Source organism: Cygnus olor, chromosome 5 (assembly GCF_009769625.2).
Source record: "Cygnus olor isolate bCygOlo1 chromosome 5, bCygOlo1.pri.v2, whole genome shotgun sequence".
NCBI classification, from domain to species: domain Eukaryota; kingdom Metazoa; phylum Chordata; class Aves; order Anseriformes; family Anatidae; genus Cygnus; species Cygnus olor.
Genome location: NC_049173.1, coordinates 47,693,564 through 48,270,279, shown reverse-complemented (window position 1 = coordinate 48,270,279; position 576,716 = coordinate 47,693,564). Strand labels below are relative to the sequence as shown.

The following is a 576,716-nucleotide window of genomic DNA, read 5'->3' as shown; positions in this document are numbered from 1 at the left end:
ATAGATCTAGCATCATTCACTTCATACTTGTTTGAATAACTTTTGCCTGGAATTCACACTGCAGATCCCAGGAGACCTTCCCATCATACTGACATTTCCTCGCACAGCTGGGTCAGAAACACTGCACTAAATGTTCTTGTGCTACTTACAGCCTTTGCTTCTGACAAACACCAAGCTGTGCACAGGCATGCAAACAATTAACACGAACCTAAAAGCTTGCTGAGCTCCACAAAATATAAGTACATTCGGTTAAAATTTAGGCCACAGTTTGTCATATAGTTTTAATGGAAGACTAACCTGGCTGTCTCCAGTTAAAGAGGACAATAACCATAATTTGAAGGCCTCTACTTAACTTTCATTCAGTCCTTATTCAAATAGTTGTAAACAAAGAACTAATTAATGAACAGAAATGAGTGAGCAAGTAAAGGGACTGTTCAGAATAACACCTAAATAAGCAGCAAAGTCCAGTTCAGGGAACTTAATTTTCTGTTCATAGCTGATTTGCTTTCTGGTTGTTGCTCTCCAATGCTTGAGTGCAGCACAGCAAAGTTCTACCCTGCCTGAAGTTAAGCTAGGCTAAAGTGATTTGCTGCAGACCTAATAAAAGAAAACTTGTGAACTTCAAAGACAACTAAAGAGGAAATTATGTGTATTAAAGAAAAATTCAACTTCCTCTTTTTATTATAAGCAATTCAAAAACATTAAATCCTATCATAGACTCATTTAGGATATCATGTACATAGGGGTCAGCAAAAGTTTTACAACCATGTTTATCTTTTGTATTTATTAACTTCAGCACTTTACTGTGTGTACTCATTTCCATCAAATATAACGTACTTGATAACCATCTGTTAAACAGAGATCTTAGTTTAACAGTGTTCTTTCCAAATAATATTTTTGGTAACAAATGTGATTTCTTCATAACATTTTAAATGTTTCCCCTGTTTCTGAAATGGAAAATGCTTTTAACAGATACATTTGTGCTATTGTCTCTAGCACTGAATTCAATCAAGTATAAGTTTATTTACTACTGCAAGCATTAAAAAAAAAAAAAAGAGGGAAAGTGTTACTTGCATGGATACTAACAGCAGAATACAGCAATCTAGATGAATGCTGCTTGGAGGCTGGGAGTTTTTTTGATTGCTCCAAAGGAATCTGTTGAGAAAACAGGACAATATTTGCATAATGTATCAAAATGACTGTTGGTTTTCCTTCATGAAGGCACAACAAACTTCCTGACACAGATAATATCCTAGCAACTCTTTGTGGTAACTGAGACACCATTACAGCAACAGAAATATTTACAGTATGTTTTTATGGCACATTAAGTCTCAGCTATTTAAAAAGCTGAAGGAATTGTTCTGTATTTCTAAAAATGGATACTAAGAGTAAACCCTTAAAAGTATGCATAGTTTAGAATCCAATTGTTTCTTTTTGTTAGATAAAGCGTGAATCTGGAGGAACATTTTTAAGTGACATGATAGTTCCTGTCATTATGTATTGGTAAATATTTTAAACACATTTTCAGTATTAGTGTAATTGTTTGTTAGAAAAAGCTTAGAGAGGTTAGAGTAAGACTAGCAAAGTTGTAAATTTCAACTTCTTTTAAGTAAATTATATTATAAATATATTCAAAAATAAAACATCAGCAACAAGCTGGCATAAGCCATCACTGTGCTGATCAGAAAGTTAAAAAAATCTTTATTTTAATATCTAAATTTTAAAATATCAAATTTTCCCAGACTTGATTTACTTAAGGATTTATTTAAGAATATTATCACTTGTTATTCATAGTCTATATAAATAATTTATCAAATAGTCTTAATTTTATACATAGTTTTAATTTTGAAATTAGCTAAATGTAGAAAATGTGTATGAATGCAAAACTCTTAAAGAAACAACCAAAGAAGTGAGATAGCAAAAGGCTAGTTTCTGAACTGCCTTTATACTCTAGGGTCATTACTCATATGACCCATACCACTGGAGTCAAGGGGACTGCATGGGTGAGAAACCTCCTGAACTCCCTTTTTGAAGAAAGTGTTTACTGCATGAGCATGGTTAGGTAAATGCATAAGTATCTCCTGAATAACATTTGCTCAGAAGTATAATGACTTTCCTCAGAAAGAAAATATGTAACCAGTTTAAATCTTCATTACAATTGTGTATGCAATACCAGACTGAAATTCAATATCCACTTGTATTTCAGGACAACATTTTTCTTTAGGTGTAGATATGAGTATTCCATCATTTCTCTTGTGTTTCAAAACTAATCAGAAAAATAATATGTAAATAATATGTAAAATGTTCAGCCCCATTTACTAATTTTTGCAGCCCAGAAAACCAGCTATATCCTGGGCTGCATCAAAAGAAGCATGGCCAGCAGGTTGAGGGAGGTGATTCTCCCCCTCTACTCTGCTCTTGTGACAGCCCACCTGGAGTGCTGTGTTCAGCTCTGGGGTCCCCAGCACAATTAGGACATGGAACTATTAGAATGAGTCCAGAGGAGGGCCACAAAGAGGATCAAGGGGCTGGAGCACTTCTATGGGGACAGGCTGAGAGAGCTGGGGTTGTTCAGCCTGGAGAAGAGAAGGCTCCAGGGACACCTTATACTGAATGGCCTTCTAGTACCTAAGACGGGCCTATAGAAAAGCTGGGGAGGGACTCTGTGTCAGGGAGTATAGCGATAAGACAAGTAGCAAAGGTTTTAAACAACAACAACAACAAAAAGAATAGATTTAGATTAGATATTAGGAAGAAATTCTTCACTCAGAGGGTGGTGATACACTGGCACAGGTTGCCCAGAGAATCTGTGGATGCCCCATCCCTGGAAGTGTTCAAAGTCAGGTTGGATGGGGCTTTGGGCATCCTGGTCTAGTAGAAGATGTCCCTGCCCATGGCAGGGGGTTTGGAATTAGATGATCTTTAAGGTCCCTTTCAAGACAAACCATTCTATGCTTCTATGATTTACTATGAATGAGCTCACACGTTTCACTGACTATAAATTGGGTGTTTCTAAAACCTGATGATATGTCTTTGGAGAACACCACATTAAGAATCCAGCATGGCAAACATTTATATATTTATGACTTTCTCATTGAATGAATTAAAGTCTTCATTTGCTTAATGACCCAAGTCAGGAAAATGCATGTTCGAAGTACCCTGTAATATATCATTTTCTTAACTCACAAATACATGTCAGATCCCCATGAAATTGACCAGTCCACTGGGTCACGGTGAAAACTGTAACTTTTGAACAATTAAAAGAAGTGGCTTGTAGCTGTAAATAGTGTTATAAACTAATCCTCCATTTCTTGAGATACAGAAGTCAAGAGTAAGCATGTTGGCTTATGATTTTTAGAAAACACAAAATAAAGCTCAGCATGCTTAGCTACCACTGTAACTTGGACCTGTAAGAATTTGCAAAGTTTTCTTTGAATACAGGAATCTGTGTGGAGTTTTGTCGAATTCGTTTCATTAACTTAGTCGGGAAATATGATATAGTACTTAGGAACGTAAACACTCTGACTTATGACAGTTTGTTGCTATACAAGTAAAAGGCTCTTTTCTCAAAGTCACAGCAGACATGAGCATGCACAAAGATATTCTGCATAGCAGAGAAGGCCACCCACAAAGTTATGTGAATTTAATTTTTGATTCACATTCCTTTTCTCCCATAAAAGCCAAGGTGGGCCATGGCTGTTTTCCCATAAAGTGCTGAGAATGTTCAATTCAAGTCTTCAGGGCCTTGAACAGAGAACATCCCCCCACAAACACCCCGATAAGATCCTCTTTTTGTACATACAACAGAGGAGCAAATTCCCCAGAGGAAGCACTCAGACTGAAGGAAACATTACAAGGATGTTATCCTTCTGCATTTTAAAAGAAATTTCCTGGCTGCCATCAAACCTGGTTCTTAATGCCAACCAAAGGACCAGTTGTGGGAGATGCCACTGCTGGAGAAAAAGCATTTTGGTTCTTGGCACCTATATTTTCCAGCTGCTAAGTATGCACTGTGGGTGGTCGGAGCCATTGGTTTCTCTTCTGCAGCCAACAAGAGACAGCAAGGGAGATAACAGTGAGGCAAAAAGGAGAGAGAGAGTCACAGAATGGAAGCTCTAATCTGAGACATGTGGAGCCAGATTCTCTGGAGATATAAATGAACTTGTCTCTAGTGATGTCAATTTATGATTTTGATGTCTTGTAAAAGTACATTTTTATGTCGTGAAGAACGAAGGAGTAAAATTAACCCCTGAAAGCAAATTACCATTGGGTACATTCCTCATTGTTAACTTGCACTTCCACATTAGGACAAGCAAAAAATAAATCAAGAAAAGCATAAGCATATTTTCCTAACATAGGTAAAAAATCCATTCCTGTTCCTTTGCTATTATTTGTTGTTTTATTTATCTGAAAATCAAACAGACACTTTTGCTTTTTATGATCAGCAAGTGGCACTGCTGGGGCATACAGAGTTACTAATCTTCTTATCCAAGTGTTTTTAAATATATGCAAAACAGTTTCTGGCATTCCAAATGTGTGTATACATAGTCATTGTCAGACCATTTCTTTTTCAGATTAGTACTGGCTTCTAACAAAAATCCCAGAAAAGGGCTTGCTCTAATTCTCTGCAAATATATCTGTTTTGGAAAGATGAAATTGGAAACTTGAAACTTCATTTCTTGGAAGAAGTTGGGAAGAACTTAAGCCCAGCAGATCTGCCTCAATTCTGTCAACATTCTTTCCCCCCCCCCAAAAAAAAGAAGAGAAAATGTGCTCTTCCTTATGATCGTGACAATATTGGTGCCTGGTTTGCAGTGGGCAGCAAATGTATAGAGAAAATTTTAAATTTTTTGGAGGGAAAACAAATTTCTCTGTTCCCCAGTTTCTTTTACAGAAAAAAAAAAAATGCTTTCAGTACAATCCTGTGCTTCTAAAGGAAGGTGTGAGTTCTGCATAGACAGATGTATGGACACTGGCTTTAATCTGTCTAGCATAGATGATAATGGGTGGAAGTGAAGATGAACTTGTTGCCCAGAGAGGTTTTCAAGACCCAACTGGATAAAGCCCTGAGCAACTAGGTTCGACCTCATAGCTTGACCCTATTTTGAGCAGGAGCTTGGACTGGAGACCTCCTGGGGTGCCTTCTGGCCTGAATTATCCTACGGCCCTACCATCCTGTTTGTGGGCATTGTGGGCAGAACAGAGAACAGCATGCCTGCCTAGCTAGAGCTGCCAAAACAGTCATCACTCCCTTTTAGTTTTCTACAAAATGTTTGACATCCTCAGCAGTCCCTTCTCACTGACTAAAGATGATGCCTCTACAGAAACTCTAGCCCCAGCAAGCCCTGTGGTCCTCTTATCCTTCATGTGATGCTCAGGAGTGTGAGCCAGCAGTGTGCGACCTGCCCTTGGAGGCGGCAGGGGGTGACAACAGGGAGTGAGCAGGAGTCCTTTACACTACGTTTGTGGGAAAACATTTTTGGGAAGGCCACACATAACAGCCACATCTCTGCAGAGTTCACTGACCAGAGGGGCCAAGAAGCAGATGGAAACCAAATGCAGCAGCTGTCTCCTCCCCTGAGGGACATAGATGACCCTGACTTTGTGGTGCTTCTGCCTCAAAGGGAGCAGAGTTGCCTGGGACGTTGCAGATGGTGGCCATGGGAGTCAAGTGCCTGGTGTGTAAGTTCAAAGAGCCTTATCCAGAAGCAGCCCTGTGGGCCTGTGAGTGCTTGGCTGCTGTGTGCTGTGCTGCAGAGCCCGGGAACTGGCCTGAGGCAGCTTCAAATGGCAAAGCCCGGGTCGGGAGCAAATGGGCGGGGAGCCCAAAAATAGACGTCCTACTGTCTACAGGCTGCGAAGTTAGCTTTTTCTGTCCAAAAGTGTGCTGTTCAAACAGTGGCTATCTCATTCGGGGAGACAGCTTGGTTATTCCCGTGATCACGGATGATGGACATCCAGAGGGGAGTGCTTTGAGTTCTCTGGCAGCAATGTGAAGCCACCGAATCTGACACTGTCCTGAGCAGCAAACCTTGTTCACATCTTGGAAGAAAAAGAGGATACAGATCCCTTGCCTCGTCAAATACTGTGGCAGTTTGTCCCTCACAGAAGGAACATGGAAACAAGCTGCTACTACAAAAATCACCAGCTACATGCTACCTCAGTCTTGACAGAAACTGTGACCAAAACTGCAGTCTTTGCACAGACATTTATCATTCTGACTTAATGAAGATAAGAGCTTGATTAACTTGCTGTCACACCATTGTCTCGTTCCCTTTGACACACCCCAGCCCAGGCAAGGTACCCACATGCCAGAAGACTTATAGGACCCGCCTGGATCGCTGGGTGGGGGCCAGGCAGGATACTTCAGAGCATCTCAGATGGCACTGGATGACTGTAGGCATCAAGATCTATGTCTTTGCATTGACCTTCACTCTCAGAACTGAAAAAACCCCACCCTGTCAGACAGCATACAGTGACGGGCACCATATGGGAGGTGGATCCCTCTCTGTATATAATTTTTCTCAGGCATGCTTATGGTCAAGTCCAAACTTCTCTTTATCATCACCTTGTTAGAGCAACTGTTCATTTACTATAGCAAGATCTGAGGTTTCCCTGTGTAACATGAGCTTGTCTTCCTATGGGAACTTGTGTGATCTCCAGGAGTTAACATCCTGAGGCTGAATTAGTTTTAGCACCTCTTTATTGGGTGGGTAAATATTTACACCAAATTGTCCAGAGTTTAGCATAACAACTTCAATTCTTCCTGGCAAGAAAGTCAGCCTGGGTCACTTTGTCAATGACAAGGCTTCTAGATAATTAAACAACACTCACTGGCTACTAATTTATATGCATTATAATTCAGACTTAAGAACCTAAATAGACCAATAGAATAAACTCCACAGACACTAAACACTTATTTGCTGTGACACTATTTACATTCAGCACTACAAAAAGCAGTAAATCAACAGAAGACTTTGGAAGAGGAAGAAGAGCGGACAATCTTCCTTTTCCCAATATTACTATTTAATATCCTTTCAGACATATGCAATGTTTAGTACAACTGCTAGAATTGCATTTAATATAGAAATGTTAGATCAAGTCAACATTGGTCGACTTGTATATGACTTGTATGAGTCAACTAATGAATGTTTCTGAAAAGCACACCTTGAACTTTCTTTTAAAGTACTGAGAAGTGTACACGGAAGCACACAAAGGCTTTTTTCCATGTATGACACATGAATAGCCCTTTAAAGCTCCCTCCCATGAGCATGCACGGAGCTCCTGTGTATGGACAGCAGCACATGGACCCTGGGCTCTTAAAATTCTCTTGGCCTGGAGATTTCACAGTCTGGGCTCATTCCCTGGTGAGTGTCTGTCACACTTTCCACACATACTGTGACCTGATAGCCCAGCTGCTTTCGATCAACACTAAACCTGATCCTGGGTACACTTCTGTTCCTTTTTAGAGAACAGAAACACACCTGAAGTACTCTTTTCTCCATTCCTCCAGTCCTTACTCCGGATGTTGCTCAGAGGCTTCAAAAACCATTTTGAACCAACTCAACAGCAAAAGATTTACCAATATCCACACTTCTAAATCCTGCACTTATGGAAAGGAGATCTGGAAAATAATTTTAGTATTGTCAAGAAAGCCTGATGACAGCCAGTCTACCATCCAGATAGCCTGATATTATGATGTTTTTTAGTAGGTGATGTAGCCATCAGTTAACTGTAGCAGTAGAACCTCAGCTTGTGACCAAAAAGTGGAAGTCCAGATCTGATCTGTGCCTATTTGTGAAAAGGACTGCCGCTGCACAGCTGCATATTTACAACAACAGTTGTAAATAACCCAACCCCAAACCATGTTACAACAATGCATAAAACAAGGCATAAAATAAAAGAAAAAATCCTAATAGCAATAAACCAGAAAAATTATGCTTTCGCTGGCATAGTGACAGGGTCTACTGTGAGCTGCTAGTATTTGGTATGAAAAGAAGCAAAAGAAGATAAAAATGTATTAGATGTGGCTGCTCAGGTGGCACAAAATTAATTTCACAAAATGATTTCCAAGTGTTACCATTTCTTCTCTGTTTGCAGGGCAATAAGTTAAAGAGCATAAAGAATACAAAGAATATTCTATCAAAAGGGCACTCTCCACAAAATTGGGATAGAAAATGCCACCTGGAGAAGCAGTGGGTTTAGGCATATTTTTGTTTTTGTTTTCCTGTTTTGTTTGTTTTTGTTTGTTTGTTTGTTTGTTTTGTAAAACTCTTTGTGAACATTGAAACCCGTGAAGCTGAAGCAGAAGAATGAGAGGTAGAATTCATGGGGTCACCATGGGCCATGGTGAAATAAATAAACCAATTTCTGTTAATAATCTTGTTTTTTAGCCCCTGCTGCTTAAGTTATGTAACCATTTTTATTTTCCATTGTAAGATTTTAATCAAACAATTTTAAATTATGTAATTTATAACCCTAACATATATGGAAAATCACTTCCATTCATTTTTCTCAATACAATAATATTCAAATCAATGTATGAGTTTCTTTTTGTTTTGAAGCTCATACATATGTATATCACAAGTTGCTTTATTTCAGGAAAATGATCATGAAGAAGATAAATTACATTCTTCATTGCTTTTGTATTTCCTTCATTGTAAATTTTACTCCTTTTGGCAACAAATCAAAACCATGATAGGTGTCTTCCAGTTGCAAACAGAGAGTTTTATACATGCCTTATCAGATCATTGAATCAATTGTGTTAGTGATTTCTCAGCTTTTCTTGGCTGCTCTTTCAATCATTTTTTAGTTTTCCCAAACATAACAAGGTACAATTAGTGCTAGTATTCACCCATTATCTACATCATTTTTCAAATGGGAAATCTGTGATACATTTTACAGTACAGACCTGTCAATTAATAAAGTCAGCTGAAAATGCAGTTTATTCTTAGTTCTAAGCATTATGTCTTTACATCCTGTTGGGTACTGCATAAGTATATGGCTTAAGGCTGAGGTAGATTTTCTTTTGGGGCACATAAGAACCCAAGGTACAAACCCAGCTGGATTTTTCATGGCAGCAGACATGTCAGCAGACGTTTGTATTTAATCCCTCTCAGGGCACTGAGAGATACCTCAATGCCTTTCAGGACAGATGCATTGGTGATGGTTCTAAATGCCAGAAGAGATTTCACTATCATAAATACGAGACCATAACTCCCACACTGAAAATTAAACATATCTACAAACATGTTCTATCAGATCAGATGTGTTAAGAGGCGGTTTCTTAGCCCCACAGGTGTCAGTGTATGTGGTGCTCTATCACACAGACCAAGGCTCCAGCAAGTCGTGTTGCTTCCTAGCAAGTGCTGCTGCTGCTCACTGCTTCCCATATTAGGTAGGGAGCCATGATAAACTGTCCTGCTCCTCAACTGTTCTTGTAAAGACAATGTCCTGATGTTTTTTAAGATCTGTATTGCTACTGGATATGTGTACTTCTGTTTATATACATTTTAGATTCAGAGATCTCCCCTGTGCTGGAACACATCCAGTCTCCCAAGTGAGGTCACGTTAGGGATAGATTTCTCTGATAGCTTCTTGGGAAAAGGACGACCTTTTTTGTATTTTCTGTACTCAGAGCCCTGAGCTACAATTCCCGATTACAGGAATCTTTGGTGGGGGATAAAAGATGTTATAAGCATGCAAATAAAAATAAATAATTTGGATCCTTGGCCGTATTGTGGTGTGATGTCATGCACTCACCTCATATTTCCCCATATTGGCACCCACAGCAGTCAGAAGTTTCTCTTCTACTCAAAAGAAACAAAGCAGCAGCACAGACCCTTTTATCACCCCCTTGAAAAGCAATGCGTTTGTTTTTGTGTTTATTTTTTGCTTCTCCCACTACATTTGAGGAGGTAGAGTAGCACACATGCCTCCCCTCCTTTAAGAAAAAAAACTCTTGGAGAAGTGACCACTGCTATTATTTACTTTCTTATGTATAATTTTTATTACCACATACCTAAGAAGATATTACCTTGAGTCACCAACCCGTTGTGCCACACAGTCCAGAAAGCTGGCCCCTGTCTCTGGATGCCTATAATCTAAGTATAAAAGACAAAAGAATACTCAAATATAGATGATTCAGAACGAAAATGGAGTAAATAATATCACTCATCGTGTCCTGATCCCAACTCTCAGACACCCTGACATTTTTTAGGCTTTGTAAGTGATGTGAAAAATAAGAACAACAAACTGATGTTGAAGATGTGTATGGTATCAAGAACAGAGCTGGTGCAGAAAATAACTGTGTCTTTTTGAGCTGGAAGACATGTGAAAGTGCTGGAGCTGATTTCATCCATATCAGGCTGGAGACAAAGCAGGGGCTTGTGACTCCCCTCTGACATTGCTCCTGCATGTATCTTACAAGGAGTAGCTGTGGCTACACAACCCCTGCTCAGATCAAACATTCTGCTGTCCAAACCCCAGTGCAGTGCCCAGCTTCAGAAAAAATATTACTGGCAAAAGGGCTTCATTTCTTTTTCTGAATAAGGTCTCATAGTAGTTACCTTTTGAAATTTTGGAGTGCAGTGTTGAGTGAAAGGAAGTGAAAGAAAAGAAAGACAGGACTTATGGTGCTGCCAGGCACAGCAGTACAAGTGGCTTAAATATGGATTTCCTTATTACTTCTCCACTCATTGCATTTAGAAATGAGGCCAATAATTTTAGAATTTGAGGAACATCTTCTGAGTGCACTTCAAAATGCTGCAGAATATAAGGATAAATAAATTGAATACCTGCACATATCAAAACTATCTATCTTACATTAAAATATTCTGATCTCTACAGTACAACAACAAGTGCTTTGATTGTACTATTTTAATTCAAACAGTGGTGGTTTTCAGCCCTCCTTTTTAATGATAATTTTATAATAGCCTAGGGCAGATCACATTACTGCTAGATTTTTTATGATGCTAATCCACATTTTAATTTGCTCATTTTTTTCCTGGTCATACCAGCTTGGGGTTTAATTTATCTAGTGATTGAAAATGTTGCTTAATAAACACCAGCCCAGAATAACTTATACAATTGTTTTCTAAGACCTTCAGATTTGTCACTGAAAGACAGAGCAGTAGAGTGACTATGTCCCAGAGAGCTTTAAAGCTAAAATAGAAGTAATAATACAAATACACGTCAAAAAAACTTTTTTTTTTATCATTCCTCTATCCCCCCCTCATTTCTTTCTATCCCAGCTATGTTCCTCTGTAACATTCTCCCAACATTTATGCAAATCAAGTAATTACAGTTTCTAACTTTGATGAGACTGCTCCCAGGCCTCAGATTACTACATGCTTATCTCATAGTGGTTTGAACTAATTGCAAGTGAACACGTCAGTCCAGAAAGCTATCCTAAAGATGTGTGCTGTTCAATGACAGTATTACAGAATCAGACCAAGAGCAGAAAACAAGAGTATTTTGCTAGATGAGAGAAGACATCACATAGAAATGCTTGACCAGTGTACACTTAAGGGCTTTTTGGTGAAGGAAATGGAAGACTACTGAAGCCCACCTGCAAGTGGGCCTAAGGAACACCAGAGAGCGTTGCCAAGCATACAGCTTTAGTGACAGGAAAAAGCAGGCTGGACACCCATGAAGCAAGTGTCTTTCATATACCTCAAGAATAGGAGTGCATAAAACTTGTTTAATTAAAAATAACTGTTTCCACAGACACGTGCCTCAAATCTTAACATAAAGAGCATCTGGTGGTGAAAAAGCCCACAGAGATAGTCATCAGGTATTTTGCATTCTGCTTATTACAAATGCAATACATGAAGAGGAAGTCAGTGATCTTGCAAAAATTTCTCTACTTTTCTGACTCTGCCACTTCTCTTATGATAATGAAGACATGAATCTAATAACATGCAGTCTAATTGAGCTGCAACAAATGCTCTGACAGTGAACCCTTCTCAAATGTCAAGTGCCATAAAAAAAGAATGAACTTTATTTTAACAATTTATTGGCAAAGGAAATGGGTGAAGAACCAGAAGACCTGACATGATATTTACCAGCCTATGAGGTGATCTGAAATTACAGGAGTACAATTGGGAAATCTGCTTTTTTCTCGGATTCCATTGTTTTTTCCAGTATGACATGTAAACCACAATCCAAATTTTCCAAAACAAACAGGGCAATAACCCTCTTCTTGAATTTCCTATCACAGAAAAAAAGCAAATTTCAGCTGTTCTCAGCTTTACCAGGTTGAACTGAAATAGAACAGTCCCATCTGTAATTACAAATTCGTAAATCACTCATCCAAATTGTATATTTTTTGTAATTCAAGGTAGGCAGGATGTGTTTTACTAACTTACAAATCCAACCCATGACCTCCTGTGTTTTGTGAACAGTGCCAAAGATGGAGCTGGAAAGTGCGTGTCTTGATGTTTTAAGACATACTGTGAATTTGTGAAATACAGTTTGGAAAGCATTGCAGAGTGGCAGCCATGCACAGGAAATTTGATATGTAACAGATTTAGAACAGTTATAAGGAACAACTTCCTTATGATGACGTCTAGGAAGTCATTTATCATCTCACAGAGGAGTCTGGCACCTTAAAGTGTTTATCTAAGGAAAGGAAATGAACTCCTGTCATCTAATAGAAACAGTATTTGATCCATTTCACAAAGAAGTACACTGGTCAAAGGAATTTTAAATAATCCCTGACTCCAGCATTTGGCTATACCTGCTTCTTGTCTCCAGGAAGCTCTCAATCCATTACTTTCCTGGTGTTTTCCTTTCTTTTCAATCCTTTCCTTATTTAGACAATCTCGGGGTTTGAAGATTATCCAAGATTTATTCCTTTTCAGATTAAATTTACAAATACATCCAGCTACATTGAATGAAATGGCTGGTGTACTTTAAACATATCAAAAATTTAGTTTCCAGGAAGCAAACTAAGTTGGATTCAGTAAATCTTCTTGAAACCTATCCTGCAGACTGTAACACAAGGCAACCACAGGGGGTACCATACTTACTGCCCAATGCACAGTCCATTGAAGTCTTCCCACGGTCTTCAATGGGTTTTGCTTAAGGCTTTATCATTGCTATGGTAGTCTGAATAGAAGTCAAGAAGTGACTTAGTCATTGCTATGATTGCTATGATTGTCATAGCAATGACTAAAAAGTCACTTCTTGACTTCTATGCTTGCAAAAACACAGTGCTAACTCCAAAGGTCATTTACAAGTCTTGGAAGCAGCAAGGAACAGAGTAGTGTGAAGACTGTAATATTCCACTTACAGCCTTAGCAGCTTCTTTGCCAATGCATTTATTTACAAATGATTCGGAGCATAAAGGGATGCAATTAACTGTGAACTCCTAAAACAATTTGGCACCGGTACTTTTTCTTTTCGGGCTGCTTGAGAATCTGTACTGTAGATCAAAAAGTTCATCATCCTACAGTGAACTAATTACTGCCAACAGCCTCTGATTCCACAGGTGCAAGCAGTGTCTGTAGCTACTCTCATGATGCTTGCCCAAGAAGCAGGTTGTGCATCCAGCCAGAGAGCTGCATAGAACATCTTTCTCAGTATTAATAATGTTTTTTCAAAACAAGCAAGCAAGTAAACTACAGACCAGTCTCAAAATGGTTGTGGTCGGGATTAGCATTTGGGTGGGATTAACACTGAAAGCTTTACCAGAAGAAGTGTGTTTTGAAGAGGATTTTTTTCCAAGTGAGCAGAGAACGAAGAAAGAAATCTGGAAGAAAGGCGTGTTGACAAAAGGGAGGACAGAATGAGAATGGGTTTGATGGGAAGTATAAAATGGAGCGAAAATAGCAAGAAAACATGAGGAGAAATGAGAGCCAGAACATGAAATAGTAGATTTATTAGTCCTTTGAGGCAGAGATGGAGATTTAAAACTGATTTTTTAGGGCTGAGAAATCCAAGGAGGAATCTGAATAGAAACTGAGAACAGCAACAAATTATGATGACTCTTATCATAGCAGTAGGGATGGATGAGAAAGTAAATAGGAAGGAGATCTGGGAAAAGACAGCTCCACATGGCAGCTTTCACCAAGAAGCTATAGGGGAGAGGAGGGTGTTTCCAGTGTTATCTGCTAAGTCTTGATAGTGACAACTTTCATACGTAAAAGGAGCAGCCTGATGAAGCTGCAGGCCTGAGTATTCAATACAAGGGTAGAACTAAATGTCGTATGAAATTTGGCATCTCTTAGGATATTTCCATTTTTACAGCTTCATCTGTACAAAATGAATGACTGTAGAAGGGATAACAGCACAAGTGAAAGAAAAGGTTAGAGGGAAACCACCTCTTACACCTGGAAATGAGCACAGCCTTCACATTCAGGCATGGCTCAAGGAGACCAGTACTGAAAGTTGTAGCAACTCCCTAAAAAATGAAATAGAAAAAAAATGGAAACTGAAAAATTGGTCCTGGGGATCCAGGCAAGAATGCAGAAGGGATAAGAGTTGTAAGACTGTGGAGGAAAAAAAAAAATTACAATTGAGCAGTGATTTCCTTAGAGATTCTTTTTGTCTAGTGCAGTAGACACAAATATTCCTGTGAAGTGACTGAAAATAACTGAAAATGTTACTTGAACTTGTAGTTTTGGGACAATATTTATTGTCTTTTCAGGTAGTGCAGGTGAGCTCTACACCTTCCAAGTTTTTCTTTCCCTGGGGACCCACTACATACATACAAGTGTTTTCCTTAAAAAGTAAAAATAAATGAATAAAGCAGAACAAAGATTCTCAGTTATCTTTCTCTCTCTTTCCGTTTACTTAAGCCTCCTTTTCAACAATGCGTGTTTGCTTATTGTGACCATCACCAGATGACGCTTTTGAGTCTGCCACCTCTAGGAATCTGCAGAGTTCAAAGCTTGTGATACTTTTCAAATCCCAGCTAGTCCTGACTCACTGGTTCAGCAGCCCCCTTCTCTTTTTCATGACGCTCTTGGCTGCCCCACCAGCTTTACACCTCTTGGACTCTTTGCCTTCCCTCATGGCGCAGACAGGTGCTGGGATGTTTTTCAATGGCTTGCTCTTGGTGCTAAATAGCTTCTTGGTGTGATGAAGCAAGGGGCTTACAAGGGTTATTCTGGCAAATTCCATTCCCTATTCACTGACCTTTTCCTCTCCCCTGAGACATGGCCATTGCGGCTGTTTACCTTCCACTGCCCACTAACTTTCAAATATCCCCCACTCCATCCATAAGACATTTGAATCATTTGACCACCTTTGCTCTTCCCTGGCCTCTGAAAGCAATTCACCAGACTGTGATGCTTTTTTGACTCTTGACATTTTTATATGTTTCTTCCTTATTCTGGAGAAAGTGCTATCTAACTTCAGAAAAATGACAAATCAGTTCAATTCCTCTCTGACGTAACTTGTTCTTTTCTCTAAATTTCAGGGCATTTACACTGAGAGCTCATTTGGCTGCATTTCTCCTACCTGACTCAACTGTCCTTCTCTGGCCCTTAGTGTCTTTGTTTAGTACAAGCAGTCAGAGACAGGAGTTAAACAGGCACACTGCTGACCAGGAAAGGGTGCTGAGACCAACAAGCCTTTTACATTTATTTCTTTTCAATGTTCTTGCTGTGCCACTAAGTCCTTAAATCCCCTCTCTCAATTTAAAAAAGTTTGTCTTCCCCATAAGCCATTAAACTCTTTTATTTTTTATTTTTTTCTTTGCTGACCTTCTGTGTTTCATACCTCAGTGAAATTTCTGAGTGTGAATTCCTACCCTGGACTTCATTTCCACCTTCGTTCTGCTCCTGTCATTCTCAGTTAAGTTTCCTGTTCAGTTTTATTACCATCCTTTACACATTTTCAGTACTTCTATAACTAAATCTCCATCTTTCAATGAATTCATTTGACTTCTTGAAATAGATAATCTGATTTTTTCCCCGTTCTCTCCTCACTTTTGTCCTCTTCCTCTAACAGATTCTGGCTAATGTTTTAGAAAGTTTTTACTGGTTTGCAGTGAGCAAGGATTCCTGAGGAAGACTAACTCCTATTTCGCTCTGTGAAGCAGATGCTATGGCCAGGCTGCATATTGTTGTCATGTAAGCCTAAATAAACCCCGAATAATCTTACTGAAATAAAAGCAAACAAATTTTTAAATGATTTATCTCGCATTATATGTTTCAAATGCTGAGTTTTATATAATTTCAGAAGAAAAGAAGCCAACCTATTGAGTAGTATTGCTGAAGCTCTTATTACAACACTTTAAACATCTAGAAAAAACATTAAGACTGTTAAACTCTCTATGGGAGGCCAAGGAAAAAAAAAAAAAAAAAAAAAAAGCATTGTAGAAAGGAGCTGTTATGTTTACCAGCAGCGATGAGGGCAGTCTCAGTCCACAGCAGCCACCTTGGAAATGACTGCTCAGCTGCAGGTGAGTTGCCTTATTTTTTCTCTTCTTCACTGACCTCAGTCCTGTTGAAGTGAGGTTTTCACCAAGTCAATGCAGTACTGCACTCAGTCCTGGGGTGAGTTTCCAGAGAAAGACCTTTGTTTAAGCTGGACAGTTTATCACTAGTTATACAGGGAGACAATAGGGAATGGTTGAATTCTTCCTCCCCTTTTCAGTGGTCAACAGCTGCGGAGTGAAAAAGCATGAAAAGTGCAGAGTGAGAGTACAGCAAGCCAGTTACTTCTTTATTATTAAAGACCTTGTAGTTATATGCAGCTTTTGTAGCCTGTTGGGATGTCCTGCCTGACTGCAAGGCTAGAGCAATATGTAATAACACACATATGCTTTATTTCATGGAAAATAGAAGTTCACATCATGTGACTTCATATGTGTCTGTATTCAAACGTAGTATTTTCCTGCTTTTTAATCCTTCTTTAGTGTTACCAGAAGACTGAGTCAGAGTTATATAGTACCATAATATTTTATATGCTTTTTGACCTATCCTTCTGATAAAGAATTTGATGGCAATTTATCATAGAAACATAGAATGGTATGGGTTGGAAGGGACCTTAAAGATCAGCTAATTCTAACCAATTTACTACAAATACCAGTCAGTCTGAAGCCTAAATGTATTTTTTTGTGTAAAACATTCTCTGTCCAAATTCATGTTGGTACAAATCCCTTTTTTTTTTTTTTTTTCCTTTTTTTGTATTATTTCTATTCTGCAAGTCTTTGACTACAGTAGAAGTGGGCCTCTTGTCTTCTTCAAGGGTAATATTTTATGCAGTTGAGTCATTTGAATGGAGCCAGTAAATAAAATCATTTGGTATCACTTCAGTGTGTCAGACTTCCAATACACTCATCCAAAAATTTCAAATCCTTTAAAATCTTCCACTATTCATCAACATTTCAATGCTTCCAATTTTAGCATCTGCCAGCTTTGCTTGTTGGCGCTCTCCCATCATGATCATTTCTAATATACTAATCATTTGGTCCTCAAGAGTAAGGGGTTAGAGAATGTCTAAAAATATCACAAAGGATGTCATTAATTTCAATCACTTCCCTGGAAATGCAGACACTGCACATTCTGTTCAGACGTTTGTCCACCTCAGACCACTCAGCCTTTCCACAGTGGCTTCTCCCTGCCACCAAGAGCTCTCACCCAGGAGAACAGGGAGCCTGATGTGGCTGTCCTGGAGCCCTTCATGCACTTTCTGCTCTGTAATATCAAAAGCTAAATATTAGTGAGATAATTCTGTCATTGCCTGGTAGTGACTGAGAAAATTATTTCCTTAATGTTTTGGTTTCTCATCTACTTTCTGCCTACTCTGTATCTATAAATAGGTTTAGTGTCATTTGAGCAGGGAACTACAGCTTCATGCTCAAGGTTTATTTCTGCTCCTCTAATCAACTGGTAATGGACTATGTTGTAACATTCCTCTGCATCAAAAAAAAAAAAAAAAAGTCAGTATTTACTATTACTCCAGAGCCTGAAGTTGTGCTAACTGTTTCAGAAAAGAAGTAATAACCCCTTGCCAGAGAACATACAATCTACCATCACCAAGTTGAAGGATATATAACAACACAGAGTAGGTGAGCAATAGCAAATAGAGAGAATAGTGAAGCATGGAAGGATGACAAAGATGGCAGTGGGATGATTTGGTTTCTGAGCAAGGCCGTGATCCAATGTCACTGAAATTATCTGGATGAGCAATTTTTGGTTTATTCAAAAAAAGAGATACTTCTGGATATTTTTCTGTACTACTAACATTGCTTCTTGTGTGCTCACCAAGGCAGAAAATAACTATTTGAATAGTTCTGAAAGTTGTAAAGGATATAGCTCAGTCCAAAATAAATTTTCCAAATGGGAAGGATGAGGCATGAGAAAGAGCAGAGTTGCTTTCAACTGAAACAGAGAAGAACTATTATCAAGGACACGTACTGATGTCAGTTGCTGAGTACCCTATGTAAGATCACTACAATGAGATTTAATAGCAGGTAGGATTTCTTCATATTGTTTTCTTCCTATTTACAAAAATCTACCTGAAAAAAAGAAAATCGTATAAATCTTTCCAGTTCGACAAATTGTGTCCGCCTGCAGTCAGATTGTTTGAAGTCAGAATTGTTCCTATGTAACACTGTGCTATCTCTGTAGATGACTGACACCAGGCAAGACTGCATAGCCTTGGCAGAAGGGCAAGGGCAGCACTGCTGCATTATCTGCAGGAACATGATTTCTCTATTTCCTCATGCTGAGAAAGGGTTGGGAATAACTATCCAGCCCCTACTCAGCAAGGCCTCAGTCCTCTCACAACCTCTCTAATCTGCAGCATATTTAAAGATCAGACCACCTTCAAAGAATCACTTGACTTTATCTCTCCTAGTGTCTGTTCACACTGTCCTGGCCAAACTATTTTACTGCATTTTATCTGCAAACTCACTGTGACTCATGCTGAATGCGGACACCCCCTCCTACTGCCGATCATCTGTCATCTTCCTAGTTCAGCTCTGTTTCTGTTGCTATTACTGTAATTGCAATGGCATTTGCTCTAGTTAAAGATGAAATACAGCTTCCATTCTAGCTCTCAGCTTCCCACAATATCCTTTAGTTCTCATAATTTCTTATGCATGTTTTACTGAGGACTTTTGATCTGGCGTTAGTCCCCTCCCCATGTTACTCAAGATTAATATGTTGGTTTCATCTGAAAACATTCAAAATCAGGTCCTAAAGGGAGACCAATTTCCTAATCACTTTCAGTTTCTAAGTGTTTACTATTGTGAGTTTTTCTCTAGCGTTTGATTATTTTTACTAGCCACATTTTGTCCTGCAGCACAGTTTACAGACCCCTTTGCTAGAGATTTGTTGGGTACAAGCTGCTTATCTTCATATCAAAGAACTTAGAAGTTAGTTAGCCACAGAGCTGATGCTCCCCTCAAGGCTGTTTGTAAACTCCTTGGGGGGGAAAGCCACCTGGATGGGAAGGTGGTAGCAGAGTGCAAGACATGGCAAAACTTATTCACAGCAACAAAATAAGCCAAAAGGAAGAGAAGAGAAGTAAACATTACTTTTCTGATTCAGGTACGAATTCACATGCTGTCGTAAAGTGCATGTATCTTGCCAAGAGGTGCCAAGCCCCATCTACTGGCTATTAAAATGAACTTGTAACTCAGTATGCTGAGGTTTGGGTCCACCAGCATAAAATAAACAAGTAAAATAATTGTCTTTGTAGAATTTCAGTTATTTTAATCTTATTTAAATATTTGCTGTATTTTCAAACTATTATATTGATTTGTGCTGTCCTTTGCTGAGATATGTGAGCACAGGAAAAAAAGACTTTTATACTTACTGCTTGAGATGTTCCATTTATGTATAAATAATATTTTCCATGCAGCTAAAACTAAGCAAAGATTCTCCTGCTCTGTTTCTTATTGTACTCACATCACAAAGTTAGACTTTCCAGAAGGCTTTGACTTGCCTAGTTCGTACTTAATTCAGTCATTCAATACACTCTTCTGCACTATGAAAGGAGGACAAAAAAGTACTTATACCTGCAAATACTTACCTAAGCTATTAAATAGGGAGAGGACATATCCCTTCAACAGCCATAATGTGAGGGAGGAAGGCATGACAGCAGCAGCTGAGGGGATGTTTCCTGCATAAATAGACACGGTCTCATCCTTTGGCCAAGCAGGCAAAGGGAATATGTTTTCCATCAGCATTTGTTGTCTTAAAGCCACAAATTCTGTATGCCTTTTCATGTGCACTCTTCCTGTTTTCAAACATAAAGTCTCACTTAGGGATTGGAAATAAGTTCAATAGTCATTTTTAATAAGTGTAAGGGCTAATTTTACCTTCAGTTTTTATGTCAGGTAGGACATAAAATAAATAAAACTAGTAGTACATTAGTCTAAAGTTGTAACAATAAAATAGGCACCATTCAGCTGTATGTATTTATGGTAAAATAAAATAATTCAACTGAATAAAAGAGAACAACAGCAAGATTTATGTAATAGGCTTAATGTGTATTTCAAATGACCTTCAAGATACTAAACATATGCAAGGTCTGAAGAAGTGTATTTCTCCCGAATAATGCACAGTAAATACCATAGATTTTCAATCTCATTGAGCCAAAAAAAAAATAGAAAAAGAGGGGAGAGCAGGAACAGCTCTGCCAGGAATCTGGTGTTCAGAAAATTCAACAATCAGAAAAGGCGGCGATTAGTGTTAATAGAACATAACATCCCATCCGCTTTGTGTTTATTTACTTTCGAGGGAACATTCTTGCCTTAAATTGCATCCTGTTTCAAAAAAAGAAAAAAAACATTATGATGAAGTCTTACATTCACAGAAATTGAGAAAGTAGGTCGACAAAGTCCAATTAATCTGCATCATGTGTCAGCTGAGTGAGCATGCAAGCTCCAGTTGGAACTGTGACTTCCTCCCTGCTCCTCTCCTAAGTGATGCCTTAGTCAGTTTCTGTTCCTGTACTTTGCAAATCTCATCCTGCACAAAGCTGGACATCTAAATCCCTTCCACATTTCCCTATGGTTTGCACTACTGACCATCCTCTTCATCCTCCAGTTTTCTTCTCCCTTAGCTTTTATGATTCTGCCCTCTCCTGGCTAGTCTCCTTCCTTGTTATATGTGCTCTCCTTCCTGATGCAAGTGTCAAAGTGAATCTAACAAAAATCAGCTTTTGACCCATCTTTTCCTGCTCTATATTCATGTATCTAAATATGTGTAGTTGGTAGAAATACTTCCAAGTTATCACATTTGTGTGAAAATGCTGTATCCCCTTTTTTCCAGATCACTTTATTCTTTGGGAAATCCCATTCCAAAGCATCTACAAAATCTTCTCTATTTTTTTTCTCATGAATAATAGCAATGTCTTTTTTGGCACTGAGGACAACTGTCTCAGTATCAGTTTTTATTTAGACCTTTTCATGGAATCTAAAAGCCCCATACTGATGGCTTGGATGCAGCTCAGAAACCAGAAGCCTTTAACGGAGAGAGTTACAGTTCACCTTAAGTTCCCAGTCTAACCAGCCAAAAAGTTACTTCCAAAGGGCAAGCCAGGTCCTTGGTAACTGAACTTCCCAGGGCAGGTTCCTCACTCAGCCACCTGCCTGAACTGGGATGAATCATGCAAGTATATTTTGAAATTTCACAGTCATTTGAAAAGTTGATATTTTTCTGTAATTTTCAGATTTGAAGTGGACCTCACCTTTCTGTTTGTTTGTTTGTTTGTTTTTCATAATAAAATGCTAACAGTCAAAATGAAGGTAAAAATAACTGTCAAACCATTTCAGCACTGTAAAAATGGTTACCCACAAAGCAAACTTTATTAGTTTTATAACATTCTTAGTGGGAATATTAATAAAAGTACCAATTGAAAATACTGTGAAAACATATGCAGATATATATATATATATTTCTATTTTCCTTAGTTTTAGACACTTATTTTAGCAAAAGCTCAGTAATGATTAAAAATATTTTTGCAAGCTCTGCTCTTGGTAGATGCTATCCTGTCACCCTTTATCTGTTGGCTAAGTCATATGCCTGGATACAGACTTGCTCATGTGACTCCTTTAATGCCTTTACTCTTCCTCCTCATTCAATCTAGCTCAAAATCTTCATCTTTGAAGTGACACCAGAGCTTCTTACTGAGCATATCAACTTTTCTCAAACCAGCTGAGAGCAGGGTTTTAAAGATGTCCTTTAATGTCATGAATAGAATTGTCCCATTCTTTTTCATTTTTTTTTTTTTCCTTTTATACACAGTTGTTCCTTACTCTTGCGTGGAGATTTCCACAGATATCCTCTCCTCTAGTAACATCCTAGGCCATAAAACAATTTAAAAGAAACTTGAACTATGATTAGGCTTTCCATAACATTGCCACTGCTTTTTGACAAATACATTACACAGTGTAGTCATTACCATTACCTCTTTTGTTTCATTTTTTTTACAACAGAAAACTGTTGGGGAAAAAACTCTTTTTTTTCATTCAGGTACCACACATAGCAGAATACTGTCGCTACCCTAATGGGGTTTCAGACAAGATTGAAATATTTTGATGAAAACAAAAATTCACTGAAATGAAATATTGGTAGTCTTATTTATATGAAGTACTCCAGACTAAATGATAAATACCTATGGAAAGGAGACTTGAAACAATGAAGGAATGAAGTAAATAAGTGAAAATTTGATTCTACAGGAATCAAATTCTGGACATCACTACATCTAACTAATGGAGTAAGACTTGTTATTAAATACCATGGGATTGGGAAACTTTTTCCAGTAAGTCACACAGGAAATACAAATACTTAAAATGTTTGTCTCAAGTATTTTTCCTGCCCCAGATCCCTGATTCACACCAGGTTTATATTTTAGATATATAAGGTTAAATCCTCTTTTGAAGAAAAAATGGCACCAAACAGCTAAACAAACAGAAATAGGAAACATTCAGATGATATCTTGAGAATAGACTTCAGGTAAAAGCACTTGAAAAAGTTGGCATTAGATGCAAATATGGAAGAGCAATTCATTGTATTATAGCTTGAGGTCTTATAAAGCTGCTAACACTTGATGAAGAAGAAAAAAAAAAAAGACTCAGTATGGTATATCTTTATATATCAATTTTACACTCCAGTCCTTTACTTTTCTTCTTCCACTGCTGAGTATAACCTCATCCACCTTCATTAATGTCATGGAAATATCTGATGTATAAAGAATTTAGTTATTGCAGCTGCTGACTGCCTTAAGGATCCTGGAAGATGTGTAAACATTTATTCAACTGTAGATATGAAGGTAATCTGAGTCAGGAAAATGGGAACAGCCAACTGAAACTCTTCAGCTTAATAGTGAGATCCTTAAATAGAATGTGAAATGAATTAAATAAAATTTTCATAGCATATTTTGGTAGTTTCATAACACTGAAACAGTATTCCAGTCATTTTTTCTCAGAGCGAGCACTGAGAAACACTGGTATTCCCAATCACATAATTGGTCTTTGCTAAGAGCAAAATTCTCCTTTAGTATTTCCTAGAGAAGTCTAAGGCACTGATCATTTCAGAAGAGACCTTGTAAGTCAAAAATGGGGAGCAACAGTGCTTTAGTACCCAAACAATTTTATGCTTTATTTTGTCTTGCCAACTTGTCATAAGCAGATATTTTTCTTCAGAACAATCTGGATGAGATAGAGGCAGAAATATTTGGAGAATCTGGGCCTAAAGTCATCTGATAAGGAAGCAGACCTTCTGCCTCCACAAGACCAGAGGCAACTTCTCATTACTTATAAACTAGAAGATGACACATAGCTGGGGAAAACTCACTACTCTCATGCCACTCAAGACACAGCCAAAATAGTACAGAATCTTTGTCTTCACGACTCCCATCTGCACAAATGGACATCTAGCTTGTATATATGCTTCAAGAATATTTTGATGAGCTCTGACAGCTCATGAAAGTAAAATACAGTGTGATGAGAGAAAAATGCAAGAATACTTAAAATACTTTGTTCTTCATATTCTCTTATCTGTTTATCACTGTTGTAATTCTTTGCCTTGAAAAACAAGGATTTTTATATCTGTACTTAATACAGTCATATGTAACAGGTTTGAATACAGAGAATGTTTTATGTGTATTTTGCCACACATTTTGCTGTACTAGTTAATGATATTTATTTTAAATCCATGGAGTGTTCTGTTGGGTATACTTCAGTGTGGATAACTTTTACTCTGTAGTTGCCTCAATGGTTTTCACTTTTACTCTGACATCCTTCCCTTCTCATGCCATCCAGAACATTGCTAAAAAGTTCTCTTGAGATTTATCTTTTTGACCATGGTCCTCCTCTCTTTGAACACTTCTATCCGTCTGCTATATCAAACAAAAAATGCTCTTTGTCCTCACTGCCAAACCCTGTCAGAATACCACTCTGCTGATCCCATCTCACTTTTGTAGTACAAGTAGACAAAGGCAACCTCATGGATATTTTGTGACTTAAAACCTCTTTTTCTTCTGTACTGGAAGGAAGTAGAATATGTCTACGCATGCTCTCTTTCTTTATCTTTTTCACACTTTCTGACCAAACTTTCCCTGGGAAATCTCATTAGAATTCTTTTGTTCTGATATGAAATATTTGACTCAAGTTAAGAAAACATACTTTGATGGAAATGCATTTGGCTGAAACTGTTCCAAAGCATCAACTCTAATCATTGCTGACTTTTAATCAACCCATGATATCAGATTCCCACCGAAAACTTCGTACGTTTTCAATTCTTACTCATTCTAGGCCAAACCTAAACCTAACCATGAAACTGAAAAATCATTCAGACGATGAGAAACAGGATTCAACACATTCAGTTGCAAGAATCAGAACATGGTTTTGTAGGGCATACCATTCTGAGAATATTCTAAACCCCAAACACAAATATTTTGTAGTTGGTCAAACCATGACCAGCTGTTGCCTGGAGTGTAGCTGACTATAATGGTCATAATTACAAGTAAGGCTCATATTGGCACATCATGACTGTATCCTATTGATTTTCTGTTCTCTGCGCAGAAGTGCCATTATACACCTCCATAAAATTAGAATGTGAAACTGTGTATGCATTTGTTGTAGTAGATGATACAATGAACTGCAAATACATATTTCATTATTTCTAACATGGATGTAAAGTTGTGTGGTGTACCTGCAAAACATCCATTGTGTACTCATAGAAAACAAGCTTGCTAACCTATAATGGTAATTGGGTGCACATATTAGTGTGTTTATACACAGACGTATGCAAGATTTAAAATCTAGGCCAATGGCAACAGAACATTGATATGGTCATGTTTAAGTTTTCTCATTCCTTCCTGCTTTAGTCCCCTGAAAACCCAGTGTATTTTTGCACATGTCCATCCCTAATTGCTTACTAGTCATTGGTGGATGAAATAAAGTCCTGAGCTGCACCTGAATTTTTTTTTTTAAAAAAAAAAAAAAAAAGGAGAATTTGTAAGATATGAACATCCAACAGGGAAATTAGCTTCCTTTAACTGTAACAAGCTCCACTACTTTTAATAAATATAAGTTTCTTGTTCAGAAGATTTTTTGTCAAAAGAGCATTACCTTTTTTTTTCAAAATAAAACATGAAAAATTGCCAAATGTTAATTTCTAACAAGAAACATATTTTCATTCCAAATTAATAAATATTTTGAAGTGAGAGATCATTCCTGTGTCCTTTTTACATTGCTTGGTTTGTGCTTTTTTTTTCAGCTTAGGAAATGAAAATTTATGTTGAAGTCTTTGTTCAAAACAACTGATGAAAAAAGTTTGGAGAAATTGTTTTGACAATTCTGATGAGAAAATTTCTGGTTCAAGAAGAAATTCTGGTTCAAAGTAAAAATGTAGCCAGTTTTGAAATAAAGGCATTTTTAATGAGACAAAAAATATCTTTCTCTAAAAGCTATCCATAAAAACATAGGAAAAGATATGTTAAAGGAATAGTCTAATTTTTAATGTTTTGAAAACTTGTTAAAAATTAGTTATTGTGGTGACAGTCTTTCCAATGACTGCAGTACCTGTTTCTGTTTAATCTTGAGTAAGTGTCTCTTAAAATCCTTCTCCGTAACTTTCCTTGTTTACTGTCACAGAAGATGGATATAGTACAAACATTATTGCCTACACAAAAATTACTGTCTGTGGAAAACCGTGTCACTATGAACTCTTTAATCAGCAATATTCTTGGTACCCAGATTCTTCCTGCTGTCGCCAGATGGCAGCCTCGACATATTTCAGTGAAATGTAGCTTTCTGATGTAATTTAAGGTTGGCCTACATGAACATTTGCCTTTCGAGGTTGTTTCTTTCCTATACATGCTCCTGAGAATTTCTTCATCTCAGTGGTCTGCAGTCATTTGTAGCTGAAACAAATATGCAGATGGCCAGCCTCAGATCAATTTCTGCTGTCTGCAATGCTTTAAATTGACATCTACTACTGTATGTATGTACCTGTGTGTGCAAAGTAGTTGTGTTTCAGAACTACTGCACTGCACACTGAGCTGATCCTTACTCCCCTTCCCTGTGCCTCACCTAGAAGGATGCATTTGGTGAGGCAAAAAAAGGCTTCTGAATCTCCTCCTTCACCTACACATGTGGACACATACTTGAGTTACCCATCCCTTTCACTGTTGTCTTCTACATGGTTTAGTCTCTTTGGTTCAGCAGAGGAGGCTGACAGGAGCCCTCCAGCATCCATAGGAGATGAGGCACAGGGTACCTATAGGGTCAGCAGGGTGCCTCAGCCCTTGTAGGTGAACTTGGTTTTGGATGCCAGCCAGCTGAAGCTACCTCAACCTATAGGAAACTGCGGCTTCCCAAGGCAACAGGACTTCAAGCTACAAAAAGACTGAGGAAACAAACATACAGAGGCTTGGCATATAGACATTAAGCCCAGCAGCAGTACCCAAATTCCCTTTATTGGATTGTGTTGTCCTCTGCTGCCTGGCACATGATGAGGAGAAGCAAGCCATGGGGCATTGTGCTTTCCATTACTACGTACATAGGCTACAAAATGGCACTGGGAAATCAGAGAGCTTGTTGGTGATTCAGAGCTAAGCAGTGACAGCACAGTGAAAGGATAGGCCTGACGCATTCAGAAAAAGCAGGATTTCTCTCTTATGGTGTTGTTATATCCCATCTAGTGAATGAAATGAAGAAAAAAAATGCTGCTGTGGAGAAAAGGTAAAGTTTGGGGGAAAAAATACACAAGGGTCAGGATTGTCCTTTAAACAGCATATACAAGGATGATTACTGAGCACAGCGGGAAGAGCTGAGGTCGCCCTGGGGCTGGAACAGGCCTACTTCTCATTTTGGGAACAGGAGCAGCTGGCCCAGGGGTAGAGGAAGCATAGCAGGCGGGAAGAGCCCTCCTGCGGCTGCTTGCGGGGTCTGTGCAGGGGAACTGGGGCCAGGGGCTGACAGCCATGGTGAAGCCAGACGCTCTGGACCATGTTAACATACCTACACCACACGCTGACTCCAGTATCATTCATAAATAATAGTCAGATATGCAAGGATTGCGAGACTGCATTCTTAGCTGTCTTCTTCTGTCTACGTTTTCCCCAGTTTTAAATGAACATGCCAATATATTCAGAACAATATAATGTTACACATTTACTTAATGGCTTATTTTTCAAGAGAGATGGATATCTAGTAGCTTTCTTGTAATCAGCGAAGAATTTAAAAAAAATAATTTGCTTAAAAATTCAGTAGTTTAATCCATGGGTTAAACTTTTAGAAATCTTATCCCTACTATTTAACCAAAGCGAAAGAAACATTAGGTATAGCAGTGCTCCCATGCTCTGCTACCATGCCACCACAGTCATGTTGCTTCCCAAAAGAGAATGAGATAGGTCTGAAATGAAATTAAGGACTTAAACACTGATGAACTTTCTATAAGAAGTAGGAATCTAAATCCAAATTTTTGAGCCAGTTGCATAACACTGTGACAAATCTATTCCCTTGTCAGGAACGTATCTAAACTTTTGGGTTTTCTGGCACCACAAACGATGGTCTGAGTTTGGTACTTGAGCCATCTTTCATTCACTGTTATGAAGTATCTAAGGGAGGAGATTTCCCCCACCTCAATCCCCCTAAGCCTTTGGATTAGAAGACAGAAAAATGTAGGGCATGGCACTTCATACAGGAGTGTGAGGTGAGAAATATTAGTAAAGACCTACCTAAGCAGGCACCTTTGTTAAAATAGCTTCAGCTCATAGAGAATCAGGATGTATCTGCAGGATCTTTGTTTTAAAACTTTGCATCCTGAAGAAATCTATGTAGCCAGGCACATTTTTTCTAGTCCAGAAATATATGCACAAATCAATCCCAAATGCTAGTCAGCTTTGCTTTAAAGATACCAAACTTGCCCTTGCAGATTTTGGACCTTGGTTCTGGAGACTAAATCCAAATTAACATCTTCTGATTATTCCTAGATACTTAGGGGTGGTGCATTTGGGATAGCTAATTGTAAGATCTGAAACCTGTAATGAGCTCCAGATACTCACACAGATGGTACTTCACGAATATTGTCTCAATTTTCTTTCTCATTTCCTTCCCTTTTAATAAGATGTTCCTATAATTAAATTAGCCTAAGGCTTGATTCAGCGGGTAATAACTCATGCTGAGGTTCATTGAGAGCCTAAAGCTAAATATACTTAGATATGAATAATACACAGTTATTTTCCCCCGATGTTTTTACTGTCACATCCCTTGGCTTATTCGAAATGCATAAGTGAACATAGCACTTGTGAAGCCAACAACATTGTCTTCTGGCAAGGAAAGTGCTTTCCTTCCCTCCGCTGTGCCCATCTCTGCACGCCTGAGGTCAGACCACATTGTTCCCCAGCCAGGATGGGCTTCACAGCAGAGATCCTCATCAGATCCTGCGCAGCACCTGAAGGTGTTGTGACATCCAGAAGGGAAACTAATCCTCTAAACATGGGAAAAGTACATCCACGTGTTTAAAGTCACACACACACAGTTGCAAGGATGGGGTTCTAATTGGAGTTTGCAGCCAGCTGTCCACAATTAATGAGGAGGGCTCATTAGTTGGCATGGAAACCAGCTCTGCACAAAAGCCACCTAAAGAGCAGGCAGAACTCTTGATGCTGAAATCTTAGGGAGGTAAAAAGGTTTCCAATGATTTTTTTCTTTTTATCATCCTCCAATAACCAGGGATATACAGAGCTTGGATTTCTTACCAGATGAATTGCTTGTCAAGTGGGAATACCTCTGAACAAAGAAGCTTTAAGGATGTCATAATTCCTAAATAAAATTATTGTCCCTTTCTTCCCCAAATATTCCTTTAAATCCCTTGGTTTGCTATTTCTCTGGCAAGCTAACTGTTAAATTCTGGAGATTGTTTATGAAATCCTCAGGTAACCCTGAAACCTGGCTTATCATCCAGGCACAATAGCACACAGACAGACAGCAAGCCAGACATTGATCAAAACTACCAAACTGCAATTACTGTGTAATGAAAAAATCTTGCAACAAAAATCTAGCTGATACAGATACAGATATGGGTGTTGTTCAGTGTTTTTTATTGCTCGGGACTTGATATTCTTAAATCAGTATGCAGTTGATACTGTAGCATGTTTATTCTCAGCTGATCACATGCATACCTGAGGTCAACAAATGGTATTTATAAACATTCTTTGTTTAGTCTTGGGTTTTATCTCACCATAAAAGTGAGCAATTAATAAATGAAATGAGAAAAATGGCCACATAAAGGACAGGCTTCTAAAAATCAAGATGCTGAATGCTTTAACCTGGTTTGAATATCAGGGCTTCAGAGAGTTGCATATACTTTAAAGCTTAAACCAGAAGAAGTGCACATGTGCTGTATGCTGGGAATCCACACTGCCACTCCCCTTGAGCCCGGGATTAAGCGTGTGAATTGATCCCGACGCTCTGTCATCGGTACCCAGAGCTCAGCTCCAGTGGAGCCTGCCACACACAGCAGTTGTGGGTTCATGCCACCTCTTCTAAAGATAGCCAAGTACGGCCAAAGAGTCTTTGCTCTTGTTTCAAGCTCATTAGATGAGTGATGACAGGTTATAGTAGGGGTCCCTCATGGCCAGACAAGAAGCAAGGCCCCCAACTGCTGCTGTCCACTACAATTGCAGCTGAACTTAGCCAGCTGTCGTAACAACCAGTGTGGAGTAAGAAGCAGACCTCCCTGCGCTCTGTTTTAATGAGCTGGGCGCATTTAATGCAAGTTCCACTGCAAGATCCTGCTCAGTTTTATGCTACTCCTGAAGCACATGGCTATATCATCTCACTTCTTATGGTGGCCTCCCTGTAGGCAGAAACACCTTTCTTGTCTTTCGGTCTGCTGAGTTTGAACTAAACAAAACATTCACAACAAACGAGAAAGAAGGTAACCCTCCTCGGCCTGCTGTTCCTCTCTGGACTGACTGCTTAAGTTTATGCTCTTCTTTAAGAGTTGAAAATATTTCTTCTCTTTGATGCTTTGGAGAAAATAAAATACGGAGTCTGTATGCACCTTTGTTTTTTTTAAGAAATATGCTCCCAGCCCCAGAATTCTTGATAAAACTCTTTTCCTTGTTCTTTTTTGCAATCAGATTTACTAGAGATAACCTGAAGAAGATGTAAAAGCTCTCATTCTCTCTCCTTTCTTTTAAAACATTCCAGCGGTATTGCAGTAGATCCAATACTTTGATGTGCTTAACAGTCATCTTCGCAGTAGAGTTCTGAAGGATATCGGCACACGTCATTGATTGGGTTGCAGTATAAAGTGTTCAAGAGGAGTAAAACCTTGTAGACTTTACTATTTGCCAATGTGTAAATAAAATTAAAGCCCCTGTTTCTGTTTAATTTGTTCATGGTAAGTATAAATATATATCTACCACCCAGCACACAGTCCTGTTTTCCAAAATTGTGTTAGCAGTTAAAGCTAGAAAAATACTTCTTAACTGATTTCTAGTGTGCAAAAACTTATGAGATGTGGGAAAGTTTCTGTTTCTGTTCTGTATTACAGATGTGTTGATTCATTGCTGTAAAGATTTTCTAGTAAAACATCAAATATTATTTGATGCAGATGAAGGCAAGGCAGACAGCCAGGCACAGGGCACAGTTTGAGAACATGATGAGGCCTTTGTGGTTCTCTAAGTCATGTTTTAAAATAAATTGCAGTAATAACAATGCTGTATTGAGATATTGCAACTGTTTTCTTATTTCAGTCACTTGCTTTCAACTCTCATTGAAACAATGATCTTTCTTCTTCCCTCTAGAGATATTTGTAATGATGCATGAAATGTCAGGAATCACAAAATAAGGTATTGATTTAAATCCAAACAGAAAAGAGACTTTTTATGATGAACTCCACCACAAATGTGGGAGGCAGTGAGAGACTTGTTCTCTTAATTGCTTTGGGTTAATACATTCTGAGTACTGTGACACTTTGTCACGTTACTGATTATTACTAATTTTGTCTTAATTCTGAAAGTACTTTTATCTGTCAATGGAAAGCTATTCAGTCATAATTTTAAGCCTTGACTTCATTTTAATGGCCTTCTCAGCCATGCTGCCTTCTCATAAAGAAGACCTGATGTGCTGGTTGTCATTGTTTAACACAAATATTAAAACATGTTACCTTGGCACATACTACATATTCTGTGTTTGTAATACATGCTAGGGAATTCTGAAACTAGGGGAGCCAACAGCAGCATTTCTATTAACTTTAACAATCAGGATTTACTTCCAGTTACTTTGCCCTTTTTTGCATTTCTCATGTCTTGATGCAGACTCAACAAGGTGCTTCATCCTGAGTCTGCAACTCATATTGAGTCCAAAAACCAAATTCAGATATAATCCTAGGTCTAAACCTAACAGAAAGCAGTATTTTTCATAAGTGATTCATTACTGTGATATTAAGCAGGTTAAAACACACAACGTCTAGCGTTTGCAGTAGATATTTGCATTTGGAGTATCTGGGAACTTGACATGTTTCTGACTCTTATTTGAGATCTGAAAGATTTAAACAAAAATATTCTTCCTCCCTTTTTTAAAATTCATTACACCCACCAATTTCCCCTACATTTAGTTTATTCCATATGCAAAAGGACTGTACACTTTAAAACGAACTCAGTAGTATAGTGTTTTCCCAGCGGTATTCACTGAGGCTTTACTTAACTGCATCATTATTCAAAGTCTGATGCACACTCCTATGCATTTTTATGGTGCTTATCACGACAATAGCTATGTGCAACACAAACATGAATATGCATATATTTGCAACATCTTTGTGAAGTAATGAAGTGGAATATTATCATTTTACAGCTTATAACTGAGACAGAGAGGTCAATACCAATAACATTCACTAACTATGTACTCAGCTTGAGAGCCTTACGATGTGATTTTTTGGAGAATAAGTACCAGGCAGCCCATACATTTTAAAGTGAAATGCCAGTTATCTTTAGTTACTTCTGTGAGTGCTTTGTTTTTCCACAGAATTCAATAACAGAAGTCTGGCACCAAATAATGAGAAATTCAAGTTTTATCACTGTATGACAAAAATCAGATCAAAATAACTAGCCATTCCTTTCTACAGAGATTGGGGCAGTGCCCATTATGGAACATCTTTTTTCACTGAGGGGCATCATGCCCAAAGAGCTACTGTCTAAACAGACAGAACAGACAGTGGTAGAAGAAGGAAACCATTATTTCCATTTTTGCAGGAATTAAAGCAAAATCATAGGCAAATATGGGTAATTATTCAAAAGCACATGTTGTGTATAACTTAGGAATGTGTATAACTTAGGTCACTCAGGAAATCTATGTGAAATGTAGGTATGGCTACAAAGATCAAAATGGCCTGGATATGGGGCCTAAGGACAAACTTACTTTGAAAAGCAGCTGAGTGGAGATGCTATCACTTCGTAGGTGTATACAAATGCTGAGCTACTCCTTGGCTGTTATATTTCCTAAAATCTGTGTAAGAAGAGACTGGCAAGAGCTCTTAGCAAAAACACTGTTTGATTTATGCTTGTGTTGAATTATAGTGCCTATGACCTACAGTTGATATAAGTGGCAGTAGACAGATTTTTGGCTTCTCCAGTCAGATGTGGAAGAGAGAATCTAGACCCAAAGTCTAGTACCTAAGTCATGACATCATCCTCTTGAAGGCAAAAAGCTTGTATTAATTTAAGACTACAATCTAGAGTAATTAGCAAAGTGATGAGCTGCACTCAGGAGCACAACAGTTACTCAGAAGCTCCAAGGAGATGATTGGTAGTAATTTCAAACTGTTTATCACCTTCATTCACTAAAAACATGCTTTAGCAGAAGAAAAGGGGAGAAAGGAGCAAGCGCTGTGTCTGGCATTGTGACTCATTTCCCTGGATTATTCTGGTGCACCGAGTTAACTCCCCAAAACTAACAAGAAACTGTTTCCCAGAAAACAGTCTCAGACTAGCAAGTTTTTTCAGCATTATTTGCACTGCTGTTTATTTCATGTGAGCTGATGAAAGTCCCAAGGGTTTACCTCTGACAAAAAGAGTGGGACAAACACACATGAGTGCCCAGCAGCTCAGCTCAGCTGTGGTCAGTCTGCCAAAGGAGATAATTCTGCCAAGCGAAATGGCTTCCAGGCTGTGCACTTTTGTGTCAAAATGACATTAGTGTATTTTGACATAAGTTCTGTCTTTTATCAGGGATAAGCTTCAAAGCCACGGAGATGGAGAGATGGAAAACTAGAGTTTGACAGAAAAAATAGAAGTTGACAGAAAAACATGAAGAGAATTTGTTAAAACAAACCCAACGCTCCAAGAACCAGTGCTACCTTCAAGGATCAAATTTACAGCAAAGTATGCGTTATTGCTGTATGACCATAGTTTTGGCATGATAGATAAATTTTCTCTGCAGAATGAAGAGAAAATTAAAAAGTCTTGTACCTGTTCTAATGACTGGAGCTCTAATGCCCCCTGCCCTGCTGATTAAAGAAGCTTAAACCAGGGTGCTGGCAACATCTGTTCATACGGAGAGTATGGAGCTAGTTAAAAAAGACAGATATGCCCACTCGTATTGATTTTGATATACATTCTGGACAACTGAGATGCCTAAATAAAGTTCAGCAAGGAACTTAAATTAGGGGAGCACTTCAATTTCACAGCTTGAGGAATGGTTACATTCAGAGGTGAAATTATTTGCAAAGTTTGCACCCATTGCAGACCCTAATAATACCAAGACCTGAATGAGGTAACCCTGGTCCTAACCTGAAGCTGAACCCCATAGCTCGATTCATTTTTGGCCAGCAGAACTGTTGAGGATTTCTAATATTGTGGCTGCGGCCACAAGCCTTTGGGTCACAGACTTTCCCTGAACTCACTGATTGATCACTGAAGCTCACTGACTGATTAAAGAGTACATGGAAAGCTGGATTAGTCTCTTGGAAATATAGAAAGAGGAACATATACCTTCATTTGTAGTAGTCATCACTGAGGTTTCATAGCTCTTTGCTTAGCATCACAGAATGTCCATTAAATTCCATGGGCCAAAGCTTTGCTGAATGGGGTTAAAGGTTCCTAACTTCACATCAACAAAATTTCCTGCTGGAGTGATTGTTAGGTCCAACATGGTAGGTCATTTCCCTCCTGTGCATTTTCCTCCTCTTATCTCTGGTGACTCCAAAAGCACATAGGATTCACAGAAGCTAAAACTAAAACAACAACCTACATCCGGTCAATCAGGTCATCTCTGATCTTTCGGTCAGTCCCCTCTGACAGCCACATTGTCAATAAAAATGCTCAGAGATGCCAGTAAGTTTAATTCCCCTTTCCCTTTCCCTTGAAGCCTGCAGAAGACAGAATGATCATTTTCATCTTCTTAGCCAGATTTCAGCACTCAGAGAAGGGTACTGCCAATTATGGGTGACATTGTTTCCTCTGACAGCTGTCTATTAGCATGACTGATGTCTGCTCCAGAAGCTTCTGCAGGGCATACATAGAGATCAAAGACTTCTATCTAGGTTCCCTACCTCAAAATATTTACTTGCTGTCATTTGGAGAGATAGGGAAGTCATGGCCTCAACATCTGAAAACTCACTTGTGACACTTCCTAATGTGTCCCATTTGCCATTAATGTCCCCAGTGATATAAATAGGATATCACAAAGCCTACATTAGAGTAGTTTCCAGACGGAGGTAGCTAGATCAAATTCAACCCAGATAAAGCAGAGGAAATACAGCTAGGAAAGAGGAATCACTAGGAAAATGGCTTTCCACACAAGTATAGATACAGAACACAAGCCCTGAAGATAAATAGACTCAAAGACTTTTTTGATTCAAGTAGGGCCTCCAATCTTTAAGTCCAGATATACCTGCTTAGATTTGATTCTTAGGTTGTTGTTATTGCTTAACACCGTATAGTACAAAATTATTAAGTCACTTCAGCCATGTGAGGCTGAAGAAAACATTTCATCATCTTATTTAGCAATATAATTGTATAACTGCAGTATCATTGCTAAACTAAGCCAGGCATTTCTGAGGGAAGAGATTAGCTCCACAACAGTTAAGGACAGTATTTTCAGACAGAAAAGATTATATTACAAATATCCTGCCATGTGGCAGATGAGTGAAAGTTGTCTTATAGAGTGTTGCTTCTATTCGCTCTTTTAAAGGTCTCTTGAAGATTCTCATAAGCAAGAATTTCACTGTATAGCAAAAGGAGATTTGCTGTATAGCAGTGACAGCACAAGCTAACAGGCAATTCTGAAACATTATCTGCTTACAGCTGTGTATGCTGCTGCAAAGACTGCCAGACGAGTTCTGGTGTTTAAAAACTTTGTACCAGGTCGACTAAAGCATGTAGATATTTTGGTCCCATTAAAACCCTGGTGGAAATCAACGAGTTCAGCCCTTGTTCCCAATCCGTGAATCTGAGAAGTAGTTTATTACTATTTTTTCAGATGCTCATTTGAAGGCAAGTTGAAGTCATAGTCCTGCAGTTAACTCCCATAATGTATTGCTAATTTTTATAGCTGCTCATGGAATGGAAGTCAACCTGCTTGTTGCTCCCAGTACATTTTGTAGGGCTTTGATTTCTGGACTCTAGCCAAAGTGTGGTATTGTTCAGGTCCTTTGTCTTGCCATTAAAGTTCTTATTGTTATGGTTTTGTCTGTTGGGTCAATGAGATTAGATTTCATCAGCACAGCAAACTAAAAAAAAAAATACAAGTTATTAGATAATCATTAAAGCACATCTGTTGCTTTTTTCAGAGTGCCAAAGTCTGAATTCCATTGAACTAGTGACATGGCACTTGACCAGCGCTTAGTTCAGCTATGGTCAATGAGCAGCAAAAGGATTAAAATATTAGCAGCTAGTTGATTCAACCTAATCCCTGGCAGTTTTATTTAGACTGTAAAGGAAGGTGCCTAGAGCAAAAGAGAATGAAACAATTGCAGTAAGAAAATGCTAACATTTTTGAGCCTGTTCCACAAACTGTGCTATACTGCTGCTCTACTTTGGTGTTGCGCCAAGACATCAGTTCCTCAGGCACTCTAAATACACTTTCACGCATATCCACCCTGAATCTCTTCAAAAGTGCCTGAGAACTTCTCAGCCTGAAAGACTGGCTGGTAGAGAATGGAAACAGGTATTCCCCCATCATCCACACACCCAGAGTGAACAGCAATCTGGACTATGGATGAATACTGTTTCACAAACACCAGCTTCTTTTTTCTTTTCAAAAATGGTTCCGACATATACCGTGGAAAATATTTTAAATCATAGGGTTTTTTTTCACATATCATTTTAGTGTTTTTTTTTTTTTTTTTTTTTTTTTAAAGAAAACATATATGTTAAGTATATCTATTTGAAAAGTATTGGAAACTTTTTCTTTTTTCAGACAAAAACTAGAATTTTCCAAGAAGCCTTCATAGAAGGAAGTGCCCAGTTCCCATCAAATATAACTTGTAATTTAAACTTAAGATCTTATCATATAAGCACTGTACATGTGTAATCAGGCAGCTGCATATGACTAATTCTACAGTTATTTAAGAATCTAAAGGGGAGGAAGAAAAGAAACAATTTCTCCTCATAAAAAAATATCACATAGCAGGCCAAACACTTTTAGGGTGGTTTACTTTTCTTAAATAATGGTCAGTGTTACTGAAAAAACTGTTACTTTGGTCTGACGGTCATCAGCTAACTCAAGACTGGAGATATTTTATGATTTAGTATAGGACTCCTGATTTGCTTATTAAAGATTCCAGGCTAGTCAAGTTGCACACAAGCGTGGAAAGGAAATTCTGTGATGGTTTTCTTCCATCCCTGACCACAGCATAAATTCATAGAGTCATATCATCTAACTAACACAGACATTTACGGATGCTAATGACCCAATCCATAATCCACTAAAGATAATCAGCATTTTGTTGAGCTGGTGAATGCATCTGTGTAAGAGGAAGCTGGGAGTCTTGCTGGAACTGCATTTCACACATGCGCACGCATACACACACTCATGGCTCAACTTGTCAGCTAAATGTTGTCTTTCTTTAGCGGACTTTTTTCAAGTTGAAACTTGAAATTTCTTCCTTTAACTAGGTAGATGTATGAGGAAAATGACTGATTTCTGCCTTGTTCATGTTAGCTGGTATTCCTCAAAGCACGATTTTTACCTGAGAAACACCTGCAAGCCCAGAACAGACTAATATTGGAAGCCTCACTACCTGAATTGGTTGAAATGCTACTATATGGAGTTTGGAAGTGTTTTGCTACCTATTAATTGCTAGTTTTCAGATAAATCTGCAGAAATGGAAATTCTATTGCACTGGGTTTGATAATGATTTTACAAAATGTAAGGCACATATACAGGGGGAAGAAAGGGCTTAAGATGCATGTCAAGTTTAGCTAAACCCATGGATGCATATTTACAAGTGATCAATATTTTATTTTTAATCGAATGTCATCGTCTCAGGTGTCCTTCTCTTCATGACTATTTTCAACAGCGCAGCAACATTCCCTTATAAGTATGTCCCTGCACTCATTAATCCCAATAAATGGTTGCTCACACAGTTTCTCTGTATTGTACTCCTGGAATACGCCCTCTCACATATTACTCACCTGGGATATCAGTAATAAACAAGATAATTATGATAAGCCATCGAATCTGTAACTGGCAGTGAAAGGCAAATGGGAGATAAACCCTACAATTTGAAGTTTATAATTGATGAATAGTTATTTCATCAATGATTTTGTTTATAGCAAATTTCCTTTCTTTCTAGCATTGACTTACCTGTTGAAATTCCTGTTTTAATGAGCATGAGGTTAGCAATATGACTTTGATACTCTTTAACAGGGAAAAAAGGCACGTCTAAGAAAGCACAGTGACCGGGTACCTCATGTTCCAGCTAAAGCAATTAAGGAATAACAACTGTGTAACTCTGAACTTCTTACCTACATAAAAGGTCATCTTTTTTGTTTACTTTTCTTATAGTAGTTTCTACCTTATTTCCAGCCTTGCAACATGCAGGGACTGGAAACATGGCTATGTATCTATTACATATTGTGCTGCATGTCTGTAATAGCACATGTGTAGCAAAAATACTTAAAAGCTTACAAACTTCTCCTGCACATCATAAGGTCGTTTTGTGTTCTTTGGTTTGCAAGGGTGCTTTTGGGAAGAAACAGAGCATTTCTCTGCCTTCTGAAAAGAAGAAAGAGATATGCACCATCATACACATGGGATTAGGACACAGCCTGAATGTAAGAAAGCTAACTTTAACTTCTGTATGCTCTTGAGAGGGATTAAACCCACATCTCTGACTTCCATGTAAGGTACCCCAGCTACCAATACCAAAAGGTGAAGCCGTGACTTCATTTAGGAAGGAATTCAAAATTCACAAGGTGAGAACTCACATCTCCTGCTGCCAAATAATGATTCAGGGAATCATCTGGAGTGTGAAAAAAAAGTTGATTTTGGTGTACACTCTACCAACAGCCGATGTATTTTACACAGTGCCTGGTTAATGTAAAATAGGCCAAGGAAGGGACAGGTTTCAGGTCTCTCCTTCTCTACATCTACTTACCAGAGAAAGCAACCATGCAAATTCACTCCCCCTAGCCTCGCAATTGTTGAGGTCTCTTTTGCAGAATAAAACAACAACAGCAGAAAATAGAGAGCACACAAAATAAACTACAGATGTTAGGGCATCCCTCAGACAGAAGAAAGAACTCTAATCTAGGTTTTCCATTTATTTAGCCACTGCTTTAACGCTTTATTTCTGTATGAAAAAGTCACTGGAAAGAACCGGATGAGAATGGTTCTTCCACAGCTTTTGACACTGATCCTCAGCCTCTTTGCACATATTTAATACAGCAGTGAAATGCAAACCTTCAGTGAGGCAGCTGACGACCTCACGGATGGCTGTTACAGCTATAAAATGGGATTGGGGCCAAAGTGTGATGTGATCTTGCAACTGTAGCCAGCAGGACGGTGCCCCATGGAGTGTTAGCTTCAGAAAGCAGGTTAGAGAAGCCTAAATCTGTTTTCACTTACAATGGGAGCCGATTTGTTTACTTTCTTCCCATTCACCTTTTACTTCTTCCTAGATCCTCATATATTAAGGAGGCCTAAATGTGGCCCTACTGTTTTTGCATTATTTTGCAGATCCTGGCGTTTCTTACAACACACTTCATCAGAATGTGTTCTTAGGTTTGAATAATCTTAACTTTAAATATTTAACTCAGGATCATTTTCCATTTTTAGAAACAAAAATAAGACTAAATTGTCCAGAGATGACAAAGGTCCAGATCGTGCCTTTTGTATGGGTTTGTGGCATATTCTCAGTCTTGAAAGCAAACAAACAAAAAATAGCAGACTATAAATTTTTGTCAATTTGTGGCTCACTCCACCTGCATTATTAACTAGTCATCTTGTGTCTATAAATAAATCCTAATTGTCAATCAAACAGTTCTGCACTGTGATGTTCATCCAACTGGTCCTCCTCCTTGCTCCCCAAAGCCCAGAACTCGTGTAACATTCAGGTCACCTCAGTTTTCCTGAGAAATTTCCAGTTGCTGTGACTCATAACACCACCTACTGGACAATTATGACCCAAATGTCACTAAAAATGCTTTTAATCTGTGCATTGGCCTGTGTACACTGGTAATAAATTCATACCTGCTTTGGTCACAAACTAACATCAGTTATGTTAGTTATGTTAATATCAGTGATGTTATGTTATTTATGTCTTAGTGTCAGTGAATAAATGCCTGTAAAGGATTAGAATAAATTCTGTTGCATTGTAAACCAGAGGAATATTTCCAGTAAATAATAGAATAATGATTCATTTCTGCTATTTTAAAAGATCAGCAGCCTGATGCTCTTTCAGCTAAGCTCTGTGTCTTAACGTATGATTTATTCCCACCAGCTAAGAGCATGGCATCTCCTTATTTCAGTTGGGGAAGTACTTAGGAGAAAAGTATGGCTTGTTTTAGCTTTTTGGGAAACACCATCTTGTTGTGAACAAAAAAAGGCAATGGTGTTAGTATGGGATAATCAGAGTTACTTACTCTAGCAGCCTGTTATAACATCTTGATGTGGCTGAATATTATAAGGCATGTTCAACATACATCAAAGAGACAAGAGGAGGAATTGCTGAAGGTGTTAATCATTTTTGCCAGAAGTGCTATATACTAACATTGCACCATCTAGGAAGTAGGGCCTACTTTTAAAAGCACACAAGTACATTATGATGCAAAAGATTATTACACCAGTTATTACATCCTTCAAATGGTACAACAACACCTTTCCCAGAAATCCAGACTGAACCAGCCAGTTTGCTCTTTACCCTCCTGAAAAACTTTCATTTACTTGGGAAAACCCTGTTGAATAAAGATCGATAGCTAGTGAGTGCTATCAAAGCTCAACATACTCTTCACTTCTGCACTACATGCTTTATACACTCTGGGATCACAATGGGACTCGTGGAGATTGCTCTGACATTGATTAGGAGTATACCTGCTGTACTTCCTCCAGCAAATAGCTAGATTTTGCTCAATCAGATAAGACAGTATGTAGAAAGAGACATTAGGGGGACTTAATCTTCTTTACCTTGCTTGAACAATTATTGTGATAATCTGAGCACTCTTAACAAAAGTAATGAAATGACATTACAAGTGCTAATAGATTTCAACGCACTTTGTGCAATGCAGTAAGTCATCACCTTATTCTTAATATACACAGTACTATTGTTTGTGAGGCTCAACAGTTCTTTCCTAGACTACATGCTGAAGCATTACAGTTCAATGATTTACAGAGGTACATAACAGCAATCTGTTGCTTTTAATGTGCTTTAGTAAGTATTAAAGAATTACATTTTAAAAAAGCCTACTGCAGGAAAATATATAATATTTCCTAAGTGACATTGAGAACTTCTTTTTATTCTCCCATCACCTACAATTAAAAAGTCAGATAGACATATATCTTTGCTTTTGTATGTAGAATAACAATGAAAGATAATAAATGTCTTGATCTTCATTTTCAGAAATCCTCATTTTGGACGCTTAATTTTTTAGATGTCTGTATCTAAGTCACTATGGAGAAGACTTTGAGAGGTGACTAATATATGCGTTGTCAGACTCTTCAGTAGTAATGGAGGGGAAATTAGTCAAATAAAAATGATAGACTGCTCTTTTTAAACATGTGTTGTTACAAAAAGAAAAGGTATTTGTTTCAGTCATATTATAAAAACAAAGTCTGTATATTCAAGACTTGAATCTAAATGGAAATAAAGTTAGTCATGGTTTGGCCAGAAGTTACCTGTATTTTTTTTTTTTGATGCAAAAGATTTTCCTTTTTCCTCTTGGCAACATTCAGAATATTGTAGGCCTAACATTTATGGCAAAGAGTTATGTTTATTGCTTAGGATGAATAACATACTTTAGATAAAGACATGCAATTCTTTAATTCTAACACCTTTGGCTATGTTCCAGGAATTAATTTTAATTCTGTTAACTTCAAGGCTAATTTTGAAATTTTCCAAGAAATCTTAATTAAATCTTTGGAAAATTCCACAAAATACACCTTTCAGTTCATCTTATTTTTTTTTCCCTAATAAATACTGTTGACAAATCTCAAGAAATCCAAAAGTTTTTCTGTATGGGTACTTGAAAGGAATTTTTAATAACAAAAACTATAGAATTCTTTTCTTATCTCTAAAGCAATCAAGTAGAAGAAATTAATGGAATAACTTCAGAGTATGTATTACTCACTGAGTGATACAGTACCAGACAGTCCATGGCTCCTAAAATAATTATCAAGCTTTTATTATGTTATTATCACCAACTGCACTGGTAAACATATCACGTGATTTAAGAAAAAAATCCCATGGAGTAAAGCAGAAAATGTTGGATAATGTTAGAAGTATGTGTACTCTAGGTTGAAGTCTTGTTCCATTTAGGTCAAAGACAAAAGATCCTGCTGATTTCAATAGTCTTAGTCAGGCCTTAGAAATATTTTGCTAAAGTCACTCTGCCTGATAAAGCTTCAGGTTTATTTTTAGTCATACTGTAGGATCAGTAATTAGAGCAAGGTGGTGATAAGTTCTTGTTCTGATACTCTCAATGCCATTGCCGTCTGTACATACTCGCCTGGGCAGACTGCATAACTTCAGAGAGCATGTTCTCAGAAAATACGCCTTGTTTCTTGAAAGTTATCTTCCTAAGAGGTGGCATGGTCTTAGTGTTGCACAGCCATCCTGAGCTGCAGCATTACAGCATTTCAGCAGTGACATACTGGGCATAAGCACTGATCGTCTTCTGTGTCAGTTATTCAAATACATAGACTAGTGACTGATGTAAAACAGGATAACACAATCAGGAGCTGTATGTGAGTATGTTCATTTAAACTCAACTTAATGTAGCTACTGTTCACATCTTGTTGGTGGAACTAGATATTTCTGTTTTTCTAACAGCAGCACTTATACGCTCATCAAAGAAACCAACCCAGAGGAGGGAAAAGGCACCACTTCAATTTCTATAAAGCCTTATTCTAACACTTAGACTTTTGACTACGTGTGAAAAAATGATTTTCTCTCATCAAAACATTTTACTTACCACAAGATGGCACTGTTTTTTATTTCTTTATTTTCAGCTAGTACTGTCCACAACCTTCTTGTGTTTCATCACATTATCTATAAAGAGCAAATGATCAGATCTCAATAGCATTTAACACACATTTATTTCATATATGTGTTTATTTAGACCATCTGTTTTCTTTATACTAGATTTGAAAAATGTGGGATAGTGGCTTGCAGTGTTCATTGCTTAAAAACATTATTTTTCTTTTCAGACTATAAAATTTTTCACAGCCCACCACTTTACTTTTGAATTTTCAGCCTCAGCTTAATTTGGGTCCACTAATTAAAAAATTGGTTCAGATGTGAGACTAATCCAGATTGGTAAGGATTGGTAATGGATTGGACTAATCCATCCTTGGTAAGGATTTGGATGGACAGGATTTGAATTTTGAATTCATAGAGAATAAGGTAAGTGGCACAAAAATTTCTGGACAGCATTTCACACAGTTCTACTATAAAAATGCCTCTTTCATTGTATATCTGAAAATAGCTTATATTAAATAAACCTATAATGTTATTGAGTAGATGTTACTAAAGATTCCCCTAATAGGCTTGTAATGCCTGCAAGGACAGGGGAATTTACAGAAAAACATATTTACGTAAATAAAGAAAAACTTCCAGCAGCTGAAATAGGAGATGGTAAAAACTGATCTTTATATTAATATGCATTCAAAATATTTCCAGTTATTCTATTTATCTGAATTTATCAAGATTTTGTAAGCATAGGAGACTTGCAAATAAGTTATCCCAGGACATGATTTCTGCAGAATTCAGACCCTAACAAAGCTTACTAAATAACTGTTCTTTGAGTGAAAAAGTTGGTTTTATGCTTCTGTTGAGAATCTGAAGTAGTGACTTGCTGTAAGCAGTGAAGACACCTCCTTCTACAGTAACCCCAGAAAGCATCCAGTGTTTGCTTTCTCTCTTGTGAAAGAACATCTGTTGTGAGTGGTATGAGCTATCTTCTGGGTCTGACCCACCTCTAGTTACTCTTTTAATAACCCAAGTCAGTATGCACAGTAAGTAGGACATGCATGGGTCTCCTTTCCACATAATGGATAGGCAGCAGTAACCTTGCATCTGCTCTTGTGTTAGTCTGTCACTCACAATCAGGGGTTACTTGATGCCTAAAATAATTCCTCCCCTGACAACTAATTCATCTGGGAAGAAAAAAGACTCCATCCAGATGGTGGGAATCTCACAGGCTTCTACCTCTTTTTTTTTTTATTTTTTTTTTAAATGGCAAAGTCTCTTTTTTTTTAATAGACACCCTATAAGTTATATAACATTCTTGGAGCTGTCATGTGTTATTATCAGCCTTTAAATATATATTAGGCATTCAGAAAATAAGCCCTTCCCTGACCTGGTAGAATACTTCTCTAAAAATGTGGGCTGCTAAAACCCTTTACAAAAGTTAAGCCCTAATACCAAATATTATATCTTTATCTAGATGTACAAATTCAAGACAGAGGAGGATGGTATAGTGTAGAAGGACAAACATTTTTTCACTTAATGCAGTGTCATTTTGCTGAGGTTTTTGGTGTGTGTCACCATCTGCAGACTGCTTGGTGGACCATATGCAAAGTAGTGATTTTAGTCCAGCATTTAGCAGGTGTCTTTACGATAAAGCATACTACTCTTGGAAACACAGAATGACTGCAATTTGTAACTGAGGAAAGGAAGACTTAATATTTGTGAAAAGAGGCCTAATTTCCCCACCTAAAGAACTAGGCTTAGCAAATCAGTCTTCAAGAAACATCTGCTATGCCTGTTGAGAAAGCTTACGCAGTCTCACCCTGCAAGGGGGGTATGTCAGTGTAATTGATTTTCTTTTGTTCTGTTATAGAAGTGGAAGACGTCAGCCAGAATGACAGTTACAATACTGTTTTCCATAAATTGAAGTTTCTATCCTGGAGAAGATCAGACTCCTAAGAAACTCGACTATTGTGACTTTTGAAAAATGAGCTTCTTGACCCTGTGATTGGAGAAAGAGCTTGGAGAAAGATTCAAAAGCTCAGAGGTCAAAAGGCAAACAAAAAGGTATCTACATTTGCCATTGAAAAGCTGTATTTGGGGAAGAAATGTATTAGCTGAGGCTGCAACTAGTGGTATGATGTATCAACCTGCTCCCTCTTGAGAGCAAGAAGCATACAGTGATCATATAACACTGATCTGTATTAGTAGGAATACTAAGTACCTCGCTTTTGTCAATGAAATCAATGTAAATTAACACTGGGCAGGACTTGGATTTTTATTTCCATCCAGTCCTTTAGCATAGTGCAACATGAAACGCCACAAAAAAAAAAAAAAAAAAAAAAAAAAAAGATACAATTGGGCTTTCTATCTTTCTATATTTCTGAAAATAAGCACCAGCTTTCAGTGACAGGCCTGCACAGGCCAGGAGCCTGGGCCTTCCAGCCCACAAGCCCACGCCTACCTGCCCCACCATGCAACTAACTCACTCTGGCTCTGTCCCCTGTCCCAGCCCCAGGACCGACGGCCATCCCATCAGATGGGTCCAGGCCCCAAAACCTTGTGTGGCTTTTTGCCATGCTGCGATCTCCAGCACAAAAGCCAGTCACCTCTGAGTTTTTGCAGCTTTGTGGCAAGTCCAAAGCTGACTGTGTTGCCACTGGGTATCCTTTACAGTTCTGTGATGAGCAAATGCGTTTAGTGATAGACCAATAGCAATGATCTTGTGGTGAAATCACTTACAATGCTAATGACACCATCCTTAGCTCTTTAATGAGTTCCGTTTTGATGGATGGTGATCCGAGGGACGTAGGCTACAGTTTGAGAACATGGCTGCCTGTTTTCTGCCCACCCCTGGGTGCGCAGGCCCTTCAGCCAAGCTGGTGGTGCCTCAGGGAAAAAATATTTAAGAAAGGGCAAAAACACTAAACAGACAGAGAAAGAGGGAGAAAATAGAAACAACAGGGCAAAGGAAAAGGTCAGAGAAGGAGGAGGAGAAGGAGGGGCTCCATGGCAGAGCACGGGCCTGCAGCCCATGGAGAGGCCTATGGTGGAGCAGGGGAAAGCCATGAGGAGCGGTGGAGAGGAGCTGTTATAGACCCACCACAGCCCCCATTCCCTGGTAGAGAAGTTGGGAACGAAGGAGTGAAGCGTGAGAAAGGGTGTGGGGAAAAGGCATGGTTCAATGTTTGTCTTTGTTTCTCAAAAAAGCCAAAGATTTTTTCATTGGCAATAAATTAATTTTCCCCAAGTCGAGTCTGTTTTGCCCGTGACAGTAACTAGTGAGCAACCTCCATCTCTTTATCTCTACCTTCAAGCTTTTTCATCATATTTGCTCCCCCTGCCTGTCCCGCTGAGGAAGGGTAGTGAGAGGGTGGCTGGTTGGGCCTCTGCCTGCTGGCCAAGGTCAACCCACTGCATGCATGTGCGTAATAGAGCCGCATGCTCTGAAGAGTTTCCTTGAAAACTAAGGAAATGAGGTGAACGAAAGACAAAGCTTTATAGTTTTAGAAAAAGCTTTGAAGGTGAGGCACAAAAGCATTACATGTTTTGAAGAGTTCCGTGAGGCATCCATCTCTTAAGGCAGAAGATATCCAGCTCAAGCCCCTGGCATTCAAGGCTCCCGACCACCCTACTTCCCATATCAGGACTGAAGAATTTAATGAAAAGTGCTATTTTACTGTGTTTTGACCAGTTAGCTGGCACTTTATACTCTAAGCTGTCTCAAGCAACATGCACTGAATTTGCCCTGAAAAAATGCTGTGGTATTTCCATCTGTCAGTAACAGATTAAAAAAAGATTTTGTGGATTCTTTATAAACAACACTAAACCCTCACCTACGCTATTTATGTCTAAACTAAAGAAAGTCTAGTGATTGATGACAGGACTCCTATGCCAACTACTTACCAATAGACTGACAAATTTTCTGAAACCCGTACATCACTGAAGGGATCAAGAGCAAGACCAAATTCCTGGTCTTCATTGTCTTTTCTTAACCCCCGCTTAAACCCCATTCCAAAATAATAGTTTGAAACCTATTTTCTAGTGACTCATGACCTTTAAGAATGAATATTCATTTTGTGTGAAAGCTACCAAGTCTGTATTAAATGCTATTTTACTCATTTTTAGGGCTTACATTTCTGCTTCAAACATTATTCTTAGTTTTTGTGACCAACAAGCATGTGACCGACAAAATTTATCTATTACTAGACATACTAGACATCCATTTGTTGCTACTGAGGGGATTATTTCTTTAAAAAAGAAGAAGAAAAAAAAAAGATGAAGATGATTTCTTAATAGATAAGAATAGAAACATTTTTCCATTTTTTTTTTCACAAAACATCATGAATGGTAAAAAGATGCTGCACAGAAGTAATGAGCAAATACATGTGCTTCTGATTACTAGGACTTGTAAATAAAGTAAGGTTAATTGATCAGACACAAAATTGAAAGCAAAATTCTATACTAGCATAGGAAAGGTGAATAGCTTGAATAGTGTGACATTCCCTATTGACAGAAATGATGCTGTCGCACTCTTGGCAGTACTGAACTGTACAATTATATGGAGTAGCTTCCATTATAGTGAACTTTTGGAAACTGAAAATAAATAATATTTGAATTAATTGACTCTCTGTGTTGATACCGTTACCAATCTAGATTCCCAGAAAGTTAATTTAAATGAAGCATCTGAACAGAAGAACCTTTGAACTATTTATCCATGGGCAAAGCTAGAAGTGGAATCAGCCAACACATTTCTAGTGTAGCTGTTTTTTATTTTATTAGTTGGGAAATGTGATTTACCAACTTAAATAAAAATATTTTTGACTACATATGATGAACAAAAAAATTATAAAAATTATAAACCTTCACTTTTAAACACTGTTCAGTTTGAGTGGATTTTCCACACAGATGAGGAAGCTGAAATCCGGAGTAAAGGAAAAGAGGCTTCCTTCTATGCTTTCCAACTTTCTTTCACCTTTTTTTTTTTCTTTTTTTATGATGTACTCAGTTTTTCACTCATTTTTGGTCTGTAAAGTAAGCACTTTTCCCTTCTTCCTCATGCTTCACCATTTTCCAGCTGGAAAAAAAAATGCAGGGGAAAGAAAAGGAGAAATAAGAGAAAAAAAATTTAAAACAACTTTAAAAGAAATAGTAAAAAATATTATCTACTTTTTATACCTATATACATATGTTTGAAAATAAAAACTAAGTTTAAAATTGTATTTAACTTTGAACCTTGTTTCAGATTGTATTTCATCCTATTTTAAGATGTGTAGGCAAATTTTCTAAGAAAAAAAAACACATTCTTCCTCTACTTCTAATTCAGGAAAATTGTGAATTTGCAAGTCCTAATATATTTTTGAATGTGAAATTTAGTAAGAAATGCATGTCTGTTCCTCAACAAATCCCATTTCCTGTGGACATCCCTTCCAAGCCTAATCACTGTGGCAAAATGATTTTTCAATTTATTTTTTTTTCCCAAGGATAAACTTAAGATAAACAAATGGTAATCATCACTGGTAATTTAACATTACATATTTTGTCATCCCTTCTACTCTGAGTTCTAGATATGGGTAGTCACATTGACATGAACATGAATCTAGATGGATGAACCCAAACCTAATATTTCTGGGAGATAACCTCCAAAGAGTGGGAGAAGCCCTGGTTTCAGAACCTCGGTGGTCTTAGAAAAACACTGTCTGACTGACATTTTGAAATCACTGTGAATCAATAACTTAATGTTTGAAGGTTTTCTAAGTACTTACAATTGAGGAATTCCTTATTACAGATGCTTAATCCTAGGGATGTCCTAAACTACATCACAAAACAATCTTGAACTGTTCCAGCTTAGAGGAGGAAGGAAAGGATATAAAATTCTTGGGATTGCCTGGACTTGGATAAAAAATAACAACTGTATATGAATGGACCCCAATCTTTTTTTTTTTTTTTTTTTAAAAAAAAAAACTATTGTCAGACCCTCTAATCAGTGATCAGCAGAATGATAGTTTGTCATGTCAGCTTCTCTGGCAACAATGGATTAATTCTTCTGATCTTTTAACAAATGCCAAAATATTAAACTGGTGTCTGGGTGAACTTCTTTAAACAGAGTTTGTGGCACTGTTAAACTTTTTCATTTATGTCTATTTGGTTAGTTTAGTGCAGTAAGAAGTTGATTCTAACTTCGGAAACTTCTCAGGGTCTGAGAAGGCAAGGAAGTTGGTCTTCTGCTCCCAATCCATGAATCGAATGTGAGAGGTAATACACAGTAAATCTCAAATTCTGATCTGTAGCATGTTAATTTAGTTTAATATGTACAAATCTTATTCCTTACTCTAAGAAATCTATCAGTGCCTTGTCTTGGTAAAACCATGTCTTGTTCTCCTCTGTATTTAGGCCTCCTTATTTCTATAAATATTGTTTTGTATATTTAGTTTAGTTTAGTTTCAAATTCTCATCTAAATGCAGTTTGATAGATATGAGTAATGCATGAGTAATACACACACTAGGCAAAGCAAACTCTGAAATAAATATGAAGAGACACAGGGAAACTTTCTGGTAAACAAAAAGGAAAAGCAGGCTTTGACACTCATTGAAGAAACAACCTTTTTAAATGGGAAAACAATGAAAAACAAATACTGAATAAGATCAGAGACAGTCTTGTAAATCAGCGCATCTTGCTTGTTGATTTAAAACCTGATTAAAATCAACAATTTTCATCAGTACCCCTGTCTCCACCCTATTTAAGTGTACTATCAATTATGGCATCCTGCCTGCTTTTAAAGGAGAGTGAAGGGTATTTGTAAACATGTTGTATTATTTTAGCTGTATTATTGTTTTTGCAGGACTTCTGAAGATTTCTAATCTTTATTACTAATTACAAAGTGATATTTGAATCCAATGTGTGTTTCCACAAGTGCTTTTTTTTTTTTTTATACTGACATAAATTATGAGCTGATTTCTCTCTATAATTTCTGTAAGCATCTTCTAAACTGTAACTAGAGTAGGGACGAGGAACTGATGGGCAAAGGTAAGGTCAGTGCATCAGATTCTTTCACATAAGTGCTTTCCAGGCAGGATCAAAATAACTATTATGGCTTGATTTATTTTTTATTTTGGCAGTAGTCCTGTAACTGAGCCTTTGTGTTAGAATGCCTGTATGGAGCTGCCCCTACACACCATTTGTCGCATCAAAGACTTTCTGTTTACAGCTATCTCATGGCACCTTGAGGCTACAAGGTTTGCAGTTCTCACATTTGCTGAATGTCAATGAACTATAAAATAATTAGCTAAGAATCAGGTCATTTAACCCGAATCAATTTATGACACTGTGTTTTCTCAGTGCTGGCTCTATCACCTATGTCAGCACTATGCGGGCAGTCCCATTTGTACTAGCTTAGAATGGAATTGATCATACATTAGTTAACAGTTATTCACACATTGCCCTGTGGAATAATTTCACAAAGAGTTGTATAACTGAGGAGATGAAAAGGAGTTGGATTTCCCTGCTAGTTTAATACGTGCAGCTGTTTCACCCTGACATCCCTTTGCTAAATGTTCAGGAAACTCCATGCCCTAACACATCATTAAAAAACAAAAAAGAATTCCTAATTCTCCTGAGCATCTCAACTCCAGATAAGAGTGATAGATTAAAATTTATCATCTGCTTTAAGTCCCATGTAGCCGCCACTTAAAAAGAAAGCTTCCATAAAGTGCTTCCAAAGGATATGAACTCTAAGAAAATTAAACTAGAGATTTACTTGAACAATAATATTATTATAATTTGGGACTAGGCTAACAGAGTCTGAATCTAGAAGTTCAGCTGGCCAGCAGTAAAGACATGTTTGCAAAGTCTGTACTGTAATCATCAAAGCACAGACTTTGGTATCCTCAGAGATTCCACTCAGCCTTCAAATCTCCTGTTGCATACTGCAAGGGCTAAGGCCAGCACTAAATCACTATCTCTTGGGTTAGAAACTATTTAAAAATATGCTTACTTAGTGCATAGAGATTTTGAAGAATGGACTGTGTTAAATGAAAAGTTAAAAAAAATTAAAAAAATAAATTAAAAAAGAGGAAAGGAGCAGACAAAGGGAGAAGTCAAGTAATATATGGATGTGCTCTTGTACCTGCTGATTTTAAGCAGGGGTGCTAACCTCACAACTCAACAGACAGCCTTTCAAAGGAGGAAAGGAATATTATTAGTGTAGTGTCTTTGTCCAAGATTATACAGAATGTTTAGCAAGTCCCTTTAAAACTGGGAAGGGAGATAAAACTCTGCTTAATGATGATGAAAGTCTCATCAGCCTGAACTGATGTTGCTATGGAAATACAAATAATTTTTTTTCCCTCTGTCTTCTTCATTTTGTCCAGGAAATTCCTAACAATCAAAAAAGAAATATGACTTCTCCTGACCTCTGCCTTAGAATTAATAGTGCTGATGCTGCATTATTAGTGGTAAAGTGGTAGAGTCAGTTCTGAAAGCACAGATTGTAACACAACATTTCCTTGTTATTCAGAGTACAAAAATGACCAGGTAGTCATTTTAAGCTTTTATCTTTTATGTGGGAGACAGGATGGGGAAGCTTGCCATGTTAAAGAGCATAAATTCACCTATGAGTTCCAGACGTGGGACTGAAGGCCAAACAAACCTTTATGTGCACAGATATATGTTCAAGTGGAAAGGTTGACTATGTGCTTTAATCATGACTAAAACGCAGACTCAGTCATGACCCAACTGCATACATGAGTGAACTGTTACTGTTACGCAGCCGTTAATTCTGGCTAAACCATTTCACAAGAATAAGGAGTCTTGGCCATCCTCTCAGATAGGTTAAGATTCCAGTGTAAGAACTAGGTTGCTTCTAGTTTTCCTAAAAGAAGTTATCTTCTCTATTCTATTAGCTAACTAGCATCTAAGTACTTCAGAGAACTAAAGCATATTATAACTTACTTATGGAGGATATTTTGATAGAAGATGATTTTAGTGGTCATAAAAATTGCACACTTGATCAAAATAACTAAAACCAGAGTGTGAAGTCTCTGTAATTTTTAAAAAGGCATCTTAAGGTGTAGAATCTCTATCATTAGTGCAAGGCCTGGGTCTGGTATTTGCCAGTGTTGCGTTATGTCTAGTCAAATGTAGTTGACAGTGGGATTCTATTGAATTTCTTCATATTAGATGTCAGTGCTACACAACAATGTGGAAAAATGGGTTAGCATATGAAATTCATGTTCTGCTCCCTCTTGCTGCAAAGCTCTTTTCACCTCATGCTTCTGTAAAAGTTTCAGTATTTTTTCGAAGTGGGAAGAGATTCTTACTGGTGGCCTCTGAACTAGTCAGCTCTCCTGTAGTAACAGAGTTGTCTTATTGCTTACAGGCTAAAACATTGCCTCATTGCTGAATGTCTTGACATGACAGGAGTCTTAAGAGACATTCGGCAATGGTCTTGAGGAGTTGACAGAACAGTATCTTTCTCATTACTCTTCTAGTTCATCATCCATGCGGTTATGGTGACATTAATAAAAATCAAATGTGAGAGTCAAAGAAACTGTACAGTGAGAATGAGTAAGGAAGAGATGGGTACATATTTGTAAAGCAGTCTTTGGAGTGGCTAGTCAATGCCTACTTGCTTTAGAAGAAACTGCATTTCAGTTCCTTTATGTTTAAATTTCAAAATATCATTTAGAAGTTTCATTGTGATAAATGAGAGATAGCTATCTCAAGTAGCTGTTGGAGAAGCAATAACTTAATTCCTGAAAATTTCAGACCTCTAGTCAGTCAAGATGCATTTTCAAGAAAGCAGAAAGCTCCAGCCTATCTTGATTATTTTATTATATGATTTTCACACTATTGGTTCACACTTGAATTCTTGCCCTATTCTGCTTAAAAGAGGTGTTTCTCTAGATCTGATGCTGCATCTTCAGCCCTTCTCTATAAATGTTCCTGTTAAACATAACCGAGCTAAGAATACTTACTGCCAGAGGGGTAGGTGGACTTAAGTTTAAAAGGGCTTAAAGTAAACAAGTAATGTGACATAAATCTTACCGCGTATGTTGATTTTGGTTTAAACACTGCTGCTACTCTAAAATGGTGTTATGATGTTAAGATCGTAGACGATTTGGGTGATTTTGCTGACATTTCTGTGGTTTAAACTGTATATCACAAATTTCAGATTCAGAACTGCTGCTGTAAGGTAGCTACACTACAAGGGACACGCAAGTTTTGAAGCATTATGTTCCCTCAACTTCTTGATTTACTGAAATTCTCCAAGTTTATTTCAAACCTTACTGTTAGGAAATGTCAATGAAAAAGAAACTTGGTTTGTATTTATTAGTGCTATCATCACAGCTCTCAAACATTGAAGCTGTCATTGCGACTGGAGCCATGGAAACATAGACACTATCTCCTGAAAATATTTTAACGCTAAAAATGAGCACCATTTAGAGGCTAGGGATAAATGAGATGATCGAAATATAAAGAACTGATACCCACATACTTTCAATTTTAGGTGTTGTGTACAGGTATATGTAAGTGCATGTGTTTGCTTTGTACTGAAATGTATAGCACTGCATACACAATCTGCACTCTCCGGCTTCCTGCAGCACTCTCCTGTAGCCAGGCCTTTATAGCACTTCCATGTCTCTTGTGGCTGGCACAGGTCTTAGAAAGCACCTGTAAGAGCAAAAGAAAGCCATCAGAACTTTTCAGGATATATCTGAGTTTTAAAGTAGCATTGACACAAAATATAAGTTAGCCAGTTAATCAAAGAAAGTCAAGAAGTAGGAAGTGATGATTCTAATCACAGCACATAAATCAGCCGTATTTTGGCTTCCACCTCCCAAAAGTTAACTGGCCTGAGACAGAGCCCAGTTCTTGTCCTGGTGTTAGGAGGAAACCAGCTAAAACTGGGCCAGTGCAGGACTTGTGTAAGCCAGCTCAGAACCATCACTAGCTTCCCAAAGCTTGTGTTATAGACCAGGCTCACAGGCTGTCATATAAGTCTTTCCTGCAAGCATAAGTTGGCCATTTCTGAGTCGGCACTGAAGGGTATAAGGTTATAATAGTTAACATACCCTTGAATGGCAGAGTGCCATGGGTCATTGGTAAAATGGAAGGCTTAGCAATGGATCAAATTGTATCTGCCAAGTATATTTATCTTTCTGCTTGCTAAGTGTTAAAGAGTCCTGGTGACACTGATAAGGGAACTGTTACTTATATTTGCAAAGCCTAAATACATCAGGTCATGACCCCGATTGGATAAGTGGTAGCTAAACTCTTACAGCTCTCCAACAATAGAAAAAAATTACAGCACTGGTAATTGGGCACCAGCTATGGAAGAAAATGTGAATGGCAATAAGTACAAAGGCAGATTATGACTTTCTGACTCCTTGGCATGCTTTAGTGAGTATATGGACCATGCCACTTTAGTCTGATCTTCACAAAGGAATTGTCTTTGAACAAGCCGAGACTGACAGCTTTTTTTCTGACTCTGTGTGAGGTTAAAGTCTGGGACCTGGCACTCATGTCACTGGTGCATGACAAAAAGTAGAGAAGTAACACTTTAGAAACACAGTAGGCCTTCTGCTGCTTCTTTTGTTGCCTGGACAGTCCAGTGTTCTTTCGTATCACAAAAATACAATAAAGGTGCTAGCCATCGATTTGGTCAAGGATGAAGCTGGCATAACAGACCTGCAATGGTGCAGAACTAATCTGCAGCCAGGCCTTTCCTGTGTGATAAGCCCACACTCAAGTAACCTAATCTGCAATGGGAAATCACACACACAAAAAAGTGCCCAGCATTTAGTGATGGCCTGAATTTTTTCACAGTCATTTGAAGGTTTCCATTGAGGTCCTCTAGTCATTTGATGTGGCAATTAGCAAGAGGACTTTTGTACTCTATGGAGATGAAACAGCCCTCTCCAATAATTATTTTATGCCTTGAACAGAAACAAAAAAAAGCCCAAGGAGCAGATAACATTGTTACATCAAACAGCAAATAGGTTGTGCTTCTAACTACCTATTTTCTTTTAAAGTAAAGTGTTACTTTTCCCATGAGAAAAATCCTTGAAATTATAAACCAAAATTTCCCCATATTGTCTGCAGACTATCTACATTTTTATCTAGGTTCCTAATGCAGTCAGCTTGCTTTGATCTTACAGCATTTTTTAATTCTCCTTTGCTTTTCAAACGCTTTATGAAATATTAGCAATGTGAAGTGGAAAAGTGTTAACACCATATACAAGCCCTTGTTTTTTTTCACATCAGAGCCAAACACACTGAAAAATAAAGTGCCAGTTTACTTCCTTAGTATGCTTAAGAGCTCACTTACTCTCCATCAATAATTTTATGGAATATTATATTTGATGATTGATTTGATTTGATTATATTTAATCATGATTTCTCCAAAGTAAATGTATTCATCACAGTACATGAAATGTCAGTAACAGTTAACATGCATCATCTCCCAGGTAATGTGAAGAAATGATAAAATAACCAATTACTTTCCAGTGCCAGATCAGTTTTATTTCACTATCAGTAAAAACTGGAACTTCCTTCAGTTACAATTAAGAAGTTCGCAGGTGAACTTCAGCCTGAAGGTAGCTCTCTAAGAATTATAAAGTAAATTGATGTCAGAACCTACCAGTTCCTTGTGTCTTGCACTATTGTGATTCTTAAAGTGAGACCAATCAGACTTCTAAGTTAGAAGGGTTTTTTTTTGTTTGTTTGTTTGGTTCATATCTTGCGTTTCCTTGTAGGTGAGCAAAGATGTAGTGTAGTAGATACAAGCAAAGATATTTGACAAGGAATTAATAAAACCAGATGTCTAAGTTTAGAAATTTTAACAGGTAACTTTTATTTTATTCTTTAGTTTATTGAGGAATCTGTACATGGAACTGGATATTCCTTCACCGGTGATGCAGTCTCCTTTGCAGGAAGTTGGGGCAGTGACATGTTGACTTGTCTGGGATGTAATTAGAGTTATTCTACTTCCTTTTGGACTTATTTTTCATTCAGCCATACTAACTGATGAAATTACATGATGCTTTTACATTGAAACATTCCTTTGCAAACATGTGTTGTCTTCTGCATCTCTGTGATCAATTTGCCCTCTAAAGAGAAGGGTTAGATTTAGTTGGCCAGACACATATGGTTGCTACACATACTTAACTTTTCACCCACACTGTAAAAAATCCCTAACTCATCCAGCATGCTGTTATCAGCATTTAGTCCTAATGAAAGAAATCATTTTTAAAGGCAGAATGAGTGGGCCTGATTATGTTCTCACTTAAGCCGAGTGCAAAGGAGACCAGAATCAGATTCAGCATGCTTTTTTTTTCTTTCCCCCCCCCAGAAAGAGTGAATAAGCTTATCAATTTCCCTGGCAGTTGCTCTTCCAGTTGGCATTTTCATTATACAAAATTAATTTATTTTTCCACTCACAAGGAGTTACTTAAACATATGTGTTACAGATTATGTCATAGCTCCACTCCTTTGACTGAGTCATTAAATGTTTTATTTCATTAATTACAAGGTTTTCTACAAAACTTTTACATGAGTACAAAATATACCCAACTCAAAGAAAAGTAATGGGTTATTAGTGTTATCTGGAGCTGGATGAATAAATTGCACATCATTATTTTTTCCACAAAGTTCTGTCTTGCTTTTGAATATAAAATTTATTGCATGTATGATTTGATTGACAGCCAGTAAATTGTTTAAAAGCTATATCTTGCTAATAGTTGAGATCCATAATTTAGGCTGAGTTGCTAGACCTTTCTCTACACCAGCTAGAAAGCTTAGCAGCATCTTTTTGGTGCAAGAACTCACATTTATCAATTCAGATTTCATAGCCTGAGGCAATTTTCAGTATTTACTTAAAATTCATAAATATTTCTGCCAAGGAACACTCAAAGTGATCCAAAGGAGCTGGAGAACAGATTATTTAGATCTGTATCAACATCTAAATAAATATTTACAGAAATGTGCTGAATCACATGTTCAGTTTTTGCACAGGAGAAAGTAATCCATCTGACATGTACCTGAGTCCAGGCAAGCAGCAACACCAGCAAGACATATGGAAATCATACAGTGGCTAAACATGCAGGAACAGCTGGTTTTTTTCTTACATGCCTGATAGACATTAGGAGATGTCCACTACCTGTCAAGTATTAACCTGGGGAAACAGTGAAGATCTTCAAATGCTTTTGCACAGAAGCAGCAGGAAAGAAGAGATTTAAGAATAACAGAACAAAAATGGTGGTCTGTGCCCTTTGACTTGCAAAGAAATCTTGGATAAAGCTGGGTAAAGGGATGAGAATTTGGAGACTGCTAATAAATATAGAGCAGAGGAGGAAAACACAATCTGTATACAACTTCCTGCCTGTTAGCTGTGCATGGGGCAGGTTGGATGCAGTCCGCTTCTCCATTCAAAGCCTTGCTCGGTGCCTTTCTCTTTTTCATCCCACTCCATGTATCATCTGCTAGGTTCTCCCATCCTAGACATGTGCTGACTTGTGTCCTTATGCTGTACATATGTCCTATAGACTCCTCTCACAGAATATCTCGATTTCTTGCCTTTCCTTTATTTGTATGTCACCCCCCAGGGGTGACTGTTTATGCAATTATTATTACAGGACTACAATAGAGAGAGAACATCGTGGTGGCACTCATGGCAGGTAGAGCTCCAGAGAAGTTGTAAGAGGTCCTAGCAGAAATCACAGCTGGACACAGTCTTCAGTGTGGAGGCATGGTCAGGTCTGAGCATGGTTTGCAAATGTGGACAACAGCCTGAAGGATAGGAGAGTTAAATCTTCACATCCCTCACCACTAAATTGCCCACCCAAAGAGCAGCTATTACGTGAACCAATTAACTAAACGTGGTTTGGCAGCACCCGTACATTAGACCTTTCCACACACCACACACAGCCCATCCACTTGGGAGTCAGGTGGAGCTACCTGCCAGGAGTTTGCCTGTATCAGAGACCAGAGCATCCAAGTAGCGAGGGGATATATTTCTCCCCTTCATGCAGTGGCTTTACTCCACAAGTCAGCGTAAAGAGTGCCAGGTGTGAAGGCACTATGAACTCATCTGCATTTTGACAATCCCAGATGCCGTTTGGAGTGCTGTTCCCTAAAAGTGGGAAAAAAAAAAAAAAAAAAAAAAAAAAAAAGATGTAGTCTAATCCTCAGGGCTTTCATCTGTGCACTGCCAAGGCCTAACTCCAACACATGAGCTACGTGGTTTGTATGAAAGATACACCACGTTTAAAGCATCATTTCCTACTACTTTGAATGCAGATGGTACTGAATAAGTAGACGGTCTGAGTTAGAGGACTGCAGCGAGTTCTTTGTGGGAGAGCTGAGCCCCTCTCTTTTGGCACAGGGATTCCCAAGCACCTAGCAATAGCTGACCTGCTGGCATGGGTAAAAGGGGCAAATCCAAATGGAATTGCTGAAAGCAGCTGGGGTACTGCACTTGTTTTAAGTATTATTCATATGAACATTGAGAAAGATAAGGATGCAGCACAAGCATAGGACTGACGGTGGAAGAGAACAGTTATTACACAAATGAGCTTCAGAGTCATACATTGAAAGGACCACAAGAAAGAAGATGCTGAGCTGTGAAATACTGTGCACTTCTCCTGAGTCTAAGGAGTAGGGAAAATAAATATTTAAATAAATAAGTAGGAACAACATATTAATATGAACAACATTGGACGACAACTTTGTGTCCTAGGAGGATCTGGAGCAAACCACGACATCAGCTAGGACCATGACTACAACACATCACCCATCTATCCTGCTGGAAAATAGAATAACAGCTCATGTCATTGCACTGGTTAGCATACACGGGGATAGATAGCAGAGCAGCCATGATGATTCAGCATATGACAATTATCTGAATATTTATGTAGATATCTCTGTGTTTTCAGAGTCTGTCCTGAGCCCTGCACTCAGCTGGGTGTTGCTACATTGGTACAAATGACTCAGACCACTTAATGTGAAGGTAACTGTTATTAGTCTCCATCTGCCAACATGGAAGAAGCAAAAATGTTAGCTCGTCATGATCCAAAGATGGATCCCCCTGAAATGGAGGTTTGTTCCTGAGAGCAGAATGAAACCACTGATTCAGAAAGACACTTCAGTGTGTGCCTTGCTGGCAGCATGTGCTCATGTCTCATTGACTTCAATAGGATTCAGGCTGCAGCTTAAGTATTTAACTGAGATATTTATCTTTAAAATCCTTTTTTAAGGTCTTAGTTACATGTGAAAGTTGTACTGGTTTGACCTAGGATATTAATTTAATTGATTTAGGTAAATCAGTGCAAACTCTTGTGGGAATATATTAATTTTAGTGTAAAAAAGAGCAGCTATTAGTTTGTCTTAAATTAGCTTAGCTTTAAATTAAATTAGAAGTGATATTAATCTACTTACTTAATTATTTAGCCAAGCTTTAATAATGTTGATTTAAAAACTGACTGAAGTTAAAACAATGCACTTTTCCTGTAGGACTTTTGACCCTGTTGCTTGAATTATGCAGTCTTCATTCTTGATTAAAATGATTCTGTAGTCATCGCACAGAGTGGGTGTGGAGAGAAGCCGACAGCAGTACATGTGTTCCCTTGAGTCCCTTAACAATAAAAGAACCAGATTCTTTTGGTTTGACCTATGAAATAGATGTCTTCTTGTGTACTTCTAAAAACATGTTTGCAGTCAGCTCTGGGGATATACATGTACATATGTTCTTTTAACTGCCAGAGATGCTGTAAAAAAACATCAGAGTTTAGGAAATGACAGAGTGAGTGGGTGGCAAGAAAGGATCACATAATCCTCCAAGAGAGTCTTCTGGGTAGAGACTAATTTCAGGATGTGAATAGCAGCTGCGGGTTTTCACTGCTTATAGTGCATCAAAATCCTTACAAACCTTCGGACTGGGACAACATGACTGAGAATTTGAAGGGGCTTTAATGCAGGCTCAGAATAGCAGCCTCCTTAATGCCTCCTTGCCCTCCTCCTCCACACCCTAAGCCTTTAAGGAAAGGAACGGTTGAAGGAGTCTCATGCTTCATCCAATTGCCTTTTACATCACAATTTTTGCAATGATAAAGCCAGAATGACTCCTTCAACCAGTCTGCAAGCATGTCTTTCAAACAACTCTTGATAATGTCTCTCTCATCGACCAAGCCAAAAGGATATAGATTTTATTGCTAAGGGGCCTGGTCTTCTCCTGGGTGCTGACATTGCTCAGCACAGAAGCTGTAACACATATGATATAAACATTAACCAAAGAAAGACCCAACACTGAAAGTATTTGCAAAATTTGCAAAATCAGCAAAACACACTCAGCCCTCCTGAGTCTAAATTGTCCACAAGCTGGTATGATTGATATGCACCACCACCCAAGCCAGCCACATATGGGGGAGCATGAGAGGAGGACAGCCAGTTTGACTAGGGATGGCAGTAGTATCACTGAGCTTCACATTCCCTCCCTGCTGCTTTGCTTTGGCACCTGTGAAAAGATAAAAATCCTAAATCTCATGGCAGGCCTGTCTCAATTAATGCAGCAGATGTCCAGGAAGTTTAGTAAATAGATGAAGGGTTAGTCCATATACCAAGGTACATGCCACTGATATTCTTACAGTGTTTACTCAGTCACTCATGGCTGCTTGCCTTCAAAAATTACACTTGCTGTCTTACCTGGGGTCCCACATTATCCATATACTAAATGTATAGGTAACCAGCTGAAGGAATATGAACGGAGCCCCAAATACAATGCAGATTCAAACCAAAAGAATTGTTCAATTAAGAGGCAATTCTATTTTCTCTAGTTCAAATCTCTGATGCCAATTGGATTAATTGGGAGATTAAGATCCAAGATACTAAATACTGATATGACTCAATTATGCATGGTATCATAGGATGCTATTCAGTTCCTGGGATATTTTGTTCCCTCCCCATGGGGTTGTCTTGCCTGTTTAGAACATAAATTCTTTGGGACTTGAGCTTGCTACTTCTCCACCAAACATCTAGCACAACAGCGGTCCTTTCACAGCTGGCGCCTTGGCAATCCAGCAAGACTACACCTACTATTAGTATTGTTCAGTGGGAATTTTTCCATTAACTTTAACTGGAATTAGATAAGGCTCATAAACCCTATGAAATATATTACTCAGTGTTGAAGTAGAGCTGTGCTTCAGTATATAGTTTCATGGAATGTCAAAGGTCAGACCAAGGAACAATCCCAGACATTGTTCCAGTCTCTCACTTCTGACATTCTGCAAAGCAATCTTTTAGACTGTTTTTCTTGGACTTTCACAACCATCTTCTGACAGAAGATGCACATGAAATTAGGCTCATGCCACATTCTATTTAGGCAGAACTTGCCAGTGAGTGAACACAAGTGGGACACGGAGAGTTGTTGGGCCTGGGTCTTCTTTACCTTTGCACAGTTATTGCTTGCAATTATGTCTATTATTCTTGAATAAACTTTGTATGTGCATAATTTGGTAAGACAACAGCTGAATGTAAAAACAAATGTTTTTGAATACCTAAATATACTCAAAGATGGAACAACCCCACACGTGCAGAGGTTAAAACTGCATGTGTAAAAACTGTGTGGTTTTATGCCAAAAGTTTGCATGTAATTGCAATGTAAAGGTATACCAAATAACAGTGTTTAATTACCATCTGCACTGTGACTTACCAAGTATGCACTTCCAGTTGTATACACCAGCAAGGGTGCGTCCCCAGTATGCTTGACCTCGATCACTCACGCCCAAATGAATATTAGAAAAATGTAATTGCAATTATGATTCTGCATTAGTAATCTCAAGACTAGAAGCCATTATACTAGGCATCACATAAAGTCAATATGTAACTGAAATGTTTGCATTAACATATTTATTCTTGAAACATAGTTTTTTCTCAACATAAAATCTTTCTGCGTAATATTATTAATCAGATGGATATTTTCTTTTTGTAACAGATTTCAACTGAGGATTTTTATCCAAGCGTTTTTCAAGACAAAATTAAACAAATTTTATCTGTTGACATTACATTTTCATATCAAAACTGAGCAATGTTAAATGTAAAGATTATTTGAATGATTTCAAAAGTAGTTTGGATACACTTTTCCATGCAAATTTTGAAGGAAACTTGTGAAATTGGGCTCACAATTAAGCCAAGAGAAATCAAAGCAGTAAGTGCAAAATTTTCACTATTACACCTTTTGTAATATTATTTGCCTGAGAACTGAAAAGGCTGGCCTATACAGTTTGCACTCAGAGGGAATTTAAAAAAAAAAAAAAAAAAAAAAAAAAGGAGGAGAAAATAAGGAGGAAATAAGTTTTACCATTATTGTTTGAATAATGGGAAAACAAGGCTTGCAGAAGCCCATGCCCTGTAAACAGCAGCCTGTCGACCACCAAATCCCAGGGATATAACCTGGAGGGATGGTAATTCACCACTGCATGAGCTCTAGCTTTAGGAGCATACTGGGATCCAATTCAGATGCTAAAAGACCTAGGAAATAGAGAACAAAAGGACCGTTTTTTCTTCAAAAGTCAGTGTACTAATAACCCAGCTCTTCAGATTAATAGCAGGTTACTCCATAAACAGGACTCCTTCACTAAAAAGATAGAGTATAAAATGATATTCAATGCTCGAAAATAGCTCAGAATATAATCTAAATCTAAATAAATTAATTCTGAATTATTATTGCTGGGTCACAGTCATTAAACATTTTCAGACATTTTGCTTGCTTATAACTTGTAAAATTTTCTTTCGATCTTCTTTAGGAAATGAAAGCCTAAGACAGTATTAAAACAAGATTTCTTAGTATATCTAAAGGTGAAAGAAAACTCCCAGAGAGTGTTCACCAAATAGGTACTCACCAAGAGCTAGGAAATTGGTGGTTCAAATGTCATGGGGAAATAGCATGTCAGTGCAAATTCTTTAGTGATCAATAAAGTATTCTGCATTCAGGCTTCACAAAAAGGTTTCTGAGAACCTTCTCAGACTCCCCTAGGGACAATCCTTTGACATATTCATTGACACCTACTGGGGTAGTTGTCTTTCTAGTTTTGCTATAAGACAGCAATTTGCCACCTCATTATCAGTGTGATTGATGAGAACAGCATCTGAAAATCTGTCACATGATGATTGTTGGTTTGACTCCCTCTCTAGATTGATCTCCTTAAAGGCATACACTGATGTGCATGACAAAATGTTTTCTGGGGAAAGATGTCAATGACAGGTTTTTTGAAAGAAACTGCAGTTTCTGCAAAAGCAATTGACTCTTCCCTCCCTCCTCCCCATCCTTCCAGCTCTCCTTTTTTTTTTCTTTCTCTTTGATATTTGTGTTTAAAAAGTTAGACATTAGGCAGCTTTTGCTTTTAACGGCATTCCAGAGCTGGCTTGCTCTACTGGCAAATGCAGTGACTTTGGTGCTGAAGTGTGTGAGGCACTTGTAGATCTCAGAGTGAAAAGTGCTTTGTAAATCAGAGATGCAATCAGTGCACAAATCTTAACCCTTACTAAGAGCTCTGAACACTACATCACTGCAGTGCTTTTGAAAGTTTGCATAATTTCTCCCTCTCTAGCTCCTCGTTCTAGCACTTCCATCCTCTTTCTGTCACACCTTTTACAGCTCTTGTTTATAGAAAAGCTGAACATCCCACATTTTTTATTGTTCTTTTTAACCTTCCCGGTGTTAGCCCCACTTTGTGGCTGGTGTCTATTCTGCTATGAGGAGGTGAGACTGCAGCATGGTGTGAAGCGAAGCAAGCTTTTCTCTCTGTGGCCTAACAGGAACACACAAGATAAAATGTTGCTGCATCTCCCCAGCTGTATCTCATTGGAAGTGTGGCTGGAAAAAAATTGCTGCCCAATGCAGCAGTGCTCTCCCCACCTGCCATGCGGCCATGGGCTCCCTGCTCTGCCGTGGATCCATCGCGTAGGCTGATGCTTAACACAGCTTTGAAATCACAGCTCCAAAATAAGAGATTGCCTCAGTCTGGCCCATCTCTACTCCTATTCACCAGGTGCAGACAGGCACATCTGTTCCTTATTGCTACTTCCCAGCCTGTAATATTCATCCATCTCTTCATAGGCCTAATTTAAGAAAGCATTTATAATGATAATGTTAAGATATGAGTCAACAAGTCATCCTTGTGCTTCAGGAACGAGCTGGAGTTCATCCTGAGAGCCAAGCACAATTTACAGCCACTGGCACTAGGCTTCTGTTTCATGCAAGGTGGCTGCCCGTGTTCTGGGGACATCCAAGAAGCTGAGACATTAGACACAGAAAGAACCTGAATAATAATGTAAAAAAATAATGTTTTGTCTAATGTGGATTTGCAAGCATCTTCCTTGGAGTTTTGTAGAGTATGAATTCGCTTGACAGTATTTCATTTTTCTTTTTTGCTTTTATTTTCTGATAAGACAGCATTCTTACTCTTTTCCCTGCATCCATCAGCAGATTCCCTTCATTTTCTCTTCTTCTTTCATTCTATTACAACCTTTCCAACAGAAGAGATCACAATGTTATTCACTGACATAAAATTGGTAACTGATGGCTAGGGTAAATAAAGATTGAATACAGATGTTAGACTTTAAAAACACAGTAAATCCTACTGCCAAGAACATCACCTTCAAATGCAAAACCTGGTAGATTCCTTTCTTTCTGAATTCTACAGAACGTCCCTTAAAACTGTTTTGTTGTTGTTGTTGTTTTTTTTGTTTGTTTGTTTGTTTTTATATATATAATTAAAAGAATACTTTCAACATTGCCTGTTTGGCTAGTATACATTTTGTATTGACTACTGTTTGGGAAACAGATCTCAATCTGTAAGATATTCAGAGACCCAGTCTCTAATGAACAGTAGATGAATTCTAATGCGCTTTCATGAAATGGCTGTTATACAAACATAACTGATTCTTTATATAAAGATTTGGAGGTAAAGATTGTCTTAAAGCTCTTTAAAATGCATTTTCATTAAATTATTACCAAAAGAGACCCAGTCTTTTCAAAAATACTAGGCAAGGTCTTTGAGAGCTTTGCTGTTCAACAGCAATATGAAAAAAAAATCTTTAGTGTACTTTGAAGAAAAAAGTGCTACTTCTCACACCTCCTGCCTTTGCATTTTTCAAATATTCAATAAGGTTCTTCAGGGACAGACAGTGCAGGGGTGCAAGACCCACTGTATTCCCCAAAACAGAGTGCTTCTAAGGGGTGTGGAACAGCTCTGTGTGGCACATCCCAAGAGCACTGCCCAGAAGTGCAGGGCTGGGAGAGGGGACTGTTTTTCCTCACTGACATTGTAGTGGGAATTTAAGTAAGCAGACTGCAGTGGGGATTTGGAATGTAGTTAAAGCCTTAAAGATGACATTTCAGATACTGGATATAAGAAGAGACCCAGGGAAAGACCCCCAGCTGATGTGTGTTGTTGTAGTCACGTTGATTTCCACTAGCTATGGCAGTTTGCCCAAGTAAATGATGCGGTCCTAGGCCACATAGTAAGGCTGAGTGTTGGTAAGGCAAGCACTTGGTACCCAGAGGGATTTTTTTGCTTGTGCTGTGTCAGAGCAGAGAGCAGGCAGCCTGTAAGGCAGGTGCCCAGGTGCTGCTCTCCTGGGAGGCCGCGCGGGAGGCAGGACCCGGCCTTGACGCAGTGCTGGGGCTGAGGCTGGCTGCAAGGGGGAGGAAAGGAAAGGACCTGGAGAAAAGAGAGGTCGGGGATGGGGGACCCTAGCACAATGTAGAGTGACTTCAGGCAATTAAAAGGAAAACGAATGAAATATCTGGCTGAATGCCGGAGTGCGCTCCTTTTTTTTTTTTCCTTCTTCGCTGCCAATAGTCCATGAAAATGGGAAGGTATGTGAGGAATTCCCCACTTTATATTCCAGCTCCCATCTATTGTATTTTAGCTATGCCAAAGCAACACTGTTATTCTCCCATGCAGCCTGGGAAGAGTCAGGCATCTTGTCCGACAAGACTGATGACATGGCTGAGGCTGACTGAGCAGTGGACGGGTTTATCAATGCAAGCTGAAGGAATCTGCTGATCAGATAGGGAAACAAGAGCACTGACTTCTGCAGTGAACCACCTTTTGGGGAGATGTCTTTTGTTGCCTCTCTTTGATCTACAGGAAAATAAACAGCCTTTGCTTAATCATTCTGCTTGCAGCAGTGGGAGGTCAGTGATAGCATATCAATATTGTTACATGTTAGAAGGCACTCAGAGTTGTCTTACTTTTTCTATACACTTTGACTCTCATTAAAACCCATTCTCAAGTTTCTTTTGTGCAACAAAATCTTCTCCCTGTTGAAGCCAGTGGCAAAAATCCCACAGATGATGACAGAGACTGAAATTCAGTCATAGAGCAATTCCTAGTTATCTCCAAAACAGCATATATTAATTGACTGAGTCTTGCAACACTTATGTGAGGTAGACATTAGTGGTATATATCTGCCAAAAATCACAGCTCCACAAAGCTGGGACAAGAAGAAAAAAAAAAAAAAGGAAAGAAAGAAAGTGAAAAAAAAAAAGAGAGAAAAAAGAGAGAGAGAGAGAGTCCTAATTGTAACAGAGAACTCTACAGAAGCCCCAGATCTGCTCTTCACAGGTGTCATGTGAACACCATGCAGGTGTTCCTGCACTGGGGAGAGGCACAGTCCTGCCACTGCGGTTGTCTCATGGTAGACACCAGCATCAACAGCCTTTATCCCTGCAGCAGAGCATCCTTGTGCAGCTCAGCCCCGTGCCAGGGCCCTGCACTTGGCAGGGGCTGCAGTCCCAGTGCCCACTGCAGCCTGGCCAGCTCCCCTGCTCCGGGCTCCAGGACTGCGATGTAAAGAATCCAGCACACCCTTGAGCAGACAGTATGTTAAATGTGCATCCAGCTATTTATCAGCTGCAGACTGTGTTTTTACTGATAGAGTACTTATACTCTTCTCTTAAGAGTGTCATACTTTCACAAATTCAAGGAATACTAGATATTAGAATACTTATTGTCAGGCAGGAGGTCCATTTTATTTCCATAAAATACTGTAGGATTTCTTCTTCTCTCTCTATTTTTTTTTCTTATTGTTAAAAAGTTGTTCCTTAAAAAAAAAAAAAAAAAGCTACTTAATATTTGTGACTTTTGTGTATTAAGAAGAGATACAAAACACTCTTGATTTCTCTGTTGCTCCAGTGAAAGTGAAATGTGTTTGAATAAGCACTGAAAATTTGAAAATTTGAATTCTGTACTCAGGAAATGAGGCCTGGTGAAAACATTCTAAAATCTTACTAAATAGTTTTGAATCTTATGAAGAGTTGTTAATTAACACAGAGCCTGATATCATTGCAGATTTGGGCTATTTTTTTTTTATTTGAAATCAGCAGATTTGCTTGTCACTGTAGTTAATATCTCAGGAAAAACGTTCTGAGTAAAGTACAAACTTTAACCATATAAATAGTACGCCTAAAATTACACTGTCTGAAATTGAAAACATGATGTCCACAATTATCTTTTCCCCATTTGTTCTAAAAAATACAACATAAAATACATTCTGAGAACAATAGTCTGCTTTGTCTACAGAAACCTTGGTCTGTGGAATTTATATTCCTTCCCCAATTGTTTTACAATTCTCATTCCTACTAAAAATTTCTGACCAGCTCTACTAAAATAACACCAGCTCTCTCCCTCTCTCTTAGTACATTCAAATATACATATATGTAAATCCTCATCATAATTTTATAGTGGTTCTATTAAAACCGAAACACTTTTCTACCCAAAATATGAAGAGGATGCACATATTCTGTATTCCAGGGGATTTCTTAGTTGTTATGTGAATACCTTCATATAGGTTCTCATGCAGCTTGGCATAACGATATAGGGCTTCTTGAACAGGTCCATGATTTAATGATTAGCAGCTGCAGCGGAAGGGATTTCTGGCCTAGTTTTGGTGGCATGCATACAGGGAGACACTGCAAACTTGTTTATATCACATTACATAGCAACAGAATACAAAAAAAACAAGTACTTCTCTTTCTGAATGTAGACAGTTGAGAGGCAATAAGAATTAGAATTAATAACAAGGAAATAACAACTAACAAGGAATGACAACACTGCATACAGTGATGATGCCCTTAAATCATACAGCAAATTTGATTCAAGGCGCATAAATTATTTATCACGTTAATGTAATGGAGCACAGACTTTCCACTTCTCCAATTCCCTTTCACGAAGGGCTCTTTGCTCAGAGAATGTTGTCCCATCTCATTTGTCTGTGTCTGCAGACCAGGAAATTCACAACTTGTGCTGTTGCTTCAAATAGCAATTCCTCTGACAGCCCTATAGTGGAGCAGCCCAGGGAAAAAAATCCCCTCAGCTTACTTTGGTGCAAGACTGAAATACTCCATCTGTGTCAGTAGGCGTATTGATTGAGCTGATATACCAGAAAGGATCATCTGAAGTTAGCGGGTTTATCTGGCTTTCAAAGAGCATAAAGAAGAAGTTATCAAGACTATCCTCTGTGCTGCCCAGAGGATGGGAGTGTTTACAGCCCAATAGCTGCCTCATAAAAATGTTCTTTCTAGCTTGAGGTTGCACCTGATGGCACGTGCCACAAGATCTTGGCCTTCTCCTTGTTCAGAGCATACCGCATACTTTGTGTGCCCAGCTTCTTTAGGGTTCCTTTACATGAAAGTAGAGTGGGACTAGGAAGAACAGGTGAGTTCACATCCCGATCTCACCCTGCCTGGGAGCAAAGACACAGCATAGGATTGCAACCAGGAGCAGAGGTTCATACCCAGAAACACAGACCTAGCCAGGGTGCCCTGAAGGCATGAAAGATCTTCTATTTCCAAAACTGCTCTGCAGAAAAGCATTGATTCACAGGCAGAAGGCAAGTTTCATTTCACCTTGCTTCAGATGTCTACAATATTTACTTGTACATATGAATCCATTTTTTTTAAAGGACTTAAGGAAAGCAAGCATTCCTCCTACCTACAACTTAAATTACCAACTTCAGAATTAAATTTCGTCACAAACTCTGCTTATTTCTCTCCAGTACTTCTAAAGAGAATAAACTCTTATAAAGAGATAACTCTGAAGTAGGTGCCTTCACTGCGACATGTAAACTTGATATAAGAGTCCACAAACAAGAGTCCACAAACAGCACAAGAATGTATTAGCTGCCTCATTTTGCACTGAGTTTATCATGAGTACAGCCTATGGCTCAAGTCAGAACTGGATGAATTAACTTTGGTTTTGTCATCATAAATGATGGCAGAATTTAGCCCTTGATCTAAGCATTTCTTCTTTTTTTCTAGGGAAAATAAAGAAAGAAAAAGAAAGAAAAGAAGGAAAAGAAGGAAAAGAAGGAAAAGAAGGAAAGAAGGAAAGAAGGAAAGAAGGAAAGAAGGAAGGAAGGAGGAAAGGAAGGAGGAAGGAAAGAGAAAGAAAGAAAGAAAGAAAGAAAGAAAGAAAGAAAGAAAGAAAGAAAGAAAGAAAGAAAGAAAGAGGGAAAGAAAGAAAGAAAGGAAGAAGGAAGGAAGGAAAGAAAGGAAGGAAGGAAAGAAAAGGAAAAGAAGGAGAAGAGAAAGAAGAAGGAAGAAAAAGAAAAGAAAAGAAGGAAAAGAAAGAAAGAAGAAAAGAAGGAAAAGAAGAAAGAAAGAAAGAAAGAAAGAAGAAAGAGAAAGAAGAAAGAAAGAAAGGAAAGAAGAAAGAAGAAAAGAAAAGAAAGAAGAAAAAGAAAGGAAAAGAAAAGAAAAAAAAAGAAAGAAGAAAAAGAAAGAAGAAAGAAAAGAAAGAAAGAAAGAAAAAAAGAAAAAGAAGAAAAGAAAGAAAGAAAGAAAGAAGAAAGGAAGAGGAAGGAAGGAAGGAAGGAAGGAAGGAAGGAAGGAAGGAAGGGAAGAAAGAAAGAGAAAGAAGAGAGAAGAGAAAAGAGAAGAGAGAAGAGGAAAGAGAAAGAGAAAGAGAAAGAGAAAGAGAAAGAGAAAGAGAAAGGGAGAGGGAGAGAAAGAGAAAGAGAAAGGGAGAGAAAGAGAAAGAGAAAGAGAAAGAGAAAGAGAGAAAGAGAAAGATAGAGAGAGAGAAAGAAAGAAAGAAAAAGAAAGAAGGAAAGAAGGAAAGAAGGAAAGAAAGAAAGAAAGAAGGAAGGAAGGAGGGAGGAAGGAAGGAAGGAAGGAAGGAAGGAAGGAAGGAAGGAAGGAAGAAAGAAAGAAAATAGAGTATACTTCCAAATGTTTTATTTGGGGATTTTTTTTTCTACTGATGTCAACTTTAGTTGATAAATTGGTTGTCATTTATTAGTCTTTTATATATGCAAACATACTGGACTATCCTTTTCTTTGCTAAAAACACTTAGCCAGACCTAATATCTCTGTATAATCTAATCTATATATCTACATGTGCTATCATCTTCCTGGACTCTTGGACTTTGGCATGTTAATTAGTAGACACGGAAATGTCATCGTGGTGGCTGGGAGTTGTCCAACACATTCACTTATCAGCTGGACCTGTTCTTGAGAAGTTCTCCCTATTGTAAACTTTTATTGTTTCCTTATTTTACATGAAAAAAAAAAAAAAGTGTACTTGTGACTAAACTATTCAATTCACCGTGCAATTAAATCTATATAAATGATAAAAAAAAAAAAAACCCTGCTGACCTTGAATACCTAATTAGTCAGTAAAAATATGGAAAAGGAATAAGGCAAAAAGGAAGAAGAGGCGGCATTTGGAGGTATTAACTTCTAACGTCTGAGCCATCAGACAATAGCCATACATCCAAAAACCAAGCTAATCAGTCTACAATCTAATATCAAAGCTTAATTTTACAGAAAAGATTCAAGCAAAGAGTTACAGAGAAGAACACATCATATTCTTTCCATGTTTCACAGCCATGTGAGGGAGATGTACTATGTCTATTTATTCATCTTATACATAAGCAGTACAGAATCTTAGAATAATTCGGGTTGTAAGGCCACTTCACCGGTCATGCAGCCCAACACCTGGTTGAAGCAGGTCCTGTTAGACCAAGTTGCTCAGGTATGATAGTTTTGAATATCTCCAAGAGTACAGATTCCAAAACATTTCTAAGCAATCTGGACCAATATTTGAACATCCTCATGGTAAAAAAAAAAAATTCTTCCTAAAGACGGGTGACTCTGGATTAAAAGGTTTGATGATCTGAGGTGTTAAATCTGAATTCTACAAGACAATCTCTGAAGTCATCCATCACAGGGGGAAGAATCTAAAAATGTTTTAATTCATTTAGTTGCCATTTATTACAATGCAAATGCAAATGTAAATGTAAATCAGCTTAAATACACTGTCTGATATGACCAACATTTTTACTAATTAAGCAAGACAAATAGTGTCTTTCTTTTTTCTTTTCATTTTTCTTCCAGCTTCTTGTCTTTTTTCTTCTCTGTTCTGCTCTTTTCTTCTCCAACAGTAAGCAGACATCAGTGTCTTTAGGTCTAGATTTTCACATTCATAATTGTTTCTGCAATTTTTGGAAAGGTTTACAACTTTTCTCTATGTGAATAAGGAGATGAGATCAGAACACAAATAAAGGGAAAGATAGGGTGTATCTTAACAAGGAAGGTCATTACAAAATGTGGGGAGAAGAGTGAGAAAGAGTCTCCTGTCTTTTGCCCTACATTGAAGAAAAATGTTGTGATCTTGGATTTAAATGGGATGAATAGAGTCATTATACCAAATAATGATATTGGGCACTGGCCCAACAAACTCTTGACATTCTTTCTGACATTCCCAAAATAGACTTTGCCTAATTATAATGTTGTTTATGTCCAATTTTAGTGTCAAACATTTTTGGAATGTTGCTCATTCTACCACCGAACCCTAAGCACTTAAAAGATAATTTTAAACCATTATATTAGAATTAATAACAAACCCAAATTACGAAAAGGCTTTTCGGCATATCACTTTATGGAAACTGATGACAACAACAGTGCAGCAGTGCATTTGTGTTTTCCACCAATAATTTCAGTTTCAAGCATGACTAAGGATTCATTTGTACAAATTGCTAAAAACCCTGATTCTTCTGTCGTTTTTGGTCTCACACATGCTGCAAGCAAAAGTATAGCCTGGAATCATCAACATCATGTTTGAGATGCACTAGTCCAGGATGTGGGGCTAATAAAAGCAGAGATGATTTGGCAGGGTACACTTACTGTGTGCATATATACACTATCTTTTCATAGTGGCAATTTACTTGGGCAGTGCTGATATCACTCAAATAAATACAGCCCATAGGGTACTGGAGATTTGACAGCTTCTGATTTGGGCAAGTACATCTGGTCCCACACATTAAAATTTGCCTGTGTGCCATATGTCATGTGAATCAAATTTGCTTTTTGCAGTGCTAAATACCAGATTAATCTGAAGTGTGTCAGTTCACAGAGTGTAAATAGCTGTACAGCAGGTCATCTTGGAATACTGTGGAAAGACGTCCAGCAACAGTTCCACTGAATTCTAGTGGAGCATGTATATGCATGCATGCACATGCCTGTATTTATTTATATAAATGCCTATTTTTTTATTTTTATTTTTTTGTATTTACACATTTATATAAAAAAATCTCACAGGAACCCCTGTTTCTGAAAGCTAAGTCATAGTGGATCACACATGCACTGATGCAGAACTGTAGGAAACAGCCCCATGTAAGATATGGAAGTTATTATAGAAGAAATGGTTTGCTTCTCAAACACACAAAAAGACTTCCTCATCTGGGTATATGAAACCATTTTAATGGGGATGCCTTCTGTGTATTTTCTCCTGAACCTCTAATCCACTGAGCAGCAGTGGTGAATAGCAGTTCCTTCAGTAGCAGGCATCAAAGTATGAATTACACATTGCTATTCTATTGGTGAGATTAATTTATCAAAGGTTTTCAGAAGCTGAAGTAAATAAAGGACAAACCCACATCAAAGACATGTCTAGGCTACTTTCTTAAAGGCAATTTACAAAACAAGAAAAGATTATGGAGCAGTTGAGGATTAGGGGTTATCAAGTCTACCTTAAAGTGTCAGGTTAAAAAATTTGGTTTCGTTGTTAAAGAATCATACTGGATGTCTGATTTGATAAGCATGTTCAAAACACTATTTATCTTAAAAAAATGTAGCAGATTACTGATGAGAAAGAGAAGATTTGCCTTCAATTTCAAATTGACATCAATCAGATTATGGGATGTAAAAGTAAAGCAAAAGGCATTTGAAAAGGCTTATACCTGTATCTTTGGAGATAAAACTAGCAGGTGCAGACCTCTGTTCACAGCAACCAGTCACTTTAATGTTATCTTCTAGAAGTTAGACCTGAGATGCTTGGATCTGGATTACCAAATCTTTACTTCTGTGTTTTCATTAAATGGGATTAATAGATTGAATCTCAGCTTGTCTTTGAGGAGAATTCTCAGGGTTAAATAACTGAATACAAACAACAATGCATCTCAGAAGCCTCAAACATTCATTACCAAAATTTGCTGCTCAGAATGTATCAATGGAAGGAGCAGATTTGCTTTTCTTTTTTTTTTTTTTCCTATAAAAATCTAACTGTAAGGAAACACATTTCTATAATTCTACCAGAGATGTATTCAAGGTGGAAATATGCTAATTCTTTTATTTGATATGCTCTTAAATAGTCAGTTCATATTTATACACCACAAGTCATGCAGGATTTTCATATATTTTTACTTATGCAAATCTATTTCGACACTTGGCAGTTTTCTGCATATTATCATGCAATCTTGTGTTGGATCTCTGGATTTTGTGTCCTGAGCCCATCAGACTTCTGTTGGATACAGAAAACCTCAGGATAAAGTCTGATTCAATGTGGGACATCCAGAACATGAAGTCAGGATTTGGTATGAACTCAGAACATTTTGTAAACCTGAACAAAGAACTTGTTGGCCCAGGACTGTGAGAGCTAATGGACTGGTGGGATCATAAACCTACACATAGCGTTGAATATCTGCTGGGTATTATCATAGCCTTATAAAGTGTTCTTCCAAACATTCTTCCTGATTTTGTTTTAATAGCTGCCTCTGCACTTTGAAGTTCTGGCAGCTTTACCAGTTGCATCTCATACTGATCATCAGCACAGTTAGGAAAATATCTGATGGGAAGTTAATTCTAAAAATGTAGAGCTGACTCCAGGTTAAATTACATGTGATAGGCCTGTCACCTTTAGCTCATATCTAAAGATTTATTTCTGTCCAGTGATAGTCAACAGATTATCTAGGTTTACTTTCAGAGCTAGAGAACTCATCTGAACATCCTTTTTTCCCTATTTCTTTATTTAGCTTTGTTAAACCAACAGTTGTGCATACTAAAACAAACCACAAATATTAATGTTTAATCAGAAACATCAAGAACTAACATTTTATCTATCTCTTTACCTCTAGGAAAAATATGTTAATTCTGTTGACTGATTCCTAACCTTGCCATTCTTCCTGATACCACCAGAGGAATACTGCTTGTCCCCCTCCCTCTTCTTCAGGCTAGAATGGCTAGGAATTAATCTTGTGAGTTCTAAATAATGCTGAATTAGGACAGCTTACATCTAGGTTACAGGATTCAAAATACTTTTTTGGGTTTTTTCTTCTGCCCTTTGTTTAGCCTCTTTGATTTATTAATGGAAGCTTCTTTTTGATCTGGCTGTACCTTGTCAGTTCTTCATGTCCCACCCATAGACTTTTTATTTCTTTTTCATCTAGTGATACTGGCAAAGAATTCTTTAAAAATAAAAAATAAAAAAGACAGAGGGAGGGATTTGAGATTGTCATATAAAACCAGTGTTACTCAGTTTTCAATATCTCATTGAACTTCTCGCAGCTTTGATATTTTAAGTAGGTATCACAACAAAGGGAAAAGAAGTGACTGGAAAGGTAATGCAGTGTATTAGGCCTGTTAATGGCCCTGAAAGTCCCAAGAAAACTTGCTGAAAGAAGGATCCTTTCCCATGAGTACTATTTAATTTCTCTGAGAGGGTTTTCCTGGTGAATTAAAACTCTAAAGAGCACATTTAAGCAATGCAACTACTATCTCAGCCTCTGCTAGATGCACAGTGACATTCACCTCTATTTTAAAAATCCTTTTGTTAAAAAGACTATAGTAGAGAGATTTCTGGAGAATCTGTTTCATCATTTGTTCTGCTGCTAACATAGTTAAGAAATGTAGAAAACTGGAATACAAACCCAAGTTTTTTCCTCCAATGGCACAGCAAAAACAAATAAATGATGGGAATATTTTATTAAATAATTCCTCTCAAGAGCTGCAAGTAATGACCCTGCCTCAGCACTTGAAATGATTGCATGTGACAGTACGCGGCAGATTAAAAATCTTGAATGGCCAGTGAAAATAAGACAGGTGGCATTGCCTCTTCCAACAAATAAATCACAAACAAACTCACTTTCAAGGTGAAATTCTAATTTACTCAGTCTAGACAAATTTAGTTTTGAACATTCATAAATGAGTACAGAATGAAAAAGCTTGTTTTGGGATGCAGTTTTTCATCTAAATATTTTGATTAATTTAACTAGCACTGAACTGGAGAGTTCAGTAGAACTGAGCCTTAAACACTAGTAGCCAAAACAGAAAAATGGAAGATGCATTTTGGCAGAATAAGGCATGGGTAGGGCCATTGCTGAAATGAAAGAGGGCAATGTGTATCAGCCTCAGACTGTGGCTTGGCCTTCCGCACAGTGGCCAACTCACATCTCCCTTTGTGTGTTTGCCTTTTGAAATTACATGTATCCCAACAATTGCTTAAGGCTTGCTATTTCATGCTCTCTCACATTAAAGATCCTTCAAATCTGACCTGCACATTGATTCATTTCAATTAGAGATGACCCCTGCTTTAACTTTACAGAGACTGCTTGTTGCTTGTGGCCAGCCTACAGAATGGGGCATAACAGAGGGTTTCCAGCAGTAACTGGAGAGCCAAGCCCTGCAAAGTCCGAGCCCGGCTTGGCACAGTGCGAGCCACCGTGCCGAAGCACCTCGCAATGCTTGGGCTGACAAACAGCCCTGCCACTATTCATCCATGAAAGTGGCGTGGTAAAACACAATGCCCTGAAAAGTAACCGCAACAAAGCCTCCGATGTAAGGCAACTTCATTTCCGTCTGCTTATCAGTTAGTGCTTGAGACAGAGAAAAGCTAACGATCGGTTTCTCAGGTAGAGCCACAAGGAGGAACAGGCACTTTTTCAGTTTGACAGGAGGTTTTCTGGCAGTGGCGATGACTAGAATCAGTTTTACATTTGTCTGACATTTTTCTAAATGATCCTTTCATTGGAAAATACTGAAGCTGCATCATGTCATCAGATCTGAGAAATTCAGGGATCATTGTTGCACATTACATAAACCTCAGGGTTGATATTTCTGTAGGATTCTTTTGCTAATGTATAATGTGATTCTTCTGGGTCTTGTCTGCTACCTATAGGGGGGACTAGTAACATCTGTGAAGCTAGAAACATCAGAAGTCAACATTCTTACATCAGTAGTTTAAGTATTGTAGTCTGAAACAAAATCCTGACAAAAGAAAACAGTTATGAAGTTTTTTTATTTATCTTTGAGGTTTAATAATGGAGCTGCTCCACTCAAATATGCTATAAAGCACAAGGGAATTGCTGATACTGAGTCTAATGAAGAAACACCAACTATTAGGAACCACAGTAGAACTTCACAAGATTTTTGATGACATTATGTGTTGCAGTATTGTTGGTCAGAATTTTTCCAGGACATTTTTTATTGACAAACAGAAACCAGAGCTTCAGTCTTCAGCAGGAAAAAAAAAATCCATTTTTTTTAAAAATAAAATGTTTCAAAAATTTCTAAAATGATTTCTAAATTTTTTTCTAGAGATTTCTTTGTTATGGAGCCTTTATGAAATCAGAAACATTTTGTCTACACACAACTTTTCTTTTTAAAAACAGAAGTTCTGTCTTCTTGTGGATAAAGACGATCTTACCATTCTTTATAGCTGTCATAGGCTCACTTTCATTTTTGCTCATTTGATGATCACAGAAATTTTTTGTTGCACTTTAGAAAGGTGAAGTTTTATAAATGTGTGGGTGATGGTTGCCCATTTTCCAGAAAGGAAAACTTCATATGAGCAGTATGGCAGGCACTGGATAAAGGTTCAAGTCAGTGCATTGTCTTTCTGTCTTGCAGTCTCTACTACCTGTAACTTATCCTCTCTCTACTTTACAGCAACGTGTAAATATTAAATAAATATAAAAAAGCAAATAAAGGATTGTGAAGTACTACTCCTACAAATGGCTCTCTTATTGCAATTTTCCATTTTTCTTTGGCAAATCTTTCCTTTTTTATATGCATTATTCTTATTTTTCATGAAAATTATATCTGACTGTCAAGTTTCTTATAAAACAACCACAAAGAACACTCAGTGTTTGTATACTCTTAAAAATTGGCCGGGTATATATGTCAAATGGTATGTTTTCTTGTCTCTGTTAAGATTTTTTTCTTATAGCTGTCACACCTAGAAAATATTTATGGCTGTTGATTCAAAACTCATGAAGCTAGCAATATTTGATTATAATTTGCTGCTCTGTTAGGTACTCCTGTTTTGCTCAGATGCAATTGTGGATAGCAAATTCTAACTCCATTGAATTCAACTGAACTATGAAATAATTATTTTTTATTATTATTATTTGTACTGTGACTTTAATTTTAAGAATATTTCCAAGTTGCATCTGAAACAGCCAGCAAAGAGTTTTTTTGTTCTTGTTGTTTTTGTTTTGTTTTTTATTGCCCAATCTCCTAATGACCAAGGGACACACTAATGTTCCTTAATGAAGACAAGCAGAGCTGTACTGAAAACTGAATTTAAGAAGGAAGAACACTTGCCTGTATAGTCAAGAGTGCTGTGGCCATCCTAACCTGGGAATAATGGGAGAGGGCAATAGTGAATGGTTTAGCAGGTCCTTGAGGACCTCTCTCTGGTTACAGGTTGTAACAGAAGAGTTGTTTTGCTGCCCCTGTTAGAGAGTTGATCTAGTCTGCTTTACACAATTGCTTATTCTCAAATAAGATATTTCAATCCTGTGGTCTTCAGAGTGCCCACTGAATGCACTAATTAGTGATCATCTATAGTACTTAGGTAATGTTAACTCCAGCACACAAGGGATGCTCTTGAGTCTGACCCCTGCTCATTCCATTTCTTTTTGGAGCTTTGAAGACAAATGATTTTTGAAGACTGCAGCCTTGCCTTAAAATCAGGGACTAAAAGAGTGGGGACCTAATCTTGATTCAACCATTCATGTCATCTTTAAAGACATGTTTACTTTTTTCCCTCTGGATGTCAATTAATAGATTTTAAAGTCAGTGAATTAACCCAATGTGAAAGAGTTTAGAGCACAATTACATGGCAGCAGAAAATGCTAATTATAAATAATCAGGCTCAAAAAAAGAAACAGTGAGTGCACCCTAAGTAGCTGATGGGAACAGGTAACAAAGAAGAAAAAAAAAAAAGAGAGAGAGAAAAGAAAAAAAATAATAAACTAACTTGAAAGTAGTATGTAGAATTACATAGAGAAGAGCACCAGTCAAAGCAGTGAATACACTAAGCTAACTTGGAGCTGACTTTTGCACACACTGGTTCAAATACAAGCTGTGGCTTCCCTTCCCGGGAAAGACCACCCTCAGAAAGGCTCTAATATATACTGAAAGGAAAAAAAAAAAAAAAAAAAAAGGAAAAAAGAAAGTTCCAGATAGCCATACACGTATCTGAAGATAAGTATAGTAAAGGAACTTCTCACTGGTACCTTTTGATGACATTTCATTGCAATCAGTGCAGCTGCATTCACAGTTGCTATATATATGTCTTTACAGAATTTTACTTATGATCTCTCCTGATCATACCTGAACTGGCGCAGTTGCATTCAGGTTAGCTTTACCAGCATTACGACATATACCATCAGCAGCATTTTTATTAGGTCTAATCCTTTTTAGGTCCCTAGGTGACCTGCTCCATTTGTACATCAGGCCAAAGAACCCCATGAAATTCCCTGAAAAATGACCCTACTCCAAACCTACTGATTTTCATTACAGAAACTACTTTTATTTTTTTTTTTTAAGTATGCAATTTAGGATTAATTGATGAACAGCTGTTAGGATAAAACTATCCTTTATACAACTGGGGAAGGAGTCTCAAAGATTCTCTTTGCCCTTTTGAAAGCTGATCTTGAGCCAGGAGGTACTGAACATCTCCAAAAAGAAGGGTCATAAAATGCCCTTGAAGTAGAACTACAAGTGCAGGTGAGCAGAGGTCCTATTGAAAAGGAGTACCTGATCCTGGTTGGGAATGATGAAGCCTCCTGTTGTTAGTCTAGCTCCTAGTTTTTGGTAATGGCTTTAGCACTGCAGCCAAGAGTAGGGTATACTTTCTGACAGCTTCTCCCAAAGATCTCACTGTCAAAAAGTGCTGTCTGAAGTTACTTGAAATTTGAAGTTAAGAAGCAAAGAGAGGTCAACGTATTGTTTGTATCAAATGAGTGTGGCAGGAAAATAAGAGCTTTCAGCTTTTAGTTATGAAATGTACTTTAAATATTTCTTTACTGTAGTATGCCACTGTTTCATTATTGCATGTTTGGCAGCAGGCTTGAATATACTTTCTTGTTTTCATTACTGGTGTAGCTTTGTTTTCTCCAAAAGTCTATGTTTAGTCTTTTGATCATTTTAGATAGAAGAGAGGGATGTGTTGAATTTCCTTTCTCTGAGTACTAAATGTCTTGCCAGTGCATTTTAGACTAACATAAATGTGCTGAGGTATTTCAATAGAAAGCAGACTACTAGGTAAACAGGGCTCCTACCGTGGAAAGAGGGCAGAAGGCTGGCACGTGGTAATAATTGGGTTCAGATAAATGGTAAACAGCAGAAATGCACCTATGGTTATGCTAATATTTGTTCATTGGAGATAGTAGGAAATTTTGCCTTTAAAAAAATAGACAAAGCGTGACCTGTTGGGAGCAGGACTGGCCTTGTAGCCTCATTGTAACTGACCTAGCAAAGGACTGGATACCTTTAATATCACAGCCTGAAATACACAGATCTTGGTAAGTCATTGCCAAGCATTAAGTTACTTTGAAATTGTTACATAATCCCTTTTTTAAACTTTATGTGACGAGGAACTCTAAAATTACCACACCCCCTCCCACCCCCCAAAAAAAAAAAAAAAGATTACAGAGATTAAACTGGGAGAGAAACTCACCTATGGCTAAGTCTAAGTTTGTATATTGGAAAGGCTTCGGATAGCCCATTAAATACTCCAGTGGCTATTTACAATAGGATTAATTTCATTCACATTGGAGAATACCTATTATGTTTCTTTAGTTTATGCATAAGCAGCTGTCCATTGAAAGAAGCAATCTTCTACAAAACTTGTATCTGAACATATCACTGCCCACCGTGCGATAACTCCTTTGTATTTGACAGCTAATATGACACAAAGTTATGGTCCACGGAGGATTGTTGTTTTTCTGTTTTGTTTTGTTTTCTTTTTTACCCTCCAACTCCTTAAGAAATTATCTTATCATTCCACCATAATCAAACAATCCTCCTTGGTTCTACGGGTCAATGAAAGGGTTAAAAATTCTCTATCTCTACCTTGATCTTTGTTGAAATGGTGTATGGGAATGAAATGGTTGCCAATTTGTTTGCAATGCATTCTGACTGTACGGGAGTTCTTTTTTTCCTGACAGGCAGGTGAGATCAAAGTGGTGCAGGACAAAAGGGGCTCAGCAGTGATTTGTCAGGGGACGAAAGGCAGTCCTGTCTGGGAAAGTGGCTGTAGCCCAGAACGAGCCTTCAGATCACTAACACACTAAAGAAATCATGGCATGAGAAAAAGTACAGCAGAAAAGGTTCAAAGGTCAGTTTTATTTGGTTTGGATTATTGGTGCCTCCTTTTAAACCAAAGAGCAAGAAGGGGAAAAAAGAACAGGCTAATAACCTTTGTTATTGTCCAGGAAAAAACTCTTTTGTACACATTGCTTGGGGATTGTCTGTAATTAAAATGCTGTTGTTAGATCCAGGACCTGATCCTGCAAAGTTTTACTCATGTGAGTAATTCTCCATTGCATGAATAGTCCTGCGGGGTTGCCCACGTGAATAAAGATTACTGTCATGACAAAGGGTTTGCAAGTTCAGGCGTTACATTTGGTTAGGGGATGCAGGTGTGTGTGCGTGCATGTGTGTGTCTGTGTCTGTGTGGGTCTGTTCAGGGGTGGGCATCTTTCTTTCTAAGAAAAAAGATTTTAATGAGTGACCTGAAAAAATATATATATTTGAAAACTCAAAATTTAAGACAGAAGCAAATAAACAAATCTCTACAACTACTTGCATTCTTCTTCCATAAGATTCAGGTGATTATGAAACCCACTGTTCTCCTTTAGTCCAGATGTTTGTCCGGCAATAACTTCGCTGATTTATTTTAGGGGAAGCTCTCTGAATGTCTGTCTGCTGCAGATCACTCCCAGCAATTATTAACTTTCAAACATTACAAAGGTAAGAAAACCTTGTTATAGGTTATAAATGAATCGTCCCATTCCTTAACTAGTGGAGGGTGCAAGTGACAGAGGCTGCATCCAGCTCATTTGGGAAATTACAATCTTCACTAGCCCAGGAGGGCTCATGAGGTGGCCCGACATGGGTGGCTGGAAGGGAGGACACTTGCTGTGACATGCACCATGTGGACAGGCAGCGGAGAGGCAAGGGGGAAAGGCACGGGCTGACCAGCCCTGCTGGTTCTCAGAATAGCAAAGTGATTAAGTCTGAGGTGGCAATGAAGAATGAGAGTAGGCGCAAGCCTAGCTGGGCATCACTTTCATCCTCCTGAGTGGCAGAGGATGAGAGAAGGCAAGAGCACACAGGGAGAAGAAGACACCTTTGTGTACTTCCCCTGCTTATTCTTTCATTCACCCAGGAAAGAGTGTGGCTTGGGTATTTAACATCTAGGCTGAATTGGATTGAATAGTAGACTGAAAATGTACCTTTTCACTGCCTCGAGAGGAAATGGTACCACTGGTGAATAAGTCTCTGAACTGTCCCACCCTGGAGCACAATGATGAAGTGTCAGACTGGGGCAGGAGGCAAAAGTTTCCTGGGACATGAACCTCAACAGTCCATGTTCCTGGGACATGAACCTCAAGCTCCAGCTTGACCTGGAGACAAGAGTAACACTGCTACCTGGTTTACCAGACTGGTTTGGAGGTCACACTTTGTTTGTGTATCTGGTTTTCTTTGGATTCCTGCAGCTAATCTACTGAAAAGCTCTGTCAACTAATCTACTGAAAAACAGCTAGCCTTAGTCTGGAAGAATATGTCTGCTAAAGACCTGATGATGTAAAGAGTAAGGGTTATGAGTGACACTGCAGTCTCTGGTGAACATATCCAGCAGAGAAATTCTGCAAAGGCTGTTGTTTCTTGGACGATCTGTTTATGGTAGGTAATTTCCAGATATTTCAGTAAGATTCTTTGCTTTCCTGGAAAAGGAAATACATGGCCTTCTGCAAAGATTTAATACAAGCAAACAAAAAAAGGATGCATAACCTCTGTTAAAGAAATTCCTGATGTATTTTGACTTTCTGTGGTTAAATGTCCATTACAAACAGAGACTCATCTAGGTTCCAGTAATATTTAGATTGTTCTACAGTTTTGGATTGGGAAATGATCCTAGTCAGGTCCTTATTGTAGTCTTAAAGCAAGAGTCATCAACACAGCAAATGGTGGGGTTGGATTGAAAGAGGCGCATCCAAAACAGAGGCTGCTTTTCTTCTCTGTTGCAAACTACAGCTATGGACAAGTAAGAGTCTCAGAGGCCTCTGAGAAAATAAATAAATAAATAAATAAATAAATAAATAAAATCAGAAGTAGCTGAAGGATTTGACTAGGACTCAAACAATTTTCCATGTATGGTTTGTGAGAAATTATACAGGAACAGCTCTGGAAATTTATTTTTATTTTTGAAATAGATTACTAAGGCAAATAACTGGATTTCATAGGGGAGATTCGTGGCAGTAAGGAATACCCTTTTGAGAAAGCAGGATCTTTCGGTTGTGAAAATATAACTAAATACTTATACAGTCTCCTGTAGATGGTCACCATTCACTAAGGAACTATCTCTGCAAGATGCATCAATACTTTTAAAATGAGCCAAAAGAAAAATTCTGGTTCATACATACCTGCCTGAAAAAAGGCCTCAGTAAAGACATCAAAGATGCTGCATCTATGAGATGTAACTCACTGATGCAGGGCATATTCAGACATAATGAAATAGAAACTCACCTGTCCTTATCAGACATCTCATCTAGAGGAAAGAGGAGACTGTATGGCATTTCCCAGTGAGAAGACTCTCTGAAAGAAAACAGTGAAGAGAGGTGAGAATTGGCAGTAAGGGTTAAAGATGTATAAAAAAACTTTGGCAAATATACTGCCAAAAATAGTACTGAGAGAAATGTCCATTACATACTCACTTGTGACTTCCAGCCATGTGGAACTTGGCTGTAGATATTGGTGTTACCAAGATTTCACATACCTGATGCTTACATGAACGCTTTGCTACCAAAAAAAGCCCTCTTCAGCATGAAAATATTCCAGTGGAGCTAATAATCACCAATTTATACCAGAAGCTACAAGTAGTGAGAAAGGGATGTAGGTCTTCCCTTTGGATTTGTAACACCATGTGTGTCGCAGGCAGTCCTCAGTCCATTTCAGTCCATTGCTGTCATCAATCACGAATCATGTCTATAGCTTCCTTCTAAGATTATTCAGGAATATCTTTTATTTCTTTTGGTTAACACCTTGATAATTTGGGTCATTGCTTCTATGCGATTTTTCTGAGGACAAAACAAGTAATAGAAGTCTCTCAGATTAGAAAGTGCACTAAGGTAACACGCTATTTAATTATTAAACTTCCCTCTTTATGTTACAGGTGAAGAATATACTTTCAGATCTAGGAGCTCTGACAACCTTACCCACTTGTCAAACTGGGTTGAAACGGGAGACCCAAATTGTCTTGATCTTGTCTTAAGACCTTCTTAGATGCACTGCCTCAGATATAGGATGTCTAGAACATGGTATTGATCACTTGATTAATAACCTAATTAATTGAGAAGGCTACAGTAATAATCAGTTTCATCTGAAGAAAGACAAAAGTGGTATTTTCCTCCATTTCCTCCATTGATAACTGAATTTCCTTTTAATATTCCCATATAAATCAAAATTACTCAAGACAGAGCAGCAGGGGCTGGAGGGGAGCGGGGGCTGATGGGGCTGTAGGAGAAGCCAGAAGAGAGGGTTTGATGCTTAGACACCCAGCACCCCAGGGAGCAATGCTGAAATGTCACAGAAAAAGGGAGCTCAGTGTAGTAGCTGTACTGCTAAGCCCAGCAGCTGCTCAGAAGATGGTATCTCTTGAATTATCAGTGCTGAAGTGCCAGATGAAGAGTGTAAATTTCCCAAAGGAAGACAGGGGGATGCAGAATTTGAAAAAAGATTAATTTCTATTTGTATGCACTGTTGGTGAGAAGGATTTCAGCAGTAGGACTTCTGCTTCCACAAAATAGGGAGAAAAATAGTTAGAAAGAAAGGCCACGTGTTTTCCTCAGCAAATAATTTCCTATAGCAAGTTCCAGATCCAGCTTGAGAGACCTTCAGTCATTCCCTGAAGAGGGAGTCTGCAGGACAGGTATGGGCTGCACAGTATTGAGTGGAGGCCACTGTTCTGCTGGTTTGGGTAAGCTCTAAGGCCTGGTCCCGTGTTCTCCCCATCCACAGACCTCCTGGTGACCACAGCAGAGACCAGAAGGGGAACAAAGTAACTCTGATTTCTTTTCTTGCCTGTTTTTCTCCTGCCTCTTTGGCCCTCTTTTTGGTTCCTTGATCTAGGCAAAACATCCTCAAGATACTTCACATCATTACCACCTTGGTACAACCTGTAACCATGAATGGGATTTTTTGGGAAAACCCCAGTCATATGATGATGCAAACCTTGTTCTGAAGTAGTCTGTTCTAAAACCAGGAAAGCTTAAAAGCAACATTTACTAGTCTTACATACAGAGTAGTTAATTCCTGACACTAGGTTTTCTCTTTCAGGGACATACGTTTATGCACGTGGGATTTCCCTAAGGCAGCTACCTTTTGTTTTTATCCCCAGTGCTTGGACAGCCCAGGCCCAACCTGAGCCTGACCCCTATGCCTGTCATCTGACTTTGCAAAGTGTTGATCCAACCACAGCTTGGAGAAAAAGAGATCTTTTATCTTCAGGTAACTCAATTCCCAAAGATTTACAGGGCTCAGAGAGATCATAACAAGCCTCTGATTGTCAAAGTAACAGGGGGATAGATTCTAAAAGTAGTAGGAGATTTATCTGAATAGCAGGCCCTTCAGGCACGAAGCACAATTACATCATGGATATGGGCCAGATACTTTTCTCAGTTACACCACACTTCCCTGTAAATCTAAAGAAATGCTTTGAAGCCGATTTCAAAAACACTCGCTGAGTTACCAAAAAAAAAAAAAAAAAAAAAAAAAAGATTTTCCAGGAGCTCAGACTATTAAGTGATGAATGAGGTATCAAAAGTGTGAAGCAGGTGTACAAATCTGGTCCCCATGTTATCAACAAATTACATTTCTATTGTTTTCACACTCCTCTTCTAGACTTCTCTACATCCCTTGTGTTCAGTTATTTTCATGGCTACAATTTGCAGTTCTGTATGGTCTGAATATCCCTATTGTAGCACTGTTTGAGCCTGCCACAAATCTTTACAAACCATATGACAGTTGTCTGAACTGTACCGTGGCACATATTTCAGTAGTGTTACATTTCTGTCTACTGTTTCCTTTCTTTCTTGTATTGAAAAGGCGTAAGCAACAGAGCAAAGAAAGAGAATGAAATTTTTGCTTAATGTTTCTGCATTCATTGTTTTGAATATTTTCATTCAATAAACCATTAAGAGATTATCTTAGAACAAGGGAAAATAATTTTTCTAGTAATAAGATTGGGCCTGATCCAAATTCACATGCATTAAATAAAAGGCTCTTAGTGAATTCATGGACTTTGAATGAAGGATTAATCCTTCAGTCCTCAGCCAAGGAAACTCTTGCTGACTGTAACTGAATTTTCTAGAGTAAGGAATTTAGGCATTTGCATGTCGATATGAATAATCTATAGACTATAAACAATAATAATAATAGTAATAATTTTAAATAATAATAAGTAATAATTATTTAAGTAATTTAAAGTAATATATAATTAATGATAATAATTTTAAATGCATACATATAACAGATGAGTCAGCAGATCACAATGATATCAGTCAACCACACATGCCTTTAACCTAAGTATGGAGGCTTATAAGTTCTAAATGAATTTATTGTCTGAAGTGTAATATAGCAATGGTTCACATTGGAAGAATAGAATGAACTGTACCATCCTAAATCTGAAGACCTCTGACTGATTTTACATAAAAGCATAATAAGTAACTACGAAAAAGAAAAACATAAAGAGGGAACTGATGGCATGCCTGTTACATATTTAATGTTTCCTTCAGAGAGGTCTTTGTGTCTATTTACCTTTGAAATGACCTAAATCCTACTTTCTCCACCTGAAAAAGCATCATAAGCTTTGGAAGCTGTGAAGTTACTGCCCAGAGCTCTCCTCCTCCACTCTCTCCTGCTTTTCGGGAGTTAAGGGTGTACAATCCAATAAACAATATTGCCTACATGTATGAAGGTGGGTAATGTGATGCTGTGTGGTCTGGAAAGTAATTTAAACAAGATTATATTGTTCACAGGGTGCAGAATAACCTCACTAGGAAGCCACAAAGAAAACAAAATATAGCTGAATAAAACCAATTGAATTTTATAACCTCTGTCCAACATCAGTAGCAGCAGGTGTAAGCAAACTGCAGCAAACAGGAAAGTTACGTTCAGAAGGTGGCATTAGCTCAGTCGCTAGCAAACACCTAATCATCACCAAGGCTGTTTTCCTTGAGACCTTCCCACGGTCCACGTCGGAGCTAGGATGGATTTTTAATTGGTGAAGGAGGGCGATTTTTCTGCTGGGGGCTCCACCCACCGCCTCGGTATTTATTACTCTACAAATTGCGACTTCCCTCTCGTTAGAGCAGGGCAGCCCGTAAATCTCAGCCGGGCAGCGAGCTGAGGGAGCGGCGGCGTTGGACCGCGTAGGAAGAGCTCGTCTGGAATCACGGCACTTTTAAAGCTGATTCATTGCAAAAACTTGGCTAGTTTTTTGTTTGTTTGTTTGTTTTTTCCCCCTCTGGAGAGGAGCTTTCAAAATTTTTACATTGTTTTTCAAGGTTTACTTTTATGCAATACCCGAATAGAAATATGCACTGCTTTGTCACAAAGCTCTTGAACGTGTATATCGGAATATACCACCCTTCCTATACCAAGGACGATCAGCTAACACGAGTGCCCTGCGTGCTCTGGAGTAGGAGCACGCTGTAAGAATACAAACATCTGTCTCAAATGCTCACTGTTACCCTATGACTTGCAGGGGAAATGCTGCCTTTATGACTTAACCATAAGAAAGCTTAGAAATATCCCGTTAGCAGGATCAAGCATAAGGAATAATAGACACCTAGCACGTTCTATTTAGAGTTACACATTTCAAGCGAATTAATAGATCATTATAGGTAGTAATTCTAATTTAGTTACATACGGTCTAGAGCCTATTCTCCCCTCCACACTAAGTAACAGACTTAAACTGCCCTCTGATTATTACTTTGGGGCTACAAGAAGCTTTGGGGCATAATTAAAAATATTTCCAGAAAGGATCGGTAGACCACATCTGACGTCCCACCCTCTGATAGAATTAGACCACATCAAAGGGACCCTTTTTGTTTTCAGAAATGGTCACCAGACAAAATATACAAGAGCGGGCTTATGTTTTATTGTATAGATGTCTGACTAGAGCAAAACGACTTAAGGTTGCTCGCTATTCAGTGTTGTACCAAGTGAGTCGAGGTAGCTACAGCCCTTTGATATTTCAGTGGAGGTCATATTCATTTCATTTGAAAGGGAACCATTAATGACAGACCTATAAGTGTTCCCCTCCCTAATAAGTAGAATACACATCGCTTGGGAAGCCCGTCTGTGTTAGATGCCCAGGGCGGAAAGATTTGTAGATGATGGTGCTAATTATGAAAATGTGATCAAGATGGAAGCAATTTGAGCAAAAGTCATTAACGTGTTACTCTTCCACCCACTAGTCTTTTTGGTTTATTATTGCGGTGGGAGGCGGGGGGGGCTGTGGGAAGGATCTTGCGGGCTTGGTTTTTTTTCCGAGAGCTGATGAAAAGCTCCCCGCAAACCCCGACCCGTCAAATGTCAGCTGCGCACGGACGGGACGATGCACGGGGCGCCCCGGGCTAGCTGGGGGCCGAAATGGCCCCCCAAGGCAAGCCCCCCGAATGTCATTTCGGGAGGGGCTGGCGGGTTTGGCCCGCGTAAGAGCATCCCCCCCGCATGCACTGCAAGAGCAGGGTCCTGCCCTGTTCCGTTTTATTTTTTTATTATTATTTACTTATTTTTAACCAGACCCGGTGCTTTAATTATTTTAATTCCTAACCGTTTACTTTTACTTAAACGTGCTGGAACTGCATTAGTGCCTGGAAGTGGCACTGCAGAAAAAACAGCAATAAAGAATTAATTGTACAAACATTTATCATCCCCAGATCAAACTCGCCTTGTGAGGCTAGGGCTTAACTGGTGGAGAAGAAAAGGGGGAGGAAGGGGTGGTAATGGCGGAGAGGGGTGCTTGTGGGTTTTTTATATGTTTCTTTTTATTCCAGACGGCTGTATAATGAAAAGCCTTTTAGCCTTGGAGAACTGCTAAATATTAAGCACAGCTTAAAACAGGGAGTAGCTTCGAGACCTTTTCGTCCTCCTGAGTTGCTTTTAAGGAAAGGTCATATCCTTTCGCTTATTTTCCCACTAGTAAAAGCTTCCTTTTTAACCTGTAAGAAAATCCTCTTGCTCTACGTAGGAATGCCCTTTAAAAATACTTTATAGACCTCTACATGTTCACCGATACTGGGGAAAAAAAAATATATCGATCAAGGTCAAACGTTTGAATTCTGTCGTGACTCACTTCAAAGGTGTATTTGTGTGCCCTTCGAGCACATTAATACTAATTATCTCTGAAACACTTCCCCAAACTCCTACTGCCTGTTTCAGATGCAAATCTAATTAACGAGCTGCCTTTGAGTAACACACAGGGGCAGCGTAATTCACTGAGTTGTTGAACCTTTTGCCTCCCTTTATATTTATTTATAGGTAGCTCCATCATATTATGAAAGCGTAGGCAGTTGTGTGAAGCTACATGGTAGCGAGTGCAGATCTGCTACAGCTAATGAGACTTACCAGGCACCAAAGTTAAGAAAAAGGATTAGCTCCAGCTTCTTGCAAATGCATCCGAGGACGTATACGACAACTTTTTGCTTTCCGGCCGGGCCCTACTTTGTCCAAGCTAATTTGGAAATGACTGTATCTTGAAGACCTGCCTAAATAACGGGTGTTACTTGTAGCCGTGAACCGACCGATTTAGCAATAACTGCTTGGTTTCAAAACCGGGGGCAAAGCGGAGGGGGGGGGACAGAGGGTCCCTGACCCCACTAAAACGCTCTCCCACCGTGAGTCCCCAGAGCAGCCGGGCGCTAAGCCCCTCTCCGCGGCTCCAGCGTTTAACGTGCACTTTTTCCGAGCCCGCCTGCGTCGGGCACTGGTACACCGGGCTGGGCAGGGGGCGGCGGAGCCCCGCGGGGGATACGCGGGGCGGAGGGCGGCGGCCGCAGCCCCCCCCGGCGGGGGTGTGAGCGTGGGGGGGTGCGTGCGGCGCGACGGGAAGAGATGCTGCGTGTGTGTAATTTTATCCACGCTGCACTCTGGGAGTTCACACGAGCCCGATACCTTTTGCCTCCTCTGCTTTGTATCAATTGGTCGCAGATCGGGCTATTGTTGCAGGAAGCGGCTTTTATTTCTATGCTCTGCCGATCAGCTATTTTCCCCGCGGTCTCCTGCCGAATTTCAGTGGGTCTCTCCCTCTCCCCCCTCCTCCTGCTCCCGGTCTCTCATGCGTGCCGTCTGGCTAGCTGGAAACCCAAGGAGAAGGCTGATCGCGGCAGCTCCATCTAATACAAACAGCTGGGACTCCTCGGTGGCCTTTGCCGATGTCTATTGATTTAAGTAAATCTGAGACAGATAAAAGGGCCGGAGCGAGGCCGGTAGGAACTCGCCGATGCTTCGCCACCCGGACCGGAGCGCGCTTCGCCAGCCCGGCGTGCCGCTAGCGAGACGTCCCTGATGGGACCCCCGGTGCCGCTCTCTCCAAGCCTCCGTCGCCCCAGCAGACTGCTCGCCGCGGCCATCATGCCACAATGCTCGTAATTTGGATCTTGCTCCTGAGCCTGTGGCAGCAGCCGTGCGCCCCGGGCCCGGCCGGAGCCTCCCCAGGCGACCCCCGACCGCGCCGGGATGCGGGGGGCCGCGGCGGCGTCTACGAGCACCTGGGGGGAGCGCCCAGGCGCAGAAAGCTCTTCTGTGCCACCAAGTACCACCTGCAGGTCCACCCCAACGGCAAGATCAACGGCACCCTGGAGAAGAACAGCGTCTTCAGTGAGTACCGGGCGCACCTTTCCCCGGGCAGGGCCGAGCGGGGAAAGGGCCGTCCGCCAGGACCAGTTGCGGCAGGGACGGAGGCGATGCCGGTGCCGGGCCCGCAGCGGGACAGGGTTGCTCCCGCTCCCGCTCCTCCTCCTCTTCCTCTCCTCCTCTTCCTCCCTCTCCCCGGCGGCACCCCGGCTGCGGCGGAGGGGTTCGGTCCCCGCGGGACACCCCAGCCCTGCTCTCTCCGCATCCTGCCGGGGGTCCCCAGTCCCGTCCGTGAGCCCGGTGCTGAGCCCCGCCGCCCCCCTCGGCGGGCTGCAGGCTGCCCTCGTCCCTCCCCGGCTTGCCTGTCTCCCGAGGGGCTCCCCCCGGGCTGAACCACATCTGCCCCCTCCGACATGTGCAGGGGATCGGTGGTAATTGAGCTGAAACGGGATCCGTCGGGAGCGGGGGGCTTTTTTTTTGGGGGGGGGGGTTGGGGAGGGAGGAGAGCGGGGCTCAGCGCCCCGCTGCCCCGGGGGAGCCCCGGGAGCCCCCGCACCCGGCCCCGCCGCCCCAGGAAGCGTAAATCCCGGCTGGTGACGGCACACAGAGACACGGAGACCTCCAGGATCTGTCTGAAGTCCATAAAGGAAAACCACTATTTCCTAGAGGAAAACCCCCTCGCTATCAAAGCCCAGAGGAGACATCCTTCAGCGGCGAACCGGTGGCTGATTCAAAACAGCTGTACCCAACTCAGCCCAACTCTCACAGACGTGGTCGGGCCAGCAATGCAGCTCTGCAAGTGGGACAGGCGCGCGGCTCTGCTTTAGCATTGCACGAAGGCAGCAGTGGGTTTGGGTGCCAGGCTCACCGCCAGTACCCAGCTGCATCACTCCACAGCTGGTGGACTGAGAGCAGAGTTTGAGCCAGAGAGCCCTGCGCTTACAGCACGGCCCCCGAGCCACTTGTGCCACCGTCAGCATGGTGGCATGGTTGGCTGGGCATAAACATTTTGGCAGGTATTGTGCCAAGGGTATCTGTGATAACCTTCTAGCGTTTGAGACCCCATCTTTGATGGCCTGAAACATCTCCTGCCTTTTAACTTGGCTCAGACTGTCATATTGTCCTTGTCTGGAGGGCTACACTGACCTCCTAACTGGCAAGTTCCTTTCACAATTGTATACGTGGCTCTGAAATGCTCTGTTTTACCCTCTGGAGACCTCAGCAAGGGCTTTGTCCTGAAATGGACTGCTTTGTGACTGGTTTCAATAAGTCAAGAGCTCTTGTGTTCCTAAGCATTAAAGAGGATTTAAACTTTCTTATATACATATAGGATTAAGCGAACCTGTAGTTCAGTGTCAGATCTTTTTCATTTTTGAAAGAGTTCAATCTCAATCAGACATCTAAGGGATTTATTGTTGAGATTATCTCAAACAATTCCAACATCCTTGTTGTTTTACATTGTTTCAAATAATAGTCTTGTTTTGTTCATACGGTTGCAGTATGATTGTGATGTGAGCAGGTGATAGCTATGAAATCATACTCTACAGGTAAGCAGTCATTCAAACAGATCTCAGAAAACTGCATGTGATGGGGAACAACAAGAAATCTCACAATTGTTTCTGTTTCCAGGTATCCTTGAAATAACAGCTGTTGATGTTGGGATCGTTGCCATCAAGGGCCTGTTCTCTGGCAGATACCTGGCCATGAACAAAAGGGGCAGACTTTATGCATCGGTAAGTTTCAGTTAAGCCTCTGGCATATGCCTGTCAATTCCTGTGGGGAGAACAGGTCCAGTGGGGAGCACTGATTTCTTTTAAATGAATGTTTATAGAGAAAAGATTTAAATCTTTTTCATTTTTCCTATAACATTTTTATAACATATAAATATAAAAATATATTTTGTTATAACAGATTTCTGTCTGGAATTGTTACAGGTAACCTGACCAGTGTACTTTACAAAGTAGAAAGAAGCTACATTATTACTTTCATACTGTCTGTACAGACAAAAGCAGAATAATGTATTCAGCAAAGGTACTTCATGTGGCCAACGTTCTGGGCAATTTTGTGCACTGATAAAGACCTCAGGAGCCAGCCTTTGTGGTGCAGAATACCCATCTCTATTCAAAATGCTCTCATACTTATATTCACTATGGGTCTTGGACACTGGCAGGGGATATAAATGTTGAAGATTATCCAGAAACAATTGAGCATCTCTGTCACAGGAAACTAACCTACCGACAGGAGTTTCTCCTCACAGAGCATTTGGCTGGACAGAGAAAGAATTCACAGGGACTAAAAGGCAGGGCTCTAGCAAGGAAAGGAAGTATGAGAAGGTATAAGAACATAAAGGTGAAAATAAACACCTTATTCTACTCCTTTAACTTTTGTCTCTATCTTTGAGGTAATATCTGGGCTCTGCTGTTATTAGTGGGAGCCTTGCCCTCAGCCCAGACAGTATTTCCCCTCCGTGAATAAAATACTTTAGCTTAGACTTCTTTACACACAGGCACATACAAAGGCCTATTAGCCAGTGTGTACACTATACGTATTACCTACCTACTTGAATTTCTTCCAGTGTCTTTGATTACTTCCCTAGCAATCTTGTGATCTGCCACTGTGTAACAACCATACTGTGCAGTTTCTCCAGGAATCCTGTGGTAGGAAAGCAGATATGAATAGGGTAAAGTATGGCTATGTGAAGTCTTCTTCCTCCAAATAGTCATTTTATGTAATTCTATTTATTTGAGTGGCATAATGCATTCTCAAGACACATGGGATTTTTCCTTGTGAATGCAACGTAGGTAACACAATCAACTCAGTCACCTCCCCTGTTCTAATGTATTTTACTCCTCCTTCTCAAGAGTGTCGTCCTGATAGTGTTTGCGAACCAGATTCTGGAATGTGTCTCATGATGCCCACTAATTAAAGGGCCCCTTTGTAAAGATGAAGGTTCTCTGCTGGTACAGAGCACCAGGCAACAAACAATTTTGGCAAAGGAAAGTGCAGCTGAGGTGGAATGAGGACATACTATCTTTGCTGTGCCAGAGTTAAGGCTGACCACTGCTATGCTTCCAGTTAATATTGTAATTAAATAAGGGTGTCCAGCTCAAGTTTGAGACAGACTGTTTCAGAACTGGAGGGGCAATTCAGGCACAGCTATTGAATTCCAGCTTTTTTCACAGGACAAGTAAAGGGTGAGGGCTAAGCTCAGGAGAAACTTCCTGGGTTTGCTTGCCTAGAAAAACTGGCTGACTACTTCATGGATGTTACTGGACAAGAACTTGTGCAAGCTCCCAGTTTCAAATAAGTCTGATTTCTTTAGGGATAATGATACAGGAAGCATTTTATGAAATGGTACTGGTGTAACTCAGTTATCCCTTGATTCACCAATTTCCCCATGTCAATAAAATAAGTTTGTTGAATCTGCAGAACTCCTTTGTGTCCTTAGTACATTGTGATAATCCTTGAAGTTTATCTTCCATGATAAATCCTCTACAGCCAGATCTGAGGCAGACAGCAACAGAAATCTACCCACATATGGTACTTGCATGGGCTCCAGCACCACAGCATGTGCAAAACGTTGTCCTCGCAAGGAAGGGCACTTCCGTTTTACAGCTGTGAAACTGAGACATGTGGAGTCTTTTAAAATCTTGTTAAATGCCTATCAGCATTTCTGGTGAGCGAACAGCATTAAAGACATGTTGCTAATGGAGCCTATGGCTTTTCGGGCCCCAGCCTGGCCACCTGTGTCCTCTCCAAGTCCTCAGAGGCATTTCTAAAGGTAAACCTCCATAAAGACCATGATAGCAGTTCCCTTCTGCCTCTGTGCCTTAAATGTTAGATACTGATGTCTTTATCTCACAGATAGAGCAAAGACAATTCAGTAGTTAAGAAAAAGATGTACAGTGTGGGATGTCCTTTATTTGTACTGCTTCTACTGCTCCCAGAGAGGAGGAAGGAGTTCCTCATGCCAGGCTCTCACACACAGTTTTCTCTCAGTTGAGAACATGAGGAAAGTTGGAAAGTTTTGATAGATCATGTAAAATGTGAGTCCTCGGGATGGGTACGTACTCTCCCTTACAGTTTGTGATAAAGGAGCAGCCTGGCATTTTGGAGGAACACGCAGGTGGGCAAGGTGTTTTCATTTTGTTGTGCTGAAGTGAGCAAAGAAGTTTCGTAAACGCGTTGTTTACAGCTCAAAACATTGCAATAAACTGGTTATAACAGACCACAGGTGTATTTAGCTACTAATATACCAATTAAAGTGTCACATTATATATTCAGCTACAGGATTTTCCCTTTTTAATGACAAAGTTTGGTAGGCCGCAATTAAATCATCCACCCGGTGGCTCACAGGCATATTTAGGCCTGTAAGCACAAACAAATTAAATTTACAGCTGAACAACCAGAGGAGCTATTAATTCCTACTCACATACCATTTTTTGTTTCTGACCCACAGAGCACTCTCCTGCTGGTGGCAGCGGGCTCCTCACCACACTGCAGCTCAGGCCCAGCTCTTCTGAGAGAGGAAGAGCTACCTTTGGTAGCACCTCTCCAAGGTTTTCTTATCACTTGTTGCTGCACTTTGCCTAAAACTGAGCCGAGTCTTGCATATGACTTTAGTCCAATCTGTTTGAGGTAAAAGAGAGCTATGGCCTGAATAGCCTTTCTTAATCTTTTCCGTGTTGCTTTCCAGGAGAGTTATAACACAGAGTGTGAGTTTGTGGAGAGGATCCACGAGCTGGGTTACAACACCTACGCATCCCGTCTGTACCGGACTGTACCTAACGGAGCCAGCACGAAGCGCAAAGCCAGTGCAGAGAGACTCTGGTATGTCTCAATCAATGGGAAGGGACGACCCAGGAGGGGCTTTAAAACTCGCAGGACACAGAAATCCTCTCTCTTTCTGCCCAGAGTATTGGATAACAAAGACCATGAATGGTCCGACTGTTTCACACAAATACAAGATATCGAGAGAGCCTCCTGAAGCCTCCCAGTAAGAACCAGCGAAGAAGGAGAGGACGCTAATGGGGTGGGGGGACCTTGTGTTGGGACTGGAAGTGAATGAGAGTCTTCAAAATACTACTAAAAGAAACTAACAGCTGTGATTGTATGGCAAGCATTAACATGGGCATCTTTGATACACTGTATAATATACCTGAAAGTCACACCACTTACTTTTAGCTGTTTTAGAATTATTATCCATGGTAAATAAGATGTGAGATAAGCTAAGGCACATTCAAATGTAATTTAGTTTGATATAATAATTCTGTCGATGGCTTTCACATTTTTCTTTTCTTTAAAAAAAATAATTGCTAGTATTTTCACTCTAGCTCACCATAGGGTACTATCTCTGTGACTCTGTCCTCCCAGATCATATGAACATTTTACACTTACCAATTTTGTGTCTACAGAGGAAGCATAGCACTTTCATGGCTCTTTCGGCAGTTGCTCATAAAAGACTACATTTCTATTTGTATGGAACACAGGAATCGGAAAACTGGTTTATCTTGTAACTAACATATATTTATTTTTATTATATGATCATTTAGTATCAATTATTCTTTTTCCATGACCGTTCAAGAAACCTGAAACTGTAAGCTACTTTAAATTTTTCAACAGACGCATTACTGCAGTATTTCTGAATTTGTTTAATTAAAGAAATAAGACTCCTGACCTCATCATTCAAATAAATGAATGTTGGTAAAGTGGCATTTACATTTGCCAAACATTAGCAATATACGTATTTACCATTTGATAAATCCTCTCCTAAAATAGGTCCCAAGTATGATGTGAAAGCTGAGCTTGTGGTATTGGCTAAACTTGTGATATAGGAAAATTTGGCACTGAGGGTGAGAATATTTATTAAGTACTTTTCTTTAGCTGAGTTTTCTACAGGAATTTCTAGTTCTAGGTGAAATATGTAAATACGTTTTAACTATTTGGGAAAAAAAAACAGTCACGTTGAACACACAAATCTGTAGTGACTCACCAGTTTAAGGTGGATGCTGTGTTCTGCTTTTCCTTTCTTTTTAAATGCCTATTATTTTCTTGCCGTAACTCTAGACTGAGATTAATGATCTTGAGTTCTGGTTAATTCCACAAAAATCTGTTTCTATACATTTTTATACTCTTGTTCTGGAAATTAACTTTTGCAAAGCTGAGAGGAGTCCACATTACAAGTTCAATTTTTAGCAAAGGGTTACACTTTAATATTTTCTCTGAACATACTGGAAACGATAGAACAATAGAAAGATTTAGATGCACTTGACAAACACAAATACTAATAATTTCAATGAGATTTGCCCTGTGTTCTTCACTTCCTAGAATTAGTCTTTGACACAACACAGCTGGAGAAAAGAGAAACTGTGCTGAAATAAGCATTCAACCGGAATTTAACAAAAGATCTGTAAGTTAAATACGACATTACATGGAAACAGAGAGGTACAAATCCCATTTGAAGCCATAATGACATGAAGGTCTTCTTATGGGCTATCTGCTGAATAACAGTATGATATTTTAATACCCATCAGTGAAATCTTTCATCACCAAGGGGAGAATTTTGTGAAAGAGAGAATTAAAATGAATATATAAAATGACTTTACTAAGCCTAGCAGTCATAGGTTTAGCACTGCTTACATCCCTATAAATATGAACACCTAGAGGTGTCTTTATACCAAAACGTATACTCAATTTTACTTCCACCTTCGTATCTTTTTTGTAATATTCCAACAAAGGAAGAAATTGTGTTTGAATAAGAAAATCAGATTTTTTAAAAATCTGCTTACCAATGACATGCAAAAAGACACTGAAATTATGTACATTGAAGTAACATAAAGTGGTGCACACAGAATAGATCTAGGTTTTAAATAGGTTATAGGTAATGGTGCACTATGTTCCCAAATTTTTTTGCTCTTACAAAATAACTGAAAATGGAAATGGGATCTGCACAGGACTAGTCAGGCAGCACGATGTCCTCTAAATCAGGAGCCATTGGAAAATCTGTGCAAAGTAAAGAGGATGTTCTTGTTGAAATACTTTTCATTGCAGACATTCATTACTTAATATTCTTTTAGTAACCTTTAATTCCACAGTTCTTAGACACAGACAGGCTGAAATCCTATTCACAATAATTATCCCAGCTGTATCCTATAACTCATTTTATTTCTTTGGACCAGAATCTAATAGGATAACTTAGCAGAGTTTCCATACACTTGCTCATTCTCCTGTGCACTGCTCTAATAAATGATTCAAGTTCTGTAGCAAAGCTGACAGCATTTGGAGTTTCTTCAGCTGAGGTATATGGTGCTGTCTGAGCTGCGACAATGTGGTAACTCCTCGCTGAAGGAAATTAAGAGGGAAGAAATTGGTCAAATGCTTGATGCAGGTGCCCTTCCAGACTGATCCATAACTTTTGATTTATAGCTGAAACAGTTTTTCTAGTCCTTTATTCAGCCCATCATAGCTCTCAAACTGCTCAAAACTCCATGACAAATATTCTGGTCTTTGGTGATTATGTTAGTACTTTTGTGGTCCTCTGTTCATAAAAAGCAATGGTTGTTTATGAAACATAAATTGCTACCCCATGTTGAATAACTGTTACAAAGCATGAATTATTTCCCAATTTACTCACACATTTTTCTCCACTTTCTCAGAGTGGATTTTCTCTCTCATTGAGTGTCATTCCTCTGTCATCCTGAGATTCTTTGTTTCACCGCTTGCTATAGGTCTGGTACCTGTTTCCACAAGCCTTCACCAAGAAATAGTGGTGCACCCCGTTTTTACTTGGAAACTGCTTCACACTTATGCCCCCAGCACTGAATATTTAGAAGTGATACTGGTGATGTTTCCAAGATAACCTTATTTATTTACATAGAACATATAAACTTTGTTTTCCTCAGTCACCACAAGAATGAAATAATTCTGGAGAAGATTTTTTAGTGAGATTTTTTAATGGCAGTACCTAGGCCCAAGCCTTCCCTGTTTGCTGCAATCCTTTTTGTGAGTTCTTGAGTTTCCAGCTTTACTTCCTGATGTTTTTTTTTTTTTTTTCCTGTGTTTCTTCACCATTGCACAACCCTCTGCAAAACAATAAGCAAAGAAATCCTTTTGACCACACATGCCTTTGATTTGGATGGTTGCATGGACCTGGTTTTGGAAAGGGGCTGGTATTAGTTCAACTGTTTGGTTGACAAGGCTTAACTCTCTCTTATAATTGCCTGAACTGAGTTACTCCTCCAGCTTTCAGAAGGTTTACTCCCATCCAGAACAGTACAGGCTGAAAAAAAATCTAGAAAGCAAAGCTGTTATAATATGCTGATATTAGTCATCAGCTGTTTGATTCACAGCCTCATCAGTAAATATGAGCTCAGAGGAGCAATCAAGTGAATATATTTAAAATTGTAGCCAGTCAGGGCAGTATGAGACATCACAAAACAATGCCCTTGAAAAGCCTCTTTGAGTTATAGCCAAAACCTTTGCCCTGTGCACCCCGCCACAGTTATGCACTGAAGTCCAGAATCTCCCGCTCAGACAACAACCTCAGAAAATAAAGCTGTTAACAATGGCGATGAAAACTTTGAATCTTAGTGCTTGTTTTTATTTTATATAAACGATAAGATTCTTCATATTTATATGTATATGTATTGCATATTTATATGTAATTTTTCTCTGAAAAATGTATAATCAATGGCATTAAAAGTGAGAAATCCTTTCTCTGGCCTCAAAAACTCAAGGATTGTACTGGAAGAGAGTGGTTTACAATGTTCCTCTCTGAAAACATATTAAAACAAACTAAGTCAAACATTTCTAAGTTTAGCAATCATGAAACTACTGAATGTAATATACATACAGAAAATACAGTTACAGGTGTGTGTCCAAAGCAAAGGATTTCCTATATATTTTTATACTCCTGGAATTAAATGTTTCAATTTTAATTACCTGTAATATTCTGAAGGCCTTGTAAAAAGAGACTTTCAATTAAGACAACCATTTACACATTGTTTGCCTGCAGAATTTTTTTCTAAGAGATAAACATTTGCAAGGAGATCAGTGTGCCACTCTACCAAACAGATCTTGATAAGAACTGCTGTGATCTATCTTATCAAAACATAATCTGTGCACAAAAGGACCTTACCTTTCTCCTTTAGGAATGCAAGCTGTTTTTATTGGTAATAAATATAGTATCTTTCTACTGGACACAAAAACAATCCTTTACTGGTGAAATACACTATCAAAGAAACAAACAAGTGAAAGAGCATACAGTGGGATGAAATGCATAAACTCTTCCAGGTTCAAATCTATCATGTTAGAATATTCTTTATGGTAACAGTCATTTAGCATGTACATAATACAAGTTACATCTGATACCATTTCCAAGTGAAGGAAGAACAAGCCCTTCAGACTTTGCGGGTAAAAATCTGATGCTGGAGTTTGGGCTTCAAGTTTTGTCGTGTGGCCCAAGCTGACGTGGTGGTCTGGGGTAAACTGGGATCTGTCTCCACACTTCATTTTCCTGGCTCCAGGATGCAAGTGATCATGACCTGCCTGTGCTACAACATGGAATATGGCTGTGGTCACCAAGGGTCTCGTCAGCCTCTGTTCCTTGTGTGGGGAGGTCACGGACAGTGGAGGGAAGGTAGCATGTCAAATACAGGAGACTGCAAAGAGTGTCTTCTGCCAGACTAGATCTGGACAGATACTACTGCATCTTTTTGAGCTTAAAAAGTGGAAGTGAGATGACTTCAATCACCCCTTGGTTGCTTCTGGTCCTCCCAGCATGTCACCACAGCTCCAGGGATGGAAGCATTATTTTTTCTTTGTTCCAGTAATGACATTTTAAAAAAGGAACACGGATTCTGAGCTTTTGCTATGCTAATGGCATATTGCCATTTTTTTCAAGTGAGGGTTTCTGGAGTACTTTGAGTCTTCTGTAAATGCATGCAATGAACGGTTTGGGGCCCATGTGAATAAAATAGTTATTTTTTTGTAAGTAAAAGGTGCCTTGGTTTTTGGGTGTACTGTTTGTCAGATGAGAGCATTGCCCATAACTGTAATGCTCAGAAGGTTTATTTCAGCAGCAAGAATTTGTAGAAAAAGAGGGAGAAAGAGAGAGAAAGTATGTGTGCTAAGTCCCTACAAAAATTTGGGAAATCTGTACCCCTGTAAGAACTAAAAACAACACCAGAGCCAAATAGCTTGGATAAGGCAGTAGTTTCATTAGTTCTGTGTATCTGCTTCCTCATCTGTTGAAGAAGATTTCTGTTCTTTTTTTCTTTAATTTTTACTGGTGAAATGTTTTGTACATTGGGAGAAAATGTGTTGAACTGATTGTGAGTTGCTTTTTTTTAAAGCTATCTTAACCAGTGCCTTTGAAGTTTGCAGCAGTGCTCAAGTTCAAATGTCTCCTGTTTCCTTTTGGAAGGTTTGAAGGATTTGGGAAGGTGAACAAGCAGATCTATAATTAAAGAACAGTTGATGGTAACTGTCCTCCTTTGTTAGCATTCTCAAGCCACCTCCAAATTTAGACAGTTAAAGAGAACTCTATCCTGTTTTAGTTCTGCAATAGTTTAGATGCCACCGATGCATAGCAGAAGACTTTCTGAAATCCAGGATGCATCCCCTTTCTGACCACAAAAACAAGCTCAGAGTCTTCACACATTAAAGAAAATGCTGTGTTTTCCTACAGTAACAATCCTAAATGCTGTAGGATCTTTACTGCAGTCTGAACTGTTTGGATTTGAAGAATAGTGATTTATCTGTGGGTAGAATTTAGAGATATGCTGATGCTAATGAAAAAAAAAAAAGAATTAAGAAGGAAGCTAGGAAGCTATTGATCATTTAGAACCAAGGAAAGGATTGCTTGTGCATGAGTCTCCTGCAATGTCCTGCATAGATCAGATGGTAGTGAGATAATAAACATTAATAGAGTGGCTATGGGACACATCTCCCCAAATTTACTTTTTACAGTTCCAACTATTTAATGCAATTTCAGACATCTTCACAAATTTACTTTTTACAGTTCAACTACTTAATGCAATTTCAAGTTCAGATACTCAGGTTTGTGAGCCAGTTAAATCTCTTCAGGTGTAATGAGGAGAGTGTAATTATGATGTGCTGGATGACTTCAAAGAAACTTTGTGATAGACTTTTAAAAGAAACAGTCACCAGAGAGATGAGTGGGTCGCCCAGCTTTTCAACAGAGAACTGACTCTAGAGGGCTACATCCGTAGTGCTCAACTATGGCAGGAGCACCTGAAGGCCTGGTGCAGCTGGGATCATGCACCCCTTGGAGAACCAGAGCAGAGATTTCCCCATACGCTGGCACCTTTCTAAAATCATAAAAACAAAACAAAAGACTAGGAAGGTATGGCTCAGCCAAGTGCCTGACACAGGTGTTAGCTAAAAGAAAGGTGTTAGCTACACCTTCTTTTTACATTCCCACTAGAAGTCACACAAACATTTCTTTATGCCGCCAGAAATGAAGTAGTCTGAAAGAAGCCTGCAGACAACCTGAGACAGTAGCACTAGAAGTTAGGTGACATACGTTACTCGGTATGGAATAGTTATGGTATGATAATATATGCTTGGTTTACACTGCTCAGACAATGGAGTCTCCCAGGCATGTGTTGCTCAGACCATGAAACCAACTGAAAATTATCCTTAAATCCTTAGACATTTTTTCATGGCAACATGGGTCTAAAACTACAGCAGCAGAAACTGTGTTTATTTGTGTCCCATAGTCTGTCTGCTCAGAGGATCTGTTAGCCATATTCAGTAGGGCGTATGGAAAGAAAACCCTCTGGATCAGATTAACCGTTTCTTTCCCCAGTTCTGAATGATGAGCTCATTGCATCTCCAGTTCTTTGCTGTTCATGCATTTCAAAAATAGCCATAGGAAATTGAGCTGTTCCCAGATCTTCCCAGAGGGGGTCTAGGATTCTTCAGAACTGAGATTTTCCCTTAAAAAAAAAAAAAAAAAGTTTCCTAATATAAATGGATAAATGGTCAGGGTGATCCCATTTTTTTCCCCTTCTTCGCGAACTCAGTCCAATGGTTTCTGACCAGAGTCAACTCTTTACTCCTTAGTTCTTCATAAGGGATGTGTCCAGGCTAATGGCTGCTTGTTGTGTATCTCCAAGGGGCTGCAACAAACCCACAAAAGAACACTTCCGAAACCTCATCTGTGGGCAAATATAAGGCTTCAGCTGCTGGAGAGAAAGGTAGCAGGGTCTGAACTCAGGGCCTACATTTGATTGTGTAGCCTTTTGGGTTTGTCACTATGCAAAGAGATCCTGGGGCAAGACAAAAAACAGATGGAGTCTGACCAGGTTAAATACTTCCTTGGGAAAAAAGGAAGAAGACTAGTCTAACTTTCCTTTAATACCTTTTTCTAAAGGATTAGGATGGACTCTGCCCCATATCTCAGTACAAGGTAAGATTACTTCAGTGTAAACTTAATACTGCTTCCTGTTTTGAACTCTAACAAACATTGGCTTCTCTACAAAGAGCAAAAACTAAGAAAGCTTTTTTGATAATAGATCCACATGAAAACATTTGTGGTTTTTGCAATGACATTGTTCTATCTCATGGCACAGGTCAAACACTCCATGTAACTTCTTTTCAACAGAAAAATTCCTATCTGCTACATTTTTAATGATTTTTTCATCATGCCTCTAGTGGGATGAAAAAAATCCAAATTCATAAAACAAAGAATTCTTATTAAATATATATATATATATATAAAATAATTCAATTTATAAGCTGCATATGTAGAATAATCCTGCATTTGAATATTGGAACAAGGTTCCCATTTTAAAAGTGAGTTAGAATGGTAGGCAAAAGTATGCTTTCCTACTAGGTTTTGGAGCAAATCTAGGTTATGGCCTACGTAAAGAACTTGTATAGCTAAACAAAGTAAGAAATATATTTTTAGAAAATAGTGAAACATTTGGTCAAAAAGCTGTGGAAAGACCGAAGGACACTTTGTGCCTCTTCTCTATGTAATCTTGACAAACCAGACTTAGACAAGAAACATGGACAGACTGAAATACAAGCGGAGAAGGTTAAGAAAAGTACCTTTACACCTTGAGCTGATGTTGTGGTGCTGCTGCCTCCGTGAAATTTGTAGAGAAAATGGATGAAAAGTAAAGAAAATTCCTGCACATACTTCCAGGAATAAAGCACTGTGACTGAGACTCGTAAAATGCATTTTTACGCACCAGTGACAACATTTACTTGCAGATGTGATACTTCAAGTTCACTTAATTTTGAAACAAACTCATATTCTTTTTTTTTCATTTAATTTAACTGTTTGTGATGGCAAGCCAGTAAAATGTTTTAACAGTTTACTTTGGTGACATGTATATTTGAACTTAAAGACCCCGCCAGAAGATGAGTTCATGTTATGCAATACAGCAAGGAGATGCACAGTGTTTGTGGGAAAGCTCTTGGATCATCTGATGGCAACCACTAAGCTATCATGGCAGCCACCTTGGGCAAGAGCCCTGGGCACAATCCTGCCGCCGGCAGAGGGAGCAGGAGCTGGCAAAGCTCTGTGCACTCCTCACACAGGGTGGTGGGGAACCAAAATAAACTGCATGCAAGGCCAGAAAACAGGCTAATGTCATCCTCGGCAGGAATTGTGACTTTGCAAGAGTATGTGCAATAGAAACTGGTATTGCATTTCAGGAACTTGGCTCAACTCTCCAACCCCGTTGTACTTGAGCTGGTGTTCCACATTGGTGCTTGTGAAAAGCAGGGCTTTCAATTAACTACATATTTCAGAGAGGGGTAACGGCCAGTTTTCTTGCTCTTGTAAAGATATAAACCTGCACAAAGTTCCAGGAGCTCTGTGATATCTCTTCCTTTTTTTCAAGAGAAGTATTTAAAGTGAAGTTTTTCCCTTTTTGAATAATTTTATGCAAACTTTTGTATTTCTTCAGTACCATTATGAGAGTGAAAATGGTTTTGGATTCACCATATTAACTGCAAATTGATTTAATGAGTCCAGTTACTGAATCTGAGTAACTACGGTTTTGAACAACTGAGATACTTTTCACTGTAAGCAATAAATACCAGGGATAGAACTGTATTATAGGAAGCAGAGACTATGACTGAGCTTTGGATAATCAAGATTCTAGGTTGTATCATGTGTACTTTGGCAGCAGCTGATTCCTATAGAAATAAAAAAAGTAAGAACATGTGCAAACTGCAGTATGACACTACTGACACTATACTGACACTACCACTGTGACCTCGTCAACAGCTTCAAGGTTATCATCAGGAGAGTCTTTAGCTTTTTTTTTTTTTTGCCTTTTTTTTTTTTTTGCCTGGTTGCATGTGAGTTGCTAAGATTTATTACAATCATTGCAAGAGAACACCTGCTGAATGTCAAAAGATTCCTGGGAAACTTCAAGTGTTTTGTTAAGGCAAAACTACACCTTTTACACCACCTTCAGGAATTTAGCTCTGTGGGCTACAGCCTATTTTTTGTTATTTGTACATGCTTGAAAGCAGAAACATAACCACAAGTTATACGCCGAAAGATATTTGTTCTCTGGACAAATTTCTAAGAAGATACAAGTTTTGGTTCTTGGGACTGCTGGTACATATCATACCCTATGTTAGGGCCAGATCTTTGTCTAAGGTCAATTGGCATTGCTCTACTGGCTTTGGTGAAGCTCTGAGGATTCACAACATTAAGCACTTAATCAGGTGGCTCAGCACTGTCTGCAAGTATCAGGAAGAATTAAATTTAAACTTGTGAAACTTATCTTAAACTCTTCAAACATGGAATAATAATGTTCAAATTTCAAGAGGGTTTCGCTTAAATTTGCCATACTTCTCCTTTGGCTGTGTTGCAGTGTTTCTCCCCTACATCATCATTTTATTTTCAGCTCAGCAATTCTCTTTTCTATGAGCGATGAAACACTGCCTGCTTTTCAAGACTAATATATGGCCCCTGAGTGAAGGCAAGGCTGTGATTCAAATCAAGAGTTCTGTTGACATTATAATCCTTTGGAGCACAGCTGGAGCATTTCATGAACGGTAGCAAAGACCCTCCATTGATTTACTGCCTTGGTATTCAATCAGGAGTCCATGTTCTGTGTCATTAGATGCAACATACAAAAAATAACTCGGTGAACTTCTAATTACAGCATTTAGCTTCTTGCCTATCTTGTAAGAGAAGATTTGTGCTATATATGAGATGCTGCTGCTTTTATGGATTCTCCCCTATTTTTATAGCAATAGGGCTTCAGGTTCTAAGAAGGTCCTCTGGGCTATAAATGGGATATACACCAAAGTTTCTCCCTGACTCTTCCAAGCAGACAACTGAGCAGGCAGTGGCAGGAATTTTCATGCTTCTCCCCCAGCCTCTGCACCTTTTCTTTGTATTCCCAGTTTGCATCAACTTTACCTAGCCATAGCTACCCCCCAGGCACAAAAAAATCCTCGCTGTTCCCATGAGAGCTGCAAAGGGGACCCTCAGCTCCACTCTCCACAGCATGCATGAGAGCAATTTCGAAACCGTGCTCTTTCTCATCTCGCCCCTCGTTCCCAGTGAGAGAGCATGCATGCTGCCAGCCCCCACCAACCTGAAGATGAGAGTTCCCTAGATTGTTTCCAGCTTGCAGCGCGAGCCCCGCTGAACGAATAGCACTTACAGTATTTTGGGGTAGTGACTCACAAGAAAGTCATGAGTGCCCCCTTAAGAGGCTGTCTGAAGCCCCTGGTAAGAAGTGTTTTGTTTTTCCTGTTTTCGTTGTCCAGGCTGCCTGCAGATATTTCCACAAGTCTCGAACACATTTTTCTCAATTCACTGCCCAAGAAGCAAGATGCACCCTAAAAGGCGCCTAAAAGGCGCAGAGACACAGATCCCAGACTGACACCATTCCTGGTTTCAATCACCCCTGTAGAAATGGTCAGAACATATGGGCATTCTGGTCATCACAGCGGGTACCAAAGTGCCATCCAGAGCCAAAGCCAGTGATGTTCCTGAATGCCTTTCACCTGTGTACGTCCCTGCCAATTCTAACTGTAATTCAGGCAGCTGAACTGCCTGGGAATTCTAGGATTTCTTGGCAGACCCACTATCAAGTATGTCAGTCATATTTTCACCTTCAGAATCTTTACTGACCCTCCCAAAAATAACATGAAGTAGTCAGGGATTATTACCACAGACACTTGTGTCTGACAGCTTTGAGGTTTAATGACTTGATCAAGAGCGGAGAAAAGTTGGTGTCAAAGCAGGGTCTGGATTCAAGAGCTCCTGGGCTCCAAAAAGCCATAAGATTCTGAAGTATTGAGTGTTATATTCAGACTGAAAGACAGCTATGAAAAGGAAAAAATGGCTTACATGCATTTATTTGTCTGAACATGAGGCAGGAGATACAATGCATTAATAGAAAGTGGTGCCTGCCTATCTTTTTCATCCCCAACATTTATTCTGCAGATGCCCTCATGGTGGTTCAAGCCCTAGTAGTGTCTGTCTTTCCAGATGTCCTTCTCTTGCTCAGCCAGAGCTTCAGCTGCTCAGAGCTCTGCTAAAGCCACTCTGTGCTCGGAGGGCAGTAGTCAAGCCCTGCACTGGTGCCTATTGGGGCATCCCAACCCCAGGGCACAAACCTTTCTGAATAATTCTTCATAGGGTCCATCACTCTTTGATTTGGCCTACAGTATTAGTAATTTTTAACTATACTACAATTGCTCAGATTTGTAACAATACAGAGATAGCATTGCATAAGGAAGATCGGTTGTAATATCTCACTTCCAGAACAACATAAAGCTTTCTAGTCCACATACAGTTAAAGACAAAGTGTAAGTCCTGCAGAAGTTGAATAATACTATCAAAATAAGCCAGCCATGAAATGTGTCTATTATTGCTGCTTTGAATGTATTTCTTAATGTTTTTCTTGTCAAACAAATAACGTACTCCTTTTTTCTTGGAGCCCTGATTGTAACGTAGTGAAAATCAGTTGTGGGGAGGTGGGGAAGAACACTGATTCAATCAGTGCAGGATCTGACTTTAGTGAAATAATGTCATGTAAAATAATGAGAGCGTAAGGTTTATGACTGCTTATTTGGTGGGGCTGGGGTTATCCAATGGGAGAAATACTACCAAAGTCCAGTGAGATATGGTTACCAGGCAGGAATCCTGGGAGATTCTGTTACCACACAGGAATCCCATGAGACAGTATTATCAAGCAGGAATCTGTAGTATTCAGTTCACCACAAGGCAGTAATATTAGATTTTTAGAATTAAATCCTGTGGTATCTTGTTTTATAAGAGCTGGCACACAAGGAAAAGAGAAAAATGCAATGGAAGAAAGATGTTTCTCTGGAATCTGAACTGGAAGCCCTAATTGTTATACCTATTCCTAGCAGATATAAAACATCACAGATCTCCTCATGATCATTTTATTAAACATGGTATCAATCACTGATTAGTAATTTATTTATTTTTTAATTAAAACATTGTTACAAATACAGATCTGTTCACTAAAATGTCAAAGCATGAATGCTATTGTGACTGTTTTTTGATTGGTGTGACCTCTGAATTTTCTAATTTATAATGGGTTTTGCTTTTATCATAACTAGTACTACTTTATAAATGTGTAATATATGAGAATTAATAAAACAATATGTATTTTTCTCATTATCTTTTTGTAGTACCTGTAACACTGTTATATTTGGCAAGATGTGGCTGGAGATTTGCTTCAAGAGTACCTAATTTAATCTCAACCTCTCTCTGGAGATTGGCTACTACACATGTAAGATTGAGAGCCTTTTGCTAGAGATGGACTAAAGCTGTGTGAGCCTGAAGGAGGAAACAAAGGCTTGCTATTCCCATTCGGTCACAACAGGTAAGTCTGAATGCTCATCTTCTTTTAATTGCAGCATTTTGCCTACTTGTATCATGATACAGCTTTATCAGTGTTTAATCAGATAAACCCTGATCAAGGACAAAGTCCCCTTAGCATGGAAAGAGTTTAGCATGAAGAGTAATGGACAGATCAATTTTGTGATTAACCTGAACAAAAGCTGAGTATGCATTAAATTAGAACCCAGTACCAGGTTCCAGATCTACTTTTAATTCATCAGTACTTCTAACTAGATCTGCTCAGGCACAAATCTGTGTTGCAGCTGTGCTTTGGAGTAGGTCAAAAACTCACACAGCCCACACCTCCATACAAGCAGAGTCAGTAACCTGCCAGAACAACCCGTCCCTCCAAAGTTTATCTTACTGAAGAGGGAGACAAGAAAACCAAGGACTTTAGGTGAGAAGCTAGATAGGAGAGGTGGAAAACCAAGCAGTGTTGAAAAGATCACTGATAATCCATGCTGGGAAATTTAAAAGGTCAATCATTGAGGTGCCAAGCACATGCACAAGGATCAAGGGAATGCAGTGGCCCCACAGATGTCATGGCTGCTTGGATGCAGCCCCCTGTGGGATGCACAGCCATCCTTCCAAGAGCCATGTCCTTTTGGCTACGCTGACAATGAAGGTGTTACCTGTGGAACAGCATCAGGTATTCCCAGTGCTTTTCAAAGCTGCGGAAGGACTTGTCTCTGGTATTCAGATGTGATTACAGCAAGCTGAATAAAAAGAAAAGGAGGTGACAGGAAGGAATATAAAACTCAAGAGGCATTAGCCTGTTTGCGGTGTTTGAGGAGACGTTTGCTTGAGTGCTTGTGAACAAGAAAACAGGCACAGCTGAATAGCAGGCTTAAGAAAAGTCAGTTTAGCTTCAGAAGAGGGTGTACATATACTGATCAGATCTTAACCCTAAAAGACATAATCAAACAATGGTGTGAGCATGGAAGACATCTGAATGTGCTAAGTGGACCATCAGAAAACATAACACCTATAGCAGGGATATTGGTGACACAGAGCTGCTAGGAAGATTACAGAGAGAGATTACTGGTAATGGCATATGGAAGTTACTGAACCCACACATTGGAGAGATGCAAATCACAACCACAGTGCTTTTGTGATAAGGATTTCAACTCGGTAGGTAATGGTTTGGGACCATTAGCTCACATACCGTGGCCTACCCAGCAGCCCTCAGGTGCTAATGGCTTGCAGCCCAGGTAGCAGCAGGGCTGCAGCACCAGCAGTCCTGGGATGGCTGAGTCCCTGGGGTCTCCGTGGGCACTGCGGACTCCAAACACCTCTGCATGCACTTCTTTTGCACAGTGCATGACATGTGTCCCTGTGCAGGAGGCTATGAAAATACATTTCAAGGGAAACATCATTCGCAAGAGAACTGTGCATTGACATTAATTCTTCGTGCACAGTGGCCGATTTCACATGCTGCTACAAGAAGGAAAAAAGTCAAATGACCGCCTTGGAAGGATTAACAATGTTAGTATGTTTAACATCAACCTAAAAGCCAGGCCAATGATTTGTGGACCTCTCAAGACTGAAGGTGTCAGAGAAATCTCATCTGTGAGAAACCACTGACTTTTCACAAAGTTTGTTTCCTCCTACTTAATTAAATGCAATTCTCTTAATACAATGTGCTTCTAAAAACTCTTTTTTGTATTGCAAAGAAATCACTCTCATCTTTACTCGTTTCCATAGTCTTGCAGAAATACATTCTTCGTTGTTCTCCCCATCAGAATCTCCTGTGCTTACCTGTACAAATGAGTATGCAAGGTATATTTTCAAAAAACTGGCATGGGAGCCACTTGCTTCAGTGTCAGGGTGGTATTTTTGCAGACTGACTTGCTGAAGTCAGGTGGAGTCGCAAAGCAGCCTATGCGGCAAGTCACAAGATTGAGACTTAGAGCAGAAATCTGGTCATGAATTTGGTTTGGGATTTATTGCTCAGCAACTTGGAGCACAGCTAGTCAACAGCTGGCTCTCTAGCCAAAACACACCAGCAAACAGAGAAAAATTGTCATGGTAACAGTGTTAGAGTGCATATTGCAATGGCACTCTGGTCTACTAAGGGAATTCCTAAGTGGTACCACAGTAAAAATTATGACTAATAATAACCAGTAATAGTAACCATTGCTAACACTAATAATAGCAATAATTATATTTATAGTATAACAACAGCTAGATATATATGGCTAGTATTTGGTGATTCCAAATTGCTGTTTAAACATGTCTGCTCCTCCAACAGTATAGAGTTAGTCCACGAGCAAAGGTGTTGATTATATTCCACTTTGCAGCTTAAGGAACTGTCTTTCCTTTATCCATAATCATCACAGAAGCTTAAATAAAATATAATAACTTGTACCTTTGTCATAAATGAGAATGGATTTGGTGAAAACTAAAACAAAGGAAGGCCATCTCACCACAACATGAAGCAAACGTCGATTTAAGGCAACTCCTTTTCCTAGCCTCCATGCACCCACCCTTTAACCACTTTATCTTGGACTGGCTACTCATTCCTGACATAAGTGTTTTTTAGACTATACTATGAACCTCAAAAAGTTCTTAAAATCTTTCTCTTTTCTGGGAATTTATCATTGCCCTATCCCAGTTCCCATTGGAACAAAAGAGGGGGAAGTGCTGAATCCCCTGAAAGCACATTGTCACCATCATCGATTCATGATCCAATGTATTTGGGAGCTAACTTTGCAGCCTGTGTTCATGTTGAGTTGAAGGCACCATGAAGTGTGAGAATGGCTTGCAAATCATCCCTCAGGCCTGGTAAAAAAATAATGGCAATTTTCTTCTGTTAAATAGTAAACTACAACAGCATACAAGGTTTGTTGCTGTAATTCTGGATTATGATTGCACTTGCACCAAAACTGCTAGAGAATGGAGATTTGGGGTAGTTTTTTTTTATGTTTCATAATTTTTCTGTTGCAGTTTGGATGAACTACTGTGATGATGGGAGTGGAGAACAGACAGACAGATGATGACATAGGGAAACTTCTTAAGCTCTGTAGAAATCTAACATAGAAAAACACTTGCCAGCTTGATTCTTCTCACTACTCTCCCTTGCCCTTTCAGTGGCCCTCGGTAAACCCTTTCCTCAGTCAGTGTGAGAAAGAGCTGGAGAGTTTTAGATGGGAAAGAACAGAGGAGCTCTGACGGTATGTACAATAGATCCCCCAGCTGCAGCACATTCACTGTGGATGGTACTGCTTGGCTCTTCAAATACTGATTGCAAAAAAAGTCAGTGTCACCAAAAATAACATTCTTACTAAACCATTTTAGCGGTGGTTCAGTGGGCATCTCCAGGCTAACAAACAGGATAGCTCCAAGGTCTCCCTAGCTCTTGCTCCTTGTCATATCTTCCAGTCATTGGCCAATGTGATTTTGCTGGGGTCATAGTTCAGCACTCCACCAAAAAGGCTACCAAGCCAGGTTTTGATCTACCCGCTTTATGTAGGATAGAGTCAACACCAACAAAGACATTCTTTCCATGGGCTACCTTGGTTGACAGGATCTACAGGACTTGTCTCACCCTTCCCAGAGTGGCTCTGTTACAGCGTGGTGCTCCAGGGTCCCCACCAGCCTTGGTGTAATGTCTTGACCATCTTCAGCTCTCCTTCTTCTGTGGCCACTCTTCTTGTATGAGACAAGACACATTCTGCCCCATTCTCTTCTTGCAACCACTATATAAATAGATGCCAACTGGTGTTGGCAAAAAAAAAAAAAAAAAAAAAAAAAAAAAAGACCTGACTGCAGTAATTTGAAATTATAACTATCAAAAATACTATCAAAAATAGCAGCTGCCTAAGCATTTTGGGAAACAAGTCAGTCAGCAGCTTATTGTGTTTGCTGTTTATTCCTTTTTGTGGTTTGATTGTAACTGAAGTCTGAGACTGATTTTTGTCAGAAAAGTAATAATGAGAATGATAATAATAATAACATATACAGTGTTGTAGACAATAGGGATGGCATTTTACTATTGTATCATCATTAAGTTCATTTGTTTTCCAGTGCAATAAACAGTCAAAAGGACTCCAGTGCTTTTTATTTTTCTGAGTTTCTGCATTTGAGCTTCAAGTGATGACTAGCCTCTCTGTATGCTGGTCCAACAATTGTCATGAAACATAAATTTGCAAATTAAAAAGTGGAAGGAGTGAGGAGAAGAACCCAGATTAATTTTGAAAAGAATGTTTTAAATGACAGAATCCTTTCTCAACCAAATACTTTTATCCAAATTTATTTTTTATCCCAGGAAATCAAATAGATTTTCTGAAAACCTCAAATCATTTTATAACATGTCATTCATACATGATGAAATGTTGTGAATGTAGCTGGAAATTTACATTATTCCTACCTCACATGTGCTTCACGGTTCCAGAGCAATGCCAAAAGGCCATGGATGTACTGAAATGAGCCCCCCTGATTTTTCCTGGTCCTTTACATACAGAAAAAATTGCACGCAGCTTTTCCCATGTGGGTCAACAGGAGCTCTGCTGTATTCCTTTTGTGGTGGAAGGCGTGCTTCAGTGGTTATTATAAGACTGTAAGACTTTGGGGTTCACAGGGCTTTTTCTGGCCATGTCTCTGACTGAGTGGAATATTTTGTGACTGTATATAGCACGTGGCAAATAGCATAGCAGTGACTGCACAGCACTGTCTGAATTCCCTGGGCAGGGAGTTTTCTCTTCGTTATGTATCATTCCCATCCCACTGTTCTGATTCCAACAGCTCACATGCACATCCTCCATTCCCATTAACACCGATAATAGTGTACATGGAGATTCAGATCAAAATAATCATTCTGAATGATTGTGCACTGAACATAAAGACAATATCTCTAGTAGGGACCAGACTTCCTTTAGGCTCAGTTTCTTTTATTTTTTCCCAGTGACTCAGGAAGTTACATGGAAATAAGTGAGAAAAAAAATGTAGTTCAGTGTTTTCCATGCAGTAACTTACCCAGTATTCCAACTGGGTCACAGTAAAGTTGAAATGTGGGACCTGTGGGGCATGTCCTCCTTGTATGTGACAGCTAACAGGTTTTAGATGATCTCAGTACTACACTCAGTGTTCACAGGACACATGTATTCCGGAAGGTGACTTGACTTGGTTCCAAGTTTCTTCCAGTGAACAGATGGAGGGAACCACAGGTTAGTCCTGTGAAACTATTAAAAATACCAAAATCTTCGTTATATCATTGTTTGTCTTGTTTAAGACTTTTTTCTTCTCAAGACAAGCTTTAAAATGGTCATCTCAATTCTGCATTTAACTCATTCTACCTCTTTTAAAAAAAAAAAAAAAAAGCCATGCTAAGCGAAGTAAGTTCTAAGCTGGGGATTTGTTCCTATAGAGCACATTGCCTATGTCCAAATAAAAACATATTTTTAAATGGAAGAAAAAACATAAACCAAATGTTCATTTCTGAGAGCTAAGGAGATGATGTGGCTTCATTAAACAATGACTTAGAGTCCAGTCCTGTTCCCTCTTTCATCTGTAGGAACAAAAGTAGACCCTTGTGAGAAATGTGCTCTTAGAGCAGTACTATCACATCAGCCATCCAAAAGAAGATAAACAGTCTCTCTCTTTTTCATTTACTTGTTGTTTTTTTTTAAATGTATCTGTTAGTTCCTGTAATACCAATGTTACTGTAGCTCTTGTGGCTTCATTAGTGAAGTGAGAAAGATGTCGAGGAGACAGAGGTAAAATTAAAATCGTTTACTAGGATGAAGTTTCTCTGGGCCTTGAATGACAAAGAGTAATTAAATGATTAAGTCAGCATTCATGCAATGCATTATGCCATCTCTGCAGGTTTGTTGGTGGCAGGTGAATTTTTCTGGGCAAGGATCGTGCACCAATACTTAGTTATGTCTTATGTGATCCAAACTTGGAGTGAAAACTGTCTCCCATTGTAATTTAAAAGGCCTGTTATTAAGCAGCATAAAGAAAGTGAGTGATAGTTGTGTCAAAATCTAAGACAAGTCTTCTAGATATATATGATGACAGAGGACTGACATGTCTGTTGACAGATAACCTATTCTACATATTTCTGCAATATGGTTCTTAGCTGTATATCTGGCTTCTTAGCTTTTCTTTCCAAATGCCTTGAAGAGAAAAAAGTTACATATTACCTTATTATTACTGCTTTTGCTGTCTTCAAGTAATGCAGAATTTGATGGGTAACTTCCATGTTGGTTGTTTTTCTAGCTGTAGAGCTGTTATCTGTGTATACTTACGTCTTACCTTTCAAACACACCCAGTAAACAAAGCAGTTGTTTCTGGTCACACTGAGTCTCCAGACTGGTTTCATTAGAAGTAATGTAGTGCTGAACTGGGTAGTTTGTCTGAGCAAGCTGTCTGTTAAACTGTTTTCATAACTATTTTCAGGGCCTTTTGTGTGTCAGTGTGCAAGATAAAATTTTAGCCATTGCCAATACCAGTGTTAGGAAGGAAGAGTATTTACAAAGGTTTCAGGACATCTGTGCTTCAGCCCCTACCCCACACAGCACATACGGGAGCACAGTGCAGTGCTCATCCAAAATAAAAGGATCCCAGGTGCATCTCCTGCTGCAGACAATTGGTGTGGTCCTGCTGGACCAGTGCATCTGTACTGTCCTCAAGGTCCAAGTTAATGTCATGGTTTCTCTACGCAGTGTGCCACATGGGGAAAGCCACTTGCTTAGAACTGGCTTTGAGAACCTCTACCACAGCAGTTCATCAGCCCAGTCAGACCACACAGATCTTCCACAATCTCTCTGATCTCAGTTCCCCCTCTGCCACCCCAGGCATATGTGAAGGCATCTGATCCAGTGCCACAGCGAGCAACAGGCTGGGAAAGAGGCCAGTAACATCCAGTTCATGGAAGTATTCTGAGGATATGGCCACTATGTCCAGAGAGGACTCAGACCTTGCAGTGATGAGCACTGTGAAAAGTCCAAGAGTAAATAAGGAAAAGAGACATCCGTTTGTTTCACAGTTATGACGCTAAAGGTCAACTGGAAAAGTTACTTTCCTACATGCTAAGAGAGGTTATGGATTGTACAGCTATGTCCATATATGTTCTGACAGATTTTAAGTGGTGCTTTGCTGGGAAGTTTTAAAATTCAGCAATACACGTCATTTGCTTACAACAGCCAGTTTTCTTCACGTTAGCCACCGGTAGAAAATGATTCATACAAAGAGGCCACATGTTGAACAGATTCATGTAAACTAGTTCTGCTACACTCAAAGTCAGCTAAAACATTCTCACACAAAAAGTTAACTTAAGCTACTATTTCCCACAACAATAATAACAAAAATAAGCTTAACAAACACTTACCCTGATTCTCAAAACTCATTTTCTATTATGTTTCCTTTCACCAATTTTGTTTGGCAGAGTGCCAAGAAATGTATCAGCAAAAGTATGTGTGCCATAATCTGACAAAAGGAAAAACATGTATATTTTTAGTTTTAAAATGTTTATAATTTCAATAGGTGAAAAGAATACAGGACAAGGAAGAACAAAATAGCATATGCAGACATGTCAGCAATGAACATGAAAGTACATGAGTTTTAGTGTCAGAATGACCCTGCCTGGGAACTAAATTTTCTAAAAAAGTTTTACATTAATAGCAAGAGCCCTCTATACATATTTTTCCGCCTTGGTTCTTAATGGACTTCCCCACCAAACTTAGGCTCAAGTTTCATGAAGCTTGAGGATGAGGGTCGTGAGGCTATGTCAAGACCCCAGGACATTATTGCCCTCAAAAATGATTTGGCTCAGTTGATGACTTTCCAGGACATTTCTTCAGAAATAAAAACTCCAGTCACACACTCCCTCCCTGTTAATAAAGCATTGAACTCACCCTTCGATATTCCCAGTCTAAGAAAGACGATATCTCTGTAGAGTCCTCAGATCCTCCACGTTCTCCACCCATCCTACCACCCCAAAGAAAAGCAGCACATCCAGTTTCAGGAACTGACACTAATCACAACATCAGAGAGAAATCCCACTTAGGGCTGCTAAGGATTCCTCCCTTAGCTGGTTCTTATGTCATTGGTCCCCAAAGCTCATTTTCATGCCAGTTATGGTTCACACATTCAAGTAGGCAGCGGGACCATAAAGGCAACTGCAGAAGATCCACCAGGAAAGAGACAAATTTCAGCACTGTGGTTAAAGTCTGGGTGTTATTTAGTTAGCCTTTATCACGACTGCATCTTCCGCAAAGGGCATTCCTTTCTGTAATCCCATCATCCTGTCCTGAGGATGGAGAAGTGAGCAGAACAGGTACAGAAAAAGGGAGAAACGAGAGAGAGGGTAGTGGAGAGCAAGAGTGAGAAGCAGAGGGTATAACAGATTGTCCAGATGTGTTTCTTCACCTGAGAGCTGTTCCTACATCAGTTAGTAACAAGGACCAGCAGGACAAGGAAATGGCCTGCCGTGACCATGTCAGATTGGTTGGCTAAGAGCAGATGTGGGTCTCCCAGAGGGTTGCTGTCACCACGCCACCACCTCGCACCTCAGTGCTGACATTGTGGGAACAGCAACCTTACAGCTCAAAACTGATACCACAAACAAATCAAGCATAGAAGCTGAGAAAAAAGACTGCTAAGACTGAATGTAATTCATAGAAAATCAAATGTCTTTGACTTGATCTTCCAGTTGGACCTCTTTGGTGCCCATCCCGGCAGCTGTGGGTGTATATGAGCAGCATAGTCACAAGCTGGAAGCGTGAATTGCAACATTTACACCACTGAGGAACTACAGGAGCCACAGAGAAGGACTCAGTCCTCTCTGGTCTCTGCTTTAGACAGAAACACATGGAGAAGCTCAACAGCAGTAGAGGGAGTAGCTGTGGAAAAAGTCCATGCCTGTTACAGGCAAAGTGACACCCAGTCCTCCCACTGAACCAGGCCAAGTACACTGGAGAGAGGTTATTGATGCCTTTGTTGTATGACCAGCATTGCAGCTGCTTGCTGCTATACTCCACTGCCCTTTTCCAATGTATAACACTACAGCATCACCCAAGATAATAAGGTTTTGATCACAGCAAGACGCTCACAACAGCAAACAGCCCAGGCACACAGAGATCAAATAGACCAGCTGCAAACAGAAAAAAGAAAAGGAGTGCATATGACTTGCTGGCATGTGTGGGTATGTGTGTTATGTGGGCGGCAGAGGCCAGGATGGCGAAGGTCTCCCAGAGACCCCGTCCCTTCAGGGCTCGGGCCCCAGCACTGTGCTGCATTCCAGCCGGCCGCCTCTCCCGGGACCACTGCCCCTGCTCGCACAGAGAGGCAGCCAGACGTAAACGTGAGAAAGCTTTCTCAGGCGAGTCCCTTCTGCAGACCGCTGGGTAGTTGTCTTCCAAAGTCATCATAATTAAAAGGGCCGTGTGCCAAGGGGGAGCTGGGGTACAGGCTTGCTTTTTACCATGTCTTTGTAGCATGCAAACATAGTGAAAGGGATTTTTTCCTAACAATATACTTCTCCATGCCCCTTCCAGTCCACTCCCCATCCTTCCAGATCAAAGGACCAGTACAATATTTGCCTTCAGCAGAAGAGCCCATGAACAATATTTTTCAGGGTCATTTACATCTATTTAGTGGGGTTAATAAATATGTAAATTGACTTTTAAATTGTGGACCTAGATCCCTTTAAAGATATAGACACAGAGCCAAGTTTGGATGACTGCTGTGCCCGTGCAAATGCAAAATAATTTCCATAAAGGTTGTAGAAATATCCCAGATTCCTACCTCCTTTCCCTTTTCCTTTCAGAATATGTGACACAGTATTTGAATTAGGCATGGATCTCAAGTCTGTGAATACTTTCCTCTTTCTTATACTTTAAACCTAGAGGAATTCGGAAAGCAGAGCTAAGTGTGATATCACATATGCTCTAAGGCAATAGAGCCAATGCAAAGATGAAGACATTTTATCTGTTTAATAGTTAAATTATTGCTGTGAAATTGTGTGACACAAGGTGTAGGGGGGTTCACAGCAGTGAAGACTGCCATAATACAGAATAGACAGAAGAATTAACTATGGGATGGTCTGGAGATACCCAGCTCCCTTCACTGCACAAAACTGTTGGTATATTGGATGCTTTGTCCCCAGCTCTGCCTCAGAGAACCTGGCCAACTGCAGGCAAATCATTTCTTCTCTCTGTGTCTACCTCTGGCCTGGGATAATTCTGTGTTTGTACCTCACAAAGGTTCTGCAAGGATAAATTAATGTTTGGGAGCTATTCTGGTATTACACAAACAGCAGCTAGAGAAACTCCCTGGAATAAGGGAATACTATACTCACAGGGAAAAAAAATAAAAGGCTGGGGGGGGGGCAAAAGAAAAAGACAAGACATAGTTTTATTGACTTCCATAGGGAATATACTATTTGGATTGTTTCCTGTGACAATAATTTCCAACTGGAAATATCTACGCTGCAGCACAGAGGCCCTGAATGTCAGCAGCTTCCACCTGTCGTTTACACCTGTTGCAAATTTAAACTGCTGCAATTCTGCTTTGCTTTCATCTCCACGTATTTTTCACAGGTACAAACAGATCAGCAATTGGAGGACTTTGAAGCATCAGGACTAGTCTTTGGAGGTAGTGGGTGCTTTTTTGTGGTTTGTTGTGGAACAGAATCTGTATAGAGTTTAATGGACTGCCTAAATTGTCAGGGTACCTAGAGGTCATTTGCAGTCCTCTGGACAGTTCAAATATCAACTCCAATTATACACATGCTCACACATACAAGAATATACACCATTCAAACCTCAAAATCAAACCTCATTGTTTCATTCTTAGCTGGAAATATGTACCTTTTCCTCTCAGAAAGATTCATTTCAAGCCTTTATGGAAAGACTGCCATTTCATTCTGTAAAAAGTTGAAGAACTAACTTGCAGAAGTGTCCCTTATAGACCAGTGATATTGTGGCAATTTAATGTGATGTTCTGGGTGCCTTGTGTAACTGTCTAGGACCTGATCTTACAAGCATATGGACTCAGAGCATAACATGCATTTCAGGACCCATTTACGTAAGTCCCAATGGGACCAAGATACCACAGTGCATGTCCCTAACCTCAAGGTTTAACCCACATTCACATTCACAGGGCCAAGGCCTTGGAGCTCATATGCTTTTTGGGTCATGGACAATCACTTGGTCAAGATATTTAACGAGCATTACCTAACAAGATGCTACTTGCCTACGAATGAATTAAGAGATCCGATTTACATCACAGTGTCCTCTTTGATAAAGGGGGGATTTTAGCTGGCCCCCAGACATGTGGGTCCCTCCAGACATGGAGGGAGTGTGAGTACCCCAGGGGTACCAGGGGCTGTTGGTGGTAGCCAAGCCAGGTAGATCTGGTTCTGACCCATCAGCTGTGGGCATTAGACCATGCTTCTGCTGCAGGGGGGAATCTGCAGGTAGGTGTTCTGGCAAAAACACCACTCCTTGGCCTTACTCTTTGGAGGGTAAATAAACTTAATCCCACCTTCATCCAATGCTGTTTGCTAACAGCAAATAAATCAGATTTTGAAGTGAAGTGGGTTCGTGCTGTTCTGGGGACCCTCAGGAAGGACAAGGCCTCCAGCACAGGCTCTGCAGAGCAGGGCACTTTCCAAACCCATGAGCAGCAGCTTTGCTCTCAGCCAGCCTCGCCTGCTGCACAGCACTTTCATCCAGAGCTGATCCCCAGGGCTTGTCAGGTGCAAGAGTGTCCGGATGGGCCTGATGCAAATGGAAATGTAGTAAATGTCTGTGCGTTTGACCTCAGTAGATTTACCAACATGTAAACCTCCACAGAGAAACATCTAAGTTCTCCTGTTTTTAAAACACACACATAAATTAACTTCTTTGACACATTAAGACAAAGCCACACCTAGGAGACTTCTACCCCTGTAGCACCAGATCACAATCATCCACAAAGCAGCAGCAGTTGCTTTTCCATCCTGAGAGGTGCATCAGGAGAAAGAAACCAATGGAGAAAGCATACACACACACACACACATGCATACACACGCTGTATATGCACCTCACAAGAAGAAATAAAAGTACATCATCTAAGTTTGCTTAGGTTTAGCGAAGGTCAGAGATTTTCGCACCTAGGTGAGCTGTCATCTGGCTTGGGGCAATTCTCTTTTCTCTCGCATCCTTTGCTGGAACAGCAGGAGTGCTTTACTGGTGTGAAAGACTAAACTGTCCTCAGGCTATAAAGGACTTGAGTCACAAACCACTTCTCCCCCACTTTCGTATTAATTCAGGACCTTTCAAAACTGTTCTAATGTTCCCTCACCTGTTGGTTCTGAAAACCTGTTGAGGGCTGAGGCTCAGGCAAAGGGAGGTGACAAAACATATGGGATTTGCTCTAATCAAAGTAGTTCTGGACTGCTGGAATCAAAATTTGTCCTCTTCTCCTTTTAAATACTGAGTTTCAATCCCATGAACTTAAACTTAACAAAGTACTTATCTAAGAACAACCGTATCATTAAGACAAAACAGCAACATTGACGTGCATGCACATCAAAGATCAGAAAATAGTCATACCATTAAAGAGCACAGCAATACTTATATGAATGGGCAGCCTCTAAAGGTCAGGAACAAACTGCTGTTACTACAGCCCCTAGCAATATAGTGACCAAGAGGGAGCTCCGTATGTCTTGTACTCCACAGCAATGCTGTGCTTTCTGATTTCGTAAAGGGATATTTGGAATCAAAAACATCGTTGCTCATTATTACTTCTTTTGAGCACATACTGCTTCTTTAACTATTTTCTACCTTATTAAAACCTCAACCCTTTTCTTTCTTTTGTTTTGTTGTTGTTGTTTTCTTTCCAAGTTCTTTCATTTTTTCATTTCTTAAACCTCCCATGCAACAACTATTTTGGCTGTTAATGAAGGGAATTTTTCTGCATCCAGCAAACTGTAAACCATGTCGCTTGGATACAGCAAAAGCTGAAATTCCACAGATTTCCACAAAGTCATACATTGTGTCAGGAAAAAGTGTGCTGGGCATTCTTTGATTTTTGTGTCCTGCATTAGCATTTGTAGGCATTTACAAGAGAGAAAAAGAGGAAGAAAAAGAAAGAGGAAAAGAAAAAGAAGAGAGAAAGCAAGAGAAAGAAAGAGAATGGAGAAAGAGAGATAGGAAAGAAGACAGAGAAAGAGAGGAGGAGAGAAAAAGAAAAGAAAGAAAGAAAGAAAGAAAGAAAGAAAGAAAGAAAGAAAGAAAGAAAGAAAAAGAGAAAGAAAAAGAAAAAGAAAAAGAAAAAGAAAAAGAAAAAGAAAAAGAAAAAGAAAAAGAAAAAGAAAAAGAAAAAGAAAAAGAAAAAGAAAAGAGAGAAGGAACCTTCTGTGACGAATGCAAAATATGACCTTTTCTTTTTAAAAGTTTGTGCTGTCCCTCTTGTTTAGCACCAGTGCTGCTCACCGTTTCCCCTCAAGACGCTTCGGAGTTGTTAAGCATCTAGGGGTGATAATTTGACTTTCAGCTAAACCGGAGGGCTGCAGCAGACAGCAGTAGGTGGTGATGTAATAGGTACCAACGCACATGGATATATAAATATCGTGGCTAGGGCTAAAGCGCTATGGCTGAGCAGCTATAGAAGAAGATCAGCACTTCAGACAAGACTCCTGGAGTTGAGATCAAGTTCAGAAGCTCTTGCTCCTGGGATTTCCTCTACATGCAGCCTGCCCAGGGAAACCGCAGATCCTCGGGGGACTGAGCGCGGGGCTCCCTCCTTCCTCCCGCCGCCTCGCTTTTTTTTTTTTCTTTATTTATTTTGTTTTTTCTTCTTTTTTTCTTTCTTTTTTTTTTCTCTGTGTGTGTGCGTTTTGTTTTCTTTTACCCCCCTCTCCCCGCACACCCTCACCCTCCCCCCCCCCCCCCCGCGCGCTTCGACCTCAGCATAAAGTGGGAGCTGGGGGGGCGAGCGCCTCTTCGGAGCGACGACCGGCCGGCGGCCCGTGGCTGCGCGCCCCTTGCCGGGATGCCTCTCCCCGCGGCGCTGCTGCCGGCGCTGCTCCTGGGGCTGCTGTGGCCGGGGGCGGTGCGTGGCCGGCCGCCCCCGGGCCGCCTCCCCGCCGGGCCCCGCCAGCGCCGCTGGGACGCGGCGCTCTTCGCCCGCTCCGTGGCGCGCCTCCCAGCCGAGCGCCGCGACGCCTCCCGCGACGGCGACTACCTCCTGGGCATCAAGCGGCTGCGGCGCCTCTACTGCAACGTGGGCATCGGCTTCCACATCCAGGTCCTGCCCGACGGCCGCATCGACGGGATCCACAGCGAGAACCGATACAGTAAGCCGGTGCCGAGCCCCCGCGGACGGGCAGGTGAGCCGCTACGTGCCCGCGGAGGTTGCCGTGGGTGCGGAGAGGTTCGCCTGCCCCGGAGAACGGTATGAGGCAAAAGGAGGGTGGGTGTAAGGCAGATCTCCCACCATCCGGAAAAGTCCGCCCGTCCCCGGCACCGCGGTGCTGCCCGCGCCGGCTGCCCCGAGGGCGCCCGGCGCCCGGGGGAAGGGGGCGGTGGCGCAGCCCATGGAGCGCTCCGTGCCCGGAGCCGCGCTGCCCCTCGCATCAGGTGTAGGGTTTGCCTCAGCATCTGGAGGGTCCTCGGCCACCTGGGCCGCCCACTCTGAGCAGGGGCTGGAGGGAGCGCAGCCAGGGCCCAGCTCTCCCCCAGACTTGAAAAGCATCTGCTAGGGACTTAACCCCGTGGCCCCATGACTCTGATATCCAACTGAAACAATAAGATCCAACAGGGGATATAAGCTGCATGATGACAAATGTTTCATTCGCCCCCAAGCACACTCTGGCTTATTTTAACCTCAGCTACACAGGAGGATGCCTGGGGGCAATGTAAAAATAGATACTTGGCTAAAAGAAGAGAGGTCCCAGCATGGAGCATGGGGCAGCACGTGGGGCATGAGGCTGGGGATCTGTGGCCACCCACAGCAGTGCTGGGGCATGGGGATCCACACCACACCAAGAATGGGAACCGCTGGGTGAGCACAGAACTGACACCACACACTCCTTCAGGGCACAGCACTTTGTCTCCCTGATTTTGCATGTCTCCTATGTAGGTCTGCTGGAAATCTCCCCTGTGGAAAGAGGAGTGGTGAGCATATTCGGTGTTAGAAGTGGACTCTTCGTGGCCATGAATAGCAGAGGCAAACTCTATGGATCTGTAAGTAGCCACCATTTGTGTGCATGGGGAAGGGAACAGTCAGCTGGGATAAGAGGTGTAAATGGTGCTGGAAGCTGCCCAAGCACCATCTCTGCCCTTCCTGGGTCAGACACCATGGATTAGCCCTTGGTGCCGTGCCAATAGAAGGTGTGCTGCCCAGGTGTGCTAAGTTCACTGAGTTCTTTTTTAGTAAAACCCACTTCTCTGCATTGTATTTCTTTGGTTCCCATGTGAAAAATTTAGTCAACCAACCATGGCTACCCATCTTGCCTACTTCATACAGCAACATAGCAGTCATTTGTGTGGCAAACCCCCAGGGTAGCCTCAATCCGTATCTTTCTCATATTTAAATTTAAACAGCATCAATCAGGGATGGCAATTGCTTGCCCCACCTCTCAGAGGGAACTTGAACTTCTGATCAGCCAGGGCCCCACAAATGATCCTTTATGATGTGATGAATCAGTGCCTGTCACATACCTATTGATCACTCTTTGTTAATGCTCTCAATTGGAGAGTTCCCATGAGAGTTCAGCATCTTCAGGGTCTGGGCTTGCAATTATATGAAGGCAGATCTATTAGGAGACAATATAAATCTTTTTTTTTTTTTTTTTTACATCAAGTCTTTGGAAAAGATAGCGGCATCTTTTACAACACACTTGTGGTAGACAATAACAGTGCATGCTTTTGCCCATGTTGAGCCATCCTTCTGCTTTTGAGCTCACCTCTATATAAGTTACTGCCATTAGCATCACTTCAACCCCATGTTCCTGGGTCTCCTTCCCTACCCACAGCATTTCTATTTCATGTCTCTCAGATATTTTTTGAAGAAACTTGGGCTGAGGAAGGGCCAAATTATGTCAAAGTTAACTAGGGCATTTCTACATGAATGAAGACATGAATTATCCAGAATGATTTTCTGTGGCATCAGTCCTGTCACAGAGGATTTCAACTTACATGAAAGCCAGGCAGAATCGTCATCAAAGTGCAAAAGCTTTCTTTGCACAATGTCTTATGAAGACAATACATTGCTTTGTTGTCCTGGATAATGTAATTCCCAATGCAGTGTTCAGCCTGGCAGGCTGAGACCTATCTTACAAAATGCTAGGCTTTCGCCCAATAACAAGAGGTGACCTCATTTGTTACTCTCCAGATAACACACCTGTAACACCTGTCCCTCTTTGTTTTTGTATGTGAAACCTCTTTACTGGAAGCATGCCTTCTGTCAGCTCTATTTTCCTGATCCATTAACACAGGTGAATTTTCCTTCCTTCAATTGTAAAACTAAAGAAGCAGAAAATACTGTCCACTCTGAACATCTTTAAAATGCCTTTTTTTCCTCAAAGGACATGACAAAGTGCTAGCATTCCAATTTTTCTGAAGCCTCTTGGGCAATTCACTGGTGGTAGGACAACCCCTGCTTTGGGAACCAAGTAAACTTCTCATGTGCAGACTCAGGAATATCAGTGGACCTGTGCATTCTAACATGGGGACATGGGCACAGGCTACAACTCATAACTCCTATTGTCCTGGTGTCTGACAGTTTGTTTCTCCCTTCTCATTCATAGGAAAAACTCCTTGACCTAGTTAGATGAGCAGGGCAGCAGAATTGGGCTTGGGTCATTCCTCATGGCAATGCCCTCTCTGTTAAAATGCGCCCCCTTCCCTCAAAAGCACAGACAGAACTAGGGGTGTCCTTCCCCCCTCTGTTTTTCTGTGCCTGGCCTGGAAGCAGCATCCTTAATGATCCTCTGAGTGTTGTTTGAAGCTTCGTTTGGACAACCACTTCAAAAGATTCCTAACAGAGGGGAAAGTCAGCTGCACATCTTCGTGCAGCACACCTACTACACCTGGATAGCAAGAATATTTCCACACCTGATGTTTAAAATTCCTTCCCTCTCATTCTTTCCTTTTCATTTCAGACCCATTTCAATGATGAGTGCAAATTCAAAGAGATTCTCCTGCCAAACAACTACAATGCTTACGAATCCAGGATTTATCCCGGGATGTACATAGCCCTGAGCAAAAACGGAAGAACAAAGAAAGGCAATAAAGTATCTCCCACAATGACAGTGACACATTTTCTTCCTAGAATCTGAGACATCTCCCTTCCAACCTACCTCAGCACAGGGAAAGACCCAGAACACATTTGGGGAAAAGAAACATAGTGCACTTTTACTGGAGAGTTTTATGCAAGAGTAGGTGTAAGATATTTAAATTAATTATTTAAATCTGTATATATTGCCACAAAATTTATTTATAGTTATGATTTCTTTTTTTTTAATTTCTGAAAACAAAACAAACCTCCAACCCAAGGTATTTCATTTCATGGTGCAACAGTAGAAGACTTATGCTTTGTGGTTTATTTAATTCATTTCTAAGTTATCACAGGTGTGCTGCTACTACGTGTTCTAAAACAGGTGACATTCAATTCCTACATTAGAATGTTTTGCACTGTGTGTGTGTTGTACAGTCTCTATTGTTGTACACGTATTTGTTTGTTATGGGGGCTTTGTTCTCCTCTGTGTGTTTTCAAAACCCCCGTGACTCCCAAAGAAGTTCTTGGCCTTTGAGAAGGAACAGTGCGGAGGTGCCTGGGTGGGATGCCGGCGTGGAGCCACACACAATGCCTGACCTCCTTTGTGCAGTGTTGCTATTTAATTGGAATGGTATCGGTTTACTTCGGTACAGAAAGTGCGGTGCTGAAGAGCTGCCCCACAAATCTGTTTTTAGATCTGCCAGTGCTGAACTTTGAACTTTCCTGCAGTCAGTCTTCTTAGAGCTGCCAGGCGGTAGAGAGGTTTAAACACCTATATAAACTCAGCAGGATTTTTTTTTTCTTTTCTATTTAGATAAACAGGAGGATACAATCTTTCGTGGCCCTTAATGGATAATATATTTGATATGATTGCTTTGCGTTAGGCTAAAAAAAAAACCCTCAGTTCTTCCCCCAGTGAGCACACTGTGAAACATGCTGCTGTGAACAAATTATACTTTATTCAAATCAAATTCCCTTTCATATTTGGACATTACAAGTGTTCATCAAAGTTTGCAAAAATTTATAATACTCCTAAGTTTTGAAAAGGCAGTCATTTGTCTGTTCACAGAAAGAGAAGCTCCATAGAGAGAATTTGGATCAATTACAAACAATCAAGTTTATTTTGTACTACTTATTATTTTGGGTACAGTATTTGGAAGGAGAAATATGCTGCTTTTTTTCTGTCTCATTCCCTGAAAAAGTTAATTAATTTCTACCTCACTAACTCTCAAAGCCAGTCTCCTAACAAAGTCTGCATGGAAGGTACACACTTTTCTGCTTCGTCTTATAATTCCGGAGGAGGGCTTGGAGGAACAATCACTGTAATCCCAAATCTCAATTTTTTCCATATGTAGCCAAAAGTATTCAAGATAGAGTTGGTTGCATCCTATTTGAGCCTTGTCACGTTTGAGCTATCTTTACCCAGTGATTTACTTTTAGTAAGGATAATCATGGTGAAAATATTTGCAGACAGCTGTCAGGCTGCAGTACTATATCGTCATCAAGTAACCCTATATTTTTCTTTATATATTTTGCAAGTGTAACTCTAATGCGATGAATGAAAAGACAGGTTTGTTTATGGGGGAGTCTTTAAAAGGATCCATTTTTCCTTTGTTCTTTCTTTCATTTCTTTAAATGATACATCATATTTGTGGCATCGACAAATTAAGTTGTAACCAGGACTAACCATAATGTTTAATGAATTAGAGGATGTTTATAGATCATCTTCCAATCTAAACTAGTAATTTCTGACTACATGCAAATCTCAAGGCTGTGGGTAATTTGAGTTCAGCTTTTTTTTTTCCTTTTTACATTCCTACACAAAAGTCTTTGTTCTATTGGAATCATATAGACTTGCCTGTATTCTCTGCTTACACATGACCTTGAAGACTAAATCCAAAGTTCAGGGAGACCAGAGCAGACCAGGACCACATCTAAGCCAGCTGCTGTCAAAGCAAAAATAACAATTAAGAATCAGGAAGCCAAATCAAGAGAGAGTGCCTAGGAAATGTCATGCCTATGGATTTTTCTTCCGTAATTTGGGGGATATCTATACTTTCTGTGTGTTCTATATGTGAGTAATCATTGTGTAATTATCACTGCTACCTCTGACAACTGATGATTTCGTTCCAAGTTTCAAACAGCAAAATCACAAAGAACTTGCCTGTGAATGGTTCTTTGTCACTTTTCACGCCATTGAAATCCACAACTGACAGCCTCACACAAGATATGTTCAGAGGTAGTTGTAACTTTGAAATATTGTGATAAAACCTTGATAACAATGTTACATGGTATGAGAGTTCACCATTTACCAGAATCTGTCTGTAGTTTTATACAGGTGCTGTTCAAGACTGTGGTGTATGTGCTGTGCACATTTAAATGCATAATAAATGATAAATGTTTACAATGTGTGGATTCCTGGAACTGATTTTACTCTTTAGAAGGGAGTGCATCCTGCAGTGAAAAAAAAACAAACAAACAAACAAAAAATGCTATTTCACTTTCTGAAAGACAAGGAAGTATTTGCACCTATGCCAGATACTTCATGAGTGACAATCTAGATTTCTTACTCAGCTGAAGTTCACCCTGGCAAAGTTGGATATTGTCCAGGAAAGCCCAGCTTCTTGAGCTCTGTAATGGATATGCGTGCTTGCATCTGCCACAGATTAGTATTCTTGCTTGTATTATTTGTGTGGTATTTAATGACAACAGCTTTTCATGCAGCATCTAATATTAATGCTCAGAGACACAAATCAGTTTTGGGGTTTATGTTGCTGGATGTTAACCTTACTAATGAAACCGGAATGACTTTTCCTCAGCTTTAATGAGTACTGCTGTCACTCTTGCTGTGAAGTAAGATTACATCGATGCAAGAAGTTCTAGGATTACCTGTTTGATTTAAGACACTGTCTCCTTCTATAGTTACTGATTATCCTCACACCAGTGTACAGAAATACAAAGTGCTTTGTAGCACACCTGATGGCAAGATTGTTTTCGCAACTTTTATTGACCCTCATATAAATGCACTTGTGCACACAGTCAAATCCATATACTTTCAGTTTTATTTATGGTCATTCCTTTTGTAGGACTAGGGAAGAATATGTAATGGCAATGACAATACTCAAGTTTGATCTCACACTCCTTAATGGCAAAGGGAGTTCGTTCAGCTAAGGGCTGTATGGCACATAAAGCCAGACCCCCCACCCGGATACAGACTTCTCCACTTTATTTTCCACTGACTGATGCTCTCTTTCTTGTTCCTAAAAGGGAAAGGCAATAGATGAGCTGTGAATGGCCAGTGCTCCACTTCGAGCAATTTCTTTCTAAAGTTGAACAGGCTCTATAAATGTAGCACAGGTGCCTTTTTTTTTTTTTTTTTTTGAAACAGACAAGTATAGATGCAGTGTTTAATGCTCCTATGAATAGAACCAGAATAAATAGGCAAGCAGACATATATAATCATTTTTCATGACTAACATTTTTTTGCTTGTAAACAAAGAACAAATGTAGGTTTATTGCTGCCGGGTCTTCCAAAATTTTAACCAAAATTGGTTAATTTGGTTAACAAATTTCCAAAATTTGTTCTGGGGACAAGAATTTGTTTCAGCCTTGGGGAGACATCCATGTATGATTTTAAGGGACAAATCGTAGCTGTTAAGAAGGTGACATTTCAGAGCATTTCTTTTCAGGTTCAAAGCACTTAGAGCACTTGCACTGCCATATGTAGTCCTACCCCCCAAAAAAAATATAAAAGCCTGTTGCCACCACAGGTGGAGCAGTATGAGATGTCATAGAAAATGCTAGACAGATATTCTCTCTCTTCTGGCATCATTTTTGCTCTATGAGGTAGTAAAAGAAATGCCTTTGGAGGTAGTAAAAGAAATGCATCAAAGACTAAAAGGAACTTCAATGCCCCTCAAAAGGCCCTGATATATCATAACATTTCTCAAATCACTGAGAGCACTGCACTGCTCTCATGCCCAGTGCCTCTGGCATCCTCCAACAAATATTTCTCTGCACAGAAAATTAAAACCTTTCCAGAAAATGGATTAGCCCTGTCCATGGGCCAGACCCATTTCCCCCCACCTGGTGATTGTCCAGCCTGTCCCATAAGGCAAAGGGAAGAGGAGCAGTGCTGGCCTGGCCCCTCACAGTGGTCCCAGGGTAGCACCATGCCCCTACCTGCCTGGGGAAGGGGGGCAGCAGGCTCCCTACCCTGCTGCTTGTTTGTGGGCTGGCATCTTTCACATGGTCTGCACTTAACATTTCCTGACTGCTCTGTGGCATCTACCAAGCTGTCTGTATCTAATCTGTGCTAATAAAAATCAGCATGACAAAACACTGCCTTGTATATAAATAGCCACAGGTTTCAGAGCGGTCACTGAGTTCATAGTTCCAGATTCAGTTGTTCACACTTTACCAGTTGGTTTCCACCACAGTATATTAACTGAACATGCAAGTGGCCAATTAAAGAGAGTCTGTTAAGGGGTGAGGAGTCTTTTGATAAAGGCTAGCAAGGGCTTCAGCAAGGAAGTTAAAAGGAATCCCCTGAAGCACTGCACCTCTCTTCGTACAACACAAATTATTGTTGCTTTCTAACAAGTGATCTAAACATGGATGGAGTTGTGAAAGATTGTAATACCTAGCTGTTTTCAGACAATTCAGCACATGAAAGGGAGACATAGCACAATTCCAGTTTCCTGCACACCAGGCATGATTTACACACTTTGAACAAGAAATATTACCCTGTCCTGTTTGTTTTTTCAAATTGAATACTTAAAAAAAAAAAAAAAAGCTTAATATCATGCCCAGAAGTGCCTACAGTCAGCCACTTAAGGCAGACAATTACTTAATATAAAGCAGTGACAATTTACTACATCCTAAGTTTTGCTGTAAATTAAAAAGAAGCTGGTTAATCACGTTCATAGAACATATTGACTGTTTTTTTCCTTTTTAAGGTTTTTGAGGAGAGAATAGTTCAGTGTCACACTAAAGAATCAGATGTTAGTGTCACCTATGCCACCGGGTCACCTGTGATGCCAGCAATGAGGTGCAACAAATGGTCCAGACCTTCCTTTCTGAATGCCCAACAGGACACCACAAAGTGTGGCAAATAAGGTGAGCACCCAAAACTGAAATCAGTCGCAGCTGTGTGATGGATAGAAATTATGTCCTGGCTAATGTCAAACACTATCAAATGTTGAGCTGAGAATGTTTCAACCTGGGCAGATTACATTACTGCACCTTTTTGTCACTGGTGTCTCTGTGCTTCAGCTCCCAGTTTACAAATTGCCATTAAATAGTGTTCAAAATATATCCATTAATATTTGTGAAACACAGAGCTACTGAATTTGTGAGAGTTATGGAAAGCTTATGAGAAGACAAGCATGTATTTCCTCACAGCATGTTGTCAGTAAGCCACACACCTTCTGGTTGAGCAAAACAAAACTAGAAAAAGGTGTTCACTTAGCAAGCAGTCCACACTGGGCAGGACTACTAACAAAACGCGTGGTGCATGACCAGACTTTGGTTGCATGTGCATATTTAATTCTGTTTTTCTTAAATTTTGAATGCTGGTTTGACCTTGGGTGCTTTCTAGTGTCATTCTTTGTGTGCACATACAATTACATTTTATTGCTAAGCATACTATTTTATTGTGGGTAGATAGAGGAGTACTCATTCTCTATGACTCCCCAGGCTATGTTGACCTTCACTATCGTTCATTCACACTACTTCATATAGGTTAAAGAAAGTGATTTAGTGATGTTTGTACCAATTAACATATTCCAGATTCAAACTGGTTGCTAATCAGGTTACCTCTGAAGTACAAATCAGATCTTTATCAGCTTAAAGGTATTTGGTAAGTGTCAAAGCCACTTGGTAAAACTCCATGGTTTCTGGTGAGCTACTATTTACATCCTTTCTCATTATCTCCACAGCTACATCTGTTTGCTTCCAGTGCCTTCGAGAAAAGTGTTTGTAATGTTAGCTGGGGCCAATACAGCTGTTTAATGTCTTTGAGGTTAAGGGTGCTTGTGAGAAGGAAGGGAGTAACACCTGCAGCACCAGCATCCATTAGGCATCAGAGAGACCCCAACCTTGTGGGGACCTTGTTAAAGTAGTTTAGAAGAAATGTCAGCTGTGTAGCTCTCCAAGCTTGAGGTAATATTTTGCACCTTTTGTGGGGCAAGCCTCATTCAGAAGCTGTTCCACGTTGCCCAACCTGCTCTGAGCCCTTTTCCAGGGTGGGCATAGCCCCATGCCAGCATACACCTCAGCAGCACAGGTAGGCAGGTGGCCTCCACAGGAGCCAGGCTCTGTGTCATCACCCTCCCTGTGCCCACCATCCACGCTGACACCCAGCACCATCTCAGCCGCTCCCCATCTGCAAGCCCCCTCCCAGCACATGCAGCAGGGCAGCCCCACAGTGTGGGAAGACCAAGGAGGTCCTCAGCCAGGCGCCCTCCAATGTGAGGACCGTGCTCTGCCAGGATGGGGCACCTTCTCCTCTCCCCTCCCTCCTAGTGCTAACCACCAGGGTGCCTTCGTGTTACCTGGTGGGGTACGGCTCCCCGGCGCTCACCTCCCACGCCGGATCCCGCTCCGATACCAGCCGTGGAGAGCCCTAGTGCTACCGCACGCAGGAGCTCACCCATCCGCAGTTACACATTAACCGAGGCGGTTGGGCTGGTGTCTCACCCACGCGGTCCCTCTCTGTCCCCTCGCTGGTGCCTTTCCTTGCAGCAAGATAACAGCACTGATGCCGCCGGCGCCAGCACGCGGCGCGCGGTTACCCTGGGACGATGACCCAGGTGCTTGCTCCCGGAACGGCACTGCCCGTGCGGGTAGGCCAGCCCGGCCCACACTGAAACCGCAAGGATGCACGGCCATAACGTTGCCTGCTGTTTATTGCAGCTTTTCCACAGCCATGAGGAAAATGACCTTAGTTGCTCTTTGTCTTGTTTTTGACCTTCCTGTGGCGGGCTGGGTGACTGGCACTGCCTGTCCCCGGCAGCCCTGCCCATGTGCAGCCTCCTCCTCCCAGCCTAGAAAGGTGTTTGACACCTTTCCTCTTGGTTCTTCATTTCTTCTTTTCCCTCAAACTCCTACTTGATTTTCTGCTACCCTGTTGTTTCTTTGTTGTGTTACCCCAACCACCCTCCCATTTTCTGCCTTCTTTTCTGCTCTTTGTCTTTCTCTGAAACTTGTTATGGTAAAATGGCAATGTGCACAGATTATCTGCTACACTCTTGTCAGGGTGGGTTTATTTTCTCACTTGGTGGGTGAAACCCACCCTTGGTTTTCATCTTCTGCATGAAGTCCAAAACCCTTTCCAGGTGAGCAAAGACCTTCTCGCTTGCCGATGTTTTACTCTCATCCGCACACCTCATTTCCCTCAGTTCTGTATAGCTTCTCTCCCGATTGCCCTGGGGTTGTAGAGGGAACTGAACCAACTTCCAGCCAGCCACAGCAGTGAAGGGTTATTGCACGCATCCCTCTGAAGAGCAAATTGTACCAGTCACAGGCTGCAATGGAAGCAGAACTGGACCATCAAGAGTCTGTTTACCTCTGAGAAAAGCATAAAGAACAAGTCCTTTGTGCCCACTGATACGTTATCAGATGTGATTCACTGGATCATATCTGTTTTGGCAATCACAGCATAGGCAATTCAGTGCAGGATTTTTAACAAGCTTAGGATGATCAAGGAAAAGCACTTATGTATTTATAGAACTATTTAAGTTATAGCTATGATAGTCTCATGCCGTGCAAAGAAGGTATGCCTCAAAAGAATAATCAAAGCAAAGTATGTTTTAGGCAGAAAAATATCTGTATAGATGGTCATCTCTACCTCTCTTGTGTTAAATAGCAGTTGTATTTTAAATGACTTTAATACAGAAGCACTGCTGAAGTCAGATCTATAAACAAAAACCTAAGAAAATACATAGTAAGATAAATTCAGTCTTTGACCTTGAAGTTCAGAAATTTAGTGTCTTCTGCAAACCTTTTTTCTGATAATACTAGTCACATACAAGATAGTTGCTTACTTTAAATTAATTCTTGTTATTTATTCTGCTTATTTTAATATTTATATAAATATTTAAACATAGAATAGGTATTCTAGCTATAAAATACCATTTTATTTCATGCCTTGGCAAAGAGCTCCTGGGGTAAATATTTGGATTAGTGGTTAGTAAATAGCAAAGAATGTGACTTCATGGAATCATGCACTTCGAGTTGTGCCAGACTAGAGCTTGTTCAGTAAATGTTATAGTTTTGGAATACATTTTAAACCAAAATATAGAAGAAAAGAGTAAATGCAACCACACCAATTTACGTGTTGAAAATCTATCAAAATTTTTGTCTTCAAAAATTCTTTTCCTGAGGGTAAAAATGAAGACATTTCCTTTCAGTCTGGGGCCCTTACATTTTATTTTACCAAATAAAAATCACTATGGCAATATTCACACTGGAAATCTGACTGTAAGTACCATTCTCCTAAACAAAGTCCTTCTATGCATACGTGGGTGACCTAAGTAGAATAATTAACACATATTATTATGATTTATTAGGACCCTGTAAGCTTCAGCTTACTTGTAATCACATGTAATCAGCAAAAGTAAGAACAGAAAAATAGATTAGTTAAAATATTTTGTGAATAAAGGCTGAAATATCAACAAATGCCTTTCTGAGTTTTTACTGGTAGAAAAAGGCTCTGCTGGTACTTGCTGCTTGCAAGTCAGGTGAGTTCAAATGAGTGACCTTTCAGAAATGGGGTATACGTGTGCTTGGAAGTGCATGCTACATTATTAGTTTAAAGCTCACTATTTAAACAATTGTTCTTCTGCAGAACAATCACAGAAAATATATAAGGCTACCAGTGCAGTCATCAAATAAACCACAGTGAATTTTAGATGAATAGTCACAAAAATATTCTGCTGTAATCACCTTGTGACACTTAAAGAAAAGCAACAGATGCACTAGCAAGCAACATACATGCATTTAATAAAAAAGCTGTCCATGTGGGTTGCTCTAGCTACCCACTTCCCAGAGTACCACAGTGGCAGGTCAGAAATGTTCCTATTCACTCCTCCTGGTGACATAAATCTGAGGTTTCTTTCCTTTAGAATTTGGGAAGATGATGCAGTATAAATATGCATTTGTTCATTGTTTACACTCTCCAAAGTTAATTAAGAAAAAAAATGGAAGCAAATATGCATCTGCTTGCCAATTTATTCTGGTTCTATTCATAGGATTATCAAACACACTGTCACACCTTTCATACTGTGGAAAGCCCCTTTAGCTCTACAGATGTCTACTGACTTCACAGGGACATGGCCGGGCACCAACCTATACAAGCTGCTGCGTTAACAGAATTGTCGTTGCATCTGATCATCCATAAATACATGCTTTTATGTTGGTGGGGACGGTGCACTAAAGGATATATAGATGAGAAAAAGGAAGGGGGCATGAACTGACAATCATAAATAAGCATTTTAGGCAGAACGAGCATGGGTTCTCTATATGCTGTGCTGAAGAATCACAAAAAATACAACATCCACAGCTCTAGAGCAGCCTACACAAGTGTGTATATATATAAACATATATATATATATATGTTTTTAAACATACTTCTGCTAACTATCAGTATCTATTCACTTCAGAGACATCTATGAAATTTCACTGAAGTTTGCAATTTAGTTCAAAACAGTGATGCTGGGGGAGAACCCATGCAGTTAGTCTGTTAAAAAAATACATTAAAAACATTCAACATTAATTTCTTTTATAATTGATAGAAGCACTTAAAAATTAGCTACCAAAGAAGGCTGTTTAGTGACATACAACTTCAGGATATTTCTGTGGCTTTCCCATTTATTTTCTGTAAATAAAATCCACTTGTAAGTTAATAGAAATAATCAGAAAGACTAATCTAGTTTTTAATAAATAGAAGTCCACTACAACATTGGTAATAAAAATATGTGCAACAAAGCATATGTTAAAAATGTTCCATTTTGCTGCTAGGGAGATTACAAGGTTATCATTTGTAAAATAAGCATATTCCTGATAATTATATTAAGGACACAAGCTGCATAAATCAATACTAATCACAGGAGAGAGGGAGAGGGATGCTGAGTTTCACATGTAATTTGTTTCTGGCTACTTAACAGGGCTATGACAGACATTCGCTAAGTAGAAAGCAAACATTCACTATTTAGCTCATCTATCCAGCTAACAGCTATAAGGCTCTACTAGCAAAAGCTGCCTCCTTTGGCGCAGTGGATTGTTTGTTTTGAAAAACTTTTTACTGAGATGACTTTAAAAGAGCATTAGCTGATAATTTAAAGATGTATCTGCATTGATCAAGTAACAAACATACAGTTTTATACTTTATACTTGCAGTATACGTTATATTGCAATTCTGATTCAGGTCTACCCAATTGAGTAAGGAAGTTTCCCTTGACTTCAGTGGTGTGAAGTGAAGCTCTGTGGGAAAACAAGACATACATCCCAAAGGAAGGGGGGAACTCCCTTATAGGGTTAACCCACACCCTGCTCATGCCTGTGCCTAAAACTTGCAACTTCAGCTAATGGCATTCAACAAGGAGTCTTGTATTAGGCAGGCATTAATGCAATGTTGCTAAATGTCAGCTCCAAAAGGGTAGCAGCCAAAACAAAGCAGGAGGAATGCTGTGTCATGGCATAGGCTGCAAACTGGCAGCACACCCTGAAAATAACGAAGTGATTTCACTACAGTTCAGTACAAATGTGTGAGAAGAAGGAAAGACTGACACACATGGATGGAAACTGGCTGTCTGAAAACCTATCTTGCCTAAGATACAGCACTTTTTTGGTCATCCATTACAGTGCTTTTCGGAAATTAAAGAATAACATTGGAGATTCCTTCATTTTTGTGTTTATCATTTAAAAAAATAGCAATGGATGAGCACTTTTGTAGTTAAAGCATTGTTTAGATGGCATTTTTACATCATACTGAGTACAACAGAGAGATGAGCTGATGAATCATTACCATACATTTTGACAGTTTGGACTAAAAGGTCTGCAGATAATGTTTTAGTTGTGTAAGTGTCCATCCATTGCATTTTCTTTCTATTTCTGTCCTGGAGAGAATACAACAGGGTAATTAACCACAGGATATTTACCTGTCATATCCACCAAATGGTATCAGAGTTTACACGAGCTCAGATATGGGTTCATTGAACTGCTAACTGGGATGTGTAACTTATTGATAAAATCAGCCTTAGTATCAGAGGAAGGAAAGATAGCAAAAGTGATGTCTGCTTTTGAAAGACTCAAGGAAAAATCAATAAAACTAGAAATCAGTAAATAGTTTGCAGTGGGTGCCTTTTCAGAAGCAATTATGAAAAATTATTAGTAGCCAGAGGGATGAAGACAAAACAACGGTCAGGATGCCACAAAGATTTTACAGAAGAAGGTGATACTTTCTAGTTTCGGGCAAGTCCCCTTGCCCAATACTGCCGTGGGATAAGAGGGAAGTCTTGGAGCTCCTGCTCCCTGGATATATCAACACTTCAATGAGTGCTGAGCAAGTAAAACATTACTCTGCTTGCTAATTTTGTCTTTTTTATACTGTCAGACCATCATTTGAACACTGTGCTTGTATATGGTCTCCAAGAAGGACATAGGCGGGCTGTGCAGAGCGGTAGGTGTAAGGTAGACAGCTGGCAGTAGGAAGGTGGCCAATATAACACTCACCTGGCAAGACGAGGCCAGCTCTCCAAATCAGGCAGCAGCTCAGGTGCAACGATATTTTAGCCAAGTCTGTCAAAAAGCAATGATGGTAACTTCTATTTCTGGATAAGAAAGTACTGGTTTTGAGCTGTTACACTAAGTTTTTCATAGACCACAAAGCAGTTTTTGAATGGTAATGACATTTTGGCACTGCTCATATGGACTAAAGTTGAATCGCGGTGTAAAAGATAACTAAATAAAGGCTAGTGTGACTGAAGACTCATGTCCAAACAGACCCCGCCATGTCTCCCTTGACTCTCAGGGTATCCCCACTCTCTCATGGAGGGCTGGGACTCTCAGTACCCATAGCAAAGCCTTCATGTACTCCTAAGCGGGTCTCAAGGCCAGCTCCTGAGAGCAAATGCCACCCGAGCCCCAGCTCCCCCACGACAATGTGGTGAATTCTGCGGTGCTCTTTGAAGGTGAGTGAAAGGAAAATGCATGATGCAGTCACCAAAGCAAGTTACAAGCTAATGATGTACAATTTCAAGCAAGCTGAAGGAAAAGAGTGTCACTTGTAAGCGGTATGTGTCTTGCTCTTTTGTAAAGCCAGCTGTGAAACATAACTGCGATGCTTGCTTATAGCTAGGTGTGCAGGCTTCCAGATGTGCAAGTATAAAGCCTGTGGACATCAAAAGGGCTAACAGTCAAAAACATTACCTGAACACCACCTTTATGTATTTCAAAGCAAAACCAGCTGAGCTTTCCCTGTAATCACTATCCTGCGACAACCCTTTAATGGATGGGGGGAACCAGCCAGCACAGGATCACAGTGTCAGTGAAATAAGGAGGGTTCTGGTGTTTTCTTTTCTCCTGCGAAGCATTGCTCATGTTCCCAGCATCCCTCACGGCCCTGCTGTTTGTATGGGGACTGAATAAGATTACACAGCAGCACCAGGTGGGAAACAGCAGACCGAGCAAAGCTGTTGAGAGGTAGAAAGGGCAAAATCTGTGGTCATGCACTGGAAGCGTTGGAAGAAGGCCTGAGCTCCAGCCTGAGGGTAAGGGGAAACATGAGCTGATAACCCCTTGCAACTGCATCTGGTATTTTGTACCTTGGTAACTTTGCTTTCTGGAGCTTAAGAAGTCACTTCTTAGCTCGGGGTGGTCAAATATGGCATGACAGTAACAAATGTGAGTTTGTGAATTGCCCACAAACAGGTGATGACTCTCATTAATTAATTAACTTGTGATCAGTTGTTCAGCTGGTTGCTCATACAAGCTGGAGCCAGCAGACACAATACAAATCTAGGATTGTCACTGGTACCCTTTTCAAAGAGAAAAACTTGCATTTCCCATGTTTAGAATGTGCAAGTGTTTGGCATTTCCTACCATGCTAGGTGACTTGCACCATCATTCATATCCTGGCATTGCTGTGCTTTGGGTGAGTAACCCTCACATTTAAAACTGACTCAGATGTGTGCTTCTAAAGCTTTTGTGATCAACTGTCCAAATGAACATTTTCTTCCTATATAGTGTTCACAGAAAAGTGATTTGGCAATTACGTGTGTAACAGTGAATAACTCAGTGGCCAAAAAAAAGAAATTAATGGATACCTCTTTGCCACTTTATCCATCTCGCCCTCTCTTCACTACTGTGGCACAGAACCAAGAAGGAACACAGTTTTTCTGTAGGATGTTTAAGGCCCACATGAGTCGCATCATTTAACAGAACCATTGAAGTAGTCTCTTATTCTGTGATCCTGTGGAAGTTCATCTCAGAATTAGCACTCCAGATGTGAGGTTAATCTTTTGGGCTATGATTCTATCTATCTTCAATATATTTTGGAGGGGCAGGACATGACACTCAGGACTGTAAGCCAGCTGTAAAGAGAAGCATCAGTGCACAGTATTCCTGAGATATGTGACCTGCCTTGGTTCCCCATTATGACTTGGTACAATTTGCAGCTTTCTGGTTGTATAAGCTGGCATTTTCCCAAGAGGAAATTCAGCATTTGTGCCATGGACTTCATACCTTTAGATCCACATTTTTTTATCTAGCAGCCTGCTTTCCATAGCTACCTTGGTAGCTTTCTCCCAAGTAAATAGGAAGCCAGTGATAATCCCCTACATAATTCCTTGTATCTACACTTCAGAAATTTTAGAATAAAGAGAGAGAAATCACCTTGTAAACAGAAATCAGCACCTACTAGGAGCAGGCAGCCTGATACAAAAGCTCAGGTGTAGGAACTCGTTGAGTTTTGGTTCACATTCTTCTCATTAGTCTAAGCTGTCAGGGTGGTGAATTGGGAGATGAAGGATGGAATCAAAGCATCTGAAGCGCAAAATAAAACATTACCATGTTTCTTGCCAAGCAAAAAAAATGAACGCTGTAGCAGAGTTTATCAAATGCCATGACAAGATTTGGAATTACTGGGCCTACTGTCTGTCATGCACAGAAAAAAAAAAAAAAAGGTAGTTAAGAAGTAAAAAGGTGTGAATATTACAAATTGTCCCATAATTTCCTAGGTGCTGAGACCTAGCATCCATGCTGTACACAGTTAAAGAGGGATTGGTTCAGGAAGTCTAATCTGGTTCCATAGGCCCTCAGCCCTGAGAAACAAAAACTTATTTATTTTCCATTGCTTGTTCAGTCTTTAATAAATAATTAGTAATTAAACTAGAGTATTGTTTTTTGTTGTTGTTGTTTTTGGTTGATTGTTTTTGTTTTTGTTTTTTACTTCCATTTAACTTAAGTTTGTAGGGATTGGGAGAGGTGACTAAAGACCATCCATAGCTCAGCATTAATAAAAGAATCACAGAAATATGGTCTGATGAAATCCTAAAGTTCGAAGCACTCTGTGAGAACTCTGGAAAGAGGAAATGTTTTGCTTTGTACAAGCAGCCGCTGTCTGGCTCATAGACAGGCCCACAGTAGCTTGTTTGAAGAACATTGCAAACACTTTGGACAATGTGCATTTTATTAGGAAAAGGAAGCACTGAGGAATCAGCTATAATATACACAGCAGGAAAAAGTAAACGCATTAACTGAATTTAATGTGGACGAAAATGGTGGTGCAGGGAGAAACTCTGTTTCAGAAAGGTCATTCATTTGCCTCTGCATTCTTTCACCACATTTACATGCTGCTCACTGTATTCATCAAAGGTCTTCTTTATTTTTTCTTGGCACACATAAAACAATCACTTTCATATATAATGACATAATTACTCAAACAAGACAAATGGGGAAAAAAACAGCAGCTATTTACTTCAGATGTTAGCATTTAGCAGCTCTTCAGAAAACATATTTAAAGGACTTGTGCCACATATTTGAAATGGAAGAGTGAGCATCACCTAACAGGGCAGATTTTGATGACAGAAAGCACTGAGGATGCGTCCCTCCCAGCCTGACTCCCCCAGGCTGCCCCAGAGCACATCCCGCTCCCTGCGGACCTCAACAGCTGCAGGGAGCCGTGAACAGCTGCAGAACGAGGACGTTTTCACCGCCGTGCCCCCAGCTTCCCTGTGGTCAGCCCCGGCTCATCCTGCGCTCCCAGGGGCTTTTGGTGACACTAGGAGCTCTAGGGGGGCCAGGGAAACCCCACAACCCTGCCTTGCCTTTAAAGGCTGTTTCTGCTTCACCATCTCACTCTGCTGTCCAAGCAGCACAAAGATCAGATGTAGTAGGGGGAAATCTTAGCCTGAACATTTGTAAATTAATTTGTAAATTAACTGCCTGCCGTTAATGCAGATTTGCTGTGTCTGAAAAGAGATGTGGTTCAAAAGGTAGGGTATAATGTTTCCTGTTTGTTTTGTAACTTTCTGTGCTATCATACAGTAGTAATGATGTAATCACTACCAGTAAATGTCACAGTCAGGCAAGGAGTCATTTAGAGCTCACATGATTACAGGAAAAATAGATACTGGTGTTGTTATGATGCTTATCAGTGCTGTGTCATATACATAACTATATTAATTATCTCAATTAAAAGCAGTTGATTCTGGGGCCAAGAGTCAAAGCATGAACTTTTGAGCCCTTCAGCACTTTTCCCTACAAGGTTTTATTCTGCTCACTGTTCACATATCTCTGTAAGCATGGATGGAGGATGTCTGCTTGTGTTTTTCCAGAGTAGCCTGCTGCCTATCAGTCCACCCTGCCTAGCACACTGCTTAGGCAGTGCCAGTAAATGCTCACAAATAGCACGCAGGAGTTTGTTTGAGGCCATTATATTCACGTCAATATACACACTTATAGAAAGATCTAGCTCATTTCCTAATTACTAAGCATTTCACACTGGATGGCAAATGAAAGGCTTGAGCCCCAGCGGGATCATATGTGTCTGACCCACAAATAATTGTTTGACATCAGAAGGTTTATTATCTCCAAGCAGGAATGAGAAGCATATTTCTTAATAGGTTCCCTACCCTGGGCAGTGCAAGCCTTCCTTTGAAGAGTGTCTCTATGGTAATTGATGTTAATGAGCAGCAAGCCAAGGAGAAACACTGGGTCACCAGGTAGGAAGCCCCCCAAGAGATAATCTAATTACTCTCCAAAACAAATTACTTTCAACCAAAACAAATTACTTTCAATCACTCTGCAACAGATAAGATCAGTGGAGAGAGCTCAAAGCTGATGACAGCTGGAGACCGAGGCTTCACGAGTTTATGGATTGATCGCTTGTCTCTTTGGTCCGTTTTGTTGAATGACAATGGTGTGACAGAAAACTGGAGCCAAGAACTGAGCTCCCTTTCATTTCATTCAGATGAATGCAGGGGACCTGCCAAGTCGGTGCTATTTGCTGTGTGGCTCATTGATCTAAAGTTGGAAAAGCTGTAGCCATGCATGTTCGCGTACATAAGCAAAACTCTCTAGGAATAAATGTACAGACTGGGAGACGATCAAATCCATTCACTGTCTGTGCAACGTTATGCTAGGAAGCCTAGGGTAAACCATTACGTCATTGCTTACTTGAGCATGCACATAAAATGTGAGACAATTCCATTAGCATTGGCTAATTTCTTCTACAGTATTATACAATCAATGCCATGTCTGCCTAACTGAATCCAAGTCACGCCGATGGCAATATGTGACCTATTAGTCAAGAGAATGGAAAAAGGGCAACCTATTGTCCAGCAACAGCAGCTCTTCAGCAGAACGAGGCTGCAGTAAGAGATCGGTAGCTGTGTTTTTACAGGCTTTATCTGCTAGAGACCTCTGATAAAGAGGAATACACAGGTCTCGGGAAGCCTGCGCTACTGAGTGAAGCCTTGGTGCCCCGCATGGAGCTGTGAGAGGGACTTCTGGAAGTCTTCTCAAATAGGTGAAACTCTGAATTAGTTGGGAGACCTATCTTTACAATCCCCTTTGCAAAATGCGTTCCCGAATCAACACACCCATATTCAAGTGTACGCAGACCAGAGGCCTAGTCCTGCCTCCGTATGATTAGTGGAATGTAAGTCACACCTTTCTGTAAGCCAGCAAATTTGAAACAAGCCATATGAAAGAGGCACCATGATTTCACTTTTTCATCCTCAGCACTTTGGTCAGCTTTGTTCACTTCAAGAACTGAGGTGTCCCTGTCATACAAGGGTCTTCCTTGTACCTCCAGCCATGAAAGAACCAGGGGCATTTTGGCTCTTGCTTTGGACAGTCATGTTTAAGGAACTTTGTTTCCAGTAAAAATTTAAAAAAAAAAATTTGAATTTAAAATTAAAACATTTGGGATTTAAAGATGGTAAGTTCCTTCTGACCATTATGTGTATGATCAAATTTGTAAATACATATAAAAGAAATACCGAGTGTAATTCTGCTTCTTACATCAGATCAAGGTACATAATAACATGCACAAGAGCCGGGTAGTGGGCGATTTCACATTCCATTTAATATTTGATGTGATGTTTAGAAAGATAAATCCCTCATCTTAGTGCAGGTATTTCACTTCACTTTTCAGCAATGCTTCAGATTTTGTCTCATACTGGAACAAGTTATTTAATGAACCTGAATTACTTTTAGAATCTGAATGCGCTACCTACTAGTTTTATCACAAGTCAGATGTGTAAAACCTAAACAAATGTGAATTACTTTCTAAAGACCAGACAGGCTTTTTCCATGCTGATTTGTTCTGCTTCTCTTACTTTCAAATGGCCTTTTAATTGGCCATTAAACTAGGAAATTATGGCTGATTAGGATCAATCCAAATGCAATGTTTTGGATGGACTAGCTATTTGAATACCATTCTTTTAGATCCCATGTTACTTCTGCTTTGTCAAATAAAGGTCAATTTTAGCTGCATTGGCAGGATGCTTCAGTAACCTTTGCCCTTCAGTTCTTGACCCCAAACGTCCCCCAGCCATGTTTCGTGGTAGCAAATCTGCCTAGTTAAGAAGCTGCAATAAGGAACATCAGAGAAAGTTACTTACTATAAATTCAGTTTCCAGATCCTTGGCAAATCATGCAGCTACTCCACAGCTGTGGTATAGGCTGTCTTTCAGCAGAAAATTATTTCCTATGATATTCAAGTGGAAGAACAGTTACTAATAATCTTCATCCCCTTCCTCTTTTGCAAAGCCACTCTCACAACTTTCTACATGACTAATGTCAACTATATTTAAGATTGAGTCTGGGTGTCTTGTGAAGAAGGAGGGAAGACATCACACTTAAAAAAAAAAAAAAAAAAACACGAGTGAAGTAACTCTGTCTACTAAACAGGCTTTGAAGGAGTCATACAAGAATTTTATTACTTCTTTTTAAGATGTTCCTCCTTACTTTTAGGTACAGATTAACAGCTGAAATGAAAGGAAGGCATCTACTGATTCAACTTAATCACTTTGCTTTCCAGAAGCTGAGGATATATCTGTGTGTAAAATATTCTTAACAGTCTTAAAAGACGCCATCAGGAAACCTTATATCTTTTTTAAGTTTGCATTTGTTCAGAACTGTTTCGCAAAGCGTTTCATCATTTCACGAAGAGTCCTTCCTGCAGTATCATAATAATTAAAAGTGATGACAGTAGATGAATAAGCATTATACAAACCTCCCGCTTGTGGACTGAATTGAAACTTTGACACTATGTTCACCAGCATTCACTAATCATTTACATTTCTCTGTTTATCCAGTTCTGTTGGTGACTTGCAATTCCTAGGAATGATAAGCAGCAGAGTGTAACATGAAATAATAGGCAGCAAGAAAACTGAGTTTTTGCTGACTTCTTAACTCTCCTTCTCTCTTACTCCACAATGTGGTAAACTGTTGTAATGTACTCAGTACATACCTCAGAATCCTTTTTGCCTGACCTTGTACAAATGTTTGAAGCCCAGATCCCAAAACCCCACAGCTATCTACAGTGGAATATTAGCAAGAGCTCCCCAGACATGTATAATTCTTACCTTCCACATCCACATGCTCAGTCTGAACAGGACTGAGCAATCTGAAACTAATTTTTATAGGAAAAATCAGAAGCCATGCATTACTCCATGTCTGTCCACCAAGAAACTTATTGTGGCAAGTGTCTGCAGATCTTACCTATGTATTAGCAAGAGTGGGATTCTTAAAAAAAAAAAAAAAAAAAAAGTGCCAGCTTCATCAAGCTGGACTAAAAACCTTACAGAACCTTTAGCAGAATACAACAGTGATTCAACGCTAGTCTAGCAAATAAACAATGTGTCTTACTCTGCATCAGTTCAAACCTCTCACATCTTCCTCTCACATCCTCTCCCTTTCTTACTTCTGACTGCCAAAATATGACCACCTTAGAGTCCCTGAGTCAGCGTCCTTGTTAACAAAGAAAACAATTTTTCACCTCCTATGAAACGAAGTTGAACCTACATGGAACAAACTCATCCCAGATATAACTCAGCAAAATTGCTTCACGGCCAGGTTTGTTTCAATGTGCCGGTATTGGGCTCATTTCTCAAGTCCTTGCACACTCCAGCTTCCTACTGTGTTCTTTAGCAGTAATTTCATGTCAAGTATCATTGAACAGGACTGATTAAAATCACCTGATTAATTCTGTCTCTGCAGGGTTTTGGATGTATTTGAACAGGACCACAGCTCTGACTACACACTCTTGTGAGTTTGAAGCCTCACTTTTGTAGGAAATGTTTATTTTTCTCCCATGCAATAACTGCTTAGAGTGAGGGAAAAAAAGTGCTTCTAGGCCACTTGAATCTGATGAAACTTTGGTGATCTTTAGAGTAGACTTAATCGCAAGATATCATTTGATTGTGGAAGTTTCAAGTCAATTCCAGACTAAATATTGCTCTCAGGAATGCATTGACTGATAGCAATAGTTAAGAAAGCATTAGATAACAGAACAGTGAGACATGTTTGAATTAGTTGTCTGGCTGTATTCATTAGAAAGAACCAGCGATAACGCATGCAACTACCAATTACAGTAGCAACAATCTCTCCAGTGCTGTGACCACTTGGTAGAGCAGTTTTAGAACAGGGACCCCTTCAGAAGTTGATTATGTGAAAATCTTTAAGTATCTGATGCATTTGGATCCTGCTAATTCACTGGGGACTGCAATCCACAGGATATCTGGGGAGAGCCTTTGTGAATTCCTGCAAGACATCCTGTCAGTGGGTGCATGCAGCAGGAACTGTGGAATCTTAATTCTGTGTTCATTTGCAGCCCAGGGAGAAATATTGTCACCTTTATGCCTCTTAGATTGCAGAAGCAGCTGGGAAGCAGAGCAGTCCTTGACATATGGTGGAGTAACCTCTCCTTCTTAGGCAGGTTTTTTAACTTGTGCTGCGCAGATAAGGCTCTTTATAGAACAACCCCGTGCTCAAATGACTGCATATCACAGTGTACTGTGTCTTCACTTCTGCCATCCCTCATTGCCTGACAGACTCTGTCCTGCCATCCCTCTGCCACTGGAGCAAGTAAAGGCTGTCTTTTTGCTGTTACTTATGGGACAGCGTGCAGGAACGATAGCAGAACTCAGAACTAAAGGAATTAGCACTGACACCCCAGCTCTGCTTGGGACCTTATTCCCCTCAGAGTACTTACAGCCTCTGTAATTCTTCCGCTTCTGAGTTCAGCGAAAAGGGGAAAAGACTTACAGATCTCTACTCAAAAGTAATACTGAATCACATTCATGTAACGCCTACTCCTAAATCTGTGGAAGATCCCAAAGATACCTCAGCAAGAGTAAAAAGTCTTTAAAATTCCTGTACTGTTTTCTTTTTTTTTTTTTCTACAATGACTTGTATACAGAAAGTTTTCACCATTATCTTCTGTAGATATTCTAAAGTTATTCTACTTTTGAACAGATGCCTCTTCATTCTGGATAGATCTAATTCATCACATTTTGACCCTCAGTCAGCCTTGAGTGAATCTCCTACGTAATTTTTCGTTTGATCTCCATCACAAGGTAGCCTCTACTCAGGGGTGGTTTCATGCCCTATGTCTGACCAGTATGTAGCAATCTTCTTTGGACTTATTTCACTTAGTTCCAATAATGCTATTGCCTACTAAGGCACAAACCCTCTGTTATCATTTCGGCATGCTCCAGGATCTCAGGATGTTTGACTTTTAAAACATAGGCAGTCATGTCCTTACAAACCAGATGCAGTTCGGCTTTAGTGTTACACAAAGATGTTACACGGAAGAAGTTTTCGTTCTGCAGAAATTACATAGGGCCACTGAAAACGGCAGTGGAAATAAATGATTCATTACAACAGGTGAAAATGCTTTTTCAGTTGTGTACTATTTGGTCAGGAGGTATTTTTATTCTACAAGACTTTTTCCTTTTTTTCCTATCCCCAGAAAAATGAAAAGTCCTACACTACCAGGTTTCCTTGCTGCAGGCTCTGTTTATGTAGGGAGCAGATACAGCACTGGAAGTGATGGTGTGATTTCCCCTATAATGTCTCTGGAAATACATCTGTAGAAACACACAAATACATGTATTTCTATTGAACTTTAGTAAAAGGATTCCAATAAATGATAAAGCTCAGTGATACAGATAGGAACTGACATGAAAATCACACTACAACTATTATATGTTGAGAATGGTGAGATTTGTAAGCTCATTTAGCTCTAGCTTAAAATAAGGTACTGAATATGGCTTAATCACTAAGGCTTTTTTTTTTCTTTCTTTTTTTTTTTTTTCCAGAGTCAATAAAGAAATAACTACTTCAAGAGATTGTTTAACTCTTATTTCTTAAAAAGCTGTTTTGAGATAGGAATGGTACTATCCGATCCAGGTAAGTACGTGGAGGCTCTTAACCTCAGTCACTAGCTCCAGAGGAACTTGGACAAATGAATTAGATTGAAACATTACTATATTGAGAGGTAATTCCAGAGAGAGAGAGAGAGAGTTAAGCACTTCATTTTCATTTGATCTGATTTGAGACTTTAAAAATCAGTCCATGTAACATCAGCAATAGTAACAACGAAAATAACTTTTAAAAGCTCTCAATCATTAAGCAATTCTCACCTATAGCCAGCTTTTTCACTGATTTGAAGTATCATTTAGTGCAAGTGATTTGTCCTTCCCGCCTCAATTTTTGATCCTCATAAAGGAATAATACCATTAAAATGAATAAACAAGTCAAGCATCAATTCTTTGCTGCTTGAAAGAAGTTTGACATTTTGATGAAGAAAACAGTGTATATTTATGATGGTGAATATTATTAACATGAGATCGTCAGTACACATAAAATAGTTTCTATTCACTGGGATGTACAACAAAATGGACCAAAAAGCCTTTCAGATTCATTTCCGACCATAACCTCTGTGTCTGTGGTGGGTGCTCGATACCTTGAAGAGTGCACATGCAGCCAGGATGAGTTACATGCACAAGTGCTGTGGGGCCCAGGGTTGTGAACTGCCTCTGTAGTAGCCATGTAATAATGCAGAATTGTGCAGAGGAAAAAAAATATATATATATATAGGGTCTCAGACTCCTTGCTATTATTTACTGTTTTCATAATATTGTGAACTTGTGTGATGTTTGAAAGGACTTAATTTCTCAAATCAGCCTGTGATTTGGAGGATGCAGCAGGAGACACCTGAAGGGGAGGCCATCCCGATTTTTGTTAATTACTCATCACCCATGCAGAGAAAACTGTGCTTCTGTCTGGGTCCCTCAAACTGACTATCAAAAAGGAAAAAGAGGTAGTCAAAAGCAGTGGTTGCTTTTGAAACGGCTGGTGACATATAATCCCTTGCTCCAGGGAGCTGGTGATGCAAGGCCCTGATCATTCAAACACTAAATAACCAATGTGGTAACTTCAGTGCCGTAAGGTACACGTGATGATTATGCACCATGTAAGCATGTATACATGTGCAGGCCATCGTCCCGCAGAGCTCTGTGATTTTGCATGGCCGTGTCTATATGCACAGCCTCACTGAGCTAGGATTAGTCATAAAGAAAAGTTATTTGTATGAGTGTTTACAGGATAGAGATGCAAGTGTACAGACAAAAAGATGAAAGTAAGCAGGTAGTAAAACAGTATTTGGGAGCTGACAGGAAGGTTTTGTTTGCTTGCTTCAGAGAAGTTGCTGGGGCAAGGTTATAGTTTGCTTAACTGTTAGTTTATGTGTCCTGTGGGGGAAAGGTTTTTTCTTTCTTTATGAAAGCCCATTGGTGCATATTTTCTCTCTTGGGATCTGAGAAAATTCCTTTAGTGCTTAGTTTGGATGGACAACAGAAGAGTCAGCAATGATCCCTCTGGCGTGCCCCTGAGATGCTGAATGCACAGAGCAAACAAGAGGTGCGTGTCCGCTTCTTTCCATAAAAAGAGCCCACCTGGAAAAAGCTGCTGGTACACGGATGCTTCATGCTTATGCCGGGCTCCTGGCCGGGGGCGATGCAGTTTTACTACACAATTTATTTATTTTTTTTCCCCCCGATTTCTAGGTACGAACGGGGAAGGACAGGAGCTGGAGAGCCCCCCATGCAGCAGCTCCCCGACGGCGAGGCCAGCCCGCACGCCGGGTGCCAGGCTCCATCTAGCGACCCGGCGGGGGATGGCCGGGCGGCAATACGGCCCGGAGCAGCCGGGGGGGTGCGGAGGCGGCGCCCCCCGCCCTGCCCGCGCCCGCCGGTGCCAGGCGGCGGCCGGGGAGACCCGGCTCCCTCTCCCAGCCAGGTCGCACAAGCACCCCCGGGGCCGCAGCCGCAGCCGCCTGGTTTCTGACCGGTGAAATGGGGGACGGGCAAGCGGCAGCGACGAGGCTCGGCTCCGGAGGGTGCCCCGGGGCACCTCCACGCCTGCGGGTCGCGCACCCCCGGCCCCGTGTGCTTCGGGGCTCAGTTCAGGGCAGGGCTGCGGGACCGCCCGGCACGGCCCGATATGGCACAGCACGGCCCGGCACGGCCCGGCACGGCCCGTCGGGGCAGCCCGGGGTGGCGGGGAGGGGCGCGGCCGGAGCCCCGACGGGGAATCTCGGAGGTGCGGATGGGGAGGGAGCGCCTTCAGGGTGTCCCCTGCGCCATGATGTCACCCGATCAATATTTTCGGGGGGAGTGCCCGCCCCGGCCAATTCCCGCTATGAAACGGGCTCTATATTGGAGCTGGATGCAGCCGAATCGATCGGGCTGATAACGGAGGCCTATAAAAGGCCGGGGGGCCGGCTTCGCCCGTGCTACATCCCGCGGCACCGCCAGCCGAGGCGAGCGCCCGGCCTCCCCTCCCCTCGCTCCGCGCCCCTCCGTGCCGCCCGCCATGGGGCCGCGCCCCGCCGCCCGCCGCGCCGCCCTGGCGCTGCTGGGGCTCGCCGCCGCCGCCACCGCCGCCGCCGCCCGCTCGCTGCCGCTGCCCGACGCCGGCCCGCACGTCAACTACGGCTGGGGGGAGCCCATCCGGCTGCGGCACCTCTACACCGCCAGCAAGCACGGGCTCTTCAGCTGCTTCCTCAGGATCGGCGGCGACGGCCGGGTGGACGCGGCCGGCAGCCAGAGCCCGCACAGTGAGTAGCGGGGCGCTGCGGGGACGGGGCGGGACGGTACGGGACGGGTCGGGCTCACGCCGCTCTCTCCCCTGTGCCCCGCAGGTCTGCTGGAGATCCGCGCCGTGGCGGTGCGCACCGTGGCCATCAAGGGCGTGCGGAGCTCCCGCTACCTCTGCATGGACGAGGCGGGGCGGCTGCACGGGCAGGTGAGCTGCGACCACCGGCCCCGGCTCTGCACCGGGCTCGCCAGCTCCCCCATCCCCTCCCCAGGCGCCCCCTTTTCGCTGTAGGACCGGGGGGCGATTCTCGTCGCCTGAAGGGGGTTATTAGAAGGAGGCAACACGGGAACAGCGTTCCGAATGCAGCGTGTCTGTTGTATACAGAAAATATAGTATAGACCAGAATTGGGGGCGTTTGAAAAGTCTCATCGATTGGTGGCTGCAGTTCTGACCCAGAAACAGATTAAATCTGGCCATTGGATCTGAATAATTTCTCGCTGTTCAGCTCAGATATTCCAAAATATATATATATAAGATGCCTCCTTTGGAAGGGAGATGCACCCAGATAGCTGCCACACGGGGTTGCTGACCCCTAGGTAGTACCAAACAGAAACGGGACTCAGGGGCAGGAAGGACCCGTTGTCCCACTTCTGGCTTGGGATAACAGCACACCTGCGGGACTCTTGGAGGCTGAGGAGTTTAGTGACTCACTGATCCCACACTGTTAGCTCGTGCTCTTCATCTCAGTACGCCAGCATATCTGCTGGACATTATCAGTGGTATAAACTCGGATTGGTAAGCCACATGCATGAGCTGCTAGGATGTGAGCTCAGAGTCAGTCTTCGTGTAACTGCTCTACAGGAGCCTGAGCTGCACGGAGTGATGGCATTTTACTGTGCTGTAGTAAAAATACAGCTCGGTTCTGCTTTGATAACTCCGGCAAAATTTCTGCTGATTTCAGTAGGGCAAGGACCTGGCCCATTGTCAAAACTCCCGGTATCTTTTATGAGAGCAAGGCAGATAAAGTTATGGACTGAGTATGCAACATAGGATTTAGCCTTTCTTTCTCAATTTCCTTGCTTTTCTGGGCTAGAATCAGACAATCGATGCAGTGATAAGGTGTATAGGCTCAGATGATCTGGTGGGTCAATTATTAGCTTAAAGTTTTAATGTAAATCCAAAGCAAAATGATCGATGAAAGCAAAACAGAGTCCGGGTCCTGCTCCCATTGGAGCTGCTGGCTGGACTTTAGCAGTCACAGAATTTTAAAATAGCTTTCAATAATACCATTTTGAAAGCTAATGAATATCCCTCGACTGGGTTTGTTGCTGTATAGTATTCATTGCAGGTTGTTGGCTTTTTTCTGAGAACACCATAGTATGTAGCCGTGCCATCACATCTTTGTGTCATGGACCAATTTTATTGCCTTATTCTGGGAAATAGTTTTATTGGCTTCAGTGACAATATTCACAGAAGTGAAAGGAATTGAATTTTACAGAGAGAAGTTTTCTCTTAAGAGACACATCCCCCTTTCCTATAGCCACTCTGCTCTAGGGGTGTATTTGGAAGGGAGAAATAGATGGCTTCTAGCATATACCAGCTATATTCATCCGATTACCAAAGAAACACTGCTGAGACCATGCCCAGTTCAGGCTGAAGGTGAGAAATCAGGTCATTCACGACACCTGCTATCTCCTCTCTGCTATCAGCCGGGGCAGACAAGCTCTGCAGGGAAGCCTTTGCCTTATCAGCACCGTCTTCAGCAGTGGAAGAACGAAAGGGCAGATGCAGTGTCTGGGGACTGAACTCAGCGACCGCATGCCCTCCTGAAATGTGCCCCTTTCCAACACCATGTAAAATTGGTCACTGGGGCTGATTTTGAATGTGCAGTGTGCTGGGGCCTGTTCTCAGGAATTCAGTAGTTTAGCAGAAATCTGTTAAACTGCTTAATATACTAACATATTATGAATTCCTCCTGTGGAAAAAAAAATAACCTGGAAATACCTAAAGTGCATTTGATACTTATTAAAAATAATGCTAGAGACGATCCCAATGTAGTCAAGAGGGGACAATCCAGTTGAGACATGGGGGGCTCAATCAATAACCGTTGTGGTTTGTTATGTGCACTTGCTCAAGAAGCTCTGTTATTTCATCATCCTCGTTAGTGAGGCTGACCACTCGTAGAAATAAAGACAGGCAACAATTCAGCCATAATTGCGTGCGTTTCTGAGATATATTGTGTGTAGAAGGACATATACCATGTAATTTATATTGGAGAAAATGCCTTTTAAAAAAAAATACTTGATTAGTTTAAAAAGGGCTTTTAAACAACAGCCAAATGCAAGCATTTAATTGTACTCCGTATTCTTGATGATGTTTGAGGAATGACTGAGAAGTATCAAACGCGTTCTATATTTAGACAGGCAGAGCATTCGTGGACAAACACTTATCGCTGAAGACTGAGCCATTGTCAGCAATTGTCTTTTATTGACCACGAGTTCAGTCACCTGTGGTGGCTGAGCCTGAAATAACACCAGAGCTGTAAGAAACGCAGTGCTTGTGAAAGGATCTAACCTGGTGATACTAAATCCTAATGTTGGCACAGTATGTCACGAGTGTATTTCTACAAATTCATACCTAAGAAAATATATTCTCCTATACAAGATCTTAACTTGCAATGCTATTAAATTGACAGTTCTAACTTAAGTCCAGTGAGAAAACAACATTGCATGAATTGGTCTTTTGTTATTTCAATAAATGCTGAGTAAAAAAAAAAAAGGCAGTTACCTTTTAAGTATTATTTTAATCTCTGGCCACATTTGTGTAAATGCTGGTGTTGACAGTACTGCCTTTCTACTGTCCTGATTCCGAAGCCCTTACACAGGCGAATCTCTAACAGCACTAGAGTTTTGTACCGTAGGGCTGTTGGATTAGGTCTCAGACAAGTACTATCAGCAAGTAAGGACAGTTTATCTAAATAAGCACTGCCAACTGAGGTTCTTTTTCCCTGTGCTCAGGACAGGGCCAGTGTGGTAGCTGCAGAGAAGTACACATCCTGGTGCAAAGCATATCTGGTATGACAGACATGCACGAGCATGTCTGGAGTTCATTCAGGAGTTCTGCGTTAGGTCTTCTAATGGCCTTGACACCTAACAGGCGTGCTATGTGCAGCGTGGGGAGCTTTAGACTTATCCTGTGGGCCTTGGTCCATAACTCAAAGATCAGCCATCAGAGCCATGGTGAGCACCACAGGTCCCACCTGTGTCCCTACAGCAGGTAGGCAGAGAGGGAGGAGGACTGGTGCCAGAGGTTTAGGCTGTGGTTGAGTACAGTGTACGGTGTGGTTGAGTACAGTGAATTTGTACAGCGAGTACAGTGAATCTGGTGGGCACGTTTGCAATCCTCTTTACTCCTTGCTTTCCAGCTCAGGTATTCCACTGAAGATTGTTCCTTTGAAGAGGAGATTCGTCCAGATGGCTACAATGTATATAAATCAAAGAAATACGGGATATCAGTGTCTTTGAGTAGTGCCAAACAAAGACAACAGTTCAAAGGAAAAGATTTTCTTCCACTATCTCACTTCTTACCTATGATCAACACGGTGCCAGTGGAGTCAACAGACTTTGGTGAATATGGTGATTATAGCCAGGCTTTTGAACCAGAGGTATACTCATCGCCTCTTGAAACGGACAGCATGGATCCCTTCGGGATCACCTCCAAACTGTCTCCAGTGAAGAGCCCCAGCTTTCAGAAATGATGCTGATTGCACACACGGTTTTAAAGAAATGTTGCAGAATATTGCAGGTTGTTAGCTTCTCGTGTAGTGATGTTTCAAACTTTTTTTTATATATTTCATTATGGAGCCAGCCTTTTCTGTACAATGTGTTGTACCAGTAAGAGATGAGTGCCCAGAGGCTATATTCTAAAGAATTGCCTATCCATAGGGTTTTTTTTGAGAAAGAAGGACTAAATAAAAGCTTAATGCATTCATCGGAGCTCCCCCATTAATGTGGTGGTGGTAAAATAATTACAGTTTTTGTACATCAAATTCATTGCCACATATGTTCACCCGTTATTTCTGCTCATGGGAGCAAATGCAGAAAACCTTTTTTGCTGTTCACAGGAAGGTTCACAATCTGGTAGTTTCAGAGGCTTCAAAATCTGGTAGCTTCAGAGGCTAAAGACAAACATTTGGAACAAAACATGATTAAGGAAGACCTAGCAAATGTGGTTATGTGAACTAGAGTTAATGCTGTCTCTTGAAAAGCTGCTGACAAGGTTCTGGGAAAACTTTCTATTGAAAGCATACCACTGAAAAACAATTCTGCCTGTATATTGTGCTTTTTCTTCCCTTAGGAAAGAAGGGACAAAAGGGAAATATTTCTTCCTTCCCTTATTGCTAAGGGGTACTTCGGAAAACTGGATCTTTGATTTCTTGTATAGGCTAGTTTATGTTCACTGTGGGATCTGCATCATCCAGCATAGATTTCTCATTAACATTAGTGGGAATTCAGCATGGGGGTTGAAGTGTGTACAGAACTAGCATTTCTGGTTTTCAGGTAGGGAATAAGCAGTTCAAATCTGTGTTCAAATACAGATTCTGTTGTATATATAAATGTATGTCGAGCAAATGGAGAAAAAGACTGAAAATGGATGATGCGTAGGTCACATCAATTGCAAAGCGGATTTTCATGTTTTATCTGTAACCATCAGCAATTCTTCTAAGTCCTTCCAGGCTTGATTCTGCGTCAGTTGAAATCAGTGGAGAGACAATATAGTGATGTAAACGCTGCAGAACTGGGACAGCCATGCCATTCTTCTTGCAGGAAGGAATTGTGGCTACCTTGTGGCTAAAAAACATATGGCCGATGTCTTCAGTTCTGTTCTCCTCTTATAACAATTTGACAAAGGAATAAACAAACTGAAACCAAATGAAAAAAAAATACTGTTCAGGGATTTCACTCATTTCTAAAGGTTCACTAGAAATAGAGATTTCTGTACAAAAGCTCTACTGGAAATACTGGTGTTTTTTCTGACCTAGCACTTCATTGCGAATGCAATATTTATAATTAATTTATTGAATACATACATCTGTTTATTTTGTTACTGTTATTTATGCTCAAAATTCTATTTATATACTCTTGAAAGTGGGTTTTTTTAGTTGAAACAAATTTTGTGTAGTTTTGTAATCATTAAAGTTTAGGAACAATAGCTTTTTCTGTGCATTATCAGTAGTGTAATGTGTACATTTGCAATAAAAAATCATCTTCGACATGGAAATGTAGCTGACTCTTTTGTAACTGTGAGATAGACACTTCAAGGAGCTTTATCAAACCGTGGAGTCTGGGTCCACAGCACCTGTGTGGAGAGGTGCAACTGAGGTACAACACAGAGTGAGTTTCCCAAAGCCAGTTAGGGCCAAAGCTGGACTTCGAGTCCGTCTGCTGCCAGTTGCTGATGAGCTCCACATGAAACTGCAAGTCTAAGAAAAGTATGTTTGTTATAGAAGGGTTTTGGAAACAGCTCGTTCTTCAGCGAGGATTTGCTGATGGCTGCAGCCAGAGCGAATTTCCAGCACAGGCAAAGCTGCATGCCGGTATGCCAGCATCTGCGCACCGTGGGCTGGGCTCCTCTGTGGTCAGCATGAACCCAACTGAAGGGCGTGATTTCCAACCAGACTTGAACCACACTACATGCTCCATGTGTGGATTTTTATATTAATACATCAACCATCCACCTGCAAAACACAAAAATTATGTGGGTAGAAGGCTGCTCTCTTTTACAGAATAGCACCATACTTATCAGTGCACCTAGGGGGGAAAATGGCTGTGTTGCCTGAAAAAGATCTTTATTTCCGGCAGGAAAAGAGGGACCGAACATTTCAGTTTGGAAATGCTGCAAGGGTGACTCACAGGAATTGCAGATTTCTTGGCTGCAAAACATCTCCCATGGTGTTTCACATTCTCCTTTGTGCTGAGCCACTGCCACACATCCAGAGGGTTCCTGCTCTTCATGTATTGGGAGATGCAGTCCTGATTTTCAAGTTGCTTTATTTCAAAAGTTTTTGAGCTTGGGGCATTCTGTTTTTCTGTTTTTCATTTCTGTTTTTGATCAGACACTACATTTTCTTTGAACATCGGGTATGCTTTAAGACCCTTTCATAAAAATCAAAAACCAAAAAGCAAAGTAAAATAAACATGAATATTTAGAAGTTGGTCAAAATGTCACTTTTCTGCTAAAAAAAAATAAAAAAATAAAAATAAAGACAGTTTTGATGGGGAACACAGCAAATATCAGAATTCAGAGGGCACACTGTTTACATTAACCAGTGAGAGATTTTAAAGTAGATTTAACATTGTTGTGAATATTGTCAAAAGCACAAAGTCGAACATCCTTACATTTGTGAATAGCATCTTGTGACTCTATTTGCTGACACCTTTGGGTCTGCATCTTCCACCAGCAGCACGGTGTTCCTTACCGTAACAGCATGGTTAGAGGTTGGTTCAATATTTATTCAGACAGAGGGAAGAATGCCAGGAGCTAAATTACCCACACCACTTCCTGAAGCACTTTAGTTTTCCTTGGAGGTTTCCCATCCAAGCTCTGACCAGGCCTGGCTGCTTTGCGTATGAAAAGTGACAAGATCCCTGTGTGAGGTGGAACGATTACTGGAAAATGCTTTCCCTGCCATTAGACACCTGACTCGGTCAGGAACTTGGTGTGCAAAACCTTTGAACGCCATTGTCTTCGGTTCTGTGGGAACGTAAACAGCACCACCACTGTGCACGTTTTCGCTCTGCACTGTGTGAGCCTTGGCTGGCCATCGTCTCTCAAAGACAGTAAGGCAATTGACTATGCTTTCCTTTGCAGGAGTAGGTTTTACAGCCCTAAACGGTTTTAAAAGGTCAGGTGTCAAATGTCTTCTTGTGAAGTCTCAATTAGAAGCTATGATGTGTAAATACAAGTTGTAAGAGTAGTGAGAAAGCTATAGAAAAGGAGATACTGGGCATCTCCATTTCCACTCTGGGGAAGTGTGAAGAGCTGTAAAACCTTTATTCAGGAACCGCAGTATCAGTGTTACCTCTGCTCCAAGTACTGAAACTATGTTCATGGAAACCCTGGAACAAGGAGAAGGACTTGTTTGTTTAATAATAATAAAATAAATGTACTTTCTTTCCTCCAAAATGTATGGGAGCCAACCCTCCCTTCAGGCAGCATCAGACGTGATGAAAGCAGAGATGCGTTTGCCTTGGAAGTGAATGGGAGTGGGGAAAAGACGTCATTTGGACTCTGAATTACGGGTGAATTTGTGACAGTCTAGGCATACAGAAAGTTTCTCAGGAACTCTGACAGATAAAACATTGCTAAGAACACGTAAGAATGCCCCAGAATGAGAGTAGTGTTTGGTAGACTTCTTGCTAGAATACTGTTATATCTGCAACACAGTGAATCAATCCACCTACCGAGATCAAAGCCCTTGTTTCACCTTAACTTCAAAAGATTTAAATTGTAGTCACTAGCTTCAGAGTTACCTTATATTTCCACTGGCATCATAGCGTTAGTGAACAATAGGTGTTTGTGATTGTGAGACAGTACAGTAGATACACACCTCGCAAAGATACACACGCCTCGTTTAATTTCACGTGATGTCCATCGACATCTAAGCATTAAATTAATGCAGAAAATGAGCTGGCTGACCGACTGCAGTCAATTCCTTATAAATCAATATAGCCTGTTGTGATGGAGCATTTTTAATGAACAGTGATTGGTGCATCTAGTTAGCTAAACCTTTACTAGTATGAATTTGATTTCATTCTAGTGCAGTTTTATTTATTCTGTAGACATGTCTCAGGATGTCGGAGCTGTCTATTCAATCCTCTGCCTTTCTGTGTTTCGCTAACAGACCGGCCGTACCGCTGTTCGGATTGGTGTCCCCAGAGCCACAGATTTCATGAAATATCTCAAGTCTAAATACCTGAAGAACAAATAAGTTAACATATGTATAAATAAGGCCAAATGTTTTGCTTTACCAGTGTTTGTTTGTAATAATAAGTGAATGTTGTAATAGACTGGCATACTAACGTTTGGCCATCTAAATACATAAAAAATACACTGTTTGAAAATCAAAAGTGTTTCACATCCGAACAAAATGGGCTTGTGGTAGTTTCCAGAACTACTTCTGTCAGAAGTTAGCCGTACTCATCACTCTTTGCATGACTTGGTGTTTAACAACCGCCAGCTAGGCTGACAGGAAAACAAACCCAAGGTGGGCCATCCAGAAATAAGGCCGATGGCATAATTAATGGACAATAAGGATCCTTCCCGGTGCCGTGGATCCCGGTATTGTCACGGGAAGGAGGCCTAGCTTCACCCCATCTCCCCGTTTCTTTTTCCCGTCCCACCCCCGCTCTCTCGGCGGCGCGCTGCCGCCCCCTGCTGCCCTCAGGGCCGGGCCGGGCCGTTGGGGCTCACGGCCACGCGCAGCGGCCGTCAAGCGGCTGCTCAGGGAAGGCAGCGCCCCGCCCCATTGCCCGCCCGCGGCCCCAGCGGCTTGCCGTCCGCTCCCGGCGTGCCGCGCGCGGCGGGGCCGCGCTCGGGGCCTGGCGGCGTCATGGCGGCCGCCGTGCCTCCGGCCCCCGGCCCGGACATGTTCGAGGAGATCGTGATGGCCGAGCACAGGTAGGGGGCTCCCCGCGGGGCTGGCCGGCGATTGCCTTCTGATCGCAGGTAATCGCGCTCCAGAGGTGGCACAGCATGGGTTTCTGTGCGGGGGTTGCGTGTGCGCAGCGTGGGCTTCTGTAAAGTGGGAACAAATGTCAGAATATAAAATGGAAACAAATGTCAAAAACCATCCGTGTGTTTGTGCAGGTTTCACGGCGAGGGGTATCAGGAGGGCTACGCCGAAGGCTGTCACGTTGGAGCTGCCGAGGGAAGGAGGTATGGATCGCTCCACGGTGCCAAGATGGGGTCCGAGGTACGTGAGAAGACGCTTTATAATTGCAGAGTTGGTTGGTTTTTTTCATGAGAAAATTGCTGTAGCGTGGAAACCGTTGGGTGAAGCCCATGGGTATGGTGAGCTCCAAGGGCTTCATTCTAGGATCGTTCAAAGCAGTTTTTATGCATCGTCCTGAACCTGCTGGTAACATCATACAGAAAACTACACCGGAGGCATCCAGTGAAATTCAGGAGATTGAAATTGAATACGTTCTCATAAGCTTTATCAGCATTATGCAGTTTTTTAATGAGAATGTTTTTTTAATAAGGCAGTACATTTATACTTTTCACTTGTGGCTTTATAGGTCTAATAACTTGCAGTGTTATATTGCTATGTTTGTGTCCAGGAGGGCCCATAAAACTACTTCAAAAATTTTATTTTGATTTAAACTATTAAATAGATGTTTTTGCATTTTCTGAGTCTATTTGTTCTGTGGGATTTTGATTTTTTGTTCCTGAAAGGAAGGATAAGAGAGAAATCAAATAGACCTGCTCAGAACAAATTGGTGGTGGAGTGTATGTTGACTTCTTTAACCCAGAATTGTGGTAAAGGAACCCCCTGGACCATCCTCTGTGGTTCAGCATTAGGGAAAACCGTGGAATGTTGGTTCTTCACCCAAGTTACTTTCCAACAAGACAATTCTGGTTGTCTGCATTTTGCTCTTTGCTATTTCTAACACTGGGAGGGTTTGTTGCTTGAATATTGCTACTGGAAGAGTAGCAGCAATGATGTTAATCCATTATGAACTGAAAATGGTAAGCCCAGATTCTGAAGGGATGGTTATTGCAAAATTTTGGTTTGGACTTGGTGTGATACGGAGATGTATAGCGACAAAATATTTTCCTAGTGATGCTACAGCTCTGAAGTTCTAAGAAAACAGTGTTGAATAGCAACTTCTAAATACAGATGGTTGTATACAAAATTGTCCTATATAGGCCATAATGTAGAAGTGCACTAATCTACGTACGTTGGGAAGTTCCTGAAGACACTAAAATTGTAGATAGAGAGTCATGTGAAGGGATGAATTGGGTAGTCTTTGAACTGTCAGCCTCGAGCAGAATTACAGTACTGATCTGACAGGGGCCTTGCTTGATAGAGAATTAAAATAAGATGTTACAAATAAAATGTGTCTGTTGTCCATCACATCCCTTAGGTGGTATTGGACGCAGTATCCGCTTGGGCTCAAGCAGAAGATTGTGCCCCTGTGGTAGGGCACTGCTAATTATGCTGAGCATACCGCTGCAAAGCGTCCAAGGGCCCGTATCCCCAGCCCGCAGCAGCTTGGTGCAGCTAGGAACCAAGTCTGTGGGTTGTCTCCACTTAACCTGGGGTCTCCAAGAAGTTTTGGTGCACGCAGATGAAATTGCCTCACTTCAAATATGCTTAAGCACTTAATGAGATGTTAAGTCCCAAGCCCATGTTTGAGCCTTAAAACAAATAAATAAATAAAATACATAGAATAACAAAAACTGAGCTGTGTACCTTATCAAACACAACTGCCAGAAGACTGGTATTCCCAGACATTCCCACTTTACGCTGAAGTGGTTTGAAGGTTATGGGAACTTCGAAGTTAAACCGTGTTTTGTACGTTTAAATGGCAGGTGTATACACACGCACATATGGACTGAAGTGGGATTAGGCTATAATTTTGGACTTAACTTCCTCAAAGTCTGCTCACTTATGTTTTAGGTGTCTGTGTTGTTTTTCTGTGAATGCTAAATCACTTTGGAAAGAGACTCCAGCAGACTTACAAGCTGGTGTGTTGAAGAACTTATATTCCTATTTGATTTTGTGTCTACAGTTGTAATGAAAAGCCTTCTGGCAGCAAGGCTAGCTTAGTCAGCTTCTTGTGCTTCTTTCGGATTCCATGCTACCCTCGTGCGTTAGGCTAGTAAAATTCTTTGCATATAAACTCAGAAAAAATGTGGTTTCCTGACTGGTTGACTTGGCCGCTCCCTCAGCCAAGCTGGTACAGCTTTTTGTGGGGCTGTACAGGAGCTGCTTAAGCTGACACTGCTGCAAAAACAAATACTTAACTAAAACATCTTAAATAGGTTGTTTTTGAATTGTTTCCCTGCTGTCATACTTCAGTTTCATAAATTTTGAGGTTCAGAGCATGTAAAGTATGGACAGTGTTTTGCAGGATTGCTGTTTATAATGCATTTTAAATATTCTTGTCATCAGATGCTAAACAGATTTCTTACAAGAAGTGTTCCGACTGTTGTACTGGGTAACACAGATATCCCTCATTCATCTTACCCTAATTTACTGAGCCTTTCAACATAGAAATGTGTTTGTACATGCAACGATTTGTTTCCTGAAGAGTGGGATATAATGTAGTACTGTTTGTATACATTTGTTTAATGGTTTGTATGCGTATGTTTAATGATTTTTTTCATGGTATTCTTATAAATTCCCAGATTGGCAGCTACCTTGGCTTCGCACTGACCTGGCAGTGTCTGCTCTGCAAATGCACAGATGAAAAGAACAGGTAAGGTTAAAAAAAAAAAAAAAGTGTTCCTTCAATAGTTTTTCAGATTATTCAAATTATATTGTTCAGTTTTGCCTCCTCCCAAGTTAAAAAAAATATATTGAAAACCGGAAGGGTGAGCAGAGATTCATTAGGATTATATCACATTCTGGACAATGTGATACTGAAAAGAGGATAAGGGAACTTGGTTTCTTCACCCTGAGGAAGAAAAGACAAAGGAGATAGCTAATTTGTACTACTTAAAGGGAAGTCCTAGAGACTTATTCCTTGCAGCAGTGTGCAAAGGACAATAAGCACCTTTCACAAGCTGAAACAATTGAATTTCTGGTGGGGTGTAAAGAGAAGGTCCTTTACAGTGTGAGCAGCTAAGCACTGGAACAGGTTGACCAGATTGACAACAGAAGCTCCATCTTTGTAGATTTTCAAAATATGTTTGGAGATTGTCCCAAGCAACCTGCTCTGGCCTTAAAATTAGTCCTGCCTTGGGCAGAAGGCAGGCTAGATGACCTCCCGACTTCCTTTCTAACCTATGTTTTTCTATGACTTCCATTCTGTTATCTGTATGGAAAGTAAAGCTTATGAAATCCTAGTAACATTTAGCACTTCAGCATCACAAAGAATCAAGTGTACTGACCACTGATAGACCTTTTTTAATTACGTAAAAGGTATGATATTGTTAAAAGTGTGACATGTTAATAGCTAAACAATATTATTGATTAAAAATTAGAATATTTCTTTGGGGTGGACGAATTGAGATCGTACAGAATCAAGTTACCTTGCACTGCACTTTTGCTGTGTGGTTTATATACCTAAAGGTAGTGTTTATTATGGTGGTGTATCTCTACTCATCACCCATGTTTACTGTGTTTTCGTCAGTAGCTTTCATAAGACAGAGGAACAGAGTAGAGACTTCTTCAAAAACAACAGGAAAAAAAAAAGCTTATTACATTGGTTTATTTGAGGTCTTTTAGCAGCTGACAAAGCTGGTGGCATTAGTAGTTTTTTAATATTTCTGTAAGGTGCGGTATCCATATGCTTCATGGCATTTTGAAACTAAATATATTCAGGTGAATTAAAAATTTATCTCTGAGTTCATTGTCTGAAGATGAAATGATGATTTGTTTCCTAAGGATGCTTTAATAGGTGAGAGATACATTTGGTTGAATTCAGTAAAACCTTAACATTTTTAACTGTTAGTTTTCAGCAGATTATTATTAAATATACAGTTTAATTCTAATACAGTATTCTTATCATCTATTTTTTTTATTTCTGCTAATTCTTTTTAATTTTATTTAACTGGACAGATGTAGTGTTTTCCTGACCTATTAAGAAGCTATTATTTCTGAAATGCTCTAATAGGAATACAAGACTGCATTGTAGGAAGACACCTAATAAACTGTTATGTATGAACAGTATTTAGAATTTGTGAGGACCTGTGTTGAATACTCACTGTGGAAGCATTATATCCCCTAATGGGTATTTTGTTCTCAGAGATACGGTCATCCTGTCATCCAAGACTGACATTCATGTTAAATTGCTAAGGTGCTCTTTTGAAGGAGCTGCCATTCTCTCTCAGTTACATCTAAAATTACAGATTTTGTTTCCCTACACCAGTTAGGGCATCAGTGTCTCATGAATAATTCAGATGTTTTTGGTAAGGCTGGCAGACTTTGCCTTCCACATCACAATTGTTATGGTCTCAGCATATTTAATTTTCTGTCCACAGCACAAATAGATCTTGCTACATTTTCTTGCTCCCATCTTCCCCCCTCATTTTTTTCATTTCCTCTGTGTTTTGCTACATAGGTGCATATACTTCCATGTATTGATTACTTTCCTTTGGAAGAACCTAATCTTTTATTTTCTGTCCAGTTTTGATTAATTTATTTGAAAGAATTGCCACTATGCTTTCAGCTATCTTGATATGTGTTCTGGTGAGCTTTTTTTTTGCATTTCTTTATTTCACTCAGTCATATAATTGGTAATTCCGATGTTTCTTGAATATATCTTCATTTTTGGCAGGTAAGTTAAAAACAAAACATTAAATTTGTCAGTAGTGCTACAGCTTAATTTCTGACTATGCCTTAAACGTGTATTGGATACACACTGAGTTAAATGAGGGAAGTTGAAAGAAGGATGGAAGACCGGATTCTATGCTCTGAATTATAAAATATTAGTATTATTTTCATACTGACAGAAGACTTCTATAGCAGGCTGATTTTTATTATTGTGTTTTGTTTTGTTTTGTTTTGTAGTAAAAAGATAAAGGCTCTGGATTCGTTAATAGGAATGATTCAGAAGTTCCCGTATGAAGACCCCACTTACGAAAAGCTTCAAGAAGATCTGGAAAAAATCAGAGGAAAATTTAAACAGGTTTGTAGGATCAAGTTGGTATTTTTAGCACAAAATAGTATTAATTTCTGCAAGAATCTCTAAATCTGTTCAAAAAGCAGTCACAGTATAAAAATACTTAGAATTGGAAATTCCCCAAATGATAGCAAATGCAATTATTTTTATTTTTTTTTAATGAAAGAAATTAAAGGAAAAATATTATTTCACAATGAATTAGAAGTAGGACCAGAAGAAGAGAAATGGAGGAATTGATAGTTTTATTGAGCATTCTTCTGGAAAACAGACACGTTGAAACACTTTCATGTATTCTTTTTTAGGTTTGTTCAATGCTAAATATTCAGTCTGATTTTAGGGTCAGTACTGAAAGATCTTCACTAACGTTTTGAGTGTAACAGATGAAGATAAACATGGATGAACAAAGAAGAAATATTAAAAGAACAAATAACTGGAAAAGTGTTTACTCATTTTAAACAAAGCGAAGATCTGCTAAATATTAAAGTGGTAAGGGAAAAACAGTGATCTTTTAATAGTTCTTCCTCATATGTCCTTTATCATTTATTCTCTCCAGGCTTTACTTAGGATCATGGAAACACTAAAAACCTGTTAAATAGAAGTGTCTACTTTAATTCATCACTAGCCCTTTCCTGAAAAGGAATGCATTTGCGAAGTTTCCTTACTTAAAGGATGTATGCTATTTAAAAAAAAAAATCTATGTATGTAGATCATTCCGTTTACACGATGTGTAGGTATTTTAGGTGAAGTAAAATATAATCAGTTGCCTGCAGACTTTGCAGTAGCAACCACTTCTGTGGGTAAAGAGTAGAATGACAAGTAAAGTCAGAATGCAAAGGAAGAAGATTTTAAGATACTAGTTCATAAAGTAGCTGCAACTCTGAACTTGAAATTTGCAGTTTGTACTAGTTCTGCAGACTGATCTGGGTGTAGGGAGGGGGGAAGCAAAACCTAGCAATTTAATTGATCAGTGATAGAAACATGACTACCACAAGAGTTGTGATACTGCTATCAGTATTTACTAGTACCTTTTATCAGGGAAAGATTTCATTTTCTACTCTTAAATATGCTGTTTAGTCTCTATTTATTCAACTATATTAGTTTGAAATACAGTCAAATATTTTACCTGAAAGTTGTTTTAGGTTGGGCTGTTAGATGTCTTTGCACACTATTTGCAATACAGTCATACAATGAATTCTAGAAGGCCTTTTGTCAGCTGTAATGTATGCCTGTCTGGCTAAGTTTACATGGCTTAGTTTAGCTTCATGATGAGAAATTTGACTAGCATGCATATTGGAAGCTATATGCACAGCAAACGCTCTCAGGTGAAGGAAATGTGTTAGTATTGCCATATTCTTGAATGGCACTTGGTGCCATCTAGACCTCATGTCTGTTTTACTTGTATAGCTTTTTTTATTATACAAGAAAATAAGCAATTTGAATTTTCAAAATGTTTATTGTGCATTTGCATCTGGGATGTGAAGGCCATATGTTCTGCTTTTTATTTTTTTAACTCAAAAGTAAAAATGTTTTGTTAAATGTGTGCATATATATATATTAATTATATTTCAAAATCATCTTGTTGTTGTTGTTCCTGAGTATATTACGTTGCCAATATCAGATGCCTTTCTTAATAACTAGTTGCAGGTGTACTTTTTTTAGCTTTGATGCACATAGTGCCAGAGCCATCTAGTGGAGGAGGTTTTTATAGTGCGTAAAAACGGCCTGTAAGTAATGCTTCTTGTAATAGTTCACAAATATTTATATAGATGAAGTTGCTCAAGTAGAGTACAGAACATATCCATGCATGATACAACTCTTCTAATGACGTGGTGAATATCTTTGAAATAAAGTAGTATTGAGGTAGGATTTACTTGTAGCCTGTTTCTTCATTTGGGACTTTGGAAGTGACATGACAGCATTGATGGTCTCTTCATTTACGGTAGTTTAAGTACAACTTTTAATTCGTACGCAACTTAAAACTACTGGGCAACCAGAGCAAGCTCAAAAGTGCAAGTACTTGAAACTTAAGTGGAAGCACAAAAGAATAGCATACCCTGTAATCTCTGTAAAATAAATAGACACAAAACAAAAAGATCATATACTAGGGAAATGTAATTTGACTTCATAATCACTTAAGAGAAAACCAGATTTGAAAAAGTTGTCTCAGGATCCACAACATAATTTATTTTTGCAAATCAAAGTATTTTACCTGTTTACTTTAAGGCAATGAAGTGGTACTGCTTATTCGTTTGTGATTGACTCAAGATGTTTTTTGCTTAAAACATAATTCAGAGATTTCAATAGAGATCCCCCTGCAAGCTGGTTCTTGGTCTCAAAAAGGCACTTTTGATATTCTTCTCAGTGTACAAAGACAAGTAAACACTGGAGGTCTAAGTATTCAAATTTTATAATGTGGCCTTTTTTGGAATCTTTGTACATGATTTGCACAAATTATGGAAAAACAAGGTAGAGATGTGAGAGTTCAAAGTCAGTGAAGCATTTGATTACTAGAAATGTATGATATGTAAGTCATATGCAAAACGCCACTCTAGAGATTGTATGATATACAAAATTATTCTTGTTATCTTAAGGATTAAAAGGATCTTTGCAGACCAAACAGATAATTACTTACTTTGAAAATTGTTTTGGTGGCTAAATTTCTACTATTGGTTTACTATTTCATATATTTAAACATTAATTTGGTTTGAAAAGTTGTAACGTAAACATAAAAATATATATTTAACCATAAAGATTAACCATAAGGATTTCAAACTGGGATATGACATCTTTAGGGTTGCCTACTAGGCCTTTCCTTTAGCTACTTATGTGTGTTCATGCTAATGCAATCTCTTATTCCAAACACATCTGTATTTTTCTGAATATCTTTTTTCTCAAGTCTTGTATGGGCATGATGGTGTGTATTAAATGAGCCACAGTTAAAAATTCTGTTGGATATGTAATCATGTACTTTCTTAAGTGCAAAGTTTTAAAAATATTTTTGCAACAGATTTGTGGGGTTTTCTGTGATGTTTAGAACTGTAACAGCAAACCACAGAGGGTTTTTTATGCCGTACTTACAGCTAAGGAGCTAAAGCCCAGATTACATCAGGAATATTGGTTTGCCTTAACCAGTGGGACTCCTTGCAAATAATTTTGTGTTCTAAGTGCTTGAATACTTCAGAATGTGCTACTAGTTAACACTGAGTGGCTATTTACATGTTTGTATTCTTGGCTGTTCCTCAGGGGAGTTACCTGGAAGATGAGGAGTATAAGAGTTAGCAAACACCTGTGAAAGAAAGGCATGTGCTTAACCAAACTACAATGCTACTGAAAAAAATTTGAAATCAAAATTTGGCAAAACCACTGTTCAAAGGATTATTCAGTTTTGTGAGTCATAAGCATATGTTTTCTCTTTTCATGCCCTTGCTGTTTTGTTAACACCTTCCTGAAATCTGGAACAAATTAAAAAAATACATATAAATGGCTTCATTAATGCCACATCCTGGTTACTCATCCTGTCAGGACTCTGGTGGAAGCAACTACTAAATTGTAATTAAAAACTATCGGAAGATCTGTGTATGGAGAGGCTGAATAAAACTGCTGTGGGACATGGTCATTCAGACGTTTCCTGGTCTGAATGCTTGATTGTATAACTTGCATATTGCTTTTTGTTCTGGGAGGGAAAGATGTGGAAAAAATGCAATCGTGTAGATTATAATATTGGTTATTAATAAAGTAGGACATGGAGATTGTGGCTATGTGCTGTATGGTCAAACAGGTTTAACTTTTTCTGGAGGTACTTGATCTGATAAAAACAGTTAAGATGGAAAATTTCTGCCAAAATTATTGAAGTTACTATGTCTTTAAAATATATTAAAATATATTGCTGTATTTACCACCTCTAGTTATGCTCAGTAGTTATAGTTAGGGAGGAATGCTTGAAACATTTAACTCTCAAATTTCTGACTTGTCTGGACTGTGTTCTAGCTTGTTTTGTTTCTTCATGACATTCTCTCAGCTCAAGCTGTTGATCATAGGTTTCCATTAAAAAATGGATGCAAAGCTAACTATTGCTAATGTACTGAAGTCGTTTCAGTCCAGAAGACTTGCAGTTTTCATTTCCATGTTACGTGATGAGTACAAGAGATAGTGAGTTTTGAGGCATCAGTGGGAAGGTAAGCTCTGACTACAGAGAATTAATTCCCTGTGGAATTCCATGCTGATTTCAGTGCTGTCTTACAGCAGTGGGGTCATCAGCTGGTAATAACCAAATCAACCATTACTAGCATGTGTAAATCTGACTTTGTACATTATCTGTGTCATTGTACTACGTGAGTACAGTAAAGGCCTCTTTACTGAGGCTGCGTTTCTACAGACAGATTTTTAGAATGGATATAGAGAAGGAGAACAAAAAATAGGATGGTGATTAAAGTCTCCAAGTTAAATTCATTATTGTAACACTCACTCATTCATTAAGTAGGCATGCTTTCTTTCCATTTGTCATGAGCTGTAATATGAATGGGATCGATTTCAGCTCTGAAGATATGTCTCTAATGAACAGAAATGCGTGAAATCAGAAAAAAAAAATACATATATATCTGTATACGCAATTTCTCACTGAGAAATCAGCCTTGTAGGATCCTATTATGTTTTCCTGGTTACGATAAATTACATCTGGATTTGTAAGGAAAGTCTGACTTCCCAGTTTGGCATATCTTGTTTGGTTATGGTTATGATCTGATTGCTATTGACGTATGAAGTATATAAGCAATAGTGTGTTCTAGTCTGTGCATAGAACCTGTGCAAACTCACGTTGCCAGCTTTCTGGATATATGACATCTAGAGGAGAGAAAATAGAGGCTGGTTTAAAAACTGTTCAGTCACAAAATCATAGAATTGCTCAGGTTGGAAGGGACCTTAAAGACCATCCAATTCCATCCTCCCTACCATGGGCTTTCTTAAACAAGTTCTGCAGTGATAGCAGTGTGAAGCACTAAATATTTTTGACAAAGTGTTGGTGTTCTTAATGATCTTAGGCATATAGTTTGAAATCTGCTGAAATACTAGAATTATCTGAAGTGAATCTGGATTATAATCTTTACTTCTGAGGGCACTCCAGAGAAGGTTGTAAAAAGCTGAACCAGGCAGGTAGAATGACGTGTGTGATACATCTCATCACGACCTTCTTAAAGAGAAACACTTTGGTTTATTATAAAAGGTTTAATATTTATTATAATGTTACAATTCTGCATATTCTTGGTGCTTCCCAGCATGAATTTTGGTGCCTTTTGATTACTGCGCTTTGCAACTTCTCATGGCTATGGGTTCTGGTCTAATTACAGCCTAAAACTTCAGCTTTCATAGTTTGACAAGTAACCGCAAAGATTCTCATTTTACAGTCTGCCAGAGGTTTTTTGTTTGTTTTTAAGTGGACAAAGTTATGACAGTACGCTTTACCGCAGAAATGTATATATCACCAGAGAGAATCTGGGAGTTCTGTGGCAGGTTTCCAGTTGGAAGTTTTGGTATCCAGGATCGACATATAAAGGCTAATTGGAGCAATCTGGTACTGAGGCACTTCACTGTCCTTAGTTCATCTGGAACTAACTTGAGTATCTCTTTGGCTTCACACTGGATATTCCTCCTTAATCACAGGAGTGTTCACTTCTGAAGTGTAACCATTATATTCTTGCAGCATTCTTCATCCTAAGATTCTGTACTTTGCAACTCTTGAGTAGCACATAGCTCTGCCAAATGAGGTAGTACTCTGCAAACGGAAACATGGTCATTCAGCGCACCTGAACATAGCGAACATACAAGGCTTTGGAAATCTTCATTAATACAAAGTAGTGCCCGTTCACTCTCATATGAAATATATGAAAGCCGTAGTGTCAGTTGATTTATTTTTGTTTATATTTTTAATTGTTCTATTATATTTCATATACATAAGTAATTAACCAGTTCCACAATTCTGTGTGTCTGTTTTTTAGCATGACAAAATTGCCTGCAGAAGATTCCTGAATAAGTACAAGAAATAGCATATAGCTTTTGTACTGAAACATTAGAAAGTTTGATTGTAGTGTAGAATTTGTATGGATGGCATCTAGAATAGTAGTGTACTGTCAGAAAGAAATAAAGTGCTTTTAGTTTATAATAAAATTACGGAGTTTACTTTTAACAAAAGTCCTGTTTAGGCAGGAAGAAGATTGCTTATTCAGTTTTTGCATCTCAGCTCTGCACTAAGCAGAATCAACATCAGTATTTGTCTTTTTTCTTTTTGATTGTTTAGCAGCATATTTTGCTGCTTTATCTCCATGTAATACGTAGTTACAATTTGTAACCTTCAGCATCTTCAGGATTCTGTGGAATAATCAACAAGGCATGCAATCTTTCTTGATTATAGGAACTGTGAGTCAGCAACCCTTTAATTTTTTTAGTTGCAGCTATTGTTCCAGCAGCAAGCTTTACTGCTATTGTCCACTGTTTGTCCAGCTCACGTTTACTGGACTGTGGGAACGGATTAGGGTTTCATGCCTTTTTTTTTCCTTCTTGCATAAACTCTTGATCAAAGACATTCCTTGGATGACAAAACACTGTATACTGTGTCACACAGTCCTGACCAGACTGCACGAACAGTAGTTTAAAAACACATGCCTACATTGTTCTCTAAACTAGCTTTTTTTTTTCTGTAGCGTATGTGCAGACACTGAATTTTTGAGACCCACATTTACCTTTAAAAAAACCACATAGATAAGTTACTGTTAATAAGCACTTGTTAGTTTCTGAAATACAAGTGAAAATGAATGAATATTAGAAACTAAAAATCAATATAATACTACACTATTTTTATGGGAGAGCTAGAGGTTGTATTTGCAGTGTATTTTCTTCTTGACACCTTGATTGTGGTGCAGTTAGTCAAGCACATTGTCATCCTAAAACCATGTGGACTTCAAGCATCATTTTGTGTCATATCCAGGACAGCTGAGTAAGATGAAGAATGATTTGAGCACAATTTGGGAATGCATAAACCAGTTTCACTGTAGGTACACTGCCGGAACTGTATGTTGAGGGTGTGGCCCATTATATTTGTATGTCATGCTTAAGTTCTCTTATGCAGTAAGATGAGGACAAGCTTTGCAAAAAATCCAGTAGCATCAATTAGTTTGAGAAATAATGAGAGAGAAACAAATAACGTTAGAGAAAAATCTGGAGAGAGATTTTCAGTGAGCTTTTCTTGTGATTTGCCTAATGATGCTCCCTTGGCAGAATCATGGGAGAAGTGGCAAGAGCCCCCTGAATACACCTGAAGCATGTTTACAGAGGGGTTTAAAAACATGGAGGACTATATTTAGAAGTTCAGAAAACTGTTTGAAGATGAGAGAACACTTGTGTTCCCACAGGCATGCAAGAGTTGGCATATACTTGCTTGACTCTACAACTCTGTTGAGCATTATCATGCAGGAATGAAGGCAGGTGAATAGTTTCACTTATATTAGAAAGATATTGTAAGGGAGGAATCTTTTTGATCCTTCACAGTCCAAGGGCTGCCATGAAAAGAGAAACCAGAATTAATACGTGGCTGGTAAATACATTGCCTAAAAGGAACAAAGTGATCCTACTTAATGACTGAAACAGCTGCAGGTATATTAAGTTGAAAACATGAAATAAATGTAGTAGGTTAATTAGAAATAATATTTACTTTTGAGTAAAAAGCTGTTGATTCCTTCTGGAAAACTTAAAGATGTTACGCCTGTGCACGTAGAAAGAACATACCTATAATGAGTAGCATAAATTTGCTGAAGAGCCAGTCTCCAGCAGTTAACGTAGCCAGCAACCGAATGTAAAGAACTGTGGCCTGTATGTGTTCAAGGAGCAAAAAAGCTGTTCAAAAATAATACCATGTCTTCAAACAATCTTTAGTGATAAAATCTAATAAAAGGAGAAATAAAACATCAAAATGCTCAATTGTCTGTTTCAGACAGTTTACCGTCAGAGCTGTGACTTAGGACACTAGGTCACTTGTGTGGCGCTGGCTCGGGCGAGTTGTCGTAATGCTCTGGTGGTGACTTAGTGGCCTATGTTAAATGATTTGCCCATCTCAGCCCAGCTTCTTGAAGACTGATGCTAATATTGCAAGCGACATCCTCACAGGCCACGGTGACTTGTCAGCTGTCATAGAGGCCGAGCAGCGGTGTACAGCCTTCGGGTGGATTCAGGCAAGTGTCACAGGGCAGTCAGGTGGGATGGGAGAAATAACAAAGCCAGAGCACTCAGCAAGATACAACCCAAGATTTAGTTGCTTAGGTTGGGAATGGTGAGTAGATGGCGATTCTGTTCTGTGATACGCACGCACCCTGCGTACAAATCCAAGCCCTTGGCCTTTACCACATGGGCCCAGGGGAAGACGACTCCTGCCCTGACCAGTCAGCATGGCAGGTCCTGGCTTGCAGGTTGGCCCACGCGTGGGGTAGCTCCACCTTTGGTTCTGCTTTCTCGGTGATGTTAGATATCTGCGTGTGGAGCCCTCTGCAGCCCCAAGGGGTGTCCCTCTTAACCAGTTGTTTCTTCCTGTGTTTGATTGTCCGCATGTTCTATTTATCTCCCAGTCTCAGTTTCTCTCAGTCTCAGTAGTCCCAGGCTGCTCTGTTTGGCTTTACCTGTATCGAAGGCATGTTACTGCTGGGGAAGAAGTTCCCATCACCATACGGTCTCCCACCCCAAATGTGTTACCAAGTGTGAATTTAGAAACATTTGCCTGATTAAATCCATACTTTGTTTCTTTCTTTTCCAGTTCATGCCAGTTTAGTCAGAGCTGAGCAGGTGTAGTCAAAGTCTTATTTGACTGGGCAGTCTTTGGCTTTCAGGTAGGCTTCACAACGTGATGGACCTGTTAGCAGGGAAGATTGTACTGACTGACTGTCCCTTAGTGTGCATTGTGAATGTGAGAGAGTATGATCTTCTGTTTCTGTCCTCAAGTGAGTGTGCAGACTGATGTTCGGTTTCTGAGATGGGTTGCTACATGTGTGTTTTATTTACCTGAAATAAACATAACTGTTGTATTTCTTCAAGGATATTATAAATGAGAAGGTAGTATAAGCCATAAGTAAAGTGAGAAGAGAGATGAAATCCGCACAAATGGATTTTTTTTTTCACACTGTGTAAGGGGCAATACCTCTAGCAACCACTAATACAACCTCCTGCATCCAGAGATGCAACTTTTTGAGAGGTAAAGCTGCTAGTATTAATCTGTGTACGGTAGTGACTGCTCCAAAAAAAAAAATGAGACTGTTCTGTGTAGGAATTGGTGCTCTGAAGACCACATTAAAGCTCTTCTTATATAATACAGGAGTTCAGTGGAAGTGTGCACAGCCTGTGCCCCAGGAGCAGACCGTGCACTGCGGGTGGTGCCTCTGCATCAGCAGGGCACGTGCAGAGTTAAGATGCTGTGTCTGTGCCTTATTCCTGATACACTGCGAGCACCCAGTCTTTCTGCCAGTAGTTCCCTCTTCAGGTAAGAGCACTCATGAAAATTATGGCTACTTAGTGATTTCTTAGTATGGCTATGAAAATGCTAATGGGATCATCAAGAAACTATTTGTTTTTGTTATTGAATGTCTATTGTGCTAAAGAAGCAGAAGGGTAACTTCTGCCTTGCTCCTGCGTTTGTATTCCTTGAATCAAAAGAGCAAAGTCAGAAGTCTGGCAAGCCTTATGTTATCAGTGCAATCCAGTCAAAAAATTTGCAATCCCTTTCTCATTATTATATAAGAATATTGTGGGGGAACTCAGTCAAAAGCCAGAAGGGAATCTTATATTTGTCATGCTGCTGTAACTACCATTAGCAGGTACGTTTGACGGATCATAAAAACACCGTGTTTGTCTGAAAAGATGAATTTCCCATAAAATTATGTTGGTGTGAATTCATTATAATGCCATCATTTATAGCTTTACGGCCTTTGTCCCATAGTAGCTTTTCAATGCCACTGCTAGGAATCTTTATCAGAGCATCTAGCCCACACACCTGGGTCATTTCTATGGTCCTTTGAATTAGTAGCTTGAAACTTCAATTTCTCTCCTATGTTATGAAGTTTTCCATCACTTAAAATGCCAAATACACTTGCCTGTAAGTAGATTTCAGGTTTTTACATTTAACAGACCTTTTTTATTGTTTAATAAAGAATATGTGAACTTAATGTTTAGTAAAGGTACAAGCTTTGTCAGTCTGAATTCAGCAGTGGAATTGAGGATGTTTTTGGGAAATTTTTGGAGGTTTTTCTACGTATGTTTCTCAATCTGATGTTAATACAGTATATTTCCTTTAAATGAGCTAGAGCATAGCCTAGCTGAATGTGCATATTTTTTACAGCCTATAGTAAATTGTTTTTCTTGCTACATTCTTGTCCTGTCCTTTCCAATGTGAATAATATTGGCACAGTTCACCCAACATTCAAATTTAGGAGGCTGCATTCAGAGATGGTGTTTAAGAGAAGGAAAATGTAAATAACAGAGCTGACTGTAGGCTTAAACCTGTTCAAGGCACAGAATAACCTGTCAGTTTAATAGATTAAAAATACTCATAGAAAAGGCAAAAACCACTTAACATGTTCAACAAAATGCAGGTTGAAATTTCTAATTATTTTTTTCAGCAAAAAGCTTTTTGTCCCAAATCAATATTGTATGTATGTCCTCAGTCAAAATATTTGAAATTAGAAGGGTTGGTCATCAGTGATACAAAAGCCTTTTTCCTATTCTTTCCTTAAAACATGCTGAAATTTTGCAGAAGACTGATACCAGATCTGTGTGGGGACAAAAATGAGTTTTTTGTCCAATTTAAGCTTCAGCTTGATCTGTATTTAAAGTCACTACAAATCTCGTTTTAAATCGTCTTTCACTGCTACATGAATCTGCTTCAGTGGCCTGCCTGTGTAACTTGACCGTATAGAGGAGGTCCCCATGTCTAATGGACAAAACTACGGACCCACTATGTACCGATAGGAACCTCCCCATCTGTGAGTTTAGGGTAGGCCAGGTGGTTTAGGTTTCTGACTGAAATGGCTGGGAAATCAACAAGCTAATACAGGCTCAGCTGCGATTCTTCCGATACAGGGGGCTTCCCGTCTATTGGTAACTGCACTAGGACAAGCTGATTTAGCACTAGACTGTGTCCAACATGCTCGTGTTAACTTACAAGTTTTCATTTTTCATTTTGTTTACTGTAGCTATTGCATAGAGTCAGTTGTTCTGTGAAGTTCAGCCAGTGGGAAACTCAGAAGGCAGATAAACAGGTATCTGATCTGAGAGACGAGCACTTGATATTTTACGTGTATTTTTTTTTTTAGCCAATAATGACATCACGTTTTCATAGAGTATAGTCAATACATAGGTTAAAAGCTTGACCATTCACCACGAAGAATATGCTGTTTCTGGTGTGTCCAGTTGTTGCAATTGGTAACATGCATTCCATTTACACGTTTGGGACACAGGTTGTAAGTTTTTCTCGTTTTGTTTTTATAAATAATCATATGTAATTACTGTTATATTTTTGTCCTTCTGAAGTCCAGTTCTTTACGTATGTTTAGTAGCTCTTAATTTTTTATTATCTTAGTGATGCAACAGTAAGAAGCGTAAGCTCTGTAAGAAGTAAGGGGAAGGAAGATAAAGCTGTTTAACTTTACTTCTTTTAAAACTAGTTTCTGTTAAGGTATTCTAGGACACAAAACCTTACACTGATAAATAAATACAGACAAGCATTCTGTACCAAACACCTACTTTATTTCACCTTTTATTAAAAAGAACCACCAAATGGTATTTTACTCTGAGTAATTACCTTAGATGTTTAAAATAATCTTAAGCAAATACTTGTTTTGCTTTTTTAAAATACACATTACCGTGACAGCCAGTCACCTACCCATTTCTAAAAAACGCCTACACTTTCCTAAAATAATAATAGAAAATTTTCAGCATTGCAACTATTAAAGCACGGAGAGTCAAAATGAGAAAATGTCATGTGGCTTACTCATTACATTAGGTAGTTACTGCCATTCAGCATTCATGAAAGTAATAAAAGACACAACAAGCAGACACTGGGTTTTACCAATTTTATTTCTAGACTTTAGGTTGTTGGTTTTTTTAAGATTTTTTTTTTTTTTGCTGGAAACTTGTCTGTTACAGGTCTGTTGGTGAAAATGTGCATTTCAGACCAGTGATGCCAATAAGTACAATATAAAAATGTACAAATCTGAATTGCTTGCTTACTACAGATTGTTATAATAATGTGACAAATAAAGCATCTCTGTTGGCACATGAACCCACTTATCTGGATTTGGCCTTTTAGTACATACAATATTTAAAGAATTTTGCAGTACACACTGCCACTCAGTGTAACACATAATATAACTGACAACCACTAACTCAGTAATCACGTTTGGTTCAGAGACACAGAGATGCCACGAACAGAAGTGTTTTATGAGGTAAGCAGTAAATGTTCCTGAAATTTGGACAGAATGTATCCAGTCCTCCTGGGTCCTGCGACTGCTAGTAGCATTGCAATGCTTTGTTTATGCACTATGTAGGATCTTAACTGCATTTGCCTCAAAGAGTTCTAATTCTGTTTTGGTTTAGCAGCATACAGGCAACAGCTAGATTATTCTTCAGCATACAACTCTGTTAGCTGGCTTATTTATGAGATTTACAGGCGTTTTAAATTAGCATTATGCTATAATTAAAAAAACAAAACAAAACAAAAAAAAACTAGTATATCATAACAGATTAAACACACAAAATACTTAGAGTTCCAGAAGATAACCTATCATACCAAATGATGTGTCCCAATTGATGGGAAAACACATCAGGTGGCATACAAGAGTTATATTATAATGCACCTTTCATATATCAATTGTGGCTAATAACACAGCTTAAAACTACTATGATAATAAACCCCAGATCAGACAAAGAATCCAGCTTTATAAAATGCGCAACAACAAAAAAACTGACATTACTTGATCTTCTGAAATGTCTGCCGTTTTTAAATTAATGCAACCTAGTTGCAAATCGCGAGACCCATTCAGAATAACGTTCGATGCATTTCCATTTGCAGTAGAACTATGAGGCACTGTGTACGAACATTAAAACCTGGTCTAGACACGGTTAACTGAAGTATGAGGTATTGTGAAACAGGAACCTTTTTGGAATAGAGCAGTAATCACATTAAGTAAAAATTGATCACATAAAAAATCTACAAAAAAAATGATGTCAATAATATAATTTTCTATGAGAAAATTAAAACCTATAACATGGCAGTATATGACATTGTATAACAAAAAAAAAAAAACTGATCCACAAAATAGCAGCAAAACACAATGACAAAGATACAGAAAAGCAATGTTAATTTTTTTTTTCAAACCATGCTGGGAATTTATCCATAGCAGCTCAATAAAAATGGAGCATCCGCTCCTATTCTTTTCTCTTTTTCTTTTTTTCTTTATTTTTTTATTTTTTTTCCTTTTCTTTTTTCTTTTTTTTTTTTTTTTTTTTTTTTTTACAATCAACACCTTAGCGGCAGTTTTCTCACATACATTTCACCATCACATTCTCCTCGAGCATCAACTTCAACAGCTATGTCCACGTCCCTTCAGCTACTTCCTAAAATAATAATAAAAAGATACATAGCCAAGATGTGCAAATTTTCTATTTGTAGCTAAATAAAAAAAAAGGGGGGGGGGGCATATACTGGAATAAGAACTTCTTTCAAGTACTCCAATTTTCATATCTATTAACTATGGCGTTTTTTTCATGGTTAGACTGCTACTGAAAATGTATAAGGGGCCAAATAGACTGCTTTGTTTTGGGTTTGTTCTCTGAAGCGTGTCCTTTTTTCTTTAATAAGCTGTGTTAAAACTGCAACGTCAAGGGTAGAAAGATTTTTTTTTTTAAAAAGGGGGCGATTGCATTATTTTACAAATCATACTGGCCTTACGAACATCCTCTGCAATAAATATTCTTTTTAGCCTTAACTATAAATTATATATTTTAGTGTTTAAAAACCTTCAGTTGTAAAACATCTAGAGACAATCCTTAAACTATGTGTCCTATATGTGAACCTTTAAGGCCCCTAATTTATAAAAATGTGTTGGCACCAAAGGATTTCTAAACTTCAACTTTTCTATAGAAAAGGATAGGAAGATATCCTGGCAATTTGTGAATGCAATTTCTCTCACTGGAACACAACCTTCGGAAAAAAAAATCACCTTTCCTCTAACACCATAGTTAAATGCACTTGCCTTGCAATTCCAAGTTTGCGAACAAGCACTTAATATATTTCCAAACCATTCCATTAAAAAAAAAATTCCCACACAATAAAAGAATGTATTTCCTATATCTAATGGACTGAAAGTGCTTTGAATGGAATGGTTTTAGAATATTACAAACAACAACAAAAAAAGACTAAACTGTGGATTGAACCTGACCATAATTAGGCTGAATATCTGCGGGGTCAGACCAGCATTTTTACACAGGTAACTACAAAAATATGAAGATTACAAAATATAATATATTATGTCACTATTTCGGTTTCTCTTTATAATAGAGTATCGTATGAGTAGTACATTGGCCTTTCCCAACAATGCTAAGCTGGAACCCTACAAATGCACAGGCAATCCACAGGCACACACACACACACACACAAAAAAAACAAAAGATTAACATATAATAATGCTGTATACTAACATACACTAACTTATGGGTTACGTTAACCATTTATAAGGTGAAGAGGATAAAAAAAAAACTAAGGAAATAAAATAAACATTTACAGATGAATTATAAAGTGACTAAATGCATAAGCAAGCAAGATACAGAAAAGCCTAGAACTGCGTTAAAGCTATGCTTTTTAAAGAAAAAAAAAAAGAATATTTCATTTACTATCTAAAAAAACCCTCTTCTACTTTAAAAATGGTTGGTTGGTTTGTTTTATATGTAAGAAATCAAATCTAATACCTCCCCTGGAGACATTTTGTGTGTTAATGCCTATTTTTACAACATACAGACAAGAACACTTTAATATAAAAACTAGTTGATTATTATTGTATAAAATCCTCTATTTTTGTAGCACAAACCCCTGGGGGTAATGCAAATACTATTTTTTTTCTTTTTTTAAGACAGTTTTTGGGGTATTTTTTGTTTATTTGTTTGTTTGAAGTCACAGATGGAAGGGAGACAGAGCAAGAAAAAATATAACAAGACGGGTTTTCCCTTCTGGTTATAAAATGTCCTGGAGAAAAGGGTTTCTGGGGGGGAGATCCTGATGCTGATTCCTTCTCAGATGCCCTTTCTTTGTCTGCTTCTCTTGCCAAGCAAACCCATTAGAAGAAGTCCTCTTAAATGTTCACATCTCGCACATCAGTAGGTGTGCAGGAAAGGTCTGCTTCATCCTCTACAGTCTTTGTTTCTGAAGATACGTTGTGCTGCTGTGCCTGGCGTAGACTGGATTCAAGGAGGGATTCAATCTGTTCTTGGCAGGCTCGTAAACAATCCTAGAGAAGATTAAACGGAAGGAGAAAAAAGACCGAGGGTCCTTTAGAAAAATACTAAGACCACAGACCACGTACCATTTCTTGAAAAGCCAAGAGAAATACAATGACGTTATCTGGGAGGGCAGCACACTCAAAGGAGTGCAGGAAGAGCAAGAGAAACACTAACTAGTGAGAGCACTGGATGAGCTACCCAAATTTCTGCAGGGTGCTAGCCCGGATCCCGCCCTCAGCAGCTAATTCCTGCCATTTATTTCATGGCCAGTGTGAGTGTTCTCCATACATGGCCCTCTGGACAAAGGACAGCTGTCAGTCTGCTCTTAGTCTCAGCACGTAAGGCTACAGGAACACGATGAGCACTCCGCTGCCATGACACAGGCACTAGCTTCCCTGGCAGGACCTTGGCACAGCAAGATGTAGCTTGCTTGTTGGAGCTTTGCTGCAGCGCTTCTTGCCTGGGTTGTTAACACTTCAGCAGTTACATGCAAGTCCATTCATACCATCTTCTACCTCAGTCTTTTAGACCTTTCAAAAATATAAGCTCTCTGACTGGACAGCACTGTGAATCAAATCATAATTAAATGAACGGAAAAGACATAAACTGGGCTGGAGTCAGGGCTGGTCCAAGTATTGCTGATGCCCTCATGATTTCTACTTTTACTGCAAAAAAACACTTCAGCAGGGCACTCTATTAGAAGTGATGGCCATAAACGGTGGTTTCCCCAGGCTGAGGTCTGATGATATAAAGTTCTTAGATAGAAGTCCCATACATATATATTTGTATTTAGATCTACGCGCCCAAAGTTGCCAACCAACCACTACTATCTACAGCAGTAGGCAGCTCAGGTTAGCTGATTTCTAACTCAGAAAGCGTCTGAACAGAACATAACCGACCATACAACCCCAAACTGGAGAGATCTAGAAGCACCACTGACCATCTTCATAACCATGCATTATAAAGTGCTGCCAAGCTTTCAGTTTGCTCCTGCATTCACCTTGACAGCTCAGTTTGGGTGAGAACTTTTTTCCACTCATTTCACAACCGGTTTCTCAGCCCTCAGTGTCCACACAACCCTGCCAAGTGCCCGGGAGGGTGCAAGGACCTCGCTGTTGCACCCACTTCAGCCTGAATTAAAAGCACTAAGTTCCCGGCACAATCAAGTCTCCTGTGGGAAAAGGGACAACTTCCCCAGCCATTAAAGCATACCCAGAGTAGGTACAGCCAATTCTACCCACTGGTCCACAGCAATGAAACCTGGAGAAAGCCTGCTAGCTAAACCTGTCCAACTTTCTGCACGTTATGGCTCTGTTCCTCAGCGCCACATACATCCATCGCAAGGACACACAACTGGTGCCTCAAACAGGCAAAAGAATCACACTACATTTTGCCAAAATTCCTCCAGCGTACTGTTTACTCCTATCTTTACAACAAACATCATATGCTTTTTACCAACATATTTAACTCTGTGTATTAAGGACTTTGAAGTTTCCTTTAAGTATTGCCTTTTCTGATTTAACCTATGACATGTGTTAGCCCTTGCGGTGAACCCAGTCTTCCATGATAAATTGCCGTCAAAAGTGTTAGGATGTGCATGACTGAGAATGAATGTTGTTTTCCTGAGAGGGTGACCTGCCTGCTGTTTTCTTTATTTCCCAGTTTCAATTCTGCCTTCATTCAGAGGCTTCTTGTGTGATCTACCAGCTTTTCACTGATTCCACTACCACAGGAATCTCCTCTGCCACCAATAAGGGCACATGGCATTTGGGGTAAAATAAGATTAGAAACCCAAGCAAACAATTCTCTGCAAGTCCTTTCTGAGAGAGAGGGAGGTTAATCCTACCTCTAAGCAGATCAGACCATCAGTTACAGCTCACTGAAAACACATAACCTATGACCTTTTCTGGTTTAAACCCTAGTGTAATATTTCCTCTTGACAGAGACACACAGCGTTTTAAATGACAAAAAGAAACGCCTCATATCCTAGAGTCATGATGCCTTTGGCTCCTACATTCCTCTGGCCTCCACAGTAAGATCTCTATGAAGTCCCTTCGCCCTGTCGCAGGATATGACAGACCAGTCGTGACTGCAAGGCTCCTACTCGTGCGTCCTGCAGCATGTACCTCAGTCGCACTTGAGTGTATCAAACAGTACGTGAATAGAGGTTTGGGGAGATTTTCAGTTTTACAAATCCAGGCACTTTTGCAGATAATTCTGTTATAACGAGGTAGTGTGCCAGGGTTCCAAATTGAAAGCCAATTTATTTTCAGACCAAAGCAAATCCCGTTTTTGGTTTGGTTTTTAATGCTATTTGCATATAGCATGTTTGAGCTCTGAAAACTCAAACCATTCAAAAGGATTTCTTTAAATTACCTATTCTTCTTCTCCCTCTGGACTCCAATCATGAATAATTACATAGGACTACATAATTTAAAGGTAATTTTTGACCACAGCTTTTTTTTTCCTGTGAGATTCTCAGAGTACAGCCTGTTATAACTGTATTTTTGTAAAACAAAATCCTTACAATTTATTATGAACTGTAGTCTTACATTACAGATGATGGAACTTTTTTTTTTAATTGTTTTAGGCATTTTGGTTCAAATCATTTTTTATTCAGATAATTATTAGATGAGTAGTTTGTCTACAGGAATCTTAGAACTAGCAAAAATAACTGCAAAATATAAAATTCACTGTGAACAACTTAATGAAAGCTTTTTCATTCTTAGCAAGAATACTTCTTATCACAGAAAAGCAAATACTAAACTTGTGCATTATTCTGATAACTTCTCCCAACAACTTTTCTGCTTCACTACCCAAATTTTCAATGCCCACAGTTTGTTCAAGGTCATAAACCCTTCCTGGATTAATTAAGCTCCTCAGTGAAAAAAAACAAATAAAAGAAAAAAAAAAAAAATACTAGACGTGCTAGCTTAACTGATGTGGTCAAATACCTTTAACACACAAGACATGATCAGACTCCAGGGTCAGATACACTAAAGGAAACAAACAACAACAAAAAAGAAGCTGCTTGGAAATCCTTTGTTACTGCCTGACCCGTTCTGGATAACAAGCACATGTCTGAAGGTGCCTCTGAGTAGGGGCAGGCAGGAGACGAATTCCAATGTACTAACAGACAGCATGGAAACCCAATCTAATCTAGTTTAGCAAATTTCTGGCCTGGAAATGAATGTCAGGTAAAATTCAATCTGTTTGGATGATGGGGTCAAGAATAGAATGATGGAAGACAGCCCAAGACTTCTAATTGTGATTATCTGACTTCTAATTACCCCTGATCAAAGGCAAAATGGGAAATTGGACTCCTACCAATGTAAACATGAACCATAAAGGAATTCCAATCAGGTGATATTCATTTTACTTTAGATTCAGCTTCCTTTGAGACTAAAGGTAAAAAAGTGTAATTATGTAACCTGAAATCCAACAGACCAGCTGCTTTAGCTAATAGATAATCTGGGAGAATGTTAGCCGTGTTGTGAATAAATGCATGCTCCTAATATTTCAAAACAATCCAATACAAAGCGTATTCAATCGTGCAGTCTGACAAGTGGAACCATCACCGTGGAGTAACAAACTTCATATAGATGCTAGTGAAACAGGTACTACCAATAGCAGAGTTACATGGGCTGGTCTCGCAGGAATTTTCTATGCAGCAGAATCGCACTACGTATGAAACCGAGCAATTTTCTCTATTTCAATAAACAGTAGAGAAGATACTCTACCCTTACTATGTTACAAACACGACAGCATACATGTACATAAGGTAAAGTTTTATGCTGCTTATTTTCTGTAGTAACGTATACAAAAACCCTTACACTTCTAACTCTAGCTGCTCTAACACATAAATATATTTAGCAATAAAAGCTGGAAGGGAGTTACTTCCTTTCAAAGCTCTTAGTTTTAAGTTCAGGTCATACAGATTGTGACCTTACAATGACTCTGGACAATAAAAAGAAATAAGCATTGATTCTCTTCTTGCTAAAACTTCTTTTTCTTTTAAAAGAGCTCTGTCATCAACTAAGTCAAGTCACATAAGGACATGCTGTTGTTCTCCAAGATGTGAGAGAATTTATTTCAGTGCTCTCTATCAGGAATGATTAAGTAATATATTTGTTTGAATCAGGTACTGTCAGTACTGATAGCTAGCCTAGTATTTTTCCCCAGTACCTGCTTCGAATATCTAGCACTGGATAGAGTGCCATACACTCAACCATACACTCACATATCTACTCTGTTCACAAACTCACTAAAAGTATTACATGTGCCTACCAAACTGAGCAGCAGGATATTTACAGCATTTGATTTCAGCATTTGAAGTTCCTACAGTATTTAACATACCAGCAGCGGATCCATACTGCTTTAGCTGCAGTAATCTAAATAGCAAAAAATAACATGCCAAATTCGAAGCATGGTAAAGGTGATCAAAATATAGTCTGTGACACGGTATTTGTCAGCAGTTGTTTCACATAGTCTAACGTAAAATACTCTTTTGTGAGTAATTCATTATGATGCATTTGTCCTTCCACAAATCACTCAATCTTGTCAACAAAGTCCAATTACACAAAACTAGTTTTGAAGGGTCTGGACTAATACAGCTCTCTATGCATTTAAATTATTAACGTGTAAAATAATTTAACAGCATCTCAAAGGTTCTGCCTAACCACAGAGTTGTCTTTATTTGACTCATTGTCCAGCACTTGGAGACCTCACAAGAACCTTTTTAAAGCATCTATTTATTGGTCTTCCACATTGTTACAAAACAAAGCTCAACTCTGCCCAACTTCACACACCATTATGACATGGATCATTGACTTTAGGTCTTCCTTGTAGGCTCCCTTCCTGGCCCATTCACTCATGAAAGGTTTATTGCTCACTAGTTACTGATGTGCATCTCCTGGAAGCTGCAGGGCAAAATGAGAGTCCTGTGAGGACCATCTACCTTGTCAGAAAGTCGTGGGACAACATTTGTTCCAAAAGGAATTCAATACCAGCTACTGTGCAGGTCTAGCACGTAATAAACCAAATTAGATCATTAGAACTCTTTTAAGAAGGGCTTTTTCACAACCACTTGGCACAATAAAAGGCCTCAAGAATGGTCAAAGATAAGGTCAGAGATACCACGAGGTCCATTTATTGCAATCTCAGTAACTATTTCCTCGCCTTATTTTAAAAGTTTTGTTTTACACAGACTGCTGGTTTCATTACCTACAAGCAAATACAGCTTCTGCAATTGTTCAGAATCAGTTCAGGGTTTCCTTTGCATTGTCAGATACACCTCTCACGAACATCAGAGCTGGATGTGGCACTCCTATCAGTGAATGCAACAGTGTAATCACTGATTATTAATGGCTATAACGACGGCTAAGTAACTAGGACACCTTCAAAGTGGAACACCTTCAAAAAAACTCTGAGGTTTGACCTTTATCAAGATTTACTGCCCGATTAGCTACTACGCAGCAAGCAGACATTCATTCTTAAACTCTAAGGCAAGAGATCAACTGAGAAGAGTCACTTACCGGATCACATTTGATAACTTGTGATAGGAAATGTGTGAGGCATTGATAGGAGAGGAAAGTGTTAGTGTTCCCCAGATGCAGGCCTTGTACAGCTGCTACCACGCTGCCAGCTGCGATCATGGAAGGTGGGTTTGAAATAAATTTAACATCTGTATGAAGAAAGAAGAGGGAAAAAAAAAAAAACTGAAATGATTGCTTTAAGAGAAGCCTGCCCATACAGATACGCTCTCCTCTACCAGCGTGGCTTCAGCTGCCAACTGTTGCATCCAAAGGAAGGGAAATGGTGAGCAGAAGCTGCCTCCTGCTCCGCACCGTTACAGGCCCCAACCTGCAGACACTCAGCCATGTGAGCAGCTGTGCTGGAGTGAGTAGCCCTGCTTAGCACGAAGCCTGGGAGGCCATCCATCGCCTCCAGGGATTTTTATCATAAGCAGGGCCCCCATTCTTCAAATGTTAAAATACTTTACTCATACAGATAATGCCACCAGGGTCACCAGCGCTATACATCGGAGAGAACCTGTGCTCGCGTGGTCAGACCCTAGGTACGCTCTAATCAGGAGTCCTCGGGCTGTTCAAAGCAGAAACCTTTGTACTGACATTCAAAGGAATATAGCTTTAATGAACAGCAACATCGACAAAAAGAAAGAAAGAGAAAGACTGCCTAACCCTGTCAGGAGGTAGATAATCCATATTTAAATTAAGGTTTCATCTTAAAAATGCTTTGTCTCAACCTAGTCTCTTGTCAGTGGCTGCCATCCATCCTGGCAACAGGGATTTAATGTAAATGTGGCATAACTAAGTGACGGGGGTCCCAAGAATTGGCGGACAATCAGTTACATTCTGATGTGACACCATGCTGACAAGAGGCTGGGCCCCCTTCCAGACGGCATTGCTGTAGGTCTCTCCACAAAGCCACTCCCATGATTCCTTAAGGGGCTATCTCTGCCATTTAGCATGTTTTGGTGTGTGTGTGTGTGTGTTTTTAATAAGAATAATCCACATTTTAATGCTAAGACTCTTTCTGCAGAACAGGAATGCGTTGATCTGTGGCAGCGTACACCTTGGAGGAGAATCGGAAACAAAAGGAAATAAGTGGCACGAGTAAACATCTAATTTTGTGTGAGAAGTAAGGGAAATGCCAACATTATACACAAGAACCTGAGATACATTCCTTCAGCTTTTATCAGAATACAACTTCCTCTGGGTCGAAAAAATATAAACCATCTGTCAAACCCTTGAATGAAATCAAAGGCATGGACAGCTTAGAGGGCTCGGTGGAACAGTTTAAGTATTAAATCATGCATCTCTTTATTATGATAAAATAACTTTTGTGTAAATGTTTTACCAGTGAAACTAAAGACTTTGGGACTCTATGAAAGTCCTCTCTCTGAATCTATTCAGCTATCTCTGATGCTCCATTGAAGCCCAGACTGATACCCACCTTCAAAAGGGCATTTCGCCCCACATTCTATGAACCTTCAAAATTAAAACCAATACAATTAATGGTGGCCAAACTCTTGTGATGCACTGCAAGCTACAAGGCAAGCTTGATCTAAAGCCATCTCACGTACGCTACCGTGTTTAAAACACATGTAATTTACCCCTTTTTCCTAATCCACCTATTTCCGGACAGACAAATACACACACCTTCTGGCAAGCTTCTATCGTTCCCCAAAACGAAATAGTTCAGGTCAGTTACTGACAACACATGCATTCCAGAGATGGTCCCCCAGCTGACATACTGACACACAGCGGCAGGTAGACTTCAGCATTAAGGGGTTTCAGCAGGCAAACGTGGAATGCCACCAAGATTCAGGTTCCAGGGGATGCAGCGGGCAGCGACTTCACACCGGTGTTTACTGATTTCCACAACAGAAGGTGACCAAGATGTGTCAGTTTAAGGGGTCTGTCCTGGCAGGATCACGTTTGGCGTTAATATTTGTGTTCTTCTTTTAAATGGAGCAGTAAACAAGAACATGAATTCATAGTCACACCCTCATTCTTTCCAAGGTGGAAAAGTGATAATGAAGTTTAAATGACCAGTTTGTGTCCTGTCCCTATAACCACTCCAGACAAGCAGCATGGACTGCCTTTTTGTTGCAACTCAACAAGGAATTATTTGTGGCAGAGGCCACTAATTTCAGCATATTAATCAGGGGGCCCCTCTCGCCTGTAATTGGATGCCCCCAAGTGAGAGTGTGGCATCATTGTCAGCCTCCATCGCCTCATCTTGCGCTATTGAGCGCCCAGGAACAAGGGGGCTTCGGTGAGATGAATTAGACCTGACACAGCCACAATGGGGTAGGGGGCCCCATCAATTGAAGCACACATCCCCAGTAGCCTATCTGAGACTTCATCCAAAAAGAATAAACAACTTCAGCGTTGTTAAAAGAGAGAGAGAGAGAGAGGGGAGGGGGGGATGAGAGAGAAGAATGCCAGCCACCCTGAAGGAGGACAAAGCAGGCATATAGGCGCTGCAGCGCTTTAAAAAAAATTCCTAACAGGCGAGTCACACCCTTTTCCTTTTTAAATGGAGCAGCAATTCCATCCGTCTGGAGAGCTGGGGGCTATGAATGAAAATCTTTTCATTGAGGCAAATCAAAACTCGAGACATAAATCACTTGCTGCAAGATGCAACAGGTTCAACTGGTCACATACCTTGAGACTCCCATTTTATAAAGGCCAGAGAATAGGGAGAATTGTAACACAGTTGTTTCAAAGGGAGATCTCTCTTTCTCCATCCGAAAGGAGGAAAGCAACAACAATAATAATAGCAATAATAATAATATAAAAGGAGCCCGGTATGTTTTGATAACCAAGAGGAACATAATGAAATGCTGAAGCTCCAATATTTGTTGCTATTCTTTGTTATGCTTGTATAGAGCTGCAGTTCTCCCTCAACACTGGTCTTAACTTGGGCCAAAAGAGGCCTGCTTCCTTTTGAGCTCTCCCCTGCCTTGCTCGGCCATGCCAAAGCCCCATTCATTAAGCTCAATTATGTGTTAACTTCAAACAACCCCTGGTAATTTTTTTTTCTCTTTTTTCTCCCAAACCTACCACAGCACAAAGACATCCTTTGGTGAAAATGGATTTTTCAAAACTAAACCAAATCAAACAAATCCACTTCTACTAGCCAGACAACTGAAGAGAGAGCTTAGAAGGAATTCCCCTCAACTTCACCTTGCAACGTACCTTCTCTTTCTGGAGCAAACACGCATGCACACTCATCCATGAACACTTCCACAGCCTTCGCCTTGTTAAGCCACTGGCCAAGGTTTTATTTTCTAAGCAAGCATTATTTCGCCGCCTCTCTTATGAGCCCCTCCTTTGGTGGAGGACGCAGGCTGTACACTTCAAGCTGAGGATATACTGCGCTTGCCCCCGAGGCCACTTCAGCGAGTTTCACAGTGTTTCAGTGGACTTTGGATCGGGCCCCGCAGCATCCAGGCAGCACAACGCATTTGCAGTCCGTCTAGGTTCATTTTGGCAAAGGGAAATACAACACAACCCAGCAACAGCAAAGCAAAGTCCAGATGCTACTTAAGCCACATGTTATCTTCACTAGCCAACAAAGAAGTCATGAGGAAAGCAAGAGGTAGATGAGGAATCCTGACATCCAAAAATAACAATAAAAACACAGAGCCTAGTGGCAGCCTTCCTGAGCGCTCTTCCCCCAGGCAATATCCCAACTTCAGTAGGGAGCCGAAGAGGGCCCCAATGCTGGTGAGCTCAGCGCTGTTTTTTTAAAAGCTCAGTAAAACTCCCAGAACATGGTTCTCATTTACTGATCCATTCTCCATCTGTGGTGTGTAGCAGTGTTAAATAAAGGCTCTGGATGTGCTTCCTAAAAGAAACATAACAACACTGACAGTAGATCAAAGTACTGGACTCCTTAGCAAGTCTCCAACCTTGTGAAATACCTCTTGTTTTCCATCCCTGTCATTGCCAACACAACAACCTAGTTAAACATCCCCATATCCAAAGGGGAGGCCAGGTAGCTGTTCTTTTTAGCAAACGGCTGGAGGGTGGTGTCAAACTTAGCAAATTGCACCTTCAGAGTCCCAGAGGCCTTATCTGGTAGATCTGTCATGAGAGGAGTAGGTCCGATTTTTCCCAAAATGTTGCTGCAGGTAGTTTGAAGGCTGTTTGAAGGTTGCAGTGCTCCGAACACAGAGCATTACTGCAGCAATCTAAACTTGGGAGCTGCCCGCTGCTCGGATGTTAGCCCCAAGATGGAGAGCAATGCCAGTGTTTACAGATGTCTCCGTTAGGGTTTGGTTGTTCTATCTTTAGGCTTTGCAGGAGGGCTGATTCTGTGAAATTGACTTCTTCCGAGTGCCTGCAATCTTTCTTCAATCTTTTTTTTTTTTACCAAATCCATCTCTGGAAAATAAACTACACAGCGTTAATTGGGTTCACTGACCGCACACATCCCAACAAGGTTTTCAAGTGCGGACACCGCATGTCCAAATGCAGGCTCGATCTCTTTTTTAGTACAGCTGCTACTGAGCATTAACATTTAATACAGCGCTGTATCTCCTTTACACTACGTTTTTCAGTGTTAACAGAGTGTCTGGCATTCCTCTTTACGTGCTACTGCAAAAGAACATTTGCTTTGGCTGCTTCTTCTTCCTTATTTCTTTGCCATTCCTGGATTTGTCTTGTCACACAAAAAGCAAATGCACCGAACACGTTTTGTTTAAACAGAGTATCTTCCCTCTAGGACTTCTTTTGTCCCTGCTCCTCCGCTCCGGCCTGTGGGACGCGTGAGATCTGGCGATCAGAAAGGCTCTCCCAAAACGCTTTTCCTTCCCACTTTGCTAGGGTTCAGCGGGTAAAGCCGGTACACGTACAAACACACACACACACCGCATGCAAACACGGAACTTCAAAGGAACAGCGCGCGCAGGCACGGTGCCCTTGAAACCAAAGATCAGGCCTCTGCAAACCTGGCCTAGCGAGCGGTCGGCGTCTTTGGCTCCTCTGGAGGCCGCCCCTGCACATGGCTCCAGCTCAGCACGTGGTCAGAGGGGTGCAGATGGCAGGGGCTGGGTCCGGTGCCAGGAAAGCCTCCGCGCCGCGTGGCCCTCCTCCAACCCGCTGCCACGGAGCAGGGGGAAGAGGCAACTCAGAGAGGGAAGTTTTAAAACCCCCACGCAGAGCTATTCACAAGCACAGTCTCCCTCCTCCTTTAAAGGCCGTCTCAAAACGGATCCGCATGGAGGGATTCCCTGTACAGCCAGCAAGCCTTTTGCAGCCCCTGCACAAATCCTGGCGCGTGGGGCCGCACTCGGTGGCTTGGGGCATGGAGCAGGGGTGCTTCTCACCCCGGCCAGCCAAATGCATCCAGCTCAGAAGAAAAGTATCTTCTGAAAAACTTACCTCTGCAAAGTAATCCACCTTCTGCAAACAACAAGGGCAATAATCGGGGCTTAAACTACCTCCCCGCAGCCCTGGGGGCTCATGGTAGGCCATAGCTACGGGAGGCATTACGAGCCGGGGCTGGGCACGTGTAGGGAGCGACACGCTTTGCTTAACGTGCAGGGCTCATACCTGTAGCGCACAGAGCCACAAAAGTCTGAGCATGTTTACGGATGATCTGCTTGGTGTCCTCTGCCAGAGGCATTTTAGTAAGGAAATGTTCAATGAAATCGTGGGGTCATTGCAGCCAGATTCCATTTCGCTTTATTCACCAGCAGCAGCTCCATTTGCTGCGAAAACAAAAGGGAGGAGAGGGGGAAGAAGAGGAGGAAGGAGAAGAGGGGGAAAGCGTGGTTAGCTCCGCTCAGCACCGCAGGGGCCGCCCCCCGCCACGCCGCGGCCCGGCCGGGTCTGAGCCCCCCTCGCAGCGGGCGGGGGGGGGCCCGGCCGCCCCCGCAGCTCCCCGGGCAGTGCCGAGCCCCGCGGGGCCGCCAGGGGGCGCCCGCGCCGCGCCCAGCCCGGCCCCGGCTCCGGCCCCGGTCGGGGCAGCCCCGCGGGCCGCGGCCTGGGGAGCGGGGGGGGGGGCTCGGCTCGGCCCGGCCCCGCTCGGCCGCCGGGGCCTCGGCATCCCCCGGCTGCGGCTCCCCGAGGCGGGCGGCGGCCGCTCGGGACCCCCGGGGCGTTGGGGTCCGGCAGCCCCCTCCCCCCGCCCGCTGCTGGGGGGTCCCGGCCGGCGTCCCGGGGGGGGCTTCGTTTGCGCCTGAGCTGCCTGAGCGTGCAATTACCAGTAATTCCTCGGGTCTGATGGAGTTATCTGTGTAAATGCACAGTTTTTCTGCGGTCAGAGGAATAGTTTCCTTCATTTTTGAAGCCACAAACATGCAGGTAGCTCCGAGCAATTGCAAGCGGCTTTTCTTGAGGGGTTCGAACGACAAAAATCTGTCCAAGTAATTCATCGCCAAGGGGAAAACTTCCTCTTCGCACTTCTCTCCTCGCAAACCTGCAAGAGGGAGAGAGGTCGTTGAGTGCTGAATGCAACGGGGGCGAAAGCCAGGCGCCCTCTGCCTCCCTGCCCCGGCCCGGGCTCTGCAGGGCAAGGCTGGAGGAGGAGGGGGGGCGCGGGGAGTAACGGGGGCGCGGGGGAGCATCAAAGAAAATGAAAGAGAAAGTCACCGGGGACAAAGTGGGGGGAAACGCGGCGTTAGAAACCCGCGGGCGATGCGTGGTAAAAAGGGGGGGAAGCGCCGAAGAGGTTTGGCCCCGTCTCGGCGGCCCCTGGAAGGAACAACGAAAAAGGGGAGAATCGGGCTCGGGCAGGGCGAGGGGAGCCCCCCCGGCTGGGAACGGGCTGCGGGGCCGGGCTCGCCCCCGGACTCGTTTATTTGGCGTGGGGTTCGCCATCCCCTTCGCCCTTGTGCCGCCGATTCCCCCTCTCCGGTCGAGACACAAAGGTGGCGTCCAGCCTCATTTCCCCAGACGTCATCTTTTCAAAAAATATTTAAAAATATTTAAAAAATCCCCCGGGCTCCGAAAAAAGGCCGAAACGAAGCGGCGGGGGTCCTTTACCGAGCCCGGTGCCGGGGGCCCGCCGGGGGGGCTCCGGGGGGGCTCCCCGAAGTGAAATCCGCCGCCTCCCTCTCCCGCCCCGCAGCGCGGCCGGGAGCGACGCTTCCCAGAGCGAGGCAGGGCGCTGCGCTTTCAAAAATTAATTAAAAATAGATCGCGGGCGCCCAGGGCCGCCGAAAAGGCACGAAAATGTAGCCCGGCTTCTGGGGCTCCCGCCGGGAGCCCCCCCTGCCCCGTCGCGCCCCGGCCCGAGGGCCTTTCCCCCTCGCTTTGCCCGGCCGACCTCGCAGCCGGGCTCGCTGCCGCGGCACAGGCGCGCCGCGGAGGGGGCACCGCGGCTCCGGCCGCCCTCGGCGCCGAACAAAGAAACTTTCACCCGCCGCTCCCCGGGGGCCGCCGCAGCCCCTCCGGCCGTGCCCCTGCCCGCAGCCCCGGCGGGGTCCCCCCGGCCCCCGGCCCCGGCCCCGCTCCCCCCGCCCGCCCGGCCGCCCTTGGCGCGCTCCCCGGGACTTTCTAATTTTCTCCCGATTAATAAACACTTTTTGCTTTGCAATAAAAGAACAAAGATGGCGCGTAATACTGGCACGGGCAGCGCTTGCATACGTGTACAGGGATATTAATTTTAAGAAACCCCCCGGCAGCGATCAGCCGGCGGCGCGTCCCGCCGCCCGGGGGCTGCGCGGCGGGGCCGGCCCGGGGCTGCCCGTCGGGCCGGGAGTGGAGGCAGGCGGGGGCCGCCTCCGGCCGCGCTCAGCCCCGGCTCCCCTCGCACGGCCGCCGGCGGAGCGGGGCCCCCGCGGGCAGGGGGTGCGCGGCCGCCCCGCCGGGGGAGGCCCCGGGGCCGCTCCGAGCAGCCCCGGCCCCGCAGCCGCAGCCGGAGCGAGGCGGGCAGCGCCGGGGCTGAGCGCGGGGGGCGAGGGCGGCGCAGAACCCCCGGAGCATACAGACCTCCAGCATCCAAGTGGCAACTATTTTCCTCATATATGGCAAGATTTCCTTCTGCACGCACTTGAAGTAGGACACCGAGGGCGAGCAGGTCTCCTCCGCCTTGAGCATTGTCTGCAGCACCCTGTCGTTGAGGAGGTTGGCATCCAGGTAGGCTCGTCGGATGGTCTCCACCTCGCAGCACAGCAGCTGATGTTCCATGTCTGCCTCCTTCGTCTCGAGTAAGTTTTCTCAAGGACTGAGTCAGTCTCTCGCTCGCTCTCTCTCTTCCCCTTCCAGGAGTCCCTTGGATGCTGCTTCTGCTACTGCCGCTACAGCCCTCTGGAGGCTGCAAAACTTTCTAACTTCCAACAAAACTCCTGTATAGTCCCTGTGACGTTACTGTTGTTAAGCAGAGATCAAAGCACGAGAGAGAATGAGAAAGAGAGAGAGAGAGAGCCAAAAGCAAGGGGCAGAGCCCTAAAGCCATCCCATAGGCTTCAAGTCCTTCCCCTTTGCTTAGCTTATAGAGAGCAGGGTTTTAATGCAAATGCAAATGAGACAAGGGCTTGCTTTCTTCAAGGGCAAGGGAGAGGTGGGGGAAACCCAAATTGTCTCTTCAGTGTATCATGCATAATTTTAAAAATGGAGAGAGTTCTGCAGTGGGAGCCAAATGATGAATGGGGCTAGGCCACACACAGGCACACATGGATATAAATACAGGGAGACGTGGTTGGTATTATTTTACTGGGGGCGCCAAGGAGGGGGAGCCGGGCAGCACCAGCGCCTCACTCTCCCTTATCAATTATTGTGCCTGCCCTCACCGATGCGTACCTGGAATATCTGTCCTTTAAACACACGCGCTCCCGACCTGGACGTGCAGCCTTTGTAGTCGATCCCAAGGGAACAGCTTTCTCCTGTTTCCTCATTCCCTTTTTTTTTTTTTTTTTTCCTCCTACCCCCCCTCAATGATTTTGCTGCGGGTCAGAAATTTAAAGGAGTTGGGGTCTCCCCCCTCCTGCAAAGACGGTGCTTCTCCCTTCCTTCCTTCCTTCACGCCTCCCCTTTCACTTTCAAGGTTTTACCCTCCCGAAGGGGCACAGGGGTGGCAGGGGACACGGTGATAGCCAACTCGAGCCGCGGCGAGTGGCAGTGCACGCCGGGCAGGCCATGCTCAGCACCCCACCCCCACCACACACAGCCACCCAGAAGAAAATATCCCAGCAGAGCAGCAAAATGGTGGCCAGGGCTTCCTCCCGCACCTACAGGGAGATGAGCCGGGGGGGGGGCAGCAGCCACCCGTGCCCACCAGGGCCGCCATGCCGTGCTGCGCCGTGCCATGCGGTGAGGACAGCCCGTCCACGTGTGACGTGCGGCCACACGGCCCTGCTGTAATAACTCCTGGCCCCCAGCCCCGCCGGGCTGCCTGTACCTGAGAACGCCTCGCTTTGCTTTCTTTCTGGTAAAAAGCCTCCTTTAAACTACTCCTCGCTTTTCCACGGGCTGATAGGGGAGCTTGGGGCCCACTGGAAAATACCAGAGGCGAAGCCAACCCGGCTGCTCCGCGGGAGAAACGACTGGGCCCAAAGCAGAGCAGGAAGGCCATGAACGAGGGGGGCTCACGCTGCCTTGTGTGGGCCCACCCTGAGCACAGACATCAGCTCCGGCCTGATCCCACGTTGGGGGCACCCACCCGCGGCACGGCGCTCGCCGAAGCGTTGCCGGCGGGCTTTGCGGCGGTGCCGGGGTCTCATGGCTGCAGCGCACATGCTGCGGGGCCGCGCAGCATCTCTAGTGCATGACCTAGGGGGAAGCGGTGCCAAGGCTCACAGGGCATGTAGTGCACGGCTGCGTGCTTACGTAACCTCTTTGCACGGAGTATCTGCCCGCCGTCCCAGCTCAGTGCTGTGCTTGACCGCTCGTCTCCATTTTATCTTCGCCCGTGCGCCTGGAGCTCAGTTCCCCTCACGCTCGGCAGCCTGTGGGGCCGACCCGGGGGTTTCTCGGTGAGGAGGCCGTTCCCCATGCCTGTCCCCGCGCCTGGCTGTTGGCTGCGTACGCGGGACACGCAGCTCTGCTCTCGCAGCGTACGGAGGCCGGGGAGGTTTCGATTTTTAATAAAGCAGCACGTGGTGACCCTGCAGTCGCAGGCCTGAACTCAGCCTGCCCACGACGCACAACTCGGGGATCCCGTTTAGTCAACTCAGGGAGCCCATTTAAGCTCCCAGCGCCTCCGGAGTGAGCGGCTGGCTGGGGGTGCCGGGAAGAGCCACCTCCGGGAAGCGCTCCTGCTGCCTGCCCCCGCAGCAGCCCGGAGGTGCCCGCACCCCCGGCCCCGCTGCGGGTGGGTGCCGAGCCCCCCCCCCGCCACTCCTCAGGAGCCGGCGCTCCGCTCACACGCGGGGCGGGAGCGGGGCCGGGGCCGGGGCCGGCGGGAGCGGCGTTGGCACGGGGCCCGGGGGAGCCCCCGGCGCGGCGCGGGGCGGCGCGGCCGCAGGAAGCGCCCATTAGCACGGGCCAATGGCGGCGCCGGGCTGTTACCGGGCGGGCCGGGCAGATCTCGCCGCCCGGTCCCGCCGACACAAAGGGGACCGGCCCGGGGGGCGAGGGCCGCACGCGGTGCCGCTGGGCTCCCCGCGGGGCTCCGCAGCCCCGGGCCCTTCCCGCCCGGGGCCACCCCGCACCTGCCCGGCCGGGTCCCGCCCCGCCGCTACCTGCCCGCCGGGCGGGGGGGGGGCGGCGCCCTAACGGCCCCTAACAGCCTCCTAACGGCCCTTAACGGCCGCCCACGGCCAGGGGCCGGTCCGTCGGACCGAGCCCGGGGCTGCCAATCAGTCAGCCGGTCGGTCGGTCTGTCAGTCAGTCAGTCAGTCAGCGCTCTGCCCCGCTGGTCGTGCGCTGGGGCTGCCGGCGGCGCTCGCTCCCTCCTCCCTGCCCCGCCCGGTGCCGGTGCCGGTGCCGGTGCCGGTGCCGGTGCTGGTGCCGGTGCCACCGCCCCGCCCAGCTCCTCCCCAGCCCCGCCCCTCTCCGGCACTTTCTCATGACGTCACCCCGCCCCGCGCGCCGCCGCCGCCTCTGACAAAGGGAAGCCGCGGGTGCGCGCATTCCTGGCGTGCCGCCGGGCCGCGGGCACGCGCCTCCCGCCCCTCTCCCGGGCTGTCGGGAGCGCGCCTCCCTGCCCGCGCACCTGCCGGCGGGGTGCAACGGGCCGCTTCTCGTGGGGCCCGGGCGCTCGGCCCCGCAGCCCCCTGCCCTGCCCTGCCGCCCCCGCCCCGGCAGCGCACCGGCCCCGCAGCGAGGTGCGGGTTCTCGCTCACCTGGCTTGGGCACAGGGGGAGAGAGGCCTCTGTCAGCACCTGGTGCCCACCGAACACGGGCTGGATGCTCTCGGCTTTGTGTTGACTGCAAGAGCGGTCCCATCGTTGGGGAGCTCGTCTGCCTGTGTGGGAGTGCCTTGGAGCAGGCTGTTGGATGTAGGGTGGGGTGGCCGCGGGGACCAGCAGAGCGTGCCTCTTACCACACGACGCCTCTTACCACTCCGCATCCTGTCAGAGGCTGAGAAGCGAGGCTGAGGAGCGAAGGACGCCTGCTTCACCAGGAAGCGGTGTGCCGGGCACTATAAGTGACTAAGGACAGGATTTGGGATATCCCACTGACAGAGCTGTGGTTAAGGCAGCAGTGACACAGGAGATCCTCTTTAGCACCTGGTGGTCCACGACCAACTCCTGCTGTTTAAGCAGCCGGCACCATGGCGGTCCCAGCGGGAGGAGCGCCGTGCTGCCTGCTCGGGGACACCCAGAGGCTGGCACTGCTGTGGCACCCGTGCACTGCCGGTGTCCCTCGGCGCCCTTCCAACAGCGCGGCCTCCTCCGCTGGGCTCCCCGGTGGAGGGTGGATCAGCGCTTCTCTGAGGGGCAAGCGTGCGCTCTTTGAACCTGTAGAGATCATTTGGCTCAGAACCAAGTCGAAAACACTGGGTTATAATTCTGACCTGAAGCATAGATGACAAAATGATAAATTTGCAAAACTCAGGCATTTCTTTCAGAGGACATGAATTCAATGGGAGTATTACCATCAACATCAAAGGGAGCAGGATTGAACCTGTAATGTATAGCGCTAATGACTACAATCAAATAAACTTACATTGCCTGGGTTTTCTGCTACCTTTTGCCTTGTGTGTGTGCGTGCACACACTTTTATGTGCGTGCCAAATGAGTGCAGAGTGGATCTAGGATGCTACCATTTTGAATCTGTGGCTGTTACACCGAATTGGTGAAAAATACAAATAATAACATGGGGTGACAAGCTGTAGGGAATCTCATCTGTTTGTTTCCATAAATCAGTAAAGGAAGTGAAGAACTGAAAACCCTGACAGATGAGATTATAATCCTAGCGAAGGCTTAAGAAATGTTTATGCCTAATTTGATCTACTTGTGGTAGCTGGTATTTTTTACATGCTTGTGGTGTGGCTCAATTTGATTAAAAAGAGTATGGAATGCTCTGCGAAACACACAATCCTATAGTTACATCTTTGTGTACTATTTATTTTATATTTACCATCTCTTGTTTGGAATAGCGTGCTACATGAATGGATAGCTGTTTGTCCCCTGTGGTTAGTTCTTACCTGTCTCACTAGGACAGTAGAGAATGTAAGGTATGATAATAGCCTCCTATTTAACTCAATTGAATTTCTTTTGTTGGCTAATTTTCATTTGTGTTTACATCATTTAGTAAATTGCTCAGATTTACAACCTTAAACTGTGGATGCTTCTTCTTGGGGGGGGTGGGGGTGGGGGGGGAGGAATTGTCATTCTGTCCATGTATTACATTTCAGAGGGATTCAAGTGAAAAGTCAAAATAGAACATGAATGACTAGCAGCTACATCAGAGATGCTTTGTTTCCTGAGTATAAAATTTTCTGTGGTATTAATGTTATCTTGGCCTAGTGTTTGTACAAATGTAGCAGCATCACTACTCACTTTCAAGGTAAAGAACAATCAAAATTACAATGTGATGGCACTCCACTCTAAATTGCCTCTATCTTTTACATTTTCTTGATTCCTGGTTGGAGAGCCAAGTGGTTTTATCTAAGTGCTAACTCTGCAGCTCTCTGTTGGTAGGGCCACGGGTCACTCAGCAAATAGTAAGGCTCAGTCAGCACGTGTAACACCTCCACGCACTTGATGATGGCAGGGAAGTCTGTCATGATGCTGAAACCTTCGGGGGGGGGCTCTCATGGGATCCCCTTGTTACACTTGCATTGGGCTAAGAGGACGTATGGATGGATGCAGTGAGGTTGAGATCGTCTGATTCTCCACTGGAAAATGATACAGCAGGCAAAAGCAAGACTGCAAACACCTGACGGGAGGGGAGGGGCGGGGAGGTAGACCTTACTATTTATTTCCAACCCAAAATACACCCAGAATCTCTGTTAGGCACAAGTTGTGTTCTGTGCATGTGTACCATGGCACAAGCACTAATACTGGTGTCTTGAAACAGGCAGGCAATTTCCCAGAATATTATGGTGAGAAGGGAAGGATCTGGAAAAGGGGAATGGCTACATTTTTTCTTGAAATGCGCAATAAAGCCCCAACCTTATCTTCTCTTTAAAATGTGTATAAAGTTTGAGCATATTTTGTCCACAACCAAGGCATTTCATCAAATCCCAGCTTTGAATTCAGGCTGGGGCTGGAATTGGTTAGAGAAGCTGAATCCTAGTGAAATGGTAGGATAACATCAGGAAAACTGTCTCGAGAAATACTGAGAATACTTTTTCCTACTTCTGGAGCAATCCAGTGATGTAATACTATGATTTTCAGTGATGGAAATGAGGCTCGATTGCAAATGATTTAGAAGCTCATTCAGTAAAAGATTTAAACACATGCTTAAGTCAAAATATGTAAGTACACCAGAACTACTCATATGCTTAAAAATTAAATACATATTTAAATGCATTGCTAAACTGGAGTCTTAGAGTACAGTTTGAAGTTAAAGTTAAACTAGTCTAGATGATATCTGTTGCCAGAATTGATTAGTCTTCTAGTTTTCTTTCTCTGAAGCGGCTCACTGGAGTCAAAAGGTGTTGGTACCTCACAGCACTGGTTGCTTCCTCAGTGACTTTGAAAAGTATTCCTCTTCTCATAAAAATACAAGTCTTAGTTAATACTAAAAATCAGTGGAGATATGCTGGAGTCAACATCTGTACTAACATGTAATCCATGTTTGATTTCACAAGCCACAGCCTGCTAGAGAAAGAGCTAAGGGGAACCATTCCTAGGCTGGCTAAGATGTATTTCTTTCTTTTACTTATGAGCTCCCATATCCTCCTGTCAATAGCAAGGGGTGAGGAAGCAGAAAACCAAGTACGTCACCAGAATCCAGATGGCTGCAACGCCAGCAAGAAGAGACAGCGTGTTTTGAGGTGCTTCTCCTTCAAGGTAGGAGGCAGAGGGCATTGTAGGCCCAGCAGCATCACTGGTGGGCTCTTGGCCTCTCTGAAACAAGCACAGAGAGATTAGGATTTTGCCACTTCTCTTTGGCCCTCCATGAAGGTTTTGCTGTGAGCAGGAAGACCACATTATCTCCTGGCAAACCAATAGAAATTTTTCTGGAATAAATGAGACTCACGGCTCTTCAGAGGACCTGAGACAAAGGCAGGTGGGCCCCTGGAAAGGTTAGGGCTTCCTGGACCAGTTCTCTGGAAGTCATGGGCTTGGTGAGTTCTCTGCATTTTTTAGGGTGGTCAGATCTGAGTGTCTCAGTACAAACACTTAAAGGCAGTGGAGAACATCCTTCTGGCAAACTTTCGTGGAAGTAGGAAGACTGGGCCCTGTGGATTTCTGTCGTTTGTGCTACAAGCAAGCACTCGGCTGCCTGACGGTGCTGGCTTTGTGATAGGGCTCTGTACAAAACTCCATCATACTTCTAATCAAATGTTTCCATTGGCTTTAATATATTGTACCCATCAGATTACAGATGCTCAGTGACAATCCAGCCTTCGACACACAGCCTCATGTACCCTTGTTCCTGCCACGCACCCAGCTCTGTTTTGCTGGCGTTGGTTCTGGTTGTGCAGCCCATAGGGATTTTGGTGGGGGGGTGGAGTGTTGGAATTAGACTGATTTGAACAACTAGGCCAAGGAACATCAAGCAGTAAAATAAAGTCCTGATGACATATTTGAACTCTTGTAGACCACGGGTTATCCGATATGCAAGGTCACTGCTATTCTCTGGGAAAGTTTAAAAGAATCTGCTCCTGTTTCAAGCTTAAAGGGCCCTTCTTGGCAATGTGAGGATGCAAATTCACTTTGTCTTAAGCATAGGCAGTTCTGCGTAGGTGAATGTATCAGACCATTACCAACTGTATGGCTGTATGGTTTTTGTTTGTTTGGTTGGTTGGTTGGTTTTTTGTTTTGCTTTTCTTTGGCTTTAGCAGCTCATCAAAGGCAGGCAGGGTAGAGATAGTTTTAATAAGCAGAAGGAAAAAGCAACTCCAGTAAGGGTACCAAAACCAAATGAAATGCAGAAAGGAAAAATGTATTGTAAAAGTGAGAAACCTAAAAAGAACTTGAAAATTTGTCTTAATAATTTAAGCTGTCAGCAGCAGCTGAAATCAGGAATATTTCAGACATAACTTATATCAGGCATGTCTTAAAAAGAAAAAGACAAAGACAAATTGATAATGCCTGAAGAAACTGTCCCTGGGAATAAAAAAGTGCAGGATTAGGCCCTGGGAAGCCAAGCATGTTTTCCACCATTCAGTCTGTAAAAAAAAAAAAAAGAAATGATGGCCCTTGATCTTTAGCGATTCTAACAGATGGACTTGGGAAGCAGTAGGAAAATAACATCATTAGAAGTTTTGTCTTTCTGTATTTATGAAAAGTCAAGTTGTGCCTTGCTCAAAATGTTTGAAGCTATTATATTACAAAGATTTGGTATTAATATGATTAGGTTAACAGTATTCTTCTGTAATATACATCATAAAGTCCTGTCAGAATGAAATTTAGTGCTAAAAACATGGAATAATAACTTTCACAGACCATTAAGGTTTAAGGCTACGGCGTGGGAGTTTATTACAAAAGGACCCTGAAATGCTGCATGCTCTTACATCAGCATATACTTTAAGGTAGAGGTATTTTACCCCCAGGCTTTATTTGCTCCAAAGTATGATGTAAGTTCTTGCTCTGACTTTGTTTACATTCATATGCAGACTGACTTAGCTTTGCGTCAGGGTTGTTGCAGTAAAGCCAGGGTCCTGTAGGAGGGGATTGATGAGGCTGTTCCTATCTTTCCACAGGAATCTGAACATGCAAATGCTTGGCCACTTCATCCTCGCTGGCTGTGGCAAATGATCAGCCCCATCTTTAATTGCCCCTTTGTTTCCCTGTCTTATGGTAGGAGCGCTGTGCAGCAAGATGAATTACGGCTTTCCCTCGTTTGTGTCCTTCGTGCCACTCTGTGTACTGGGAATGGGGATAACTCATCCCTCCCCTCATCAACTGCAAGCTTAATGTCCTTAAGGAACCTGTAGTTTATCCATCCAAAGCTGTGCTCTACCTGTACCAGTAAAATTTCCTATTGGCCAGTAGAAATATGGATTCAAAACCATTTATTTGAGTCTATGTAGGTATCTAGGTTTAAGGAAGGATCCTATTATCTTGCAATTATCTCCTCAGGATGATCTTATCTGAGTGTGATTCTGCAGATGCCCATAAAGCTACTTCAGAGCAGGGAAATATTCAGTGCGTGTACTCAGTGAAGTTAGATTGATAGCAAAATGGGCCTTGGAGTCTTCGGTGGGAATGTCTACCACTCTCCATCGATAAAAAGTTTGATTAATTACCAGTTTGATTATATACCCTTCAATTAAGCTTGTAAGTGCCAAAGAATGGGGACTTCAGTGTGGTTTTCCTTTGTTATCTCCTGACCATGCCTCTGCTGGTGTGATGTTTATAGATACTTTATCTGCTTAGGTCCATAACGTGTACCCTGTATTGAATGTAAAAAGTCTTGCATTGATCTCCCCTTACTACAGTTGCTTCCAACGGGGACCTAAGGTCATATTCTTCTTAGCTGGTGCCTCCACAGTTGGAACCATTTTAATGAAAAGCAAAAATGTGGGCAAAAATGTGTCGGTTTCATTTGTATCACAGAGTTACCCTCCTTTACCCTGGATTCATTCCTCAGCTTTCCCTGGAGCTCTCAGGGACCCAGACAGACATCCATGGGATCTTCTTCCACAGAAAACTGCTGATGCTAACCACTGACCTACAGCACAGACAGCTGCCACCTGTGGTTTCATCCCAAGCCACAGGATCCAGTTCCATCTCTGGTGGGAAGCAGCCTGGGATGGCCAAGGGCCAGAAGGAAAAAGGAGAATTTTATTTCTGAACATAGCATCTGAGAGAAGAAAACATCACACGTCTCAGCATGGCTTCCTGGAGAAACAGAGGGTGCTGACGATGCCTGGCAGGCTGAAGGGCTTTCACTGATGGGCCCCCACAGGCCTTGGATCTGCTCTGATGTTTAACTATTTTAACCATGTAAAGGATTTTAAAACACTTTTTTTTTCCTAGCATTTCTGATGCTTTTCACTGGATCACACCTGTGGTTTCAGTTCTAAGCAGCCCTTTTGATGGCTGTGGGAGAGCTCCCAAAGATCTCTCCGATTCCCATGGTGCAGTCAGCATGAAGGGAAACAGCCCTGACCAAAAGCCCCACTGCCCCGTGCGCACAGTTCCTGCACCGAGAAGTGAACATTCAAGTGCAATGCCTGGAATTTGCAAGTGCAGCCTCCCTGCTTCCTAGCCCGACTTCTGTGCTAGGCAATATTTTTGGCTGGTGGTTTTTATCCTTGCAGCAGCAAAGTCAGAGCAGCAGAGCACAATTTGCTGAGTCAGGGTTTTAAAGGCAAAGGGTGGGCACCTGCTGTCAGGAGGGAGCTCAGCAGTCCTCGGCCCAGTGGCCAGAAGCATCCTCTGGCTGTAGGTGAGGTACTGCCAGGTGCAAGACTTAAAGCCGACCTGTCTCCAGCGGTCCCAGTTGTGTTACACTGGTTGGTGCCATCACCAGTGCGCTGCTCTCAACCATGTGGTTTAGCCAGTTTGCTCCAGATCGTCATCCCCCTCCAGGGACCATGCACTGTAGGACTAGATGTTGAGGCACCTGTTCTTTACGTGCCTGAGTCCTGCATTGGATTCAGTCCTTTGTAACTCGGATGCTACAGCAGTGAGTGTGCGTCAGTGCCTAAACACAGCTAAAATCTGACTCTTAGCCACTTTTGCAAGTCATTCGCAGCCTGGCAAGAACCAGCCCAAAACAGAACAGACTGAGGCCTTTGATGCTATCAGTCTGGAGATAAGGAGGAAGCTTCCAAACCAGCTGTTGGCTTTCATTGCATGCCTGGTAGCCAGCCCAAAAGGCATCTCTCAACACCCTCAGGAAAAGTCACTTTGTAAAGATTTTAGCTATAGTGCAGGCGGGTGTTGGAGGCGGGTAAGGAGGAGGCTGCAAGTCTGTCGCACCGCTTTGGGATGGAGTTCAGTGCCTGGTCTCTGGCAGCAGCTGCCCCCAGACTTCAGTTGCCCAGCCCAGGGGTGCTGGCTGGAAACACCGCTCAGATGGGGTGCTGGTGCTCCCGTGTATCTTCTTGCCAAGAAAGCCAGATCCTGAACTCAGACTGGATCTTCTTTCCTGCTCTTCTGACGAGGGAAGCTGGCACAGTTAATAAGCTCTTAATAACCAACTTGCCTCTTCTTTGGAAACCCTCTCTGCCCCTCACTTCAGGCAGGCTGAGCCCACCCAGCTCAGGGTGCTGGCCTCATGGTGGTTGTCTCATCCACTTGGCTCAGCTGGGTGTTTCGGAGAGAGATGGTATTGCATGCAGGTATGCAACTTCAGACTAGTTTAAATAATATCATGTAATAACAGTAATGATGGTGATAATAATATCTGATGCTGTAGATGAGAAAAAATAAAACTATTGTCTTAAAACATACCTGACAAGTATTACAACACAATGTTACATTCTTAGAAGAGGAGGATGGAAATTACTTCAGTCATTTTCCTTGGTGAGCCTTGTCTAGGCTACAGGTTAAATCAAGGAGACAGAGAACCATCTGCATGAGAAATGCGGCACGGGCCATCAGCACAGGCTGATAGGAGCTACAGGCCCCCTCCCATACAGCCCATACAAACAATAGCACTATCAGATGGTAGGAGGTTATATAGTGTAGTACATCAGGCTCAGCTAAGTATCTTTGCAATGGTTTCCCACATCACTTAGCAGCTTGTTTAACATACCATGACTAACCCGTAGGGTCTGCAAGAATTTCTTACAATCAGTGGAAATAGAACAAGCAACCTAAAGCACCACAGTAGAAGACAAACATAATGATGGACAGACAGTAAGCGTGTATTCATTGCCTCTCCTGAAAAATGTCCACAACTACCTGGATTCCAAAGTATTGCAAATTCATTGCTAATTTTTGTCTGAGTCTTTTCAGCAGAGTATTGTAATCAGTTTTAGAAGCAGAGAAGCAGCAGAAGTCTTAATTATTGCAGTCCTGTTGTATGTCTGATGAAACTCTGCAAAGCCACATTTTTTTTTCTCAGCATGCACAAAATAATCAGTTATCTCTGTCTGATTCTCAGAAAAAAAAAGACTTGATCATGAACTGATCTAGCAAGATCTTTTACTTGAGTCTTTCATAAAATATGACAGTTGACAAATGTCTTATCTGGTATGCCAACTTGGCATTACATTCAAACAGAGAAAGATAGCCTGTTTTATTATGCCTTTCACCTCCTTTTCACCATGCACCTTTGCTTTTTAATGCTTTGCAGAGTTCTGCAGCTGGTAATGGATTTGCCAACCATGCATGTTAGAAAGTTTCTCTCCGTTATCAAGATCAATGGCTTCCTCTTGTAATTGCAAAACACTTTCTTTATCATGAAAATTTTTAATTTCCATAAATAGCCTTCCCAAAGGCTAAGTAAGTGCTTAACACAAATAAAAACAAAGCGAGAGGAAACACAAAACGAATGAATAACTCAAATGCAAAGTAATACCAAAGCCTGGATTGTGTTTCAGGAGGAGATTTAGGAGGCACTGAGCACCTCTGAGATCTGCCAGCACTGATAAAGCTCAGCATGAAGGTGCAAAAGCATCCTACAAGCACACTGAAAACAGCCTCTGTCAGCTTTCCTTCTTGGGCCAAATTGTGACAAAGTCCAAAGCTGATTCGACGCAGCACCAAGCCACAAAACTTCAGTCGTAGAGACGAAGGAAGGAAGAGCTGGCAGATGAAAATGACAGATATCAGAAGTGTATCTGAGGTGAGATTTCTAGTTACTTAAATGCTGTTAGATTAAATGTTGCCTTTCCATAATTTAACTACCCCAAACCCAAAATATTATCCTACAAGTTATGCCACAGAGACCTGATGTGCGGTACGTCAGCAGTGATGTAATATTGACAGACAAATACAGCTATTGTATTCGTAAACGTTCGCTTTACAAAGCAAAGGACATTGTAGCAGAATATACTTAATGCTAGACTGCAATGTGATCATTGTCCTGGATGAACTGAGAACACAAACAAAAATAGATTAGCTAATAACCAAATTGTATTTATCTTGCTTGACAGGGCTAGTTCAATAATGAGTCATTTTCAGATCTAATATCGCCACCATCTCTAGAGTTTTGGGTAATTGTTACTGCTGAGAGAAAAAGTTCAAACAGTCTGAAGGCTGAAGAAGCAAAGGAGCATTAGCAAGCCTAATGCGGGAGTGCTGGCATTACTCCGTCTGATCCCCAGCAGATGCAATATACCAATTAGCTGCATACTTCCTTGAGCCATCAAGCTGGGGGCTCCGCCACCTGGGGCCATTGCAGATTGCACAGGGCTCTGGGGAGGGCAGAGGTGTTTTTCCAGGCAGAATTGTGGCTGAGGGCCCAACATGTCTCCCATGTAAGCTGCTGGCCATCGCGACCCTCTCCTCCACAGACGAGGGCAAGAAGAGCCATGGCCTGGCTGACCCCAGGGGGCTGCTGCACGGGCACAGAAGCCGTGGGGCACAGCCAAAGCCTATACGCTTAAATGCTGGGCCAGCTTCATTTGGGGATTAGTGTTGTTCTGCGCTTTTGATGGAGAATAACTCTCTTTGTGAAAGCAGCTGTCACGTTAACTTTAAGTAATAAAAGTTTGCACGGAGGTCAGTCAGGTTCCAGGTGAAAACGTGCAAAGGAAGACAAATATTCGCAACAAGAATGGGCATGAATGGGATTGGGCTTGATGCTGATCAAGTTTACATCTGTTTGCAGGCCCAGCCCAAAGCCTGTGAAAGCCATCTGACTGGTGGGGTAGCTCAGCCAAAGTCAGTGGGGTGGCACCAGCCCGTATGGGTGAGATCAAACCCCAGATTGCTATCTTTTTGTGGTTTTCCTTTTTGCACATAGCAGGGAGGCAGTGAGGAGGGCCATTGATTTGCAAAACAACCCTTGGTCCAGCGGGAGGCTGCCTGCCTGAGGACCGCTGGCAGGATGCGGCTCATGGAGCCACGTCAGTGCGGGGATTCCTGCCTGGAGGTGGGCGCTGGGTCTCCTTGGCTTGGCTGCCAGAGGGAATCAGGCAGTAAAATGAGAGAATAAGTTTTCAGTGCATTCTTTGGGGGGCTGTTAATGTGTGGCAGTTATCATGCACCACTCAGCCTCTGTTCTTTCATCAGAATCAATTGCTTGGTCTTTCTTGTGTGCATGATGATGCCTTCGTGAAAAACAAGCCTATGGAAATACTGAATACCAGTAGGTCAGAAGAAGCGAAGGATGCAAACTGCAGTTTTCCCATGGCCTGAAAATGACTCCCTCCCTGGCTTAGGGCAGCCACAGGTATGCTGTTAATTTTAAGTCCTCTTGCCAGAAGGCTATAAAACGTCTTTTCATCTTATGTTACATAAGTATCCAACAAATAAGAAGACTGTTATTACAAAGGCAACCACACTGAAAAAAGGTTTCATTTACTCTGAAACCTGCATTAAAGACTTCTGATGTCTCTATGTAATGTTTAGGTTGCTGAACACTGTTGGAGAGGAGAATTCATTGAATTCCTTTTGAAAAAGAAAAAGTAACTTTGATGCTACACCAAATTGAGATGCTACTGTGAACCACGTGATTAATCTTCAGTTAACATTGCAATATGGTACCCTCAAAGATGAGCTTCTGTAATCTTCCAGCATAGCAGACAGCTTTCTGGAAAACTGCTAACATATAACAGTAACTAGCAATTAAACATTTTGCTGATCGTTCTGAACTAAAGAGAAAATACACTTGTAGGTCATAGAACTGATAACTGAGGTGCACTCTGCATACATCTCGGTAATTAAGGTGTTCTTCATGAAGTGGTTTAGTTGTACTATGTCCTTCTACATCCTCACAGGTTGAGAGGCATCAGGTATAATTAAAATATGCTCTAAGTCAGTTAGCTTTCAGGCAGTAAGGAATCCTCACCTGCTCATTTCACAGGGGAAAAAAAATAGAAAGAAAAAGAAAAACAATAGAAAACAGCATGTGCATGTCGACATCCTGCTTGTGAACCAATATTGTCACAAGCAACACGCTGGGAAAGAGCAGACCAATCAATGAACATGAACTGACTTACACTAAGCTAAAATTAGGTACAATATCCTGACTGAAGTTATTACAATTAACTAAATAAATACACATTCCCAGTTAATTATTTTTGTAATACCTTGTGCCTAGAGGCCACACTGAGGCTGAGAGCCAGCCACACTGGGCACTGTACATACATCCAGTGAAGGTACAGCCTGGTCTTGCACAGCTTGCTGTTCACATAGAGAAAAGAAACAAAGGACAGGAGACAGAAATCATTCTTGTTATCCCTGTGTCATAGAAACAGACCCAGAGAAATTTCATGATCTTGCCCAACACTGTATAAGAACTATTTGGCAAGACTCAGGAGCAAATAGAGAACATCAATATCCACCTAACCAGACTGTCTGCCCTTTCCCTAGCACAAATGCTGTTTTTACCAGAAGACTTCTCATGCATGGGCCAGCTCTGGACTCTTGTTTCTCTACATTGCATTCATTCTTTTTCGAATGCAGCACAGCATGTCATAGCTAGAGCTTTTGATTTCTCCTGGCTGTTGTTGGGCCTCTGTCCCATCTATCTCACCTGTGTGAAACTCACAGCTATTCTGTAATGATGAACCATGCTTCACTAGCAAAAATTCAAGACCTCAAGCACACAAACCCATGAGCATCCAGTTTCTGTTGGCTACTTACAATTTTCTGAGTTCATATACGTCCTTCCTCAAATCTAGAGACACATTTTGCCTCCTTTGTATACTTATGGAAATCAGCTACATCAAGAAAACTCTTAAAATATAATGGCAAGAGGAGCAAATGTGTCTTGTACATCCAGAGATAGCCCATTCTTTTAGGTCAAAGCAACTGACCTTTATAGCCTCATCTCTTGGAAATAAGCCTCAAAAACTTACTTTTCTAGCCAATACTTTGTCTGCAAAAACTAAGCTACCTTTGTCACCTGATAAGCCTTTCCTGATTAGTTTCTACCACATTAGGTTCTTGCACATATCAAATATAAAATCATCAAAGCAGATATGGTGTTGCTTGCTGACTCCTTCTGTCTGCGAAAAAAAGGCTTGCACAGAAATACAGCTTGGCCAGTGTGTGGTGACTCGACTCTGTTTTTAGAGACCTCCTGCAGTGACATCTTCCAGCGCTGCAGATTTAAAGCCAGGGCACTTGCTTTGGCCTTTCACTCTCCATGTTCTGCCAACCTTAGTTCTTTCAAAATCAATGATAAAATGCTGCTGGCTTTATGGTCACCTGGAATTTCATCCTATAGCTCCAGAGAAGCAGTGCAGTGAGGTAACTAGTGGCCGGTTCTCAAAGTTTCTTTTCCCCATCTCTGAAGAAAGCAAATCTCATAAGAAAGCTGAAAATCACGAGGTTTTAAAAGTACTGTTCCTACATCTTTACAAAACAACCCCAAATTTTTCTTCCAGACTTTGACAGATTCACTCTGTAGTCAATCAACTATGCTTGTGGATTTGAGAAGGTTTGAAAATTTGGCTTCAAATAAGTAGTCTGTTCTTCAAATCTTAATGGTGGAGTTAGTGCAATGCTTCTGTAATGAAAATTTCCTTTTCCAGCAGTTTAGGTATAAAACATGACTTTCTGTGGGTCCTTGAGGACACCTGGAGCGGTGAGAAGTCAACCTCTGTGCCATCTTTGTGGCCATAAAATTGTTTTTTCTTCCTCTTTGCCAGGCTGAGCATTCTATGAAAGGTCGAGTGGACAAATTGCAGAAAAGTGTATAAAACAATGATATTTCCCAGATAACCATGTCTGAAACAAAATATTGCTTAGAACAGCATGGGTGTATAATTTGAATACATGCTTATTTTGTAGTTCTGGAGTATTTGTTTACCTGAAGCCCTGCAGCTTTCAGAACCACATTTTAAAGGAAAAAAAAAAAGAAAAAAAGAAAAAAGACTAGCAGCATAGGTGGCCTGGGCATCTTCCTTTTTGAAGTCTCCTGGCTGACAGTATGAAAAAAAAAATAAGTCCTCGGTGTTTGATGAATGCAAGAACCAGGTTTCCAAGCATGGAAAGAGCCTTTAGAAACACAAATGAGGTTTTGATCCCTGGCCTCGGTGTCATCCATCTTGGAAAGCTTTCTGTTTTTATTATTTTAAACAGGTCAGCAACAGTGAGGTGGGAAACTGTAGATTTCAAAACAGACGTCTCTAGAGTGCTTCAGCAAAAAATCATATGATTTCAGATGGGAATTTAATATTGGCCTGGTGGGATTCCTTGCAAACTACCTTCCTAGCCTCTGAGAGAGCAGCACCCCCCGATCGGTAGCCGTGATGTTTTGCCCCACACCGGCTTGAAGGGGCTTCCTTGGACACCTCTCCAGCAACCAGCTCCTGTATGTGGCTTGGGGCCGGGGGTCACTACTTTGCTGCTCCCCCTGGGGCACGGCTGCTGGCCCCCAACACTACAGCCGGTCCCCATGCGTCCTCCTTTTGAGATTCTGGGGCCCTGTTGGCCACCTGCGTCCACAATGTCTCTGGATGCAGGTGGCCCCTGAGAGGACATGGTCAGCCCCCGGCCACTGTCCCAGCCCAGCAGAGGAGGGCTTGAAAGGCGAATGGAAATCATTTTCCACTTTCGGCTGCATGTCAGATTAATGGGAGTTTTACAGCTTGCTCCAATGTATTTAGCACCCTGTGTCTGGGGTACAGACAGGAGTGCAGCAATGCTTTTTGTTTCCTGCACCTGCGCACGTGAGAGCCTGAGCCAGGCCCTCTGTGGTGCTGCATGCCGACGCTCCGTCTGCAGGAAAGTAATTCGGGAAGAACAACAAAGACCTCTTCGGAGAACTTCCTTGCAGAAAAGGTTGCGGTCATCTTGCCAGCTCTCAAAATTAAAGCTATGTTCCAGTCAAAAATGCCTATTCAGACCGACATCAAAGAGAAAACTATGAGCAGGTCAAGGAGTTTAATTTCCATGGCACTTGCGTTTGTGATTCACATATGGGGTGCAATAATGACTAACATGCCCATTGGCAATAACGTAACAGAGGGCAACGAACAGAGGGAGAAATGAATCGGAGGCAACCCAGCGGGCCCAATGCCGCCCTCAGCCAGCAGTGCGGTGTCACCTTCGTGACAGCCTCCGTGAGCACTGGTGGCCCGGGCCGAGGCCTTCAGAAGGGAGCCGTGGTGCCCCTGCCCGGGGGTGTCACCCTGCATGCCACCCGGCGGCCTGGCGCCAGCACGCTCCTTGTTGCTCTCCAGAGGGCAGGCCCTTCCGAACACCTCAGGCTGAGCGTGCTTGGGCCCTCCTGGAGAGCTGGGTCTCAGCATCTGCTCCCTGAATAATTCGAGGCATGTTCTCATACCAGCCTTTAACCTTCTAGATATCTCCAGTTAAGGTGAAGGACTGTATCTCCAGGTATGAAGGCAGGAGGTATGTAAACTTTTTAACAGTGTCTGTATGTTCTCCTACTACTCCTTATTTGCTTTTCTCATGGGACGATCCAACGAGGCATTACAGACTGTTGATAAATAGATTTTCAGCCCATTTCGTTTAACCATTACTGCATTTCCATATCAAAGATTTTACGCTTGGCATGCCCAAGCCTATTTTATTTGTAATCTTTTCTCAAATGAGAACTTTGGAATGTTTTTTCATTATGTGTTTCATCTGCAGTGTTCTGCCTTCGTGTTATTTTAAAGATGAGATCTTTTACTCTACCTCGAGTCATTCTGCAACTCGTTGGCTCTTATTTATTCTGGCCTCCCAATCTAACAGAATTTCTGTGTTGAAACTTGTTGCTATTTTTTCCAAGGATACACCATATGATGTTAAGCCTGCGCCGTGTATCAAAGTGCAAATATAAACTAGTTGATAGTCTCTGGTCACACCCTGGGTAGGTGTGGTGGTTGGGAATTTTTTGCTTTCTGGCTGGAGATCAGAATGTGCTTAGCATGGTTCCCCATCCAGCATCTTGGTCGGGAGAGGACTGGCTGCTTTTTGCATGTATGTTGTTTGAAGGGTTGGGAGCCAAATAGTTGTACCGCTTCCAAAAACAGACTTTTACTTGTTTGGCTATATTTAGAGCTGCAATCAGGAGATCTGAGGGTATGATAATCTGCTGCTTCACTGTCTTTCTCCTTCCTCTCATTCTCTCTCCCTGTCACTTTGCGGGTAACAGGATGGACGAGCGTAGCTCCAGTGTCAGCCTCAGGCATGGTGCAGAGTTGCACTACTCCAAGAGAAACTCCAAGGAGGAAGTGTGACTCAGAGAGCTGCAATTCCTTCCATGGTTCCTCCTTGTTCCAGCCGGGGAAGTAAGTTACTTCAGTATTTGTGCTGTTAGACTACAGCATGCTTCTCCCCAGCTGCTTGCAAGCCTCAGCTTGCAGAATAGAAAGAGGGATAAGGGTCTGAGCCAGAACTGAGGTGTCTCTAATATGTGAATGGGGGGTTGCTTCCTTCTGCTCCCTGGTCGCCCACATGAGACAGGGACCACTCTAGCCCCAGGTGGGGTTTCTCTGTAAGAAGTCGCCTCAAAGCCACCCGCCTATATTGGCTTTCCAGTCGTTTTGTGGAGATGCACACAGCTGCCTGTCTTGTCAGGCATCTTTCACGTTAGTATCACCAGCAATGCACTAACTGTCAGACAACTTTACACTTTTTTTTCCTACCCAGATTATAACATCATGCCTATTTTTGCTCTTAATTTTCAGTCTTTCATACAATAAGACATGGCCTCAATCAGAGTAATGCACAGCTCACCAGACACTTCTGAATTGCCTCTCAGACAATCAATTTCCCACTGACTTTTATTTTCCCTAGTAATAATTTGTTATACTCAGAGACTGGCAAAGGATTTGCAGGCAACAATTTTCTTGCCAAAACAGAAACACTAATCAGAGTACTCATAGCGAAAGGTTGGTAATCAGTATTCTTCACTTGGAGTGCAATTGCCAGGCCTGAGAACACCAACTGGCGTATTTGCAAATGATGCAAAGGACTCTTCACCTGCCTCACATTCTGCTCAGCATTGATACACTTTGGAAAGCCATACAAAATTCACAGCATTGTTTTATTCTCTTTTTCATGCAGAAATACTCTACTATAGTACAAAGGGATCTTTCACTGGGGACTGTTTTTAAAGAATTTATAATATGACAGTAAAATGCTGTGTTAACTGAGACAGTGTCAAATAAGAGCAGATGCTAAATACTTAAGTGATGCACTGGTCTGAAAGATAAAAAGGGTCAGAAAACAAGAGAGGAAGAAAATCATCCATATGCTCATCAACTAGACGGTCCAGGTAGAAATAAAACCTCAATACTTGTTGCTGTACCCTGTAGGTTTACTAGGCAGAGGTTTTTAGGAAGTGTTTTGCAATTACAAAACCAGGAGTAAGAATTGACTTAAGAAAATAGATCCGGCCCTCATGTGGTGTTCAGCAGCACAGAAATGCACACACACATGCATACATTCATACTTCCTGCCCGAGTGATATCAGTTTCAAAAATAGCCTCTGAAAGAAGATTCATGCTATTGGACCAGCTTCTGCTTTCAGTAAAGTGGACCGAACACAGATCTGAATTTATACCTCCATGGTGATTTTCTGCACCAACACGTATAAAGCTCATCCTTACGTTGTGAGCTTTGAATGCCATCAATGCTAATTCACCTGCCTACCTGACAGAGATCTCCAGAGAGATACAGAAAAAGAAACATTATTCATCTGAGCTGGTCTTTATTCCTAGAACAAAGGAAATAACTGATGTAAATGAAGCATGCAGTGCAAATGTGCAGAAGTTACTTTTATTTTACATTGGTTTATTCAGGTATTTTAAATAGGCTTAGTTAAAATAATCAGTTGAGCCTTTTTGACAACTTTGTAAGAAATCCTTATGTGGCTAATTCTTAAATATCATCAGACAGCAGGCTGATTGTGTCTGAGTGCACATTGTTGCCCCAGGTAGCAGATAACTTCCTGTGTTGAAACGATGACTTGAGAGCGATATACTTGCAGACAAGGAAATATCATCTTCCAGCCCTGCTGTGTCTTAAAGTAATCTATGAGAACTCTTTCTAGCTCAATGCCTGTGTTTAGCCAAGGTATTAGACGTATTCAGGATGTATTAAACTCATACACCTTCTAAATTACTTGATGGTTTTGAATTCACATCACTAGCTAATTTAGTCAGATATCTAGTGCTAACAATAATTGGATATGCTGAACTGCCAAGAAAGTTGCTTGTCTAGGTATGTAATAAATGTGCTTAACGGGGCTTAATTATACAGATATGCAATGGGCACCTTCACCACCTTCTGTAGTTAATATCCTGTTCCCAATGCTTAGTAATATGGAACAGCACTTTTGAAATGGGGGAATACTTTGGAACAGCAAACATTCATATTTCATGCTTTGGCAGTCCTGAACATACCATCAAAATATGGGAAAAGAACTTTCAGTGGATCAAATCACGTACTCATTAGTACACAAGTAAATTCAAAATAACTCCATAAAGTCAAGACAGAGGAGAATTTGACTCTCCTCACTAAATACTTCCTTAATAAAATTGAATGAACGATTTGCTGTGAACAATTCAATGAAAATATCTGTGTTTTGTATAGCCTTCCTTTTTCTTTTCTTTATATTCCTCTTTCTCTTCCTCATCCTCTTTTTAACCTTTTCCACCTTCCACCTTCTGATAGTATGCATAGAAGACCTAAGAAGCTAAATGAAAGCACAGGCAAGAAACAGATGACAGAGTCAGCAGTTTTGCCAGGGTAAAAGAAGCCGTTGCTAGAAGTACAGAAGATGGTAAAATATCAATAATCAGAATGGATTGCTAACGGAGCAAGGGTTCATTCCCTGTATGGGTTTGTTTCCTGAGAATACCCCTTGACTTCTACATTGTATAATATATCCTGAACAAAATACAGCTAAAAAAGGAAAATGGTAACTCTGATTCTACTCTAAATAGGATTTAATATTGCCCATCACTGCAGTATCTGAGAACAAGATATACTATTGCTGATGCAGTACAAAGTTCATGGAATATCAAGTGTTGGTAATCTGTGCTCTGAGCCTGTGAATGTATGTGCAAATGGATCAGATCCACAGCTGGCATCTGTCTGGCTCCAGATCTGGTCCAGTAAGTTTCTAAAGAGTAGTTCAAGACAGACCATTGAAAACTTCCAAAAAAAGTCCCAGGGCGTATGACAGAAATGGCCAAGTGGGACAGCACAGTAGAAGAAAGAAATCCTGTGGGTTCATTTCTTTAAAGCACAGAAGTCATTAATCATTTCTATTCCTTGCCATTTGAAACAGCTGCCTGCCTGCATTTGCTAAGTAACTGCTTTCCTAACCACACAGAAACAAGGCTGTGGGCCCCAGAACGCTTATGCTTCCAGATATTAACAAATAATTTCCCTCTTTCGCTCTGTCAATGAGAGCACGTTAGCATCCTTAGCATCTGGTTTTGGTCGTGAAATAATATGCTAATGTTTCCACACTTCATGAATTCCTTCCAAAAATCTCGCTTAGTGCTTATCTTCTCAGCTGAGGCTTCAGAAGTTCAAAGACATGACTTGAAAATCTCAGTGGCCTTCTACCTTTTACCGGTGACGCAGAACATTGCTCTTTATCAAGTTAGTAAATAATCTCTCCTATCGTGCTTATTTGCTCATCTTCTTGTAAAACCGAGTTACATTTTCCACGTAAGCTCTTTACTTCAAAAAGTACACTGTCATCTCTACAGGCTATTGCAATTAGTGAAATGCCAGCCAGCAGGTGGAGACGCACGAAAGCAATCTCAATTCATAGACAGGCTGCTTTGACATTTCATTCCCATAGCCCTGGCCAAGCACTAGAGCGGGCCAGAGCCAGAAAATACAGCTATTGGTTTCATGGAAAAGTTCTGAATTAAAATCTTGGATGGCTGACAAACATGTGACAGAGCAGCTTCTGCAGCATGACTGCTGCACACAAAGCTGCACTAGCGAGCCGTCCCGGCAGCACCTTTCATGTAACAGTGCGTGGTGGAGGGAGGGAAGCCTGCTGCCGCTCCCTCCTGACCTTGCTTCATTCACTTTGTTCAGCAATACAGAGCTGCCTGTCAGCGTCAGCTGTGCTGAGTGATGCAAGGAGCCACGCGCGCCTCGGTTTGTGCGGGTTCACATTTGGCCTTGTGCTGGGCGAGGACGGGCCTGTGGTGGCTCAACACCCAGATGCATTTCCACCTATTTGCTGTAAAAGTTCAGCCTGAGATGGCATGAAAACAGCTTTGCTTCCTCTGTTCCGTTCATAACTCCTCCCACCCAGTGTTTCCTCTTTCGGAGTGGAAACATCATTGTAATAGCTATTTCTGAAATATCCCTGCCAAAATCAGGAAGTGCAGAGGAATACTTAAGTGCGAGGAGGGGGAAAGGTAGCTTGCAAGTTATTTTGGGAGTGGGGAATTTGTTCACATGAGCCTGGGAGAAAAGCCGAGGATAATTCTGTGTTGTCTTCAAATTAGTTAAGTTTCTAGCTCAAGTGTCTCCATGCTTTAGAAACCATAAGAAACTGCAGTATTCGGTCTGCAGAATGTTTGTGTTAATGCAGCATGCACGTGTAGATATGGAAAGAAGGAAGGAGATGGTGTAAAATTAATAGAGCTTTGAAAATCTGCAAAAATTATCTGCAAGCTTTTTGAAAGATTCCAGTGTTCGAATGCACGATGTACTGGCAAATAGCATTCATTGTGCAGATACTGGAAAATGGTGTCTAGTTTTGCAGATTCAGACCCCTCAACATGTAATTGTTTGTGGTGAATTATCAGAGTTTGTTATTCTTCCTTTGAATGAGAAAGGCACTTCAAACCTTGCAGATTCAACTTCAGTGCTTTTAAAGAAACGCATTTTGCAGCTTTTCCATCCTTTTGGATTCTTCTCCTCCCCCCTCTACCTCATCTCTTGCACTTTTCTCTTTGGAGAGCAGAGTTTAACATGCCATTGAGGAGATAGCCTGCATGCAAAGTCCCTCAAACATAAACACACTTAAAGAACAGATTCATCACAGTGTGTTTCCTAATGTGGAAACCGCATTCCATCTGCACCCTTATCCGATGGTCATTAGCTTAGATGTTGAATGGGCATTCCTTAAAGTGAAGATTATAAAAACATACATACTGCTCAACAGTGATTCATCAGCTTCCAAGCTCTCTCTGCTGGAGAGCAATCGAGCTCAGAGTGACTCAGGCTGGGGACTTTGGGAATGCACGGCAGGAATTTGCTACATCGAGTCTGTAAAACAGCCTTCAGATGATTTCTCTGGTGATTTAGAAGCCCTGTGTTCATTTGGCTCAGGTATTTTTCTGCATTTGTTTTCTTTGTAAAAGTTTGTTGTATCAGTTATACATATTTTCAAGAGTTTTTTTAGAGCCTGGCCCCGATCTTCCACTCAGGTTTGCAGCACTGTAACATCAGTGACTTCTGTGCTGTTGCCCCGACAGAGGAATCGGTGTCCTCGTGAGCGTGCTTGTCAGGAGTTTACAGATGACAATGGTCACACGCACACACTGCCTGATGATAAGGCAAGTTATCACCACTATTCCTTGACCTATTTTTTAGCTTGTAAATGACTGGGTCTAAATTCCCAGCCACAAACTGAAGACATTGTTTATTGATCTATTGTATAGGATTGCCTTGAAAGAGTTAGCATTTATCTGAGATGACTCACAGATTGGTCTGATGATGGATGTGTTCTCTAGTTTGCTGTGTGTTGAATGTGTGCATCTCTCTGTATATATGAAAAAGATATATATATATATATGTGGTGGTTTGCTTTCACAAAGTACCCTGTAGAGCCTTTATTTCCTTTACGGGTTGTTTTTTAAAGAATCACTGTTGATCAAATAAAAGTTACTGAGGCAGAGGAAAATGAACTACCTGGACTACTCCCTGTGGAGCTACCAAAGACATTAGAAATAAAGAACATATTATTTAGGGCAATGGAGTAAGGGTGCAAAAGGAGAACTGAATTATGTGTATATGAGCATATTCTTGATAAGCTCCTTTCTCTACATGATGCTTCAGTTCTCCATTTTTTAACACAGGGAAAATGCTCAACAGCCTTGTTAAGAGGATAATAATAATAATAACAACAAATCTGTGAATGAGCACGTACTGCATACATGACAGTGATGACAACTTACTCAGAATTTACACAGTTATGCCTCCTGCCCAGACCTTGCTATTGGATATAATTTTGGATCCTGCCTTAACCAATATGCTTTTGCAGATCCCTTAAAATGTTGGTCTCTGTGGCACCTATTTGAACTGGAATTAGGTCCTCATTAGGTTGTGAAAGAAGACAATGAGAGTAAACTAAGGATAGAATCGCAGTGAAAAGTTTTAGGGCAAAACACAAAAATAGTTGTCCCAGGATAAAACGGATCTCTAACAGCACTGTACTTGCACCTATCAGACATATTAAAGAAGTAATAAACGTTTGCTGAAGTACTACTTTGAAAGGTGTTTTGGAAGCACCTAACTTGTCTACATAAGTACTGTTCAATTGCAGGCTGTGAATATTTGACATCTACTTCCACTGAATATCACCATGCTGCTATTCACTGCAAAATAAAGGTTACTATGATTTTATTTCATTCTGAAGTGCAATTGCAAGTATTGTGAGATCCCTCTATTCCATTGTTAGAGTTTTACGGGTCACACAGATGCATATTGTACCTGTATATTAATGACAACATTTGGTTTATGTTATAAACTTCTCTTCCCACAAGTACGTGGTGGTGTTGTATAGAATGCACATTCCCATAATCATTTAATATGTTTTCAGTCTTAAAAATAAAGTTTATATAATGAAAATACAATATAATTATACACATGAGAGTTCTGGTTTGGAAGAGGTTCAGCAGAATTCTTTGATAAAACAAGCCCCCAACCACAAAAACTACATACAGTGATTTGACAGTCAAACATATATAATCACTTATGCTAAATTAAAGGCAGTGTCACCACGTTAAAAGCAGCACACTGAAATCCCGTATGTCAGTTTTGGCCAACAAGTGAGAAATACTGTAAATCTAACCAAATGCATCCTTGAATAAACTTTGAGCAGCTTCTGAAAAAGGTGCTTAGGGTGGTCAGTTATATAAAGAAATGAGAGTGCCAGGGATACATTTATATAGACTTATTTTATGATGATACTTATTGAGCTCTCTCACATGGAGTTAGCAGTCTAGCCCTTTTTTGCTCCATACCAATTTCTAGCACCTAGAAATAGACAATATGAGGACTCTAAGAGCTAAAATTCATCCAAAAATTATCTTGTTGGGCAGAACCAAGAGGTTAGTGAAGTTAAACACCTTATTGTTTAGGTGGTATTTTCCATTTGCTGTTCCTGCTAATATCTTGTCCCAAAACACACGAACCCACTTAAACAGTTTTGGTGGAGTGTGTCTGCTTAGAGAGTCCATGGACACCAAATTTTGTAGCTCCACTGAGAGCAGCAGGATGATGCTGATTTGCACCAGATATGGATCTGGCTCACAGCATGTTCCATTCTGAATTCACAAAGCATGGAGTAATGTGAAAGAAGGAAGTGACTTTTGTGAAAAGCATTTTGGAAAGGAAAACCAAAAATGATGGATATACCACTGGGGCAGAGGGAGTGGAGCCCGCCTCAAAGAGGACCTTGTAGAGCTGCCAGCCTTCCCACAAAATGTGCTGCTGCTCTCAGAGAGGAGGGGGAGGTTTCCCCAGGACAAATGCAGCCACACCAAGTACCCTAATAACTACTTTGTAGATATTTTTATGTACCATCACATCAAAACCAGGCTGAACTTCCAAAACATTTGAATTCAACCCATCACTGATTAATGGAAGGAGGAGAAGGAGAATGGGTGGGAAGAATAGTCATTGTGAACTGCCATAACACTGGGCAGTAAGCCACGCTATTCAACACATGAGACAATACATTAAAAAATAAAACTTTGTTTTCAGGGGACTTCTATATATATCAAGAGCTTGATTCATAGACCACTAAAGTTAATGGGAATCTTTCCTTTAACCAACTACTGATCAAGCTGTTACAAAAGAAGTGTTAATACAGATTTGTAATTACTCAATGTCTCAGTATTAGAAAATTACAAAGTCAAATACATCACCAACAGCTAGTAACAAACAGTAACTAATTACTCAGAACGCACAGTCATTTTGCCCACCTGTACGTACTGCATTTTACTGTAGAAGCTATTAGCATGAACTAATACATGGAGATTAAGATTTAATAAAAGACAGAAAACGTGGATGCTTACAAGAAAGGCTAGTTAACAATTTGTGTTCCATCTGGCATTAAAAGCTCTGAAAGCAGTATTAGTTGAGGGAAAACATTATTTTCAAATATTGCATACCTTTTTACAACATTTTTTCTGTTTCTTGCCCTCTGGAAGCAATTAGCTCAATCATATTATAGCTCTTAGATCTTCAGCTATGCAACTGACCATATTACCATTCCAGTTAAATATGCAGCAGAGCCACTAGTCCTTTGTGAGGAATGGGATTGTTCATTTCAATGGGAGTTTGGGGTGGGGATAGTAAATCATTCTCTTTCTGATCCAGATGTGCTAATGGAGGAGGTGACATTCCTCCTTTTACCATTAGTTTGTTGGAGGTTCTGCCCCCACCAATCTACTGACAGAGAAGTCAGTATGGGAATTTCCAAATCACATGAAACTTATTTGTGCTAAATTAAATTCTTGATCTAATTCTCAATCAGGGTAATTAATTTCTCCTGAGGTCCATAACCAATTGAATTTTACCAAAGCCAGCTCATCAAGAAACACTGAGTTTAGTGGATGTGTAGGGACAATGTGCTGCTTTCACAGGTAGCAAGTGTGACAGCCCGCTCAAGCTATGCTCTAAGACTGAAAGAATAGTAAGCAATATGGGATCTCTCAAAAAATGCAGGAAACATGACATGTGACCTTTTGAAGAGGTAGACATAATTTCCCTGGAGGCTGCCATGTAATGCAGACTTGGATTGAAATAATCTAGTTGGTTTTGCCCAAAGTGGACAAATTAGGACAACGCTCTGCTGATGGGTAAGTTGAAGGATTAACATTAGCATGGGTGGCAAACCTCCTACGTGGATACAGAAGGAAACCTCTATCAATAGCCTTAATGTTAGTCACCAGATTCAAGGAAAACCATTCCTGTCTCTCTCTCTTTAAAGATATTTCCTCTAGCATGTTTTTTAACCTAACTTTTTTAACCATGTGAGATACACCACAGTTACAGGCTGTGGATCAGATTCCTGTCATATAACCATCAAAAATGTGTAGAGAGAAATTAACTTCTATAGTAGAATACCAGGTGAAAGTTGGTGGCTTTTCTGCATACTCCAAATCTATGATGGTTAGATCCTTAGACATTCAGCAAAACCTCCTTATCAAGCTTGAAGTGTACACAAAACTCAACAGTTTTCTAAAAGAGCCTAACTGCATGAGATTGCGCTTCCCTGACATAACTGAAATCTATCCCAGGGTACTCGCTCTCTGCCTTTGGGAACTCTGAAACTGCAGCTCTGCTGATTGCACCAGCTCTGCAATTACACTCATGCTTTCGTTCTCTGATCACTTTTTTTCCCCTCATACGTTTGGCACTTGTTAATAGAAAACAGATACTTAGTGTCATTAGGATCAGGACTAAAGACTCTTCTGGTGCAGAACTTTGTCAACAAGTCAGCTGCAATTCCACTGAAGCACAATTCAGGTGTTTCAACAGTCCAGGAAATGCTTGGATCACTTTTTCCCTTCCTCTTGTATACAAATGCAAGTATATTTAATATCCTGGACACCTCTACCTGACAGTGTTGACAGAAAGTGGCACTGCTGACATTGTGATCAGTTGACACCGGGAAGTCAAATGGCAGGGGCAAATTAAGGTGGCACAGACATGATTGTAGGTATTTCTGGCCCTTCAGTGACAATATATGCCAGTAAATAAACAAGAAAAAGAATTCTCTTAGTCATACTTAAAGTAAATATCAAAAGGATTATTTCTGATTTCTAACCAAGAAATGTCAGGGTCAGAAATTTCATTACAGAAAACAGGAATGGTTCTCATCTCATTCAATTCTACACTTATCTCTACCTGAAACTTTTCAGAGATATTTATACTATCACTTTCTACACTTCATAGCTGGAAAGAATTTTTTCTTTTAATCTGAGTTTTCTAGTTTTTTGTTTGTCTGTTTTTTTCTTTGAGGCTTATTTCCCCCCTTTCTTGTTGGAGAACAAAGGTTTAATCTGAAAATTTGACCTTGTTTGAAGCCAGCTATGGATCCTCATCCAAAAGCCAGTTCATAGACACTCATGTGCAGGTGACTTTTAAATTTGACTCAGGAAAAGATCTGTTAAACACAAGCTTACCAAAATCGGAGTGCTTTCCAAAGCAGAATCCTTAACTGTACATGTTAAAAAGAATTAAAAAGTAAGGAGAAGTACAGATAATACCCAGGTAAAGTAGATGGCTGGAGAAAGGCAAAGTAGCCTGGCTCCCTCTTGACTCTGCTTAGGTCAAAGGGAAAAGTAGAGGCACTGGCTTCTGCTTTCTTTTTTTTTTCTTTTTTTTTTTTTCTTTCTCTTTTTTTTGGCCATTTTATTGATAACAGGAACACAAGTCTTGCTCTCCAAGACTTTCCATCCAAGTTCCTCCCTTTGCTTGCCTCCCAACCCAACACCCATCCTCTTCCTTTCTTTAACCTTACACAGCAATATTCAGCTTTGCCTTCTGAAAAGGCCTGAGCTGTCCCTGTGCAGAGGTAAAGGCTAGTTGAAGGAAGGGTGCAACATTCATTGTAAAAATCATTTTGGCATAGCAGTAGGTAAAAGGATTTTAGCTAGGTTGCAGGAAAGAGTGTTTGCATTCTTCCTGGTTTTTGTTTAGTCCCTGAACCAAACACTTTTATTTTGTATACCTAAAGAGGCACCTACATCCATACTTCAAGAAATTGCCTGAATGGGAGTGGTTACTGCTGGTTAAATTCCTTGGAAATAGAATGAACTGAAATTTCGTGATTGTATTCTATTAGGCCCAGTAATTGCAAATAATGGTCAGGGTTTCCGCGCAGGAAGAAATTTTCAAAACGTTAGCATGTATGTGGCTGAACATGTATACCTGGTGACAAAATCAGGACCTTCAAACCCAGCATAGATCCACTGTGGTGCTCCAGTAAGATCTCCATAACTTTTCCTGCTCCTGGAAGAACATGAGGCCATTGAATGTATAATCACTCGTCCAGGTGATGCAAGCCACTAATTCTGAGTAACGACATACATGTCCATTGCATGCTCAGCCAAACTGAACTTCAGTTGTCAGTCTTCTCCATCTGCTCTGTCAATTTCTTTTGACTTACCTTTTTTTAAAAGGTGCCAATTATGCGCAAATCAAATGAGTATGTTTCTTCAGGTCCATTAATTATTACATTCCATTTACATTTTCTGTTTACTTTTTCCCTTCTCTATGGAAGCTATTGAAGGTCTGATGATTCAGAATGCTCTGGGAACACTATGTGGCTTTCCTTCTTGTTTGCCCATTGTAACGGAGCTCATTTTTCAGTGGAGGTTTCCCATTCTTTCCAGGAAAAATGTGGTCAAACCCATGTACTCCCAAACCTTTTGATCTCCTGAATCCTCTTCATATCCCAGATAAAAAAGTCAGTGATTAAGACAGAGTTCCTAAAAGGACACATAGTCAGGCTTCCCTTTGACCAAAATGGTTTCCCAGTGAATCAAACCTTTCTCAGCTCAGGGGGGGCTCGACAATAGGCCCTGAAAAGATGGATAGAGCAATTGTCCTGCTTAGTGATCCACGAAAGGAAAGGGGTCCTTAGTGAAGGGAGACCTACACTAAGTCTGACCTGACACTGCAGGAGTAAGACAATGAAAGGTCAAGGAGACTAACGAGAGGAAAAATGCAGACAATAGGTGCCACAGCTAGCACACAGCTCCTGCCACGCAGACTATGGGGCAGCAACGTTAACTGCCTCAGACATGTGAAGGGGAAGTGAAGCGGAAAGAACTTGAAGTTTCCTTCTTAAGAATTGTGGCCCAGCATCTTCAGGATTTACCCAGGCCTCACAGAGAGGTCAAAGTGACGCAGCTAGACCTGAGATGAATGAAAAATAAAGATTATCTAATTGGGGAGGAGAAAAATATAGACGTCTTTTAGACTGAATGAAAAAAGCAACAACTTGATGTCTGGGATCTGCAGAAAGATCCCAAGGCATTTTTGTGGGAGGAAGTAGAGAAAGTATTTGCCTAATTCTATTTAAACAAACAAACAAACAAAAAAATCCAGATCAAAACAAACAGCTATGTATGTGGACTTGCAACGGGCATATTTTTCTGCTGCATGAACAAAAAGATCCTTAGTTCATGCTACCTGGGACTCAACTCTCTGCATTTCCTTCAGGCACTAGGCAATTGTTTCTATGTGTGAATGAATTCGGGTCCTTGTGACCAGTCTGGAGACAAAAGGAGGAATCTCTCTGGCTTCTGCAAGTATCCCTGTCGTCAATGGCTTCTCCATTATCACTTCTTTGTAGCTGGGCCTTGGCCTCGTTAAACGGAACAGCCCTTTCCTGCTTGGGTCAGACAAGTGCTCTGAATGCTACCTTTGCATCTGTGCATCAACGAGCCGCTCTTTAGAGATGTTAACAAATACTTGCTGCTCCACTGCCGACTCTTTAAAAGCCTCGTCAGAAGACGAGAGAAGACAATCTCCCTCGGTTGGGTTTGTCACACAAATAGCTGAACGTTTTTGCCATGTTAAACCACATTCTTCATCTTTTCAACGGCCTGGTCTTTTGACAGCTGACATCACAGGCACTGAGATTCATCAGAGTACTGTTTCCGTGGCAGGAACTGACAAGTGGAATAAACATACCACATACTTAACAGCGAAATAATGCAGAGTTCTAAAATTCAATAGGTTCAGGTAAGATGACTTGCTTTGCTTTGCAACCTTGCACCAAAATTACACTTCCCGAACACGTAGAAATCAGATATAGCTGTAGAGAGAAGGGATTGGGATGGTAGTATTGGTTAGGGGACTGCATGAAGAAATTAACCAGCACACTCGGATTTTATTTCTGGGTCAATTGCTGGCCTCCTGTGTGATCCCAAGCAAAGCCCTAGAGCTCCCTCTGCCTCAGCTTCCCTGTCTGGAAACTAAATCCAGCTTCTCTTAGGGAACTTTTTGGATCTTGTGTTAAAAGTACAGCAAATTATTATTTTCGCCTATTTATTCGATTAGACGTATATCAAAGGGAGAGAAAATATAAGAAGCATATGTTGGTTGAGGAACAGTGTGAATTTCAGTTGGCATTAGATGACTAATGAAAATTACAATTTAAAAGTAAAATATTTTTCCGTATTCTGAGATGATGACTCAGTCAAAACCAAATCCTCTTAAAAGCCATCTTGATTGGAAACTATTAGATAATTTCTTCAGAGGGTAGAGGAGGGGGGTAGATGATATTCCTCCTACAATTACTGAGTCTCCTACAAATGAAATGATCTCCTTGCATTCCACTGATGACCCCAGACATTGATGAAAGCTGTGTTTCTCATCTGACCTCTTAAGTTTCCACCTTTGTAACTCTGTTTTATTATAATTAACTCTATAGAACCTGTAGATGAGCACAACACTTATGGAAGAATGGAAGATGGAGCTTTTCTCTAAGGAACTTGCAGTTTAAGGAACTTTATTCCCAGTCATCTCCCCTAGTGATGGAAGAAATTCTACTCAAGATCAAACTGTAAAGTGACAAATGCTTTTAAAGCCTGTAGGTTTACAAAAGCCCAAGCAGAGAGGGAATTAGGTATTTCTGCAGTGCTGAAGCAGAGAATTTGTATGAAGAAAGAGAAAGAATTACAGTGCGTACATTTTCTGGACATCTGTTTTTGACCAAGCCAATCTGATCTGTAAACTTAATCAGGGATTCAGGTTAGAAAGAAACACAGATAATTAAAGGTTTGCTCAAAATGCAGTAGCTAAAGCATAGTTTGAAACCCAGGCAAACGCCTGCCCCCTAGGCACTTTTGTCCAAAGCTGGTGAGCATTGTGGTTCTGAACATACTAGCTGTAGTTAACAGAAGTCAGCAACCACACATCCCAAGATAGAAAAAGGAGCAGACTACTTGATTTGGCTCTGGGAATATATAACTGAGTGTCTCAGACTATGGGTTAGGATGGAGAAGATAATGACTACTAATAGAGGTCTATCCCCAGGTGCTGAGCACAGATCCACAGTTTTTTGTCACGAAGGAAAAACATTTGGGTTGTCCCTACAGTAACGCTGCTGTACAGCCCTGGAGTATGCTTCTGAAGTGAATCTCCCTGTTGTTCCCCTTGCTCCCCTTGCTCCCCTTCCCTTTGGCTCACATCACAGAACACATACATTTGACTCCTTTGGGGTTCGTCTAAATCATAAGATCCTTTCCAACTCCAGGACTACAAAATTTACGTGTAGTCAATGGGACTAGACTACAGCTCGTCCTGAGTAAAATCCCTAAAGTGATGGAATTATGGATGCTGGGACCTCAGTGCCAATAGTAAGTAATAGATGACATCCTTTCTGGAATCAGCACTTGCAAGCAGTGAGACAGCTCTAGGGCATTTCTCCGCAGCTCTCCAGGGGCCAGCAATGGCAGGGGTGGCACTGTGGATCTGAGATGAAGACCCCCTCCCTCCACCCTGCTGTTCACAGATCGTTTTCCATCAGGTAGAACTGTGTCATCTGGCCTTTTCCTGGCTGCTCAGAACTAGGGCCGGAGCTCACATTTTCTTAAGTGCCATACATACTACAAATACATCTGTCTAAATGTAAGGTAGGTGTATGCCTCAGATCAAATGAATCACGCTGTAGAAGTGCCTGTTTTTTTCCATTGACTAGCTCAGATATAATGAAGACCAGCTAAAGTGTGGTGAAACTGCTCCCACTGTACACACCTAATATCTCATTTTTTCAGGTGATATCTAATAGATTTAATAAATGCTTCACCTGGAAAGGAATAGTAACTCATTTAATTAATCTGCTGGCCAAATACCTATAGTCAGTGTGCTTTTGTATTGCAATCAGTGATAAAAAAAAATCCCGCTTAACACAGGTGCAATTAACATACAAAAACAGTAAATCTGGGCTCTCTCTCTGTAGCCGTTAAGGACCCCTGTGAAGCTCCCTTGTGATCTTCATAGATTTTTTAATTGAGTTTAATTAGCCATTGAAACAATCTCCCAAAGTTTATAGTCTATTTTCCCTCATTGGAAAATTTTAAATCAAGATTATATCTTTTTCCAAAAGATACGGTCCAATTCAGGCAGGGATGAATTCCAGGGAACGCAGAGGGCTGATGCACTGCAGAAGGTCACCGCAGCCCATCACACCAATCTCTTGTTATTTGCATACTGTTAATGGGAATTGGGGTGGCTTTTCTGCTGATGCAAAGGAGCACAGCAGCACTGGAGGTGGCCATGATGAAGGGGGAGGCTTCGCTGCCCCCTTCCCACAGCCCTAGGAGCACACCAGGCAAATCACAGCCTGGCGCAGTGGTTTCCCTACGGTCACCAGTGCCCAGCCTGGATATGTCGGAGAGGCGCTGTGGTTTGAGATGCCTCAGTAATGAACTAAGAGAAACAACTATGCTAAACATGGAGAAGAGTTCATATGAAAGCTTGTCTAGGTTAGCTGGGTCCTCTCAGGTCATTCATGAAATTATTTTGGGCAGAAAGCAAACTGTTGGAAGGCAAGGACAGTAGTGGGCAAGCAGAACGTAACACTGCTGGTAGTCAGCTCTTGCTGATGAGCTCCTCAGCTAAGTTTCACAGATAGCATACTTTCCAGAACCTCTGTGCACTTTCTATAGAGCAGTGCTTCTCAAACTTTGTCAGTTTGTGCACACCTAAAAGCCCTATGTTGGAAGTACGAAGCCCTCTATAGCAAATTGAAGCATACTGTCACTGGGCTTGGCTTGCTTTCCCAGTTGCAGATTGAACGTACAGACTCACAGGATGACTATCACCTTTAGAGGTACAAATCAAGGCGTACTTTAAAACATTTGCCTGAAGCTCGGAAAACCCTAAAGTACTAGAATTTTCTTCATTCATTCCATGTTTGGTTTTAACTCAGATTTTCAAATCCTCCCAAACAGTATCACCATGAAATGTAGACTCATCAAAGTGTTTTACCAAGGTAAAGTGATACAATCTTCAATATTTTGTCAAAAGCTTTGTTTCATTTCTCCCTAGGAGAGGTTTTGTTAATCAAAATGGAAACTGGCTACATGGGGCCCAACATGTAACATTTTATCCCAGTTGGATCTGAGGGATACAGAGCATTTTGCTGTATTAGGTCATAAATTTGGGCCAGATACTGCAATCAGTCTACTCTAGACTCCTAATGTGAGTGTGAGTGCCATATATAGGTCAGCTACAAAATGAGGTAATTTTTAAAAGGAGATGTATTTTCATGGAATGTCATGATTTATATGGCTCCCACAAGGCCATACCCCAAGCATTTAGTGAAGTGATGTGCAAATCTAACTGCATTTTATCTAAAAATAAGAAAGGAACCACAGCAACAGAATTGACTTTATAGTTGTTCTGGTGAATAAGGAAACAAAGAGGGCGTATTTTCCTATAACTGAACACGGCTATGCTAGTCAGTTTAACACCACAATGCTCTCCACCAGCTTTTGGCCAATACATGGCATGAATATCACTGTCAGAATTATCCTGATTAATGAAGAACAATTCATGCTGATCAAACAGACCGTGAGGTGGTCAGTGCCGAATTAACTAGCTCAGTGCTTCTCAAATGTCTTCGGACACTGCAGCCTATTGTAAAAGGGCAAGACCAAATAGGACAGTAAAAATTGCAGTATAAAGGTTAATTACTCACATGCCTGCTCATGCTCACCATTACTGTTTGGTTCTCATTCATGTTCTAACTTGAATTTGTTTGCCATTTTCTTTTCTCCGTTCCCAATGGCCACGTTTGCCCCTTTACTCACTGTTTTACGACTGAGTCTGGATCACGTCTCATGTTTGTTACTGTCACATATTTAATATCCTTAATGATAGTTTATACTTCTGTAGCACCTTCCACTTACTTGTTTCAATGTTTTTCTTATGCATTAACAAATGAAACATCTCAATAACCCTGTGAAGTAAGGATTGCTCCGTCTGCTTTACATGTAGGTCAGCCACACTTAGATAGGTTACAGTTCATGACTTGCCCAAGGTTACACAGGAAATGTGTGGCAGAACTCGGAATGGAAACCAGATTTTGCGCTCTCCTGCCTTAACAACAAGGTTATCCTTTCTCTTTGTGATGCTTTTGGGCAGTTCATATGGATCTACGCATATGGTTCAAATGAGCTAAATTTCCATGAACTTACTGTTTCAAACAAAAGTGGATGAATAAATGACAAAGGTCTAAATTATTGAAAAATGGCAAAAGCCACCTGGCGATTTGCATACCTGGTCACAGTAGTTGTATACATAAATAGTTAATTGATTACATGCATAATTGTAGGAACTGTGCATGCAATTTTCTGAAAATTTAGACCAAAATGCACAGAAGGGTAACTGGAGAAAAGGGGAAAGAAAAGGTTTAATGTAATACATGTGCATAATGAGCATGGGTTTAAGCCATAAAGGATACTATATTTAATTGGACCTAGTACTAGAGTGTGCAGCTCACAGATCTTGCTGTGCACATGGTCACTCTAACAAACTAGCTTAAAATCTATTCTGTCCTGAATCTTCTTTCATTGACTAAATAGTGATTTTCCTCTCATGCCACCTACGAGAGTAAGTAGGCATGCTCATCACTCTATTTTGTGTAATCTATTCATCTCTTTTTAAAGCAAACATGATCAGAAAATCTTGGGATTTTTAAGACTGTTTTCAGTTTGCCAAAGACTTGTAAACTGAATGACTGTGATCAGAGCTTTACTAAGTAACAGTGCTAAGACATGCTGAGCACTGTGGCACATAGAAGCACAAACAGGCATCCTCAATGCCAGCTTCCCCTGAAGAACTGACTTCAGTATTACTGCTTGCCAAAAGGAAAAAAAAAAAAAAAAAAAAAAGATGGAAAACTTGTGTTTAGAAATACATTCAGTCACAGAAAAATCCTACAATTCCTGTTTGAGCGGCAGTTTTACCAACAGCTGTTTCCTTAGCTAGAGAATAGGAACCGTCATATATACAGCTGGGGTAAATCAGGACATCTTGCTTGTGTCCCAGATTGGAACTATGACACTTTACACCAAGATTGCATCTAGCCTTGTGGCTTTCAAGGTGGTAAAAGATGATGTTTTCATTTGCAGTGTGTCTGACAGATGATTGTCTGGAGCAGATAGAACAGCCTGGAGGTTGTCAGTGCCATGTTTCTGTTCTTTTTGCTTCATTGAGTCCATTTCTCGCTGATTTGATAATGAAAGAAAAGTGTGCTGTTAGTGGATCCTGAGCAACATGCTGCAAGTTTATGAAAATGAAAAATCTTTAACAAGAATTGAAAGGAAATCATTGACTTATGAAGGGAGCTTCAGTTAACCGTAGATTAATTAAAAAATAATACAAAGATGAGCATGGGTTGGGAGATGAGAGAAGATTGAATTTTGCCAGGAGCAGGACTGTTACTGGACTCAGGCATGTGGGTGGAGGGATAATAACACCCGGCCATCTGCATACAGTGCAAAAAATCCTGCTGGCAAATGCTGAAACTTTAGAAGTCAAATGCAACTGGCAAAGTGTCAGCAACTGTTCTGGAGATGCTGTTCAGAATAAAACATACATGTGGAATTCTCTTACATCATCTATCTAGGTGAATTTTTCCCCTATTTATAGGGCTAATGTGATGTGAAGGTAATCAGGCAGCACAGTACAGCCAACATATTTTAGGTGTTATAATAGGTATCTCTTGGCACAAGGTAGGAAAACACAGAGGCAAAGATCTGTCTTCAGCTACAGCGGTGGGAGCGACTGTGCTGCTGGGAGCAGAGGGAGCACCGAGGCAATCCCCAGGCAGGCAGCTCTGGCTGGCAGGGCATGGCCTCACTGTAACGTCTGTCCTGGGCTGGGCAGACGAGAAGGGAGGCTGGCAGCAGCAAGGTGATGGAAGGGTGGAAGAGGAAAGGGATGTCCTCTCTCTCCTTTCTCTCCCTTGCTTTCTACCAGAGAGTATTTCGTGTGCACGCACAGGCTGTGCCTGCCCATGGGGATGTGGCAGCTCTGCTTAAACCTCACAGGCGTATGAACACTCACACATAACCCCCTGTATGAATCACACACCTTGTGTTTTAATTGCATTCCTGCTCTTTGCCTCCTTTCTCTAGGCTAGTAGAGTTGGGTGTAGGGTACGTGTGACCTCTGTGGGATCAGGCCTGCAATTTTGGTTATCTCCGCCTCTGCCAGACCTGCAAGGACAGGCACAGCTGCGGCTCCACTGCGGCCACTCCTCTCCCCGTGGTGGCAGGAGATGCTGTGGTAAAAGAACGGCTGTGAGCAGCAGCTGCCATCCTAGCCTGACTCTGTTACCAGCCCAGCCAGACAGGTCCTCGTGCAAGACTTGCATGTATGCATGGCCTGTGTCATGCCTTTTATACCAAGCCTTCTACTCTTAGTCTGTAGTTCTCTATTTACTGTTTGCAATGAAGTGTCTTGCAGATAGGTAGGAAGCCAAAGTCCCAGCCCTAAGATTTTCTAATCTAGACCTGAAGTTGTTGGCAGCACATCTGAGGCTATCATGAAGAGCAAAGCAGCTGCCCACAGCTTCAGATGGATAGAGAACAAGTAGGTATGGATCATGCATGCCAGGGAATTATATGTTACTGTTTTTTAAAAATGTGGGTTCATTTTCATGCTATAGTGATGGTGGTTTCACTTTGTGGACTAAACATAGGCTTTTTTAATTATCCAATTCATTTAATTTGTAGAGAGGAGGATTTTATGAAGTCGGATACTGTGGCTGTGTTGGTGAAGGAGTAATAATTCAGAGCCACAGTTATGAAGTGCTATTTAGTAGTGGTGGGTTTATACTTCTGGTTACTGCGTGCGTTTATATTTTTTTATGGTTTTGTAATTATTTATATTGGTAACAGTAAGTTTATGAACACAACTTTATTGTTGTGTTCATATTAAAGAACAATATAGTTTGTAGAACAATTATAGGAGACATTTTTCTCTATTATCTTCTTGTCATTTGAACATAAACACGTGGGCTGTTTGCAATAGGAAAAGAGTGAAATACACTAATTAAATGATGTCAAGAGATTGTATTTTACAAAGGTGAAATAGAGATTGTGTGTTCCAGCTGTTCACCTGGCCGTTTATGCAAAAGGACTGAACATCTGAACACAGTGAATCTACCAGACAGCTCATATTAGTGGAAAGATGAACCAGCACGGGAGTCCAAAGCAGTAATTTTATACTGAACAAGTGGTGATGGAGCTACTGAAACCTCTTTTCTTCTTTTTACTCAACTTCCATTCGCTCCAGTTGTGTTCATTACTTTGGTCATTGAGTACCTCTTCTACCACTACCTGAGCAGGTAGGAACTTGATTTGTAAATCTGGAACCATCAGTGGTGTGTCCTTCCATGCCAGAGAACTGAGTAGATATGCCTTATCCAATCCCATGAATCTATTTAGCCTTTTTTTTTTTTAAAAAAAAACACAAATAGTACAGGTTTCGTATTTCTCACAGAATCACAGAATGGTTGAGGTTGAAAGAGACCTCTGGAGGTCATCTTGTCCAATCCACCTTTTCGAGCAAGGTCACCCAGAGCACTTTGCCCAGGATATGTCCAGATGGCTTGTGAATATCTCCAAGAATGGAGACTCTACAACTTCACCTGTGCCAGTGCTCTGTCATCTTCACTTCTGAGGTAGAAACATGTAATCCTAAATCCCTTGTCAGGTCCAGCAAAAAAATCATCTTTGGTTTTTCAAACCTTTGCACCCTGTTATCTTATGTCTACTCCAGTGCCAAGGACTTTGTAGCTACTGGAGCAACACAAACATCCCAGAGAAATGCCAGAATACATACCTAGAGGCAAGAGATTAAAAACAATCTCTTAAGATGTAGAAGCACAAGTCCTTGTGAAAATTACTGTTATCCAAAATACTATTCATTAACTGCCATGAAGAGATAAGACACTGGATCCCAGAAGATCATCTTTATCCAGGCAGCACACTCCCTGACCCAAAGAGTCCTGCTGTTGTGGCTCCATTGCTCCAATGAGAAAGGACTCACTTCCAGATAGCTCAGGTTTCCCTGTGTCATGACTTGCTGCAGGCATTCTCTGGTGTCCTTAAAAATATTTTCCTTTAGTCATTAGTAAGGAGTCTTTTTGGAACACCAAGGAGTTATAGTAACATTTAAATCAGTGTCAAACTTCAGCGTTCCTCTCCCTTGTATTGTAAGGAGCTAGAATTAGGGTTCTCAGAGAATGTTTTGGAGAGTAGCAGAATAGTGGGGCAATGAGGAAAAAAGAAAGGGGAACTTTGTGTGATCAGTTTAACTTGGGTAGCAAAAAAATTACTCATGGAACACATCTTGAAAATTCTCTTGATGCCAGCAATGGAAAAAAAGGCACTTTTGCAAACAGTGAAGGGAATTTTACAGAGATGGTACAAGAGAACTGTCATTGTGCTTGGAGATGTGGTAGGGCAGAGGAAGAGCTACCCTAAATAGAAGGGACAAGATGCTGGGTTTATTTTAGAAATGTTATTGGCATTTTTCTTACTGGAATGAAGGGAGCCAGGAGACTGCAAATGAACTGACCCAAACCATTCACCACAAACATAAAGTGTAGCAAAAGTGCAATGGGTTGGCATTTCCAGGGTTTGATATTTTTCTGTCTTGCCAGATTCTGGAATGCTGTATCACCTATTTAGTTTTTTTAAGATAGCTTTTAATGTACAAAATGTCAGTCTGAAGTGACTATTGAAGCTGTAAAGATTTTCAAAAAATTCCAACCATTCTTTTGGTTTAGCAACCATAAAGGTCTTGCAACTGTTATCATTTGTGGTGGTCACAAGGAAGTGACATCGTCTAATCAAAAAACAATAACAACAACAACAACAAAATCCAAGCCAGTTATCAAGGACATAATTTAGACTTTGGTTTGACAGCTTTTTTTTTCTACTGAATATGAACTGATTAAGTTCAATTATTTATTAGGTGCATTTGTAGGTGTTTGTGGCTTTATATGCTACAAGAGAAAGTGGCAGCTTATATGCCATCCTTCTCTTTTCTTATGAAAATGCGCTCTCTCATAAAACTACCAGAAGAACAGAGAAATATAGTTAGTTACTCCTTGATAACGTTGGATTAAGATTTTGCTTTATTTATGTTAGCAATAATCATTGTGGTTTAGTGGCATTTGAAACAGCTGGAACCTTCTGTTTCAGCTGATGTTTTGATATGTCATTTTTTCTTGGACTTTGGTCCTGATTTTCTGGTCTGTGTGAAACAGGCAAACCATTTATGTATCTCTTAGGAGTGCTTTTCATTTAGGAATTTAAGGGAATTATCAAAGGTGGTTATTTTAATCTCTGCCACTCATTCAGATGACTTAGTGACTAAGGGTTAGTGACTAGGTTAGAAAATATTTAGGAATCTAAATTGGTACAGAAGTTAAATTCAAGTACTATGCCTTTAACCTGAAATTAAGCCCTGAAACCCCTTTCTCAACTGATGCCTAGCCCCAAAGGTACTTAAGGATTGTATGATCTTTTTTCCAGATTTAAAGTATACAAGTTTTGAAGTCCTGCACATGCTCAAAAGCACCTGAGGCCTGATAAAGCTATGTGGCTAGAAACCAAGTCCATGACCAAATCCCCACAAAAGCTGCCCACCAGGAGAGCCTTTGCCAGAGGAATCCAGCTGGAAAAGGGATCTCCATGCCACTGTCATCTGAGTTTATTGTCCAGGACTTAGTGAAAGTCTGCACACGAAAAACTGAAAAACATGTAGGAGAATGCATGTGGAGCACCTTTACTTACAGTAAAATGGGTCTTTCTACAATACTGCTGAAAAGTGTTGGGAAGGGTACATGGACCACAAAGGCTGTTTAACAATGCAATGGTAAATTAGTTAAACTCTACTGGGTGTGTTACAAATCTAAGTAGTAGATTAGATGTCAAGTTTGTTGCACAATGGGATTAATTCCCAAACTTTTCATACTGCTGCTTATCTCCTGTGAGCACCTGCCCCATCGGGCAGGGCTTCCAAGGTAATTTGTGTGAAAGGAAAACAGCATGAGCTGTGGCATTGGAGGAGCTATCAGATGTTCATGAGCTGGCCACAGTCCTTAACTAATCCTCATTTTTTTGCTTCCAGGCTGCAGAGCCTGGAAAATCGGGAGATTTTATCAATGAAGGTCAAACTGTTGAGGTTTTAAACCTCAGGAGGCTGAAGAGCAAAATTATTTTTATGGTGGCAATCTGAATATCCAAAGGAACAGGGAAACTCTTGCATGGGAACAGAAAAACAATTATGTCCTTATCTGGTGCAGTGTGACAAAACATTGGTTACAGCCTGTGATTTCAATTTAAATTATTTGGGAAATTGGGCTCAAGACATGCAAGCACTAGTAGGAGATGCTATGCATGTTATGCTGCCTCTTTTCAACTTGGAGGCAGGAACAGCTATTTGCTCTCATGGTGGGTGTCTATATGAAGCTATTTGCAGCATTATTCTGAGGAAGGATAAGCTTCTCTGCAGCTGAGTTTGGAGACTACCACTTCTTTCCTTATATGACCTACTTCCAAAACTTTGCTTTTGTTTTAATTAGGCAAAAAACATACGTATGTGAATACAATTCTGGCTCTTGACAGCAACAGTTCTCTGTTGCTACTACAGTTGGAAAGTGGCATACTCAACAGCATTCAGTTTAATTTGGTAACTTGCTCAAGGAAGTGGGTCTTAAGACAAGTGCTTTCATGTAATGTCAAAGCACAGGATGAGTTTCACCAACTGGAGCACATGTCAACTGTGGCATCAAGATGACTTTCCTTTAAGATCTGTCATATTTTGCACACATTTTGTTCTGCTTGTTTTTAATAGTTTCTTCTGCATGCTTTCTAACTGTGGATGAGGAGAGCCTCACCTGTACTCTTAGGGGAAAAAAAAAAGAGTGAAATTCTCATTTTTGTTGCATATGAAGGACATGTGAATCTCTAAATCTCACTCATAGAAGAGAAGCTGGTTAGTATTCGATACCATGAAGAGAGGTTTCCATTGAGGAGCTTGGACTAAAACATGGCTGTGGGTTGAGCCTACCTCTGACCCACAAAAACAAACAAACAAACAAACAAACAAAAAAAAAACAGAGGCAATAGGCAATAGGAGGCAATAGGAAGATCTTAGAAGAACTAGAAATAAAATAAATTAAGGTTTACTTGCTTTATTTATTTATTTATTTTTTGATTATTACGCAGGATCTGCATGAAATACTGATGGCTCATTTTCAATCAGTACTTGAGATAAATGCCACTGCTATGTAATGACTCTTCCTTTCTTTCTGAGAGATCCTAAGGTGAACTAGTTAACATCTTCTCTATGGACCGAGACCTTTAGAAGACTGTTAGCTGTCATAAATGCGCTCATGAATACTTGGGACATTCGAGAGCAGATGTAAACTCCGATGTACCAGAAATCACACAGCTTCTGTCTTCTACACAATATTGTTGAAGAGTGCTTCACAAGAGTCTTGCTGACAGTGGGCTAGCTGGAGAGGCTTAGACCTGAGCTGGCAGAGGTAATGTTGGCATGAAAGGGAAGGAATCAAAAGGAATCGCAGGTAATATCTGTCACCACTGATGTCTGTGTAAATAGTTAATAGATAAGGTTTCAGAAGATAAGTTCTCTAAGACCAATAAAATTCCTCCTTTTTTTGTGCATTGCAAAATGGTTTCCTTTGTTCAGTTCTTTGCATCAGCTCTTTACAGTATCAGTCCTCTACAGGGTGTGCATAAGCTCCTTGTTATGCAGGTTTGCATTTCAGGGCTGCCTGAGAGGCTCAGCAATTCCTGGATGCTCTGTCCCTTAACCTGTAGCCCATTACCCTCAACATTTGGGTTTGGTTCTTAGAGGTGTCACTTTTGTTTCAGATGCAAAGTTTTTAACTATTGCCCAAGACTTTGTCACCTCTTGACCTGGCTGCAGTGATGTGCTCTAAGCCACAGCAGAGCTGAACTTCCTGTGGGGTGCAGATGGAGTATTGCTTCTTAGACTGTGTATCCACCCGCAAAACAAATGAGTTAATTTGTTCATTGGTTTGTTCAGCCCTTTCCTTGTCCTTTCTTCATTCCTCTTTGCTTTATTTTTTTTTTTCCTAGCGGGATGAGGAACTAATCAGTGGAAACAAGGCAGTGTAGCTTTTCTGTGATGTGAAGAGGCAACATGGAAGCCAATAACTGAGATATTGTGACCTTTCTCTAGGAAAAAAAGTAGACTTCTCTCCACTTTTCTCTCTTTGTAGTGTAATAGTAGAGATGTGGCACTTGTCTGCCTACTGCAAGCTCTTCCAGTTGCCATGTAGTTTCAGGGTAAAATGTGTTGAGGCCCTGAAGCTTTGGTTTTAGCCATTTGGTAAGACATCTGTTTGAGTTTACATTTTTTTTCCCCACAAAATACTGGTGTTAAGGTATTTTACACAACAGAATTTTCAGTCTTTAAAACCTGTCCTTCCTTTTATGCTCCAAACTTCACAGTAAGATCCAAAAGAGGTCACCTTTTCTTTTACCAGAAAAAGGGATATACAGAAAAATTGCACTGATTTGTTAATGCTATTTCCTTTGTTTAATTTACTCCACCCCAAGAACTCCCTCTCATAAACTGGAAAGATGGGCAGGAATTTGTTTTGGAATTTCCCTCACCCCCAAGCACCACCCTGTACCTAATGCTGTGGCAGCTCATGCTCTTGCCTGAGATGAACTTGTGGAATTAGGAGGTCCATGGTGTTGCACGGACTGGATGGACTGGGTGCCCTGTGGTGCCTGCTATGTGGGGGAGCATATCCTGATTGTGTATTAGCCATGTTACAACTGTTGCAAGCCAGAAAAATCTGTGTTTTCTCTCTGGATTTCACTCTCTCTCAAGAATGTCCTGACACTACAGATTTCAGGTCTACAGGACATTAGGATTGTCAAGCCTACAACAAGATCCCTGTTTCTGTGGTGAGCAGCATAGATACAAGAGGGCAGAAATGGGACAGTGGAGATAGTCACACATTTTCCTGTGCTGAGAAATTGGTGATAAGTGATGAACATTCACTACAATACAATAACAGTTCACTATAAATAGCTACCAGGATTGTCTTCAAATTTTGGGATCCTAGATCTAGTCCTAGATCTAATGGTAATTTGTGCCTCTCCAGCCTGTGTGCGCTATATTTTCTAAAGAAACGCAGAACTGTTAAAGAACAGTAGGCTGTAATAAAAACATAGGGAAACACATACTCTACTGTCATTTCATAGCAGACGAGATTTGACCATACTAAAATGTGGGATGTGTGGCAACTTTTGTACAGGAGGTCCATTTTGACTGGCAGGACAGACCTTAACAGTATTCATAGCTAGAAGGCAGCAATTCTTCCCTTCTGAGACAAATTTCTTGACAGTAAAGCTCTGCTTTTAGTCATTTAAGACTGGTCTATTTTAATAAACTCTACTTTGGATAAGACTTTGAACATATTCAGAAAGTGAAGATAATGAAAAAATATTCTAATTAACTGAAGCTCATTGAGAGACAGATTTTTCATCTCAGGGAATGTCTTAGGGGTGAGTTTTACTTCCAGTCCTAATGAAAGCAATAAAAGAATCCAGAAAGCGATTACAAAGCATGATTATGAATAAAATAGTGTTGGTCAGTCAAGTGATTTGTTTGAATAAAAGCTAAATATTTCATTTAGATCTCAATTTGAAATAGTACAGAAAATAAGAAAAAAAATATTTGCAATGCTAAATTGAAAATGTCATTCTGAAAATGTAGTAACATTTGATTTTCAGCAAGTTGATTCTTTTGTTTTTCTCTTCTAAAGGAACATTAGACAAGATCATCACTCTTAAGCCATTGCTTTTTTTCTCATGAATTGGCAGTTTCTGAGAGTCTAAATGTAACTGATTTTTATGTAAAATACCCAACAATATGTTAAAATGATCCAATCTCAATGAGTTACTTGAAGGTGTTGCTATGAACCTATATATTATCCAAAAATATTTGAAACAGTCCTACAAATAAGGGTTTTGTTTTGTTTTGTTTACAGTCCTCGGCCAGCCAAAGTATTTGCATGGATAAAATTGTAATAAAATGGGGGGGGGGGGGGGGGGGAGGATTAAACAAGTTGCTCTGATTTTTCTGTTGGTCTAGAACTCTTTGTCAGATATAATATTTTAACCCAAGTGGAACACACTTCAAGCCAGAATGCGATGTTTCTTTCAAAAGTCTATTGTAATTCCCTTTTATTTTCACATACTAAGCCTAAGAAAGCCTCTAGAATATTTTCTGGCCATCTGGAATGGTATCCTAGAAAAGCATGCATTTGTTGCTGAGGTAAATACTGTTCTTTGGTCAACTTCAGCTGCAGCTGTTTGGGTTTTTAGCCATTGATTTGCACTGCAATCTCTGTGTAGCCCTGCTCCCTAATGCTTGACAGTAAGAGAGAAATCTGTCCCTTGAGCTGTCCAGTGGTATTACTGGAGACCCAATGACACTTACGGTAAACTGTTTTCATTATGGTGGCAATTAAGCTCAACAGTAGCTTTCTGGAATCAATGGAAATTAAATGCAGATAACAGACATTAATTGAACATTTATTGGAAACAATTTAAATTATGTATAGTTGTGCCTTAGTTAGTGGAAATTAATGACTACCATTTGGGTATAAGCAGAACTGCCAGAATGTAATGAAAGTCAATACAAGCAGTTACAAATGGCTGAGATAAGGAAGTGCTTATTGATATTAGTGATCTTCAATATTTTTCATTGGAACTATAAGCTGATACAGACCATATTGCCACATAAAGTGATAAGAAATTGCTAATAATATTTTAGATGTAAAGTGTCACTAATCTGGTAATTTGCTACACTGGGTATTGAAATAATTAATGCAGTAGATCATTTTTAATTATAGTATTATATTTACAGATAAACTGAAACTGAGACTGTTATTGATTAAAAGAGGTGCCATACTGCAGACTTGTCTAACCCTGTCAGAACTATATCGTTCTTGAATTTCATATAGTGTAGCTTAGATTTTTACATCTGATTTGAATTACTTGAATGTCTTAAAGATCTGTGTTCCAATCAGATGTGAGAAATGGCTTTGGTTTGGAAAGTTTCAAGGAAGGACCACCAAATAATGAGGAAAAAAACAAGTCTGTATTCTTTTTTCCCTACACCCTCAGTGGAAAATCAAAACAAAAAAATGTAGCCCAATTTTTTAATATAAATTGGATTCTTTTCAGGAAATTGCTCTTTACCTGCAAAGTATAATTATCCTCTTTCCAGCCTGGTGTGTTTCTCAAAGCAAAGTTATATGCAGCTTTACTGCAATTGATAAACCTCTGTAATTGGATGCTTCTGTACTAATCTCACTATTTACTGTGCTTTATGTATGTTGTGTTACAAGCCACTGTTTTAACTATACCAAATATCTGCTAGTTAACTACCACTGACTGTACTGACTACTGTAATTGGCTGTACTGATAGAATACATATATTCTAGTTAACACTGCTAAAACATAACACCTTTTTCTGTTTTTCTTGTCAGTAAACATTTTCTTTTTAAAGTTAATTTAGTTATTTTTAAAGTTACTTATAAGGAGTCATTAACAAGTATTCAATTTAAAATGGAGTGCTACCTCTTCAATAGGAAGATTAGTTCATGTGGCACTTCATTTTGTTTAGTTGTCTTTCCTTGATGGAAGTACATTATCTCTCAGAATCAGATTTTTTGTTGCAAAGTTATGTGATAAAGGTTAAGTAGATTTTTTTTTTTTTTTTAATATTCCATGACATGTCAAGAAACCTCTCTATTCCTGTGAATTTCTCATTGGAGAACTGAAGATGACTGCTAGAAAATGACCACAAAAAACAGTATGAAAAAGGCAAAGTGAATTTATCTACAAAAGGTAAATAAGGTTGGAAATTTCTTTGGAAATACTTCTGAAGCACTGTTGAACATAGCAATGCAAAACTGAAAGAATTAACTAGTTTGTTATGCCATATACAATGTGTAACACTGGTATGTATTTACACATATGTATGGTACAAAGGAACTATAGTAAACGGGTTACTATTAGATCACAGAGATACTATCTCTGCTTACCTGTGAGAAGTCCAAGGAGTACAGAGACCAAGTTTAAAGTACTGAGAATGACTGGAAAATATAACTGGCATTATTCCTTTTAATTATACCTGGTGATTTGTTCCGGGATTTATAATCCTGATCTTGATATTCTATAAACAGAACCTTCATTTAAAAGGGATTAGGGTTGCCTACGTGTGATAACCCACCTTAACTTAAACTCTGTCTGTAAGAAAATGCCAGGTTATGGAGCGCCTCCTAACCACTCCCTTCCTTCACACAACTTGTCTGCTGCTAACAACTGACTACATTGCTTTGGAGAACTCCTTCTGCCACCACTGAACACATCACGCACAAGCCTACTCAGGTTACAAAACGCTGTCTTATTAAGATCAACATTAGCATTATTGGGTATTGACATACATGACACACACAAGTTCAATAAGCAATATTTTATGCATCTGTGAGCAGAGTATAAATGAGTTTTTTACAGCAAAGCATCAGCAGAGAGACCTCCATAGATAATCCAACCATGCCAAATCTCATGGTCTCAGGAAGGCAAAGGCTTGCCAATACAGATTGGCTTGTGAACTCAGACAAGTGCAGACCAGGAAAGGCTCTTCCGCACCCTCCAAGCTGGTCAGGTGGAGGCTGGTTCCAGCCTTGAAGACCTGCATCACTGAGTACACAAGCTTCACATCTAGTGTGGCCTCCTTGGCTTCCACACTGGTGCTCAGATTGAATCAGCTCGGAACAGAAAAGCTGCAGAGTGCATTGATGTCTGAAGTAGAAACCATAAGGGCACCAGTATCTCTAGTCCCAACAGAAATAAGCTGCTAAGAACTATGCATCTTTCCTGTGTGCAACTGTCAAATGAACTAAACTGTCCTCATCCTGATTGTGGCTCCTGTCCAGCTGGAAGTTTGGGGAAGGATGGCCATTTCTTCTGCAAATTCCTTTCCACATACCACACACACACACACATACACAGTTGTGAAGTGGTTACATCCTTACTGAGGGTTTTGTTATAGGCTGGGTTAAGCCTTGTTGAAAATGGTAGGCTTAACCACCGCCCTTCTCTTCTCAGTTGTAAAAGACAGTTCAGCACACGTTTCTGCCCAAAACAAAGGCAAATGCAAGGTTGCCTAGGAATTCAAAAGATCTGGGTGGGGAGCCTTGGTGAGTTTGTTTTGGGCAGGGTTGTATGTAGAAAAGAGAGAGTAGACGCAAAAGCAGAGAGAGCTCAGAAGCAGACCTGAAGGAGAGGTAGGCAGTCTGCAGGAGTTGTGGCGCACAGCTCTGGGAGGAGCCTGGAGAGGGGGATTTCAGTCCTGATGTTTGCTGAAAAGATTCTGGGAATGAGAACAAGAAATATTTCTCTGATTACATGAGTCCTCATGTGCTCAGGACAGCAGGGTTCAAGTGTCTTGTGAACGGAGAGCATGTCAGCAGGGACACCTGATTCCCCCCACTAGCTAACTCTCCTGTTCTCCAAGCCGAACAACTTACGATGTGCTGAATTTCACTTAGTAGTGGCTCAAAAGTGTGCAGCCATGTGTAGAGTACCATTCAAAGCTGTACAAAACCATAGTCATCTCAAGTAATGAAAAGTTGTGAATAAAACACACAAGAAAGGATGAAGAACCAGGAAGAAATCTGCTTACTTCTGACCTATATGCTTGACATGCATGACCAAAATACTTTGCAACTACCTTTAGCCACCAGACAGTTTTGAAAAACTGGTTATTTACCAGGCCAAACTAAAATCAACTTTGGGAAGCCCTTACAGGTCTACTTTTATATTAATTGAGTCACAATCTTATCCAATTTATTTGAAAATTCCCAGATAAACCAGTCTTTATTTCTGGATTATGAACAGTGAATTTGGCAAAATCTATATATAGCCAAAACAAAGAGTCTGGGACCTTCTTTAGCCAGGAAGTGTAACTTAAGTAGTTGAGCCATCTGATAACAAACACTGAAATGGGCCCTGGACTGCTTTTTAAGTCACAGTTTTAACAAGAGCCTTGGAAGATACACCTTTCGTAGGATAGCAGATGTGGTAACCCAGAGATTTTGTAGGATTTGAAAACTCATATAACTGTAATTTATTTCTATATACTTAAACTGGGGCCAGAATACTTATCATTGCAGAAACAGGGATTTATAGCACTTTATTTCCTTTAGCGTTCATGTGGAAGGCCATGGAGTCCACGCTCCTAGACTTGCTGATAGAAAGATAATCATCTTTGAACTGAACTTCCCAGGAACCAAGTCCTCCTCCAGCCAATGGAAATGCTATTGAAGACTTCAGTGGGAGTAAATTTCAGTTCTAATGTTTTTTATGACACTTCTATTTGGGACAGATAGATGAACAAATACATTTACTTGAGCATTCATTACAAATTGCCAGTAGGGTTTTTTTTTTTTCTTTTTTTTTTTTATAATATTATGGTTAAATGAGGCTTGTAATGTATTTCTCATTTTGTAACAAAAGCCCTTGTGAAAAGGAAAGGATTTGTGTTGAGCAAATCTTTTAAATATTAAGCTAGCTTATCTTGTTCATCTTGTTTACTACCCATTCATTTAAAAGGAAGGTGTTTATGATATGAGGTTTGGCAAATATATCATAAAATTTCAAAATTGTATTTTATTTGTTTGTGATGCAGAGAGAGGAGGAGAGAGGATTTTCATCATTTCAGCTATTTAAACATTCTTTTTTTTTTTTTTTCCACACTAAATTGCAGCTCACCATGACTCGCAATGACAGATACCAACCCCAGCAATCAATAATATACAGTGGAAATACCAATGGACTCCTCAGAACAGCACTGCTAGTGGCACCACTCTTTACTGCTATTGAAATGAATTCAAAGGAGCTGGGCTTTTGCTCTCAAATCATGCATTATGTTATCACTTTTCTATTCTCACATCATTTATTTAAAAGCAATTGTTTCCTTGATTCACAGCTATCCACACATACGTGATATGAAACATTACGTGCCATATTTTATCTCTCCCTGGGTATAAGTCTACAATGTGTTGATGTTGATGTGAGATGAGGATGCTCAGCACTTCAACAAAACCAGGCCCTAAGTAAAAGGCGAATGCAATGTTTCAACAAGTACAAGTAACAAATGGACATGGTGAAGGTGGTGATTAAAGACCATTGTAAGTACACTTTGGGGTTCTGATGTTGCAGTACTAGCCTGCTTCTATTTTACTCTTGCGGCTCATTTCTTCGCAGAATACCTCTTGTCACTTACTGTTAATGTTTCCTGCTGATCTTTTACATACTGTTTTTATTTAGTGATTCTTGACCAAGGGAAGAATTCTGTGTGCAGTGGCACAGGCTAGAGCGCTGACCTCTGCAGCACTGAGTGACTTCCTTCCTCCTCCACCAAATTTTGCAGTGGGGAGGGCACTCAGCCCTGTTTGGCAGACACTGAGAGCGGCACTCACCTCACCTAACGTGGAGGTAGAGAGCTACTCATCAGCTGTTCGCTCTCATCCACCTTGTAGCTGATGGGAAGAAAGAGGCACCTCTAGGCTGTGGTTCATCTTACCTATCTTACATATCAAGGATAATGTGAATTGAGGCCTGATAGTGCCTTATGCTATGGTGACTCATTCAGTTATAACTGCGTACACTGTACATATCTACATTTGCTCAGCTGCATCCCATGTCTCGATACTTCTCTCAGTATGACCTTAAGTCCAGGGTAATTCCAGCTCAAGCCATTTTCAGGATTTATACAAATTGCCTCAAGCCTTTTTTCCACTTATCTTGAAGGCACTTTGATAAATGTCCACATTCAAGGATTTTAAAAAAATAACTGAAATCACCTCTTTACAATGCTATATTCACCACACACTACAGCAGTTCATATGGATTTCACTTACATTAATATTTGGGTATCAGCAGGAAGCGGTGTTTCGCAAATATGATTTGGCAATGTGTTCATGATCTTCTGCATGGATTCATTCACTACAAAAAAAGAGAAAAGATTGTTTTACAGATAAAAAGTTGTCATGTCACAAACCAAAATGAAGGAAGTTCTCTTGTTACAAACTGAGATGTTAAGTGATTTGTTTGGTGTTCCTGCCTTAAATAGTATGAGCTTCCCTTAAAAAATAAAATGTGAAATTCACTGTTAGTTTCTTTAATACTGTCTGACTAAGAAGTCACAGAGCCTCTTACATTGAATCCTGTCCTTTGAATCGCTTTTTTTTTTTTTTTACTTTTGTATATTTTGCAAATTCAGACCTTTATCACCAACCAAATAAATCTCTCATTTTGACAATAGAAAATCTAGCTCCAAATCTGAATTTTGTAGTTTGGGTTTCCTTCTACTTCCTGTCTGAGAGCATAGTTACGGCAACTATTTGCACAAGTTCGTATCTAATTGAAACGCTGTTGACATGTGTATGTGCTAAACAAAGGAATGTAATAAAAATTTATGAGTTAGTTACACTTTGAATCAATAAAGTGTTAAAGAGTTAAAAAGAGCTCATTTTTTTCTCAGGTCTTTCAGGCCAGGAACTGTTTGTAATGCACAGAGCACGTCTGGGACATTATTCCCTTTCGCAGTGTCCTATATACATATCTTTTTTGATTACCATGAATATGACAGAGATCTACACAGTGAAGCATGATGCAGTGATATGAAACTCTCTCAGTGATTTTCAGAATATGCAACTCATAAATCATCCATTTTAGCCTGGGCCCAAATTTGCATGAAAACGTGGTCTCAAAAGGTAATTTACCCAAAGCCCAACCAATCCCAGCTGTGTGAAGCACATAACAAAGTTAAGAAGGTAGGTTTCACATGGCTTCAGGGTTTGTAATGGATGCTTTGCACAGCTGTAACGATGAGTGGGTGAGGAGAGTTAAGAATGAATGAAGTGTGGGTGGTGGAAATATTCACTGGGCATGTCACGGCCAAGGGAGGAAGCACAGGGGCCTCCCGGTCTCCACGATGGGAAGGACATCAAGGCTCCCTGGACAGGGATCCTACTTATTTATTTATTTCAGCTCTGACACATTCTCATTAGGAAGGCAAAAAATGTGAAATTGATACAGTTTCTTTTGAACACAGAGAGATGACTGTGGCTGCGCAGCAGAGCTGTCTTATAATCTGCTTCCAAACGTGTGGGTGCCTCTTGGGTTTCCTCAGATATTTTATGGACTGTTTTCAAAGATTTTTATAAAATCAGGCCAACAATGTCTGCATCCCCTACCACATCAGTGAAAAATTGGACAGTGTTTCAGAGTCATGTAAATTCCTTCTATAAGAAACATTTACATTTTACTAAGTGAAAATTTAGTAGACCACTTCATGGGTGAATTCATCCCTGGTTTGTCTCCCTCGTTACAGTACAGTTACCACAGGGATGGGTTGACTAATAGGTTACCACTAATGAACAGAAAAATGAGTAGCACGTATAACTGAACATTACAAAGGTTTCTTCCAGGATTGCCACGGCACGTTCAGATAGCTGATAAGATACTTCATTCTTACCGTTCCTGTATTTTCATGAGAACTTATCTGTAACTTATCAAAACCTGAAGACCGGTTTATGTTTCTTTATTGTATTATTATATGGCACAGTAAGTGTAATAAAGTAATCTGCTAACTGTTCTCCTTGACTTTTCGTATTCATTGCTCTTAGACAGGTTTTCTTGCACATATAGTAAAATATATACAACGACTTTCGTATCTAAGGCCCTAGTAGTTTAAACACAGTCCACTTATTTCTTGGCAAAATATTCTTTGCAGTTAGGACTTGATTAGGCTGGAAAATATTAAAAATATGTTGACTAATGCACTGTTAAAAATATAGAAAGTGTAACATTTAAATAATGATAGATAATTAATGGTCTAGTGTAGGATTAACTATGATCTTCTGATGAGATTTTAAATATGGGCTCTTTATTTGCCTTGAATGGTTGTTCATGGTTCACAGTTGTAACCACAGCTGATACAGCAGTTAAAAAGATGCTGTTCTACAAAGCTACCCCTATCGCCTAACAAGCATGTTACTCAAAATGGTGGGGTAAAATTATCTCTTCACTGAAGTCTGCCTGAACTTCATTGATTTGGAGGAGGGGAACATTTCTTTTTTGTAGAGAACAATGTACTCATTCAATCTGAAAACTAAGTAGTTTTTTCAGTGTTTTTTTTAACCAAGTAAAAGTATCCTAAAGGACAAAAAATGTCTTTGACCCTGGGCAAGAATGAGTGACATTGATAACTGTCATGTTTGAGGTTTTAAGGAAAGCAAAGAAAATTCAAAATTTGCTAGTGTTTCATTCTTTTAAGCTAAAAGACTCATGCAGCAAGAATCTGTAAATGACACTCAACCAAGGAAAAGCTTTCTGAACAGCTGATGTGAAACTTGAAAAGAGGCAATATAACAAATGTAATGCAGGGGGCAGGGGGAAGTGCTTTCATTCCAGTTCAGGAACATCTGGTTTATTGCAACAATAACTACTGTAATTATATCACTGTTGGAAAAGCTGCTCTAGGTTAGGTTAAGTTTGTGGGTTTCTATAATAAACACTGCTTTGGAGGAGTGGGGGTTCAGTATTTCAGCCATGTCAGATCACACTGAACTGAACTATGATTTGAGGCAAAAATAACAAAATATGGAAAACATAAAAGCATTGTTTCTAACCATATATTTCTTGAGATATACTCTTGGTTTATTCCTCATTATAGCAAGTGGAGGGTATGCCAAAGAAGCAAATTGTTGGATGACTGACTGTATTTCACTGATAAAAACTAAAAAGTAAAAGGAAATAGGCTTGTTAATCCATTATGGTAATGTACACTGCTGTAATAAATAAACAAGCAACCCACGAAGGCCATTAAGTACCATTATTGTCACTTCACATACAGGGTCAGATAGCAGCTTAATGGCAGAGGGTCTCCTAGTAAGAATACAGTGGATTTTTCCAGACGAGTGCCTGTGTGATAGGACTTACTGCCTAGCCACCATATTATTTCACTAGTCATTCAAAATGAAGTATCTCAACTACAGTACGATGCTTTTCTATCTAATGGGAAATTTGAGTCTCCACCAATCCTTTACTACAGCAGAATCAACTTAATTCTCTCAGTTGCCAAGTGTATGTCCTGCATATTATGCAGCAGCAAGAAACAACTGTCTCTTTTCTAGGCAACAGGGTACGTTTACTGACCTCAGCACCAGTAGCGTTCACAGCAGTACCATGGCTGCACTTGGATCGGCAACGGGCCAGGTGTTGCACGTGAAAATTTTATCATAAATTGCAAAATACAAATAAACCACTTTTTATTCTACTGTTAGGGCATGCTTAGTCTATAGTCTCTCTAAAAATGCTGTAAGTCTATACAACTTCAGTGTACTAACAATATATAAAAAAGAATGGGTCAACATCTTCCTGACAAGGGGAATAGGAATGTCATTGCAAATATATGAATACCCATTAAAATGCTTTGTTTTTATAGCAAGGTTCAAAACTGCCTCAGACTTCTGGGAATTTAAGAATGATGAAGAAAGAGGTATTTTATTATCATAGTTTGCTTCTCCATCTCACGATATGAACTTGTGTGCTGCTGTTAATTGAGATTCACACGTTTGTAGACAATAGATCAAATGGAATTTGCAAGTTATATGTATGCATCACTTTAACAACTGACCTATGTCTTGCATGCTTACACTGGCAAGATATTACAGAAGCAAGAATCAACTTATATTACACATGCAAATGTGGGTTTATATGTGCAGAAAACTTCTGTTTTATAAATGCAGGTTTAATATTATCTTTAGTTCTATCTATACACATACTATTTCTACAAGCTCAGTCCTTGGAATTGAAATGAAGCCTGTACTTCACTACAGACAGAATAAAATGCCAGAATATCACACTCTGTTTTTCTGGGTGTCTTTTTATTCTACCGGTAAAGTTCAAATTAATGGAGTGTAAATTGCATCACATAAATGGAAACTAAACCCTGTTGAAGGCAGATCAGTGAAAACATACCATAATTTTCAAAGCAACATAGAAGAGAAAATAACAAAGTTGTTTTAAAGTTCCAACAAAAACAGATTTATTGTTATTTATGATTTACTCTATCTGAATGCCCCAAGCCATTATAGAATTTAGTACTAGACTCATCAGTCATACAAATAGTTTTTTCTTCCATAAGGTTTTCTCTATAACTTTTCTATATATTACATATATATATATATATACTTTTCATACACACACATACCACTGTGATGTATGTACATGCGTACATACATTTATGTCTTTTGGGGGAGATGAATCATAGATTTTTTTTCAAATAAAATGACATGAACCACAAACAGAAAAATATCTCTGACTTGAAAAATTCTTATTTCTCACCTGTCTCTCACCTCATCACCAGTTTTGGAATTCTGGCCAGGGGGCTGCTAAAATTTTTGTAAGATTCAAAAAATTCATAATTTATATACTCATATCATAAATACTTTTATTTTATATATGCTCCTGGTTTTATTTCATGGGCTTTGACTACACTCATTGCTTCAAATAGCTTAATTCTGTGTGATTATGTTCCAAAAAGTTCAGATATCAGAATTACAAATGGAAGAACAGATCATCAAGTGATATCAGGAACTGCAGTGCAATTTACATGAGCTGAACTATGGGAGAGTTTGTTCAAAATACAAATGGTCTGGTGGTGAAACCACTTGAGGCACAAGCCTGAAGCTTGCTCTACACTCATGCTAAATGGCACCCACAACACTGATCTGGTCCTTCATACAGAAGAAAGTCAAAAGTAAACAGTTTGCAAGCTGCTGGCAACAGCACTGGGCATGCCTTAACCATGCTAGCTTTAAAATGCTACCTAGAAGTAGGATGAATCCTTCACCTTTTTTTTTTTTTTTTTTTTTTTTTTTTTTTTAATGTTAAAATATCTACATCTCTGCTCCTGCCTGCCAAGACACTGAATTTTGGAAGACGCTGACTATTTCCTGGATAATGCTAAGTATCCTCAAATGCCTTTCTTATCAATGGCTCTAGATACCTTCCAGCGCCCTTCCAGCACCAGACATTCATACATTCAAAAAGAAAAGAAGTTAAGTTATTGCAGAGTTTTTTTCAGTTTACCTGGTGTCAGAAACTTGCAGCACTTAGGATTTAGGCCTGCAAAATGCTGACCTTTGTCTTCTTTTACCAGAAAATGGAGTGGGGCTATTCTGTATAAACCATGCCTTGCATGATTCAATATATAGACCAAAAGAGAAATGATTTTTTTTCTTTTAATTATCAGAAAACAAATAACAAAACTGAATATCGAATAGTGGACTGAAACATGATTTAAAATAAATGCTGAAAATCTGAATATATAACTTCCAATTCTCTCTTTGTTTTTTTCATCTGCTTTTATAGTGTTTCATTAGTACATCTAGACAGCAGACAAATTTGCTTGTGGTGGGCTGACTTTCTCCCATGGTGCTCCTAAGTCACCACTGATTGCTTCAAGCGCCTTCCATCTCTACTAAGCTCATACCAGAACTGCCTGTGCTGAGGATGGGGCAAGTTCATTTCCAGTGTTGGTCCCATGCCACGTTAGAGTGAGAGATATTTACTGGCACTGGCTGCTTATGTTTGCAGTAAAATTATGCATGGCAAAGGTGGGGCAGCACCTGGAACCCTGCGACATTTCTGTTTCCCCTGTAGATAGCACTGGAGATGCCCCTCTTGAGCTCTAAGGGATCATCCAGTTCAGGACTTCTCTCTTTTCAAATGCTTATGTTGAAGGGGAAGCTCTGTTTTCTGAGAATAGACAAAATGAGAAATTTGTAAGTGAGGCAAGGAGGTCTACCAGACAGGGCAGAAATCTTGGATATTTGCAGTGATATTATGAAGTTTAACAGCAGTTTTCTGCCACTTGTAAGATACAACATAAATATGAATGAGAACTATAATATACACACAGAATAAAAAAAGAGAGAAAATCCTAGTTCCACTTCTATAATGTTCTGAACACTCTCACATCTAGTCCTTGACCCCTCTTTTCTTTTTTTTTTTTTCTTTTTTTCTTTTATTCTGAATTGCCTTGTTGCGATTACAAGGGCTGGTTGTACTTCAGAGACTGTGTCATTCACAGAAGTGCTGAAACTATTTTCTGCATGAAGGCAGAATATCTTCACATTAAAGAAACCTAGGTTTTGTGGAAATATTCAGAGATACGCATTCTGGTATTGAGACTTCGTTCAGTGATGATAGTGCAGAAGTTCTGCTAGAAGCTAGAGAGACAGAGAGACTTGCAACACAAACCTGAGAAAACGTCCTAATGGTAAGAAATTCTGTAGTAGTCATTGTGTGTGCGTTATGATAAGTGTTTTTTTCTGACTTTGTTCTGCAACTTCAAAATGAAACATCTTCCTGAGAGATGAATGTGTTTGCATTCAGCACCACTTGCATTTAATAGTCTGGTCTTCTCACTACAGGTCAGAAACCAGAGACAAACACGAAGCATAAACATCAGACCGTGAAATATGAAACACTCCAAAACTCCAAGTTCAGATAAAAAGTCTAACCATTCAAAGCTGAATGTCACACCAAAACAGTGTGAAAATTTGTGAAGCATTTGTATGAAGGCAAGGGCTGTACATAGGTTTCAGGTCTATGTAAGGTAAGTGGTTGGTAAGGGAAACACATCTGAAGTTTGGACTGTTCAGAGTCAGAGTTAAAAATGGAAAATATTGGGAACAATTAGACACTGAATTTTTACAGATGATCATCAGAGGGTTATTGAGAACAGATGTTTCCGTAATCATAAGACAGTGGAAGAATTCTTAGTGTTCAATGTCCTTCAACTCTGCATTTCCTGCATGGTAAGATACACACTGCACATCAAGAATTACTAGGGAAGACTACAGCACAGAACATTTAGGAACTCATCTCAGAGTCTGGTAGAAAGTTGCTTTCACGGGCAGACATTTTAATATTTCTTTTTCATAAATGGAGCCACTAGAGAAACAACAACAACAACAACAAAGGTTACAAACCCTAATATTCTCTTTACAACCCCATTTTCAGACCAGTAAATAGGTTCTAGGTGCAAGACCTAGACTCCACCTCTCCTCTGGAAATAGAAACGAAGAATGCTTTGCTGATTTCTACTCAGACCTTTAGATGAAACCTCTCAGGCCATGGTTACACAGATACTTCATTCCAGCAGGAATCCACAATGGCAACAAAATGCATAGTCCTGTCACTCCTCCCTGCTTCCCCACAAAGTCCCTCCACATGGCTCGTTGCTCATTCTCGTGTTAATTACTGTGTGGTGAGAGAAGACCAGTGCTCTCCCTGAAAATGATATCAGCAACAAAGCAATTACTCTTCATTGTGGGATCCATGCCCTATCAGCCTCCCCGTGGGACTGTCCGAGAGAGCAGCAGGAACAGGCTCCCCGGGGCAGAGCGCACTGGGGCTCTCAGCAATGGCTCAGGCTGCCATAACACTTCAGTGACTGTTTGACTGTGCCCTCATTCATCACGTGTTTATCTCACTGTGTTGGACATGCTGAATTTTCCTATCCAAGACTGTCTGATATTGAGGTGCATCTTTCCGTGCATCTTCCAGCATTTTCATTTCAGAGCACTACCTAGCATCGCTGTGATCATGTGCTAAATTAAAGTTACATCTGTGCAGCTGGCTGTTTTTTTTTTTTTTCATGGTTTGTCTTTTTCTTCTACTCCTTCCTCCAAATCAGAAATCTCACTCTTGTGGCCTCCAGAGAAAAGCCCACAGGGGAGAGGCTCATTTTCCCTTCTTCAGAAAACTCAATGTCCTCTCAGTGCTCTCCCATGGTACATCGGCCTCTACTCTCCGGCCTGAGCCCTTCCGAGGCTGCCGGTCACCCTGCAAGAGCTTTCCCACATGCTGTATTGTCAGGGGACTGCCTGACCGTGGTCAGTGGTTTCTGCCTGTGTATATGTGGGTGGAGAGGAGCAGAGGGGCCACACCAGAGCAGAGCAGAACAACTGCAGGAGGGAGGCCTGGGGACGGCTGGGGTTTGTGGGTGAGGAGCTGCTGACCTGCCAGGATCTGGGGTCTGTGCAGACCAATATCAATAAAGGCATTAAAAATATAGAAAGTAATGGCTTCCTAAATTGCAGACCTTGGTTTGCAGAGAGGTTTTGTCTTTTCCAGACTCATGCACATAAAGTTTGTCATCTGTCCACATCTGCTGCATTTGCTTGGTGAGTACATAGTGACAGGATACTTGACCTGGGAAATTATTGATGCAGAAATTTCAGGCGTTTTCTCACCTGCACCATGTTGATAGCATTGCCTTTACATACCAGCTGCTGGGGTGGTTTTGAGCGCCCCGGCCTTGTTTCTCACAACTAAACCTAGGGTGGAGAGATGTTACTGAAAATAACAAGTGACACCAAACTTGAAATTCAGACATGGCCTTCTCCATACTTCAGGTAATTTTGGACCTATGGTTTGGATCCATCTCGCTTGTGAAGTTGTGACATTCTGTGTTGCCGACAGTCTGCCCCCACCAGCAGTGGCCCATAAGGCAAAAAATAGTCTCACTGGCACAGCATCACCCCACTTGGTAACAGGGATTACTCTTTGGAAAGGCTAGCACGTTAAACTTGCACCCAGCCATCCATATGTTACCTGAATGAGACACCAAACACGACGCAAGGTTGCAAGAATCAGATTTCCATGGTCCGTAACTAACTGAAAGATAAAGCAGGCTTGCAGCCTGGGATTTTTGTTTTGTTCTCTGTGTGTGTGCATGTGTGCTTGTGTGTTTATGCCAGCTTCATCCAAACGACGGCTGGCAATACTTCCTGATTTTGTAGTTGAGAAATATAAATACAGCATGACTGAGATAATATCTGGTAATGTAATACTTCTTCTTCCCTAGGCATTGACAGGAGTTGGTTCTTAACTACCCTACAAGTTCAGACCTACGCAAGAACCCCCAAAGTGCAGCCACACACTACCTGCAGCACAAGCTGCTCCAACTGGGCTTGGTTTTTCAAGTTGCTCAGCAGCAAATGTTAATGCTCATCTCTCATCAAGGTCAACAGAGATGAGGAACATGCAGCATCGTTTAGAGGTACGAAGTATCTCAGAAGATCTACTTCTATGGTTGATTCAGGTTCAAATCAAGGCTATTGATATTGTCTTTAAGTCAATACCTTAGACCCTCGGTCACAAGAGGTTAGATAAGATTAAAGAACTAGATTTTTTTAATCTATTGAATATTAAAAATGGCCACTTCTGGCTTTTCATTCACACCATCTGTTGCTAGCAGGTTGTATCTGCAGTTTCAGGACAGATTAATAATTGTTCCTGGTTTTTGCACACCAAGAGGTTAAAAATAAATCTTTAGCCACACAGAAAAGTCCCCAGCCATTGATTTCTCTAAGATATTTTGGCAACATGAAAAGAAAATATACCGTATGAGCCTTCCTAGAATTATTTCTCCCTGCCACATGTGATATAAATAAAACAAACCTCAAGAATCTGGCTTAGAATATGGAATAACATTATGCTACAGTCATTTCTGCTGTGTTTACCACAGCAAATGTTGAATTACAGGCGTCACTGTACATAATATTTAAATATTTCAATGATACACAGAGCTCTCAACACTCTTGTTTCTTTCCCATGTTCGCAACAATTTGCCAGCAACATTTTAGAACAGAGCAGTCATTTTATTGCAACGTCTTTGTGTTAAGAAATGTGTGTACCCGCTACACAGCTGTATCTAAGACAAAGCATAACCCCCGTTTTAGCATCCTTATCATGTTCTGATGCAAAAGGATTAAGACAGTTCCAGGACGTCTGGCTGAAGGTTTCCCTGACCTAGGGAATCTGTGGTTGAGAGGCAGTGCTGTCAGGGCTTGTGAAAATGAATCACTGCCACAATTCCCAGTGGCCACAACTGTCTGTAGGAGTCTTCCTCCTGGTACGTCTCGGTGCAGCTCTACTGCTGCCACGCATTCAGCCAAGCAATACAGACTGAGGAAGTAGAAATTCAACGTGTGTTAGGCTAATAGGACTCTGTTAAATTTCTGCTTTGAGAATAGTCTGTCTAAACAAAAGTCCAGCCCAAGGAGAGAATGAAAACTGAGGCAGAATAAAGAACGGAGCCTGCAGAAACTTTCAGTTATCCGAAATACAAGAATGAAGATAACCGCAAAACTGCTAGATGAAAACAGCGCAAGTATCACAGGTGACCTCTTAAAATGCAGATGTTTTAATATAAAAATAGCAAAAAAGGGATAGACTAAAATAAAGAAAAACAGCTACATGAAATAGATATGGTAGTTAAAAAATGTTTCATTACGCATCAGTGACTTTTTCACAGGATTTTGAAGTGCACGTAGGAATTGGACTTTTGGACATGACTTTTTTTTTTTTTTTAACAAGTTCTGCCTACAATAATTTGTTCCTTTCATAAAGTTCTGTCTTTCTGGCTAATATAGCCAAACTTTTCAAGGGAGTAGTTGGCAAATAAATGTAGAGTGCTGAACACATCTGAAAATGTGGTCATTGTAAGGTGCCCAACTGGAAGTTGAGCTCTTCTGGCCAGTGAGTTTTGTATAAAGTGAAACTTTTCTTCATAATCCAAATATTCAGTGCAATTCCCCATAGGGCAATGGGGAGTAATTACACATCTGAGAGTATTCACGGGAGGGTGCTGTGGCAGGGAGGAGGAGAAAGCATAGTCACAGGCCTTTGAGTCCAATTTAGAGGTGGGAACCAGTCCACTTCCTCCAGCCTCCCTCTTCTTCCAGCCTTCTCCTGAGCCCTGGCTGTTCCCAGGTCTTGCTGGAGCCTCCTGCCAGTTTTAGCCTCTCCCCAGTGTGGAAAAGTCACTGGGAGGGCTGGATTGTGACAGCAGCTGCAGCCAGCCGAGGGAAGGACTGGGATTATTGCTGGCAGCACAAATAGGAGCATTATATAAAGCAGTGTTGACTGGAAATGCGTTCTGTAGAGCTTAATGAAGAGCAAGGGAGGAACACGTTGACTGGCTAGTACAAGGGATGAGGGTGGGCGTTAGCAGGGATTAAGCAGTTAGTTGAAAAGTCCTTATTTGGTGGATGGGAGGGAGCAGGAATGGGAAAACAGAATATTTTCTTCTGAGCCAAATGACGATTTTCATGTAGATCTTCCTCAGCCTTTATTTCTTGAGTTTGTGAGATGCTTCTGTATCTATGACTTGGGGGGCCCAGATTCCTACAGAAAATCCGACATGCACTTAATCTCTCCTTTGGGCTGCTATTTTTCCTTTGTGGTCATCCAACAGTTTCATTTGAGGGTCAAAGAGCCTCCCAAAAGTACGGAAATGACCTTCATAATATTTTGGAGAAGAATTGTCACCTTCATTTTATAATGTCTACCCAACTTGTCCCCTGTCACAGACAGATTAGTATCGGAGCAAGGAAAGAATCCAGGAATCCCACCACATGCTCTCCCCGCTAGCAGGACACCCCACTGCCACATGACCTCCTTGTGACTGGGACACAGTGGACAAGGGATGTTTTTTTCTCCCTGGAAGCCAGGCAGTAGCAATGTCTACTGACAGCATGCATGATCAGATCACTCTGTGGTCAAAATAGGAAACATTATTCATTCTTCTTCTGGGACTGCAGCAAAACCCTGTGCAAAAAAAATATGCTGTCAGCTAGAAAAAAGTATGCTTCAAATAAAGCTAAATGGTTTAATTAAACATTAGATTAACTCTTCCCAAAGCCACTAGCAAAAACACCACAAGCATATGCAAATGAAGGATGTTTGTGGATGGACCTACACAACCTTTTTCACAACCTTTTATATAACATTAGTGCAGGCTTAGACAAAAAGTAGTCTTGTTCTTTTCAAGCCAGCATGAAGTACAGCCAGGAAGTATTAGTCATCAGAGATTTTTGGTAGTTGTAGTTTGGAACCCCAACTGGAGTGTTTCCTTTGTACAGTTCGCTTTGTAAAAGCTCAAAAATCTAAATCAAGAATTGGCCACTATCTTGGTCAAAACATATTTCCTTTCAAATAGCTTTTGACTAAACTATCGCTATTAGAAGAAATTTTCCTTTTTACGCACTTATAACACAAAATAAATGCCAAAGAAACAACCCTTCCCTCTTCCCCAAGGAACTGTAACAACATTTTTTCAGTAACATTTTGCAAGATTTCATATTAAAATATATTCTGAATTGTGTTTTAAGGGGAAAAAAAAAGAAATTATGATTTTTGTAACCAAAATAGAACGGATGTAAAATATTTTTAGAAGGTTTTTACCTTTGAGACTGAAACTTTGTCATAGGTTAGTCTGAAATAACACATTTGAAAATTTTGTGAAACAATACATGGCTTTCTTCAGTTATTGGCCATTCACAACAATACATCCATCCCGTATATTTCTGTGTTCTGGTCATTTTGGTTATTGCCAGAGCTTTGGCCTAATAAACAGTATTTTTGCAGACAAGAAGGATTTGATTCTGCAATCAAGATGATTTCCTGTAAAGCATTTAAGAAGTACAAATGGTTATGTGTACTTTGAATTCTTGAAATAAATCATGGAAAACTAATATAATAATGTGCTATTAGTAAGTGCTATACTGCTACAGTTGCTTTAAAAATGAAGAAGAAATCTGAGGTGGTGAAATAAATCTTCAGCTGGTACACTTCAGCACAGCCCTATTGAACTGACGAGAGCTACATCAACTTAAACAAACTGAGGTTTTGATATAGTCAGTGTTTCGCTATACTGAATAAACTGCAGCATGGGATGGTGAAATAACATGTTTCGCCCTGAAATCCTGGTGTCAGCATGGCCTGCACTCTTAAAGATCTCTTCAAGAAGGCCTTTCAAGCATGATATACACTGTGGAAAACAGCAGAGAAGGTATGATGGCTAAAGGGCAATCTCGGTGTTCCTGGTGGAACAAAGGAGATGGATGTGAATCCCTAAAAGTCTAAGACACAATGTGCTGGAGCAGGTACAGATGCCCCCGGGTAAGCACTGACTTGAGATGGAGCTGAAGCACAAGCCAACCTGCTTTCTCTAAGCTCCCTGCTGCTCTTTGCCTCCTTCTGTCCACGCACCCTTCTCCTTTGTTGACATACCTATTTATGCACACAGATGGTCATCTGCCCCAGAAAACTGAGTAGGGTTAAAACTAACCTGGTGGAAGATTGCTTGGCCTTAACATGGCTCAGCTTCCCGCTTCAGCTTGTAACACTGCTGGTAAAGGTAGGGGTGGTCTGGTGGCACCTAGGACAGCTTCTCTTGGTGGGAACACCACTGATACTGATTTAACAGCTTTACAGAAGTAATGCCTTAGGAAGAAGAAATCCCATGTCCTCTAGACTAATTCTCTGACTTGTCAATATTCAGGATAAAACAGAATAGAGTGTACTAGGAGCAGAAAACAGTGAGCCTGAGGAAGTGTGCCTTAAGAGTTATTTATTATTAGCTTTTCTACTGTACTCCTTGCTTCCTAGGTTAGTCACTTACTGCATCAGGAAGAAGTGTTTGTGTGATAAGTCTGTTCTACCTGGGCCTTGGTACAGGGGAATAATAGTGTGGCTATCTGTGATTAAAGGTAACCCTTTGGAAAAACTCCTGCTGACTTCAGTGGTGCTGGACTGGGTCCCCTGTATTGCTCAGGACTGCATACCCCCTGCTTATTCATCCAGCAGCTCTCACCTCTGAGTGCCACATCAGATCTGTAGAGGTGTTCAAAGCAGCTCACAGGATTTGCTCCTCGTGGCCCTAAATGACTCCTCTGAAACAGATCCCTCTTGACTGCTACACAGCATGTGGTGTAAGCTAACAAAATACTGGCTCAACCTCTCCCAGTGGGGCAGATTTTTTCAGTATGTGATCTCCTCCCATTGCTTGCGAGCAAAACACAGATGTGTTACCTCAAAGGTGGATCTGCCTTAAGCATCACAAAATAACACCAACCCATGAGAAGCAAGACTTCAGAGGAGGTCAATTTAATTCAGGTCATAACAGGTATGTTATTCCCAACTCTGCAAGCTTCTGTTTCAAGAGTTAATTTGCTTAAAGAGAAAAATTATTTTAATCACAGATGCACCCTTTTCAGGCATGTTGGCTCTAACATGTTCAGGATTTTGAGGAATTTCATAACAGTGCTCTTACATCATTGCATCCTGATACAATGTTAACCATTATGAGATAAAGCCAGGGCTTTTTGCATTTGCATAAAGTATGTAGCTTCCCTTTCTATTAGCCAAAGTTTCTCTTTTTCAATTATGAATATTTCAAATTATGCACTTTTTTTTTTTTTCCCCCTGGGGAATGACAAAAGCATCTGTTTTAGGAAAAACAATGCTGCTTTTAAGTGACACCAGAGCAGGGTGGTTGTATGTTACCTATTCACAAGTTATCACCCTGACATAGTCAAGACAAAGCAGAGGGCACAGGAGAGGTACGATGCTTCCTGCACTGTTCCCTGCTTTGTGGTAGGTCAGCTCCCCTGCATGCGATATCTGGACAACTTCGATTAGACACCATTAAGTTCCAGCAAATCAATAACTACCCTTATGGGCTACAGTTAAAGAAGCACGACAGCAATGGTCAGAATAAAAAAAATAATATATGTATCAGATAATAGTTATTTATATGATTGACATTCTGTTTCAGCGTATTCACACAAAGACCTCTCTCTCTGCCTGACATGCAGGCACTGCATTCCCAATGCATTCTTGCAGCCTACACCACATAGCCGAACAATAGCGAGCCTTCTTTCATTTTCCTGCCTAGTTTCTGTGAACAGCTCTCTGTTGACAACCAAGTCTGTTCTCACTCCTGAAGAATTCCAAAAATTGAACGACATAAGGACAGCCTGTGACTTTCAGGAGGCATCTTAAAGCATCCTATTTTTAAAATTGTGGTTTGATGCTTCTTTTTCTGTTTTGTTTCTGTTTCAGAGGAAACCTACAAAAATGCAGTTACACTACAAACCAGCCCTCAGATGAGAGAGCTGCTCTGAATACAGCACTACTAATAGCACTAAAATGCAAATATGTGGATGACTTTCTCTCTTTGACCATTTCAGAACAGTTTTTCTCCTCTAAACATTAAGGTTCATGATGAGTGCCAAGCTGTCAGACCCTGTGCAATTGAAATATTTTGTGCAGGAAAAATAGATGCATGGACATTGGTTTGCTTTCCCTGCCAACCAAGACTGAAATGGACAGGACACACGTAAGATTAAAAAAGTCCAGCCTACTCAACACTCATTCCAACTCCCTCCCTTGCTCCTAAAGATTAATGACTTCTGGCCAGATGACAGGGATTTCATAAATATGAGCAACATGCATAAAAGACCCAGATCTCCCTCCCCTTTGCCACACATCAGCAAACCACCTTCCCCAAGATAGCGTAGTGCTTAGTCTTGTGGCTGGCAGTGAACCAAATGAAAACAGAAGAGATGGGAAATCACTGTGATGAGCTAGCTGGCATGTTATGTCTTTCTTTGGTTGCTGATGCAATGGGTAACATATCCCATAAACCAGAAGTGCTTTTCAATTCCTCACTGACAACATGCTCTCACAAAGTCACAGTGATAAGTAATGCTCTTTGTCATCTCCAGTGGCATCCCACCCTGTGAGGACCACTGTGGCCTCTCAGCTGGACTTGAGGAATGCACTGTGCCAAGACATGAAGCATTCAGGCCACAGGACATTTCAGCCCATGTGGTATGACTGATTAGTGTCTTCACAGCAGCAATATGCACTCCAAACACATGAATCTGACCTCTGCTCTCAGTACTGATTTCCCATAGCATTACCAGCAACCTCAATTGGTTTGAAGTAGACAGCCAGTATTTAAGATTGCATTTTGACTCATTAAAATTTTAAGAATCTGAAAATGTAAGAAACAAAGGCTCTTAAATTAAAAGGCACTTGAAATGCATGGAGAGGAGAGGAGAGGAGAGGAGAGGAGAGGAGAGGAGAGGAGAGGAGAGGAGAGGAGAGGAGAGGAGAGGAGAGGAGAGGAGAGGAGAGGAGAGGAGAGGAGAGGAGAGGAGAGGAGAGGAGAGGAGAGGAGAGGAGAGGAACTTGGAGCACCGTTTCTTAACAATGCTTATACAAAACTTCATCGTTGTCTGTATCTTTCTTCAGGATCTTACATATAAGGATGCCTTAAGGAAAGCCCTCTTAATTTAAGCCTGTTGTATTTTTGGCTTCTGACTTCTCTGGGTGGATCTGGCACAGTCAAGACCAAAATGAAACATCAATGAACAAGTGTGCTGACGTCACTGAAAAATGAAAACAATTGCAATATGACAATCAAAGGAAGGTGAAAGATCTAGTCCCAGGGCTTCCTGTTTCAGCTGAGAGTTTATTCAGATGGCCTCCAGATAATCTAAGCCAGAGAGAGGGCACACAGACTTATTATGATGTTTATTCTCTTGACTTTGTTAGCTGTCAAATGCAAGAACTATCTATCCAGGATGCATTTATGCTCTACCATTTCTACATATCGTTGGATTTAGGCCTTGATTTCTGGTGTTGCAGTGGTAGAAGCAATATGGAGTTGAGAAAGACTATAAGAAATGTGAACAAATGAGAACAAGCAAGAAATTTCTGTCGTAAGACATCTTTCATAATATAATTACGTACAGCATTTTTTCTATAGCAGTTAAGTATACTTAGTAATCAAATACACTACCCTCCTTTAGACATCTCTAGTATTGTAAAAAGGGATTCAAACTCAATGAAAATTTAAGATTTCACTTATAATAGTGTAAAGGAATTTCAGTCTGCCTGAAAATCTGTCCCACACCATGCTAAGCCTTTCCTGTAAAAAGTGGTTAGCTAGTTCAGCTAAGGCTACTTTGAATTGAGCAGTTAAAAGAAAACTAAACACAAAGACAAGGACAAATCATTTATATGGGAACCAGAAGTCAAAGGCAAGTCATTTAACCATTGCTGAAAACCTGGTTAGCTTATCTTCACTGCACGTGGATTAATAGCCTACAGCTCCAGCACTCGTATCGTCATGGAGTCAAACTCTGTTATCTCCACTGGAGCGAAATACAGGCTCCAGAGCTGGAAGTCAAGGTGGTATTATGGTTTCCTTAAGATCTATAATGAATAAAGAGGACAGATACTAGCCTAGGTAAAGGAAAAAGAGAACAAGGCTTAAAGCAATAACAGCATTGGTTAACAGTATATGGACACTAGAATGTTGACAGAATGTTTTGCCTGGCTTATTCTGCTGCAGAGAAAGCATTTATCCCTGCTGTAGCTCCACTGAAACCTGTAACTAGCTCCAAGAATTTGGGATTTCTAGCTCTAAAACCGATTTCCTTAAGCAACACCAAAGAAACTCTGTTAAATGTAGCACTCATGGAACTACTAAGGGAATTTATCTCCTTTTCAACCTTCAAGAACTTGATGAATTTGGTAAGTGCTAAAATTTGAACTAGTCAGAACTACCAGTATATGCTTGAAGTCTGTTTCTATCTTATCCACACACATGCCCAGAAAGATCATAAGCCAATATGTAAGGGTATTTTCAAAATGTAGTTCTCATTACAATGCTATTATGAAATTTATCTTCTTTGTTCATTGTGTTCCATTGATTTAGGTGTTTTATCCTAGGTCTTACATTTAGTGCCTCTAAACCTAGGATCCATCTCAAGTATTACAGTAATCATATTAATCAAGTGCTTCATCCACTCCCCTCCTTTTATGATACAGCTTATATTCTGAAAGTTCTTAGGTCACAGAACCTTGAAATTCACCTTGCATAACACACAGTCACTACAAGCTATTAAAATAATTCCCTGAATGTTATTTATTAGTAGTAAATTTAATAAAGTTTGCTCATGTATTTAACTTTAAATGGATGCTTTAGATCAGAAACTGACCTGTACTTTTCTCTGAATTGAGAGCAAGAACTGTGGATGTAACAGTCCAGTCAGAGACTGAACAGAGACAAACTGTTACATATATCTAAAATGTCTTAAACAATGACAGTACAGACACTGCTATACATGTTGCATGGATGTACATGAAGGATATAAATTACCACAAGTGCAAAGGTTTCTTTTTTTTATAACTATTTGCCAACTTCACCCTCAAATCATAAGTGATTGCTGTCTAATTACTGTCTATCTGAAATAATGCAAATTAAAAAATAGCCATGGAAAGTCCCTAGTGACCTATAAGACAAAAAATGTATCTACTATACAATATTGATGACAACTATTCCTATGTGGGTTCACTTCTTAGGCACAAGTGATTCTGAGAGTCCCAGCTGGGGACTCTCCTGAGAGAAGCTTGCAGCTACAGGGCTGATGGCAAGGAACCAGCACGCAAGGGCAGTGAGCGAGCCCCCAGCAGAAGCCACAGCCAGCTGGCCACAGAGTGACCCTGGCTGGACAATCCCTCAGGTGGGAACCAGAGGCTGGCATCCACAACACACCTCCCTCCTTGTTTGCACAGCAGTGGTTTGTGTGCTGTGCTTAGTGGGTACCACTTGTGCTTAAACACGTTGGCCAAAACTGAAGTATACTTGTCTTGTCTAGCTTCGGCCATCAGAAGACATGGCAAGTATATAGCACATTGTGATTTCTTAAAATGAAAATATCAACTCGTTAGTTACCAAAAAAGTAAACAGAATCTTGAAGTATTGCAATGCCTACAACAGCTGTCCTTATCTGACTTGAAAGCCTGATGGTAAACAGAGGGGCTCTGGCCCGTCAGGATGCTGCTGCCACTGCCTGAGCTGCAGGAGTGTTTCTCTGCACCCCTGGCATAATAGCTAGCAAACAAAATGCAGTTGAGCAAGCTTAATCTGCAATAATTGTATATTACAAACATATTTATTCTCTTGAGAGAGAAACTCCTTCAAGGCTCCAGATGAGACATTTCTCACGTATATTATTTAGCTTTTCCTGAGGCCTTAATGAATTGCTTTAAATTACAGACTTAGATATTGATTAGCCTCATTCAGTTGAAATCTAGGCTTAGCAATCTATACCAGTCTATAGTTTATTTGTGATATTATTCCTAATAAAGAGCTGCAATTAATCCACATCAAGAAAAATCAATTAATACAGATTTGTATCACAAAGAAAGAAATCCTCCTCGTATCTGCCCACTAATCCCGAAGCTTAGGCCTTTCTTTGCTGCCAGGGAGGACAGACAAAAAATATTGATTTCACCCTATTTTTAAAACTTATAGTGATACAATAATAGCATGCAGAACAGACGGGGCTTATCAATTAAAACTATTTTTATATATGATGATAGATGAGGACACACAATGTCTGCCCTCTGAATTATTATTCATTATTAGTGTAATGGACTACTAGTTTTGTAATAATAATCCATAACGTTTCTGTTTCCATCATTTCATGCACAGCTTTCAAAGAGTCTGAATTCACTTATGGTATGGTTATGAATCTTGCAACTTATGAATTACAGTACAGTAATGGTTCTAGAAGCAAAACTGCAGTTAGCCGCAGCTGCATGGGAAAGCAGAACTATTCTGTATAATTTTAGTCTAATGGTACAACATGAAGAAACACAAGATGTTATCCAAGTTAACATCTTTCTATTTTTATCCATTTCTATCTCCCATTTGAACCTAGCTAATATCTAACCTAATTTATTAGAAGTAAAAAATCTTATCAGAGTCTTCTTGCAGGAAGCATCACATAAACACCACGAATTAGATTTTGAAATTTTAGAAGCCAAACTTTATCCTTGCTACACAAATAAGACAACAATGTGTCATTGTCCTTTCACAATTCCTACTGTAAACAGTTTATGTGATTTATTCTTTTGCATGCGAGATAATTACATATTTTATACCAGTGTATCATCAGTATGTTGTTATTCTGACTGCCCCATAATAGAAATTGTGTATTTTCCCACTGCAGTGAATGCTATTCTTAACATACATTGGCCTCAAAAAGCTAAAAATATCAGAGTTCTGCTGCCTGTGGGAAAGTTTTGCTGAAGTTATTTCTATTAAAAGTTTAATATTAGTCTCTTCCATTTTTCATACTGTATCTGCCATTCACATTTAATGCTGTCTTCTCTCATATGCAATTACTTACAAGTACTTAAGTGTCACATATGGCACATATTAGGCAAATAATGCCCTAATTCACTCTAATGCCAACATTAATATGAATGATTAGGACTGAGATAAGTACTAGAGAATACCATTTTAAAATAAATTGCGATGACATAGCAACAGCTCTATGAAGGATTAAGGAGTATGGATTATTGCAGGTTATGGTTCAAGATATCAAATGATATGGCTCTGTGTTTGCTCTTGTCAAGTACACTAGGAAATTAGAAGCCCAAACTATAATTCTTTGTATCTTTGGATTCGTTTGCTCATTTTTTTAAAAACTCCTCCAGTTTTTGATAGACAGTAAGTTCTGAAAAAAATAAAGATCAACTTGCTGTGAGCTGTCTACATCCACAGAAAGCTTTTTCGACAGCTGTTTAATTTATCTGGCAATCTAGAGCCAATCTAAGTGTAGACACAAAGAAAAAGCTCTACTTTTTATAAACATTCTATTTTGAACTCTAATGCATATATTAAAGGAAGATGCCAGTAAATAAATGACAATATTGTTCCTTTAAATTTATCTCTTCTTAATAGTATTTTTACTTTTCTTTCTCCAGAAGATAATGGAAGACTATTTAGAAAACTTAACTCATGCTATTGAACCCATTACACCCTACACAGCTTCCTACCTACACAGTCCAATCCTGATTTTTCTGATCTCTCCATGTGATACTTTTATACCTCATCAGTTTGTAAATCTATATGATTCCATTCAAGGACATGAGCAATGAGTTGAGAAACATTAACTATTCCTTAGTTTATCAGATTTTGGGAAAGACCGAAGAATGAAGATACCATTAGCTTTTGGCTCACTCGAATACTTTTTAACACAAAGGAGAAAAATATTTTAGTTACTGAAGGTCTGACCAAGTGTTAGTTACCTTCAGCTTCAATGAAGCTTGCAAGTGAAGGAATATTGGTGATGTTCTACGTAATGTCATGACTGCTAGCATGAGTAAGTGCTAGTGCAGTTAAGAAAAAACAAAAGAACAATTAAATGGTTTTCTCTTGGGAGCTGTCTGCACTGGTATGTAAAGATCAGTCTCAGTCCAGTCTCAATCTTAGCTTTGATATTCTACATCAGCTTAAGCACAGCGTCTTCTGAAGGGAACAGCCTTTTGATTATTCATTACAAATGAGTGATCTCCGGGCCTCAGTGAGGTTTCATTGACTATCTCCAGTAAGAAACCACCTATCTGGATCCAAAATTAGTCACAAAACTTTCTCTCACAGTGCTGTTGCCAGAATAAGGCCACTCAAAACTAGAAGGCATTGAGGCAATACAGTAATATGTTGTATACATGTAAAAAAATATTTTTTGTGGAAGATGATCTTTTATAAAGTAATAGGTGCATTAGCATTGCATCAAAACAGGGAACACAAGAAATGAGAACCGAGCATCTATTCCACCATGGAAAATTGTTGTATTCATTGTTTCTCATTACTGAGTTTGTATTGGTTTAGGTCAAAGAAGACATGCTTAATTTTGCAGATTCATACAGGACATTCCATTTGGATTATCCAAGACAAAATTTACATCAGTGACTTCAGCTCAAGTTACAGCCTGTCACCCTGATATGTGCTGCTGGTGGTACAGCAAAAGCTGAGTTAGGATCCTGGCTTTGCAATACAAGACATAAGGAAAACATAAAAACACACTTTAGGACATACCAAGATCAGCATGTAGAGTAGGAAACCTCTTCAGATAGTTAGTTATTGACAACAGAAAGTTGGACATAAGTATGTGTACATTTGTCCCATATTTCTACCCCCAATGTAGTGTATTCTACAGGGTTTCCTAAATGGATTCTTACTCAAACTAGAGTATGTCTTTCAGTACAACTATGCTCCGATTGTACAATTTGTAGCAATTCAGAACCTCCTTAATCTTCACTATGTTATTCTAGAGAAATGCAGAAGTAATGTAACTTTTACTTCCCTATTTGACAGCTCCCTTTTAATAAAATCATAGATGGTATTTGCCACTTAGTGTTTCTGGAAGATTATACACAGCTGATATCTACTGCAAGCACTGGCACTCCACAAAATCATTCAGCTCATTTAAAATTCCTGGATACAGGTGTGTGGATATCTTGATTTTAACACTAATTTCAGTACTTTGGGTTTAAGCTCCTGAGTTACAGTTGGAAAGGAAAACATTTATGACCACTATACTCATTATATGATACGGATTTTTCTGAAATAAAGCCAGTTTTATCACTTCTACTGTATTGATCTACTATTTTAAGGTAGTGAAAAAGAATAATATTGTTCAGGCTTTCTTCTTAATAGATTTAAAAATTATCCTGGTGGACATGGATCCGGCTGTTCTCCTTATGTTTCCTTTATTATTATTCTGCAGTTTTAAGCCTCACTCATATGTATTGCTACAGCCTTCCTTTTCTCCATATATATAACTAAATAGTATATTCATATATACATGTAACAGCTATTTTCCCTTCTCTACTAACATACTACTTAGTGATTTTTTTAACGACAGTAAACATCTTTATTAATTATGGCTTTTCTGAATAGTCAATAAAACAACTTCATTGGGAGTATTTATATGCTTAAAGTTAAGCACATGTCTAAACGTCTCCTTGAACTGTAGTGTGTCTGTTTTCAGTGAAAGAGCAAAAAAAAAGGAATAAAATAATTGGTTTGTCTTAATCTGGAAATCTGAATTAACTAACATGGAATATGGCCAGTTTTTAGCATAACTTTCTTTCAGATTGTTCCTTATTTTCTCTTCTGTTCCTTTTCTGTTTGATCTTTTGATTTATTTTCACCTCTCGCTCTGTCATTTTAATTCCATCATGCATGTCATCCATGTCCTTGTGAGGGCTCTCTCTCAGATAATATGCTGCGTGGCTTTTATGTATACACACATATACACATAAACACACACACATACATACTTGTTTCTTCACTTATGTGTAAGGAATGCTTATACTATTTTTCCAGCTGTTTCTGTAAGCTCAATATGCTTATATATAATGAATATCCTATTCATTAAAAAACAATCATAACTGAACATGAGTACATTTAATACATGTGCATTAAAAATATTTTCCTTTAAAGGTGAGCTGCAAAGGGAATTGAGGCAGGGAAATAAATCTCCCCCAAACCTCCTTTTTTTTTTCTAGCACATGTAAGTTTTGCCTGTAAAATTCCACCCTCTCCCCCTTCCCTCATCTCTGTCTTCCTGATATTTTGAAAGCCTGTACTACAGCAAATGCTTTGCCAGTTTATTTCCTATGGACAGAAACTAAATCTATTGAAAATGACTGCACCAACTGAAGTGTGTCCCCCAGATGCTGATGAGGGTTTGGGTGTCTGTAGGAGACAGATCATACATTAATGTATCAAAATCAATCTAAACTAATTTAATTGTGCTGGCAAGAATTGTGTGAATACAAAATGCTTGAGATACAGAACAACAACAGTGAGTATATTAAAAAAATCAAGCTGTGAACTCTTTCAAGCTTTCATTTTAAGTCATCAAGAAGTGATGAAAAACATAAATGTAATAAAAATAATCATTTGCAGGTCACTTTAAAATTATTTGACAAATGCAGACAGTGATATCATAACACTGAACCAGAGAAGACTCACATTCTCTCATCACTCATTTCCTTTCTCTTTACATTCCCATGCACTGTACCTCTTTTACACTTTTCCTTCTTCCTATTAACTTTTCCATCTTGTCTGCTTCCTCCACCTCTCAGTCTTCTGCGGAGCACACTGCTATCTTTATAATCTTGCCAGGCTTCCTCAGGGACTAAAAGTACCGCAATCTTTCCCTAACAAAGTTCTGGCACTTCCTCTTAAAGCTTCTTCTGGAACCTGGAAATGAAGAAGCATGTGAAAATGAGAAATAATTGGAATAAAAGTCAACTCACATCTTTGGAAATCAGACGGACCCTGGACTGAGTGCTGAGGGAAAAGCACGGTCCCATCTGATCACAGCATGAGTGGAGTAAATTCACTGTCTGAAACCCAGTAGGGCAGGAAGAGTTTATGAAGGCTGCCATCAAGTGCATGGAGCCATACAGGACTGAGCATCAAAGAAATATGTGATAATATTCATTCAGACAAATTCTGCTGGTGACAAATGATTCATCACGGAGCAATACATGAAGCCAGTAGGAATTAAAAGGTACTAGTCAGGACACCAAAATTTATTTCCAGCTAAACCACTAGTCTGTTTTGTAATCCTTACTTCTATATTTCTCTTCACCTCCTTTCTAAAGCATTTGCATCAAACTAGGAACCTTCTGAAGACTGCTTAAGGCAGTTAAGCAGTTAGGTTAGGTTCTATAGACACTTCTGTAATAAGAATAAACCATCAGTAATGATGTATCACCGGTGAACTCTAAAACATTTTAGAGAACTACAAACATGCTGACATTTCTTGTATGTTCCAGGCACACATATATGGGAATATAAATGGAACACACGTGTTTATATTATATATATACATTTAGATATATATATATATATTTACACACACATGTATGTATCTGTGCATGTGTGTGCATGCATGTGTACATACATGTCTGTCTCTGAATAAGAAGTATACCAAAGCTGAAGGAGAGCAGAACATTAATAGTTTGAACTAATGATGCTATTTTTTTTTTTTTTAAAAAAGTGTGCGTGTGTGTGATTATTCATTTATTTCCAAAATGTCTTTAGTTTCAAAAATTTCTGTGGTAATTCAGAAGGATGCTAATGGATGGAGTTGTGAACTCCTCTACTACAAAACAGAACAGTTAAATTCATTACTGGCCATTAAGCTAAATCTTAATTGCTGCTGTTACAATACAGTACGAGTCCATGTAAGCAGAGTGCTCATACGTGCGCATCCTGCAAGTCTGTGTGTTCTGCTTGCTGACAAAACACGTATGCTGAATCTGCAAAAACAAATGCAGGCAAACCAAAGTCTAAGAGGCCAACTCTGTTCTCTGCTGGGTTAGTGAGAATTCCAGCGCTGGACACAAGTGCTGGGAAAGGATGTGTTTCTGTACGTACCAGAAGGGCTGCAAAAAGGTGGGGTCATGGGGCAGAAACTTGCTATCCCAAATCTGGAAATCCCGCCAGCCCAACCCTGCAAGCCAGCTCTGACAGAAGCTATGTAACTGTTCCTGGTGGGGTCAGGGGGACATGGGCCATATGTTTGAGTGCATAAAATTGTAATTCAGCAATGGAAATTACGCACCTCAGGGAGAGCAGGTATTTTCTGATCAATGTAAATGGAATCAGTGCCTGAAAGAATCTGAACTTGGCTCTGTTGCCTGGAAAAGAATAATTTCTCAAATTCTGGTTTTGCTTGTTCTCCAATGGCTGATCTGCTTTGCTCCTGTCATGCACATTTTATACAGTGAGAAATCAGTCCTCCTGTTTGTGGTGCTTTTTTGTGGGTCTCCCAACTGCTGCCATGGCAGGTAGGCTTGCAGACTTTTATGAGCCACAACATTTAGGAAAAATGAGAACTGTTTTTGCAGCACAGTATGAAATTTGCCTACTACCCCAGTGCCATAACGTGATCATAGAATCATTAAGGTTGGAAAAGACCTTCAAGATCATCTGGTCCAACCATCCCCCTACCACCAATGTCACTGACTAAACCATGTCCCCAAGCACCATGTCCAACCTTTCCTTGAACACCCCCATGGATGGTGACACCATCACTTCCCTGGGCAACCCGTCCCAATGCCTGACTGCTCTTTCTGAGAAGAAATGTCTCCTCATTTCCAGCCTGAACCTCCCCTGGCACAACTTGAGGCCTTTCCCCCTAGTCCTGTCGCTGGTTATCTGCAAGAAGAGGCCGACCCCCAGCTCCCCACACCTTCCTGTCATGCAGTTGCAGAGAGCAATGAGGTCTCCCCTGAGACTCCTCCAGACTAAACAACCCCAGTGCCCTCAGCTGCTCCTCACAGGACTTGTGTTCCAGGCCCTTCACCAGCTTCATAGCCCTTCTCTGGACACGCTCCAGGGCCTTGATGTCCTTCTTGTAGTGACGGGCCCAAAGCTGAACACAGCACTCGAGGTGCAGCCTCACCAGAGAGAGTACAAGGGGACGATCACCTCCCTGGTCCCGCTGGCTACACTATTCCTGATACAAGCCAGGATGCCGTTGGCCTTCTTGACCGCCTTGGGCACACTGCTGGCTCATGTTCAGGTGAGCATCGATCAGCATTGATCACTTTTAGGCTCCATTGTCTCAAGACCTATGCAAAGAATTTTACACTGTACTGAAACGAATTGTAACCTTCATTAACTGAAGGCAATTTCAGTGTATGAAACTCAGCAAAAATTGTAACAGGAAAAAACAAAGTGTAATTAGCGAGGACTTGTCCATGAAATTATGTTCAGTACATCAGAAGTGGTAGCTAAAGCGAGAACCTGTGACAGCCACAGAGCTTTCCATAGTTACGAGGTTTGGGGCCTAGTTCCAGCCTCGTTCGCCTTCTCTCCTCCCCCCTCTCCCCGTCTTCGCAGCAGCTTCAGGACATGCCTGATGTTCCTGCTTTCTCCTCTCACGTTCTTTGTCCCTTTCCATGTTTAGGTCACACTTCCTACACCCCCAGCCAAAAACGGAGACCACCTGATGCTGAGGAATGCCATGTTGCCCTGCTTGTCCTGCAGTTAGATAGGAAGGACATCTATCCCGGAGCACTTGTCTGCTTCCACTACCATAATAAGCGTGATTATTAATTAGATTACCACATGCACTTTTAAAAAAATGATGGAAAAATGGCCACAGCAGCAGAAGAGGTTGATAACAAGACAGTTACTGGCTTAGGCATATCCAGTGTCCACTACTACTGAGTTTAAGCCCAATTCAGTAAAAAATGTGCAAGCTGCTCACCATCAGCACCTCACCTACACGCTATAAAAGCCTTCCAGGAAGCACCAAGTTAGCAGGTGACATCTGATGAGCTTGCAGAGTGGGGTGCTTGGCCACAGTCATGACAAAGTTTTCTGCATCTCACCTTCGAGGGTTTTGCTTGCTTTTCTTTTTGGTAAAAGACAGCTCGTGAAGTAACTCCTGACAGAGGTTGCTGGTCCTGGTGAAGGCCAGCCAGAATAATCACCTCAGTACACAGCCCTGCCTGCTCAAGAAACACTTCTGGCACAGTTCTGGAGTCCTTGCCATAGGAACAGTGATGAATGGCTGATTTATATTGTAAAAAGGCTAGCAACAATCAGCTTCTTGTCACCTGCCTTTGCCAAACCAATGATAGAAGGCAATAAGTCTTTGCTTTCTTTGGTACCTAATTTCCAGGGTTTAGTGCAAAAGTGGAACTTTCTCTGTCATACCACATAGGGGCAAACTTGCAAGTGAAGGTTTTCAAGGTACAATATATGGAGCTGTGCGGGCACCTGTATGCAAGCAGGAGTGGGTGGGTGGGGTGTTGCTCACTAACCATATATATAATGGTACTTACACAGAGTCATTTAGGTATTTTACTGCATCACACCTTAATGACATCAGCTGATAACACACTGGTATCACGCATGCCAATGGATACTAATATTTGTAGCCTGACTGGTCTGGAGCTGGTTGGATTATTTACTCACTGGAATTTAGCTTTGTCTGCTGTTCTCAGACATTGCAATCTTCCACATCACACAATCAATGAGCAAGGAACATTTCACAGTCAGAATTATCAGACAAACTGATACAACACATCAGACCTCTTTTTTTAACTCTCTGACACCCCCTTTTTTTTTTCTTTTTCTAATTTTGCTTGGGCTTCAATACTTATGAAATGTTACTTTTGCATTCAGGGAATAGGCTTAACCCAGGTAACAGAAGAGAGATGTTCTTGGCACACAGACCAACTGCTACTGTACTTGGCACTGATCAGATGAACACCAGGGACTACTTTAGAGAGGCCAGTGTAATCTCTACGGCCATCAATTACTTGCTGAGAAAGTTCACATCTTCCAGCTAGCAGCAGCTGTGCTGGTGATTTCTTTGATACACGATGCTATGCATTTAAAGAAGTACACTCAATGGCCTTTTGCCTTTTCTTTAAGACCTCTAGTCCCTACCAGTAATGGGTAAAGTTTTCAAAAGAGCCTAGAGCCTATTTTCCAGAATGATTTAGTCACAGGCTCCCACATAAGCTTATTCATCCTGCCGCTGGGGCTGTGGTTACACACACATTTCTCCTGGACACAGAGTCAGCGTCAGCAGGCAGTGCCCACTCTGGTTCGCTGCTGCCTGCTCCCATCCTGCTGCCACCCCTCTGTGCAGAACAAGGAGGGCAATGTAGAGACCGCCGCAAATGGCCCTGGCGGTGGCAGCATGACCTGCTGGAGCCAGAATTGCCACAGAGAGAGGTGTTTGTGGAACCAGAGCCTCAAGCAATTCTCAGTCAGGTAAATAAATGTCCATGGAGCTCCAGCCTACCACAGCTAGACTGCTTCCAATACCTGAGCTCTAGAGATAACCCAGGTAGCTTTCCACATCACCCCTGGCAGGTGTCTAGGTACACCTTTAGATGCTTCTGCTGGTTTGGGATTGCCTCATTCACTGGTGGAAATAGCAGTGTTCACTTTCCGAGAAGCTAAGTCACATCTATTATTGTGTTTCAATGGAGAAAGCAAGCATGAAAGCACCTGGAGATGGACAGCCTTGGGCTAGCAAATCCTGGTCCCTCAAGACCTACTGCTTTGCCTACTGCAAACACACTATCTGACAGCCATAAATCACAAACTTATTATGTAATGGTCATGCCATTTCATAGACAAAGATGCATTTCACAGGGAGTATGGTTTTAATAAACAGGCAGCCTTTCAGTGGCTAGACTGGAATAAGCCAGTGATCTCAGTCCAATTCCTGCTGGAAAGGTAGTCACAGCACAAAAACCACCAGCACAAACGGGCAGACTGTTACACATGGCAATGGGAAGCTGAACGGCTTTCTTGCCCCAGTGGTGGCAGGAGGCACGTTTACGGCGGGAGCACCAATGCCCACAGCAGGCTGGGTGAGCCCCACAGAGTTGAGGCATTGCAGGCGGCTCTGCCTGATCCAGCCTGAGATTATGCTGAGGATTTTGTTACTTGGGGCTGCCTTGCTTGGATGCACACAATTATCTTTAGACATTTAATTAGTTCATCTTAATGCTACCATGCAGTAAACTGAGGGATTCATAGGGCTGACTGAGTTAAGACCCAAACTAACATGTGCAAAGCATGCACTTTTGAAATGCAATGAGAAATATTCATTATTCTTGGATAGAGCTCCCTTTTAGTTCAGCAGTTATAGCAGCTGTCGTCATTTACTGCATTAGCAAGCACTGTTCCTGTGAATTTATATCATCGTATCCTGGAGTTCTTTGCCAGCAATATGCTTAACCCACTGCTGCAAAATAATCCCATATATATTGGCTACATATTTGAGATATTATGATTAGACTTTTTTAGAGGGTGTTAGGAATTATTTTTATAAATGTGGCATGTGTGTATGCACAAGGCTTTTTACAATCAACCTTAAAAAGGAAAGAAATATATTTTCATTTTTTAACTTACTTAACTGACATGGTTTCCCCTGGTTTCTGATAGGCATCAAACTAATACAGCCATGCTGTTACTATGAAATATTTAGGAAATAACTAAAGAAGTAATGTAACAATATATTTTCCTGAAGTATGATTCTAACAGATTTCCCATAAACTATCAAATCTGTCATTATAATGGAATAGGTGATGATATCTGAGAATGTCTGATGAGGTCAGTCAGAAGGCTGATAGACATGTGCCTTTAAGAAACACAGGGATTAGCAAGCAACTTAACTATGCTCTGCAGTTCCAAGCCGTGCAATAACCTTGTCGTTCCTATAACGTCATCTTCAACATGTTAGAGAAAATGCATAGAGGAAACACCTGATCAAAACATCTTCAAATTTTGGTTGTTATAAGGATACAAGAAGTTTGACTTTTTTTTTTTTCCCAATGACTTTTAGACCTCAGAGACTTCAGCCTGCAGAGTAAAGGGCAGTTTTATTCAAACAGAGAAAATCTTATATATTCCAGAAGATGCACAGCTGCCATTTCATGCATAGACAAACCTTTTATGGCAAATTAATTCTAAGAAATAATTTCATGGAGTGGTATGAACCTTATCAGTAATGATCATAAAATAGCAAAATCTAGTGCAGTTAAACAAAACAGTATGTGTGACTGCACTTTGACTGGGAAAAATAGATTTGGGAACAGTGTGTTTCTAAATGCTTTTGATAACCCTCGTAGAGTGTTGATAGACAATTTATGCACAAGATTCACCAGACATTCCCTGCTGGGTCTCATCCACTGAGGATATAAATCTGCCAGCACAGCTACCACATCATCCACAGCTCCAGAGTTTGTTCCTTAAATCAAGTTACAACGGCTGGTATGCATTGCTAAAATATTGGTGTGCTAGTCGAAATGGCAGCCCTCAGAAACACCCATGTTTTAAGACTATTGTTAAGTTTGTTACAATACATCACATTAGACCATCTTTCTCCACAGAGGGTTTGAAAACTTATGTTTCCTCTTTCATTGAAATTCAGAGACCTCTGGGACAAGGGATGCTACAGCTCTGCACTGTGGAGTTTGAACTTGAAGATAAAGACAGGTGCTTTACCCAGCCAACAGATTGCACCTTTCAGACTTTTTTTTTTTTTTAATGTGTCTGTTAAAAACAGTATTCTGGCTAGTTTCTTCTTGCTCCTTCCCTCCCTCATACCTTTTTACTGAGCCATCTATTTGACAAATTAAAAGGAAGTCCCTAGTGAGCTCAAAGCACAACTATATCTGCTTGGGTTTCCTGTATACCAACACTGATTCAACACAAAGACACTTTCCAAAGAGCTGGCAGAGAGTCCCTTGGGCATCACCCCAGCAAGGCAAATTTGGGAGCTGCAAGTATCCCTATTTCTGACCAGCCTGCATTTTCCTTCTCTAGATTTGCATAACCAAGCCTGGATAAGGATGTGAACACACCCCAATAAGCCAGTACACACAGACTCTATTCAAATCAGCACTGCAGGACTGGTGCAGTGTCTTCGCAAACTGGAGCTGACTTGTTGATCCTCCTGCGCTCAGAAGATTGCTGTCTGGCACCACTGGTGAGACTGAGATTTCTGACTACAACCAGCAGAACTTTTCCATGCACCAGTGTGCCAGGAAAACAAGGATACTCCTTGCAACAGTTGCTCCCTGAGGGAGGAGGAAATTAGGGAGAGGGAAACACAGAATTACAGCTACTTCACACTACTGATTTGGCACGTGTGCTGGTATTACCAGCTGTCAGAGCCTTGCTCTAGGAAAATGCTGTGGCCACACCTCTCAGAGCTCGGTGACAGTGTTGTGAAGGATGTAACAAAGCACAGAGGTAGGGGTGAGTGCAGTAAAATTAATCAAAGGGCCTGGTTCTGCAAAGATATGCTGTACATATGCTGACTTCTTTACAGGGGACTTAACTCCCTTCCAGACTGGATCTTCTATTCAGATCAAGCTGTTGTAATAGATTTTCAAGAATGATAACACAGTCTGAGCCTATGAGACACTTAGCCCTTGAGTTCAGGGAAAGTTGTGGGTGCTGTGATTAGACTTCTAGATAAACAAATCCTAAGGGATGTTCCTGCCCAGCACTTAACATTTTCAGAGAGATACAGTACTGAGTCTTTTGGAAAAGAGTCTTAATTTGTCCTTATTTAGAATGGCAAGAGCTTCTGTCTACAAAACTGCTTTGATATTTTCACATTATCTGCTATTAAAATCAAAGCAGTGTGTTGCATCACACTTAAGTACTACCTGCAAGGAATAATCTGTCACTAAGTGAAGATAGTAATCACTGAATGAATGAATTGAGGTTACAGACTCTCCAGTCCCTTCATTATTAAAGTAGAAAAAGGTGTTTTGAAAATAAAGCAGAGTTTCAGAAAAGAGTCTTGGCAATAACTGATGTTTTTCAGTGCAAGCCATGTGATATGCCTCAGCAGCTCTCTAGCTGCTTCTGAGCTGAATACTGCTCTACTGTATATCCTGCTTCCTGGAGTCATCTTGGCTTATTTAAGGGCATCCAGCAGGCCTTTTACTTACATTTCATCTGTAAGCATGGAGGAATACAAAACATTTTCAGACTGACCCCAAAATACTGTGTTTGCGTATCTAAAAGCACCATTAATTTCATGTGAAAGCCACACCTTTAGCACCACAAATCCACCCACCAGCTATATATTCAATCCCAAACTGAAAGTTATGCATGTTCTTGCTAACCTAGTTTTGTATGTGTGTGTTTTTTTAACAATAGGCCTAAATCCATATTAATGATCCAAAAAGTGACCAGGCCTCAGCACCTTTTGTCCTCTATACATTAACTATCCAATAATCAACAGTAGCTGTCCTGTACTGTGGTGTCTTTGGCCTAATTCAGAGGGACAGATATTTATCATCACCCTTGAATTGGGTGACCCATTCTGACAGGTCGACATCCTTATTTATGTAACAATGTCATAGACAGTAACTGGTAATGAGTGGAGTGACACAGGGGTCTGTTAGATGGAAAGGCAGAGGAAAGCTGAAAAGGGCATGAGGGGTTAATGGGACTTTTCTGTTCCAGCCTCCTGGGATGTGTAATTATGTCCTAATAAGAAATGAATGTATTGATTAGATTAGTGTGCAATTGTGTTCGTGTGCACACGTACAGTGCCGCATGCATATAGTCAGTAATTGTGTGTGTCTCTATTTTTTCTGTATGTGTTTTTAACGTAAACTATCTTTGTCCTTTGGCCAAAAACAGGCAGCACACTCCCACAGTCCTCTTCTTGTCCTCACTGGGGCAAGATCCTTGTGAATCCATGTGGAGTTTATCTGAGTAAAGGCTGAATTCAACTTCAGTAAACACCAAATAAGGCCTCCAGGATTAGGCCCTCACAAACAAATGACTTCCTATTTGCATTGTTTGGTACAAATACCCACCATCACTTAAAACAGCAGTAAAAGCAGCCAATGCATTGTAAACAATAAGTGAGCGTTGTCTGCTTAGGAGACCTTCCACCAGACAAAGTAGGCCATGCTCATCCCTAATGTAAGTCCTCCTCTATCAGCCTGCTTACAGTAGAGAGGAATTTGGCCCAGCATTCTTTCTCATCAAGTAAAATATGTTCTCTGACAGGTCAAGGAAAGCATCCTTCACACGCTCACAAAGGCCCAATTCTCCGCTGCATTGCCTAAGTGTGTGATCTGAACTTGAGGGCGAATTCCCTTGATGGGAAAGACAAAACAATAGAGAAGAGCAGGAAAAAAAAAAAAAAAAAAAAAAAGGAAAGCATGTCTGAAAATCAGAGCTGCCTATGGCTCAGAAGGCAAAGGAATGCAGCTGATAGTGGTACTCCTGCCTATTGGTGCTGATAGGGAAAGGCAGAAGAATTGTGGCTTTTCATACCTTGTAAATACTGCACAAACTCCAGCTAGGAATATAGCCTTGTATGTCCATTAGGCCGGTATTTGATGCTTGGGTAAATAAGGAACAACAAGGGTTAGCCTGGCAGTAGGAATAGATTTTTTGGGTCACAACTTCAGTCCCTTGTCCCTGGGATAACGAAGGCCACAGAAGCAGCGTGCACAAGCCTTTGATAAATGAGTACCTCCAGTTGCATGCTGAAGAAATAAATTACTTTCTAGTGACTCCCTCTGGAAAGAAGCAGCATTATTAGGCTCTAGTGGGATTTCCTTCTACCCCACTCTTGACTAGGACCTTTGTGAGGCAATGGGGAAAAAAAAAAAAAAGAAATCTGAAGGATTCCTAAGTCTGAGAGGGCCCACTTTACCGAACTGCAATTTTTGTGAACTGTGGCTAGGATTCCAGACATAACACTCAGGAAAGGCTGTATTACAGAGAGGTAAAAAAGGACTTACTGAGCAAGGTTTCTGAACATTTCAGAAATGTTTAAACTATTTAATATAAGAGTACACTGTGAGGTCAGTGTCACAAGAGAAACATCCCTTGAAAACAGATTCTGACTAATCTAGATTTTTTTCTAAAGAATGAAAGATGGCAGGTATGGCAGACATTGCACTTGCAACATGAAGATCACTTGAGCCCTACTACTGAGAGATACCATCACAGCTAAAAACAATTCTTTCCCATTGCACTATATTTCTACTTCTAATTTTCCCATTGAAGGAGCACTGTGGAGGCATTTTTGTAAGTGTTTTGGTGTAAAAAATTTCTGGGGAACACTCTTATAAAAGAGATTCTAATGGTATTCCCTACAAAAGGACTTAAAATCAAAGATGAATATCCACCTTCTCAAAATTTGCCGCAGGAGTCAAAATACAGAGTAAAAGCCTGGCCCTGGCAGTGTCTGAAGGAGTTTTATCACTGGCTTCAGTAGGGCTGAGATAGCATCTTAAGTGAAAGCACTGGAGAAGGAACAGCCTAATAAAACAACGGTATTTTCTTTCACATTATGTACGAAGTTAAAGCAAGTTCAGTATCCAGAGTGAATGGCAGAAAGATGCTCCAAAGGAAGAGGCATTCCTAATGCCATAGTTCAAACACAGGTCTGAAAAGCAGACGCAGGAAAGTTAATTTTTCAGTGACTGCTGGCCCTTTGACTACTAATAGTTAAGGGTGGGTTCACATTTGGACACTCAAACAAAACTGATTTTGCCATTATATTGATGGGAACTTTGTAACGCAATGAATCATCATCAACCGGCTGATTTATTTCAGAGGGCAACTTGAAGCAGCCAACTTGGAGCAAGGTAGCCCAAACTAAGCAGAAATATCCTTCCCTGTCCCATTTATTAGTGTCAGCATCAGCATAAGCTTTTCTCCTTAATGGACCAATCTTTCATTCAGGCCATAGAGGATCCTGAGAAAGTTTTCCTCGTTTCTTTATATTTTGCCAAACTTCTAAGTGAGCTCCTAAAAACTTATTGAAAGAGCATTACTCAGTCTGACACATTCCATTTATTTCAATATGGTGACAAAGAGAGAAGATCTAGCTAAAAATATTGCAATAGCCTTATGGGATACTTATGGGTTTCTTAAATGTAATACATCACAATAGAATACTTTGTTTTTGTAGAAGGGCATTCTGTATTCGCCAAAAAAGCTGCTGACTTAATCATTAGTTATGATGAGAAGAGATTTAGTGCTCTCTTTCTTTACACTGTCAGTGAGAACAATGTCTATGAAAAAGCCTATGCTTCCCATTATAAATCACTATAAGCTCCATGAAAATTTCTCCTCTACCCTGGGGTTTAAGTGAGCAAATACTCAGTGATGCAGACTCCCAATAGTAGCACTTCATGCCTAGCTCCACAAGTTTATGAAATCCTATGGTTCAATATAAGTCTAGGCACTACCCCTGCATGCAATTTCCATTGTGTAGCAATTTATGTATGGCAAGTCTTTGATAAAAAAAATGAAATACCCACGAGTTTCCCCCTCTTTCTTGCCAACTATATATATTTTTAAATACTTTCAAACTGGAACACAGTATCACTTTTACCATTAAAAATATATATCAATGTTTACCTACCCTTTAATTTTTCATCCCCTAATATTCAGAAGAAAACCTTTCAGATCTTATTCAGGGTAAGCAAGGATTCAAAACTGAAGCTATTCAAAAAATAAATAGCTTGTAGATGCTTCCCTTCGCTGAATAAAGAATATTGGATCAGATCATCATAAGAAGACAAATTCAACCATAAGTGATATGGGAGGAAGTTCTGAAATTTATAAAACTCTCTCAAAATAATTTGTATAAGAAATACAGATTTAAAAACCTAGAACAAGGCATCCAGATTTGAAAAGCTTTGACCTTCCGTCTTCCTACTTTCCCCTTTCCCTCCTCCCCCTTACCATAGTCACATACACTGGCTGGATTTTATTGTAAACTTTGAAAATAAATAAAAAAAAAAGAGCGTTCCACACATCTGCAAGCATTTTTTTATTTGTTTGTTGGCCAAGGCTGACAGCTTTTTCTGTGTTTCCTAGTTTATCAGAAGTCTATCAAAATAGTTTGAAGAGAAGGAGCCAGGACACTTTCCCTAGATTTTAGTGCCCTCTAATACTTAAATTAATTCTTCTGCTTTTGTTTGTTTCTTTGTTTGCTGTTTCCCTTATTCATTGCTTTTCTCATTTCTTGAAGATAATATCCTTATTTCAGGAGAGGAAGATGTTTGTTTCATGACAACAAACTGTCTCAGTCTCCTCCTTTTCCGGGTTTAACTTTTTGAGCTTTATTCAAAATTCCTATAATTGGGTTCAATTTTGAAAGGGAGGACTTTGATTGAAAGTTCTCAGCCACCCACACTGGACCTGAAAGGCCACTAGAAATAGCCCTTGTCTGCTTCATTTCTCAGGAACCAGAATAGACACATTCCCTCTGGTCTGCCCTAAGATATGGATTTGGCTCAGTAAGCAAATGTCAGCTGCAGAAGCAGCTGGCTGCAGAGCAGTTTTCGTGGAAACTGGGAGCCTGTGTCCTCTGAAAAAAATATAATACTATTTCACTAATTTATTCTTTTTAATTTATTTTGAATGATCTTTGAAATGGGCAAGAATGACAGTAAAGTCAAATTGTTATTGGTCTTTTGATTTCAGTTTGATTATTGACAATATTACTGTGAATAAAAATGATTATAAATTTATACTGAAGCATTGTATGTTAGATATTGGCAAGACCTTTGTACTAAAATACAACAAGATAAAAGCACAAGCATTATAGGTCTCTGGCTATTATCACAGCTCCCAAAGCTACATGCTGACATCAGGAGTCTGACTTTCACATACAAGCAGGACAGGCCTTAGTCCTCACAGGTAAATAATGCCTGAAGATGTCACCTACCTTAATGGTTTTATTGATGTCTGAGTTTTCAAGCAGACTGCAACACTAGAGGTGGGAACTCGGCCAGTCCTCTTAAAGGGATGAAATCCTTCCTGGGAATGGGCAGTAGTGCAGAGGTTCCAGTGCCAGCATCCCAGGTGGACTCCCTATAGGAATTACCAGCATAGCCTGTCACCCGCTGATGTGGAGATGACTTCTCTGAGACAGACTTCACCCTGTACAAAGATAAAGAGCAGATGATTTAAACACAATGTTTTCCAAAGAGAAGACAGCTTTTGAGTGGGTAACTTCGTAATTTACATGTAAAGCTGAGGTAAGGCCCAAATGTGGCTCCATCACGGATTGCCAAAGCCTCAAACTATCTTAACCCAGCTAGAGCTTTGAACAAAACCAAAACTCTTTAAACTTCTCAAAAGTACCAAATACTCCACTAATCAAAATAATTAGCATCTTTAACACTCCAATATTCCTCCATCCTTACCAATCCTGCAGATAAACAATCAGGTTACTCAACCATGATTGTACTCCCCATGCCTTTGTAGATCTGTGTTCCCAATTCCACCTTTCTTTGTTAAGTGAAATATTTGCTTTCCAATATTCCACTGACATTGAAAAACCTGTGGTGAAATTAAAGCTAAAATTATGAGTAACGAAATGCATGAAATTGTACTAAATGCTGCAGTAACCTCCTCGACTGATCTATCTGGTGTCATCGGTTTCCTGTGTTCTACGTCTCAGGCTGCGCGGTGTGTTTTCCCATCCAGTCTTACACCAATCCAGCCCTTTCCAACAACAGATGTTGCTTTGGTTTTGAGTCCCACACCTTCTCAAGACCAGTTTACCTCTCCCTCCCCACCCCAGCTGCTATCCAGGGGGATACCCAAACTGCCCACTCTGGATTTGTGCTGCTTTCTCCTGGGAGTGGCAGAATCAAATGAACAGAGAGCTCTCTCAAATGATCCTTGTCCTTTGTGCAGGTTTCCTAACTTTAAACCAGGGATGAAAAAAAAAAAAACAAAGCAAATGTGACCCTTGCAATTGAGATCCTTTATTGGCACAAGCAGTCCTATTAAAGTTGAACAGGAACAGACATCATAATAATTAAAGTGGGCATGAGCTGGCTTTGAATTGCAGGAACTCTGGGTGACCACATTTCACTTTCCCTGTCATTGAGTAAGATAGAATTTCCTCCTTCTCATCAAATGGCAACTCTTTTATTTATGGATTACGTCTATGTTTTGCAAGGAGGTAAAGTTACTGATAAAGTTTTCCTGAAAAAAACACACTACACATTTTATTTCAGCTCCACAGATGACTGCAGTTGATCACATATGTTTCCCAGCAGCCATCAGTGTATCCAATTAGAAAGATCACAGAATATTTTAGAGGTCTTAGGATCATTTGGTCAGCCAAAAGATTTGGGCTTTGAAAAAAGAACATGAAGGCAAATATGGTATGTGCTATTTATCATGACAACCATGCATGGTAAAAAATTCTCTTAAAACTAGTTGTACAGATGTAATCCTTAGCATTAAACACCTATATGTGTGAAAACCAGGAGATTTCTTTTTTTTTTTTTTTTTTAAACTATTATCTTTTAAATTATAATAACTCACTGCATTGCAGTCCTCACTATATCATTGAACTGATAGGAAAGGACTGGGTTTTCATGGTTAGAAATCATTTCAAAAAGGAAAAATAATTAAACTCTGATTGTCCTTGAAAGAAAACATGACATCTTTAGTTAACAACTTCCATTACTTAAAAGGATGGAAATATTATATAAATGTAGCTTTTAGTTTTGACAAGTTCTTTTTAATTTTAATCTTCAGCTCTAATATGACAAGAGCACTGCGTAGAAGAATCTTCAAAATGAAAATTGTTATTTGGATACTTGTATTTCCACAATAAAAATATATTTTAAATGCTTTCATTCTAGAATATTAATGACAGCGAGGAAAACAAAATTCCTGCTCAAAAAGAGGGGACAAGGTATCAAGTAAGTTATCAATTCTTGGTTCAAAGTCTGAAAATGTCTTTGTAGTATCTTTATTTCTCATGCAATTAATTTATTGGTTTGCCACTAACGCTTATGTTTATGATGCCTTCCCAGTACTCTGCGAATAACTTCACAGGACCTGATGGTTGAAACCATCAGGCCTCTAATCCATAAAAATGGACCAGTTAGCTGAGAAGATTGAGTTGTTATTGGTTTTATGTGTTTTTGAAATAAATAAATAAATAAAAAGAGGAAGAGAAAGCAACTGAGAATTAAGGACAGAAAAAATGAATAAACAAACAAAACAACCAAACAAAAACCAACAAAACCCACCACAAAACCAGAAGAAACACTGGAAATAAATGATATTGAGGAAAGCTAAGAAAATAGGCTTCTGAGCTAAGTATTGCTTGTGAAAAGGCCTTTGCACTGTATATAAATATTCTTCCTTGTTGCTTCCTTGCCTTCAAGAAAACAAAGCTCTGCATATGTATGTGAACAATCAGGACTGTATGAAAAATTCCTCTTCATTGAAAAATGGTAAAACCTATACTTCTATGGCTAATCAATCAATTTTAAAAAGGAAAAAGTCAGTCTTCAATTTTATTACATGCCTTTCAGATGCAACTTTGAACACTCAGGTCTCCCTGAGTATCACATTAGCAGTATTAGAGACATCCGACATTAGAGACCCCACACTAAATCTTCTAAGCAACTAGCATCCTCCCCCAGACTTTAAAACTTTCTGGACTTTGAAACTTCCCTTGTGGATATGATTTATACTCCAGCAGCACCCAAGCATTTAAGCTAAGAGTGAGGCCCCTTGAACTGACCACTTGACTAGCCATCCTCTGAAAAAAACAGACCATTCCTGTTGAAGAATGCCAGCATCCTTGGATAGATGACTGGAATGGGTCACTGGTATATTGTGTCTTAAGCACTGCGACAGAGCATCCCTCTTGCAGAAGCTGAGCCCACGCTCTGGGACTGCCAACCCAACGCCCTAAGGAACGAACACATTATGCTAGCAACGTGTTGTGCTGCAGATCTCCTTCCAGAGGGCTTGACCTTCCACTAGCGGTGTTGGGACAGAGCTGTTAAACCCCTCAGGACAAAAGGAGTTCTGCAAGACCTTGTTATATGTTGAACATAAATAGGTATATTGTAGGCTTGCATGCAGTCCATTTTACTTGTGCAAATATGTTTTTTGTTAAACACATAAAACACAGTGTGGGTTTTAATGGTTGATCAGATCCCGTTAAAGCAAATTGCATGTTTAAATACAAAGGATGAAAGGGCCTCTATTATTCTACAAATTTCTAGCAGCATTGCACCTTAAAAGGAATTTTATAGCAAATTCGTAGCTTTGCAACTAGCTCATGAACCAGAGGGCATAAAAAGGACGTGTTCCAAGAGCAAATGCATTCCATATTTCAGAAATAATAAGTTCTTGCTTGAACCCAAATCCCATCGAGGCAAGGAAAGGCTTTTGCATCCATGGGAAGTAGGACTTTGCTGTCTTCAGCAGAACATTATTTCATTAAGGCTGCTAACCTTGTCTACGTTATAGACAATCAAGACACAACTAAAAAGCCCCTGCTGTATACCAGAATGCCACAGAGGCCTCCTTGCCCTACACTTTAATTGCAATCCATACAAACATTCAAGAATAAAGATCTACATAAATGGAAACACTGACCCTGTTGATCAGGCTCATCAGAAGTGAAAAGACTAAAATACCCTAATAGCAAAGTCTAGCAATAAGATTTATGAAGAAGTATCATTATCTGTAGCTGAGGGTGTCTTTGAGTACAATAATTTATGCAAGTAAACCTTGACATAGCCAGGAAGAAACTTTTCATGTAGTCCTAGAATTAGTTTCTTTCTGCTAAATGAAAGTTGTAGGATTAGAAGGTGCAAAACACACATACCTCACGTAGCCTTCACCTACAGTCATGCCTGAGCCTCTATTCTGTGTATTTAGACAGATGTCTGTAAACTTTTAAAAATGCTGTTGTGTGTTTTAGGTTGAACTGTGTTTAAACCAGTGAAATACTATGCACGCTGCAGCCTACAGCTGTTAGGAATGCAGATGCCACTTAACCAGAAATAGAGCAGGCAAATACTTAAAAATGGAAAAAATATAGAAACTGAAGGCTCTAGTCTTCAGATGAATCTTGCTGGAGCTAATAGCTGGGATTTAAGGTGCTATCATTGCCAGCTAGCTGCTCCAGCTCTGTGCTAGAGGGTTTCACCATGATGTTCTCATCACGTCCCTTTAGCTGCCATCAATTTTGTTTTAAAACACTGCACCATAAGCCACAGTAACAGAGGATCTGACACAGTCTTGCTCCTTGTGCCTTTTTGTAGGCATTGGTAACCCCTTCTGCTGCCCCAGCAAGGTTCAGCAGAGGTTGTCAACTGGAGCCCTGAACATTTTGCTAGGGCAAAGGCAGTGAGAGTACATGACCATTTGCTGCCTTTGATGAGGTAACTGAAGTCTTTGGATTTTTCAGTGCAGAATGGAAAATCTTGCTTCTGTACTATATATTTTTGATTTCTGGCTATAGCTTTCTTTCATATTAACAGTTTACTCATATGCATTGGAAGTTCCTGGTCCTCAAAGAAGAGATTCACAGTGCTAATTAGAAGGAAAAAAAAAAATAAGGAAAGAATGAAAATAAATCAGAATAGTGAAAAAAGGCAGATTTTTAAGGTGCAAAATTTTGTTCTCCCATAAGAAAAGTCAAACTGGATTGAAGTTGGTGAAGGTCATCATCATCTTGACCAATACTGAGCCATACATAACGAGCCTTAGAACATATCCTACAAATTCAGGTAGCAACAAATGTTGTAGAGCAGTTTAATGGGTTGTCTGCACCACCTCAGTACTTGGTAAACCTCAGAGTACTAAAGTAATTCTTCTCTATTCTCATTTATGTAAATCCTTACATGCAATCATCTCTGAAGCATTTGAGCTCTTCCAGATAGTGCGCCAGGCAGCGATGCACTAATACCTGCCGCATCTTTTCCTCTGCCAAACATAAAATGTATGAGGAATGGGCCTTGATGGGCCAATTGAGCAGAGGATGGCGAGCTCTGCAACAGTCAGCACTCCCCAGAGAACTTAATGTCTGAGTCACGCCCTCAAAAATGTTGTCTCTTGCATAGATATGCTTTATCTATTTAGGAAAATCCTGTTGTGCCAGAAAAGTAAAGCTATTGAGGTATCGAGTTTTTTTGTGATAGGACATTGGCCTGGCATTGCTGAGAGCTGAGGGAATGGCATGTAGGTTCACTTCTCTCCATCCACAGGCAGCTACCCATAAAGCTTTACATTTATATCTAGGTGGTACATTTTGAATGGCGTAGAAAAGTCAAGCTGTGAGAGAAAAATCTTCCAAAAATACATCACGATCCCAAATGACTTGAATAAAAAAAGGTAAAACTTTGACCACAAACTTTAGATGAAGTAAAGATGAACCCTGCACAATCAGTCAAAAGTTAGAAAAAGCATTCCAGTTCATTCCTTCCCAATTTCCCACCGCATCTAAGTTTCAGTTAGGGTAAAAAGTAGGAAATTTATATTTTCAAGATAGAGAGATTTGCTGGGCTCAAAACCATTAAGCACTTTTAAAATTCATGCCTCCAGAGTCACAGCACAAGTGGTATCCTACATTATTCCTTGACTTTCAACATAGAGGATGTGTAGATAAAGTCTGGCTTAATTTTCTTGCTCAAAAAGTGTTCAGATGCTTCTATTGTAGAAAACTCCAGGTTTAGTCAGTGGCTTAAATACTCACTGTGAGAAGAGAATTGTCTCACATTTGGAAGCTAGAAGGCTTGCTTCTTTTTCTATTCCTTCCTGCCATCTGCAAGATCTCATATAGGGTAAAAACGGGAAATTACTTGAGCAAGTCTTCAGCTTTCTTCAGTTTTCTTTAAATAATGTCCTCAGCTTTCTGCCTCATGATTTACATAATAAGGAGACTGTGCTGTGTTATTACATCAGTTTCATTTCTTCAGGGAAAAATGCTCCAGATGTATTTGAATAAGTCGTTAGTGCAAACATCCCATTTTTGTAACAGCATTCCCTAGATCAACTGTAAAGACTCACTGTTGATTTTGGCTACAGGCTTAGGAGTGGACAGACATTGCCACTTGATCTAAGCAGCTGCCTCCTCGTTACTCCCTCCAACATGTTTGTCATGGAGAGAAGTACAAACCCCTAATGGATCCACAACATGAGCACCAATTCATAAAACCAGGCAGATGACTCATCTGATAAAAATCACCATTGTAAAGCTATGCAAGGGGAAAAAAGAAAAAAAAAAAAAAGAAGAAAAAAAAAGATTTAGCCTTCCTTAGAGAGATTACTTCCTTTCCTCAGGGTGTTTTTCCTCAGTCATATGGGAATGAAATTATAATTAAATACGGAGTGCTGGATCCTGACACTTAACTCTGGTGGGACAGTATTGCCAGTAGGTCTATTAGAAACTCTGGCCATGCTTGTAGAGTGGTACTACTTACTCAAGGAAAAGGTTACAAAAGCCCTTCCTGTCAGAATCAAAAGCAACAGTGAAGTATAAAAATGAACAATATATAAATGCTTATTTTTATAAGTAAAAATGTTATTCATTTTAAAAGGAAATAATCTAAATACCTCATGTATGAATAGATGTCTTAAGAATGGGTGAGTAATTCTTGTAGATGCTGACATGTCTGTATTACACGTGTACCACAGCCGCTATTTGCTTTCTGGATGAAATCAGAACACTACGATTTTTTTGTAAATGGCTGGCGTTTCAAACTGGATATGTACTGTCATGTCCCTAAACAATAATCACTGTATTTTTCACTTGGAAACTCAGTAAAGATGCCTAGAATGACACAAAGATATGCAAACATTACAACAGATAATGATAGCAAATGATGTATTATTTTAATAATTTATACATGCTCTGCTACAAAATTAGACCCTGTTACGTGGTAAAAAAATTACACCTATTTGTGTCTACTGGATTTGTCATAACTGTTCAGATCCCTGTTGCTGTGCAGGAGATGTGGTATTTGCACTTAATTGCATCATTTGAAAGCCTTAGAAGAGGGTATTCTAATGATTAAATCAATGTAAACCAGGTTTCAGAGCCAAAATAATCAAAAGTCTGACCAAGGCAAATGTTCTCAATAAACTGAGCTTGCCAAACACAAGTGCTAATTAACACCTGATTCTAATTTGGTGATTGTGAAAGTGTGGCAATGGAGCCCTATGATTTTGCAAGTGGAAATAACATTGCTTCTCTCTATTTGGTAGATCACATGAGCTGCCCTCATGGCCAAAATTCTTCCTTTTGATCCACTCTGGAAACAATCCATCAACATGGTGGCAGCTTTATTCAAGTTGTACAATACTTCTCTGTCTAAGAGTATTTACCTTTTTTTTTTGTTCTCCCAACAGTAATGATTCTGAATGAATTTTTCTCTACCTTGATGTTGGTCTTAATCAAAAATTTTCAAAATATGAGTTTAAAATATCACACTGACTGCAAATGACAACCTCAAGTCATCACATTTTCCTTTCATATTTCCTGTTATGACAGTTTCAGATGTTAGAGGGAGGAGGAAAAGACTACTCTCTCAGTCAGGTTTCACACATGCATCAAAAAGACCTCCTATGTACCCTGTCAAGTCTTCCATTCAGCAAGACACTTACAACAAAAGCAGAAGTTTTAGCACCTGAGTAATTCTTGAAGTCAATGAGCATTTGATCAGTTACTTGAACAACATAGGTTTTTGCCTTGCAACGCAAAGGAGAAGTTCTTTACCCATTCCACAGTGGATGAAGTCACGCAACAGACTCAGCCAAACAAGTGACGCTAGATCTGTTGACAGACATGGTAGCCAACCAAATGGCCAAGAAGGCTGACTTCTCAAACAGAAAAGGACTGGAAGAACTACTCTTTCTTGAAGTAGGTGGTGTTTCCAATAACGATAGCGAGTGTCTTCTATGGACACCTGGAACACTTCAGATCTTAGGACCATTAACCTAGTACCATCTCTCAGAATAATGTTCTTTTTTTTTTTTTTTTTTAAAGTACACATTCAAAGATGCTCTCATAAGTCTTTGCACAAATAATTCAATAGCACCGTTCCACCCTGAAACAAAAGTGGCATGGAACAAAAAAAAGTTACTGCTACTTTAGACTTTAAAGTTGTAATACTTGTCACTTATGATATGCCTAAAATAACATACGCTTGATCTTCGTGTGTAACACACATAAATAATTACTGAGGCATACAATATGCGATGCATCTTCAAAATCAGGGTTAGGTAAATTTAACTTCTAGCTGACTATCAGTGAATTTGGTTACAAAATCAACACCTTATGTATTTGATCTACACAAGCTAGGTTCTACCATATACTAACTTTTTAAGTAATTACTTAGCCTGTCATTAAAAAAAAAAAAAAAACGAATTTGTAAGTGCAGCATGTTCTACAGAAATATTTGCAAAGACTCATAGGTATTTTATTACCTCTCACAGTGCAAATGCATTTGACTGTGTGTTTAAAGCAACTGCAGTTTGTTCTTAATAAGAGTGAATTTGCACTATAAATGGCATCCCCTCTTAAGAAACAATACTTCCTTTATCTACTTGTGTTCAAAAGCGCCTAACAGGGAAACCCAACTTATCTGTTTCATCTTAAAACTGGAGCTGCCTGTCAAGCTTTGACAATCTTCAGATTCTTTTGGAAATAGGAAGCAACACATTGTGTTCAAATTTGCTTTTAGTGACAGCTGATCCCACAGGAGCATCTAGTTAGAAAATAATTGATAGCACTTGAAACAGAAAAGATTGCAAATCAGGTATGACAAGTTTGCATTCAATGGCAGTCCTAAAACTAATTGTCCAGTTAAGAAATCAGCTTCAGAAAGAGGAAAAAACTTAAGGGGAAGGAAATGAGAAGTTTGTTTATTGCACATACACTTTCATTCTGACAATATTTTCCTTTTAAAAGGCAGGTCTGGACTAAGCAGTACATTAAAGGGATGGGCCCAAAGCAAAACCTCTAAACCGAATACTCCGAACTTTATGACTCAAGCCCATCTGTAGTTTGTTATAAACAAGTCATAAGGCATAAATGAAAAAATCTGGATGCAGAAGGATAGAGGCTCGATCCTGCTACTATTGAAGTTAACAGAAAATCTCTTGCTGACTACAGAGGACTTTGGAGCAGGCATTAAAATTCCAAAGTAATACTGGCAAAGCTTCAATCGTGTGTGTGTGCGCACACGCTTGTGCGTACGCACACACAACCCAATATTAAGAATTTTTAACCCTGATTCTTATATCAGACTATACCACCGGATGTCAAAAATGAAGATAACATGGGAGGAAGTTTATTTTGATGAGGAAATCCCTAAATGCTGTTGAAAATATGCTTGGAATGGTTAATTAGTATGGAGGGGCTTTGGAGGAAATGATATCTTGCAGCTTGACCATCATCTTTTTGCCAGGTTTCCCTTCGATTTATCTCTTATCTGCAGGAAACTGTCTCACAGCTTCTGAATCTGCTGTTGGCTAAAAAGAGAAAAAGGACAATGACTCATTGTTGGGCAACAGGACAAGTTCTATTTGGATTCTAAATTTCCACATTAATGCTAGTTAATGTCATATCTAATGTACTTCAGCTCATCCAGGGGACATCCAGGGTGGGCTCTGAAACTAACCAAAAGTGAAAGTTCCTTTACGAAAATAACAAACACTAAATTATAAGAAGATATAATACCCAAGGGATAAAAACATTGAGTAATACAAAAAGTATCTGATGTATTTTATGTGACTAAGGCATCAAAAATGCCTTATTAATAAATGCAAGTATTGTAAACTGGTGAGCAGCTGGTGACAGGATGCGGCAACTGATACCCACCAGAATTATTTCTGGCCAGAGAATACAAAGCACGTTGATCGCTGCGACTTGTACTGGAGGGACTATTTCCATGCACAGTCAAACAAGGCAGGGCTCCTGACTCTGCAGCTTTTCCTGAGGGCTGGCAACGAAGACCTGGTTAACTACATGAAGCGTGCGAGGTTCTGCATCCAGCAACCACAAACAGGAGCGCAGTCCAGGGAAGCACCCAGGCAAACGTTTGAGAGTCCCTGCTGCCATGCTCCAAGTTAAGCACGGATGTGAATGCCGAGCGTAGGGGAGCGCTGGGGGAGGGATGAGAATGCATCAGATGATCGCTGTGCCAGCACTAATGAGTACATCAATGAAGGGATTAAGAAAGGATGGGGACATGTTGCGCCCATCCCCTCTCCTACAATGTTTGCTCCAGTGCTCAGAGGTGTGGCTTGATTTGGGTAAGAACCGAAAATTCAGCGGCTTCTCCAAATATTACATAAAAGGAAAGAATGACATAAAAACACGATCTAACTGTGTAAATATTTTTTCCAGTTTCACAGAACAAATCCCAAGCATGTCATGCGTCTTACATTTTTTATTCCCCCGGCTCTCTTTCCCCAATGCTGAGCTAACATCTGAAATAAGAGTACACAATCAGTATGTTAATAATCAAGGAGTCTGCTCACTGCATTATACAGACATCAGAGGAATTTCTTCCACTGTCTGATGAATATTATAAACAGGCCTGTTTGTATTAACCGAGCCTTATGTAGCAAATCCAAAAGTGACAAACCAAACAGTTTTAAGTGGTTACATTCCATCTCCAAATGGCCCGAGTATCAAACTTCATTAGAGACCTGCATCCTGGCTGCATGTGAGGGAAACAAAGGCCGGCAGAGGCCCGCAGTCAGTCGGACTAGACGCTTGGTGCTGAAGCAGACGACTGTGGCAAGGTTTTTAAACTGCCAGAGTGACACTACAATTGCAATCCGGTGTTGCAGCTGGAGAGCCAGAAATATTGTATAAGTTACCAAGAGGGAAGGCATTTATTCTTGTGAGCGACACTTCAGGAAGGGTTTACATCTGAGTCATCATCTTCGACAGCGTGTGTGTCCATCAGCAAGCTGAGCAGCAGAGCTTCTGCAAAGCATTTCAGGGAGGTTTGAAGCTCTGCACAAAACTGTGGGCCTCTCTGGCTGCCCTGCAAGTCAATGGAAAGGTTCCTTTCGGTGTCTGCGGGCTGAGAATGGGTCCCCGGATGGTATTTCTTGGGCTTAGAAACGGTGTGACAAACCCCAAGCACGTGCCCAAACTGACTGCATTATCACCCGAAACCTAACATTTTAGGCAAACAGAAGGAATAGGCACAGCTCCTTGCCCATCCTGCCTACAGTATGTAATACCTAAAAGCAACGAGGGGTGGGGGCAATAGCAGGAAAGGAAAGATGAGAATCGCATGAATGCTCCTAAGGCTAGTGGATTTTTATTGCATATGTTATGATGGCTTCTCTGGGCTGCTATGGAATCACACGTTTGGATTAGTTCAAGCAGACCGTAGAGAGCTGTCGTCTCTGTGATCAGCATTTAGCAAGAGGCTTTTGCGCTTTGCTAGTAGGGAGGACGGTGTCAGATGAGGCCAGGAGAAGGACTTTCATTCACCAAAGTTTTTTTTGCTGTTTTCTTCAACCAAGCCCCTGGGTTTCCAGCGGGGGCCTGGAAACTGTGAAGGAACAGTCTTTCTCATGAGATTTCCTGTTGGTGCTGCATCCACTAGGACCGGAAATATCACAAGAATAGCTTTTCTTGTGGTATTTTATTACTTCTGCTTCTGCTCCTGGCCGGAACTGGGAAGTACAGGGGTGCATGGAAATGAAATATAGTGGTCAGAGGAGAGTCTGCCAAACATTTGGAAACGACAACAGCAAGAAAGGTCATTCACTTCAGTCTCAGGAACTGCTTCCGATCTGCTTTTATTTTATTCAGACACATTTACATGATGCTGCTTTTAAAACTCATTCACTCGAGGCTGGCATCAGCCTGTATGCAAACATGGAGTGTCTGTGGTTTAGCTGTGACTACTGCTGCTAAGTTCCTATAGAGAAGTGACTTCTGTTTCCTAAAACGTTTAACTGACATAATCCACCATCAGAATAGATTCAAGACAAAAAAAAAAAAAAAAAAAAAAAAAAAAAGCAGCTGCATCTCCTAGTTGCACTCCCTTTATTTATTATACAGCATATTAATATTCTTTGTGCAGATAAATTCTGTCTGGCAATTGTTTGTAAATACACGTTGCAAATATTTTTTCAGCAATCTCAGACGGTGCTCGGTGTCTGGTGGCAGCAACGACTAAGCAGCACAAGCAGCTCAAGCAGCTGCTAGCAATTCTCCCCCAGCCATGCCTGCCCTGAAGGCAGGGGGAGGCAGCTCAGGGGCTTGATGCAGATGGAAGGGGAAGGCTCAGGCAGGAGTGGACACCTTGGAGCAGTCAGGAGGAAGGGGAAAGCCAATGACAGCGCAAGCCAGCACTGCTGCTGAAAAGCTGTTCAGCAATTTACACCCTTGGCATCGCAATCAAAACTACCTAAACCACATGGGACTGTTTCCATTTCCTGTTTGGTTGATGTAATCTTTACAAGTTACTCCTGTTTCTTCCTGAAGTGAATTCTCCACTGCAAAACTAATTTTGTTCCATTATTAAATGAGTGCTGGCTGCTAATCAATGCTTTGCTTTCCTCAACAAGCTCCATTTGCAAACAAACTGAATTAAATGGGGTATGAGCACAGATGAAGAGAAATTCAATTTAGAAGCCAAGACAAGATTCCCTGAGTTTGTTTCCTTCATTATCTGACTCGCATCCTAAGAGCACTCTGCTCAACTTAGCTTACAAATGTGAAGTTTTCCTACAGATTATGTCATAAGAAATAATCACAGGTATTTTCAATTCCTTTTTTTTTTTTTTGCAAGTGACAAAGGCTACTTGCTTCAATCATGAACAATTGCACTGAGGTTGAGGGGACTCTTCCACGATGATAAAGAAAATACAATAGATTTGGCCCAAGCAGGCTGTTCTTCTAGTCTTTTGGACAGCTAAAGGCTGCACACTGACAGAAGGAACAAAATAACCTTAATACTTGATCCCATGTTCTCTGTCATAAAATGGGACCAAATTCTGCATCGACAACCTGTACAAGCATGACACAAAAACTATATTTTATAGTTACAAAATCTGTCTCGTTCCTTACTCCCTCACAACTGCGCAGACTATGAAGGACGGTTCAGAGTTCAAAGTAATTATTGTTGTAAAATGCCTTGGTTATCATCAAGGACTTTTTTGTTGCACTTCAGATGGCGTGGCTCCACTCCCAGATGTCTGCTCTTGTGCTTTCGCCAGAGTCACCCAGCACTGACTTCTCTCCCTGCTTTGTCCCAAAGAAGCATACAGCCTGAAGCCAGCTTCACGGGCTTCCCTTCCCAGCTCCCCACACCCAGCAGTATTGCGCAGGCAGTCAGGTCGCCAGCCTGCTCCTCTCTCTTTTCTCCCTGCCTGCAAGTTGATCCTGGCACAGTATCTCACAATTTTGCTTCCTCTCTGAGCCAGGGAGATACATCAAACGTAATTACCTCCCACTACAGGGGAAGGGGGAAAATGAGAGGCAAGTTCAGGTAGATCTTAGCATCGCAGAAGGATGAGCAAAAAGAACTGATAGGAGCCAGGCTGGAGCCAAAATTCTGACACAACTGTTATGGTCTGTGGTCTGTGTCTTCTTACCTAAAGAAAAAAAGAAAACATATCCTTCATCACAAACTAATATAAACAGGGGAAGCAGGTCAAATCCCATTTGCTTCAGGTTCTGTACTGTTTTGAGCTGACACTCGCAGACTATAGCTGAGTCCTATCTTGCGTCTATAGGTGCATTTATTGCATACCTATACTTTTCACTGTATTAAAAGCTGGTGCTCTAAAGTATAATGGTATGGTAAAAGAGAATTGCACAGCACGTTCTATTGCTGTAGAGTTGCAAAATGTACACATAATTTGTATAAACATACAATAAAGGTCAGTTATCTTTTCACCATAAACTGAAAGATGGTTCTCAACAACAACACATTATAACATGATATTGACCTAAAATGTTATAAAGATGCACATTTAAACCTTCCAGATCATGCTACAGAGACCTTCATCTAGGGAACAAGAATGACCCCTCATCATTTCCTCATAACTTGATGGCAAAGCAACTTGATGGCTTTTCCTTTACACTTTGTGTTTCTTTATTATTCAAGTAAACTATAGGGGGTTGTTGCAAGGAGAATTTTCAAGTCAATGGGAGTTTTTGATTTAAAAAGACACAAAACCCCCTTTACCTGGAATTTGCCAGAATAGAGGCAAGTCTGCAAATTCATAGCTGGACTACATGCATCTAGTGCACTTTTATTTCACAGCACTGCAAAACATGCAAGTGCTGGATAGGATTGGGTGGTCCAGCTGAATGTAGCCATCCTTCTCCAAGACATTTCTGAAAAAGCCTGAAACAGCGACTGTTTTTCATGTTGCTTCACAACCCTGAAGTGTTAATAGTAGACTCACAACAGACAGTTTTCAATGTGCTTTAGTAACTATTGTGGCTGGATAGTAAAAAGTTTGAACAGCTGCAGATTCCATGTCCAATCTCTAGCTACGTTTTTGACAGATCTCTTAGGCTTGCATAATAAATACAGAAAAGCTTAAGCAAAGACACTGAATATCATTATCAACATTATTACGCGAGCAGATTGCAAACCACTCAGCACCCTAAAATGTGTCATTTGACTAAGACATTTTCCTACCATTTTTTTCTGTTCTCTGGAGAGCACCAGCACTCCTGAGGGTACATACAGGCCTGAAAACTGTGGTTGTGCTCTGATCTCAGGTTGTGCAAGCGTGTTACTGAACAGCTCTAAATTCACTCGTTTCTGGTACTTAAATAAAGCTTTGCTGAGGCTCTTACTGACTGTGCTCCACTGAGAAATCAAAGGGTGATTTCTTCCAAGTGACAGTCCTAGGAACAGCAACAATTTGAAATAAAAAATAAAAATAGGTGCAAGCTGCAAAGCTCAGCTTTGTCGTCAGATTGAAAACCTCCGTGAAACTAAAGATGTTGACTGAAAGGTTCAAGACGCACCCAGAACTGAGGGGTTAGTTTGGCCAATTCACATAAAGAGGTAAATTATAAAGTAGGAGTCTGGATTCACTTACATATTTTGCTGGCATTTGGGAATGTTTGGGTCTGAGGTTTTGTGTTGAAATTTCAGCTACCTATTGCTATGATTTTCATATCTTTGTTTTAATTCTTTTCTAACACTTCAGGGGAACACAGACTTTCACTTAACTCAGTGCTCTCGACCTGACTTTTCAAAGTAGCAGCTGTAAATTAGTTAGAAGACAAAGCACTAGAGATGGTATGAGGGTTAGCCCATGACAAAAATTCTGCAGTCACTCAGAACTGGTTGAGACCCTGCCCCTTGGAGCCGTGGACACGGCACAGGGCAGACTTTGGGTTTGATTCCCATTTGCCTCACAAAATTCTTTTGGTATCAATTGCATTTTAGGTAAGGGAAGGATCAAAAATAACACCCTTTATAATAATAATAATGATTTCCCATCAGAGTTGCAGAGATAAATTAATTAATGTTTACAAATCATTTAGATTTTAGAATGCATGGGGAGGGGGGATGGAAGAAATGCTCGGATGGGCCAAGAAAAACAGCAGATTCTCTTCATTCCCAGTTTATCAACTATATCAGCATGTGCTTAGCTTTGAGAATGTGCTTAAATCTACCTCTGCAAACGGGAGCAGAAGCCCACACAGCCAATTACGTACTCTGGTGCCTTTTTGAAATAGGGAAAATGAACAGGTATGACCAAAAATGCACAAGCACAGACTAATCTGAGCATGGTAAACACTGTCTTCAGTGCTCCTTCATCAGGCTGGCATAGCCCTGTCTTTACCGTCACAGCTCTGCTCTGAGCCACTTTTCAAATCTTGGATATACAGAGTACGGTCACAGGCAGCAACATTCACGTACTTAAGAGCAGAATTTGTCTCACTGTGTTTGAAAGGTGAGTTTTAAGAGCCCTAAAGGATGGACCAAGAGAATGGTGAACGAGCCGTATCGTTAAGGGGCCCGAGTCATAACCCTGGACAAAGCACTTGGGGGGACTGAGGGGAATTTGGACTCCAGCTGAACTCGGCAGCTCCTGCTTATTCATACGAAAGGAGGTGGCACTGGAACACGTCCTTAACCGATGGTTATTTTCTCGACACAGCAAACGGGCACAGCCGTGTTACTGTCCCGGCTCGGTCCCATGGCAACTCTGGTTGTTTGTTATGGAGCACTCTGCTCAGGTACTAGGAAGAACACGGCTCATGGCCTGCGCCACTGGTGGCACCGTGCACCTCCGGACCCAACATGTTTTGGAGCGGGGTATCAGCTGCAGGAAAATGGGCATTTGTGAGCTTCCATCCCCGCACCATGCTGCCACCAGAACAAACGCTTCTTTCATTGGCTTTGTGGAAACGCAAAGTTCATTTAAAGCCTGGCAAATTAAATTGTGTTCGTCTGGGAGACGGCATGTAGACAAAATCCGCTTCAAAAGTCAGAAGGCCCCTGAGTCAGAGGGAAGTTCAATTAATTTGTCAGAGAACCGAAAACAGATGATTTCAATCAGCACCAAAACAAACAAACAAAAAAAAGCTCCACGGCAGGCGGGCGCGCTGCGAGAGGCACAGCCTGCGGGGGGCGAGGCGGCCGGGGCTGGGACGGGCCGGGACAGCCGCAGCCCCCGGGTCCCGTCCGCGGGTTCCAGCCCCGGTCTCGAACCCCAGCCCCGGTCTCGAACCCCGGCCCCGGTCTCGAACCCCAGCCCCGGTCTCGAACCCCGGCCCCGGCCCCGGCCCCGGTCCCGCCGCGCGGTGCCGCGCTGCGCCTCCCGAGCGGCCGTGCCGCCGCGCCGCCCATTGGCTGCGCCGCCCGGCGGGCCGGCCAATCAACAGGGCGGGCGGCCGAGGGGCGGGGCCGCGCTGACCACCCTGCGCGGTGCGGCTGGGGGGGGCGCGCCTTGTCCGTGCGCCCTCCTGTCAGAGCGGAGAGTCCCGAGCCGCGCTGCCGGCAGCGAGCCGCAGGCACGCGTTGTCGGCTGCACCGCTCCCTGTACCTCACGGAGTACTGCCTGGGGTGCTCCTGTTGTACCACGGCGATAAGCAGATGCAGTTAAACAAGGGGAAGCCCAGACAAAACCCACGGAGGTCAGCGAAGCACCACGGGCTTCTCGCTGGTGATAAGAAGCCGAAGACAAAGTGTCCAGATGCCAGAATGCAGACAGGGTGTGGAAGTACTTCAGCTGCTGGTACACGAAGGCGTCTCGGGCAAGGTGGGAAGGCCTTGTCCGCAGAGCTGCACACCATGCACATCCACAGTTCTTCCATGGAGAACTCTTGGGCAGGAGAAGCTGCTCGGGGCGATGGCTGTCGCTCGGGCAGAGGCAAGCGGCTGCCAGCAGCACCTTTCCCACCACTCGCTCTGCAGGACCAAACCTCGGCCTCGGCCCCCTGGTTTCTCAGAGGGTCTCCCTGTTTCAGCTAGCTCCCCTCATCGTCCAGCGTCTCCACCAAAATTTAATTTGCCTTTGATACCCAGGAGTCTTGAACCATCCTAGAAGTGGATGGTGCCAATTCCAACCCTTATATTCAAAACCAGCCCCAGCCTCCCAGTGTCTGGACTGGTGGTCTAAGCACTAAGTCGCTGGGAAAAAAAAAGTTGCTCTTATGCAGCAAATTTTGCCCTTGTCTGTTTTACTTATATTTAGCACTAAGCGTTGACAGAAAATAGATAAAAGGGATATTATAAACTGCCAGAAAAAAACTATCCAGCTCCTACCGAAGTGAACAGTAAAGTGATTGATGACTTCAGAGGATAATCAACAAGTCATAAGAACAGAAGCTGGCCAAGTAGCTATGCATACTGCATCCTAACATAAAATTAAAACAAGTATATCCGGGACATACAAGCTATTCCACAACTAGCCACCGTCCTTCTCCACAAGCCACCACCCTGGATCCAACACCTGGCCAGTGAAGGGCCAGACCACTGCTCTGAAGCCCTTTGGTAACTGCAATGTGTTGGTGCCCTGTAGCCCCAGCAGGTGCTGTGATTTCCAGGATTCCCTGGAGGGAATGAAAGATCTGCTTCTCCCTCTGCTATGACCATCTCCTTTACCCTTTCAGGAAGCTCAGCAACTCTGTGGTGCCCACGTGCTCTTTGGGCACCCCGTATTTAGTGTCCCCTTCTGGTCAGCATATGCTTATGCAATCACGCAAATCACAATCTGAAAATCAATCTAAAATTAATTTCTCTGGTTTCTCACTACCTGAAAAGACTTAACCTGCTGCAACTACTTACAAAGGAGTAAACACAAACAATATTACGAAATAATTTCTCAAGAAATAAAAATACAACAAAAGCAGAAAAAAAAAGAAAGTCCCTTTAAAAGTATATAAATGAGGGCACTGTCCTTCTTTCCTCCAAGGCAGTGACAACATCCTCACTGGCTTCAATGGAAGCAGGATGATCACTATTCTTGAAAAGTTCTGTTTGCTGCTAGTGGATGTCAGACCGTCCATGAATAAGCAAGCACCCTGTTGCATACATTTTCATTGTAAAAGCAAGAGTTTGTATTCTGTATTCTTTTCCAAGTTCAGACTCTAATGGTAGAAGTTAAACTACGCAACTGTCTGAATCAAGCTTGAGCTGATGCTCAAGCCTGTTATTGCTATAAAATTATATTTGTACTATTTATGGAATGTGCAGATACAGGGGAAATTTATTTATAGCTGTTTTGACTAGTTCCATGGTACACTTAGAGAAGAAACCGTGGAATTTGGGGTTTGGCATTTATGATACCAGGCAAATTAGAGGGGCCTTAATTATATTGACTGCCATTTGCTGCTCTGTGGTTATCAGGTCAGTCAGGCATCTTCAGCTGGAAGTGGCGAGTGATTCTCAGCATCAACCATGTCCTCTTCAGCTAATTAGCTTTAAAGTGTTGCGGCCAGCTTCTCTTCTCTTGTCTCAGACTACAGGAAATACTGGCTTAAATCACGCATTGGAAAAGCTATCTGGCATCTCTGATTTGGAAGAAGCTTTGTATTGAATTTACTGCTTGTTTGAACCAAGTCTTTACCTCACGCTTGGCATGACGAAAGATTCTTAGATATTGTTATGAAGAAATAAGATAGCTAAATCCTTTAACTATCCCTATAAATTAAACTTCTGGTTTTCCATTACCTTGAACATCAGCTTCTTTGAGCGTGTGGGTGTTAAGTAATTATGTCAACTGTAAGTTCTCCAGTCGCTTTCTGTAATATTCAGTAAGACACATATTTAATGTCTGTTAAAGCTCAAAGAATACAGCATAATTGTTGGCCTGATGATGATGGCTCACAAGTATGGAGTCCTGGAGCCTCCAGTGAACATGAGGAAGCCACTGCATACTGCAAGCGTTCATTCCCTCAGAAAGGACAGAACCGGCTCCAGCTACACAGGGTTTGGAGACCTGCACAAAGGACCCAGGCTGTGACCTGACGTTATGGTAAATCTGGGCCTAGATCTACTACTACTGGGTAAAAAACGTCATAGCTGGGTGACCCATGGTCTGAATTTTTGGGTAGACCTGTGTGGTGCCAGGAGCTGGACTCGATGATCCTTATGGGTCCCTTCCAACTCAGGATATTCTATGATTCTGTGACCCAAAATGCTGATCAACAGTCTTTTGAGGATGGCAGGATTCTGGACAGACTGAATTGGGCACTGTCTGTCTGCACCATTTAACTTAGTCCTGGATCGCGTTTTGCCTGTACTTTCACAACTGGCCTAATGTTAGCAAAAACTGCAGATCATGATGGCTAGTAAAGTTTATAGAAATGTTAACAGAAAATTAATTAATGTTAATAGAAAAATTAATAGAAATGCTCAGACCTGACACAGATCAAATTTATACAGCTGGTTACTTTGATAGCCCACACATCCCTATTTATGATAATGGGATCATGTCAGACAATTATAGTTAGTACAACATTTAATCTGCAGTTACACATCTTGAACTAATAATTTATTACATCGTTTTCTTTTCCCCAGTGTATGTTCTTGAAAATATAGGATTTTCCTTGACTTTACTCTTTGGACAAAATTATAGAATAAAATATTTAACCATTGCTTTTCTTTTGTGCACTAAATTGTTCTTAACTCTCTACTCTTTGAAGGAGTTGTGAATAGGCTGGAAAGTTGCAGGGTACACATGTGCTGCGACGACCTACAGTGCGACCATTTAAAAATGCATTTTTTTTGCTACCATTTATGCCTATGTACTGAAATCTTACACAATAACATCAAGGAAGAGACTATGAGCATGGTCCAAGAAAAAAAAAAAGACCAAATATTCATGAGTTTTCTTTTGCTTTAAGAATTAGTGTCATTCAGCTAAGCATGCTGGCACATGGGAACATCTCAGACATTCCTGGCTGTGGAGATGGCATACAATGATCTTCAGATACCCTTTCCCTTCCCCACATGACTCCAGCGATAAGTGGAGTCAGATGAGGCTGCTGGGCCAATCTAAGCGCCTGCTCCTGCCAAAAGGGAGTGGGTCGTCCCCCGCTGCCCCGGCAGCTCTACGGATGAGTCTCTGTGCCCCCGTTGCTGACATTAGCTTCATCTGATTCCTCTGCGAGCTAATTCAGCTCACTCAGGCAACCCAGAAAAAAAAGGGAAGCAGAAGTTTTTGCTGGTGGAGGGAGCTGAACCAGCTTGCTAAGGGCACTTATGAGCACTAGATCCAGCGTAAGGGCAGCGTCCTGCTCGCAGGAAGGGGACGGTGTGAGTTTGCCTTGTTCTCAGGCAGCAAACTGTTCCATCACTTCAGCCATCTCACACAGCTTAATCCAAAGATTGGGCACCAGGACAAAAAAGGGGACCATTCTTTAAATAGAAATAGAGTTATTTTCTGAACACATCCTTCCCAATATTTGTAACTCTACTGCAGTATTCTAGAGCCCACCGCCTTTACTGGAGGGAAGACAATACCTTCTCCAGTAACTCAGAATGCTTCCTTTCTCCTCCTTTCTGAGAAGGAAAAAAAAGCATCGTCATAAAACAGCATTGTACTCAGTGATTAACCACACTGGTTTTATCATCATTATCATTATACTTAAGAGAATCCAATCAAGAATGAGGCCTCCATTGTGCAGCACATTAAACAAGCAGTCCCTGCCATCAGTGACTTCGTATACTAGGGGTTTTAGAAGCCTTTCAAATTCGAATATTTCTGATGAATCTAGGCATTCCAAAATGAAGCATCTGAAGTAATAAGTGAAGGAGGTCGTCTTGGAAAATGTCATGATTGCATTTAAATAAATTGGCCTAGTTAGATTAAATGAATAGCTTTTAAAGAAGTAATTCTTTCTTCATTCTGTGCAGAGGTTCCATCGCAGACCACCAGTATTCAAAGTAAAGAGCTTGTGAGAAACAGCTGGATTGAGTGAAAAATTGAGAAACAGTCTGATATGCAGTCAAGCCCGTTTAATTATGCTTGCTAATTATATTTCCCATGATAATTATATACAGTATTTAAATGCAGCATGCTATTTCCTGTTCAGAGTGATTAAAAACACCCCCGTGATTGGTGAAAAGCTCTGGGTAAGACATACGACATTTCAGATGTTGCTGATAAGACCCGCTCCATTGCAAACAGGAAAAGAGCCTCAGTCAGAGCAGCGCGGGATCTGAGAAGCAGCCGTGGGCAGATTAACCGCATGACACCTGCAGGGTACGGCACTGCTGAGCCTGCTCCTCACCTGAGAAAAGACTCCCAGATAAATCCCTTAAACTATCTGCTGTATCTGTGCTTGTGGGTCAAAATATTTAAATCTGGGTTCTTCAAGTTCAGCATCCTGCTCTTTATTAGCACATCTAAAGAAGACTTGCAGAACACCCAAGACTCCAAAGGAACAGAAGCCAGGATTCCTGGTTCCTTGCCCCTTTCATTACTGTGCTGAAGGTTATTATTCACAGTTTTGGTAGTGCCCGGGTCCTCACAGGTTTTATACTCCACACCTACATCAGAGGAGCAAGCTTATGAGGAAAAGGAAAAGCAGGCAGCACGGGAATACAGTCTAGGGGGAAGCCTTGCGACCCTGGGAAAAGCATACGTCCCACACCAGCAATCTGTAGAGAGACATGAGGCCTCTCTGCAAGCTGCTCTTGCTCTGTATCTTTCTTTTTAGGAGTATCTGCAGGTTTGTAGTACTAACCTACCTAGCCTCTGGGCAAGCTACGTGATAGAATAGGAAGGGAATCCCTGCATTTCGTCATGTGGATGTGGTTTATAGGAGAGAATTGGACTTCCCAAGTCCAAGCCCTCCCCCAGGACAGTTGGCGCAGCAAAAATCCTTTGAATAAATGTCTCCCTTTTGGGTTGCTGCATTCACACACACTATTTTTTTACTAGACATGAAATATTTGTCATTGTTAAGAAGCCATGGCATTTAGTTTATAAGCATGTTCTCCTGGACAATCCCAAAAGGGAAGTATTGCTTCTTGAAATGTTGTAAAGGAAAATGCTTCCAGGAGTTGGCCTTTGAACTAAGTTTCTGCTTCATTTAACCACTGGATTTGACAGCAGTGGAGCTCCTAATTTCTTTACAGAATGAAACACTTTCATTTCTGATCAACATAGGCTATGTGTATTTGCAACACTGCAGGACAGTCCATGGAAGAGCCGCTGATATTACATGAGATCTAAATAAGCTGAGTACAGTATGGATTTCTGGGGACAACTGCAGATCATGGTCTAATTCGGCAGAACACAATGGGAATATTGAACAGCTGTTGTTACTGTGGATGCAACTATAACCTCAACAACCAGAACAGAAATACCAACCCCTCAAGCCTCAGGAATGTTTCTTACCGGCATCTGCAATCCAAAATGGATGAGGACAACCTGACGCCAGCTCCAAGCCACCCCAGTGGATCAGGCATTTTCCACAGGAGTAGTCAGATAGGGGTAGCATTTCAGTTAGCCAGAACTCCGCTTGTTGCAGCTGGAGGTGGAATCTGGGCACGTGGTAAGGGCTTCATTTTGTCAATCATAGAAAAGGCAGTCTTATAAGATAAGACAGCACAATTAGATGGAAATGTGGAAGGAGTACAGTAAGGTTTTAATCTACTTGTAAAGGTGCAGTGCCAGATTTAGCAAACATGGCCTGTAAGGAGAACCTTTTTTTTTTTAAAACAATTTCTCTATTTTGGCCATCCTTGCAATTTTAAGTATTCTAGGTAAATGAGCACAATAAGAGGCAGATAATTTGTTGTGCAAGCATAATTCCTGTATAAAGGCACTGTTTACTAACTCTGAATAATTCCAGATTTACACCACTCTGACTGAAATCAGAATCTGGCCCAGAAACATTATACAAGGCAAGTATTTACATCTGGGAGTACATAAGCACCAGAAACACCAGAACCTTTGATTTAAAAACAAAAAACAAAAAAAAACTATCATTCAAACTGATTAAGATGTGTCTTAATTTACTGGTTTGAGGTTTTCCAGTTACATTCCCTAATTCTCTCTCTTCCTCTTATATATTACTCTTCCCTGTCTCCCTCACTCCTTCCAAGTAAGAAAACATGCCTTTTAGGCCTTTCAAAACATTTTAAACTCTGAACTAAAGCTCCATTCCCATCTCAATCCCATGAACCAAGCTGCTTGCACTATTTCAGCAGTTAATTAACAATGAATGCCTTCCTTTGGAAACTGGGTGAAGCAGGGTGGGGATAAAAGATGAAGAAGGCTGAGGACAGACATAACAAGAATGGGGAGGGAGCAAAGTGGGTGGCTTATCAAATTCCACAAATACCAGACATGGAGAGGTGTTGATTTGTTGCTGGGAAAACCCTGTTTGTTTATGGAGTTTAATCACCTGTTGTGTTTGTTGTTCAAAACACATGGGAGACAATGGGATTGTTTGCCTGCGATGTACCGAAATACAGTACAGTAAGGGTTGTACATAGAGGAAGTTTAAATCGCTGGTACGTGTAAATTGGAACAGCTCAGATCAACAGCTAGCCTCCTGATCAGGCTGTGTGAAGGAGGAGCGAAGAATGTGCCCCAGGTTGACAGTCAAAAGAAATTCCTCGTTTGTGACCCATAAAATAAATATAATTCTCTGAGGTGGGGCAAAGGATTTTGGAAAACAATGCATCCCACATCACCCTAATATCTGTCAGCAAGGCACTGACTGTCACATAGTTTGGGCCTCTTTTTCTTCTATTGCTTCTCCTTTTTCTTTTATTTTTAAGGGGCAGCTGGACCGGGTGGCAAGGGCAGAGCTGTCTGCATCACTGTAAAGGAAACACCAGTTCAAATCCTGTTTCTGAGCAACTCCTCTGCCCAGACTGCTTGTAGCAGATGGCATTTTTGCATCCTTCACACCATCCTGGAGAGCACAATTCACACACCCCATTTAAGAGCTGTGCTGCTGGTCTGCAAAAGGACTCTCCTACCTCTCTTCTTTTATCACTCTGGTCCTGCCCTCCTGTTTGTCCTTTTGGTTCACCTCACTTCTATCTGATTTTTTAAACACGGTGACATTTTGTCTCCTAGAACTGGAATTCACACCTCTGTGTGCTGTCTGGTTTCTGTATCCTCTTTTCTCTTCTTAAAGTTCACTATCCTTTTTGGTATCCGTATCTTAAGGACACATATCAGAATATAGAGGTTCTGTGAAAATGCATCTCCCAGACAAAAAATGCAGTACATCTCTCTGGCTTACCTCATGAATAATCTAGCTACACGTGTAAACTCAACAGGCTTAAGCAGCATCGTGTGTTTTCTCTTGCAAGTCTGCTCCTCCTTCTTCTCATCCATCACACAGGTCTGCAAATTCAGCAGCATCTTCAGCCATCTCTGAAATCTTGTACTTTATCCCTCCACCCTCCATCCCTGAGCTTTGTCAAGATGTTACCCTCTACCACCCATTGTTCAGGGATGCCAGCATCCCTCAACCTGAAGTCAAGCTTGCAAACAAGCACTTTTGTACTTCATGTTTTCCCCATAAATGTCTGTGAAGCTATTCAGTTATCTTTTTTTCCAAACTTTCTCAGAAATAATGCTCACAAATAACCTCATAAAGAAGACACTGTAACTTTATCTCAGACTGATTCCTTGAAATGGCCTTTTTGTTTATATATAAACACTTTCTCAGCTTCAGCTCGTAGCCTCTTTGGGACAGGGACCTTCTATATGTACAGCTCTTAAAACAGATAATTTTTGTTCCATATGTACATGGAAATGTGTCAACATAAAAATAGCAAACAAAAATTTTCTTCTAAGAATCACAGCCCTTATTCACAGTTTAAGGGAAACTATTAACCTTCAGTGTTGCAGAAAAAAACAACACGCCAAGCTGGCCCATGTACCAGAAGTCTCTGAACGAGCGGAAATTCAACATGTGGCATAAAACCGAAGTGAGGGGTTTCTGACTTATACACACAGCAGAAATAGGGCTCTTCAACAGACAAAAAGTTCTACATGCAATGGAAATTGTGATCTTGCACAATCTCTGAACAAGGCAGCAGCACAAAGTTACCGCTCCTTGGAGATGGCTGTCTACCTTTATTGTGGTTGCATGTGGATGATAAAGTTGGTGTTTAGATTTCATTTAATATCTCCTCAGTTTAAAACCAGTGTGATGTTCAGTCATGGACTTCTCAACTCTGGTCTATAAACAAGCTCCCAGTAAATTTTCAAAGTCATATAATTGATGTAGGAACCAAAATTCTATTTTCCAAAGGGATTTATGCATGTATGAGGAATGTATGAACTTAGCACACCTAGGCAATAAATCCAGCTGATTTCAGGAAAGTTCCTATGTAGCTTTGATATTTTGAAAATGTAGCCCTTTGTGTTATGGGCTGAATTTTTTTTCTCATTTCCCTCACTATTACAATGAAATGAATCTTGACCATCTGCCATGATCTAAAACATGTGCTAGAATTCAATCAGCAGAAATAGAACAGTGACAGTCACAGCTGACATCTAACTTGCTTTCCCCTGACTGAAATGATATTTCTGTATTTATTTCAGTGAGTACAAACGACGCTGAGTTCACACACCTGAAGAATGAATTAACCTGCTAAAATTTCCCATGGGGCAGGTAGGGTGCAAGCTGAGCTGTGTCCATGTAAGTTTGCTTTTATGTGTTGCTCCTTCTCCGACACAGATACCTAAAGGGCTGCAAGACTAGGCCACGGTCTAGGCCCACCGTCTCTACGCTGTTTGCATTGAGCCCCTCCATGAAGCTCAGCTGATGTTGTAACAAAGACTTGGAATTGTTCATACCACTTGGCAATTCAGACCAACCCTTTTTTGCTGAAGCTGTAAAGACCAGCATCAGCTGGTTCTCATTGTGAAGTGGCTCCCCCAGTCAGTTTCACTTCATGGACACCAGCACAAAGTCATTAAAGGCAGTGGTAAGTGATAGAAGAGCGAGACCCTCCTCCACAGGACAATGTCCTCCTGAAGTCACTGACCTTCTGCCTCAGGTACTGTTCGCCATCAGACCGGGCTGGATTTGTCATAAATAGCCAGAGGCAAAATCCCATTGGGATTCCAAGGCCTGTGTTTCCAAACACTTGGAAAAGGTGGCCCCTTCTGGAAACATCTGTTTTTATGCAGCCCCCTGAGTCAGCAGCCCCGTAGGGCCAGAGGAGAGCGAGACTTAGCTGTAATTTTGGCTTTAGGGATAAACGCTCGCTCCCCTCCTCTGGAGGAACTGAGCTGCTGCCAGCAATTAAGGCACTGAAAAGCAACTCATCCTTCCCTAGAGAGCGTAACCTCTGGCCACCAGTAATTAGAGCCGCTCTTGTGGCTGCGGTTTCACCAGAGCGGCCTTCCCGCAGCAGTGCCAGAGCGGCGCGGTCCCACCCTGCATCGCTCGTGCTGGTGCTGCCACGCACCACTCCCTCTGCGGCACCGGTACTGCTGGTGGTGCATCTGTGCAGTGAACTGGGGCAGGGAATAAGTCCAGTTTAAAAATAGCCTGGCAGGGAAACACTTAGTTTTTTGTGTGTCTTCCTCCAAATTGGATCAAATTCCTGATCCGTTTCACAGCAGAGCCACAAACCAATCCGCCAGGAGAACCGAGGGGCCCGTGCACTGCAGGAGGGAAGATGAAACAAGCAGTGGGGAAAGGCTGGAAAGGGAATACCAGAAGCCAGAAGTGGTGCTGAAGACTTAATCTCGTGAAACCACAGCCTCACTCTTCCAGCCAGGAAAAAGTCAGCAGCTGCTGACCAGCACTGTTTTTTCTAACACTTCAGAGCCCCCTTTGAACTCTTTCACAGTCCTTGGGGGATTGCAGCCCACAGTTAGGGAAACTCTGCCCTGGGCTGGCCATTCAGTTGTAATACACTGGGACCAATTTTCCAAGGAACAGAAATTTCCCTGGCTGTTGGCACACGAAAGCTATCTGCTGGGGAACATGCCTTTTTCCACCCAGCGTGGTGAGAAATCCCGAGGATTCTGATGGGGAAAAATGCAACTGGTCAAATATAGCTCTGGTTAGAAAGTCGTCTTCACCCACAACGTGTGTTGACAATGACAAACAAAAAATATTTTCTTTAAAAGGTTTATGGCAAAAAAAGGGGGTTTCAAACACACTAATGGCAGAATATTGCACTGATAGCAACAACAAAATAATCAAGAGATCTTTCAGTTAGAAGCACTGGCCAGCCATATTTAAAACAGCACTGAAAATGAGAGGTCTTGTGTTGAATTGTTTGCCTGTAATGTACAACAACTTCATAAGCTTCATGGGGAAATTGAATGATTTGTGACTCATGAGGAAAACACGAGTTATTTCTTTTCATTTTAGAGTATAAATGCAAAGATCTGTGTATGAACAAGGAGCTAAACAAACGTTTGGGTTGTTAGTAGCAGATATTTCATCCGCTTTGAAACCTGAATACTGCTTTTCTGAAGCAAAACAGACTGTGGTGGGACACAGTCTTGAATTATCGATAGGAATATTCATACATATCTAGTTGCTGGGGCAAAGAGGCAGGCAAAAATGAATGCCAGATTCTTGGAAAGACTTGCATATTTTACAGAAGAAATTAAAGCCATGCTGTCTAAAGAACATTGTTTAATAATATTCTTTCTTTCTGCCACCCTATGTTCTTTTGGTTCCTTTGTTATTCAGTGTATTCAGGACAGATATTTAAGTGTGTGCATAATATTAAGCAAATGTTTCAGAGCCATGGGCTTTAAAGTTTTCAGTTAAAGTTCTGAAGTTAAGAGCATATTTTAGTGGTTTCCTGAACAGGATTTAGAGTTTTTTTTCCTTTTTAAATTATTGAGCCATGACCTTTAGCTAGAAGCTTTTGGGTCTTTGTTGTGATAGCACCAATCCTTGATTTAGACGTATAGTCTCTAACAAACAATATGTTCGTGTTATTTGAATATTGTCCCCTTCAATACATGTAACTACCCAGTGCAGGTCAATGACAAAATTAGTCAATTTTTCTAAATGAATTTCAGATACTTCCTAAAGTAATGCAATCAGCAATTTGTTGCCATAGGTCTTCTGTTTCTCTGATGATTCATTTTCTTAAAATGAGGGTTTATTTCATTCCATTGGTGTATAAAAATATAATTAAAGTCAATTTGGATGGCCTAACAATCCCATTTAAAGTGAGGAGATTTCATCCAGACTGTACTCAGTGTTCAAAATAACAAGGCTTCTACCCAAAAAGAGAAACTCAGATTTGGCTGATTCTACTAAGCATTATTTTAGGCAATGCCCAAACATAATAGTTAATGAAGAAGAAGGCCAGCATCTCTCCAAGGACTCCAGCAAACACAGTCTTCCAGCAGTCCTTAAACCACAGCATGGAAAACAGAGCCAAAAGCCAGTAGAGTGGTATGGTTTATCTGACCCAGTTGATCTACTCCAGTTGAGGGGGGAAATGTACCATTAGTTAGATTAGATTAATGCGGCTCTTATAGTTAATTTACTAAGCAAATTCCCCTTTATGTCTGCTTTCTTTTCTCTTTTGTTATTTCCTCTTTTTTTTTTTCTTTCCTTTTTCTTTCTGTGAGAAAAGATGTGAGATCTCTAGCAAGGAAAAGAGAGAACACGTTAAATACCTCATTATCTCCGAGGTCTCTGTTGATTTAGACTTCTAGCAAGAGAAATGGAGTTCAGTTCATCTCTGACTGAACTGACACTGCAGATAACCCCAGCACATCCATCTCAAATTGTCAGCTCAAGACAAATTACCTTCTCTCCAGGATACTCTCTTTCACTGATTACCTACTACTCAAATTAAATGCCATCTGACTTCTGAGAGTCTTTTGTTTGTCAGATTCCACTGGATTATGCAAAAATGATGGGGGGAGAATCTCGTGTGTTTGAAGTCTTGAGAACAGAGTGCACAGGCCTTGCTTCCTCATCCAGCTTTGGTGGAAGAGCTAGGGCTTTTCCTAATCTGTTTGCTGCCCCACAGTATAGTAAACTTTACTGTCAATAAGAAGGATAAAACCTAAAAGCCTCCTGAATAATGCCCTAAAGCAAGAAGATACTGTGAAATCCTAATGTTTGGTGACAAATATTTCACAGAACTAAATCTGAGACTGAGTTTAGAATAAAAACCCTGATTTTAGTTCATTTGAATCTTTCACTTCATTCCTTTATTTTAATGTGTGAGAGAAAAAATCTGTTAGGAAATACTTCAAAGGTGGAACTAATAATTGCAATCATGTTTACCTAAGGTTTTGTCTCCAAGACTTTTGGACTTTTTATTTCATTAAACCATAAGTGTTTGGCCCAATATTTTCCATGCAGTCACCTCAGGCTGTTTTATGTGTTTTTTGTTGTTGAAATTTTCCCATTTTCCAAAACAAGATAAGAGGAAGAAAAAGAAACTATTTAGGTGTTTTGCAGAGAAGCACTTCCAAGAAACCCATACTTGAGAGAACGGATTTAAATTATAACAGATCAAGGGCTGCCTTTTGCCTTACTGCTGAGAGTTTGCCCAGATTTGGTTAACTTAAAAAGAGTTGAGAAGTTAAAATCTGCCCAATGCTTTGACAACACAAGAAATTTATGGGCAAAGGCTTCCATTGTCAGCAGATACTGAGCATGCCTGGCCTCTTCTGTGCGTGGTCCTGACATGCACGCCGCAGGGGTGGAGGGGCTCAAGGGCCTCCAACCTGACCCAGCCATAGGGTCTAAAAAGCCTTTGGACAGATCCAGGGACTGCCCAGGAGCTTCTGTGCAGTTGTTGCTGATGGCAGCTGGGGGCTGCTGTGGTGTTGGGCATTGGGAATCAGAGCAGAGAACTGACAAGGTCTGCATTTGCTCGAGCAGCATCCTGGCCAAAGGCTTGTCGGGCAGGCAGGTGAGCTCTCCTCGGCAGAGCCACCTGGAGCTTGGTCCTGAATGTGCAGAGTGATACTAGGTGATTTTAAACATAAAGCTGTCTTATAAATCTGAGGGGTTTGGAAGAGTGGAACCTCCCAAGTGGGGCACGTGCCATTAGTAGGCAATTTTGAAAGCAATTAAGTCTCATGGTGAGGCAGCACCCCAACTAGAAGTGCTATCCTAAGGTAAGTGTACTTAATGTACATCTGTGGGAAGACAAGACCACTATCTGAAATGATTATTGCGAAGTATGATGGTTCACACTATAAAGGCTGGGAGACACATAGACAAATGAAGAAATACTATGGTTAAGTGATACAATAGCTGTAACGGGCTGAAGTGAGGCTACCATGTTTCCTTGATTCTGAGATTTCACATTTGTGCATTAGCCTGCAACAGGCAAGTTTCTCTCTCATAGTTGTGTGTTCACTGTACATTCATAGGCATTTATGTTACGGCCTGCATCGTTTAGCTAAAATGACAGTGCAGGCCTGCACTCACTTTGCTACACTCATATAAATGTATACATATGCACATACATTCACGTAAAGATGAGGTTTGTATTTATGTTTGAAAATACATTAGAGCTGGGGATCATTCCCTGCATGTTTCAGGATGAACTTCAATGCAAATGCAATATCTCCTGCAATTTTCTAAACACAATAAGGGCTTGCCTACATTGCTCTCAGCGTGAATTTGGGCTCTTACAGATATATCAAATTAAGTGTTACATAGCTAAGGAAGTGTATAGATTGCAAAGGTACATGTGGACGAAGTTGCATCCCAACTAAATATTCACTCAGTCAACTGCAGCTGAAATGCAGCAACTACATTAAAGCTACAGAAGTGTCTTAGGCTACTTTGCCAACATTTAGATTCCATAAAATAGTATTTGCTAGAACTATATTATGGGTGGCCCGCTGATATCAATAGCCAACCAGGCAATCCCAGTGAAGTCAGTGAGAGCTTTGCCAGACTAAGGAGTGACATTTAAATCTGGAGATATAAATTCTTTCTTTTGGGGAAAGAACCGTTCTGAAGTTACATTAAACCACATTTGGCATTTCTATCTGAAATGTTCAACATAAAACAATCCCCGGTTTAGTGGATATTATTGACTTGCAAAAACAAACAAACAAACAAACCCACTAGATTTCTTATCATTGATCAATTTAAGGCAGAAATTAACCTTTTTCATTCTGAAATTATTACAAAAAAGTAGAGATAAAATAATAATAATACCAATTGCTAATAAATTGCACGTAGAAACACCACATTTGTGCACTTAACTCACTCCTTTTTTTGGTATGCTTAAATGTTTTCCTCAAATGAATCTTTGAAGATTTCCACTTTGTTAGAGAATGAAAGCTCTTGGTGGTAACATCTCTGGAGATGGGGCAGTGATTAATCATCACACCTTGTCCTTACCAAACTGAGAGAACTGCAGACAACTGCGGGGAGAAGAAGAACGGCTCCACAGAGGACATGAAGGATTTTATTTCACATAAAACAGAGCAGCAACAGTGACAGGCACTCTCATTACCCTACCCTAACTTATGTGTGTTTCTCCACACATACTCCAGCAGCATACCCCAACACACTTGTATTCTTCCTCTGGTTTCATGAATTCCTTTCTGCTTAGTGGCACAGCTTGGACAGGATGGACAGAGAGCATCCTCACCCAAAACAGCATTTTGCTCATTGGCCAGAGCACTCTCTGGGGAAGTGGGACATGAGACCCAAGTCCCTCGAGGCAGAGGAAGAAACTGAACCCTGACCTCCTCAATACAGAGATCAATGGTCATGCGCCCCTTGTGTGTCCTAAGTCATGGATTTCCCAGGGCTGCTGAGGCTTTGGTTGTCCAGCCTCCTGCTAACCCAGTCCTCCCAAGCAGTCCCTTTGCCTTTGTATTCAGTCTCACACTTCTGGCTCCCATCCGGTCACTGAGGGCTGACATTCCTGGTGACCCTACTGTGTTTCTGCGTGCTACAAAATAAAATTCAGTAACTAGCCTCCTTGGCATCCTGCTTGTGTACTTCTACTAGCAGGAAAGAGAGGAAGAGAAATAGTCATTCCCCATAAAATTGCCTTGTTTTAAGTGCATACCTCTTTGTCCTGCCACAGACCCAAGCACCTCCTTTCTATCTAAGTAGTCCTTGCTACTGGAAATGGCATTTTCATTTCAGAGACAGAAGTCCCTCAGGAAAGATTACCTTCATTGCATGTTTCTTATCTGAGCATTGGTACACTGAAATGGAAAACCACCAGAAGCTGACATCCTTCCCTGGTAAAATGTTAATACTGTTCATTGTTTAATTTAATTAGTGCTTTAGTAATGGACCATCATTAACCTAAAATGGCTTTCTAGGATGCAGCCCATAGTGCAGTCTCTCTGTTGCTTACAAGTGGAGTTTGGGGCTCCCATTACAACACCCTCCTGAAATCCTCTTAATTACTGAGAAAGATTTAGCACAATCTCTATCTCCCAAGACAGAAAATAATGCCTCCTTTCCTTCATTTCTTGCCTGCCTGCCTGATCTATTTAGATTGCAGGATCTTTGGGGCAGAGATTAAATCAGTATAGTATTCGTGGATACAGTGTATAGGTCTGAGAAAGTGGTTTCTTTGACATTTTATTTATTGGTAGAGCCATTTTGCGCCTTGCTCGGATCTATCATTACAGAAACCTAAGGACAGTGAGCATCCTGCAGAATTAAAAGTTTAGCTGTTCATAGCACCACTACCTCCTTTCAGCTTTACACCCTTTAGGACATGTTGCCAAGAAGTATACAATGCTAAACAACCATGCTAGAAACAACTGGAACTGTGGATGCTGTTCACATCTCAGGATCAGATCTGCTTTTGTTCACACCACTGCCCTTTCTATTAAGCTTAAAAAGAATCTCAGTTGTACAGATGGTACCCAGACTGACCTGGAAGTGCCCTGAAGAAGTCTGTATGGCCAGGAGCAGGTTCACCTGAATGGCCACAACAGGATGTGACTCCCCTTCTGAGTCAGGCTCCTACAACCCCGGCTAAGAGATTTCAGCAGACTCTTGTGGGCCCAGGTGAGTTTGGTCATGAGGCACAGCTGTAGGTGCTACAAAGAAGGTATGGCCATTACAAAGGAAGTGATAAGAGGAAAGAAAAAACAGAAAGGGCTTTTTAAAGCAGAAACACTTGGAAAGAATTTGCTAAGAATCTAATAAATAATTTGGGAAGAATAAGCACCCAAAGATACTCCATTACATGGACTGCTTGCAACTAGATAGTGATCAAGCTTACTGCAGAGAACAATCCTGCACTGGCATGAATATGCCTAGATGACCTCAGAAGCATTTTGCTTCTTTAATTGCAATGACTCTGTAACAATAAAAAAGACAACAATGTTGTACATGATAAAAGGAGTATTTGCAACTAAAAAGAATATTTCCACATTAAGAAACTGGTTGGCTATCCAACCACAGTAAATATTTAAAACTGCACCACAGTGAGAAAGAGCAAAGAAGATAGTAAAAAAAAAAAAAAAAAAAAAGAGGGAGGGAAGAGTAAGTAAAGTTTCAAAGGCAAAACCTTCCACTGTGTGTGAGCTTGCTAGTAAGAAAAGACAGGGATAGAAACGCCATGTCTATTAACATCACCAGGTGCTAATGAACGATTTTGGAAACTTGTATTGAAATTCATGCCTAGTGATCTGAATGTGAGAAAATGGTTGATTTTTATTTTTTAATTTTAATAATTGCCTTTTAAATCAGGTGGCTTTTAGTTTAGTGAATCTCTGATGGCTCTATTTGCTAGAATTGCTTATAACCCTGGGCCCAAGTTCTAGTTTTAAAGAGCCAAGACCAACCAAGTATTTCCATTTCTAGCAGACAAAAATATGTTAATAGTAACAAACAGCTCTAAACTGTACAGTAAAGGTACTTTTTTTTTTTTTCCCAGAAAAAAACAAAAAACACAAACCACCTTATACTGTATTGAGGTAAAGTAAAACATTATGAATCCAAGTGTCAGCCAAATATATGGTAACCAGCTCAGACAAGAGTCCTAAACACTGCAGGAAATGCAGATTAATATCATAGTTTTCTGTATGTAGCCCATTGATCTGCATTTCCACATCCAGCAAATGTTACAGGGTAAGTTCCTATGCAGAGCTCTTCATTTCATTACTATTTCCCTTGCAATTGTAACTGCAAAATCAAATGCAGTTCAAGAGACAGTAATGTGTAAACCAAAAGGGACCCTTCTATTTCCTCTGGCTGTTGCATTTAGATCTAATTTCAAAAGCTGGAGATACACTTCAGACTTTTTTAAAATGCCCCAGAAAGGTGTTTTTTTATCTTCTGGATATTCTCTGTGCAGCTCTGCTTCTGCTTTGTGAGTATGTCTGGTCATTTCTTTGACATGTGAAGACCAGGTCTATGAACTCAATCAGCATATACATAAGCAGCTGCTTAAAGTTAAGCCTAAGACTATGAGTAGTTATGTCAAAGTACTATTTCACAGCATAATGTAGTCAAAGTCTCCCAAACTCAGGAGGGGACAACTGTTGGTATTCAAATTCTGCTGAAAATAGTAGCATTTTGTGATTCGGGAGAAAACAACATTTTGAAAAAACACATTTTATTTTGTCCTACTTCATTAGATAAAATGCCAGTTTTCCAGCCATATCCTAAGACAGAAAAATTCCTAAACTCAGGGTTTCAATTTTGTTTAGCTCCAAACATGTAATTGCAGCATATGGAGGGAAAACCTCAACAGTGCCTATGTCAAAATTTGCATGGAGCAACTTTCTTACTACCATGACTGAAGACACAGTAAGTATGAACACCGCACAGTCATACACTTCCACAATATTTCTTGTTTCTTTTCAGTTTGGTAACCACCTATAGAAAAATAATCACTCGGATCCCAATCTTTCCTTACTCTGCACGGCTGGCTTTCCAGTTCTCCAAGCTTCCCTTAGCTTTCTTTTTTACTATTGCTCTCTTCATACTTTTGTAGTTGTGCATATGATTCAGCAGTGCTTTTAGGTCTACCTGGAGACTGCTCAGCTGCTGCCAAGTGGAAGGGGTTGTTTTGCAAGTTTGTGTAATATCTCACTTTCCCCTGATATGAGTTTTCTACAAAGGGCCAACAAGAGGAATCCAGAAAACATACCTTACATAGAAATTGTTCAACCAGCTGTCAAACAGTTCAACTGTCAGTGTTTGACAGCTTAATGTTTATCTTGTGGTACCAAAGTAGCACAATAAGATACCACATCTACATAACACACCAGCTAGAAAATTATTAAGTAATGCATCATATTAACAACAAACAGGACAGATCTTTGTCTTCTGTATGTAACCAGTGCATGCAAAAAAATAAATAATAAACATACATGATTTTGATTTGGTCATGGACATCACACAAACAAAGAATAGGCTTACCCCTAGCTATTTCACTGAAAGTGGTTTTTCAAAGGTATCTTGCCTAAGGTCATGAGATAGATATTAAAAAAAAAAAAAAAGAGAGAAGCAGTCTCTGATCCTTTGCTCCTCGTCTTTCTGTTATTCTCACTGAAATCCATTGGAAAGACATGGCAATCTGGCAAAGGTCAGAAAGGTGATCATTTGTCTGGCATTTGGGGGAGTGTTTGTTTGTTTGTTTTTGTAACCATAAGCAGCCGCAGGAATGTCCTCTCTTGCCAATATTCTGGTTTCTGGTTTGTTTATTTCCTTGCAAATTTGGCCCAAACTGTTGGGCCAAATGAAAGATACAGTTTTTACAATGAAATATATCACTTTTGCAGGCTTTTTTAAGATATAGAAAAAATGAATCACAGTATGCCAGGCATGGAGGCAGTAATGACAAAGGTATGGCAGATGTGGATTAGTCACCTTATTCAAAAATCTGTGATATCAAAGTACTCCAGGAAACAATCTATGCTACAAATAAGCTCAAGCTTTCCTAGTGGTCAGTACAGGAGGTAAAGGGACTGTGTGAACCTGAACTGAATCCAAACCAGAATGTCTGCTGACAAAACGATGTGGTAGCTGTCACTTCACAGTGACAAGAGATCATCTCTGATGGCCTCACTTCATTTGCAACACGTCACATTCAAGGGAGAAGAACTCAAAGGAAATGTAAGAGAACAACCTCCTTTAGGTCAGTCTGACATTGTTGTCCTACTTGTGAGAAAACATTCCCAGAGGGGAATGGCCTTTCTCATCATATGAGGGTTCATAGTCAAAATAAACAGAGAGAAGAAACTGTGGATAATGGACAATCGTGAGTACTCTTGTCTGTTCTACAGAAAGTTTTTCATTTTTATCCAATCATTTAGTACACAAAAGGATGTATAAAAAGACTTTTGGCATTACCTTTGCTAATGCATCCAGGATCTTTCACAGAACACAAACAAAAATTTAGAAAGCTGTTTTATTAGCTGTCTTCAAAGGGTTGCATTATTCTTAGACTGATGTGAAAGGTTTGAGGAGATTGTTCTCAAGGCCACGGAATGATTTCTCACAGTAAGAAGGAAAAGATTTTACTTAACATCATATTTGGAAACAGTACTTTGCTTTTATCAGGACTCACGTACTGTAAAATGTAAGAGGAGCCCTGCATCACAGGGGCTAGAATGACTTAAAAGCAGGTGCTGGTCTCTGCTAACAATGTAAGTGGAAATTAGATTGGGGGAGTACATGTGAAACGGACAAACACTTCATCCCTTAATACTGTAGCATGGAAGAAAAGAAGTCGTTGACATTCCAGAGGAGGCCGAGTTAATCAGTAACACACCTGATTAACGTCTCACAACTTCACTCCACAACAAAGTCCCTTTTTCCCATTGTTTACATCCCCAGACTATATGGTGAGATGGAGAGGTGCTGCTTTTTAGCCCTAAGCATTCCTCTGCAGCATAAGACAAAATCAGAGGAACTATGTGGAAGGCAAAAAAATGAAGTACTGTAACTGAGATTTAATGTGGAAATCACTGACCATGGTGCAGCAGTTTGTTGTGTCCAAATGGGTACATCTCATTATCGGAGATTAAGGGTCATTGAAATCACCTTCTTTTTATGCAGATTAAATGTCACCGCAGGCTCCTTTGCAAATTGGGAGTATATTCCCCTGTTTAGCAAAGTTTAAATAGTTCCTCATGCATGCGACCCGAGTCTAGGGCATTTTCAAGCACCTCAGCAAGTCATTCAAGTCAGAAGACTTGCTTGCGAATGGAGAGAATAGCAATTTACACTTCTCCCTGGAAAAGGTTCTAATTGTTATTTCCTCCCCCACCCCCAGCTTCTTCTGTACCACCCCCTACCTCACAAGCTCTCACCGAAATCTCCATGAAAGTGTTAACAAAACTATTGAAATACATGGTGACTTAAGATTGCTCAGCAGGAACAACCCATAGATCTGAAAGGAATTTCCTCTTTCCTGAGGGCTCCTGGAGCTTATATACGCCTGTGAGAAGGGGAATGAAAACTTCTCTCTCCCACATCCCAAAGGATGATGAATGTTTTACTTGTGCACAAAAAGGGTTGATTCTAAGTTACAAGGACATGAAGCAATTCTGCAATTCCCTCCTAGGTTGAACTTTCGCAGAGAAGAGGTTAAAGCCGAACTGTGATTTCAGTGCTTGCTCTTATTTTGCGGGAGAGAGGAGCAGGCCAGATATTTGCAATTCCTGCAATGTGCTCGCAGATCCAGAGATGACAGACTTTCAGTTTTAGCTATTTTGGCCAGCTCCGTAACCTTTTGCCTCTCCCAGGTACTCCCCAGCACCTTGTAGCTATTAGGCAAGCAAAGCAAAAAAGTTTAAAGGACAACAATTTAATCCTTTCCAGCACATGTATCTGTCTCATTAAAGCATTCTCCTGGAGCGGGGTAATGATACATCAAATGGAATCCATTTCAAGGTAAAATGAGTGCTGCTGATGTCTAACACACTGCTCCCAAGGCCTGGCTTAGGCCCCAGCCCTAGTGCAGCCTAGCACTGCAGTAGATTAAATATCAACCCGGGTCACGTTCTCATGGCCCAGGCACAAGTGCCAACATTCTTCCAATTATTCAAGGCCAAAGAAAGAGCAACCTGCCTGACAGAGCTGTGACACAGCTTGATTAGATTTAGCTTAGAAGCCTGCCGAAAAGGATACTGTGGTATTTAACTCAGATGGAGAAAGGAATGGCATCTCTGTTTAAAACGAGCTGGGGGGAGGAAGGAACCAGGCAGAATATGTTTCTGTAATGAGGGAGAGCATGTTTTAAATTTAAAATGATCATTTTGCCATAATGCAGCCCGCGTGTTCCACATGTGTAAACCAGTTTAATTACAAAAGGCGGCTTTGTATGCCCATTATTTAAATAATAGCATTTTTCAATATGCATGGAACATTTCAGGCCAAATGCTGTTATCTCCCAGTTGGAGTAAATCACCTTGGGTAGAAAGGGCAGAAGCTGGTAAACAGGACAGAAAAACATGGACGGAAGCTGGGGCTGAGTAAACAGCGACACTTCAAACAGACACCATGAGAGGAATTTGGGTAGAAGAACACACAACTCAAGGACCAAATTATCGGCATGATTTGGCTGTGACTTTAAAGCCTAGAAAAAAAAAAAAAAAAAAAAAAAAAAAAGCAACGTGTGTTCTGTGATTCAGCCCTGAATTGTGCATCTAATCTGAGTGAGAGCACTTCCAGGAGCGTAGTAAGTCAACTGTCCTAGTGCGTTGCAGATTTAACACTGACCCAGGGCCAGCAGAATGCTGCTGCTCCATCTCCTGACATTCCTCAGAGGCCTACTCCCCAAGCATTAGCCAAAGCTCAAATGATCCTTTATTAGGGCAAATTGACACATTCTTCCATTAAAAATTAATCTTTGCATTTTAAAAAACAGATGGAGGGAAAATGAACATAGAAGTCAAACAAGCCAATTTTATTTTTCAATGAAAAAATATCTTTTGTTTCCACCAAAAATATTACATTTTCCCACCGTGCTCCCCTATACCTGTCAGGGAGATTTTGGGAAGCATTTTTCACCCTGATTATTTTGCAATGTATTACTGGATTCCAGTATTTGTGCGGAGTATGTTGATGCTGGGGAAGAAGGAGAGTGTGGACAACTCAACAAAAATATCAGGGGACTGCTCCTAATCACTAGCACGTATTCTCTGCAAGGGTAGTGGCTGAGAAAGCAGTAACTCATACACACAGTGGACTACACCAAGTTTTACGTGACTGCAGTATTTAGGACTGTCTATCCACCTACAGTGCACCATTAGCCATACTAGCAATTGGCTTATCCCATACAGAAGTTGAATAAATAAAATGTATTTCTGTAAGATTGTAATTTAATAGTAATTACCAGAATGTCAATATAATTACTCTGGTTAAAGAAAAAAAAAAAAAAAAAAAAGGAAAAAATAGATCCTTCTGGGATCCAGGATGATTATATCAAAGTATAAACTACATGAAGTCCAGACTGAAGAGAAAATATAGTAAATGTATGTATATTGACCTAAATCCCAGCCTCTAAATTGACACCTACATTTCAAAATGCTGTTTAATCAGTTAAATGCTAGTATGCTAAAAGTATCTATGCAGAAAGATAGGAATGAAATGTTCAGTCAAGTACTTTTAAAATCATATATGAATCTTCATATCCAAAGGGGTTATGCTTTTGTGTTGAACATTCTTTCAAATACTGACTTCATTTTGAAAATTTAGATGATTGTCTCACAGTTTGTCAAGACAAAACACTTCAGATTTTAATTTTGCATAAAATTTCATTTGGAAGTTCAGTTAAATTTATTTAAAAAAAAATGTAAACAAAATCTTCAAAACGAAGATTTTACTCTGGCTGAAATGCATTTCTCCCCATTTCTTGCTTTAAAGCTGATTTTGCCCCCCTCCCCAATTCCTTCCTCTCCCCTTCTTTCCCCACTATTAGTTCTTACATAAAGTATATTTGCACAGCTGTATGCATAAAGCATATATATTTAGATTTTATTAGCATTATCCTGGCACTAAAATTCTATTAAAAGTATTTTTTGTTTGTTTGTTTTATGTTATTCTCAACAGGTATTTAACCACCAGCGAAGGTTCATAAATTATACCAGGTCCCTGTGTGACAGGTGTCAATGTAGTCTCTTCCTAAGTTTCTGAACAGTTTTATCTCCTTGGGAACACAGTGTATCACTCTCCAAGAATCCTATCCCACATCAGCATATGGACTGGGCTGTTTGATGATGAATTTGACTATGTCTTTCTATGCCTAAAGGCTCCTCTGGGCTTTCTGAAAATTCTAAATCTATTTTGCTTACATTTGTCATTCTTTTGTCATCACAATAATTTCCCCTTTAGCTTTTACCTGGATCTGTTGGCTTTCATCATTCACTTCATTTTGTGCTGGAATCTAACAAAGATTTTCTTTTTGACCTAACATGATTGAGACAGTAGTTCAAAATAGATGGCCTTGGACCTGGAGTCAGAGCCACTGCAAATAGTCCATTTAAAACCAGAGCCTAGAGGGCCCTTTTTTTTTTTTTTTTTTTTTTTTGACTGGAAATGGGATAAGAAAGTTCATTCTCAGCATTCAGTATCAATCACTTCATTTTGAGAGGGTTACTGTGACCCACATAGTTTTTAATCTCTTGCCTTTTCAGGCTTTTAAGGAGAAGCTAATTTTGGCCTTCTGACTACAGGATTTTTTTTTTTTCATGAGAGCCATGTGGAATGTGACATTAACTAAGCACCCACTTAGGGGAAATAAACACCTTGCACCTCAAGTACAGCTCTTTGCACTGTGTGCCACAGAAAGCAGATGGGCACCAATCTGTAAAACAGAGGTTCGTTTTCATGGTGGAGGGGCTCTGTGCTCTACAAAGCTGACTGTCAAGGGAGCAGCCCCACTGATACAATCTGTTTTCTCTTCTTCATTCAAGCAGAAGAGCCCATAAGTCTTGACATTTTGCCCCTGGCAAAATAAAATCCCCTCCATGCCCTTGCCTTGTCCAAGCCACTGGACTGATTTTTAACAAAGGAAAGGTTTCTAAAATGAATGGGTCAAAAAAAGAGCATGCTATTCCTTCCATCCATTAGTGCTGCTAGGATATAGTACCCTGAAGGAAATAAATCCAAATAAAGCCACCTGCCACACTGTGAGTTGTAATAATTATCAATTGCCTTAAAAATATCAACACAAGTAGAGTTTTTTATTAATGTAAATTAATTATCTATTAATGTAAACATGAATTAATGTAATAATAGAAGGCCAGTTCTACAACTCCTACAAACATAAATTACCCATTTGACCACCATTCATTGGAAAATGGGTTACATAATCAAGGCCTTCATTTTCCATCGTTTTCCTTGTGGTATCATAACAGCTATTTCAACTTGTCAACAAACTGGAAAAAAAAATAAAAAAATAAAAAAACCACCACCAACAACAAAATCTTGGCAATGCTGAAATAAAGTGCTGTTATTGCATGTCCAGTCCTGCTCCTGGCAATGTCAGTTTGTATAAGGTATTATTTTAGATAGATTTATTTTAATTTACTGTTGCAGCATTTGGATTGCTAAGCTGTAGGACAGTGTAATAACTCTGCGATATGGCAGTTCCACAATGTTTTCCTCACATAGCGATCACAAAGTCCATATGGATCGCAAAGTCCTTAACGGACCAATTCCGAGTACCAGTTACGTACCAAATGCAGATATGATTTTTAAAGGACCTAAGTGATTTAGAAGTCTAAAGCTCACTAATTCACAGTTAAACTTTAGTTTCTAAATTATTAGGTTTTTTGAAAATTTCATCTAAAAGAAGACACAGCCAGAGGCACAAGAAGGCGGAGGTTGAGAGCCTGCCTTTCCACTGGGTGTAAGATTCTGCTTGCTGATGCAGTACCATTCAGGGCTTGGTCGGTACCTCTCGCTATAGTTAGATAATATTCAGCTGAGCAGCTACACAAATAAATTGAAGCCATTTAAACAGTCTGAGGATGGCAAAGAAGACTTTGCTTTCGTTTTGAAAATCTGGATTCACTCATGCCAACAATAGCAGACTTGAGCACCGAGATGGAACAGACTCAAAAGTAACCAGTCTGACAGAAGTCTCAGTAAGCCTTATCTAGCACATAACCCCTCATGTGTCTTCCTTGTTTCTTCTAAAGGTCTACCCAACCGCACAGGAAACACAAAGTACTCGAGGGAATTGGTTAAGATGGACAGAAACCTGCATCTCACTGATGTAGAGTATAACTTAGGCTTTTAGAGAATCTATCTATTTGTAGTCTTCAGAGCATGAAAAAAAAAAAAAAAAAAAAAAAAAAGGACCTGAGGTTCTCATTTGAGTGCAATTTTAGCAGAAACTTTCATTTCTAATCTTAAATCCAAACTTTCCAAGCATCACGATTACAGATTATTACTGGTCTGGACCCTTTCCTAGTTCTGGTAATTTGTTGAGGTGCCTAGGGAAACAAGAATCAGCAAAAAGGAAGATTAGACAAGGCAATTGACACACCTACTGGCAAGTAATTGAAATACTTGTAAAATAATAAAAGAAATGTTAGAAATCAAAAAGTGCCTGAGCAGAACCTCAGCTAATAGAAGTTGTAACAGCTCCGCCGGTATGAGTTGCTACCAGTTTGTGATTCAGCCTCCTAGCTCTCATTTGACCCCCAAACTGATCATTATGCTAGAGGAATGGCCACAACTAAGGCTGAAACTTTCTGTTCACCCACCGCGTGCCCACTTCATTCCCATTTATTAGAAGCCCGAGATGAGTCTCTTCAAGCTGGCATAGACTGAAAATAATTCGGGGGATAATATCCAGCAGAAGGAGGAATACTGAGCTATTGAAACTCTAGGGATGGAAACCTGCCAACATGAACGCAGTATAGCAAAAGTATTAGGAAAGATATTGTGGCATGGTTTGTTTCTGGAAAGGGCAGGTGGTTATTATGTCAGCTGAAGACAGTCCTTTGAATTCTGACATTTGCCACAATACAGAAAAAAAGGAGTGGAATGTTTACAACAGAGGAAATGTTTAAAAGAAACCTCAGACCAAGAAGAAGACTGATTTAATAGTTTCACTGCAGCTATGCAGGCAAATGACTTGAGCAGCATCTATGCTCCACTGCTCTGCTTCTTGGGCTTATAATTACTGGGAGCTGTCCCAGTGATCATGGGCTGGATTTTAGGATTTTAACTTTAGGAAGTCAGTGCCATGTAATCACAGGGTTGTGATGGAGTTGAAAGTAACAGAACTAATTTAACACTATCTGCTTCTGAGTCACAGCACTATTCCAAAAATCAAAGACATTGAGGTCTTAGAATGAAGCAGTTGCATCAGTGGTATCTTCAGCCCAACCTCATACTTAATTACACACAGGATTAAAATAATGATACAAATTAGTCTCTGAAAGAGTAAACAACATTATCTTTACAAATGACAGGAAGCCAGTGAATAAATAACAATAAACAAATAAGGTCCAGACCTGACCTTTCTGATGAAAATTCATAATCAGACCTGTAAAATCAAAACAACTACAGCTGCTCATAGCCATCCTCCAAGGAAAAAGGAGCTGACAGTCTGGCCTGAAGCTGTCCTAGACAGATGTAGTGTTATATAAACATAGGCCACAGTGTCATACCGTTGCTTATCTTTTGGTAATGCTTTAACCTGTGAGGATCCTAATAACTTCAATGCTCTGGAGTAAAGTATTGCCGAATGAATCTAAGGAGATCAGAATCTGATCAGAATTCTCTGAAAAAGGGCTTTTTTTGGTAGAAATGTTCCAACTCACACACCCTTCTCTCCTTTTTCAACTAATTTCATGCTGTGGTTCAGGGAAGCATATCCAGGAAAGATTATATTATGTGCTTAATGTTAAGAACTGAAGTCAATGGGACCTGCCAACTGAGCTGGTGTTCCCTGTCGGGAACCTCACATGTATTTCTCTTGCTTAGTGCAGAATTTTAGGTCCTGGAGTGCTGCAGGAGCGGCTGCATGTCCCCTATGCTGCCTCACCTGTCCTACGTGTTTTCAAAAGCACACCGCTTTGGAAACTGCGTGCCTCCCTGCTACCACAAACCCAAGGCTCAGAGAGTGGTCCCACATACCGTGCCTCCACAGCAAGCAGATCCCATGCCCGTGACCCTTCAGTGGCCTTCAGTTAGGTCGGTACCACTGTCCTCACTGTAAACCCCTCTGTAAACAGCATCACTGAAATGATCCAGGTTACGAGGGCTCCCTTCACCTTCTCTTCCAGGCTCTTTTTACTGTAGATCAAATCATGCTCTAGTATCAAGAAATTCTTCAGGTCAATGTGGCCCAGCCTTGCCACCTGAAAGAAGCGCTTCAGCTCTTCCCAGCCTGCTCGTTCCTGTGCCTTTCTCAGCCTGCACAAGCAAGTGCGCAGCCTCAAGGTACAACAGATTAGGAAACTGATCTGGCTGGAAACAAGACTGGCAGAAAAAAAAAATAAATCAAAATTTGTCCATTTTCGGCCAAGTCAGTTCTCCAGCCTGGGTCACTGTGTAGCCACTGAACCTGTTGTGCTCTGCCAGCATACGAGACAAAGTGCTACAGGGTGGGAGCAGCAGACCTGGCCCAGGGAAGAAGGACGGCTCCTTCAGCAGCAGCTGCCCTGGCCTATGCCTGTGTTTGCCTGGACTGCAGCCTCACACCCATGGCGTGTCCCACAAACCACTGTGCTAGCACGGCTGAGGGGAGGTGGAGAGGGCTTTGGAGTCAGGGCCACAGACTTCTTAGATGGCTCCACAGTCGAGAGTAGCCTTGTGAAATGGCTTTTCCGAACAGTACCAAGTGTCTCCAGAGAAGTAACAGCTTTTTGATCAGATGAAAATCAAAATTCTGTTGTTGGTTGGTGTTGTAATGAAAACTTTGTTTTCCTCCTTCTGCAGAGTTACTAGCTGTATCCCCAGGGTATTCCTGTGTTCCAGGGACCAAGATTTCCCACTACATGCTACAAGCAATCTCTACTGATGATGATGATGGAAGAAGAGAGTATAATCAGATGGGGAGACTGCCAACCTAAACCAGCCTTGTAGCTTTTAGATGCAATGTTCTTTGGCATAAATTATGTTCAGCCACGCTTCTCTTTAAAAAGAACTGCCTTTTCCAGTGTTGCCTGCATATCTCTGTGGCTGGTGTAGTGTCAAAGCTTGCTTCCAATCTTTCCAATTCATTCTCCTTCCCTTTGAAGTCTCTCACTACCATCTCTTGCACCTGCACTCCAACATTTCAGTGTATTCACTGCCTGGCTTTCTTGCACATATTTCAGAGTTGGTAACCAGCAGTGGAATTCCCTAGGAGGGGGTTGCTCTGGAGAAATGCCCGAGAGCCATAGCAATAAATAAAAATAACAACAAAAACCAACGGGGTATTATAGATGTTCAGCACTATTCAGAATCAGATACTTAGACTATGAATTGTGGCAAGTTTTGCAGCCGCCTGCACAGTCTAAAGCAACCCTGCAAAAACTGTCTGTAATGCAATAAAATGGTTATTCTTATTAGCTGATGTAATAGTGTAGGGATCTCTGCCAAGAGCTATGGACCTTACATGTGGTCCTTTGATAAATATCTTTGTATGTGCTTGGTATTAACAAAAGCATTACCATCTGTTTACCTTGCACTAATACACATCACATTTTTGCACAAATCCTAGCTTGTATTGCATAAGCCTGAGCTAGGCACTGTATCCATCAGAATGGGTGACAAAGGTTTAAATCAAGCAGGCCGTGTTTCAGCACGTTATTCATAAACTAGGTCATGGGATAATGTACTGTTGGAACACAGCTTTATACTAATTTTCCCAGTAAGATGCATCATAAATATTAACTGTCCTGACACATATACACAGGCTCATGCCTTGGCTCCAGGCCCTTCACATGGAAGCTGGAGAATGAGCTCTGACTTAAGGTAGTGAGAATGTGAGGAACTCAGTATTATCTCAATAATGGATTCTTTGCTGCCTCAAGCTCTTTCAGCCAAACAACAACACAGGACTGCACACGAGCGACCAGCGCCATGGAGCCTGATCCTGCAACACCTTATTTACAGGGACAGAGTTTAATAAGCTACATGGGACTAAGGATTGTTTGCCTGAGTGACATGCTGCCCTTTTAGTGATTATGATTGGTGTGCCCTTTTCAAGCACACTTTTAAACTTACACAAGCCTCATGCCTTTTTTCTATGTTCAGTGCAGCTCTACTTGTAACATGGGCTCAGGAATACACAGGCTCACCCCCCCACCCAGACACTCATTCTCATACACACCACTCGCTCTCACACACACACACACACGCTCCATTGTACTATTATCTCCTAACTCAGTTTTCAGCTCGCCCATGGTATCTGGGGCAGGTATGCCTGCACACAGTACGTCTCATGCGCTGCGGGAGCTTGCAGAAACAAGAGCGTAGCAATATCTAATTATTTAGAGCGTAGCAATATCTAATTATTTACAGAAGTAGCACAAAAGAAGGAGATTAAGATTATTTGTGATCATGGGTATGCATCCTTCTTTCCATTCTCATGGTATTTCCTGCCTCACTGAAAGGAGGAAGAACCAGAAATCCACTGAGAATGTCTGTCTGTAAATTTTTTCAGTCTCAAGAAGTATAGCCAATAATAACAGTATTCAGAGTGCTTTTCCCCGATAATTTTCAATGTGCCTCACAAAGAGGGATAAGAATAATGATTCTTATTTTATAGACTATAACACAACAACAAAAGAGCCCAGAATGGATCCCAGATAGCTTGCCCTTTCCTCCGGGGCTTTGCTATTGTTTAAGGATTAGAACCCACATTCAGATAACACCTCAACCACATGCCTGACTTCAAGCATTTGCTTAAGTCCCATTGATTTAAGCACTTGCTTAAAATTAGGCATATTCTTAAATATGTTCCCTAACTGAGGCTTAAATAACCATCCAGTCTTCTGGGTGCATATTCAGATAAGACCAGATTTTATTTAAATTCGGGAAGAGGAGGAAGAACAGACTGGGTGCAGCTGTTTTGCCCTTAAGTCATCCTGGTAGAGCTTCCCATATTGCAATTAAAAACTATAGAGCATTCTTAGTTATTGCCAAGTAAGGAAGCAAAGTTAATGGAATCTCACCAGAAGGAAAAAATGATGATGCCAAAATGTCAACCCAAATTGACTGACCTTTCAAAATCACCAGCATTTTCCCAATGTAGCTTTCCCAAGATTTCCCTGAGAGAATTGCGAAACCTTGCAGCTGAAACTGGAGCTGCAGAAAAAGAAATCTCAGCACACGGCCAACTCCCACCTGCTATGCTTCTTAATCAAAGAAACATCTTCTTACTTGAACAACAAATTATTGCCATTAGCCCCTACTCCTTAAGTAGATTCCGTATTCTTTATTTTACCTGTGCTTAATAACACTCCTCCTTTTGCCTAATTTTGCATTCAAACTTTTTGTACTTTTTAATTGCCTGACTGTCAGACAGTTCTACATCTCCACTGATGAAGTACTTACAGAGGGCGTGTCCATTGAGGACTCACAGAATTTGTTTTCTGAATTTGAAAACTTTCAATATTATTTCACAAAGACTTCCTTCCCCCCATTTAATGCCACAGGATTTTAATCTGAGCACTCCACTTTTTGAAAGTGATGACTACAATAAAGCCATGCGTTATAGCTTCTCAGCTGGAGAGAAGGGAATGCCCTGTAACAAACACAGTTCAAATGTGCACCCAAGCCTTTGTTGAGGTATATATTCTAAATTCTCACTGAGAATACAGAGTGAAACTTGGAGCAAGATAATTTGCCATCTCTCCCACTTCTTAAATGTTAAAAACCTTATTCTGTTTATTTGTTTCCATTCCCCTAAGGAGAAAGAAAGGAATTTAGGGATCTTTTTTTTCTCCTCAGTTTCGCAGCTCAAATACACTGGAGTTGCAATCTAATACATCCAGAATGAGACGAAGTTAGGGCCAAATTAATGAAATATGTCCCTCTGAGTAAGCTGATGATATCTGATGGCATCATGCAGATGTTGTTTGTCATAGATATTAATAAACAAAAATAAGTAAAGCAGTCAATCCTAAATTAGACAAAAGCCCATCATGCTGGCACCATATAAGCAAAGATTAGGAGACCCTCCAGATCCAGGAAGTTTCTCGCTGACCCCAACCAATTCCATTACATTTTCTGATTTATGTGTGAAGTTATTCTGGTCTTTCAGAAAGCACTTTCTCAGGGCTTTTTGTATTCCACATGCCGTGCTCCTCTAAAGATCACCACTGAGGTTCAAACACTCTGGCACGTATGTTACTTGGAGAAGAAGAAAATTGCAAGCATGAGAGACCAAGCCAAACTTATACTCATTTGAAAGTTCACTTGGCTCTTAAATGACTACAAAAGTAATCAAGGGTTAAATCTTCTCTCTCATATCAGGAGACCTACAAACAGAAGTAAAGGGAGAGAAATTTAATTCATCAGTTTGGCAGAAGTATTAAGATGGACTGCTGCATTAAAGACAGTTTAAGTATTTCAAACCTGATGCTTTTGGCTGATGAACATCCCCTTTTAGTTTATATCTATAACTTTGATTATCATGACAAATTTCACAAATATTGCCAGTGTGAATGTAGAAAATATCTGTCTCAAATGCATCTCTATTGCAGTAATGCAACAGACAAGTTTGGTGTAATGTGGCTATTTAAAATAATGTCTGTGATCTTTTGGCTCCATAACATGAAGCTGTTCCTTTTTTTCACTCTTGTTTGTGTAGAGACATACATAACGTGAAGTGAGATATAATGAAAGACTGATATAAGGCACCTGAATGGGTGCCGAATCATTTCCTTTTACTGTTAGGTGACAAAATTTTAGTTATCAAGATCTTTTTTTAAGAGACTTCAAAACAGCCAGGACATATGCCCATGTCTCCTTTAAAGCTCTTGAATAATACAGCTGAAAGCAAAAGAAATATTTTTGATTTGAAAGTTAGACATAGCTTTAAGACTTTTGCTTCTTTGTAAAGAAGTGCTATTGAAAAATATTTTGTCAATAGTAAACTCTGAGCGGGATAGTCCTACTGAGTAACTGAAGTGGGCATGAATATATTAGCACACAGTGAGAAAATGACCGAAAGTTTTTAGCCATATCCACAGCTTGAGAAATTCCGATAACTGTAATAGAGTCATGCTGATTTCTACCAATTAAAGATCTGGCCCTTTATTTTCTTTTTGATATAGTTTCCCCTAACACATATACAATACTTTCCCAAAGGTAATAGCAGCTTCAAAGCATTTTTAGAGGAACATTAAAGAAAAGGAAGTTGTAACACTGACTGCCATTATTTTATCTTGGACTTTACTGCAATTAAAAAGAATATAAAATGTTGTTGCTACCCTGGACACATACTTTTACGTTTTTAGCCTTGGAAAAACACAGACTCTGACTCCTTGTGTCAGAGTAAGGGCCTCCACACATTGTCCCTGCATTACGCTTTTTGATCCTGTTAAAAAATGTTACCCTGTGCAGCTCCATGCATCAAAGGAGCGCTTGTACACACTGGGATCTGTTTCAGCCCTTAGGCAACGAGACCAAAAGACCCTTCTCATAAATTCTAATTCAAAAGTTTTTAGTTATCAAGAGGAAGTTTCCAATTGCTCTCTCACATGTGGGAAAATATGTAAGCTACTGAGAGGACCTTTTGTCTGCGACTTTAATGGGGGCAATTTGCAAGGGGGAGTGCAAAGGTTCTAATATGCAGTGTGCACAGACAGTAAGCAGGCACATACTTGGTATTTAATGAAGTTCCATGAATCATTAGCCATACAATAACCATAGGCTTCTATAAATCACCTGCAAAGATTTTTCGGCCAATAAGTTGAGCAGCACAGTGACAAAGTGGAGCACCTCAAGGAGACCGGGAAGCAGAGGAGGAAGGAAAAGAAAAAAGATAAAAGGGGGGCACATAATGTATTATCCTTCAGCTGGCCTGCCAATCCAAATTAAATCCTGTTGTTTTAACTTGTTGGCTTTCACAGGCAAACAAGGCAATAAATGAAACTTGTCCCTAATACAAACCACTAGCGATCTCTGAGAGGAAAATGTAGCTGGAAGAATCAACATGTATTTTAGACATCTGAACTGGAAATAGTCTGAGGGGAACATTCAATTTTCTTCTTTTCTTTACTTTTTTTTTCTTTTTCTTTGTTAATTCACCCTGCTGATGAAACAGCCCTTCTGGAATTCCTTTCCTTTAAAAACATCAACCCATATCTGTACAGTTAAACAAAAGCTCGATTCTTTCTAATTAGCAAAAATGTAAATGTTATTTGCGAGACAGACTCTCATGAGTAGTTTCCTTATGCTGCAGTACATTCTAGTAACATGCAGCTCTGTACCTAACTTGAAAAGACTGAATTTTCATTGTAATTACGCAGGAAACAAACTTCCCACTGTGTTTTAAAAGACAGAATGGCCACAATCCCCTGCTAAACCCAAGCTTGGGAGGCCAGACAGCAAATTCTCTCAGTTGCTGAAGTCCTCGCTGAAATGCCCCCCAGCAGCTCAGCGGCATCGCACTGGTGCTGGCTAGCTGTGCTCCCAAAGCAGCCGCCCGCCCGCCGAGAATCGAAGGAGCCCTGCTTCCCCAGGCATGCCTTTACTCCTGTGGATGTTGGGGCTGGCACCAACTCCAAGCTCCCCCAAGCTGTGGGAACTTTAAGGTAGCCTTGTATGGCCATGATCCTTCCCATCAATGCTGCCAAGGTATGGCCTCGTATGCATGCTGTTGCTCCTTATTCCTCCATACGATGTTTCTCCTTCCCTCTTTCTGATGTATATTCTGAGGTGCCACAGAGTAAGAAGTCATACCCCCCGGGTCATTTATTAGGCTTTCTTTGTAGTTGTAATCTTGGAAAGTTGTGGAAAGAGATCATGGTAGCATTGGCAATTGGCAGGGCCATTTATTACTATAAGCAAAAAAAACAACCCATGCTTGGGATGGGTACTGAGCTTTGCTCCCTTCAGAAATCTTTAAAATTAGGAGCCCAAACCGCCCAGTTCAAGTCTAGTGGAAGGACTATATTTTAACACATCATTTTCATGTGCCCTTCAGTGAAAGTTGGAGCCTAAACCAGCCAGACCCTAAGCCTAACCACAACACAGGCCCCCGTCAGCTAATAGGGTAAATTAAAAACGAGGAACAATGCTGCGACATTAGCTCAACTCCCATATTTTGTCTGCATTTTCGCTCTCGCGCCTATTTGGAGATTGGCTATAAACTGCAAACAGCAGCAGTCAGTTCCCAAGGTGGCATCCTGCCTGATTTGCCCACAGCATGCCGGTGGGGGAGATAAAAGGAGGTCGTAGCGCGCTGTTAATGCATTTACCTTTAAATGCCACCACTGCAAGCTAGTATATTCAATGGTTTCCAGCTAGTTCCTCATGATCATTTGTCCACATCACAATAAAACCACCACACAGCATGCTTGCCTGTCTCTACCCAAGAGAGGCCCCAGTACTAAAACAGCAGGGAGGTTGCAGGTAAAGAATCCAAATAAATTAGCAGAGCAGTATGTCTAGAGTGCTTGCCTGCCTGCACTGTGCCAGGATCTAGACTTTGTTTTAGTTTTCCATCCAATCCATCATGTCAGGTACCGGGGTAGAGGCAATGGGGGGAGAGATGGGAGGGGAACTTGAAAAGGAACTGAATGTACAAAAGCTAAAAGATAGATACTGCCATAACCATTGCAAGACATATTACAAGACATAAAAGAGCCTTTTATTGTGACTGTTCTCCATCCTGAAAGTGATACGGCTAGCAATAAAACAACAAACCCACCAGTGTGATTCCTAAGCTGAGAGCAATTTAAGAAGCTTGGTTTGAAAGAATAATTACTGAATTTAATTCACACAAAATATTCCAAAGTATAATGTAAAAATAGCACGATGCCCCCTCCAACACTTTTAATGATATGGCTGCAAAGAACTGGTTGCTAGACAACTCAAAATTCTTACAAATTGGAACAATTTTAGATAGGTATAGTGTATCGACACAGTTACTATAATTCCGTTTTTTAAGTTCATTTGCTGAAAATGATGCCCATTGAGTAAAGAAAGCTCTCTTCTTGGGCAGCTTTTAAAGCTGATATTCAAAGCTGAACTTTAACCTGAGGGAAATAACTATTTCATTGACTCTGGGGCAGTGGGGAGGGAAGGAAGGACTGAAAGGAGGGGGTAATATTTGAGAGGAATAACATCATGCAAACTCAAACTTCAGTATTTTCGCATGAATGTAGATGGAAAATATTCAGCAGTTTTACCCAGTTCTAGTAGTGCCCATAATTCAATCTGTCTTGTCTTGTGATAATCCCTTCTCCTTTCACTGAAAGAAGAGGCACTTAATCACTTAGTGCAGATAGATTGCTAGGAGGTTTAATTAAAACAACTTATTTTAAGTGATCTTAAACAAGAGGTAAATGTATTTATTGTTCTAACATTTGGAGTGGTATAGGATAGAGCGGAGGAATAACAACCTCTCTTGGTACTTGGTATCAGATTGCTTCTTTTATGAGCCATACGGTAGTGATTAGGAAGCTTAGTACCTAAAAGTTTGCATACAGCACTAAAGTACACCGTTAGAAAATTTCCCATGTTTCAAAGATTCTGCTCCCAGCATCAACGCAAAAGACAACAGCAGGTTGCATATGATAATGTTTATGGCCCAAGTCATTAGTAGTGCAATGTTCTCTCTTTGCAGGGAGTTTCCACTTCCTACTCTGGTAGAGGAATGTGTGTGCACGTATGTGTGTGGGCAAGCTGACGCATGTGCGCTCATCAATGTCTTTCTAGACCGACGGCCTCAAATACCCACACATCCAAACACTTCCTGTTGCCAAGGGGATTCGGATCCATCTCCAAATGTTGCAACTGAGTTTGAATTGCAGTAACAAGCTAAGTTAAATGTCTGGATCAGAATCCCTTCTCTGTTCTACATTTGCAAACATTTGCATGCAGATCTGGACCTGAACTTGCTACCTCTGCCCAATCCTGATTTTCAGTCTTTGGCATTTCTTGCATGGAATTATGCAAACACATCCAAAAAAACAACCTGGATTTTCAGTTGTTATTCACAACTTCATTTACAAGCAGATACAGAATTCAACAGGTCATTTTCGTGTTAAACCACAGAAAGGCAGAACTCAGAAGTCCAACCAGCAGCAATGTCAAGAGGTACAAAGAGACAAGATGATCCCCATCACACTCAGAGATACTTGCATATAAGATTTTTTGTTTGTTTCCGGATGAGATTTCCAGGCTAAGAAACCATGCTTACTTATATTTACTCATTGCAAGTATTTCAGCACTATCCCTTGGATGTTTAGGAGTTGTATATGTGTTGGGGAATGAGTGAAGGGATATATACAGCTTTCTCTTCGTGAGAACTTCAGCTGTGGTAGTTGGATGAAATCTAGGCCTCAAAACAGCCCCACTGAAAAAATCTCACTGATCTACCTGGGACTAGGACTTCTTGCTCACTCATCTGGATGCTTCAGTTATCTCCAGTTCTGCTGGAGATGCGGATCTCCATGCAGGTGAATGGAGGAGCTTCACTTTGTAGCGTTTAGTAAGAGAGCAACACAGTGGCTGAAACCAGATTCAGTGTCTGAGTCAGTTAAGCCTTAATTTATACACTTAAACACTGTGTATTTTGAGTGTGGGCCAAGTCCTGTTCATGCTGAAATTATATGACACAAGCTGTGCAAAGACATCAGCTTTAGCTAAGCACTAGAATGCAGTGCAGTGTGAAGGAAGCCCAGACCTGTACCGGTCCTTAGCACGAGCTCAGGCACACACCGGTTGGGGTTTTGCATAGGCTCAGTCCATACGTGAGACATCAGGCCTCGTGGCAATACCATGTTGTCAGCGCTGGGCAAATGCGTCCACAATGGGGTTGTCATGCCTCGTGGGGCAGGGTCAGCAGGACACATAAGACCATCCTGATCCCACCTCCAAGATGTCATCTGTAGGTATGCGAGTCAGCCGTGTTCCACCGGGACACCTCTCTCCAGGACTTTCCCTAAACTACCTTTTCCTTCTGTGCTGCACCACAGCTATGTGTGGGATCTGCAAGCCGGCACCGTGCCAGGCTCCGCACTCACGAACAGCTGGCTGGAGGTGGGGGGAAACGCAGCCCACCCTTGCAGCAGCAGCAGGAGCCTGCACGCATGCACCCCTGCACAGACAGGGTGACTGGCAGCCCTGTGCCACCCAGGGGAGACCTGGGTGGCAACACCGACTTTAAACAATCTTCCAAACAGTTATTGCCGTTTTTATATTATTCCAAGATAAAAGGGACACTTCGGACCTGGGAAGTTAAAGGTTTGTATTAAAAATCCACTGTCTGCCTTGAAAATTATGGAGCTTGACAGATGGAGGATGAAAGGCTGCAACAGAAGAAAAACATAGGCCACCACCCTTGACACCACTGACCACCCCGTTGCTGACAGCTCCTTCCCACAGCCTTGCTTTCTAAAGCGCTTCCCACTTTAAGGAAATGTATCAGAACATAGGAGTTTATCTGCCCTGACCTTTAACCCCAGCCTGAACCCTCTTTCATGTTAATTCTCTCCACAAAACCCACCACATGTAAGGTCCCTGCAGTGCTCTGGGTTATTTGGCTGTCGCTATTATTATTATTACTATTAGTTGTTGTTATTTTATAGCTGGTGGAGCACTGGTCAAGAAATTCTCGAAGCACAGCAAATATGGTGATTGGTTTTCTGCTTTTGGTAGCTTTAATGTGGAGAGAGAACCATACGCTGTTACTAGAGAAGCTTTAGAGAAATCAGAACAGACAGGGATTTTATTTCTGAATGTTTCAAATCGAGATGAAGGAACACACTTCTGTGCTAGGAACACTGCCAGGGTTCCCCTGCTACACGCACCTCTTTGGGTTACCCATTTAGGTACCTTTCCACGTTAACAGCTCAGGAGCAAATTATTTCAGGGCCTGATCTTCTGACACAAACAGCAAATTGGGATCTACTGACAATCCAGCTTATGTTCCCCAAAGCAAGGCAGGCATCAGGGAAATGAGCAAAAATGAGGGAAATACAGAATTCACACAGACAGGTATACCTGGAATCACTTTTTGCAGCAGCCCACAAGGGCTCTGTTGCTGAAGCTTTTTATTGCCCTCCCATTCTGTTGGTGAACAAAAATAATGTTTCAAACAACACCCCAAAACTTTGCAGGGGTACTTAGGAGGGGCACTGTCCTGTAACTTTAAATTCATCTAGCAGTTGTGCTGGCAATGTGAGGTTACAGCACAGCTGAAGATAATTCTTTGTCAAATATGAATGAATGCTTACAGGACTTTTTTTTTTTTTCCTGTCCCAGGGTTGAATTTCTGCAGATGATTCTCCTCTGCTGCTGACATACAGAAGATACACACTTAAATTTGGGGTGGGGGGAGGGACCCTCATACTGAGCAGGAAGAACTGAAATAACAATTAAGAGACCAGACTGCAACACAGGAAAGGAGAATGTGATTCCCGGCTTTGCCCTCGTTTTTGGTGTGACCTGGAGCTACTCCTCAAAGGGACCCGGAGCAGGAGCTGGCACTGTGGAAAGAAGCCACCAGCAGGGCACCCTGCACAGCGCCCGGACTGAGTTCAGCATCTCTGGGTGTTCCTGACATAGCCGGGAGGCCACTGGCTCACGTGACGGGCTGGACAGGGAAGCACTTTAAACCCAACTTTTTGGTAGGGAGGGGTCTAAAAATCTCAATCCAAGCTGCATTGAACAGATGTCAGATCAGGATGTTTGCCCGAAACCCTCTCCCAAATATATACAGCTACATTTCTTCCTATCAAAAACCAAAACAAACAAAGCATAAAGCAAGCAATAACAGAAAACAGAGCAGAGTTTACTCTCACAGTCCAGTTAGATGATATGGCTGAGCTAATCTAAAGCATCCCTGCTGCCAAAAGGGGATGATTCTTCTCCTTTTTCTTTCCTCTTTACTTCCTTCTTGGTCCAGTCCCTCCCTTCTGCTGCTTGTGACAGCTCGAGCTCATCTGACTGGACTGTGAGAGACTAAATTCACTAACCCCATGAAAAACTGATCTGTCAAAACATAGTTTTCTGCAAGACTAGTGAATTAAATTGGCTCAGCATGTGGTCAGATGAAGGCAGAACCTGTGCAAGAGAGGGTCTATGATCAGGGTTGCATTATCCTCGGCACAGGAATGCCTCTGACACAGGATGCCCAACAAAGACTTTATTCCTACCTTTAACTCCAGTTTGTTCAAACACAGCCACAGATTTATTGGAGCAAGGGTCCTAAGCTGCTATTTGTACTACAATTTGCTCCATCTCCCACGCCAACACATCACTGCCACTCTCCAACTTCCATGTCCCAGCCAAGGCAGAAGATACCACATTGCACCTGGGAATGGAAATGATCACAGCTGCAGCAGATAGTCAAAAATGGACACCAGGGCCACGGGGATCTATCACTGGCACTGTGAGCTCTGAGCCCAAGCCCATCTCATGACACTGTGATGGCATGTATTTCCCACAGAACCTGATGGAGAGGCTGAAGACTTCATCATCCTATCAGAGATATGTCCATGCTGCCGTTCAAAATCATATCCTGAATCTCTCTCGGTCTGTTCCAGGGTGGAAAGTTAACTTATTCTGTATTTTATCCAACAATTGATTCTTTTCTGCTCTCTTGGTGTAAGGACTGGAACTCCAGGCTTCTCCCCCCTAAATAAATGCCATCACAACAAGGCTACATACCACTATTTAAAATAAATCTATTTCCCAGGTTAAAAATCAGCCGATTAGGCTTTGTGCTAAAGGGAGGGGTTTATGCACGGAAATGGAGGTGTCTAGGTAGTTTAGGGCAGGCAGCAGCTGAATGGGGATTTTGAGAATCTACATTTTCAACTTAGGCAGTGAACAAAGAATTTAGATACCTGAGCCACCCAGCCTGTCAAACTACCACCATGTAACACAACGTAAAAGAAATCCAAGTCCTTTTGTTTCTCAAAGTAATTCTTGTCATTGTGATTTTACATTGCAGAAGGACCCAGTGCTTAGGGAGTGATGGTCTGCACATGCAAAAGGGTGGTTTTTCTTTAACGAAGCTGCATAAAAATTTATCACTGTTCAGCACAACATGCCGTTTGGACACAGGACCACCAGGGTGATGGGACTGTTTTTCTTCTCCATTCATCCATTTTTAAATCCATCACTTTCCATAAAATGAACAGATGCTATTAACACTTCAGTGGATTTGTGCGGAAACTGTGATTCATTCTTAGCAGCAAGTTAATATAAACACATGAAATTGCCTTCAATCTGCTTTCCAAGCCCTAAGAGGTCTCACAGAGTAAAAAAGATATTTTTACAGAAGATTCTTCTGGTTGCATACCCATAATAATTGTCTAATTTAAACATGGATGCCAGTTGCTTGTAAATGAATATCTAATGTGCCTTTTGCTATGGGATAAGGGGCTATAAACATTGGACTGAATCATGATGATATTTACAGTTGTGTAGATGTAAAGCAATTACACTGGGCAGGAACAAAGATGAAATCCTTCATTAACTGAAGCCTGGAGGAGGTAGGTATTTTTATACCTATATTCAGAAAAGCAAACTAAAGCATAAGCTTAGGTAAGTCAGTGAAAGAATGACACAAATGGCAAAAGATCTCTTGGATCCTGAAAACCAGATGATTTTACAGACAGCAATTTCTGAACTGTAAATACCATAGGAATAAAAAGTAGATGCTGGAATTCCAATGGGCACTGGAGCAAGCAGATCTTTGCTAAACCATTCCAACTTCTGTAATCACTCTAATGTCTAATTTATGCTCTTTAAAGCATACTTAGAGAAGACAGGTGGCCTTACTTGTGGTCAAAGTCTGGGACACCCTGCCAAGTTTATTTAATCCCAGCTCTGCAAAGTTTGCTGCACAGCCTTGGTCAAATCATGTTATCACTCAGTCCCCTACCTGTAAAAATGAGACTAATAACATCATCCACACTCTCAGTTGCACTGTTTAGATTATTCATGTACTTTTCAGGGTAAGAAAACATCTACCGCATGGTAGTAAGCACCAAAGAGCCCTCTCTTTAATGGCAGGCTCTAGGCTTTTCTACGATACAGATAAATATGACTTAGAATAATTTGTTAGGGGCATTGCTAATTATTCTCCCACGGCATACTGTCAGAAGTAGAGACAACTGGTAATTACTGTGTCAAAAATACAGGTGAATGAAAAACAATTTTATTGGTGTATATATTCAAAATATCTTGTTTGAAGATGTTTTTCTCAGAGCCCTGCTCAACGATGGGGCCAAAACCAAAAGAAAGAGACTCCAGAAGACTAGATAGTCTGCTGGCTGAGGCATTCATCTGTAATGCTGGAAAACAACAGAGGAAGACCTGAGTCTGGATCACCTGTCTGCTAAGTAAATGGTCCAACCTGCACCAGATCATTTTCCAGCATTTTGTTGTCTTTCTCAATGACAAAAATAAATAAATAAATAAAATAAAATAAAATAAAATAAATCAAATCTTGTGATTTCTTTTCCCGCTTAGGAACAGATTACTTTTTGAAGTTTTAGAACTTTAGCAAGATGGAAAAAACACCTCCTCTCATCTCTTAATGACAACTACATCTCCCTAACACAGCCCAAATCTAAAATCCCTTGTGTTTGTGCCTGGCCACTGGAAATATCACAGGTATGAAAAAATTTCATGCAATTATGTGATTCAGGGCACTTCCCAGACTTTTGCTCTTTTCTCTTAATTGTCAGGTTCTGTTCAAATACATGAAGTCTGTAGCTCTTTCCTTTGTGTGAATAGCTTTCTCAATCCCTATACAACTTAATATTCTGTTGCCCTGTTAAGCTAGCCATGCAGAAAACGGTTTCTGGCCAAATAATAGGAATAGCAAACGTATGAACTCTATACCTCAATGAGGTGTTAACTTCAAAGCTTTGTTATTTGGGAGTTGGGGCCATTTAAATGCTGACATTATTAGGCAAGGAAGTCTAAGAAACAAGCACTCAGTGGGAGTCAAAGATCTTTTTAAAAAGCATTTTCTTTATGCTCATCACACCCCAATTCATTTAGGATGGGCTCCTGTTCTATGCCTACACGTTTCCTAATTAAGACTTCTTTCCTTGCCACAATGTTTAGGTTAGAAGGAATCTGAGGCTCTCCGTGTACCCCCTTCATGATTGGCATATTTTTTTCTTTCCCCTCTCCCATCTCCTTGGTTGTAATTACATTACAGTGGCTTATCTCTCCATCAAAGGATGGGTAAGTGGTCCCTTTATAAAACTGCTCGGAGCAGCTGTTGGCCAGTCAGGGAACACTGAGGCCTGACCAGAGCTACACTCTCCCCAAAGGGCTTATCTATATTGTGCCACATTGAATGCAATGTGAATCAGTGTAGACAAGAACAAATAGCATTCAGCACATGTCAGCTAAGTGCAGTTTTAGCCTGGCCTCATCAGTGTTTAATCATGATTAGCTGACACGCACAGTTTATTGTGGTGTTCACCAGCCAACATATTGTGACCAGTGTTACGTCAATTACTTAGTTACCCAAAATTACATTCAGACACGATTAAATCCTGCCATTTGTATAACTATGTAGAGATCCAGCAACATAAGTTTGCCTCTTTGGAACCTAGGCAGTAAAGCCTCACTTGATTCTTGCCACAGAACGATGCAGTCTCCAGACTATCTGCTCTCAGTGACAGCAAGGCACAACTGTTACACATGGAAGTATCTCAGACTAGCTGTAAACTAGGTTTGAGTGCTGAAAGTGATGAGGTCAGAGTACCGCAGGCTTCAGCTGTCAAACAGGCAAATATTTGTTCATGGTTTCAGGTAGGCAATATCATTTGTAGCTTACCTAAAGCCCAAAGTGTCACAGCTTTCCTGCTACCAATAGCCGCGCTAGCTAACGCAATTCATATTGCAATGACACATCTGACTGCAGTTCAGGTACAGCCTAGGAAAGAAGGTGCTAATTGAGGCACTGCCACAGACTGTCTCAGTCCTGCTGGGAGAAAAAGTGGTATTTATATTCTAAATAGTATGAAATAATACTCCTTTATTCATTTAATCCTTGCATCGCAAACATTTAAATAAGGTCTGCACAGATGCACATAACGAGCCCTGTATTTGCAGCAGTAACTCCAAACAGGCTCCTTAACAGGTCTCATCGGAGCTGCCCATTCATGTGCACAAGCTCGGCTTCCTATTTTCCCCATTCAACTACAATTCCAACTTCAGTTCCAAAAGTAATATACTCTTGGCTAAACACTCTGCTGATACTAATGTACTCAAAATCTTTCTGTATACTCAGCGTCTTTCTATAACTGGATATCCACATCTAACTCATTCACTGTAAACTTTTTTTTTTTTTTACTTCAGTGCAGTTTCTTTTAAATCTTTCTAGAAACCATGCATATGCGTGGCATCAGGTGAATGACAGAAATCATAAAATCTATATCTATCTGGCCCTGATGACTTGCAGGCATTTAACAGAGGCAACCATGTAGGCAGTTGTTATCTTTTCAGCTGGAATCAGAAGCCCCATTCAATTTTTGCACTCTATAACAACATAACCAATGTATGCATTATCCATTTGAGAAAGAAAATATCCTATGGGCTCTTCTGCATCTGCTGAGCTTGCATGTTACGGGGTCGATGGAAGATCACCTCTTCTAATGGCGCCCGCTCCTCCCAGTGCAAGGACATGTGGTTTGGGAACAAAAGGCATTATTCAGTGCCTGGAAGCAGAACACTGGCATCTATGTTTCATAGCCTATTTGAAGCTTGAGATTTTTAGGGGTCAGCAGCCTCCCCAGCCTTTATGTTCCTTTTGCCGGCACCCCTTGGGCAGGACAGCTACAACAGGAATCGTCTTTTTGAAACCTGGGGATCCTCGGGCTCCTAGAACTGATGGTTACTGTGCGCAGGAAAATTCGAAGTCATGTACATTTGAGGCCACATCTGGTGTGAAATGTATTTACTGTAAGCGCCCCGTTTAAGAGCTACACCATATTTTAAACTGAAACACCATGAATCAGTCATCTGCTCTTTACATCTTTTCCTTCCTAACACAGGAGATTGTTAAAATATTCATGCGTACATTTTCTTTTATAATCTTCCTCTTCCTCCTGGCCTGAATCTGAGGAGCAGGAGAGCGTAATATGCAAACCCAGAAATATTTGTTATATTTGGATGTCTGACTGCAGCTCTGAGTTGTGGTATTGCTGGATGATTCCAGGCAAAGAGAAGCAAGCTACTCACCAAAGATAAATCTGGCACCATTTCTTCTTTTGCTTATTTTGGTATAAAGCTGGAATTTCTCCTCTCTAGTTAGCAGAGTTGTACCACGGGGGTAAATTAGAGGAGAGGCAAATCTTCTGTGTGTAATAAACAGCAATGAGAAAAAAGAACCCTGCAGGAGGTGAATATGAATTGGGTAATTTGAGGAAAATAAAATAGCTTTCAGGAATAAACTGAAGCTATTTTCTTAAATATAAAGAAGACCAAAAATGTCCTCACTTGGTCTGGGACTATCAGGTCTAGAACCTGCTGAATCCAACAAAGAAACTCCTATTCATTTCAAGTAACTTTTGAATCACTGCATAGGACGTGTAAACAGCCCCTCTTGGTGATGTGCTGAGCAACCTCCTCTGTCATTCCTTTCCCCTGGCTGTGGCATAGGCAGGACTCCCAGAGCCTGTGCACTGATAAGGTGCCAGTCACACCCCATACCCTCCCAGAGAGCACTACCTGAAGTGATTCACATATCAGAAATGTGATATTCTTGTTCCCTTCATTTTCACATGAGGACAAGATTTGTAGGTAGGCAAGAAAAAATAAAGAAATTAAGAGCCTCCCTCCAGCCATGTCAATTGCAGGAATTACTGTCAATATTCTTAGCATCATTTTCAGCATTAGTTTCGTAAAATATCAAAGACTATGAAAGAAAAATAGAAACAAGAAATCAGAATCTCTATTTCATAGCCCCTTCAGACTTTTCACCCCCAAGGAATTCATCTTCACCAAGGTACCATGAAAAGAAGTTCACTTTTGGTGTTCACTATTCAAAGGGTTTTGAAAACTAGACATTAGGAAGAGCCACAAGACAAACCAAGAAATGCAAAGTGAGGATACAGCATTTTCAACTTTAAAAAAAACAACAACAACAAAAAAAGGTAAAGGGAAAAGAAACTAGGGAAATATAAAATGAACTAAGCAGATCATCAGCTCAGCAGTCATAGGTGTAAGTGGATTTTGAAGCGAGACAACTCTAGGCTAAACAGTCCAGCCTGCACTTCAGCTGTGAAGTATTAGGTCTTGCCTCCTCCTTACCTCAGTATTGACTGCTCTGATAATATCCTATAAGGATCTTAGCCTTCCTCCTTTAGATCTGTGTTATGCTGACATCACCATTTGAAATATGGGTCAATTCACCAAGTGTTTTAGCAGAAATGTTAAAAGCAGACTAGTACATTTTTCCTAAATATCTGTGTTAGTTCTGACAGGAGTTAATCCAAGGAAGTTCTGTAGCCCGCAGTATAGAGCAGGTAATGAAGGTGATCACAAAGGATTTTTTTGGATTTGTAAACTCTGGTTTGATTATTCCCATTTTACAAAGGGGTCACTGAGGCAAAGGGAGAGCTTTTCTTCAGTCTATGGCCATAAATGGAGCCTGAAAGAAAGCTGTAATTAAACACACTGTTCTTGAAACACCACTAATGCTTTATCATTAGCTCATACTTCCTTTGCAGAAGATGTGGTTATTTAAACAATCGTTTAGGTTTGCCTGCACTCATTTTTGCTCTGCTTCTACATATGTCTGCCCCTGCAGTCAGAGCAATACAACCCCTTCAGTCCCACAATGAGCACATTGATGCCAGGTTATTTACAGGTTATTTACTGGAGAATTTATTCTCGTAAGAGGCACCTTTTTGGTCTACTAATTGTTTCCAAACTAAGAGCCGTGCTAAACCACTCTTTAATTGTGCAGCTAACTGGAAGAGAGAAATCAGTACAAAAATTTAAGGACAGGCTGGCCCTTAGTTCCATGAGAATGTCTCATCCTGGTTTTAACTGATTTTTCCTCTTGCCGAGTCCTATCCCCAACAGTGCCTCCTATCGCTAAGGGTTGCATTGAGCTGCTCTATCAGCAAACCTTCAAGCCTTACAAATAAAAAGAGAACATGAATTAGCTGAAATAAAAGACCTTGGCCAGATTGCTTTGTTGGATAAAGCACCTTTGTTGTAAGTATGTGGGAAAGGAGAGTCCAACCACAGCTCATCCAGATTCCTTAGACACACACGCCCAGTGATATGTATTTGTGAATATTTTCCACATTTATATCTGCTAACCAAAGTAACCAGTTTTTACTTGTTTAATTACTGCTGAAGAAAGAGGAACTGTCAGTGCTTTAAGAGTTATGCCAAAGCACAGGGTGGGTTCTCTCTGATTCATATGCTGCATGGCTACAGAAACCAAGACCCAGTATCAGGAATGCCAAGCAGTTAGAAAAGAAGCAAAAGCAGCCGTCCAGCTCTACAGCATATTTTCAATCTAACTCTCTTGTTAAATTAATGTTATTCCTAACTTTCCCAGCAATTTAGCAGTGTGTCAGACGTATTATCAAAACACAAGGAAACAGGAAGGCCTTTGGGGGCTAAAAGTATGGGACCTAACTGACTTCTATGCTAATGAAGTTTTATTCCTCCTATATTCCAAATACAGTAAATGAACAAAAGCCTTCTCAACACTCACTATCTCTCTCTTTAGCTTCATTGGAAACATGAGATTAACACAGGAAATAAATTTAAAAAATGCATACAATTGCTTTCAAAATGGAGAAAAAATCACTTGTATTTTGCACAAAGAAAGGCATGAAGGTGATCCATAAGACTATCTGAAAATCACCATCATCACTTAAAAAAAAGTCCCAAACCCCCACAGACCTGAGAAGTATGAAGAAACTTGGCAGAATTTGGTCCTTCCATTCCCACTGAAGACAGAAGTTGACAGAAGGGTAAGGTTAGGATGCCAGCTGCTTCCTCTATACATCCAGAAACTGGTCCTAAATCTCACAGGAAGAGTGGGAGATGACATACAATAAGAAAAAAAGTTGGGGGTATTATTCCATGGACATTTGAGTGGATTAGTACCAGACTGGAAAATATGCTCTAATAAAGCTCCATAATATTATTACCATAATGACATCTGCACCTGGCTGTGTGAGTACATACATCACATTATAAGGAGATCCGCAGGAAAGCAGACACTTCTAGATGCACATGCAGAGTCTAGCCTTCAGCTGAATTTCCACTGTGATCCTGAACAGTGAGCCTACAATTGCTGGCCATATGCATTGTTCCCATGCTTGTTATCTCTTTCTAATATTGGACTGTGCCATTTAACCTTTTTGTTCTGTTTTTCCATCTGCAAAATGCAGACGGTAATATTTACCTTTCTTGCAGAAAACTTTTGAGATTAGAGAGATGAGAGTGCTACCTCTCAGTATGGTCAGAGTGGGACAAAAAACTAGACATATGCATAAAACAAGGCCAAGATTTTGATGTAGGATGGTTCCTACTTTATGGCCTCTGGAATGAAGGACTGACTGGTGGACTGGAAAAGATAGACATTTGTCCTGGGACCTGAAAAAAGTCTAAACCTAGAGATTTCACATCCAGAACCACAAATTTGATACCGCTTTATAGACCCTCAGCAATTTTCTTGTCACAGTAGGTAAATTAACATAATTACAAGACAGGTAAATTAACATAATTACAACCATCTCACACTTGGGAAAACCAGGACACAGAAAAGAAGTGGTTCATTGTCACCCCTAGGTTTATGGTTCAGACCTTTGTGAGTGGTAGGGCCATCTGTAAATCACCAGTCCGAAAGCACTATCGCAAGCTATAGTTTCCTAGATTCAACCCAGCACCCTGAGATTAGCCACCTGCCCCTGAGGTTATTCTGAGGTAAATCAGGAGTTGTCCTATTTGTTGGAATGAGGTTACACTGCTGAAATGGCGTTAGAGAGAACGGTTTAGTTCTACAAACCTTGTACCTTCCAAAATCAAGTAGATGATCTAGCTTATTTTAGGCTGTGCTGACATGTACATAGAGTAACAGTTGAAGCAAGAAGCTTCATACCCATGATTCAAGAAGGAACAAGAAGGATAGTGTTTAGCTATGTCTGTTATGTCCTCAGCCTGTAGTGGTGGTTCAGGTACGAGTATCCCGGGACCAGGTTCAAAATGCAGTTGTGCCGCTGTGAATTTATAGCAACCCCCCTGGAGTCAATTATTCCAGGCTTTCCCTTTACACGTACAATTAGAGCTTAAATGTTGTTGCTACAGTCTCAGCTTTTCCCTTGCTCACAGCTGGTAAGTAAATGGCTGTGTTCAGCACAATATGATTATTATTATTTGTATGGTAATTGCAGCTGCCCCACTTACCACTTGGAAAACAAATGCCATGTATTGATAAACGCACAGTCAGGGAGCTAGGGAATACAGAGCAACAAGTGAATGCCCAGAGAAACCAATATTAGAGAAGCAGAACAAGTTTTGAAAATGACTTTTACTCAATACAAGCCACAAATGGTCACCAGCGTAACCACCACACCAACACCAAAGGATTCGAGCACTACACCCTGGACAGAGCTACCCGGACAGTGAAGCCTGCAGTTCTGGGTTTGTACTGACAGCACGTCGGCTCCCACCCAGCAGAAAAACTGCACTGTCAGTCGGGAGGAAAGATTAGATATCTTTCATCAGCAGAAAGGTCATCCCAGAGAAAACTGCTGTTAGGGGACTGCTGAGGAGAATCCAGTCCTTTTTCTGCTCTGAGTGTATCAGGTTTTGAAGGTTTTGTGCAAGGCTTGAAACAATTTCCACTGCTAAATGTAAACAAGGCTTTCAGATACTCCTGTGATGTCGGGATGTAAAGACCAAATGAGATCCGTTTACACAAGCAAAATGAATATTTAAATAAAAAGCAGCCACCATCAAAAATGTTTTTAAAAATGCTGTTTTGGTTAATGCAACATACTGTATTTCTGCCAACAAAGGCAGTTTCTGATCAGGACATGCCGTGTTTTCCTCTGGAGATTTTGCAGGCAGGGTGGTCCTCCAAGAGGGACGGGAAAGGGCTTAGTTAACATTACACATCTTTCATATATGCAGGCTGGTAAATGTAAGGCATTACAGCTGTGCAGTTTGTCACCAAAAACTAAGCTGAAAGCAGTCTAAATACAGGAGACTGACAAGAATATGACCTAGTCACATTCAACACCTTTTATTCTCCCCCTCCATAATAAAGCAACTTCTCTTGTATTTGTGCAGCCAGAACTCCTTGGCCTTAGAGACAATGGTCACATGGAAAAGACAGGAAAAAAGGGATAGCACAAAAAATGCCATAGTAAAAGATTTATTATTTTCCCATAGTCTACAAAAGAAGACTGCAGCCCCATTATGCTACATTTGTTTATTTTGATAGGAAGAAAACTTTGTCACTTGACAGACTGCACTTCGTACCACTAAGTGCAAAATTCATTTTGGAGGCAGGAGCTGCTCTAAAGAACCAACTGCACACACACGAGGGGGATCTGAGCAGTTGGCAAATCAAGTTGACTTCACTGGGACAACATATTGCTTCTATTTAAGAAAGCATCCTCGATCAGTGCATGTTTAAATCCAGTGAGACCTGAGCACATGCTTAAAGTTAAACATATGCTGAAGTCTTTTCCTGAATCATATACATGTGAGGAAACACTTATCAGTTGGAATATGGTATTCATTCTCTTCTTCATCCCCTCTTTTCCTCTTATGATTTCTAGAGTTTGAAATATCCTATGCAAAGAATCCATCTAAATTAATAGGGAGATGTTTATGTAATTGTATGTGCACAGCCACTACAAACAACCCATTTTCATTTTATAAACACAAGAGGTACGATACTCACCTTCTAGGTTAAACAATTTACTGAGACCACTTTTTTCTATATTGACTGATTAAAAAAATTGCAAGATGGAAGTTGTGTGCCTTTCTTTGAGAGGTAAAGTAATTCTGAGCCATAATATCTTACAGATACTAGTTCCAAGAAAATAGCTATTATATCTATCATCCATATTATTAAAATTATTAAAATTTTGCAGTATTTTGCATCCTGGATAAGCAAGTATTTGGAACAGGGCATGAATATAAGACCATCATGCCATTAGGACTACTCTCCATTACTTCTGTGATTAAGGCTAAGAGGACTCAGAAAACGTGCTTTTCATATTTCTTGAATTCCAAAGGTTTTAGCTGTAAAAAATCAGCTCATGCAAAGAGGAATAATTTAGGAAAAGATGTCATCATTTTTATTCACCTCAGCCAAAGCTTATGCTGAAAGAATTTCCACTGAAATAAATGGGATTGTTCATCAAGTCAAGCCTATTCAGTAGATGTACAAGTGGAAGAATGCTGCATGCAGTTTTAAAGCATCTTCCTGCTCCCTTATTCCCAAGTTACACTATAGTCAATATGGCCACTTCAATTTCCAAGTGGCAGCAGGGTCACAACTTGAGGGTGTTGATCCAAAAGCATGTGCCTTTACAACCCCAGCTAAGATGGCATCTCTAGCAAGTGTGATCAGTGTATGACTGAGTGTCTCTAAGAGCACAGTTGAACACAGTGCTTAAGCCATGGCTAATTCCAGCTAAGTGTTTATGACCCTCCACATGCTTGCAGCGATTGTATCACCATCCCTCTTCCTTCTGCTTCCTCAGATTTGCCACATCTTTTGGCAGAATCTGGTTCCAGCTGTGGGGTTAAGGGAATGAATGAAGAGAAGTGGTTGGAATAGACAGGAACCTGAATCATCAGCAGCTGAAAAAGCCCATTTGACCACACACTGAACCTGAGTAACAGTGCCAAAGTCGCACATCAGCTGGTAAGCTTATTTAACTAGCTGTCTGTGACCCAGCTGGGTGTGTTAATGAACAAAGCTACTTTTCCCATCCATTACTGTGGTCTATGGCTATGAGGAGAAGAAAGGTATAGCCCCATCATAAACCAGAATTATTCCATTTAAAGTTGAGACATCCTTAAAATGTATAGCCACACACATATATAAAGAGCAAGGATATATAGACTGCATGCAAACCCTAGAGCCATCAATAGGATAAAAACAAGTAATCAACAACTACACCTCAATTTTCCTTACTGTCAACCCTAACTCAGTCCCTTTGTGATCACCTTTGAGCAATGATCAAATATTTTCTAGCCCCAGCTCCATTTAGTCCATCTCCAGCCCATCTCCATGAGGCTATGGACCAGGCCCATGCCATAATGACTTTGACAACCCACTCTCAGCCCCTTGCACCTCAGGTCTGCTGTTTCAAGTATGCAAACTCATTACCCTGACATACATTTACTCTGAGTATGGGGCAGAAAACCCCAAAGTCCTGTCACCACACAAGAGTAGTCTGATTTTAGAACCTGGCTTTGTTAGGCCTATGTTGATACCAAAGAGCCTATTTGACACCACAAACCAATAAAGCTTTGCTTCAATTTCTTTCTAAAATGCCTAAGTTGCTGGAGATCAGAACAAGTAATCAATCTCTAAATCCTAAAATTAAAGTAAAGCATTAAAGTAAAGCATTAAAGTACAGAAATGCATTAAATTAAAGAAAAAAAATCTAAAGTATATCTTAAAAAAAGCTCTGGTGATACTAACTTTGGAATATTAGAGAAATGAATGACAGCTACATGATCACCTTGAACGGTCTCAATATAGTACTCATATAACACAGAGACACTCAAAAAGAAGATGTTCACTAAAATTCCCTGGAGGAGACTTCCCAAACAGCTATAGAAAATGGAAAGATTTTGGGATACTCATTCAAAACATAAGATATAGAATATCAAAAGTTATTACAATGTGGAATTGCTCTATATCACTTTCAAACAGCAGGGGAATGAAGTACTTTCTCCCAGACGTAACAGATGTAAACATGGCCTTTAGAGAGAGCACAGAAATTTCATTTGCTGGTATAGTAAAGATTGCAGTTTATTCGCAGTCCCCATCCTTCTTTTCTTCTCATTCAGATACTTAAAACTCATGACAGCAGACAGGATAAACTCAAAGTAAAAAAAAGAAAAAAGTATCAAATTATGAAGAAGTAAAGAATGCCTTTGGGGAAAACTTACAGTTAGAAATCCTTGGGATTCTACAAGCCTTACTAGCCAGGCATTCATGATAACTACAAAAAGCACTCAGAGGAAGAGGAAAGATATGATAACAAGAGGTACTACAAAAAGGCTAAGGAAAGAGATGCACAGCAAACTAAAACTTTAGTCTCTTTTTGAGAACCACAGAACTTGAATTTGAGAATGAAAATGCAGGGGCCCTGCATTTTCCTTTTCCTGAAGAAATGGGAGGCCCTGATTCTGCAAAGACTGATGCACATTCTTAACATTACATTTATGAATAGCCCATTAACTTCAAATTCCTTGCAAGAATAAAAGAGAGGATAAAACATCATTTCTCTCAGGAGTGAGGGAAGCCAACTATAAATGCATCACAATTTTTTCATGTCACATATGTCCTTCTCTTTATCATGGTACTGAATAAATCCTTAGATTTTGAGGTATCTGCGTTTCATTTCTATATTTCATAAGCCATAGATATCTATCACACCATGTTTTGTTGATTTTTTTCACCATGCTATTTCAGAAAACTAAACTTGAAACGTTGTTTCTGCAATAAAAATTTCCCCTCTGGATAGCATATTTAAAAGAACAAAAGAATAAAGAAGTCTGATTCTCAAATTTGCTGAGACTGCTGTCATTACTAAATGAATCAACTAATTGCATGCTAAAAAACAATCTTATAAGGAAGGTATCCAAATGCTAATATTTCCCCACACTTTGGTGGGAATGAGTAATGTTAACTTTCTGCTACACAAAACTGATTTGAAATAGCAACAAAAACTGATAAAACTGATTCAAACTAATCTGCTTTGGTTCCTCTTTTTTAAAGGGTATTTTTTTTTCCTTTCTGCTTTTTCCTGACTCATGAAAGACACCAGACAGTGATGTGGATGATGTGGTGAAAGCTCTGAAAAAAAAAATCTACTTAAGTCAAGGACTAAGGGAAGTGGTCACTCTGCGAGGTCATTTTCCTGTGAGACTCTTTGACAGCTGGAGAAAATTAACCAAAATATCTGCATTCCAGAGAGGTATAAAAAGAAGGAAGAAAGGGAGGGGAGGGGTCAAATGTCTTGTGGAAACCTGTAGGAACAGCAATGGCATTTTCTGTATGGACTCGCTCGATCTGGTTTCCTGACAAAATCCTACTAAAATAGGAGGAGATTTTTAAAGTCTCAGAGGGTAGTCAGGCACCCAGCTCCCTTAAAAGTCAGCAGGATATTCATTAAATTTGAACAGATTAGCTGCATTGGATCTTTTCTCCAATCCTGGCACAGAGACCACACAGAAATCCTATTCCTAACACTTTATTACCATTCAAACCTTTACAGATCAGTCACGCTTCCAGAGTAGAAGAACTAGGAAGAGAGCAATAATACCATGGTAATGAGACAGATTCTTTGGTTTCCATGTTCATAATTGTCAAAGAAATAGCCAGTAAATGACAAATTTGCTTCTGTAGAGGTTCTGAATCCCTGATGTTGTTTTTTGTTTTGCAATAAAAACAAAACAAAACAAAATTTCAAAATTAATTTGTATTCTGTTAGAAAACACACACACGAGTGTTTATGTCAGGTAACTGTATTTCTCCCTGGTCAGAACCAAACCTAAACTTTAATGTCTGAATCCTGTCAAAATTAGCGTATTTCTGTGAAACATTTTGACTCCGATAAAGCAGAATACTAATTGAAACCATACCTTCTTCCTTCTGAACGCTTCTATTCCCATGTATCTTCTGATCATTTCGGACTACTCTGCAAAAGCAAAAACAGAAAACAAAGTCTCTATGAGCTGAAGAAGCTTGCTGTTGAAGCAATGACAGGAGAAATCAGTTCATACATGAGGGACTCTGAGGTAACAAAACTTTGCCCCAGCCTATCTGCAGATCCATGCTCAGGAGCTCCTTCAGTGTGAATAAGACAGACAGAAGGAATCAGGCAGGAGTCAGTAAATGACTCCCATAAGTAGAAGCAGGGATGCAGATTAAAGTGATTCAAAAGCAGAATTAAGATTTTTTTCAGGCTTCCAGCCATTACAGTTGAGGTAAAGACTTTAAAATAGCACAGCTGCCATTTGGGCAACTAAATGAGGGCCAGATTTTACAGACCAGTCTATATCTGTGAATTCCCACTGCAAGATATAGAGCCAGACTGCCCTCCAAAAATTCATCTACCTCCTTAGCTTTACTGGGAAGCTGAGTCTTTCCAAAAGTCATGTGTTAAAAGGATAAACCTTTCTAAAAATACTGAAAAAAGACAGAAAGACAGAAAAATGCTACAAGCAGTTTAAAATATCACAGTCCGATGCCAGATTATCTACAATAGAAGTAACAACTTCCTACCTGCCATCAAGGCTATGTATAGTGATATGATCTGGACATTCCCCTTTCACAGGAGATTTCACATTCATTACATCAAAGATAATATAACACAGCTTTAATCACAGAATCACAGAATCATCAGGTTGGAAGAGACCTCCAAGATCACCTTTTAAATTAAGATACACTAAATAGCGTCCTTGGAGTATGTTGCAGAAGGATTTCATGTGGTCTCTAAAACCTAATTCAGCAAGACTGTATTCTTCCCATTGCAAAATACCACCAGCATCCATCCCTCATAGCTTGACCATTTTGTTCTAAACCTCTATTCCAAAGATAGAACAATGCTATCCTACTCCTCTGCTAACCTAATTTTCTCTGGCAGTTTACCTATTTTGTGAAATGAAATGAAAACAGTATCTGATTAAGGAAGACAGGTTTGATTATTTTTTTCCTAAAAAATTATTTTGACTTGCCCATTCTCTCCTTTTCCTTCAGATGATAAATAGCTGTGTGAAGGAAGAAAAAGAGCTCCAAACAGAAAAAAAAAAAGGGGGGGGGGGGGAATACTAACCCCATTTAGCACTAGCCCCACTGCTAGTACTGCTTTGGGATTTGACATAGGTATTGTCTGGGATCAAAAAAAAAAACACAACAACAACAAAAAAAAAACATTCACACACACACACAATCCCACTGTTTACGGAAAAGATATTGGTTTAAAGTGAGAATAAAATAGTACAGAATCACACCTATGGTCAAAGATAACCAAATTAAAACTGTTAACAACTATAAAGCTTGTTGCATTGACTTCCCTTTAAAATAATGTATTTAATTCTCATACTTCTGTTTTATTTATTTTTTAAATGAACCAGAAGCAGAAGTCTGAAATGTCATGTGAAGCCTTGTTCTCGTAAGATTGTTGCTTAAGTTTTACCTCAGTGAGACTCAGAGAACCTTAGATAGTCTGTTTAGCTTGTTATCTGACCCAAAATGCTGAACCTCTTTTGAGAATTACTCATACCCTTATCTTTATCAGACACCCTTTTTTTATCCATCACTGCCTTTAGGCCATCATAAAACCTTTCCCCACAATGGGGATTTTCTTGACCTGGTCATGACTGCTTATTTCTGCCATGAGTGTGCCAAGTTTGCCAGAACAGCTTTCATGGGCACTCTGACTGCTTATTGGTGTTCGTAAGGAAGGAAAAGGAAAACAATTCATAAGAAGCTTGCCATATTTCTATCTTAGTATTTTTACTGTGGTTAATTTGATTAATTTTTTAAAGGTAAATATTGAAATATGTCTATTGACATCCTATTATCTGTGGTTGTTTATATATGGAGGACAAATCCTCCCCTCCACCCAAAGCCAAAATAAACAGGTCTTGTGCAGGCAAGTCCCAAATTGGTCAAGAGTGATGGGTTTCTTGCCACAGGCTGCAGAGCTGTTCCACGCCTATTGCTGCACTCAAGATAGACTTTTCTGCAAAGATGCTATGTTTCATATAAAACTTTCAGATGCAGTTAGTAGCTTTCAACCTTGACTGAAGCAGTGTAAGTTTAGCAACTAATTCTTTGCTAATAGGAGAAAAACATGACTTACTGTTATATGAAGATATTTGGCTGTTTACCTACCCTGACTTTCAGACTCCTAATGAAAGCATAAGATGATGCATAATCTGACTTGTTAAACTTTATTCAAGAAGCCATTTTCAAATCAGCCAATTCTAATTAAAGGATGATATATGCAAAAGCCCTTCACAACTCTTTATTTATTAATAGATATTTGCAAATACAAAACACCAGACCACAAAAGTATTCACTAATCAGTCTGCTTATTCTTCAGAGAATTTTGTGTTTGAAAATATACTGTCTCTTTCCCAAACAAAAGGTATTTGTAGAGAATCAGCTACCAATAGATCCCAAAATTGGTAATTCAGTGTTCTGCTGAGTAAAAAAACCACTTGTGTGATGTCAAACATATAAAACCATAACATTTATAACCAAATAGGAGCATAAGTATTTGAGAGATTAATGGAGACTAACACTGAATCTGTGTGGATCAGTGAACTGTACTGTCTGTGGCATAGTTGAAAACTGAATCAAGCATATCATTAAAATTACCAGTGTTTACCGTACTGAGTGATATAGTGGTATTTGCTTTCAGGCAAGAGCCTTCCTCATCATAAACCTATTTGTTCTGCATTATCATTTAAAGGAAGGATGATAATCTTTTAAATTATTTTCTGCTACCAGGAGGGTGACTACATTATGACTATTTCTCTTCCATGGATCAATCTGCATTGCCTTGCATACAGAGTAGACTTAAAATGCCACCATTAGCAATTTACACCCACTTGCCGTCCATAAATGACTTTCAAGGTTCAAGGCAGTGGATTGTAAAACTGCTGACTTCACTGCTGGAGCACTAAAGAAGAGAAGAAACTGGATGAGACAGAGCAAGTCATAAATGCCTTCCATAATTAACAAACATGGCAAGACAAGTTATGAAAAACAAAGGAAGACTGGACAGATTTATGCTCAAAGTCTGGTACTTTTGAAAGTCTGTCCAACTACAAAAGTCTCTTTTGATCTACATTAATTGAAAGCACTTAAAATTCAATCATACATTTATGGCCACGTTTAAAACTGACTCCTAATCTTGCATCTGTAACCCACTGGTCAGACTGCAATGCCTTCCTTCTGCATTCAGCATACAAAGGATACAAATCTAATGACAGTCATCTTTAGTTCTAGCTGTAGAGTTTCAGACTTGTGGCTTTGGAGGTCCCTAAATTAAATCCTAAGTAGCATCCACAATGATAGTCATCGCATATCTCCAGCCGTTTCTGACAACAATCACTCATGGAAGCGATAAGCCATTTGCAGATAAAGACACTTGTCCTGGTTTGGTTTCTTAGGACAATAAGAGAACAAGATTCAACTTTGCATGACAGACTGCTTTGTGAGCTGACCTGAGATTCAAAGAGCAATATCTTTGTCTTTTTGTTCACTGGTAGGAGAGCAATGGAAAGGAGCTAGCAGTCTGAAGTGGCAGGTGGTCAGCAAAGTAAAACCACCATGCATGTGGCTGTGAAGGGATACAGTAAGCCTCTTTCTTAACCAGACATGGGAAAGAGGAAGAGTAGGGAAGCCAAAGAGCTGCATTTCTTCCCAAGGCGGCTCTCAGATTAAGAGCTGTAATGTAAACTTTATGTACTACTAGACAACAGACTCCATCTAATGTTACAGGAACTGGCAAATCAGAGAACTGCTTGCCTAGATCACCTGATCTGCACCAGCAGTGACTGCAAGAGTAGCATTCATACCTGGCTTTGAAACCTGTGATAAGGCAAGCCATTGTTTATATTATATTCAAGATTCATAGACCCTTACCTTTTCAGTTCCTCCCCAAACACCAAAAGATAAAAAAAATTGCATGAATATTTCATTATGTTATGTATGAGGAGGAGTTCTGTTAAAGACCTTGCGTTATTGTACTGTCTTGACTAACGGTTTGTGTGACTTGCATAAGGGAGACCAGATATTTGCACCCATTATATGGAAAGATCTTTTGCCCAAGGACAACTTGTAAAACCCATTAATATGAATTGTGTCTGAGCTGATGAGGAAAAAAAGAAAACACTGAATCCAGACCTTCAATACTTTATTGGTGTTTCTGAACTTTTATTAGCTGTACTTGCTTCCATAAAATCAATTTAATAAGGCGACCAATGTTTTGGTAACGCATCAAAAGCAGTTCTCCTCTTCAAAGGGCATCTTTTTCACTCAATCTCTTCTCTAAAGACAGTGACATTAGTTTTGTAAATTAATAAACAGGCCAGCATCTGAGGACTGCATGAAGCCTCCATCACCCCTTATTGTGCTTTCTCTTCTGACCCCACTTTCCAGTGCAGGGCCCTCATCTCGACAACAATACCCTGAAAGCCTGTGTGGCACTCTGGGATCACACTTGAAAAGGCCTTTGGCTGAGGCTGGCTTTCAAGAAGCGGGGACAATTGGCAAGAGGCCTGTGGCTATTCATGCAGAACAGGCAGTGAAAAATGCCTGAAGTCAGTTTCAGGGGTGGGCAATGCCCAAAAAAGAAAGCCCACATAACATGAATGGCTGCTGCTAGGAGACTAAAACCAAAGGCATGCTACTAGCAGGCCTCCATGTGCCGACATCAATGGGTTCATCCTATCCCTATTAGGGGCCTAAAATGATGGAGAAACATGAGAAGGGACTATAAGCAGGAAAGGAAAATAATACCAAAGTACACAACGGTCAATGCTTATATTGTTATACTAAACACTTGGGAGAAGGAAATAATATTTTCTATGTTTAGTACCTTTTCTGTTAACAATAGTTACATCAGCTACAAAATCTAATAAGCACAATAATTATGGTACATTTTCTTGGGGGAGGAAAGGTATGCACTTTCATAATTAGTTATTTCTCATGCACATAATTAAAAGTGATTATAAACACTTATTGGAAAAGCCAGGGCTGAGTTACGATTCCTCTAGACCTGGGGCTGGACCAGCTCCAGTCCCCCTGGGTATGCACTCACAAGTCCACTTCGGTTCAAACCCAGCAGTACCAGTCAGAGGGAACAGGAGGCCTAAATGTGTCTTAACAGAAACCACCATAGAGCACCACAAAAGCATTTCAGTGGCATACAAATGACCCAGACCTCAACTGCGCTTAGGGTTAGTAAGCCTGAGGGGTGCTGTCTGCAGTGCAGATCCAGAGCGCTGAGAGGCCTACAGGCCCAAAAAGTGAACTGTAAAGAATTTTCCTCACCTACAAGTCACCAGGTAGTTCTGTTTGGGTTTGTTTGTTTTCTTTTATAAAAATAGAGCTACAAAGCTCCTGTACCCCTACCAGTACTCCACACTAAAAGGCCTAGCACGGCCTGATGAACGCTCCTGATAGCAGACTGTCGCTACCCCGTGCTTAATGGCAGCAGTGCCCTGGAAATGCCACCTCGGTGCCTTCAGAAACAGCCCATCTTCTCTAAAATCCTTCCCACTTCAAATACAGATGTTGGCTCTTGGCTAGTGAAAACGTTGAAAAAAATAAATTACAATGTCTAGTCATGTTTGGACTTATTTCTAGGCATGATCTCAGCTCTTAAAAAATGATCATATTATTTAGTTTATGAGTAATAATGTCTGACTAAAAAAGGTATAAAACACCATATGATACCGCAATCAAGTGATTTATTTCAAGTGGTGATGTTTGTTATTCAGCGTGGAAGTTAAGAAACCTCCCCTTCTTGCTTTTGCAGTTATCTGTTCCCCAAGTCTGATTTTCCAATCCATTCTCAGTCTGCTAACAACTGCTTGCCTTTCCCCACTCTGGGGAAGGGAAGGGAAGGGAAGGGAAGGGAAGGGAAGGGAAGGGAAGGGAAGGGAAGGGAAGGGAAGGGAAGGGAAGGGAAGGGAACTGCAAATACTCCAGAAACGAAACTGCTGTGGTCTACTGATACCTCAGGGAACACTTTAAATACAGAATTCAAAGCTACTTTTTTCTATCCATTTCCACTAAAAAATTCCAAATATATGATGGAGTAAAACTTACCTGCACCTGTAATCTTAAATCACACTCACGTGTTTCTCTTGTATCTAAAATTTCTCCAGTAAATTTCTTTCTTTTTTTTTTATTTTATTTTATTACTAAATTAAATTGCAAAGATTTAAGTAGCTAGGCACAGTCCCAAGAATACTGAAATATTTTTGGTTTTATAACTTAAACAAATGGATGTGGGTAAGGCTAAATGTAGCTAGGCTATTGCTCTGCCAAAGAAACAGTATGTCTTGTGCAGTTGTGATACCTGTAGACTCTCAGTGTTGAATATTTGGGATTTAATATTCAGAGGGAGGCAACCAAGTGAAGGTTTTTGTGTCATCAGGCATGTCTGACCCTCTAAATCAAGAATTTAAAAACTTTGTCATAGGTTTCCCACATCCTGTCTCAAGGCCACTGCTTCTCTTCCTCTCCTCTTCATGGCTGAGCGAATCATTTCCCCTCCATCAAAATGATGCATCCTTTTGGCAGCTGGGACATTTGTAACACATTGAATTGTATTTGAGACATTTAAGGTTTCTTTTGAATGTGAGGTAGCATGTAAAGTAGAAGAAGAGTTAAAAAAATATGACTTTCAGCCCTACCTCCACGGATGAATGTAAATTTTCTAAATCTCTAAATCTGGGATTTTAAGCATCACTTTGTTCATATCTAATGGCAGGCACTTAAAGAGTTTTTTGTGAAGTTACTAAAGAGACATGTACACACCACCACATGACAGGACAGATTTACTCTCTAGGACTACTCTAGGTACCTCAGGTAGGTATCCAAAATTATTTGAGATGAATCTAGACTACAATGTTAGGCTGAATCCGTTCCGTACCAAACAGCAGGAATTTTTCTGTGTAAGATTTGAATTTAACTTGCATAGCATTTGGAATATACCGGTGTGTGATCCAAGGGGTATTTTCACTATTTCTCTTATCTATTTACATTAACACACTCAGAATAATATATTCAGCACATATCAGAGTTAACAACAGAAAAAATATTTGAATGTTTCAAGTTTTTCAGGATTTCTCAATGGATTTTTAATATAAAATGGATCAATAGAAGGAGGACCTTCCTGGCTTTGGGCATTGTGAAAAGTGCTTTCTGAAACTTGAAGAAATATATCTTTTTTAAGTTAGTGAGGTCTGAAAGGAGAGGAGTGGGTGGTCTTAGCCCTTCAGAAGGTCTCTGATCCTCTGACCTATTAGACCATTAGTTCACCTAAAGTAACCAATAGCTATTCAAGTCTATGAGTACAAAGAAAGGTGGTAATAAAAATAAATTATTAAACAAATGGACTAGAAATAAGCAGTTCAAAGTTTTTCTCCTGTGAAACCCAAAAAGTGCAAAGACTATTCCATTCTATCTATTCAATCAACATACCTACTTGATCTTGCCAAGAAAAAGTAAAATTAAACTAGCATGGGTACCAAATGGGTACCCCACTACAGGAGTATGGTTTATTACTGACGTTTAAAGTATGTGCTGTGTTTACACTCTTAACCCAGACACTCATTCGTTTGATGTTTAGCCACTGTTTTCTGCTTTGGCCAAAGGATTTTGCATATTGAAGCCACAATTCCTGACTAACAGTCATTTAACTGCAAATACCAGGACTGTTGGGAGAGTGTGGAAGTCCCACGTGGATCCCCTGGCTGGTCTACAGGGGCTGCTCTTGTATGCATCTCCCAGCTTCAACTTCCCGCAGAACAAATTGTGGCTCTCAGACTTTTGGCCAAGGGTCCATGAGGCAGAGTCTCATGTAACTTGCTGTTTCCTTGCCATTGAAAACATTGAGGAAAAGCAATACATTGCACTGGGTCTAACTTATCACCAGGTTTGGCCCCCTCTGATCTTTTTTTCTCTTTTTTTCCCCCAAAAGCATTCTCCAAACATCTCATAAAAGCAACCAGAGCCAGACAGCATGTGGAAAATGAGAATATCTTCCTAATACATAAATCATTAGACAGCACTTGCTCTCTATTTGAAAACCAGAAATATGATGATTTTTCAGTCAAAAACCTTTATATGCCATCAGTTCAACCACAGAAAAGATGGAGTAAAAATATCTAGCTATAGTATTTGCCCTAGTGATGCTAGAAATGGACGGTATTTTACCTAACACTGCATTAGGAACACATCTAAATTGCCTGCATCTTTCTTTTTTAACCACAGCTGCACAGTAGCTTTAGTTAGAAGATGGATATATGAATTGCCAGCCTGTAGCCCCTTTGGATTCAACATGGATCCAAACACCACCGCATGTTTCTTGTGTTACCATAGTACTCACCACATTTCCTAGGTTGTTTGGTCATTTCTTGGAGAATCTCATTGCTATCATTTTTTTTATTAGTATTTTTTTTATATGTTTATTTATTTATTTTTGACAGCTGGTTACAGGCCTGGAAAAGAAAACTGAGCTAAACTTCATGCCAAGAAAAATATTACAAAAAATAAGCTGAGTTGTCTGCCCAGTGAATCTATTCCAGTGGTCCTTTACTAAATTAAATGTGATGAACTGATGTCAGTGGAAGTATTAACTCAGCGATGAAAGCAGGACTGGACTTACCTAGTCAGTAAGTGCTTAAAAATTTTATAATTTATATAACCTGAATAAAATCAGTACTTTGAAGATTGAAAATCCAGGTTAGTGGAAGAAACGTTATTGCCTGGGTAAGAAATAGTGATGCAAATGTGCATTAAATTAGGTTTTGGGACATGTTATGAAAATGGGTTTGATAAATGGCCATATAAAAAGGTTCTACATGCAATGGCAGCACATTTTGATAGCGTTTAAAATCAGACTTGAGGTAAGAGATTGCTAATTATTACTAATCACCAGTATCAACATTTCCCAAACCACACATTCTTAACCATTCACTTGTCCAGGGCTGATTATTTTTACTGAAGTCTGAAGATAACCATGCGCTTACCTAATTTTAGGTATATAAGTGAAGGAACAAAGTTGACTGGACTTTGAACTTGAAGAAAATAACATCCTGAGTCTTGGAGAGAAGAAGTAGGTCCTAAGCACCTAACCTGCAGCAGGGGATTCCCTGCCCATCCTTCCCCTGGGTAGGTGTGCTGGCTAGAAAAGACATGAACACCTGTGTGCTAGATCACCCAGCTCTGCTCAGACTTCTTCCCAGTTTGCTTTCAGATAGCTGCTCATGATGGCAGTGGAAAAACAAACAGGGGATTCCACAACAGAAGAAAGCTTTCAACAAGATCTTCTCACAGCTTGCCTCGCTTGCTGCTTAATTTTTTTCCACTTCCCTTTGTATAATTTTAAGGGCTGATAAACACTAGCTTTCTACCTGCAGAAAGTAGCTGTGATATCACAATAATAGCAGGTTTTTATTTATTAACTGAGCTGATGTTTGAAATCAGGAGGAATTCACATCCACTTTCTGTAAAGAGGAAACTCTCACGCCAGTTAAGATCATCTACTTTTATAGGACTTTTACTATGTCTTGTAATAAATCTACTAAAGACCTATGTCGAAATGATCCTTTTCCCATAATAGGAAAATCAGTTACCCTAACTTGATACATTCATTATCTAAAATCAGGGTTGATTTTTTTCCTCTGGATGCAAGATAGGACTCCTTATTTTTCATCTTTTTCCAGACTCAAGCTGATCACCAAATGTTTCTAGAAATCAGTCCAGTGAATGTTTCAGATCTATCAATGGATATTTGTATCTTTATTATTTTAGTATATTTTTAGTATTTCACTGAAGAGTGAAAATATCAACTACTCAAAATCAACAAAATTCAGATGTTATGTCACAACATGATAATATTTCTTCCCTTTTGAAAGAAAGCAGATAAAATACTAGAAATAATGGCCTTACATCAATGCATATATTAGCAAAATGGTATAAGGTTATAACACGTAAAATAACATAATGCTTAAAATGACTGTAGCAGAGCAACATATGCTGCACGGTCAAGCTCGTGTTGGGTGGAAAGCAAAAAGACATTGTTTGAGCAGGTAAGAAATTATCTCTAATTCCCTGAAGCAACTTGTTCTAGACAGCACCGTCCAAGGATGTTCACCTTTGTATGAAAACCCTTATCTCCAGAAGGCATGGAGAAGTGATCACTGAGGCAACACACCAGTTAAGATGCAGAAAACCAGATCTAGGTTGGAAGGAAAAAGAGAAAGTGGAAATATGAAAATTTAAAAATCAGCCTAATAGTCTGAGGGAGGTAAGAAAACATCTTCATTTCCAATTAAAGAAAGCATTTTCCATTTCCATTCTTAAGAAGTAAGGATAATAGAGCATGGTTAATTTTTCTCCTTGTCTATTTTAATTAAAGATAGGGCAAGTTGGGGATGGCCGTGTTTGGTCAGGAGTTTGGTAAGCACAACCCCTCTGAATTGACATAAATTTGTTTCATCTGTATCAGAGCTGGGACAAATTCTTCACTGACTTCATTTATATAAGCTATGATATTAGCGGGCTAACAGAGGATATTCCTCAGCATTGCCTTTAATTGTCATTTTCTGCTGGCAAAAAAATAATAAATTGTGTTGAAATGTATTTCTACATGTCTGGAAGGGTGCAGTGTGTTTTGGTAGGATTTCCATGCTGTTGGTTGGGAAACAGCAACGAAAGTACTCTGATCTTGACAATCCACCTTGAGTTTAAAGCACCCTCAGTTTATTTCGGATTCCCCCTTCCTGTAAACCAAATAAATCCAGAAGCAAGGCACAGGGCAGGGCAGATGCTATCAGACAGGCCAGCAAAGGCCAAGCTAGCGCAGGAGCACACTCAGGGTAACCACAATACAGACAGAGACACTCAGCTAGGCAGTGGCAAGCCACATCCAGCCACATTCCCAGGCTCTGGAAAGCAAAACAAACATAGTCCAAATGCTGTGGAACAAACCTGGGCCCATGAAGTCCAGACTGAATGAAACAGAGCTTAGTGCAAACATGGTCTAAAGGCAATGGAAAGCAAACTCAGGCAAATAAACTCCAGGATCTGTGAAACAGAGCACAGATAGACGCACTCCAAGCACAAGTAGAAAAGCAAACAGAGACAAATATAGTCTAAACTTAATGAACCAGATAAATGAAACAGTAGCTGTCTCACTCTTTAAGCAAAATCTAAGCAACTTACTCCAAAATCACCAAGCTGGGGCAACTGTGATTCTCTTACAGGCAAGCTACAGAGTACTCCCTTCCCTACTCGTATCTTTCATGTCATGCACTTATATTCAGCGTGGTAGACTTTCATTCTTCACTCTTCAATAATCCACAGTTGTGGATCAATGACTCACATTTCTGCATTCCTTCAGCGAAACTGAAAGACTTTGGGAGTTTCAAGGCAATCTTAAAATGGAGCAAGGAGACCTTACTTGTATATATCCAGGTTTTTTTTCTGCACATAAATAATGTCGCTTAACAGGGAATGAAACAGAAACAAAAGAGACCCAATAGCAATCAATAAATATTAAAAGCAGTGAAAAGCAGTGAGTAAGGGAAGCTAAAAACGTCAGTTTTCTATACTTGAGAGATACACTTACAAACACGAGAAAGCTTCTGCTGGTCAATGTTTTTTGGAGATAACGCTGGTAGTGATAGAGATGAGATAAACATCCAGTAAATATTTCTATCCCATACTGGAATAAAAAAGGTTAAAGTACTTTTTTCACTTGAAGATAACGTCCACTAATTCAGTAGAGGATGGCAAACAGCGTCAATTACTATTAAATACTTTAAATCTGGCAGCCCAGATACTTGGCCCCAAGCAATCCTGTAGATCTGTCTGAAGAAAACCTCTGGCGTATCTTTAAAGTATCTTGGAATACCAGGAAGATTCCCATGAAATACAAGAGTGCTGTATTCAGAAAGGGCACACAGGATGACACAGGCAGCACCAGGTCAGTAAGGTTGACCTCAGCCTTAGATAAAATAATGAATCAGTTGATGTAGGAGTCAACTAAGAAGAAAATAAAGAAAAGAAAAAGAATTCATGTCATTCAATGTATTTAACAAGAAATGAATCTTGTCAAACAAACCTGATTTCATTCTTAATAGAGATTGCAAGTAATTCTGTAGTAATGTACAACACTGGTTATAAACAGTGTTACAAAATGACAATAAGGCACCGGTTAAATGCATTGGGAATGGGCTGAGTAGTTCTTATGTGGAGAATCACAACTGGCTTGATGGCATTTTAGGGTATTGTGCCATGGCCTAATCCTTTTCAGTGTTTCTGCCAATGTTCCAAAATCAGTTAAAAAAAATTGTTAAAACAAAATAATTAAATAAATAAATAAACAAATAAACAAACTACCTTGTACCTCTAACAAGGACTAGCAGAATAGTAAGTAAAGGTAAGAACAGAACATTCAGAGAGAAAAATCTGGAGCAGGGTTAAGTGTTGACCATCTTACTGATTAAAATGGTACATCTGTATGAAAAAAAAATATAGACAAGGGTAAAAAATGGTGATCTATAACATGGAGAGCAGTGCTGCTGAGAAGGACTTAGAGCTTAAAGATGCAGGTAACTCCTCAGGCAAGACTGAAATGCTGAGGCAGAAAGGATTATCCTCATTCTTGGAGAGACAAGGAGAAGCGTGAGGAGGAAAAGCAGAATGGCTGTACTCCTTAGTAGGTGATGGGAAACACTGCCAAGACAGCATCGTTAACTTGCTGAGGGAATAACCCAGCTGTCCAGGGGGACCTCGAACTGTCAGTAGTTACACCTGGCATAGGTGTATCAGGGGTCAAATCCACAGCGTGCAGTGGGCTGCTCCTTGCTCTTGTTCAACTGCTGCCTCCCAAAGCAGGCTGTGAAGAGCAGCACGAGAAACAGAGGAAGTGGCTGGGGACCTGGACCCCTGCTTGTGTCCCTGTCTGAGCCAGTCCTGCTTATGAATCATTTGTGTAGCATCTAGACAGGTCTTGCACGCTGCCTTGCTCTGTAGTCCTTGCATGGTGGATACAAGTACATGGTGCCAGTGAAAACATCTATTGTCTTACATGAAACTCAAATTACCAGCTTCACCTACCAGCTTATTATGCTTTCAGAAGTCAATTCCAATACTCACTTTGGCAGTTTCCACTAGATTCAGAATAACTGAGTTGCTCTAAAATAGCCAAGTAAATGTGATCTACCCTAAGGGATCTAGTCTACCTTTCACCTACAAGAGCAAAAGAAATGCAAAGCCAAGGTAACTAAAAACCCTCAGTGCTACCCAAAACAAGCAAATAAACAATCAAAAAGTACACCTTTTTGTGCTTTTCTATTCTTTTCTATGTTAGCTAGATACCATTTTCTTTGTTCCAGGAGAAGACGCTCGAGTAAAACTTCAAAGCAAATTTATTTTCCACTTGTGCTTTACTTTACCAAACCAGTTTTATCACTTGCAGTCTACTTTGGAGTGCAGTTTCCTGCCACCCCTTTTGTTTTCTTTGCAAGCACCATGTGCTCTGTAGCAGAGCTGGGTTTTTATTTTGTGCTTAGCTGCATGGCAAACTGAACAGTTTTGCTGTTGTCTCTAGTGATTTAAAGTTGTAATTATAATGTAAGTAATATATTACTTGATAATGTATGATAAACCCGGCCACAGATGATGGAAATTAGGACAGCTCCACTGCTGAGCTGTGCCAGTTATATGTATTGAAGGATGAACCCATGAATGCAAAATTAAAAGGCAATGCTGCTTGTTTTAGCATTAATAATCAACTAGCTTCGGTTTTCTCTTAAAATAATAATTCACTAACATACTATTTTGTTTCCTCTAATTGAGAAAATACAATAGAAAAAGAAACCTTTCTTTCTAGAAATCGAGAAGGAAAGTGGCCATGGCACCGAGCCTGCCAGAGTTCAAGAATCATTTGGACAAGAAAGCAATGCAAAAGAAAAGAGGCCTACAATCTTCTTATGCTCAGTGACTGCTCATCCAACAGCCACCAATGCAGGAACACAGGAAGCAGAACCCAGGATCCCTCCCCAGTTACTGACCAAGGACTCTCATTAGTTGTGTTCTCCTTCAGTTCACCTTCCCTCAGCCTCTCTGCTCCAGCGAGTCCTTTTGACAAAGTAGAATGGCTTCAACAGGAGGGATTAGAAGTGTTCCCTGCTCCAAGTATAGTTTAGCGGTTAGGGGATCCTCAGGGCAGTTGGGCCATATGGGCCTGAAACCCAGCCAAGAGAGCAGGGAATGGGCTATTCATATTCTGGGGTTGTGAAGACTGCATAAAATGGTTTGGCAGTACTTTCTTGGCGATACTTTCAAAGAAAGGAATGATCTCCATGATAGTTTCCAAGAAAATGACATAAGTACCTTATTCCAGGAAAGGTTTCAGGGAAATACCTCGCTGCAGCGCACAGTTAGGCACTTAAACCCAGGAGAAGGAGCTGTAGAATTGAAATAGTTTCCTGCTGAACAGCAAAGGAGTTTCTGTGCTCAGGGCACTCACTACCATGAGGCCCACCCTAAGGCAGTTCACTTTCCCCCTTCATCTTATGAGGAACAGAGATATGTAATTCTGGGTTCTGGATTACACATGCTAAGCCAGATCCATAAAAGTTGCAGAATAAAATCAAATAGCAAGCACCAAAATCTGAAAGACCTGAAAATCTGACTTATGCAAAAGGACCAAACAGCAGACTCTATATTCAGCGGCACATTATCCACAAGAAGTACACAGTAATACCAGCACAAGTGTAGCTGAATGCACAACTTGAGAAGAGCAAAGGATGCTGGATTGTTGGAAAGCTCAGAAATGCAATGCACGTATGTGTGTACACACAGGCAGAAGTGTCAAAGCAAGTCTATGCTCCATTCCCATGGGGCATATTATCACCATCTGGGAGATGATTGATATTTATTTGTCTAGCTTATGCATACGCACCAGCACTGTGTTTTAGATGAAGGCTCTCAAGGTATATAGCAAAAGGAACAATAAGACAACCTGCTGACAACTCCAGCTCAAACTAAAAGAAACAGCCAGGAATCTCACAGCTTAGAAGTAACTCAAAACAGTTATTCACCCATACATTTTCACTTCAGTGATAAAATGGCATGTTTCTCTGTTTATATACTACTTAACTTCGCAGGGATGTGGAATGTGTGTTCACATTTTCATTATTTAGACTTAAAGTACATCAGACAAATAGAAAGGCCCCATACATTATCTGGAAAAAGGAAGGGTCAGACTGAACCCCTATTTTGACCTTGATGTTTTTTGTTCCACTTAAACCAAATGAGCTTGGCCCACAAAGTTTTGCAGCAGCTGTGAGGTTCTGCCGTTAGTTTATATAAGCTTTACTGAGTTTATGCTTGGAGAGTGCTGAGTGGTTAGGGGGATACTACACACTAAACTCTTGCCTCTTTTGGGAAAAAGTGTATTAAGCTGTCATTTTTGTGTGCATAAATAGGAAATGTTGAATCAACTTCTGACTTTCTAGACATCTCATTTGTTTTTCAGTTGCTTTTTTTATTTTTATTTTGAGGTTTGATAATTTACTTGGTAACTTTGAACATTTGCAGGAAGAAAGCCACTGAAATGCCATTCTACCATTTGCTTGGGAGCACTGTTGATGGAAGGTACAGATGGCACGCATATGTAAAGAAACTGGGAGATGCACAGATTTGCATGAACCTACTCCTCTTCTGCTTACTGAAAACATGTGAAATGTTAATCATAAAAGCTTGGACCAGAATTATTATATATAAAATGGTGTCTCCCACCTACTAACCTATACTTCAAAAAGTCACATAGCAAGATATGATTATACTGTGTTTTCTGATGTCTTGGCAATGTTTATTTCTACATTCTAAAACCTATCTCAGTCCTGAATTCCAGATGCTAACCAAAAAGGGCCAGATATTGGAAAGTACTTTGACTGCACTAAGAAACCCTAGTCCATCACCTTCAGTAAATACTTAACCATTTTTCGACAACAAACTACGCTCCATCAGCTAAAGCACTTGAGTAAGATAGCGGGACAGCTTGCCTACCATACTGCATACTCATTTAATGTACCACAAATGTCTACTGAAATCCCACAATGAAAATCAGATACATAATTCTGTGCAGCTTCCTTGTGTGGTGCAAATGACTAAGCAGGACACAAGGCAATACAGAGCTGTGTTGGTGGGCAAAGAGCTCAATTTTATGCTGGTGTACCTCCAGCTTTTTCAATAGAGTTGCACTTGAATAAAGCCAGACTAATATAGTGGTGAGACAGACCTGATATATCTGCAGTACCCTGTGTCTATGATTACAGCTTAAAAGATCTTCTTCAAGTAAAAGAGATGTTTTGATTACTTATGTCAGCATATGAAACCATCATTTTTTTCTTATGGGTGGCAATTATTTCATTCTTGAAGATTACTCCATTATGCACCTATTCAAATGAATATATTACATTTAAATATTAGCAGTGACTCATGGACCACTAACAACTGCAGGATCCCAGATGATGAAAAGTTGGAAATACAAATTTTTGCAGATCCTTCTTGTGGTTGGTATCTTTAATAATGCCAAATAATTTACCAGCGTTTCTTAGGACTAAAGCAGTAAAGACTCCCATCTGTGAGAGGGCTGATCCAGCTTGTTCTCAACTTTTTTGAGTCAGTTTATTATCATCTGGGAGCAGTTCTCAGTCTGCTCTTCTTCTTCTTCTTTTTTTTTTTTTTTTTTCTTTTTAAGCTTCTGGTTTTGGGAGATACCATAAAAAGAGTAAGTCATGAACTGGAATGAGAGTAAGTCATGAACTGGAATGAACAGTAAGGGCTTTTTTAAGGGCTTTTGGGATTTTTTCTTATAAGAACTGATCTTTCAAGAAAGGTTAGGATTTGCACAAAGCAAAGAATACATATGCTTTCTTCTTTTTCCAGCTTATTTTTTTTTCCTGAAATTTTAACAGCCTGCAAGAACCAAGAAAATATGAAAGTTGTATGTGGAGGATGTAAACTGAATCAAAATCTAACCTTTATTGCGTAATCACTCACTTTCCCCTTTTGTTTGCACAAGAAATTTTGATTTTCTAGAAAGTACAAGAAGTGGCAGTATCAAAATGCAACCAGAAAGGTATTTTTGTGGCACAGCTGATCCCAAGCAGGGTTTCATTGCAGCCTCAAGCAACAGGAAGCCTAATGAGATTCCAGGTCCTCCACCCATGATGGCCTCTCCTAGGTAGTGTGTTGTTTGCCTGGACGTGCTTCCCACTGCTATCAGCATTTCTTCCTGAGACAAACAGCAGCAATAGATTGCCAGCCCGCAAAACTGGGAAGTGTTTTCACAGGAGCAGAATGAGGAGAGAAAGTAGGTAAATGAATAAGAAGAGATAAAAGAGTCAGGTAGGGAAGGCCGATAGGGGGCTGTGGAAGAATTTCACATGGTGTTACAGGGTTATGGGGTCCTCAGCAGTAAGAGAAAATGGGAGATGAGGCCGGACAATCGATTTTTGTGCCGAGTAAACAATCTACACACCACAAGTTTGTTAATTTCTTCAGTAATAGTTTGGAACAACGTGTACGAGGGACATCTGAATAACTACATAAGCTTTTCTTTAAAAACCTTCGCCACTTCATTCCTCTATTCTTTATCTCTCTAAAGTTTTCATTAGTCAAATCCTTTCTTTCACATTTGCCATTTCAAACTTATATTAAAATACATTCAAACTGATGGCCTGGCCTATTCAACTAGTGAATACTTAAGAGCAGCAAGCTAAGCTTTCTCTCCCTGTGACCAAACATTTAAAAACAAAGCAGGTACATGGATCTCTCAGTCTGGGCTTCACTTCACATCATAGCAGCCAGCTGTTTCAACTGACAGAGAATCAAGCCATCATCTCCCAAACCACAAACATACTACATCTTATTCAGAGTGAAATAAGAGACATGTTTCCTTTTGACAGTTTGGGGAACAGGTGGGGAAAATTATAGTGTCATTCTGAGAGGTTTCTTTTTGGCTAATTATTACCTATTGTCTGTGCTCCTATGGCTTTTGTGACCACTATCAACAGACCTAACCTTTTACTTTCTTTTATTAACCATGAAGAACAAGTGTTACGTGGAAAATAGAATACACGAATTTCATTGCATGTGGGAGTGTGCTATTTTAGTTTTAATTCCATGTTTTAGCCACTTTCCATTTACACTGGTCCTGGAGAACTTCTATGCATTGGAGAACGGCATGGCATGGTCTTAATGCATGTGGGCAGCAAACTGCACTCTGCTGACACAAGAATCTCCACATGCTAATGACATGCATGTTTTTATTGTGCCTGACTTTTGCTTCCCTTTTCTAAAAATAAAAATAAAAATCTACAGCTAGAATAAAACACCCAAAACCACTAATCTTCCTGGATATGGGCCAGTTGATACAGGGTGAGAATCTAGCCTACCAGAATTTTTCACTTGCTCAAGTACTTGTTCGTTATTAAAATGATACTCTCAGTCTTACTGCTACTACTCTGGGTTTTGTTCATTCTATTCTTATCAAAAATCTCGTTAGAAATTTCCATGAGAAAAGACAAAGCATGCAAGTATGCAGATGTGCCCAAGTGTAAAACACCACATCTGCACTCAAAACAACCTTAATTTCAAGATTCAAATCCTTCTTCCTACACGTTGATTTTGCTCATTTTCCTGATACTCAGTCTGTAATCTAATACTCAGTCTGTGCTCTTTTTCCTGTCTAGTCCAAATCTCAAGCCTCATCCTTAATTGCACGTTCTATTTCTAACTCAAAGCTGGCAAGCTCTAACTCAAAGCTTGCAAGCTGATGAGCAAAGAAACTGCCCAGTGCCTCACAGAAGGTGTGTTTGGTAGGCTGCCAGGTCAGTTCTTTACACTGTAAAGACCTTGGGGTTGGGGCCATATCTCCGTTTATGTTTGTGAATAATCAAACACATGTACAGCACTCTGGGTCTGATCCTGTATATCATAACACCAGTGATGTGGGACCAGATGCTATATGAACAAATGGGAATCTGTGGCATTCATATAGTGCCTTTTTTTCTAAGGAACTCAAAGCACTTTACAATCTTTAAGCCTCACCACATGCCTGTGGGGTACAGCAGGGTAAGTAGGCCTGTAGCATTCTTTATAGAGCCAAGTACATTTATTCAAATGTAGCTGAATAATAATAATGCAACCATGACCTTCCATGACACTTACGTTCCTCAGGAACAATGAAACTGTCAGCCACAAGGGTGAGACTCATGAGTCTGGGTGACAAAACTTTTTCGGCAGCTGGCCCATGACTGTAGAACTCACTTCCGTAATAGATTAGGATGACCACGAACTTCACCGCCTCCAATGCAAAATGCAAAACTTACTTCTTCAATTTAGTTTTCCCACCCTATCAACAAGTAAGCAAAACAACCTTGATGGAAAACAAGAACCTTTCTATAGGGTTTTGTTAGTCATGCTACAGATTCTAACAATTACTTGCTCCACTAGAGGATTTGTTCAGCATGCTTCAAAAAAACCCTTTTCAAGGATTTCATTCTTAAATAGCTTCCAGAGATTTTTAATTCATTAAAATGGAGCATGATTATATCCTTAAATTTACTTTAACAAAATTAATTTTGTAGGGGTGAAGTGGTGGTGAAGAAAGGGAATTAACCTCAATTTCTTTAAAATATGTTTTTCTACACTGTTATGAATCTGTGTATACTAAAAAGTAATATACGTATTTCCAATCCAACAATGCAAGTGGGGGGGACATTTAACAAAGACCACTCCCTTCAGAAGCATGAAAACGAATGAAAACCAACCTGCAGGAAATATTTGGAAGCTAAGACACCAGACTACTTCTCTGGGAGTAGTATGAACTTTGGAAATTTGGGGGTCAAAGGTACAACTATCTATGAAAAAAATCTATGCAGTAGCGATTAACATTGGCACGTCAAATAACACTCTCATCACATATTGGAATGGCATGTCACGACACAAGTGCTTCAGACTGGCCATTTCTCAGAGATGGATGTTAAAATATAAATTTAATTTAATGCACTGATCACTGTGTAATGTGTAACACTGCTTTGATTCCCAACTGGTTTACCATCTTCCAGTGACAATTCAGAGCATTAAAGTGAACAGAAACAATTACTGTTCCTCACACAAATCTCTTTGTTGTCCACTCTAGTTTTACTAAGATGCCATTTTCCCCCCTTGTTTCCCAGTCTTCTTACTCTTTAGCAAGCACTCCTCCATCCCCTTATGTTCCCCCTGTGCATATAGTAAGGCTGGAGTTGCCACAGTCTCCTTAATGTCTAATCCTTTAACACTGGGAGAGCATTGTATTGCAGCCCTAATGCAAGGATGAATTCTGGAATGTGGAGCCTGGAGAGAGGCTTATAGAATAAGAAAGAAAGAAAAAGGGAAGAGGAAAAAGGAATTGAGAAGAGAAAGAAGTCAAAACCACACATGGGACAGAAGGAAAAAAAGGGGATTAGGTGACAATATCCGACTGCACTGAAGGGTCAGGAGAATTAAGCTTCAGAGCAGCTTGCTCAATGTGTGCTGGGATAAAAAGACTCTGATATGAATGGAGGTGGTTCAAGTGCAGGCACATTGTGGAATGCAATAGGAGTCTGCTAGGGAACATTTAAGAGAGTTGTGCACCACTTTCATGTACCAAATAATATATATTGTTTGCTGGGCAAAGATCTGAGCCTCCCTGTCACTTTTACAAGGTTGTTACAGAGGAACTAGAAATACAAGAATGGAATGAAATGGAATAGCATTACACTAAATGAAATAATAAATCAAATAAACAATCTGAGCATGTGCTTCTAAGATTTATTATTGCATATGATGTTTATATTGAATGTAAACTTAAAGCAATAGATCCCTATCCAAAGAAATCAGCCTGCTTGACATCAATGGAGTTAGACCTGTTTTCAACAAATACTTCAGAGCTTGATTTTTAATATTTAGTTGCACTGAATGTGCAACTGAGTGCATAATTGTTTCATCTGGCCAGCTTTACATGCAATTATTGATCTTTCTAAGCCTTGTAGGTGCTGTGTCTTGAAAGACACTGAGTCATTATGATTTTCACATACAGTAAGAGTACTTCTATACAACTCAATTGTTTAACTGAAAGTTTACAGATAATTTGACTTGCCAGCTGGTTTATTTTTAATTTCCTAGCTATTTATTCACTTATTGCAGACAAAAAAAATAATAATATTAGAGACAGCCTAACAGTGACAGTGTGATTACTTTAAAAGCAATAGCTCTCCACATATTCTTGCTGCATGGACACTGGAAGTTAAAATAGCCAGAATCTGAGGAAACGTCCTCTGTCCTTATGACACCCGTTTTGCCCCAATATGGCTTCCTAATATAAGATGAAATAACAGTCTCATCTCAATCTGGCATGACTATCCTTCTATGAAGCAGAGAGAAAATTGGGAAATATAAGAGATGAAAGAAACAAGTCATGAATAATAAAAGCAAGTGATTCTTAACTGTGCAAAGAGAATTCATTCAAGTCAACCATCTGGCATGGGGCACATCCTGCAGAGAGAGCAGCCATGGAAAAATGACAAAGTTAGTTCAGTTAATATTTCCCAAGAAGACACCACAGGAGACAAAGTTAGAATGGAGTACCACGTCCAAGTGACTGATCCTAAAAACAATTTGATATTGGTATAAAACACACCAGACCCTAGTGCCTGCTTCAGACAGATCCAAACAACTCAGGTACTTTAGGAAAGAAAAAAAAAAAAAAAAGAGTTTTCTGCTCACTTTTAATACTATTGCCTTGCCTTTGCTGCAGAGAGGTTGAGGGAATCTCACACAAGTAAACCTGAAGGTTGTTATGTATGTTACTATATGCACTTTGTTTTGTTCTTAAAAGGGAAGGGAGGACATAACTCATTCCAGAAACAAAACAAAACAAAACAAGCCCACCACATCAGTTCTACAGACAAAAAAGAAAAACAGAAAAACTTGCTTGGATTGGAGTGGGTAGTACATGTTTCCTTCCTCCTCCCCAGTGGTAACACCTATGACCTGACCCAAGACTTGACCTGGAAGCTGAGAAAAGAAGAAAAAAGACAGGGTTTTCAAGGTTCATGACAGCATCTTTAGAAAGATGTATGTCTGTGCGTAGGCATTATGGAAGCACAGTGTCATTTCTTCCCTGGAGACACAGATGTGAAAGTGTTGTCGATGTATATTTTCAACTATTACTTTCCTCTGACAGAGAAAAGAAAAAAATGTTTCCAGTGAAGTCAATGGCAATATTTTTATTGACTTCAGTGAAACTGCAGTTTTACTCCAAGGTTCTAAATATATCACAAGAGTTCACAGTCATATCGGCAATTCCTCCCCCGTCATCCATATCCTTAAAAATACATACATTTCCTTTATTTCCTGCATCCTCTTTGAGTTAGCTGTTTGTCCCGTTATAGTACAAGCCAGCTGACAGCTAGGCCACAGAGCCTCGAAATCAAAACAAGAGCAGCACATTATGTAGCCCGCTGGCTGCGGGATTTGTCTGACTAAGCTGGGACTGATGTACAAGCTGAAGAAGCTGTGGCCCCACGCAGAAAGGAGCAGGTGGGCAGCGTGGCTGGGCACAGTCCCTGCACTGCTGCATCGTGCGCTCTCTTGATCCTGCTCTGTGCATGTCCCCAGACGCAAGCTATCCTGCCTGAACGGAGCTGAAACATTAAATTGTGAGTAATATGAACATCCCCAAGAAAAACAAAGACATAATTTTTTATGTTATTGTATTTTTTTCTCTTCACAAGCCACTCCCCAGAGGATAGATATCTTACAGCTAGCTTTTTGCATCACCCGTGCTCCTGCCAACATCCCTTCTCCCTCCTCCCTTTCCTCCTCAAACATACACACTGTTAATAACAAAAAGTAGGGAGGAGAGGGGGGAAGAAAGAGAAAGGCCCTCTTTTTCTTAAAAATGAAACAAAACAAACCCACCAAAAATACAGGGCAGGACTACTCATCCTCATTCAGAGCCACAATATGGGTAGGAGAACCTGGGAAGGAAGAAGAGAAATCCCTTCTCTACCATGACACCTTTGGGCTTCCTGCATTAGAGTAACACAGAACTGTAGGCTTTACGACTCAGATGACATGCAAGCCATTCCACCAAAGCTCTGGCGTGCTGCTTTCTCAGGAGGACCAAGCTGGTCAGCAGCCCTGAGCCAACGTGAAGAGCCTGCACAGGGAGGTGAGCAGTGAGAGGAGGCAGCTCCCACAGATGCAGGACCTCTAAGCGGCACTGTCTCTCCTTGCTGGCCACCTGCTAACATGGGGCAGCTTTTTTCCATCCCTTATTTCTGGGCTGTGTCTAGAACAAACAATCAAGCTCTAAATAACATTTGTCTGACTTGCCTTTGAACTTGACCCAAATGAAACCAGTAAGGGTTCAAATAAAGTTCAGGTAGAATTTTGTTCTCATTTTCAGTAAATCACAATGCCAGCCAGAGCCAAAGGTAGCAAAGTACACTGAGAAATGACTAATTTTATGTTACTCTTATCAGACGGAAGATACTCGTGGAATGTCAAAAAGAAGCTCATTATTAGCTACCTGAGCCCATTCTGCAGGTGTGACTGCCTGAGCAGTCCAAGTAAGATTTGACAACATCTAGGCTGTTGTGTTCATATCTAACCCATGGTAAATCATATACTGTCTACGCACAGCACTTTTAAAACCCCTTTCGCCATAAAACTTTTCCCTCGGTAGATAAGGCACAATATAAACGGCAATAACTTCAAACTATTTTGAGATGTTATAAAATGTAACATTAGTGCATGATTTTGCCCCACATGGCTAGGAATCAAGCTCATCCTTCTGGAAAAAAAAAAAAAAAAAAAAAAAAAGCATGGGAAAAGAGAGAAGAGCTAGTCAAGAAATTTGCCTTCTGTCAGGCAGGGGTAGGCAGTAATTATTTTTGGTGAAGAACTCTCAGTTGTTTTGCCTGTATGGCTCAGTAGATGCTATCCCTAGCATTTTTCCAAAGCAGTTCTCTTTAATTCAGACCTCTTAATCATCGCCACTACGAGAAAAAGCAGCATGGTGCTCAGTCGGTTTGCAGCGCAACTACCAGCAAGTTGACTTCATTTATTTCTTTTTCAGTGGTGCGTATCACTTCCTGTGACAAAACTCAATCTTTTTTTCCACATCACCCTTGAGGACATGAAAGCAACATGCACTTTCAGTACCCCCGGATCAAATGAAGACTATCTTTTCAGAAGCAAAAGCGTCATCCTGACAGCTGAGTGTTAAGCCTTATTTTGAAAATGAGCACTCGGTCCAAAGGAAAAAAATCTATTTCCTAAAAGCACAGAGGATGAAATGTAGGGCAGACCCCTAACTGCGTACTATTTTTCTGTCTGTTCCCATACATCCAACAGGTAACCCAGCCTTTGGCAATGCTACCTGAGAGAATCACAGGCCTGTGCTCAGTCCTTGAACAGCCTTTACCCAAGTGAATGCCTGGAATCAGACCAACTATTGTTTCCTTCACATTCAGCACCACTGCTGAAGCATGAAGGAAACTCCCACCCTCATCCTCCCCTCTTCACCCTCCTTCCCCTCCCCCTCGACCCACACACGGAGATGTGAGAAAGGAAGCAGATCAAATGCAAGCAGTGAGAAATTATGTTTCTTAATTTCACTTTGCACTGCCATCTATCTCCCACTGCAGGACTGGCAAAGAGCAAGGCGAGGGCTTCCTGGCATATAACTGGTGGTCATCTGCCACGGGCTCCTCTCTCTGCGTATTTTTCCACCTTTGAACATCCAAGAATTAGGGAAATGGAAGATAAAAGTTTTAGTTCTTACGTAATCTCGGGGATACCCCCCCCGCTAAGGGCAGAATTGTGCCCTGCCTCCTTAAACATACAGCACATTTTCAAAAGGCATTGCTGGACTTAATCTCCCCAAACTCTGAACACAAATGAATCTCTAGTTCAAGTGTACTTTGGCAGCCACAATCACAGGGGTGGGGGTTTGGGGGGGAAGAGTAATATTCATGATTAATTAATATGAAATTCCCAAAGAAAGAGCCTTGTAACTTAAGGATAAGTAATATCTAAACCAATACTGTTTACTGGAAAATTGTAGTATAATCAGTAGTTCATTAGAATAACAGACACTTAACTGGAGTGTATGGCTCAGATGACAATTTTGCTTCTATTAAAGCAATTTAACTAAAAGTGATTTATAAGTAGAATCCCAATCAGTGTGCTCCAGAGCATTATGCAGACACCTGATGGCACACATCACACTCACTTCTCAGACTGGTGTTTCTGTAAGCTTCGTAATTCCCTCACCAGAAGTGCTTCACAGGAGAGTAAAAATGATTGAACACAGGAAGCTGTGTTATATGGGCAGAAACTAGAAAAGACAGTGTCTTTTAAACAAAAAGGACCAATCAACAAGCAATTGGGCTCCAAACAAAATTCAGTAAAAGCTCGGTGGTCGGTTTGGAAAGCACGTTGAGCATGAGTTGGCAGTGCACCCCTGCCCCAAAGGAGGCTAACTGTAAATAGGCAGGTCCAGGGAAGGGATTCTTCCCTGTTTGGCACTTGTGATACTGTAGCTGGAGTACAGAGTGAAGTCTAAGGCTCCCCAGTAAACGACTGACATTGACATACTGGAGCAAGTCCAGCAAAGGGCCACCAAGGTGCTTACAAGGATGGAGCATAAGGTACAGGGAGAGGCTGAAAGACCTAGGTTTCTGCAGTTACTAGTGTGAGGGTGTGGGGAAGACAGAGCCAGTCTCTCACAGAATCACAGAATCATCTAGGTTGGAAGAGACCTCGAAGATCACCTAGTCCAACCTCTGACCTAACACTAACAAGTCCTCCACTACACCATATCACTAAGCTCTACATCTAAATGTCTTTTAAAGACCTCCAGGGATGGTGACTCAACCACTTCCCTGGGCAGCCCATTCCAATGCCTAACAACCCTTTCAGTAAAGAAGGTCTTCCTAATATCCAACCTAAACCTCCCCTGGCACAACTTTAGCCCATTCCCCCTCGTCCTGTCACCAGGCATGTAGGAAGAATAGACCAATTCCCACCTCGCAACAGCCTCCTTTAAGGTACCTATACAGAGTGATAAGGTCACCCCTGAGCCTCCTCTTCTCCAGACTGAACAACCCCAGCTCCCCCAGCCACTCCTCCTTGGTGGTGCCTTTGGTTCTGACAAGAGGCAGTGAGCACAAGCTGCAAGATGGAAAATTTAGACAAGGTACAAGAAAACAACTTTTTACCAGAAAGGTTGTCAGATGCTGGAGTAGGTGCCCCAGCCCAGAGAGGCTGGTGACTCTTCACCCTTGGAAAGATTCAAAACTTGACAAGCATCTGAGAAACTTGCTTTAAGTAGACCTGCTCTTGGCAGGAGGTGGGAGTACATGACGGGCATCACGTTCCCGCTGACGTGCTTCTGTGGCATTCAGGTCCTGTTACTGAAGGCTTGCATTAGGCACTGGTAGATTGACCGCACATTAAATTGTATTCTAATTGCAAATGGTGATGAAAAGTTAATGAATTAATAATAAATCCATTGTTTACTATATGCAATAAATAATAATGAATGAAAGTGTAGTACATTATTGTGGAATTTGCTAATCATCAGTTTGTTTAAACTCTTGCACATAATCAAGCTACCGATGTGCTTAGAAGCCTTGCTACTCAAATTCTGCATGTTTGTAACATCTACCAAGATATCAGTTCATAAAGTTCACTGTGAAGGTTTTAGTCTTTTTTTTTCTTTTCTTTATAATAGAACAAAGTTTGTCTGGGGTTTGTTGATTTATATTTTTTTTTCACAGCATAACCCAAAATGAACCTCAGATCAAAGTCGCCCTATTCTATACTGAATACTATGCCCTTCACTGCAGTGTCTGAGAGCCTTCCAGTAATCTATTACACAATATGATTAACATCTGTCACGTGTTGTTTGTTTCTCATCTTCTCCCCAGGGATAAACTCAGTCAAATGTTTCACTGGTGGGAGTTTTTGTTTGGTTTTGTTTTGAAATATATGAAAATGATCTGGCAAATGAATATTGCCAGATCATTTTCATTAAGCTCAAGATTGATCCTGAGTGCTCTTCCATGTTACTGCTTCACAGGGAGATAAGAAGATGAGACACATGCTATTTAATACAAAATTTGAGGAAGAAATGTCATGACCAGGTTTAACTGGCAGCTAACAAAGAAATTAAATCAATGATGACCCAACAAGCCCAGAGGCATCGATACTGCAAAGTGCTGAGGTTCTTTTGACTGGTACTGGGTATCCTCAGCTCTCACTGCTTTCAAGATGTGTTGAGGGCATTATAGAGTAAATACGTAATTCATAGGATTTGGCTTACAGAGAGAAATGGTAATAATAGGGTGAAATCAACAGATGGACTTGGTTGGAATATCTCACTGTGAACAGAAGATCTGCCCTCATTCCCAAAGGAAAAGTAACCAGCAGAAAACTTAATCATGAGCAAAATCTGCTAAATGTGTTCACTTTCCCAAGGAGCACCATCCCAAAACAACAAACTCTTACTCCCTTTGTGCTAAAGATCCATGACTTAGAGGTAGTGAAAATAATGTGATGGCTTCTGCTCCATGATGATTCAAGTCAGTATAAGTTAGATACACCCATTAAATCAGGAAAGAATCTTGGACAAATAGATGAAAACATCAATTTAGGCATTTTCAGCACAGTTCTAATGTATATTTTTTCACAATCTTGGCATATACCCCCGTCACCTCTCCACCATCTTCTCTTTGTAGCCCCAAGGGCCATTAATCCAGCTTTGAAGGCAGCGCTTTCTTTTACAACCCAAACAACTGCCTCAACATGTCTTTAAATAAGTAGTGCTTTTATGAAAGAAAGAAAAAAATAATATTCCACACTAACTTAAACCATTCATTCACAATATATTAATTATTTAAATGGAATTTTTCACATATAGTTCCCCGAAATCAAGAACTATAAAAGAGTAGGAACTCTTCTCATTTCACAGATGGGAGAATCAGGAGCTGATGTTAAATGATACTTTTTCAAGTTAGTGCAACAGGTCCTAACTGAAAGTAACTGGGGCTTGTATATCTGAATGTCTCAGACACTGTTATTACACAGTCTGACTGAAAGGAAAACTATCCTGCACACTGCAGTGTGACACAGGAATACCAGAAATAGCCCAGCTAATTCATGTAAAATGTAGGAAAAAAACTAATCACAGCAATCTGAAGAGTTGCTCTGCTCGAGCATGGTAAATTTCACTCACTAAATTCATGGTACACTTGCACGGACTTGTGTAAATGTGCAGAACAACTGGGCTTTGAGATGTGAGCCTGGTACTGCAAAACAGAAAAAATGAATCAGGGCAGAGATAGTGTTAGGTCCGAGATCTCCTGAGTTATGTCCAACTTTTTGAGTCATACCACCTAATGCAAAACAGTGAAATATTTTTAATAGGCCTGGTTGAAGCTTTATATCTTTGGATGAAACCCAGTTTCTAATGTAGAAACTCAGATTTTAAATTCATATTTAACAAAAATGTGGACTGACTTTTCCTGCAGTTTTTACAAGAAATATAATTGCTGGAAAACTTTGTTTCTGGAGAGAAAACTTGAATCATTTCTGCCTGGTATTAGCAGCTCAGATATTAAAGATGTACATCCTCCTCTTACCATATCATCTAACTCCTATACTGACTGTAAACAATAGAAAAAGAATTTGAAGTAGTAAAACTGATCTTCTGATGTTCTTCTTGGCATGAGAATCAAATTATACAAACTACTGATAGTAGGATAAAAAAAAAAAAAAACAACACAAACTTACCATCACAATGTACATATTATAAAACTGTCATCCATATAAAGATAAATTTAGAAGTGTGTAAAGTACCCTAAGAAGTTACCCCAATAAGCCTGTATTTGTTGAAATGAGATGGCAACCATTTGAAATAAACTCAGATTCTGTTCTTAGAACTGTATCAGAACTATTTTTTTTCCAGATGAGCAAGAAACCAAGGAGGTGATTTCATTCATTATTTGTGCTTCAAACTGCAAACCTACCTCAAACTTGAGTAGGTCTGGTTCCAAGCAATTATTTCTTTCAGGCTACAATTCTCTGTATGGATGACAAATTGTGTTTATACCTTAACAAAAATATTTGATGCTCTGTCAAAGCAAATCATTTTTTACTCTCTTTAGATACTGAAGATGCCATCAGTAAAAGATCTCATCCTAAACAAATATTCTACATAAAATGGTATGCATAATGGTATGACTGTCGTTTTGAGCTGGTCTTATCATTGGGAGCTCTGTACAGAGCTAACTTTTGAGTCTTTGGAGCCCCAAGCCAAAACAAGATCATAGTGCCCCATACAAAGTCAGAAACAGAAAAGCTTGCACATGCAAGAGCCCCTTCTTCACTGTGCTGTTTGATGGGGCTGCTTGTTTCAGTGTTTCCTTCCCACAACACTGGCCCTGAGGTGGCGGCTCTCTCCTTGGAAGGTGAGCCAAGGAACAGCTCTGCTGCTCTCACCCTGTGCTGCTGACAGCTTCAGAGCTGCGTTTTCTTTTCATGCTCCCGAGACTGAGAGACTCTGCTCCTTATACACCACTTGCTGGACTCGGTATCAGGGTTTGTGTTTACTAAATGACTAAAATCCCCCACGCCTGTTGCAAATGCATTTTCAATGTAGATTAGAGGGAACAAAAGGGTTTGGTATACCATGGTTCCTTTTTATGTAAGGTACCTCAAAGTACTTTAGTGTGGAGTGATTCATATCCTGGCTTGTGCAGTGACTGAGAAGGTGAGCAGAGCGGTCAACAAAAATGCAGCAGCAGTCAAGGACATTCTTTGACACAAACTGCGTATGTATTGACATGTTAGCAAGTCCCAAAGAGGTAGAAGTCTGAGCAGAAATATGGACAAAAAAAAACATGTCCATGAAAGCAAAGAGAAGAAATGCTGGTTTGGACAAGAAACAAACCCCCCAAACCTCACGGATTTGTTTGTCCGTTTCTCACCTCGGCCTAGAAAACTTCATTCTTTGGTTTCTAAATTTCCAAGTAAGAGATGAAGTTCTCTGTGCATTTCACAGCATTTTCTATGAAAAAAGTTGAGTGGTCAAGTTGAAAATCAGTTCTGAATACCCTTTGTGTGATACTTGGAAATTCAAAGAAAGATTTGGGCTTCTGGTAGCTATTTGCATTCCAGATGAAGCAGTATAGAAAATACAAAAGATAGTGAGTGGGAAGAATCACTTTTATGGTAAGCCAAGAGGGAAGAGTACCTCTAAGTCATGCAGGGTCTCAAAAGTAAAAGACTAGGTTGAAGGTAGAGCCTCTGAAGACAGTTGCTGTGGGCAGACTGGTAAGTTAAGCATGCAATGTCAGAGTAACAATTATGCGTACTACTGAGGGAACTAAGAAATTCAATACTCAAAGGCTAAAAAGAAGAGAGTGAAGTAGTAAGGACATGAGCAGATAATAGTTTTCATTTCAAAAGAGCTCTGTGCAGAGAAGAAGAAAAGCAACATTTTAGGCATATTGTTTAACACCATCCTTAAGTTCTTTTCCACATTCAAGAGCAGTAAAACAGAATTACTTTTGTGTGGAAGAATAGGAATCACACTTGAAAATGTATTGAACAATGAATAAACTGATAAGAGTATAATCAGAGCATTCTTTAGCAGTTAATTTCTGATGACATTCCTCTGTACAAAAAAACGTATATGGTATGTATTCCCCAAGGAAAAGAACAGAATGAGCCCCAAGGCTCTTGGTTTCTGTAGGAACACAGTGGAAAACTATGAGGACTTGTAAGTGTGCATTTTAAAAGAAATCTCCCACCATTTCAGTAGCTCAGTAGTAATTGAGATAGACTGAGGTTCAGTAGCGCTGTGCGTCTTTCTAACCTTCACACAGCACACCAGCAGGAAGATGGATGAGACCACAGGAGTTCTGAATCCCAGATGTGATCACTAGTTATCAACAATTTACAGACCAAAGCCACGCAGACTGATGAGGGCTCTCTGTACCATGGGCTCTGGCTTTCAGGATCTGGCTCACAGAACTCAGGCTTTAACTGCATAAGCATTTGCAAACAGCGTTATTATGCAGTGAAACATCGTGATGATTATAAATAGCAGAAAGAGAAATTCAAGATACAGAAGTTGAAAACTGGTGTCTCACAGGCTTCCACGTACCTTCTCCTGGATATTTAATTTAAGAACGAAAACAGTTCAGGGTCAAATGTTTCAGGTTGACCTCTACAGCAATGCCCCTTTTGAACACTTTTCCTTCTGCCTGCTACAAAGGTTAAAAGAGTAGGAAATGCCCATTATTGTTTGACCTTGTGTCACAGAGACATTTTAAGGCCCAAATGCATAGTTATTTTTAGGTCATGCTATTATTTTGAAGCCAGGCTCAAGCAAACAAAATCAGCAAACCTTACAAAGCGAGACAATGCAAAATGGTGTCCTGCATTATCCTCCCTTTTAGCTTGACAGGAATATTTGTCTTGATACCAAGAGTTAGTCCTATGCTTCCTCAAGGAATGTTGAATAACTTCCGCTCACGTTACACAAGCGCCTGTCCGTATATCACTTTCCTGTGTGGCCACTTGGCTGCAATGCATACAAAGGCTTTGTAATCCTCAGTTCTATTATTGTTTCCTAAGGATGCATCCTGCTTGAAAAACAGCAAAGGAAGGGAAACAGTATCTAGCATTATTTCCTAGTTAAACTGTTTGCATCATTCAAAGTCCATGATGAGTTCCTTCCTTTTCTCTCCTTCCCTTCTTGTTTACTAAAATCAGGAGTTACAAAAAGCAGGAGAGAGACACGGCGAACAAGATCCTAATCTCTAGCACAAAAGGTAATGGAGGTTTTCCAGATTTTTGCCAGCACTCTGAGGATCGAGTCTTCGTAACTTATTACTATTACTTTGCTGAGGACAATATTTTGTGCAGATGTGTTTGGTTCACTAAAACAATTTAACTTCTGGAGTTTTATAACTGGAGATATAGAAAACCTATTTATAGTGGCTGGGACAGTTTGGAACAAGGCTAAGTTCTGGATCCAATCTTTCCCTATATTCAAAATTGCTTATTTGTATTCCTGTCTGGTGTTTACAGAGATGGGACTGAGCCATGAGGCTCGCATCCAGATCTGAATTCAGAACCGAGCTTCCCCAGAGTTTGGGTATGATTGATCCAGGGTCTAGATTTGGGCCCACCTCCAATAAATAGGTCAGCCTTGATGAACAATGGTCCCTTTGGGCTTTATAATGTATGCATCTGAGAATGTGGGATATCATATCTGCCAAACACTCAACAAACATTAACTGCAGAATAATGACACCAATCCTGACCAGTCAGTCTTAAATATAAGGACTACCACTCCTTGCTTCAAAAATAGCAGCGCTGAGAGACAGAGAAATAGAACAGCACTCTGAGGTTGCAGAGCAACTCAGCAGCACTAGGAAGCAGCTTAGGATTCCTGGCTTTGCATCCTAGGCTCTGACCACTGGATTAGGCTACCTCTCCAAAAATAAACTCATGCAAAAACAAGTAACTGCAAAATCAAGCCCTTCAATAAGACTCCAGGTAAGTCTTCTTGGGAGTTAAAACAGAAACAAATATGGCATATCAGCTACTGACAGAGGCTCTTCTTCCAGAAACTACTTCCTAAAATTAGGCCTTGCTTACAAGTTACGTTGATGAATATTTATCAATATTATCTACTCATTGGATGCATAAAAGTAAAGACAGAGACAATTATTCCACATAAATACAAAAAAATAACCATGGGAGATGGAGGGTTGAAAGATTGCTTTGTAAGGCAGAAACATCCAAAGAGGGACTCTGTTAATAACATACCAATGTGCAGCAATGAAATTCTGTGTACAGTCAGCTCAGATACCAAAAGCTGTCTAGGTGTTGCACTGGAGCTAAACTTCCTCCCTGCAAACCTGATGTCTCTAACACAAGTAGCATTTCAGAGCAGAACTGAGCTATCAGTTCACACGTTATCAGCGAACAATGCAGGTAATCAGTTACCACTCTGGCAACCACAGTAAATGTAGATAAATGAGTCAGATGGCAGCATGCAGACCTAGCCAGACTGACCACAACTTGGAGAAGGTTCAGCCATTACTAACCCGGCTGCCAAATGACCTCTCGAATGGCCTCCTTCTCCCTTCAACCAGAATAGCCCTCTTGGCTTTGGTGGAGTTGCTCCTAATTCACACTCACCCAACTGAGTGCAAATTCAGGCTTTTATCTTTGCAAGCATCATTCATAACCCACAACTAAGAGGTGACTGCCTGAAGAATGGTTCAGAGTACTGAATGTCTCTCTGTGGAGAATGAGGTTATATACAGCTTTTGCTCTGTTTGTTCCTGTCTGAGTATGAAATACTTCAACCTTATTTCTACAGCTAGCCAGACTTTCAGCTGCGTATTTTCCTTCACATGTGTACCTTCTGAATTATAGTTCTTTACAACGATGAAATGAAGATCCCTTTTGGACAAATTTACTGTTTTCTGAAGCACAGATAGTTCATCCTTGAACATTTACAATCATAGCCAGTACTGACTGGGAAGATTTATCACTCTTTCAACAGAGCCGAAAACTGCATGTTGTGCAATTGCTAGTTTTATTAAGCTGTGTTTCAGACATCTATTCATGTGTATGTTGGGACAGAACTTGGAATTTCTGTAGCCTCAGTGTACACAGGTTGATATCTGTTGGTAGGTGCTTTTTGGGATGAAACATACCATCATATGAAATTATAAACTGTAAAATTTAATAGGATGTCCTGCAAAGATGAACAATGAAGACCTGATTCCATGATTCTTACAATGCTCATTAGAGCATGCAAAAATAAGTATGTTTTTTTCCTTGTTTTAAGGATTCCCTGATGACCTGAGAATTTACAGCACAGTAACCCTAGCCACTGTGCAAAAGCAGTGACCAAGTTAGAAATGGTGACAAAAATTGCTTTAATTATTCAACAAAAAAGTTAATTGTTTTTAAGCTGACAACCAGCTCAAGTTGATACTCCAGATGTTGCAACAGTTCTCAGCAAGAGGAAGCTTAGAGCTCATAACATGATGCACAGTGTAAAGTCACTTCTCAGAAGAGATTGTTTTTCTAGTGATCCCTGTGGAAGACAGCAGAACAGCTCTGACCCCATCACCAAACACACTGAGGCTAGGAAGAACATTTCACTATGAAAGTTAAGAACTCACTCCAAATGGTATTCAAATCACTGGACAGCACACCCCTGGTTTCTGTGGTTTTCTTTCTGTCACATCTCAAGAAAATTCAGGCTGCCGTAAAATGACTTTGGAAGAGTTCTGGATACCTACATTTCTCAAGCACTGGTGGTCTTGAGACACTGAAAGACAGCTTTCAAAATGCTAATATCTGTATACGTATATAGCTAGAGAAATAGATATTACATATACACACAATCATGCCAATGGCTAATACATGAAGTTATAAAGGGATATCCAAAGCTTTGTTTTCATTTGGTTGTAGAAGAAAACTATCGTGATAACACTGTATATGGGGATCAATTTTTCCCCAGAAAGTCTAGGTGGTCCTTCAGTTTAAAAAAGGTCAAGTTACTCTGCTGCAATATATACAAGTTGGAGACAAAGCTTAGCATTCTCCCTGCCTTCACCTGCATGAACATTGCAAAGGATCACCTATAAACCATTCCTTCTGCTCCACTGAACGCTGTTGGAAAACAACATGCAGAGGTTATGCCCATAAAGGAAGCTAAAATGGATGTGAAAAAAAGCAATTCTATAAGTAGGTATTTATTTAAGGAAGATGAGCCCAACCAGTGTGCTAATGGAAAGACACAGATGAACAAATGGAGGTTAATAAAAACAAACTCTCTTCCATTATGAAATATATAGGATTACTGTTATTGCAGTGTGGAAGAGGTTCCAGCAGGCAGAACTACAAGCCTGCTTTCCCTGCCATCTGAGACTGTCAGAAAAGCAGTGAAAGGCCAGTACAGTACTAAAGGCCTTAGCAAAAACTGATGCAGCTGCAAGAAGTTAGAAAAAAATCTCTTCTCATCTAATATCCCCAATCCTAGCAACAAGTTCCTCTTTTTCTAGTTGTCTTTACCACTTGCTGGTTGCTGGCAAAGTTAGTAGACATTTATAAAAATTAAAAACAAAAACAAAAAACACAATAACACATAACACACACACACACACAAAACACTCATCCTAAAGTCTTCAGACTAATTTAGAGCCTGATCTAAAGCCCATAGAATTCGATGGAAAGACTCCCTGGAGGCAGGATGAGAGAGAGAACAAACCACACGTGACAGATGTTAGTTGTGTTGCTTAACTCACTACTGGGAAACACTCAGATACTACAGCAGAAAAGAGGGTATGAGAAGTGATCAGGTCTAGGAAGCAATATAATAGAAAAGGTCCTCAATTTAGGCCCAAAGCTTTGATGGGCAACTAAAGGGAGAGTAGACCCCTTCCTCCCCCACACACATGGTGGGTGGGCTTTTGTAACGAAGTAGATGCTGATTAATTCCCAGCTGTGAAGTAATCACCAGTGTGAAAATATGCAAACTGGCTCACCAGAAACGCTATGTTGAAGGCTTTCTTAGGAGGAAAATATCTCACTACACTTCTGTGTTAGATCAGTGCTGAAAAACATTCTTTTCAATATCTGAATGCCCTCATTTCCCCAAAATTAAAACTGTGTTGCCTATTTCATTGCTGGAATTATAACAATAATCCATTATCATTAAATTAGTATGAGATCAGAAAACTGATACAGTATCATGGTAGTGAAAATGATGGGAGAAAGTAAATAGCCTGTGCAACTCTGGAAATCTACAAAGGTATACCTAGAAAGCTGTCTTAAGTAGTCTTCTCTTAAACGAAGTACATTCTCCTGCCACTGAAATGTATTCAAAATGAGCGAACAAATCAAAGAAAACTCACATGAAGAAAAGGAGAATGATGTGGTAGCAAAAGGGAAGAGCAGGGATCAGCAGAAATCCCAGGCAGCGCCCTGGCTGAGGTGAGCTGGTGTGTTGTAATAACCAGCTACTGGTTGCACCCATGACAGCTGAAAAACCATCCTGCTCTGTTACTTTACTGTGGTGCATTAAGGAACATTATGAGAGACCAAAGCTGTTTTATAGACATTTGACATGCGCTTTACCTGCACCTCAAAGCACATAGATCCTATACTCTGTGGCCTATGGATCTAATGCACAGGTGCCCTTCTGCATTATTTTCTAGTTAGATTCATCCTGTGTGCCAAGGGCTTATTAACCCAGTGTGCTGAGGATTTACTGAGTTTGAATGAATGTCAATGGCAGTGCTATCAGCAGAGGCAATGACAGCACAGCTCAGTTTTGACCACAAAACTTGTTTTTTGACCAGCTCTCACGTTTGCCCACACACAAGGAAAAGGCCTCACCCCCTTCCTCTCCCACTCGCCCCCTCTGGCACTCACACACTCCGTTGCCCATCCTCACCAGCTACCAAGCAGTGACAGCTCGTGCAGACCCCCAGGAGCAGCCTGGGTCAGCACCGCCACGCTGCCCACTGCTGGGGCACAAGCTGAGTTGTGCTGCAGGGTGTCTGCACCAAGGCACGTGGTGACTTCCAGTAACTGTGTGGAAACATCCCATGGCTTTTTAAGAAACTTCACATAGGAATGGAGAAGCTGCCTTCATCTACCATCTGGAAATGGTTTGTGCACCACCAATGGTATGTGTATCACAGTTTGGGAACCCCTGCTTTACACCAAGAATCTTAGTAGGGGTTTCTCCGGCTGCCATACAGCTGCTGTAAAGGCTCTTCACCCTGCTTTATACCAAGAGATGATAAAGACCCTTCAGAGCAGCTGTAAAACAGTCTGCAAAACCTCATATCTCATGAATAACAATTTAAACCCACCTTAAACTCTATCGGCTTGACGGCACTTAATTTTTGAGTAAGTATCACAAGCAGTCCATCTCTATTAGTTTCCCTGTAGTGTGTCCCTTTGTTGCCTGCTTATGTCCATAACACAAAGCAAATGTTCAGCCTATAATTTATAGTAATTAATTCCTTTTGATATTACCTTTTGAGTGGCTAGGACAGGTAAGAGGTACTTGAGAAGCAGGATTTAAGCTGAAAGGAGAGCTACAGGAAACAGTTGATTCATGCAGGAAACTATATGTCAAGTGAGCAATAAGGCACAACAGGGTACATACACATTGCTGTCAGGATTGTGTGCCTTGGTGCGGGGTGAAACGCCAGGCTGAAGGCAGAGTGCCCTCAGCCACCCCCAGGCTGTCATTATGGAGCAGTAGTGCTTGGCCTGGAGTGGCCCTTCTGACTAATGTTTGTTTGCAAGTAGGTATTCTGAAGGAAAACAATAAAAACAAAAAAATCCTTATTATTACCTCCATTTTTTTTTGAATATTCCGTCTCATTTGGGATTTAGGGTCAGTGTTTCTTTGTCCCTATTATACTTTTAGTGGGGTTTACTTCACACGTATGTTTTTCTACTTATTTTTAGAGGATGGTAAAAAAAAAAGGATGGATGAAGGGAGGGTATTGGAGCTTCCCAAAGAATGCAACATTCTAAAATAAAACAAAAAAGACTAACTATTTTACATTTAAAGACGGGTTGTGCAGAACAGGACCCATACAAAAGATGGTTTTATTACAGAAAAGTAAGCAGTATGAATTTTGTTGCATAGGAAACAAATGCCTATTTTCTGACTTTTCAGACCTTGCTCTGTGCCTATGTACTGTGCCTCCTGAAGTCATGGGGTTTTAAGCTCCTGACCCCTCATTCTGACTTTCCAACACTGTCTTCAGCTTCACCTATCTGATCATTTTGAGTGTATTTTTAGAGTTAGCTGATTTTAAACTTAAGTACTTCAGTACTTAGCTGATTTCCATTAACCTGTTTAGCTGTTTGCTGCTAATAAATGCATATGTGGGTGGAGCATGCAATTTTTAAACGAATTCAGATGACTTTAATCATATTTTAATGTCTTATATTTCTTATTCTGCAGCTATTTATGATGCACATTTTATATGTTTTAAATACATTTTTATATGTTTATGTTTTTAGAGTTTTATATGAAAGCTAATGAAGTTAATGAAAAAAATCTATTACTTTCAGTGGACTATTTGTCATGTCTTTTAGACCTGACAGATTTGGGGAGTCCTTGATTTTCTGCTCCATTATCTCCTCCTTTTGCAGTCTTCAGCAGGTCACTCAAACGTTCTTTTTCATTAATCTGTCTAAGGCAGAGGTAAAGGGACTGAGTGTTTGAAGGGTTTTAGCTCATTGGTAGAATGACATTCAGTGATGGATTCAAGTACAAAAAGTGGCTGTGCAAATGTGATACTGAGAAAGGCAGCAAAAAAATTGAAAACATTAAAATTCTGATGTGCCAAAACATCACCTTTTCAAGGCAACTGGAATTATGTCTAGTCCTTAGAATTATAACTTTATGTATTCACTGTATATATTTTCATGAAAGTTAATGGTGAGTGAACTGGCATGAATAAAGTATGGAACAACCCAGGAAAAGTCCACCAAATCCAACCACAAGCAAAGGCTTTTTTTTTTTTTTTTTAAGAAGTTCATGAAAGTTTGGTATTTTTCATTGTATCCTGTTTGTTCTGGGTTCCCTCTAGAAGGAGCAGTGCCAAGACACTACGAGAAAGGCTGTTCTTGTTCTATTTGCAGCCCAGCTAGAAGCAGGAAGTACTATAAATCTAGCAAGAAAGTCTGTCCTGCCAGCAGGGCCGATTGTACAGTTAACCCAAGTTTTGTCATAGCCTACAACAAGGATCCAGTCAGGCTGAATCACTGCATTTATAGAAAGAAACTTATAGAAAGAGCTTCAGAACGGTTTGGATAAGGATCAGGGAAGTATCTGAGCACTGGGCTGCTCCTTCAGGCTGAACATGGGTCGCAGATCAGACTCACCAAGCTGTGTACAAAAGAGGGGCATGGACAGTACTAGTGACACTGAAATCCAGTTTCTGATCAGTCTGAAGGAAGGAGTCGGAAGCAAACCATGAAAGACCTCAGAGAGAAATGACAGAAGTGGACAGTTTAACTCAGGTCTCAGTCCCACTTTCTGGAAAATATATTTAGAATATATTTTGGGGGGTTTGCTTCCTATTATTTTTTAAACATCTATCCTATTTTAGAGATCAGTTATACTGTATGTGGGATTGCTAACCTGCATTAATCCTTGTTTTGAACTTTGGAGAGTTATACAGATTGTTCTCCACTATGTAGCTTGCTTCCCACGTGTTGGTCCATCAGGGATTAAAGCAATCAGGTCCTTAGTGGTGGAAGAAAATTTTGTTTCCAGAGATGTATGCTCGCTTTGGACAATCATGCCTGCTTCTCACAGATCTGTTTTTATTACACGTATTAACTGCAGTCTCTTTCACTTGCTATGTGTTCATGTGTTTGGAAGCACATTCTCAGTCAATAAAATGAATATTTCCAGTACGTTAACACAGGAGGGACAATTCAAGTATCATTTACACACTTTTGAATTCAGATTATGTATAAATGAAGGAAAATCAATGCAGAAAATCAATGCAGCTGTTGGCTGAAAATGAACATGAGGTCACACTGGCAGGACCTCAGGGTAGAAATAAGCAGCAAATTGTTTCTCTGCCCTTGAAAACATCATCAAAACATTATTAAGGAAAAACTCCAGTAATCTCTCTCTCTCTATGTATATGTATACATTTTTTTTGGGGGGGGGGAGGTGGAAATAGAACAACCATCCTTGCAAATGGTTACATCCTTCTACCTTCTACCAAATAACAACAGAAAACAGAAAAATAATCATATAATGAATGACCCCATGGTTCAATGTCATCTAAACTGCAAGAGATTCAGGTTCAAGTAGCTACTGTAGTTTTCTTCCTAATTCTCCATCCCTCTCAGAAATATAAAAACCAGTGGTACTCTGGGATAGAGAAAACCCTTCTGTTATTCACCTAGAAGAAATTTCATTCTTCATTTGCAAAATTTCTCCTGCATAAAACATCAGAATTGGTACATTCCCACAACTCTATCAAAGAGCAGGGCTTTTACTGTCATTACATCACAGTATTTCTAGTCAGCTCTAATCACAAGGAATTTCAGGGTATAATCTAGACCCATTTACACTACCTTGATGTAAAACAATGAAACATCTCAGACCTTAAGGAGTTGCCTATATTCACAGTGACAAATGCATTTGTAGAAAGCTGAGCACCCTACACACCTCCTAAGCTATGTCTATATTGATAAACTAAACAGGACCAGAGCACAGGTTTCAAGTCTGATTGATGGCTGTCCGCACTGTTGTTAGCCTACTCACAAACATGGCTTTGGCTTTTGCAAAGTACTGTTCCCCCAGCTTGCCTAAGCATGGACTGAGTGATAGCAAAGACCAACAGTTGTTCCCACTAGGCAGCATCGCCAAGGCACCCTAGCTTCTGGTGAGAGGAAAAGGGTGATAATATGGATGTGAGTCATGCCAAGTTCTTCATAACTATGTTCTCCAGGTTAAAGAATGGTCCACGGCCATATTAGGCTGTGGACATAATCTTCATATAGTCTGAACTGAGAATAAGACGGCATGTTTCACTCTCTCTCCGTGATTCTCTTGTGTTTTCTCTAGTATGTGTTCATGGGACTTCTGGAATGGCTCTGGAAGATACCAGCTTTAAGAGCACTAGAAGTAGCCTGTTTTCATATGGAAAAATGAATCACCAATTATTCTAATATAATCTAGTTCAGGCAGATGAGACAAGGGGAGCTTTCCAGAGCATTGACATTCAGTTTTGGATGCAGAAGCAATACATTGTCTTTCCCTAACATTTAATATCCAAGACTCCAAAGCATTTTTAAATCCTGCAGCCAGAGAACACCTCTGTGACATCGTTTGGCCCATGTCATTATTCCCATTTTACAGAGAGCAAAATTGGGTCACAACTGGTGAAATACTTTTCCAAGGCTTTTCAGCACATAAGTGACATCACTGAAAACAGGATGCATGAGTCACAAATCCTAGACTCCCAGTTAACTGTGTAATGAAAGGAGACACTTATATGAATTTGTTAACAGTAGGCTGATGCCACAGAATGGCATTTACTTCCTAAGGTTACCTGAGCTAGGAGTGACTAGATCTGGCACGTCCATACAGCACGCTGCAGTACCAGAGCAGGGAACTAGCCCCACCTTGATAGCAATACAGCTGCAACAGCACACCTGGGTCATAAACTCTACCTCTCAACACTAGACAGCAGGGGGTCGAAAAGTTCGATACTTCAGCACACAGGGTCACCAGGCCAAAGTCTTTTTATGGATTTAGCCCTCAAAACAGGATTTAATAGCATGCAGTAAATAAGGCCTTGGGCCACACATGGAACAATGAAGATAAAACAAACTACTGAATAGCTGCTCATTAAGAGTGCTCTGAACATCCTGTGCACAGAGGTAGAGGGCTCTGCGGAAAAAATAGTATGTGATCAGATAATTAAAAAATGAATCATAATGAATTACACAGGTGACCTTAATTAGGCCATTTCCTAACTTTTCTACGCCTTACTTTATGACAGCAAAATGTTCTTTCAGTGTCATTTTTCTGCACACAGGATAGAGCTGTGCTAAGACAGTTACATGCTTACAGGCCGCAGCAATATTTGTGTTGCAAAATTACCTCCATGTTAGGTTTCCCTTAGAGGTCTTTACTCTAGGAGTCATTTAGTTCTTTTCTCATCCATACCAATTTAGCATAGATGAAACCCTGCTGCCTTTAAAAAGAATTGCTTTGATTACTCAAGAGCAAGAGCAGATCCAAGCCCTGTGTCTTTAAGAACTGTCAGAAGGAAAAGACAGAACAGCAGAAATACTAGTTGTACAACTCCGCTCTTACAGCTACATCAGCTTATAACCATACCGGATTCCAGCGCATCCGTGGGAAAGTATTTATTTTACCTGTAGGTATAATTGTAAGCAATAAAAACAGTTCAAGCCTTGCCAGAAAGGGTGTGAATTTCTAAAAAGAAGGAAAAAGTCTGAATTCCAATACCTGAGCAAACAAGTTAGTATAAAAGAAAAAAAGGTAAATGAAACAGCATTGCCAAAACAATGAGGCTATGTTTTGCCAACAGCTGGGTTGTACTTTCCCTTATAAATGCTGCAAAAGGGACTCTGACTTCTGAGCACACTTTCTACTGAATCCAATCATTTTGCTTGTCAAGTGCAAAAGATGTGTACAAGGAAAAAAAATATAGTGGAAGCTTTCAAAACCAAAATACCCCCCTTCTCTTTTCTCTTGGAAGCCATTTCACCAGTTTGGCAATAAAGAAAAGGCATGTCTTGTCAGCTTAAAAAATATGGAGTCCCTGAAACCAGCTACAGAGAGGAGGTAGAAATAAAGAATGAGGCTCCTCAAAAAACACACACTTAGTTGAGAACATACTCTTCCATCTTTTGGTCTACCTAGTAAAATAAAGCTACGGTTTGCTGTCTGGCACCAGGGACACAAGTGCTGGCAATGATGCTTGTCTAACAGAGAGCTTGTGACAACTGAGTTTGATTGCAGTCTTACTGTGTGTCATTCCCAGGTTGTCACATCATGTAAAGCTTCACAGAATGAATGAGGAATTCAACTCATTTGGCTCGTCACTTGAATTCATATGAATACGTTTTTAACAAAATTTAGCCAGACAAAGGTTTCCATTGGCAAGCTCTTGCATTTCCTTGTGCACCACAAAACTAGCCTTCCTGACAACTCTCATTTCCAGCCCTGAGTGAAACCAGAACAAGAGTGAAAAGCAAACTAGGTGGGGGAACAAAGTTAATCAACTTCAGCAGTCCTTCCAGAAGCCTATTTTATAGGAGGGCTTAGGACAGGTGTTGTTTCAACTAAGCATGTTCAGCACCAGTATCATGAATTAATAAGGAAATAGGATACCTACATTTTTTACTAATTTCCACCTGCCAAATATTCAGCTTACAACCGTATATTGATACCTTCTTGACTGGGCCTGTACACCTCTATATTCACCTCTACCTTCCTTTAGCTTCTCAGCTGTAGTCATTTTTTTACACAGAGGTAGTTTTTTTTTTCTTTCTTTTTTTCTTGGTCTCATATGCCCTGTTAGATATCTTCTGTCCTGTGATGCAATCTAGTTCAACTATTACTCAGTTCTACTAAGAAGGCTTTTGCGATGGTGATGCAAATCCTACAGATACTGGCTCTCTCCTGCTGAGTCCTTGCACTGTTGTATATGCACCTGCTTCTTTCTGCTGTGCACCTAGACAAATGCTAGGTTTTGCTTTTATGCCAGTTAGCTCCTTAAATATGAAGGCAGAAAATTGCGCTGTTTTAGTCCAGAAGGTCTGGCTGGCAATGACGGAACTTGTAATAGCAGCAACAATAACGTCTGGCCAAAACAACCCTTTCATGAGAACTGGCAGAGCTGGCCATATTTGAAAGGTATCATGCAGCAGCCGCTCTATAAAATTCATCATATAAGGAGAAAACAGCTGAACTTTAAAAATGAGACGCATTTGTACTTGGCAACACTGGTTATCTGATTGTTTTCTAATGGCAAAAACTAAACAAGATGGCTGCTGCAGTGCAAAGGAGACAACTGGAACTCAAGGCCAAAACAAAAGACCTATAGACAACTCCACAATAAAGACAATTTCCATACAAACTGCAACTTTTGAATTTCGGTCCTTTCAGCTGTCTATCTGTTTAAAAGCTTTTTATTCAGAAAACAATTTACTTTGTAACAAACCTAGGCTTGGAAAATTTCTGCCCAAAACATGTTTCTTTCACAGAATCAGAAATTAGCTGATGACTTAATAGCAACACTTACCACTAAGAATTATAATAAGGAATTATTTTATGTACTTGTCTTGCATTCTAGCAAAGACATGTAAGATTTGCACTGGTCTTGTATCCAACATATTATGGATCAAAATTTTGCTTGTAAGACTCCCAAATGATACTGAGCTAAAAAGCCCCAAAACAACTAACGGCTAGAATCAGTGGCTTATATTTGTGATAAAAGTAACCAAGTCAAATTTAGCTTGGAAATCGAAGCTTATGCACCTAGAGAGAAATAGTTTGATAGTTTTAAATAGTTTGAATAGCATACACATGAGCAGCAGAACAATGTATGAATAGCTGCCAATATACAAGGTCCATGGTTCTTTTGGCTCATTTGGGAACATACTGCCACGGAAATATCAAGCAGAAAGAAAGATGCAGTCATTTTTACAATAATATTTCAAGGCACGAGCGGAAGGACAATGCCATCTGAACTTTAGTTTCAAAAGTCCTGTTTTAATCACACCTAATAACATTGAATTAATTGTGCAGATACAAGGAGCAAGATTATCTTGAAGAAGTCTGGAAATACCAGCACTAAATTTGGCACTTGGAAGACTGACCAAGTAAGAAAACACAACGTCTTAGAAACCAGAGGTTAAAATATCTTGGCAAAACCTCAGCTATAACAGAAAGGTACATAAGAGCTACAGAATGACCATCTGGTTCAGCATCCTGTCTTCAACAGTGGCCACAGGCACACCTCACGTGTAAGTTAAGAACGGGAGAAAACATATATGATACTTCCTTGGAGTACTTTCCAGTCTGTAATTATTTTAAGCTGAAATATTTCCTGAGCTTCATGTGGCCATTTGGTAACTTCCAATAGAGCTGTCCCTTCCAGGTGTTTGTCCTATCTCCTCTTAAAGCCATGGAGACTTTGTTCTTCAATGCATCCAATTTTTTTTTTTTTTGAACATGATTCCTGCTAACTTCATTTGACAGTCCCTGGTTCTTGTACTGTAAGAGCTGGTGACCAGTACACACCCATGCCACTTACGATCTGTAGACTTCTGTCAGATCCTACCTTGCTCATTTATTCTCTGAACTGAAGAATCCAAGCAGTTCAGTCACTTCTTGCTCAGACTTTTGATCATTCCTGCTGCCTTTTTCTGAGTCTTCTGCATTTTTTTTCTTCTTTTGCACATGGTATTCAAGTTCTGTATGAATTCAGCTTTGTAGAACAACAACTCAACAGTCGAGGGCAACAGCCTGTTTGGGACAAGAAGCGAGAAGAAAAGAAGAAACTATTGAAACTGTAGGAGAAAGGGAAGGGTACAATTCTTACTGTAATAGTAGCTGTAGAAGAAGTATCTATTCATACTGCAATGATTTGATCCTTAGTTCAGCAATAGCCTCAATATTAACAGATAATATTACAAAATACATTTTGAAACTTGGTTGAACAAAAACAATTCACTCCTTGCTACTGTTGATCCTTTCAAAAGTATTATATTCCCACATCTGACAGATTGCATAACCTACAGAAGTGGCCATTTCTCTACAGATACTCTTCAGTGGCAGTGCTCATGCTTTTCTCTTACATAGAAACTTTCAGAAACTAAATGGAGTGGCAATATGAGCACAGCTATACCTACTGTGTTTATAAATAAATATGGTTCTCTGGGATTCAAGTCAGTTTATGTGTTCGTGCCCACCACCACAGCACACAAACACACCTACTGTTTGGATTTTCCATTGACCTTCTTCACCCCTTGACTACAGTTTTGCTTTTTGTTTGGCACTTTCTGGATTCAGGTGCTATGGCCTGATTTACTTACCAACAGCAAGCACAAAGAACTTGGCAACCAGAGTTAAGTATGTGAAAGGCTTTTTATGCACATAAAAGCATCCCCCTAAAGAGCCCATATTCCTATAAGCTTTCTGCAGAAGGGTTGCCTATAATTATTTGTCTCATCTTTAAGTGCATTTACATTACAGTGTTGCAACAATTGGCACATATGAACAGCAGATTGTCTGTGTTTTTGATTAGTGTGGCAGCAACATATCCTTTGTTTTTCAATCCTGGGCTAAATGAAATGTCTTCCACAGAGACAAATCTCCACAATGATTAATCATGAAGTTTCCCATATGGATACTGATATCCCACATGCTTTAAATGAGGCTGGGTGGGAAAACCTCTGCTCCACTCATCTCTCAATCCAGCAAACTGCTGGAAAGTACCCACAGATTCATTCCCCTATGGTTATAACCTCACTGCAGAATTGGTTGAGACTAGGTTAACTGTAGAAACTTCTGCTGGTATAGTACTAATAATTTAGTGGTGTGATTTTTGAATTTAGATGTTTCCATACTGACAAAAACCCTAAATGCGGTTATGCAGACACAGAACTGTTTTTGCTGAAGTAGCCTATTTCACTTTCGGACCTGATGTAAGCTATACTATTTAAAGGGCTTTTGGACGGTAGAAGCTGCACTTTCATTATAAGAGCTCAGTATGAGACGGTGAGCTTTGGCTGTGCAGCATGCGAACCGACGTAGAGTTCTGCAGAGTTAAATCTTTCTGTGATACAACCAAGCCACATTTGTTTTTATATTTTGCGTGAACATTTTTACCACATACTCCAGAGGACTAATCTGCAGCACAGTCAAACTGTTCCACAATGCAATATATTGAGCACAATACACTAGCCAAAAACAGCTCTAAAATAAATAGCCACAACTTGATTGACGTAATAGAGGTCTATTTGCTTATACTATTACTGGCTTGGCACTCTCCACTTATTTAACTTCAACTCAGTAAGTGCATTAAGAGTCCAATGTCCATTTTCCAAATGGAAAGAGAAGCAACTTCTTCCTATCTGCACACATAAATTAAAACACCAGAAGTACAGCACAGTATTTCCCTACTTTATAACTGTCAGTACAAGGTATAGGTTCAGTTTTGACTTATTTTTTACTTCTCCCACACATATTTACTGTCCCACTTGATCAAAATCAATTACTGATGACAGACTGCTTAATCGGTCAGTGGCTCTCACAACATTTCTTTCATCTGACCTACTGCAATGGTTTTAATGTTGTTTCACAGCTGGGCTTCTGCCATCACAGCATATGATAAAGCCATCAGGCTCTTGAGCTTCAGCAGGCAAAGCGATATGAACTAGATTCCTAGATACTTTGTACCCTTTACAGATGCCCCTTGCAATAAAGCTGGCTCCAGGGATGGCTTCTTTTGCTACTGTTCTCTGCCTTTCAGGAAAAGTGTTGATGAACCAAGGTCTAGCTATTTGTTGGGCACTTAGATGCAAGTACGGCTAAAAAGGAATCCATATCTTAATGTCTTCCAGATCTAGGGATAATTAGCTTATGCTGTTATGGCACTGGACCTCCATGGGACATTTTAGTCATGACTCCATTAACCCAAAGATTTTACTAGTTTCCATCAGTTCAGTACTTGCAAGGTGTCAGAGATGGTAAGAAAGAGAAATCTTAAAAGACAATCTTTTATTTTCTCTGTATGACCCCTGTTGCAGTTTGCTCTCTATCCAAAAAGTTCCAATAGCCAGGTGGACAGACAGATAAGAGTGTTTCAGTAAAAGACTTTGAAGGATCAGCCCTTGCAGTGATTCATCTGTGAAGGTGGCAAAAGGTTCTCAGGAGCACAAAACAGCATTACTGCCGAACGCCACGGGGACACGTTAAGACCGGTTGCAATGAACTTCTCAGGATTGGTTGCCTGCACTTGGATAATTGGGATCAAACTTCTTAAGATGAGTGTTCAGATAAATGCCAATGTTTTTGAATGGAGATTTTTGCAAACAGAAACATATTTATACCGTGATTTCTGCACATTCAAATTTCCTTTGTAAATACAGCAGATCCTAAATGGCCAGCTTAAATTTTGTGACACTGATGGAGACATTCAGTTTGATCTTTCCTACTATTTCTAAACATTAGCTTCTTCTATTTATTTTTTGAAAAGGTGACCAGGTTCCTACCTAGTTTGTCAGTCAGTTACTAAATTATATGAGTAGAACTCAAGAGTCACTCTTCTAACTTTACTGGAAGGTTTCTCGATTCATTATGCTAAGTGAGAGGATAAACAAAGCTTAATCTAGGGTATTTAGTGACTTGATAAAGTTCCTGAACCAAAGCAGCAGCCAAATCTTCACCTAAGATAGGTCTAAAAAGAACTCAGTGGACCACATTTCTTTATACAGTTTTCTTCACACCATTACATTTACTGGACTTGAACTAATGATGCTTTACTATGAATAACTCCTATTCAGATCAACAAGAAAAAATGTGATGTCGGAGCAATTGAATTAAATCCAAAAATCTAAGAGACTCCGGAATGAGCCAGTATATCACGGCTGCTGAGACATAAGCTAAAAGATGGCTATCCATGCCTGGCCCACTAGAAGGCTGGTGGTGGCTCCATTATAAACCAATAAAAGATTAAAGAAAAAGAAAACCAAACCTTTACATAAATCCATCTGAAAGCAGAGTTTATTATCAGTGCTCTAGAGACAGTGATTCACACTAACATTCAATTTTAGGGACTCAAACATCCCATCTGAGCAACAAACAAAAAATTAGTGTATTGTTAATAATTTTCTCCTTCATTATATAAAACAGAAGCATTCACGTAATTCAAAAGCATATTGAACATGCTATTTTTTAAATCACTGTGAGCAGTAATGACAGGACTTTAAACCACACTCAATCCACAGTGGGGGTTTTACCACTGCTCATTGAAAACAACAGTCTGACCCACACAGTGCAGTTTTAACATATCTGTGATTTGTTTTTCATTTAACTGAAGCTGCAAGCAGAAATGCCTCTGAAAAATTATGCCAGCAAATAGCATTTAAATCTTCTGTCTTAGACAACAAGGAAGTCTGCTTGCATCAGTGATGTTATTTTAGATTTTCATTATTATTATTTATTTTAGGTTTATTACTTTCCTTCGGTCCATGTTTGAACAGCCCCTTTTCCCCCTTACTGGATTCCAGCTCTGCACATCAAGTTTCTCTCTAGCTGTGCAGAGGTAGCAGCTTCTGGCAGACAAAGCTTCATCTAAGGCATGAAACAAAATCACCACCAAGTACTGCAGACTGAATACTACCTTCAACCTGAAAGAAAACCTTCTATCTTAATTATTTTGCCTTGGTTCTTCCTAATACTTAAAGACCATCAGAGGAAGTTACAGGTCTTGTAAATTATTAAGCAAGCAGACTTTCTGCATTACTGCATTCATTGAGAAATCTAATGAGTCTCAAGATATGCTACCTTCTCATTTCTGGACTTACCAAATTAGAGGGGAAAGCATCAGGTAATTTTGCCAGAGGAGTTAACATCTTGAAACTGAAACTTGTTAAGCACTGAAGGAGAATTCCTAGCATGTTGATTGATTAGATACTCAACTGCAATTGATATCAGGTTGTCTGGCACCGGCTTTTTTGCCAGGGCATTGGAACAAAATTGTGAACTATGGCCTGCATTACCTCTGTTTTTTTTGCTACCCAAATCCTGACTCACCTGTATTCTGAGAGCATTAGCTACCTAACTAGCTAGATCTGCAAAGGTCAAAGTACTGAAAAAAACCCACAGATCAGAAGGGACCACTGTAATCCTTCATCCTGATCTCCTTCAGATGGATAGCCATGGAACTTAACCCATTAATTTTTGCAGTGAAAGGCTTGTTTTGCTTCCTATCTGGGAAAATCTTATCAAGCCTTAAGTTAAAAATAACAATAATCTTATTATTATTTATTAATGCTACTGTTTATCCAATTGAAGGCAACTTTGTATGTCCCTACCAACCAAAAATGCAGTAAACTTTATTTTCTTTCAAAACAACAAGTTAACTCTCGTCATTGGAGTATCAGGCCTTAGGAGACATACACAATTACCGGTAGCACCGCACCATCTGAGAGCAGGGCAGTGGATCTGGCAGCCTTTGGGGAGCTATCATTTTCCATCCCACCAGAACAGACAAAGACCACCAAGGAAGGGTAGATAAACATGGTAGGAGGTTGAGAACTGTGCTGGAAACTAGGCCTGAGTTTTCCATCTAACTGTTCCATGTAAGATGTTGTTTAGGAATAACAAGACCCAGTTATGCACAGAAAGTACACATTTCAAAGGCTGCAGACAGAATCTGAACTCTTACTTCTACTGGAAAAGAAGATACTAAAATTTGTTCAACACAAAGAGATATAGCGTGGATTGTAATAAACAAAGCATGGAACAAATTTAGATACAACACTAGCTTAAGATCTCACTGTGAGATACATGGTTTTATGCAACCTTACACTTTCAGTTGCCTATTTTTTGGTCTGCTCTTTTGTTAAAACCACCATTGTCTGTAAGACACGCTATAAAGTATGCTCCAGCACAATTTGGGGCGGGAGGAGAGTTTGCCATTTCCTGCCCTTCTTCCCAAGTTTCTCTCTGCCATCCCTGTTTTTACCGTGATGTCCTTTGTGTTTCTTTCTGACGTTGCCAAGCTGAATGCTAGCCTCCCTGTTATGAACAGAGTGCTCTGATAACCTATTGCATTTAATAGAATAAAAAATGGGTATAAACAAAAGTCCAACCGATATTGGTAACTGCATTAACTACATTCCATCTCCCAACAGAACAAATTTAAAAGGATGGTCAGATAGTGCGGTCAAGCAACTGAGAAAACCACATGCCTTGTCAGATCAGCTCAGTCTTTCTGGTAGAATAACACTGGCCTGTTCACAATTACCCTAAATACACAGCTTAATCTACTGCACGTCTTGTGTCAGAAGAAAAGCCTGACCTTTGAGCTTTGTAACAGTCACAAATAATAAGGATGAGCTACAGAATAAATTCATTTGACCAGATAATTACATGTGGTCCTCTTCACAGCAAGTCCAACCTTATTCTAGAAAAGAAAACTGAAGTCTGCTGGCTGCAATTTAAAGGAAAACTGAGCACCACTCTCTAGGAGTATTGGACACCCCTTTGCCAGAAAAACAGAAACAAGATCAATCACACCATTCTGAATGCCACAGCCTCTTCCCTTTGGTATACAGCTAAAAGCAGAAGAAACAGAGAGACCAAAGAAAGTGAGGCTGTTAATATCCTGAAGATAATTTCTCAAGAGTTTGGAAGTTTTTCATTATCCAAATCTAAGGTCCTGTCTTGTTGAGAGGTTATTCAAGCAAAAGAGAGGGTTGTACTGTAGAAAATGGGTGTCCATACATGGAATTTTCTTCCTGTTCTTCAAGTTCACTCCTACTATTCTTTAATTTGTGAGATTTCAAGTCCCTTAACACATAGTATTTTCCTAAATGAAAATAGAGCTATCTTGCATAATCACCACACAGACCCAACTGGCTTTGCTCCTGAATTCCTGGAAGATATTTTCATGTTGCACCCAGCAATTATAACTAGATTTCCCACCTAGTGTAACACTTTGCACACAAGCGAAAGGTAATTTTGAGGGGAATACTGAAGGCTAATGGCCCACACCTCACAGAAAATGGGAAAATCACATATCCCTTCAGAGGTCGTATCTTCTGTGAAAATCTCCAAGGGTAGCAAAACCTTTCTGAGACCATCCTTACAGCATCTAGTATCTATAGAGTCTTCATTACTTGCATCTTAGAGTCACTAAATAAACAAATCACTCAAGTGGGCAGCATAGATTAAACACTATTAAAAACAGGTATGGTTTGGGAGAAGAATGTATAAAAGAGACGACTATACTGGGGAATTTCTGGTTGAAAGAAGACAAAGAGCAGTGCTAAGAACTGGAACCACTAAATTAATGTGAGAATGCAGTTAAACCAAAGAAATATAAATATGTCATCCTGGGAAAGGCATAATGCACGAACAGGAGGCCATCAGCCTCAGGGAACCTGACAATTCCTACCACTCGAACACCTGATATTAGTAAAGCCTATGGAAGTAATTGGATAGCAAATGCTCCCTATCCCTTAGCAGGTGGCTAGCCCACCACTGTTTCTTATCATCATTGGCGTGTCTAGAGGAAAATGGGCATACTCTTCTACCAAATCTTTGTTCTCACACATCATGTTTATATTTTTTTTCCATTAGAATTGTCTTTAAAAGTAATAGCAATAGTGGGAACAAACACCAATACATGTAAGGTAGGGAAAGGATTTACTGCTCGTGGCATTAATCCTTTTACTAATAAACCATAACTGCAAATTCAGTTACTCTTAATAGCAAAATTAGGTTCTTACCTGTTACTTTTTGCCATTCACATGACCTTTAGTCATTGGAACTGGAATTGACTTGTGTGGGTGTAGTCTGGTATGAGAATTGAAGGCTCTCATAATTCTCAAACACACCTACATTGATGTAAGAGCTGCTTAGTGTTTCAATGGAAAAAAAAAAGAAAAGATAAGTAAATCTTGATAATGTAAATAGTGTTCAAGCTTTAGAGATTGTTTCTTGAATAAGTGGAGCAAACTAGGTCGTGAGTGGGAGGGAAGACTTAAAACAGATTTATTATCAGGATTGCACAAAGCAAGAGAAAAAATACGGGCATACTGGTGAAATTTGCTATTCAATATGAACTGGGGATGCTGTCATGATAGACATATTGATCAGCTGATCAGTCCTGTCATGACCTGTGACTGTGCTTGAAGCTGATCACAGAAACAATCAAATTCTTCTTGCTTTTTGTTTCAAGATTTGATGGAAACTGGAATATATGATATTCTCTTCCTGGATGTTTTCAAAAGTCTCACTATCTCTGTTCACCCCCAAAACTACAGGGTTTTGCATTTATCATCAGAGAGTGGTGCAGCTTTTTAAAGCTTTCCTTTGTGTGGCTTGTTCATTATCACAATTCAAGAGCGCACACTCAGACTGCTGATGAGGAGCAAGCCTCCCAGGCAAATTTTAGTGAGCACACAAGTTCTGGAGCATTTCTTCATCCATATAATTTCCCCCTTACAAGGGATAGTTTAATACGTGCCTTTAATCCAGTCTAAGAACAATTTTTGTGTGTGTGCGTGTATACATCTGTTAATCTCAACTGAGATAACACCATGACAGGAGGCTCTTCTGATGCCTGTTGCAATGCAGGGAACCCTATTAGTTTTCCCCTGTAAGACTGGGGGATTTTGTTTTGTTTTGTTTTGTTTTGATAGTGAAATTTGGAGAAGAAAAAAGACAGTTCAAAACCAGATTGATCCAAATCATGTTTTCCTCCTGCTTTTGAAAAAGACGCTTTTCATCCTACTGACACACAAACTTAAAACTGTTTGAAAACAAAAATAACATTTTTTACTCTTCCTTCAAGTGCCTGTGTGCAATAAAAGATGTGGTGAGCTTTTGGAGATGAGGGATGATGACAAAGATCTTCAGATGAGCTGTCATTCATTCAGCAGGTGGTAGACAAGGTTCAGCTTCCTCATCTCTGTGAGGGTTTGGACCCACACTTAGCACCTGAATGATACATGAGCTACTTTCACAAATCTAGGACAGAGTAAGCCACGATACCACCCAGAGGTTCAGGCTCCTGATGTGAATTGGGAAATCACACTTTCCTCTCACTGATCATTCCTTCTCATGGCTCTTCTGCAGTCTGTCCATCTGGGAGCAACAGGTGAGTAACTTTCCTAACCAGAAGCCATCAGGCAGGCAGGCATCTGAATTAACTCTTTCTTCTATGAGACTTTCTTATTTCTGTGTTTCATGGTGAATGCCCCAAAGGGGTGAACATTTGTGTGAAATCCTGAGGGCAGTGCTTTACTGGCACTGGGCAAGGCAGTCCGGCATTGTTACCAGAGGATCAAAGGAGGAATCCAATTATGATTCAGGATATGGGTGTATGAGTAAGTTATCCCAAAGGCGTGAATTTACCTACACGTCGGCTTGCAAGCAGCAAGCTACTGGTGTGCCCAGACCCATGCAGTCACAGCTGCGGATGCCCCTCTGCAGCACTGCAGTGAGGGGAGTAGTGCCCGCTTGGCCTCCTCATTGCTTCTGTCAGCCCGAGCCTGGCGCAGAGGCAAGACCCACAGGGAGCGATTAGAGAATCACAACCGCCTTCTTAATGAGATTTCATTTCCCTAATGTAATGACTTGGTTTAATCCTGCTAGTCCTCCAACCTTTCAAAGAGTCCTTAGAACAAAACAGGCTAGTCAAAGTAAAGGGAACAAACAATAAACGAGACAGCCAAATAACTTGGCCATCTAAATTTCATTTTCAAAAGTCCATTAGATGGTGACCGAAATGAACAGTTTGAAAAGGAACTTTTCAGTCTGAAAAACAACTGGTGTTGCAGCAAGGAGGAGGACACACTGTACCTAATGCTACCTCATTTAGATGCTAGTCACCCCATATTTCCACTAGAGTCAGTGGAAAGGGACAGCCTTTTCCCAAGATCAACTCTGAGTACCTTAGTGAGGTGGCTGAGAGACCACTTCTTCTCATACATATTTTTGAAAACTGTACCTTTTTTATTTTAAAACCTAAACCTCTTCAAAATGTTCATCAAATCAGCCCAACTTTCCTCATGCTTGAGCAAAATAGCCCTTTTTATTTACACTTTGCTTCCCCTCTTTAATGCCTGAGCATCCTCCTTTACATTTAAACATCCAGTAACACATGTGTGAAGCTTTGTACATGGCCAATACAAAGAGCTCAGCTTTTCTCAACTTTAAGGAAGAATCTGCCAAACAAAATCAGCCCAGAGGCAAAAACCAGCTATCAGCAACAGTTAGATATTTTTTGAATACATCCCTATTTTTCCATATTAATATATTAATTCCAAGGAGCAGTATGTTTTCTGTAAAGAGGATGAGACCCTATGCAATCTTTCTGAAATGAGCAATGCATTTACAAATCAATGTTAGCTACAACTCCTGCTACTGACAGCTGATTTGGAAAAGGAGTCTTAGTAGCAGAGTGAATACACAGCAGTTTACTCCCAGAGACTTGGGTTTAAATTGCTACTCCAAAACAAGGAAAATAAATGTGGTAGCCTCCATCCTAGTCAGCACAAGTTATTTATCATCACCGACCCATCAGAAACCAAGTGCAGCAGCCAGCACTCATCTGGCAGGAAAAGCCTTAGTCTAGAGTAACTGGAGACTTGCCTGTCAGCAACAGAGGCACGTACACCGCCCGTCTGTTACACAAGTATGGCTTATTTTTCATATTACTATGGTATTTACACAACTAAGTATATATAAGAAACTATTATAAGTTGACATTGTTAAAATAGAGCTGACTGGAAAATGAGAAGATTTTTTTCCCACTCCAGAAGATGACAACACTTTTTTCCGCAGAATGAAACGCTCACATTTCAGATGCTGTGGAGCTACTCCTGCTGGGCGTTATGCCGGCAGTCTCTGTTGGAGTGGGCTCTGGGAGAGGACTTCACCCTCGCTCACATACTGCGATTTCCACATCTGACCTGGGGAGGTGGTTCAGGATCCAAGGATCACAGACACCTCCTGGGGAGTCTTGCCCATAAGGGCGCAAGGAGACAAGACACAGAATTTTTAATTCCTGCAGCACTGTGGCAGCTGATGCAGAGTGTGTAATACTTCCTCTTCCAGAATCCTTTTTTTCAACAAAATTATAAATGTGTTTCTGCTTGAAAGAATCCCTTTTTCTAAAGCCTGACAAAAGAAACAGTTCCAACAACAACAACAAGTTCAATTGGGTTTAATTGCTTGTGCTACCTGCATCATCACATGGAGCTGCAAAGCACTGGTAACTCTGCTTGTCAGTGCCATTTTAGCCCTGCCACTGGTGCTGCATGATTAGATCACTAGGAAAAAGGTTTTTATAAACCAATAACTAAATGCTTTCATGAGATTTTATTATTTATTTATTTATTTTTATTATTTATTTATTTTTATTTATTTATTTCATGAGATATTAAAAAGGGCAATGTATGACTGGCAATGCTAAAAAAAAGTATTCTTGTTATTGTTCTCAGGCTAGGCAGTGTTCTGGCATCTACAAAATAAATTTTGCCCAACAATAGAATTCAGCACCTATAAGCAACAGGCATCATCTCCACCGAACAACATAGTGTTGTTTACAAGATCATTAATGAACAGGCATTTTCAGTTAATTTTTCAGTAGACTTATTATGTCTGACTATCTAGGCTTAGAAGAAGTGAAAGGGAGCTCAGACACACAAAGCAGGAAAAAACAATCTGATTTCATCTGCTGGTGACTGTTTTGTCAAATGTATATAGCCAAAGACCTTTAGAAAAGCTGGAAATTACTGTTTTCACCTTCGTTGCTTGGATAGCTATCAAACATTTTTTATTTTTAGCATCAAAGTAGCTGAAAGGGCATTGTTAGAAAGAATGGGCTCTCTCCCTTGGCTCATGCAATAAACTTCAGGGAGGGGGCTTAACTTCAGAGACTGTTCTGAAAAAAATGATTTTTCATTCTGAATACAGCTCAACAAACTTAAAGTGTTTATTCTGTTTCTCAAAGCTTGTGGTCTTACTTAGTTGTACAACATGTTTATATATATATGATTTGGTTCCTGTGGATGTAATCAGAGGAGGATAGTGATAGTATCTTCTAAGAACATAATGGCCACTCTGGGTCAGACCAAAGCTATAAGTAGCTCCATATCCTGTCCCCAGCAGTTGTCACTGGAGGATGCTCAGCCAAAGTGTATAAGAACAGGGCATGTAGAAAGTGATTTTTTTTTCTCTCTAGCTTCTCTCAATTTCTGGAAATGAACGATGCAGGGACTTCCTGAAACAGATACCGCTCTGGATTATTGTGCTCAATAGCTATCTCATGCCATTTTATGACTGATAAGCAAGGCTCTGATTGCTGCTCACTTGATGTTCCGTGCGGCCTCTTTGGTCCTGCTCTCCTTACCACCTCTCTGGCTTGTTTCTTGAATCATGTATTGGTATCTGATGCAATAAAACAACATACTTCAGAGATATCGATCTTCGACGAGCAGATCAACAGCTCAATCGTTAAAAAGTTATTTGCAGAAACCCATTACAAGTGATTTATTCGTTTATAGCACCAGCGAGAAATTACATATGCACACACTTCTCAAGGCACTGAATCAGGAAACAAGAGATCGGGGCCAAGACCTCAAAATTAGGAACCAAAACCAAGCTATTCTCTTACATGTGCACTTTAAGTTTCCTAACAGAATTTTGTACCCAAATAAATTCTAGTGCCTTATGGCAATGGAAAGTAATGACTCAGGCTGAAGTCCTGAAGTCATGGGATGACTGAATAAGGCAAAAACCTACCTCTAGTTCTCTCAGCACAGCCAGTGCCCTTGGACACAGCCTCATTCATAGCTGGCTGGGGAACTCCTCTGCCTTCTTCTACAGCAGGATATGCATATGATCAGCTCTTGAGATTCTGTAAGGCCTCCAATTAAAGGAAGGAAGGCGAGAGTGCCTACTCTCAGAGATATTTCTGTGGTTTATACTTTTCTGTCTTCTCAAAACCAGTCTCACAAAACAGAGAATAATCCAGCTTCGGGCTAGTTTCACAAACATCTAGGAAAAGACAGTCTTGGAAGCAGAAGTCTCAATAATACTGAACAGTTGCATTATTAATCTTCAGATGGTACAAACATTAATTAATTCATCTCAGTGGGTGAAATTCATCTCTGATAAAACTCTGATGATTTTTATGGATATTTGCCAAAGAGAAATCTGGCCTACAATTTTTTCCCTCTCTTTTTGGCAATCTTGCTCACTCCTACGCTTGGAGCATTTTGTATTTCCCACTCTGTCAGTGGCATACCTTTTGGCAGAATCAAATTTCCTGTGCCTGATGGCTGTATTCAGCCAAATCCTGCCCTCAGTAACAGCTATGTAGCCCCAGTGATCTCCTGGGTACAACCAATGGCGCATATTTGGTCCATTGTGAACCAAAGGGAAAACAACAATAAACCTCTTCCACTTCGCTCAGTTCTACCTTAAAGTTTAGAAACTTCTGCAATTCCTTATCCACATTTCTCTGGAAGTGAAAATACAAACAATGATTTTGCCTCTTTTCTTCCATTTCAGCAGCTCACTCTTTTTAAATGTCACAAACAGAATCGATGTCACTCATATAAGAAATTTTAAAGTAAAAGTTAGAAAATGCTTTCCTTTAACGCTCGAACCTGCAGCAAATATAAACCATTGTTAAATGAAACCTAATTTGCTAACATGCAGTGTTAATTTGATTACTCTAGATAAAGGTCTTAGTGGGACCAATTGGCACTTGTGGCAGCGTGAAACTAGAAGGATAATTTGCTAAGAGAAAAGTGCAAGCTCTCTTTGGCACCCTGAAATGTGTTCAGTTGGTTTTGTGCTTTTGCATTTGAGTGAGTACTCCAGCACAAATTGGGCACAATTAGCAGCACATTTAAAAAAATACAGCTCAGTTCTGGTGCTAATTTGTCCTTGCAATAACACCAATTTCCCCTGTATTTACACTCAGTAAGCGTACAGAGGCTAACACAGAGGAAAGCTTTGGACAATTCTCATTTGTATAGCACAGAGCAAATAATTCTTTGTGCCCCATGTGAAATGAGTCGAATATCTCAGCCCACTTTCCAGAGAACATGTGTCTACATCACAAAATCTGCCACCACAAGTTGGCACTAATTGGCAGTCTTAGCAAAGTGGCAAAGGAATGAATGGCCCCTGGATACCGAACTAACATTTTTCCCCTACAGGTGGTCTTTTCAAGTCGGAATTGAGATGTACATTGTTTAGGCAAGGTGAAGTTTGTACTGCTGGTACATGTTTTGTTGATTCATAGAAGATTTCAGTGTATAGTGAGGATTTTCATGAGCATTACATTCACCCTATTAAAAAATAAACAAAAACCTTAAATTGTAGTTAAAAAAAAAATAAAATCCAGCTGTCCCTATTTTTCCCCCACTTTTCCCCCTAAAAATCCTTAGTATGTTCAAAGGCATGACCAAATCTTTTCAGTTCTCCTTAGCAAGTATTGATGAAACAGCTCCCTTAGATCTGATACCAAACCAAATGATTTAGTGCCGGCTGCTTTTATCAGGGTCCTGACTCTGCAGACGTTTTTCACATGTAGCCTCATTTGTGCCCCTTTCTAGGTCTTATACAAAAAACACTGCTGTCAGTGGGAAAAGTCCCCAAAACTCCAGCCAGTTTTAGAAAAAATCCTTTGGTTAGAAGGGGATAAAGAGTTCAATATGCTTAGCATTGTCACAGGAAAAAAAAAAAAAATCAGAGATGCTTAATTATGGAGTATAATTACATTTACAAGGAAAAGAAACTTGATACTAAAGAGGCTTTTCAGAATGACTGAAAATTAAATCCAGATAAAGTAAAAGCAGAAATAAGTTCTATGTTTTCCCTTTTATTAACAATAGCAATCGACCAATGAAACAAACTTCCAAAGGGAGCACTGAAGTCCTGTATGCTGACATCTTCAGCTCAAGACAAGATGCTTCTCCAGAAGATGAGGTTCTGTTATCCTCAAGGACTGACTAAAATGTTGTGGTATTTGTTATATGAGCTCAGACTAAATGATCTAGTTTAATTTTCTCTCCTATAACTATTTTATGCACTTTTAGACGTGTTTTTAAAAATCACGATTTTATGTATAATAAGATGAGTTGTCTGTTTTTTTGTCATACCCCTTTCTGAAACTTCCAGCTACTGTTTGCTTGATTTTCTTTTCAGAGGCTTGTAGATGTGAACAAACACTGAACAGCAGAGAGAATGGTGTGTGTAGTAAACTCTAAAGTGGAACAGATTTTCACCAAAACTAGAAGCAGCACTCACTGATCATGGGACGAGTGGACTCATTCTCCTTTTCTGATTTTTTCTAATAGAAACCACCTATTAGAAACCATCTATCTCATTTCACGTATGCTGACACGTGGCAGATGGATACAACTTTTTGTTGCTTCCAATTCAGCCACAGCTAGATATGGGCCTAACTCTTATCTTGCCCTGATGACAAAGAGAAACAAAAGGTTTTTCCTGTTTGCCTGGGAAGGGATCTTCTCATGCCACTAATAAGCACATAAAGCTCTCTGAGTTCTGCCAGTCCTCCCCCGTTCATTCTTTTTTTTTTTTTTTTTAATAAATAATCATCACCTAGGAAAAAAAAAAAAAAAAAAAGGAAAGAAAAAAGGTATTTCTGGCCTTCTCTTGATGATTAGGCTTTCAGGTCATCCAAAGACAATTTTAGGCTGCCTGGCTTTTTGTAGAATGAAAAAGGAAAGTTCCTTATATTGTTCCTGTACTGTCTACTTATCTTTGAGGGATGTGTTTGCCATCCTCACAAATCGTGCCAGAAAAACTTAGACCTTAAGCCTTTGTCATCGTTTCACTCTAGTTTTGTATCCAAGATAAGTGGAAAAAGTGGAAGAAAAAAATACTTCGTTGTTAGTATGTGCAACACTGACCAGAAGAAAGCCGCGCTGTGGCCCTGACAATCTTTGCTCTAAGTTGCCAGGTCAGCTTGTCAAACCAAGTCAGCTACTGCATGTTCACAGCCTAATGGCACTGAGATCTGCTGTCAATGGTAGAAGTCCCGTACCGTCTGTCACAGAGCCTAGTCTCGTGGATATTAGCCATGATTGCTGCACGCACTGGAAGGAAACTGGCACCAGAGGCCTGGGGAACAGATCCAGCACAATATGCACTGATGTTGCTGTAAGGACTTACTGCCAGAGTGTTAGCACTATGGCTTTCACTGTGAATGGAATTTAAAGCCAAAATGTCATTCTCTCACCTATTAACGAACCAAAACAGTACACTTTTCTTTCACACTTCCCACATCATATGTGACTGGCCCCACATTTTTAGCACCTCACTCCTTTTCATCCTGTCTCTGTCCCCTAGGTACAGAAATGGAAGAATCTCCTCCAGAAAGCAGATAGTAATCCTGATGAAACAATGCAGCATTTGGCACGCTCACCTTTTGCACCATGCTTTGAAGAATCACACAGCTACATATTGCAAGTGCTAAGTATTTCTATTATTATTGCTCTTGGGCCAAATTCCCAAGCAGCCCTGTTTGGCAAATAATTTGGCTACTGAGAGTCTAACCCCTGGTTGTCCTCAGGGTGCTGTGAAAGGAGCATTCAGAGGAGAAACCAAAACAAACACCACACTGGAGAAAGAACTGAGTCTAAGACTGGAGTGGGAGCTCCAACCAACTGAAGCTGGTGAGGTCCGGCTTTGTGGCATTGCGGGGCTGTTCCAGCTGCTACCAAGCACTGACTTCTACCTGCCAAATTAATTTCCCTCCTTTTTGATGTTTAATTCCAAAGAGCTATGCAGAACAGCCGCTGAACGAATGTTTTGTTTTGTAACAAGTCAGTCCAGTCTGCACTCTTCCCCTAGGGCCTACCTGTCTTCTGAACAAGCCAGATATTAGACATGGTAGCGGGCTCTGTTGACAGAGGTGAGTGTTGAAATTAGAGCTTTGCTTACTGCTGCCACTTGTTTTTGTTTTACAACATTTGGAAAAAAAAAATCACTAAATACATTTGGATAGCAGGTCGGGCCAGCTGGCACTGCTTCTTTCCTTCTGTCCCGCAGGAAGACCTGCCTGAATAAGAAGCTCACAGTATGGACGAGATGGCTGGTATGGGCAACCAAGTTGCGTTTGCTCCTTCCACTAATTTTGTCTTAAACTATTTAGAAAGAAGCTCAGTCTCTGGAGTCTTGTATTTTACAGCACGCCAGGAAGGTTGTTGACTGTTTGTTTGTTTAAGCAAACATGGAAATTTGTTATTTAAAGCAAAAAATAAAAATAAAACAATACTAAACTAAGGAGCCAGAGTTTAAGATGACAGATAGTACCTGTAATCACAGCAGTGAGCGGGAGAAAGAAAGAGGGAAAGAAAGAGAGAGAGAGAAAGAAAGAAAGAAGGAAAGAAAGAAGGAGGAAAGAAAAAGGAAGGAAGCAAGCAAGGAAGGAAGGAAGGAAGGAAGAAAAAATTTAAAAACAAACACAAAACTGCAGAATCCTCACTCATTTCATGTCTAATACCTAAGTGTGGGGTATGTTGAAGATATACTTTGATAAACCAAAGCTAATACCACCAGCCAGATGGTTCAAATCTATGTACTAAGTTCTAGGCAGTAAGGGAGCAGAAGTCTGTTGACTTTCCACAGGACAGTTCCCAGTTTTGCACAGCAAATTAGTCTAAAATTAATGAGGCCCAATCTGAACATCTTTCCACAGCGAAATGAATGTATGCAGAGCTAAAGTGCCTCTCTCGCTTAGAGCACTGATGGCAGTGAAAGCAAGAGGAAACTGTATGAGGGAATGGTACAGACGAGGCCACACAGACAGTTGATGCAGGCGGACCAAGAGAAAGAAAGAAGAAAAGAATGAATCTTCGGAGAAGAGAAAATGTCTATTTTCGAAGTTTACTTCGGAGGCTGCTGCACCGAGGGTCAGCTTGCTACAAACTCAGTCCAGATGGTTGCAATAAATATTTTACAAGTGGCATTCTCTACATGACATTTACATGTAACTGAGTCTCTTGCTATTGCGGTCCTTTGGAGACTTAGCCACAGGGACACCTAGTTTGTGGATACCAACACAGCTTACATGGCACACCATGCTGTACTGCTAAGACACTGACGATTTTGCTCAGGAGCAGGATTCTCTGGGAACCTCACTGGTAAAACCGCTGACACCTAACCCATTAGGCAGCAGACTTTCTGGACTGCGCTGATGACACAGATACTAAATTCCACTTCATTTCCACTTCCTTCAGGCACCCAAGACTCTTGCAGACTGGGGCCTCAGCTCTTTCATGGGCTACAAGCCAAAAAGTTTCTGTGAAATGCAGAATTTTTTTGGTTTCTTTTTCCTCCAGAGAGTGAGCTTCATATGCTCTGATGTGCTAGGCACTTTGGCAATGCTGAGATCCGGGGCACTGCAATAATGTTTAATCCCATTACTAATGCTTATTTTAGAATCTGCTTGTCCTTAAAGACATGATAGTGATCTTAATTATTGTCTCCAACATGTATTTGCCTGAAATAATTATTATACTTCATTCCTATAGAGACAATGAGATAAAACTCTAATTTTGTTTTATTGGCCCTTCTATCCATCAAGAAATGAGTTTCTTGTGAGAGCTTTGAAGTAGTCCCCTTCACGGATTAAACCCCTTGAAAGTACAAGAACAGAGGGCGGGGTGTGGGGGAATTGAAATAATTTACATCCCAGCAGACATGTAATGGGAATCAACAATGCAACTAGACCTACATGATGGTTGAGAGGAAAACGTTGAGACATGCTATTCAGCATGAAAAAAGTCTGTTTAGCTGCAACTTTTAGCTCAGCAGACAGCCAAGGGCTGCACTAAGTCAGAGGAAATAAGTAGCGAAAAGGAGCTTCCCTAATCATATTTAAAAAAAAAAAAAAAAAAAAAAAAAAAAAAAGAAAGAAAGAAAGAAAGAAAGAAAGAAAAAAAAAGCTTTACTGGATAAAAGAACATCAGATGCTTAACTGTCAGATGGCTGGCTGCCAAGTAAGCTCAGTCTCACAGCATCAGTGTCAATATTACACAGTCTGTAGGAACAGATAGCACAAACTCTGCCTAAACAGTGGCTAGATTTGACGTTAGATCTGTGCAAGCCATGCACACCAAATGCCCCCCCAAAACATGAAAAGCATACAAAACTTCAGCCACACCTTCTCAAAAAAAGAGTTGTAAACTTAACTGCTGAGGTTGGTTTATACACTTATCCCCAAATGAATAAAGGATAATTTCTCTTCCTTTTTTTTTTTTTTTTTTTAATTTTCCTAATTTCAAACGATAGGAAAGAAAACCTGTCCATCAAAGGGAAAACTTTGAGCACACGAATTATAGAAGCTGAAATCACAGCAGCAAGGCTTTATATACAGCTGTGTTTGAGACGGATCTCATACAGCACTTGGATAGGGATAGAAGGAGCAGCCTGGGCTAGCCTGGTAACATCCCCAGAGAGTCAGTCCTTTCCCACTGAAAGCTATGGTATCCTAAGTTTCTAGGAACTTGATCGTAACGGGTGCTCAGCATCCTGCCCTGGTGCCAACAGAATAACAAATGCTCTGAGCTTTAAGTTTCTGAGCAGCTCAATTGACTGAAAACTTAATCATGTCTTTAACTGTTGTGTCTGACTGAAACTGAGTGCTGAGGCCCCTGCTGATTGGAAGCTGTAAGATCAGGATACTTTTAAATACAGATTAACACATCTTAAAAGTAAGAAAAACAAGAGAAGCAAGTAAAAAGCCTGCCCCAGACTTCTTCAGAATACAGGTTTTGCAGTGCTGGGCCATATGCAGCACATGTGGCATATAAAGCAACCCTTCCTATCCACCTGCCCATCATGGATGTAGCTATAAAACACTTATTTTCTTTTCCATATGCTGCATGTTTAAATTTCTAAGTGTCTAATATCCACACAAGCAGCTGTCATTTTGTAAGGCACAGAGGTAGAGACACAAAGACTGTGCATTACCTCTCCCCCCCACACACAGACTTTTGCTCTTTCTGCCTTCTGCCCTTAATGATTCTAAAATAAAGATCTCTCTGTCTGACAGCAAGTGGCTGCTCTTTTTAGTGAGCCTTCCCACTGTACTGCAGCCTCGATACTACTGTGCTGTAAGAAAAGTATATTCATGTCCTCCAAATGCAACCTAGAAAGCCCAAACAGTGGGAAACCTCCTATTTGGTATCATGCCAAAGAAAGCTTGAAGAGAAAAATGGTAGTGTACAGACAATGGTACAGATGGTGTTGGTCAGAAAAATACTATATATGATTAGATTATCACGAGAAATGCAGTGCAAATGGTAATCACATGTATGTCACTGGTGCTAAATATAAATGTGTCAGAGGCCTCCCATATAGAGAAAGTCCAGCTGATATTGATAAGATTTTGTGCTTCAGTTGTTGATTGAAAGGTTTCAGTCCAGTGTTAAGGTATGTGGTGACACCTTCAGTGTATTTTTTTGTAAGCAGAGGCTCATATCCTCCATAAAAATCATCTTAATCATGCAGACAGCAGGGTCTTGCACCCCACAGGTTTTACAGCTACTCTTTACATATGATTTCTCACTGGCCCCGGGAATGTTATGCAGCAATTTTCTAAGCTTGCATTTTGCAGATCCTGAACTTGCACAGCACCAACCCTGTGTAAGAGGAACATACGGTCCTGTGAAACTATCCAGTTCTTAAAAAAACAAAATATATGCTGATAGTAACTTCCTCTTTGCTGATTAATATTCTTTAAAATTCTCAGCACTGCTTAATCATGTGATAAAAAAGTACCTTTGCTGTTGCTGTAGGAAGACCAAAAGACAACCTCATCTTACAGCTCTGCAGCAGTGATGGGAGATGATGGCTTTTATAATACCAATGCATAAGAAATCACCCCTGTTGCTTTTAGAAAAAAATAGCAATGTTGTTCAGGTGATTCAGCCCATGCCACCTGCCTGCTGGGCTTCTGGGAGATGGGGCAACCACAACGGGTTGTGACTTCCTGCAGAACCAACCGTATTCCTTCATCAGGAAGTAACAAGTCATACAAAGTCACACACTATATAACGTGGTTTCAGACGAAGTGTCAGTATTGTAAAGTTAATCAAACAATAGAAAGAAAGCAGTGGGATTACAACAGTCAGATTTCAAATGCCTCTCTGATTAGTGCTGGCAAGAGGCTTACAGATATAAGACTTTCCCTTACTAACATGCAAGGGGATTAAATCTTCCAAAAAAAAAAAAAAAAAAAGAAAAAAGAAAGGATTTTACAAGGGGGAGACCAGGGGACAAAACTTAGAAGCAGCCATGGGACTAGAGCTGGTATCTTCCCACCCTCAAATGATTGTCCTCACCACTAATTTGCAAAGCACAGGCTCTGGCAGATGTCAGCTACTAGAGTAAGCCTAGCTCCAGAGTCTGAAGACGCTGCTCCCCTCTGCTGTTGGCTTGCCACCTGTCCCTCTTCCCAGCCTCAGGCAGAGCCTGGAGGACTGAGCCTCGGCCGGCACTTTGGCCACTGCCATGCCCAGCTTTCACCTTTGCCCAAACTGCTGCTAAAGGTGGCAGGTGCAGGTACGCATTTGGTCTGCTGTCCTGCCTAGGGAGAGCAAACCTCTGCCGTGGTTGGGGGGGGGGGGGGGGCGGTGCAAAAGGCAGGAAAATGGGCACCTTCAACAAGCCACTGGAATTAACACAGGACGTTCTCGGTGCAGGCAATCTCTCTTTTTTGTCTGCCAATTTTCACATATCACGCAGGAGGCAGCAAAGGTTTTTTATTCACAGCCAAACATTCAAATAACGAATGCAAAAGTTGCTTGCCCCTTCTCCATTCATTACCAGGAAAATATGTGCACTGGTATGAATAATGCCTGTGCTTGCAGTACTGGGTTTACAGTAGTTTAGGCGCAGCTAAGCAAATATGAATAGAAACTGTTGCAAACTGCTCACATTACACCAAGTTTGAAACAGGAAACCCCCAGCCAAGAAGTTAAATGCATTGTCAACTATTTCCCTCATAGTCCATCTGGTACAGCCAGGGGAAATTCTATATAGCACCCGTAGAAATATTTAAGGAGTGAAGAGGAATAGTGCAGTGCTTTCTTCCCTACCCCCGCCCCCTAGGAGCAGAACAGGGAGTGGAAGCTCAGCGGCTGCCTTTATTCCTGCCCTGTTACATAATTGCGTCCTGCCTTTGCAAAGTTCCTCCCAGCCTCCAGCACGATCAAACTCATTTGTAGGCTGGGAAACTGAGACAGGAAAAAGGTATGCGACTTGCTCAGGGCTACGCAGCAAACCAATGGCGGAGGTGGGAGGAGAACTTGCAGGTCCCAACAGAGCCTCTGCTGAACCCCTATAAGGCTGCAAATTCCTGCCATTCTTTGCACATACTTTGTAAAACCTGAAACACGGTTGCATCACAGGCTGACCATCAGATTTAACGCAACACCTGCTTCCTAATGATCACTTTGCCATCCGAGGTGCACAAACAGCTATTGCAGCTATTTCTTGGTTGTGTTTCAAGATGATTTAAGATTTCTGGAAATCATGCCCATCATGCCCAGCTTAGTTACTGACCAGTGATTTTTCTTTTTGGTAGCCTTCCTTAACCATAGGCCTCATTTAAGTGTCATCGTCTGAGTCTCCTATTCTTTTAAAATTCTGCAGTAGATTCCATTTGCTAATACTAACAGGAAATCCCATGAATCTGCCTCATGCCCTTTCACTGACTTCACAAATCCAATTGATACAGATAGAGCCAATTTCTGAAACTGCAGCTGTCCACACTTACAAAGCTCTGACTGTTAGATAAGAAAGTGCCAGCTGGAACAAGAAGTTTCTCCTACTACTAGATGCCACACTCTTAGCCAAGCGGGCAGCTGTCAGCTTGGGTGGCGGCAGAGCTGCATAAATGGGAAGGCCTTAGATCCAGTCCCTTATGCTCATCCTAAAGTGACTGAAAAATCCCGCGACAGGAAGGATAAGCAACGCTCAGTCTCAGAAGAATGTAACTGCACTTGTCTCTGAGTTTCCAGTCTCCTACATACCATCGCGTCCCTTATGGACCACAGGAGCCGGAGGCTGAGAAAGGTGCAGCACTTGGCCAAAAAGCCATGCAGCCCCTCTGAGAAGGCCCAGCCTCAGCTTCACCAACAGCTCAAGGCTTCTTCAACTCTAAGCGGCACTTGGCGCTTCACAAAGCTCACGCGCAGTTTTATGGTGATTTTCACCGCTGGTTTTAAATCTTGCAAGAGTGTGAATCTGCATATGATTACAGATCCCAAGATGTTTTGACAAACGGGTGCTAGGCGCTAAACTGGGAGGACAGGGAGGGAGCATAGTGGCTGTCCCCACCACGCTCCAGCCGCGCTCTGAGGGGAGAGCAGGCGGCACAAAATGGCCGCCCCCTGCCCAGCCTCCTCACGCCAAAAGGCGGGAGGGAAAGCACAGGGGTCTCCTGAGGCAGGGCTGGTGAGGCATCACCCCCACCTTGAGGCCGCACAAAGGCAGAATATCACTGGATATGTTCTTGCATGTGATACTAACGATTTAGATTTCAGAGAAGTGAAATGGGCAGTCACTTTCAGCGGAGGTGAGCCTAACCTCTGTTCTCCACAATTACTGCATGATTTGACTCTGCCACACATCTTTTTGCAGGAGAGGTCTGCTGGCCACCTGGCTGAGCATCAGGTAAACAGTTTAGGGAGCAGGTCCCTGCATCACCTGCCCTCGGCCCAGTACGTGAGTAAACATAGCAAGTATGCAAAAACATCTCTGATGATACTCAGCAGCTTCCAGCAAGGGCTTCCTACCAGGCTTCTGGTTTAAAACCAGTGGCATAACATGGCTCACTGCTCTTCGCTGGGGGAAGGAAGGAGGACGCAGATGGTTTGAGCCACCACAGTGAAGCAAACCACAGAAATCCACTTGCCCCAGACAGCGAATGCCGCTCAGCTTTTCCCACTGCTTCCTTTTGGCAAAGAGGATAAACATGACAGTGAAAGATACTCTCCAGCTCTTTAAATGGACTCTCCATAGAGTCAAAGAAAGAGCCTCCAGAAGCTAATTTCTGTGGAACTACCTCCTAATGTTTGTGATATTTATTCATGTGCTCATATGTGAGGTTATTGAATTCCACTTGATTCAAAAGGCATAATACTGAAAAACAGTTTGCAAGACTGTACATCTTCAGTTAACCTTTAAAAATTAAAAGTGACTTTTTATTTCTTCTCTAACATAAAATACCCACCTCTGAGAAGGAAAAAACAACAACAACAAAAAAACTTATCCATTGAGTTTTGCAGCTTTCCCAGATTCTGAATCCTTCATCCACTTTTCTGGAGATATTCCTGTGCTAATCTCCCTCCTCTCTCATCCCCACATCAACCACCAAGATTGAATTTTAGAAAGGGGTTGTAAGTCTTATCTTTTGCATAAAGACTTTCTTGAGACTTTTAATCTTTATATTATAACCTTCCTCTTAAAAAAAAAAAGGGGGGGGGGGCTTTTCAGAAGTATCTTTTCTACTTGATGAATAGCATCAGTTGAATACTTTTACAGAAATGAACAGCATATGCTTCAGTTCCTTTGGGTAATTTCAGAAGAACGTTAAACTAGTAGCCTTTAATAACTTAGAATTATCCATGGGAAGCTCTAGTATCAGCAAGAATGAAGTTAAATGAATTGATCTAATAAAGTAGATAGAAAAGTATCATTAAGTTTCAGAGATCTTAAGCCAATAAAGAGAATAGGCAGTCCATACTTCTGATTCTATAACCCAACATCTAGAGATAAATAAAAATATATATGCGTATATATATCATTCAAATTAAAGGAAGAAAATTAATTTAAAAAAATAAAATGTTTACTTCATAAACACATTTGTGAAGATACTTTGGCACCCATAACTCTCTACTCCTTTTGCTCCTTATCCTCCCACTCGTCTTTACTATGATTTCCTGAATGGAAAAGGGATCTTCAAGAAAAGTGAGCAGAAAACTAAATAATAGAAATGAAAGCTCAATCAGTAAATACAACACTTAGTGCTTTTTTTAATGGAAACTTTATTATGGATCCATGAAAGTTACGTGTATGGAAAGTAGACTGTGGCTTTGTGGGCTTCTTAATATAAATATCCCTGACATAAAAATTACTATTCTAGAAGACTTTGTGGAAGAATTGGAAAAAAGCTCCTCCTATGCAGACCTATGTAAACTGTTTAATAACTAGGGAGAGAGTTTTCAGAGAGAAGGTTTCTTCCTCACCCCCCCACCCTTCGCAGACTTCTGTCTCTTTTTGTAAAACTGATTTGCTGCCTGTTTCAGAGGGGGCAGCTGAACAATCCGTCTCACTGCTTCTCTTTCCCATGGAAAAAATCCCCCCCCAGCCCTCCTGCTGCATCCTGACAGAGATTGCAGGCCTTTCTTCGCTGAATTCTTTCAATAATGTTGTAATTGCAACATTAGGAGAAACAATTAGGACTAAAGGGAGCTGCTTCTGTATGCCAGATCTGCTTAATAACTTAATTAAATAAACAGAAATATAATTATAATGTAAATATTTCCTTTCTTTAATTCCTAGACATCTTGAGAGAGAGAATGTTGTTGAAATGATATAAAATTATTGAAAACCTTTTCAGCTCTTCCACACTTAAAAACCATTTCACTGTCTTCCCACGCCTACCCACTTGTAATATTCCACTTTTAAGACTTCAGAACCATCTATCAGACAGAGAAAAATGCATCTTTGGAAATGAATACCCCAGATAGTCAAAAGTGTTTATAATTGAAAAGGAACCATGAGGACTAAATTGCTCTGTAATTTATAACTGCAGATTTCCTTCCTCAAATTATTTTCATTCAGCAGTTTTCTCTGAGAACTTTTACAGTTTCAAATGTTTTTGAAAAAATGCAAGAGGCACTTGGATCATATTGTCTTTTGGCACGTACACAACCACTCAGAGACGATGACCCTACCTTATGGCTTTACATTGAATAAATTGTAATGGCTTTGGTACATTTACTTATGATTCGCATCAGTTCAGCTGAGATGAGGGTTGAGATTACCACCAAAAGATTATACTTCCCTATTCTCACTGGGGAGTTTTCTTTGGTTTCACCACAACAAAACTGTGAAAACAACCTCGTACTCCCAGTTATCAGAAAGAAGCAAAAATCTAATCAGTGACAGTAATACAATTCGGAAACAACAGCATGCGTGATACCACCATAGGTCAAACACTATGAAAAATCTCTCTAAATGAGTGAGAATAATAATACAAAAGTTTCCTTCAAATGAGGGCTTCTTTTGCCAGCAAGACAAGATTCCTGATTGCTGTAATTTTAGCTTTGCTTTTCATCTCTCGGAACTAGTGAGAGTAAAAGCCAGAGTGTAAATGTACAAATCTGCCTATGCTGGCTCCTGACCGACAGAAACCTGTTTTCTGGGGACCCTTCACGAGGAGTCTCCAAGAGCTCCTGTGCCCTGAGCAAGATACTCAAAGATCCTCAGGCAAGAAACAGCAAGTTACAGTTGCAATAATTATAGCCAAAAATAGATCTGGCAATGGCTTCCTTCATTTCATACTCCAGACCCATGTTTTCCAATTGACAGTCTTCATGCTACTCCTTTTCATATACACATGTGAAAACTTCATATGTCACAAAACTCACAATGATTTTCTGTCTGATGTCTCTTGTGACTACCCTAGATCCACATTTACCCTAGTGACCTCCTACACCAACTCAACACACACTGCATAATACACAGCATCTGCAAATGTTTCTCCCATTAACTACATTTCTCGGCTGCAGAATGCAAGAGTGCAGGTGTGTATTGTGTCCTTAGGAAGAAGCACAAAAGATGACTTCATGCCACAGTTTGGAAGGATCGAGTAAAAGAGGTCAGGCAGCTAATGCTGACAGAGGGAAGGACAAGCTACACTCCATGAACGGAAGGAAGATCATATGTTACTGCTAAAATTCACATGACCTATTTGATAAAGCTGCAGCAGCCACATTCCTCTAACAGCAGTTAGTACACACAAAAATGTATGGGAGAGAGCTCTCAGCCAGCAAACACTCCAGCAGCAGCTCTCTCTCACTGCTTCCATAAAGGGCCAGGATTGGTCCCTTGGTCACACAGCCTGTCAGCTCTCCCAGAGCAAAAACCTTCTTTTAGAATCAGTTTATAGCATGCCCTTGTTTACCCCTACTATTGGTATTAAGACTATCACATAGAGATAGCCTAAATGTGTCATTCAGAGCCTCCATGCTTACATGCCAACTGCTGTGCATCCACACAGGGAGTGATGACCTGCACAATGAAAAATCTTGTCTTCTTTCTTCTACCATGTTTCCATGTGGAGGCACCTCAGTGCCAGCTGAAGCCCAAGGGCTCCACAAAGAGCCTACTTGCAGGTTCAGGAGTTAATTGGAGATTAGAGACACACCAAAAAGGGGCATGGAAGAAGAGGAACACAGCCAATGAAATCCAGCTTTGCTACAGACTAGCATCATGTCAAACTTCATGGCTGCAAATTGGTTTAATATCAAAAGAAAAAAAATCATTCATAGAAATCATGCTTAGTCACAATCCTCCCTATTTCTTAACATTTATCTTCTTGCCTTCAGAAAAAGAGACCCTGGGCTTACTGCCATTGTTGCTTCCATCTTTTCCCTCTTCAGACCTATTCTTGTTCTCATTTAATGTTCTTAATACCTTAAAAATAAAACTTTATATTTATCTATAGAGTTATACACACATACTCCACTCAATTTCCTCAGGATATGACTCTTCCATGCTGCATAAACTTCCTTCCCTGGACTTCTCTAGCTCTATCATTCTTTTTGCTACTGTCCAGGGTGCAGCTGTCAGGGGCAGGAAGCCCCAGGCTCTACTGCTCACACACAGACTGATCAAGGTCAGGAAAAGGGTAGCCAGTACCTGCTGTCTCCTTACCCTGCCTCCCAGTCACTCAAACCTTCCACATCAAAATAAACAAGTCCCCAAATAGCCTGCTGAGCTTTTGAATGCAGAAACCGATGAAGCAGCTGGTGTAGTAAAGTACAACCCCTGTTTCCAAGCACAAGCGTCACGTTATGGCCCTCCCAGACATGGCAGAAGGGTTAGTAAGGAGCAGAGGAAACTCAGGTGACCACTCCTAACACACAAAAACTGCAGTGAGAAATCACAGTGACAAGGCTTATTATATCTTAAGTCTTCGATGGATAAAATGGCTATGCCTGAATACTGCAGCTTCTAAGTTATTTTAAATAATGAACTAAAAATGAGATTAGATAAGAACTTATCTACATTACATATACAACCAGTTCTGCATTCCTACTTTCTGAAGACATGCAGATGCATACTTAGATTAGAGACTGGATTTTTTTCACTTAATCAATTTTGCTATAACTTGCAACAGAAGACCAGAGAATTAATATAGCAAGTGCCATAGAAAACTTAAGGAAGGTGAAATTACATGAGTTCTCATTTTGCCAACATACCATGCACAGGAAAAAAAAATCATGTCATGGTTATTGGTGGTTTTCTTCAAGTTTTCAAAGGTTCGGTTTTGGAGCCCTCTCATAGTATGAATAGGAGAAACTGATGATGAAATGTGAACTGAAAGAAGGACATTTTATGAATGGAGTTGGAGAAAAAGGATAATGTAGTTGTGCAGGCTTCAGGGAGACTGTTTGAGGCATGGAGAGCTGCATGAAATTCAAAAGGATCATCTTAAATCTAAGTGCTCATCAAAACGTTTCACAGAAATGAATCATCATGGTTTTTGAAGGGTGAAAAATTGCTGTTCAGTAGAACTCGCTTTGAACTATGAAGAGGTGAACTGGAACTGAAATGAACTTTCCCACGCTTAAAACAAAGTTTATATCCTGTGGCTTCATCTGGCCAATTTTAGAGAAAGAAGTCAGCTACAAAGTTAGGATCTAGTACCGAACATTGTCAGAGTCAGGAGTTCTCGAATCCAAGGTCTTCATTGAAACCCATTTCTGCAGACACAGTTTTGTTCATTTTCATATGACAAAACATCAATAAGCATTACCAAAGACAGATTCTGTAAGGCATCTTCAACTTCCCATCAGGTTTTTCAGATGTAGTGAATGGGCTTTAGAAGCTTGGCACCTTGCAGGATTTGACCTACCTTGAGCAGATGCCACTGAGAAACAAAGAATCAAATCTGTAATTTCCATCAAACTATAATTAGCTGCATTTCCTATTGTAATTTCAAAAACCTAAGAAGCATGCAAGCCTATCACTGGAGCAACAGGATAATTATTATAGCACAAAACTGTTAAAAGTAAAATGTCTTCTATTTCCCTTTGATGTTGAAAGAAGAATAATTAATTCAAAGACATGCAAAAATTAGTGGAATTTAAAATACCAAACAAATGTAGTCTAGTCTTGTCAGATACAGTGTGCCTTTTGTAAGACATTTCCTAGCTTGCCCAACCACAATGGAGCCCCCACAGCTTTTTCAGATCTACTCTCCAGGGTACTTAGATTATCCTAGAGTATAGCAGAATAATTAAACCACACCAATTAAAATGGATGTGACTTAAAGGGCTCTTTTCTAAAGCACTGCTCTCAATCAACTGGCTCACTCAAAGCCATGCAGAACATGCAAGTAACATTGCACCTCAAAAAATGGAGTGAAAGGGAGAGGACTTTAGGATGAGATTGTATATGAAAATATTCCACTGCCAAAACCTTTCTGAACAGGACATATGTGTGTTTTTCCTTTGAACGTATGGTCAGACATACAGTTATGAGACTGCAGTCCTAGAATTAGCATAAGTCCCCAGCAAACTAACCTGCTCTTTAAGACTATACAGCCCACTGAAATGGTGCCTCCTCACCTGTGCCACAGTGGGTTGACACTGGCCACTTATTGCCCGGTAGCTGCACCAAAGTTTTCCCTTCAAGCTTTGTGGATACGCAGCTCCCAAATGCTAGCGCAATTTACAATTTGCAGCAAGTGTACGACTGACATCAGAAGAAGGAAAACCCTTAAAACAGGGTCCATTCTTTCATAGCACATTCCACATTCAGCGTGCAATAGTATTACAAATATTTTCTTTCCCTTGAGACAAACATTTTTGCAATTTGTGTAACAACCCCAGTTCTTGCCCTCTGATGATGATTTAGTCCTACTGGTTGTGCCATGGATCCTCATTTGCTGTTATGATAATTATATCTTACCGTGTGTGTCTGTGTACAACTGTAGCCTTGTAATGACAGCTCCTGAAAGGACAAGGTCTGAACTAGCTCCCTCAACCACTGTTTGGCACTGTGGCATGAAGACTAGCTCAAGATAACCCCTCCACGTACTCTCTACTTCGCAGGAAGGATTTTCAGCTGCAGCCGTGTTCCACCTGCCTCAGTGGCTGCAGCTTGGACTTGCCACCTTTATCTCCCCATGCAGTCCTCAGCAGTGTAACATTTGCCCTGAGTTCACAGAAATTCCACCATTTAGCCTAGATTTGGTCTTAGTTTTGTAGGGCATGGTTGGACAGCTTCAGCTCATTGCAGGTTTGGCATTGGAAAACTGGCAGACAAGTATTTTTGACTCCCAGTACTCAAAGACTAATGTCTTCTGTGATGCCGATGACATTCCTGGGTACTTTTTAATATTGTGAACAAGACTGATATTTTACTCCTTCTATCTTTTTTCATCTTTCTTTCTTTCTTTCTATTTTTTTTTTGCTTATGAACCTATATTTCTTAAGTCTTAATAAAATGCTGGTTTTTTTTGTTGTTTGTTTTACAAAAATGTAAGCATAATCCCTGATAGAAGCAACCCCAAATTCTGTATTACATTGAAATTTCAATGCCATTATAAGTGTGTGAGTGATTATATAATTGTCACTTCCTAGTATATTAGTTGCTTAAAAACTTACTGAACTGAAACTCATAATATTTCTCCACCATTCCAAAAATATGTAATGTTGTCATAATTACAACAGAGCACCCAAAAAGCCCTGTACTTTTACGTTAATGATTTTTGCTTAACCGCCATCTGGAGTGCAATCCCACCTCTACCAGATACCTTTAAGAAATTACATCAGAGCTACAGATTCTGCTTTGGGATTACAGGAACTAATCACTCTCTAATTCTGAGTCAGGAGTAACAAAGATACAAATTAGATCACCATCAGTATCTCTAGCCAGTTGTTTTTTGTCAGGTATGTGTTCACATCTAACTCAGAGGGCTTTCAAATCTTACAAACTCAGTATCTGAGCAAAATAGGTATAATTTATTTTCCTATTTATTTTATTAAGGAAGCATCAGTGAGCTTCAGAATGCTACCTTTAGTTAAAAAGGTACTACTGCACCACCAGTTTGAATGCAGTGTGCGTAAGACCACACATATATAGAAGTTGTGTCTGTCTGGCTCTGACTTAAACCATACCACATTCTGGCATTACATCTCCCCATCTTCAGTACTCAGTGGAAATGCACAACTTGTTATGCACTCCTAAATTACAGATTACCAAACCATGGAATCTCCAGTTCAAGTGACAATGGATTTTTAGTTTTACATTGTATTGATAGCTCCCTGATTAACTGATCAAACCATAGCTGTCTGTGAACAGATAAGTGTTACATTTGTGTAGGATAGTGGATAAAAATATCCCCTGCTCAAATAGCATACAAGGTCTTAGAGCTGTTTAGCACATACTCAGCAAATTTGTCCCAACGAGATGCAATGACAAAACAGGCATTGGTTCCAGGAATATGCTTTTAACGAGTTGTTATTGTTATATAAGTTGTTGTGCATTTCTTCTCATAATATGGCCACATTGAGTGTGCTCAGTTTTAGTGAATGTCTTTCAAGCCAGCAGTTTTTCTAGACTCTGTCCGTTTTCCTTTGTTATCCTGGGTAAATCTGTTTACATCATCTCCGTCCAGTTCTTCAGTTACATTCTCACTCAGTAACTAACTTGCCCACTCTGAGGAAAGCTGAAGCTGAATTCACTGAAAATTATTGACTATTCTGAAGTTTGCTAATGGATCATGCTTGGCTCTGGAAACACTGCCATACTTCAGCTACAGTAGACTAATTCTGGCAGATGAGGGAGGGTGGCAGATGAGGGTATTAAACCTTTGGACTCTCCGAGAGACAGCCATTTCCAGTTGCCTACAGGGAACAGCCTGTGGGTCCTCTTACCTCTCAGGCTTTCTCAGGGACTGTCTAGAGCACAAGTTGGCCCAAACTATGCCAGGGGCCTTTCCAACAATGCAACACCACAGGCAGGCAGGAACATTCACCAGCACTGTGTTGTTCCCTAGCAAACATAAGGTATGTGACAGCCTCCTTCCCATAAGCCATATTCTTTATTCACCCACATTGTTCAATTAAAAAAAAAAAATACACAGTATAAACGTCATTAGTAAAACTTACTTGCATAGCTTTAGTAACATCACAGAAATAGCCCAGGGTTTAAGTTCAGGCTGGCGGTGTGTGTTTGAAGTGCACCTCCTCGTTGCCCCGTTCCTGTCACAGAGCAAGCTGAGCGCAGGGCCTTGCTTCCCCTCAGGCAAAGCCAGATGGGGAGCACGCTAATGCGCCCCAACCAAGAGTGGGCACGAACCCACAAAACTGGTCCCATACATAGCTGGCCCAAAGTTAAACACCTTAATGTGAACAACTTGGTCCTCAGCACCAGCGGTGCTGCTCCAGAGCTCTGCTTCCATCGTGTTGCACCACATGCTGACATGGCCATAGCCCTTCATTTGCAGGCCTGGACACTGAGGCCTAGTGGTGGGCTAGCTGCTCTCAGGTCCCATGGGCTGCTACCACCCCGAGGGGAAGGAACTCTGTAGCTGCATGATCAGGCCCTGGTCAGGCCCCGGGAGCTGGAAGTTACTGAAGTAACTTGAACGAAACGAAGGACCACTCTGGACCAAGCTTGTAGTGCCCTCTAGTTTTTGACTCCCTCTTCAGAGCAGACTAGGTTCAGCTCCTCCGGTGCTATGACTGGTTCTGTTCTGGACTAAACGGTTAATGCGGGTCTTCAGCGTAACTGCTCCTGGTCGTAAACAATCGAGTTCCACAGTTATCGCAGACAACTGCCATCCAAGCTACAAACTCCACATGTGGCTGATTACAGCTTCCTCCTGCAGTTTGTCTTGCAAAGTACAAAAGAAGGCTTGCAAACAGTAATTCATAAATAAGCCCAGGCCTGGACCCTAGCAATACATGTAGTCAATGCAGATAGTGTTACCTATTATATGGTACATAATGGCCGGTCTCTTCTGGGAGGGGGTGGGGGGAGTTGCAAGTGTACTTGACACTTCCAAGTTTATATGTCTTAAATTCACTTTAGATTTCTTTGTTTTCTATAGTACATACTTTCACAATTTTTGGATCTTATTCAGCTTGTTCCACTGAACAAAACAGTTCCACTGCTTTAAGACTGGGGGAACACAGTGGTGAATCAGGCCCTTTATTTGACTCCAATGGCTTACTATCAGGCCTACTGCAAGCTACCTATTGAAAGCATGACAGCAAGCACTATGCTCTATAGTAAGCATTTGGAGTATCATGCTCTAAGTATAGGCCATATAAGAGGTCTTTTGTTCAGGAAAGCAAACTGTACACTGTTTAGTAAGCCACACTCCAAATATAGGATCGATAAAGCGCGGCTAAAATCAACTATTGCCTAAACAGGCATTCACAGATTTTGTCTGAATTAAGCACGCTTGAATCTCTGGGCTACAATGTGTGCACTCAGTTCTTTCACAGACAGTTCACGCAGGAGCAGAGTAGGCTGGGTCTGGGTATAGGGCAATGCACAAGAACTTGAGGCTCCGAGTGGGGAAGAAAAAAATCAGAAAAAAAAATAAAAAAATAAAAATAAACCATATGGAATCCACACTCAGATGCCTTTAAAACAACCACAAACATTCTTGCTGCCTCAAGCTGCAAATGTCGTGAAACAATTACTGGGCTGGGGGACTTCAAAGGTTCACTGAGAGCAGCAGTTTTATTTTTCAATCAAACACAGGAATAGGGCTTTTTTTCCTCCCTCCCTCTCTCGCTCTCTCCTTTTTTTTTTCTGAATGAAACAGCGCCCAGGCTTCCTGATTTCAAAAACCCTGTTCCGCTTCGCTTGACCACTCCATAACCTTAAGAGAAGCTCAAAAACTTCAAAACAAAACTGTGAGTCATATGGAACGAAAAAGACATTCTTATATTTCTTTAAGGTTGAAAACTGCTGCATTCTTTGTTTGTGAAATTTACATGAATGAGCTTTAAGAGCTTGCAGCTGAATGCTGGGTAAAGCTTGAACTTCCATAAACTCCTGTTTACTTAACCATGGATTCCAGAAGGTGACTGGCAGCTATTTTGGGGGGGGGGGGGGGGGGGGGGAGGGTTGCAGATTCATAATGCACCATGCGTAGAAACAACTGGACTCCTTCTTGCCACTGGCTATTCTATTTAGACCTTTCAGAACTTTAAAAAACAAACAACAACTTTTTTTGAGGATCTATGCAATTTTGTTTAATGCTTGCATTTCAAAAGGTTTTAACCTCAGTTTTCTTGCAAGACTTTTTGGCAATAGCTGCAGGGTGCAGTGGAGCTCACCTAGAGTGTTGGCTTGCTAGTGGAAGAAGCTGTGCTAAAGACTAGTTTTTCTGATGGTTGAAAACATGAGGCATGTTTGGCAAAACAGATGTACACACAGCAGTGCAGTGTGTTCGGACTACAGCTCCCACAACCAGAAGCAGCCAGGCAGCTCCTGAAGGCTGCATCCCAAAGGGTTAAGTTGGCACTGACCCCTTTGCACAGAGTCATGCACACAAAAATCATGCAGAAATAACATGCTGCCCCCTTTGAAGAGAACTGAGTCAGATTGTTAAAAATGAAACTGACTCATTGTAGAAACAGTGGTCACTGGAATGGCATCTCCACAACTGCTGCGGTAAGAGAGGAAGCTGCCTGACCGCAACTGCCTTTGTGCTTATTCTAGCTGTTTAAGTTCTAAAAACCACAAAACCCCATTTGAAATTCCACTGTACAGCAAGGTTTGTGTAATGAGGTTACAATTCATAATAGGATCATTGAAAACTGAAACAAGCAGCGTTAATATGTGGACTGCCTGCAACTAGCTAGCAGCAGCGTGATGATGTCATTTTTAATTAAAAGTCTGTCCCTGTTTGATACGCTAAAAAAGAGTGCAAATCAGGGAATATGCGCTGATCCCATCCATAGGAAAAGACTGTCAGGCAGCATAGTGGTATCACAGGGCACCCTGCGAGCCATATGGCATGGCTTTAATGGAACTAATTCCCACGTACTCTGCTTGTGTCACGCGTATCAGGATTCGGCTCCCACACTGAAAAGACATTAGTCAGAAACAGGGGGAGGGGAGGCTTAGCGATGCTCAGCATCATGTCCTTTATCATATGGCATACCGTAAATGTGGCTGCAGCAGAGCTGAGATCAAGTGGGAATAAGCTGCAGGTTCATGCAAGAGGATGGATCCTTCATCGGTGTAAGTCAGTGTAACTCCTTTGACTACAGCGGTTCACAACAGAGCAAGCCCACGCCTTTTAGCAGACATGACTAACCAGTCCTGTGAAACATGCCTTCAAAATGGCTATTACTTGTAGAGCTATTTACTCTAATACACAGCATTGCATTTTCACCCAAGACTAAGTGACATAGAAAAGAAGAGAGACTCATCCACTGAAAGCTCATCTTTTGAGATCAGATGCTACCAAGTACTCAGCACTATCAATTCCCTTTCGGCTAGCTGTGCTTTCCTCAAGGCAAGCAAGACCAACTCTGGACTTCAGTAGAAACAGGATACATTCCTGTGAACATCATTGGCTGCTGAATACATTCAACACATCAGAAAGATCAGGCACTAAGGCCCCACTCAGCCCGTTTGTTCTCTAAACTGCCTTTTTGCCTTCAGAGAGCTTAATCTTACTCAGCCAGACAACAATTGTAAGACTTCAGTAGAAATGTATTTTCTGCTTTACCCATCTCATAACTTGGGTGAAGACAGTAGAAGAAAGATGACCAAGAAATGTTTATGCTTTAATTAACTGCCTTTTCTACACCCTACAAATATTTTAGTGATAACTTTGCCGATTATTTAGAATTTTATTTTGGATTTTTCCAAATTAAATTACTGGGTTTGGGTCCAAGCCATGTAGACTATTATGTGAACAATCCTTATGCCACAAACCTGTATAAAACCAACAAGATTAATGTTACCTTTAGAACATTTCACTGTCACGTTTAATATAAGGGCACATGGAGATCTCTGAAAAACATTAGAATTGTGATCAAGAAACAAACTTAGGACGGTTTTGACATTACGTGTCAGTTTTATAGAATCCTGCCCTCACTTTGCATATGCACTACCATTAACATCCGGGAACCTCATTAGAACTACTTGTTTTATTTTACCCAGTACTTTAAGCCCCATTACTCCCTCAGTTCTTCACAAAATCAATGCATGGAGAAGTCTATATCATGTCCCTCCTATCTTCAGGCTTATGGAAACTTTTCTTGCTTCCTGTTAAAAATGAGAGAAATTTTCAAAAGGCTTCAGCTTTGGTCTAACCAGGAAACAACTGAGTATTTCAGTGCTAAGCACCTGGAATGATTCCACTGCTGGATCACCATCCTACGTTTTGCAAGACACAAGCAGGACACGTCTCTCACTGCAACAAGCTGCTCTTTTAAAATCCAGTGTGTGGGTGCATGTGGCCGCAAGCACACACACACATGTATGAAAGGGAAAGAGTGTGTATAACCACGAAGTCAGTGGGAGGGAAGGATTACCAAGGATTGGACTCCACATGCTTAATTTTCATACAGACTTAGAATGAAGTATACTACATCAGACCTAAGACAGTAGTGTTCAAATTCCTACTGACCCCAATCACTTTAAGCGTATTGAAGTTTGAATGCTGTAGTCCATGTATAAGGTTTAAATTATACTTACAGAATGTTTCTTGTTGATGCTGAATGCAATGCATTTTTGGGAGAAATAGTATTTCCTTCTTGGACCACAATGAGCAAGTCCAAGGTCAGACAAATCAAGTTTGGTAGAACAGGTGGTAGTGTAAAGGGCTTATAGGGTCACACAGAATTTGGCTATTCAACTCAAGAAACTTGAACTGAATATTTTATTTGCCAGGGAATACAAAGAGCCTATCTTCTTATGCTAATAACTGATATAATTCCATGTATTCATCACTTTGAAGCCAAAACTTATCAGGTAATAAAAAAAAAAAATCTATCCTATAACAGATAGATCATAATTCCTACGAATATTATCCGTTGAATTACAGCCAGATACAAAACAAAGGCGAACTTCCAAATTTTTTCTCTTTTATGGAAAAATATTGTTTGGAAATTAAATGTAAAGCTCCTCTTAGTGAATGTTAATCTATAAATAAAATGCTGAAGATCCTTAACATCGGTATAAATTTTCCCACCCCTGTTCAATCTCACCTTACCTTGGAGGCATATTAAGAAATGAAACTGCCAGGATGTTTCTGCATGATACCCTTTTTGTCTGTTTCACAGCTAGAAAGTGAAAGGCTCAGCAGGTTAAATACCAGCAGAGTAAAGTATTTTATTCAGATATCAGTTGCAAAGATCGGGGGAGGAGGGGGAATGCAGTGAGGCCTTTCAGCCTACAGTGCCATGGGAGAAGAAAAACGAGACAGCAGAAGTGTGTGGTAACACAAAAAGAATGTTATCTCAGCGGAGGGGAAAATACTTTCAAATGCATAATTGCAAACACATACCCTCAGCAGCTAACCCAGAGCCCTCTCAGACTGCAAAGCTAAGAGTTTGGAAAGTGTCCAAAGTATCAGTTTTATTTGAGAGATCAAAGTGATGAAAGAGAGAGAAAGAATAGCATCAAATATGATTGATAAAAAGTATTGCTTTCTTTGATTGGTTTCTGCTCCCCCTCCCTTTTCCACCTCATTCTTCTCCCAAGTTCACTAAGAAGAATGTCAGATCTGTGGTACATCCAGTAACACATGCTTGCATGTGAGATGTGCCTATAGGAAAACACCTGCTTACTACGCATACCTGCTTAAACTCATTACGGACACGAGATTCCTACCCAGTGCAGGTAACTGCTGTTAGCTATAATACAATTATTTGTAACACTTCACAGCTTGCAAATACATGTATTGGTTCACGTCAGGATGTGGGTGCTTTGAGCTATCTTACCGCTGAGCATCTACACGATTACCCCTCCAGTTTACAGGGACTCCGACCCATGGGAGTTAGTGCTCTCGTTATCTCTGGTCCCGAATAAACGTATAGCCTCTTTTTATTGTGCATGACATCTTTATATAAACATAAAGAGGAAGATAAAATGTTTATGATGGTAACGCTGTTGAGTTTACGGTTCCTTTCACATGGCTAAGAGAACGTTACCTTAAGCATAGACAACCTCAGAACTAAAGGGCACTTCTCACAGAATCACAGAATCATCTAGGTTGGAAAAGACCTCCAAGATCACCTAGTCCAACCTCTGACCTAACACTCAAACCATCACTAATTACTCACAGGAAGCACAGCTGGTGGGCAGGCATAAGGCCATGCTTGGGCCCATGTATTTAGCAATGTTATACAGGCCAGGACCTGTAAATGATGTACATACTCACTTTAAATGTGCATACATGTTGCAAAATCAGCTCTTTGCATCAGGGACTTCGCAGTCTGCAGAGATGACATTCACTAGAACCACTTAAATGAGCAACAGTTTATTACAGAACAAAAGACAGACCACACCACAGGAATTTGGAGAAAGAAGCCTGTGGAGATTACTGGTGAGTTATGAAATGGTAGGCAAAATTTGAAAAAGGTATTGGTTGCAAGGCAATACTAAGAACGAGAGAGATGTTTTGCAGAGTGGGGGCAAGAGAGGGTGGAAAGAAAAGAGAGAGAGACCACTGCAAAAGGGAAAGCAAAGAATTAGGCCTGGGAATATGTGAAGGCTTACTAGAAATGACCATAGCTTGACCAGGATATTGCAAGTTTTTCTGTGGAAAAGATGAGAAAATAAACAAACAAACAAACAAAAACACATAATAATTCAAGAAGAACACATGGCCGTGGTGATGAAATTGGCCATTAAAGCAGACCAAGAAGATGCAGAAAACCAAGTAAGATATGACTAGTTGATAAATACTTAAGCAACAAGGAGAGATATTGCCAGTAAGAAATGGACAGCAGTGGATTTGAGCAGCCCCCTTACGGATTTGATAAACTTAGTCTTAACAAGATGTGCTTGTGAGCCTGATTCATCAATCATTCAGCCATCTAGCTAATCCTGCATCCAGTATCTCAGTCTGCAACCATCAGACACTATCTTGGCAAGCCTGAACCACTGGGCAAAGAGCAGATTAGGGGTGTGTGATGAATGCATCACACTATATAATTCTGCAAGGAAAATGGGAGACAGAGGCATAGGGACAGTTGGGAAGACTGCATCACAAGATCAACTGGAAGCCTGGAAGTGGAAAATGCTAGGAGGAGGAGGATGAAGAACAGGACAGGGACAGGAGGGAAGGGAAATTGTAAAGACAAGATGATATAAGTGTGGTTAGGAAACACGTAGAAGACTGAAGTAAAGGAAAAGGGGCAGGTAGATCATGAAGAAGAGAGAGTGTAAAAATAGTTCCAGTAACAGTTTGTGTCATTGTTGCGGCTTCTAATTTTTTAAACCACATATATATGGTTTGGCAGGGCCAAGTCAGGTGTGCTGTGAAAGGAGGAGTACAAGAGTTCAGATCACTCTGGGTATTACTAGTTTGACAGATGACTAAACTCTTCCTTTCTTCTTCTGCGCACTCCACCAAATTCTCCCCCAGTTCTCCCCCCACCATCCGGCCACCTGTATGGTTGTACATTGAGGTTTGTGAACAAACTGACAAGCCAAGTGTCTTCCGAGATGAAAGGAAGCAGAAAAACGTGTAGGTAAATATGATGGAGCCATCACGTTTGGGATGAATCCAGACAACTTCACTGTTTCCTCTCTGGTCCCCTATGGTGTTTAAACAGCATCTTTTAATTTCCAAGCATTAATTAATCCCCACAACACTCCACAAGATAACTAAGCATTAATTAGCATTACCTCCATTTAACATGGAAGAAAACTGAGACTAATAGATTGAACAACTCAGCTACACCACAGGGTGAGTTAATTCCCAAATCGTGAATTTAGACAAGATGAGCTTGTACCAGTGTTCTCTGGCCATAGGAATCAATAGTATTTCTGTACCTACCAGACTACCTTGGAGCAAGACAAATAACAGTCATAACATTTTAGGGATGTAACTATTCTTCGTTCATTTTACATCCTATGGTTAATTGGAACAAATTATTGACACAACGGAAAACTGTGTAGCTCTCAGGGACTTAGTAGGCCATCACACTCTTCTGAAAAGCAGACTCCAACTGTGAAAACTATCAAGTTCACTTTGAATAGAGAAGAAAGAAATAAGCAAATGACCAATGGGCAAGAAGGGCAATAGCAAATATGTAGAAAACAGCAGGGATCATACTGAAACCCAGAGAAAAAGACCAAGTTATTTCAAAAACTGAGATTAAAAGGACAAAAAGCTTAGGATACTAACATGAGATAAACAACACAATGAAGAGCAAACCAAGGCAGTGAGCTGCAGGAGAAGCCAAGCTAATCCAGAAAACAGCACATGTATGCTCAGCAGCTCTAAGGCCATGACACAGTAGGATAGCTCTCAGACTTAGCTCCCTTGAGAGTTCGTTACCTACTGGTGATGTTTCAATGTCTAGCAACTGCAGTTCCCAGGCAGTAACGCGGTAATGCCTGCAAAGCATGTAACAGTATGTGGTACTCACCACCGCATTAGCTTCAGCCTAACAAAAGTGTTGTACCCAAGGAGGTACGTAGAAAAGTGAGGCCAGCAAGATGTGCGTAATTACAGCTAGACTGCAACCACCCTCTTCATTTAACTGCCTATGCTATTCACCAGTTTTTGATCAAAGGGTTGATGCTTGGCATTTCCACAGAGCTTTTCATATAAATCACCAATTGGTTTCCATATACCTTTCTTACTCCACATTAAGTATGGTGAAAATGAAGCACGGAAAGGATGCAATTTTCCTGCAAATATAAAAGAATCAAACATGAACTATTACAGTCCCCTGTACCCTGTCCAAGGCAACCTTGCTAACCTGTAAGTGTCTGGGTTTTGCTTGTGCAGTCTATGCCATTGTTCTGATTTCAGTGGCAAGAAATGGACGAAGTGTCTTAAACCACCTTGCATTGCTTGTGTGAATAGCCTTCACACATACCTCCAAAATGGTAGCAAAAGTACAACAAAAAACTTTTGATTAAGGACAGGCAAATCTTCCACTCCTCTCTTGTCTGTGCAAGAGAGCAGAATGTGATTACTGCTTGGCAGAAAGTGTTAGCCTTTTTTGGGTTGTCTTTCGGGCTTGTGTTTATAAAGAAACAGTGGTTGGTGGGTAGCATGTTGTTGAAGACAGGTAAATCTTTATGTAGCACCTCAGAGGCTTGAAAGCCAACTAAGAGATGTCATGGTTGAATTAAACATAAATTTTCAATTTGCTTTTTACAAGGAATGACTCATTATTTTGCCTGGCAGTTACTTAAGTGGCAAAGCAATGTACTCTCTAATACTAAAAGAAATAGGAATGGCACATGTAATATGACGATGATTCAGCAGAGGCTGGTGGTGTGGGCTGTCAGCTAAATATCCTGTGAGATACTTTGTTGGCTAAGCCTAAATTATTATGGGAGAAAGATGAATGGTACTCATGCTGTTTCTGGGAGACTTTTCTGTCTCTTATTTAGATGATATGCACATGATCATGGGTTGGTAACTGCCCTTGAAACACATGCTGGTGAACTCCGAGATTTATCATTTTCTCTGAGAGGAAAAAAAGTCACCCATTAGTTTTATAAATATAACCAGGAAGCAGCTTTGTGCACTTAAAAGAAATCAGCAACAGCCTCTGCACCTCAGAGATTAATTCTGGGTGACATTTCAGGCACATAAGGTCCAGTAAAATTGATCCCAAACTAGAGAACACAAGATCATTTACTCCTTGAACAATTGGCAGGGAGACTGAAACATAAACCTTATCTCATTTCTGAAAATGGCTTGAATGGCTAGAACTGAACGGCCAAGGCTGCAGCAGCTCCAAAATTCAGGATGTGCACTGTCTAGGCTTCTTTTTTAGACCCAAACCCTCATTTAGGACAAATAAATTATTATTAGAGCTGGTTTTAGGACTGTAATTAATAACTACTTAAAGACTCTCCTATTTTTTTCATCCTGCTGTGGTCTTTTTTTGAGGTATTATTAACATTATTGAAATTTCTGAATTGTTCCAAAAGGAAAGGCTATTTCAGCTGGTTTGCAGACATTCATTACTCAAGAAACAAACTTAATTTGGAACTGTCAGTTCAGCTAATTCAAAGTGGAAGCAGCTAAAGCAGGAGATGTCCTATCTGGGTAAACAAATAGAAATAAAAGGAACTTTAGTGATAGTTCTCACGAAGGACTTTAATAAGTGTAGGGTTAAGCTCATGAATAATTGCTCCACCCCCCATATAACCCCTCAAAGTTTGTGGATAGAAGCTAGAGGTGCCAATATTTATACAGAGAACTACATCAAATTATGCAGCTAAGAAATTAGTATAAATTATCATCTATTCAGAAAAAATCATGCACACAAAATATTCCTCAATCAACTGTTTGCAACTGACATTTCCTCTGTAACTACGTAGGCGCTCCAATCCTTCACCTATACTAGCTGCCTTAAGTGCTTAGACCAAGTGCTCTGATGTTGACTGAGCATTCTGGAAGGTTTTCACCAGAGAGCCACTTATTTTCACAAGCAATGTAGCAGCATTTTCGGCCATCCCTTTTTAAAATGCTCAGGTACTCCAGAATTTGCAAAAAATTTCCACACCTTGTTGCCTCCACAACAGCTTCAGCCTTTTGTATGCATTAACATTTCAGATTACTCCCATTACTCTAAAATACCCTCCTGTGAATTAGCACACTGAGATGGGAATCACTTTACTGACATTTCACACGTTTTTGTAACACAGCCACAGTCGCAATTCAAGTCTTCAAGTCCTTGTCAGTTCGACAAGAAAAAAAAAAAAAAAAGAAAGAAAAAAAATCTTTTAGTGAGCAATCTTCACACTGGCCTCCTTTAGAAACATCCAAAGGTGTTGAGACATCTTCCCAAGCAAGAAGGAGTTCCTTGCAATAAACAATCTGTGAAGGGGAAAGAACAAGTGTCTTGGGCAGAAAGAGAACTACATTTAGCTGAGATGAAACAAATGTGTCCTGTGAAACAGGAAGAAAAGGGGAGGGGGGCAGTGGAGAGGGCAGCAGACAACTCTGACTTGCTCGCTCTTTCCAGGCTTTGTATTTATTTCTGTCATGGATCTGAAAAGGCAGGCAGCAGACTTTGTAGAAGCGCCTTATGAAATGGGGTAAATAATGGACCCCAGATGCCCTTGTTTCCTTCATTATTCAGTCTAGGCCTTCAAAGCTGTTTTGCAGTGTGAGGTATCAGAGGGAGGTAGAGTGTTCTGTTAACAAGATTTCAATGAGCTTTGGAAGCAGGTCCAGGGAAGCTGCTGGAAATGTTTCAGACATACAGTACCTTTGTGCTTTTCTGACCCGTATGTAGTGAGAAAACACGGGACAGAGGGTGCCTTGATTTTTAAGACAACATCATCTAAACAATATGTACACAACGACAGTAACGCTTTCTATGTGTGACCCATTAATGCAACATTCTCAGAGCACCTAAAATACATTAAATCACTTTAAGGAAAACAGCACTACTTCAAACTGGAATGCAGTTTAGGAGATGTATTAAAAATGCACAGCGAGCAAGTGGCCAGCCAGACATGTGAAACCAGGCATTCAGCCTCCTGCTTTCCCTGCTCCTTCCCCGTCCCTGCTATGAGGCAACCCTGCCTGCCCACTTAGCAACAAATTGTCTGAGATGTGGACAAAACATATTTCACTTTTGCTTTGAGACCCACCCTAGGAATTTCTCTCTGCATACTTGTAAGATTCCTCATGACTCACCACAGCCTGGAGCGACCTGAACCCAACTGCCATGCCCACACTTGGGTTTGGGATGGGTTTGGAGTCGCCTGGCACTTCAGATCCAGCCTGCGTGGATCATCCCTGTTGCTGATAGCAATGTACTTTCCCTCAATTTCTTCACTTTTCCTTCCTCAGTAACATGAACATTTAAAAGCTAAACTGTGTCTGAGAAAGCTTTTTGAAGGAGAGATTCCTGGCTATTTCAAGTTGCCATTCTTCTTCTAGCTTTTGCTTTCTTCATTGTTGACACCAGCCGCTCTATATTTACTCTAACGACACTACATCCTGTGCGTGGAGATAGCTCTGTACACTCAGATGTTTCCGAGTCACCTCGGGTATAAGGATGTATTGTGCACTGCATCCTTTTTGTTACTGTGTCCTACATGTTCTCAGTCTGCAATCTTATCTTAAAAAAACACAATGGCACCACCTAAAGGACATATTATGCATATAGGAAGACTTAGGCACATTTGCAACATTTCTCTCTAGTCTGCCATGTGCTTGTGTGTGCAGGTACACGCGTGCTTCTGGCAACACAGAGCCCTACAGTGGCAATTTTCATTTTCTCCAGAATCAGTGCAGCACAAAGCTTATTCATGATTATAAAATTATGCATACTGAAAGACATCTATATTTTTATAGCTCCTGTGATAAGACTGTAACAGAAAAGACAACTGTTAAAGCAGCTGCCCTTTTCTCTGCACTCAAAATGAATATAACAGGCATGCCTAATACAACAATTTGAGCGGTCTTAAGGAAGATTAAATATAGGAAGCAACACTGCTGCCAAGAGCATGGCAAGTCAGTATAATCCAGATAAATCTCACACAAAAATTGTGTTGGAATACAATAAATTAGAGGGGGAAAAAAGGGGTAGGAAATCCTTTCTTTCTGTTGTATCTAGGTACTACAGGGGCATATGTACTACTACACATACTACTATGTGTTAAGAAATGGTCCTAAATTCCCAGAAGAATGGGGGAGTTTTTAAGAACAAGTTTGACTTGTTTTCTTTTCTCAGCATCAGTCATAGCTTTCATAGTTCGTTCTTATAGATTTTTTTTTTTTTTTTTTTTTGTGAAAACACTTCATGCTTTCATAACTGAGGACAGGCGTAACAAACGCTCTTCCTAACAAATATTTGAGGGTTTGATCACTTGGAATGTACATTTTTCCAAAACAAAACAAATGCAAAAAACCTGAAAGCTAATACAAGCAAAAGTCTACTGGTGGTTACAGATCCAAGTTATATATGCATCTGACTTGCTCTAGTTACAAGAGTAAAGCAGAAGAAAAATCTGATCCTTTGCAATTGTTTACAAATAGAGATAAAGTGAGTTATGCATGGCAACTCATTTTCAAATGCTTGTGGCAGTGGCCATACAACACTCTTCTGTGCTCTGTTTTTTAAAGGGGAAGACTGTGGACACAATCAATTGCTCAACAACAGGCTTGAAAGTTATTTTGAGGGGTATTGGCTACTTCAAAATGTTGTTAATGGGTTCTGGACACTTTCACTTGACAATCTCAAGTTATTACCATACGATACATGTGCAAAGTCATGTAATGGATTCCATTTGGTTGCTAGTTGGTGATATTGCGTGAGAAAAAACACTTCTTGATAGCTGAGGACTGATTGGGATAGAGAACAAACCACTTCCTAAACCCCAGGTCAAGATGCAGGCATATTGATAGAACTGGGTGGGGAACTGCAGGGTGTAATTGCCTGTTCTGTTCATAAATAGGAGACTTTGGTCTCCTGGGGAGCAAAATAAGAAGGAAATATATTTCAAAGCTTGCATTGTAAACATTGCTTTTCAGAAACAAGAGAAAAATGAAAGAAGAGCTTTTCAAAATATTTAGCATGCCAGTTGTGTAAGAAGGATGTGCCAACCTTAAATATAGCCGTTAGGGGCCAGATTCTCAGAAGAACTCAATTGACCACGTGCATCTTCAAATCAGATGATTGATTTCCTGAAGCACTAAGCCTCTAGCAGAAGTTCTGATTATTTTGGCATTTCCTTTAGGAGTTGAATTGGAAGTCAACAACAACCACTGACTGCTCAGCTCTTTGAAAAACCTCGCCTGGAGATTAATAGCTATGCAACGCTTAGCATACTGATTGCCTTTTACTCAAAATCTCCCATGAGTTACAACATCAGTTGCTTAAGTCTAGTGGTAGCTTTTGGGAGGTTGGCCACTAGTTTTCCCAGTTTACAGATGAAAAAAAAAAAAAAAAAAAAAAAAAAAAAAAAAAAAAAAAAAAAAAAAAGGCAAAAGTACCTGTTCTAACAACAAGTCTAAAGTAAAAGCTATCACAGACCCAGATTTCCCCAGTCTCCCATATTTGCATTAAAAAGTAACAATAGAAAGGTGAATATTTAGAAGATGGCAACATCTCAATGCCCTAAGCAAGGCTGAGGCCACACATAATTGAGAGGCACTTACAAATAAGAGAGAAAGATCTGCTGTTCCTTATCTGAATTTGAAGCTCCATGCTCATTTTCAAGAGAGACAGCATTAAGAACTACCTGTGTAAGTATTTGACCTTTTCGTATGTCACTGTCTGAAGAACTTGACATTGTCAATGGAAAAAAGCCAATGAAAAATGAAAGGACATAGTGGATGGAAAACTTACTGTATAGGTGGGGAGACAGGGCAGTTGTTGTGCAGCATACCTCTTTTTGGAGAACATTAAAACAAAAATGTCAAACCTAAACCTCCAGCCATTCACTGCCACAACCCACAAAAAGAAGCCTGCTACATCCCCCAGTTTTCATAATGCTAAAGGGCAGGCAGTCAATTTACAAAAACTTACAGGGGACCATAAAACCATTCAATTCATGTCAATTACAAATGCAACAAACAGTTCACAAAAGGGATACCTGCCAGCCTCCAGGTGGGATGGACATTCTTGGGCCTGTGCATTATGCATTAATTTCTGAATGAGTAGTTATAAAGGCCCATCAATTCAAATTGCCTTGTGAGGAATTTAGCTCAACATAGCTTAAGACTCCCTTATGCAACAGTCATTGCCTTAGCAATAGGTTCGTTAACTGTTTCCACAATTGCCAACTCAGCAGCAGTTACAATGTCAAGACTAGTAGTTTTACTAAAGCCAACATCCTGTTAAAGTTCGTAGGATTTCTTGTAAGTAAAGAACCAGCAATTTGGTTCCCAAGTTATGTCTCGGAGTGCAAGATGTACAAAGCTGACACTGCTGCGTCCAGTGGAAAAGCAGAAAGAGCTAAGAAAATGAACTGTTCCAGTCACTGAGATCAAGTGTTCAGAGAAAAGCCTTGAAAATGTTTATTCTCCCAGCTTGGATGGAATTCTAAGCAGTGTTTATTGCAGAGAAGAGATGGAGTGTGCTATTTCTTATTCTTGCTTCCTGTATCTGCCTTTCTCTTAAAAGTGCTAAGTAGCAAGGCTGCAGGGATTATGGTGCCGAGGGAATTCTTGCCACTTTCCTTCTCTCTCTCTATTTAAACATGACAACTGTTGGCCGGCCTCAGTCACATTGTTTGTGTAGCCAGGACAAGAGGGTGGAATTCTGGAACACGTTCCAGCCCACATTCCGGATTTTCCTATAAACTAGTCCCTTATTTTAAACACACGCCTCTGTGAATTACCTTTGTGTTGCTATGCCATTTGAAAATCTGTTTCAAACACTCCTTGTAAATTAAAATCTGTTTCAGCTTGAATTCCAATCAAGGTATTTCTTCATGGTAAATAATCTACTAAAAAGACAGTGCTTGATTTCATAAGAAAAAAAATGAGGAGGGGGTTAAAGAGGGAGGAGAGACATTGTTCACAGTCAGTGAATACAGAATCTTACCTTCTAAATTAACAGTTTGAATAATTGCATATGTTAATTGCATATCAATTTATACAACTGGACTTTATTGTTTACACTGTCAGCTGACTAGCCGTCCCTTTTGTGAGTGCAGCTTGAATATCTGCCTTTTTTGTACCATCAAATGTGTAAATAAGTAGCAGGCAAAATTTCAGTAACTACTTGCTTGACAATTGGATGCATTAATTGCATCTAAAAAAAAGTATAAAATGAAGGTCAGGCTGAGACAGTTGAAAATTCAGTCCCAGCTTTCTCTTACTCAGCTGACTGTTGCACAAAGATCAACATTGCTCAATCTGGTGTGTGTACTTTCAGCTCAATAAGTGCCTTCATTCATCATTCACATTGCTTTATTATGAAAGTTGAACTATATCTTTAACACAGACCACACTTCCTTTGTCCTGAATGAAAGATCTGCCCGGGCACACTAGAGAACAGGCTCATTGTTGATGCAATGTTATCACATGCAGCGAGTCCAATATCTTACATCTTAAAGCCCACAGCAAAACCTACCTATGTAGAACAAACTCCCTATGCAGAACAAACTACCCAAGTAGAACATTTTTAATTAAATAATGGAGGTAAAGGAGCTCTTTCTCCACCAGTGGCACCAGGTTTAACAACCCATTTGTCACACAAATGTTTCTGCATCTTCTTTCATGAAGCTGCTGATGCGTATTAGGACCTACACTCCCTGCAGGCACAGCCCTCCTGGATACCATCTGCATACCATATTAGAAACTCATTAACTGGCACTGGTGTAACTTCAGCTTTACACTTACTTGCCTATCTAACACTTGCTTGTTAGTTTCTGTGTCACTTCTCTTCAATTCAATGTCCTTTTAACTGCTTTTCCATCCTTAGATATTAGTGTATTGTGTTCTGTGTTCAGATATTCCCTAGCTCTCTAAGGAAAAAAGTCAGAAATAACAGCAAAACCTGGATGTTACAAGTTACCAATTCATTCCCCTGTTAACTTACAACTATTAAAGGTATGGGAAGGCAAAAACATCAGGTTGACGGAAAGTAGGATATAACAGGAGAATATGGAGGTAGAAAGGAAAGAAGTGACAAGGTAAACAAAACAAGGAAGAACCTACTTACATTTGTCACTGCAAGCACCTTTTGTGAGTCTGAAGGCTGCCTAATGAAGTTGGAATTAGTTACTTCAAGGAATGCGTGTACTGTCCGTATGCAGAGCATGGACTTCATCTCATCGGATTTCACAAGCCACTTCTGACAACTGAGATATGTCAACACTTTGCTTGTAGAGTTTTTGACTCTTTTAGCACATCAAACATATTTTATATCTTAGCAAAATCTCTTCTTCCTACTCCTCTGCAAACATAGACACAATTTTACAAAGGTTAGCTTGAAGCAGTATTAAACACAGGACTGTATCATGAGAGAGAATAATGGCTAGGCATGCTTTGAGGGCCCATTCTCAGTGTTCCCACTGGAGCTTATTCTGGTTCACAAACCAAAAAATGCAGAGACACTGAGGTATCTGCTTGGTTACTGTCCATCTGAAGAACCCTCCTGCACAGTATGACAGCATGAGTGCTAAGTGACAGTCTCAGAAAGTAAGTCATATTTGTACTGCCACTGAACAATACCATGTGCTCCTCTGATCTCTCCTCGTCTGTCTGCCACCGAGAAGCCCTTGACACACTCAGAGCTATCAGAGGGAGAACAACAGAAAAAGGGTACGAGGATTCCAGCTGACCTCCTGGACTCTCTCAGCTGATGATTAGCACTCTAGAGTAAGCCAACCTTGTTAGACTAGGACAGTTTTGTAGCCACTGGCTGCCCCAACCTACGCGTATCCCACCTGTTTCCGCAGAGGAGGCTTTTTATTCTTCACTTGGCTTGCGTAAGTCCAGCATGTGCAAGATTGTGAATGGGAGGTGGCCCCAGGGCAAGCTTATACTCTTTCTTCCTAGCACAGGATGGCAATAAACTAAAAATAAACTAAAAATAAAATAAACTAAAAATAAACTAAAAATAAAATAAATAAATTTCTGAAAATACAGAAATGAAGAGGAATACAATTTTAGGAAAACTGAAAACATCCTGTAGAAGGAAGCTAATGTAAGAGAAATGGGTGTGGAACCATCTCTAGCTAACAGTAGCAACATACAAGAGAAAACCAATAATCAAAGAACCAAGTTCAAAAGATAAAGTAGTTATTAATTTTCCAGTTTTTGCAACTGATAGCCAATAAAATGCTTCATGTTTTTAAAAGTTCCTACAAATCTTAGACTTTTAAGCACCTCTGTAGAGGTACCTTGGATAACGTTGTCATAAATCAAGTCCTGAAGTCTAGTTACCTTCCTCACCAAGGCTGGGCATTTCATAGAACATGGGATTTCTTTCTTTAATTCCTCAGCATCACAAACAAAACAAAACACAAAACAAAAACAACTCAGGTATTTTCCATTTAAAGGTGACTGATTTCTATCTTCTCAATCTTAATAGACTTCTATTAATAAAATTCCAACATTTTCAGAAATTAAAAGAGTATACTATTTACACCCAAGACCTTTGGCTCCAAAGTATTATATTTTGGCTGCAGAAGATTGACAGTCCATCCCACAGGTCTTAAAATACTATGATGGTTGTTTTCTTTATGCTGACATAGCTCTACTGTAAGCATAGTAGCAAGAGCATATTTCTAATAACAAATTCCATCTGAACAGAAAACATACAAAGTAGACCAAAAGCTAAGAATATTCCACCCTCAGCATAGAAGTAAGCTATTTTGCTCAGTAAGACTAGAATTATAAAAATGGCAGTTCCTATAAACATATTTATCTAGTAGGAATCTATTGGTGTGTGTTGAGTGGATAGGAATTTGTATTTAAATTTTCTGAATAATTTTCTGTATATTTGTGTTTCGTCATACGTCTGGCATCAATCTATAATTAAAATAATTTCTGTAATCAAATGGCAAGAACTATCATGTTTAAAAGGATAGCAAAAGCTGTGAAAGATTCGTGATAGCAGAGTTCATTAAAGATGAATTTCAGCCTTATGGAGAGCCCCTGTAGAGATACATTGCCCAAAGGTTATAGGCAATTTATGTCCTGTTTAAGTCATATACCACAGCACATTTACATCCAATTCTTTGCAGTGCTGGTTTAAAATTACAGCAGACACCCAAGGAGTTTTCATTTTAGCTTAAAGAGTTAATGTAATGCTTTGAAAAATGGTGAAATAACCATCACTGGAAGATTTTAAAAGCAAAGGAGACAAGCATCTGCCAGAGATGACAGGGGTATAATTGATCCTGCCTTGGGGCTGGGGGATGGATTAGAAGATTTCTTGAGTTTCTTCCAATCCTATTTTTCTTCAATTCAAAGGTGTGGAGATGAGAAAACAAAGAATCACAGAAAATGTCTGGAAAACAGGAGAAGTAATTGTGTACTGACCAAACTGTTAACCAACTGCAACTAACTCATCACATTTGGATTAGAATCAGTAATATATAATAATACAGAATAAGTGAGATGAGAGAAAGATTAAAAAAAGAGTCAGGGGAACCAGAATTCAGAAACCTGTTGTGGAATTGAAGGCAAATGTTTGCCATATATGCCCTGTATATTGTCTCTCAGAAGCCTGCGCATAGCTTAGTGTTGTTTTAAAAAGCAGTTTGGATTTTCTTGAGCATGTCCAGCCTTAGAAAAAGAAAAACAAGTCATGCATGTTATAGTTAAACCTTCAAACTGGGCATAATCCCAGGCATAAGCAGTAGATCTCTGCTCAAGTACAGGCCCAATCATAAAAACCGTGTCTGAAAACAGTGGCTGTACCATGCACTAGTCAGATCCTTTTGCAGCAGTCTGTGCTCCCACATATTTCCTTAATCATAAAGGAAAGGTACGAAAGTATGCATTTGAAAATTAGATTCTTAAACCTACTCAGCTCCAGCACTTCCTGCAGAGCAAAAGGGACAAAGCCACTCAGGAAGGGCAAACATGAGCCACCTCATGCCTAGAGCTGACTTCCCGGGAATTCTTTTCGGTGTATTTTCTTTTATTAAATGATTTGATAAGATCATTGTACAGCCAACCTTTATTTTCTGGGACTGGAAATTCTTTTCCTCTATCTCCATTTGCAGTTCCAATGCATCTCAGGAGTTTCTGAATCATGAAACTGTGCCGTATATAATTCAAATCACCCACAGACACGTTTTTTTATGAGTAAGAAATTCAACAGCCTGTCCCACTTATGCTGAGATTACTGCACTCAGCTCCCAGCAGAGAGCCAGTTCTGAAACTAAAAGTTTCTCCTTCTTATAGTCTAGATCTTATAGTTTTTGATGCTGTTTTGAGAAGATGGAAGTAAGAACTAACCAAAATACACATTAAAAAGACAAACTCAGAAATGCAGCATATACAGTGATACCTTAGAGCACTGGAGATACTAAGGCATTTTTCCATCTACTGTATACTATATTAAGAGTGTGTATCAAGGGGATGCAGAAGCTGAAGGGAATGACCTTTAAGAACAAGAACAGGAGTTTAGAAGACAGATTCCATTCCTGACTTGGCCACCAGTTCCTTTGGGACAAATCATTTAATGTTATGAGGTTTTGAAAACTGTTGTGCTTGTACTCCCTAAGAAGCATGACTGACCTGAAAGTGAAGAGTAAACATAAATTATATGATAGCCAGCAGCTGTAGATTTGGTGTGGCCGGATTTTAGAAAACAATGGCTTTCTGCAATCTCTTTTTGCCCAAGTATATGTAGTGATTATAGAAAGTGTGTGCCACTAAGGAATGTGCAACAGTTTTTAAAGTCAAGACTGCAGTCTTATACAACTGGTGCTACAATGATATTGACTGAAATACAGGTCAGCACATCTGAGAAGGAGGGCTCAGAGGTGACTTTGAGCTTTCCTGTTTAAAGGTGCTCTGTAGATCAACTTCATGTTTCCCAAAAGACCATTAGAATAGCCAGGAATGGCAGTACACAGATTTCCTAGTCAGATCCTTAATCTGTTGCACTTTAGGCTACACTGAAAAGTGAGGAATAGCAGCATGGTGGCATGGACTCTGAAACAGCTAAAGTTCATGTACCAACAGCATCCTCTTATGGTTAAGAAAGACGTGCATGGATGCTGTAATGCAAAGTAGGGAACCAGGAAATGACAGCACAAACATATTGTGCATGTGGCTTATCTAGGCCCTTTTCAACTATTTTTCACAACTATTTAGTCTCTCTCCAATGATAAGGAAACATAAACAACCATAAAACAATTTGCCAGCATCTACCTTCTTTTGAAACAGCTACTACTATGATACTTCCAATAGTTTTTACAATAGCAAAGGTATAGGTTTTTCCTTTCTTTTTAGCTCTGTCGGGTGACATTAGTAAATACGGAGAGCCAGAACGCAAAGCACCCATACTGCACTGAATACCTCTCCTTGCCTTTCCTATCTTCGTTTATTTTAGACTACCTCTGCTGGTTTTACACACACCATTTGCATAGAAAATAGGCAATGGGATTTTGGAAGCAGAATGCTTAGGCCACAGAAATTTCATAATCTGATCAAAAAAGTGAAACTGTCAGTATAGTCACAACTCCCTCCACCTGCCTAATGCATGGCATAAAAAGCAGGTTGGGGAAGAGAACAGTGCATTAGTGGATCTGTTATTGTAGGAATCAAAGGTTTTGGCTAAAATTGTCCAAAAAGCACAAGTCTAAACTGTAAACTGGTCAAGTAAGAGGGGCTAATAAACCTTTTCTGTTGGCTGTGAAGTGGAGACAAGTAGTTATTGGCTAGGTGCTCTGCACAGCTGTAAAGTGTGAGGGACTTGGAAGGCATTGTGACTTAGACACTAAGGGATTGAATGTGACTGCATAGTAGTGAATAACTTGTTTGTCGTTCATGTGAATAAAATGTGGAAGTAGATCGATGCTTTTCTCCATAATATGGGTTCTCTACTAAGCACAGTAAATCTCCGTCTTACTACAATAGTGTGAGATCATTCATGCCATTAGTTTCAATGAGACTGACTCTATACTGCATGCAGTTTGCTGTTCTCTTTCCTCAATATAACAAAGCCTGAGAGTGCCAGCTGCCTCTTGAGTCTTAAAAAGAAAGAAAGAGAGAGAGACTTTTATTTACCATGATTTTGATTGGTTAATTTCACTCTATTATTTTGTTGCTTCCTCCCATATGAAAAAATGCATTGTCGTTCAAACTAACACACACAAGAAAGGCCGTTCAGTTAGCATGCAAAACATAAATTACCAGCTTGTAATGACACTTTGAACATGTAGCATAGTAATGCCAACAGCCTCAGTTTTTACTCCAAATATCACAGATTTTTTCCTTTTGCAGCTGGGTCTATAATCACAATCCCATCTGCTGAGTTTTGGTTGATCTGCACATGCACGCAGCAATTGGGTTTTATGAGTGTAGTATTATAATTATTGTAGTATATGGTTGGCACATGAATGAAAGTCATAGTTCCGCCATCTACAGATAGGATGCAGTTATAAAGATAACTGTATAACAGAGGAATTTTCAAACCATTTTAATGACCTTTGGGGTTTAGTGCTATATAATTTAATATATCCATGCTGTTGGCGCTCCTATGGAAAAAGCTGCTTCAGTACACTTGCCATGGCCCCTCTTCCCCTCCCTCCACTGCCATAGCTGGCGCTGCAGTGTGTCCATTAAAATGTAGCTGCATGCTTGAACTTGGCAAATCAGGTGCCAGGTTAGGATCTACGTTATTGAGAAATCAGGGCAGGAGGATGGCAGTTGAGATGGCAGTAAAAGCAAAAAGGAAAAAGATTACAGGGCTCACATTTGAAGGCATCTCAGTGATTGCATCACCAACCACAGATCTGGTCCCAACAGATTAAAAATGTTAAAATAGAAGTCATTCAAATTCAGAGGGCACGGTCAAATGCATTGGTCCATACACTTGTTGAATTTCAGGTGCTTTCAAAAAACGTTTTTTGAGGCACTACTCAGTAACACACACTGAACATAGTCTGTAGTCCGATTACTTGCATGTTTAGTTTTAAAATAGCAGGGGGTGAGACAAAATGTACAGAAAGGCCAGAAAGTCCAGAAAATGGAGCGTTGCTTCTCCACATCAGCGCTCACTGGTTAAACATGCACAACTCAAAATCTCTCAATACCACAGATTGCTCAGCTGTAAAAAAAAAGCTAAGCATACACAGCTACCTAGGATGCAGAGATGAAGTGGTTAATGTGCAGAAAACATACTGTTTATATTATGAATGCTATGTATTTATATTGTCTCTGATCTCTCATAAGGACTTCAGCAACACTGAGGAATTAACATGGGGACCTGGCACTAGTTTGACTACCCAAAGTGCTTGGGAGTGAGCAACAACAATCCATCTGTTCAATTACCAGCAAAACAAAGCCAGCATTACATAAGACTACAGTAATATATAGGCTTATTAGGAACCTGGTTCCAGAGGTTGTTACATGCAACATTACAGTGCTATATAAATGCATATTAATAACAGCATACAGTTTAGCAGCTTGGCACATGTGTTACTTTTGAGAAAGTGTATATTTTTCTAATAAATGGTCATGGCAGCTTTCTCAAAATTGATATAGCCTTCTCAGTATGAAAAAAAAATATATGAAAAATCAGCTGTTAAAAAAAATCTAGATACACATTTGCGCAGTATACTAGAACAGCATCTCCTGGGTAAATAACTCATGTTTTTTGACATTAGTATGCGTTCCAAAGTATGTATTTACCTGATGGACCATAACAGCCCTGAAGGAGCCATTCTAGTCTACTGGGTAATATCTGATGGATTCTTTTTTTCTTTTTTTTTTTTTTACGATTAGTATGCATGCCACTAAGCATCCTAAATCATATAAATAGTAGACCTTTAAAAAAGCCAAAATAAAAATTCAGACAATCCAAAACACACAGTGATTTGGACCACAATGCACGGGCAGGCTAAATAGTTTAGGGTTTGTAAAATAAAAGCAGGGACAGATACATATTTTAAACTCAGCTCCACTGTAACATGAGCAGGCATTTTAAAAAAAAAAAAAAAAAAAAAAAAAAAAAAAAAAAAGCTGAATTCTATACTGGTGCCAGAGACTCAGCTACCAAAAGTATTTCACAGGGTTTTGCAGTAACCTCATAGTAACTACTCACTCAATCCACTGGAAAGAGTAGAACTCAAAAGTAGTTTCAGAGCGCTTCACCACTGATCGCCGGTTTCTATATAGCACTGGTCTTATCAAACAGGCCAACAACATTCATAGCCCTATGCCATGCTGAAGAGGTAAGGTGTCTGAGGTGATTTCACCTTAATGCATAGCAATAGCGCAAAACTTGCCATGTTTCTAAATCCTTCTTGTACAAGGACAAATTTCACCTTTGTCAAGTGACCCAGTGAGACAGGGAAGGAAGAGGCCCTTGTAAACCACCCATGCTTTCCTCTCTGTAGGCAGGAGTTTAAAGGGAACGGGACAACCATTATCATCCTTTACAACGTTTATATTTACCACGGAAAGAGTTCCTGGTTAAAAAAATACCTTAAAAGGGTGTGACCTTTCGTTTAATAATTGACTTGTATGTTTGTGCTTCATAAGCTTTTTGTAGAGTTATCTAACAAAATGGTCTGCTAAATAGAATCAGTGGGCTCTTCTTTTTAAAAATGAAATAAAATTACTTAAGAATATTTTTGGTGTTAAGGATTTAGTAGGAAGATCCTTGGGATACATGCTCTTCCACCCTTCAGACAGCTACTTGTATCATATGCCCCCCTGACTTTCAGGTAAACATACCATAGTCATTGCAGCCAGTAGCATCTCAAACTGTAGTGTAAAGTATTATCCATACTTGCAGACAATGTACTACTATATGTGAAATTCATGGTTATACCTATGCCGATCTATCGTCTACGCTCTATTTAACGTCCACTTAAATCCCAATTGAGAACCCAGAAAAGGCTTTATGACTTCTACAAGATCTACTGAAGGTGTCAACTTCATCCAAGGAATACAGATATACCACAGATTCAATCCTTTTACGATATCCCTCATGTCCAGAAAGCTAAATGGGATTCATTGTACATATCACAAAATAAACCATCAGTGAATGGGAATGATGTTAACAGTAACAGGCTTTTCTTGTTTTTGTTAGGTAATGAGAACACTTTGCTACTGTACCACTAAAGCCCTATTATAGCTATGCAACACTCAGTTAAATGCAACTGCAGACAGCCAGACACAAATCTCTTCCCCGGGCTTTCCATGCGTGAAATGTTGAGAAGTGTTTGACATTCAACCTGAAAAGCCAGCCAACAATCTCTGTGCTTCGATTCATGCTACAGAACATACCTTGGTATATGTTTACAGGCCTAGCCTCAGTTAACTAGTGCTCAGTTAATAAAATCTCTCTGTAAGTCACTAACAGCCCTCTTCTTGAATTTCATCATCATTTTCATTTTTGCCACTATATATCAAGGCCAGACATTAGTTCTAAGCTTCTGTGTTTTTCAGAAAGAACTCCTGGGTGCCAAATACACATATAAATCAGAACACCAGCTTTCAGGGGCTAAATGGGAGCTAAAATCTCTGAAACTCTGACACAGATCATCACTGGTACATCCTCCCTAACCTTCAGTGTAACTAAAGGTGGCTGTGGCCATACTTCTTAGCAAACAAAGGACAGGCTGAGACCTGCTGTTATGCTCACTCATAACCCAGAAGACCTGGATGCAGTGAGTTTTGAAAGAGCTTTTCAAGTACAATTGCCTATACTGGTTGCTTGAGCTACTGGAACTGTCAATAGTGAAGTCAAGACCTGGCCCATTGTGTCATACATCTTTACAAGAAACTTGTTAATCTGATGGAAAAAGGGACATATACGAGAGACTCATCTTAAGGAAAAAAGCTTTCAAAGTTTTGAAGAACCAAACAAGCAACTCAACTCATTAAGTTACATTTCTTTTAAAATAAACTGATAGACAATCAAGTAAGTCCTGTGAAATTTATCAGCAAGAAATGCAACTGGTGTGCTACTTGTGTTTTATCACCTTGCAGTACAAATTTTCACTGTTCAAAACCAGACCAAATAATTTCTGCTGTGCCCTTATTAGCTGGCACTGACTTTTGGTCTGCTACATTGTGAACTCTTGGAGTAAGAGTTAGGCTGTTCAGATTATTCAGAAAGTGTCTACCTGCAAACAGCAATCAAATATTTGGAATCATCATTTTTAGGCTGAGATTTGGGAAACTTAAATGGCAAATGATTATTCATAAAACAATGATTAACTTAGGGATACCTGAACAATGGTACTTTTATAGTTTATATTACATAATCTCTGCTTTTATCACTACACGTGCATGTAAATCCATTCATTTATCCCTGTTCCCCCTGTTGGATGCAAAATCTTTTTTTTATTATTATTATTTTTTATTTACACTCTTTTTCTTTTTTAAAACAGTTGAAGATGAAACTTCTTCAATCTTTTGAACAGGGAGTATTTCCTTGAATTAGATAGCAAAATTAGCCACATTTTTCACAAGCTAGCATCAAAGTATTGAAGGCTGGTTTTGTTGATGATGTTGATTTGTGGATTTTGTTTGTTTTTTAATTAAGCCAGGGAAAGAAGACTGCACCCATAGGAAAAAAAATGTTTTGTTTTTTTTTTTTTTTTAATCTCAATATATTCATGGAGAATTTCATCAGAACAAAAAGTATGAATTACAGATACATAACTGCAGTAAAAATATTGGCTACGTAGATCTAATTCCTCTGGGTGCCCGAAGAACAGCAAGAATAAACTGCAGCTCCTGTAACATGTAGAAAAATGAACGTAAGGCTCCTTTATGACTGGAAACTATTACGTACAGGTTTCATTTCAATAGATCCCTAAAGGCAAGTGAGAGGCTGTTGCCACATGTATGGGCTTCACTGGACAGGAGCTAGCAGGACAGACCATTTAGCGCAGCCTGCTGCTTACAACAGAGGACTTCCTCCTGGGTACCAGGCAGAAGGGACACCCACCAGCTTGCCATTAGCCTATGTCGGGCTTCTGGAGGTGCAGTAGATTTTGCTGATCACCCCTGCTCTCTCCAACAGGCACTTGTAAGCAGACACATTGCCAAGGTTTTCATGTTCCTTTGAAAATAAATAAATAAATAACATAAACAGGACTATGACCTTCAGTACATGAGAGCCCACATGCAAGCCTGTATTGCTGAACCCTACCCACTGCAGCCCTGTAAAGCAAATGTTAGCCATACAGCAGGGAAATGATAAATCACATCAGTTTTAGTCACACCGGTGTACTAGTGAGGCAGGTATAAGGGCAAGAGCTGATGTCTGTTTATAATTGCAATCAGGACTTGTTTCTGTTGATTTCATTTCAATGCAAGGCTTACTAAACTAAAACAGCTTTTTTGATGAGCACTTTCAGATTAGTAGGATTTTTTGGAAGGATGCTAGATTTGGTTGGGTTAAGACCATGGTACTCAATTCATCTGTTTTCCTCCTCCTAAGAATGTTTCAAAATTCAAAGAAACCCACAAGTGAAAAGTGATAATCTTCCCAAGCTAAGAGCCAATATCTTATTGTCAATGAAAACTGTTTCACTCTCTGCAGCTCCACATGATCGTAAATAGTCTGAGCAGCTTGATGCCATACAGTTTTCATCCTGAAAAAGACATTTCCAAAGGTAGCATGCTGAGGGTGGGATAGCAGTACAAATGTCTCTGCTTTTAAAGCAAAGCCACCAGCTGGTCCATTGCAATTCAATCTTGCAAGCAGGTTAACTTAAGACAGCGTCAGTGAAGTGTTCTGCAACATAATCACAGGTTTTCAGTCCTGTTTTCTTAGTGAAGGGTATTGCCAATGTTCACTCCGAATTCAAAAACATTGCCATCAGCCTTTATTTGCATCATATTATTATTATTTGCTTATCTACTTAACATTTAGATCACTTTTTCATCTTCTCAAATTCTCCATGTTAATAGAGGAACTGCTGGGTGAAAGGAAATCTTACAGCTACAACACAAGACTGGGAGTCAGGTAGCGTTCCTAGTTTGTGACAGAGATTTTCAATGTCATCTTCAGTAATTCACATAACCTTCCTCCTACAGAACGATCGTGAGAATTCATTAATGTTTTTACTCTTTAGTCCTAAGTAGGAAGCTGCTTATGAAACAGCTGACATTTTAATTTTTTTTTCTTTTTTTTTTTCTTTAAATGTTGTTGCCCTTGAAATGCATTGTTTTCTCAGACTGGAGCACTGCGAGATCTCAGACCCTATTTTAATGACAACTCCTGTATCAATTAAAATTGTTGACTCATTTAAATTCTTATTTCAGACTAACTCAGCTACAGATGGAAAAATGAAATAAAGAAGCAATTTGGGGTTTAAAGGTAATATTATAAGAAAGTTAAATTCAACAGTATGTACATGCTGTTTACTCAGAGAACAGGTAAGGACCACTCAAGAACACCCCACTCAAGAACACCCCAGTGGTGTCTGAAATAGGCTGGTTATTTTTGACTTTTTTTTTCCTAAATATTATTCCAAATAAGTCTCCTCCCCCAAAACTGAAAGTAAACTGAAAAATATACAAATTCATGGAGATCTCTACTAGGTGAGATAGTACTTTCAATAACCAGCTAACTACTGTCCACCCGGTATGAAGCGAAGATTCTCACCACTTAGCTTGCTCTTTGCACATCTTTGTGTCACAGCAAAGTATAGGAGAGGGAAGGGAAAAAAAGCAGCAAAGTTTTCCTGCGTGATTTCCTTTCACCGTAGTTCCTGCCTCTCATTAATAGTCTCCATTGTTTATCTTAATCTACTCTAACATGTGAACTCATCTGAAAGGCAGGTATGGAAGAAAGCAGCAATTTACCCGTAACTCAACCAGCTGCCTGCAGCAAAATCACATAACTACATTTCAGAGAACAATCTGGTTTTATCGGAGAGGAAAGGGAAAGATCAGGAGAGAGCAAGTGAGCAATGGTGTGCCAAGGTAACGCTCTCTCCCCTCCTTGTGGTCTCAAAATGTTCTTGCTGTCTGAATGCATAGGTTTGAATCTTGTGCAGTTCTTCATTTTAGGCTGTCTACACTCAAAGAGATGTAAATCTAATAGAGTTACTAATAAAATCCAATTACATAGCAGAATTGTTCCTGCGAGGCACATTTCTAAGTTTATATTTAAGAGCAGGGATGCTGTTACAAGACACGTTTCTTAAGGAACAACAAATGAGTATATTTGGTATAGTTTGCAAGAGCAATTGCCAGGCATTATATCATTAAGGAATAATTTTTCACCATGAGATTTGCATGGACAATAGATCCTTTGATCTCCAAGCTGATGTCAAGATCTTGGTAGTTGGCATAGATATTCAATGAGTTATGTAAAGCGGGTTTGAGGGTCTAAGCCAGTTCCCATTGGCAATCATCCATATGAACAGTGAAAGTGGCTCTCGGTATCAACCCGAGCAAAAAGACCAAGGTGATAATGATTGATGGGTCTCCCGCTCACAGCATTCGCAACAGCGCTGGGAAGTGCAACAGCTAAAATCTCCACTGGCAAGCAAAGGGCATGGGACATACACAGGGTTCCTTTCACTATTTCTAGTTACAGTATGAATATTTATTTAGTATCTTGTATCAGAATTATGTTAGCCCTACTTAATTTTCCTGTCACTTTACATTTTATTTGATTTTGTGGCTTCAGGGCTGAAGAAGGAGGCAAGATTTCTGCTCTAGAGAACTTGGAAGTATACTACAGCTAGGAAATGAATATAGGGAGGGAAAGCTAAAAAAGCAGGGCAATATTTGACATGACAGGTTAGTCCCACAGGTTTAGGCATTTGTTTTAGCTTCTGTGTAAACACTTCAGTACAGGAAACACAGAAGTTCACAATGGCACTAGTCCTTTCTGTAAGGAGCCTGGCCAAGTGCAGGTGTGTGAATTATTACTGGAGGAAACTGCAGTAGGAAACAGAGATGAACGAGGTTATTTGGGGTAAACAGTAGGAAGAACCTACTGGATGACATGCCAAATGATAATGAATTCATTACAGCACGTCAGCCATAACGCAGGCACTAGAAGTCTACTGGTGCAGTCAGAAAAAAATAGCAGATATTATGAAAGAAACAAAATTCTCTGCTGAACAATCTCTCAGCAAAACAGTCCATGGTTTGTCCATAGGTCAAATACTGCAATTTTGGTTTCCTAATCTTGTAAAATGTAGAATGGATAAAAGAAAAGTAAAAGTCGCAATCAAGTGTGTGGAACAGCTTCCACAGAATGAATAACATAGTAGTCTAGGAGTCTTCAAGCCTGGAAAACAGGTAATTTTAAAGGACAGGAGGTTAAGATCTCTAAAATCATGACTGGCATGGAAGAGGTGAAGAGGAAATGGTTTCTCCCTGCAGCTACCAACACAAGAAGTGGGAACAAGAAATGAAACTTGCAGGTGGCAAGTTTAAGCTGAACAAAAGCAGGTATTTCTTCACAGAGTGTGTTTAAGCAGAGGAATTCTTTACCACAGGACATTACTAAAGCAAAGGGTTTGCATGTGTGCAAAAAAATGAGTGGATACACTTGTGAAAGAAAAATTCAAATACTTCTTGTTCCTCTGGCTCAGGAGAGTGCTCTGAAATAGTATCACTATTACACTTACCGTGCTCTTTTCCTCTTCCCTAAGCATCCACTACTGGACTTGGTATACTTCATTAGATGTACCTCTGTTCCAACTCTTCACATTCATTTGTAGGTCCAAAATTTAGACATTTGAATGTCAACACTTCAAATATATGTAGCAGCATTTGAATAGATTAAAACCACAGTTTGGTCTTCTTTAACCCCTGTAAGTTTCAACTAATGCCTCAAGGAGATGCATTGATAATAATAATAACATCATCGCGATCTAGGATTTATTACAGGAATGTGTCTTTAGTCAAAACAGAAGTTGAACTTTTGCTGCACACTGATATAGTGAATGGATTTCATGAAATGTTGTTTTTTGGTATGCTTGATGACCCAATAAATAAATAAAATCAGTTCCATCCAAAGAAAACTTTAAACTTTTTGTTTTCTTCTGGTAAAACAAAGACCAAAGGATTTGTGCTTCAAATGTCACATTCCACAAAAGATATTATTTTCAGTCCATTGTAACAAAAGCAGAGAAAATGAAGTGCTTGACTGGCAAAGCTACTGAACAACACTGCTGCTCAGTGCATTCATCAGTTCTGTGATGAAAATGCTCACTCACATCTGAGGAAATCCATTTTCAAGTCTCTTCTCTAGCCAATCAGATCTGAAACTTTGGGGACCTGCATCTCAGCCAAATGCCTTCAGTGCCCGTGTTTTCCCATTGCAACTCTACTAGCGGCAACTGCAGTGGCTCCTCTAAGCCTGTCCTACAGCAAACCCCAATCCCAACTAAATTTTTGCTGATTGTCCTTTTTAACTTTCAGAACAGTGATGATTCCACTTAGCACAGCAGTTTAGGAACTGCTGCCCTCAAGCACTCTGGAAGCGAGGACGATGGACAGTGAGAAGGAAAAATTCTACTTCCTCCTTTTGACACTGATCTACTTTAAATGCTCAGGTTTGGGGACAAAAGTTAGAATTTGCAACTCCTTAAAGAGCAACATGTAATGAAGACATTCATTCTTAACACGAAAAAATAATCACCATTTCCTTCTTAATTGATTATTTACAATGAAACAAAATTAGAGGAAGAATTAAGTGTGCCTCAGCCCCAAAGACCCCCTTCTTGGTGGTCATTTAAGCTGCTGAAGATCAAACTCATTTCCCTCTCCCTGCTCAGTTCTGGAGATTTGAACTATGACCTCCCATTTGCCAAAAGCATTTCCTAAGCACTAAATATTAGTATTTGATTTCATTCATAAATGAATTTTTTGTTAGGCAAACAGATAGCTGAATCTCTTCTACTATGTTAGAGATAAAAATTGTTGACCCAAGTTTTGTACATCCTCTTACAATGAACCTTAGTGTTAATCAGACCAGGAAGCTCCATGCACGCTCTGGATTACTGCAATTCCAGTTCAGCAGCTTCACATCATTTCTCAGACTCAGAAGACCAAATTTATTATGCAGCTCCATTCACACAACCCTGCTTGTGTTTCATACTGGTCAATACTTTGGGACTTGATGAAAATATACTGATTAAAACTGGCCAGATCTGTGTGAACATTTCCTATGCCTGACCATAGAGCAACTGCAATTGCCAAAGAAGTCCTTTCAGACACTTCTGTCCCTGCCCCACCTGCAGATAATAAGATCCTGTGAAGACTGGTAACAATTAGTTTAATAGGAAGCAGGAGAAACAATCGCTATCGCTCCACCTCCTTAACTACTACATTACAATGTGGTTCTCAGCATCTGGAGTGTTTCACGGATATATTGTTTATTTATTTGTTTAAGTCGTGAGTAAAGCAAAGCATTCTGTAAAACAACAACAGTGGGTGAGAGGAGGCAGCCTGTTCCCTTTTCCTCAAAAAACTGATATCCTTGAACTAACCGAATGTCCTCAGTCAATGCATAAGGACTGACATTCACAGAAATTCATTCCAAGGCTCCATTTTCTTGTCCCCTCTCTTTGGACATAAGCTCTGATAAGGGAAGATGAATGTATTGCTACAAATCTCAAAGCATGGACTTTAAACCTAGCGAGACCTGAGTTCTCTGGCAGTCACTGCAACATGCACACAAGGTGAGAGAAGACCGGTACAGAGAAATAGTTCACAAAATGAGCATAATCAGCATATTCTTGAGAAGGTGGCACATTCACACTGGCACGAGGATGCAGCCCCTCCCTGATGGCTCCACCCTCCACCGGGGTGTGTCTGGAAGCAGATCTCAGTCCTGGCTTATGGAGGCGGGAGCCTGCCACAGTCCTGCAGGCTGCAGGATTGTGAAGAATTTAAATAGACTAGATCTTACTCTAAGCTTTTCTTCCTGCAGGCTATATACAAGCCTTTATCTCAGTTCCCACCACACCTCTGCCTGGGAATGGTTAGCTTTCCCTCAGGGTCATTTGATATGGAGTCCCTGCTTTATATGTACAAACACCCACACCTTCATTACACTTCAGCTTTATTTTCCTCCTAGGCTTGCAGTTCTTTCTGTCCTAGTGATAAGAAGGCAGAAGGTGCTTCAAGTAGGACTATACGATCCAGACCTGGAGCAATGCAAAAGCCAGCCACCAGCAGAGGTGTGAACAGAGCAACTGGATAATGAAGATATGCAGCCTGGCAGCGCATCCCTACGCAGAGCTGCTTTCGGCCCTACACACCTCGTTAAACAGGGAGACTGCAGCCTGGCCAGGGGAGTCCTTACCTGACACAGCTGATCAGCAGCCCACAGCCAGCCTTATCCTGCACTTCCCAAGCCTGCTAGCCAAAGTGTTATTCAGTCTTTTAATCAACACAGCTGAAGGTCTTCAAGACTATGATAGATACAATGGTCATGTATTCCCAGAAGGTCAGCAGCAGTCAGATTTCCTTCCATGCTAAATCAGGTCAGACTAGCCAAGGTCAAGAACACAGGAGACAGGGAAATTTTCAATACTACTGGAAATTCTCACTGCAAACTTCAAAGTGCTGTCAGCTTAAAACACAAAATAGAATGATCTACAGCAAGGTTGTCCACAAAATGCACGTGTTCAGCAACAAACAAATGGCTGCTTTCGTGTAAGCCAAGGAGAACCTGCATCACAGCACAAGCTAGATGCTGTATTTCAGACACCTCCAGCTACTCCAATACAGAAGACATGAGTTGTGGTCACCCAGAAACAAGTTTTGTTCCTGACAAGTCAGGCAGTTCTACTCAGAGAGGGCTTTTTAATACTCAGTGGAGGAAAAGGTGAATTAACAAGCAAGCAGAGGTGTCCCATGCAGTCTGTCAAGGTTCAGTTGCTGGGACACAGCAACAGAGGGAAAGGTCATCACACGTATGACAGTTATGCGAAGCTTCAAGACTTTAAATAGAAAAGAGTTTACGTAACTAGTGCCCAAGTGCTTCCTCATGACAGCCTCTCACAGCCAAACCATCATGGTGCAGTTTGGAAATGCTGCCCATTATGTTTAAGGGGTGCTTTTATTCAGATTGCAATTATGTTAACAGGCAATGTACAAGGTATAACCTTTGATGGAATTTTCATGTTTCATAATGGAAGATGTAATCACCAAATTTATTTTCTTGCTATAGCTTATACTATAGCAATAGCATCATTCTGAGAAATTTTTATTCTACCAGCCAAAACAGCAATTAGGATTATCCACTCTACCATTTACAATACAACATAGCTGGATTTTTAAAGATTGAAATCTACAAAAAAAAAAAAAGAAAAAAGAAAAAAAAAGTGAAAGCACTAATTCATTCATTTTGTATAATTATATATAAGGATCCATTGTATTTTACAGGGAATTCTGTTATCGCCAGTTAGAAACCAAGCTCTTCTCTCCACAAAGCTAACAGGCAGGTGCCTTAAAAACAAACATCTACTATGTTCAGATGAGAAGTGCATATCTCCATGGCTTAAGTGTTCAAAAATTATCTTCATGAGGTATGTTCAGAATTTTCATTAGGAAGTACCTTATCACTATAATAACATGAGATTAAATAATTGAGAAATTTACCCTAGAACCAAAGCAAACCAGGGAGTTTACACACCCACTTGAACTGAGAAAATACATTTCATGAAGTAGAATAATCCTTCAGTCACCACTAAAGGCTTTTTTGCTACACAAATGAATAACCAGATAGGCCTTTCCCTGAACACTGGGTTCGGAGCTCTCTTCTCAGAGTTACACCCGCTGCTCCAGTAAAATCGTGAACGCATACCTGATGTATCCCACTCAGATGTCTGCTAACACAGTGTATGCTTTTGAGCTTGGTGGCTTTCACAATCACAGCTAATACGTGCAATCGCTGCAATCCTAGCTGCAAACCATGTTATTCTTTTTGTAGTCGTTGTAGAGAATTTTCCATCCACAGCAATTAGGACATCACTTGAGAACAACTGATCCTGTGAAACTCTTTGCCAGAACTGATATATCCCCATTTAAGATGCACCAAAAATAACAGGAGAGCTGCTCTAAGCAACTGGCCAAAGGTTGCCCTCACACAGCATAATCTCAGGTTAACTAAAATTATCCCTGCTGGCTTTGCATCCCACATCACCTTGGTCTTTCTGTGAGGGCAGGCCTGTAAGAACCAGGACTGTGAAAATGATCCACCACCAGACCTTCAGCCCTGCCACATCATCCAGTGGAATCCACAGATTTTTAGCAGTAAACCTTGAGTTTATTTTAGGATGGGGATATGTTCAGTGTGGCTTTGTTAAATTTGTAATGAAAAAAAAAAAAAAGGAGGGGATCACTATGATATTAGGTTATAACAGAGATTCAGGAAAAGGAATCCTGAGGCACTGAATGCAGTGATCACTTTGGGCAAGACATCTAAAGAGCATTTTTCTGATGAAAAATAATTTCATGCTCTGTGTGAGCACTTTCAGCTCTCCAGTGAATTCCGAATCTTAAAAAGTTCACTAGGAATGAAAAATACATACATTTCACTGGAAGTAAAGATATATAACAGACTTGAGCATAAAAGTGTAGCAATGGAGACAATTATCTCACTGTATTTATGGATGTTATGTTTTCTTCAAGAATGGGTGAGGTAACCACTCAGCATCAGTTAAGGTAAGCCATTTTACCCTTTTTAAAGGCTGCTGTGCAGTCTGGGGCGGGGATAGGAAGAAGAGGGAGGAGAGGACACTGACACAGTTTATCAATTTCAAGGGTCATCAAGAAATCAAAGCTCAGTCCACAGCAGCATACATAAAAAAAATATCTCTGTCTTTATACAGAAGAAAGAAAGTAATTGGTAACTACTGCCTATAAAAAACGTTTGGCAAACTCAAGAACTGTCTTTACAGTATTCTTTGCATACCTTACATTTGTTGAATGGTTTCCAAAACTAAAGCTTTCCCATGGGAAGGCAAAGAAACAATAGCAATTTCTTCTGAATGAAGCTCTCCTAAGCCAAAGAGTAAACATACAGTATGTGACCTGAAAGTTTGCTTTTAACTGTACAAGTGGCTAATTACATAACTAATCAAAATACCTTCAAAAGCAATTCCTAAGGGAAGACACCTCCCCCAGAAAAAAAAAAAAAAAAGAAGAAAAAAAGAAAAACAAAGAAAAAAAAAGGGAAAAAAAAAAGCAGCCCAGCAAAAAGAGATGGTGATTGATAACCAGTTATACTTTATAAACCTGTATGCATGCACACATTCACGTTTAAAGATATTTGAAAACTCATTGTTCTTCTGCACAGGACTGTGTAAAGCACAGGAAATGTGTATTCTACCTGAGAATTTACTGCAGGTTTAGAAGATGGGTCTGTAGGAGACACAGCTCCTATTCCAAAAGGGAATATGAGCTGATGATGTGGCAGCCATGGAATGCGAATGCTGCAGGTCCTAGGCATACTTCTCAACATCAAACAGTAAAATACTTTGAGTTTCAAGACAGATTTTTAGAAGCGGACATGTTTGCAGAATTTAAATTCTCTATTAAACTTAAGGAGATGGACGAAAAAACTGCTTTTTTTAGCAGGTAGATGAAAAAAATAAATCAACATTTAGAGAAAGGCCTTTGATCTCAGTAGAATGGCATATACTCACATCCCCTAGGTGTCTTCAATAGCCATGCAACACATGGACTTAACCTGGGTATATACTTTCTTTCATATTGGTTCTTAAAACTGAGAGCAGGTTTAGACCTTATAAAACCTGTCTTTCTGTCTTTTTCAGGCAGCTCCACTACAGGCAGAAAGGAACTTAAATATTTTCTGCTTCGTTTGTATCAGTCTCCATTTGCATGATAGCTTTTCATAACTGTGCCCTGTTCTGTGCAAAACCTGGTAGAGGCTGCACATTTAGGTGTCTCAGGGTCTCAGCTGTGTTATACCACAACTCCTTTCTGTGGTGAAGGCAGGATTAGCTCAGGTGTTCCCTGACCCCTACTGGTGGGGTTGGACCCTTGTTTTCTGTGTGCAGAAAAAAAAAAAGGAAAAAATACACTTTATGGCTTTACAAGTTCAAATAGAATCAGATAATGTTTTCGCTACAATGAGAAGTCAACAGATTTTCCACCAAGCATTAAAGAAAAATAATCCTATTTTTGATCACTGCATCTCCAGGACAGGAAGCTGAATGCTTCCTTTAAGATTCAAGCATTCAATGAAATAAATCCATCTCTAGTTATTAATAAATTTTATGTTTTTGTATGGGACAGACATTTACTAATGAGTAAGTGCATTTAAAATCAAAACTAATGTATTTGCCTTAACAAATCTGCTTCAGTTTATTTCAGCAACTAGCTGATCATATCATATTTAGCTGGAAAATATACAGCTCTGAAAAAAATACAAGGAGAAACCTGGAGATGTACAGTATAATTATGAAGAGAGGCTTGCCAGTACCTCCAACGTTACATGCCAATACCAATATTCTTAATGAACTGCATTTTCCCCATATGCTTCCACATGTGGCCAAAAAAAACATATCTGAGCCAGTTTACATCCCAAAAATCAGTCTCCTAGATTCATCCCCTCACTCCTAACCCAAGCAGGTCTCTACTATATGTCTATTTTTCTATGTAAGTCTCTGATGTCTAGATTAACTAGCAGACATTCCACTTTCTGATATCATTCTGACCTTTCATTTGTTGGTACAATAACTTTCAGTATGGAATGCCCAAACTGTAAACGACTGGATTCTTCTGAAGTTCTCTTTTCCTATTAACTAAAAGGGTTGATTGCAGCTTCTCCAGAAGTATCTCTGCAAAACTCCACAATGCATGTAGTCATCCGTTTCCTAGTGCATATAAAAGACTGTTCACAGTCACGTTCTCTTCTGATGCTGAACTGGACATCACATCTGCCAGGACACAATCTTTCTCCCCTGCTGCGGACCATGCTCTGAACCAAGAGTGAATCAACAACTGAATTCAACAGCATAAATTAAAAGAGGCAGACTGCTTGCAAGTGGAGAAGGATATTAAGGAAAAGTCTAGGAAAACCCCTGTCTTTAATAGGCCTTGGTTTTCATCAGTTTTTGTTTCTAGCATGGTGCTCAGTTGACCTGCATTAAACAAGTCACTTAGCTTCACAAGAAATAAAGAGTTTTGAATAAATAACTCAAAAGATTTGCTTTCACAGTTACAACAGTGTTGTGTATATGCGTGCACGGTTTGCCTTTTGGAGCCTGTACCCAAGGATGAGGCAGGGAGGAATCCTGAAGATGAAAACAAGGAACTGTAAAACCATACTGTCTGTACCACAACCCGGTACACCTCTTCTTTTCTGAGAGAAACCCACATGTTCTCAGCCACAGCTCCATATTACCTGCAGCCCCTGGACTGATTTTTTGGAAATTACAACACAATTAAAAGCATCCAATTCATTTTCCCTCTCCAGCCTCTGAACTTATTGACATGAGATAAACAAACTTTATCAGAATCTGTGTTGACCTTCCTCTCTTTTGAACTCAGAAACATTGATTAACTTGTAAGTTACGTAGCAGTGGGCCAACTTAAATAACACCCTTTTCGGTACTTTGTTTCCTGCTGACTGGCTATTTCAGCACCTGTATCTCCTTAAAAATTAGCTCAGCTAAAGGTGAGAGAATTACAAGAGCTATAACTGGGCTTATTTCCCTCTTTTTCAGCCCATGGAAATGCAAAATCTTACTCTAATCATAAGAAAAAGGTGATTCATTCTTTTCCAGCAATCTCAGCATAAGCTGTCAGGTGCTCCCTGGCAATCGCCATTAGCCGCTAGCCAGACCAATGACGGCAAACGGAGGCAGGGCCAGCCACAAGGAGCCACAAAGAAAGCAGTTTGCTTGAGTCATGCTTCCATTGACAGACCTCCATGGGAGTCCTAGGGTTCACATATAGAAGATCCTCCAGCAGTGGAAGGAGGTATAAAATCACAGCCCTAACACACAAGCAACAAGAGTTTGTTCGGGTAAGTTAATGAAGTCCATATATTGACTTAATTGTGCATTTTGTATTTCATAAGTTGTATTATATTGGCATACTTGTACCAAAAAAAGCAGAAGAAAATACCCATGCACATAATCTGCCTTTGTGGCTGTGTACTCACATACCATCCACTAATTCAGATTCCAAGAGACAAATTAACAGTTTGTGTCATACTGATTATACTTGCATCAGATTTGTTTCCCCCTATACACAGGTAACTGTGCTAATTTGTTTCTGCATGCTGAAGAGTCCTTAGAGAACTATTTTAGGGACGAGGTCCAGCTACCACCTACTTTCTCTTGTGAGGTCCTGACCTGCTGGACCTGCCAAGCCAGCTCCAAATTACCAGAATCACAGAGGGTAATTTACCTGCTGCCCCAGATAAGGGCAGAAGGATTTCTTCCCCACCCTTGCAGTATGATCAAAAGCTGCTCAGGATTTGATTTTATACCCTACCCAGAGGCAGGAATTCCAATAGCACAGCAACGGCTGCAATCTGTCAGGAAACCTCAGACCAAAGTATTTTACTGAATAACTAACTAGTGTGGCTGCTCACAGCATCGCTGGTCCTTCAACAGTCTCCTGGTCAAACTGAACCAGGTTGCTACCAGTGCTAAGGGGACTCCGGCACAAGCAGCTGCCAGTACTGAGTGCTTCAGAAGACTTACATCAAGTTATCGTAAGTATCACATTCAGGGCCACTGCAACCTGGGTTACCATTTCTCACAGTGCCCACAGCTCCAAGTTTATTTTTAAAGAATTCCCCTTTCTTTTGCAGTTCAGCTGTTTCTACCCTTTTGCCTTTCGGTCCTGAAGACTAGTTTACAGAGTTCAAGAGACAATTTCTTGCTAAGAAATTAGGCCAGAATGAATAATGCTAGTATTGTTTTTTAGGTATGGATAATGCATTCCCTAAATATTTTCAAGAAATTATTTCAAAATGCCATTTTTGAAATAATGGGAATAATATTCCCATTTCTCTTAACGAGCAATGTCTCATGTTCACAACTAAAACATAAAACAGCACAACATATACAGAAGCTGTTATAGTGCCGGCACCACAGCTAATAGGAATTGGAACAAACACATTCTTTTTTTGTGACATTACATTTTTAGAGTTCAATGGCCCTTATTATATCTCAGAGAAGACGTAGCTTCTCGTGATTAACCATGTGCAAGATATGAAGCAGAATCAAAAATAGGTCAGTTATCTTCCTCGAGTAAGTTCACCCCATCACTTTAATTACAGTTTCTTCGTCTTCTGGAGTTTGGGGTTGGTGTTTGACGAGTTGGGCAGGGTGGTGATGATAGAGGTAAAAGAGAGGGCAAAGAATCTTGTCACAAAAGTTATCAGACCTTCTAAAGCATTGCAAGTATTTTGGAATATATGGGTCAATCTAGACACATCAGTGTCCTGTGTTTCCTGCCTACAAAATACCAAACTTCAGAAGCAGCTCTTTCCTTGAACTCTGACTTTTCCCTATACCCACAGAACAGCACATTAGGTGACTAACACAGTAGTTTGGGGCTAGGTGACCAGCCAAGTCTATTCCATTTCTGACTTAATGAGTTTTCATGTCTTTCTTCATAATGGTCATGTATTATTTTACAAAACAAGGTTACCAATAAAACTTTATTATTGTAGTAGAGGTGTTGGGGGCAAAGAGAACTGCCGTAAGCCTAGAAAAGGAAAGAAAAAGACTAATTCTAGGTATTGCTTGCTTGCACTGACAGACTTTACAACTTAATCTTTCTGTGTTTATCCCGCAGCTACATGAGGAGGAAAATAAAATGTCTTCACAGGGTCCCTTGAGGTATTTATTTACTATCAGACGGTATGTACATTTAAGTGTGAATACTATGAATATACGTTACAAAGCTACAAAAGAAGCAAGATAAAGAACATATTGGTGTATTTAGTAGTGCTGCAATAGCACACAATGTCTTCAGGGCAGTAAGGTTCCCATTCGGTTTTGCTCTGCGCAAATTAAAGGTATCATCTGTGCCCTGAAGAGTTTTCTATCTGTGGCAAAAACTGTAGCCCCTTAGTGCATTTTCCATTTACCAGATATACCTTTAAATTAATATACTTTTCTAAAACAATGTTTAGCTTTGAAGCAGAGTTTACAGTGGACACATTTCTAGAATCCTTCCTCTTGCCAGAAGCACCTGGGAGAAGCTCAGCTCCCTCAGCTCCTCCACTCAGCACTGCCCATGTGTTAGCTTTCACTTGGACAGACAGACAAATGTACTCCCCAGTGGCCAGTCCAACCAGTTGGTAGTCTTCTTGCATTCATGACTGGGCACAGGTATATATAAAAGCCATTGAAGACACTAATGGATACTCTACTTTTCAGACCGTGCTGTAAAAGCCAAGAACAGATTTGGCTTTAGGTCTAATCCCCACTCTTGACCTCTATAAAGGGACAGGGGTGTTTTGGAAGGGAAAAGCAATGAATATCCTTCTCTCCCTATTAAATTTTGACTGAATTCAAGTTCACAAAGTGATATAAATTCAGGTAAAAACTCCATGGGATTTTTCTTTCTTGAGTTGGAATTACACTTCTTGGCTCATCTGTGCTCACTTGAAACCTCATCATAGTCCTTTGCAATGTTAAAAAACTGCCTTCTACGAATAACATTCTTGCAAGAGTTGTATGCAAGAGAGTCCAATCTAATTAATGTCATAATGAGCTGCTTCTAGTATCACAGACATACTAACAGAGGGAGGCTTATCTATTAGACAGAATGTATAGCTCAAACTCTAAAGAGGCAGAGACCAAATAGTGAACACAAGCAGAAGAATGGTGAGATATTTGTTTGCACAAAGCTCTGAAACTTGGAGAGCCTGAGAAAGAGCTTCGTACACCAGGTATCACTCAGGAAAGTAACCTGCAAGTTAGGCATCTTTCTGGCTGTCCCAGTATTCGGTTTGCTGAAAGGCATCTGGTGTATTTGTAACCAGGTGAAAGTCACTTAAACATTTGTTCTCAACTAGGTATTATTTTTGATATCGCCACCTAAACCACCATGACTCACTCATTCATGAACTTTCTTTTCTTTGAGAAGGCAGGGCAGTTATTGTTGCATATACCAATCATTCCAGTTTTATGAAGTAAAAGCTTCTTTACATCTTATTGCCACCCAGGTGTTCAGGGTGGTAACCATTCAAACTCAAAGATATTCAGAGCTATACAAGAAAGCAAACCTGTACATTTTTAATTGAAGAATGTAACCAAGAGCTGCTGCTGAGTGACATGAACCAAAAATAAGAATACAGATGACTAAGCACACACTTGCCAAACAACTTCTAAGACCAATTTAAGAATCAAACACACCACTGCCAAAGCTTTGAACTAGAGGAAGCAGATGCTTTTGCTGCTGTGACATGCATTTCCACCCAGCAGGTAGACGGGATGAAATCCGGTCTCATCAGGTCACTAACAAGGATTCAGGGCTAACAGCATTGGGCTAAGCCAGCAATAACAACACTTTTACATATGATTTCCTGATACATGGAAGTTAGATATTTCCGCTATTTCATCTTCTATTTTTCTTAGAACAAACTGCTGAAAACTAAATTGCAATGGAATGCAGGCATCTATTCTGATACACAATAGTTTATTGAAATAAACTTCACAGGAAACATTCTTTCTCTGTATGTATGTATGATTACTGCCGAGTTAAGTGAACAGTGTATACACAGGCAAGAGCAAAGATAGTTTGCTTAATAAAAGTAAAGGTGATGCAGATGGGATCAATTCCTGATAAAACAGCAGCCTCTTCATAGACCAGTTAGAAGAGTTATTGCTGTTAATATAATGAATTTGTCTGGTTTATCATCATCATATATTTTCTCAGAGACAAACCTTTAGATGTTTACCAAGCAATTCCTCTGTCTTTGCTTGACAAAAGTACATGCCACAGTAAGGCATGTGAAGCTCTGAGAATCAGGTCTGTGTGAATTAAAGTGATTTTTTTCTTTCTGCCACTAACAAATAGGTTTCCTACAGCAGTAGCAATGCAGGGGGAAGTTTGCTTGGGAAAACAAAACAAAACAAAAAGCCACCTCTTTCCACAAGATATCTGTTTCACCAAGAAATTGTTCATGCTACATTCAGTTTCCATTTCTCTGTTTTTCTCCACAGAGGTCTCTAATGTCAACTAGAGGCTGCTTCTGGTCACTTTCCCAAGGGAAAGCTTTGTTGGGCATTAGTGGCTGGAAAGGCACAGATTGAGAACAGCATGAAAATACATGGAGTGTAAGGCCATAAGGACAGCAATAGAGTATTTTAAACTCTGGGTTCCCCAGGGTATTGCATCAGTAACTCAGCTGACACACTGAACCAAGAGAATTCTCACATTATCTAACTATTTGTTATAAAACGTTAAATAGATGAAAGCAGAGAAGACATTCTGATTAAAGCTCCTCAGCAGCTAAACCCTAAAGGAAAAGCTCTTTGTGGGAGCTCACTGACCTCATGGATGTGCAGATAGGTTTCGAATCGCAGAGCCAGGAGAGAAGCCAGGTCGAGCAGCACAAGTGCAGCTCTGCCTGCACAGACCGTCCCACCAGGGAGAAGCAAATGCCCCGTCCCACCAGCACGGCCACCAGTGCCCTGTGGGACCAGGCCCCATGGACGTGGGGGAGCAGTGCCACCCCTGTACACACAAAGCCAAGTGCAGGAAGGGACAAGGGGACACAGGGGTGCTGCTCTTCCCTGTTCTTCCCTGCAGTTCTTCCTGTCTTAGCTTCGAAAAAGGCAGGAGGAGATGTTTCACACTTGGGAACAGGACCCATGAATCAGCAACACAAAATTTCTATCTACAAGTGCTTTTTTTCCCCCCATTTGTTTTTATGAGGTTTCCATTTGCTGGTGCTAAAACAGTAACTGAAATATATAGACAGCCACCTTGAACACCTAAGTATGCACCTTATCTCCGTTAAAGTAAAGCAACACATTTAAAGCCACAGATGAATCCAAAATGACCCATTCCAGTGGACAGGCGTTTGTCGGGAGGTGGGCAGAGGGTTCTGTTTGTTCAAGTGCACAAATGCGACAGTAAGTCTGTGACAGGAACATTACATACCTGGAACAGACTGACTGGCTTTAACTCAGATACTGGCTAGCACTTTAACAGCTCTTAGCAGCAGAGCAATGAGAAAGACCAGCCCAAAATGCTGGAGACGAGCAGTGCTTGAAGGCATCCCGGCCACGCAGTGAGGTCTGGAGCTTGCAAGCAGCAAATCAGCACACGAGCGACTACAGATGTTCACTTGGTCCTGTACTTCCACTTATCCTTCAGCTACTGCAGGTTTCTCTAGCTTATGCACAGACAACAAAATGCCTCTCTATCTTAGATAACATCTTTGTCATGGGGGAGAAATGGTTTTCCAATGCAAAAACCACTCTGAAATGTCAACTGAAGTCAAGGAGAACAATGGCGGCTGTTCCTTATTTCTGAAAGATAAATCAAGAACTTGTTGAACTTCACAGAAATATTTTAAAGGTCAATCTACTGTCTGTTCCCAGACTCAGTGACACAGAAAGCAAAAGGGATTATATCTTAATATTCCACATTCAGAAGAGACTAATTTCATTACAGGACTGCATTTTGTTCGGTGCAAAATTCAATAAACTGTGGCTGTGCATTAACGAAATATTGAAGAGGAAATGAAAAGTATATTCAGTCAAGTTTTGTTTTCATGGAAGCGTTAAGTATAGACAAGAGGGAATATAAGAAGTGCGCATTGGAAGCCTTCATTATTTAAGTTGCATGTAAGCACTTCTTTGATCAACAAAGACTAAAGAATGGAGAATTATTCCAGAGATCAATTTTATTTTTCTTCAAAATTAGATAGGTAAAGATAGTGGACTAGAATTTATTAATAATTGAAAGGAGGCCTTAAAAATCTGAAGAAATAATAAACTGATCTGCCCAGCTGTAACTCCTCCAAGTTATTCTGTCTCAATCCAAACACCTTCAGCACCAGTCCTTTAAAAAGACCTTTTCAATCTTTCCTTGCCTTTTACAATACACCAGTGTTGCTCAATTCATTTAAGGCTTAATTCATGAATCAGAAACCACATTTACTCCACACTCCTGCTTGGGATCTATCACACAGCTGGGATGAAAGGCCCTCGATTCAGAAGTTGCCAGGAAGCTAGGTCACAGTGGTACAGGGTCAAAGTTTAGGCCAATACAATGAAGCCCACAAAAATTTGAGTAATATGCACTTCTCATCACAATACATGGGAACTTACACTTACTGAGTCCCACAAAACATTCCTTACAGATCCCAGAAGTCTCATTAAAGACAGAATATGAACAGAGACTGTGGGCATCAAGTATTTCTCACCCTCAGCTGGAACTGCTGGGATGGGGAGAAAAGGAGGTGGCAATTGTAGCAGAATGTAAAGCAGAGCACTGTCCGTTCTCCAGTGCTACATGGCTGCTGACCAGAATAAATAATGATTTCCCTCAGCTGAATCTTAAGGAACACTTTGGGGATCACATGCATGTTGCACAATGTTTAGGGAGAGGGGAAAGGAAAGCACACTCCAGTCTTGGCCAGGAGGGGTTGTGAACGGCTCCCAGAGTCTACTCACGATGCTCAGGAACAGTAAAAGCATCTGTGTGCCTGCCACAGCGAGGGCCACAGCCCCCCTCAGTATGCCGTTCACATACAGCTTTACCTCCACAAGAAAAAGAAACATTCAGCAGGGAGGAAAAAAAAAAAAAAACACAACATTAATGTTCCAAAACATAACACATTGGAACAGAGTGTTTGCATCTTGCAGAGTGTTTGCTATGAGATTCTCAACTGCCAAATGAAATGCATCAGTGCAAAAAATAGCAGAGAAATACCAAAGGATGCCATCATGTCCAGAACCGCAAGCATTTCCTTGTATTCACGATCCCCATAGCTAGACAGGGAGGTTCCTCCACCCAGTGTGACTGTGACTTCCCTTATAGAAATACCACGCGCACTCTGAGTAAAGCATTGAATGTGGTTTTTAATGCTGATGATTCAGCTCAGAAGTGGCACACAACCGGCCCGGCTCACTGGTGCTTCATCCTGCATTTGCAAGCAGCAGCCAGAGACTCTGGGAGTATCCCCTACAGTTGTTAACCAAATGGAAAGATCCCCCTTCACCCGTTTCAAACTGGAACCATTAAGCAAATCATCGCCTTCTCTCCCAAAGCATGTTTCTGCACCAAGTGAGATGCAATTTGCAGACGAATGGGAGCCTTTTGGTTACAAAGAGATGAGCACAGTTCCAGCAGTGATAGATCACAGAATTGAAGGGGTTGGAAGGGACCTCAAAAGATCATCGGGTCCAACCCCCCTGCCAAAGCAGGTTCCTTAGGGCAGGTTGCCCAGGTAGGCGTCCAGACGGGCCTTGAATATCTCCAGAGAAGGAGACTCCACAACCTCGCTGGGCAGCCTGTTCCAGTGCTCCGTCACCCTCACTGTGAAGTTCTTTCGCATGTTGGTGCGGAACTTCCTGTGCTCTATCTTGTGGCCATTACCCCTTGTCCTATCCCCACAAACCACTGAGAAGAGGTTGGCCAAATCCCTCTGTCTCCCACACCTCAGGTATTTATACACATTGATGAGATCCCCTCTCAGTCTTCTTTTCTCCAGGCTGAACAGACCCGGGTCTCTCAGCCTTTCCTCATAGAGAAGATGCTCCAGGCCCCGTATCATCTTTGTGGCCTTCCGCTGGACTCTTTCCAGGAGATCCCTGTCTTTTTTGTACCAGGGAGCCCAGAACTGGACACAGTACTGCAGGTGAGGCCCGACCAGGGCAGAGTAGAGGGGGAGGACCACCTCCCTTGACCACACTCCTTTTAATGCACGCCAGGATCCCATTGGCCCTCTTGTCCATGAGAGCACACTTCTGGCTCATGGTCAACCTGTTGTCCACCAGGACCCCCAGGTCCTTCTCCTCAGAGCTCCACCTGCCACTGCTTTTGGAAGGCAGGACTTGATCCTTCTGCAGAACTATTCACAGTGCACACTCTCGGTGCTCCTCAGTCAAAGGAATAAGTGATGAGGATGAGCGTTGTTCCGTGCAAAGTGTATTGGTTCACCTATATGGTGTCCTACCATATTGCAGTGTTACAACAAAGTGTTTGTCTTTAAAGACAGAAGGGTCTTATATGAGAGTCAAACATCTTAATTATCATCTTAATTCACCTAAAGTCACCAGTAACCCTACAGAAATTACTTGCTGAGGTTTTAGGGCAAAATAAATAAATAATAATAAATAAATAATAAATAATAAATAAAATTAAGAGGAAAAGGGAGAAATCTAACCTTACTCAGTAATGAGAGGGGCTATTTGTTGCCTGACTTGCACAGCTGTAGAAAGGAACAAGAGTCTGTATGAGAGCACAGAGGGGCTACACAGGGAGACCCCTCCCGTCCTGCAGCATCCAAAAGCTGCCTAAGAAGATGAAGATCAGAATATTTTTGACATGGGCAACCAAAATGTCATTTTGTTCTTGCTCTGAGAATCAGCTAGACTCTTAACTAACATCCCCAAAAATCAGCATAAGGTTGATAATCCACATGGAAACCACAAGCAACACAAAAAAATACTGCTCTACGCTCAGGCAAAAGGAAAAAAATGCAAATGAGCTCACAATAAAACAATTGTTTTCTAGCTTTTCTATAATCCAGAGTTTTCAAAATAGTCAAGTTAAATTTCATAACAGCATTGGAATGGGTTGTCCATCAGACAAACATAGTTGGGAGAGATTTTCAAAGGCATAAAGGTTACAAGAGTAACCACCTACCCATTAAATCCAGTGGAAAGAGGGGAGTCACACACACAAATTTATGAGAGCACATTGGGAACTGTGGAAACGTCTACCTGAGGTGTCACCTGCCTGCTGGTGCCTGAATGCCACTCATGCCTCAGCACTAGATACAAGACATGCCATCATCTAAAAACCTGTTCTGCACCAACACCCACCAAAGACTTCAGCCTTGACAGGGCTGAAGAATCCAGCTCATGTGTCTTGGCCAAGGTTAGGCTGAGTCCAGAGATTACGTTTTTTTTTTTTCCCCTGAGTTGAGATGCTTTCATTTGGTGGGTTTCCTCAGATTGTTCCTTATATACGCTGCAAGATCATGTCCCATAAAACTCATTTGCTGTGTTTACCACTCAGTTGTATAACAAGGGGAAGAGAAACTACAGTACCAATGAACTCAATACATTTTATGAATTAGTTCTTTTGCTGCAATACTTATGCTGAAGGCTAGAAGACACAAGAAACCAGACAGAAAATTAAGAAGAGGTGGAAGACTGGAAGACAGCAGAAGACCTGAATTCTGATCTTCCATTTTATCCACTGGAATAAAAAATGAAAAAAACTTCCTAAGTAGAATCCTGGTCTTAGCGACCCCTTTAAAGTGCATCCTAATCAGAAATTTTATGTTTCCACATCATTTAAGCCTGCCCTGTCCCAAAGATAGTTCTTGAGTTTTGTCACCCTTTAAAACAGCTGCTTTTTCTTAAGTTATCCAAAAGGTGAAAGGAGGAGACAGAGGGAGCGTGGAAACAGTGCTATTTAGAACTGTCTTTTGGCTTTGGCCAAACGTCATCCATGAGAGTAAGAAACGAGGAGACGTGATGGGGTGAAGGTCCTTGACTGTTTACAATTAAACACCCAAACCACAAGATATTCATTATTTTGTCTTTGACATGCAAATTTTAGGAATCTAAAATAGAGCTTTTAAAGACCTCTCTATATGCCATTGAATTATCGCTTACAGTTTGGACCTAAACAGAAAAATTGCCTTACTCTAAATGTCTTTGCACTGACAGTTCTATCTAAAATCTTGTATTTAACTCTGCAGAATGTTTCAAAGACTGTTACAAGAAACACCATTTCTATTCCATTGCATACATTTATGGAGCAGTTTTTATAAACTTTACAGGTGCTCATTCTTGTTATTTCAGCAGAACTGCCCCCAAACTGTATCTGGAACCCACAGCACTTCTCCTGTTCCTCTGGCACTTGTGTGAGAGTTTCCTGAATTTCTACAGAGAGATGTAAGGATACATGAGAGGGGAACTGAATTATTTCCCATGGCTGGGAGTGCCATTCTTGGTATGATTTGCCTCTTCGTTTCAATAAACAGCAACTTATTTCTGCAGTCAGAATTTGAAATAGCAGAGGGGACTGAAGGACTTGCCTATTTCTAGGAACATCAAGGGTTAGGTCAACGGGAAGGGTTCTGTGAAGAAGCTGGTCAGCAGCTGCCTGTCATATCCATCAATGTGAATCCAGCTCTTCAGCTTCTAGCACTACATTCGCACACGCACAAATTAAATTAAATATGTCAAAAGAATACTGTGATACCATATGATACACACTGTAAATTTTAACAGTAATTGCTTCCTATAACCATGTTTGCCTTAACACTGTAAATACGGAAGGGTGTAACCCTTAAACAGGTCCTTATCAGTTAGCTATATAGAAATAGGAAACAGTTGGTAAGTTTTTAAAATATATTGACTCAGCAGTTTACTAAAAGAGATGACTTGGCTGCACTGAAAGAAAAAACTGAAAAAAAAAAAAAGAAAGAAAGAAAAGAAAAATAGTTCTCTGTGGGCTCTTTATAAGACCATACATACCAAATTTAAATGTGTTGTGAGGAAAATTCTAATAAATCTGCTTCCCCCCTCTTTATACTGGGATAGTGAATTATTATTTACGTGGTATCTGCTTTCCAGATTTCTGAATATCAGTCCAGTTTTTGCCAAAAATAAATAAAATGCAAAACATCACTGTTTTAAACTGGCCAAAGCATAGGGCACACTATAATAAATCACAGCTTATCATCTGGTGTGCCTGATCTCTAGAAATTCACGTGACCATTTCCACTGAATAAAACAGGATGGTTCACTTCACTGGCTGCTCATGCAAGACCGGACCTTTGAGATTTTATACACAAAACCTAGATATGTAATTTTACAAAGGAATCTGAAGCAAATGGTGATTTTTTGATCCTAGACAAGTGAAACATACGGTCCTGTCTACTCCAAGGAAAAAAGAATAGGAGAAAGAGTGTTTGTCCCTTTATATTTAGAAGAGTTTCACTGATTTTAATAAATTAGCATAGTAGGAAATCAAATAGAAAAATGACATTTTATTTACAGAAATTAGTATTTCCATCATCACTTTATTTTCATCATCGTTTCTAAACTGCTGACAACAACGAACACTCTACACTTAGATTATTATCAACTATCACTGGATTGTAAACTTCAGTGTTGTGCATCTTGCTTTCAGGAAACACCTCTACTGTCCCAGAACTGTTCTCTCTGGTAGCATATGCTTGACTAAGTCAAAATGCCTCAAATTATCTCATTCTTCAGCATTTTCCTTTCAGGACTGCAGGGTAATTTCTAGCAAATGAGTTTGCTCTGGATTTGGCTGCAACTAATTGCTCTGCTTTGCCAATATTTCTATTGTAAGACAAAAATAATACCTGCCTGAACTGTGTGCAACTCCACTGGCTTCAGAGGAGTTGCACTGAGGATGAGTTGGGCTACACACAGACCTTCCCCCTTTAATTCACAGCCCCAAATTCTATCACTTACATTTTGGCTTTTTAACTAATTTAGTACCTATCTTTTTTTTTCCAGGTAAAATAACCTTACTACTCATCTCTTGCTAAATTAACAGTACTTACAATATCATTCACAAACCACATAGAGAGAAGGCTGATGATGATCCATTATCATTAACCCTATTTTCCCAAATAACAGTTTTAACTGTATTTAATGGAGCCATGTAAAATCAATAGGCTCTTGTCAGAGTTTTGTTACTCTTTAAGCATTAGGTGATGTTGGCCTGGCTTACTTTGTTCCTAACCATCTCTAAAAAACACTGATTGAAACCTTGCAAACCATTACACTGGGCTTAATCTCAATCCCCCCAAACTCGGGGTTTGTGGTTCAAAATAATGCTAAATTACTTTATTAGTAATTTATTAGTAAATTAAAATTAGTAATTTATTAGTAAATTATTAGGATAATAATACTAAAATTATCCTAGGCACTCTAGCACGCAATCACATTTGGACCCAAAACGTGTATGGCTTCAGGTATGGCTTGAATTCCACATCCAAAAATTGAACTAGAAACAGACATACTTGTAGTCCGTGGTATCTTTGTAAAGGGTTTACAAACTGCAGTGCTAACAAGGTTAAAGAAAGGAAGCTATGGGAACTTTGACAGCAAATGAGTGGAAGCCAGACAACAAGGAAGAACAGCACTATTTCTATATTGTTTCTGGATAGGCAAAAGGCATGAATCTACTGCAAAAATCTGGATTTATATTAACACCGTGATCAACCACGATGATGGGAAACACCTTACAAAGGTTTTGCAATGTTGAACACGATTGGCTTTAAAAAAAACACACAACATCCAAACAGCATAGATAAAGACACAAGATAAAGCCAGCCTTATACATCACCACAACTTAATTAGAGCCTTTGAAGCCATGCACCTTTGATCTGAGCAAAGTGATAAATGTATTATATTTTAAAAGGATTATTGCATGTTCTGTTAAACACAATGGCAGGGCTGAACCAGCACAGTCTTGGTGTAATGAGGAAATGATTTGAATGGAACAGCCAGAAAAAGCAGAGGTGTCAGCTGTGCTCCTTTCAGATGTACATGTACCTGGCTGCAAGAGGAACTGGACACATGCTATTGGCAGAGTAAAACTCTCACCTCTGAATTTCCAAGTACTAGTGTGAGGAGGTATGGCTTATGAATGTTTGACCAGAAAGGACTCAAAGACAATCAATCTTATAAGGGTACCTTTCCAACAGAAGTGAGCTGAAGCCAGAGTATTTATTAAAAATCCCTGTCAGCCTCGGGAAAGCAAGAATGAGGTTCCCGTTCAGGAGCTGAATCTATCATTATAAGGCCCAAATGTGGTCCTGAGTTTCAGCTGTATCTATAGAGTTGTCCTGAATTTGACCACCTGCGGTTATTCTGAGTACAGCAGATTTGCCAGCTCTCAGAACAACAGTCAGCTGCTTCCAGCTCTCCAACCCTCAAATAGTTTTGAATCCCTTGATCTAGCATAAGCCTTATCTAGAGATGTTTCCGTGTTTAAGAAAGAACAGGTTGGATCCAAATGTATTCTAAACTGTTCTCACAATATCTCTATTTTTTTTCTACTTTCTACTCAGAGTAATCAACAGTTTGTCTATGTTTCTAGTCTTAAGGGAAGGAATGTTATGACTGTGAGAGTTTGAAGACAATAAAAACACAAGGCATGCAAGTATACTTAAAAATATTACAATGTTAGGTGTAACAAGATTAAGAAAAAGAAAAGAAAAAACAACCTACTTTCTGCTCTGATGCTCTAGGTCAGATTTTATGACACTTACTAGAATCTCATATACCAGTAAATATGACACTCCTCCTTTATCTCTTACACCTGCCACTATAAACTATTCTAAGTTATTAAGGCTCCATGAGCGGTTTCCTAGTATCAGTAAGTTTCTCTGCCATTCAGCATACAGAATTTATCTGCCTAAAAATTGGCAAGCAGGCTGTAAAAGATTGATAATAAAAGTACATGAATATAAAATAATCATCCACAATAACAGGCTAGTGGCATATGTGAGCTGTTAGGTTAATAACGCTATACAAACAGACACACAAACCACAAAGCTGCTAAAGAGGAAGAAGCAAACAAAAAACAGTGATTATCAATAGCACAGTGAAAGGTATCAACTGCAGGGAACTATGGGAATGTCAACCCAGAGTGCTAATTCCAATATTTAAAATACTTGGGCTGAACACCAGTTAGCTTTGTGCTGCTAGCAAAAAGGGGTTTGGGGCTAGGGGGCAATAAAAAACACAACCAGCTTTCTATCTTAATCATATTTCTCAATGATGTCACTGCTGTCACTGTTTAGAGGCTGTCCAAAATGCTCCCAATGTTGGGGAAGAGTCTCCATCCAGGAACTGTTCTGAATCTCCTTTTGGCACCACACTTCCTCTTTGATAGGGAATGCGTTCACTTCTTCTGGATGCATTGTTTTCTGGGATTATACATCCCTTCATGCAGAATAAACCACTTTCTGAAAGTGACATTTGTCTACACCACACAGTTCTTGAAGCTGCCATAGTAGAAAACAACAGCAATTTAGCCAGATAAGTGTAAAGTTGTCATGTTCTTATTTCTAGGAATAAGTTTATTTAGCAAATTAATGTGATTCATAAAATGTTACCACCAGAACAAAGGTCAGCTGAAAAAGTAGAGTATGGAATTATTAATATACTTATTTTCATATCTACAAGTCATTGCCAATACTTTTATCTTTTTAAAGTAAGATGGACTTTGAAACCAGCATATTGTTGACAGCTTTTAACTTAACCAAACACCTCTGATGTACACTTTTTCCTTACTGTATAGTGAGAACAAAAGCTTGAAGTACCTTTTCCACTGATGTTAATTAGTACCTAATTCTGTCCTTTATTTCCTTCCTCAGCCTGATGGAATTCAACTAGTTTCTTTGTAACTGAATATTAAAAATCCCCTAATAATTGCATTTAACATCAGTGTTTGTGTTTCTGGAAAAAAAAAAAATTAAAAATTAAACTGGGGCCCCAACCTTGAGGTCTGGATACAACACTGAAAATGCTGCAAACTGGAACAGCCTCAAGATTATAAACAACAGGGCAAGTCCTTCCTCTTCTTCCTAGATAACCACTGTGAAGCACAAGCGTTCAGCACTCCTTTAGGTCTCAAAGAACTATTCACATGGGATCATTCAATCAAAGGTACAGGAGAAAAAAGGAACAGCTTATCCTGATCTCTCAGGGTCTGATATAGTCAGTCCTAAGCAACTCCTCTAAGCAGCTGAACACAACTAAATATAAGCATCCAAAAAGTGCAATTCGGAAGGGGCCATATATATAGTTTGCCTTCATTCATATTCCCATCACAGAGTGCTAAGGTTTTTGTTTGTTTGTTTTTTCCAGGTATATACTGGTTGTAAAAGTCTGAAGACTATCACACTAAGATGCACAACCACCATGTTATGTGGATACCATGTGTGCCTTCCAATGACAGAATGTTAAGTAACAATTATTTGACCATGCACCAGCAAAGATTATGGCCATTTAAAAAAATAAACTGCAATAGTGCAGAAACAGCTCATAAAATTAGTTCTTTTTTCCTCTTTCATACCTCATATTTGTACATTTTTACTACATGAGTTCTGAAAATCTTGCATAGTTCAGCAATGACTAGGTTTCCACTAATGGGATTTGGACGAGTATTCCAGCCCTTTCATCAGCAATAAGGAAACTGAATGTTCTCTGTTAATCAGCTCAGCACAGTCGTTATTTAACCCGCAGACAATGTATGGCAGCAAAGTTTAAATTTTCAACCTTGAGAAGGCGGCAGGCTTTGCTGGTTGACTCTGCTGAAGGCAGGCAGAAATCAGAAAGACTCTCTGTAGACAAGAAATGGGAGACAAACTTAATCTTCTAATGAGAAAAAAGCTCAGTAAATCTGACCGACTGCTAAATCCACAAACAAGGAAAAACACTAGACTGCATCCTAGATTATGGATATGGACTGCACAGCATTACTCGGAAGAGAGGTAACAGGAAAGGTTGTAAGACGGCGTTAAACTACAACATCGACAGAGCAACTGTGAGTCAGACCCATCCCTTCTTCTGGGCATGCTTCACCATCAACAAGGACAGGCGTTAAGAGAAGAGTAATTTAGACAGCCTTGTCTGCACTGCCAGGATGTCCCTGTATTTTGTGCGGTTCACACGGCAGACAATACCAAACATAAAAGCGAGAAAGGGGGGGGATCAGCTCACACCGGGTTGCGATGGAAGCGCGCTTTGAACACATGTTCCTGATCTCTGCTTCAGTGCACAACTGCTAGTGCTTAGTTAGAGATATAGATAAATAGAGATACATCCAGAGATGTTATCGTCCAGAGACACCATTTGATACAATCAATAAAATAAATTTTGCCAGGCCAGCAAGACAGACTGGTCCAAGTATCTGCAATAAGATATTCAAATTCTAATACATTTGAACACATGATCTTAATTTCAGCCTCCAGGAGGTACTTTGCTATAAAGCTACAACAGGCCATTGCTTTGCATGGCTGCATTTTATAACTTACAACTGAAATTACTTCAGATGAGATCTCTACAGTGTCACAAGAATAAAAAGGCTTAATAATATGCAAAGGGTCTGATTTGCTTTTATTTTAAAAGTAGAAGTTCCCTGCTACTGTGTAAACAGCAGATGGGGCATACCATTTAGAAACACAAAGAAATCAACACAGGCTGGGGGAGGAAGCATTCCTAATCAGACGTCAGTTTGTGCTTCTGCTGCAGAAGAAAGTAGCAGTGATAGTTGGGTCTGGCCCTACTCAAAAGACACAGCAGTTTAATCAGAACTAAAATAGCTAAATGGACTGGCTTTTAATTATTTATATTTTTTCATTCTGTTATTGTAAACTTTGCGCTACTGCCTGGCTTTCAGCACGTGAGTGATTAGTGTTAACCTATTAGAAAGAAAACTTTATATTTGAGGAACTGGGAAGTTGCTGGGAAACGGAGATTAAATGCAAAATCACCACCGATTTGTGCTTTTGACTTCTTTCTGCCTGGTCAGTCACCACCAAACCTCACTTCGTGTGACTCTCCTTTGAGCAGCACAGTAATCATTACATCCTTTGAAACTACAAGTCAGAGAAAACCACCCTCCTCTCCACAAAATTCCAAGGCACGTCCCAAGCGATGGGACAACCTGAAGATGGCTGCAGTAGCCTCCAAAAAAGGCCTTGAGCAGGCCGTGAGTGCGCCAGCTGTGACCCCAAGCAGCCTGTCACCTGAGAGCACTAGTCATATTTCAACGTGCAGCAAAACCTGTTATTCAGGCTCTCAAGCAGAACAGTCTCTGTATGAACACATTTTGTGAATATATGTCATTTCTTATCTGTAAACGAGGTTTAGGGGCAGGAATATATGGCCAGGAATTCTCCATTCAAATGCAAGCTTGGTCAAAGCTTTGTTGAGTTATTTAATCTACTTTTTGCTTCCTTTTAATGCAATCATTAATACCCAGATTTTTATGATCTTGCAAGATTAGACTGGTAATGTTACATTAGGTTCAGATATACACAGCTATGAAAAACAAATGTTATTGCTGGAAGTATATTTTAAAGTGATGAGAAAACCAACACATAGCTAGATAAGCAAACACACACCTTTGCAAAAGCTACACTGATTCTGCCATATCCCAGAGGAGTTCCATACGGCATGCCATAATGGCATAAATCATGGACACCTAGCATAACTAAAATTTAATAGCAATTCCCTGAGCATAGGAGAGATTGTGCATTGGGTTATAGACAGTTTGATCAAATGCTTTTTAGGATCCATTTCACAGATGAGAAACCAGACAGGAAAAACTGTTTGCTGAAGGTCGGGCAGTATCAGAGGCTGACCTAGATTTCAAGAGATCTCCCCTAAACCACAGCTAGTATTCAGAAACTTTTCTTAGCCTATAACACTGGACATGAATTCTGGCAGTTACTTCTGTCCCTTCTCCAGCACAGGCAACTCAACCTTCCTTTCACTCGGTGCCTTTCCGGAAAGGAGGCAATTAGGAACATACTTATTACCAATGATTGGAAGTAATTACCAGGTGAGATTGCTTTCTACAAAGAACCTGATTTCTTTAGTATGCTAGAATACAGAGAGCACAAAGAGTTTGTAGTTCAGTAATTCCGATTTTCTATCTGTAATGCAAATCAATACAATACAATAATAACACCCAAGTTAATCCTGCACGTTTTACTTGTCTTATTTGTTCCCCTTGAAGTGCATTCTCTCACCCTAATGCTAAAGCAGTCAAAACAATAAATGATGCAAGTCAGCTTTTAAGAGAATGGGGCACCTCTCCTTACAAATAGGGTGCCATATGGATTCCCTTCATGAATATGGGATTTCCTTTTAAAGTTACAGAGTGCTTTCAGCATTTAATGGCTAATGCTACTGCTGCTCAGGTTCCTTTTGTGATTTGTACCCCAGGGACACAGAGCTCTATGCATTACCAGCTTTTCCCTTATTTTTCACCCTCCATTATCAATCTGTGTAAATAAGATGCACAGCATCCGCTAGTTAATAAACAAACTCTCACTTTGATTACACTTTCAGTTTCCAAGCGCAGAGCTGACTAACTACAAAGAGTAAATGTGTTTGGGGTTTCAGTGCTGGCCTTGGAAGATTGTTCACAAATACATGATTCATATCCGATCCTGAACATTAACACTTTCCTTATGACTCATACATACAGTTAAACAATAAAACAGAGTGCTTATTGAAGTTTTGTTTAACGTGCATGAAGGACCTACTATTAATATTTTTAAATTTAATTGTTTAACAATGTCAATCCTATTATTAGCTGCAAGGAGGGGATGTTTCCACTTCTATCTTGAAATAAATACATGTTTTTGATTTTACTCTAGCTTATATTAAGAATCTGTCTGCAACAGCTCAGAAAATAATAAAAAGCTATTAGGCATGGCATGGAGCAGGGTACGTACTTTACCAATGTACCCACAGTACATTATTTGAATGGATAGAAAGCAATTGCTCTATATCTCTCATTCTATAGAACACTATGTGTACAACATACTGGTCAACACACCATTTCCTCACATTGTTTTCCTCTCCAAATTGAAGGATAAAACAGAGAATACAGCCTTCCTCACACAATAGAGTCTTTAGGTCTTCTATCTGGTCCCTACATATTAGGATGTTCACTGTAATACAATTCCCGGATAAATTATAACCAGTGACTGGCAAATCTGAAACATGTAAGAGTTCAAGTTCAGCTAAAAAAAACCCTGAGGAATTATTTTTAAAACTTTATCCTTTGCATTCTGGTTTTCTTTTAAAGTTTGTTAAATCAACATAATTGGAGATTATTTGCAGTTTCGCTAAAAACAAAAAACAAAACAAACAAACAAAGAAAAAACAGCTCCAGCTCTACGCAAGAACCATGAAAGCACAAAGCAGAGCTTGTAAGAATCATACCGTATTTTAGATATATGTTCAGGTAAAATATGACATTTAGATCTCCAATTCAAACCTGCAGTATAGTTGCTTATCTTGGAAAATGCAACTCCCTTGTGTCTGTATTCTGTTGCCTATGGGCAGCTTTCAAACCATTTTTTACAGATTTGGTCCTATCTTTATTCACACTATTTCTAAATAACTACAGCCAATGCTTTTCAATTTGTTATATAAAGCTTTTCCAAAGGATAAATTCTTCCAAAATACTAGAGGACAAATTCAGGAAATACAGTGATGACACAGGAACATGTTCTGCAGATGTTCATCGTGTCATTCACCCAGCAAGTAATGAGTAAGAAACTCCTGGGCTTCATCCTAACCCCACTGAAGTTACTCACAAACTATTCACCGTATAGATGCAAGGCTGGCCTTAAATTCAGACATTGGCTCTGTCATGAGAACACTTTTTGCCTAACAACTAACACTGTGTAATTTCTAAGTGTTTCCTGACAATTAATGTTCCTCACCAGTTGTGGAGCTGTGGTCTTGAACACGTTGCCTTCAGAAGCTGACCTTGCAGAGGTAGAAACAGTGATTTGCTGGTGTTGACAAAGTCTTTCTGCCGCTGCTGCTGGTCTCACATCTGTGAGCACTGTTTCAGCATGGCTGAGCAAGGACAGAAAATAAGGGGGATTTATTCACAAGCAGACACTAGTATCAGTCATTGCACACACTTGGCTAATAATTCAATCACTGAAAATTATACTTTAGTTTAAAAAAAAAAAAAAAAAGGGACTTTAGCTCTGTCCCAATAGCAGGCAGAAAACACAGAACCCTGGCATATCAGGATGAAGTACTGTCCCTAGTTTCCCTCTCAGGTTTTCAAAGAAATGGAGGGAAAGTTGATGGTGTCAGATTCACTTGTTTGCTGTGGGACTCGATACCAATGGTATTCAGTTCCGGGGGCCACAACCAGGCCACACTTGCCCGCTGCCACCCCCCTCATCTCACCTCTGATTGGCAGCCTCCCTGCCACTTGCCCAGTCTCAGACCAGAGAATGGCCTCAGGAGCGTGACTGTATGGGAGCGCCTCTCTCCATCAGGCCTGTGGGTTTAGCATGCTGTGTGCCCACATGCTGGGCACCCTCTGTGGCCAGGGACACCCTGCAGTCCCAGGCCATAGCAGTGGAGGACACCTGTCAGCCAGCCAGGAGTGCCCACCTCCAGCCCTCATTAATTAATGTTTTTAATTTTTTAATTAATTTAATTAATTTTTAATTATTTTTTTTAATGTTTAAAAAATGTTTTTTCCTTGGACCAACATCAAAATGGCCTCACCTGAGCCAGACGGTGTGGCAACAGACACCTCAGACAGCATGAGCAGCAGGGCTGCAATGCCTTTCTTGCAAGCCCCGGCCTCAGAAAGCATCATCACATTTATCCACCCTCCTGCCAGGCCTGGGGTGGCCACCATCTTAGGCAATGCCACACACTGCTGTGTCAGACAGGGCTCCACGCTGCTGTAATGGTGGGCGTCAAGGCCTGACGTGCTCCTCGGTACTCCAGATTGCCCATGAAACACAAACTAGCAGCAGGTTTCACCACGCAGCTCTTATCTCAGCACCAGATGACTGAAAAAATTAAAAGGAAATATGAGCAGGGGAAGCGATTCTTCATGTTTTTGTGTGACGCTTGTTGCTAGGAAAAATATTTCCTTAGTATCTCTATGGGCTCTGCAAGTCAGCATCGGTGGAGCTCTGCTGGTTGCCAGAAAATATAAAACACGGCAAATGTCAGAAAAAAATAGGAAGAAGAAGTAAAGCTTTAAGAATGTGCCCATAAGGAACGTCTGTCCCTTCAGTGCTGCTCTTTACATGGTCAATAAAGAGACATACACATCTGCTTTCTTGGCTGGAACAAATCTTGAGAGCTTCTTTCCAAGGTATTTTGTCTAAGCAATAGTATTTTTGTGTCTGTTTTTTTAGAAGCTTGAAAGCAGTTGCTTGTATCACGGTAGCACATGGTGGATCAGAGCCCTGAGCGCTGAGCGAACAAGCAAGCCAAGGCCTCCAGGAGCCTGCATTTACAGCAGCAAAAGAGAAAGGGTGGAAAGAGAAAGAGGGTTGCTGAGGGGCAGAACAGCTTGTCCCCAGCTGCAGCAATGGGGCCCTGGTCTCCTACCTCATAGCTCTTGTGCCACAGGTTGCACTTCTGGTCATAAGCCATACCAGATGTCCTAGGGAGGAAGGTTAAAAAATCCTCTGGTCCGGACACCCCCATGAAGACATGAACCCTGCCTCTCATTTCAGCTGATTAATGTGGATATTGAGGCTTTTTGCATATCCACAAAGCTGAGACTGATGATGGCATCACTATGTTTCAACCCTTCCAGACATGAAAGGATAACTCATGTTCTAGGCCAATCATTCACTGGTCTTCCTGCTAACAGCTGTGTCCAGTGATGATGATGAAGGGTTAGGGGATGGAGAGTTTGAAGCTGGTTATCGCTGAACTTGCTGCATACTGGCCACAGCGCAATCCAGTGTATCTGTTTGAGCTGGATATTGAAGCCCCATTAAGTGGTTTCTAGTCCCCCCGATCATACTCCAAATTGTTTTGTGGCTGCTCCCGTCACTGACCACTGAAAGTTCTCACATGGTGTTATTTGAATTTTAAGTTTTTCACAATAAAGTGGTCTTCCCAGTCTCTTTGCATTGTTTTATAAACCATTTGTTTTTAAGCAAGAGTCTTTTTTCCCAGAAAGAAAGCAAGACTTTGTCTGAATACAAATCCCATGCCCAACAGTGTGCTGACATTTGTGCATAGAGATGTGCTTTCCAGTTTATTCTATTGTGCTTTTTTTTTTTTTTTATAGTTCAGTGGAAAGTTTGGATGGTTCCAGGCAAGTATCCTTTAACAACATAACAACAGAAATAGCCTGAAAAAACGGAAATATATCTCAATGCTGCCAGGAGAATTATGGGTTGTTGGTTTCTTACTTTTGCTTTTTTTTTAACATACGTGATCACAAAAAAAAAAAAAAAAAAAAAAAAAAAAAAAAAAAAGTTTGTGGATGACAGAAAGAGATTAAACTCACTGCAGTGCCAGCAGCTGTACTTTTCTCCACTTGGATATATGAAGGCAAGTGCGTGACTTCTGTTGTTTGAGTCACCTATCTTTTTAGAGTCTAACAATCAGGGCAAGTGAGAGGCTCCTGGCGCAGCAGGTACTGATGTCCACTGAAGGCTGTGGCCCCATTTATTGTGGCATGGCTCCAGCTAGACTTCTGAGTCCTCGAAGATGTCCAGGGTAGTCTAGGAAACCAGGAGGATTTAAGAATCTGAATATCTTTGTTGATCCAATTTCCCACAAGCAAACTAATTGCTAAGTTGTTACCTGACCACGCTGAGTTGGCCCCAGAACATCCGTAGATAAAGGCCTGGAGCATTAATCTATGGCGCCATCTAGCACCCACATGAGGAATATTTGGAATAGCTCTTTCTCCACATTGTTATGACTCAAACTTTATCTAACGTTTTGCACAGAAAGACAAAAGATGATAACGAGGAAAATGAATGTTACCATTCTCATTTGTTGGTCTCCTCAGAGCAAAGAAAACTGGAGCATTGCACATAACCCTCACTTGCCCTCTGTCTATGGGGGCTTAAAAAAACTCGGTCCCTCCCTGTACCTCTTGGTGGATCTTTTTTTCTTACTCCAGGAATGGCAAACGGCTTGACCCAAACATGTTCAGAAAACCGCTTTAGGAACATAAGCTCCCCTCACCCTTTCTTCCACAAGTACCCCTTACCCTCTCTCTCTGCATCCTCTCACAGCCTGCATCGCAGCTCTGGCCCACCTGGGCCACCATTCAGTGAAAGGCAGAGGCCAGCACCAGCTGTTTCAGAGGAATGGGAAGGAAGCTGACACTCTGAAAACAAAGACAAAAATCATTGCAACAGAGCTCTGATTTCTACTAATTATGTGGAACATATATAATTTACTTTTTTTTCTACTGACAGCCACTATGGTTAAGTGAAATATTTTCCAGTGAAAATATTAAAAATTATTGGCAGATTTGAGATGTATACGAATTCAGGTTCATTTCACATAAGGAAGCAAAATATGGAAGCTGCCTATTTCTGCTGTCTGAGCCTTTGAAAATCCTTTACTCACCAGGCTCTCAGCATTTTGGGGGTTGCTAAATAGCAAGACTTCCATGGTTTGCACCAAAAATGTTAAGACACGGGAATTCCAAAGTAGAGAGAACATAGGCTGAAATTGCACAAGTCATGAAATGCTTGAAAGCAGCCAGACAACAACTGCATAATCACAGGTAATATGCAAGTGAAAGATCAAATTTAAAACTTCAACTCAAGCCTGCAGGACATTTGCCAAGCTGCAAGTTAGGCTCCAGTGATGTATGGAATATATTTGCTCTGAGTCTATGCTCTGCTGTATGCCAGAAGCTTTTAAACCATCTTTACAAATATGTTCCCATCTTTTGCCAAGTGAATATACAGCCTTTTTCCCTCACGTTGGTATCTACAGTTCTTCTTACTAACTTCATAATTTCTGAGTCTGTAACTACTCTTAAATATTCTCAAATATTTTTGTGATATATGCACCAAACTTAACTAATTTCTCATTGAAACAAAAGAAGTGTTGTTTGTATATTTACTTTGCACGTATCCTCTTCAAAGTTGCTTAAAAAGTTGCTTCAGTGATCAGTGGTATTTTAGCTCTGTCGATTGGCAGCCTATTCTGCTCTACTGCATTTCTCTGCAATTAGTTGTTTCTCTGCCCTCTTCTGCCCCCGCTCCGTGTCCGATGTGTCCCTTCTCCTCCCACGTATCTGCCACGTTTTGTTTCTTCAACAGCAGTGATTTTCATGAGCCTGGCCTAGTCTCTCTGCTGTAACCCTTTCAATATTATACAACATTTGTTTACATTTTCCCAGGTCTTGCAAGGCATCTCTTTCTCCGCACCCACTGTCATGCAGACATGGCCTTTTCTAGCTGTGGCCATTCAGCTCTATATCTGAAATGCAGATGTGCACACACACTAGCCAGACATTCTCAATCCATGCCACTCCAGGCTATTCCCAGAGCACAAGGCAAGTGTGTGCTGCAGTGCAGCCCATTGTCCAAGAGGAAAATACAACTGTAGGCACCAATAACCTAATGATATGGCCATGCAACCAGCTTGAATCTGTGAGAACCTCTTTACAGAGAGTCACTCTGCCAGCAGTAAGTGACCCTGATATTCTTTTGGTCTTCTTTCATGTCCTCGCCTCATTGTTCCTCATCCTTTATTTTAAAAACAACTGGGTAGGGTGAAATCCAGGCCCACTGTGTCTTTAAGTAATGACATCTGATAACACAGGTCAGTCCGCGTCATAGCAGGAGGAAATTTGTTTGTATGGGCTATCCTAGCTCAACTCCAGGATGTTGATTGCATGCAACATCACAGATCCAAGAAGAATGGACAGGTGGGTCCCTGCAACTACTTCTGCCTATCACATTTAGTGCAATCAAGTACTGACCTGGTGTTTGTTAACATTTAGACTCTAGTGCTTGTCAAAAATAAGTGGAGAGGATTCCTCCTTTTCCAGGAACCACAGTTGTACACAAGGTAAAAAGTAAAATTAAAAACAATGGCTTTTGCTAAGGAATGCAGGAAATGTGTTGTATTTTCATTGCAACTGCTTGAAAGCAGATTTGCTGTAGAAATAAAACAGCTCCAAATAGACGGAACTTGCTGACTCAGTTGGTCCAGATGAAAAATTACAAGTCAGCAATTTCAAGCAACAGCAGTACCAAGCGTACTGTATCTGCAATACTGATGTAATGCACGTTGCAACATCATATTTCCCTGAATACAGCACTTGTGAGTTTGATGAGCCACAGCTTTTAGATGAAGCTTTGGATTTGCTGCAAATTACATAAGAGAGTTTTCCTTTATGGCTTAGACTGTTAGATGTTGGACCCATCCAACTCCTTAAGGAACAGGACATTAAAAGCAGTTTACTCCAACTTTCTTCTGACCCTGATCCAAGGCACACATCATATTTAAGATAAGCATAGATCTTGCCAGTTCTCCTCATGTATCCAGAATTATCACCATTACAGCATTTTCTATTCAGAACAGCTTACGCAAATATAACATATAATGCCATATGCAAATGACTGAATCAATTTTTGCTCTTTGATAATTTTCTAAACCATTTCCTAATTTTTATGAGTAACTTACAGATAAAATATTAAGACAAAAGTGGACACAACTTCAAGCCACTTCAGATTTTCATTTAATTTTTTACCTAACAAACTCCCATAGGAAATTATTAGCTGTGGTTAAAAGCCTCTTACACAGCAGGGATATATTCTAAGTGGGAAAGCCACTTAGAAATTATGATCTCAAGCAATTTGTTGGAGTTTGTACTCTATAGCTATGTTAGGAGAGAGAACAGCAACAAAGCAGGAGGAAGAGGCTATGAATCAGCCTGGAGATTGGTTAGGGATTCTTTGTTGCAGCTGCTATAACTTCTGGATAACACAGGAAACAGCTAAGTTTGTCATTTTTAAGTGGTGGAAGTTGAGAACAGAAAATGAATTTAGGCATCATAGTTAATGTAGAAAGTATCCAGCACATGGAATTATCTCATGAGGAGCCATCAGGCTGATGATCAATTAAATTATATTCCAAGGGACAAGAAAGAGGCCTAGACAGTAAGTGAACAAATACACACTGAGTATAAACAGAAGACAAAAAGCAAAAGCATCTCCTTTTATCTGGTTTATATTCCTCTCTTTTCCTTCTTAGCTGTTTCTAGTCATTTTATCTATTTATTTATTTCATGGAAAGATTGTATGATAGCTGAACATGCTCTGCTAATACTCTACAAGAATAAGACCAAAAGTAGCAACATACTTTGAAAAAGCAGAGAGCACAGAATAATACCACCAATGAACGAATGCTACAAGATATCTGAGTCCACCTTTTAGAAAAGCTCTGCTAATATGAGAATAGTACCTCTTCCCTTTGTTTTCCAGGAAAATTGCCATGAACATGTAACCAGCTTGATTATACTCATTGACAGTGAACTTTAATAATTGTGCCTATTCTCCCTGTAGAATATTTCTGGATACTAGACATTAATATTTTGCTTTTCTATGAAGCTTTTAGAAACTTGCCAGGAGAGCCAAGATTCTAACCAGCAGAAGTGCATACTGAGTTGTTGTTGCAATATATCACTCACGAACAGCTGACAGACCAAGTATTATGTGCAGAGGCTATGTGGTTGTGCAATTAGACTCAGGACGGCTGTGGTCTCTGCAAAGGGAATGGAATGTTCATCAGAAAAAAAAAAAAAAGATGAAAATTAGCAGCAGAATTACTCGTGGTTGAGGAGTTCTCCAGCTATGGCTGTGATTTATACACTATTCTTTACATAGCTTGGCTAGTCACTCCCCCTCACTTTCACTGAAGAATACATCACTGAGCAAGTGGTTTTATGTAACAGTTTCTAATATAGTTATTTTGCTTTGTAAATTCAGGAATCACTGTGTTCAAACTGTTCCTCTTGGAATACTGAAAGCAAACTTGAAATGTCCCACAGTTCTAATTCTTTGCGTAACTGTGACCTTGTCTTCAAGCCCTGAAATACAAGGTAATTTAAGCTAGAAGTGGCTCCAAGAGAAAAATAAAGACTGAAACAAGAATACATTAATTCAAGTGACATTTAGGTCAGTACAATCTTTGCTTCACTCAGAAGAAACCAATTTGAAGTCCAAGAAAGCAATAAACTTGAATGGCAAAAGGCAGCTCCAAGCTAGCACTATGAAAGGAAAGAGAGAAATCATTGCACTAGAGTTTTTGTTTCTTCTAATTTCAAGTAACAGATGGAGGACAGAAAAGCTTGTAAAATTATTTATTTATTTATTTTTCACACAATAGGTACCTTAGTCTGGTGTTGCAGCATGGACCGTTAGCACGTTTTTTTGTCCTTAAGTGGCCCAAGTAGAATTATCTTCTGATACTGAGGGATTACATTTAATTTACATAGATCACAGCCTCACATCTGAAGCTCATTTTCATAGGCAAAATCAGAACCTGTTAACTTGCATTCTCTTGTTTCTCAAGAGGTTAATTTGCTTAGCTGGAGACAGCTCGCCCATCCTGATATGGTACCTGCACAAATAGAAAGAAAGTAATGAAAGAATTCCTGTGGTTTGGGTCAGTAAATAAAACAAAGTCTTTCTGGTGATTGTGGTTTCTGCACTTAACAATGTGCTGTCTATCCTTGCTATTGCAGATCTTATTTAAGTCTTATATAAACTAAACCCTATTTCTCAAAGGTATATATACATACTTTCACTTAGCTAAATGGCTGTGAAGATGGCGGAATTCACAGAACATTTTGGCATGCAACCAAAACATGTGGTATTATGTCCAGAGCAGATCTGGCCAGGTACTGTAACTAGATCGTGGATTTCAAGCTGTCACACACAATTATTTCTGGCAGCACGTTTGTACAATATGTACACCTGTAACTTTCTCCACTCTTAAATGGGTGGAAGTATTCAGAAACGCCTTTCAGTGGAGATTGCTTCTGAGAGATCTCCTGGTGAGGGAACAGCAGAAGAATATGGGAATGACCACGAAACTGTGTTACGAATATTTGCATTTTGGATTCCTGGAACTGAACCTGTGTCACTGTGAGTTCAAACCACTGCAAAGCTTACTTGTATTATTTTTACTAATTTCTTCCTAAGAAGGACTGGACAATTTGATTTTCACTCCAGTTAATTACTCCCAGATGTTTTAGATTTTTATTCAAAATGGCAGGTAAACATGCAAACAGGTACCCCTGCTTTTTTTCTTGCAGTATCAGTCAGTAGTCACCAAACAAGACATTGCAAGCCTAATCATAAAGAGTAAGTGAAATTTAAGCTTTGAACAGATTCTCTTACTATAATGAAGAAAATAGCTTCCTCACTTTTCTTTGTGCTAGAATTTTAGCATAAGGAAGATAAAGCCATCATATTGAATAAAATATCTACGCAAGTTAATTTTGCAAAAGTAGACATGAGGTATTTCAAGAAAGTGAGAACAAGAAAGGAAGTGGATTCTTAGGAAAATTTTAAATGCAACAGCTAGTTATGCAAGGGCAATGGAATTTCTTTGAGAATGGATATTTGTAGCTGTATGCTCCTTCATAAAAGTAGAGACTCAGGTAGAAAACATGCAACTATGTAAAGGTATTCTGTGTCCCAACATTCATACTCTTTGTTGCATAATAGCAGCTGATAATTCCCATAGCCTCATTTTATCAGGGACAATGAAATTAAGTTTGGCTCAAACCAATTAAAACCCAGCATTTTTAGTTTGTCTTTAGATTTAGCATCCATAATACATCTTTAAGCACTTTAAAAGCAATAGACTTTTAAGTCACTGAGCCCCTACATCTCCTAATGACCTGGGCAGGATTTGGATGCACTAAACACTTAAAAAGTGAATTTGATGAGGGTGCTCTGATGTTGGTCTAATTTTGAAAGTTTACAAAATTTCTATCCGTTGATCTTTAGGTAACAGAACCAACTTCAAAAGAGGAAATCCAGATTCCACTGAGACAAGGTTTGTATTTCAGTATTGTAGTCACCAAGTATCCTTCCAATGAATTAATAGTTAACACGCTACAGATTGTCATCCACTGGAAACTTTGCAAAGACAAACATTTCATTCTTTGGAAAAGTGATGAAAATGAAACTACCTTTCCTAGTACAGAAAAGAAAAAAAATAATAATCTACATCAAAAATGTTGAAAGCAAATCAAACAAAGAATGCACTGTGCTAAGGGACATGAATCAATGTACATTCTGCAAAAAATGCTTAGATAATAGAAGACACCCTTGGATCCCGACAATTGAGCCTTTGTTTCCAAAGCAAGAAAAATCAACCTGGATTTATATTTTGAGTGGGTTTGTTTGATCTGAGTGCAGACGCAATGACAGTCACTGAGAATACATGAGATCTTTAATTTTAGCTGACAGATTTAGTCCTGGGTAAGATTTCTAACTCAAAGTACAGCACCAAATCTTAAAATAGAAGTGCAAATAATTAGAGTCATCTGCAAAATATCTATGTATATGCTTAACTCAAGGATATGTGTAGTTTTGCTTAAACACTTGGCTAGGTTACATCTTATTTCAAATGTAAATAAGTTCAATGTTAATAACACTTCTCATAAGGAGGATTAGAAAACAGAGAATATACAGTCTTACTCAAATACAATACTTCACAATTCCTCTTCTCAGTGAGGCCTTCATGGCAATGTAGGAAGTTCTTACTCTATTGCATTGGTCCCCAGGTGCTGCCATGTGTACTAGCACTAGCTGTGCAAAGTTTTATGGCTGCAGTTCCACATTTTCCTTACCTTTTCCAAAGATGAATCTTTACGTGTCACTCCCACCTCTCTGCTTCAAATAGAGCACAAACACCATAAGAAGCAGTTGCTTGTTTAAATTCTGGAAACCTGGAACAGGTTAAAATGTACACAGTAGAACTGGAGGCAACCAGATACTTCAAAATCTGAGGCCCAGATTCAGGAAAGCATTTAAACTTAGCGTGGCTTTAAACACGCTAAGATTAAGCATATTCAGAAGTACTGCTTCATGAACAGCAATTCAATTAGACAAGTGCTTTTTCTAACTGAGGCTGAGATCTGCTAAGTGTTGACAATAGTGATGAATATTTGCCTCTGTCTGATTTACTGCACAACACTTTTTCAGCTACTATTGTCAGGAGCTCCAAAATTGGAGGAGGAGAAAAAAAAAAAACAAAAAAGAAAAGATGATTCTTCCCACAGTTATTATGAAAAAAAAAAAAAAAAAAAAAAAGTAGCTTAATCCTGTAATATCTGAATCTGCTGGTTTTAACTTTCTGTTACTTAAGCAATATCTAACTTCACTGATTTCCGTGTGATCTTAAAGATCTATATTATGAAATAAGGATTATGTTATGGATCAGCAAACCTCAAAACTTTCAAAATTACAGAACAGATTTGGGTAGGAATTCAAACTGTGCAACAACAAATAATTTCAAACCTCTGGTTTATAAACCATGATTTTCTTTCTGCTAGCAACTCACAAGATTTACAGAGCTCTCTCTCCAGTTCACATGAATCTAAAGTGGTGGGTAAGAAATCAGAGAGCAGATTTCCATCTCTTCTTGTGAGAGACTATACTGTTAACAAACAAGGTTTTGCACTATACATGGTTTTGGGGTTTTGCTCTTTCAGTTTCTTGAGTGATAAGCAGCTGTGAGAAGAAATTTGTTGCCTATTAACACAAGTGTGGCTGCATGCAGAATACAGAAATGAGCCAGGCGCCTCCACACTCACATTTATGTGAAAAAGCAACAGTTTCTCATGGAAGAATAGAGGTAACTTATGAACCAAAGCACCAACTTTCTGGCTTGTCATGTTGGAGCTCATGCTTGCAGATGTTCTGCATCTGCCCTCCAGAGCATTCAGACCCCCAGCAGAGTAAGGCAGCAGTCCTAGCCCTGCCCAGTTTCTGCTGTGTGTCTCAAAGAGCAACCACACCTATGTTAACACTATATGACTTTGTTAGGCCTAGAGAGGAAGAGCGGAGAGTGTGAGCTTTTTGACTCAGAGATGGTCTCGGCGTAACAAAGATGAAACACGCTCAGTAGGCAAGCTGGGAAACCTTGCAGGCTAGTGCTGCTGAACTGGGCTGACCAGTTTGGATTCCACAGGAATGATCTGGTTACATTCAGGAACTTTGCAGAAAAAAGATGGCTATAAATCATAGTCCGCATTTAAAACTTTTGCTAGCATAGCCGCTTCAGTGAGAGGATGCAATTTTGGCAGGCATAAATAACAACAACAATAAAATTCCCATGTACGTCAGGCACTGGAATCCAATTACTATTACACAACATTATCTGGTCCAAGCACTTTTCTTTATGGGATGGTTTAGTTTCTCAGTCTTACTGGTTTGTAGTAATGCTGGCAAACTTCAGAGAGTCAACCTATTCTGAGGCAAAACAAAAAATACAGATATAAATATATTTTGAGGTAAGTGTGCTTACATGGACTGATAAATTTTGGTCTTTCCTGGGCTGAAGAAATAGAATTATTTACTTGTTCTACAGCTAAATTTTTCCTCTCCCCTTAGTCCCAGCCTTTTTTCTGGAAGTTCTGCAGCTCACCAAAAGTAGCTGCAGAGGCGACAAGCTAACATTTGTTTACTGTGGATCTCCCTTTGAAGAGTGATTACAACAACATCATTCTGCATATCCGGAGGGTGGATTTCTTATCTCCCTGAAGGAGAAGGAGAACAATCACATATTTGATAAGTTCAAACAAAAGCGCACACAATTATAGGAAGTGAAATGTTTGCTAAAAGAGGGCAGTTTATACAAAACACATTTTTATAACCTGGTATATATATTTGTTTCACGACAGCTTTCGAGAACAACGTTCCATAACTCTGCAGTATCTCTATTTCATGGTGGCACGTGAAATATTCTCCATTTGAAAATTGACACTTAAGGGAAAACATTCTGCAGAAAAGAGTCATCACAATAACTCTGCTCAGTGGCTACTTTCACCCCACCTATCTCGCATTCTAAGGGAACGAGGTGTAGATGAATTTGTATAGGCTGCATTTCCACCTGCAGGAACAGCTGTGAGAAGTGTGTGGGCAGGAGAGGCACTCGCTTCCATGACAGCTCCCACAGAGACCTGCTGTTCTGCACAGAGGCAGTGTCCCTCCCAGACCCCCTGATTTGCCTTCTGCTAATGCCCCAGAGCAGCAAATGTGCCAAGGAGTAAAAGTTGTGGAAGCCGAATTTTCCTGACACAAAGGGCTAGGGTCACATGGCTGCAGGTACGTAGAGGCACTGCTGACAAATGCACTCATGTATTTAGGGCATCATATTCCAAAAGCAGAGTCCTTTACCAAAGTCATCCACCTCTAAAAAGATGTTCACAGAAGTGGTTCTGTTCAATGCATAGGTGACACTCACAGAATCGGTTCCCATGAGCTGTATCATACTAAATAAAAACATACAGCAGCAAAATGCCAGGAGTGCATGGGGCCAGTGATAGAGCGTGTTTGGATTACAGGGGAAGAGAGGAATTTCCTCCTGATGCAAGAAGAAATAAGCAGCCTTTTTGTCCATGTCCATTTTATAGTGTGTGTATGTGGTTTTGCTTTTTTATTGAATCAACTTTGGAACATCTTACTAGAAATATCACTCTGTTTCTAAAGAAATCTTTAAAAAATATCACTAGTTTGATCAAATTCTATGAGAATTTTCTCCAGGAGGTCATCACCGGTAAAATTACCAATTGCCAGGAATATATGAAGTGAACAGTGAAAGCAGGTGTAGAGGACCAGCAATGAAGAATGGCAACATTTTGCTTGAAAGCCAAAGTGCTGAACAGCAATAAAGCAGACTGAGCAGATGCTCAGCACCCAAACTGTCAAATACTGGAGAAAAAAAAAAAAAGAAAAAAAAAAAAAAAGATCAAAATGAAAATCTCACGTCACTATACTTCCAGAAAAGATTATTGTTATTTGCCATCTCTAATCAGGTCAGAGAAGAAAAAAAGCCTCTGCAGTTGACAATGTTAATAATCATTAAATACATGAGTATAGATCTCATATAGTTTTCACATAATGTTTCTGTTGGAAAATTTGAAAGAACATATGATATACTAAAAAACTTAAGTATCATAATGAGAGAAATGTTAAGTCTATCATCTAAGTGTAAGAAAAAATCCATGAAGTGTTCTGAATTTATTTTTAAAGGCAATTTTCCAGCCTGAAAATCCAGATTCCATGGCGAGTGAGAAACATTTTCAGGACCAGATTGTAATGTTTATATACAAAAGAATGCTAATAAAGTTAAAGAGATATGCATAATACACAGCATCTCAGCACAGTGTATTTATACCACTGTTATAGTGGTATAAAGACACTTTAAGCATGTAGAGATAAATATAGTCGAAATGGCAAATAAGTTACACAGGGCTTACTCAGACCTGTGTAACTTTAGATCTGCATTAAAGGCTTGCTTGTGTTTAGAATTCAGAATAGAAAAAAGGTTGATAACATCATTTGTTCAGTCAACACAAAAAGAATGTATACCACAAACTTTGTTCAGCCTCCACTACCACTGCTCTTTCATTACTGACAAGGACTTGGGCCGTTTCAGAATGAACAATAATCACACGTCCTGCCCATACCTGATCACTAAGACCTGATACACAGGAGATGGTGAAGTTAACCTGAGAATCCTGGCCAGATTCTCTACTGGGAAATAGCTCTATAATACTGCCTCCTGAAGTGTTCCCCACATCTTCTGTCATGCTACTGCTGTCCCAGGAAAAACTGTTTCATGTAAAGCCAGTCTTACGTACGCACGTATGTATAATGAAAGATTTGTAAAGTTACCTAAGACCCAATACACATATCATTAGTAATATTATACTGCTTTAGGAGAATAGCTCAGAGAAAGGTTTTGCAGATAAAAGCTCCCATTAAGACAACAGCCAAAGTAGTACATATTTTAAATAAGGCTTTCAATCCTGTAAAGCTACTCTCAAAACTGTAACTACATGTAGGTTTACCATGATGAATATGTGCTTAGAACAAAGTATGTGCAGAAGGGTTTGAAAGCATGCCGATTATGTTTCTGTAAATAGAAATAGGAATTGCCTCCTTCCTGCTTGGAATATATAAAGCATTCATTGCAATCAGTGTACACCATTCACACTATTGACAGGATTATTACCTTAGTATTACACCACACGAAAAAAAGATTTTAACAGCTTTTGTCCCTGACCCTAAAGATTTGTGTGCCCATGAAAACCATCCTTACACGTTCACTGAACCAGGACCAAAAAGGACTAGTTTAGAAATAAATATTTCTTTTGCTGAAAAATTTTCACTTCTCTTTTTGATGTAATGCACAAGTGATTTCTATGGAAATGTTAATGCTGGGGTTCAATCCGACATTAGGAAAAACTTCTTCACCAAAAGGGTTGTTAGGCATTGGAATGGGCTGCCCAGGGAAGCGGTTGAGTCACCATCCCTAGAGGTCTTTAAAAGACGTTTAGATGTTGAGCTTAGTGATACGGTTTAGTGAAGGACTTGTTAGTGTTAGGTCAGAGGTTGGACTAGGTGATCTTGGAGGTCTCTTCCAGCCTAGACAATTCTGTGATTCTGTGAAAGGCAAAAAAAGTCTTTGACTTCCAGACATGTAAATTAAGGTTCTGAGCTCATTAGAAGATTCATGAAGTATGTTGCATTTTAAGGCAAGTATACTTATTTTCTTCAAAGTCATGCACAACTATCTGAAACAGAGGCACCTTTCTTTACTAATTTATGCAGCGTAACTGGGAAACAGTACACAGAAATATATTTCCTTCTTATATACTTAAATTAGTTTTTGTCCCTCAGCTCCAAAAGTATTTTCACTTCAAGTGTTCAAAGTTAATTATTTATGTTTGGTTTCCTGCAAATAAGATGCTGCTGCTTTTCCCAGAAAGGATAAAGAATTTTTAGCTGCCTTTGTTATGCAAGATTCTGCAACCCCCTCTGCAGGAAAATGTAACATTGACTTCTGCAAGATATAGTTGTATGGAGTTTTGAAGAGAACACAAGCCAGTAAACTCACCCAGAAATTACATATGCTCATTTTTTCCTTTCTTAGACAAGGTTTCCAACAACAGGAGCTTTGGCATTCAGGAGGCTGTTAGAATAAATTAAGGGACAGAAAGTGTCATCTGGTTAACACTCTTAAGTAAAAGCAAAAGCAGAGCCACAGACATGAAAGAGATCACAGATATCCTACTATTTATGATGTGATTGTAAAGTGTAAATTGTACTGGGATCTTAAGGCAATACATGTTAATTACCCTCAGTAGATCTCTGATGTTATAAAAGTAATTGCTATGAACTTCTCTGTATTGCTGATAACTATACCTATTGCAGCTTGGTTTGTTTGTTTTAAATTGCAACAGGAACTCTCAACAATATAATTCTGTAGAAATATATTTTTTGAAAAGTTTAAAACATTGGAACATATCCAATAGACCTTTAGCTCTGTTCGTCAAAAGAAGACAGCAGTCTTGCTGGGGCAAAAGTCCACAGATGTGTGCATTAGGTTTGACCCCATGCTACCAGCATTGCAGAAAAGTTTTTTGTCTAAGATGCCAGAAGAGGAAGAACAGGCCAATAGTCCATCATCAAGAGCACTTAAGCCTGGAAAATATGGATAAACAAAAATTCACATCTTGTTTTTGTGCTTATAAGCAAGCACTCAGCTGCATAGTTAAGGTATATATAGTTGGCTGCATACCTATAAAAGTGGGAATAATTGCTTAAGAGCACCTAAACCCCTGACATGCAGAAATTTATGCTGTGTGCCAACTGTGCTTATTTACAAGACTCACAGAATGAGTAAGTTACCACAAAGCATATCCTATTCCCCATGTCCTTAGGAGTAGGTCAAAAATCCTCCCATCCCTGCAGAAGATCTAGTTTGGCAGTGGTTAGAGTCAGTTTGGCTCAGGTACAAAAGACTTACTGATTTTTTCCTAACATAATGAACACCTGAACATATGCAAAAAATGTATAAATAAACTAATCTTATCACACTTTTCAGAAAGCACTAGAAAGACGGGGTTGATAAGCTTCACTATTATGCAAATAAGGAATGGCTCAAAGGAATGAAAATGGAGGCTTTGGAAAACAGGAGTGATTAGTTTTAAGGTAAAACTTCACCATTAACTGTTATCTACTATCTAGCAAGTCATCCTGTGACTGGTACCCACCACCTACCAAGTAGTCCTACAGCTAAGATGAAATGCCTTTCTATTACTGCTAGGTTTAGACAGAGATATTTTGTGAATTCTCTGGATACCTTGTGGAAGACAGCTTTTTTTCAATAACGAATAGTTATGACCTCATCCATCCTAAGTACATATTTCAGAAGGACAGAAGTAGTAACAGAAATGGACTTGAGACACCTTAAAAAAAAAAAAAAAAAAAAAAAAAGGAGAGAAAGACATATCCTAGTTAGACCAAAAAAAAGGCACAGAAAAAGTTAGAATGTATTTAAAATTTCTCATTGAAGAACAAGAGGAAGCACATCAACTTTAACTATATTACAGGCAGGAGTGCCACTGACATATTCTGAATTTAACCTGTACAGCAAGATCTTTCAAAGCAGAGAACTCTTTGTTGAAAAAGGAGCAGATATTAAAAGATCTTTGTCATATGCAGAGGTACATAAATTCAAATCAAACGCGGAACAAATCTCTGCAATATTGCATGGAACAAGATGAGCTTGTGGCAGCTCAGACAGTTCTGAGAATATTTAGGTGACCCAGTTCCAAACAAAACAATTTATTGGAATAAAGCAAATAGATATATCCAATACCGTCAGACTGATAGCCACATTCAAGATGAAGGATTCCCCAAACTTTTCTGCCCAGCCTGCCACCCAAGCAGTTTGGCTAACCAGAAAAGGACATCACATTCTTCTTTGCAAATGCAATTAAGTTGTATGAAACTAAGGAGAGTATTGCTTTTAAACAATGAAGTCAGCCAATAAATCTTAGCTGTCTAATTCTTCTAGGACTGTAGCCTCAGTCCATGTCTCTAAATAAATGAGGATGTTGACCGTGAACTCCTTGGAGTTTTAGAGCCAATAATAGTCCTTCTACAGAGTAATTCTGCTGATTTTCCTCACATTACTTTTAGCTTACCCCTGCATGAGAGGAATACCCACCCCACAGGCTATATATAACCACCGGTGTGAACAGCAATCTGCTTATGGATTTTCAAATACTTGCTGGCCCCAAGCCACAACCACAAGAGACAAGAGTTTCGGAAGTAATCATAGCTCCTCCTCTCCTGTCACTCACTGCAATTAGGAAAGAAATTGATTCTAATGTATATAACAATTAAACAAGCTCAGTTGTATTAATTAGTTACCCTATAATATTCAATCCATTACTTCTTGTTACTCCTTTTTAATTACAGCAAATCATGTTCTAACTCTATGTTTTTAAATAAATGAGCCCATATGAACACTTGGTCCTGTACTTTTTCTGTTTGTTAATAGCTAAGCCATTTAGTATGGGACTGCAGCACCCTCAGGATTCCTAAGAAAAGTATGAGTCATCCCATCATCACTCATAGGAGAGCTGTATGGCTGGGTTATTACTGCCACCTAGTTTTCAGTTTTTATTATTATTATCTAGACTTTTGCACTTTCTGTGATAAAAAGATATATACATGTAACCAGAAAACTTTCATTCTAGTCATATATGATACTTACCCAGTAATGTGTTTAAACAGTACAAAATTATGCAGTAAGCACTTAATGAATGAATCTACATGCATCTATACACAATAATTGTGTCTAGATGTAATGCCTCACTTGTAATACATATTAAAGGTTCATAATTACCAGTCCCAAACCTAAACACATTGTGAAAACCCAGCTCACAAGTTTGCTATGCAGGGTCAAAAACAAAAGCCCAGCTTGCAGCACCATAGAAGTTTGCAAAAATGTAGATCTATGGCTGATCTTTTCCAGCTGATGGTGTATCTAATAGATTTTATTTCATATGGGAGTTTTCCATTGCAATTGAGAAATAAATCTTTCCCACTTTATACAGGTGCTTTACCAAATCTTGCAAAAAAGCACTACAATATAAGGGGCCTCAGTGAGATACCGTGTATTTTTCATTTTAAAAAGTAGACAGAGAACCTTTATGTAGAGATAGTCTTTTTAGACCTAGATATGGACTAGAAGCTTACCAATAAAAGGTAGCGAAATGTGGAGACAATTAACACAATTTTTGACATATAATATAAAAATCCATTTTGAGGTCTGAGAACAGACCTGATAAGGTTCTCCATCCTAGCTTCCTATTTGTTTTTATGCTAGTGCTGTGGTTTCGGACTCTGACTAGGATCATCTGTGGCAACCAGTGGAAGTTGCAGGTTAAAACCAGAACCCAGCTGAGCAACCTTCCACAATATGTGAAATCATAAATATTTTTGCTACAGGCAAATTCCAATCTTGGAAATAAAAAAAAAATGCCCGTAACTGAAATTTCTTATAACTGTTAGTTTTGAGGCTCTGTTATACCAAGATGGAGTAGCATGTTCTATAATTTATCCAGCATGGTTCTATTCAACTAGATGAGGAAAAAGTCTGTTTTTTCACTTCAAATGAATTTTATTCATTCTATTAACAAATAGCATGGCAAAAATTAGGCCATTTCATTGTGTTTGTGCATAATAATCTTGCCCAAAAGCTGTTCAATAGATCTTATAAAAGAGCCCGAGTTCTCCTTCACGGAAGCTAAAGGTTTGTGATTTTTCATGGCAGTAGGAGCAAGTACTGATGTTGTTAGTCTTTATTTTTACCAAAAGAGCTGTAATGATTGAAAGTAAAACAAGATGTTTGTGAATTTCAAGCATGATGCAATCTGAGGAATTTCACATGCCGGATGGGTTGACAAGGCACGATTCTGAAGCAGGCTTTTTAAGACAAAACTGAGACATCTATATTAACACAAATTGAGAGGCCACAGATGTCTCCAAACACTCTCCCTTTTTTTAAATTGTTATTGAAAGACGAAATTCTATTTGAACTCAGATCCCAGGCCCCTGGGCTTGAAAAACATATTGTGCACCCCCCACGGTGCTCAGGTTAAGTCCATTCAAGCTATTTCATGCAGCTACAGTATGGATCACACTCAGTTTTTCTTTTTTCCCCTAACAGGTTTGTTTCTGGTCATAAATTCTCAATCATTGGGCAAGCCACATTGTACAATTTAGTAAATAGTGTAGTTAAAACATGTTTAAAGTCAAAAGAAAAAGGATCCGACAATGGAGCATTGTTCCCGTCTGCAGAACTGAAGTGTACCTTCTTTGATTCAGTAACCTTGCTGCACTTTGGTATGAAATTGCCCCTTTTTCCATCAAACTTGCATTTAAAGTGCCTCATTAGCATGTCTCACTGGATCTGTAACGATTCTGCTAACCCAACACTCACTTCAGTCAAGCCACCATGGTTTTTCTATCTGTTTAACATCTAAAACTCCTTGACAAAGTTCCTTTTAAAATTTACTCCTTTTGTTTCTCTGTGGTTTTTCTGCAAAGATCTTTAAACTTCGATGTACTCCAAGATGACTCCTGAACAAAAATCATGTCTAGCCCAGCTAGTAAATCTAGCCTCCATTCAATGGGATTAAATAAGTGCTTCACGGCTATTGTACAAGCCTCTAAAAAGGATCTTGCATCTTTAAGAGTTTCCTACAATAAATTAAACACATCTCACCCATTGTAAAAGAAAAAAAATAGAGACTTGATCCAGCACAGGGGAGCCCCTATAGACCCACAGTGATGCCATACTTCAAGTACCAAAACACCCACAGATTACAAAGCCTAAATTTACAGCAACAGGAATGGAAGCAGAATTTTAATAATTTTATTTCTCCAGGAATTTAGCCTTGGACTTCATGTCAGTAAAACATGGCCAACAAAATAAAAATATACATAATAGATTAAAAATAATGGTATGGATTATTAAAAAGGAGCATGGTAGGATTTTAGCTTGGATTTGCATTACCTCAAACAGCTAATTCCTCTTTCTTTCTTAATATGGAAGATCTCAGCCCCAGCGTTCAGATTCATTACAGCATCTGAGCACTGCTTAAATACAGGCACATGATCCTACAGCAATCCTACAGACATCGTGAGACTATCGCCCTGCTTAAAGTTAAGTTTGTGTTTAAACGCAAATCCAACATACTCATCCAAACCTCTCAATCTCTCTGCACACTTCTGAACCAGAAAGGAGCAATCTTAAGCACTTTTAAGCATAGGGTTGGTTGAAAGTCAATTGGTGCAAAAAAATTATGTGCAGGAAGTTATGCTAAAAAAGACTATGTGAATTTACCTTAAGGTCCTGCAGGCTGGTAAAATGCTACAAACCACTGCTTCATCAGTGTGGATCTAACTTAAATGAACAACCTTTCCATTCAATGGCCTCCGTATGATGTACCTGAAAATCATTCTCACTTGATGACTGGTGAATGGTTTACCTGAAGAGAAAAGCCATTTCAAAGACATGATCAGAACATAAACACACACAAAAAATGACAGCACAGCTGGTCTCCAGTTTAACAGACTTTGCTGTAGCGAAGAATGTGCTCGATACATTTGGAAATATCTTTTAATTCTTATATGAAAACAAAGAGCTTCATTGTATTCATTCCAGTAATTTGTACTGCCATTATCCATGTTGCTGAAGTTTGATATTTTCTACTGTAGTTGTGATTAACCTCTTGGGTACCTGTACTTTACATCATCAATATGCTTCCCTTAGAAGAAAAAACAAAAAATGCTAACCAAAGACTTCAAATATATTGACCGTGTATTATCTAAGTGCCTGGCTTCTCATAACTGTTATGTTACCAAATTCAAAGTTCAGATCTAAAAACAAATGCTCATAACCCAGTGCAATTGAGGAGTGCCTGTTCTACTGTTCTATTGCGGGGGGGGAGAAGGAAAAAAAGAAAAAGCACTTGTTTCTTTGTTATCTTTTAACATTTGGTCTCCATTGTCAAAATGGACACTTGCGATAAGAATCTCGTTTGCCCCAGTTTATGTCACATATCAAATGATAACAACAGGCACACAAAAGGGATCTTCATGAATCTTACCAATTGGCAGCTGCACATCAACAAAAGCAGCCTAGCTAGCAATTTCATTATTTCTACATCTAGTAGAAAAACTTCATAAAACTTAGTACTCAAGTACAATTTTTTTGGTAAAAAACACCTGGTAGAAGCCTCAATCCATTTGAAAATTTCAAACACTATCAACTAATAGAAAGTAGCACACTGTTATATTAAAAGTACATCATTTTCTGGATTGATATTGGTTTAATTATTTAGTTCTCAATATTATTATTAATGTCATGTTAATACTAAGACTGCTTGTACTACTGTTGTTATTTTTAGATATAGTAAAGGGTAGGAAATAGCAAAATAGTCATGTGTCTGCTCCCCATAATAGCACAAAACCAGCAAGCCAATCTGGCAGCTACTGCAGTAGAAGATGAGCACATGTGAGACAACAGCAGCTGGTGGAAGGCTCCTTCATCTCAACGGCATTGGTCAAAATCCCTCTTTTTCCCTCACCCCACTAACAACATGTGAGATAATGCTCACTTCAGTTTTATCTGTGCTGCTGAGAAGCCATGAAACCCCTATATACAAAAACAGCAAGCACAGCCTATTCTAGGGATGCTTGGCATATAAAAATTACATTACCCTTCCAGAAAGTACAGTACAGAAAGTTACACCATTCATTGTAGGCATCTCAGAGCGTATCCCAGAAATTAACCTAGGGATCCAGAGTTTGCTACTGCTCATTTTCTAGGACTAAAAAGAGCAGCTGTAACACTGCACTTTTTTGTTCAGACAGTCACTCCCCAGGTCAGATCTACTTATAGAAGAAAGAAGTGTAACCCAACAAGTTCAAATTTTAACTTGACACCAGAGGGCTAATTAAACATGGAATATATTAGCTATATACTCTGTATCCTGAGCTTAAGTGCAGTGTAAGCAATGGAGGAATACAGAGCAATTTCCTTGTTAGCAGCTATTAAAGACGACTGAAACAAAGAGTGTTGAGTTCAGTAGCCAAGAAAATGGGGAAGCACAGAAGGAAGTTCTGCTTGTATAAACCAGACAGAAGAGAAGATTACTATCTCCTCTCCCCAGTCCCTCTTGCTTTAACCTATCATAATTTACTAATATTATTATCCAGGCATTAAGGTAAACTCTCTTTGCTTTATGCTTTCCTGGTGTATGTGGCGTGATCCTCTTGTCCCTCAGGTCTGTCAATGTTCCAGCTAAGCTGAAAGCAGAAACAGACATATTTGGTTCCTTTTTCTGCCCCTCAAGCTGGACAGAGTTTGCAGAGCTGGGATTTATGGCACGAGTTTGTGACCCTGTGCTGTGCAGTCACCCTTGTGACTCTAGTTGCCCAAGTTTTCCCCTTGTGGGGATTCTACTTCTGTACTGGCCAGGCTGCCTCCATCCGTTGTCTCTGATATTTAGGCTGGAAGGGCAGGGACCATCTTTTTGCTGTGTTTGTAAGGCAGTGAGCAGAAAGCAATCCTGTACTTGCCTAAGATGTGAAGTCCTGTGATGCTGCACCAAAAATTGTAACAACAGAGCAAGGAATTGACATATGCAATTAACAAAGCATTTTCTTCATGGCTAAATATCAGTTTGCCATGTTTCGCAGAGTAGGAAAAAGGGGGAGAATGAAATGTGTCTGACTGAACTTTAACTACACATTAACCCCAAAAGACCTACCATCTAGGCTGTCTGTATAGGTAATCAGGGGAGGTAAGTGTTTCTATGGAATGATTCCCATTATCCAACAATACATGTCTAAGGTATTGGTATGTTGTTATATTTTAGGTAATACTGATCCTTTGGAAATGATTCCGTCACCTTCTTACCATTCATAGTGATACAATATTAGAATACGAGTCCAGACCTTTAAATCATGAATCTTGTGAATCAGCTATGCAAGCTACAGAGCCTCTTTCTAACACAGTGGCCTGCTCTTCATCCTTCTGCTCTGTCTCTGTTACTGTTCTCACCCCTGTTCAACACAGACCTTGCATACTGTTCTGCTGTTAATCCTGCTCACAAGGTCAGCTGTCAAAAGAAATAATGGTTCTACCTCATTTAGCAGAAAATAAAAATTGTGCTTTCTTTAGTATGGTCAGACACCACAGTTTACCATCCTGACCTGAAGACAGACTCTGCTCCTTCTGGCAATCTCTTACAGCAATTACCAACAGAACAAAGTAATGGGAAATGGCTCTCTTTTTTTTTTTTTTTTTTTTTGATTATTTATTCCACCGGGTATGTCAAGGACAAGATTTCCTGCTCTTGCCTTTTTATAGCTGATAACTTATGTGGCCACAAATTCTGCAAAAGAGAAGGAAATGCAAACCTGTTTGCCAAAAGAAAACCTGCATGATTAAAAAAAAGAAAAAAAAAAAAAGAAAAAGTGAAAAAAGAATAAAATAGAAAGGAACTTGATGCCTCATAACAGAAGGCTAAAGACACCGGGAAATTTGCAAACCTTCCACTGCCCATTTTCTTTTGCTGCAATTAAGGGTCAAATTCTGTGTGTTGCAGTAAATCTGTCAGTTCAGAGCCCAACTGCACAAATTACAGCTAGAACAAGGGAGAAAAATACTAAAACATGGGCAACTGTTTTTGGTTCCAAAACCAAAAAAGCTGAATCAAATCTTGGTTTTTCATTTCTTCATTTCTAAGCCTGATTTCTTCCAATCTCAGCCAGAAAAGATTTCAAAGGACTTGGTACAAAATTACAGAAGCCACTCAGCAAAACTCATCTTCGGTACAGGCCTAACTTGCTGAAAGTCCCAGAACATAAAATGTTCATTTAGTCATACACCTAAAAGGGGCTACCTTTTCTTTCTATTCCTTTCTATTGTTCCACTGCCTTTTTCTTACTTCAATCACTAACCATCCCCATCACATTCATAAGTCATTTATTAGCAATAATTATTGCTACAAGAAAATCTTTCTTTTGTAGCTGTATGTGCATCTGATCTGATCAGTCAAAGAAAATAATTACTGCAGAATGCTTCACCTGCGTGTGTTCCATACTATTTTCTGATTCCACTTGCTAAACTACTCTTAAAAATGATTGAGAAGTCCTTTGGGCAGGGAAACAGGCTTTGTATCTTTTCCACATAGCACTTGTAATCATGTGGGTGCTGTAGAAAAAATGCCAATTATATTTCCCTTATTTTAAGACAGCTTTGGAAATTATACACCAGAAAGAACAGGAAATCCCACTCCTGAAATGCAGCTGCCACTGTGGTAGAATACAGCTTCACTAAACACAGGACACAACATTTTAGGACAGAAGTAAAAAAAAAAAAATCAGAACAACTGACATAAAAATGGAGAAGGATTAATAGGTAAGAAGAGTTCATTAATAAAACTGAAATTCACTACTGACATACCAACTCCTGAGGAAAAAAATGAGCAATACAGGGACTAAATGCAATGTCTGAACCTTAGGCAGGAAAAACAAATCATTTTTTAATAGGATACCCATATGTAAAAACATATATAAAACATGTTTCTCTCACACTTTGAGTTTGTCACTTAATTATCAATTCAGCTAATAAACCAGAAGGTGGGATCTCTCTGTATATTCATTTTGGTCCTTATTGTGCTTGGGACACCCCCCTAATTTCACACTAGATCTATACACTCAGTAAAAAAGCTAAGTTAAATGTAGGTGAGAATTCTGTAGAAAGAGTATTAAAAGTATAGCCAAGCATACATAAAGCTATTCAAGTGCTATTTTATGACCCGATAAAGAAAGTTATGTTTTAGCCTAAACTAAATTATGTTTTAGCCCTGAACCAACAGACTGATCAGGCAACCACATCTTTCAGTTTTGGGTCATGGATTTGACGTAGCCAAACCAGATTGCTAGTGAGCAAATGTTGCTGCCAACTGACAGTTCTTCACTGATCTACTTTAAAAAAGTTGGAAGCTTCAGTTTTCTTCCCAACAGACAGGTGTTCCCCATGACACAAAAAACCAACCCATCATTAGGTTTGGTTGCTAACTGGAATCCTTATGGATAGTCTAAAAGGAAGACAATGGGTGGAAATGACATGGAAACTTAATGACACTTAGTCCCACAGATGGTCACTCTAGCTTGTAACTCCAGGAAATTGTCTAAAACTTTGTTATTCAATTAGAACCAAAAACCTAGAAAATCTCAATATGGTAGTGAAAAGTAAATTAGACATGAATTTACCACATGATGAAGTGCAGAAAAAAGGACAAAAACTTTTCAATACTTACCCAGGCGGGAGGAAGCAGGAAGCAGGCATTTTATCACACACAGTGCAGGGATTTAATAGTCTCCCACCATAGGGCTCTAATGCAGTAAATTTGGAATTTTGTATTCGCTTTTCATATATTTCATCACCAACAAAATCTTGGCATGCTGGAAATTGTTCAGAGAAGTGCAATAAAAATCATAAAGAAGCTGGCTTGTTGTGAGCGGTTGCAGTAACTAAATTTTAACCCAGTAAATTCCTAATTATTTACAAGTTTACACTATTTCCCTACCTTTTGAAACATCCGCAGTTGTGACTGCATTTTCTCATATGCCGAGTAAAATCACTGAGGATAAATATACTTAACACAGATAAATCCCATTCATGTGTCAAATACTGACATGACAATGAGATATTTGAAATAGTAGTGGTATCTCCCTTGGGAACAAAGTATACCAACAATCAAGAAAACTTTTCTAAACCATGTTCATGATTAAACAGTCCAATCTCAGTTTCAGGAAAGACTGAAGAGCCCAGAATCACATTTACAAAGACTTTGCAGTACTGGTTACTTAGCTGTCATCAGTTTTAGTGGGTTAAAAACTAGCAGTTATTGGGTATTTGGACATCTGACATTATCAAGAAATTCCTAACTCCCAGTATATTCAATAGGATCTAGCACCTAACTTCTGAAAATGCTGGTAAATGCCCAATAAGCACTTCTGAAATATTTCATAATATTGTTACAGACTTGTATTGACAAGGAATAGACCTACCATTCTGAGACCATTCCTAACATCTTTTATTCGGTCAGAACAAGACACATATAAAGAGGCGATTGATTTTACTGCTGTCATGTTAACCTCTTAAAAACAGAATGTAGACACTTGGTGAACTAAAAAGAAACAAAAAACTTCTTAATCAGACACAGCAGAATTATTGCTATATAAAAGGGGAGAGATGAAGAAAAAAAGTTTTTGTTCATCCATTTTTCAGAAGAAAGGATCCTGCTTTTCTTAGTGAATTTGAAAGATATTCAGACATATTCCTCTGAGGTGTTTCCATCTTTGTTGCTAAAGTCTGCTTCCTGAGAGAGACAGATTTAAATTTAAACTCAATATGCTGGACAACCTTTTTATTTTCCATGGTGTCATTGTTTTTGTTCTGCACTTTAAGCTGTCTGACCTGAAATTAGCAATTTATCATACTGCCCAGTTAAGAGAAAAAAAAAAGAAAAAGTGACTGTACAATGGAAAATGTTGCTGAGGGTCACTTCTGTTGCCAAGCTGTATCTAAAATCATTTCTTGATGCAGGTCCAGCCCATTTTATTTTTATCTCTTTCATAACAAAAGAGAAACAACTTGGCAGAAGTCCGCTAACAATTGGTAAAATGACAGAATAGCTAGCTACCAGGTACTAGAATACCTGGCAAAACATACGAGTGTTCCCAGAAATAACTAACTTTAGCATGTAAATAAAACTACAACTTAGACGTAGCACTGTCATATGCTGAGTGCTTTTAATATCAATCTCTGATGTTGTGTCTGCTTATGCGAGGCTCAAATGTGGACAAATTCAAATCAAAGAGTGATACTGTTCTTTGCTGACGGAGTAGAGAATTTGCAATTACCTCAATTTGCAGGTCACAGTAAGGGTCACAGTCAGGAGGTGAAGGAAGTTCTGAGACATGGTAACAAAGTAAACAGTAAAATTGGTTGTCTTCTCTAAAGAAGTGATACCTCAAAAGCAGCATTAAGAACATTTCCCTCGGCCCATTCATTAGGCCCAGACCAGTGCAGAGACAGAAGCAAGCAAAATGGCAAATGGGTATATATATGCCCAGAACTGATCCATTAGATATGACTTATGCCATCATGGGATGAATGTTTCCAGACACTAGTCCAGAAATGGACCAGAATTTTGCCTGCCCCAAACCAGGTTGGCTGCCCAGAGCCTTGGTTGACTTTTCTCGAGGCTGCTAGCCTCGTCAGAACTGTCAGAACTATCCCAATCCCTGGCAACACTCTGCATCCATTTGCTCCTTATGGATACAAATCAGTATAGACAAAATAGTTTCCCAAGAGAACAGGGAGGAAAAAAAAAAAAAGAAGAAGAAGAAAAAGAAGAAGAAGAGGGAGGGTGACAACACCTTTCAGCTAAGATCTCTGAAGTTAGCGTTGCTCTTGACAGCAAAGCTTGTTTCTAGCAAGTTCAAGAGGCCACAGACCAATTTATTTTATTCGGGAGTTTTTCTTCCAGAGCCTAAGAAAGCAAAGTTCTTTTGATACAACAACAGCTTAAGGTGTATATTGTATGTTTTCTTATCATCACTTTGCACATTCCATATCTATCCATATCTCCCCTCCTCAACATTTCCTCTCAAGAAGAATTACTCTGCTTTGACTTCCCCCACATTCTCAGATTTTATGCATTAGTTTCTAATTTTTCATACTGTTACTAAGAGAAACACATATTTGACTCAGTCAGTAGTAACTGTATATTTAAGTGCCTTCATGTTTCAAGAGTCGAAATATTTATCAAAGTATTTACATCAACACACAACATACCCACAATTACTTTCACACAATACATACAATTTCTACATGCATGACGGTGAAATTTACACATAGGATTGCATGATCTTTGTCAATATGACTTCATTAGAGCGTTTTACCATCTTTTCTATATGAAGTGAGTTAATACATACTAATCCAGGCTTATTTGAACACTTCACTTGCTAGGCCCACATATCTTGAAGAACCACAGTTTCTAAATTCACAGCTGAAAGAGATTAAATTCCTTTCCTCCTTTAACAAATCTCTATCCATTGCCTTCCACTTCATCGTAAAGAGGGGTATACCAGTAAAAAAAAAAAAAAAAAAAAAGGATATGCATTTCAAGACCAGTAATAGTTTGTAATAGTTTTAAGGTATGGAATGGAAGACTGTCTTCAAAATAGAAAAGCAAACTTCTAGTTGGTTAGCCTTGTACATATAGCACAAGCACCTGACTTCATCTGTGTAGTGGAAGCCACACTTAGCCAAAATGCTTTGAAGTCAACTTCTCCTGTAGCTGGTCTTTAGTCTGTAGATCCAGGCTGTTAGCAAAAGACCAACTAGCTTGGCAGGTAGAGTGACAGAAGAATAAAGGATTTTTTTATTCTATTTATTTATTTTAAAAGTTAGAGTGACAGAAGAATAAAGGAATTTTTTATTCTATTTATTTATTTTAAAAGTTTTAAAGTTCTTGAACTAAACAGTTCTCAAAGAGCTGTTCTCAAAATATGCCGTGCGATAAAACAGAACACGGTAACAAGCTGAGGAATTGAACTGGAATGTTTGGAGCATTGTGAATAGTGTATCACATATATAAGACCTTCATTTCATCCTAGTAAACTCTGTATATCACACAAAGGTATCCAGGCTTTTACACATGCATACACGCATGCACACACATAAATACAAAGGGAGATAGATATATAGAAGAATTTTTATGATCTGGAAATGTATTTCCAGGAAATATATGTACAAAGAACCAGGACCCAAGCAAGGGACAGCAAAGAAACAGATAAGGAAGAATAGTGTGATGTGGGAAAAACAAGAGCAGTTCAGACAAAACCCTAGGCAAGTGCACACAGTGGAGAGCAGAAGGAAGAACGTAGATGATGCCTAGCTCACCGCAGAGTGCAGTGCAACCATCTGGAGGAGCTCTAACTGAGTCAGTAGTTCACAAGTAGCCTCCTTTGGTAAATTTGCTCAGGCACAGTGTCCGGCTGATGCAAGAGCTACCTTTGTGAGTGGTTTCTGCAGAGTATTTCCACCACATTCCAGAGGGAAAACTTATAGGTATGTGTTTGAGCTGTCTTGAAGTGAAAGCAAGAGGTTCAGTATAATGTATGGGGAAGAGTTCAAAGTCACATTTAATCCTTGTTTGTTCAGCATATTTGGTGAAATACACAATTTATGCTCTATCATTATTTTGATAATCTGCCATATTGAACAAATGCTATGACAAATGGACTGTACCTGCTCCTATTTTTCTATCGTTGCAAATCAAATTTGCGTTTAACTCTACCAGTTGCCAATGCGACCTCTAAATGTCTAAAGTCTAATGTCTAATGTCTAATGTCTAATGTCTAAAGTATAGCCTAAAAACTAATGCTTTCAATAAAAACAAAACAAGTTACCTGCATTTAACAGTTAATGCCCAGACACAGAAAATTGATTATAGGTTATAAGTAGCCCAGATAGGTAGATACAATTGTTTTTTCATTTAACACAAATAGATCACAGCCAGAGATGGAAGTATTTCATTTCATTTTCACTCAATCTATTACATAAAGTAAACAATAATATTTTAAGTCCTAGTCAATTAATCCATTTTTTGCCTAGAAATTAGTAATTAACTTGTTTGTGACCAACTGCAATAGGAAATTTATGAGGGGCAAAGGCCACCTTGGAAACACAAGGTCTAATGTAGGTACCCAATACTGTACTAGAGGTATTTTTCATCCTGCAAAATGTAATTTATTATTATTCCCCTTTCCAAACTAAAAAGGAACGGAAAGAATTTAGGCCCCTAAAATTATATCTGACTTTTTCAGTCCTCAGACTGCCTTCAGCTTATTCTTACCCTCACTCTTCCTCTGTGACAACTATCATTTGTGTGATCACTTCACACTCAGAGACCCACAAATCATAGGTGCACTGTTTCAGCTTCAAAATAGGGAGAAACCAAGAGGCAATTTTTCCTCTCAGTTCTCATGAAGGTCCTAATGTTATCCTGATTAAAGGAAACACTTTATTTTAAACCTGACATCACATATATGGTTAGGTGCTGTGTATACCATGTGGAAACAAAGGTTCAAGAACAATTCAATCCACAGTAACAAAATGAAGGCTGTTCAGTTACCTGCGCTGACTGTGAGAAGATCAGTCTTTCCATGACACAAGCTCACATTGGTAACTTTACAGTGCGTATTAACCAAATAGTTTCCCCAGACATGAATTTCAGAGCTTTCAAAGGATTGTGGGCGTGGAAAAATATGTTCCATTTGGGAGTGTATCCTGTCTGTGCCACAGTGCATGGAATAGCAGATGCTTTTTATACTTCTACATCTAGACCAAAGCATTCACATCCAGCAAGTGCGACCATTGGCATCAATAGGGTTGTTCTAAGTTGCTCCAAAAGAAGAGGTGTCTGAATATTTTTCACAGGTATTTGAACAGAGTAAACTATGATCTCATACAAAAATAGCATTAAGAAAAAGCTAAGTGACAACCATACATGTAGCTCAGAAAAAATCCTCCCTTCAACCAAGGCAACTTCTTTAGCGCTCAGAGTTACCTGCAAGGTCAGCTTCAGTAAGCTGAAAAGTACATGTACAATAGCAAGAATTTTGCAAGCCTTTTCTGGTAAGTACAGTAGTGCACTTGGAAGATTCATGTGTCAGACATTCCCTGTTTGCACCGTCTGTGCTCTCAATAGCTTTGATTCATGTACTACAGGATTTGTACAAAATCCAACTGTTGGAAGCAGAGTGAAATTTATACATTAAACCTCTTCTGTGTGCTAAAACTCTTCTCCAAAAAAGTTATGGCAGCCCAGAAAAATGGACTGGCAGGAATTTGCCAAGTGTATATATGACTAAATTTCAGGGCTTTGTATAAGCGTGTGATGTGTCATAAGGCTCACCAATGTCAACACATCTGCAGTCAGGATAATATTCCCTTGAGCACTCTGTCCTTGTTAGATACAGTTGTAATGGCCTGATACTAAGTAAACTCCAGATTTACCAAATGTATTAAGTCTTTATCCAGAATGTTTGGCAGGGATTAGAGCATGATACACATTAACAATTGTTATTATGAGTTATCCAAGTGTTCTAGGCAAATAACAAGATTTGAGATAAAATCCTGATTCTTTTAAAGACTGGAATTGTTTTCACTGGGTTTGACAGAGATGAGATTTCACTCCTGATCTCTGTCTTAAAAAATCATCTAAACAAGCAGTAGACAGCACAATGCTGGGAGCATGAGAAGAGATGATAGCAAAGCCAGAGACAAGACTACATGGTTATGCAAACTTAATACGAAACATTACTATGCTTTTTCAAAGCAAAGAAAGTAATGACCAAATACAGAAAAAGTGAAATAAAGTGTGACTGAATTATATTATTCCTTTTTCATAAAAGGGAAAACAAAGATTCAGAAAGGTTACATCAGTGTCTTAGCTTTTATGAAAACTAGATTACTTAGCAGCTGAAGAAGGAATTTAAGAAGGAAATTTAAGAGCTGAACTTCTGAGAATGAATTGAAGAAAAGTTAAGAGGATAAGGTAAGAATTCACTCTGGACAGTGAATTTTGAAAGTGTTAACTTAATAACTTTTGTCCAAGGTCAGTTATAGCAGGATTTTGAACTGTCGAGTTCTGACTCCCAGCCCCACAGTCTTAACAGTAGACTTGAAAATACTAGATACTGTCTATATGCTGAGTGCCATCTACCTGCCCTGTTTGTGTCCTTGTGTAAGAAGGCGGAATTGAAGTTCTGCATATCACTGGTTTATTTATTTATTTTCCCAACGCAGACAAAGAGAGGAAAGAATGCAAAAAGGCTTGGTAACTATTACCAAACTCCAACACAGGTCTGAGATTGCCCATTGGGGTTACACCACGATTTATTAAAGCACAGCATGTGTTCACTTATTTCTATCCAAAATGAACTGAAAGGCACTTTGCATCTGCCCTCAAAAAAAGAAAAAAATTGCTTACTTGGCAAACTTTGTTTAAAAAATCTGTTTCTTGCAAGGTTTATATCTTTGTTTTGTTTATCTTTCTGTTTGTTTGATTAGGGCTTGGGGGGCTTTTTTTGGTTTTGTACATGGGTGCGTAGCTTTCTTCCCCTCCTGTACCCCTCTTCCTCCATCCCATCTGTTGATCTCACTTTAGCACATAGTTTCCCACTTACTTTGCCAAAAATGTATAAAACTTGGGTCGTCTGCTCTGATTTCTTTGTGACTTGTAACTGTATCATTAAACCAACATTTACTCTGTCATAAAGAAGTCCCTGTAACTTTAATTAGGCTCTTCTGCTCCATTTGCTCTTGTGCAGTTGCAAGTGTGAAGTAATGCTTCCAAATGGAAATGATAGGGAATGGTCCTTATAACAAACTGTGCAAAGGCCAGAAACATCAGTACCAGGTTTCTCACAGTACCTGGTATTATACTTTCTGCATACATGATGTTTTCCTAGGCAAAATATTTTCCTTATCTTGCATTTCCAGAGCCCCCTTCTCTCCCCTCCATCACGCCCTTATTTTTTTTTTTTTTTTTTGGACAAACATACTCCAAATCCTCAAATCCTCTCAGAAACACAGGAAAACAGGCTATTCCTCAAAAGTTCAGCTCACAAGCCATGAATATGAGCCACACAGCAGCTTATTAGTTCCCTCATTTTCAGTTAGCTTCAGAATTAGCATATTCTACCGCATATCGGGAGTTGGAAAAATAACCTGAAAAAGCAAGTTCCCATCAACTATGTTCTCCTGCATTAGAATCCCTAATATAGGGAGGCAATCATAACATTTACATACAAAGTAACATTACATGATTAGTATGGGAACAAATTTCCATAAAGTCCAAAAAGAAAATGGTGCTGAAATAAGGAAATGTCACCAGTCAATGGAATTCAAAATCATTTTTCCTTATTAAAGTGATCCTTTACCAAATATAATATGTACAGGTAGACCCAGTGGATGCAACATTTTCTAACCCTCAAAGTGATTGTGATGAAGCATATCCAGTTTTAAAAAAAAAAAAAAAAAGTAATCACTTATTGAAATGCAAAGGCCCTGGAGAGATTAGGAGACTCGTTAAAAGAGTTGAGGTGAAGAATACCTGAGCAGTCCTGCTCCAGGGTACCCTGGAGGAATTCACAGGCATCTGGAAGGACAGAACCACATCCAAGCAGCAAATTTCCTCATAGAACAAAACCTGGGATATTCTCCCATGGGCAGCAACTCCCTGTTTCTCCAGCAGTTGCACACTAGAGATCAGGTAGTATTTCAGAGAATGTTCTTTGAAATCCAACCTAGTTATTTTTGTTGAATTACATTGTCTCAGTAGACAGGTCTTCTCTGAAAAGGAATGTTTACATACTATGCAGTTTAGCACAAAAACATAACATCGTTTTATCTTTTAAATGGAACAAGGACAGCGGTATTTTCTCTTCTACCCTGTGATCCCTTCTCATTTCATCATCATTTCTAATTCACTTTTTATGTTTATATGCATTCAGCAGGTGTCAACACCATCCTGCAATGAAGCTATAATCATTACAAGGTGTTCCCTTCCATTGGCATATATTTAAAGGATATTTTTACCTGAATGAGTTGCTTAAAGTCACAGCTGATTTGAAGAATGGAAGCTAAATCTCCAAATGCTAGTATTTTGTTTTGAATGTAATATTATCTTCCAGTGTTGGCAGGTGGATTTTCCCAGTATTCCTTATATGGGATAATACTACTTATATGTAGTATGAACCCAGAGCTATGATCCTTCCTCTGAAGAGCTTATACCCTGAAAGAACAAAAGACAGCATAACCAAAAGATCCATATACAAATATTCTGGCCAGGAAATGAATGACCACTCAGCAATCCTGAGCAAGTGTGTTTCATTATAAAACCCACAGGTTTATAAGGAGACAGAACATAACTGTGACAAAAACAGGAAACCTATAAAATCCTGCCTCTAAATCCATTGCCTCTTGAACAGAAATATCTTTTGCCTCGCCTTCTTTGAGGAAAACATACCTCAAGAGTGAAGCATCTAGAGACCATTCTGGAGTAGCTACTGTTATAAATTGCAGCCCCATTAACACAGAGGTCCAAGATATGTCAAAAGCAGACAAAACACAATCACGTTTTCACTCAAGCCTAGCACCAAATACATCTATGCTAGGTCTCATGGAAAGGTAAGTATGACCTGCAGATTTACTCCTCCACTGTGTTCACAGCATTTACACAGTATACAAAGTGTAAACTCTGAAGAGGTTTCCTGCCTCAGAGTTATCTGGCCCTGAGGAAAGCAGAGCTCCTAAAGGCTGCACTAACTTAGACCAGTGGACAACCAGGTGGACTTGGACATAATCCCCAGCCGTGATCCCTCTCCCAGCTCTGGGCGTGCTGAAGGCAACCCTGCTGGTGCCCATTTTAACAGGCAGGGTGTAAACCACTATGCACAAAGAAAATAAAGACGACACTTTCAAAATCTAACCACGCCCGCAGATTTCTTCTGCACCCTGACAAGGCTCTAGTAGACATCTTTGCTACTGTAAAATTCACAGAATATAAAACAACCATGACACCTAAATATACTGAGCAAACAGCAAGGAAGTTATTTCACTTTGATCCACTATTTAGTCAAGAGTCTGAGTGACCAGGTATCTCTAGGTTTCTCCCTAGAAACAGAAATTGATAGATGTTGCTTTTCCAATGACATACAGAACCTTTTTTTTTTTAAACCAATGAAAATGTGGTATCTTGAAAATAATATGAAAAGTATATATTATCAAACCACATGAGCTTCCCTCTAAAGTCCTCACACACAAACACAAAAAAGAGAAAAACACAATAGGCTAATTTCTCAACAAAGGGCTGTGCATTTTCCCATTTTAAACTGTTTATAAAAACTGAAATCCAGTCAAACTATATTGAGAAACAAGGACTTTCAATTCATCCATGCCTCTTCCTTCAAGCATGCCTTTCACCATCTAAGAAAATCCCAAACAATAACAACATACTAAAAAGCCCCAAATTTTGGCTAAGTTTCCAGCTGCTAATTTTGTCTGTCATGAGCTGCCATTGTCAGTCTGTGGGAGGGATTGTTCCCAACTTAAAAAAAAAAAAAAAAAAGGAAGAAAAAAAAAGTAAAAGATGCAAAATATACTTAAAGTAACATCTGTGTTTTCTGATTTTATTAAAGCATTTTGTCTTTGTTATACAGAAATAACAAAACACTGAGCCCTTCCCATCAGTATTCATGACGTCTGCCTTTTCATACAAAACCCTCTGAAAGAAAATTCCCCCTGGAAAAAAAAAATACTTTCCTTATAAAAAAACAGATTGTGAGACAGATGATTGTATTGTTTAATCAAATTTCCATCTGAAAACTCTTTTCCTAGTTTTAGATTTAGCTCACCCAGCAAGGCACAGGCACTTGGAAAGACATGGAAGTATAAAGTAGCAGCTCCTCCATTTTATTATCTCCCTTGAGCTTTGCAATTGGCAAATGAAAAAGAAAGTGGGGAACAAAAGTACTGGACATAAATTAAGCCCTGCTTTTTAATGTTCAAACTGAATTTTCTTTATTTTTTCTACAGCTGTCAGATAAGCAGGGTAAAACCACTAATGCATGTTTAATATATAAAAACTCATAATGTTCAGTAGCACGACCTCCATTGGAGACATTAGTTCAGGCCAGTGAACTTGGAACAAGCCAAGTGTGGAAATGTGGAACTGGGCCAGTGACCCCCACCAGTGCCTGTCATATCTGCTGAAAGCAAACTTGTCAAATATAGAAGGGGCAGAAGGAGGACAAGAGTATCCTTAAACCAGGGAGCAGCAACAAAGCAAAGATGCCCATCATCTATTCACAGCTGTCTGTTGTTCAGTAATGGCTCTGGCCGTCTCAGGAACAAAAAGTCTGGTTGTAGCCTCAACCTTTCAACCTTGTCCAGTCTGGGGGCCTTTCATTTCACAGACTCCCCAAAGCTGATGAGTGATCATAAAGCTATGATACGTTGCTTGCTGTTATTATCTCCTCAAATGTACTCTGTACCAAGCAGAAGCAGAATAGAGTATTCCCAGGCCTGTTAGCCTGCCACAATGAAAGAGCCACTGTTCTAAAAAAACAAACACTTCATGCTCCTCATTCTCCAGACCTTCCTGCAGACCCTCAGCAGGACTAAGATTTCTTAGTGGTCTGCCACTGTTTTACTTACTCTGCTGAGGAGAAAAACAAACAAACAAACAAAACAAAAACCAACCAACCAAACAAACAAACAAAAAAACCCACATGTTGCAAGCAGTGGTGACTGCATACTACCTTCATTTTTTTAGCTGATTCTGTTGTCAGCAAGATATCAATGGTTGCTCTGTGAAAGCAGATCTCTGGGGTCTGTCTGTTTTCATCTATGACTCCTGATAGTTACCTGCCTTACCTATCTATTCGCACATCAGCAATTGTATCAGATGTGAATGACCCTTACTGGAGAACACCATAGTTGTTCTTTACTAACACAAGTGAGAATGCTGGTGCTTACAATTTTCAGGTCAAAAATATCATATTACGTTTTATGGTTTGGGAGATCTATTCACAAGAAAGAAAGTTTGATTGCAAAAAAGAAGATACAATTTTATCTTCTTCAATGTTAATTCTTGCAGATCAAACAAGAAACCTGATGTTTCTTGCTATATAAAGACCTCTGTGAATCCGTCCCAAGTGTCTTACACCCTACTGTGTAGACAACTTAGATGTTTGTTTCTGATCACATTTTCTTATTGTAACATAAAGTTATATTGTGGTGATTTTCAGGCTTCTTGTGCCATGTTCCTAAAAAGAAGATTCTTAGAAGTGTCATTTCCAGGATGAGTATTTTTAAGAAAAAAAATAAACATTTTTAAAGTTCTCATTTTGTTTACTTTGTCGTATAAGAATTTCAGGTAAGTAAACCTTAGTGTTTTGAATGAAATGCACTCTACCAAAACACATATGTATAGTATTTGCACATGCATTCTTGAACAGAACACATATTGTCATGTATATAAGTTCTGGTTTTAGTCCTAGAGAGGTAGGGGAGGCTAAAATTCAGGCTAATGTACCTAAGAATGGATTATCAGTGAAGATTTTTAAGTAAATGACCTATATGCTAGTGCTTCCTCTTGAGTAAACTTTGCACACTTGAGAGTAGCCTCAATTTTGCATCCATGCTGAACTCTCCTGCTGAGAATTCTGAGGTCAGTCTCAATTCTGCAGGAAACTGAGCTACTCTACGCATGAGCAATGAAAGAACACATTTGTTTCTTCCAAGAAACAAGAAGAACTCTGGAAAAATTAAAGAATTAATACTATTTATATGACAGCCAGACTTTAAAGTTAATAGTTAGTATTAACAGTCAATAAGGTTTGTTTGTTTTTTTCCAATCTTGCTTTTACTGCGTGTCAAACACATCAGATAAAATTTAGCAACACATCATTTAAGTGGCATTACCTTTTCAATAAACTCTACAGCCAGAGAAACTATATATATATACATATATACATATATATATATATATATATATATATATGAATGACTATACACCAATTGTTATCACATCAGGACTTTACACTACAAAAAAAAAAAAAAAAAGAAATAATTTCATAGGTACATAAGTGATATAATCCTTGTATAGTAGGTATTTCCCTACAATAATCAAGTCCACTGAACCACAAAGAGGAAATCAGAAATTAGTCCATCTAATGAATATAATTTGTATTTTCAGAGAAGTTCTGGAAATGTAATTAACAAATTCTTCTTGTAAATGTAATCCCTTAAAGTAAACAGGGTGGACCATGGTCATCCTTCTGCCTTATTACTGTTTCCTACTTTAAAAAGAAGAGGTAATTACTGAATCCTGTCAAAATACTCACAGCTTTACAAGCCCTGGGAATGACTTCAGAGCATTTGGACTGGTGAAACAAGCCTCTGCTGCCGCTCTCTGAGATCTCTGATCCTGCTCTGGACACCAAAAAAATATGAAAAGATTAGTTTCCAAATATACACCTTTACTACTAGTCCCACCTATAGTTTATTATGAAGCTTAGTTTACTATGTTTATTATTTACTATGCAGATTACAAATAGCACTGAGAATGTTTAGAGGATCCTGAGATAGAAGACAATTAATGGGAGAAGGGGATTATCGTTGGCAAATTGAGCTGGAGAATAGACCAACCCAGACCAGGCCTCAGCTGAAAGACAGTGCCTGCAACTAACATGCCAGACACAGTTATAAGTATGCTGAGACTGAGCTATTTTACGGGCATAGGGCTGAGGCTAAGACGACTCGACCAAAACACATATCTAGGGTGATAAGCAGGAATTGAGAACTGACAGGACTGGAACAGATTAGAGAATATGGGCCAAAAGAGAAGCTGCAAGATGGACAACTGGAAACCAGATCGAGATGACTATAATGTAGTTTCCACCAGAGATAAGCTTTTTCTCCTACAGCTCACTGCTGCTGACAAATATCTGTCAACCTATTCTAACCAGGAGGGGGTCACGTGTTACAATTTGCTGTTATGACCAGAATCTCTGCAGCCTGACTAGTCTGTGCACTGCATTTGAAAGTTAAAGCCATGCTGCTGAACCTGTGGTTATCTTTGTGTGGGAGCTTTAATTATACATTTTGCTTCCTTAAAAGTAGGAGATTACAAACTAATTTATGGAAACCTCTAAACACAGAGCATTAACAAGACGGCAAAATCAAGTTCTCAAAGTTCAGAAAGCCTGAAAAGTCAGAATTAAGCTTGGCCAAACAACCTTAATTGAACTCTCCATATGAAAGGATCTGTATGAAAAAAAAATCATCTCTTTCATTGGTAAGCCTCTCGTCCTGTGGCAAGCAAAGTATCCCCTGACTCCAACTGCAAGTCTGAATGCCCAGTGCCTCTACAAATAAAAGCCCAAACTCTGAGGCTGGGCACTCAGAAGGTGAGGCACTTTCCATCGGAAAAGATGTACAGAATTGCTTAGGAACTCTGTGGGACAGAAAGAGGACAAAACACTTCTCAGCATCCTATACAGAAAGGAACAGACAGCCCTATTTTTGCAGTGGCATTTCCTCTCATTTATTACTCACCTTCCAGCTGTTCAGGCTGCAATACTGAGTCTTCAGTGCTCAGTCTGAGCGGGTCTGTCATGTCAAGTGAACTAAGCAAAGGCCCTGCAGAAAAACAGTGTGTGATCATGCCATTAAAGACTGTATCCTACTGCATCCACACAAGCGGAGCCAATTCACATTTAACAGGCAACCTCAAGCCTAGTATTTCTTAAAACCTGAAAGCTTGGTTTTTGCATTTTAAAGTTCTGCTAATATTGTTTTGTGCATATAGTAGCATAAATGTGTATTCCACGGCTCTGTCAGACTGTAAAATGCATCAATTTGGAGTGAGAGGATTCTTTGACCACACAAGCTCCTGTCACTCAGCTGGGGTAGTATGGAGTATTTGGCTCAATTTCACAAACCGTATGTGCATGTGCCCTCATTTCCTTTTGTATTTTTGGCTCTGCCATCCAAAGGGTCAGAGTGCGTTACTGAACCTAATGAAAACCTCCCCACATCTGGGCAGTAATCTCTTCCCTTTTACTAGTTGTAAAACGGATAAGAAAAGAAGTACTCTCCATTTAAAGGTCAGAATGGGAGTAGCACACCCAGAGATGAGACTCCCTTTCCCTGATCTAAGAATTACTGATAGTGCAACTGGGGGAGCTTTGCGATATTCTTTTAGCAGATCACATTCCCTCACACCCTTCCTTATATGCCTCCCTCCTCTCCCCATCCATTTAGATTTGTTTTCACTTTCCTTGTCTCCTTGTTATTTTGGGGGAAATGAGGTGGGAAGTGCTTGTTTGTTTGTGGACCATTTGGCTAGATTGGTTGCATACCTGAGTCATTTCCCATTACACTGATATTAGACATTCCTATAAACCATAATGCCTTTTTCTATTATGTTCTTAGCTTACAGACTGGAGATTTTAGCCAGAAGCTACTTCCTTTCCATGCTACCTGTTTATCCTAAGACTTACATTAGTCTTATCCTAAAACTAATAAACATTTCAAATATAGGACAAAGTCTGGAATTCTCAGAGTTTCAACAAAATCAGTGAAATTTGAAAGGTTTCTCGCTGATGTTTTATGAGAGTTCATATTTCAAAAGGTCTGCAATAGTTGATTTAGTTTTGTCAATAGCAAGTTACATAGTCCTTTTTTTCTACAAAGTTACCTTTCTTCATTATTTTTAAGGTATGGTTCTATATCTGATGCAATTGCAGAATTCATATAGACTTTTTTAATACTTAAAATGTATTTGTAGGTCCGTTTCATTGCAAATTGCATTATTTTCTATTTGTACCAACAACAAAAAGTCAAAATAGATTAATAATAATAATAACATTTATCCGCAGTGCAAATGGCTTTATGTGGTCTGCGTTCCTCTACATACTGTGACCAAGTCTTTGTTCTGTCTCATAATACATCAGCCTGCTTGTAAAAGAATGGTCCTCTATGGTGTTTGGTTACAAAAAAACAAACAAACAAAAAAACAAAAAAAAACACAACACTACCCTTTAAGTGGAATTTTATAAATTAACTGACAATTTTGGATGTACAATCACTGTTTGGATGAAAACTACCCATCTTAGCCTGTTAAGTGTCTCTGAAAACGCTTCAGATTTCTTATATGTCACCAGTTCCAATTCTGTCTAAAGACATACTTTTTCCTGAGTGCCATCTCTTCAGTTTGTCTCTCTCTGCTTCTCCTCTGTACCACAAACATGTATCTCATTAGACTACATAACATCCATGTTTAATTATCCTTAGCAGACTAAAAATTGCCAAATTCCATATGGCTGATCTGTTCAACCTGCCAAGTTTGTCATGATTTATTCAGGAAAAAAATGGCAATTTACAAAAACAAATTCTTTGTTTCCCCACAGAAAGACCAGTTTCTATTCTCTGAGCCAACAGAACTAGAACTAAACAATATGTACAACAGAAGCAGATGTAGCTATTATGGTGTAGCCTGGTGCTTTCAGAAAAGGGACAGCATGAGTAAAATTAATGCATTAATACATTTATTTCAATGTGTTTAACCTTTTCTACTTAGCATCACTCATGTTGTTATTTCAAGTGTAAAAAAATTTCAACTTCTTCACCCCAGTTTGCTGGTCTGCAATCCCACCACCAGAACACTGCATTGTTATGCATATAGAAAGAAAAAGCCTGAGAACACACACTTCTAACTATAGTCAGTGGGAGCCTTCAGCTCATAAGCAACAACCTCTGTTGTTGTAAAATTCAGCATTAAACCAATGGATCTATTTTGTATCAATACACTTTAATTGGTTTTCTGGATGACATCTCCACAGAATAATGCCAGGATCAGTAGTGAGTACCAGGGCTGTATTAGCAGAGTAAACATTAAGTTATTATGTCCTTTTCAGGGAAAACAAAAGTTACTCTAGCTTGAAGCCATATGGCCTAGAAGCATGTTGACATATCTCAGCAATAAGGGGTTATGTTACAGAAGGGACCGTGTTGAAGAGATCAGAAGGGCTGGATTGGCTACTTGACCAGTGTCACATCACTGAACTCAGCGCAAAGAGCTTGAACAAAATGACATGAACTCATCTGCGACCACTGTCTAGGAGCAGGGACCTTTAACAATGGCAGCACCTGCCAGATTGCCATCCTCCTCCCCAATAAAGTCACCAACAGCCCCCTCACTGTTCTGTCATGTGCCTGGCACAAGGCCCCTATTGTTATGAGCCACTCTCACTCCAATAATTTCTCCTCTAAATGACACTGCACCACCACAGGTCATTTCAAGGGGGCTGAAAAGAAAGATTTTGCATCTGTTTTGAGTTGTAGGCACCAAGGGGGAGGGGGTTCAAAACCCCTTGATAGCTGGCAAATGGTAATAGCAAAATGTCCCTATTGTTTGTGCCTGAACAAACAACCATACTACATGAGAGTTTTTATTGTCCTCAAGGCAATCTGCCACGAATGCTCTCCTTTGCCCATACTCTACAAAGAGAGAAAAAAAAAATCACCACAATAGTCACAGTTAGGAAACCTTAGTGAGAGTTTAATGACCAGCTACCAACTAATGGATGGTGAGTAACATATGGCAGAGCTTGGCCTCTTCACATATTGATTAAAAATAATTTAAAATTTAAAGCCAAGTTTGTTTGACAAGATTCCAGCTTCTCAGCAGCCACTTAACAATCTGAATAAACCTGAAGAGGAAAAGCTTAAATTCTAACCTAAGGCAAAGCAGAACAAACTCATTGTCACATTACATAATTGAATCTCTTACATTCGCCCAAGATTAACAGCCAACACTTCACAATTTTTCCCTCTACCTAGAATATTTGCTGATGTAAACAGCCAAGAAACTCTTTGTAATATTTGGTAACTTTTTTAGAGTGCCCTTATTAGACCTTTGTTACACACACACGACCATTAATGGCCATAATCAAGGCCTGTTAGCCATATTTTAACCACATAATATTATTCAACACAACAGAATGATTCTATTCTTATGTCCTCAAACCACCACTTGAGTTAAATGGTCATATTTTTATAAACGTCGTTGTGTCCTTTTCTAGCGTGATGAATGTTAGAAGCTGGAGCACTTGAGATAATTGTTCCTACTGAATGGATTTAAAGTCTAAATGGATTACTTTTTATTCGCTTTCAAAACCAGCTACACGTACTCTAGAAAATAGATCAGATAACAGCATACAAATTGCAGTACCTGTATCTACAAAGAATCAGATGTGCAGCCAAGAAGATTCCAAGTCAATGAAAGGACCAAAAAAAAGCACTGGTACTGATTTTCAAATGTTGATTATTTGGAAAAGGAAAGGGAAACATTCCTCACAACCCAGCTACAAACACAGTAAGGGTCTGGATAAAGACTTTGGATATTTGTCATGTCACATAAATTGGTGGCTAAAGCATTAAGTTGCTATCAGGCAAGCTGTAATCTGCGCCTGATTTCTGCACTGAGCTGCTCCATAACCTTGGCTGAGTCATTTCATCTCTGGCTTCTCTCTTACTCTTTTGGCAGTGGCTGCTGCAAAGTGCACCAACCTTTGACGAGGCTCTACCTATTAATTCAACACAAAAAACATTCCTAAAAGAGGAGTAACTGAGCTGAGGCTTTCACTAGTTTTCAGCCCCATTATAAACATTTGCCTTACATAACAAAAGCAAATGGCAGGCTTTTAGAAGTTAAAAATTTGTCCTTTGTAGAATGTAACACCCCAAGTAACCCAGAGAATACCACAGCCAACCTAAAGTAACACTGAGCCATAGAACCTGCATCATTTCCACAGGCTACTATGGGTCAGTTGGGCTGGCACAAACTGCAGTGTGCAGGGAAGACAAATACTAACATTAGCACAGCTCACCTAGCTCATGCAAATTGTTGTCAGAAGAAGCAGCAATACCAGAAGGAGTACTGAGGAGACACTGCAGGTAATGGAGAGGAGGTGTTAAAAGGCACGGCACTGATGATATGATAGCATATATAAAAGGATAATTGCAAAAATGATGGGGAAAGAAATCTTATGTCCCTTTCTGAGTAGTAGTAGTAGCATGAAAGGAATAGACAGCACAAGGCTGGGGCTGCAGTTAGGATGGGCTCTTAACCAACAGATCAGTTGATTACATGTTTTATAAAATACAGGGCCCTGCTTCAAAATGTTTCTTGGGGACTCACACTGTTTACATGTGAAATTACAGAGCCAGTCTTGTGTCCAGCTGAAGTACCCGTGACGAGGTAGAGGACATGCCCTTACTTTGCTCTTAAAAAATCTTTATTTACATTGCAAAACAATTCACAGAAACAGCTGGAGTTGATCTTGTGAGCACAAAGTTTAGTGTGATGGGTCTTGAAGTGTTATTCCAATAATACAAAAAAATAACCAAAGTAACATTCAAAGTGACTTCATATTTTAACAGATTTCACTTGATTACATCTGCCCATTTCTCTTACTGGAAGTACTAAAATACTCATAAAGGACAATAATTTCTAGAGTTCTTCTATTACCCCAGCATACTAGTACATAACAGAACTTCAAAAGGGATTAAGGCACACACTGACGGAGACAGAAATAGAGCTCCTAAACTGCCACAGGAGTTAAGCACCTAACTTGTTTCAATGCTTAAAAAAAACAACAAACAACCACCACAGAAAAAAAACACTGGATATCAAACGCCATCTTTAAGCACCTATGCATGTGTCAAAATCTGTTTAGTGACCATGCATTATTAACTGCAGCGTGCTGCTCAGACACAACAAAGAATGATTGTTGCATTGTACTGATTGGAAACTGGAATGCAGCAAGAGATTTTTCTGAGGTCACACAGGAAAATCTGTGTCAACACCAGGATTAGAACTGAGATCATCTGGCTTCCATCTCCACAAAATCATCCTTCCTCTCCAAAAAAATGAATTTTCTAATAATAAAAGCCACTACACGAAGGGGTGGTCTTCTGTTTTTGTCTTTTAGCTTCAAAAATATGAGAATGATCAGCTCTGGTCCTCCCTGCATTTGGGCATCCTAGATACTTCCTGAGCACAGTCAACGCACACTGAATTCAGGAAAGAAACTTACAGCTTCATTCTCATCTCATCCATTCCCCTTCATGCTCCCTATTGACAAGCAACATAAATTAGGATTTGATTCAAACTAATCCATTTGGCACACCTACTTCTTTTAGGTAACTGTGGAATCTGACCACATCCCAGTTGTTAGTGTATTTTATAATCTACAGGGCAGGAAGTACTGCTTTCCATCAACAGATGGGGAACAAAGGTATAGGTTAATAACTTGCTCAAAATAAGACATAAGGTAGGGTTTTCAAAATTGTCTCTTAAATCAAGGCAATGCCTTCCTCTTGGATCAGCCTTCCTCTAAAAATATCGAAGGAGATAACTGGGAGTCTATGGGGATGCTGGGATCATACATACTAACTCATAACAGTCAAGCTTAAAACACCAAGCGTATATAAACTTGAATTAAAATTAACTGGGAATTTGAATAGTTCAGCTGAAAGGGACCTTCAAAGATCCTCTAGTCCAACTGTCTGACCTTCAGGGCTAACCGAAAGTTAAAGCAAATTACAGAGGGCATCATCTGATTGCCTCTTGAACACTGACAGGCTTATATTTAATATAGAATATATTAAAGATTCTTTACTTGATTTTCATGTTTATGATAACAGAAGTGCGCCACATTGGCACGAACACAGAACAACTACAACAGAACAGCAGCTGCCAGGTGAACTTTCCAGCAGACCATAGATATGGACTAAACAGACAGTGGAATTGTTTTCTTGACACTGTCATAAGAAATGGTTTATAAGTCTGGGATTTTTAAAGCAAAATAAAACTGAGAAGCTTGAAGAATGTACATAAATTCCTTCCACAGAAGAACATCAAGTGTACCACCATTTCCTTCTGTCCCATTGAATATTGCCCATAAACATCATTACAGTTTATATATGTATGCAAATTCTCTCTTAACTATTTGTCATTACAGTAAATTAAAATCTCCTGTCTGCAAAGAAAAATAATACAATCTGGGAGTGCACTTGGAAGCCATTATGGTCTGTCCTCATGCTCTGGTTGGGCACATTACAGCTGAAATAGCTATGCGTTAGGGCAAGTGCAGAGAAACACGACACTGAAGAAGGGCAAGGGAAGGCAAGGGAGAAGGGCTGCAGCTTTTGCACCTCCTGAGGACCTTGGGTCTTTCTACCCAAGATCAGAGCACTGGAAATGTTTCATCATGCCAAATATTCTCCAAAACGAAAGAAAAGGTAGATTAAGAAATCCCCAACAAACTTGTCCAATCCTGCAGCTTATTGATCACTGTGAAGATCTGCCTGAAAAGGAAAGGAGGACACCCAGCACTTCCCAGGGGAAGTCAGGGAAACACAAGCATTTGTATAACATTTGCAAAAACTGCTTCTGCCGCAGATATTTTAGGGCCACGGAGGACTTCCTCCACCCTTCCTTGCCCCCCCCTTTTCCCAGCGGGTCAAGTAGAAGTCTGCTGCCCTGAGCCCTGCTATCTTTCTTAGCAATCTGATTAACATATGGACACACTCTGGCTTGCTAAAAACAGGAAATCAATTTGAAAGGCAAGACAAATATTATTTGCTTTCTTCCCATCTGCTGTGATATGTGAACACGCCTGCTTTCAGCAGTGATACACGATTATTGATTTAGGATATTTATAGTGTATATGCTGTTATCAGGCCAGCTATCAAAGGGCTGTAGGAAAGGCTGTTTGACCCTACAGGCTATTTAAATATGTAGTCACTTAAAAAAAAAAAAAAAAAGGAAAAAAAAGAGTCAGACTTTCTTATTCAAGTTGACAGCAATACTATTTCATGTCATGCCTAAAGATACCATTTCCTGCTTTGCCATCTACTTCTGTTTGATTGCAAGTCAAATTAAATGTAATTGTTAAAGGTCTCTCCTGTCTGTATGGTGACCCCAATGCATTTCCAGGCTACTGATTTGACCTTCCAGGCCTGCAAAAAGCTGGTTTTCACAGCACCATTGCCTGTTTAGCCATAATCAGTCTGAGTCACTTTGCTAGAGGGGGCACAAAAAGCCAGAGGACCCTTTACCATAAGCACAGGCTGTCTTTTAAAATAAATGAGTTTTAAAAAGACCACATATAAATAATCAAACCCAATAATTCTGAAGTGGCCAAAGATAACCATCTAAAAAGAGCACAGCATGCTCCCAACAGAAGCCTGGACTGAAATGTGAAATAGTGGATTGGAGTGCTGCTTAGAGTATATAAGCACTATCTTTCATAACAATATTGCGTTCAGTCTATACACTGTTCTCCATATTACTCAAGCCTTACTGAGAGGAGAAGAAAAAAAATAAAAAAAATAAACAAAAAAAACACCACACTTGTCAGGATGGCTTATTTTGCCATGTCACCCAAGTTAATGAGAGGGAGATGGTACATGCACAGAGATCACAGTGGGAGCATCTCGGCAACTGATGTGCAGTCTCCCACAGCCATAAGCTACAACGTGCACCAACCTGCACAAAGCTTGCATCCACCCAAATAAGAAGCAAAGATATAACATGAAGGATATGCCCCATGAAGACAGATCAGCTTTGGGACATGCCATACTACTTCTATGATGAGACGATCTGCTTAGTAGATGAAGGACTAATAGGCCGAGTCCAGTCACATGACATTCAACAAGGGCAAGTGCCAGGTCCTGGCAAAGTTATGGGGTCACAACAACCCCATGCAGTGGTACAGGCTCAGGGAAGAGTGGCTAGAAAATTGCCTGGCAGAAAAGAACATGGGGGTGTTGGTCGACAGCTAGCTGAACATGAGCCAACAGCGTGACCAGGTGGCCAGGAAGGCCAAGAGCTGCTCCAGAGTGTTCAGGGAAGAGCAACAAAGCTGGTGAAGGGACTAGGAAGCAGGACTTAAGTGGAGTGACTGGGCAATTGGGGTTGTTCAGTTTCCAGAAGAGGAGGTTGAGAGAAGACCTCATCGCTTTCTACAACAACCTGAAAGGAGGTTGCAGCAAGGAGTGTGTTGGTCTCTTTTCTCAGGTGACAAGTGACACAACGAGGAAACAGTCTTGAGTTGTGCCAGGGGAGGTTTAGACTCGATGTTAGGAAGAATTTCTCATTAGAATTAGGAAGAATGTCCTCAAGCACTGGACAGGCTGCCCAGGGAAGTGGTGGAGTCCCCGTCCCTAGAAGTATTTAAGAGACATGTGATGTGGCACTAAGGGACATGGTTCAGTGATGGGACCCTATAGGGCAGGTTGATGGTTGGACTGGGCAATCTTGAAGGTCTTTTCCAATCTAGATGATTCAATGATTCTGTTCTAGGGAAATCCTCACAGTTGACCCATATTTTCTAAAACATTTGCAAGCATGACTTCATATCAAGGAAAATGAAATTTTCCTAATTTGCTGATCCTTCATGTCAGATGTTGCCATTTCAATTGTCTTTACTAACTCAATTACTTCAGACTCTCTGCAAACTCAGGCATACAGCCACACTTCAGTTTTCTTCGTGTTGAAAACATCTTGCTTTTGACAATGTAAATGGAAACTTGGTTGTCTGAATGAATTCTTATCATCTGAAGTCCTACCACCTCTTTTCCGGGGTAGCTGTATCTCCTAGGAGGCATGTTCCACAGGTGCCATTTAAAGCCATTCTTGCAGTTAGCCACAATAGAGAGTAACTGGTTTGGATGGTTCCCTTGCACATGAGCCAGGCACCAGTCCCTGCTCTGCTGTTTGTCTGGGCACCCGGTCTGTCATCTGTCTCGTGGAAGATCCTCCGGCCAGCGAGCATTCATAGGATAACATGTACGTTTTAGGTATAAGATTAGTATGACTGATGCTACTGGAAGCACTGGGATGCTTATGTGACCATCTAACGTTCCATTCAGCCCCATTTCTCCATCTTTTTAAGTACAAAATAACTGAAGAAAATTACAAATTGCAAATGAATAAATTACAAATGAATATACTCCAGTTATTAAGCAAAGCATTCAATAATGATTATTTGTGCATTTATAGTTGGGGACAGAATTAGATATTGAGAAAGTATTTTACATGTGTCACTTAGATAAAGCACTGAGCTGAGACACAGCAGATCTGTATGTAGGTCTTGTTTTTACAAAGGACTTTCTATGGCCATTTAATTTGCCCATTAGGGTTGTCTATTAGCTGTAGATGACTTTCTTAAAGAGCTCTTGGGCAAAAAAATAAACCCTGCTCTTTCACTTTAACTAGAACAGCCTTTCTGCTATTTACAGTCAGAGGACTATATTAACTGCTTCTGTGCAACAACCTTAAGGGACATTTCCTCCTCACCCTCCACCTCCTCATCTCATTTCTTACTTTCTTCAGCCCTGACCTGATTTTGAATCACAATCTGCAAAATGAGGAAAAATGAGGTAAAAAAGGAACAAAGTTAGAGAAACTGTTCTGTGGAAACTATGCTGGCAGCTTTCTCCAGAGGGGAAAAAGGCTCAGGGACAAGTGTGAATGTCCCTAGCTGGCAAAAAAAAAAAAAAAATCTGCAAGAAAAGAGAGAATTTGCCCACTAATGGTTGAATTGTAGGCCACTCTTAGTGCTCAGACACTGCCTTTGCATTGTCATTGGGTCCCAAGTAACAGAGTTGACACTGGAAAAATGATCAAACTCAGCCTGATGAAGCCCTGATTCTTCAAAGGATCGAGAAAGGTCAAACTAAGGCAAAGTCTCTCTAGGAAATCTCTGAGGCTGGAAAGAACCTGGCAGACCTTCCCTGCCAGGAAGGATTTGTGGGACTGAGGCTTCGTATAAGAATGAGTGGGAGTAGCTAAGAAGAGGATGTCTCCAGAGATTCAGAGGAGACCAAAGTCAGAGGATCAGGCAAGACAGAATAGCGCTAGCTATGCGCAGCAATGGAGAGAAGCACTGGTTTCCAAAGCCACATAGCTTAAGGTAACCTGAACAGAAACTGAGGTTTAGGAAGCACAGCTGTACCTAGAAAGAGTCTGAAGAAGCTACAAGGTAATGACAAAGACTTGGTTTAGTTTCAGTTCATGCATGACATCACTTCAGTAAACTCCTGGTGAAAATAACTGGCTAGCAAACACCTGGCTACAGTTTTGGGGAAGCTGAAGAAGATGGAATTGAACCAGAAGCAAGGTATGAAATCATACTGTGTTATAATGCCATTCAGATGCAAACAGGGACTGTAGAAATTCACTTACTAAGCAGCACCCTGACAGGACAATCACAACTCTGAGCACTGTACTCTCCTAGACGGACAAGTCGTGTGCTGGGACTTAATCACTGCAGAGACCTGACACTGGCCTTCTGCCCAGAAATTAAGTTTGACTTCTTCCAACTTTCAGCATCAGTTTCTTACATCTCCCACCTACCAAGGCATCTTGCAATCCCACTCATACACAGGAGGATGTGAAGATTGTAGTTTTTTCTAATAAGCTTTAGTTGTAGAATTAATTTTCAGGGTCAGGCAATCCTCAAGTCTCAAAGGCTCTAACACACTGTCGTGGGAACTCACTTCTCCTGACCAGAATAGCATATAGTAGGAAATGCTGACATCTGGAAGCGCACATCTGGTAACCATGTTTCTAAACTAGCTAAGAGTCCTTATCAGCCTCTCACACCAAATGATTACCAACTTCCTTGTGGCATGTTCTTTCTTTACAAGGTGTGTCTGTATCTCTCATGTTTATGCCATTCAGCAGTATCAACTACATAGGAATCACTTACTTATCTGTAGTACAGTGAATTTTTAAGATATTCTTGGCGCTGGTGAAAAGTCAAGCAGTTTGCAGTGAGTTGCTTCCCAGTTGTTTAGAAATACATGGCTGTGGAGAGTATTCAGTCCAAGCTAATAACAAGAGCATGGGAAGAAACACAAAATCTTCTGAATCAGGCCTTAAGCCAATCTCTTTCTACAGGAGATAGGAAGAAGCCATGATGTATATTCGAATTTACCTGATTCAAGATTTCTTGCACGTTTCTCTAGAGCACTCTGGACTTGCTGCTGTTGAACATACAGGAATTACCTTACGGGTATGTCTTGTTACTTTTAAGCATGACAAGACTGTCTTTCACATGTGGCAGAATAAATTCACAATTAAATTATTAAATAATATTTAAGGATGTCTAAATAGTTATGGCATCTATCAAAACAACATGGCATTCAAAAAAAAAGTGTTTCTGCAGCCTTTTTACCAAAATAAACTCCTTTGGTCTTCAAAGACACCTCATTTTATTTTATTTTATTAATCTGTTGTAACCTGTTCTCTGTTCAAGTCTTTTTTCGTGACCTTTGCCTCTTAGCAAACCCCTCCTGGACCCACAGTTCTCTATGACTGTAACTCAGACTACCACCACAAAAGGGCTTGGATGTCATTCGTCGGGCTCTTGACTGCCTTCCAAAGCTGTCTTTCTATTCATTGCTGCTTTATCTTGACAACACTTTGCAACTGGAACTATACCTTTGTACTTTCTGATAAACATGTAGCATAATGTTTGTTGGCAAATAGCTGACAGAAATTAGATCTCCACCATCTTGCGGGCAGCAACAAAGCATACTATAATTGCTCCAAATGTTGTATACCAGAATGGGCCAAATCCTAATGATTTTTTCCAAGATTATTTGGGGCTCTGATTTAATCAAGCTTTCTCTTAAGCCATGAACAAAGTAGAACCCAAGATTGGATGTCCCCACACTTGGCTCAAGAAAAAATATTTTTTCTAGATGGACAAGAATTTAGCAGAGAGGAAAGGAATCATATTTGCAGTATCCTGTGCATCTGTGTAAAGCTCACCTACAATTACGATAACTGTGATGCCGACTGTTGATTTACAGAGCCCTGAACTGACTAAATGTTTGGCTTTTACTCTGCAATCTCAGGTAATTCTCCTCACACATTACCTTCAAGTATCCGTGCCTTCACATTTCAAGAAATGCCAAAGATACTTTCCCTAACTCAATGTGTGTTCCCTGTACAGACAGAGGGCATTTCACAGGAGTCAGTGGAACAGAAACATAAACAAACCCTGGTGCCCTGGTTAGGCCTCTGAGCAGGAATGCCAAACACCTCCCCCTGCTCTCTGTCACTGATACCTCCATCCCCATGGGTCACTGCTGGTGGCCACAGCTTTTAATCACATGCTGGGCCTCCAATGATTTATCACCTCTTAATAGTTTTTGTGTTGAAGATTCCCAGTTGGCAGTTCAGCTCCCCTTCCCCCCACCATATAGCATTGCCCAAGAGCATCAGAACCGAAACAGGAAAATATACTGTCCATGTGGAAGCTGGATCAATGCTGAAGAAAACTGAAGAAAAAGGTAAGAAAATTACCTGTTACTGACAGGCGTTTTTAGCAAATAATTAGCAACACAAAAAAAGACTAGGAATTATGCAAAGGTTAATACTTAAAAGCTAAATACTTAAAATCTAGTATAATGTTTCCAACAGACTGTGTGGTTATCTGTTGTTTCCTGCATAGTGCTTTTAAAAATACAGACAGTCTTGCTTTTGATAAATTCTTGCTATGAGATTCAGTTTAGATTCAGCCCCGAAATGCTTCAGTACAACTTCCTTCCAACTGTAGTGAACAGAAGCACTGTGTACAGGAAAATTCCAGCACTTATAAAGTGCCAGCATGCAATGTGACATTTCTAATCTCAGTACATAACCAAAATTTGCCACATAGGGAAACACCGATGCAGCATTTTTCATCCACAGGTCTCAAAAGTATCGAGCACTTACCTCCATTTTAAAGCTGATCTGACTTTCCAGTTTACAGAGTGGAACCCTGACAGGGTTAAAGCCAAGCTTCCTCAAACCCTGGCAAAAAGGCTCTGTGACAGGCCTAGACATCTCTCAGGAGAGAGCACCTTTTCCACTTGGTCAAAAGCATCATAAAGTAACAGTTACGATTCCACTTTGAACAAAGAATAAAAAACTTCAGTCCATACCAAGCCCTTGCTCCTGTTTCTCAGATTCTGGCAGGAAGGAATTCTTCCCATTCAGGAGGCAATAATCTCTGCAGGTGGCAGCGCTGGCTGTGTTGAAGATAGAGTTGGTCCATCTCTTTCTCTGTTGGAGTTTGTCTGATGGATGCAAACAATTCATCCATCTCATTTTTTCTGGGAAACAACAAAGTAGGCATGTTTCACTTGTGGGTTCTGAACATAGTTCAGATACACATACACATCATGCTCTGGAGCCATGTTATTTCACCCTCTGAAAAGGTTTAACTATTTATTATGACTGAAAAAAATAGGCTCTTTATACAAGTGGGTAATATTTTGCTCCTGCTTCTTTTCCACACATCTCTAATGCTATACAGTGGGCTGGTCAAGATATGCCATCCTAGCATTAGAAGAGTCAGGTTGAAAAGCTAAAGAAAGTAACAAACTTCTGTGACAAGCTTACACTCAGAAAGACTGCAAATAAAGCCCAAATGACAAAGAATTCCAACTTGCTACTCAAGTGTCTTGGAGGAAAGTTACCTGACTGTGCAGTCTGGCATTCAATAGCTTCATCATCTGAGATTAAGAACACTAAAAATAAACAACTGTTTGGTATTATTAGACAGTCACATATTTTTCTGTACACATCGCCTCTTCTCCTTCTCTCTTCCATTTTCTTGTTCTTCCTTTCTGCAATTAATGTATAAAATAGTTAAACTTTTTCTTGATACTTTTCTGTGATGTTTTCTTCATGAACTGAAAATCGTCTGGGAAATAAAGGAAGCTTGGACTCCAGTTTTTCTGTGGCCAATCTTAGAAAGCTGACAGTTGTCAACAAAAGTAAACGTAATATCTCAGGCTCCACAGCTTCTCCATACTTTCAGAGAAGTAACTACAGCTCGTGGGTTAACCTTCGCCAGCAGCCAGATGCCAACCCAGCTGCTTGCTCATGCTTCCCCCTCCTCAGTACGGCAGGGGGGAGAAAGATGAAAAACCGCATGGGTTGAGATACAGACAGGGAGATTGCTTACCATCATGGGCAAAACACACTCAACTTGGGAAAATTAATTTAATTAATTGACAACAAAAATAGATTTGGACACTGAGAAACAAAATATAAATTAAAGCAACTGCTTCCCCACCTTTCCCAGGCCCAGCTTCCCCTCTTCATTCTCAACGCCTCTACCTTCCTGGCCCTGAGAAACACAGGGAGACTGGGGGACAGGCTACATACAGCATGGTTGTACCTCTCTGCCACCCCTTCCTCCTCACACTTTTCCCCTGATCCAGAGCAGGCTTCCTATGGGCCATGGCTCCTTCAGGAAACATCCACCTGCTCCAGTGTGGTGCCCTCCATGGGCTGCAAGATGGATATGTGCTCTGGTATGGTCTCCCCACAGCCTGTAAGTGAGAATAAGTAAAATTATTATCTGTAAAACAATAACTCAGCACGTACCTAAAGATGTTTAAATACAAACACCATCTAATTCATGAAACTACCTGCAACACTGCCTTACAAAGGAGTGTGCACATACACAACCCATGACTCAGTCAGGAAAAAAGGCAATCCAGAGGACTACAACCCAGGCTGTCTTTTCGCATCCAGTAGTGCAGAACACAGGTGGATCAATTTACAAAGGCAGAAAAAATAATAACCAAATCCAATTTATCAACTTAATTGTTACCACATGGTACATAAATAGCATTTCTGCATTATGTCATACAACTATTGTTGCCCTCTGTGGTAACAAGTCCTTAACAAATAGGTGTATGAGAGAACGAGGGTAGGCCAGAACCTTCATAAAGCAAACTGCTTCTTTCTTACAGCTTTACCGCTCACCATAGACCGTGATGGAAGTGCTAAAAGCTAAGGCTAACACACAGGAGGTTTGTTTATTGCATTGTATGGACCAAAGAAGAATTTCCTGCATATGACACTGAAGGCAAAGTGCACAAAAATTCCTCTGAAGTCTGCAGAGAGCATTGAACAGACCCTCCTCTGTATTAGCCTTTTTCTTGCATATCTGTGTTTTGAATTTTAACACAGCTGTGAAAGGGGGAAAAGAAAGCAACACCAATAATCTTGCCAATTGGGCATTCAAATGTCAGACACAAAGGAAAGTTGGGTAAGGCTATGATTTTGCTGTGGGCAATGATTGTGTCCAACAGTCAATGACGTCACTCCCAGTGCTGTCTCCATCACGATTTTCCAGAACAGGATTACCGTGATGACAGATTCCATTCCAAAACTCCCAGGCAGCTCTTTACATAGATGTTAGCAGAACAAAAGCATTACATGAGATTTCCTCTCTTCATCAAGCAGTATTTGATGTTTTTTAATCCTTACCTTGGGAAAAGTATTCGAGAACCATATGGACTTGCTGAAATAACACCGGATGTCTTGTCTCATGGCTAAAACTATGAGTTAAGGAACCTGTATTGGGTGGAAAGGGCAGAGAAAGTAAGTCGTATCTTTTGTTTCCAAGAAGAGGGCAAGAATACCGCCCCCCCCCCAATCCCCGCAAAGTTATGCAAACTTATCACAGTCATGTGCAATTGCTACACTCTCCATAGAATACTATTTTGTTGACTTAATAGGTCATAATACGAAAAAAAAAAAAAAAAAAAGAAAAACAGAAAAAGCATTAACTATGCTGTAATGGAAAATCATTCAGTAGCCAGAAAGAAGTGACAAAATACTAAAAATGTAAAAATGTCTTCTACTTTTGTCTTGAAAAACTCAGTCCTTAGCTTACACAAAATTTTGACCATTGTTGTTTGACTACAAAAGTGTTGGAATTCACAGCACTGGACACTTGGAAGATTTCATTAAGAATTAATAACCAGTGTTTTCATACATTTTAACCACATTTGACCAAGTAGTTAAGAATTCACATGTTCAAATAATTTAGTCCTCTTTTCTGAGGGGGACAACATCTATTGACTTTTAACTTTGGCTATAAGTTATTCAATTAATATTACTACTTTGTATGAAAACTTAGTCTTATTTGTATCTATTGCCAATCACATAATCCTAAACATCAGCAGCCTTAATTGTCCGCATTTTGTGTTTCACCCTCCATCTTAGTAGAAATTTTTTCTTCTCCTTCATGGGATGATATTCCATAAGCAAGGATCCATCAAAGAAGCAATTTAAATCACTTTTTCAAAATCAGATGCATTCATCCCATTTTCATGCTCTGTATATTAGAGGAACAATCAGAAACTAAAAGTAAATAAAATAACAGCACACATTCTTTTAGCATTACCATTTTTTCAAAATTACCTTTAAAATGCTATAGCTCTACCTTTTTCTCAGCCTTTCATATTCATACACTCTCCATTGGTATTTACTTAATGGATAAATCAAAGCATGTTTAACAGGTGGTATTGTAAGGAACCCTCTACACTTGAGACAACTGCTCCATTATCTAAATATGTCTTTAGGTTTGGGGCCACGATCGGAAGTTTACATTTCTTACATTACCCAGTGCCTCATTTCTTGCACCAGCCTCTGTTTTATTAAGAACAGTGAAGACAAGCTGTACGTTTCAGATACGAATTCACACAAAAGCATCTCCTAATTCAGAGCTAGCAATTGATTCAGGCCCATCTCTGCTACCAGATACAGAATTCTTCTTTTGTCCCCTGTTGTATTCTGGGTGTATTCTGATACTTCTGCAGCGTGATGAAACAAATTTAGATTAAGCTACTGGGACGCTGCCCACCCCAAGTGACTCAGGCAACTTCTGCATTGTTACAGTGACATTCCAAGTCCCCAGGTTTTATCTGAGCAACACAATCATAATTCTTTGAAAACTGCAAGAAATGAGCGGTGATCCAAAAAAGGGGTGGGTTTTTTGTTTGTTTTAACTTTTAAATGCAAGCAAAGTGTTGCAATAATAATAATAATAATAATTTTTTAAAAAGTATTTCATTGCCCAGCATTAACAAGCATGTCACTGCAAGTAAAAATGGTTTCCCATCTTGGATAGCTTGAGAAGCAGACGAATACCATGGCTGTCTTTTTCTTCTTGATGTCTTTGTATAATTGACCTTGAGCTAGGAACTTTGCATTCCAGCAAAAGCCTGGATTAAAAACTTAGACCAACAACAGTCAGCCATCAATCTTGAGGCCATCTATCCTATCTACAACCATTTGCATCAGCGATTAGCTATGTAGTAACTCTTAAGTCTCAGCCAAAGAGATCACCTTTCAAAGAGAATAAACACTCAGAGGATATCCCCATTCATTCCTCCTATTCTATTGCTAATTCCAGTGTATTACTCCCTCAGAATGTGCAGTGAAATCCCATGTTTATTGCTTTGGTCATATTTATGTACCACATTACCAAACATCAGAAAAGAACTCACTGTTTTCTTTTTCTGGATACGATTTCCTACAAAGATTTAGATGTGGATTTCCCAAAAATATTTCAGTTCAGAATGCTATGACTAAAAACACCTGCCGTATACATCGATAATTACTTGCTTCTCATTTATACTGATTTTCCTAACGCCCTTCCTGAAGTGCAACATGGTGCCACTGGCAGGAGGCTCTGCTCTTTGTGCTGCCCATTTCTTTCAGCCTGTTACGCTGCACTCAGGCACAGACCAAGCAGCTGGAGAAGGACTGCCCCATTAAAGCAGCCCTGTCAACAGAGCTGCTGGCTGTGATTGTCTGAGCTAGGATTGCAAACTGCCTGGATTTCTGTTCCCCTGGTTGTCCTGGTGGAAGAAAGACTACTGCACTTTCCTGTGTTGAAACAGCCTCCTTCGAGCCAACCTGTCACAAGCACATCATCCAGCGCAAATAAATAATGTTTATATTTAGAATGTCAACAGAGAGCATACGTGGCCTGCCGTACTTCCTAAATAATTATATTACTCAAGATAATCTTCTTAATTGCTTAGGTAAAATTTTCCAGTTGTTCACACTCCTCTGGGGTTTTCTCATCACAATTTTTATTCCTAAGGAGCAACAATAGACTAAAGGAACTGCTATTACTTTGGGACTGACCATTAACATTGTTAGTTTATTTGTTTGCTTTGTTTTTCAGATAACAGTTACAGGATCTAGAATATTATTTCTTTTTTTCATGTGCATTACTCTGGAGATCTTCACGACCACAGTTTTCAGGGGTTATACGACATTCGTCTTAATTAGCTTGTTATTTTTCGTTTAGCACACCCTGTTGAAATACTCTAGTGTTAAACTGATGAAGTCAATAATAAAGTTATATTATGCCTTTTTTCTAAGAGTCAGTTCACTTTTAGGGTGCATTTCTCTAAACTACCTGAGAGATTCAAAAACGTTGAGGTCAATGAGACCTATACTTCTATGTCATTCTGAAAAATAGCTTTTCTATTCACCAAATTTCACTGCCCTGACTCCTCTTACTGTAGCATTTGAAGCTATCAGTATAGTTATTCATAAATATATGTCCTGTAACAGCACATGACAATTATTCTTTACATATGAGGACAGAGACACAGGAAGAGTTTGAGTCAGATCCACAGAAAACAGAGCCCCTTTTTATCTCATTTTGAAGGAAATGCCCAAATACTCCCATGGATCTAAGCCTAAACAATTCCTCTAAAAGCACCCAGGAAGACACCAGCCATGCAGGAAGCAGGACCTGGCTCCCAAACACCACCTTGGCCTTTCAAATGCTTATTTCTTCCCTCACAATAGAAGCGATACCAAACTGCAGACCTGCTGTGTGACACACCACCACTATCTTCACCCTGCAACCCAGCAAACTGAGGCATAAACCAGTAACAAAATAAATTCCTGAAGTTTGTCACTACACATTCAGACCTCTGTTAGTTAGTTGTTTCTAAGGCATCAAGTTCAAAACACTTTCCATTGAAGCTAACAAATTAATTCAAGAGGTACTTTTTAACTTTTTTGTAAATTGAAATCAATTTGATGAAGCCTGTGAGAAATACAGTTTTCAAAGTCAAGGAAGATAATCTGGTGTCTAAGCATGAGTCCAAGTCAAATCTTACAGACTCCTCTTTAAACTCCTAGTCTATGCAATCTCATATTCCTAGCCAAAAATAGCAATATTGGAGTAAAAAGGTATGTTACCTGATTTTTTTCCTAATATATTTTAAATGCATAATTATTTAAAAAGCATACATATTCTGGCTAACTTTACTTTAAAAGCATTTTGTATGCACAATTAAGATATTAAGCACTGGTCTATCTGTGTTGTTAAGAATTTAAGTGTGCCCAGTACTGACATATCATTGGCATTTAACAGTTCTGCCTTTAAAATCATCATAATTTGACTTCAGAGTACTGCGAAAAGCTAAAAAAAGATTTTAAGAGCTGGAAAATGACTTTTCTTTCCAGACTGTTCAGAGTACTGTACATTCATTGTACTTCTGAAGGCAATGTGACTTGTGAAACTGGCAATGTTCCCAACCATAGCGTCTTAGAGATGTTTATAGCACATGATATTTTAATTGCTTGATGACAAAATTATTTGGAAAGATATCGGTTTCACAATGTATTTGATTCATATTTCAAACAAAAACTATGAGGTTTGAATAGCACTAAGGTCTGGATATAAGCCCAACAAAACAACACAAACATCAGGGAAAGGTGTCCCTAATCCATCACCCTTAATGTGTCCATGAACATACATGCATAACTTAGGTGTTGCAGGGGATTCAAATCAGCCCATAACTATCCAGGTGCTATAGACATGCATCATGGATGAAATCCACAGTTCTTTCTTAGGGCTTGATTTTTATTTTATTTTTATGTCGTGTCTTCTTAGGAGCCCTTTTCTGAAGCAAGCAGTGGCTGCCTTGAGTCAGATTTTTTTATTTTTATTTTTTCCCGTGAATAAAAGCTTAGCATCTTCTAAGGTATACTTGTTTAAAACAGGGAGCTATTGAACAATGACAATACTCAAGAAATGCATATTCATTTTGTACTCAAATTCCCAGAATAGGGTCTGATCTAAATAAGCCAGACCACAGAATTTCATCTAATAGACAAACTGACCTTCTGCAAATCTATGGAGAAATAATTAATCAGAGACTCTCCCTAAAACCACAGAACATCGATAATACCTGAAAGGGCTGTCTACTGCCTTCTGAGTGGAGTTTGCTATCTTTGTTTTGGTGTGTAAAATCATAAAATGGCTTTGGATATGCCTACTCAAGGGGCTGACTGACTCTATGTTGCATTCACAATCCTGGAGTCTTCTGCCTTACAGAAACATTAATGGACATGAGCACGTATAGAAACTCCTGCCATTTTGGAATTCACACCTCACTTTCTATAAGCACGTATGTATAAATAATCCCATCTGTTAAGCCTCCATTAACAGATCTGCTGTTAATATCCCACCTTTTGAATGGGTAGTCAGGAAAGCTGATTAGCTTGGTGAGTACAAGAGAAGAGAAGATGTTAATGATTATGCTTTGTTGCAACTTTTCAATTGGGGAATTTCTTTCATTTCTTAAATTGTTTTGTTGTTGTTGTTGTTTTGGTTTAGTTTTATTTATTATTTTTCAATCATCTTACCAGGGCATGTAGGTAACCTTAACAAGACTAATCAAAGTTACAAACGAGGAAAAAAGCCTCTTCAATACAGTCCAGTTTTAGGCTCCTGAAACTGTTTACATAGTATCTCAGTATCTTTTGCATGCAAAGGATAATTTCATGAGCAATTTTTTTCTTTTTACAAAGCACACATAAACATGCTCAAGACATTTGATCAAAGTCCTATTAACTGGGCTTGATGACTTGCAAATTTAGGTCCTGCTGAAGTATGTGAAAGCAAATCATCTGGCTATGAACGTGATTTCCACCAGCTGAAGATCTAATCTGTAATGAGCCTTTCATAATGATTTGTATTTAGGAAAAACATGGGCCCCACTCCCAAACTGGGAGTTTACTGGAGCGCAGTTGTGGAAAAGGAGTTACGTTGGTGCTCCTACCATATTAAAGATCACGTATAGTAAATGGTGACTGACCCTTATCCGTACCCACACTAGTAGGTGTCACTATAATTTATCCCCTAATGGGATTTCCTTTCTCTGTCTCCATAGGTCTGTGGCCTCGTTTATCAGCTCAGTAGTACCTGTAACAAAACATGCATGTATATTCTACAACACACGTCACATCCTTACAAGGACTGAGGGTAGCCAGACACCCTGAAATATGGAATGTGCATTAGAAAGCATGGTCCATAAAATTTCAGAGCCTGAGAGCTTTTCGCAGCCTGACAGATTTTCCCATATAGCTTTCCACATTCCTAGTGTAACCCAATACAGGCAGTGCAGGCTGAATGATAAACAGAGACGCCTTCAGGAAGCCTTGGGAAAATGGAGTCTCAAAATATTACACTTTACTCTAACTATTCCACAGGTGACTGCTAAGGCTGCAAAGCCCATTTCTTCACCTCAGAAGACAAGCAGAAAAAGCGAGAATGGAACAGAACAAATAACTAAAAATGTTTATTAATGAACTATCACTACCCTTGAACACTATCTCTCATGGAAAATAAAAATACTTTGTTCTTTCCAATTCTGGAAAAAAACAGAAGCAGTACCTCAGCAGATACATGATTTTAAAATTGTTTTTGCATTAGGTGCACCAGTAAATTTTACTGTAAAACTGGGTTAGTAATATCTGCAAACCATGAAAGCATATTTCTGCTACTTGACTCGGTTATATTCCTTCTATGTACGAGCTGTGTGCTTGCCCGCTCTAGCTTATACATATATTCATCACGGCCTGCAGCCACAAGCAATGTGCATACAATACACACGAGCACTCAGAAAACGAACGCCTCAGTGCAGCCAGCACCGAGCCAGGTTCTCAGCAGCACCCAAACCACACAAGAAGAGCCCAGAGCTGGGCCGAGGCAGGAGCACGCTGCCAGGGCTCCCCGCACCATGCAGCGGGCGATCCTCCAGGTCAAACCCTGGTGTAAAGCGGAGCATCTTCAGAGCTGCTCTGCTTTGCTTCAACTGTCAGTGACTTAGAGCTGCTGCAGTTTTCAGGCATTGTTGGGATGTTTGGACCATGCTCCCTTGCTTACAGCTTTGCATCCTATGCAGCATAGGAACTGTTATGACAACAGCAAAGGATTGCTACGGACTGCCTTTCACTGTATAGATCCTGTAGACCAGCATGTACTCACAAAAGCATAGCCAAGAACCAGGGCCAGGATGACTAATAATGACCTTCTGAGCAGCCATGGCACACACTAAGAGAGCACAAGGTAGAAAAGACTTTCAAATAAAATAATGCATAATATACCACAGCCAATATATTGTGTCCATACTAGTGCTGGGAAAGCAAGCTTCAGCTGATAATGTTTTCAACAGCTTTTGTGATCAAAAGAGGGAGAACAGACATGACTCTTACATGTCATGCCTGTGATTCAAAAATGTATGTTAAAAAACGTGCAATCATATTTCTGACCATGGATTTGGGCAAAACATGGAAACACTGAGCCAGATCATATGTTCATCAGCTGTTATTCTTATTTATGACTGGATGGCAAAATCAGATAGCATTGCCTCTGTTCCTTCATCACACAACTATGTGGTACACACTGGAAAGATTTCAAGATGACTGAACATTATTTCCAGGCTGAATCTGTGGGCAACCACAATCTGCAGATTATTTTTTTAATAAATTTTCTGCTGTTTTTGTTGGTAAAAAAATGTTTGCTGGAAATAGACTGAAATACCATGAATGACAATAAAAATGTTGTGCTTTTACTTAGGATTCGTTTTGTTTAACTTATAAATGGAGGAAACAGGTTCTATAATTATTAAATACCAACTACAGATTCAAATTCTTCATATACTCACATTATTGAGGTTATGATGCTAAATGACTAACCCCAAATTTCGGTACAAATAAAACTATGTCAACTGTTTCTTTAATCTGAAAAATTATGTCTCCTGTGTTACAACACCAAAAACAAAACAAAACAAAAAAACAAAGAATGAAGGAATATCCTTCTAGAAATACTTTGAGCTCTGGCAACACAACACTGTTGTGAGAGGTTATTCATATCTGGTACATGTATCTGCCTAAAATATAGCCTGTGAAATACCATGATTTCCACTAATGGAAGTAAATATTGGAGAGTAACTGACAACACATGCATAAGATCATCTTTTTCAGTGATGTTGCTCGCAAAAGGAATGCATTGAGCTATTATTTGCATAAGAACTGACAGGATTTCCAGCTTTCCTCAAAATGACATCAGTGTAATCTGAAGACAAGGAAAACAAAATATTCAAGGGACATTCCTCCCTTCTCACTCACAACACTCAACTGTGGCATTAATTCCAGCTTGTGAGGTATCTCCTGGAGATAAACTTCCCACACTGTGGCCTGAGGGAGAACTTGGCAGGTACCAGTGCCCCGGTTCTGTTAACAAAAGGTTAACCTGTAAAAGAGAAAAAATACTTTTTAGTCTACATGAAAACAGCTTTCCAGTTTTACACAGTGATACAATTTAGCATAGCTTAAAAAAATAAATCACAAGGCTTATATGGGGTTGTGCCAGTCTCTCATTTTAGCACGATGGAACAGCGATGTTGACTTCGTCTGTCATATTCTAGGTGGCTGCGTGAAGTAGGGTGCTAGCCATTCCAGAGCGCTGAGGCACAGCTGGGTTTTCTTATTTTTAGCAGAAATTTCAGGTTGGGACCAAAGAAATCTTCCCAAACAAAATTTCTATCACAACTTTTCCACCTTTTTCAATTTGAAAATTTAGTGTCTTCCTCTTTCAAAGCCTCTAACATTCAGAGAGACAGCAACTCTCACATTTTCATGTAACCTTTCAGAATGCAACTCAGCTCTCTCGGTCACTTACCTCCCAGTTTGATTTGCGTAGACACAAATTGTTTCCTGCATGCAGAGCTGTGCTGCCAGAGAATGGCAAGGCTCAAAGGAAAGAAAGGCATTTCTTTATTCTCTCCCTTTCCTCTCTTGGTAACTACTCAGATGCGTTGCATTGTAGGCCACTGGACAAGATAGTATAAAATTCACATAATTTGTTAGCAAAGAGCAGGGAAACACTGACTCCTTTGTATTACTCTTTGGAGGCTACAAACTTCAGTATCGTAGCAGCTCATCCATCAGGATCTAACATTTTCAGAGCATAAGGTACTGCAACAGAAATAGCATTAAATGCATTTTTTTCCACATGTATACGCCTGTGCATTGCCTAACATAGAAGGTCACTAGTCTGAATAACAGAGACATTACTTTCACAAAAATTATCATAATCATGTTTAAGAGAGATATCACACCTCCCAGCACTGGTCTTTGAGAATTTTTTTAAAGTAATAAAAATAAATATTATCACAGGCAGGCCAATCTATGCCACAGCCTGCAAATGACACAAGGTATTTGTACATGGAATTATATCAGAAGTTTATTTATACACTTGAGTCATTATGTACTGCTGATCTTATCTTCTTATCAATAATGTCACAGGAATACCTACATGACAGAAACCGAATTCATCACTGACACTCATGCACTAGTTTGCACCAATAGTAAATTGAGCTGTTTTTATGGTTGAGACCTACACTTTGAACACTTGGAATAATTATATATTTTTTGAATCCAGACTGAAACCTCAAAACTTTTCCTAAATGAAATTATGATAATAAAAATCTCAAACTTGTCAACACAGTAAGTTACACATACTTTTAGCTAGAGAAAAAACATAATGATGAGATTGTTTTTTTGGGGGGAAGGGGAATTAATTCCCCCCAAATGCATTAGAAATGTGGTAAGCATCTTGACCTTCACATGATCATGTGAATCACTCTTATGTAACTGAAGTAAATTTGAAATAGAGAGCAATTTTTGAGGTAATCCAGTACTTGAAATTTCCATTTAATTCACAAAAGCCATGAAAATGCCTCACGTACCATTACAAGTTAAAAGTCACCTGCTGTCAGAGAAGCCAACCAAACTAACGTGTGCATACAATCTCCACCAGTGGCTGAAGAGAAAACTGCAGAACAGGTGATGTGGAGCCTTGACTGCTAAATGAGGTCAACTGACAGGCATTATTCTGAAGTAGGAGGGCAAAAATGGAAAGAAGAGCCAAGGCTGGAGAGAAAGCTTTTGGAGTCTGAACAGCACCATCCTGGGCAATCTCCTTTTGTATTTGAAAGCATAAAGAATTTGACAACTGTCCCTCCCCAGCAGAAACCCAAGCAGTCATCTCTGAAGTAGGCAGTGAAGCATGGAAGTGTACTGTATCCACAACAAAGATCAGATAAACTACTACACACTAGAAACGGAGACAAACAGGCATTTCCTGAACTTCTTTGAGAAAGACAAAAAGATTCATGCTATGAAAAACAGTACACATATATCCCACCAAAAATTCCAAAATCTGAGTGCCTTCTCAACCTCAAAATTTCACAGGTCTGTCTTGCATCCTTTTATAGGCTTTGACTCACTTCTCCCTAAGACTTAGCTACAAGCCTAATTCTTATCAATGCTCCTTTTTTCCCTTCTCCTGTTTATCCAGATGGGTAGCATTTTACATTGGACCCTCACAGGCAATTCACTTTTTAAAAGAGCAGTTAATGAGCATTCTTAACAAAGGGGCACTGGGCAGTCCACTGGTACAGCCTCAGCCCAGATGCAGAGATGGAAGCATCCGTCACAGGCATAACCACTGCAATGAACAAGTGTCAGTATCATCAGGTTATTCCAAAACAACTCTTTACTTTACCTAAGCCAAGTCCAGTGTAACAGGCAGGTTTATTCACAAACATACACCTCCCCAGGTAACTATTTCTCATTCAATAGATTTGTGCAGTAAGAAGTGCTTTTCTTGTGCTGAAATAGTTACAACCCCTTTGCTGTAAGTTTCCTTCAAAGTTATTTATTTCTCATTTTAGCCTTCACCTACCACATGCAAGCTAAGCATCATTAACTCCTCTGAAAACCAGCTGGGGTATCTGGATTCTGAAACTAACAATATTTAAACTTCTGGATGCTGAAGGCCTGCTCAGGCTAATATATAAAGTCAATAAAGAGAGCAGAATCCTGAGCTGCATCTACTGATCTCACCTGGTTGGGATCAGAAGCCCAGCAAAGAGCAGATAAGACTCCATTATCTAGGGCTCTGATGAAGGAGACATCAAAACAAGACTTTTGAAAGCTACATAATTTATTTCATCAATATTTTCATTAGCGTCTTCTGTTGGTTGCTAACAGTGATTATGTGACTGAGGGGATGGTGAAGGGAAAAGCCTTTGGTGACCTGAGGCCACTACCAGTGAATCTTCCCGCACTGATTTTAAAATTTCTCCTGACTGCACTGTAAATGCTCACACACAGACTGAGGAGAGGTAACTGGGTTTTTTCCTTTTTTCAAGTACAGTTGGCAGTGGATCCTACTCATGGTCAGTTGCTTGGCAACAAAACAAGTTTCTCTGGCTACAAAATAAATATTCCACATCTGAAATACTTGAGAAAACACTGTTTTTCCCAACTACATTCCATAGTACTTGGGCCACAGGGTTTCCCAGAATAGTCTAAAATGTTAACAGGGTTACACAAAGGACGCCCTCCAATTAGATTATTGCTCTGAGACAGATACAGATACGTCCCCCTATGCAACACTGCTCATATTCTTAAAATAGTATGTTAAATCTACTCCATGGTCTAGAGCTCATGTAAAGTACTTTAACTGCCTAGGAACAAATTAGCTAACTGGATCCTGCGCCCTTTTTAATCTAGGCGTGGTGGGAGACATTTTGCAGGGACTAAAAATCTGGAAGTCGCTACATTCGGTCTGAGATGCATGCCAAAGAAAGCATGTCTAAAGAAAGAACCAGAGTGCAGACAAAATCAGATATCTCATCAACTGCCAGAGCCACAGAGGTATGCTTCTGGAAGTACGTGCTCTGGGATCAGCACAGAAAGTGTTAAAGTTACGTGCCTTCAGGTAGCTCATAATTGGGACTGCCGACTTTTTCTTCATCCTTTCAGCACAACACTTTGCTTTGTTGAGTTCACAGACAGCAGATGCCAGTTCTTCCTGCCTTCTGGAAGCACTTGTCACATCAGTCAATTCTAAATAACATAATGGACAGACTCATAACTGTCAGATGCAAAGACAACGTCCTGGGCCAGTAGAGCAGAATACTGCAGAATCAGACCACTGGTCCAGTTAACACCGCACCATGCCCCATCATGATCAACACTGGATATTCTAAGAGACTAAGAACAGGACAAGCACATAGTGATGCTTCTCTAACCTCTTTGGGTTCTTCTAGCACAAGGATTTCTTGCATTTAAAGCCCCAATGAATCTTTCTTCCATGAATTTGTCTTAATACAAAGATCAGGGAGGAGACATATCAATCTCTAGAGTTATTATTTGATAGTAATTCCCAAAATCCAGCAGATTTTTTTTTAATGATATGGGTGGAAAAAAAAATTTTTAAAGAAACCAAAACAATTATTGACACTAAAGAGAGATTATCAACCTCATGAGTTTCAGTTAGAGACACTGATGAAGAGCTCTAAGGCCGGCAACTCTCAATGGGGAAGCAGCCAGGGCTTGTGGAAAATGGCCTCTTAAAACACACAGGCTAGTGCTGATTGTAAGTTCAAACATTCCTTTAAACATGGGACTTGGGCTCCAAACTCATCAGAGCCTTTCCTAAAAGGGGATTTAGGCATGTACCTCTGATACTCAGTCTAGTTATCTAAGGCCAATATACAAAGCTAAAAACCTCCCAAGCATACCTAAATACTATCTATGTCTCTATTTTACACAAATTTCCCTTATTTTTATTCTTCTGCATACACCCAGAGTGTTTACATCTCTGTGCTGGAAGCTCTTCATCTATCACGCACAAATGTGAACAAGATCTGGAAACTAAGCAGTACTAGCTATACCTGTCCTCTCTTCTCTTGAGTAGTGGACATGATAAAAGCTCTCAAGTCCAGTGGACATGATAAAAGCTCACTATCAGCTTTGAGAGGAGCAACTATTGATTTCTTATATGACACAGGGGAAGAAAACTTATTTTCTTATTTTAAAAGTAGATGATTTTTTCCAAGGGATTCCTGCTACTTTCAGCAGACAGGATGGACAGTGCTTACGTAATAAGTTCTCATGTTTTCTTCTGGTTCCCTTTGCAAGAATAATTAATTTCCTCCTGAATGTCCTTTAGTTTTTATATGTTCCATAAATGCTGATTAACATTCTTGTTATATCCATGTCACCACATCTTGCAATAAGAAACCAACCTACAGAAAAATTATTCTATTTGCATCTTGTTTTAAGTGTCACACTTCAGATTCTCAGAATTCAAATTCTCAGCGTACCAATTTACTTGTTAAACTGGTACCAGTTTACTTGTTACACTGACTTAATCTGCAGCTACTAGTTCTGGGCACATAATTAAGTTAGACACAGGTACTCCAGGTAAGCAGTCAAAAAAGTAAAAGAAAACATTTAAGTGTTTTCACTCAGGACTCAACGACAGGCAAAGACAGCACTAATTTCCTCATGACTGCACTCAAAACATTAGTCTTCCTAAAGCTCTGCCTTCCACACTCCATCTTTCTGGAACATTCAAAGCACTGTCACTGCAACCCTCAATCCCAGAGCATGACAGCCAGAGCAATAAATGAGCAAAAGAACCTGTGGGAAAAGAGCAGTTTAAGACTGTATCATAATGCCTGGGGGCAGAACAAGAATTGCACATAAAGCCTTAATTCTATCACCATCTTCATCTCAGCACTTAACTTTGTTACATCCTGTTAATACAGCCAGCTAGATGCCCAGCACACAAGGCTACGCTGATAATTCTGTTTAACCAGCAACACCCGAGTATATAGACGCAGAGCACTTTATGCTGGAGGATGAGGGGCAGATGGGACAGAGGAATTTTTGACAGTAAGTTTGACAGTAAGTTTCACAGAAATTTTCTGATAGCCAAAAAAAAATGAAACTCAAGTCCCAGTATTTGTCTGGTCCAGCAGACATTTATCCTGTTCTTATCCCTTTGGCATTTCTCTGGACCTCTTGTTCCAGGACAAATCTCTTTGCTCAGTAAGACAGCCTCCCGGCCTCAGCCTTATCGCTTAATTCAGCCTCATCGCTTACTTCAGCCTCCACTTTTACCCTGTCTGTTAGCCCAAGCTCTCCTAACTTCCTTCAGCCTGTCTCCTACCTCATCCTGGCATTTAGTCAACTGCTCACCTGCTTTTACGTGGGTTTTGCTCTCAGTCCTTACATCCAGCCTCAGTGCCCACCCCCTCACTGGTTGTTCTTGTTTCACTGTCATTCACCACTTCTTTCCAGCTCTGCTTCCTACACTGCTGTTCCTTACCAGATCTGGACACACAGCCTCCCCCAGTTCCTTCTGAGCAGCCCAATATTTCTGTCCCACTCACTTTGCCTGAACAGGGCTTGATTCTCACCAACCCAAAAGCTTCTGTCCACCCTCTTATCTCCATCTCTCAGTCTTAATGCCCATTTTCCTACATGATGCAGTCCAGCTCGCTTTCTAACAACTATGCACAGACACTTTCCTCCTCTGCCTAAACTGTCGTTACAGTGTCTTCTTTTCCCTGCTGATTTCCTTATCCGTGTTTACACACATCAGATCTGGTCCTGTCCCCCTTGAATTTGAAGTACGTATTTAGGTAATTTTGTTTATGTGAACAAGAGTTACACATCCCTGATAGGGAAAAAAAAATCCAGACCAATTGCATGTCCCAAAATGGAACGACTACATCTCGTCAGAGAAAATATTGCCAATAATTTTTAGCATGTGTAAAACAATGTATTTTTCTCTAGCCTTGTTCTTGGAAGACACTAAACTGTTCTGGCTGAAACTTTCTGAAGAGAATTCAGCCTGAGGCAGACACCCAATGCAACACGGAAAATTTGTTTAGTTTGAAAAGTTACTTTGACAAAGTTGTGAATAGCTGCAAATAGGGCTTCAGGACTGGAAGTGCCTGGCAGCCTTAGCAATAGATGCTACTAGCCCCGCCTGTACCGAAAATCAAAGGGGCACATTATAAGGTCACCCATTTTGGTGTCAATCAAGCATAAAACAACTGCATTTATGGATTTACTCTGGGTTTCTGTTACCATAACTGAGATGAGGCTTCTGCCATTTAATTGTCCTACAATTTGATGCCCTGTTGAATCTAGAAAGAGAGATTCTAACAGTATTTTTCTGCTCCTTAGAGCTGTGTCATAGAGGGTAGCAGCACTACTTACAAGATGTCCCCTGAGCTTCAGTTTCTGATAATGGCAGCTCATTGTAAAGAGCTAGCAGACAAGCCACTGGGCCTCCAGCTGTTCAGACTCCTCCTGCGAGAGTCAATATAATCGTATCCCTACTTGTGTCTTCAGCTTCTCCACTGAAGTCTGCTGTAATGGAGCTACCTAAAGTAATTAGACCACCTGTTGCATCACCAGATCTATTTAAGGGACTCCTACTGGAGTTTGGTTTACATGGTTTGACAGTAATTGTTTAAGTGGATGCCATTGTAATGACACTGCAAAATAAAATTATAGACTTATTTTAATCAATAAATATAATTACACTCTCATCAGACTTTGAGCTTATCTGTAATTAGTTCTCCATACCATAATGCAGTCCATAATGCCAACTTTGTGCACATTACAGAACGTCAAAAAGAAATTACATTAGCAGATGACAGGATATTTACAATCAATTAAGCTTTTACAGATCAGAAAGATTCTGAGTCCTGGCAAAAGAAAAATCACAAAGTACTAATTGTGGAACTTCAAAATGGCTACTTGGTTTGGGAGCAAATTTGGTTAAAATGGTACCACTAGTACCAAGAAAATGGTCGCTGGGTATTTCCACAGCCCTGATATGCACCAATGCAAAGAGGATTTTGCAACTTCAGTTACTTAAGCAGTTTGATCCACGTCATTTTTTCCCTCCAGAACTATACAAGCTTGGGTAGCATAACATAGTGGGAAGGGCCGTTATCATAAGATATTAAAAAATTAACATTTCCATATAAAAATCTATGCACATACATGCTGAAACACATACCCATATACATATCTGTATATGCTTACAGCCAAGGGTGTACAACCAAAGTAAATAAATGCTCTCCAACATTTGAAGTTGACCCTACTAACACCTGTAAGACAGACAGACACTGATCTTAGAAGAGGAAATTCAGAAATAGGAAGTCATGATAATCTTCCAAGAGTAGACTCAAAAAAAAAAAAAAAAGAAATAGTACTTACATAACTGACTCACATCTTTCTCCAAATCACTGGCTTCGAACAAAACAAAGCATAATCCTATAAATGTAAGAAATGGTTACAATATCCCAGCAACAGTTCTGTATCCATGTCGTATACTTCCATTTATTTTTTTAAATATATTTGATATGTATGCATTACTAGATAAGCAAAAAAGAAATCAAGAAACCATTTCACACACAAACTTTTATGAGTAACAGTGGAATATCAGACTATTATTTTTTTTAAGTACATCATATATGGCCTATAAACTTCTTTAATATAACAGGAACATACTTATGTGTAGTGGATTTGAATATCTATGTATATAAATTAATGTTACATTTGTAAGGAATTTTAATATCATCACAGTATTTAGTGATTTATTTTTTAATTTTTTCTGTTCCTTTACATATACCTTGGTTTCATGTCTTGAAAGGTGGCTCCACACTGCAGTCTTCATTCACATTGTCCACAGCTGAAAACTGCTGTTAAACACATGCTTTTTTTTTAAATATGTCCTTAAACACAATCAAAACTAGCGTGGCGTATGTATCTTCTTAAATACCTAGCTGAAATGGAATTAGTTTTAAAAGACTCTAGAATGATTCCCAGCCAACCCCATTCAACTCCCATTGAAATATGGGCTTCAGGATAGAACTTAAATATTAAGTACAACTACCTGACATGAAGCAGTTATTCTCCAAAATTTTTTCTTCTGCTGCACTCTGTCTTGTAAAAAGAAAATAACTTGTGAGCACAGAGACAACCTAGCTCTTAAATTTTTTTAAATACTATAAAACAAGTAAAAATGTCATTATTAACTTGATACTACATTTTCCTGAAAGAAAAAGATACGGTTAAATCAGAGCACAACATAAGATCTGTGACAAAAATTCTAAAAAGCATAAGGATACAATGGGCTTTCAGACACCAGAACAGTTACCTCAAAAGGCACAAAACTGGGCCAAATGCACCATTTGCAGTGAAAAATAACTTCTACTTTCATTGTGACTGCTGCAGGCAGGGGGTAAATCAGAAGCTGGCTCCACATGAGCTCCGTCCAAAGCAGCAGAACAATCCTGTTTTGAATTCCAACTCCACACACCAGCCCTTGGGAATAATAGGATGCTGTGCAGCAGTGGCAGAGGCACCCCAGGGCCCAGGTGTACTTGGTGATGTGACTGCTCAATGCAGTGGCTCAGTGTGTAGTGACTAGGCAGCAACGCCAACCCAGGCATGGCCAGCCCAGCTGGTTTGTCACCACAGCACAGTCCTGCAGAGACATGGCTTTGGTCCCAAGACTAATCAAGACACATTGTCACAGCCTAGAGTGGATGGACCTGTATTTCTTTCAGTTCTTGAAGTAACACTCTCTCTCATTTCAGACATCTCAGCACAGTGCTCCAGGGGACTGGGTCAGGAAACAGTAACACTTCCATGTCACTGCACAGCTGACATGGGCCTAGATTTTGTTAGTCTCCACAAAAAGAGAAAGGGAAAATGTCTAGGAGAATAAAGAGGAAGATCCTCCTTTCCATTACGCTTTGCACACTTAAAAGAGCAATAGCCCTGATTTTGTGATAACAGCATAAACAGGATGGCCTTCCATTTCAAAAACGCCCTGCAGCACTAAATAAGAACAACATGAATCCACAGCAGAAATTAACCACAACGCTATTAAAATTGCTTTGAATGCATATGGAGTTTAAGAGGTAACACAACCTTCTGTGATAGGCATTCAAATCATTTAAATGAATTCTTTAGTCAAGACATTCATCTTTATTAATCATACGTGCCTCAAAGCTTTGACATTCTAAAACTCTTCAGGGTTCCAGCCAGCTTTACCTGTATAGGATGCAAATCTAATATTGACAGACGTTGGCCATAACATTCTTATAATCAGGGTGAAATTCGTGCAACTCAGAGGGTCCAAATTAAACAAATAGACAAATGCAAACAGAAGCAGCCCACTGAGAGGCTGTTCCCCCTATCTGGCAGGGTAAATATCCCCCATTCTTTATAACTACTGATCAGTAAGATCACTCAGTACCAGCCTTCTTTTCTGCACCCCACTCCCCAAACCCTTTAAGGGTGTGGTTATGACAACTCAGGCATTAAACCATTCTGGTGATTCCATCCTGCCAGCCCTACCAACTGTGCCACAGAGATCAATGAAAATGTGGCCTGTGTAAGAGGATGGTCTGTAACAAGAGCATGATCTCTGATTTACATGGAAAATTCAAGATGCTGCTCTGCAGGAATAAAGGAATCAAAGACGAGAATTCCACATCAGTGTTAGTTCTGAACATCACCAAACATTAAGGACATTAACCCACAGCTCCATCTGTAGCATTTCTCTTTATATCCACATTTTAAAATGATTAATATATGACACTGTCAAGTATAGTTTAATTGAAAAAATGGATTAGAAAACTTGTTCCTTAAAGGCACTATCATATCAATTTATCTACAAGTTTCATTTTCTTCACAATGATGCATACAACAGCTAAGAATAGCCATGTTTAATTGACAGAAGAAAAATGGATCACTGTGCCTATTTTTCCAGTTACTTATTATCAAAGGTATGTCTGCACATCAAATAGACACCATTTCACTTTCCCTTTGTGGTCTGCTGGTGCTGGGGAACACAAAAACAAACATGAGACAATCATCATTAAAATTAGGATCCACAAAAACACACAAGGGGATTAGTTACATCTAGACATAATTTATTAACTAGCTAGATTCCAAGGCAATGGCATGCATCTTCAGACATTGCAGGCTGTCTTGTAGGTTGGTCATCCACCATAAATAAAACCTGAAGCTGCAATCAATTGACCTGACATTTACCCTGCTCCACAGCATAAACACATGCTACCTCTCATGTTTGAATTTTAGGAGGCTTCAAACAACAAAGTGATAAGGGCTGATTAACAGTTGCTAAAATGAGACAAGCCTGTAGGAGTATGTGACTCATGAATGGGCCAGAAACTCTTTACAGGAATGCTTCGGGTTTTTACCTAGGCTGAAGTCTGATATCATCACATAAGCTACCAAGAGACACAGAAGTTAGTTTATCACGTGGGAGCCTTTACTTTCAAATGACATAAAAATCATCAACCCAGAGAAATCTTTTTAAAGTTGACTGGGCCAAGGACACTGCATTTCAACTTCCTTTCTCAGGCAAGGCAGTACAATTTTCCTACTTTTGCTGTAGGAAAACCAAGTTCTTAAAAGCAGATGTTAAATTCTGTTGTTGCAGCAAGATTCTTTAGATGTTTGACTTAGTATAACAGCCATTTGAAAGCAAACAATTCACTCGGAATCCCCTGTCTCATTTTGCAAGACGCATTAACCAAAGAATCCTAAGTCACTATTGCCTTGGGCAAGTCGTCAAATCTTCCCATGTCCCAGTAGCTCCTTATGAAAGCCTAGAAATTAAATTACTTTGCAAGGGCTCTGAGTGTTGTTGCATGTCACCATACCTGGCGCTGCTGAAGCACAGCTAGTCTGTCAGACAAACTCAGATGTACGGATCTGTTTTTCATGGAACAGGGTATTCCAGTGGTGTGCAGTGCATGATTATTCGGATATATCACTTGATAAGAAATGGGGATAATCATCAGGTTATAGACAGCTAAAAACATCCAGTTTCTGATCCGACTGACCGGGATGAACCACAAGAAGAATTTAGCAACAAGGCAGTCAATCACGTAAAACTCCACTCTGTAAATCTGCTTCCTTAGACACAGATCCTAAGCTGGGCCAGTAATCTTCGTGTTCGTTCAGGTGCAGTCAGTTGTTGCATCCAGGCAGGCTGTACAGCTGACATCTTAACGTGCAGATCAGCAGTTTGTCCAGCAGGCAATAAGCCATCGCATTTCATGTATCAAGACTGGGCCACTGGCAGTCTTGGACTGCCCAACAAGATTCCTTCTAGCTTGTCCAGATCATTTCATTGGCAAAAGTCCACAAGTCTGTTCCCAACAACAAATTCTTGCTCTAGTCTGATAGGAAGTCATTTGACTCAATCAGTTGTTGGATTTCCCCCCCTCTCTGTCAGCATGAGTCCTTCTGAAAACTCTTCAGTCAATTGCAGTCTCAGCAGGTCATTTCTCTCTCATCAGAACCCAAAGTAAAATCTGCTCTAGCTCCATTTACCTTGTCCAGTTGTCCCCATTGCCAGTTCAAATCCAAACAAGCCTTTTGAAGTATCTTAGTCCTCTTTTCTCTTGTCAGGAAACCTTTGGGACAGTTTGTAATCTATATAAGCACTAAGGCAGGACCATAAAACGAATCGTATGAATATAATCACAATCAGCAAAATCATCAAAAGGACTGATTCCATATTTAAGCTAGAATAATGAGGTAATGTGAAAAAAAATACTTGGGGAGATCTAATTATATAATGCAGTATTCAGTTCTGTGGCCGGCCCCGCAATTCCTGTAACATTCCAATCAAAGTGATCTCACTAGCATGTGAGAGAAGAGCCCAGCTGACAGATTTGGGACATGTAACGTACTATTTAGTCAAGAGGCCCCATGTGCTATTCATAAAGAATTAACAACTCTTATATTGACAATGACAGTATTGTCAGAAGACCTTTGGAAGGGGAAAAAAACTCCATAAACTCCGTCTCTGTGAAGTTGGACTTTTTTTTGCCCCTTTTTTCCAATGCTGATGTAATCTCCAAACATCTCCAGCAGCAGCTGCTCAGCGAAACCAGGCACCTTCTCCCTAGTCCCTTTCAGCAGCACACGCAGCACTTTCCAGCTCCCTCAAGACAATCAGGGCCTTTCTTTCACCAATTAGCTATCACTTCAAGAGCCCTGCGCTGTCCAACGAGCTCTTAAGAATGGTCTTTGCAGGAAACAACACTGGAGGGGCTTTTTTTCTCCTAGACAAATTAAAAGGGGAAGAAGGGAGGGAGGGAGGGGAAAAAAAAAAAAAAAAAGCACAACAAAACAAATCAGAACACAGAAGCTGTCCAAAATGCATCACTCAATTAGTGCATCGACAAACGCTGAAATGTCCTCAAAAGCCAACGGTAGAGCAAGGCACACACAAAAAATGCTCGTGCTTTCTTTAGGAGATAGTTTGTTTAGTTGAATATGTTAAACAGGTTTCATAGAAAGAAGGGCTCTTGTTACAGCAAGTCTCTGAGTTAGATGAACTAAAAGGGAAAGAAACTCCTGGAAGATTATGTCCTATTTCCTTATTTGGCTCTCCACATGTAAAGCAGCATTATTTGAAGTAGACATTATAGGAAAGAACTTGGTTTAGCTCACTTTAAACATAGAGGATTGATGAAATGAGTGATTACTGGAACTGCTAAGATCTTTTTGAACTTGCTCAACTAGCAAACTGCTTTGCCCAGAAACCATACTTTCCATCTAAAAGAACTTAAAGCCTGATTCTGAGACTTAAAGCTCTGTGAAATCTACATTCGTTTTCCTGTAAAATCAGGGAATAGGTACAGTAATACCTTGAGGTCCCCAGTGATGCCAAGTCCCCATTAGAACAAGCACAAACTCTAGCACGCAGCTCAGAAGGGGAACAAGGAACTTACACAGATGTTTAATACCTTGTCTGGGCCTGGATCTCAGCAACTGGAACTGGACAAGTGGATTGGGAAGGTAAAAACATGAAGGATTAACAGTAAGAGAAATGACTTGGAGGAGGTCCAAGCCATAGCACAGTGTCAGGACTGCATCCCTGAATTTCAAAACTCTGAGTTAAACCAAACTGCATACAAAATATCAATTGTCAATACTCTCTTACATTACCATTTTCTGGTCAGAATTGTCCTCATTGGGGTAGCCTCATGAGATCCAACACATTGTCTTCTACAAGGACAACACAGATACATTTACACTACAAGGAAAAAAATTAGTCTATTCCCTTTTATTAACTGTGTATCAGGAGCAAAGCTCCAGGCTTTGTAAACAGTTAAATGGCATGGCAAAGTAAATACTTTAAGGGGTTTCAGGAGTTTGTTCACACTAATGGGTGCTCTTAACTACTATGGGGATATTTTAATGGAGTTGGAAAGTGTCAGAACTGATCAGATTGCTTAAAAGGAAAAAGTCTGATGTATTACCCTACGTGCATTTATGAAGGAATGTGAATCAACTCAAATTCCTCTGCATAGGATGGCTCAACTAAGGGATGAATACACACAGTCGGGATTAAGAGGGATTCTTTGTGGAGGTGCACTGAACAATGAGTGTCTTTCTACACCTACAGACTTCAAAAGATGCATAGTTTAAAGGGACTCCTCGCTCCAACTAGTTAAGATTCTGCTGAAAGAATGTGGCATGGTGGAAAATATAAATGTATATATGTACATTTACACACACACATATATATAAGTAGGGCCACCTCCAGCTACAGGAGGAAAAAAGGGAAGAAAGGGACCTGAGAAGCCTGTCCTAAACAAGATCAATTATGCCATTCCTGACAGGTGTTTCTCTAACCTGTTTGCTTGTTTTTAAGAGACCCACATCCACAAAAATGATGAGAAATTAAATCTGAAAGGGATTTAAGCAGGAACAACAGTTTGACAAAATGTTCAGTGGTTCTATCTGCTATAATACAACCACTGTAAACCCACAGCCAGTGGCTCTGCATTACACACTCCCTTGGGCAACTGGCTCACTTTATAGCTGTAAGTAATTTATTGGTGGAGATAATGATAACTGCCTTAATTCAGAAAGTATAGTTCTTCTGTATCCTCTGGATGGATGCATTTGCTGTACCTAAAAGTGCTTCTTCCATGACAATCATCACCTCCACCCCTAATGCAATCCTGCTGTCCGTACTCTAGCAGGTTTGCTGAAAACCACCAGCAGATTTAGTGAGCTCAGTATTAGCTAGCGTGACTGCTGTGACATACAGCACATCATATTCCCTGGCCATCAGCTCCAGTTCAATCTGCTAGTGGCGAGAAGCCCAGTGGTTATTTAAGGGCACACGAAGAACAAATTGGTGGTTCATTCCAAGCGAACAGGTGCCTCCTCCCCAGGCTCACAAGTGGTTCTCAGCTATGCCATCTCCGGCATTCCCTGAGAGGTGTCAAAGCCAGAAGGGAAACCGCACCACCCTGGTGCCTGGCACGGGGCTCTCCTCGGGACAGGCTGACACAGAGCTGGGGTAAGCTTCCCTACTGCTGTAGCAGGTCTTTGGCTCCACATGCCACGGCTGTCAGCTTGGCACTCTCTGCAGGTACTGCATTTATTCACACAAAGGAACCATCAGTTGCCGAAGACGGAAGGAAAGTATTTTTCTGCTTATATTTCACTCCTTAGGACAGATTTCCTTGCACAGAAAATTAATGTACAGCATAAGCAGGACAATTCTGCGTGCCAGAGGAAAACATTCTGTGACTGTAGAAAATGCAGTTTAATATGGATCACTGTTCTCTTCTCCTTTGCAAAGTATTCTGAGACTCACTGAGGAAAAGCACTACGTAGAACCTACATATAAGTCATTATTGCTTGGATTTTTCCAATATATGTTTTCAAATAAGTTATGTTCCAATGCCTGGCATTGTTTTGACTGATTTGCCTTTTCAAAGAACATATGCTGTATCACATGTAAAAGCATCCTCTCTGCTCAGAGTTTATTTTGCTAAAATCGTTTTTCACTAATCACCTCTCTAGAGAATAACGGCATGATAGAAGAGTATTCTGATGGGTGGTATTTTCTCAGTAACATACGTTTTCATCACATAATCAACGTTATTACCATCTCCTCCTATAAATATTTATGAAAATCCTCTAATTTGAAACTATTTCCAAGACAAATTCTGCATTTTGCTATTAAATTATCATCATGTAATTAATTGCCCTGGTACTCTGAAGGGTAGTTTAGCAAAAAAAAATAAAAAAGAAAAAATCAAAGAATACGGTCTTTTAAAATGTAAGCCAACAGATTTCATATCCAATTTTCCAGTTCCAATTATAAAGCAGTCTACTTCCTAAAATACCATTACATTCCTAAAATTTTAAAATATCCAGTAAAATTACAAGCAATAAATCAGCACAACAATAATCATATAAACATCCATGCTAGCAATTTGAAATATATCTCAAAATATAAAGAAATTAAAAGGATATTTCACTTACTGTATTTACCACATATTCAAAAGTCAGTATATCTATAAAGAAAAGTGGCAAAGAGTTGCAGGTGTCAGCACGGCTAACAAGAAATTCCCAGTTCATTGCTAAAAAGAAAAAAACAACGAACACAGAAAAAAAAAAAAGAAAAAGAAATTCAGGACCAGCACTTATCTCTCAGTCATGTGCCTGCTACAGTTATCAGAGTGAAAAGGCACCTTGCTCCAGTTTGTACACATGAAATCTCCTGAACAAGCATTTTACATCACACGGAAAATAAACACCACTTAAAAAGAGCCAGATCAAGGTATTCATAGATTTAGAGGACAAAACCAAACATTCAAGTCAATTCCTACTTCAAATAACTTGTGATAATAAGCACATTTCAAGACCATTCAATGTTGCATTGAGTCAAAGAAAAGCACAAACACCTGCCCCACTGGTTTTCTACTGGAAAGTCCCCAGCAAACATACTCCTCCCACCACAGTCAGTTCGATATGCCCCTTTCCATGATCAAGGACAGAAATAAGATACTTCATTTACTACCTATATCTTCTCTCAAGAACTGTAGTGTCCTTAAAACCAGAAGTGTTTGTAAAACTCAAACTCAACTACATCCTCAAGGCCTCACAGCCACAAATGGGAAAAAAAAAGAGCAGTGTAGGAAAAATAATAAAATAAAGGAAAGTGATTAGAAGGAAATGAAACTAAACTCATAAATCTGATTTAAAAGTGATTACCTAGAGAGACGTGTGTTTTAAAAAAGATTCAATGAGACCTTCGCCGTTCAGGAGCTGTGAGTGCATCATCTCCTCCATACGCTGCTGTACACCGCAATACTCAGTAGCAGACAGATTATTGCCCTTCAGCTTGCAGAATTTCTTTCCAGAATCGTGATCAGAACATCATCTAGAAGTAGCCAAGTAGATTGTGTACATGCCACGGTATTTAATCACATCACTGAATTAAATATTAGCAACATCCAAGACAACCATCTCACAACAGACAAGAATAAAAATGCAAAAAAAATATTAATAGCCACTCACAGGAAAAAAGCCTTGCATGTATTATGAACATGAAAATAATATGTTATCAGCAATTATCACACCCATTTTCTTCTTCAGTTGCCAGAGGCCCTACACAGCTTGCTAAGTCTTCACACTCAGTTGTGTAATTTATTTCTTGGAAGATCCTCTGTACTTTTGCTGGTGAAATTAAGGAATTATCACTGAATTAAATGGACAGAATGGATTTAGTCCTAAACCATCTCAGAGCTTTTTCATTCTCAGAGCTTTCCTTCCATCAGTGGATTTTTTTTTCCACTGAATTCATGGTATTACTCATCTATGTAGTAGAGAATTTATTTTTAATTTGTTTAGTCAAAAATAATACAAAATAATAATGTTTCAGTTGAAATGCCAGTTTTTCAAAAGCAGAAAATCTGGCAAAACACACTCCAGCTATGATGATATATTTGTCAGGAGCTGTTTTTTAGATTTAAGATCAGAACAAGATCAAGCTCTTCTAAGTATTAGACAGTCACAACACTCATACATAAAATCACAGGCTGTGTCTCCTGGGAGTGCCCTGGCCACCTATCTTCAAGCTATTCCCCAGTTTCTCATGACTTACAAACCTCACTTTCATCTCACTGTGCACAAAACCATACTGGGACCTTAAGAAACATCACAGGATGGAAAGACAGTTCCCTTTCATCTGTAACTACATGTCTTCAGCAGATTATGCCATGTTTCCTCTAGTTTCACAGTGAGGATGCTCCTCCCATGCTCTACCAAGAAGAGATCAGATCAGAATCTGTCTCTGATTTACAATTAAATTGGGTTTCTCAGTCATCATTTGTTTGAAAGCTTAAGTCAACATTGACAGAAATGAACAACGATGCAACTGCAATTTCCATATGAGGTCTAGCATGTGACAAACTTAACTACTAAATAGATAAGTAAAGTTTCTAAAATTTACCACAGGCGGAATGCGCTTTGACAAACTACAGATCATAGAAAGACCCACGCTACTCATAAAAAGCAAATATTGAAAATAATTGCTATCCTTTACAAGTGATAGAAGGCAAACATTTCACGTGCTGGACTGATACAGCTCCTAACCTTATTCTTTTACTTTAAAACGAGTACATTACGTGAAAGGTATAGTTGAAATATTTCTTACAAAGCTTTATTTGGAAAATAATGGAGTAATGGAAACTTTGAAAGACATGATCAAAAATATGACTGCATTCAACAAGGTCCTTATTAAACACATGCTTAACTTCAACAAAAACTTTCTATGTTCATTTAAAGCCCTGTGTGCAATAGTGAATTATCAGACTACCATTGTCACACTAAATCAAAAAATGGTGTGGGATTGCATGGCTCAGGCTTTATGCTTTAGCTTTTTCTCCCTAATCATTTGCTTTCTTAAATTGCATTTTGATAGCTACAAAACACTAAAAACTCACTATAAACACACACTGATCTGACCATGATTTTGGAATTTTCTATATTCTAGTCTGAACTTTGCATCAGATGCTTCGTGATCAGACACAAGTTGGGCATTCAGCAAACTGCATTGTGTTTTGAACAAATCTTTCAGTCTACTAACAGGTTATCCTGCTTATTTTTAAAGTCTCTTTGCACACAAAAAGAAGGGGAGCTAGGGCAAAGGAGGAAAGAAAAGAGTCCATTTGAAAAAATTACACTGCTAGATTACAAGAGTTGAAAGCTGGTATGTAACTTTGCTCCGGGTGATCAAACTGCTAATCAGGAATGCTGTCGGGAACAGAATGGAATTCCAAATAAATTAGCCATGTCCAAGAAGCCAATACAACACAGGATTAAGGCTCACAAAGAAAACAAATTTATTCAGCCTACTTTATCAGAATTCTTAATAACGTGTACTAGTTTTTCTCATCGCAGTCTGAGCTCTTCCACTGGAACAGTGTGGAGAAGGAAAAAGGAGTCACACTTCATAAATCATCTCCTACTTTTACAAAAAAAACTAAAAATGTTGTATAGAGCAAGACACACAATGCCATTATATAGAAATTCATATGCACACCACAGTTACTGTAGAAATGTGCATATTTATTTCTTCAAATTTATTTCCAAGGCACCTGACCAAAGAAGATGCACTCCACGATGCAGTGAAAATGTACAAAGCTGAAGGAAAAGGTTAGAACTACACTGATATACTACAACATTAAAATTAATTTTGGTGTGGAGACAAATCACTGAATTCAATAACCAACTACTAAAATAAATCCCTCTGCTGTGTAACCATGCCATGCCTCACATTTATCATTAAGAATAAAGAAAAATTCTAAAGTCTACATATTGCAGCAAGGAATACTGTGATTGAGGCACTGTCTGCAACTCAAATGCATATTCTATTTTTGCCTCTGACAACATCCCAGAGAAACTTTTCAGAACAGTTTACTCCAAAATCACAGGAACATTAAAACATGTCCAAAAGTTTTTGCATTTTCTTGAATTAGGATTTTAATCTATCAGGCTGTTTTTCCCCATCTATGAAACAGGGATGATTACAGTCTGAAGACTAAACTAGTCTTTCTGAAGAATTTTTATTACAAAAATTAAAAGGAGATAAGGTACTCACAATATGAATCCAAGCACCTATAGCAAAATTGTCCTGTGAGGGAAGTGTTATTTAGCATACTTAATCACTGAAAAATAAGAGATTGGATACAGTACTGTTAGCATTTACATAAGTCTGCCACATTACCTTGAGAATACCTGTGTGAGCATGCATGGATTTCTCATAATAAAATTCATCAAGCAAACCACAAGTTGAGAGTAGATACTAAGGATTCACGTGTCTGGTGGCTCCCAGACATGGCACTGCCCTGCTTTCCAGCTCACCAAACTGCATCAGCAACAAAATGCACCTGGTCAGTGTGTGAGGTACTTTCTAAAGATATTTTCTCCCAGATAAGGGGGTCTCCCTGTTAAGACACCATTTGTGCCCTCCTCCCCTTCCAAAAACAAACGAATAAAATGTCATTTACTGCTACTATTCTATCCGGTCTCCGAGAGCAAGAGCATGCATTTCTACCAACCGCAATTTAACTTAAGATTTTCTGTCAAGTGCGTTTTTGTCTCTGTAAGATATTTACACAAATATGGAAAGAAAAGCATATATCCCTAAATCATCATCTCTGGAAATGCATCTGCAGAGGGTGAGGGTTAGATTATGCAAGCTACTGATGCATCGTTGATACACATGACTGCAAGGGATCTGTTTACACCCCAATGCCTCCATTAGGGGCACATAAATAACCACTTGATTTGACTGAAATATCTTAGGGGAAATGCAAACTATTTTGTCAGAAAAATAAACCAAAAGAGCATCGAGTGCAACCATAATTTTTCATGAAGCCCAAGGAAAAACGTAGATCTTAATTTTCAGAGGGGTCTCTTCAAATAAGAAACAGATTATTATTAACCACTGTTTTGATTCAAGGGACAGCAGAAAAGACGTTTTCCCAGCTTAAACAATTTCACAGTTTTGGTACAAATTCACAAATAACTGCAGCAAGTTTGAGAGCACAATTGTGGTAAATGAACTATTGATCTGAAAAAAAAAAAAAGTTACCCAGTTCTACCTTGGTCTGGCGAACAGCGCTGCATGTATTCTGTATTAGCAGACTATTCATGTGCTCTAGCGAAGCACACGTGCAAGTGCTTACAGAATTGAGGTGGATTTCTACATTTCCAGAATACAGACATTGGATTTGTGAGCGAAGAAAGGAGGATGATAGCTGGCAATGAGCAGCGCCGCTCCACTTACCCTCTCAAGGCTGGTTGTAAGCCAATGAGACGTATTCTGAGTTAGCACATTAAATATTTGGCTTTATAAAATAACATCATAAATTATACTTTGATCAGCAAGTGCACTCCTTTTGTACCCTAAAAACACTCTGCTTAAATTACATTTGAGATATTTTTCTTTTAAAAACACACAGAATAAAGCAAGTAGGTGAAAGGTAACTGTATCACTTTACAGACACAAGCTACCCTCTGATTACAACTAATTAAGATATTCAGCAGCCTTAAAACAATACTTTTTTTTAATCAATGAACCCAGACAGCATTCACAGCTTTTTGCGATGACAAATGCCCTTTGAAAGAGTTAATAGGCAAAGGTTTGTACTGGCAATGAATAGGGCTACCTTTAATTGATCCAAGAGCCTTAGAGAGCCGTCTTATAGCATGATGATGTATTTGGGTTGCAAATAGGCCAAAATAAGCATAAAGAAAATCTGTAGACCATGAGACCTTTCATTTTTCATTGCGGGGAGGCAAGGGGAGGAACCGCTGGGGAAAATGAGAGAACTATGATGGGGTTATCTTGTGCTTCAGCACTTAAAATAGATAACATGAGAGAAATTTTGAGAAAAAGGACAGGAAGTGATCAGGCCATAATTCTGAGAATAAATGTCAGGATGCATGAAAACATACAAAACAAGGATTCTTCAGAAAATAAATAAATAAAGAAAGAAGAGATGACCTAATGGTATAAAGAAACATTGATTAAAGAAATACCCTGAGGGAGAAAGATATTCCATCAGCTTTAACACACACTGCATGGCCCTGCATTCCCTCTGAACTTCCTAAGTGAGGGAAAAAAATGTCTGGAGAAGAGGCAGTCACATGGATCCATTTATAATTTCCCCCCTCGTTCTTTGTTCATCTTTTACATGTTTTTGTTCAAGATGTACAGGAAATTTGCACACAAGTGGCGGCTCACAAAATTAAACAAGATGGGTTAATAGCGAACATTCTCCCCTGACTAGCCAAAGAAGAAACAAAAATGCATTTTTATAAGCAATATAAAGTCCATGTAGTTTTCTTTTTTCTTTATGGGACTGATTATACATTAATATTACCTAATAATTATAAGAGACTAGTCCGTCCATATTTAAACTAGCCTTTCATTGTAAACCCAATTTTGGCAGAATCCCTTCCTCATTTAGCAAAAGCTAACCCGATTTCCTTGAACTTTCACAGGTGCAAACTTTATGCCAAAGTAGAATTTTTCTGGAAAGTCTGAGGCAAATCAGACGAGGAAATTCCTAGACTAAAAGACTATTTTAAAATGGAATTACAGCATAGCATATTATCAGCAGCTTGGGAAAAAATTTATAATAGAATGTTGCTGGTGTCTGAAATTTTCTTAAGGCAGATGCAGAAGGAGCTACAGAAATGTTGACATTGCTCCTTAAAAACAGAGCAATAGAATATCCTGCTCCTACATATGTATTCAGATACGCATGTACATTAGAAAAGGCAAGGCAAGTCCTTTCTCAATTTGGAACAGGGAATGGATCAGCTGTTCTCAAATTCTGCTCAGCCTACAGCCGCAAACAAGTACTCTTCTAGCAGTAACCATTAACAGAAAAAAAAATACTAAGCCTGCACTGCAGCTCTGGGTCAACACAAAGACTGTGCTTGCCTCTTGAAGCAGGGAGCTGAGATTGGATGCTCAGTTTTGAGAAGGTCTTCTTGTTCTATTTACTTTCAGTTTCCGACCCTTTGAAGTGACAGAAGCACCTTCCTTCCTTTGTAATTCAGAAGACAAAATATTTCCTTCCCCTGTATCAGTGTTATGGATAAATCCTGAGCTACCATGATTTTACTCAAAGAAAAAATATAACATACAACATATTGATTTTTAAAGGACGTTGAAGGACATCAAGTGCTTGAGAAACACTTCAAAATAAACTGCTTTTCATGCCGTGGAACTGGACAAGTTTTCTTCCAAGTATGGTGAAGCAGAACTGCTTCATCAAATAGAAGATATTCACATCAAAAATAACTGCGTCCAGCCTACTGCAGACTATTTGACAAAAATAATAATAAGGTGTGCTGGGGCTAAATTTGCTATTACACTTTTAGCTGGTAGGTGTCAGGGTATACAACCCATATTTCCTCCAAACGGTGCAGTTATTAAAACTGTAAACAAAGAAACTCCATCAAGGCTCACAGGATAGATGAGACTTTCAAGTACAGATGAAGCACGAGTGGTTGACTGCACAGGAGGTCTCGTGTCATCACTTGTTCCAAGAGCCATGTGAGCCAAACCATGAAACTCAGCCAGGGCACCAGTCTCAGAGGAGCCTCCAGGACCATGGAGACAGCTGGGGTCACCAAAGGATGAGAGGTAAAACCCTGGGACATGAAGAAAGGAACAAAGAAGAGTAAGGTGAGAAAAAGAAAAATCAGGGCAAAGGAAAGGGTTATCTAAGATGCTTGCCTGGGGCTTGTCAAGATATTATTGTATCTTCTTTATCTGATGTCCCACCAACTGACTCTGATCATAGGAGCACTTTCAACAGTAAAGCTTCCCCGCAACAAATGGTTCAACTAGCCCATTTTCTCATAGACTTTTTTTCCCCTTGCAGACAGCCTACAGAAATAGAGTATTCAAATCCTGTTTACGGATGTTCAATTTCGCTGAAGAACACACTGAGACCGACAAACGTTTCTGTAGCAAATTCCAGAAAGATCTGAGCTATTTCCTAAATTAAGCCTAAAATGTGTTTATAGGTCTGGTTACACAGCAGCAAAACATCCCATATGGAGATATATATGGGAGCAGTTTAAAGAGAGCACATCAACAGAACACAACCACAGCGGCCAGAAAGTGCACACGACTGCAGACTGCCACAGACAGGCAGGAGACAGACATGAGGCTGTCAAACTCAAACTTTGAGCTCGGTGACTCAGCAGTGCCCCATGTTACCTGCGTATTGCTGGACATACCTGCCTAATACCATCTAATTGCAGTGCTCCTCTACATGTCAGATTGACTGTCATCATCAAATTACCTTGCGCATCTATTTACAAGCTCAAACTGACCATCAACACACACACACAAATCCTATACAGATGAGTTTATCTTTGATCAAGCAAATCGACCTTCCACTACACTGATGAGTAGAAAGTCTGAGTGGAAGTGAACCCAGATTTTCCAAGCAGCATCTATTTTACAGCTGCCTCATAAAATTAATAGCAACAACATATTTTTAAAGCCAGTTCATGTTTTACTCTTAAAGGAATATTTTCTACATTTGGCTAATCTTCACCCCTGTGCACGCACACACACACACACACACACCTGGAAGGGCTGAAAAATAAAGACTTTAAGGTGTGGGAAGCTGAAGCAGAAAGAGAAATGGATTTTCCAGTGCTGGAAATGGATTCAGCATCAGAGACGATTAAAAAACAGCAGTTTTTGGTCGTCAGACCGGTGTTCAGGCAAAAGCTTTCCAGGGTCCTTACAAACACATATAAACCTTACTGTGTTGGATAATTTGTTTTAAAAGTAATCTCCAGCAAGCTCTACTTGAAAGCTAGATGAATCTCTTTGCAAAATTCGCTGTTTCACTGAGCAATAGTTACACTCTCTGTCATCTAAAATCCCAGGCCCAAGCACAACACAGAGCAAAACAAAACCCACAATGCTTTGCAAAGGAGGCAGGAGTTGTTTTCGTGCTGTGGCACGAGCTGCAACAGGCACAGATAAAGTTGTGCTTTCAGCT

General features: G+C 40.2%; 6 protein-coding genes and 10 long non-coding RNA genes across 23 annotated transcripts; 8 read left to right on the top strand and 8 right to left on the bottom strand.

The window, feature by feature from the left end:
* The first annotated feature begins 43,355 nt into the window (after nt 1-43,355).
* On the top strand, nt 43,356-56,019 carry LOC121071539. The gene is made up of 4 exons (XR_005820680.1): nt 43,356-43,484; nt 44,923-45,116; nt 49,202-49,304; nt 55,919-56,019. It is a non-coding gene; the product is annotated as an uncharacterized LOC121071539 (long non-coding RNA).
* Nucleotides 56,020-56,693: 674 nt separating this feature from the next.
* On the bottom strand, nt 56,694-63,082 carry LOC121071538. The gene is made up of 3 exons (XR_005820679.1): nt 62,943-63,082; nt 59,485-59,680; nt 56,694-58,180 (listed from the first exon to the last, which is right to left on the bottom strand). It is a non-coding gene; the product is annotated as an uncharacterized LOC121071538 (long non-coding RNA).
* Nucleotides 63,083-80,949: 17,867 nt separating this feature from the next.
* LOC121071118 lies at nt 80,950-89,789 on the bottom strand. The gene is made up of 3 exons (XR_005820393.1): nt 89,471-89,789; nt 83,263-83,434; nt 80,950-81,321 (listed from the first exon to the last, which is right to left on the bottom strand). It is a non-coding gene; the product is annotated as an uncharacterized LOC121071118 (long non-coding RNA).
* Nucleotides 89,790-89,953: 164 nt separating this feature from the next.
* FGF3 (fibroblast growth factor 3) lies at nt 89,954-96,656 on the top strand. The gene is given in 4 exon segments (XM_040559686.1): nt 89,954-90,721; nt 92,327-92,430; nt 95,394-95,634; nt 95,637-96,656. Coding segments are annotated over 4 exon segments (672 nt in total). The 5' UTR covers nt 89,954-90,483; the 3' UTR covers nt 95,726-96,656.
* A 25,902-nt stretch (nt 96,657-122,558) lies between these two features.
* FGF4 (fibroblast growth factor 4) lies at nt 122,559-125,847 on the top strand. The gene is made up of 3 exons (XM_040557402.1): nt 122,559-122,862; nt 123,648-123,751; nt 125,671-125,847. The coding sequence occupies exons 1-3, from the start codon at nt 122,559-122,561 to the stop codon at nt 125,845-125,847; spliced, it is 585 nt and encodes a 194-aa protein (XP_040413336.1).
* A 24,311-nt stretch (nt 125,848-150,158) lies between these two features.
* Nucleotides 150,159-155,674, top strand: FGF19 (fibroblast growth factor 19). Its single transcript, XM_040559668.1, has 3 exons — nt 150,159-150,417; nt 150,502-150,605; nt 153,823-155,674. The coding sequence occupies exons 1-3, from the start codon at nt 150,174-150,176 to the stop codon at nt 154,153-154,155; spliced, it is 681 nt and encodes a 226-aa protein (XP_040415602.1). The 5' UTR covers nt 150,159-150,173; the 3' UTR covers nt 154,156-155,674.
* Nucleotides 155,675-158,933: 3,259 nt separating this feature from the next.
* On the top strand, nt 158,934-190,851 carry LTO1 (LTO1 maturation factor of ABCE1). Of its 7 annotated transcripts, XR_005820034.1 has the most exons (7): nt 158,953-159,077; nt 159,267-159,372; nt 161,814-161,884; nt 164,140-164,257; nt 173,598-173,762; nt 186,332-186,430; nt 188,367-190,851. XR_005820034.1 is itself a non-coding variant. In XM_040557403.1 (5 exons), exons 1-5 carry the CDS (start codon nt 159,010-159,012, stop codon nt 173,688-173,690), a joined length of 456 nt encoding a protein of 151 aa, XP_040413337.1. In that variant the 5' UTR covers nt 158,934-159,009; the 3' UTR covers nt 173,691-179,166. The 7 variants fall into 7 exon arrangements, 3 of the variants coding, with proteins under 3 accessions (XP_040413337.1, XP_040413339.1, XP_040413338.1); XR_005820035.1 differs by lacking the exons at nt 186,332-186,430; nt 188,367-190,851 and adding an exon at nt 181,714-183,294; XR_005820033.1 differs by lacking the exons at nt 186,332-186,430; nt 188,367-190,851 and adding an exon at nt 175,471-179,166.
* On the bottom strand, nt 176,336-193,709 carry CCND1 (cyclin D1). The gene is given in 6 exon segments (XM_040557406.1): nt 176,336-179,778; nt 185,305-185,453; nt 190,858-190,964; nt 190,966-191,015; nt 191,511-191,725; nt 193,236-193,709. Coding segments are annotated over 6 exon segments (879 nt in total). The 5' UTR covers nt 193,438-193,709; the 3' UTR covers nt 176,336-179,622.
* Nucleotides 193,710-215,664: 21,955 nt separating this feature from the next.
* Nucleotides 215,665-246,830, top strand: LOC121070893. Of its 2 annotated transcripts, XR_005820280.1 has the most exons (3): nt 235,645-236,637; nt 240,906-241,012; nt 243,936-246,830. It is a non-coding gene; the product is annotated as an uncharacterized LOC121070893 (long non-coding RNA). The 2 variants fall into 2 exon arrangements; XR_005820281.1 differs by lacking the exons at nt 235,645-236,637; nt 240,906-241,012 and adding an exon at nt 215,665-217,145 and having other exon boundaries at nt 243,936-245,695.
* On the top strand, nt 232,174-235,622 carry LOC121070895. Its single transcript, XR_005820283.1, has 4 exons — nt 232,174-232,422; nt 232,578-232,758; nt 234,620-234,962; nt 235,218-235,622. It is a non-coding gene; the product is annotated as an uncharacterized LOC121070895 (long non-coding RNA).
* On the bottom strand, nt 245,092-500,739 carry LOC121070894. The gene is made up of 11 exons (XR_005820282.1): nt 500,566-500,739; nt 500,328-500,453; nt 498,835-498,933; nt 496,360-496,589; nt 489,738-490,030; nt 488,927-489,065; nt 398,758-398,942; nt 353,611-353,666; nt 282,196-282,410; nt 268,999-269,180; nt 245,092-245,176 (listed from the first exon to the last, which is right to left on the bottom strand). It is a non-coding gene; the product is annotated as an uncharacterized LOC121070894 (long non-coding RNA).
* On the top strand, nt 308,568-309,831 carry LOC121070897. Its single transcript, XR_005820285.1, has 2 exons — nt 308,568-308,740; nt 309,309-309,831. It is a non-coding gene; the product is annotated as an uncharacterized LOC121070897 (long non-coding RNA).
* On the bottom strand, nt 313,993-315,626 carry LOC121070896. The gene is made up of 3 exons (XR_005820284.1): nt 315,556-315,626; nt 314,729-314,870; nt 313,993-314,608 (listed from the first exon to the last, which is right to left on the bottom strand). It is a non-coding gene; the product is annotated as an uncharacterized LOC121070896 (long non-coding RNA).
* A 21,557-nt stretch (nt 500,740-522,296) lies between the features above and the next one.
* LOC121070481 lies at nt 522,297-527,162 on the bottom strand. Its single transcript, XR_005820105.1, has 3 exons — nt 527,078-527,162; nt 522,768-522,963; nt 522,297-522,430 (listed from the first exon to the last, which is right to left on the bottom strand). It is a non-coding gene; the product is annotated as an uncharacterized LOC121070481 (long non-coding RNA).
* Nucleotides 527,163-542,883: 15,721 nt separating this feature from the next.
* On the bottom strand, nt 542,884-552,690 carry LOC121071210. The gene is made up of 4 exons (XR_005820441.1): nt 552,605-552,690; nt 552,052-552,175; nt 544,087-544,173; nt 542,884-543,140 (listed from the first exon to the last, which is right to left on the bottom strand). It is a non-coding gene; the product is annotated as an uncharacterized LOC121071210 (long non-coding RNA).
* Nucleotides 552,691-563,651: 10,961 nt separating this feature from the next.
* On the bottom strand, nt 563,652-564,370 carry SMIM38 (small integral membrane protein 38). Its single transcript, XM_040558138.1, has one exon. The coding sequence runs from the start codon at nt 564,368-564,370 to the stop codon at nt 564,239-564,241; it is 132 nt and encodes a 43-aa protein (XP_040414072.1). The 3' UTR covers nt 563,652-564,238.
* Between the last annotated feature and the right edge of the window lie 12,346 nt (nt 564,371-576,716).

Bases quoted from the DNA above. Each gene is read 5' to 3' on its own strand.
- SMIM38 (XM_040558138.1), bottom strand. From the start codon at position 564,370: ATGGAATCAGTCCTTTTGATGATTTTGCTGATTGTGATTATATTCATA.
- FGF4 (XM_040557402.1), top strand. From the start codon at position 122,559: ATGCCTCTCCCCGCGGCGCTGCTGCCGGCGCTGCTCCTGGGGCTGCTG. The intron at 122,863-123,647 runs GTAAGCCGGTGC...TCTCCTATGTAG, and splicing joins CCACAGCGAGAACCGATACA to GTCTGCTGGAAATCTCCCCT. The intron at 123,752-125,670 runs GTAAGTAGCCAC...TTTTCATTTCAG, and splicing joins GAGGCAAACTCTATGGATCT to ACCCATTTCAATGATGAGTG.
- LTO1 (XM_040557403.1), top strand. From the start codon at position 159,010: ATGGCGGCCGCCGTGCCTCCGGCCCCCGGCCCGGACATGTTCGAGGAG. The intron at 159,373-161,813 runs GTACGTGAGAAG...ATAAATTCCCAG, and splicing joins GTGCCAAGATGGGGTCCGAG to ATTGGCAGCTACCTTGGCTT. The intron at 161,885-164,139 runs GTAAGGTTAAAA...TTTGTTTTGTAG, and splicing joins TGCACAGATGAAAAGAACAG to TAAAAAGATAAAGGCTCTGG.
- FGF19 (XM_040559668.1), top strand. From the start codon at position 150,174: ATGGGGCCGCGCCCCGCCGCCCGCCGCGCCGCCCTGGCGCTGCTGGGG. The intron at 150,418-150,501 runs GTGAGTAGCGGG...TGTGCCCCGCAG, and splicing joins CGGCAGCCAGAGCCCGCACA to GTCTGCTGGAGATCCGCGCC. The intron at 150,606-153,822 runs GTGAGCTGCGAC...CTTGCTTTCCAG, and splicing joins CGGGGCGGCTGCACGGGCAG to CTCAGGTATTCCACTGAAGA.